At 42.9% G+C, this 572,168-nt stretch overlaps 7 protein-coding genes across 11 annotated transcripts; 5 read left to right on the forward strand and 2 right to left on the reverse strand.

The window, feature by feature from the left end:
• Positions 1–57,332: 57,332 nt before the first annotated feature.
• Positions 57,333–88,215, reverse strand: XPNPEP1 (X-prolyl aminopeptidase 1). 2 transcript variants are annotated; one of them, XM_066554783.1, is made up of 21 exons: positions 88,149–88,215; positions 86,459–86,554; positions 83,662–83,792; positions 78,269–78,336; positions 76,472–76,572; positions 76,108–76,200; positions 75,045–75,188; positions 74,586–74,681; positions 72,290–72,371; positions 71,143–71,353; positions 68,375–68,464; positions 67,027–67,077; positions 65,887–65,945; positions 65,101–65,178; positions 64,521–64,592; positions 62,857–62,917; positions 61,933–62,002; positions 60,620–60,793; positions 59,714–59,790; positions 58,945–59,043; positions 57,333–57,879 (listed from the first exon to the last, which is right to left on the reverse strand). In XM_066554783.1, exons 3-21 carry the CDS (start codon positions 83,776–83,778, stop codon positions 57,751–57,753), a joined length of 1,872 nt encoding a protein of 623 aa, XP_066410880.1. In that variant the 5' UTR covers positions 83,779–83,792; positions 86,459–86,554; positions 88,149–88,215; the 3' UTR covers positions 57,333–57,750. The 2 variants fall into 2 exon arrangements, with proteins under 2 accessions (XP_066410880.1, XP_066410881.1); XM_066554784.1 differs by lacking the exon at positions 88,149–88,215 and adding an exon at positions 87,790–87,840.
• Positions 88,216–108,785: 20,570 nt separating this feature from the next.
• On the forward strand, positions 108,786–200,568 carry ADD3 (adducin 3). Of its 3 annotated transcripts, XM_066555189.1 has the most exons (16): positions 108,786–108,866; positions 141,786–141,831; positions 176,083–176,303; positions 187,277–187,415; positions 188,771–188,922; positions 189,037–189,117; positions 190,171–190,320; positions 191,134–191,277; positions 191,366–191,464; positions 192,497–192,679; positions 192,926–193,183; positions 194,240–194,359; positions 195,649–195,738; positions 196,374–196,494; positions 197,385–197,480; positions 198,191–200,568. In XM_066555189.1, the coding sequence occupies exons 3-16, from the start codon at positions 176,112–176,114 to the stop codon at positions 198,481–198,483; spliced, it is 2,118 nt and encodes a 705-aa protein (XP_066411286.1). In that variant the 5' UTR covers positions 108,786–108,866; positions 141,786–141,831; positions 176,083–176,111; the 3' UTR covers positions 198,484–200,568. The 3 variants fall into 3 exon arrangements, with proteins under 3 accessions (XP_066411286.1, XP_066411288.1, XP_066411287.1); XM_066555191.1 differs by lacking the exon at positions 197,385–197,480; XM_066555190.1 differs by lacking the exons at positions 108,786–108,866; positions 141,786–141,831 and adding an exon at positions 171,429–171,658.
• Positions 200,569–217,429: 16,861 nt separating this feature from the next.
• MXI1 (MAX interactor 1, dimerization protein) lies at positions 217,430–272,260 on the forward strand. Of its 2 annotated transcripts, none has more exons than XM_066555061.1 (6): positions 217,430–217,634; positions 228,223–228,355; positions 244,403–244,432; positions 267,756–267,870; positions 269,064–269,235; positions 270,372–272,260. In XM_066555061.1, the coding sequence occupies exons 1-6, from the start codon at positions 217,439–217,441 to the stop codon at positions 270,533–270,535; spliced, it is 810 nt and encodes a 269-aa protein (XP_066411158.1). In that variant the 5' UTR covers positions 217,430–217,438; the 3' UTR covers positions 270,536–272,260. The 2 variants fall into 2 exon arrangements, with proteins under 2 accessions (XP_066411158.1, XP_066411159.1); XM_066555062.1 differs by lacking the exon at positions 217,430–217,634 and adding an exon at positions 227,165–227,512.
• Positions 272,261–278,022: 5,762 nt separating this feature from the next.
• Positions 278,023–287,844, reverse strand: SMNDC1 (survival motor neuron domain containing 1). Its single transcript, XM_066555063.1, has 6 exons — positions 287,736–287,844; positions 287,004–287,123; positions 283,476–283,618; positions 281,485–281,646; positions 280,494–280,647; positions 278,023–279,727 (listed from the first exon to the last, which is right to left on the reverse strand). The coding sequence occupies exons 2-6, from the start codon at positions 287,121–287,123 to the stop codon at positions 279,590–279,592; spliced, it is 717 nt and encodes a 238-aa protein (XP_066411160.1). The 5' UTR covers positions 287,736–287,844; the 3' UTR covers positions 278,023–279,589.
• Positions 287,845–392,053: 104,209 nt separating this feature from the next.
• On the forward strand, positions 392,054–401,888 carry DUSP5 (dual specificity phosphatase 5). Its single transcript, XM_066554566.1, has 4 exons — positions 392,054–392,565; positions 396,685–396,827; positions 398,240–398,459; positions 400,235–401,888. Exons 1-4 carry the CDS (start codon positions 392,172–392,174, stop codon positions 400,633–400,635), a joined length of 1,158 nt encoding a protein of 385 aa, XP_066410663.1. The 5' UTR covers positions 392,054–392,171; the 3' UTR covers positions 400,636–401,888.
• A 12,099-nt stretch (positions 401,889–413,987) lies between these two features.
• SMC3 (structural maintenance of chromosomes 3) lies at positions 413,988–438,022 on the forward strand. Its single transcript, XM_066554680.1, has 29 exons — positions 413,988–414,117; positions 417,982–418,057; positions 419,569–419,607; positions 420,429–420,496; positions 420,852–420,923; positions 421,111–421,190; positions 421,749–421,827; positions 423,081–423,198; positions 423,746–423,921; positions 424,533–424,613; positions 424,877–425,041; positions 425,189–425,310; positions 425,664–425,877; positions 427,492–427,595; positions 427,812–427,911; positions 428,362–428,522; positions 429,802–429,943; positions 430,243–430,393; positions 431,437–431,589; positions 432,502–432,653; positions 432,883–433,041; positions 433,741–433,848; positions 434,170–434,278; positions 434,763–435,010; positions 435,132–435,344; positions 436,065–436,256; positions 436,418–436,595; positions 437,130–437,236; positions 437,551–438,022. The coding sequence occupies exons 1-29, from the start codon at positions 414,103–414,105 to the stop codon at positions 437,620–437,622; spliced, it is 3,654 nt and encodes a 1,217-aa protein (XP_066410777.1). The 5' UTR covers positions 413,988–414,102; the 3' UTR covers positions 437,623–438,022.
• A 25,927-nt stretch (positions 438,023–463,949) lies between these two features.
• RBM20 (RNA binding motif protein 20) lies at positions 463,950–561,811 on the forward strand. Its single transcript, XM_066554877.1, has 14 exons — positions 463,950–464,083; positions 538,467–539,646; positions 541,268–541,329; positions 541,487–541,578; positions 541,925–542,016; positions 545,837–545,980; positions 546,898–547,029; positions 548,816–548,895; positions 549,703–550,387; positions 552,226–552,324; positions 553,729–554,398; positions 556,762–556,881; positions 557,582–557,703; positions 561,588–561,811. The coding sequence occupies exons 1-14, from the start codon at positions 463,950–463,952 to the stop codon at positions 561,696–561,698; spliced, it is 3,723 nt and encodes a 1,240-aa protein (XP_066410974.1). The 3' UTR covers positions 561,699–561,811.
• The last annotated feature ends 10,357 nt before the right edge of the window (positions 561,812–572,168 follow it).

Consider the following 572,168-nt stretch of genomic DNA (forward strand, 5'->3'; position numbering starts at 1 on the left):
ATTGTACTTTAGAGGAATTAAACATTGGAAAATGTCAAGAGCTCAAAATGAAGTGTTTGAAATTATCTTTTTATGTATTTATTTACAGCTTATTGATTCAATGGGAAAAAAAACCCACATCAAGAGTTTGATTTTTTCATTCTGTCTTATAGGAAGGGAAAATTTCTCATCTCACAAATTCTCCAAGGGTGAAATAACATTTTTTTCTAAGATTTGGCTGAGCAAGGGTCATTGCTGATTTCCCATGTTAGTTTCCATGGATTCTTCACATTAATATATCTCACATCTATCCACTGCTATGCATAGCAAGTCCTTGAGAGTACAGGGTGCCTTAGAGCTCTCTGTGTATGCACAGTGATAATGCATCAGTCAGCACAGAGTAAGGCTTTGCAAATTGAGACAAGATGTTGACACCTTAGTATAAGGAATTAATTACTTTATTCTAGACCAGACTTACAAGCTTTGATCTCACTTTCAGTGGATGATCAAAGCTGGACACCAACTCTACCTTTGGTAGCCAGACCAAGTCCATGTAACACAGAGTGTGTCAAGTGTCCACCAAAGTCCAGAGGCCCCAAAGAAGAACTAAATTCTGTCACAGGACAACTGGGTGGAACCAGGTCACCCTCACTCCCTCTTCTGAGCCTGGGAGTCTTCAAAAACTTAAGGAGTCTCATCCAAAAACTGGAAGCTGTAAATTTTGCCATACAAGCAGAGCACAGTAAATCAAGGATGTCTAATGGGTGTTTGTAGTAATGGAGTAGGGATGTTTTCAGTCAATCAGTTCCTCAAAGTCCACAGAACAGGTAATTTTTTTCAGCACTGTTATTATCCCCTTTATAAGCAGAGAATTTCCACAAGTTTGTGGAAGCTCAAAAGCTGCTTGCCATCACATATTCAGATATCTTCTCCGTTGCAGCAACCTCTCTTCCAGGGGTGCCCCATCACAGCATTGAAAAGATTCTGTATAATTGGAAAATTAGTCAAGCGCAAACAGGTGTCAGTGGGTGATGGTACAGGGAGATACAGTACTCTTATCTCACTGTTTGCAAACCTGTCCTGGCCCTCAACAAAGGATTTACCAGTCTCAATGGTAAAGGAAAAAATAGCTTTGAAACGTGCCTGAACAGCATGCAGGGGGCTCTGGTAGTGAGCTGGGCTGAATCTACCAGCTGTTCATGCTATTTAACTCTCCAAGCTAATTCAATGCAAAGCCCTGCTACATCTTAAAAAGCAAGTACCTGTTAAGAGAGCTGATGGGGAAAAATTAATTTACCACTTAACATTACACTGATCAATAATCTATTAACTCTAACCTTGGTAGCAGTGGACTTTACTATGATTTATGGTCAATCATTTGAACTCTCATTCCTCCAGAGTTAGAACTATGATAAAAAAAAAAAAAGATAGATTTCCAGTGGGCAGTAATTTAAACATTTAACCATTGCACCCAGGCTTAATATTAATGAGATTTGTCTTGGATTTGGCATGGGAGCGTTATGAACTCTTGAAAACATAGTCCATGCTTTCCTTTCTTTCACTACAGGAAAAAAGCTCCTTGCCTCCAGTCTACCAAAGGCAGTCATCTCCTAACCTGTTCCTTGTAGTGGCTTCCTATCACACCTTTCTTAGAAATCAGGTTCACAACTTTCCAGACAGTGCATATGCAGCTTTCTGACCTGTCTGCTGGCAGGTGCAAAAGGAATTACTCTGGCATGCCAGAGGCTGAGCTGCAGCAAGTGTCATCAAGACTGATGACTTCATCATGGCAAGCTGGACAAATCAATCACAGTCCTCGAAGGCAGTGAGAAAGACCAGACCCCATTACCCATCCAACCCATCTGTCACCATGAGCTCCAGACACTGCTCAGCACTGGCTGAGGATGGAGTCCACACCTCACTGCTGCCCTCAGTTCCTGAGACACCCTGCAAATGCCCCTGATCCTGCATGATCACCTGTGCCAGGTGCTTTGCATGGCTCACTGGGAATATCCCAGCCAGCAATACGAGTGTGACCAGCTGAATTGCCCCTACTGCAATTAGACTTTCCAAGAAACCTCTGCTTTAATTCAGATAACCCTCAGTGTGTGCCATCTACTTTCCTTTCACTGGAAATCAGCCAGACAAGCATATTTCTGCTAGCACTTAAAGGGTGAAAGACCTTATGTTAGCTGAGCAAGTGTTGTGGGACATTAAAACAGGGGGAAATAAAAGAAAGAAAGCAGACACTGGTAAAACTTTTTAATGCAAGATTAGACAGGGCTTATCTGACCTGCCAGAGAGACTAAGAAGGAGGCAGGCTATAAAGCAAAGTCAATGTATTGTCTCTTCTCCATTCCTCTAATACTCTGCCTGTGATGACGTGAGATTCTCCAGGCAAGAAAAGAACCCCCCACCTCCACAGGGCACTGTGTCCTTGAAAGAAATGCGAGTGTGCAGGTGTATGATTCATTCCTTTGGTTAGGCATAGACTCAAGAACTCTTTTGCTCTTCAAAGCAGCCCACTCCACAGAGAGACATCTGGTAAATCCTACATGAGTTAATCTCCTGCCACAGTCTCAAAAATGCACACAAATGAAAGCAGGTTCCTCCTGCTGGCAGCTTCTCTGCATGGGAGGAAATGCCGAGCCTTGTCCTTGAGAGGTGATTGCTCCGCGGGGTGTGGAATGGAGCTCCCTGTAGGACAGGGTCTTGCCCCCATGTTGAGAGCTGGTGCAATGACTGTGAATGAGCCTTTTAATGATGGACAAAATAAATCTGCTCTGGTGTATTTGTACCTGATGGAAATTGAAGAAATCTGGGCCAAAGCAAGGACAATTGCTGGAGGTGGAAGGTGATCCAAAAAGTTGCTGTCCTTTTGCTCTGCCCCCTGCCAGAGACCTTTGGAGGGGTTGGAGCTCCACATGACCCCCTCTGGCTGCTCTCAGCTGCTCTCTGGTGTTTTCTCCCAGGGAAAACACACCCCCCCATGCCCAGAGTGACACTGTTAATACACCTGTGGCTCTGTGTTTCACCTCCTTAAAGAAAAATTAAAATAATAATATCAGAGCTCATCCTGAATAAAATATCTTGCAGTTAAGGATCAACAGACCTGGGCTTGTCACTGCAGAGGTGACAGTAGGCACTTAAAGGCACTTCAGTTACTACCCACAAGGTGCCAGCCTCTGTCATGACCTATCAAAATATCTTTGGAGAGCTAAGCTTTCTGTGGGAGCTTCTTGCTTGTGATTTAACAGGGGACACATCTAATCCTATGGGGTGTCCCAGGGCAAATTCACAGTGATTCAACATTTTAACAGGTTGAACAGATTAAGACATTTTCCTGACATTCACATCTCAAACTTGGTACACTGGGATGTATAACTTTGCTTAAGGATGGTGAAAGTCAGATGTGTAGAAAAGTTTGGGCACTATGCTCTGGCATAGACATCATTTATACACACGAGGCTTTTTCCAGCAGAGGAAGAGGAGCCTGAATTCAGCCACTTCTTGCAGCCCATCAAGAAAGAAGACTGGATCTTGTGGGTTGCTCCACACAGTCAGGGTTAAACTGATGCCACTGATGAAATGTAAATGGAAGCTATTACGTAAAAAGAATTGCATAATGTTCCCAGATGTTTTCAATTTTCTGAGTACTTCTAAAAATAAAATGAACTTTTAATACTTAATCAACATAGTTATTCATTCTCTTTTACCCAAGATGAAACTTCCCATGAATTTTTTATGGATACACGTTAGTTATTATTGCCTTTGGCTTCCTGGTTCAGACACAGTTCTGCCCTCTGTTCCACCGTTTGTACAAATTATCCCCCACTGCATAGACTGGGTACACTCTTCAGTCCTTGAAAGCTCTTCAATTGATTTGGTTTAGCTAGACTTACTTCAGGAGAGGAAGGTTTTTAAGGAATGCATTAGCTACCTAATGGTAACATAGCTCACTCCTTAGTAGAATCTGGTCACAGACTCATGTAATCCCCTACCCTGGACTGGCATCCATCTCCTACAAAGCCTGAAGCAGCCTGGAAGGATGGGAAGGGTGGGATGTGGCTTTTTGTGGATGCCTGTCTACTATTTATTTGTTTTCATATCATCCTGCACTTGTAGGTGCTGGTGGTAAGGATGCTTCGAGCATGGCAAGACGAAGACTTAATCTGATGGTGCCAGGCTGGATTTCTCTTTTCAATTTCTCTATGCATCCAGTACTAATAAAAACATCCACTGCAGGGAGAGGAAGCCTTTAGGCACAGTAAATCAGTGGGATTTTTTTTTTTTTCACTCTGGACTTAAATGACTCTGTGATTTTTATTTCTATGTTTATTGCATAGCATTCTACAACACATGTCCTTAAAGACAAGAATGTGTTTTCTTGATATATCAGAGATGAAATCCCAACTGATTTGTGCCTAAGGTCCTTGTGCAAATGCACAGGATGCATCTTGGTGAACAGATGATTCAAAAGGAAAAGGAGCACAGAGAAAACTTGAGCAGCCACTGAGAGGCTGATGGGATTGTCTGAACAAATCTGAATTCTTGCATGACCACCTCCTGAAAGCAGAGTGCTGCAAACAACAACCACAGAAAATGACCAGGGCGATATGGAGCTGTCAGCCAGAGACAACAGAGAGGACACTCAAGTGGCATGTCAGATCCATGTAAAAATAAAAGCCTGCAGCTTCCAAATGTTTCTGTGAGTGCTTTAGCTTGTCATGCCACCTCCCATCTCTAAGGAAATCATGAACCATCAGCAGGGAGGACTTTGTGTCAGGGGCAGGTGAAAAGCAGGAAAGAACAGGACTGGTATCAATCCAAGCACAGCTACTGCTTGGCCCAGTATCAGCACCAGCCTCTGCTCAGCACGTGCCACACATGCAGCAGGAGATTGCCCAGCAGCACCACGCAGCCACAATTGCAAAGTGAAAGGCAATAGCCCAAAATGCTGTTTTCAGCAGCGCCGCTCTGCACTCAAACAGTGTTTAGCAAAGTGCCTTGTACATCTTTTTTCTGCCAACGTTGGGAATCCATTTAGAACAAGCCATTGAGCTTTATTTTATTTTAGTTAGATTTTTTTTCCAAATGCATTAAGATAAATATGTATATTAGCAGTCGCTAGGGCAAACAGAAAATATTCATTTGCATTTATCACAAGCAGTTAGAGCCCTACTACACTTTACCTCTCATAGAAGGAATTTCTTCTGTGATGAATTAATCTTTATGAGCTAGTTCTTATTTCCTTCATTTCTTTGCAGCTTTTTAAAAAAAAGAAAAAGAGTGTTATTTTTTTTGTTCTGTGAATTGTATTTTCTGCTAACCACTATTTATAAAAAGAATGACTGAAATTCAGCTAAAGTACTGCCACTTAAAAACCTGAAAAGACCAGAATATTTTCTTCTGTCTTCAGTCCTAAATATTTCCACTGAATTTCCAGGAGCCCTTGAAGGGGAAACATTTTTGTAATGACCCAGTGCAGTCACCAGGAGCTGTTGCATTCTGAAATTAGCAACATGCTCCCCACAGGTTATTCAATTTGGTCTCAGTTCATGGAAACCACAAAACAGATTGATCTGGTCTGCCATCAGGCTCATTATAAAGAGTTGTGGGAAGAAGGGCAGGGTCCAGGAGGCTTCAGTGGGGTGTGCAGCTGTATTACACATATGTCAATGTGCTGCAAGAACTGCAGTCACCAAACACCCAACCCAAAAGTGCACTCTGAACCCCACAACCTCCCTCCTTTCTCTTATCCTCTGCCCATTATCATGTAGAGAGTTTTTAATTTCCAAACCTTACACTTTTTAATTTTTGGCTTTTAGAGGAGTTCCTCTGTCTCCCTGTCACCATTCATGCTTGGAGCATGGTGAGACGGAGACTTTATCTGATGGTGCCAGGCTGGATTTCTCTTTTCAGTTTCTCCAGGTGGCCAAGGCCACCTGGATAAGCTGCAGAGACCCCTGGGGACAGCACAAGGCCATTCCATGATTTTGTGGCTCTGAGGACCACCCCTGGGACAATGCAGCCTGACCCTTTGGAGGGCACTGAGTCAGTAGTGGAAGAGCTCTGACTTCCACGCCTCTGCTGCCTATCAGTTGAAAAGTCCATGGTATGAAAAGCCAATTAATTGATATTATTTAAAGACTGCTTTTCAGAGGAGTCCTTTGTTGGAGGGACTGAATCTCAACTCTGTGCTAAATTATGCACAGGAGTTAAGGGAGGTGAGAGTAAGAAATCCACTTGGTAATCATAATCACTGTGCAATTAGGTTTGATATCATAATAGAAGGTTACTCTCCTAGGGGTAATGCAGAGAGGGTGAACTTTAAAAGGCCAGATTTTAAAACTGAAAAAAAATTATTAACAGAAGGCTCAAGGGCATAGTGAAACTCTTTAACAACCTAGAACAAATTTGTTCCTAGAGTAACTCCCCTAGCAGCCCCAGGAGTTGTACCAAGGGTGAGTTTGGCTAATGTGATCAGTCTGGAGGCTATTTAAGAATCTGTGCTAGAGAGGCAGATGGTGGTTGGACCTTTGATCTGAAAATAAGAACAGGAAGAATGAAATTTGCACAGCTGAGCAGGGTTTATTGAAAATAAACATTCTTTTAAAAATTAAAAAGAGATCTGACTAAAAAGAGGAAGAGAGAATAGAGTAAATGCAGACAAGCTACAAAGGAAAGGGATGTAGAGATATAGGTCTATAAAAAAAATCATCAAGGTATTTCTGATGCAGTAGAGAAGAAAAAATTAAACCCCCAACCAGGCATATAATGAGTGAAACTTAGAAAGCGCTGTTGTTATGTGACAGCTTTATTGTACCTAATTAACTCAAATATATGTATCTGCTGGAAGACACCACTCTCCATGGTTACTTGCTGTCAGATGTGCTAAAGCAGGCATTTCTTCTGCACAGCCCTCTATCTTTGTGGGGAGAGAGGGAGGCTGAAAATCAGAGGATGCTGAAGCAGGAATAAAACCTTGGCCTGAGTTATTTGTGTGGATGTAACTAAAGAGATTCCTTGTCTCTGCCACTTTCTGTGGGAAATTAGAGAGTGACTTCAGCAGTGATTTACTTTAGCACTGTGGAAGGTGAACAGGACCTGAGGAAGGAGTTATGTGGTGGGGAGCTCATTGGGGCAGTAAATCACCCAGAGCAGCTGGTTCCCAGCCCAGGCTGTAGAGAGAACACCCCACACAATAGTGAACCTGACAAATAAGCTGCCCTGCTCACCTTGCTGGGTGAAATCCCCCTTGAAAACAAATGGAAGATTCAGTGATGGCTCCTATTGTAAAACAGCAGGGAGGGAAACCTCCCTGGGAGCTGCTGCAGGAGCAGAGCCCTGCAGTGCCTGTGGGAATTCTGCCATCCAGGCTGCTCCCAGCACAGCCAGTGCCAGTCCCTGGGCTGGCCCTCACCCCCAGAGTGGCAGACACACCTGAGATGATGCCCCTCACCTTGCAGCCACCATCCAGCTGCTGCCACACAGGGCACAGGCAACTCAGCACAGACACAACCAGAAAGTTTATTTACATTTTTTATTAATTTTTTTTTCAAGGTTCCTAAAGTGCCACCATTCTTTCCTTTCGTGTTGGTGCAACCATAAGCACAACAGGCCCTTGACCTCAGCTGTACCCCATAATGTCACCATAATGAAGGCAAATAAATGACAGTAGGGAGAAAACCCACTTCAGTCACCGTAAGGAAATATTGTTCCTTCAAAGCAATTCCTCACCTGAAAAGTTAATAAAATACTACATAAAGGTGACCTGATAGATATAATTTACTTGGCTTTTCAAAATGCTTTTGATAAGGTCCCTCATAAAAGAATATTAATGATAATGAAAATGATCTTACATTTATGGTCATGCCTTTCATTCAGATGAATCCCAAAGTGCTTTACAAAGTTTATACTAACTGGTTGTACAAATCATGCATCATATATCCCCAAAGCATTGTTAGACCTGGGAAAAGTCATGACAGGTATTTAATTACCCAGCATGCTGCTATTCAATATTTTAGGGCAGAGTATAAAAGCAAAAGCTACAACCATGTGCAGTTAGATTTCATTTAGCCAGGTAAAAGCTACTTTGCAAAGCTGAGATTTGGCTGGAAACCAAGCTCATCTTCTCCCTTTGCCCTCACCCAAATGTTGAGGGATGCCTTAGGCTGAACAGATGAATGGCTCAGCTGGGAAAAAGGCATCTTTTTGGGATTGCTCCCAAATGGACAGTGACTGTCTCAGGTTGCTCCTGAACATCCAGTCAGGTGTTTATGGGCATTTATACTCTGCCATCCAACTCCAGTGAAGCACTGTCATTTACATTTTCTTCTCCAAAATTTCCATAGCTTTTTCACCCATGTCCTTCAGCTTCCTCAGCAGCTGCCAATGCTGACAGCCAGAAGCAGAGCATCTTCAGCTCTCATTAGCCTTTGGGAAGCAAAATCTCAGCTTTGCTTTGAGGTGCACATCTGAAACACTTCTAATCCAGCCCATTATAATCTTGAAGACAGTTCCAGCCATATTCTGCTTAGAGAGTATTGGAACACTTAATTTAAAGGCACAAAATGTCCCATTTAATTGCCAGAAATCAAAGGTTTCATATTTTAATTAAGCTTTTAAGAGAACTTATTTCATTGCTCTGATTTTTTGTAAAATTTTTCCTCTCAGATGTGAAGGTCATTAAAAAATATCTTTCCTGATTAAGCAATAGTAAGAATAACTTCACCAAAGTAGTGTGTACAGTGCAGATACTACCCCAGACCTGACCTTCACACACTGTCAGTGGTCAGTAAATGAACACCAGGTTTACTATGCCTGCCTAAGTGCAAAGGGCTGCCCGAACTTCCAAGTCCTCTGTTTCTTGCTACTTGCAAAGAAAGAAGATGCCAAGAAAGCTGAATCACAGCTTCTCCCTAGATACATATCCCTCCATGGTGAGGATGCTCTGGCAGCTTTTCTGCTCTCTCCTAAGTGAGCAGCCTAAAACCAGATACCTGAGCAGTGCAGAAACAAAGCCAGGAAATTTACAGGTGGGGGCTGAAGAGGACCTTGGGGGTACCAAGGTGTCCCAGTTGTGCAGGCAGAAAGATTTCAGCTCATCTGTCACAGCCTTGGGCACACCTTTGAAATGCTCTGTCTAGCTTCTTCCCAAGGCAGCACACATCTTGTGTTTGTCACCATCCTGCTGCATTTTTCTCTGAGCTAAACAAAGGACAGGGTCCCTTCCTGCATTGTGACAGCTTGTCAGAGTTTGCAGTACAATACATATTTCATATCAAAAGAGTCCCCCTCAAATTCAAGATATATAAATTATATATTGCTAGGTAAACATGACCTTCCTCTGCCAATTCTTTCAGGCCAGAGAGAGATGCCAAAAGAACAAAAGTCTTGTGAGAACCAGCATCCAGGGCCAAACTGTCAAAAACCTTTAGCAGGGAGCTGATTTGTCAACAGAAGTCAGCATTTCACAGGCACCGTGATTCCTGCTTCAGTGTTTCCCTGACCGAATTGCTGACAGACTTTTGCTGAATGATCCTGTGCCTTCACATTATCTTTTATTTCCCACATAACTGTTCTCAGAGGATATGAAGGTCTCATTTTTAGAACAATCTTTTGGAAGAAAGAGGGAAGAGCAGTGCTTATGTGGAAACAGTCCTGCCCCAGCAGGAGCCTCCCCTGCCCCCCAGAAACACATTCACATTGCTGTGGAGAAGCTCTGTCACACCCTGCACTTCCCACATGCTCTGGAAAGCAAAATCCTTGCTGTTAGGCAGTTTAATTTCAACTGTGAATAAGCAGTCGTGTACTTGTGGCCTATTCAAGGAGGCTCTTTAGGCAAAATAATGGTTTAAAACTTCTTTCTGCTGCCAGGGTGACATAAAGAGGCCTCAGCAAGGCACAGGACTGCTGTATCTGCAACCCAGTAATTTAAACTTTTATCTCCACTAGGGCCCTTTATCTCCAGTAGGGCCCATTTGCACACCTGGCCACTGTAACCTGATCAGCATTTATGGCTTTGTGTCTTTATGATGGGTTTGAGTGAAGACATTGGTAGTGCAGTGAGCCTGCAAGAGGCTCTCAAAATCCATGGGAAAGAGGGACAGGGAGTTTTCCAAGCATACCCAAAGTTCAGCACTGTCCCACACCTTCTTAACACGCAGGGAGACAGGTGCAGGCTGCTGGAAATGGGGAAATGAGAAGGGAATAGCTGGGATATTGGTCCCCAGTTCCCTACATTGTGCAAGGCACACTGGCACCTCAGGTTTCAGGGTGCAGATTTTTCCCAGACACTCTCTCACTTTTGGCACCACAGGCAAGAGGGGAACTTTTCCTTGGGCAAACTGCTTGAAGCATTTCTAGCCAGATGCTGATTGCTGCTGGCATTTGTCCTTCAGCAGCTGTCACAGCAGGTTCCTGGGGAGGTGTGGGAAATGCCTTGCAACTCTGTGCTTTGTGATGCACCCCAGGGAAATATTTGGCCATATGCATTTGCACAAGGGTGCACATATTCCTGCCCAGGAGGGTCCATGCTGGGTCCATGCTATCTGCAAAACAAAATTGCTCTCCCTTTTGCCTGTCCCTGGGGTATCTGATGGCTCCCTTACACTGGTGGAAATGCCAGCCCTCAGCAAGATCTCTGATATTGCCTTGCTGTTTCCTGTCCTGTGTTATTCCTACAGCCAGCTGAGTCCCCCTTTGCTGGGGGCTATATCTTACCTGTTCTCAGAATTTCTGAGAAGATAGAGCAGATAGGAACTGGGCTTCCTGCCCACATCCTGTGCCTCCAGCTGATGCTAGACATTAAGGGCAAGTGTGTCAGATGCAGTGTTAAATCACTTGCTGTCCTGGAAACTCACTCTGCTCTGGAGTCCATGGGACAGTCCACAGGGGAGACTTCATTTCTTTTGTCACTGTGTCCCCCTTTTCTGAGCATCAGCAGAAAGGCTGTGGGGATAGCAGCTTCCAGTATTCCTTTTGAAAAGTGTATGTTTGGTTTGAGTTGGTCCTTTTGCCTTTTTTTTTTTGTTTTGTTTTTGTTTTGGTTTTTTTTTTTTGGTTGATTGGTTTGGGTTTTTGAGTTTTTTGTGTTGGTTTTTTTTTAATTTGAGGAGGACTTGCATCTACCAGGGATTCAAAATATTTTTCAGATTTTGCTCTTGATAGATTCTGGTCACAAAGAAACCTGGTTTAGCTGTGACCAAGCAGGGCTGACAGAAAGACCAACAGGACAGGAGCTAACACCATACGCTGTCCACACATGCTGGCACTGTGTCTGCTTAATCATTTGGCTTTTTCTTTCACAAGCCTGTTGGAAGGAGTAAATCCTACTTTGTAATACTAAGAGTTACCTGATCATGTGCACTATCAGATGGTAAAATTGGGCTGAGCAAACCAAGCAGAATTGCTTTCTCTGGATCCCCTAAATGTGTCAATTTACAATAAAACATGATTCTTTTTTTTCTTTTTTTTTTTTTTTTTAACATCCCCAGGGAAAGTACCACAAGAACTGTTACATTCCTGGACTCCTCACTCAAGCCTGACTCTTTCTGGACCAGTGGTACAGCCTGCAATGATCCTGCAGTAAACCTTGACGGATGGAAAAGGAATGTCAATAGAGTTCAGTCCTCTCATGAAAGCCAAACAAATTACTTCCCACTTCCAGTGTGCTGTGGTATTCTCTCTACATCAATCTGAGTTAATTTCTTATTTTCATGTGGGTTTTTTATCCTTCTCCTCCCTTTGAAGGTCCTAGAAGGACCTCCTGTGGCTTTCAGGACGTGGCTCAGAGAGGCACCATGGGACCTTGGTGGATTCTACTGGAATCCCCCAATTAAAATGCAAACAGCTCTGGAGGATTGTTGCAAAGTTACACCAAGCTGGCTGCCGTGCACAAAGCCTCTAGTTATGGGAACCAAAAGAAAACAGTTTTAAGCTTTAAAACCTTCCCAATTTTCCACCCACCCTCCCAACCAGCAGGAGTTAAGTGGTGTATGCCTTGTTTTACAAAAAAATCCAGGGAAATTGTTTCACTTCTAAAGTCTCCTTTCAGACTTGCTTAGGTAACCTCTGTTACTCATTTCTGGAGTTTTATAGCAGCTCAGGTCCTGGAGAATAACAATGTTTAACTGATCTTACCAATACATTATTTGTACCACTGACTCCACAGCAGTTGCTTTTTCTTCAGGACAAGGGAGGTAATTTTCCTAAAATTACATTGTTTTCTAAAACAGCTCTATTCAGTGCTATACATCTACCTTCTGGCAGCATAGTTTAATTTGCATTTAAATAATTTCCTGATATAGTTGGGAAAGTAATTATACATAACACTAAACAATTTTCAAGCTTCAGCTTTTAATTGGTCCATGAGCAAATCTCTCTCCTAGGTTATGAAACAACCTTCCCATAATGTAAAATTCTCAAATACCAGAACCTTGCTCTTTTTTTTTTTAAGGTCCTTCCATTTGTTCATTCATCTCTTCTGCTGAATTCAGATGAGTAGAAAACTATGTCACTTTTTCTATCCTTAGTTTCTCTTTATGGGCTGTGTCATTTTGGTCTGCTGACTTTCTCCTGGTAGAAAAGTTTGAGTCTGCTATCTGAGCAGGTCTTATAGAGATCTCATGCTCATGACATTAAAAGCACCACAATGCACAATTTTGTAGTAGTTAGAGATGTTAAATCATGTCCTAATTCTGATATTTTCATCTTAGATGAGACAGGGAATTGATGTAGCTTGAGCCAAAGCAGTAGCAGAACGTCCATTTTTGATCTGAATGTACTGAACCTCAGATTTTAGCTTGATTCTAGGGGCCATTTGCCACATGTGGGTCCATACACACTTGCTCCTCAGTTTCAAAGGCTTTTTATTCAGGTGAATTATTCAACCACAAAACCAGTGTTGTGGTTGCGTAGATGACTCTTAGAAAGACTTCATATCACATTGAAAGAAACTATCCCTAAAAGCTGTTTAACATGCCAAGCCTTTTTCCCTCAGAAAGGTCATGGCTACAGAACATGAGCTCTATTATTCAGTGCTCTGTCTGTTCATGAGCCATGTGAAAAGAAATGCAGTCACTTCTGCTAAAGTGTCAACTCAAAAGCCTTAAGCCATTAACTGTAGAACAAGTCCAACGTGAAAGAGAGAATAATGCATCCTAGGAGCCATCATATGGCCCATAAAGTCAATATTGAAGCCATGAAATTCAGACACGAGTGCTGCTTACCTCAAAGTTTAGGATCAGCCTTGACCTAACCTGTTAGCCAAGTCCCCTTGCATCATTAAAAATGGTTCAACCATTCAGATAATTCAGGACTCAAATCGCTAATGACATGTTGTGGGTCTGCCTTACAGTCAATTCTTATCTGGTGGTTGAAGAATGCTTTGTATAGATAAGGAGCATTGAGAGTTCTAGTGCTCAAAATGCCTGTCTAAAGAGGTAGTGAACTGTGCAGTTAGTGCTAGGCAATCAGAGGCTTTGCAAGGCTGTACACTGAGCCTAAAATTGCATTAAAAAGGATCACTTGTCACCAGCAGTTCAGTATCATACACCAGATTTCATTAGAAAGGTGATACTGAGCCAACAGGAGGATTTTCAGACAAAACTTCCCCAGCTAGTCAGACTTGAAGGTGAGTGACACTGATCAGCCTCGCTATTTTCACCTGCCATCATGTTTTTCATTTTGTTCTCAAGCTTGCAGCAATTCCACAAATACCTGCAGCAAATCACTCTGGGATGACTCCTCATCTTGATGATGGTGGCAAGTGAAAGGTCACCAGTGCCAGCCCATGAAAATGATAAATAACCGATTTTCACTGGGATCTTAACTACAGCAACCTCAGTTAGTGGAAGGTGTCCCTGCCTGTGGCAGTGTGGAGTGGGAAAAAGATGATCTTTAGGGTGCCATCCAACTAAAACTATTCTGGGATTCTAGGAAAGTAGATACAAATGAGCAGATCAGTGTGCTCAAGTGCACAAAGGATTTGTCAGCCTAGGAATATTGTCAGTAAAAATCTCCAGAGGGCTCTTTAAAAGCAGTGGATCTGGACCGGGGAGTTAGGAAGCATTAGAACTACAGCCAAAGATTAAACAGTTTGCTTAAACCACACTCTGAGCTCATGAAAGGCATTGCTACAAAAGTGTCTTGGTAAAATATTCCCCTAAAGCTTTTTTGTGCTCATTATTTTAATTTGGATCATGAAGAAAAATTTTCTGGGAAGAAAACTGTTCCAACATCTCTTTCACACTTGGGTCTACAGCTTTGCCCCTCTCACCACCAGATCCAGCACACTCATGATCAAGTAACTCTCTGCAAAATGGCTGCAAAGTTCTTTGATTCCTTTTTTTTTTTTTTTGCCTTTTTCTACTTTAAAAAGTAAAACCAGTGGAGAACAACAACATGAACATAAGAAAAAAAGGCACTGCCTGGTACTAAAGATAGGCCTGTTTATAAGAATAGATGCATCACAACAGGTGTCAGCTCTGTAACGGTGCTGCACAGAGCACCCAAGCAGCATAGGAGCATCCTGGGAGCCTTTCCTCTCTTTTTATCATGATGATGATGATAAAAAGAGAGGAAAGGAGTTGTTTTGAGATAGAAATTGCTATAAAATGGAGAATACTTTGCAATTCTGACTTATTTTCACATATTTGTGAGCAGATATATATATTTCTTTTTTTTTTTTCTCTTTTTGGGCAATATAAAGATTTAACAGTAAGAGAAAGCCTTAATGAGATTATCACTGTATAAAATCAATCAAATTTCTTAATTCCCATTATTGCAACAATTTATCTTCATTGCATTCCTGCATGTCCTCTCCACTTGCTGAGTTATTTCTGTTGGAGTCAGTTTTTTTCTCCAGAGAAAGAGGGGCCTATCTTTTAAAAGAGCAGACAATTCCCAACACTTGGAGATAATTCATGGTATCCTACAGACTCTCTGTCTAACTTCTAATAAGTCACTTCATCCTAATCATGTTTCCTAGTTTGAAAAAATATGAGAAAAATCCCTCTTCTTCTGCTCAAAGACTATGAAGTCTTTAGGACAGGACTCATGCTTCATCCTATTTTTGCACAGCATTTAGATTTCAGATACTCCCATTCCTTGCTCCTGGTTCCTCTACTTCCATACTACAAAATATTGCTATTAATAGTCCTGTGCTATCGTTTTATTTCTGGTTATGGTTTTGCTCGATAAGCTAATTTAATTAATAAAGGTAATTATTTTAATTTCTTCTTTTTTCTCCTGTTCTAACAGAAGTCCAAAATTCAGCACATATTTACTGCTTTTTATAGGTAGGGCTGGACTCCAGCACCCCTTTGGTCTTTTCACAAGCTGCAGAAGAATTATACTGGCGTGAGTCCGACCCGATGTTTTATAGAGTTTTAATTTTTTTACTATACCCTTTGTGAAAGCAGTGAACACACACATACTTCCAAACACTCCTGGCCCTTGCTGGATTGATGGAAAGAAGGTTAATAACATATCTGGGAAAAACAAATAGTTCAATGGATAGCACACATTGATTAATATCTGCTGCAGTGCCAGCAATGCTGGAGGAGCTACACATCGTAATTCTGCTATAACTGGAGATGTGCTGCCTACAGGAAGAGAAAGGAGATTATCACCCTTCTGGGTCAGGCAGCTCAGGGTAGTGCACAGATACAGGGTTAATGTCTCCTCTCTGCTCCTGTTCTCAGGGATGGGGAAAGATCTGGACCACAACGCTGCAGAGCTCTGCGGCTCCAGACGTGCGCTCCATTTGAATGTGCATTGCCAGAAAATCCCTGCTAGGACGTGCCTGGAGAGGGCTGGGGGCAGATTGCAGGCAGGACAATGAGTCTGAAGGGTATTAAGCCAATGTCTCCATAGGAGCAGGAGGATCCCTGCACTGTGGGGCACGGGCAGCCTGCCCAGAGCCCTCCACAGTGCTCAGCCAGCACCAGCAAGCCCAGCAGGAGGGGCAGCAATGCACAGGAGAGGCTGAGTTCTCCACTCTCACCATCAGGGTGTCGTGGCTAAACGCCCCCACTTTTTGCTCAGCAGTAAATAATTCATGTTCCTGAGCTGGAGGTGGGATACATTTCAGGCAGAGAGGGAGGATGCCGATAAGCAGCTCTTTAAAAATACATCGCCTTCTGTTTGCAGGCACAATGTGTGGGAGCAACTGTAAACTGAAATGGTCTTGTGTTTGCTGGCACCTCTGAATGCAAAATTACCACCCTGGCTATTTATGGGGTGGAGGGGGAGGGAGGCTCCAGAAAGAAAAATCAGGCTTTTTAAACCTGGTACCTTTTTTTAAACTGAAACGCTTGGCATTTCTGTGGCAGCATTGTATCCCCACTGGGGGAAAGAGTTACAGGTATTTTAATTATATATTAGTACAGTATTAAACTAGTTTTATTTGCTGAACATTCTGTCAATTACTGTTGTTACTTGAGAAGCATGACTGCTCCCAGGTTGATCGTGTATTTAACTAGCCAGTCAATGCTATTAATCACCAAGCATTTTCAGCCAAGGATATTAACATTGAAACCTATCCAGGAGGGCTTATAATTGGATACTGGTGTTCTGCAGAGGGAAACACTGTTTTCCAATGCAAGAGAGGTTCTCTCAAGTATCTTTTTTTTTCTGTTTATTTTTCTTTTTTTTTTTATTGCAATCTAAATTCAAAAGGGGAATGAATAATTGCCCTTAATGAAATAACTGCCATCCCAAAAAATTAGCAAATATATGATAATCTCATTACCATATGAACGGAGGGCAGGATGTCTGCTTCTGTGGTGCAGCTGTTGTAAAAGCAGTGAAGTATAAGAAAGCAGACATGAAAACCAAGCAGGGACATCCTCCTTTCTGGGGACTGGAGCAGGGAGAGAAATGACCCAGGTAAGGCTGAAAAATGGCTAGCAGTTAAGGACTGGAAATGAGAGTCTTCAGTCTTGTTCTTGATCATGGCACCCTGGTATTCTGAGCTGAAGGGAAGATGGCCTTTCCCTGCCTCCTGTCCACTGAAACATGGGACATGAACATGACCTGAAGCCAGAGACTTTGACACAGCACACACCATTTGGTGCAATCAAATGCTCCAGATACATGCTTTGCATTCTGCATTGCATTTAGTTGACACACAGAATATACTTATTTCTGCATTGTGAATAATCAGCTGAAAACTCACTTTCATTAGCTTCATCTCCCCATTGTTGGCTCACATCCTGAAGTTTTCATACAACATCTGCAAAAGTATTAAACTAATTATAGAAGCCATCTGGAACAAGAACAGAGTGGAATAATTATTTTCTTTTTTTTTTAAAAAAAAAAAAGCTCGCTAAATAAATGGTGCCATAATAGATGGGATGTCAGAAGAACAATGATCATAACAAACTTGGTATCATTAAGGAGGGATGCAAGGAGATTTACATCAAAAAACTCATGATTGCTCATTAGCAGAGAGGCATTGTGATCCATCGATGACAGAGTGCGCACGGAGAGGGGAATCCTGCCAGAGACGGAGGGCTCACACATGGAGGAGCTGTTGTTGCTGTGTTCTTGTGTTCTCCATTCAAAACCAGGTGACAGACCCTGAGGAAGGAAGGGTAAATGAGTCAAGGACAGTCACCTTCCACTGATGCTGGTGTTTAACATTGCCATGAGGTGCTGACAGGCTACTGAGTGAGTGAGCAGTGAGATTCAGCAGGAAACACAGGAATTCTTGGCTCCCATACTGCTGTGAGGTATCCTTCTCTTTAGCTTTGTACTAAGTGATGAGATGTAGGTCAGCTTGTGGTAAAATGGGGGTTTGTATTTACAACAACTATTTTTTACTGATCATAGGCAATTACTTTGACATATAAGATCTTGACAGTTATTTGCTTAATGCATGGCTTCTGTTAGCAGCACTTTCAAGGTAACCCATGTTTCAGTGTTTTAGGAGGATGATGACATTGTGGTAAAATACCTAAATATTTTGTGCATGATGCATGGGTACACACCTGGAAAAGCGACACATGTATCAAAATTTTCTGAGGGTTCTAGTGGCAAATAATGCATTCACATGTCCATTCTAACACTAAGTAATAAATAGATAATAGATAAGAGATTAAAAGATAGATGATAAATAGAAAGATAGATAGATAGATAGATAGATAGATAGATAGATAGATAGATAGATAGATAGATAGGTAGATAGATAGATAGACAGACAGACAGACAGATTTTTCTCCCAAAGGAAAGTGTAACTTCTTATAATTTCCTTGTCAGTATTCTAACTAATTACCTTTGGCCAGAATGTACTTAGAGAAAAATCTGAGATTCTCTTGGAGACACAGCTGCTGAATCAATGGCAGCCTGCTACAACATATTTCAACACACGTCATTAATTCTGATTAAAAAGCATCACCCAGTTGTGATTCTTATTAGAACTCTATTAGTGTCTCTGCTAATAGATGCAATCTCCGTTATTATCATAATTATTGTTATTTACCACTTATGTTACTGCAGCAGTGCCTCAAGGGCTCATTCATAAGCCATGCCCTTATTGGATCATTTGCAAATGCAGATTGAAAATATGTTCCTTGCCCTCAGTGCTTTCCTTGGTAAGACAACAGATAAAGGAAGAAGGAATATAAAGATGCAAAGTGACCATCTGGGTCAGCACTGAGACATTGCTTTCAGCATCTGGAGCCTGAGTATTGCCATGCTTCCACCAAATGCAACTGAGAACAGTACCCAAATTTCAGTAATTCCACCTTGATTTTGTCATTGGCTGTGTCTTCAGATGCTGAAGGTGCTGGTCACTCCTTTCTAGTGAAGGCATGGGAATTCAGAACACATAAATCATATAGCACTGCTGCCAACCACTAGTTGGGTGTGTGTGTCCAAGTGGCTCCTGCATATCTGGCACTCACAGAATACATTCAAACCATGCCTAAGACAATGAAACTAATTTACAGCAGTGTTAATATAAGCAAAGTGCTTCCACTTTTGGTCTTATAAATAAGCAATCTGGTTTTCAAAGTGCCACATCCTGAAATCCCCACATCCTGAAGTCCCCATATCCTGAGCAGCAAACTTTATATTTGATGTCCCAGCTGTGGGCAAGGCATCCCAGTTGTGTCCCACACAGGGACCGTGTCCCTGAATACCGTCTGCAAAGTCAGCTGAATAGGTTCCCAGAAAGTCCCACAAGTGGAAGGGATGAAGAGCAGGTTGGGGTGAAATTAGTGAGCAGGCATATTTTCAAGTGATAAATAGAGCAGGGAATGCAAGAAAAGGGAGTTTGATGGACAAGGAGTGCAGATTTGACTTTCTATAACTCCTCTGATCCTGCCAGCCATCTGCAATCAATCATTTGTCTCTATGTGGCCTTGTAACATTAAGGAGAACATGAGCACTGATTCGAGGCTTGTGAGATGCTTTGTAACCCCAAGAAAAAATGTATCAAATAACTGCAGCATGCTTATTGTTAAAAATATTTCCTCTCTGAATTACAGCACCATTGCAAAGAGATTTTGCATTCCTGCATCCCTGTAACTCTGGACAGTCTTCTTTCCACAAATTCTTTTGCAATTTATCTTGTAAGATTAATATTTTAAGAGCAGCTAATGTTGCTAATTGAACAGGGAAACAGATATGTCAACTTTTGTTTTCCACAGGATTCACTTCAGAAGCATGAATGATAAATGCACCCCTAGAGATATTATCATAATCATCATTCCAAATAAATTTTTAAGACAATGGAGTGCATGGCAAATAACTTACAGTGAGATGCATAAAACACTCAATGCCAAGCTTTTTTCCAAGCATATGAATATTTAAATTTGTCCTGTTGTAATGAAGTGATATTGTTCAGATGAGAAGGACCATGACCAGGTAAAGGCAACGTGAAGGAAGCTCAAAACCAGCAGAGATACTGAATTAGCAGTCACATTTATCCTGTGCATTCACTGTGGAGCTCCACATTTAGCAACTTGATAAGACCATACAGTCAACAGTTCCTGCAGCAGTTTTTGGCAGTGAAACAGAAGAGTGACCCTGTTATCAAAGAACAGCAGATATTTGTTGGTGTGAGATGGAGAGTTTTAATTTCCAGTAAAAAATGATCCACTGGAGCTGAGAAGTGCTTTAAACCAACAGCTGGGTTTTTTGTCATTAGACACCCATGATGTAAGGTGGCTCCTCAAATATATTCTTCCTCAGTTCTATAATTAATTGAGTATTGTGGGAGGTGTTTCTCAGGGCTGTGTTTTACCAGACAGAAGCAGTGTTCCAAGGCAAGTGTCACATGCCCATCAGAGATGTGTGAGGATCTCTTACGAGTGGCTGGCAGGTTGCTAACTGTACAAGAGGGATCCAAATCCTGTCCCAAACCCCAGGACATTACAGCTTGTCTGGAGTTTCACTACAGAACTGGGTCCCCTCTGCCTTGGTGCAACAGCTCCTTGTCCCAGCCTTTGAAAATTAATTGTTTGGTTTTGCTTCCCACTCCTCTGTTCATAATGTTTTTTCAAAAAAATAAATAAAATGACAATTCATTGAAGCCTTTTGCTTGAATGAAAGAAAAACAGAAAACATGTTTCATTCCTTGATTTTTGATAGGGATACTTTCTTCTGAAATTGCTTTCTGACAACTTTTCCATCAATCCTACTCAAAGGCTCTCTGTGTTGGGAGGCACAAAGCTGCTTTCCCAATTATGCTGCATTTCTTTGTAGATTCAGCTGAAGGAAAACGTGTTAAATAAATGATTTGTTTCCAATTACTCAGTCAACTCTAAATACAAATATGCACACATGTCTTTACATAGGGACTTAGCAGGCAGACCAAAATATTTGCAATTTTATGAGCTTACTGGGAAATAAAAGAGACAAATGTCTCTTCTGATCATGAGTAGGTAAGTCCTCCTGGTGCATAACGTGGAGGGTACAGGTTTTTTCTGTACTGCAGGTAACTGAAATAAGATAAAATTGCAAGCCTATAAATATTACTCCATAAATGTTTTATTTATTTTAAAGATAAAAATGAAGGCACTGCTGCCATAGTATATCTTTGCCTTCAGAACAGCAATATATCACAGTGAAGATATTTGATGGTGACTTCCAACAGGTGTGTGATTCCCTTTCCTGATAAGATCATGTGCCATCATCTAAGCAGCAGAGGTGAGGCTGCAGGAGACATGAGCACACAAGGGAACATCCTGGAATATATGCACAAACATATTTGCTGTTTCATTTTGTTTTGAGACTGTTTTGCTCTGTTTTGGTAAACAACTTCTGTTGTCTCTGTTCCTCACTTTAGTAACAATTCTTTTTGCATACTTTCTGTTTGTTTGGCTGTGTTGGTTTGGTTTCAGCAGCCCCAGAACTCAGGTGCAATCCAGTGTTGTCAGGATTCTCGTGTTAAGGGTCCAGCTGAACCTGTTGACTTTCCCAATGGTCTGTCCATAGTGATCCTTTCCAGCTTTATCACCATCCAATGAATGCCTCATCTGCTACATCTGCTGGCCTGAAAACAAGCTGCTTTTTTACAGCCCCCTCTGGGACTGGCCCAGCCAGGCAGGGCTGTTAGATTCATCCCCCAGAGCCACAGCAGCAGGCAGAACAATTCACCTGTGAAGTATCCTGGACAGCAAAGCACTGATCCAGTCACTCACAGTCAGATGAGGATATACCTTCCCAGGAAAAGGGGGGAAAGCATGGGATTCCTGCACTGCCTACAGCCTCCTGATAACAGCTGCACAGACACTGAATTACTGAATTCCCAACCCTGCTGCTCTGTGCCTGCTCATAACTGCAGATCTCAACCACCCCTGTCTGCTCTTCCTGTTTGTTGAGGAAAGGGATAGAAGAGGATTACAGGGATCTTGGATTTGTATTAGGTGAAATAATAATGCAATAATGTTGGGACTTCAGTCGTCTCTGAACTAATAATATTTCCTCCATCTGAAAAATTATAGTGGAAATTGAAAACCTTTGAGCCTGTCATTAGCTCTATGATGTCCTCAAAAGACTTTTCGAAAATCCTGACTGTGGATTTTTGTATTTTTGTTCATACACTTTGCTTCAAAAGGCAAAGTTTTACTTCCATGTTGAGCCTCTAAGGTGTGAGAAATATAAACCAAAAAGTCCTGAAACATCTTGCACTTTTTCATGTCAAGAAATAGTATGATTGATACAACTAAGCAACAAATGAACTTTAATAACATTGTCTGCTTGGTATCTTCACAGACATCTTTGTTCCAAGGAAAGATAGAGTGCTTGTGCAGCCCTAGGTTTTATGTAGTTTAACAAGTCCCTTAAGCTTATCATGCCTAAACTCATGCTTAAGCATTTTTGTTCCATGTTAACGAGCGCACATTCAGCAGTTTATCTAAGTACTCTCTTACCATTGGTTTTAGCTTTGCACATTTCCCAGCAGGCTTCCAGCCTCCTCCAACTAATTGACCTGGCTTCTGCTTCATGAAAAAGGGAGAGCAATAAACAGGGAAACATTCTTTTCCTGCACCAGAAAAGGCCACTGTCATCTAGCAACTCTTTCTGACTCGACTGAGCAGGAGCTGGTAACTGCCTTGGAAGAAAGTCCCTGGAAGTCCTCACCTTTACAGAGCTCAAACCTGTCTCTGCTAAATCCTCTCAGCCTCCCACACACGAGTGCCTGTTTTTTTCTTGGCCTTTCTGCTCAAAGAGAGGAGCTGAAAGCCCTAGGCAGCACTTTTTATGCATGTGATTTCTGACCCTGCAGGATGTGGAAGTTTATTTCACCAAGAGAAATCAAATCCTAAGCCCTTCCCATCAGGTGTCCTGTCCTAAAGCCAATCAACTCGGAAGTGGTACAAAATTATTCAATAATAAAACCTGGCATCATCGCTGTCAAGTGATGAGTAAAATAGACCTTACATCATCAACACTTTCAATTAATTCCCACTTGGGTCGAGCTTGGAGAAGTTTAAAGGAAGATTAGCCACATCTCACAACCCTGCTTGAAAAGCTACAGCTGCTCTGAGTTCCAAAAATGTTCTGCCTGAGGCTTCCCCATCCTCTTGCTCATCTCCTGTGGTTGTTTCAAGGGATGGGGCAGGAGGAACAAAGGTGACAGAGGAGCCTTTTTCTGCATCCAGTAGTGGTCATTTCAGAAGGTGAAGTGGGCAATTACAGGATAACCTAGGGAGTCTCTTCCGGCCCAGGTTTCATTGATGGCATTTCAGTATAAGCACAGTACCTTGGTCTAAAGCAGGAGTAAGTGCTGTCTTTCTGAGAAGTACAGGTACTTTGGCACAGGCAAGGTGTAGTTCCAGCAGGTGAAACCTCATCAATTTTTAAGGACTCAACACTGCTGGGTTTTTAATCCTTATAACAGAGAGGCAAGCCCCACAGGGTTGGGAGAACTTTCCATTACCTGTATGGAAAATTCAGGGAGAATGATACAAAAAAATCCTAGGCTGAGATCCCTCTTCCCATCCAAACCACCACTTGCCCACACAAGGGAAGCCCTTGAATGCAAATACTTTCCTTTATGGAGTGACAAGGACAAAATTGCCCTGAGCTGTCTAAATGCACTGTCAAATTTCTTACTTCTGAGGAGCAACTAGACCAGGAAAGATGGTCTTGTGATTAAAATTCCAGCCTGAGACTCTGGATATCTCAGTTTATTCCTCGCTCATTATTCACTTTTTACCTAATACTGGAAAGGCCACTTAAATTTGCTGTGAGTAAGTTCACAATCTTAAAATATGCACAACCATATTCCCTTTTCCTCTGTTTTACTTATTAGAATGTACATTGTTTGGGTCATCTCCCAGTACTGGAGGATATTTAGTCATTGCTGCAATAAAAATACATAAGAGTAATAAAACCACACTCTGAAAGACAAAAAAATACATGCTAGAAATGCATAATGTCTCCCATTATCAGTATGGCTCTAAGTCCACTGAAAATGAACCATTTGATGGTGGCTCCTGGCCTTCCTGGCAGCTGCAAGGGCTGCTCTGACCTGAGGACTCAAGTGGGTCACCTGAAACAAGAGGACAGCACTGCTGGTTTATTAGGCTCCAGCAATGATCTCACAGGTTGCTGACAGGTCTGGTGTATTCTTTGCACACATGGAGCAAAATGCAGTATTTGTGATGGCTGTAAAGAATGTAAATTTTAAAAGGACATTGTATAAGGCTATGTATCAATCAGATATCAGTGGAATAAATCAGATATTTGAGGAATTGGGGTTTCCACTTTAACCTGGCTTTTTCTCCAGTCTGTTTGAAACACTTTAAGTGTAGAAAACTTGTGTGTGCACATATATACATGTGTGTGTATTTGTACACACCAACATTCCCCCTTCTGCAATTAAACCACACATAAAGGAAAGTCTTGGGAAAAGGTGTATGAACTTCTAACATCAAGGAACAACAGGAATTTCTTGAAGTCAGTTGAGTTGGACACAAAGTTAGGAACAGATCCAAAAGCTCTGTGAACTCAGCAGAACTGTATTGATGGTGCCTTCACTCATTCACTGCACAACTGTCCCAGAATGACCCTGCACAAGGCATTTCATTACATATATTACATAAGAATCATCAAAATAAATTTAGTGAAATGAGAAAAACTTCTTCAGTATTAAACATTGACAAGAGTGTTTTTACAAGTAGGGGATCAAAATAAATTGGAGTAAAAATTTTAGTCTATATATGACATAGAATTTCTCTGGACAGAGAGACTTTATGAAACCAAGGATGAAATATTTGACAGCTGGGGGCAGAACCTCATCTGTTAATAAGATATGGCTTGAAAAGCATCTTGCAGGGAAGGTTAACTTAAACAACAGCACTACCACCTTTAGGAAATATTGCCAGGTTACAGTTTGAGCTCTGTAATAGAGTATCAGTACAGTAATAGAACAGTAATTGACAAAAAACAAAAGTAATTCCAGAAAAATCTCCAGCTTTTCATTACAGTTTTGAAAATTCATGCATAGAAATGTATTATTATGTAAATCTATGTTAGCCTAGCCCCATGTATTGCTTAGGGCGAGGCACACACAAATAGTCTTCATCTTCCAGCTGATACATCGTAATTTGCTGAAGTGAAGTAAATTAATCACACGCATGAACCCTTTTTGACAAATGACCTCTCATAATTACTCCTTTTCCTAAGGAGACTTCAAGACTAGAAATTTAATCATAAGGAAAGAAATTCCAGCAAATGATTTCTTCTAGTCCCAGATGTAAAACATTGTATCTGTGGCTACACTGAATGTAGAAAATGACTTACTGCATTAATTAGCAGAAGCTTTTTGGCCAATCCACTCTCTTGGCAACCCACGACATGGATGGTGCCACAGGTGTAAGACACGAGGTGTGTATCAAAGCATCCTCTGTGAATTACTTCTGCTGCTGCTCAGCAGTGCCATTGACCCAGAGGATGGGAATGTGCCTGGATCTGAGCCCCTGCCAGCACAGGTCAGCCCTTTCAAAGGTAACCTCGGACAGCGAGGCACTCGCTCCCTCCCTTTTAAACCCAGCCTGGAGCAATTTCCGCGCACCACCAGCAGAGCCATCATTTCAGCAGGAGCAGTTTAACCCCATTTAGTTCTCGCAGACCCAGACCTGTGTGGTTTTGTCCCTGCCCACAGTGGGTCAGCAGCCCAGAGTCCTCCTTGCTGCTGCCATTCTCATCCCCCTGCACGGTGGGGCTGCCCCAGTGCCAGCAGGGAGCTGCTGGCCAAGCCTTTCTGCCCAGGAGTGCTGCAAGCAAGAGATAAAATAGTTCTCCAGCCGAAGCTGAGAGCAAGAGGAAGCTTATTCTCATCCAAGGCATGAGAAAGCTGTAAAACAGCACGATATGTGTGGGAAGGAAATGGAGCCTGACGGGTTCATATCATGAAAGCAGCGAGCGTAACCCATTAAAAGGTTTTGCTATTACTTAGTGCAGTTGCAGCGTGAAGATACTGCAGGGTGGGAATCCTGGCTCTGACCACACCACCCCAGCACAGGAGAGAGCCAGACCAGCTCCTCTGCATGCCTGTGTGCCAGGCTGTGTGTGATGTAGGTCAGGGCTCCGTCAGAATACACCCCCTGTTTGCTCAGCATTCCTCTCCTACCCTCCTCTCAGAAAGAGGGGAAAAAAATAGAATGAGAAATTTATTTGTCCATGAGGCCTTTTTAAACAGACAAGGTAATTACCTGAGTACATCTATTATATGCAGAGCTGCTCCAATCATCACAAAGCAGGATTGCTAAACTATAATTAACTGCCAAACACCCAACCCTGTTTAACTCACCTTAATGCAGGGACACAGAACAAAAATTTCTATTGTCAATCCCATTGTGCCGTGTCAATGAAAGAGCAGGAGGCCAAGAGCAGGGCTTCACCCTGAAATACATATCTTCAGCTCACTGTGTCAGAAATTCTTAGCACTGTATTTTATTTTTTTTTTTAGAACAAGTCTACTAAAGAGAGTTACTAAACATCCATCAGCAGCCCAACATGGCACTAACAGGAGCGTGCGGCAATCAACCAAACGGACCGAGAGAGAGCCGGGAGGAAGAAGTGTGGGAGCATGGCAAGTGAATTGGTGTGTTCATAAAAAATGACAAATGGCCCAAAAGGCTCAAGGTTCCAGTTCAAGGAAAGATGGAGAAGCAGTGTAAGCCCCAGGAGCAGGGGTTAAAGTGTGCTGGGGCTGCAGAGCTTGTGGAGCTACCAGGGCACAAACCCCACTCTTCATCCCCACTTCTGTGTAGCAGCGAAGCCAGGTCACTACAGACCTGGTTCCTTAACACTACAGCTGGTTCCTTAACTCAAATCTAAGAATCCAGTGGCTGGGGAGAATTACAGAGTACCAGAGCAGGAAAAAAAGAATCATGTTTCCCTACCCCCGTTCCCATGTAATTCCACAGTAATTAGGGCATCATGTTTCCACAGTAATTAGAGAATCACAGTGCTCAAAATCTATTTGTCCTGACTACCACAAGCATGGAAGAAGAATCAGGAGTTGCATATTTTTTGTCAGAGTGCTAAAAGGAAAAAAATAAAGCAGAGGGTAAAGCAATATTGTTGTTTTTTGGTTTTTTTTTTCTTTTTCCAGTCCTAAACTTACTGGAAGTAAGGGGCATGCATTCAGGGTGGCCCCCAGAGATACCCCTGTCCTGCAGTTGACTTTGCCCATTGAGCAAATTGCTTAGTTGCATTTACACTACCTGACCCACTTTTCATCTCCCTGTTTGTAGAAAAAAAAAAATCATACAGAAAATGAAGCACAGTCCAGATGCTCTAGAGAGGGACTTTGAACTGTGAATCACTTAGAAAGGAAACTTGAGGAAAAGAAAGGCCTCATTTTACCCAGGGAACAAAAGGCACCAGTGTCATAACCTAAACTAGATTTACTCCCCAGCCCTGCCCCACATCACACCTCATGACTGGTCTGATAGCAGACTGAGATACTGTTCTCAAAGTTCTGCCTAATGAATGTCATAATTTGGCCTCACAAATTATTTTTCATCCAAATGAGAATGAATAGGTTTGGGCTTCAAATGAGAGGCAACTTACAGTTCTCTCAGGAGGAAAATCATGTACACATGATTCTCTGTGCACATGTATTCACATCTACTCACACATGCAATGAACAAATTTTGTCTATTTGTAACCAGACCAGATAAATTTCAGGCAGTCCACTCCAGCAAAGTTTCTCCTCCTATCTTGCATTTGTTAACATAACACATCATGGTGTCTTATTTTCTCTTGCATTTTTAAAAGTGAGAGCTCTAGAGTAATTTAATGTCCTCATTTACCACGGGTTTTATTGAATATAGAAATCAATAACAAACTGCTGGTCAATAAAGAGCTGCTTATGGAAGGGAAAAGCTTCTTGCAGGTGCTAAAAAGAAAAGAAATAGAGAAATAATTAGTATGTGTTTGACAGTGGCCACCGGGCTGTAACTAATAGGGGGAATGTATCATCTGTTAGGAGAAAGTTTTCATTTCACAGCTGCCTTGAAGACCTGGGGACATTTCTCTGGCTGTCTGCAGGAGCCAGGCATAGGTAGTTACCATCTCAGATGGATGTTTTAGCCAAGCAAGGAAAACTTTTTCAGCTCTTTCAAAGCACTTACTCTTGGCACAGAATAGTTTCCTCCAGTCCCCAGCAAGTCAAAAACCACTCTTACATTCCCGTGAAGCAGGACACAGATCCTAATATCCTCATCATCACCACCATCACCATCTGGCTGTATCTGTTGTCTCATCATGGTGCAGACCCTGCTCCCTCACTGACACAGATCTTCTAGATTTTTCTGCATGGCTGAAGCTGCTAAGTGCAGCCTGTCACCCTATCAGCCTGCCATGGTTCAGTGATCTTGGTATCATCCAGCAGAGAGGCTGACACAGGCCCAGCCCAATTCACTGCAGAAGTGGTGATATTCCATTCCTATTGAACTGGAGAGGAGCCTGGTCACCAGAATGGGCTGGCTACTGCTCATGGGATTAAAGCAACAGGGACAGGAAGAAAAATGTTACAACTGGTACTCTGCAAAATAAAAGTGCCCATAAGAAGCAAGCCCTCAAACTGATGGAGGACGAAACACAACAACAGAAATTCACAAGTGAATTCACAAGACATTTTTAGGAACTTTCTCTATTCCCTCTGGTTTACAAATCCTGCATTGAGCTGCTCCACATAGTCAGGGTGCCATGATCAGCTCTGCTCAACCTCACTCCGGTGACCCAGGGATCCACACAGCGCTGACCTCGTACAGACCAGGTGCTGTGCACAACCTCTGTTTGTCAGATTATAGCCTCATTTCCTCCTTTCCAGGTGAAGACAGAAAGATAAAAGAAGAGGATTGCAGCAGAAAATAGTGAGACTACAAGGCAGATTTCAAATCCTTTTCCTTGACAGCCAGGCTCTGTCACCAAGGTTTTGTGGGCATATTCCTACTGTTATAGCATCATACAAACAACTCAAATGCACTTTTTACCTTTTGCTCCATAAGGTTTTTTTTTTTCTCCTTCAGTGCTATCACATTTTAGTTAGAAGTGATCACTCTAAATTATCCCACAGCTCTGACCCCTCAGGTGCCTCAGCTATTAGATTAGACTGCCCCATCTGTGGAGGCAAGGATATCGATATCATCTGTGCATCCATCCTGATGAACTGCTAACCACTACAAGATCACCTTGAGGGAAGAGGCATTTAAAAAACCCAAGAAATTAAATTTAGAGGGGAAAAAGACAAAGAAAAAGGAAAAAAAAAAAAGAAAATTACACTTGCCTGCGTGGGATACAAGTCCATGGAATAACTGCTTCCAGCAAAAGATTTCTCCTTCTGATGAGGAGATGTCACTGTGTTACTGCTGCTGTTGTTTTTATAGGAGTATGAACAAAGGACTAACCTGCTCAGGTAGGAGAAATAATTGAGCCTGTAATCAGTTATAAGTCTCCAGATGGAGCCTCATTAGCTTTCCAGGCAACATACATTAAAATCGTGACATGTTCATACCAAAGTCCCAGCAAGTCAAAGCTCTCCCAAGCATGTCTGTGACCTGTAAGGATCCCTTGTAACCCTCAGTGCTGCAGAATTTTAGTTAGAAAGGCAATGAGGAGAATGCTCCAGCTCTAAATGCAATCCATTCACAGCAGCAACACAAAGGCATCAGGATGTAAACAGACTGACATTTGGTATATTTAGGGTTTAATCTATATGCAAATCTCTTGAACATACTTCAATAAAAAAATAATTCACAGAAATTTATGTTTACAACTTTGGGCGTGATTCTTTATGTCTTTAACTAATGGTCTCAGATCTGTACTGTTGTATCTTATAACACAGAGCTGATAGATTGTTTGAACAGGAGCAGAACTGAACATTTCTTTCTGTAAATACAGGAGACCTGAGAGTTTTTTCAGATGAGTAGCACACAGTGGTTACTTGTGGTAAGACACACAAGACCTCTAGCAAGTTTAAAATTCCACTTCCCTCTCCCTGTCCCCAGCCCACTTGTCTTTTGAGTAGGCACACAGAGCAGCATGGATGCTCCAGCTGGATCCACAGGTTGGAGAATCAGTGATGAGGACTCTGGACACCTCTGTGTAGGTCATGTGCCCCACAGTCTAAACACAGAATGCAGCCACCTGAAGATCTGCTGGAAGTGAGAAACCAAAATATCATGGAGGAGACCCATAGCATTGTCCTAAATGAGCTCTAACCACACCAGTGTCAGGTCAAGTGCATTCCTAAGGACACACACAGCACTGTCAGCAGGAGCTGAGACCGGGATCTTGCTAGACTGAGTATAAAAAAAGAAATTTGCATCAGAAACATCATTTTAGGGCCAGAAAAGGGCCTTAAAGAAAGGCATAGGTCAGTACCTCCTCTAGTTCCTCCTACACTGAGAACAATAACTCTTCAAGACAGCCAGCTTTGATTGAAAGTCTTCAAGCAATGGAGATTCATCATTCCATTAATTCTCACAATTTCTCATTTCCATGGCAGCGAAACAGTAGTTTTCATGCAAAATGAGAAGCAGGCATTTTGAAAGGAAATGCTCATACATACAGAAGAAATGAATCACAAATGCTCATACTTAATATCCACCTAAATCTCTCACAGCAACATGGAGGTTATAAACAAGAGACTCCACAATTTTCAGATCTTTATCTAGATGCAATGTTCTTTTTAATCTTAAATCCTGTATAATGCAGGAAATGCTAAAACATATACTTCTGCATGTCGCCAAGCAATTCATATGGAGATGTTTTAATTGCCTATTTCAGTAGGAGCCACATTAGTTATCTGTATGTAATTTCCAGAATATTTTATTCATATCATGTTTGTAAAAAGACTGGAAAAAAAGGACTATGTACACTTTGATGTCTTTCTTTTAAAAAAGTAGGAATATTTACATGCCATATCTGATTTAAAATGTACCAGTTAGTAATATTGAATTGGGAAAATTTAAATATAGTTTCAAGGCAAAATACATGAGGAACACATAGAGGTAAGTTGAGAGCAAACCTGTTGCAAGCAAAATCAATAAAAATATTCATTAAAAGCCTTGGCTGCTCAGAGTTAATGGTTCTCTTAGAAGGCTCTCAAAAACCTTAAGGGGAAGACAATGCACAATGAAGACATTTAATTAACCTTAACTCTGACCCCCATAGCAATAGTATTCACATATCTTGCAATCATTATTTCTTCCCTACCTGCTATGTACCCCTGAGAGCACACTTTCTCATCACCTCCTCATCACATGGATCTTTCCGTGCTCTTCTAAACTTCTCCAAGATAAGCATAAGGGACACTTAATGAAATCACAAAAGGAATCATAGGCAATGGAATGAGATTAAAGATAAGCATAGCTGGAGATCATCTGTTCTGCTGGGAAGGGAAAACCTTCAAGATGAGAGAAGATGATCTGTGTTGATGCAAATGCAGCTGTTCCTCTCCCCTGGCCACACCACAACGGGGGATCAATGAAGAGCGGGGAGGACTTACAGAGAGAGACAATCTTCTTTTTGACAAAAAAGAGAAACTACATGATTCTGGGAATGAGGAATGCTGCCAAACCACCCTGTTATCTCGATTCCCTGTTTGTAAGAAATAATAATCATGGCTTTCTCATAGGCACCAAAGTAGCAAGCCCTTTGGAGGTAAGAGGAAGGATGGGAGGAAGAGACTGGTCCAGGTTCCTTCTCAGGAAACTTCCCAGGTTTCTGCTAACACTCTGGAATTCCCCCTCCCTCAACACTGTAAGCAAGATTAGAACTCAGACTACAAATTGTTAAAGATTTACTCTCTATAAGCTTTTTAACTCAGCTTCCAAATGCACAGCTAATTCACACAAGATTGTAAAAAAACCCTGAAAAATACCATTTGGAAAAAGGAAAAGACTGAGAATTTTAAAGATGTGAATAAGAAACACCTGATTTACACACAGACACCCCCCCCCCCCCTCAGTGTTCACAGGGGTTTGGGGGCACACAGGTTTAACGGAAAGGGAAAGAAACCCCACACTTCACAGAAATCCCAACTATGGGAGGTGAAATAAGAAAAGTGCATTTCTTTGCCCCACAAAGAATAGTCACAAAGGAAGTCAAGCAGGTCTTAAAAAGGCAGATCTGCTAAAGGTCGAGATGCATTAAGCCTTCAGCTGTGCTGGATGAAGAGCAAAAAACACAGCTGAAAGATGTATTTGAAAGTTATTTGGAGAAGAAAAGAACTATCTGTTCTGCACAATTACAAAATAGACATCCTCATATAGCAGTTATGTGAAACAGTGCCAAAAAGACAAGAATGCAGACTATTTAGGAAAGTAAAATTTAGTCTAATATGGGTTATTTTTCCTTGACTTGTAAAGGCAGTATACTTTTACTTTATCAAGTCTTAACTGTGAACCCAAAAATCCTCTTAAGTCAACAAAGAGACTGCCATTTACTTTATCAGACTATAAATCCAGTCCCAAGGAAGATAAGTGCAATGTGTCATTGATAAATGATGGAACTGAGGAGAGCTATTTTCCAGCCATAACCGGTTCCTCCAATCCTGAGAGCATTGTCCTCTGAAGCACAGCCTCTGCCAGGCCAGCACTGAGCCTTTTAAACAGAGCAGCACTGCAGCATAACCTGCTGTGGAGAGGAAAGCAGCTCAAGCACTCACACATGGGCCATGCTCCAGGAACCCTGGTGGATCCCCCAGCTAGCCCGTGGGTCCCTGTCATATTTTCTGAAAAATCCCTTCACAGAATTTCTTCTCCTGGGACGATGAAAAGCCTCAGAGAAAAAAACAGTATTATCTCATTTGCTTCTCCTGTGTTTGCTGCTTTGGAATGTGGTCAGGAGATTTTTTTACCAACTGGTCATTGTTTGATTGGTTTCATATTAATTGTTTTTACTTAATGACCAATCACCATCAGCTGTGTCGGACTCTGAGAAGTCAGTCACGAGTTTTTCATTATCATTCTTTTCAAGCCTTCTGTCTGTATCCTTACTCTTTCTTTAGTATAGCATTCTTTAATATAATATAAGTACATAAAATAATAAATCAGCCTTCTAAGAACATGGAGTCAGATTTGCTCATCTCTCACCTCATCCTGGGGACCCCTGCAAACTCAACACCCATGCTTACCCAGAAATGTTTGAGTATGTTCAAACAGATGGAAATACCAGAACAAATGTGCTTGTGCAGCCCCTCTCAGGCTGTTCAGGACCAGGAATTCAGTCTCAGGAGAGATTCTATGGTTCCTGCAATCACCAGATCCACTCCCGTGGAAGATGCTAAGATGAATTTAGTCTAGAGGGATCTGGACAGGCTGGATTGATGGGACAAGGCCAGCTGTATGAGATTCAGCAAAGGGAAGTAAGTGACAGGTCCTGTGCCTGGGTCACACAGCCCCACACAGCACTACAGGCTGGGGCAGAGTGGCTGGAAATCTGCCCAGGGGAAAAGGACCTGCAGGTGCCAGTCAAAGCAGCTGAAAATGAGCCAGGTGTGCCCAGATGGCCAAGGAGACCAATGGCACCTGGTCTGTATCAGAAATGGTGTGTCCAGCCCTATGCTCACTTGGAATACTGGGCTCAGTTTTGGGGCCCTCACAACCAGAAGGACATTGAGGGGCTGGAGTGTGTCCAGAGAAGGACAACAGAGCTGTGAAGGGTCTGCAGCACAAGTCCTATGAGGAGCTGCTGAGGGAGCTGGGGGTGTTTAACCTGCAGAAAAGAAGACTCAGAGGAGACCTCAGACTCTCAGAGAAAGGAGGGTGTAGTGAGGTCTAGCTTAGTCCCTTCTCCCCGATCACAAGCAATAGGACAAGGTCTTAAGATTATCAGGGTAGGTTTAGATTGGATATTAGGGAAAAAAATCTTCACTAAAAAGGTTTTCAGGTGCTGGAACAGGCTGCCAAGGGAAATGGTGGAGTCAGCACCCCTGGAGGTATTTAAAAGATGTGTAGATGTGGCACTTAGGGACAAGTTAGTTGTGGACCGGCAATGTTGGGTTAATGGTTGGACATGATGATCTTAGAGGTCTTCTTCAGTCTAAACAATTGCTGATTCTGTGTTTCAATCCTGTTTGATTTATGAGATTTGATGTGATGATAAGCCAACCTATCCAACCTGAGGGCAATGGCTTTTTGCACCCATATGCAAAGCAAAATACCTGAAGTCATTACTTGCTGGAGCAGATAGCCTCTGCTACATCATGTCATTGTGCAGACTGTCAAAATAAATGGCTTTGAAAGATCTGGTAGAAGATACCAGGGGAGAGGCAGACAGATGGCTCAGATGGGAAAAGACAAACTTCATCAGAGCACTGATTTGAGCTCACAGTGTCTTGATTGTTTCCTTGCACCTGGCTTTTCAAGGGCTTGCAGACCCTGCACAGACAGACTGACCTGCCTGTGGGTGAGCTGAGATAGCACAGAGAGAGAGTCCAGACCCTGTCTGAGAAAGCTGCTGCCTCACTGCTGCTGTTTCACTCAGCCCTACGTGTAGCTCCAGCCCCCAGGCTCTGACTGCACTTGCTAGGAGTGGCTCTGGTGGCACCTTGCAGCAGCAAGCTTGGTCCCTTTCTTTGAACCAGGCATGGAAGGGCCAGACAGCACCATGGGCCTGGATTACCCCCACCTGAGCACCATCCCTGTGTCCTGGGTGTTAGATCCAAACACAGGAACTCTGACTGAACTGCAGAAGAATCTCTCTGGCAGTAGATATGAATGACTTGGTGATAAATAATTCCTTCCCTGCCCTTTGAAATCCATATGCTGCTGATAACTCAGCTATTGAGTCATATTGGAAAGGAGTGGAGACCTTTTGCTCTGCCAGCTCTTGTTTTAAGCCTACAGCTAGTTCAATGCAGCCATGAATTTTTGCCTCCTTGCATACAATATTTTGCCATCTAAAGCAGGAAAAGCATGAGGAAAAAAAAAAACAAACCCTCATCCTAGAAGGAAATTAGCATCCTGCAGCCTAATAACCCATCCTCTGCATCACATGCAGGGTGGTGTAATTAAAGCCATAAAATATTCAGAATTGATCTCCCCATTTGGAAGATAGACTTGCAACAAAACTAATGATGGCTGCTGCTGTGTGCCTAGGAGAGGAAATCTCCCCCAAAAGGCTTCTCTCCCAAGGAATCCTGCTGCTTCTATCCTGCCTTTTCCAGGGGAGATGAAGGGCAGATAATCCAGGCAGCAAATATATGTTCCTGCCCAGCCCCAGCAAGAGGGGGTCACAGCTCAACACTTTAAAATTTGGGGTGGGCTGTTCTCCTGATAAAAGCTTCTGGAGCACAAAGCTCCCAGAGCACATCCAGGCCCAGCAGCACATCCTGCACAGCACAAAGCTCCCAGAGCCCATCCAGGCCCAGCAGCATGTCCTGCACAGCACAAAGCTCCCAGAGCTCATCCAGGCCCAGCAGCATGTCCTGCACAGCACAAAGCTCCCCAGAGCACATCCAGGCCCAGCAGCATGTCCTGCACAGCACAAAGCTCCCCAGAGCCCATCCCAGCCCAGCAGCATGTCCTGCACAGCACAAAGCTCCCCAGAACTCATCCCAGCCCAGCAGCACATCCTGCACAGCACAAAGCTCCCAGAGCTCATTCCAGCCCAGCAGCATGTCCTGCACAGCACAAAGCTCCCAGAGCTCATCCGAGCACAGCAGCATGTCCTGCACAGCACAAAGCTCCCCAGAGCCCATCCCAGCCCAACAGCATGTCCTGCACAGCACAAAGCTCCCCAGAACTCATCCCAGCCCAGCAGCACATCCTGCACAGCACAAAGCTCCCCAGAGCCCATCCAGGCCCAGCAGCATGTCCTGCACAGCACAAAGCTCCCAGAGCTCATCCCAGCACAGCAGCATGTCCTGCACAGCACAAAGCTCCCAGAGCCCATCCAGGTCCAGCAGCACATCCTGCACAGCACAAAGCTCCCCAGAGCCCATCCCAGCCCAGCAGCACATCCTGCACAGCACAAAGCTCCCCAGAGCCCATCCAGGCCCAGCAGCATGTCCTGCACAGCACAAAGCTCCCAGAGCTCATCCCAGCACAGCAGCATGTCCTGCACAGCACAAAGCTCCCAGAGCTCATCCAGGTCCAGCAGCACATCCTGCACAGCACAAAGCTCCCAGAGCTCATCCAGGCCCAGCAGCACATCCTGCACAGCACAAAGCTCCCCAGAGCCCATCCAGCTCCAGCAGCATGTCCTGCACAGCACAAAGCTCCCAGAGCTCATCCCAGCACAGCAGCATGTCCTGCACAGCAGTCCCAGCCCCTGCTCACCCCTCAGCAGTGACAGAGCTCGTCACCAAACCAAGGGGCCCCCAGGGCTGGCAGATCAGTGACTCCTGCCCTCAGACTCTCAGTGCTTGTGGAACTGGCCCCAGTTCCCCTGTGGCTGATGATTTACCAATGCCCCCCATGGCACAGTGACACTTGCAGGTCTCCTCTCACCCTGCCAGTAGCAGGACTGTAAAAAATTTCCTGTGACTTCTGCTAGACAAAAACACTGCCCCAATCAAGGATTTTGTTTTGATGGTCTTGGTTTCATTCTAGAAGTCTCTTCAAGTCTGTTATGTTCCCTTTAGAAGCAGGACAATTTCCCTATTTTAGAAAGTTTTAAAAGAAGGATGAGAAGTCAAAACAAAAAACCTTTTAAGCAGAGTTGATTGACAATAGTGTTTTAAACTGTGCAGTAAACAGAAAGTATCTGATCTGCTTTAAGAAGATATCTTTAAACTCTGTATTACATTTTTTTTGTTCTCTACTTTCTACCCCTAGTTCAGCCACTGCAGTGACAGCTTTGCCATGTCTCTTCCTGCTTCAGGGCTGGGTTATGAAGCTCCTTGTACAACCAAGTGTCTCAGAACCATTTGTTGGGACTTCTCCAGACTGATGCCTCCTTCCAAGTCTCCATCCAATTCATCCCAAGAGAGAAGATGAGGAGCTCTGTAGCCAGGCCTGTATCTGCTGCACTAGACCTGCTGCAAAATATCGCTTATCCCAACCTATTACATGGAACACAACTCATTACTAAAGCCCTGGACATCAGAGCCAGTAACTACAAGAATTTACATTATAACCCAGTAGCTTCTCCCACTATATTCCATTCTGAGAACCAGATACTCTGCTGGCATGTGTAGCTAAGAGAGCAAATGCAGCCTGAGATCCAAACGCAGCCAGCTCTGAGCTAGAAGAAAACTATTCCCACAATTCAGCTTAATTTTGCTTCCTGTCTGTTTCAAAAAAATAAAAAGCTCTCTTGTAGAAAACATTGGGTGACTCCCCTTGATTTACAGCTGGAGCCTTTAGGAGATGTAAGTAAGAAGTAATTATGACCTCCTTCTTAAATGTCTTGCTTCTGAAAGCCAAAAACAATCTGAATAAAAAATTAATTGATCAATATTCTCCCTCCATTTTTTGCCAATTAAGCCTGTAAGTTAGTGCACCTTAAATAATGTGCCAGAGCAAAGGTTCCATGGGCTCAGCCTTGGCTGTTCACCTGTGAAGATTAAATATGCTTAATTTTTATGTGATAACAATTATGTAACTTATTTTTGGAAGTAAATAATTCAGCACTGATGAGAGTCACAACACAGAAAAGCAGACTGTACCTGTGTTTTGCCTACTGATAAGGGGCAGTTTTGCTGTCCCTTTGAATGCCTTCAGGACCAGCATTAACCTCTGCAAGCATCTTGAGAGAGAAATATAAAATAGCCCTTCCAGCAAAGCTAAATTCCAGTGCCAGCTGACATTTGTTTCTTTTTATCTGTACATTTGTCTAATTAAGAAGATACAGTGCCGTTTTAATTTTCATATAAACTCTTAACTTCAATGGGGATGCATTCTGCAAACCAAACAAGGATTTATTAAGATAATAAAGCAAGCACTTCATAAAAATTTAAATGCCTGCTCTGAGCATCTTTTTTTGTGGAACCAAGAGGCCAAACTGGGGGAAGGATCTGCAGCAAACCACGTCAGCAAGCTCCTGCCCAGGCGCATGTGTGAGGTCTGTGTGTGCAGGGGGAGCTTCCCATATCTGAGGCCACTTGTCCCCACAGCACCTAGATTTCAGCAGGATTTTAGCTGTGTGCCAGCTTTGCACCTTTTTGAGCACAGGGGTGCCCTGGTTCAAATTAATGGATTCATTTACAAGGACCTTGGCTGGGGGGAAGGCATATTAGTTTCCCTTGCTTGTGCTGCATCGTCTGTTTATAACAACACAGTTAATCAAAGGAAGGGGAGATGAAGATCTTTTTTTGCCAGTGTGGCAGGAAAGAACGTGAAGCTTTAATTGACCCCTCGAGAGACAAAGTGAAAAGCTTGTGGAATGAGTTGAATTTTTAACACAAGGGCATGTTTTCCTTCCAGATCTGCTCTAGACACTAAAAGGAAGGGTCATGCTCCCAGCTCCCTGCTGCCCTGGGTGCAGCTGCTGCACCACCACCTCCTTACCTGAATCGTTTCGGAAGCAATGCAGCTATTAATGCCTCAGGGTGATGACTCACAGTAATCTCTTAAACCCCGTAATTGAAAGAAAAAATGGCCACTGCTGACTAATGATTTTGAGGCTGGGGCATAATTAATTGACTTTTGGATAAGGTGCCTGAGGATGCCTGGTTGGTAGCTCTGCCTCACTTGTCTGGGCTCTGTGAGCTGCTCCCAAAGGCAACATGCCCTGGATCAGCCAGGCAAAATGGTATCCAGGTCCTTTGAGACCAGGGCTGGGCGGGACAGGGATGTCCCATGTGCTGTGTCCTCCATCCCTCCCAATGCATGGAGGCACCAAGGTGGATTTAGAAGTCACAGCCCTGGCAGGCTCCCAGCAGGACAGTGAGGAGAGACCATGGTCCTTGTGACTGAATCAAAATTGTGCAAATTTAAAGAGGCTGAGAGAAGGCACTATATAGCACATCTGATTGCTTGGGGGGTTTTTAAGGAGGGCTGAAAAATTCCAAACTCAGCATTTAGAAAGATGGGGAAAGAGGAAAGGATTCTCAGAAATATTCAAAATGTGATGAGAAGTTCCTGCAGAGAACTGATGAAGTGTGCCTGCAATTCCATAGCAAACTCTTCTAGTTACCTCTATCAAATCAGATTTTCCCCTTCCACTTTCTTTCTGGGGTGAGAGAGAGAGACCAAGAGGCTGAAAATACATGTTACAGCACAGGGCAGGAAAGGACAAGCTTCCCACTCTCTCCTCCTTCCCTGGCCATGACTTAGAGCAAGATTGCACACAACTGAGGACAGGCAGGGATTAGCTGGCTGGCCAGATGGGGAAAGATGTGCTCAGGGGTAGTTTGTTACAGCAAGACCTGACCATGTTGGCCTTCCACAAAATGAACAGCAGGTTCCAGTGGTGAAGGTTACTGAGGGTTGCTACAATTTGTTCCCAGTACTGCATGTGAACTCTGCATCTCCTTTCTTTCCACTCTCCTGGTAAATCTGAAGTGCAGAAGCAGCATTTTCTTCAGTGAGCACAGTAGTCAATCAGCTACCACAAGTCCCAGCTGATAATTGATGTTTTAACACATGGAAATTCCTGAAGGAGATAAGCCTATAGCTTTCAAATGCAATATTGAGGAATCATTCTAGCCAAAAAAAGCAGATGATCTGCTTGCAATTTGCACAATCATTCTGCAGATGTGGACACGTATGTGAAAACAATGAAAAAAAGTGGGTTTAGATAGAGGCAATGGCTTCTTTACAACGAAGATCTTTTACTTCTTCTAAAAATCTTTCTGCTCTTCTCTTCATACCACTGCAGCTCCAACAGTACCATCATAAATAATAAACATCATAAGCCATGTGGCAAGAAAATCTAAACAGCACCATAGCTGCTCATCACTTGACTTAAAATATTCTAGCTGGATTTTCTCTCTGCTGTAACAAACATTATGTTTTTCCTCTTCTTCTCAAATAACTGTGACACAACCACAATGCAAGAAAGTTCCCTGCAAGCCCCCAGCATTATGCAGCCTCATTAGGAGCTTTGATTATTTATTTGGCACATCTCCAGCTTGCCTGAGTGGCTGAGTCTGTCAGTCCTGGGCGCTGATTCATATCACCAGTGGTTCATACAGCTCAAGTGCCAAAGGCAAGCCAAAGGGCAAAGTCAAAATAGGTAATGGCATCAGCTGGGAAAAGTAACCAATGCACGTCATGGCAGTGACCTCATGATGACCCCACTGAGCTGGTTTTTTAATGGGAACCACTGAAAATGAAGATTTCATGCCCAGGGATGTATTGATAACTTCATGGAAATGACCACAGCCCCACACTCTTCTTCTGTCAGTTGTCCTTTTAATGATTGTTAATCTTTTTTTTAAGACAAGAAAAACTGCAGTTTACTTGCATACTCTGGGTCTACAGGGAGGTTTCATTTCATTCTTCCCTTCCTTCCTCTGAAGTACCAGATGCTACACAGGATTAGAGAGCAGTTTGAACTAGAATGCAAAAATATAGCCTTAAGAAACATTTGCATTGCCTTAAAAGTCCTCTTGGAATCAGACATCCAGATTTTGGTCCTCATTTGAACCAGCTATTTTTTCCTCCACCGCAGCAGTGTTAAGGAGATTGACTGAAAGTCAGCAAAGTTGTCTTACATATAATGCCCCTGGGACAAAAGACCAAGGACCCATTGACTATCTTCAGGTTTTAGTGAGCAGAACAGAAGCACACCTTCAGCCTTGTCTGGAAGTGCCCAGTTTTGATCTCTGTATCTTATACTAGAGGAAAAAACAGCCCACTCTTCATATTGTGGGAATCAGTTTTTGTAGAAACATTTCCTCTGACTTTTCAGATCAAATCTTCACCTAGAAATTCTTCCCCACCATGCCAAAATATAAGCAATGAATATTATTGCCAAAGGAAGCAACAGATGAATAAAAATAGCCTTATTTTTAACTTATCCCTTAAAAGGCATAAGGACCCTGAAGTTGTCCCACTGGAGTTATGCTTTACCACCACTGTGTAAATAGAGATTTTTTTGGTTTATGAAGCCCAAACCATCCATATTCATGTCAAACACATAGAGTTCCTGTCAAAAAGGCTTTAAACAGACACAAAGCAGAATGTAGGTTACTCTTACACCAATAGCTCTTGATATGGTGATATAAAAAATGTCATAGCAACCAGTCCTGCAATGAGGTGGATTTTTCTTGAGTCCTATCAACAACTCAAATCACGTCTTGGTATTCAGGCCAGAGCAAGGAACCGGCCCCAGGGACTGCCAGCATCCTCCTCTTCAAGCTGGTAAGTTCCTAAGTTGTCTTGTAAGAGGAGAAAAAAAATTAAGTTAAAAAAAAAACAGGAGGAATTTTGACTGCAAATGTTCTTTTCACAGGTGTTAAGCAGTACATCAAAGTTGGAGCATTATGTTCAGGATCCACCCTTTGAGAGGGCAAGTTCTCCACTCCAAGGGGTTGCTGGGATGGGATTTGGCTCCAGGTACAACATGCTTCCTGGCTGTCAGACTTCCTAGCACCCTTAAAGACTCACGGGCTGTGCTGTGACCTTCCCAACATAGCAGCCTGTAGCAGGAGAGACACCCCTAGAGCCAGCTACACTCCTGCAGCCCACCAGAGCTCTTGAGGGACCAGCACCAGAGAACTCTCCACCTGGAGGGTCATGACCTTTAGGGACATTTCAGGAGAACTAGAAATGTTTGGGCTGCATACAACTCATGCAGCACAGCATGGCCATGATGAGGCCTCAGACAGAGAAGCCCAGGTGTTCTCCAGCCACAGAGCATCCCATAGCAAGGCACGGTGTTATGGCTCCCACCATGTCTTCAAAAAGCACTCTGGGACTCCATTGCTCCAGCAGCCAGGCAAAGCAGTTTTTCCCACATTGTGCTTCCCTGTGTTTCCTCCCCAGTCTGTCCTTCACACTGCAATCAGCCTTCAGACACCCCTCATCTCCTTGAAACTCAGATTCCCATCTCTTCACATGCACACCATGTACTCCTCGTACTCTGCTGGGGACAAGGAGAAAAGAGGAAGAGGTCCTATCCCCCTTCAGGAAATGCTAATTAGATTATTCCAACCTGCTCCCTTCAAAATGTACTGTTATGGACCAATAAATTGCAAACCCAGAGGTGACATTCCCCAAATAAACGATTACTTAAGGATTAGTCACGCAGCTGTACGAAGGCACATGGCTGGCTTTGCAGGAAGGATTATTGGAGCACACATGAATACAGATGACTCAAGCAGCCAGGACAGGGACCCATCTTCCACTTCAGCTGGGTATAAATCTTCAGGTCTGTCCAACCTGTATTTGGCATCTCCTAGGCACACCTACAACACTGCAGCTGGTAATTATGAAAGAAAGGGAATCCTTCACAAAAAGAAAGAGTGACAAACTGAAAAAAGTGTTTGGCTTCCTGAAAAGACCTTGATCAATGCACTTAAAATTCTTCCCCCTCCAACTGGCAGTTTCTGAAGGACAGTGGAAAGACAAGAAGGTTCTGAGGCATTTTCAGTAGCAGAATTCATAGGGGTACCCAGGGAGCTCTTGGAGCAGCCTGAGCACACGGGCCTCGGGCTGCACAGCAAACTCCTCTCCAAAGGGCCATTCTCAGAGAGAGCTGAAGCTGGGGACTTTCTGTTCTCCTTCAAAACCAGGAGCTGCACTTCCTCTAAGAAAAACTATTCTTTACAAGTGCATAATTCATATTTTAGCCTTGATGGGGTGAAAAGAAATGCTACAGCTGACTTCACTAAAGCTTTCACATCAACCCCATTATCTGTTACATTAATAATTGCAGCTTTTAGCATAGTGAAGCCCAGCAGTTTCTTAGGATGCAGCAGATGCCCTTTGATTGCTCTGCTTTTTTTCCTATTGCTAATTTAGGATAATGGTTGGACTTGATGATCTTAGAGATCTTTTCCAGCCTTAATGATTCTATGACTCCATTCATTACTTCCAGGACATCGATGGGACATTTCTTCCTTTTTTTTTGGAGGGAGAGGACAGGGACAGGTATGACACTGGCTAAGGCAGCAGCATAGCAGAGGCAAATGTTGTTCTCCAAGCAAAGACACCTGCACCCTGCATCCATCTAAACCCATAATCACTCCCTACTTGTCTTAGGGCCCACAAAATCATGAATAAGACTCTACAGAACAAGCTTAGTAGCAAAAGGCCTTACTTTTATCAAGACTACTTTACCTTCATAATTTCAAACACTTTGTCAACAAAAACTGCTGAAAAAAACAGCAGTTAACCTGGAAAACTTGATTATTCGCTGTTTCCTTTCCACCTCATCTGTTTTTCCTTCGTCCGCAGGTCTTTCCCACGTCAGCTCGCTCCCGCAGGGCACGGGTGATGTGTCCCCGGCCGGCAGCTCCCCATGGCCGGTCCGAGGGGTCCCTCTGCCGATGGAAGCGGCGGCGGCGGCTGGAGCAGAGCGGGGGATGTCCCTGCGCCTCCCTGCCCGGAGCTGCCCGGGATGCACTGGCTCCCGGAGAGCCCCGGGTACCACTCACCCTGCCCGGGATGTGCTGGCTCCGGAGAGCCCCGGGTACCACTCACCCTGCCCGGGATGCACTGGCTCCGGAGAGCCCCGGGTACCACTCACCCTGCCCGGGATGCACTGGCTCCGGAGAGCCCCGGGTACCACTCACCCTGCCCGGGATATGCTGGCTCTGAACAGCCTGGGTACCACTCACCCTGCCCGGGATGCACTGGCTCCCGGAGAGCCCCGGGTACCACTCACCCTGCCCGGGATGTGCTGGCTCCGGAGAGCCCCGGGTACCACTCACCCTGCCCGGGATGCACTGGCTCCCCCGGTCCAGCCCAGCAACACTGGACTCAATTTTCTACTTTTGGTTTTGTGCTTGTTTTCTGTACTAGAAGAGCAGCGAGGTGTGCAGAGAAGGGTCTAGAGTGCTCATCATACAAGGAACAGCTGAGGCAGCTGGGATGCTAAGCCTGGAGAAAAGGAGGCTCAGGGGAGACCTTGCTGGTTTCTACAATTCCCTGAAGGAGGGTGTAGCCAGAAGAAGGTCAGCCTCTTCTCCCAGGTAACAAGAGTGGCAGGGTGAGAGGAAACAGCCTCAGGTTGCACCAGGAGAGATTTAAACTGGATATTAGGAAAAATTTCCTGCCCAAAGGGTGGTCAGGCATCGGAATAGGAGCCCAGGGAAGTGGTGGAGTCAGCATCCCTGGAGGTGTTGGAAAGAAGTGCAGATGTGGTGATTAGGGATGTGCTTTAGTGGTGGTCTTGGCAGTGACAGGTAAATGGTTGGACTCAATGATCTTAGAGGTTTTCTCCAACCTAAAAAGTTTTATGATTCTATGATTTTCAGGTGTGATTTTCATCCCTGGATCTGATCCCATGGTTGTGCTCAGCCCACTGGGGCAGGCAGCAAAGTACCAGGACAGTGCAGATACTCCCAGGGCCATAGGATTACTTGCTCCTACAGTAGTGCAGGTGGCAGTGTGGCCCCACAGCATCCTCTCCTCCACCTCAGAGCAGGAGGGGATCAGCAGGTCACAACCCAAACACAAAACATGGCACTGCCTGCACTCAGGTTTTCAGGCTGCCAAATAATCTGAACTTTCATGAATGGAAAACACTATTCCTCCCCAGCCTTAGGGAAATGAATCTATAAGTCCTCCCCTCAACAGGGACACAGACACAAATTCCAAATTCCCACATAGGAAGAGAAGGCAGAATGGGGAAAGGATGAATGATCTTAGTGCAGCAGGCAGAGGATGGACCAACAGCCATTTTCATGAGTTCAGCAGCTCATACCCAACAAATTGTCTTCAAATACTTTTCTCACAAATCATCTACAGCACATTCCCACTGATGTAGTCCAAATAATGAAATCTTATTTAGAACACTATTTACATCCTAAGTGCCCCAAATCACTGTATTGAAGATATGGATGATTCACCACCTCTAATGACCTGTCAAACCTGGGGCAAGGAGGTCAGAACCAAGGAGGTTTTTCTAAACTCCCCTGGGCTAGAGAAAACCGTAGCAATTCTACTAAGTGGAAAATAATTTGATGCTGGTCCCAATCCTTCTTTCACAGTCATTTAGCCAGGTGCAAATCTGTCAGTAGCAGTGGCAATGCACTACTTTAACACAGGTATAATTTAGCAGAGGGTCATGTCTGCTTTTTTCCCTGAAGAGCCTTTAGTAAAAGCAATCTGTCAGACCTTCCTATTCAGGTCATTTCCAAGTCATGTTCTGCAATACAGTTCATAGAGAATAACGTAGAGTGTTTTCACTTTAAAGTGCGATGATAAAAGAATACCTGGTAGCCAGCAGGAAATTTTGAGGGATGAGAGGAGTCCTTCCAACTCCTCTGGGGGTCTGACATTACATACTCTTCAGACAAGTAAGGTATTAGGTTGCTTCATTCACACCCTTTGGTGGGAAGCAGTACTAAGTGCCAATCCAAGTCCCAAGTATTTCAGATTTCATTCCTGCTTTGCCATATTACCCATAACAGGTGTTTATCACCTGAGTAGCTCAGCTTTAATGGAAGAAAAAATGCCCTCATGTTTGCTGAATACAGATGTTTTGCAGCTGCACCTTTCCTAGGAGCAGTGTGCCAGATTTCTGCCAGTGCTATAAGGCAGCAGTAAGGTTTTCTATAAACCAGGGAGGATAGCAGCTCATAAAGCTCTGAAGCACCTCCTCTACAGACCACAGAAACTGCTGCTCCAGCAGTGACACACTCCAGAAAGGTCCCATCTTCAATGTCCCTGGTGGTGGCAGTGACCCCTCATTCTCGCCAACACCTGGGCTGGCTAAGAGCTGTCCTAGCCCCTCACGTGGGACTGGATGCTTTGCTCCATGATAACTCCTTTCAGGAGGTTCACAGCTAATGGGCAGGACTGGCCCTGTGACCGAGTCTGCTGCAGGGCACAGACATCTCTGCACACCAGCAGCTTCCTTTGCAAAGGCACTTACACATCCCTAAGCCATTTTTAGCCTAACAGAGAGGAGTTACAGGTGCCATCCTGAGAATGCTTTGCTCTGCTTATTACTTATCAGCAGAAGGTATTACTGCAGCCTTACAGTGCACTCATGCTTAGTGCTTCCTCTGCCTGGAAAAAGAGCACTAACAGGAAACTTTGTACTGCAATTTATTCCTATTTTACTTTCTTCTCATCAAAACTGCTCCTAGCCCAGCTTATAATGACAGTCATATTCCCCAGCAAGGCAATCCTCACTCCCTCAGAGATGCACTTCCTTCCACAGTGCTCACAGTTACTAATGAAACTCCACTTTCTTGGCACTTTGGAGGAGTGCCTGTGCCCCAGTGAAGGGAACTGACAAACACACTGCCTCTGATTCTGATGGGCTCAAATTAATCCACAGGTTGAGCCCCAGTTAGCTCCATCTGCAATGGACTCAAGCTCTTTGCCTGATTTGCAGAGGGCAAAAGCATTCAATAAGCTCCTTGAAAGAAGATTTGAAGATCCAAATGGGAAATCTGTATTATGGATTGATAACCAGGTTTCACACAACAATGTTTTAATTGCCTGTTGTCCCTTTTCACAACCCAGGCTGTGTAAGAAAAATAGGTTTGTTTCACAGGTAGTACCATGCCAAAGAAGCAGCAGTGAGTACTTGGCAGTTCAGAAGCTGTCTGGCAGCTCTGGTGCTACCAAGAAACTTTGAGGGAGTTCAACACGTTCTGCAAGTTCAGCACATTGCAGTGTATTGCACAAAGAAGCCATAAAGCTCTTTTCTGCATCCAACCCTGGGACAAGGATCCATTTGATCCATATTTCTTTGAGGCCCACCAAAACTTTCCCATTAGCTTGGATGAGGTTTGAGTTGCACCCAGAGACTATTTCCTAAAGAGTCACCTAGCTTCTGATAAGGTCCAGCATATGAGGATGTGAGGTATTTGTTCCTGCTTTGTGGATTTAAGATGTGTCTGTTGTATAAATAACAGGGACACCCACGCCTGTAATTTCAAACTGTCAGGAGTGGGAGGCCAGGGCTGGGAGGCAGGAGAGAGGTGGCTGGATGCATGTCTCCACCCAAAGGGCAGACAGAGCTCACCATCCCCTGTCCCTGCCCACCAGCCAATGAAGCTCTATTTTGGCACCTAGGTAAAGGTCAAACTTTCCAAAATCACACCCTACTGTGGCTCTTGAAGGATGATTTCCCCACACATATGAAGGAAGAGAATATGCCCAAAACAAAATTAGGATATAGACATGTGAAGTGTGAAGCTGAAGGCTTATGGATCCTTTATGATGTCTCAAACTCCATTAACAAGTTGATTTCTTTTCCAGAAGGGTTCAATCCTGTTCCATACTTAGGGAAAGGGTGGGAGTTCACAGTATTTAACTTCAGGCTTCCTTGAAAAGCCCCTCTCTTTTCCCCTGACAGGAAGAAAGGGCAGGCAAGATCTCCCACTTCTCTAGCACAGGTGGATAAATTAGTGCCCAGGTGTCTAAAAGTGTAATTATCACAGATTTAGTGAGCTTTAGGACTTCAAAGTGTTAAATTTAATTCTGCCTAATTTTGGTAGACCGTGTGTGTGCAGGGATATACCCATCCTGTCCAGAAAAAACAAAGCCAAGAGCACATCAGGACAACCCAGCCTTAGCACACCCATGGCAGGCAAAATTAGTGGGTGGTGCACAATATTAATTCAGCTCCTTACCCATATGCACCAGGATGCTGCCTTTAATTAAATTAGCATAAGCTATCTCTTTGACATTCTGATTTAATATTATAGACTCAAGGTTTTATCCCAGTAATTGCATAAAATGTGAATGCATCCCAGGGTCATTTTTTCATGTTTCTCTATACGTTTGCTGTTTTTATTTTCTTAATGACCCAGTTTGTCTCTGCCAGCTGGAACGTGTGTGTTACAGACCAAGCCAAGGTTTGGCCTTCAGAAGAGGAAGGCAAATCACTACAGTGGTTCCTTTACTGCAGCCAGGGTGGAGGGGGTCCCCAATGGGATGGAGGAGACTTATGGCTGCCACCTTCCCAAAAGTCATCCTGAGCCTGAGGAAGAAGCAGTAACTGAGACCAGTTTGTGCTGGGCTTGAATCCACTGCTGCCCCATTCACCAGGGCAGAGCTCCCATAGGTCCCTTGACCATTCTCCTGCAAATTATGAGGGCTGTGGAAAGACTCCTCTTCTTGGGCTGGTTCCTCTCTTTTCAGAGCACTTTGGCACTGTTGAGTCCTGTGAAAATGTCACAGATAGCTGAGAGTCATGCTCAATATGCAATATACACAGCAGGGCTGGGTCACTCTGCCTTCCTGCCCCAAGGAGATCCCCTACACTCTGTTTGGGTAGGATTCCTTTCAGGCCCCTTGTGCATGAAGCCTCTGGACCACAGTGTCCCACCTAGCCAGGCTTATGTCCAGATCACTGCCCAGCACCCTCCTGGATGGGTTTTTGCCAACCCAAACCCCATCCCGGACCACCCCCCTCGGTGTCAGCACTTTTCCTTCAGACTGTGTTCTCTCTCCCTGTGTGCAGGAGGTTTGCTCTGCGGTGGTGAACCCAGGGGAGCCAAGGAACTGAACTCTGGTTTGCAGCATGTGATCTGTTGCTTCCACAGAGCCTTCACATTTGCATGTTACTGAATTAATCACTTTAAATTAATGCTTGCTGGTTTTCTCATCTCAAGAAATGCACTGAATGCAAAACAGTGTCATCCTTACAGGGACTATTTCTAGCTCTACAGCAGATTAAAACTAAATTAGCTGATGTTTCAAAACTGGCAAAACCATGTATCTGCTGTACAATTTGTAATGCTGAAAGACTGTTATTAATGGTGGGATGGCATGTATTAAAAATTCTCTGTTTATGAAATGCACTTTTAAGTGCTTGGCTGTAGCAGCAGAACACTCCCTTGCTTTGTTCTTTAAAGGTAAAGGGAACCTGCTCTACTCAGAGTCATTACCAGGTAGGTTGTGAGTCTGCTGCTTACCTGATGCCATTGCATGTCTCCTTTTCATTCAGCAACTGGAATTTTTCTGAGTTTTTACAGTTTTTCCACCCCACATTGGGAACTCTTTTCCCCTGCTGCAGGTCCAACTGTGTCCCTGATGTTTCACCATACAAAGAATATCTGATCTGTGATTGAGTGATGTCCCTCTGCACACAGAGAACTGGATAAGTGGACCTGGAACACCTTCTAGACAGCCTTCTCTGTCCCAGTGTTTGTACTTTTCTCTTGCAGAAAACCTCCTACTTTTTCAGGAGCTTTCGCATTTATCCAGATCTTGCACAGCAGCCTGTGATCACACACGGTGCATGATTAATTTCCTATCTTCAGGCTCAAGGGAAAGATGGGTGTCCCAACTGTTGTTAAGATGGTTTGCACCACTCAGGAGGAAGAGCACAGGCAGGAGAGGATGGGTGAGCCCTGCCCTGGAGCTCAGCTTCCAGTCCAGAGCAGGAGTGGCAGGACATAGCAGGCCACATTGGTACAACTGGGAATGCTCTTGGACAAGGCTGTTCCCTGGGGACAGACCACATTTGGACAGTGCCAACACCCTTTCCTAGAGTGTTCAATTCACATTATCTCCACTCTTTGTTAAATGGGACAGACAGGCACTGTGCCACCCTCCCCAAGACAGCAGCAGAGAGCTCAGGGTGCTCAGCTGGTGATTAAAGTGAGATCCATGCAATTTTACAGCTATGCCTGGTAGGATTCAAGGTTTATTTCTACTGAGAGCTGATACTTAAAAGCAGCAATAATTTATGGTTGTCAGCCTTTACTGCCAGCTACCATTCCTGCTCTCCACCCTGGTGTCAGGGCCCACACTGCTCCCTCTTTAATACTGGCACCTCCCTGGTGCTCAGCTGGGGCTGCTTGCAGAATCCAGAGCTGGTAAGGAATTATAGCCATTGCTGCAGGAGCAGGAGAGAGCATGCAAAAAAGCTGTCTCTACTGATATTTCACAAAGAAAAATTGAGTCACACTAAGCCTCCTTGTAGCTATGCAGAACCTTTAATATAAAATGGGTTTGCAGCTTTTGGTGGAAAGACCCTGTGAGCAAAGGTGAGGGAGCTGGGTATCTCTCCATCAGGCTGCTCACTTTACCACAATGCTTTCAGAGGAGTTTTTGCAGGAGAGGCTGTATTCAGCCTGGCAACATAAGGGGCTAATTGCCCCAAAACAGCCACAGTCTCACCTGTTGCCTGCTGCCCAGGAAGAGGTTTGTGTTGTTGACTCTCTGCTTATTGTGGGGCAAACACAAGCTCACCCTTCATGGTGGTATGGAAAAACACAACTTTGCTCCTGTGGTAATAATAAAACCAGTGCTCTTTTCTTTAAAGAGTTCACTTGTGAAGAGGGGCTATTTTGTAAGCAATGGCCCAGACACCTGCCTCCCATCACCTCCACTCTGCAGCAGAAGCAAGGCAAACTGCAGGAGACATCTCCATCCCATCCCATCCCATCCCATCCCATCCCATCCCATCCCATCCCATCCCCTGCACTGCCAGCTGCACAGGTACCCACAGCCTTCAGCAGGGGAAATGCAGAGGCACCAATGCCCAGGGTTATTTGTGCTCCCAAGCAGAAACATTTGTCCTTAACCCAGGACAGTAACAGCACCTGCTGCCCCTGCCCCAGGTGGGAGCCCTTTCAGACTCCCTTGCCATAACCTGAGCAAGGGGTTGGACAGGACACAGCTCAGCAGTGGGCAGCAGAGGGGGGATGCACACAGGTCTGTGCTGGCTGCCCACAGACCCCACAGCACTCAGCATCAGCAGGGATGCCCAAACAAGCAAGGTGCAGCCAGCTGCTCACCTGGTAAGCTGCTCCCTGTGCAAACACAAGGTCATAGCCCCGATAGGATGAACCCACACTTGGCTGTCTCAGCTCATACTCCTCTTTCTCAGAAGCACTGCAATCATTCTAGCAGATTTTCAGCAAAATGTTTTACTTCAGGGGATTTTTTTATGCTTTTGTGTTTCTTGTCTGAAAAGTTCAAGTTCTTCAAAATTCAGCTCGCATAGGAGTTTAGGGCCAGTTTCATCAGGTTTATGTCAAAAAATATTTTCGCACTGTTTCAAAAAATGTCAGACTACCTTGTTCCAACAAAAAACATCTAACTATTATTTCTTCTACTGCTCTGAAAACTAATCCAATCTTTTCAGTTTAGTTAGAATAGCCAGTATTTACAAAACACCTCTATAATAATAAAAATTAAAATATTTGATGGATGTGACTCTTTCAGCTCAACAATTTTTCCATGGTTTATTGTAAACAAAATTTTTCATGATCTTATCATCTCATTCAAGAACAGGATAGACTTACAAAATATTTTCAAAAGGCAGAAAAAAGAAAGATTTTGTTTGTCCCTTGTTTTGACCAAGTCTAAAATTGCTGCACTGTTGAGTTCCCATAGGCATTTAGCCTCCTGAAGGGAGAAAGTGAATGCTAATTTCATGGTTGGCTTTACTTAATGAAATAAAAATATTCCTGCCCAAATATTGTGCAAATAAGGAGGAATTCTTCCCAGTCCCTTCCCTGATCAAGCTGCACTCAGAAACATGTGATCTGATTATCCTCATTTGAGCAAACTGAGTGTCAGGCTTTGTGCCCCAGCAGGAAGATGGGCTGTTAACAAGTCAGGTGTTTACAGCACAGATGTCAACAATTTGGAGTATTTAATCACAGCACATTTCAATTTGTCCTCAGCTCAGACAAATGAGCCGCCTGTGCCAAGGGTCATGGGTGTGTATGGAACTGGTCTAGGTCTAATATCATTATATACATCCTTGGTTTTGTACCCAAAAAAAAGGAAATAATCTCTAACCAACAAGTGCTGGATTAGCACATCCCCAGCCAAGGCCATCTCCTGTGTATCTGCTGAGGCTGAGCTCTGTGTGGGTTTAGAAAAGCTTTGGGTGGGGATGAGGAAGATTTGCTTTTTCTGACTAATGACATGGCATACATTTTGCTTGCAAAAGGCCTCTCAGATATGAAATTTCACAAATACTATGAAAAGGTCTTTTCTGAATGCCCAGAGACAGTGCACAAGCTAAAGCTATAGCACTGAGATGATAAAAGCACACCCTGAAGGAATGAATAATTGAAGCCCAGCCCTAAATATTAATAGAATACAAGGAGAAGAGGACACATTCCTCAACTTTGCACTTACCGAGCTGCCTGTTTGGATTGAAGCACAGATATTCTCACAACCACTCTAAGCCCCTTAAATCCCCTCCTGGAAGACCATGGTGCTCCAAGCTATTGCTACATTTGTCTGAAACTCCCCAGCTCATTTTGTATTCAGGCCTCAAGAGGAATGTGGTAGTGTTTGTTGGAAGATGTGTTTATGGGAAGATGTGTTCCAGAGGCAGATGGCAGCAAAGGACACTGTCTGCTCCCACAGAGGGGAGAGCAGCATTTGTGCAGGAGAGGGGATGCACAGAGGGCCAGCTGGCTGTGAGTGGGGACTTCCTCCAGCTCCAGAGATGCCCAGCCAGGAAAGCCTGACAGGATGCTGGGGTGGCAGGGGGATGCCAAAGGGACACAGCAGGCACCCTTCAGCTGGGTCATGTTTGGAAGATGTTTACAACATGCTGGCCCCAGCCTTGTTCCTAAACAGGATCAGCCCAATGCAGATTGGTGAGTGGCAGTCACAGGCTCTGAGAGCTGCAAGGAAGGGCTCACAGTCAAGCACACACGTGGGAGGCCATCCACCTTCAGGCCCTGTGAGCAAAATCCTGCCCTGACACCAGGAACCAGAGCGAGCCACAGGGACACACAAAATGGACAGAAATGGATTTTTTTAAATTCAAATGCCATGTGAGAATGGAGGTTGTGCACATGGTGTCTCGTGAGAGCAGAGCAACACTTCTTCAGCAGCCCATGGCAGTGGGCAGCCCTGATGAACCAATTCCCCTGCAACCTTCACAAGCCAGTAAAATACAAGCAATTTAAATTAATTTTTTAAAAAATGCATTTCTCTCTGTCTGCTGCTATGTCTTAGTTTGATGTCTGCTGGCACTAAAATAGCCTTAAGTATCTTCTGGCTGTAAATCAGAGCCATTTTAGGCATCAGAGCAGCCACACTCTGACCACCTCACACAAGACTGGAGGGGGAACTCCCATCCCTGTGGCTTAAATCAGGGGGAAACTCCTGAAAGGTTTGATACAGTGATGGGACAGGGAGCTGGCAGGATAGCTTGGGACAGCCAGGGAACAGGCAGGATAGCTTGGGACAGCCAGGGAACTGGAAGGATAACTTGGCACACCCAGATGTCCAGGTTGCATGTGCCAAACCAGCACACCCCACTGTCAGCATGGAGCTACCCAGGGCTGCCAGCCCCCTCCTCCTCCTGCAGCAACTCAGAGGAACCCTAAGAAACAGGAGGGGGTTTATGGGGTCAGACAGCATTTTTCTGCTTCTTTACCATGTGGATTCCCATCAGACAGACATCACTGCTGCCTCGTGGAAGCAAACACATCCACGGGCATCCGCCACTTCCCAAATTTAGAACAATTTTTAACAAGCTGGAAGCAACAAAATAAACAACACTTGATCTGCAAGCTCCCTGCTCTTGACAGCGTCCCCAGAGGTGGTGGAAAGCCGAGGAGATATAGCTCCTTGCTTTAATTGGTACATTAAAATTCTTCCAGGCCACTACACAACTGTTAATAGGCAACTTAATTAAGCACTAACACAGTTCATATTTCTACCCTCCAGAGGTTCTTGTTTAATTTTTTTTTCTTATTACATCCAAAGCCATGGGGAGTTTTGTCCTAATCATGTAAAACAAGCTGAGGGCAGTGACACCATGCAAGTTATTTAACTCCTGATCTCCAGACACCACTGCCAGATGTCCAGGCCTGCAGTTTCTTCTCCAAAAACAAGCCAGAGGACTCCAGGAACAAGGTGTGAATTGCTACAAGTCAACAAAAATTAATGTCAACAATCCTTAGCACCAGAAGCCAAGTGACCCCACTGAGTGCCAAAAGGAAATGGTGTTGGGCAAAGACAGGGCCTCTGCAGTCATCAAGTGACAACAAGCAGGTGGGGGTTTTGTCCATTGCCTGAATGACCACACAGCCTTATTCAGCATGCCATGAATATCTTCCAAAATGCTCCATGCTGTCCTCTGCCTCAGGCCACCCAAAGGAGACTCCTGAGGAGCAGAAGTGGCAAAGGATCTCCAGATCCCCAGGAGAGCTTTGATATTTGGCTGCTCCCACCACCTGGCTCTCACTGTCCCCTGCTGAAGGAAGCACAGGAACAAGCACCAACCCCACAACACCCCCAGCCCTTCAGTGCTTCTGGGCAATCATTTTCCTGTGTGCAGCCAGCACATCAGGCTGGTTTGATGGATTTGCTGAGGAGGCCCTCAGTGACTGTGTTCTCAAAAGTTTTCTTCTTTCTTCCACTGTAAATCAAAACTTGCTCCAACAGCTGTTGTGGGAAGTGACCATTTAATACTCACACAAACAATAGTGGGGGTTTGATTACAGGTCAGTTACAAGCCATTTAAGTTAAAAACAACTGATTTTTACTGCTACCAAGCACACCTAAGGTAATACACACAGATGGAGGAAGAAGGGGTGACTGGAGAAGCCAAGCAGTCACCTGCCTATGGAGGCAAGGAGCACAAGTACCTGGTGATGAATGAATGATCCCTCTGCTCAAAGAGAAATGGTTTATTTGCCTCAAAAGCCTTGCACACCAACAATGTGTGCATCATGATTCATGATGGAACTGTGGAGCTGAGGTGGGTTTTCCTTCATTGGCAAATAAGGTCTGTCTCCTGCTGTAACATTTTTAGTCCAAGGGAACAAAGAATTCCAGAGCCCCTGAACACAGCAATAGTGTAGTTGGAAATTTCTAGCACAAGCACTAACAAACAGCTGGGAAGGGGACAGAGAGGCCAGTGCTCTGGTGGCATAAAGCAGGGTGGCCACACATGGACCTTGAGTATAGTTTGCATTTGCTGAGGTCCTGTCCCAAGGGTACAAACAGGATCATGTGGTGGTGGTGATGATGAGGTACAGCCACCAAGCTCCTGGGTTGGTGCAGGGATAGGACTGGATGGGCTGAACACACAAACACCCATGCAGGAGATGTTTTCTCGCAGCTCAGAAATGTGCTTTGCAGCATGATCTAAAGCTACAAGATGCCCACTAGGTTAAAAGTGCTGCAAAACAAAATGGTTTGAAAATAGAACATTGAGTATGTTGTTATTGAAAATGCCCCTTCCTTCCTTCCTTCCTGCTTTCCCACAACAACAACAAAAGCCGCTATAGACTTTTTTTTTAACCAGAATTAAATATTTTTTTTCATTTGAAGAATATAATTTTGTGGCTATTTCTGTGGATGGTTCATAAAAATATAAAACCTAAACCTGGCATTGGTTTCTATTCAATTTTATCCTTGCTCCTCTCTTCCTTAACTTCTTTCTTTGACCAGGAGAGGGGAAGGGAGAAACCACTCAGGGAAAGCAGGCACTAATGGAATAAATGAAAACCTGATAAAAGGAAGAGAATCCAAGTTTAATTTCCATTGGAAACCTAAAGCTCAGACAGGACAGGATACAAAAGGCAGTTGTGTTTTCAAGGAGTGAATAGGGAGAGAGATAAATGCCTCAGCTAGGAATGTGTGTCAGCAGCCCTGCCCTGTCACCGTGTGCCCCTGCTGAGGTGCCAAACCCGAGAAAGGGGCACAGATCTCCAAGCTGTGACCAAGAGTTGGTGTCAGATTCCTTGCAAGCCCACAGGGCTGTGTGGTGAGGGAGGATGGGCTGGGGAGTGAATGGGAGAGGGATCTGCTGAGACTCCAGGACTGGTGCCCCGAGGAGGACACAAGTATGGCTTGTCCTACCTCTGACCCTGTGCAGGAGGCTTTGGGATGGGAACGAGCCATGAATTTCTGTGATCTGTGTGGGAATGGCCCCAGGGTGGCATCTGGCTGCAAGGAGCATACTGAGTGGGGAAAAGGTCTAATAAGGCTATTCAAACCTAGAATATTCCTATTGGTATTGTGCTCCCCCTTCACACCAGTGTCCAAGCCAGCCACACTGGCTTTGGGCTACAGGGACAAAAGCATGCCTGGCCTCTGCGTTTCTCTCTTCGGTAGAAATCCTCCTCTTCCACCTTCCTGTGGAAACAGCTGCCCTTACATTTGAGCAGAGACCTTTCCCGGCTGGGTCATTGCCGGGAGATCCGGGATGCCGAATCACCTCGGGAACGCCCGGGTGAGCAGCGCATTCCCCACAGGCCTGCAGCGAGCAGCAGAGTCTGCCGGAGCCCCCAGCCCTGCCCTGCAGAGCAGCTCCAGGGACCGGGGGAGGCTGCAGCGCCGGGCTGCCGGGGCCCGAGCTCAGCCCCAGCGAACACGGGGATTTTCGGGGAAAGACCCGCCGTGCCACAGCACAGCCTGTGCGGAGATCCCTCCCTTGTCCTTTGACCCTGTAGCCACGGGTAACAGGCTCCTTCGGCAGAGAGGGTATTAAGGTGAGGCTTAATAGGCGTCTCATGAGGATGTGCTGCCACTTCCCGTTCTAACTGGCAGCAGATCCTGATGAGACACCTGGGAGAGGTTGAGGTGTGAGCAGGTCTTCCGCAGACACAGCTGAGCTGAAAGCTGCTGCTTCCAGCGGGTGGTGAGAAATCGCTTGATTATTTAAATACATGTACCTGTCTGCAGTGGCTGGGAGGTGATATTGACCTTTTAAAGCACTTGTTGCACCTCTGCTTTATCACCTCCTTGGAGAAAAACGGCTGGGGGCAGGGGGGAAGAGGGAAAGAAAACTATGTACACAAACATTTCCATTTGCTCAGAAAATTCCTTTGAAAGATCAGGAATTCGTTTTGCTGTTCCCGATTGCTCCTTTATTATCTGATACTGATCAAAACTGCAGTTTTGATCGAACACTTGCAGCGAGCGCGGCAGTGCCTGAAGAACCGCTCAGCCCGCACTGCCTCGCTCGGCCACCAGGTGTCGCTGCCCCCGCCGCGGAGTTCGTCCTCTGTCCATTGTGGGCACGTTTATTTATTTTAACTTACTAATTGCTTTGTGTCCAGGAAGAGCTGCAATTCCATGATACTGCCCACGCATCCTGCACTGCCACGGGCTATACAAGCACTCAGTAAGACATAACAATAGACAGAAGTACTGGCCCAGGCACTCTGCACACACAAACCTCTGCCGAGCGTCTCCATATCCTTCCAGGACCTGTAAGAAATCAGAAATAACTGCTCCTGCCAGCTCTCTCCATAACCTCTGCCCAGCGCCTGGAACCAGGCAGTCCTAAACATATTTGTTCCCTGTCTGAGTTAGATGCACACATAAGGGTGGAAAGATGAGGTTCCTGTCCTTCTTCAAGCTGCCAAACCCAACACATACATCACTGACTGCAAGAGAAGACAGATGGAGCAAACAGTGGATTGGAATCTTTTATTCAGTAATCAGTCCTGCTGTGTGGGTAACATCTTAGCAACTGGAACCCAAGTATGCAAAAATACTGAGTTTTCACAGTGAAAAACCAGACAGTATAAAATATTCCAGTATTGCCTCTTAGAACCATTATTGAAATAAGACCTCTGTTTCAAAGGCAACGTGCTTATTTATTGTTTGTTTTCTATGCTTAACCCCTCCCCCCAAAACACTTATTCAGACAGTTACCCTCCTCAGCCCCGCGTTACCCGCACGTGCAGTGGGGCAAGAAACACTTCACAAAATCCCTTCCTGATTTCCAAATGCTCATTGAAGAACGTCCTCCCAGCGGTGCCAGGCTCCAGGAAGACGCAGGTGATGGGAACACGGAGCTGTCCTGGTGCTCCGCACGCCAGTGCTGGTGCTACTGCACCGGGGCCAGAGGCTCCGTCTCCCGGAGGAGCCAGCGCAGAGCCTCGTGCCGGCCTTGCCTCTCCAGCTCTGCTCCCACCACTTCCCTGCACTTCTGGTGGTACTCGTTCACCCAGTTCCGCTGCAGAAACGGAGGGGCAGGACATTCAGCATGAGCACAGAGGAGAGTTCGTGACCTTACAAGTTATGTACAGCCAAAAACATTTGTAGGCCCTTGTGCTCTTTGGGTCTGAGCTGTTAGGCTGGGCTGGGATCCTGTCCTGAAGAGACACATCTCTATTATGTGGAAGTGACTTGTACATTTGAGGGTAGGAACTGAAGGAATTCGTCCTGGGCTTTCAGAGGAGCCAAGGGTCAATTCAGCTGACAAGTAAAGTCTCTGCAAATCACTGCCTCCAGCAAGTCTGAATAGCTACCTTGGCACAGCTTAATAAATGGCTTTGCAAAATTGTGACTGGACAATGCACTCCTGAGGCACAAGCTGCTCTATTGATCTGAACAGGTCTAGGGCAGATCTTGGTACCCTTCACAGCCCTATTCAGCAAATGGAAATGCAAAAAGGACGATGTGCTGAGGTAAAATAAGGAGTATAGTAGAAAAACAGGATGAAATATGCCATAGAGAAGGTAGTGGGAGACTTAAACATGGAGAAGGTAATGGGAGACTTAAGTGGGAGACTTAGAGTATGAAGCTGTTCAGGAAACAAATGATGCTAAGCAGGCATCAGAGAAGGCTGCTCAGAGTTCATGTGTACTGAGCAAAGGGGTGTGCCTGAATGGGACTGGTGACAAGCAGATGCAGACAATGAGACAGGACAGTCATCACTGTTGTCCTTGGGGAGACAGCATGGTAAGACAGACAATTGCCAGAAGCAAATCAAGGCAGGAGTAGGAAAAGAGATGATAGCAGCAAGTATCATATTAAGGGAACTACCAAAACAACATTAATTGGTGGGATCCTCACTGTCTTCATCATATAAAATAGATTGGAAGGATGTCTGAAAAGCTGGTTTAGTTCACCCCCTCACTTCAAAGTGGGTCAAGCTTAAAAATAAGTCAGAGTGCTCAGAATTGCTCTCTGGATCTATGAAATGGAACAATGGCTGTTGTGGCCAGTGGTTCTAGCAAACAAAACAAAATAAGCTGGTTCTAGTGCAAAGAAGGCAATGCAAACCTGTTTTACTTACCTCCTTTTCTGTCAGCAAATTAACATCAATCATTTTTGTCTGGATTGGAACCAGGGTTAAGGGTTCAAAGGTCAGGCTGCCTCTGTTTTTGAAATTGTACTGCAGCAGAAAGACAGAGATTGTACAATTTTAGAAACAGCTCCACCCTGATCACACTTACTCCTTGGTTATGTCATCACTACAGAATAACCAAGGTAACATTCAGATGAGAGGGTAGCAACTTACAGCATTTTTCTTAAAGCTCAAGCAAAGAATCTTTATATAAACCTTAGTTACTTCTTTTAATGGTTCCTTTCTAAAGGTGAAAACTGTACAGAACTTCAGCTTGATGACTACATGATCATTTTCAGTCTGGTATTTCTAAAGCATAACCCAGCCAGACTGGCAACTACAATGTCAAAATCTGCCTGTAGTTTTGTTTCTACTGCACTGACAGCTCCCTACCACAGAGGAAAATCCCAACATGAGATCAACCAGTTCTACAGCAGTAACTCCAATGAATAAAGTTGCTTCAACACACAGACAGAAAACAATTTAAAACAACTCTCACACACACATTTCAACCCATAGAAACTCTGCAGAAGCAAAACTGCCTTTTGTGCTCCCACTATCAGGGGAGACTTAGAACCAGTGTTCATCAATAAGGGGTTTTGGAGACCAGGAATCTTGAGTAGGACTTAACTGTCTGCAGCATAGCCCCACATCAAGTTCCAGTACTTTTATAAGCAGCAAGTCATGGAGAAAGGTGCACTGTGAGCAGGTCATTCACCTTGGTTTCAGCAGGGATGACAAGGACAACGTTTTCTATTCGGATCCCAAAGGACCCATCTTCATAATAGCCAGGCTCTGCAGAAACAGACAGTAATTAACTAAGCCACATTGCTGCACTCTGCAAGTACTTATTCCCTATGGCCAAGCTTCCCCTCTATGTCTCTAGTCCACTGAAGTCACTAAGCAATCCTGACATCAGGCAACCACAGAGGCAAATTTCTGACGCTACTAAATCTGCACAGAAGCCCCGAGCAAGGTGACAGCAGAAGTTCTCAAAGAGAGAAGAAACAAGACAGACAGCCCTCAAGCTTCAGAATCTCCTTGGAATTCAAGAGAGCACAGAATACTTGTGTTCAACTACCAGAAACTCTGAAAATATTAATGTCTTCATGAGCAGGGAACCCCTTCCTCAAAACACTCTTTTAGAGACTGTTTCCCTGACTTCCTGAGAGGACTTTGCAGCCCTGAAGGAATGTAAGTCTCTCAGCAAACCCCAGCAGGCTGTTAATTTACTACTGGAAGAATAAGGCATGCAAAGATTTAACAGCTGCCTCAAATAGCCCATAGCAAAGACAGGATTAGCTCCTGAAAGCTTGGTGTCCACCTTGTACTGCAGCCAGTTCTTCCAGAGTATGCCAGAGCCAGCTGGTCAGCACAGCTCTTCTGAGGCTGTGCTGCAGGGAGCAGTCCTGCAGCACCCCACTGCAAAGGTGCTTCATGGAAGGTGAAAAGCTGATGTGAGGGTCTTTACCTAGAGAGCTTAAATGACAACTAAACCAGCAAGCTGAGGAGGCAGGCCCAGAGCTTTTGATCCAGCCTTTCCATCAGTCACATTTATTCCCTCTGCATCTTGAAGAGCTTGGTCCCTCCCCAGTGACCAGAGAGAATCACCAGTGCTAAATACCATCAGAGACAATCATGCCAGCCTCTAAGGGCTCATCTGCAAAGGTTTTGTAGCTAATGCCACAAGGACCCTCGTGCACGTTTAGGAAAGAGCCAACTCCATGTCCTGTCCCGTGCAGGTAATCCAGGCCACAGTCCCACAAGGCAGAGCGGGCAAAGGAGTCTAGAAGGTGACCTGCAGACAGACAGGGAGAAAATTCAATCAAGTCAGGCTCCCTCAGAGACACTGAGAACCATGCTGAAGGTTCAACCTGGAAAACATGCAAAAAAAAAGCCACAAAAAAAAAGAAATCTACCACCACCCCCTCAAAAAGCCTCATCACCCACAAAGAAAGCAAGTCATTGGATGGCTAGAAGTTACAGGGCAGATTTGTCAATTCTGACATTCAATCCCTTTCTCAGGTGAAGAGCTCTTCTCTCTTCCATTACACAGGTCTTCAAGAGATGGTTGCAACAGTAACATTGCACTGCTGCTTGTTCTACTGACATTTTCAGGAAATAATCTAATGGTTAAAAGTCCCACAGAGAATTCAGTACCCGTCTTAAAAGGAGCTGCACTTATTGAACTGAAAATAGGAGACCTGCCAATTGTGTTTGGCAGACTAATCCAGGCTTTTTTGCCTGGAAGGCCACTCATTTCACACAGTTTCAACCAGGGGGCACAGAATTTCTGTTGCCTGCATGTGGCACCAAGCCCATGCATCCAAATTCAGACACCCTTCAGTTTCAGTTTGGGTTTTTCATAGCACTGTGCTGTTGCTTTTACCTTACCTACCCAAGAATGCAAATTTGAAGAAATCTCTAAAAAGAGCTGGTTTTGTATAAGGTGTGACCAGGGAGAAAATATCATCCAGAGTGGATGACATGTCACTACTTCTCCTGCACAAAATAACAACTCCTTTGTGTGTCATATTCCCATATATTTTCCCACTGATACAAGAGATTCCACAGTAATTGGAAGAGAATTAGCCAGTCCTTGTGAAGCTGGAGAGTGACCTCTTACTTTGATAGGGCCATTAGTAAAGAATAAAGACAACCTCCAAGCACATGTGTTAGAGCACCACTGAGTGATGAAAGTCACTATCACCCTAGAAACAGAGCGCTTACAAAATCCTTCAGACTGCCTGCCTCAGAATTTTCAGCGCTGGTTGATGCTGAGACAGAAGGCATCAGTAATCCAGAATCCAAAGTCTTGTGATTGAAAAAGACAGTACAACAACATCTGCCTGGTCTGCCTATCTGTCAACCATAACATTGTTATCAGACCACTTAATGGTTCTTCAGAGGTCAAAACACTCCAACTCACCAACCCACCTTTGGTTCCATTTGGGAAGATGGCAGCACTGACAGCTATATGTCCCTTCAGGACATATGTGAAGCATTCCTGTCAAAGAAATGTGTGCCATAAGTAAAGAGGGAAAGGAAAAGCTCTGTATTCCCCAAGAAGGAAAAGAGAGGATGCATCTTGTAGCCAACTGCAATGGATATGGAAAAACTTGCTCATGCTGTTGTGTGGCTGGTAATGCCAAAGCAAACCATGAGCAGAAGGAGTTTAGATCACTCTGAAGATCCCTCTCCAGTAACTACAGAGAGACTATCACAAACTCAGAGTGCAGGTTTAGCAGCAGCATTCCCCTGATCTACATGACTGATTCTCTTTGTGGCTGTATTTTTACTTCCTGGGCACACCTTACAGCTTATTTTTGTCACTAAGTGAACTTTAATAATGAAATTAGTTTTAGTTAAGACTAATAAAAAGTTTTAAAAGCAATTTAAAATAAATAAAACTACATTGCTAAATTTCCAACACAGACCTTTTCAGGTAAGTCTGAGACTGATTTTTTATATCATACACTAGGCACAATCTGACTAGAGCCTTGCATCACACACTGAGCTTTGCACTAAATTAGACCCCCCTGGCTCCCTTACTGGACAAACCAGTAATGTTTATCCTCAGTCTGCTGATTTTCTTATTTCTTAGAGGAAACATGTTATTTTGAGGATGAGAGCTGTGCATTTTAAGATAGAAAGGTGTCAGTTCTCTAGAACAGTTTATGTTTTGGAAGTCTGAAGTATGACAGTCTCCTTCTCAGTCCTTATCCAAATGCTGCCACATACTGGTAAATAAATGGTAACTCCATAGAGAACTTTGACTGCATAGCAATAGAGCACATTACTAATTTAAGCATCTCTAATAAGAAGGGTCTGATCACAAACCACACTGTGATCCCAACTTACCTTTTCATAGGCTGATGGTGTGCCAAAATGCATTGTCCTGGTCACATCTGTTGTACCATCTCTTCAGAAGCAAAGATGCAGGAACCAAAGGGATGGGGGGAAAAGAAAGATCAAAATGAGAATGCACAGGAAACCCAGTCACACTGCAGCAAACCAACCAAGCTCATAAATGGATAAACTCATCTGCTCTGTGCTACACAAGGCTGATGATGTAACCGCTCCTAATCTCAAAAATTCCTGAACACAATGCCCCAGATGTAGCAATAATGATTTACAATTCACACTGCTATCTTTCAATCACAAGCACCCCAAAGCTCTTCCCAAATTAGAATCTAAACTGCTCATAAAAACGATGCTAATTTGAGGTTTAGCAACAGGTACCTGTCCATTGAGAACAGGCCAAATTCAGCCTATTTGTATGGAAGGTGATTCACTAAAAGCTTTAAAACACACATTTGTGCAAAAATGACAGCTACCAGCTCAGAAAAGGGAAGTGTAAGGGGGGATAGTATCCCTTTCATCTTCAGAATGTCTTGTGCTAAGATTTCTGCAAATCACCCTGCATTTGGACAGAGGTTAATCTAATACATCAGAAACTGGCTCTAAGTTCCTTCTGCAAATAGCATTTTCAGCCTGCTGTCAAAAACACAGTGGCTCTTGAAATAACGAGTTCCCTTTGAAACTTGCTCCTGTCCCTGTGCTCTTCCCCAGCACACACAGGCTCTGGGCACAAAGAGCTCACGGTTTAACTTCTCAGCAGGGACAAGCAAAGCATCCCTGTCACAATGCTGTGGTAAGTGCCATTGATGTCCAGCTTACATTGTATCCAAAGGGCTGCTTTTCATAGTGGCACTAAGGAAATCGTTAATTAGGCCATCAGAGGGGAGGAAAAAAGATCTCCTTGTAAAAATCTTATCAAAGGATGTCTGTATGGTTCTTTTTCAAAGCTCTTCCTGACTGACATAACAAAAAGGCATAGCTCTAAAGACAAAGCCCATCTCAGAGGAGCAGCCAGGCTTGTCCTGCATCTTCCTGAACAAGCCACTTCTCATCTATTTACACTGGTTAAAAACATCACTTCTTTCATTTTCCATGGAGTCAAGAGTTCCACAGTAAAGGAACTGAGGCCACTGAATGGCACTGTCAAAACAGCATTGAGTGAGTTTTCAGACATGATTCCCTCCCAAAAACATACCCAAGAGGCTACTGGGAAGAGGAATCCTGACTCTGAGTCTCTCTGAAAAGGCAGAGAGCACCACAGGACAGTGCTGTCCTGCTTCTTCACCCCACCTTGTCCTGAGCTCAACATCAGTCAAATCTGCCCACAGGGCAGATCCTGGCAGGGTAGGTGCCTCACCCAGCTGTGCAGGCTATTGAGTAGGCAGCCCAAGGCTAAGCCAGGGCAGTCAGGTCTGCTCCCTGCTCCTGCAACTTAATACCAAAACCACCAGCTAAAGCACAGCTCCCATCACTGGGGATGGATGGGACTCAGATGGGAACTGTACTTTGACATCTTGTCCCTGACCCCAGCAAGGCCTGTCAGCAGCCCTGATCTGTCTACTCAAACCTCCACATTGCCTTGCTTGCCAAGGCAAATGTGAGCTGACCCTACAGAGGTCATGGGGAAAGAACACCTGGCAGCTCAGCACCATTCATCCACTCACTTGTACTGTGCTCCTGAGTCCAGGAGGTAGATCTCGTTCACCGACAGCGTTCTGTTGGTCTCAGGAACTGGCCTGTGCAGTTAAACACAAAGGGTTTTGTTCCACAGTTTTAAGGTCTCCAGCCCACATCTGCAGTCCAGAAACCATATTAACTACAAGCTTGGATGTGCTGGCTCTGATTTCTTGTGGCAGTGATGGAAATCCCACACATGCTGAGCCAGGGATCATACTGAGGAGAGGATTTGTATACAGCAAATGGCACTACAGTACAGAGCTTTGTTGCTTCCAGCATAGCCCTCAACATCTGCTTCTGGATGTATTTCAGAACAGTTGTGGCACTTCATACTCATCCTTCCCAGACTTCCAGCCCCAAAATAGCCTTTTCCTATGGCCCTGAGCAAATCAGCATCATAATACATGCATGCTGCCAGCAGAGAAAGATCTTTACTTAGTAAGGAGTAAAGAAAGATAGCAAGCAACATCTCCCTGGAGTACTCTGTTGTGACTCCATGGGGAACTGAGACAGCTCGTTCCAACTATGTTTGCTGAAGGTTGAAAGGAGAAGCTGTGTTTCTCTTACTTGTAGTGAATGATGGCTCCATTTGGACCTGTGCTTGATATGGTAGCAAAACTCAATTCAACAAAGTCTTTCTGCTGACTGAAAGAAAAGATTGTGATCACTACAACACAAGTGAGAGGAGCACACCAAGCACCCAGGGCACCTGGAGGGCCCCATCCTCAATTTCACATCACCTCAGCCTTCCCCTTGGCCTTGAAAGCCACCTAGACAAGCAAATTTGGGTAGAAGAAATGTACAATTTGAAGCCCTCTTCTCCCAGCCAGCTGTTTTTCCAGATCTACTCTTTCCTTAAAAGAAGAAAATTCACAACCCAAATCACCCAAGAATATATGTGCTGAACAATTTCTACTTTGTTACTTATTTACTCAAAGGCATTTTAGAGGTCCTGCTGATGTACTCATGGGAGTAACTCTCAAAATAAATGGTGCTCCTTCTCTATCAGAAGAGGAAGAAATCTGGCTTTGAAATATACATTTCTCTGTGGTAAGGAAACAACTGCCTTGTATTTAAGTGTCCTAACCTGCAGTACTCCTCATTGCTATCTCAAAAGGAAAGTGGACAGGATCCAGTGGGCTGGGACTTGTATTTCCCAAGAGACCCAATTCTTCCCAACTCTTTCAAGTTTTCAAATAAATCCATTTGAAAAATATTAATTTATATATTTATATATAAATATATATATTTAAAATATATCTGCAAGTGAGATGCATTTCTAAAGAATAAAATAAAAACAATGGATAAAAAATGCCACCCAGAAAACCTCCTCAGAATAGATTTACTTTTTACCTGCGGAATTCCTCTGCTTTGTCTGCAGCAACTATTTCTGTTACTGTTCCCTTAGGGACCTGGTGGACAAGAACATGGGCTGGATTAGTGCAAACAAGCAAAGAAAACCCTAAATGCTTAAACACTGGGTCTTGTCTGTGCCTTATGAAACCCTGGAAGTGGCTTCTTTCCAGGTTTTCTGTCCTCATTCCTCAGTAATGACAAACACAAACCCAGCAACATTGTGCAGGGCATTTGAGAAGAAGGAAGTGGAGATGGTCACAGCAGGACTGCAGTACTAACTTCACTGAGATGTGCACAGGCAACATCTCACAGGGCAGAATCTCTTCACAGTCAAGTGACACTAAGCTTAAATAGTTCTCTTTAACAGCCCATGCTGTTAGAAATTTTATGCTTTTAAATCAGGAATGGAAACAGTTGCAGAAAAAACAAAGTGTGTTAAATTTTACTTTAGGCATTTGATAAATTCAAACCGGTGACCCAGCTTCCCCTGGACTGGAAAACAAGTGAAGCAAGGCAAGAGCTAGGTTTCATAACCCCTGAGGCTGACTTCTTGAGGTACTCAGACATGTAAAAAGGCACCTTCTGGAAGTCATCAAGCCTTCTCCATAAATAAAGTCAATAGAGTCAGACATGCAGTGGCACGGCGTAGTAAGTTGCTGTGTAACACCTGGCACTCTGCACATCCACTGAGTACTTCAAACCCAGCAAATACACAAATAATTTGTTTTTATCCCATTTTCACTGCATCTCCCATTCATAAATGCCAAATTTGTTCATACTGGCAGACAACACTGATTATCATGAGAATAACTCCAAAGTATTGTATGAAGCTGAGTATTATTTCATGATTTACACTACCAAATCAGCACAAGACAGCATTAACACTACACTAAAGCTGTTCAGGTAATTTCTCACTTGTCTGTATAAAATGAATGGGAGAATGTTTTCAAAAAAAAAATTCAGCCTTGGACAAAAGCATGTTTGAAATCTTCACAAAAAAACCCAAACCACCAGATAAACGCCCAACTGTTTCCCCAGTTTTAGTAAAGGCATTATAAAGACTAACAACAAAGTTTATGCCAATGAATAATTTTACACAGCAATAGAACCTTCAAGTTAAAAAAAGTTATACAATACCTCTTTTTCCAGCCAGTTAAAGAGCTCACACAGGGCAACAGCATCTTTAATCTGTGTTAGAATAGGCACAAGAAAAGGCAATTGAGAAGGAGAAGATTTATCAAGCCTCAGTATAAACAGGTTTTGATGCAAAAGTATTCAACCTGTAAGTTTCAGAAACACAAACTAAGAGATAATCCAAGAGGTATTTTCAGGTTTTTCACCATGTAATTAATATAAACACTGGAAATTTACCTGGAGAGCTAAAAGAATGTTAATAATTACTGCTGGGACATATCTTACTGTGTGAAGTCTGGCTTTACCCCATACATCACTTTCAAGACTATTTTCCTTTAGCAGCCAAGATCTAGCATCTCAGATGGCAGAAGGCAACCACACGACACATCTGGTGATGTGACAGGGGAACGTGTCCTTTGGGCACACAGCCACCACACAGTCTGTCACACAGCTTCTGGCTCTCTTGCCTTATGATCCCCATTTTTGTTCCTTTTTTTTTTCTGCATGCTTGCAGCATGTTGGGGCAAGAAGCAGGAGATGTGTACATGAACAAGGCACAATTTTGTCCTCAGGTGGCAGGTGACAAAGTGTCTCTTCTCAGTACAACTATTTTTACTTCCCTTTAACTAATAGAGAGAGAAAAGCATTAAAATAGAAAGTACTGGTTCCCAAAAAGCTGCAGAAAATATGGGACAAGCCCAAAACTGTCAGCCCTGCTTCAACTGGCACATTTCTCTTATTGTGAAAACTGCTGCTTGAAAACTAACAGGAGATAAACAAGAGAAAAGTTCAGCCCCACCATGAACTGTCTCACAGGCAGATTCCTTGCTTGAAAATATGAAGCTTCCTGGAAAATCAGCCTCATTTCCAGTGTCATGATGGCAAGACTAAGAGAGTGCTTTGAGGACACTGGCTGCTTCTGAACATCTTGGCCTGAGCTTTGCACCATGTGTCGAAGAATTTCTGTGTGTTATTTAGGCTGTGTTTATTCAAGTGATAACAATTTAAAGACTCCACTGACAAAGACAACAGAACTAGCAAAGGGGAAACAACATCCCTTTAAGGGCCCACACTGCAAAAAACATTTCTCAAGTCTGCACAGTCTTCCCACAGAGCAAAGCTGTTTCCTCACACTATTGCAAATGTTGTTCTTCAAGGGAATGCAAAACAAGCAAAAAACCTGCTTCAACAGCAGTAGATGTCTGACAGAAGACCTTTTTTATCCTGCCATCCAAATTCTTATTTGCTTTTTATCCAAAACATTAAAACTGAAAGGAAAATGTTACTTCTTTCCCTAAAAGTAAAGCAAACCTGTTGCCATGTGCAAGGAGACACTCAAGGCTTCACTTACATGTGCTCTTCTCATGCCTTCTGTTTCTGCTGCATTCTTCACAGCTTTTGCAATGCAGATGGGGGTATATGGGGTGAGGTATCGGTAAGCCTGCAGCAGAAGGACAGGGATTACTTGTGGATTAGTCAGACTACATAATCCTACAGATTTAATAACTCAGCCTGGCCACAATTTGTACTTTGGCAGCCTCTCTCAACCTTCAGCACTGTGAGATGCTGGTTGCCAACAGTCAGCTAAGTGCACTGGGGAACAGAGAGGAGAAACCCTGACTGAAAGAAGAACAGCCATAGGGAAATCCAAAGAACTAAACAACAGCTTGTCAAGCAGGGTGAAGACCTGCATATCCTAAATACCATATATCTATATCAATGTGCCATAGATTCCTGTTGCTGATGGACACTGAAGGCCCAGAGGCCAATGAGAAACACTAATCCCTGATGCTATGGTAGGCTGTGGAAATGACCTAAAAGACACCTTGATTTGTTACCTGACAGACACCCTCAAGTAGCAGGGAGCAAAGGTACCCAGCCCAGGTACCAAACACTGAGCACCACCACTGCTAATGATCAGCAGCTCTGACAAACACATCAAGAACTGAGGAAACATGAAAGGCCCTTGCAAAGCTCAGCTTTACACGCTGCCAGTTCTGAAAGGAGCTTACATCAGTGGTTTGAGACAAAGCTCTCCTGTGCTTGGATGGGGTGACCCTGCATTAACAACTAGTAACTGATCCCTTACTACTGCACACTTCCCCAAACACCAGCTGTCCTTAGATTAGCAGGAATGCTTGGCTGGTTTCAGCACATCTTCAGAAATTCACCAGCTGAGGTGACTTGCCCAAATCTCATCACACTTGGCATCAGAAAAAGAACCAAGTCTTTTGCCCAGTTCTCTGCCCTACCCATTATATATCAGGAGATGGGATGACACCTACAGAAGCACAGCCCAAGCAACATGCTGTTTCCTACTTTAAATGCATCAGCATACAAATATATCACTCAAATTCAAGGAAAGGCCCAGTAGATCCTCTGCAAAGACTGAATTCACATAAATCCTACAGGCTTACAATTTCCAAATTCTTAAAAACAGCAAAACAACTACACTACATAATGCAGAAACTAAATTACAGAAGAAGTCACAAGAAAGTCAGAAAAGTCCTTTTATCAGTCAGAATAAATAGTCAGATTCTTAGTTTGGCTTGCCCTTTATAGATACTGGTAAGTACTATTAATCTTCTGTGAAAAGTATATTTACAGGCAGCTATAAACAAATCTGTAAAGGGTTTGCAGATCTGTGTTTAATAATGGAATGGATTTTTGCCAGTGTCAATATTTGGCTCTGATGGAGACAGACAGTAGATGGACTTCCAGTACTGGTGTTCTCCACACCAGCTGAGCAACTGGCCTAGAGTGCTTTGAAGTGGTGGAGAGCCAGGGAGGAACTAGAAAAACTCTGGCTCTTTCAGTGACTCTCTAAGTGGCTTTTAATCAAGACATTTCAGTCCTCCTTGCCTGCTTTCTATTGCACAGAGCTCCTTGAGGCAGGGACTCTCCCCATTGCACACAGGGCATGCAGCACTGTAATGACTCAGAACCAGCCAAAACTTCCAGTGCTCACAGAATAATGTCACTCCAACTCACTATATTCCTTTCTCTAGGTCAGACCTTCTGTACTTCTCCATATGGATACTCTACAAAAATCAACTATAGCAGCTTACCCAAACTGGGGATAGACCACTGACTGCAACTACAGCAAGGAGCTTTCTACTCTGAAGTCAAAAGAACAACAATTTATTCTGAATGCTCCATAGACACTATGCTGTCAGTATTCTGTATTAGGAGGCCTAGAAATAGACTGATGGTGTCTGAATATTTAACCTTGGACAGGGACAAAAACCTGTGTATTTACTCACAGTATCTGTTAGTTACTAGACATCACTGTAAACTGGATGGTATTCCAGAGAATGTGATCTCTAGCAAACAAAGAGATGTACACAAGAATGCATGGAAACCAGCTCATTTGTCCACAGTTGCTGTGTCTTTCCTTCCCCAGGTATCTTTCATGGTTATTAGAATATTAGTTGGACAGAGGAAGTCCCAGACAGCAAGTTCAAAAGGATAGCAAGATATAGCATCTGTGGCTGTGCAGAAATTATTCTGATGCTACAACTGTCCCTCAGCAGATGCACTAAGTGCATGGACAACCAGTGCCTGCAGGTTATCTGTGTCCTCACAAGATTCCCTGCTACAACAACTGTCACCTTCTCCCTCCTGCCTTCAGTAAAGGACATCACATATTGCCTGATATCCTCAAGCCACTGAACTAAATAAGGGCAACCACCCTCAGACACTTAAATCAAGCCAAATGCACTTTCCCACAAGTCCTGCTTAACTTTCCTGCTTCAGTTTCTGCAAGTTCCCAGGTCTTGCTGCTCATCCACATGAGGCTGATGCTCCACCCATGGGCAGAATGACCTGAGTTCACCCTGCTGCCTCTTCCCTTCCCTCTCTCACTGAACTTGTTTTATCTTAAGCTGACAATTCTTTGGATAAATCGGCTTAGCGAGTTGGAAGGGCAGCTCCAGCAGGAGCAACCCCAGGATTAACAACCCCTCAATACCTCAGCATGGTTGAGTCCCTTCTGCACAAGCTCCAGCCTGCATTGGGCTTTGCAGAGGGGAAACTGAGGCCAGCTGCCCTCATTAACACCCTTGCTAACCACAATGAGCAGAGAAGAGAAAAGCATTTTCCCCTGCTAGGGCCACTGACCTTGGGAATGGCCTCAGTCAGAGCATAGCTGGCTTTGTCACTGAGCCACACTTTCTCCTTGGGTGAGAGGCCTGCACCAACAGCCTGCAGCTCCGACAGGATAGATCCATAGGGCAGCACCTGGATTTTGAACTCGGGTTCCAGGGTGGAGTCAAGCTGTAAGTGCTCTCTCACAGCTGGGTCCATCATCCTATCACCATCAATGAAGAGCCTGAGAAACAAATTGGAGAGATCAAATAGGTGAGACAACATCTAACAGTGGCTGGAGTAAAGGAGGGAAGGAAAAACCATTCTGGCAACATTTCAGGGAGAAAGGAAATAATGAATTATGCACTCTACTTTGTCCTATGTCATTTTAACCACCAGCTTTAACACAGTTTAAATCCCAGCTTGAAATTAAGATGTGCCACCCCAATGAGAGGAAGGAGCTGATAGCATTTCTATTTGTATGACATAGTCAAAATGGCTACATCCCATCACTGTGCTTGAAACAGGAAAGTAACAGAGGCAAGTAACAGCCTCTCTCTAACTTTTAAAGGCACAATCTGGAAAGAGAAAAGCTACTGTAGTTCTAAGTATCACATCGCTCTCACTTTCACCAAGTTGAAAAGTTCAGCTCAATCTTCATACAGCCTGTACTCACCCACCCAGCTAGGTTTTACCTTAGATGGATCTAGGTAGCAGCTTACAGATGCCTCCAAAGGAACTGTGCTTGCTGAGGCTCAATATATGGGGCAGTCACAGGAAAGAAGCCTTCTGTTATAAGCCCTGAAACTTTCCTGCACTGTCCCTGCAGTTTTGAAGTGACTCAGCAATTAGACTTTTCCCTAAAGTTTGTAATGTCCAGGCCAGCCACATTTCACCCAGAGCTCCAAAGGCCCTGCACATTATCTCAGGGTGACAGACAGAGGACTCTGCCATCATGCCCAAGGTCACCCAGCAAGCCAGCCAGGGTTCTGAGGAGTGCAGCAGAGCTCTTGGCTGCCTCTCTAGCTCTGATCAGGGGAGGAGGGTAATGAGTGTTGGAGACAAAAGAGTTCAGAAAGGACACTAAAGCACCAAGCATAGGTGGTTTTGAAAAGACAAATACTTTGCTAGAACAGCTCTCCCCCAAAAAAATGCATCTTGGGGAAGGGAATACAAGCACCTGATTGTGTTCATTCCTATGACGGCGTATGCAAAAAACACAGGATTGTACTCGACATCAGAGCCTCGGAGGTTGAAAAGCCCTGAAAAATAAGAACACCAAGAATCACAGTCCTGGTTCATCTTCTGCAACATCAGAGAAAGCAAAAAATAATCTCACAAAAACACAGGCAAGCAATGAGACATCGTGGGTGCAGGCTGTGAGTCCAGCTCCCACCCAGCTGTCCCACAGCCTGCTTCATTCCTGGCAATCCCAAATTTGTGCCAGGAGATGGCACCAGAACCACAGCATGAACACTCCCGGGTGTTTAAACTGGTGTTTAACTTCTAAAGGAGGCCTGGCTTGGAAAAAAGCAGGTACAGGCAAGGAAAGACAAGGACACGAGTACCAAAGGTAGGGTCTGCCCTTTCTGGTCCGTGCAATGCAATAAAAGCTCACTTTGTAACAGCCAGAAAACTTCAAGGTTACAAACTATCATTTCATTCCAATCCTTTTGACATTTGAGGTAAGAGGAAAACACAATAGGCAAGACTACAATACCCCAAAAAGGCCTCTCATTTGGGCCCCTCCAATATCTCAGATTCAGACTGTACAATCTTAGCTATTTTTCACAAAGATTTTGTCCCACACAACTCCGGGCAAAGTCAAGAGAAGTGGATATCCAGCATCTCTAAAATCCTGATTTTAGGGTCAAATAAAAACTCCAGGGTATCCAATTAGCTGAAATAAGTTACTCAAGCCAATAAGGCCAGCCAGCAGGACAGCTGGGAAAAGAACCAACATGTCCTAAATTACAACCCAGCACTGTATTCATCGAACTGTGCAAATTCTGCCATGAAAGTAAAAATAGAGCTTAATTCTCTCCAGGGAAGCAGCAGGTCACTTGAATGCAGGAAAGAGACACAAAGAACTTTTTACTGCATGGGTACAAACTTCCTCGCTCAGCCAACTCCCAATGCAGTAAGAAGGCAACAATCTCCTTTGTGGCTCTTTTTCTGTCCCCAGAAACTTGTCTGGAGTTTAACACAGTGAACTGAATTAGATAAAATTAAAACAACTTCTCCCCTTCCCCCTGTAGGATAAGAAATCAACCAGGCACCCGAAAATGAGCTGCTCTCGTGGCCTTCTCTGGTTCATCTTAACACACTTGATTCATAACCAAGCTTCACTTTGCTGGAGACATTTAATCTGAAACCACCTCAGGGCACCAATTTATCATTAATTTAATTGGAGATGCGCCTGAAAAGGTAAGACATACAATCTCTGCTCATGCAGGCCTCCCCAGGGAGGAGTCATATTCACTACTCTCAGAAGTAGTTCTTTCACAAAAAAAGCTCTTTGCTCAGTGTCCCAGATCCAGAACAGCCCAGGGACCTCATCAGGTTGGCTTCACCCAGTGCCAGGGACATTGTGCTGGCAGTGCTGGAGTGAGGAAAACAGCACCCCCATTTCTACCTTTCCAGATCAGACACGGGGCCCAGGCTGAGCAGCACTCACATCCTGCCAGTGTTACATTCCCCCTACAGCAGTGTGTGCACTGATGATTTCTGCAAAAAGGACACACAGTCCTAGGAACAGCAGTTCTGGGGAAATCACTGCTGTTTCTGGCCATTCTTCCTTCCTACACACTGGGCTGGGAGCCAGGGTGTAGAGACCCAGCCATCCTGGGGCCCCAACACAGAGGGGACTCTAGTGAGACCCTGGGTTGAAATGATCTGGAAAAACAAGTTGAGCCCTGACATACTTCTTTTAACCAAAGCAGTGGCTGAACACTGGAGAAGTAGAGACTGACTTAAGAAGTTGTGACAATTAGGAAGATTACTGTGAACGTGGTGTACCCCACCCTTGCTTTATGTATACAAAGCCACATGTTGCACTGCTTTGTTTATAGCCCAGACTCCACAGCAGAAAACAGTCTCCATTTTTCCAATGGGTGAGGCAGCATCAGGATATTTAACAGCCAGAAAATCTCACAGGTCTTTTTCTTTCCATCACACTGCCTCAGGCTTTGTGACCTTCTCCCTTTGCCTGGGCTGTTTTTCAAAGGTGGTGATTTGCTGCATTTCCTGGGCCAAAACTGTACTCAGGAGCTGCACTGGTGTAATGAGGCATTGTGCAGAAATACAGGCTTGCTGTTTTTGACTTGTTACCACCGCTGCACTTGCTAGGAAGTTAATTCATGTCTAACGAACATGCTTTCACAAGGGCCTCTCACCCTGGCATGATTCTTCCTTTCCAAGGCAGGAAGAACATTTATTTTGTAGAAAGAACTGAGAAAAGAGATGCAAAGACTTACATGCTACTTCATCCAAGGCTGTTACCACAAACCACATCACTTTCCTCTCAGCCATTTTTGAACGGAGGGCTACAATTTTGTCTCTCCAGCTGACCCCTGCAAAACACAACAGGAAAAGCTACAGTCTCTAACTTTGTTGGGGATGATGATGTAAACACAGACCAACATATCATACTTGTGCTCCTCACTCCTTTCTAATAAGTGATATGAACTATCTCCAATGAGCTGCCTTCTAGATGCCCATGGATTTGTTCTGAAGTCATCCAACTTCTAGAAAATGGTTATTTGAAGTTTTGAGGACAGAGGGGTCATTAGCTAAGGTTTGATCACCTTCTTCACCTATTCACAGTGACCACATTGTGCTGTGGTACTGTTTAACTCTCCTCTGTAAGAGAAGAGCAAAAGGGGGATATAGGGCAATAGGAACAACCTATGTCTATTGGGAGTTCAGCTCCTCACCTGTATAACTCAGGTCAAGTGTGATGAGAGGCTTGCAGGGGCGTTGAGGGCAATCTGTCCAGATTGTATCAATCAGGTTTTCTTTGACAGGCACAAGGTCATGGCCAGCACTTCTCAAGACTTTGGACATTCTCTTCCACTGGTCTGCCAAAGGGAAGAAAGTCAAGAGTGGGGGCTTTAAGGAACACACATATGTTCAACAACAGCTCTCTTCACAAAGGTCAAACTCAAAATTCAGTCTTCTCCTTTCCTTCCAGCCTCTTTTTCTTCCCATTTCCTTAAAAAAGGCAGCAAAATCTACTGCAGTTACAGTTCCACAAACATGCCACAGAAACCAGTGGCAGGTACTGAAGCCTCATTCTTGAGCTGAAGAAGAACTGCTCCAGCTGGGAGACAGAAGTCTCTGGAAGAAGCACAGAGAGCTTCTTCCAGCAGAAGCCCTAAGGTTGTCCTCTCCCTCAGTGCAGAACCATGCTAGATCTAAGCTAGACAAGATAAGAGTCACTTCCACACAGCCACAAGACAGGTCCTTAATCCATCTGAACAAGTAAGTATCTCTCCTTGCCTCCAGTGACCTTTGCATTGTGCCTCATGTTCTGAAGCATGAATAGATGGCTACTCTGATATAAATGATATCTCTCCCTGTGTTTCCTACAGGGAAGGCTGCAGAGATCCCAAGGCCACCAAGCAGGAATTACAGCTTGAATTGTGCCTGGGTGTTCTTGCTCACATGCTGACCTAGGCACTCATCACTTTTGTACTGACAAAATGACAAACCAAAGCACAGACAAAAAGAGGTGATCAGAATTCTGCTTTTCAGGTAAAGTCACTGCAAGCCTAGAAAGCAGTTCTCATCCCTTGTGCTTTGGAGTCAATGCACTGCAATGTAATTCTTGTGATATGTGGTTAAACCAAAATCCAACTTGTTTTGCATAACAGTTTAACCACCACTACATCTGAAACATGGTTAGCTGCACACCATCACACAACAGCTCAGCCAGAGAAGAAAGGAAGAAAAATCCAGCTGCACTACCCAGAGTTATGAGTATAAAGTAAAACCAACCTGCTGGGATAATGAAAGGGTCCACTCCCACCTTCGAGCCTTCTGGGAGGACACTCACTAGCCAATCCTCCTGAGTTGGTGTATCTTTCAGACCTTCAAGGATTAAAAAAAAAAGTTCAAAGAAGCAGGCACATTGAAACATTCCCACACTATGCAAAAAGTCCAAGGTAATGCATTAGATATGTCTACTAATGAATGTCTAGACCCACAGGCAAGAGTTCTCACAGGACACTAAAGCAGAAGCTGTGTATCCAACATGTCCCAAAGTCCCTGCAAGATGGGATATCCCTACAGCTCAAGCTGTACTAGTGGGAAGTGTCTGTTCTTCGTTGATCATGGAGCAGTACCCCAAGCTCCTGCATACCCATTTTCATGAGTGTCCAGTTGCTATCCATTTGATGTGCAGCCTGCAGGAAGTAGCGTCCGTCAGTCCACATGGCTGCGTGCTGCTCGGTGACTATGGCAGTACCTAGGCAGGGAGGCAGAAAGGGGATTCAGGTCAGGCAGCCACCATGCAGAGACACAGACAGCAGGGACAGGGTTTGAAATTCACCATAATTCCCTAAAAGGCACCTCTGATCACTGTTCAAGTTACTCCTTTTTCAGTGGAGATATTCACTGTTTCCCCTGCCCTCTGACCTTCCAAATCCTATTGGAGACAGTATGCACAAGGATGCACCTTAATGAATTGCCTCAGATGAACTCAACTTAAGCAAATCTCAGCCAGCCAGTGGAACTGGGTAAGTGGGGCTTTCCAAACCTTCTGCAACAGAGACTGTGGTCTAACTTGGCTGCTGTCACAGTAACATATACTGTACATCTCTGAATTCCATCCCAGCCTCTTTTGGAGAGGAAGCCTGGGCTCTGGCCACCCACAAAACACAGCTGATAGCAGGCCTGCAGACACGGGTATCACCCCCAGATGTCAGCTGCACCCCTTTCCCAAATGTTACAGCTCTAGCAGAGATGGCTGAACAGGAAACATGAACATAAACTTCTGCTGGTTTCATTGTCTGTCCCATTCCACTGACTCCAGATGGAGGGATGCAAACAGACAGCTGAGGGGCAGCGACATCCCAGCAAGGCACTCAAGCTGCTTTGCCCTTGACAATACAAAACAAAACAAACCATGGCACAAACTGAAACTGAATCCAAGTCTTTGGAGTCTGTATCTTGACAATACTCTGTCACAAAAAACTGATACTCAGATTAGCAGAGTAGAGTTTCCAATTATTAATTCATTGTCTTCTACCAAATTCCCCCAACACAAACCCCATTTAAGTTGCTTCAGCCTGAAAAGAAAAAAAAGCAAGAAACACAAGGTGAGCCCCTGTGTGAAACCTCACTGTGCATTAGGCTGGGAACAGACCTTCCAAGTACATAACAAGGGCACAATTAGAGAGAAAGGTTATGAAGAGGTTGTGCAGAAGGGGCAGAATTAATACAGGATTCATGTTAGCCAGTAACAGCAGCCCACAGCCCTGGATTTATCACCTTCCAAATGAGGTCCCAGAGCTCATAGGAACTGATGAATAGACCCTCCAAACATAGGTACCAGTATTTATTAAAATGATATACAATTAGAGGGGAAAATAACTTCAGCAGACTAAAGTGACTTTCCAACAACCACAGAACAGAGTAATTTGCACAGCTTAGGGTAGAGCTAGGGTAAAAACTAGGTCTCTTGAAACACAGACCTATCCTACAGCCAAGAAAACATCCTGTCTCGGCAAGATAAGCAAACTTTTCCACAGTGCTCAGTTTCCAAATGCAGAGCTTCTGGCCCTGGCTCTGTTCAAACAGAAAGGCCAGCTAAAGCCCATCCACTATTCACCCAGCCCAAACGGGCAACGTAAAAATCTGTTCATACTGGCTGCACATCAAAAGAAATGACCACAGGTTACAGGCACCACATGAAACAGTTAACAGGATTTTACTTTATGAGAGGTTCATTTAGGGGTCACACATTTTGTGAAAACTTGTTATTCCGCTGATATTACATAATTCCAGCGGGTAGCCAAGACATAATTCTGCAGATGCTGAAATGGGAATAAAATAGTCCAAAAAAGCTGGATAGATTTTCTTTTCCATCCTGCCTCTATGCCATGAAAGGAACTATTTCTTTAGAGGAAAATTATGCAAGAACCCAAGTTCTGGAAAGGTACCTGCAGAGCCATCAAATCCAGAGATGAACGCCCTTCTGCAATCACAGGGTGCAATGTACTCGCTCTAGAAAACAAAAGAGGCAGCAATTATTTATAGCAGCAGGGGAAAAAAACAATCAGCTGATGACAAATACTTTGATAAGCTTTTTCTCCTAAAGGACACCACAGAGAGAACAAAATGAGTTAAAAATTCCTGGGCTCTATTCCATTGTGATTATACTGTATTTATGTTCAACTGGTGGGTTTTTTTAAGCTGCAGCACTTTTCTCCCACAAACATCTGTAAACACTGAAGTGCTTCAGAGTTTGCAGATGTTTATTTCACACTCAGCCTCCCCTTTGGGCAACAAACAAATCATGCCTTTGAAGCTGCAATGTGAAGGGAAGGGAAACCAGAAGCACCCCTTGTTCTTGGGGTAATCAGCACATAAAATCTGTAAAATTCACTATCTCCACGGAAGCCCCCTCACTTTATAGGCATTTATAAGAATTCCTTTAAGACTTTTTTTCCTGCAATAGTGACACTGAAAGAAAATCATCAAGGTGGTAAGACTGTAAAAAATTTAACACTTGGGACAAATAGATGCTGATGCTTTCACTTCTTCCTTGCCTACTCAAAATCAGACTACAGCCAAAACCACAAAAGCATGGTTTGATGGATGAGAGGGAATAAGAGTTCATCTTCATCCTAAACCTGTTACAACCTGTGTTTCTGGATACATCGTTTCAAAATGTTGAAGAGCCTGAGAATGCACAGACACCTGATATTAACAGGAACTGCCAAAATTAAAACAACTGAACCTTCACATGACCCACATGACTTTTTTATGGGATTCCATTCTGGCAAGTTTGTAGGTCAGAACTGCTGAGTAGGCCTGTTAATGAACTAGTGCAAATCAGCAAATCAGCTTAATCCAGGCTGACAGCACTGACGTTTGAGCTGCAAAACCCCTGGATTTGTACCTTACAAATGGCCTGAAATTCAAGTCTGTTTCTCTGCCCCCAGCTGTGCTGGGGCAAAAGAAACATCTTAGGAACTGAGCTAAGAAATCACAGCCCAATTCTCAGGTGCTTTTAGTCCCTACTGTGATAGAATCACCTGATTGTTAAAATATACTCCCTTCAAATCTGTTACTCTTCACTGTTCTAAGGAAGACAGGGTTCAAAGCACAGGAATGAGTGAGCAGCACAAATTACAGCACCTGGGACCTTTATTTCTGCTCCAAATCACTCCATCATCAAACCCCTTCCACAACAGCCATGTCTGTCCCCTCCTGGCAGAAGCCAACCAACCATCCACCACTAACATTTTGAAACTGAAACTTGGGACAGCAAATCTTAGAGGATCTTGTTGAGTGGCTTTTGCTCCCAATTGCCAGGGAAGATTCCTGGTATATACTCCAAAGAAATCCTCCATTTTATCCAAACACTAGTGAAAGTTTGCAGAAAGGAGGGGGGTATGGAGACCATGAGGGCCCAGTTAGTTTCCTGTGCCTTTTCTTGTTCAGCCCCACAGGGCTGTGATATGTTCAGCATGTCACATGTCTCCTGTGGGGAGAAGGAAGGTCAGGATAGCCACCTTGGGAAAGGATGAGTGCCCTTAGCCAGCTCCAGCTGATGGGGTGGATCCCTCAGCCCCACACAGCACATGATCACCTCTGAGCCCCTTTAAAATAATGGCAAAGGCATCAGGAGACAGAGTGGACAAAGCTGTTGAGGGAACAGAATCAAGTGTCTGTTTCCCCACTGCCCGCCTCAGAGCAGCAGGACAGAACATGAAGGCAGAGAGAAGCCAGACCTGAGGATTCCTCATTTCAACACTCACACTATTCAGCCTGCTGACTGCTATGCCTCCCCTCTCCTACACTTCCTAGCTCAAAGGTGGGACATCATCTCCCAGGGTCCAATGCCAACAGGAGATCCTGGAAACTTCCCATCATGGATCACATCACTTAAATACATCCCAAATGATGTACAAATGAGAGCAGTGATTTATTTTCCATTTCTCTTGACCAACACAGAAGAGACTACAGGCTAGTTTGCTTGTGAAAACCTCACGCTTGTGAAATCCATCCCATTCACAGACCAGGGAGTGCTTTGAGTGTTTACAATGAGGCAGAAGGGCTTTAAAAGGGAGTATCAGGGATCTGGAGGGAAAGACAGTTCATTCATGTCAGTCTGAGTTCCTGCACACCCACCTGTTCTGTTCCATGCAGTAACCCCCACTGTGTAAAGATGAGCCCATGTTTTGCACAAGCTAAAATTACATGGGGAACACCTGTGTATGCCACACAAAGCATAGACCACAGCACAGTGAGAACAAGGTATTTCCCTGGGGCTTGTCTTGCAGCTTTGATGGCCTTCAGCCTGGCCCTCCTCAGTCCTTTTACATCTGCTTCTCACCACAACTGTCAGTCACACAGACAAAACTGGGGGTTACATCACAAAAGCCCCTCATCTAAGCCAGGAAGAACCCCCAAAAAATCAGTGCTGCTTATCCCCAGAGCCTGCATGGTTGTGCTGTAAACACATTGAAGCTCATTCTAGTCTAATGTCAACCAAGGTCAGCAATGCAAAGTGCATCTGGCTACCCTTAGAGGCACGACACTGGTGTCATTAAAGAACAAACACTGCAGTGTACCTGGAGGGAGGGAGGCATTCACTGCCAAAAACCCAACTGCATTGCTAAGATCTGGAACACACCAGAGCAACCTGTGCACAAGCCATCTCCTGCTTTATAACCTGGCTGATTCCTCAGCTTAGCACAAGTGTGTGTCAGAGGAGCCAGCCCTGAGCAGAAGACAGCACCTCTGCCAACCCAAACACGGGGCCCTAAGCTGGGCAGGTGCTTCCTTCATGGGGACAACCAGCCAAATCTGACCAAATTTGTTTTGAGTCAAGGCCTGGAGGGTGAAGCCAGCTGCAGTTAAGCTGTGACTGGCTCCAAACCCAAGCTGTAATCCAAACCTCATTCCCTCCCATTAAGAAGCAGCTCTTCCAGTCTCTGAATAGTCCCATATGGGCAGACTCCAGATTCAATGTAAACACACATTGACTCAACATAAAAATGGATCCTGCTTTTACCACTGCAACATCCCAAAAGCTCTGACATTTTTAACCAAACCACAGAGGGTTTAGGCACCTCATTCCTAAAAGCATGGTTTTTCATTCCTTCATGATCCTTGGGTACCTGTAGCCACCCAGCATTCATGAAAGGAATTGGGACTCTTCGAGTTTCATTCCACTTTTGGCTGGGACCGTCCTCCTTTCTCATCAGCCTCTGGACCACTCAGGCCCCCAAGGAAAGAGACTATTTCTCTGACTTCTTATCACTAGCATCAAAGTTTTCAAAAATTAAAACAGCCAACCAATATCCAGGGCTGAGTGTAAGAGCCACAAATCCAAGGCAGCCTTGGTTAAGTCTGAGTCAGAGGCAGGTGTGTTTGAGAAGCTCTTCAAGTCTTTCAGTTCCTTACACAACTAAACATGGAAAGCAAAGGATACAACTGGTAGCAAGACTCCTGGCAGTATAATAATCTAAGCCACCGAGCCTTGCAGGAAAACCAATATTAAAAGCATCACAGAACTCAGAGCTCATCAACATTCCCAGTGTTACAAAGTGAAATTAGTCAGCAAGTTGCAGCATCAGGGTGTATCAGCATCAGTCCAATCCAAGGGTTCCTTTGCAACCCAGAAGGGAATAAAGTTTCCCGCAATCTAAACCCTGTGGCAACACCACAGGAGGGAAAGCCCTATTTGTTGACAAGTTCTGTGATGCAGATGCCAGGACAGCCTCAGGAATAGCTGAGAGAGGCAAGGACAGTAATACATATCTTGTTTGGACTGTAGGGAGGAAATGGCTTAGGCCACCAAACACTTGGGTATCTTTAAACTACAGTATTCTGACTCATGGAGGGAGCTGCCTAAGAGCAAAATCTGACTGCAAGGCTGTAAAGTTCTTGTTTGCACACAGGAAACAAACCCTTGCTTGGAACATGGGGAAGCTTCAAATCACAGGTCATCACAATTTACTTGGAATCAATAAGGCTGTTCTGGGATCAATGGGTTTCTGTCATTGGCAAAAACTGCATCAATTCCCAACCCTTACAGAAAAAATCCTGCACCAGCTATTCAGGAGGCACCAGAATCAGCAGTTTTTAGTAATCATTCCTATTCAGATAGATTCCCTCTGCAGAGAAACCTGACCAACTCGCCTGGCAGGAAATAGCAACATGGGGTTCTCTGCTTAACTGCACTTTGTCAAGGAAAAGAAAGCAACAGAAAAACCCAGAAGTCCTGAGGGTCACATTCTTCAACTCACATGACAGCATTTAATGTCTAGTGAAATGAAACCAGAGTTATATATGGACAGAGGCAGCTTGAGGCAGGAATGCAGCAGACAATAGCAGCTGCAGAAAACGCCTTCCCCCTACCTGCCCAAGTTTGGATCTCCCCGTGAGGAAACACGATGCTGCACATATGGTCCCAGGGCACAGGCAAGTCTGGACCCGGCTCACCCCAGTGCCAAGTCAAGGGCAAAGGTTCTGATTCAGTTGCATTTTGCTCTTGTGCACCCTGGGGTAAAAGGGAGCTTTGGGTGTGTGCCAGTAAAGCTTCAGGTCTTTTGTTTCCTGAAAATGGCTGAGGAGGGGAAAACCCTCAGCAGTTCTTGGGTCTCCTAACAGAGTGAACCTTACACATGAGCAAGCAGGGGAGGTAAAAGGCAGTTCAGCAATTTAAAATTTATGTCATGGACTACAAAATTCCTAACAGTGGAAGCAGCACACAACAGTTACTGCCATGGGTTACCACCCTGGGCCCAGACTTGCCTCCTGTCTTTAGTGCACAGAGCAGCATGGAAAGGCAACTGTCACTGTGGCCTGTTCTTTCCCTGCCTCTCCTAAGGCCCCTTCATCTGGGATCTGAAGGGCTCCAGCATAAGGCAACAAATTCCACCAAGAACTGGATCTAGCAAAGAGAAAATTCTGCAACTAAACCTTTGCTACCTTGCTTGAGAGAGATGCTACTGGGGAAAGTAAAGCCCAGATAAGGCCTGTTCCTCCCCCAGTAAACCCATTCTTCCCAACAGCCAGGATGGGCACAGCAAGTGCCCTGGCAACCTCCCTTTTCTGCCATGTGAGCTCCCTGAAGACACTGTGATGAAAAGCTGTTGGTGGAACACCCACCCTGATTTGTTACAAGAACATAAAAACCTCCATCTCCTGAACAGACCCCAGAAATGTTTTCCAACATGATATTTCTCAGGTTTCCCAGACTTTTATGCTAGAACCATTAAAGTGAGTGAACGAAGGACGATTTTAGTAATACCTGGCTTTTAATTTTTGCAGGGAAGGAAAGTATGACCATTCCCATAATGCATCCATCCATACCTGGTGGGCATCTCCAGAGGGCACTACGTAGGCTTGGACAGGCTCCTGTACATATCTGGGGTTCTTCATCACCTGCCGCAGGTGCTTCAGCAGCTCTGTTGTAATTTTCGGACTCATCTTCCTACCTGCAACTAAAACAGAGCACAAAACTTCAGTGTTTCCCAGCCATCCCAGGTCACCCACATGCACAGGCTGGAGGAAGCTGTTTCCACTGGGAACTCCCCTCGAGGACAACTGTGCCAACATCACCCCTCTCAGACCAGAATTTCACCTGTCTTGTCTCTTCATTTCTTGATAACAAGAAATCAGGTTAAGGCCAGAGAGTCGAAGCTGGCCTGTCCTGGAAAGGATCCTTCCCACCTGGTGAAGGATGGCATGCCCTGTGGTGATACACATAAGCTTAATGCACTGGTCAATCCCTTCTTGCACATGGAGAGCATCAGGAACAAAGCACCTCAGACATGCCCTGTGACAGCCAGGAAAGGTCCTGGCATGGGAGCCAGGTACACACAGATCAGAATCGCCCCACCTACAAGTGCACTGAGAGAAACTCTCAGTCTTTTCACTTTAGGGCTAGGGATGCTGTGGCTTATACACCACAGCAGCACAGGCTGCTGGGAGAGGAAGACATGCCCATTAGGAACTCAGAAATGGACCAATTATACATGTAACTTTTACATGTTTTACGTAGCCCAGAGTTTCATCGTGAACTGCTGACTGAATTAACTCAGACAAAAGAAATCTGCTCCCAAGGACATTCAGAGGGATGTATTCACTGGCTACATTGACCTCAGGGCTGCATACTAGTTCACCTAGCAAGAACCCAGCTGTAACAGGAGGAACAGCCCATTGAGCTCTCAAAGTGACTGCCAGAGGACAACCAAGGATGCTTATGGGAATGTGGGAATATTCTCTAAAGACCTCTGGCAAATGCTCTGCAGATCTCAGCTGGTGTCAGGCAGGAGTGGGGCACAGCCTGGGTGGCACACAGCAAATCAGAGGGAAAACCAAGGGCACAGGCCAGCCTCCCTGGGTGTGTTTTTGCAATGGATGAGTCTTTGGAACTGCAGTGAACACCAAACTCTCCATGTGCTCCCCCAAACCCTCACGAGCCAGTGCCCGCTGTGAGCGCCAGCACAGTGACGCACCAGGCCCTGCTGCTGTGCTGGCACGAGAGATGGCTGCAGTGGGAGGCACATACTGGCTGCAGAGGATGACTGGCCAGAAAAACCAGGAAAATCAAGCAGCCTGAACCTCAGAGGTTCTCCACCTTTTTCTTCGCTCATATCTCCAAAGTGGGATAATTCCCCTCCCAGTTTTTTCCCCAGGCCTCTCACATTTTTAAGAACTCTTATAACTTTAATGCTGTCGCTTTCCAGGGCAAGGTGGGTTATGTGCTGCTTGAAGGCCATGCTATGAAGTATTTTATTCTGACCAGTTAATTTCACAGCTCATTTCACAGCCATGTCTACAAATGGGTCATAGAGGGGAGAAGCAAACAGCATGCAAGTCTCAAACATTTTTTGCTTATCCAGGCACTTATTCTATTTACACCTGAGTAGCTACCAGGAGTCCCAGATGACATTACACTCTTATGGCAAAACACAATAAGGCACAGTCCCTGCCCTGAGATGTTTGCCATCTAACAAGAAGGCAGAAAAGCTGCCTCCCTTTCACAAGGTTTGATTTGACCGAGGTCACACAGTAGCCCTGTGACCAAATCACAACCTGAACCAAGATCTGGTGCATTCAGGTGTAAAGAAAACCCAAGACCACCATTCACATGTCTCATCACAGGAACTTTAGAGCATACCAGACTTGTGTGAGACTGACTCTGCCCACAGAGTCAGGTACACAGGTACAGTCTTTTAAAACCCAGAACACAATAAGCAAATCAATCTCAAAAGGCACCATACTAGTGTATCCTCAAACTGGTATCTCATCCCTTTGCAGGGGATTACACCTCAGATTTATTTCCAGTACAAATATCATTGTTTTATACAGCGTTTGCAAGCCACACTGAACTTTATAATACTGTGATTGTTTCTGTTTGTCCTCCACAATGAGCTGCTGTAATACTCTATAACATTGCTGCTGATTTATGTTCAGATAGAGTGAAACACACAGGAGAGAGAACAACAACATAGTGACTAGCCAGCAGAAAAGAATCTCCTTCTACAAACTCATAAGGACACAGCTTCCTTTCTTGGCCTGTGCTTTGTCTCCAGGAGTCTAGAAGTCTCACATAAATAGGCAAGGCATGACAAGGCTTTGCCTTTTAATAAAGCTCCTTGCTGACAAGCCATGGTTTTCTTAGCAAGATGAGATTCTCTCAAGGACAAAAAAAAAATAATTTTAAAAGTATTCTAACCGTTGAAAGATTTGCTTTCAATATTAAAAACACAACTAAGGTAGATTAGCATCAAAATCCAACTTAAGGAGTACTTCTACTTTGGATAACCCCCACATTATAAGAAATGGCTTTCAAAAGATTCTTCACAAACTTTACAATAAAAGCTGTCTTCAGTTTCCGGAGAAATAGAAGCCATTTTCTCAGAGATAGTTGGTAGCCATATATTCTGGTCACCCCTATAAGCCTTAACAGGTTACTCTTCCTCCCTTGGCCATAATTACAAGCCTCTACAAAGTTAAAACAGCTTTTCTATCATTACTTCTATCATTATTTAATCAGATTAAAACAAAACACAGGTGAAATTAAGGTAGTGGCTGTAGCAGTACAAGAACCACCCCTATTTCTTGCCCTAACTTTTTCCAAGGTATCAGGCTCCTTTGTTACCTGTGTCTGCAGTTCCCCACGTCTGGATGCCACTTGTCTCTGCTCACACAAAATACCATCCAGCTCTTTGCTCAGCCTTCATAAGCTCCACCAGGCCTGAGAAAGCAAAGGGCAAAACTGAAGTGGCTAACAAACTTTGCCCGCCCATAAAACATTCTCATCCCCCAGCCTGAGCTGAACATGCATGAACACTGTGTTCTTGGTGGTAAGATTAGAGATGCACTGAGGGTGAACCATGAGGGAACAGGGAATGTCAAGGGTCAGGCATTTGCTTGTCAAGATTTATGATTAAATCTTGCAAGCATGTGCTGGTTTATGCCAATTTGTTTCCTTAGTCACTCTATCAGGGCCCACTCCCCATACTACAGATGGGGAAATTAAGGCAGAGCAGGAGTAACATGCAAAGTACCACTGTAGCATGACAAGAGTCAGAGCTGGATCCCAAAATCTGCCACTGTCTAGACATATATTATCTACACCTCACTCAGACTGCAGGAGGCAGCTCTCCAAGAGCCCAGACCAGATCCTGCCTGGACAGCATCTCCATCAGACACATGGGGCAAAGAGCAACCGCGAAAATGCTGCCAGAGGAAGCAGACACGTCCTCCTGCCTCCCACATGCATGCACAGTGATGGGCTGCTGTGAGCCCCAGTGCCAGCAATGGCCAGGGCCACCAGGCTCCCTGTGTCAGGGTGTGTGCCAGTGCCACACTGGGGAAGAGAGGCAAGGCCAGCAGCTCTGGCTGCAGCTGGGTCTGCCTGTGGCTGCTGTGACCACCCTGAGCGTTTATGTCATGTTTTCTTCAGATATGCTCATCCTTGTGATAATTTCCTCTCCACTTTCTCTTTTATGAACAGTGTTGTTCAAAATAAGCACATTGGCTTGGATAGTCGGGAGCCAGCAGCACCACCTCAAAGCCAGGCTGCTCTTGCTTCTCTGCACACAGGGCAGCCCAAGCAGCCATACACTTTGGCACAAGGCCATTGCTTGTCCCCTCTCCACAGCACCTGCAGCACCTCAAACTCACCGGACAGAACAGCAGAATTGTTAGGGGAGAAAAGGACCTCTGGTCGAGTCCAAACCCCTGCCAAGGCAGGGTCACCTGAAGCAGGTGACACAGGAACACACCCAGGTGGGTTTTGCATGTCTCCAGGGAAGGAGACACCAAAGCATCCTTGGGCAGCCTGTTCAGTGCTCTGCTACCCTCAATGTAAAGAAGTTCTTCCTCGTGTTGAGGTGGAGCTTCTTGTGTTTTAGCTTATGGCCATTGTTCCTCGTCCTGTCGCTGGGCACCACCTCTAAGGGCCTGGCACCATCCTCTTGCACCCACCTTCAAACCATTTACATGCACTGATGAAATCCCCTCTCAGTCTTTTCTTCTGCAGACTGAACAGGCCCAGCTCCCACCGGATCTCCTCGTAAGGGAGATGTTCGTGTCCACCTGGGCTAAAAGCCTCCCCCAGCCCCCCAGAGGACTGACAGAGCCGCCTGGGCCTGGCCACCCCGGCCGGGCCCGGCTGTCAGTGCCGGCTCCCCTGCGGGGCCTGGGCACCCGGGCTGGGCCTGGAGACCCTCCGGAGACCGGCTGGAGGGGAAAGCCGTGCCCAGGCCGGGCCCCGGGCACAGATCCCGCTCTCTGCCATCAGCCTGGGGCACCCACCCGGGGCTGCCCCGCTCGCCGCGCCTCACCTGCCGCCGGCCCGCCCGCCGCCGCCACGTCAGCGCCCACGTGGGCCGCCAGGGCCGCCCCCAGCGCGTCACCGCTGATGTCACGGGGCGCGGGCGGGACCGGCACCGGCACCGGGGTCAGCCCCGGCACCGTCACGGCCGCCGCCGCGCTGCCCGGCGTGACCGCCCGGCTGAACGCTCGGCTGAACGCTGCGGGGGCCGCCCGTCCCGTCCCGTCCCGTCCCGTCCCGTCCCGTCCCGTCCCGTCCCGTCCCGTCCCGTCCCGCCCCGTCCCGCGCTGTCCCCCGCCGGCGCTGTCCGGACAGGGTGCGGGGCTCCGTGTCCCGGTGAGGGGAAGGCGCTGTGGAGCCCGGGGCACCGGAGTGCGCTGCAGCCGGTGGGGAGGGACCGGAGCGGAGCACGGCGCCTGTCCCACACCTCGATCTGTGCTCGCCTCCGGGATCCGCTTCGCCTTTGAACTTCCAAAACCCAGCGTGGAGCAGCGATGGAGCCTCGCAGCGAGCGCGCCCGGCCACGGGCCCAAGGCGGGCGGAGAAGGAGCCGGGGCAGGGCAGGAGGGGCTGGGGGCTCACACCGGCTCCCCCAGCACCACTCTGATGGACAGGGGGAAACTCCATTCTGTGAAGGAATTCTGTGCTGTGCGGGTGGTGAGGCACTGGAACAGGTTGCTGTGGATGCTCCAGCCCTGGAAATGTTCAAGGCCAGGCTGAACGGGACTTTGAGCAACCTGGTCCAGTACCCGTGGTTGGCACTAGATGGTCTTTAAGGTCCCTTCCAACCCAAACTATTAAATGATTCTGTGAAAATCTGGTCATTTCCTATGCATGCTTCCTAATGAAAATACCTTCCATGGCCCTGCTCTGCCCTGGCGGTGTATCATAGGCTATAAGTGAACCCTACTGAGAGAAACAGGATGCTGTTACAGAAATGCAAATGTGAGAAGATCACCACCAAGAAAGTCTACAGCAAAAGAAAAAACTCTGCTTTGTAACTGTGTCCAGACAAGAGGGGTTTGCCTGCAGCAGTGGGCTTTTGGAGGTCTCCAGTCCAACCCTCTGCTAAAGCAAGGCCAGCTTCAAAGCTAGAGCAAGTTGTGTAGGGACTGTCCTTTGGGGTTTTGAGTATCTCCAAGAAAGGAGCACAGCCACCCTGGGCAGCTGGTGCTAGTGCTGACTACCTTGGGGCAAAAAGGTTTATTTCAGATACCCAAGCAGATTTCTCGCATTGCAGCTTGCTCCTTGACCTTTTGCTGTGCACATCTGGAAAGGGTCTGGCTTCTTTTTCTCTCAGACTGTTCTCCAGACTCAGCATTTCCAGCTCCCCTGCAGTCAGGCCTGGCCAGCAACTGTGGTGTGCTCCACACTGCAGGTCCCTGGAATACAATGTAGGGTACAACACAGCACAGCAAAACTTGTAATCCAACAGAAGAGAATAAAAGGTCTGTTTGCAACCTGCATCCCAGCATTGGGAAGGGTCATTGGCTGGGGCTGGCATTGCAGACTGTCACTGAGGAGGGACAAGAGAGAGGGAAGGGTGAGGCTGGTGACCAGGACTGTTATAACAGGAAAATTTCTTTCCTCATTAACCTCCTTGGGTGAAGCTAATTGCTGTTTCTCGATTATTCTCACCTTATCTTTCAGCCTTGCCCACAAGGGACTCCTACAATCCTGGCAGTCTGGGCCAAAAAGGCCCATTTAGTTCATCACACATCAGTGTCCCCCTCAGGGTAAACTACAGCCGTGTTTTGCATTTGTGTTACAGACCACATTATGCTCACCCTGCAGAATATTTGCTGAGAAGATTAATTTCTTGGAAACCAGCCAGAATCCAGCAATGTTCATACTAAAGCACGTGTCAGGACATTTTTAAAAGCACTGCAACATTGGCACGATGATCACCATCATTTGCTGATGGTGAACTCTGCAGCTGAATCCAATCAGGGTTGTGAAATAGTCCTTTCAGCCTCCTCTGACTCACAATAACAGTAATAATAATAATTTGGGGTTAGATTTTGAATTTGGCTGTGGCTCTTAATAGAGGGTTGTGGAAAACTGCACCTGCCAGAGCTGTGCACCAGCCCAGGGAAGGGAAAAGGATCTGTCCAAAACATTTCAAATGTTTGTCATGTGCCTTTTCAGCTCTCCAAGTGGGGACGCCTTCTCCTCTCCTGTTCTGCAGCATTTTCAGTTTGTTTGAATTTAGGACAGATGCTAAACACAAGGTAATCAGCCTGTGCCTCTGAAATTGTTTGTTTGATTATTTTTTGCCAGCAAATCATTATTATATCACTTTGGGCTAGCTCATGGACCGTGGGAGCAGTGGCAATCAAATACAGGGAGGAAAGAAAATACTTCTTGTATGTGGGAGTGTGACTTGGGGAGCGTGCACAGTATGAAATAATCAAGCTGCTGGCAGATCCCAGTGTACCAGGGGGAGGACAGGGAAGGGGAAAGCTCAGCATCTGCACAGAACTTGGCCCAGTTGCTCCAGGTCTAGAGATGCCATTCTGTCTGTCCACAGCCAGTCCAAGGAAAACAGCTACAGTGTGAAAGCAGGTCCCTCCTCCTACAGCCTCAGCAAGAGAGGAGAACAAACCAGGAGGATTGAATTTTATTAACTTTCTCTACTTTGGACCCAGCTCAGGGCAGAAATAACAAGCATCACTGTGGACAGACTATCAATGTGATATTGATGTCTCTATGTAATTTAAAATGAATTAAGCCACCACTCAAAAGCACCTTACTGCATTGTCTGGTGGCCAAAATGTGTCCCCATTCTGTCTTCCTCATCAAGTTCTTTATTTAATAAAGGTAAAAAAAGCTTCATTCCCATCTCCTAAAAAATGTGCTAAAGGAAGCAGAAAACAGAAGGGAAAATATTGATGTCTGGAAGAGCTTCTAGGTTGTTACAGAGTGCCTGGTATTGCAGAGCCACATTGTTAAGGTTTCTGTACCCAGAGGTGACTCCTAACTGGTTCTGACTCATTGAGCACTGAAATTTAGACTAATTTGCTTTCCTTCCTGATAGAATTAATAATGACAAACTGATGGGTATTCTGCATGGGAACCTCATTCCAGAAGACTAATGATCTTGTAAGAAAAGATATTTTCATGTCACAAAGCATTGTGCAGATATCTCCTGCCTATGCTGGTGACAAGTCCTCTGCAGTGAACAGCCATGTCACAGGTGGAGGTGTGAGTGTGCCATGTGAGCTGCTGTCCTGCCTGTCTGCAGGGACCTGGCTCTGAGCACTGTGAGCATCTCAGTACCACCTGAGGCAACAGGAGCAGTGTTTAGCCCATGGGTGAGCCCTGAGGGGCTCTGGATTGCATGGGGGTTGGTGCATGCCCAGGCTGAATGAGCCAGTGGATTGCTGCTACAGGCTTTGCCTGGATGAGCAGAGGAAGCAGCACTATTTATTTCATTTGAATAATATATGGCTAATAAGTTAAATAAGAGAAGGCAGAGTGAGCTTTCCGGTTAAGCCAAAAGGTTTGATGCTTGTTTCCTGGGCATTTTGAGTCTCTGGGAAGCTTTGAAGTGGTCCTAATGAACTTGCCAGTGTAGATAATGTAAAATCTTTAATAATTAATTTATCAGGCAGAGCTGTCTATGATATATGTTATTAAATGTTCAAAGAGATGAAAATGTCCTTTCTAAATGGTTGTTTGACCTCAAATAAAATGGTGAAAATTCTGATGCAAAGAATTTTATGGGAGCACTTCAATCTACCTTGCTTTGGATTAAATTTTCCTAATTGGGCTATCTTTTATGTCCTTTAGATGCTGCTTTGCATCAGATAACAAAAGAGAGGAGTGAAGGAGAAAGACTTGAAGAGAAGCAACCAAAATTCCCAGAGACCAACGTCACCAAATAACAGCCATTAACTGTTGTAATCTTGATCTGTATCAAGTGATCAAGGCCAGGAAATAAGCCATAAAAGAACTTGCTTTATCTTATCAACCCTCCTATACCCATTATACCTTTATTGTGGTTGTAACTTTCATTTCCTCCACCTTCTTCTTTTGGGGCACCTGTGATATTTAGACTCCTGCTTTGCAATCTAATCACCAAAAATGCCGCCTGCCCATCTCGAGCATCCCACAGCCTTTTGATGGCAGATGCTCTTTGGCACCTTTGTGAGATTGTGGTGTCAGAAGTGACCCAGCAACCAGTCTGTGACCAGGACTTATTTTTTCCCCCTCAAAGTAATGCAGATGGTTGTGGGAGAGAGCAATGGCAACTGGGGATTTGTAGCAGGGGGCTGAGCATCTACAGTTCTCACCAAGGACAGGGGATGCCAGTGGTGTCTGCCAGTGGCTTGGGACATCTCCTGGCCACAGGACAGATGAAAGGGTGCTCTCAGCCCAGCTTCCCTGACACAGAGGCCAGTGCCACCAGCACCATTGGGCTCTTTGCCATGGCCCCACAGTGCCACAGCCTCAGCACTGTTTCCAAGCTGGGAAACGCAGCAGGAGACACGCAGGGGGTTGGAGGTGAAGTGTGGGATCATTTCCTCCCTGCCAACACAGGTCCAAAACACATTTTTACAAGGTTGCACACATGACTGAGCAGTCCCTCCCATTGATATGCGTGCTGGGATTGCCTGGACAATATCCCACCCTCTTGTGTTTGTGTTTCCAGGGACTGTCCTGCAAACTGTCACGTGAAAGTTTTACTCAAAACAACCCAAGTGAGCATCTCAGTGCTGGCTGGGCAGGGTCACATTCTCCCAGCCCAGGGGCACACTTATGTCCATGTGGGGAACAGCAAGTCCAGTTTTCTTCCTATTTTCACCCTAGAAAATTACCTAACAACAACTAATGCCAGTGTTTTGGTAGCATATAACAGCAGTTCTGTAATGTGCCAAGACAAGGAAGGGCCTGAGAACAGCAAAAAATTGTTTGTATTTTTAGTTCTCAGCTCTGAATTAAATGAAGGTTTCAAACATGTGGCATGAGTCCTCTTGGATCATATTTAAAATAAATTTTGTATGTTTGGAAACAGTGAAACTAGAAACTGCAACAACAAATGTTGTGTTTGGGGGAAAAGATAGCAGGGAGAGAAGAAACAAGCCTATCTGGAGATCTTATCTTCGTTTTTCTTGGGAGGACAGTTTATCTGGCCAGCACTGGAAGTTGATCATGGTTGGGTGGTTCCCAGCAGCCACATTTGGAAAGGAAAGGGAGGCAGCAGTAGGCCAGGTAGATATCTGAGTACTTCCACGTCTGCTCCTTTAAGTGAAATACCAGATGTTCAGGCTCTGCCTGCAAACCTTTAACGACTCGGAGGAAAACGAAATGTTTGCTGCATTCTCTGCCTGGCTCCATTTCAACACCACATAGTGCACACACATCCCCTGTCACCTGCACTTGCCTCTTTGCAAATGGCCCAGATTTGAGCCTTGTGGCTATTTCCAGGACTCCTTAGTTTTCCCTTGTCCATTCTAGCAGGAAAAGAGATGGGGAAAGCTAGATCTAATGTATACAAAAGAGACTACAGTGGTCACTGGTACAGCACTGGTGTTAAATGCTTTAGGAGACCATTTGTTCAGCCTGCATGAAACTCCATTCTGCCAAGGAAGTATATCCTGATGAATTGCATATATTTATGAAAATATTCCATGTCTAAATTTTAAAATCATGCTCATTGCACAACAGAGACTTTATCCAGTTTCTGTGATGCCATTCTTCCTCAAAGTCTTCACTAGCACAAACATTAACAGGCTGCAGTGACCTGCTCGTGTTTTAGCCTGACACCTGGGAAATATTTTTATTACACAGGGTTTCCTTATCTGCTCCAGCAATAAAACTAATGGAGCCAGGTGTCTGCTAGGTCCTGTCTGCTTGGGAGGCAAATGAGAGCCCTCCTGTGAGCTCCTGCCATGGCTTGGGATAGCAGCACTCCTCCCAGTGTTAACACCAGTTTAGCATCTGAGATTGCCAGTGGATTTTGTTTCTAATTAATATCTGCAGGGTAGTAGACATTTATTTGTATAAATATATAAAAATGCCACATTTTACAAGCCCAGTTCCCACCTAAAGTCACTGCCTTTGTGAGCAAAGCCCACTCACCTGCTGAAAAATCCCTTGAGCCTGAATGTGTTGAAATAATTTGGTGTCCCAAGCTGTATAATATATTAAATGAATCACAGTACAAGAAACAGATGTTTATTCCAGTGAGTGCAGGAGTCCAGACACAAAGTATTGGGTTACTGTCTGTCTCAGATAACAGTACAAAGCAGAGAAAAGTTGGGATTAAACATTCTACATGTGTTCAGTGTAGAAACTTTAAACCTTAAAAATGTAGCCCAGGTTGTGTGCCTGGCCTTATGGGAACAAACCTGCAGTTGCCATGAGGCATTCCCAGGCTGTGATCAGCACCTGGGCACAAACTGGATGCTGGCACATGCCCTGCACATGACACCAAACTGAGGCTTGGGTGCTTTACTTTGGTGTCTGGCCGTGTTCCTTAACTCATGCCCAAGGGACAGTGATCCATAGCTGATATATGTGAGAGATTTGGGACATCTGAGACCCCACCTATGACATTTCAATTCTTTAGACACTGATGTCCTGAGATCTAACTGCAGAACTGGTCTTTTCAAATTAGCTCTTTTCCTTAAAATAAAGGCTCGTTATATTTGATTAGTTGGTTTTGTCTGTTAAACCAAAACTCTAGATTAGGAGTGAGAAAACCTGGGCTGATTTTTTTTTTTCCCAAATGAAACATGAAATATGAGGCACTCCAGAGAAATCTGGGGGCCAGGGTGTCTCTGTCAGACTGGCCCCTTGACTCTTAGCAACTTCATACAGGGAATGTTTACTCAAAACTCTGTACAGGAGAAAGCAGGAGCCTGAGAAAGCAAATGAGATAACTTTTCTCTCTGTAGAAAGATCATGCATATCCAGGGATGCTCCTTGCCTGCAGCTTTTGTGGCCTGCAGTGATTCTTTTATCATCAGCATTACCCACATGAGTCCTGTTTGGGGTCAATTCTAGAAGACCTGAGGGTCCAGGCTGTGCTCTGTGCTCGGGGACCCTGAGGGATCTCAGCCTTTGGCTCCACAGGAAGGCAGCCAGTGCAAAGCAGTGTGACCAGATCTCCAGCAGCCCCTGTCATCTGCAACCACTGTCCTTCAGCTGGCAGCAACTGCAGAAAATGGAAAGCACCATTTTTACGTTATAAAATCTGCTTAAACAAACAGACCTTTGCTCAGAGAGAGCTTTGCCTCCTTCCACATCCCACTGCTGTATCAGGCAGTGCTTCCTGGCTGCAGAACCTGAGCTTCACTCATAAAGGAGGAAAATCTGCTGCTTCTTTTCTGTTCCTGTTTGCATCCCTCACCACGCTTGAAATGAGCTGTATCCTGAGTTATTCTTGTACGAGCCTTCCCATTGTTCACGTCACGGGTTATGGATTTTGTCCCTTTGAAGAAATATGAGCCATGTTATGGAAAAGTGAGAATGGTGTTGAGTCTGCACGAGATACTCATGGATGTGACATACAGGAAAAGGACGAGTGCTTTGCTCTGTCCTCATGAATGAAGCCACAGGAAGGAGATGTGACAGGGCACTGGGTGAGCTGCTGAGAAATTTCCATGGTTTGTTATTCTGCACTGGCTCAATTTGCATCCTCATCCTGCATTTTCATTGACTGAAAATGTTCCTCATAAAGGGCTCCTCTGGCACTAACAGTCTTGTCTGTGCTAAAAGGTTTTTTAAATACCTAGCACCAGTGATTCAGACTTAATTTGCAGAAGACGTGGAGAAGAGGAGATTGAAGGGTGTCTTCATAGCAGTCTACAGCTTCCTCACAGCAGGCAGGAGATGGGCAGGTGCTGATCTCTCTTGGGTGACCAGCAATAGGACAGGAATGAAGCTGTGTCAGGGGAAGTTCAGACTGGACACTAGGAAAAGGTTCTTTACTGAGAGGGTGTTGATCTCTGGAACAGACTCCCTGGGAGTTGGTTATTGCACCAACTCTGCCAGAGTTCAAGGAGCATCTAGAGGATGCTCTCAGTCATAGGCTTTATTTGTAGGTAATACTGTGAGGAGCAGGGAATTTGACTCAATGATCCTCATGGGTCTCTTCCAGCTGGAGATATTATATGATCTTATGACTGTCATTGGTCCCTTGCCCAACTTTCCACACTACACTGCTCCTATATTATCATCAGTACTGCCAGCAGAACATTTGCAAAGATGGGAGAAAGCACTCTGTGCTGCTAGAGACCAAAAGTGCCTCTCTTCTGGCTGCAGTCTCCTCCCCAGGATGCTGTTACTACACAAGGTGTATTTTGCTGTAACGGGAAAAAAACGAAAATGCCACAGCCAAGGGCCTGGTACAGGTGCTGGGCATCACCAGTCTGGAGCATTTATAGTTTGTTGCTGGGGCTCTGTGCCCTGCACTGTCCCTGGGATCCCTTGGCATTTTGCTCCCCACTCCCAGCCCTGGCAGTGCCCGTGGTCACCAACACAGCTGTGCTGCCCATGCCGAGCTCCTTCCCATGCCTCATGCCTCCCTCCTGCAGGCTGCTGTCATGTGCACAAAGGAAGGAGAAGGCAAAACAAGCACAGCCAGGAATCACATAATATTGCTGCAGCCCTGCCAGGAAACAGACTGTAGAAGTTCCTGTATTTAAAAGCCAGGAGATGAGTTTTATTGTTAGTAGTTGTTATAGCAACCGGAGGTGCTGGAGAGTAATACATGCTCGGCGCGTTGCAACAGACTCTGACAAGTTCAAGACTGTTGCCTTGCTGCTAAATCTTGTTGCCAAGGCAATGCAACACAAGGCAAGAGCCTAGAGAAATGAATACTGCTGACAGCTCATGCCAGCAGGCCTGGGCTGATTAAAAGGGAACTTTTAAAATTGATGTTAACTTAAAAAGCACAGCAGCAGAAAGGAAATGGGAGCACAAATATGGAGGAGAGGATCCAGAGGAGGAGCAATGGGTTAATGTCAAGCAATAGGTAAAGGAAAGCATTTGATTAAAAAATAATGTGGCTGAACAGGATGTATTAGCTTGTGATGCATTTTTGGAGAGAGTGAAAACAAAATCACAAAATCCTCACTTTTTAAATTTGTTTAGCCTGGGCAGTGCTGCTGTAATTTGAATGGGAACTTTGGCTTTTTCCCAACAGTGTTGACAGCAAAAATAATTTTCTCAGTAAATTTGTTTAGTGGCACAAATATTGTTGCTGCTGTAGTAAAAACCATGAAGTAGCTCAGTCAACTTTCAATTTTATGTTCATTTCCAGCCTTTTAAAAATGCTTCATAGTGAAAGGTTAGCTGGAAAAGAGATGAAGCTGCAAGCTGATTATTCTCTCCTGTCTATGATTCACTGTTAATGCTGACAGTATACTCTGAATTGAAGGAAGAATATTACCCCAAGGACCACAGAGTCAAAATAAATGATCAGTGCTGAAGAAGTCAGGTAATTACATTAATTTCAACTACACATACAATATTTTTACATTGCTATGGGATACTAGGGTTCTAAAATTCAAGTACTGCAGAAGTAACTCAGATACACAATAATCTCAGATGAACTTGCTGACTTGTCAATTGATTTGTGAATAAAAGCATAAAAGTTCTTGGACAATTACCATAGCAGTATTCTGTTCCACTCCCACTTATTCCCCATATATTTTACATTTCCATGAATTATCAATAGCTAAAAATGACCTCATGTTTTCCTATTCAATGACTACTCCATCATGTGCAACTTTCAGTACAGTAGTACTTCACCTGAGCAAATGCCCTGTGTGGGAATTTGTTCTTCTGGCACCTGCTGTGGATCATGGAAAAGTCAGGTCTGCAAGTACTTTCTATTATATTAAAATGGGAAACTAAGACATGGGAAGTGGTTTGCCAATTGTGCTGGAATTTTTTTGCGTGTGCATTCCTCAGCAGAGCCGTCTCTATTGACCTTCATAAAAGTCAGGTTTTTTAATTAAGTGGCAAATATTTTTGTGCTATTTTTAAGTTCTTAAGCCATGGGCCAGGAAGCAGGCAGGTGACTGGTCATATGCTTGTAGCCATCATTTGGTTTTTAGCAGCTAAATTATATTCAAAAAAGCTGGCAATGTGTTACTTGCACCCTTACTACTGTTACTGGCATTTTTCCACAATTGCCATAGCTAGCTGTGAGATATTATACAATCAGAAAGAAGGGAAAAACTGGTTCAGGCAATTGTGAAGGGAACATGGCATTGCCCCAGAGGATGTTTTTGTTTGGAGACTGTCCATTAGATAACAAAACATGAGAGTCCAAGATCTGGGCATTTGCATTTTTTTATTATTTTAATAAGAAAGCAAGAGGAAACTCTATTTTTAGTCTTAGTTTAATTTCTCTGCTGGTGATTCCACACATGGTGTTATTTCTTAATATATTCAGGAGAAGGTTTTGAAGCCCTCCAGAATATCCTTCCTTTTTCTGAAGGGAAGCATACACAGAAGTCAGGCTAGCAAAAAGGCAAAACCATATGGGCAGGTCACACAGCAATACCAACATTTAGCTGAACTGCAGGACCCCGGAGCACTTCCAAGACCTGGCTCTCCTATCTGCAAGTCCCATCTGCCCCTAAAGCCTGTGACAATGGGATCCTTCTTGGAAGCTTTCTAGACCATGTTAACCAGCCTGAACCTGTTGTGTGATGCCTCCTCCAGGACAGATGGGACACACAGGGGAAGCTCAGAACCCCCAGAAAGAGCCAGGGCTGAAAAGCACTGCAGCTAAATGCACCTTGGCACAGCCTCTAAAATATGGATGCACAGCCCAAGGGCACCCCCCTCTGCTTCCTTCTGCCTCCTGTCCCCCTTCCCTGCTGTGCCCTTGCTGGAGAGACACCCCCAGAGAGCAGGGAAGCAATGTGGAGCTGGGACAGTGTGTCATCGAGATAGCTACTGATAGCAGAGCAGACAGAGCTATTTCCAGAATGATTAATACTATTAGCACATGCTGAAGCTTTAGGCTAAACATAAGCTTCAGAGGAATGGATTTTGATGTAAAAAGTGAATAAACGAGACAACTGTCAGAACAATGAGTGGTGAACCAAGTAAAGATTCTTAGTGTAGGAGATGCAAAGCACTGCCTGCTGGCCTGTTTTCACTGAACCTGCTGCTAAAATTCCTTCTGCCCTTCAGGCTGGAGAAATAGCTCAGCAATAGCATGTGGCACAGAGGTAACCAGCAGGCACCAAGGCTGCTCCCACAACTAATTAGCTGCATGGCATTTGAGCAGAGGCACAGCCATGGTGACACCCTGGGATCCAAGGCACTGATCCTCCCCCAGCCCAAACCGTGCTCCACTGCTCCTGGAGCCTGTTTGAAGATCTTGGTGCTGCCCTTTACTGTACATACCTTGAGTGCTTGCAGGAGTACCAGTGTGAGGGCTCGTCTGTCACTGAATAAAAAGCACGTCTCAAAAGGGCCATCTGACTTATGCTGTCTTCTCATAATCCTCATTCCGGAGGTCTCAAATGCCATAATTTTTTTGAAATCCTGCTGTTCATCCCTGAAAGTCAGGTTTAACTTATTGTACGCAGCTCCCAGAAGAACAGTATTTTGCATAATCAGTTACAGGGGATACATGTAGCATCTTTCTGTTTTTCTTCTCCTGACACTTTCCTCACAGGAGAACAAGCAAATAAAATGTAGGCATAGCTGGGCAATGTCTTCTTCCCCACTTCCTTTTATTTACCCCAATCATCAAGTCTCTTTCTTTTCTTATGGTTATAACATTGTATATACAGTTCTTAGTTTCACTTTGGAAAATTTATTCTTATTTTTCTTACATAAGACATCTTGAGAATAGATGTCTTGAATGGATTCACCAAAATCAGGTGGGTTTGTTGCTTTAGATCCGTGTCTGCAAAGAAGTCATGTGCTCAGGGCGTTTCTCTGGAGTAGCAAATTCAGCTTGGGCCCAGCCACATGATCCCCCTTTCCAGCCTTGCCTTATGGCCTCTGAGGAATGTTGCATTGGCTGCGAGGGAATTACTAGGTCTTGGCAAGACACTTTAATATCTTCGCAAAGACTTGTTAGGGACCAAGACTTCAGCCTCCAACTATTTCCTCTGATAAAGCAGAGTATTCACAGCAGTTCATTAGTCTTGAATCGCCAGTTTGACTTTGAGAGAAATGAAAGTTCCTCAGAAACCAGAGGGGCTCTGTAAGTAAAGTTGGCTGGTGTTGCCTGCCTGCTAGCAGGCTTTGAAACAGAAGCATAGTGTTGGATCCAGTCAGACAAATCAGTGGCTCAGGACACTTTAGTCAAGGGTTGGGAAAATGAGCACCCAGGTAGAAGAAAGGTTATGAATTATGACCATACCTGCTGTAATGGGATTTGAAAGACCAGCTATCAGGACATGGAAAATTTTGAGATGGGTATGCAAACTTGATGTTTTCTCCTGAAGATCTGCCCATGTTCATACACCAAGTTTGTAGCAGCAACAGAACTACAGTCTTCTTTTATTTCTGCAGTTGTTTTGGGTTTTTTTTAACACTCAGTGTATCTTTCCATTAGCAGCCAACATTACACTGATAATCCTTGAAAGCACCAGAGCATGAGTATCATATCTGCAGCTGGATCTCTCTGCTAGGAAGCTCGTTACACAGCATGGAAAGAATTTGTGCTATCTCATTTTGAATCATTGATAACAATATCACAAGTGAAGGGAATGTATTGTTCATCCATGAGATGGGAAGGGATCACTCCCACAGTCCCAGCGCATTGCTGTCCCAAGCACCCGCTTGCAAGGCAGAGAGGCAACATCTGAGTTACACATTTTGCAAACAAGACCAGTTTTCCCAAAGCATGGGGGGCACAACACTGGTGCAAGGGACAGAAGGTGTATCACAAAACAGGTCCCTCCACACCAGCTTCCCAAAGCACTTGTATCATTGAGCTGAGCTGCAGAGCACAGCACAGAGAACATTAAAGCAACCTGAGAGCTGGCCCCTAGCAGCAGCAGCCATCTCCAGCAGCTGGAGTGCTCTGTCTGAGGAAGGGTAGCTATCAGTCAGATGCTCAGAAAATCCCAGCTGACTCAGGGCCCCATTTCTTGGCTGCTTGCTGGCCTCTTTACACCTCTGGTGTTGGAAAAGGAAGTGGAACAGCCGGTTCTCATGTATAGGTTCAACAACTTTGAAAAGCCCCCCGTTGTAGAAAAGCGCAGCAGAGCTGTGAGGTCTGGAGCTGGTTTCCTATCTGAAAGCCAGGCAGGATGCCTGATCTGTAGCTGCAGTTCAGCTTGACAGAGGGCCAACTCCAACACCACTGTTCTCATCTGCTTCAGTGTCAGATGAACACTTGTGTGCCATTTTCCCATCCAGCATCATACAAGCCTAAACCAAAGAAAAACGTTCCTCCAGCTTTCTATAGGGTTGTGACATGAATTGCTGTCTTGTTCAGTGACATTTTCTGGCACCCATTTGGCACTGGGATCCAAATCAGGGCCCCAGTTCAGCAGCTATTCAGTGACTTGTCCCATTCCAGCCTCCCTTGCCCTAGTTAGACATGTTTAAAGAACCCACTACAGCCATGCTTAAGCCCTGAGAAAAAAGCATCCCAGCAGCAGGGCAGAGAACCAGCTCAATCAACCACGCACAGTGAGATGTGTTCAAGCCAACTAATGGGTAATCCTGTGTCTACCTACCACAAATACACAAGATAACTCACTATCCTGCTTGGCAGAAGAGTGTTATTGCCTCTTGGGGAACAAGCCTTCTTCCTGGTCAAAGATTATCCTTGTAGAATTTTATTCTACCAAATCAAACCAAACTAATGCATGTGTATGTGTATATATATATATATATATATATATATATATGTATATATATATATGCAATTTGTCATATGAATCCAAATTATATATATATATATATATATATATATATATATATATATATATGCATATATATATTTCACATGGATTCATATGACATGTTGGATATACTTATCTTATGTCAGTCTGTCTGATGAGGTAGAAACCAATGGGGAAGTTGTAACTACATGGAAAGAATGGGAATTTTCTGGTGAGCCTCAGTATGGCAGAGACTGTTCTCAGAGGTCGTAAAAGACTTCTGCAGCCTGCTCATTATACACTAGCCAAATCTTATTACAAACAAGTAATAAGTATAGGCACGTTTGTTGGTTTTGCTAATGACATTAATGTCCTTTTTGATGATTTGCAGAGCTCCAGGAGGCCAGAGACAATTTGTACTGATGTACCTCTCACTCTGGTGAGGTCTAGGAAACTCTGGATGTTTGATAGTTTTTCACCATCTATCTTTAGACAATCCAAGGTCTGTTTTCTGCACAGTAGCTTGAGCTGCTTCATCTGCTGTATAACACACACATTCAGAACTCTAATTAGATAGTGGATCTGTGTATTATTTTCTGGTATGTAAGTGATGCTACGTAGAATTACACATTCTTCTTAAAGGGAATTTGTGCTTTTACTTCTCCACAGTTTCTTTATCTCCCTCAGCTGTGACACTGAAGTCTGCTCTGTAGATTCATTTATCTTTCCCCTGTGGAGTCCCAGAGAGTTCAGATATCCCAGTTAAAACCACAGACTTTGCAATTTAGGGTAAATCATCACAGGGTAAGAGACAGACTTGGAACTGGTTAGTACACATTCTGAAGAATTACCAGGATTTGCTGGGCAAAGAGAAGCAAAGGTTTTTCTATTTTCTCTCTATCCACATACTTCTGTGACTGATTTGTTTTGAGTTTCCAGTGTCTGTTTGCACAGACCTGATCATCGGTCCCGCTGCCCTTCTCCACTTCCTGTCTGAGAACAAATGGAGACAGTTAGCAGCAGCAATCTCACATCCTTTCATATGAAAACCACTGAACACAACTTGTCTCACCAGGGAAATCAGTGCTTTAAGAATGTGAGTAATCCACTGACTTCATAGGAATATCTCGGGATGTTTTTTTTCAGCCTGCTCCATGGCTGCAGTGACAGAAGGACACTGCCCTGAGCACACTCTGGCAGCTGCAGGCTGGTGCCAGGGGCTCTCTGTAGGCACTGCTGGCCTGTGCTGCAATTTGGGGAGCCCTGCTGTGCTGGGGCAGCGAGCTCCTGCCCCCAGCTTTCGATCCAGCCATTCCTAGCATTACACATCCCTGGGAATACACTCAGAAACTACAGATGAGGTCATTCCCAAGAGTCTGCTTAGGTATTTGGGGCCCTTGACACTGAGAGGAGCCAAAATCTTATACTCTATGAATGGTTTTAAAGGGAAAGTGGAACTCTTTTTATAGTACATGAGCTGTTTGCTAATCTTGAATGGGTAAACTATTAACTCCTCTACAATTTGTTTATCCTCATTGTTAGATACTGCACTAATACACATTCTTCTATCTTTCTTGCCTCCTAAGAAGCTGCGGGAGTGATGATTACTTATCAAAATCCAAAATAAAACATTATTCATGAATTAATATTGTTTAGGCATATTAACAAATCTGAGGCTGATTTCATTGCCTTGCTGTCCTTTCAAGTGATCCATCAAATATGAAAAGCACCAGTTGCCCCAAACAGCTCTGAATTTGACTTGATGCTCTAAATTTCGAAACATTTGTCCAGGAATTTACACCACATACTCCTCTGTGAGCCCTGATATGGCACAAAAAGCTCAGCATGCCAAGATACCTCAAAACTGAGGACAGGGGACTCTGTCTTTGTCCCATATTCAATTTGTCTTGGGGTAATGAAGAAGAAAATGGAACTCCAGGGTAGTTACAGAGAACCTTTTTCAGACTTACTGAGTCAGCATGCACATCTATCAGTGTGCCATGACCTTCGGCTCCCCCACTTCCACTCTCCTCTCTCCCAGCTGGTGTGTGTATGGTGACAGCACACCCATGTCAGAGATGGCACTTGAGGTTCAAGTCACCATTCATGTGCTGACAAAGAATCCCCACCTTGCTGTTCAACCAACCCAAACGTTTTGCCTGGGTGTAGATGGTGCTGAGCCAACAAATGTGGGCTTCTTATTGCAAAGGGGTGTGCTGTGCTCCAAATGCATCATCAGAATCACAGATTAGCAATGCCTTTTTAAAAATGTGCTCTGAACATGAGTTTTTCCTTCCAAAAATAACTTTTATTTTGTTCATATTAGAAGAGCAGGATGTTCTTTCCTGTCCTGAAGGGATAAGGAGGAAATGAGAACTATGGGGTTCTTATATGGTATGAGCTACTATTCTTCTGGACTAGTGCTGTGAATCTTGATTTTTTTCTCCCCAGCCTTAGCATTTCATTCCCCATGGACCTAATTTTGCATTCATTCATGCTGATGTTACTCCAATGAAACTCTCTGATATCAAAGGCATTCCTCCATGTTTACAACCTCTCTCATCCTAAGGCAAAAGACATTAGAGGGGAGGCAACCTACTGAAGACAGTGCATGCTAAATGTCTCAATTCCCTTTTCGAATGAGATAAAGTCAGTTGAGAGACACGAGTGGGGGCAGAAAGCATCCTTTCCTGTACTCTGTGTTCAAGGAAAGAGACAGCAGTTTGGAGGAAATGTGAACGTAATGGACTGTGTATTTGTATCCCATTGTACCGAGGTCTGACAGGAAACACTTGGGGCTTGATTCAGGAAAAAGTAAATCCTATCCCTTTATAACACTCTCATAACCCTGGTTATCCTGCAGTATCTGGCTACGTCCCTGTCTTTAATGTATATATTCTCACAGCTCTCTCCAGAAGACCAGAAGGAAATCTGGTCACTGGGGAGCAGGGGAGGCATGGGAAGAGATTTTACAACATTTTCCATCCGATGGCCTTCCTGAGTGACAGCAAAAGGCCAGCAGCTCTTCACTTTTAAACCAAAGGGACTGCTGAGCAGCTGCCATTATTGACTGCCACCATAAGCAGTTCCTTACATGAGGAAAGCTGCAAATACCAAACTTTGGATAATTTCTGAGTAGCCTCTGCCAAGCCTGTGAGAGATTTTTGTTGCCATTGGCCTTCACTGTAACGTGTTGATGGTTGCAGTGAGTTCCCACCACACGGGCAGGGCCAGAGACTCCTCAGCAGGCACTGCAGAATCCCTTGGTTAGAGGTTCACCCTGCAGCAACATGGAAAAGGTTCCAGCTCCCAGCATTTAGCAGCTCTGCTCCTCAGGCAGCCACTGGGTTCTGTGGGATCTGTGCTGGTCCCTGGAAATGCTTTAACTGCTCCCAAGGGAGCCTCCCTCCCCGAGTGAGCAGGGTCAGGGAGCTGTACAGCCCTTTGTCTGTGGGGAACATGCAGTACCACCAGTGTTTGGCATTCTGCTGTACAGCTCACGGAGCTGCAAAGATTGAAAAAGAAACCAACCCCCCACACGTGACCCAGAAGAGATGGATTGAGGACATAATGCCCTTGATTGAAAAGGGAGGCACCCAGGAAACCTTGTGGTGTATTTTTTTTTTTTAACTAGAGCTAAAGTAATTTGGCATGTGTGTCCCCTGAGCTGCTTCCTAAACCACAGCTGCATGAGGAATTATCCGGCTCTTAGCTGAAGTAACTTCTCAAAAAAAACCCAAACATGTAGGTCATTAAAGTGCTAATAAAAAAAAAGTTGATGAATCTCTGAGCAGTGCTCTGATTATCTCTCTGTGGGGAATGAAGGACTCATTAACATGAGCTCCATGCCACTCCCTCGTCCTTTCTCTGAGTTTGGCATAAAGCAAGGAAACAAATGTTTGTGGTTTGGCCAAGTTTCTAATGAGTAGCTCAGCTAGGTCCACTGATGAGACACGTGGCTTTATGGAGGGTGAAAAGGCTGCCCTAGCATGTAAAGTGGCAAAGAGTGGCAAAGCATTTCTGCCACACTGGGTTCCTGAGAAGGAAACACTTTACTTCTTCTGTGGATTTTTTTTCAATGTATTTAGCAAGAAATGTACACAGAGAGGGTTTCCTTGACATGGCCAACAGAGAAAAACAGTGTGAGGTCCAGAGATGGTAACAAAGGCAGGTGTATGTCTGAGGGGTCACTCCCCAAAAGTTGGAGACTCTCTAACTCTCTAGCTAGACAGATCTCTCTTGCTGCAGCTTGTTGCGTGTTTGGTTTCACTTGTTAAGGGAGGGATTTGATGCTAAGATACAGTCCAACCCCAAAAGAACAGTCCTGCCTGCTCAGTCATCTGTCCTCCCTGCTCTGGATGCGACCTGTCCCACCCCACAGCAGGATGTCTGCACAGGCAGAGGCGTCCATTTGCTGCACCACCTGCAGGAGCTGCAGCACAGAGATCTGTCTAGCTAGAGAGTTAGAGAGTCCACACCACTGACTCTCTAGAAGCACCTGGCAGCTCTTTTGAAGGAGGGAGCAAAAGCTCCAGAACTAATGGGAGAAGTCTATTCCATGCAGGAAAGTCTCTCCTTGATCATGCTTGTAATCCATTTATAGCCTGAATCATCAGTACATGTCAGCTTCATAATCCTTCCTAGACTAAAGTAGAACTCATCTACATGCCCAGGAGAAGAAAACTCACCCTACAATAAACCTGCTGGGATAAGCAACTGCTGCCTCTGAAATTCAAATATCAGGGTGTGTGATCAATGTCACACAGCACCTTAGCACACCTGAGACATCAAGTCTGTCCCCTGCTGCTGCAGACAATGCATTGTATAATGACTTTAATAAACTACAGCTTAAAAGCAGTGAGATTTCCATTCCAAATACCCCCCTTAGAAAAGGCAGTATTTGATTGCTCTAATGGTTAACAACTCTCTTCTGGTTTCCAGCTGAAATTCGTGTGTGGCCAGTTCCTATTCAATCACTCATGTGCCTGCACCCTCTCTAGCTCAGCAGTTGTCTGGGCCAGAGCTCAGAATTCAAGGCAAATCCCAATCCACTGATTTCAAAACCACACCTAAAGTTTGTAATTTATTGGCCTCTTCAGATTCAAGATTTATTAAAACATGATACAGCTGTAAATTTTTTTCCAAAAGGAAATAAAAATGAGGAGATGAACAGCCCTACTAATTCCATGAGTGTTAAGCTGAATTAAGAGGCAAATTGGAGAAAGCCAATTGCTCCAACCTTCAGAGCACACTCCACATGTAGTTACTTATTCTTCCTGTGCCCAAGGTAAGTTTTAATTTCCAACAGCCATCAGATAGTTAAAAGTCCTGTATTAAATAACATATGCTGTGCCACCTCATCCCCTTATTAGTGGCTGGTACCTGCAGGTTCCCGTGGTGCTGGTGCAGTCAGGTGGAGCCATCTCAGTGCTGGGTACACATTTGCAAAGTTAAAACGTGTTCTGCACCCTCTCCATATTCAAATCAGACACCCCATGGCTGGACAGTTTGGTCCCTCAGGCACTTTTTTCTCCAAGGACCTCTCTAGCTCCCAAGGGCCCTTGCTCACTTTTCTGTGATGGTCCTGGAGCTCCGACACTGATGTGGTGGCAGCAGCCGGCCGGGCTGGAGCCTCTGCGACTCCATCAGAAGAGGCTCCTGGCCCACAGGGTCTTCATCCAGCCCTGCTCCAGCCCTGCTGCTTTCCCCATGACCACAGTCCTCCAGGGGCTCTTTAAAGGCAAGCAGTACCCAGAATTAAAAGGTTTTGTCCCCCGAACCTCCATGGAGTTAGTTAATGTGTAATTTTACACCTGTAAACAGCAGTGCTGATTTTAAAGGGACCTTCTAAGACTTTTCAAGCATATTTTACAAAGTTTCTACTTTATCCTGCTTGTAATTCACTCCTAGCCTGGATCATGGGGACTTGTTGAATTTGAGGACTTCTGCGTCTTAGAAATAATTAAAAACACAATTAAAATACAGAGGGTTTTTTTGTTTGTTCTGTTTCGGTTTTCGTTTTGTTTGTTTTTGCATAAAAAGGAGAACTATCACCCAGTGCTTTCGTGGCTTCAAACGTCTGATCAGAGCCGCTCAGATGCAATAAAACCAGCCCTGAAACCGAGAAACCAAGTAACTTTGGGTGGGGAACCAAGAACAAGGATGATTTCAGCCGCAAAGCGGAACAACTACAGAAAGCCAAGAAAACAAAAAACACGAGTAAAAAAAAAGAGAGCGAAAGAAAGGACAGTGTTTGCCAATACGACTTTAGCATTTTGTGCAGCTTTTTTTAGCCAGGGTTGCTCTCGGCAAGAGAGCTTTCTCCTGAGCAGCACGAGCCATCTGGAGAAGCCGTCTGCCGCCTTCCAGCCCCAACAACTGTTTAAATTTCTCACAATTTCACTTCCAACCCAGGGTTTTGTTGTTGTTGTTTGTTCAGGGGGCGTGGGTTCTTTATTCATTTTTCCCGCACGCCCCTCGCTGCAGGTCCCAGCCGTGCTGGCTCCCGGAGCCGCTCTCGGGAGGCGCGGCCCCTCGGGACCGATGCTCAGCCCCGCACTGCAGGTACCGCCGGGGCGCGGGGCGGGCCGCAACAATGGAGGGCAGCCGGGGCGAGGACGCTGGCGGTGCCGCCGCCCCTCGGCCAAGTTGGAAGCCGTGGAAGGGCGAGGGAAGGCGGCCGAGATTCCAACTTGGCCGAGGGGCGGCCGGGGAAGGGCGGCGGGCGAGACCCCGCGCGCTGCCAGATAGTGATCCTTGGCGGGCGGGCGGGCGCGGGAGGAGGAGCCCAGGTGTCCCTTCCTGCCACATAGTGCGCCGCCCCTTTCCCCGCCCGCTCCCGGTGGTGCTGGCGCTCCCGCCGCCGGGCGCGGGGATGGACTGCAGCACAAAGGCGCGGGCCCGCTGAGGTAACGCTGCCCGGGCTGCGGGCACCGGCACGGGGGCGGCGGGGCAGCGGGGATCTCCCTTCCCGCCCAGCGCGGGGCCGGGGCCGGCCCGGAGCCGCGCTCGGGGAAGGGGGGCGGCGGCGGCCGGAGGCCCCGAGCGCTCCCCGCGTTGCCGCGGCCGCCCCGGGGCTGCGGGGGGAGCGCGGGGCCGCGGCCGGCGGCGGGATGGGGCCGAGCGGGGGCACCGCGGGGCCGAGGGGGGCTTGCCCGCGGCTCTGCGCCAGCTCTCCGCCGGGGGAGATGCTGCAGTGCTGCCGTTCTGCCTCGGCGCTGGGCTGAGGAGGAGGACGGGGCTTTAAATAATTGCGCCTCCGCTTCGAAACTCCGCTAATCAAATAAAACCTTGGGAGTGAGTGTTGTAACTGCGGGCTGTCCCTGCTCCACCGCAAGGCTCCGGGCTCCCTACGCCTCTCGGAAAACTTCTTAAAATCCACATGATTTGGGGTTTTTATAGTGGCGCGCAGCTCCACCTTGGCCGTGGATCGCGGTGCGGAGAGCCCGGGATTGCGCTGCCCGGTGCAGGCTCAGGCATTCCGGTCACGGCAGCGCGGAGCCACCGGCGTGACCGGCATCAGCCCCAGCCGCTCGCTGCTGCGGGCTCGCCGTGGCCACCCGGCCCCCTGCCCTGCTCGCAGCTTGGAATTATCTCCATTCTGTGCCTGTCTTAGGGAGGAGGAAATTCAGGATTGCTGCCTTGAACTTTAGGCTCCAGAAAGGAGGATTTACGATGGGCCTTTTGGGAGTTTGTTCCTCGGTGTTGGTCAGTTTTCATCTCGCATTAAAAAGCTTATTTAAGAATTCAGAGCGGAGTTCTCAGTCAGTGTTCACTGCAGACTTCAGGGCAGGCAGCGTGTGCATGACTGAACGATGGGATTTTGGCAGGGAAGCCTTGGAGTGGCTCTGTAAAGAGGGTAGAGCACGCCTCAAAAAGCAACAGCACAGTCGTGGAGGTGGCTTGCCTCTGTTTCTGTCTCAGCATCATTATGTTACAGGCAGGTTGAGCCTGAATCTGCTGGTTTTCATTCACATGTCCTGGACTCGTGTCTGGAGGGTAGTGATGTGATACCAAGTGGAGGGAAAATGTGTAGGCATGTGCCTCATCTGTGTAGTTCCACTATGTGGAGGAGTTTAGTTTAAAAAAAAAAAAAAACAACAGATAAAATCAATGGCAATGAATATCTGGGCCAAAAAATGAATGGCCAAAGGTTATAAAAGCATGAATGTATGGAATTGCTGAATTGTGTGGGAGAAGTTGCTGCTTAAATGAGCTTTGGTACCAGAGGAATGAAGCTGACATATGTAACCTCAGCCTTTCAAAGAGCGCTTTGGTGTGCCTGGGGCAGCTGTCTCGCTTACCTTCTGGTCCAGTTGCTGATGACTGGAGTGAAGCACAGGTGTGGCAGAAGCATGGCTGTGTGTGATCTGCTGGGAGGGGATGGTGGTGGCTTTTGGGGGGAGTGGTGCAAGACAGGGCAGGTTCTGCATGTGTCTGCTTTGACAGCAGTTCTGCTGTGAAAAACTCCCTTTTGCCTCCCTGCCAGGGTTTGCTGTGTACCAGGGATTTCTCAGGGCTACACACCCCGTCACTTCAGTGGCCTTGCTGGCTGGAAACTGCGTGTGAACGAACTGTACAAACCTCCTTGGTGGCATCCAGTCCTTGCAGGAAAGAAAGTGTCAGCTCAGGGGACAGCATGAGCTCTTGGGCTGTTATCAGACAAGCTCCTCAATGCTGATTTGAGTAAGAAGTGTGTGTATTTCTCAATGAAACAAAATGATAATTGTGTAACTAATAGAGTATACCGGTTTTAAGTTTAGATGTTGTCATGTTAATGCTTTTAGTGTTAGTTGCATTATTTCTCAGAAGATATTATTTCTTGAGTTTCATTTTTGCTGAAAGAATGTGAAGTCCCAGGCAGGAAGGGGTGGGCTGCTTAGGGGTTGAGTGTTTAATGATAGAGGTTAGTGCATGATGATGATGATGATTAAGCACGTCCTTAATTCCTGACCAATAGATGGAGTGCTGCTATGTTTTAGGATATCTGGGGATTTAATGGTCTCTTGGTTAAATCAGTCATTATCCTTGACTCTTGCCTGAGGATTGAGGCAGCTGACATTATTTAAGGGAAAGGTGATTTTAGGGTGGTGCATTCAAGCTGCCATGTACCCCACAATCATGTAACCCAAAGAGAGGGTCCAGGAGCTGCCTCTGACTCCGCAGGCTTTGCAGTGCTTTCAGGGAGGTTGGACTGGAGCGACCTGGGGGAACAGAGCAGTTTCACTGCCTTGGCCAGCAAGGTGTACTGCAGCCCTTGCAGTGCCCCTTTGCTGGTTATGAAATGAGCTGGTGGACAGGGCTGGCTGAGCCCAGCTGGGCTCGGTGTAGCTGTGCTGGAACGGTCCCTGTTGCATGTGATGTTAGAGGTGACATTGCGCACAGGGGCCGCCTGCTTTTGTTCAGCTCCACTTGTTAGAGGCCAAATGACCTGGCATTAGACTCTATTTGCTGTGAAAATCGTGAGAAATTAACATGTAAGAGTGAAAATCGTGAGAAATTAACGTGTAAGAGGCGAGAAATGAAAACTGTTTTAAGAACTGCCGACATTAGTTTGTTTCCTTTTGTAAGGGAATGTTTTACGGATCAAGAACTGAACTGAAAGAAGGCAAAAGGCTGCTGGTTTTTCCCTTGTTAAAATCATCATTGCCAGTTAAAACTGCAGTGTTGTCCTTGCTGTGCTGTGGATGGTGCTGGAATGATAATGCTTAAAAAAACCAATTTTAATTTAGGGGAATAACTTGCTTCACTTTGAGATGGTACATAAAATTGCCTTTTTGCTAGCGCTTTTTAAACTGGATATGAATTCTAGTTTCTTTTAAAAATGTCCTGTAACTTTAGCAGCCATAGTAACCTCTGGCTATTATTTCCCTTGTAAATCAATTTTGCATTTTCATAGTGCTGCTGTTTCAAAAACCGAGTTGGTCATTGTTTTGGTATTGACTTAGAAGAATGCAATCTATATTTTTTAATGGCATTGCTTCCCCTTACATCACAGGCTTTTCTTCAAGCTATGTTTTGAAATGTCTGTTGCCATATGAGAGATGGTGGTGTGGCTTCTGGTAGGATTCTTGGGGGTTAGTTGTCTTTTGTGTAGTGTTTTTTGGCAGATGAAGATGAATCAAAACTACTTGACCCTTAGGGAACAAGCAGTAACTTACTCATTGTGTGCTAATATTAGTTCTGTTTGCCCACAGAGTCTACTCTGCTTCTACACTAACTCTGAGTCACTTGACATGTGGGAAAACACTTTTGTTTCTTTTCTGTATTCAAGATAACACATGTCATTGTACATCATCACAAATGGGATTTTGAGGTATTTCATTTAAAGATATCCTAGCAAGTACATGGCTTTTTTGCAGATAATTTGTGATCCAGATTATTAATTAAGAGAAACAAATTTTAATTGGTTAGATAAGAAAGTATGTTCAGTTATGGCATGCTCTGAATCTGGGCTGGTGGCGGAGGGATGGCAGTTCAAAACTGTAGAGTAAACTGGAAAATGTTGGCTACTAAAAACTTGACATGATCTACAGATTCATCGAGAAGTTGGATAGTGGGAGAAGGCTTGAGAGCATCACACCTCAGTGGGAGGGTGATGGCTCCAGGTGTTGTGTTGCCCCCTGGATCTTTACAGTCTGGTGAATGTGATGTAGGTATCTGTTTATTTAGGACTCTGGGAGCATATTAAACATCGTTTGTGTCTTATGGTGGTAATGTCAATTCCACTCGACAAGGATGCAATCAGCTGTTACAAAGTGCTAATTAGGGAAATATTCTAATAGCCTCATTCATTGTTCTCTCTGTTAGACTGTCGGGGTCTTGGCTAGGAAGAAACTCTTTTCTTGCCTTGTGTTGTCTGGCGTGTTAAAATCCAAGTGACATCAAAGCAGGAGGCAGTTTCATGTGAGTCAGCAGGCTGAGGTGAAATCCGTAAATCGCAGGCTGGTGTGAGAGCTGGGGCTTGCTTTGTGGCATTTCACCTTGTGTTTTCTTGACCCACAGCGGCTGACAGCTGGTAAATCCCTTCTCCCCTGTGCAGTTGGAATCTCCTGAAGTTACTTCTGCAGCTGAAGTACGTGGCAGCCCTGAGCAGCACAGAGTTGACAGCAGCTTGCTGCTGTTCCCATTGCTGCCCTGAACGAGTACCTGGTGTTACTGCAGCACTTCAGCCAGGAGCTGAACTCTGCTGTGTTGGCCAAAGAGGATTCATTGAATTGCTTTGAAAATCTCTGCCTGTTGTCTTCATCTATACCTGTAATAACTGATCTCAAACTTTTTTTTTAAGTATTAATGCTTATATTCAAGTGTAAAATTATACAGGAGTTTCATTGTTTTGCTTCTGTTTGGCTTTTTTTTCTTTTAGAAAACAAGTATCCCTGTGCATATTATCCACTGCTATTACACTGAACACAACCTAGGTTAGAGGCCAGGTGGACCCGCATATTCTGTTTGCAAATGCACAGTAAATGTCAGCCCTGGAAGGACACCTGCATGTGTCCTGTGGTAAATGGAGTGCAAAATAGGAAAGCTTACTTGATGGGTAAAGCTCGCTTAACTATTCAATACAGTCAAAACAAGGAAGGAAAAATATAATTTGAAATATATATTATATCTCCCCCCTACAAATGTAGACCAGCTTTTCTTTTTTTTTTTTTGGACAGCTCTAGAAGTCTTGGCAGAATGCTCTGGGAGCAGTTTGGTACTGAAGTTGTCTGTCTGATTCAAATAAATAGTTTCTAGAGCAATGTAAATTATAAATTGGCTGGGTTCAAAGAGATTGCTGGTATTAATGTAAGTCATTTCATATAATCCAGTATCCCAGTACTGTCTTAACAACCCATATGATGTTTTAGTCTTTATGGATGTATATACAAAAAACCTCTGTATTTATAAAGAGCATCACTAAGGCCACGAAGTCAAGTATTTGAAAGCTGGGTAGTGCTTTCCAAAGAAAATATCCTCAATTTAAAAATTAAATTACAGCATTGGAAAGTACACTTAGGAGCCCTGATGTCAGAAAGAGAGAAGTGTTTTGGCTCAGATGCTTCAGATCTAGCAGACACTTAGCAGAGGCAACCTTCAGCCTAACATGAAAAATTAGGTGAAATTGAAAATAGAATTTTGGGACGGAAACAGTGGACAATACTAGGCAGTGCATCCATCTCTGTCTAGAACTGAATACAATAACTTGAAAGTACTGACCTTACAAGTACCTCTGTTTTTTCCTGACTCAGATACACAACCATTTTTAGGAGTGTTAATGAATTGCATAACAATTTCTCTAGGCTCCTGGTCAGTGCTAAAACAGGAATAAAACACAATTTAAGCAAGCTGCCTTTTAATATTATTTAAATTATTGCTACACACCAGGCAACATACCATATTTGCTGTGTATCCTAAACCACCAAAACCTAACCTAATTTTTTTTTCTTGGAACATACAGATGTTATACAGTATTTGAAGGCGTGCCCTGTGGAAGGTCAGATCAGATTTTCTCAAATGATTATTTTCAACTGTATTGACTACAGTTCTTTGAAGGTGCTGAGATTTAGGGTGTAAGAACTTGTATATGAAAATAATACCTGTCATGCCTATGCTACATTAGCCTATGCAGCTCTCCTGTTACAGCATTACTGCAATAATAAATTAATACCTAGTTCAATATATATTTCTGTTACTCTGATTAAATTGTGATAATACCCACAACAAGCCCATCATCCTGTTTCAGATCTTGATTGCAGATGAAGCTTTGCACTAAATACCTGGTTAAGGGATAATTGTCCTCGTAGTGTTCATAGTTAATCTGTACAATTTCTGGCTTTCAATTGCAACTGTCTTTAAATGCCTAAATATGTCTAAACATATAGGCAAAGGCAAAACGCTTCTGGTAACCCAAATGTTTTTGGACCCAGCCATCAAGGCAGAAGGCAAAGATGTTCATGGTCTTTAATTCACCCACTAAATAGAAGCTGTTCCTCCCTAGAGCAAACTCTGTTTTTTCAGGCCAAAGTCTGTGTAACTTTCTTATTCCTAAAGGTACTGAGGTTGTAAAAGCATTTGTGGGTATGTGTTAATTTTTTTTTCCCCCATTCCCACCAGTGGGCATAATCCTGAATACAAAATGAGATTTCTTACTGATGTGCTGATTGGAATGGGTTGGCTGTGCAGAGCTGTTTGTCTTTGACACGTAGCTGACTTGGCATTCAAAGGACACGTGCGTGTTCTGTGTTAAATGGCTTAAGGACTGGAGTGACACAGTTGGAGAGCTTGGCAGATACCTCTGTGTGTGCATGATTTGGAACAAAAAACTCCATCTTCCAAGACAAACTGTCCAAAGTAGATCTCGCAGTCAAAATTTCATAAATATTTTTATTGCAGAGATTTAATTCTGAGCATCTCAAGAAGAAAAGAGGACTTGTGATGCATGTTTTAATAATGGCTAGTACAATGTTTTGTAAAGCTCAGTATGTCTGTAACCAGCAAAGCCCTCTTTAGCTGTTTGTTTTGTTCTTTATCAACCTGATCAAAATTACGGGTCTGGTATGGAGCAGGAAAAAAAATGCAGAAGAAATTGCAAATACATTGAAATTTATGGTGTTTCAAAATAAATAAATGAACCCAACACAAAAGCAGGACCCAAACCAAGTGGTCTGGCAGTCAGGTTTCCCCCTCCATTTTTTTACTCTGTTTCAAACTTTGTTTAAATACTTCTGCAGCATGCAGAGAGATTGAATACATCTGTGTAGTGCTAGCATGAGAGAGTCTGTGCTCAAAAACAGGTTAGTTCAAAAAAAAGGGAAAAAAAAAAAAGAAAATCTTGAAATGGATCCAGGTAGCTTCCTAGTTAAAACATATCAAATAACATAAAGTATGTGAACTCAAGACAACTCAGTTTAACTATATAAAACATTCAAGCTGTAAAGCATCAGGAGGCTTTTTTTATAGGTGCCTGGATAATTTGCCCTGAGGTGGCAGGGGAGCAGATTGGGTTGGTTCCCTTTTTACATCAGATGTTTTCCTGTGAGCCAAGAACTTGGGGAGAAACTGAAATACTGCTTCCTCTTTAAAGGGTTGTTGCATATACATTATGCTCTTTGTGTGTGTTTGCTAAAACTTAGATGCTTTTTAAGATCTGTGCCCCTAGTTTTAACGTGTCCTAAGACAGCTCCTGGTTAAGGGCTGGGTTTCAAAGACTGCTTAGTTCTTCTCAAGCACCACGCCATTCAAAATGGAAACTTCTGCTGTCTGGTCAGCGGAAAGTGTTCTTTTTCCTTGCCATTCCTAACATGACTATTTTATTGCATGCCAATGCTTCTAACCAAATCAAGTGGCACATAATGTATTGCCTGGTGGGGTCCTGTGGCCTTCAGAGTATCTTAAGTCTGAAAGTCTCCAATTGCCTGGATCAAGGCACTGTCACTCAAGCAATGGACCCAAAGTGGCTGATGGAGGCTGTTAAGTGTGGTTATTATTTCTTCTGTACCAGAGAGGTGTCATCCAGCAAGGGTGGTCAACACTTCAGTCCAGTGCTTTGGGAAATCTTTGCTTAGATGTGGAGATTTCCATCTGAGGAGAGATTTGGCAAACCCACAGAAGGGACCTCGGGGTGAAAGGGATGGAGAGCTCTGAATGGGGACAGGAGATTGGAGCGCTCTGCTCCGCAGGCAGGGCCAGCAGGAGCCCAGGCTCACCCAGTGCTTCCAGTGCTAGCAGCTTCCTCTGCCTGCTCCTTTCCTAGAGCTGCAGGAACAGACAGCCTAGGCCATGTGTATCAGCAGAGCAGTGTGTGCACGGTCCCTTTCCAAGGACCTCGAGTGCTGTATGGCACTTGTCACCGAGCTTGGGTCAGCGAACTGTTTCACAGGAACCCGTGAGACAGACCAAAGTATATTGGTCTTATTGTCCCAATACTTGTCTTAGGAGATTCTCTCCACTGGAAAAATGATCAGTTTCCTTGTTGAAAAGGGTTGGAATTCTCCCCTGTATGGGAAAAATATTTAAAAATTAAAACCAAAAACTCCCAGATGTATCGCTTCCTTTCCTATTAATATTAGCTAGTATACTGCATAAAACTAATGTATGTGCAATGTTGATTAAAAAGAATTGGCTAATGGTGAGAGTAAGAATAAAAATTTATTTATAGCCTGGGCTAGCCTTTAACAAGAGAAAATAGCTTGAGGTATAGCATGTAACACTAGTGTCTGGCTACTATCAAACATGCTGCAAATATATACTAACAGATATTGTGGGCAGTAAATTTATCTTTGTAGTAGAAACCTGATGTTGTTGCTATTCCCAGGGGCTAAGTTGAATTACATTATTACCGAGGCTGAGCTAACAGAGCTTTGCTTATAGTATACGTACAGACAAGGCGGTTCTTCACAGAGAGGTGACCTCTGCTGTATTTTGGTTTCAGATTTCACAGGGACCCATTTCAAAGTTTTTAGCTTCAGTCCACACCCTGCTGGTAGCTAGCTATAAAACTCTCTTTGAAGTAAGTAAAAAAAAAAAAAGTCTGTCCTTTATTACTTTAATAAAGTCAGATAAAGGTCATTTGTTTACTCATTTTGTGATATACACTGCTGCCACTGTTCCTTGTCAATATAAGTGATACTTGAAAGATGGAACTAAAGCTACAAAATTACTAGTTGCAGTGTGCAAATACATAGTGTAAGTAATTATCTTTTTTATGGGTCCTTTGTTTATTAGTTAACTTGGAGAATGTGCACGAGCATATATTTGTGCTAGGGAAGCTATTATGGTTGACATGGCATAATATAGTGTACTCCCTCCAAGGTTATTCCACTCTCTCTCTGAACTTTTTTTGTGTTTCTCTCTCTCTCTCCAAAACCAATTTAAAGAGCCAAATTAAAGCCCTGTAATCCTATTTAAGAGCCCTGTCGAATAAGTCTGCATGTCACTGTTCCAATAAATATAATCACCTATTTAGTGCAGTCACTCCTCTCTAGGACAGATTTCCATGAGATTGAAGTATTTGGGTTGTACATTACAACCAAGCTAAAGGGGATACCCTGCTCTTCCCTCCTGGCCCTGTGGTCCTGCCTCATCCTCTCTTGTGTAAGCCCTGCTGCTTGCTGAACTTGTGCAATTCGCTGTGAGTTGCAGCAGAAAAGCTCCTCTCCCCCCTCTGACTGCATTAACTCTCTTTAAGAAGTTGAATTAACTCAAGAGAGGGTAGAGTGAGCACTGGCTGTTCAAGGTGTCATTGGAGGCAATGGGGAGAAGCAGGGAAAAGGGGGGTTGAGAAGATGGGGCACTGTCCGTGCTGGGCTCCAGGTAGATTCCTGGTGTGGTGATGCTCTGCAGCCAGGCACTGCCTGCAGCACTGGCAGGTGTCAGTGAGCCGAGTCTTCTGCAAGGGAACTTGCAAGGTAGGACAGCAAAAGTGAGCAAATCATTTCTCTGGGCTTTGAGATACAGTGCAGCAGCCCCCAGATTGCGAGGTTCCCCCTTACCCTCCCAGTGCTCTCAGAATCTGAGGGGAAGCAGTCATGTTTAAAGGGAGATTCTGGGATAAATGCAAGGTTTTGGCAAAATGACACAATTTCAAAAATATTTTAATTAAAATAATCTCAGCACCCTAGGCATATCCCAGCTCTGTGTGGCTTTCCAGGGGGTGACAATCCTGTGTGGTATGCTGGTCTTGGGCACTTAGTGTTGCTTTCCACAGCAGCCTTCCCATGCCTCCAGAGCCTGCAGTATCCATGCATAGCACAAGATGCACAACTAAATTTTCTATAGTAAAATGCAAAGATTTGCACTACTGAGTAGTGCCTATCATTGCTTCTCTTACTTTTTCTTTATTTCATAAGTTATATATAATAAGTGGAGGCTAAATACTGCCATAGGAGAACCTTATTACATCAAGTAGGCCACACTGTCTATATGTATAGAACAAATTCTTTCTTTGGTGAGAGGGAAGGGTGAGGCTGCTCTTGGTTCTAGTAATGAACTTCTGCGTATGTTTACAAAATAACTTTATATTTAAAGAATTCAGAATTCCATTGAAGAAAATGTATACAAATAAGTTGCTTAGCATATCTCAGCGAGCCGCCCAATATGCTAATTCTAGCTTGCAGCCTCTTAGGTGCCTTTCACAATGGCATTGCCTCTCTTCTCCTTCCATCCAGGTTCTCATCAGTTAAAGAATGTGTAAGAAAACCTGGCAGAAGAATTGTTTTAGGAGTGTAATGCTGAGCTCCTAAGAGCAGAAAGCTCTTTGCTGCTGGAGTTGTCTGAAATCATTCCAGGGCATCTCTGTGCAGGTGGTGGGTGATAGAAGCTCTCAGTGTGAGCAGCTGTCCTGCAGATAGCACTTTATTGTCCCCAGTGCCAGGTCCTCCCAGCTTTCTCCTGCACCTCTCTTCTCCTTTTTTCTCCTCTTCTAGCTGCAGAGAAGGATTGTCTTCCAAAGTTTGCATTTGCTCTGTTTCATATGATATGCAGGCTTCAGTGTAGAGACTTAAGGAGTCTTATCAAAGTAATACTGGCTCAGTCAGAGTAAAGATGCTTTAGTTAAATAGACTATGGCTGTGTTTAAAAATAACTGCTCTAGCTGTGTCAGCGTGTTGGACGACCTGATACTAGCTTCAACAGAAAGAGCTTCTGAAAATTACTTTGCCTGTTGCAGCATTGCCCCAGTGTGAACTTAGTTTCTGTTGGTAGCATTTCAGTGTTAGATAAACCAAAATAGAGCCCCTGAATTTTACAAGTGAGCGGCCAAATGGCTTCAGAGAGAGCTTGTTGTAGTGGGCACCTCTTGAACAAGCAGGAGAAGCAGCAGTTTTGCTCTTGTTCACATTGTGAAAATAGCAGTGCCTGGGTTTGGGTGCAACCACCACCCTCATTTAAGCTCAGTTAGTTTTGTGTTCTCAGCTGTTTGTAGTAGAAAGGTGGTGTGGGTATTTTCCAGCCCGAGGTCTGTGTGTGAATGCCATGCTTGCACACGTGTAGCCTGTTGCTTTCTTGTCATGGTATAGTGTGTGGAGGGACCCTTCTTGTAGTTCCTGTGCAATTGTCTCATTTTGCCCCAGCCCTGGTGTGTCTCTGACTTCTGCTGCCTTTCTGAAGACTCATTTAAAGCACTGATGTTCTTAAAAAGTCTGGGAGAACTTTTAATGAGAACTTTTTGAAAATGCTTTGTGTATGTGATGTTTATTCTGTGTTTTACAGTTCTTGTCATGTGTGGGTTTTCTGTCCTTTTTTTTTTCTTGGCAAGGAAGACAGTATTACATTCTTGTATCAAGAGGAAGAGTATTAAGCCTACTCATAAAAAGAAGATTTATTATCAAATGTAGTTTTTCATTTTGTCCATTGGAAATGTATTTTTTTTTCAACTCTAACCATACCCAGATTACTGGCTTCATTCATACAGTTGTATCAAGTTTGGATGCTGTCTTTGTTAAATTATGGCTCCTGAGGGTTTTCTGTTACAGAGGTTTCTTCAGTCAGGGGAAATGAGGGTATAATAAAGAGGATTCAAGGACCGGACACAATGATTCCATATAACTGAAACAAACAATGCCAGATTTGGCTGATGTTGGATTTTCCATCCAACTTTTTTATTGGTGTTCATTCATTTTACTTTAAGCAGAGTTTAAAATTGAGGCAGTTTGAGTGCCTGAAGGAACTGAGAGACCAATAGCAGATGATTTGGGCAATACTTTTAATCATTATATCCTATCTTTGTGCATTTATTTTGAATTCTGGCTTACTCAGGAAGCTGCCTTGATTCAAATGCCATTAGAGCAGTAAATCCAACAGGAGACATCCAGATTCACTCAAAGGACTATCACTAAAGCCAGTGTGACAGACCTGACTGTGCCTGGGGTTTCTGAAACACTGATTCCAAGCATTGAGCCCGTGCTTAGTGAGAAGCAGTGCTGTTTTCTGGCAGAGTGAGTACCTGACCTGCACTTCTGTAGCCTCTCACTTGCTGCTACTCCCTTAGCTGTTATTGGTATATTTTGTGTTTTACTACATTTATAAAATGTTATTAACTGTAATGTGCTAAAATAGGGATAAAATAATCAGAATGCACTTCAGGTTGCAAGCAAAATTGCTGTGAGATTCTATAAATAAATGACTGCCAGCCAGAAATACAGTGTGAAGCAAGAACACAGGGTATGCTGGTGGCTCTCTCTCTTTCTCATGTTCAGCACTGCCAGAAGGGGAATGATGTTGAATCTGTTTTTCACTGCCTCTGCTGTGCCAGAACAGTGGTCCTTCGGGGTAGAGAGTGTGCACTGCTGCAGTTTTCTGCAGATACTTCTCAAGGAGAGAGAGGAGGAGAAAAAAGTAGTATTAGTTTTGACATTTACAAACTAAGAGATATTACATAAAGCTGAAGTCAAAGCTGTAACTGTTTTTTAAATGTCCTTTAAATTATTTTAGAATGCTTTGGGGTATTTTTCCCCACCCTTATTCTCAAAAACTTCTGTGTCTCTGCACATTGGATGCAGTGGTTGAATCATATCCAGTACACAAAACTCTTTCCTCTTCCCATCTCTTTCTGCATGTGCTCTTCAATGTACCATATCCAATTCTTTATTCACAGAAATTTAGGAGAAGATTTCCTAATGCTCCTTCCCTTATTAGGGTTCAATGGCTTAGCTTTAAGTTCTGCTCCTGCATCTTTTCTACCTTTAGTGGCTTAAAAGTAAAAATGGTAAAAATGCAAGCCCTTACAGTGGCCTAATATATGTAGCATTTTGGAAGATGAAAACTAGATTCATCATGGAGCAAAAAGCTGTATCTGATTTGAGATTAGCACTTGCAGTGCATCAGCCCTGTGCATTGTGGTCAAATTTACTGGACACAGTGTTTTTAGTCTTTTTATGCAATATGTGGTAAAGGAGGATTCTGCTTGATGAAAGAAAGAAGGCAAGCTGACAGAAGGAGTAAAACTACATATTGCCCCTAGGATAAAATTTTAGAAATATTTCTCTGGATTCCAGCAATGGGCATTACATAAGAAAGAAAAAAATATGCCCTGAAGTGCCTAAGTTATTGAAGCATTTGTAAAAATAGGATTTGTCTGTCCAGAAATTTATTGCAATGTCTACTTCTGACCAGAGGTGACACAAGTGTGGATGCTTTGTAGAGTCCTATTCATCTACAGGAACCTGTGGGTTTTGAGGCTGCAAGGTTGTGTAACATGGTGTGAAAAACATAAAAGGTTGCAGCTGATATCTTCAATTTATTTATTTACCTTGCAGTTGTGTGAAATTAAGTTTCCTGAGAGGTCTGAGTGATGTTATTCACTGTAAGATAATCTGATCTTGTAGTTGTTGTTCTTTGTGGTAAACACTGAGCTAGCACAAATGACCAAAAGTGTGCAATTGTGCAGCTCTCTACTGAGAGTGCTCTCTTTTGTGTATTTGATAGATCAGCACTGAGGAGTGGTGGCTGTAAAAGCAGAAAGGAGAACTGTTATCACCCTGAGATGCAGAGACTTCCTTGTAGCATCTTGTGGGGAGGAATTTGCACTGGACTTGGACCCACACTCAGACCAAGGATGTTCTCTTGAGCCACAGCTCTTTCTTTGGCTCAGCCCTTCAGGGAGCAGAAAGGCAGGAGGTTTTCACAGCACTGTTTGTGGCCAGCCAGGGCTTTCCCCTTAATCACATTCCTGCTTTGAATTGCTGTTTGGAGAACACTCTAAGGATGCTGGAGGCCTTAAAACAAGGCAAACTCCAGTCAGGCTTGGCTGGCTAATTAAGGTGCCCCAGCAGAGCAGTGAGTAGCACACTGGGGTTGTTATTCCTGCATACAGAGTCTTGGTACCAGGGACCTGGACCTGTGGGTCCTCTCAGCTCTGTGCAGATAACACCCAGATAACAACTCTGTTAATTCTCAGCTCGTTATTCAGATTGCTGTTATATTTAAATATTCTGTCTGGATTTTGGCTTAATCTCTGAGAAGACTTGGGCTGTGGAGGTGTTTTTTTTTCAAACTTCTTAACACAAGCTGTGTAAGTGCTGCAGTATGTTATTTTCCTCCTTTTAAGATCTTTTATCCCATACTGATGTGACAGCTGTTCATGTTCACCCATCTTGGCAACAGTTAAACCCTTCCTGTGAAGTAGTTGGCAACTAGTAGGTGAATGAAGGTTTTGCCATTGATTCATTAATGTGTACAGAAACCACCTGTAAGGTTTTGGATTCTCAGGCAATTCCATTTATTTGTCTTGTCTCTGAAGAAAATAAAAAATACACACACATCCTCGTTTGTTTTTCCTACCCCCATCCATAGGTAAGCTTCTCAAACTGGGGTTTCTTTTAGGTTTAAAGAAAAGGCTTTGCTATCAAGGCTTCTGCTATAAATAGTAGGTGAGTGCACCTACACATCAGGGCTCTCTTTTTAAGTGAGGCTGTAGCAGTTGAAGTTGGGAGGTAATTTTTAAATCCTCTGCAGATAGACTGCACGTGGGCAGAGCCACCAAAGTAGCTGCAAACCCTTGGGTGAGAGCACAGCTGAGCTTCAGAGCTTGGGCACTTGAGCAGCCTCTCACTGAAAGAACGTTTCCTCGTGGAGCAGGAACGAGGGCTTTGCTCACCTCTGGGCTCAGTGTTTGTTTATCCATCCTTCCCAGAGCCTCCTCTCTGAGCAAGGTGTAACCGCACTTTAAATCAACCTGATTCCCCTGCTAAAGACAGGGTTTCTACAACCATGCATATATATTTAATTCCTGTTGAAAATGATTCTCAAAACAGATGTTTAAAGCTCTTGTTAAAGGTCACTTGGGACATTTTAAAGAGTTGTGTAAAATTCCAGTTGTCCCATCTTCCAGCCTCCAGAAGCAAGTAGCACTGTACCTGTTGGTTAGAAATTGGCTGATCGTGAGAGGATTTTAAAATTTCACTTCAATTCACATCACCTGACACAAAAATTTCTTAGGTGAAAGTAGGACTTTCCTCTGTTTTGATTTTTATTTTTTGACTTTTTCATCATTTCATATGACCTTTTAAATACCTTACTTGGAAAAGATAATCTAGATTAATCAAATATATGAGCTTTACCAATAAATGTAGGTGCTCCTGCGTGGTGCTGTCCTCTGAAGGAGTTACTTAGTTTAATTTTTTGAAGGTGTAATCAGAAATAATTTGGGGAAAGGGGTTGCTTTCTTTTCAACTGTTGGTTCTCAGTGATGTCACTGGTAGTTAACTAACCCAGCTCTTCAGGTATTTTTGTTCTTTCAATAAATTCATTGCTAAGGGAAAAGTCTCAGTAACATTTGGGGGGTTTTCTACTTTAACTTCACATGCTCATGGTGATTCCAAAGAGAGACAATTTTTCTTAAGCATTGGATTCTCTGTTCATATGAGTAAGAACTTGTCTAATCTAATTCAGGAGTGTGTTTGTTAAGAGGACTGTTCTTAATTAATTCAATACTTGGCTATCAAATATGGTGAAAATCTCTTGGGTTCAGATGTGGAATGATGCAGTCAGTCTTTCTGTACTGTTTCTCTTCTGTTTTGAAAAGAGTTTGAGCTTTATTCTAATTTTCTTGAGGCTCTAGATAGGATTTTATAAACCAACAAGCATGAAACAGTGGAGTTCTTATTCAGACTTTACTGATTTTGAATTTAAAACTTTTCTGTTGTTTCTGTTCTTTTTGTTGGTTGCTCAGACAAAATTCTTGCTTTTATCAGAATTCAACAACCTTCTATATCCTAAGCAATCCTATAGTACACCAATTAAATCTTTATTTTATATTTTAATTGCCTTACTGAGAGCTTGCTAAATTTGTAAGATATTTCAAGGATGATATTATTAATCAAAAACTTTGGTATGTTTCAACTGAGTTTTAATTTTCTTTACTTAAAACACTGCAAATAATTGCTTAGAGTATCTACAGTTTTCACAGTTCTGTAAGCAGAGTTGTAGTAACTATTTTTGCACTTTGAAAATCAAATTACAAGTCAGGTGCAGTGCTTTCTAAGTATTGTTTGTGGCAAGGAAGCTCAGTCTAGGCTTGGTTGTGAGCTGCATCGTTGCCTTCTCACAGCTGCTATGGCAGTGAGCTGCTGCAGAGCAGGGTTTCCTCAGTACATGATCAGGTTTTTTCTAAGGATGTGCTTGAATTCTTTCTTTTGATTTTTTGTGAAAGGGGAGGGCATGCAACTTTTTCAGTTCTAGGAAACATTTTCTTTGTGAGTTAGGAGACCTAGAGAAAACATAGAAAATGGGTGAAATTCACATAGAGAGAATTTTTCCTTAAACACTGGGTTCAGGATGTAGGCCACATCTGTAATCATGTTTTTAGAAATGAGTCCATATTAAATGGATTCTCTGCCAACAACATCTGGTTGCACTTTATGTACATGTTTTCTTTCATAGAGAAAGCAAACCATATGACATAACCCCAGCCAGATAAAGTGATTGTTTATAATACTTTGTTTATTTATATAGCACCACAAGATGAAAAACATCTTCATCTGAAAAACCTTGCAGCAGATTACCAAGGTGAGCAGATGACATCTGCATTTCCAGATGGCTGGTTTGGGGCACTGTGTTGTGTGGTTTAAAAGCCCTGCTTAAAGGCATATAAAGTTAGTAGCTGAATTTGCTAATTGAATGGGGGCTAATAATTCCAGGTGCCTTCATGGGGAGTGTCCCACGTTCTGTAGTGGGTGTGTGATGCTGGAAGTGCTCCTGCTGCATTGCATGGGGTCAGAAGGAGCATTACTGTGCAGTGACAAACCTTCACAGACACAATGCCTTTAGGACTGGTAGTAACCCTCTGGTAGTGGCCACTGCTCTGAGTAAAATTTGAGAGCAGAGATTTGCTTTTATTAAAATGGCCAGCCCTGCAGTGCTGTGCTGAACATGAATTGCTCAGACTTATTTCAGCAGGCTAATCTTAACTGGGCTCTCAGAAGTGGCTTCTTTGCTTACAACACAAGCTGTCTGTGGGGCTGGTAGTGGTCCAGCCTGGACTCAGCTCTTGGGCTCTGCTTGGAAACAAGCCAGAAGGTAAGAACTGGAAATACCTTGCAGACATCAGTGGTGTGATATCCTGTATTAAAGACTGTTGGGCAGTGATGCCCTGGGAGCAGGAGGAGCTCCCAGTGGGGTTTCAGCTGCTGAAATCCCAAACAGCAGATCTCCTCAGCACGTGCCTGCCCAGGTATTGAAGGGTGTCAGCTGTGTCTTTGTCACATGGAGGTTGAGCCACCTGCAGCTGTAGAAGCTGTGGATGAAGCTGTGTTTAACTGAGCATGGATGGTACTGTACTCCTGAATCTGAGATATTTGGAAGGAGCAATTTCCACATAGGCCAGCAATTATTTCAGAAATAGCTTCAAGTATCAAAAGCTCGATGGGAGCTTTTCTACCCTGCCAGACTTTGTGTGTCAGTGAGGGACATACTGGGGAGGGAGGCAAATGTCATCTGCTGCAGGGTTTATGTCTTCCCTCAACAGATTTCTATCAAATGTGCAAAAGGAAAGAGCATTTTGACAATTTGTACTCAGATAAAGTATCCTTGTGTGCTTGATGATCTCGACTGAGATCCAGGGTGTCTTTCATTTTGCATTTCTTAACTGATTATTCATACACTAAAGCTGCTTAGAATATGCAGTACTCAACAAGTAATAATTTATTTGACTCTTCATTGCAACTGATTAACTTTTCTGTTAACAACATAACTTCTTCTTTTGAGTCAGTCAAAAAAAATGACAGTGGTTTAGAATAGATTTTTCTTGCATTACCCAAACAAACCAGAAATTTAAATATTGTGGCTATTAGACCTTTTAAAATTAGGCACCCTAATTAACAGAGCTAAACATGACTTAATTACTTGATGTAATTAACAGAATATCTATTACCTTTTTAGTTGCTAAGCTAAAAGGTTTTTACTCAAGTACAAGCTTTTGCTGTGCATGATGACCCTTTAAAGGCTTTTGGGACTCTGTCCAGCTGGCAGCTTGGCATTGCTGAGCAGATGTGGCTGCTCTCTGGAGAGCTGATCTCTCCTGCTTAGCTTTATTAATTCCTGACACTCATATTGATCTCTGGGTCCAAACAAAAGTAAAGAGTCTCAGGTGGAAGTGGCATAGTGTGTAGCTTCCTGTTGGCCTTTTCCTGCTATTTTCAGGATATATTTTGGTATTTTTAGTCTTAGCAGCTCTTATTTTGTTGTATGTGCATGTGCATGTTTTACTGTTTCTTGGCTTCATATTCTGTTCTTGGTGATTCATAGAGCATCAAAATGCACAGAAATCATGTTCTCAGCACTTTGGAAGACCTCTCCAAATAATTCTGCACGTTGGTTGTTCACAGGAAGCAAGTGGGCGTGCTGGAAGAGCATTCAAGTTTCCTGAAAGTGCTCATAATCACTGAGGAACTGCTGTGCAGCTCCCTTCTGAGAAGCATTCTTCACTTCTTCCAATTATTTAATAATTAAAATATTGAGGTTGGGAGGAAGTCCATTTTCCTGTAATAAGGACAGGTGGTGTTGAAAAAGCAATTGAAAATGTGTGCTGGTGGACTGAAGTTTGGTTTTTCCTGAGATGTACTTTATATCCATAAAAAACAAACAGTAGTAAGTTTGACAAAAGTGACAGATTTTTCTTAGTGTGGGGAGAGTTGTAGTCAGATGTTCTGTGCATGGGAAGTCTTTGTGGGCCACCCATCAGTGTATTATTATCACAGTAGTAAGATGAAGATTTTTTTTTTTTAAAGTTTATTAAATTCAAGAGGAAAGATGAGGAGTTTATGAATAAGAAGAGTGTGACCAGAGCTGGCACGTTGGAGGCACTGGTCCCAGGTGGTTGTGGACGGGTTCTGAAGGTGGCAGTGGAGCATGCCAGTGGGCTGTGGGTTTCCCCCCTCAACCACACTCTGTCACAAATAAACATGGTGATTGCTGCAGCAAAGGCTCTGCACTAACACACACTGCTGACCTCATCCCAAGAAACACACAGCACCAGCCAATTTCTGATATAGCTCAGGAAAAACATTTATTTAAATACTTACTGAAAACAGATGTTTGGGAGTTTTGTTGGGGTATAGTAAAGTCTTCTAAAAAATTTTAAATCCTGTACTGTAATTATAGTAGCTGATAGTTTATACCTTTCCAATCCTTGGTCTCTGAGGCCATGCTTTGATAATTTCTCTAAGGGAAGCACTTGCTGGTCAGAAAGTGGATTCAGATTGAGACCACCCAATAGTCACGGCAATATGTGTGTTTTCATTTAGTATAAACATTTTTAACTTAATGACTTCCTGTTTCTAAGGATGAGAATAATCTTGCTTAAAAAAGGAGGAGGAGGAATACTAAAACAGGAAACTTGCATGCACGACTGTCGTTTGCTAGCAAGCCTATAGGCTGATGCAAGCTTAGGAGAAAGATCATAAGATGTTTTGATAATTGCAACTTGCAATTCCTAAGGTATTTGTCAAATAGTTATGGTTGTTTTCCTACAAACACACAAACTTGTGCATTTTGCCAACAGAAATGGACCAAGTAACAAAAGTTTGTTGAATGGAACAGCAAATGAGGGATGAGTTCATGTCAGAAGACAGAGAGGGGAGAATACAGACAGTGTTTTAAGTAATGTCATAATAAATGTTACACTGGATAGGAGTTCTGTTTAAGCAGGTAACAAGTCCTTGTTTACATTTTGAAACCTGGTCTGGATAAGCAGAGATTACTGTAAAAAAGTAAAAAGAAAAGCCTAGCTAAAACCTCACAATTAGACTTGAATCATTTAAACATTCAACAAATTCAAGCTGAAGGTGTCTGTCCTAGTTTTGTTCACTTTCCTAACTGAATTTGATGTACAAGTTCTCAGTGTGACTGCCTTGAAAGTGGCTGGTTTTTTTCTTGAGTTTGGCGGTTTCAGCAGTGGAAAAAAGTGAATTGCAGAGATAGGTAGGGGCTTGTGTAAGTTGGCTGAGGTGCACATACTCAGGAAATCTTACAATTCTGTAGTACTGTTTTATTTTAGACCTGGGTGTGGATCACGTCTGCTGGCCTTCAATGTGTATCTCATGCAGTCTTGCATCACCCATTTAATGGAGTGCTCTGTTTGATCAGCGCAGGTTCCCTTCCCTCCTTTAAAGTAATTTTTGTTGAAGGGATCCAGGTGTGTGCAATAAATGCCTTTAGCCTAAGCTGAGGATCTTGTTAGAAATGCAGCTACTGAGAGGTGACTTTAAAGTTGTGCATTTATTTTCCTGTATTGTTACTTTCATAGATTTTCTTCATACATTAAAACAAAACCACAACATGAAATTTAGTATCTTGTGTTTTATCTGTAAGTGGCAAAAGGTGTTGGAAGGCAAAGCTGGATGGCAAGTGAGGGAGGACTGCTGCACCCTACAGACTTTCCTGTTGCGCTTAGACCTTTCAGTCACTGTTAGCCATAGTCACCACTGAAATTCCTAATTTTTAATTTCCAACCTCAATTTCTTAAGCTGTGGAACTGTCGTATTAAAAGCCTAATCTCCCCTTACTAACAACGTCATGAAATGAGTTTTTACACTTGCTGAAATTTGCCTTAATAGCATGGGCAGTAGTACAAGGAATTTTTTAGTACCAGGCAAAGAGGACAGCAGTGGTTTTCACTGCCTCCCTGGCATGTCCAACGTGAGCATTCACATTTATTCAGTTTTAGCCCTTCCTTTGGTAGGTTACTTGATTTCTGCATGGTTGGCTTGCTGTGTTAGGAAGAAGTGGGCTGAAATGAAGAAAATCCTACCTCCTAAACATGCCTGGAGTGTGTGCTAGGACTCATTTCCACAGCAGGCATTAGGAGGTCAGCTGCTTGCTCTGGGTATGGCTTTCTTCCTCTCTCCTAAGCTGGTATGTGCTCCTCAGCACAGGAGCTTTTGGGTACAGCCACACTTTGTGGATGTTTTGAGCACAAAACCAAACACGCTTTGCTTGAATGAAAGTAAAGGATCAAACAAGGTTTTTTTTTTTTTGCTTTTAACGTTTCTAGCTGGGCAGTCAGAGGCAGTGTCCTTCTGTTTGGAGAAATACAATTTATCTCTCTTGGAATCACTCATAGAGTATGTTTTGTAAGGAAAGGCTTTGAGATTCAACAGGGAAAAAAGACTTCATTATATTTCATATATATATATATATATATATATATAAAATTAATCCCACTGAATACAGAGGGTAATCTTAAGAAAGTGTGTTCTTGCCAAAGACAAGATCAAAGTTACTTGATGTTTCCACATTGTGTTTACAGCTAAAACCGTTGTTCTGATTTGCATTCAGAATGATGCATGTGACAGGCCATTATCTGGATTATTCAGTGTGTATAATTAGGCATTTAGTATCTTTCAGAGAATCTGTGCAGATTTTAAAAATTTGAAGTAAAAATTATCTGTCCGCTTTGATACCGCATTTGCATAATTAATTTGAGAGGTTGGTCAGAAGGATTTATTTTGAAGCTTTTGTGCCTAAAATAGGTTCCATTGATTTATGGACAGAGATGAGTATTGATGTGTGTTCTGCAGTGGAATAGCACAGTGGAAATAATACCCCAGCCTGTGGCAATGTATTTGGGATTTCAGGGCTGGGTGTCACCTCTGGCCATCAGGCAAACAGTTTTAGCAGTAGACTCTTAACACTGAGGTTTTGAGGTGCATTCATGTTTTCCTTCTGCAGAGGAAAGCTGTGCAAGAAGAACTGTCACTGCCCAAACTGACACAGCAAACCAAGGAGAGTTCCCTCTTGAGTTGAAATTAGCCTTACTCAAACACCTATATTGAAACTGCTTTAGAAACGTTCTATTTTCAATTCACAATCTAGTTTTCACTGGATATAGAGAGGACCTGGATTTATATTGAAATGTGAGTTTAAGATATTTTAAAAAAACAAACAACAAACCCTGTGTATACTCAGAGAGAAATTGTGTTGTGAGAATGATGGATAACAAGAGTTGTTTTCCCTCTTGCAGACAGGTACACGTGTGCAACCTCTGTTGCTAAGCAGTGAGTTACGTGGCTGGTTGATAGGAGGAATGTTTCATTTCAGAGTGCCCCACAAACCTCAGAAGTTTGAAATTCTCCAAGGAATTCTGATTATTTTGGCCTGGAGGATCTCATCATCTGGAGCTCCCTGGTGTAGCTGCCCTTCTTGCCTGTCTGCATCCTGAGTGCAATCCCTGCATGAAGGGTGCAGCAGCAGCTGGGGAGAGCATCCAGAGCAGCCCCTTGCCATCAGGTTGGAGGGATGCTCTCCAAAGCCCAGTACTCATCACAGCAGGGAAACCTGCTTGGCATTCATGGTGTGGAAACCTCTCTTGAAAATCAGCACCTTTTATCTGACCCACTTGAGTTCTTGGACAGAAAAGTTTTCTGCCTCACTAGTTAAAGATTTGTTTTTCCTCTGAAAGAGGAACCACGAGATGTGGGCAGATTTTCTAAAAGTCACAGCAGAGCCTGTGCATGCCTGGAGGAGCAGACTATATTCAGTGCCAGCTGTATTATTTTTAGTGTCTCTTTCTGCACTGCAGTTGAGAGGAGTAGGCTGGCAGTGTCTGTGAGCTGCTGTGCATCCTGCTTACACCTCTGTGCTCTCCTCCAACAGATGAGTGCCTCACCAGTGAGGCTGCCAGTTAAATTGCTGGTTCAGGATGCCAAAGGTCCAATCCCTTAATCAGTCTGGAGTTTTGCTTCACGTGCCTTCTGCAGCAGATGCTGTGTTTGCTACAGAAGCAGCACAAACACAGAAATTTTGTCCCTTGGATTCTGCCCTGTTTCCTTAGAAACTAATTTCATACCATAGCTGCAGACTGAGCATCAAGTCACTTTTTGTTCTCTCTGTTAGAAACATGTAAAACCAAATTGAGGCAGACTAAGTGCAAATATATTAGTCCTCGCTTCTTGGCAGATTCTTCTCTTCTTTGCAGCAAATATTCTCCTACTACTAATTTTTCAACTTGGATGCTCTAGAGAACAGGGCCCATTAGGCTGTGATTGCTATTCCTTTGATTAAAGCTGTGAGGAGTTGTCACTGCTGGAAGTAAAACTTATTTTTAGTAGTTTGCATAAAATGTTCAGCTTGTGTCTCAAGAAAAGGAAGTTTAGGGTTGCCTGACTGTTTATTGTCCATGTCTTCAAAAAGAAAAAATATTGCAAATTTGGGGGAAAATTTGAACAGCTTGAAATGGAGGGGGAGAAGTCCTTTTTAGTAGAGGTATTGCTCAAATGATAACAGATCTCCTGGGGTTTTGTTTCTGATAAGTAATTTGGCTGTGCTTCCCTAAAGCAGAGATATGTTGCATCCTCACAGCACTTCAGCTACTTTTAATGACAAACCATGTTTATTTGCTCTGCTGGTCTTCTGAGTTTTGGAGATGAGGAGGAAAAAACTGGAAGGGCCAATGTTGAATCATTCTAGAAACTGGCATCTTTAAAAGAAAGCAAGCAGAATGTGGTAGTGTTTGGGTGAGTTATTTCAGTAGTTATTTTTTCATGTGGGCATATTCATTGCATTTTTAATTCATTGTTACTTCTCTGCTGTGTATTTCTTGCTCTAATGAACTTACTGTGGCTGTGGTGTGCAGCCTACCATACATCTGTAGTTGAACTTCTACTCCTTGGTATTCCAGAAGAGCTGCTGAAGAGACAAGAAGTTACTTGACATGATCATTGAAAGTCATTATGCCACTGAAGGGTCACTTTGTTGAATTGAATTCAGAGGTTTAGCTTGAAAATAAACAACAGTAGGTAGTTCTCTTTAAGCAAACACCCCTCTAGAAATGTATTTTTCTTCCTAGTAAGTATTTTCTAATTTATGTTACATTGGCATTTTTCCCTTATACAGGTTTTAAATTCATTAAACTGAATTAATATTTGCAATTAGTCAGATGTTTGGGTCAGGCATCAAAAAGCATTGGGGCTCTTCAATTCCTGGTTTAAAAGCTGAATGTCAAGCATCACTCATTGCTTTCATCAATTTTCTGGGTAACTAAGACACCAATCTGGCTTTCATTTAAACTTGATGCAGATTTCTGGTGAATGTCAACTGGAGCAGAGTAAATCTGCAAAATAGCTTTTAATGATAAGCTGTAGTTATAGACTACCTTTGATCAAAAGAGATAATGTGCCCTGAAAAATAGGGTTATAAAATACTAAAGGCAGACTAATACTGCAGCTCAGATAAAGTAAAAAATTGGTGGGGTTTAAGGACATATGGTTGAAAGTAAAACCAGTTTGAAGTAGTTTCTTGTCTTCTGCAGTTTGTGTTTTTTCTTCAAATTTCCTCAGCACACTGGATCAGCAGTGTTGGGAGAGGGGTCACAGCACAGATAGTTTGATGAAAATGCAGTTTTAAAAAATTGCATGCTCCTCTTTCCTGGAGGAGCCAAGATGCAGCAGTCACTGCCAGAGGGAGGAATACCATTAAAATGGATACAAGTTCAAAAGTAAATGTTTGTCCATGTACCTCTTAAAATTTGTCTCTGATCTTAGTTTGGCAATAGTTCATTTTATTTGCAAAGCTGTCACTTTTACTGTCTAAATAAACACTTTGGTACAATTGCTTCTATCCTAATCCATCATTCATGAACTTTCATGCTGTTTGTAAGGGCTTTTGTGAAGAGAGGGTGAAAACTGAGGGGAAAAATAGTAATTTCTATTTTTAATTTTTTTTTAAAGGCAGCACTAGGAAATTATAAGTGAAGAAGTTGTATGACATCAGTAGAGCTCATGAGGGAGATTGAGTGAGGTCCCTAGAGAGAACAGTAATTTTTTTGAAAAAATAAGAACTTAGAAGATAACGGTGGGGACAAGACAGAAAGTAAGGAGATTTTCTTCGTTCATGAGCAAGTTTGACTTTCTTCTTAGTAATGTAAATACAGTCCAGATGGCTGGAAAGTACAAGATGCTCCCAGGGGTTAGGGTGGAGGTTGGCTGAATTAAGCTTTGCAGAAGTCAAAAGTGAACGAGTGAGATACAGAGTTTAAAAAAATAAAACTGTAGTTGGTTTTGATCCTTTCTCAGGTTTAGGGGCTGAATTGACTGTTTCATGAGCATAATTAAATAAAAGAATATAAAGAGGCAATGTTTCTGTTCATAATGTCATTATAAAGTAGGATGAATACTGATGAGAACCTATTTTTCTTTCACCAGTGGAGTTGGTCAGTTTGTAAACAAATCATAACCTCAACTTCCAAATACAGCTTGTTCTAATAAATAAGGGGCTTGGTATTTCAGAGAGGAGGAAAAGTGTTTCAAGATCTTTATGTACATTATTAGCTTTGCAGCAATAATTTGATGTCATGAATCCAGCTATGGATTTATCCATAAGTTAATGCTGGAAGAAAATAATATCATACATCTGAAGTTTATGTTGTGAAATATCTTCTGATCATCTGTTGTCAGGCAAAGATTCCTTGTGGTGGTTTTGTCCTGCCTTGATGCAACTGGGCTAATTGCCCCACTAATCACCATTGGGAGCATGGGGAAAATCCTCTCCTGCCCCCTCAAACCTCAGCTGCAGGTCTTCACTTTTACTTCCACCATTCTCTTCCTGTTTGCAGGCACAGTAAGAGAGGAGTTTTGTCAGTCTCAGAAAGAGCTGCATAGTGCCAGTAACCTTGCTGGGAATGCTCAGAAGTAATATTGCTGCAGTAGAGTGAGAGTAACACTTCAGCTGCAGAGCTGAAAGACAAAGCTCTATGGGAGTGCAGGTTAAGAGCTGCTGTGGATTTGATGGCTTGCAAAATAAAACAAAAATAGCATTAAAGGAAAAGGTGAGAATAGAAGGGAATCAGTGTCTGCTCTGGTGGTTGAAGCATCAATTTAGGAAGAACCCCTTCTTAGTAAAAACATCCTTAATGGACATTTTCAGGACTGACGCGACAAAGGCAGCTTGCAAAAAGAATTGCTGAGAAATTAAACGTAGAGTAAGAATGTGCTAGGTCTTGCTTTTACTTTATGGGAGAAAACATACGGAAAGAGTCCATATGAATCTTGCCTTGCTTTGTACCCTTAGGCAGACCACTACTGCTATACCAGTGTTATAAGTGTGAATATTTCAGTGTATTTTTTACACTCACACTAGTGAGAAGGGAGTCTCAAAATACCTGCACATACCTGAGCAAGTTGGGAAATTGGTCTTGTTTCCTTGTGTGGGAAATGGAACCCAACGGAGCAGAAGTCTTGCTCCATGAAGTGCCCATCCCTTTCTTGAAGCTTTGAGGCTGTGTTGGGTCTCTTGGACAGAGTAGGAGGTGGGTGGTCTGTGTACAGCACCAAGAAGTTGCTTCCAGTTGTGCATTTGAGGTGGTTGGCCAGCACAATGTGTCTGGGCAGTTCCCATTCCAGGAGTTCACAGGGCAGTGGAAGAGGAGGAATGGGCTGGTGGTGCTGAAAACAGAATGCAGAAGTAGCATGAGAGAAGGGACTTGCAGTGGGTGCAGGGTAGGATTTCTTACAACCATTAGTAGTCTTGGTGTTCTGGAAGGGGCATGCATTGCCAGGAGTGGGATCCTGCAAACCACAAGGACGGAGTGATTGGAGCAGATGGTTTCTGGTGAGAAACCGAGAGCAGCTTTGGCAATGACCATTGTACATTAGTAGGTGGGCTCAGAGGACAGAAGTGAGACTGCAGTAGAAGCTAATGGGTTGAAGTTGACACTGAGATTGGTAGAAAATGAGAGATTTTGTCTCGGGGAGAAGAAAGCAGGAAACCTGTGTTAACAAAAGGTGAGAAAGGAGTCATGCTGGGCCTTCACATTTCCTTTTCTTTTTATAAAGGAATGTAAGATATTTTTTCTTTCAGGAGAGACTTAAAATCTGAGAAATTTGAATACAAAAATATATGTGGAGTGAGACAAAAAAGAAGCAGAGAGGGAGGAAAAAACAGGTTCAGGGGCATTAAATAGCAGCTGAAAAATGCTAGGTGTCTTTTCCTTCACAATGGCCCAAACCTTGGACATGGCTTGAAAATTATTTTACTTAAATGGATTTGGTGTAGCTTTAACCAGTGCTTTTTCGTAAGGAAGGCTAAGGGAGCACTGTCTGCCTCCTCTTGACAGGCTTTTTGGAGCTGCAGTTAGCACTTGTGTTTTGTCTGGTTTGACATAGCCATTACTGGAAGAGATGCAGTGTATTATAGTATATTAACACACACCTTCTCTCATGACAGTCTCAGCAGGGACCTCACCTCATTTGAAAGGGAGCAAGGGGAGCAGAAGTTACATAATGCAGGAATTACTTCCCTGAGGCCAGTTAGAAGGTCTATTGCAAAACTGTACCCAGCAGTCAGATAAGGCCATTCAGATGATTTCTGACATAAGTGTCATTTCCCATTGCTTAGGCTGTATTTATGTGAAAACTTGGTAGTGCAGTACTTAAAATACCCTACCTGAAACTAATTTTATTCTTGCTGAGAAACAGTCATTAAGATAGATACCAGACAGCAGCTCTATTCTTTACAACACCAAACTGTTGAGCACTGGGCCTTTGTTAGTGGGGTTTATCAGATGACAAAGGTAAAATTAAATAGCCAGTTACTGTAAACAATAACCCATAAGGTAAGTGTGAATTAACACCTTCGTTTTCATATGTATTTATTTCAGCCAGAAGTCATAATTAAAGGTTTTCAGTTACTCTTCAATAGCTTTAATTTGTAATATTTTTCTAAAATCAGTCTCTGCTTCCTTATCAGCACCAAAGCTTCTAGTGATTGTAGTGCTAATTCAACTTGAGTATGAATGTTACATAAATTTTGCCTAGTAGTTTCTTGCCATTCTAAACATGCATCTTGGTGCAGTGACTGTAGGAAAAATTAAAAATGAACTGTGCATTTTAATGAAAACCAGCAAATAATTTCTTGCATCACTTGGTATTACTATGTTCTAATTATGGTGATCGTGGTGTGCTGTAAGTGCTGCCTTGCTTTATAGTCTGCAGAGGCTGGGTAGTTCTCTAGCAACACCAGAGAGATTAAATTGAAAAGTTTTTGGTGCATATTTTTTTCTTAGGATGTTGACAGCAATAAAAATAAAAGATAGTTTTTGAGTTCTCTTCTAAATCTCAGCACACTTTGATGTATCAGCTGAAGTGGGGTTTTGTTATCTAGTTAAGATAAAAACTGGAAAAATAAGTTTTGCTCTACTATTATAATTAAACCAAGCTGTTTCTTTGTATAATTTATGTTTAGAGCTTCAGAATCATCTAAACAGGAGGGGAGGTTTCACATGTTTGTAACTTCAGAAAAGTTGAATTCTGCAAGACCAGCAGTGTGCTGTGATGAACGGTCAGCTTTTGAGAGTTCAGTGGGCATCCCTTTGAAAGAAAACATCAAGAGATGCAGTAATTTAAATAAAGCCTAGCTTGAAAATTTTAGCTACTGGTTTAGCAACTCCTGGTAAATAGTTTTGTATGTGAAAATATTATGGGATGTAGTGGCTATTTTATCATTGATGATCTATGAAAGTGCATGTTTCATTTATGATGGTGACCTCTTCCTCTGTGGAGCCATTGGAACCAGTTTGTTGTCAAAGCCTTGTGGCCCTGTTTGGGACACTAAAGCCATATTCATTCTCCTTTCAGAAGAGCATGGAGGATTTTCCTGTGTTCCCTCTTGAAAGGGGAATTCCAAAATTTGAAATCCTGGAAGAGTGGTTTCCTTGACTACAAGAATAATACTCTCTGCCATGGATTGTAAACATTTCCACACTAGCAAAGTCTTTTTATGTCTCTATCTGAAGTTAAGACATTTGTCTGTCTTTTCTACCATCCAAAATTCTTGACTTGTTTGGCAAACTAACTCCATAAAGCTTTGTCTTTCATTGGCTTTGTTTGTTTTGGTTTTTCCTTTTGAAAACAATTTGGTCTCTTTGTAGCACATTCCAGTTTTGTTCTCCTTTCATGACTTGTTCCTCTTGCTTTCCTTCAGCTTGAATTGAGAGAATTAACTGCAGTTGTAGCTCTGATTAAAATCTTGCCTTAATTGAGTTGCAAATTTGCAATGACATATTGGTCAGGGTGCTGATGTAGCACCTTTCCCATTCCTACTGCCTTCCTGAATTCTGACAATACTGTGTTTTCAGTTGCCTATGTTCATTTATCCTATATTTCTCTCTTCACAGCATGGAATTCAGCACAGAGTGTAAATTGCATTCTCTATGATAGTGACTTGTTAATTATCTGTCAGAAAATTGGGTCTCTTTGTAGGTCCTGTCTTGCCTTTCCCTTGAGGTACTTGCTCCCTCTGATACTTGCTCTCCTTGTGCAGTTTCTGGTAGAATGTCAGTTCTGAGCACCATTTCTGTACAGGTACACAAACATTTCCAGCTTCCTTTGGAGGGATTCATGGTGTCAGTTGACATTGCTCAAATAATCCTAAATGAAGAAGGTGGTGAGGAAATTTATCCATTAGATTTACACGGATGTCTTCTAAGGTACAAAGTGTAGCATTGCTTTTCCTTTCGCTAACACAGTTGAGTATCAGCCCATGTTTTTGTGCCTCACCTGCCTTTCTTTTTGTTAAGTTTTTCAGGTGCTGATTTATAGTAAAGATGTCTTGTGGCCCTGGTATGACAGTTCTGTATTCTATTATATAATCTGTTTTGTATGCTGAGTGCTGAGAATGGAAAAGATGGAAACATGGTTAGATTGTCAGTTGTTTCCAATGAAGAATCTCTGTTTGGTGGAACTGTTTGCATTCCTGTGGTCAGCAGTATAAGGAAATACCATGTTATGAAAAATTCCCAATTGTTTCCTTAAGGGCTCTTAGAGTTGCACAATCTTTTGATGGTTTTGTTTGTTAAAAAAAAAAAAAGAGAAAGAACTTAGTTGCCAGCTCTTCAGTTTGGAACTCAAAATTCTCTTAAATATTTACTAGAGCTTTGCTTTTATACTCAAGGTTTGGATTCAAACCAGAAGTGTATTTTCCTAATGCACACTGATCAGCCATTATAATATGAGTAGCTGAGGAAGATTATAATTTCATTCCAGGGCATGTTTCTTTGGGATATCCCAACAGTTCCTGGACTATCCATCATTGTGATTACTCATAGTTTCTGGATACAGTTCTAAAACATTACTTCTCTAAGAGAGGCAGAGGTAGCTCTCAAGTAACCAAGTGGCTTTTGCACTTTAATTCTCAAGATAAATGGTATTTCTGACACAAAAATTCTTTTGTCCTACAGGCTGAAGCCCACATTTAGCATTTAATTTGTACTTGCATTTTCAATATCCTGTTAGGATTTGTGTAGTATGTCTGATTTCTGACATATGCAGCTATTCAAATGTATTGAAAATTTTTCCAAAGCTGTTCATGTTCAATATCTGTCTCACTGCTGTCATCTCTTAGTTAAAATCCATTTCTCCTCCCAATTTATTCATCCAAGAATGTATATTGCTGTTTTCCCTGATCTGAGAAGTGACTCTGAGTTTATTGTTTAATGTGTGACTGTTACTCCTTCCCAGATTTTCTTTTTTCCATTCTTGATATGATCTGCATCCTTTGTTACTGATTATATAATTTTATTTTGGGCATGGAGTCATATAACTGATGAACAAGAGCTGAGAATGTCACCTAAACAATGCAGTGAAGACATTTCCTGACCAGTGCCTGTGTCAAAGTTTCTTGCTCATACTCCAGGAGTGGGTAGAACAGGATGAATGGGAAATTCCCTCTACTGGATTAAGCAGAGGGAATTAAGTCATAGCACTAAATGGCAGAGTAGTTTGATAATTGTCACATATTTTTGTTATTGTTTTAATAATGAGAATTTTGAAGTGGGAAGGGATGAAAAGCTTGTCAAAGTGCATTGAGTGGTAATAGGGAGAAGGGATGTGAAGTAGAAGAAAAAGATTGTAACAAAGAGCTTGTGACAAAGGACAGGAAAAAACTTTGCTCAAGAGCATTTTATGTTTGCAGTGTCACAGTTTCTGGCTTTCTCCTACAGCACCTCCTTCTAGTGAGAGCTGTGCAGTGCCCAGAGGTGGGGACAGAGCTGAGCAAGCTGCCCATTGCTGTCCTGGGGCTGTGCTAGGCAGGAGCAGGGCTGTGCCACGCTAGGGAGACTGAGGGGTGTCCAACACCTCAGATAGGGGCACCTCTGTGTTCTGCAAACCAGTGCTACTAGACCTGAAGCTGGAAAATTGGAGAGACTGAAATTTTCCTGTCTGAGAGTGGTCTGTCAATGCCCTCTGGAAACAGTAGCTGCTAGCCTGGAAGAGAGTCTCTCCTTGCCTGTGACAGCTACGCTTAAAATAACATATCAGGAGCTTGCGTAAAAATAGTGTTCCCTTATCTCTAACAGTGTGAAGTAGATGAAAAATAAACTGTACTCATGCCAAGAATAAACAGTCACGTTAGAGTGTTTAAATTCCTGATGCTGTGGAGTACTCACGCTCTAGCATGGCATTTTGGTGCCAGTGAATCTCTTCTTCTTTCCCAGTCACTGCCATTGCTTTGTGTACTCTGCCAGGGAGCAGTTGGCAGGACAGCAAAATGAGCAAATATGCCCAAGCCCCACAGAGAGCACCTAGGTAAAGAATTCTGTCCTCTAAATCTCCCCTAAATCTGTACTCCTGTCAGCTCTAAAAGTAGATTAAATAGTCTTGTGGCAGTTTACCTGTATTACACATATAAGTACATTGTTCATTTCTAAATGCAAACTTGCTGAGCAAGGCATTGACTTTATATAAGTAAATAATTCAGGGGAAATAGACAATTTGAGCAATAGCAAGATGCAATAACATCTTATTTTTACTTCTCTTGGAATTTGGTTTTTTGCTTTAGAGTATCTTGTAATTATAGTGTCTTCCAGTAATTTTGTGTAATTCTACGTGCATTATTTTTTTGCACATTGGTTTTTTTTGAAAGTCAGTTCTTTACTTCTGAAATTCATAGAGCACATTGAATAATCCAGATTTTAGTGCTGTTGGGAAATGGGATAACGAGGCTGCTGAAGTGTTGAAACTGGTGAAGTATTTGTAGTGTGATATGCTGAGAAAACCTAAGCAGTAATGCTTGAGGAGAGAATGGGTAAAAGAGTCTGTTGCAACCTGATGAATTCAAATGGGGTAACAAGTTGGTGAGAGGTACCAGCCTTGCCTCATGGTAGGCTGAGCCCAGTGTTTTCACAATGCATAAAATGTCTAATTTGCAATGTACAGATCTTAGAAAATGTAGCATATGTTTTGTATGGATGCATGAAAGGAAGGAGCCTGGCCCCTGTCCCCCAGGAAATAACTGTTTTTTCTTGGTGGAGTGGCTGAGGGAAAAAGGAAGGTGCTAGAAATAATTTGTCGGGTTTGACTGAAGATAACTTGTGGTCAAAGCCTGTGAAGACAAAAGATGATAGAAGTAAACAATTGCTATTTTATTTACTCATTTTACATTAATGTCAGAAGATGAATGCAAGAGGAAAACCCATTCCTGTTTGGTGGAGGGAAAGGGTCAGAGCAGGGCGGTTGTTTCCGTAGGAGCTCTGGGCACTGGTCAGTGCTCAAAGGGAGGTGTTGTGTTCCTGTGCTCTGCTCCTGCCCCACCTCAGCCACTGCCCTGGGGTTTAGCTTCCTCAGGGCTACCAGAGGAGTTATGGATTGTGGCTGTTATGCTCTGCTTTAAAAATGCAGCAGGTAGTCTGGATTTTGTGAGTTGTAACCTGAGATTTCCAGCTAGGCAGTCTTAAATGGGACTACTCTTTGAGATTTTGTTATATGCAAAATGCATTATGTGATAACAAACTAAAATTTCATTCAATGAAAAATTCTGAAAGGGGGTTCAAGAAGATAAATATACAGTATACAGTATATTCCAGTTATGTTGGGAAACCTACTACAAGTCAGTCATGTCTTTTTTCTGTTTTACAGGTCAACTGTATTACTGGAGAGGAGGAGAGCTGTGGAAAAACTCAAGGTACCTAAAACATTTTACTGCCTGAATTCTTGCTGTATTCTAGTGTAACAATATTAAGGGGGAAGAGGGAACTGAATCAGTGAACTGCCACTTTTAAAATGGTTTTATTAAAAACCACAGACGAAAAACCTCATCACAATAATCTCATTAATGTTGTGCAAAGTACTTTTGTGGGATGAAGTTTTACCTTAGCTTTGGTGTGTGTACAAGAGTCTGAACAAAGCTGCATAATACTTGCTGTTAATATATAATAGAACTGCACAGACATAGGGGTAGTGAGGTGTTCTGCAAGTTCCAGCCCCAGTGAGGTGGATATTCCCTCTTTGTACAGTGGGGTACAGGCACCAGCTGATGATAAATATCATCAAAGATGAGCGAGTGTGGTGACTGCAGCTTTGACTTTCTTCAGGGCAGTTAGCAGGCTTAGCTAACAGCAGTTAACTGCTCCATGTACAGCTCTAAAGATGCAAAAGGAGTGGTGGGAAGATGGCAGAACCTGACAGCAGCCTGGATTTTACAAGCTGAACTGGGGATTCTTTTATACATTTTTCAGACACTTCTGTTAATGTCTTACAAGTGTCTCTGTGGTATAGATAACATGTGTTGTGGTCTTTATAATAACAGGCAGCAAACACTCTTACAGTGGAATATTTTAGGGATTTGAGTGCCTAATCTCTTATCTCAAGTATTTTTTGTCTAGCACTCTTTTATCTAGCTCCCCAGGTCTTTATTAAAATAAGACAGTGTTATAACTTGCATTTTCATGTCTGTTATGTAACTAAAAAGACTATATTAAAATAATCCTGTTGCTAGCACTTGGATAGGGTTCTTCAGAAAGATTTTTCTTTGTTGGAGAAAGTTTTTCTCCTTTCTTTGCTGTGAAGTATTATCTGTGAGATGCTACACGTACCTTGCAAATAGAACACTATGAGGCAGAAGCAAGGAAGAAGTCAAAATATTATCACTTCATCAAAATGGAAAGACAATGGCTTTTAGTAATAAAAGCTGATTTTATACTTCTGTACACTTCAAATTGAGAGGAGCTGAGCTGCCTTCTTCCACTGAGAGTGCATCAACTTGTTACTTGTGAGTAGTGATGTAGTGAACTCTGGTCCTTTCTGTCCTGTGGATGCTAAGTTTGTGTTGTTTGTAGCTGTGTAAGTTGCTTGTGCCACACATGCAAAAGCAGTTTGCTACAGATGAGAGTAGAGTTTATATGGAATTAATTTCTCAAATTTCTGCTATAAATACAGCTTTCAGAGATGAGTTACATGAAGTCTTTGTGATTGATGGAAAAAATAATGGACATTTTATTTGAAGAATGCGAGAATGTAAAAGAAAGGGCAGCACAGCTCATGGTCCTGGTAAAAACAAAATGTGTTCAGTTCTTGACATGCTGGTGGTAGTTATGCTTACATTGCATGTGATACAAAACTACTCATGTCTGTTATTTAGACAGAATTGGAAATACAGGAGAGCAAAACCTGTCTGCTGTCCAAGAGCAAAACCAACAGTGTTGTTGTCACTGATGCCTTTTCGTTTGTCAATAATGCCTTTCATTTCAAGAAACTGGGTAATTTCTTGGTCCCTTCACTTTTGCTTTAAGATGATTCAGATCATTGGTTCCACCTTGAAACTGAGGTCTTCTGTGATGCTTGGGGTATTTAAAATACAAGATGTTTTCCCGGGATCCTGGGAGAGTGCTAGACATGGAGCCCCAGTGTGGCTGCATTCCCTGCAGTATTGGACTGGCTTCTCCTGCAGGCTCCTGGTAAGATGAGAAGCTGGCAAAAAGCATAAAAAGGAATTCATGTGTAGCTGGAAAAAAGATACAAGGGACTCTTAGACATTTTATCTGGCGTCTCCAGTGCTGAAGGAGAGGTTTCTATCTCTTTGCTCATTTTAGACAAGGGATTTTACTCTTGACGTTTTTTTGCCCCTCACTGTGCAGAACCTGTCAAATCCTTTTCCTGACACTTTCTCCCCTGTCAGTCCCTCAAAAAGACTTCAAAAGAGATTTTTCCCAATTGCAAAAGGAACCAGGCATGGCCTTTCTAACTCACCCTGCATTTGAAACATTGATAAGTAACATGTGGCTGGCTCCAAACTGCTGACTTTCCCAGCCATTTAAAAAAACACAGAGTATGGTTTTAAAAGAAACTACAGGATTGTTCTCCCTTCTTTGCAATTGCCTTTGTGTAATGTGTCCCAAGAGGTTTGATTCTTTTCTGTCTGAAGCAGTGAGAATTCACTACTGTCTTTCTGATTAACACATATTGAAAAGAAATGTCAAATTTTTAAAACTTTTCCATATGGGAAGGGTTTCTTTATTCATAATCTGTGTCACGCTCTTTAAGTTGTAACTTTTTTTTTCTTTAATGCCGTTGGATCATCACTATTTGGAGGTACCCTAGCAGAAAGAAAAATATTATTTTTAGAACTTGATATTGAGTAAGAGGAGCCTGGAATAAAAATCTACTGTCTTGCATAATTGTTTAAACCTGCTATGGAGTTTGGCAAAGGTAGAGACTGACAGTTCTTTTCCATAAAATGTGGTTGGGCTTCATGTTTAAAGACAGGGTATGCCTGAGGACAGCCCTGATCCTTTTAATAAGAGTTAAGCTGGCTTGAAAGGCGAGGCTGAAGATGAAGAAGAATGTAACCTGGGGAGTTTGGAGCTTATTCAATAACTCCAATCTGATGCATCTCATTATAATGATGGGAGAACATGGTAAAACAATGGCCTTTTTATTTCCTGCTCTAAGGAACAATCTAAAAGGAAACTGTACAAAAATACAGTAAGATGCATGACTAACAGGAATCTGTCTTCCAATCTATCACCTGAATTGATTTTTCTTTTAAAAATAACTATAAAACCCCAAGCCTCCCTGAAATACATATAGTGTAGCTGTATTACCCATAACCATTTCACTTGGTCAAATAAAATTCAACATTGTCTCTTAGCTGTTGGGAAAGCTGCACTCTCTCCATGGTTTGCGTGAGGAGAGCACGGATCTTGAGCTATTGAATTGTTCAAAGGGTTTGTTGGGGCTGTTTTTGAAAACATCTCACAGAACTCTAAGATTCAGCAAGTTGGTAAAGTTGATATTTCTTTTTTAATGTCTCTCTCTGATATGAAGCATATTTCTAAGCTGCAGGTGGCATTACTCATTTAGACTGCTAACATCCCCTTACACATAGTACTGAGGAAGAGGTCAAGGTAAGGCAGAGCAGGACAGTTGCCAAAGTATTTTTGCATGTTACCAGTGTGGAGTTGACTACACCTTTTGTCTGTGCCCTACTGAAGTGTCAGCCTTTAGTGTCCCATTCCTGCCACCTGCACACACCCTGTTTTCCAGTCTGCTGAAGGTCATGTTCCTAACTAGGCTGCTGCGGTGTTGATGGTTTTGAGCCCCTGGGCTTTCTAATCTTTGAAAGAGGCTAGATGTGTTTGTGGGACTATTTTAAGCATGCTCTTGAGTGCTTTCCTCCCACCCTGCCCAGCATCTTTCAACATTCCCTCTCCATTCTCCAAACAGCCCTCACCCTTCCAGCCCATCAGGGAGGAACTGGGATGAGCATTGGCTCAAAAATCCCTTTAGGCATGATGCTTCCTAGGGTCAAGCAAGGGAAAGTGTTTACTCCTGAATATATTCATGCAAATATGGAAAGATTGTGTTCTCCATCTTCTGTCTCAGCTACCAGCCCTGATGGAATCATCCCAAAAGCCCGGGGTCCTCTGGTTAAATGTAAATTTATTGTCCCCTCTGAGCCCCATTGTGAGTGAACTTCCTGATTTTGGTCCATTTTTTAATTGGTGCTGTTAAAGAGCCCAGATGTGGCTCTTCAAATGTCAGTGACTGTAGATAATCCTGTCTGCATGAATGATGAAACAGAATATGTGACACAAGTATATTTCTGCCTTAAATGCCTGTTTCCAGTAAAAAGAAGTTGTCTTGCAGTCTGATAACAAAGACAAAATTAAACACGGATTTGGGCTTATGCACATTTCATACAATTATGTAATCTGATGCTTTTTTCTCTAGAGAATAAATTTAAAGCTTTTTTTATTCCTAGTATGAGAAGTTTCAATGCATAGAAGTCTGAGTCTTTGCTTTTATTTCATCAAATGTTTGTAGTTGCAGACAGTAATATTTGTTCATGCTGTGTCTGCAATCTGTTTTTCTTGTTCAGATTGAAAGGTAACCACATTAATTGTGAAGAGGATTTGCATTTAAAGTCCTGCATTGGTTGGACTTCTCTTTCCTGTTGAGATGAAGAAATTCTCTGGAACTCAGTTCCTGTTTACTTGGCTGTCTCAGCCTTGTCCTGTATGGATGTGACAATGGTGTTTTATCTCCTCCACTTCTCCAGCTTTCCCTGCTGGTGGTAGTGCTCATGCTGAACTGAGCTCTTCACTGTGACCAGTTCACCAAAGCACTGGAGCTCTGCCCAGATACTCATAACAAATGAAATAAAATGTGGGATATATATTGTGCAAGTTAAAGTAATCAAAGAGAATTAAAAAAAACAAAGATAAAAGGAGATCCTGTTCAACATTTCTATAGTTGTTACCTTTCTTCTGAAAAAACACTTGCTTTGTGTGTAGCTCCTGTTGCTTTTAGTACATATGTGAAAGAGCTGTGGGGTTGTTGGTTGTGTCTTTAATCATTATTTTAAAAACACAATAATTTTCAGCATAGATTGTTGTTACAAAATAGAACCTGGTTCTCTGTAATGTCAGCACCAAGTGATGATTGTCTTGTCTCAAAAAAGCCAAACATAAAGTTTCTCTGGCATAAACAGACTAAATTTGAGCACTTGTCCTGCTTCTCTCGCTGTGATGAAAAGCTGGAGTAGCTTAGAAGTTGAGGATGAGGAAGATTAATAAGTAAAAAAGGAAAACATCACCCTAGGATATTTTCAGAATTGCTGCTACTAGGATGATGCATAGCTGTAAGGAAGTCTTATCCAAATTCCTACAACCTTTTAAATGTGAAGAGGGTGCTTGAAGCAAATATCCCACTTCCTCCTCAGGCATGCTGCTAATCCCTGAGTTTGTACAGAATTTCTGTAGCTGTTACAGAACTTCTGCTGAGGATTTAGGAAAAAGACATCCAGGCTTTCCAAGACAGCACAGCTTTCGAAGGCTTTATTTCACTTTTGTTAAAATACTGAATTGTTGGTTTTGCTTCCCCCCCCCCCCCTTTTGTCTTTTGCTTTTTGTTCCTCTTGAGTGCCTGGAACATGTTGAAGAGTGTTGGATTGCTCTTTGCCATTTTCCCTTTCCAAGGTCCCTTTCATGGAAACAGTTTGCTTGGCAGCAGATAAGTGTCTGTATCTCATTCCCAGTCAAATTCCTCAGTCCATGTGATAAAGAGTTTCATGGGAGGAGGAAGAGGAGAGCATTCATATGAAGTCTCTGCAGCAGGGGGCAGAGGAGCTTGGTGGGCACCTCCAGATGGAATTTTGGGGAGGTGCTAGGCATGGGAGAGAAGCATTGGAGCTCTGGGGTTCACCACACAAAAACATTTCCAGCTGACACAAGAAGGCTGTTAAAAGTTAGTAATACAGATTGTTTTATCACATCCTGTTAATTATAAATTAATGAAGAACAGCTCTGCAAAGAGGAGCTGATGTAACTCTTCAGTTGCTTGTGACATGGTGATCAGATTTTCAGCTCTTTCTCTATGATGATGGAATTAAAGCTGGAAATGCTATTCAAAGTTGCTGACTGGTATATTTTAAGCGATCAGGCTTATAGCTGCAAGAGAATAGATCTACCTTAAAATTAAATATTTTTTTCCAAAAGATGAACTCATTCTATTTTGCTACCATTATAGCTATTAATGAAATGGCTTTAATTGTGTCTCTCCACATCTACCACATGGTACTTAATTTTTTTTAATTGCTCCTTGGCGTAAGAATAAATCTGTTCCTGATGACTTAAAACTGCTGAATCTTTGTAAAACATGAAAAACCCAAATGTGCCTTGATGGATATGAGCTCACCATTGTGTGTTTACTGTGAAGATTGTTGGATTTTTCAGGTCTGGCTTTATTAATCAGCTGTGTAGAGTGAATGAGGAATATGTGTTTTAAAACTGGATTTTTTTTCTAATGTAGTTATAAACCTTGAAACTCTCCCACTCAGTACCAATTCAACTTCAGCAGCAGCCTGTGGGTTTGTGATTTTTTTCCCCCCTTCACTTATTGAGCTGTATTCAGAGATTATAACATCCTTAGCAAATGTTGATATTTAGAAAGTCAGTTTTTTCTTCCCCTCTGCTGAAGCTGGATTTGTATAACTTCTTGACAGTTCAGTTATAGTAACATGAAGGTTTTCTCTGTCTGCTAATGACCAATGACTCTTCATGGAGAAGAGTTTGTTAAATGTGGAAGTAAGTTTAAGGCTTGTTTTTCCTGTGTGTCATGTTAAAACAAACTCAGTCAAGTTCTTTGTAGCTGATGCTCCCTTAATTCTGCTCCTCCTGCAGAGCTTCGGCTGCTAACTGAGACTTGCCAACACTCAAGTCTCTGCTGGTTATCAGTGTGGAGTGCTAGGAACTGTGATTTGTGATGTGTCATCCTAGGCTGAGGGGAGTCTTGGTTGAAGGAGAATGGGGTAAAAAAAATCACTAACAAAACATGAAAGTCTGATTCCTTTATGCTCCACATTCAGGAACAGTTACTGCTATTGCCATGTCTACACCTTAACATAGAAATAAGGAGGGTTTCATGTCAAGAAGTTCAGTTTGAAGGTTATCTATACCATTAACTGGAGAAACCTATAATTATCTTAATTCTAAATTCAATTTAATCACATTTTTTGGACTAACAGTAGTGCAGCTACACAAATTGGTGAGTGAATTGCTAAATGAAATGTGTTTATTCTCCATGGAAATGGAGTACTTACACTTCACATAGGCTGTTACTTTAGATTGGGTTAATTCTTTTAATAAACTAAAGCAGTCAATCTCTCAAATATTGCAATTAAACCACGATAAAACAAACCCATCTGCATTCTGTTTGCAGTGTTTGAGTATGTGTTTCTTAAAAAAAAGTTTTGAAACCTTGTAACCTACAGTACCGATAATGGTTATACTACTTTGAACATCACCTTGATGTTTGGGGCAGCAACCTGCTACCATGAAAGTATGGAAGGAAGCAATTTTGTGTTTCCAAATCTTGTGGATACAAGTCTCAAGGTTGTTGAAGGCAGTGACTTCAGAAGGCATCAGTGTTGCTCTCAGAACATTTGTGTCTGGAATAGCAAAGCTGTTCTTCCCTGGCTCCCAGGATTGTGGTTGTCTGATTCAAGTTCAGTGGTCTGAGCAGTGCAATTTCCTTGCCAGCCTCCTACCTTGGCTAGTCATAAAAATGAAAATGCTTGTTATAAGAAGTTAAAGCCTGCAGGTAGTAAAGTGGCTTTTAAAAGAATGAATTAGAAGTTGGAAAAAAATATACCCATCTACTGAAGACTTCAAGCTTTTTGTTGTTGCTACTTTTTTATTTTTAAGAGGCAAGGAGGGGTTTATAGCAGGGTTTAGGAATCTCTTAGCAACAAGGAACCGTCTTTCAAAAGTTGAAGTTTTTGCTGAAGAAAATAGAAGGGGGAAAAAAACTCTCTCACAAATTAAATTTTAAAGTATAATAAGTCTGCCCAAAAGATATTCTGAGAAACAATTTGCTAAAGATACCAGAACCAGCAATAAATCCTTTAAATTGAATCATTTCAAGTACATCAGGAATGAACATCCTGCCAGACAGACTGGAGAGCTGATAGATGACTGAATATAGAAGAAATACATGGTGAACATAGGGCACAGTAAAAAAGCTAAATGGTTTTTATCCAAGATTTTTTCCTGAGAGACTTTAGGGCAGAAACTTCACTTTGTAGGTCATATTTTGAGAATTGGTCTCAAATTGAAATGTTGGTTAAAAAGATTTTTAGAATATAGAAAAAAAAAGTGGCAAATTGCCAGGAGCAGATAGCATTTACCCAAGAGAGCTTACGGTAACCACCAGTGACAACATTGATCTGGCAACTGTGATCTGTTGCTTAAAATGGCTGTGAGATCAGAGCAGGAAGATAGACAAACACAATTTCAATGTATTAAAAGCATTCCAGGAATAGCCAGGGCACCACAGAGCTGCAGGTCTGTACAGGCAAGGTGGTGTGTTTCATTAGGAACAAAGACCACAAAATTGGTAAACACGTGGCAGATGCGTGGGCAAAAACTTATCTCAGGATTTGAGGGAAGTGCTCATGTGCATTTCAGATAGGTGGCCTTTAACCTTAGGGTGGGACATTCAGTTATTTAGGTCTTGTTTTCCTCCTCTTCAGCCTGTAGAGTTGAACTTGCTGGTGTGAAATGCAAAAAAAAACCCAAATCATCTGTAATCGTGTAACTTTTTGAAAAATGTACTTACTTAACAGCCAGGAACAGAATACTATACCACAATGTAACTTTGTGATAAATTAGATGGACCCCAATAAGTAACTGGATTATAGGAAACATTGGGCTGAAATTAACTGGGTTGCCTCAAGAACACTTAATGACACATATGTAATAAAAATCTTTGCCCGTGTACGTTAATTTAGATGTGAATGTTTGTTTAATTTTGGTCAGGTTCTGACCACAAGATGTAGGTGAAGCTTACTTTGTGGTATGTGTGGCATTGTCAGTCAACAGACTCCTATGAAATCTGCCAAGTCTGAATTTTCTCCTGTCTTTGTATGTCATTGGCACACATCATACTGAATGTTCGTGACTCTTTCTTGCATTACTGATAACACAAATTTCTTGGTAAGAAGATACAAAATAAATAAGGTAAAGTGTCAAATTGACATCATATCAGGCTTTAGGAAGAAAATATAGTTTGGACTAAAAGCAGCTTCAAGCTTTTTCACAGTTAGAGCCATTTTAAGGTACTTAATGATGGTGAAATAGCTTTAAAGTGAAACAGATTTACTAGAGCAGCTGAAAGGCCCTCTCCAACATCTGTCAGCTTTATACCAGTTTTGTACCAAAGAATTACAAAATGGCCAAAGGTTACCAGAAAGATAAGGTTACTTCCATGGAACTATTTTCTTTCACCAAATCTCTCCCTTAGGCTTTGGGAGTATACACTGTAGATAAAATTATGCTATTCTCTTTCAAGCATAAAGCATGAAGTTTGCACCATTGCTATTTTGCACATTGTGTCATATGGAAGAAAGCATATGTTTGTAGATGGGTACTGATAAGCTTGTATGATTTAGAAAAGTATTCAAAAATCCTCTCATCTTCACCATAACTTGGTGTTGCATGTTTGTCATGCATCATGCCAATTCAACCCTGGCTCATCTAACTGTCATGTAAGGAGGAGAGCATAAATCAGCTTTTAGAAAATACATTTCAGTGCAGTGCATTCAATACATTTCACTGCAATAAACTCTTTATTGCCATGAATACTGCAAGGTGCTTGTAGTGGGCTGATGGATATGAGGGGTTTGTTGTTGCCTTACTCCACTTTCAGCATGAACCATTAAAGGATTTCTACTATAAAGGAGTGCTTTGTTTCTTTACATGTCATGCTAATGCTGAGATATAGCAGCTCTAGTTCCACATTGATGTCAAGTGTTAGTTGTGCAGTGCATTTGCTAACTTTTTGGCTCATTTTTCTTTCTTGACAGCAACAGCAAAATACAGAAGACAGTCTTTGAGATGTACATTAGCTTCAAGCACTTACTGAGAATGGGAGAGAAAGCTTTGTCATTACTTTAAAAATCATTTATGGAACTTGTTAAACACTATTTCCTATTAAGCTTGTTTGCCTTATAGTAGTCTCCATGGATGAACATTTTTGTAATCAAATAAATTTGTATTTTGATTGCAAACCAAATAAAACATATCTGCTACCTTTCCTTTGTTCCTCCTTCCTTCACTTTTCCTCCTGTTCTATTCCCTACATGTTGAGATTTTGGTTTTTTTATATTTTTTGAGGAATTGGTCATATATTTTTACTTAATTATTGTTATGTTGGCAGCTCTTGCACTTGGTATTCTGAAACCTTGTTTGTGCCTGGTGACAGTTTCTCACAGCATATTTTAGTCTACACTCACACTGTTGCCAGATCTTAGGATGTGCTTGGCACTGAGGTTCTCATTTTATACTGTGTTGTATCTCACTGCTAAGAATTAGTCTGTAATATGTGGTGTTGACTTGGGCAATGTAAAAAAAGACCTCTGGCTGTGAGATGAATAGAAAAGTGTATTACCCGTTGTGCACGTGAATTGCAAGAATTTAATGAATTGGTTTTATATCTGCCACTTGGATTTTTTTCCCCTGGGCTAATAAAATAGGTAAATGACCTCTTTTCACATGTTCATTCTGTCTTGCCTGTAGCTTGTCAGTGTTTCAGAGCAGCACGTGCCTTGCATAACTCGAGATCTCTGCAATATCAGTGCCTGCTTGTGGATTGTGTGCCTCTGTTGGAACAACTCTAAGTCTGTGGCACAGCCAATGAAGTCTAGATAATTACTCACTTCATGCCAGAGAGAGCTTAGTTAGACAGTGAATTCAAGTGCTGTGTAATTATCTGAAGTTAGGCAGAAAGAATTGCACTCTAGGACCTAATGGTTTCACAAACACAAATGCTGAACATGAAGATGTTAAATTTCAGTACTCAGTAGATAATATAGATGATAAATGAAAACTGTTACTTTAGGACTTAGGAATTTTTCTTTCAAACTGGAACTTTTAGACATTGAGCAACTTTGTTCCTGATTCACATCTCGGAGAGAGAAGAACTTAAGTCATCCCAAGTGACTCACAAATTATTTAACTGTGAAGTATGAACTTCTCCTGCAAGTTCAGATGGTGCTATTTATCCTTAACTATTATGTGATGTAAGCATTTCTAGGCACAATCAAACAACTTCCACATTTCAATAATTATTCCAGCAAATGTGATATGTGTTCATATTCAGTATAAGTAAAACAATTTATGTATTTCAGCTGGATGTGAAAATTAGGGACTTTCAAACCCCTTTTCCATTCTTTTGGTGTGAAGTTTTTTGCTGTGTATCAAATCTGAGAGGTGTGCACAGCTAAACTTCACTATTACTCATCTGTAAGTCTGGTTTGGGACATAAGTGGTATGTGGGCTTGGAACCCTCTCTGCATCTGAATTTTAGCCTTAGTGACTAAAATTTATCTCCAGCTTGAAGCATCTTGCCTAAATTTAAATGGTAAATCCTTACAAGCTGAAGAATTGTGGTTTATTTCTGGGATAGATCTTCCATGCTTTTAAAGAGTACATAGATCTTGGATAGGTTTGCTTCACAAGAGACAATTTTGCTCTGGAGAGTAGCAAACAGAAGAGACTAGTCAGTGAAGAGCTGTGTTTAGTTAGCCAGTTGGCATATGTGCACTTGCAAGATTCACTTGAATGATTTCTATTTGTAGTGCTCAGCTGAGTTCCACTGATGCAGTGAAACTTACTGTTATCACTTTTAGCATCTATATCAGTATTTTCACAGCCTTCTATCAAAATATTGCTGAAAACTGAGCCTGAGAAACAAATTTGAAATCAATAACTAACACCCATTCTAGTTAGTGTGGCTGGGGGAGGAGGAATTTTTAAGCTACATAACTTTTTAAGGCATCTGCAGCTCTATCACCATTCCCTTCTTTACTGAGATACCTTCCATTTTGAGGTAAGTCTAAAAAAGCCTTTAGTCCTTCTGGGATTTTTAAAGACTTCTCCATGTTCTGCTGTTTAAAAATACTTTTGGCTTGTATTGTCCAATATTTAGAATAAGTAGGATATTAAGAAAAAAAATTATTAGCATTTCTGAACTTCATGTGAAAAGAACTAATGGTCTTGGGAAGGGGACCTACGTACCTTGGAGGTCTTGGCATTGCTCATTGTGATGTGATTGACTGATCACATCCAGAAACTTTCTGTGCATGTTTCTAATATGTGAGAAAGCCAGGTTTTGCTGTGGCAGACAATAAGCAACGTAGGAAATCATCCCCCAATGGATTTGCCCAATGTTGAGTAGCTAAAAATGAAATTGTGGGAAGAATGATGAGTGCTGTTCTTGCTTTCCAGCAGCAGTGGAACTGTTCATGCAGCAATATAGTGAGATTACATGCAGTCTAAATTGTGCTATGCTTCTGATTTAAAAATATGCTGCTTCTGTTTAGCCTTTATTGAGTCATTGGTTCCAAGAGAGAAAAAAGGGATGGTATTTTAAGCTGTTTGTACAAATTTATATCTTCCAGTCAACCATAGGGTTTGGATTTACTTTCCTTGAGAAGCTGTAAATTACTGAAAGTCCTCTGCTTTTCTGGTTTCCAAATTTTAACACTGCATGCTTGTATCATGGTTTTGGAGATTATACCAAGCTTCCAGAAGCATAGCTCTAAACTTTAGAGATCCTTCCTTGAAAAGGTAATGTTTAAATATTTCATCGATCTTGTTTGCTAGAAGGATATTTTTCTACAATTTGTTTTATTGCTGTATGGACATTTCACAGTTTTATTTCTGCAGAATGTTTTTCTTTCCACACATTGGGGCACAAGCGTGTAGTTTTAGCAGATTCAGTTTATTCAGCAAAACACACAAGCTGGTACTTCATTGCTTTTTGTGTAGGGAATAGCCCTGTGATAGTTACTCTTCTTACCATAGGCACTGGTCTTGAAAATGGTCAAGTGAAAATACTTTCTTATTAGTGTCATTCTTTTGAATACCTGTGCAGTTTTGAGAGGATTGATTGCTCCATCCAATGACTTGCTGCTACCAAAAATCAAAGGAGCTATTTTTACTGGTGGTGTTGGAGCTGAAGAAAAAAATGCCAATAATATATATTAGAAGTGTTTTGCTGTTTGTGGCTTTACCCAGCAAAAAGGAATCAATTTGGAATTTTTATATGGGGACCGGTTTAGATTAACAGAGGAAAAAAATACATGTTGTTTTGCAGTTTTAAATTATTAAAAGTATTAGAGGAAAAAATGAGCTGTTCATGTAAACTGGTGAATTTGAGTGGGCAGAAATTTCCAGGGCTCTAACAGCGTGCAGTTTGTCAATGGTACCAAGAGCATCCCCCTTTTATATACTCTGCGCCTTTCCTGAAATCCCAAGGGTGGCATGAGGGGATTTCATTCATAGGAAAGATTCTAATGGACTGAATTCTGCCTTAAGTTCTGGGGCCCCAGGGCTGCAAGCATTGGTGAGATTACTTACTAATAAGTCTTACTCTAGAATGGATGGAGCCAAGTCTCTGTTGCAACTTTGCTGGCAAAGCATGATCCCAAGTGAAAGTACCAGCTTTTGTGCAGTGCCCCCAGATCTGCCTGTCTGACATCAGCCAACATTAAAACACCTTGGCAGAGCTGACACAGACATGCAGGTTTCTGAGCTCATCCCACCTTGTCTCTGCCAGTGATGGTTGTGCCCTGCAGGCTGAGCCTGGCTTCACTGGCAGCTCCCCGTCCCCCTCGGCCTCTCTCTGCCCCAGATAACTTTATCCTCATAGCACAGATACTCAGTCTGGATTTCATTTCTTCCCCTGCAGCTCCGTGTGATCGCGCGCGCATTCCTGATGCGTTACCAGCAGCCCACATCTCCGAAAGGGCCGTATCAGCTTTCAGTGGCCCAAGCTCAGAGGGGAAACAGCCCAGTTCCTCCATGCACTAACAGCTGGGCAGTTGTGGATGGAATTAATTGCTGATATGCACTGGGCCATGTTTTTCTTCTCTTGTCATTTCCTTTGCAGCTGTGAAAGGCAAGGTTGTAAGGCTTTAAAAACAGCGCAGACCTTTTCAGTGGGAGTAATGTAAGAGTACTGAAATATATCTGTAGTTTAGGATTTGCATACGAAATAAAATCTCTCCTAAGATGTAGCAACCAGCACTGTTGATGTCGATATTCAAATTCCAGGTGCACTCTGTGAAATTAATTTCTGACTTTGGATTTCCAGCTTGAGGAAAAATTCTGGCTGAGGAGATTTGGAATTCTGAAAGCAGTAATCATTGTTTTCTGAACATAGGAGTCTGAAGTTGAGGGTTGAAAGCAATCTGTTATGAAAATGGTTGTCTTCCATGCATTCTCTTGGAGCTAATTTATAAAATGGACTGATGCTGCTTTAGCCAAATGTGAAAGAGTCAAGTTGCTGAAAGTCATGTTCCAGCCCAGCAGTTATGGGAAATTTATCACGGGGTTGGAAAATACATATGTTATCAACAGGGCTGCATGTCTGCCTCGAGGCTTCACCCAGCCCATAACAATCCAAAAACAAACCACCCATCACAAATGAAAAAATGCTGTCAAAAGTAGGTTCTAAGCCCTAATGCTGTCAGAAGCTGCAGCATGCTGGACTTAGTTGTAAAATCAGTGGAAAAATGTGTGGTACCTGTTGTTGAAGATAATACTTTGTGAGCTTCCAGTATAAATGTATAACAGATATTTTTCCCTTTGTGTATTAAACTGTTTTAAATGCACTTTTGTTTTATGGAATTGTTACACCTCCCCTGCTAGTAGGCTTATGCTGACATGCAGTTTACTCATGTAGAGTAAAGATCTCTTAGCTCTTTTGCCAAAATAATTACAACTCTCGTAAGTATTTTACTAGGACACAGTATTTGCATACCATATATTTATAAATAGTCTCATACCTGGAATGAATTGTTTAAACAAATGCTTGGAAAAGGTTTTGTTGTTTTAAGACCTGGTCTTAATAACTAAATAAATGAAGTTGTACAAATATGTTGAAAATGTCCCCATCAGCTTGGGTTGTGTAACTCCTCGTAACTTAAGATGAGTATTTCAAAGGTCCCACTGAAACCAGGGCCATTATTTGTGGTAAATGCTGTGCAGAGTGAGGAAGGATTGACAGACCAAGATCTTTAATAAATAAATAAATAGAAATTGCACAACTCTTGGAAGGAGCCAAACTTTGTCTCAGCACCCAAATCAGCCAAACTCTTGCAGAGACTGCTGCAGAGAGCTGTGGGATTGTACTTCCAGCAAATACAGAGTGCATACTTACATCCTAGTTTTTCAGCCTTCCATGCAAGGGATTTCCACTGCGACCTTGTCTGTCGTGGCTAAGAGCATGCAAGGGGACCCAACCCAAGTCTGGCTCACATGGTATGCAGGAAGTTCAGCTGTAGTAATTTGATTGTAAATCTGAGCCTGAGAGTCAGTAACTCAAATCATGGCTGTTACTTCAAAGAACGAAGGTTGCCTCCTTGAAGGGCTTTTAGTTTTTATAGCTATACAAAAGTTAACTATTACATAAGTTGTATGTTGTACATATCCATATATATGGTCATATCTTATTATAAATATACATGTATCATAGGCACCCTGTTCCATATCTGTCATACTAAGTACTTTTTCGGCAGGTAGTAGAAGTTATGGAAACAATTAAAATTCCTGTGCAACACTGGATTACTTATTTGTTTGGAAGAGTGGGTGGTGTTGTAGGGAGGGGAAAAAGGCAGATCTCTGCTTCAAAACCAAAGAGTAAAAGCATTCTGGAGTGGCTTTGCCAGAAGGTCTTTTTGTCAATTTGTGTTTGCACAGAAAGGTCTGAGTATCAAGAATAGAGTTCTGGGGTTTGCACTCTGGTGTATGTTGTTAGTAAATATTTAAGGAATTATAGAGCTGCAGTTGTTTTTATGGCCAGTAACCAACTGGTGATCCTTTCAAGGCAATAAACAGTGTATGAGAACAGTGTTCTTAATTACCCCGGCATGTAAGAAGTTGTTAAAGGTTAGACACTGGTTGTTCTCTGCTCTGCCTTCACTTTAATCTAGTGCCTGTCTGACTGCGAGATTAAGAGTGGCAAAAAAAATCCAGCCAGTTTTAAGGAACTCATATAGGAGTTGGGCAATTTAATTCATCTGACAGTGAGTATCTTGATCCAGACTGTCTGCACTGTGTTTTCCTGTGGGTTACGTGACAGGTTGGTGGCATGATTTGCTTTGCAAACCTGAGTTCATGTTTGTGAATCTTTCAGCTGTGGTTTCTTTCTCCACCCTTTTCTCATGCATAAACTTGAAAAATATTTAGGACAAGATTTCTCTGGACTTGCCAGCTCTGATGGTATCTTTTTCAACTGTGGTCTTTGTATATGTGTACTTCTAAAACAATTGGGAGGTGTGGTGCAGTGTGCTTCCTTGGAGGGAGGCACTGTTAGTAAAGATTACTGATCTGTGAGAAGAGTCAGCTACAGAAAATGCTGAAACTAACACTGCCTGGGAGGAGTCTGTGGCTTTGGTTTTTAACTCCCTTTGAGTTTTGCCAGTAACTTGGAGCAGGGAAATGTTTGGTCAGCTGTGGGGTAACACTGAAAAGATTCTTGTCCCGACAACTACATTTATCACTGTAGTAATAAGTTCAGTGTCTTAAACAACCACCTGACCTACTACATGAAGAAATTGTATGCAGTCAATAAATACTTCAGATTGTTCTGTGTGTGACTGACAAGCCATAGTTGACTAATGAAATACAGGATTTGGCAGTGCTAAAGCTCGAGACATCGTTGAGTGAACTTTGTGTAAGAGTGGGTTCATTCAATAAAAAATAAAAGGAGCATTTAAAGAGCCTTTTATTCCTGTCATAAAGATGCTTTGTGCTATTGCAGTTGTGTGTTTGACAGAATGGTTGGGGATGGATGCTGCAGATAGTTGTCTTGTAATTTGAGTGTCTTCTATTTGACACCAGCATGATTTTTATCTTCAGTGTTGTGACATGACTGGTGAGTTACAGTTTCTCTGTTTGAATGGAGTTTCCTACTGTAGTTAGTATCATATATCCATAAATCAGTCTGTTAGCAGTGGTCATTCTGTATATTATGGGATAGGTTTGTTGGTTTTTTGTTTTGTTTTTTTTTTAAGGAAATGAGATCTGATTTTGCTTCTGCTTAAGCCAAGGAGAACATCAGACTCAGTAGGACTGGGTTCAGAGTTTTGAGTGTTTGTTGGCAGCTAAAATGAGCACAGCCTCATGGGGCACAGGGCTGATTGCACTGTGCTGCAGTACCATGGCTCCCTATACCTTTGAGCTTTTAAGTCTGTGAAATAAATCAAATCACTTATATTTTGGTTTGTGGTTGAGTTTGGTTTGGAGTTGTTTTTTTAATTGTTGTTGGTTTGGGGGTTTTTTATAGGTAGGTAATCTTGATATGTTTAAACACATGGTTCTCTAAAACAGCTCATTACTGGTCACACAGTTATAGCAATTGTAAAGAGAGATGTAGTTCCCCATCTCTCTTTACTGTATCAAAGTAGTTCAGATTCTGTATGTGTGCTAATGAGTTTTTATCATGTGTGTGAGTAGTAGCAGACTAGATATTCTCCCATATTAGTCACTGCAGTGTGATAGATAATAGAGAAGCCTATTCTCATTTAAAGCTATAGCAGAGTGCATAAGGCAGCCTTCATTAATGTATGCTGCAATTGTATTTAATTTCTTAAATTACATCAGATTCTTTCATTACACCAGAATCAGAGAGATTCTTATGGTAAAGGCATGACCAAGTAGTTTTAAGTAGTCTATTAAATTCAATTTTCTAGTATCCAAAAGCATACATGCACCCTGGTCAAAGAAAAAAAAAAACCAAGAGCTAAGTACCCAAGTATTTTAAAATATATAAACTGGGGAGAAGAGATGAACAAAAAGCTTCTAACTTTCAGTAGATTCATCATGCTTTCAGCATCTGGAATGAAGGTTTTTCTTGAGCACAGTTTTGAGATACACAATATTAATTCCAAAGCTTTGTGAGGGTAAGCAGAGCTTAGCCTAGGAGGCAGATACTAAGTTCTGGCATTAGTTTTTTTGCATTGTTTCTACATTCTGGCACTCCACTCCATTTCCTCGCCTCACTGAGCACTGAAAGGGACATAAATTGACATAACTAGATTTTTGTGACTGGGGCAAGGGAAGCAGCCTGAAAGATAAACTTTAACCTGTCATCCTGTCAACAAATTTGCATTGTTAGAAAAGTAAGAATTTATATACCATGGAGTCAGGAATAGTGTGTAGGGACAATGCATTAAGAAAGTCCATATCTGAAGTTAATTTATTTCAGCCTAAAAATAGAATTTAAACATCCCACTGTCTGATTTGCTTTTCCATTAAAAATTTACGTTTCCCTTTTTCTGTCATAAAAAAAGCTTTGAGTACTCTCACTGCCTAAAGCAAGGAAGTCTGAACTATGACAAAAGTTAATGGGAAAGTAATGGAAGAATTTGGCCTGTCCCTGTAGTTTTGGGACTGCTAACTTCTTTTAGCAGTCTATACTGTGTCTTGAGCATGCCGCAGTTAAGTTATGCAACCTTGGGAAGTTTCTCTCCCACTGAATGCACTGTTCCTTTATTAAGGCTAATGGGAGTCATGTGTTCATGTCAGTGGGAAAGCAGACCCTTAAAAATCTTTCTGGTAGATTTGGTGGAAACAGAGCTCACGTTCGTTATTGCCGTTCTGGGCAGTTGGATGTCTCATTAGCGGAATGTTAATGATGTTCAGTGAACTTCATTACTGGACGAGAGGATGTGGTGAAAATATAAAACGAGTGGCTTTTTAATCTTATAATTTCCTGTATTGTTGGAATAGTTTCTGCCTGTTTTGTCCTTTCTCCCGTCCCAGTACTTACACATGGTGTACCTGGAGTCTGGTGGATGTGATGCTGGGGGTGCTTCAGCCCTGCTGCCGGGGCTCTCTGCCCTGAGCCCATGCTGTGGCTCCCCTGTCCTGGAAAAGTTACAGTAGAAACCATTAGATTGTCAATCCTTCTGCAGCCTCGGGTAGGAAGCAGATTATAAACATCCAGCAGGTAGGAGCCAGATTTTAGCCATGGGACTGTCAATGCAGTATCTTTATGAGTGCAGAGGGAGTGAACACAGCTTTGCACAGCCCTGTGGGGAAGGCGATGGCGAGACCCACACCATCCCTTCACTGAGCAGATGTTCCTGCAAACCCCCACTAACAAAAACAAACCCACCAGGTCCCTGCCGAGCTGCAGGATGGGCTGGCCCCATGTGAGGCCGAGCCCTTGGCTGGCAGCGGGAATTCGCTTACCCTCGGAAAACGCGGCCTTTCGTTTTATCTCGCTGAGGCGGCCGCGGGGGAACAATGGGTTATTAGAGCATTGGAACAACACGGGCTTTGAGTGACCCCCGCGCTCCTGTGTTCTGCAGGCGAGGCTAAAAGCAGAGATTGGCTGCCCTCAGAGTTAATTTGGCAGCTGCTGCCTGGGGGCCTGGGCTGGCGGTGGGTGTGAGGTGAGGGTGGCCATGAGGGAGCAGGGAGGGCTTCCCCTCAGGGCTCTCTCTGGGAAAGGGAAAGAAGTAAACACAAAAACAGAGAGCTGGCAAAGTTGAAAGTGTTCAGTTTGTTTTCTCTTTCTAGTACAAAATCTGTTTTCCTTCATTCTTCAGCTTTTAAGACAAAACCGTTACATTGCTGGTTTTTGCCACCGACAGTAAAAGTGGCTGCAAATGGCTGAATGGCAGGTGAAGTGTCTGTTCAGAAGCAGAAGGGTGCTGACCTCCCCAGTTCTACATGGAATGGCACAGTCAGGCTTTCCCATCCCATGCAGGGTCCAAAGACTTTGATCTTAAATGTGGCCTTTGGAGGTGTCATCCTCCCTGCGGGTCATCCCCCTGAAGCTGGGCACATCGATGAGCAATTAGGTAGATTACGCCATTGATATCTCAGAAGTTAGAGTCCCAGGATCATAGAACAGACTGAGTTGGAAGGGACACTACAAAAATCAGGTCCAATTCTTAGCCCTGCAAAGAAACATCCCCAGAATCACACAATGTGTCCAAGAGTGTTGTCCAAGCATTTCTTGAACTCTGTCAGACTTGGTGCTGTGACCACTGCCCTGGGGAACTGTTCCAGTGCCCAACCACCCTCTGGTTGAAGAAGCTTTTTCTAATGTCTATTTTGCTGTACCAAAAATTTGTTTTTTCAGAGGAATAAGGATGAAAGGCAATGTTTTAGCCTACAGACAAGGTATGTTGCAGGTATGTATGCTGCTGGTCTTGAAGGTGCACTTTTATTAGAAGCACTCATAGTTCAATGCTGGTAAAACATGTACAGCTAGAGAGTGGACATGAATTTTTAGAAAATCCAGAAGGCACACAACAGCCAGATGTTTGCCTGTAGCAATACTCCTCTTTTGTAAAGCAGAAACCAGTTTTTTAGTTCCTCAGCTTTCACTTACACACATACCCCTAACAACGAAAAAAAAAAGAAACCACCCCTCCTGATGACACTTCCCTTTCTTGGCTAGAATTTTCCTGCCTCCAGGGCTGAAAGAGGATCCCATCCAGTGAGTTATTTGTAGGTCAGCTGGTCTTCCCATGATGAGAAATAACAAGGTGATGAAACTAGTTTTGTATTTTGGACGGGTGTACCTATTGCATGCTCAGGTTTTATGTGTATTTTTTAATGTGTTTTTCTCAAAGCACATAATAATGAAGAATTGTGGCATCCCCTTCCTGGGTAGCTATCTACTCAATATGCAAATGTATTCCCAATGCCCTGCTGGAAGCCTCCCAGTCAGTCCTCACTGAACAGTTCCTGCATTGCATCTGAGAGTCCAGAACCAAAGACTTTGCTGTCAGGTTGTTGAAGGCAAAACAGGCTCTCCATGAAGGAGGAAATCTTTGATAGTTATGATGTGCACATATTTCTTTGGGTTTGTTTTTTGTTTTTTTTTTATCAGTTGGGGAAAAACAAGCAGTGGCAGCAGCTGTGCCGTGTGAGCGAGTGTGTCATGAGCCTGCTGGGCAAGGCATAGTGAAGGGCATTATTCCTCTGGGAGGTTGGCACTGGCCATGGCCCTCCAGAGTTGCCACAAAGGATTTTCTGTTCGACATCTAACGCAACAAGCACATTCGTATGTTTGCAGAGGGTTTCCATGGAAACCGTGTAAACTGTGATGCTGGCAGACAGAGGCAAAGGTTATACTATTGTAGAGGCCCTTTTATATTCTCTTTAAATGTTTCAGAGCAGCTATATTTCTTAACTGATATTCTGAGCCTCTGCAGCAATTTGTTCAGATTTTTGGTTTGGTCTTTTGTTTTTCCTCCTTCCCCCCTCCCCCTTGTCTTTTTCATGGTTGTACTGAGGAGGTCAGATGAGATGCAAGAAATGAAAATGTGGTTCTTTTTTCTTTTTTTTTTTTTTCAGATGGGATCACTTGAGTGTCATTATTTGAATTGACTTACCTTTCTGTTAGTGGTAATGATGCAATTGGAAATGGAAGAAGAGGGCACCAAAAAAAAAATCAACCCCTACTAGTACATTTCTCATTTTTGTCAAGTGCTTTTATTGCTCAGGTAGAATTAACTTGGGTCATTGCTCACTGGCACCTGGAAAATTTTTAATGCTGGTCTCCTCTCAGAACAATGAACTTATGCTATTTTATAGATAGCAGTTTTAACACTGGCTAGCCTTTAGTATACTATGAGGGTACATGCTGTTTTTAAATTTAACCTGCAGATTTAAATTTCCAAACATACCTGTTGCTTTGTTCATGTTTCAGAAGTACTCCCACCTTGGGCACAAACACTACTTATTAAGAAGAAGGAAAATTATTGACTCTTCTATATCCAGGTTCCCCTTTGATAGTCTATGTTTTCTAAATGATGCTTATTCACAACTTCAGCTTAATTATCATGAGAGATTATTTTAAATGACTGCATCTGTGTCTGGGCTCATGCTGCAGGTCAGGAGAGGTCCAGGTACTGCTTGTTCACCTGCTCTATGAAAGTGAGATCATACCTCATCATGCTGTGCATGTATTCATTCCTGCCACTTAACTTTTGAGCCTATTGCTTGCTTTAAGCCAAACTTGGTACAAAGGTAAAAACATAATTTGCTTGTGCTTTACAGAGGCTGATATCTGGTTAAAGATGGAGGATTTTGATGCTGAGCAGCATCCTCAGTACCTGAAGCACAAGTTGCTCAGTCCATCTGATTATAGGGCACTGACTAAAAGAAAATCCAGGTTAATGTGGATAATTAACTGAACTCAATCACAAGTTTGCAGAATCAAGAGATAATTAAAATTCTCAGTTTTAAAGACTAAAACATACTTTCCTGAAAAAGGGCAAAAACCTTTTAGGTGTATAAAATATTGCAATCTTAAATAGATAAGTAACATTAAGGCATTGTGTGTCTGAACTTGTGAAGGTGCTGTCATAATTACACAAGGCAGCACTTACTTTTTGTGGATAAAAGAATGAAACAGCCAACCTGGAGAACTTATTGTTGTGGGAGACAGTTTCTAACAGAGAATGAAAAGGTGGAATGTGCTGTTAGCTCAGGATGGCTGCTGATTTACTTTTGGACAGCCAGGCATGCCCACAACCTGCTGCACCATGCCAAGAGTGGCCAGGAAGGGATGGCTTTGTTTGTTTACTTATTTCTCATGTTTTGCTATTTATATATCAGACGTATAATTATTAAAGGCTTCATATCCAGTGCCTCATGAATGTGACAGTTAAAAATAACTTCAAGAAAATAAACCATCCATTTTAGTCTTCTAGAAACCACTGCTCTCCCAGTCCAGTATCACACAAACAACATGTTAAATATGACATGAAAACGAACACAGGATAGATGTAATGAAAACCTTTCTTCAGGTTTCATCCAGCATAATTGTATAATTGCACTCTCTGAGGGACTGGGGTTGTGTGCCAGGTAGGAGTGTTTCTCATTATGAATTCCACTTTCCTGAGTTTGAAGCCAGAAGTCTCAAGAAAAAGTCTGTTCTTATAACACAAAACTTTGCAGGCTTTCATCACATCATACTGAAAGCTTTTCAGTACAAACTTTGATTAGTTTTGATAATTATCACAGAGAGAGAACATGTACTGATGAGGCAGGCCAAAATCAAAATTCCTTAGCAATTTGCCAGAGAATTAAAAAGAACAAAATTATAAACCCACAGCAACCCCCAAATGGTATCTTACATGCTTGTTTCAATGCACACTGGAAGCATCACTCAGTAATTAAAATAAAAATAGCAATCCAGCTATCTCCCTGCCCAAAATGCTGCAATAAATTAGCAAGTTAGAGGAACACATCTTACAGGAAAAAAAGTACTGCCCACCTCTAAAAGTAGCACCTACTCCTGTTCTTCCAGAAACCTTTGACATCAAACTCCTGAGACCAGATCAGTCTTGCAGATTCCTTTTTCCCTCTTTGGATTAAGAAATGAGTTCCAAAAAAAAAGATGTGGTTCCTCCTTATCCCCACTGTGGTTAAGGCAGAGCTCTGGCTGCCCTGGGTCAGTGCTGTCCTCCACAGCATTCCAGCACGTCTGTGAGAGCTGTCATGAAGGAGCCCTTGGCAAGCATCTAATCACCTACTATTCAGCACTGTGTTAATCAAGTTTTGTGGTATTTTTTGGGCATGTTCTTGCATGGAGATCTTTAATTCTTTGAACAGTGTTACGTTTTTACAGATGTTTATTAAAAAACTCAGGAAGCACCCAACACAAAAGTGAAAAAAAAACCTGAAAAACCTAGAAAAGATGTTATTTACCTTTATTCATCAAGTAGATGGACTCTCCATAGCCTCAGACATTTTTTTGTATCATAAATAATTTTCTTATGGTGTAAGGTGAAATGCTGTTTACCTAGGATCATTTCCATCAGTTATTCAAATATTGAGGGGAAAAAAGCCTCACCAAAGCTCAGAACATAATGTCATTTTTCTAAAAATCACTAATTGACTTTTAAATTTGTTGCCTTTAATTCTTAATGTTAGAGTTGTGAGAAGAATTTACCTCTACATTTCAGGCTCTGAACTTCAGCCCATGGGTAAGGTGTCAGATACTTCTACCCAGTATAAACATACACAGGTTTATTTGCAAACAAGCCAATAGCATTTTCAGGCCAGGTTTACTCATGAGCTTTGGAAATTCAAATAAAATTACTCTTGAGTATTTAGTTAACAAGAAGACAGATCCATCTAATATATTTGTTGGCTTCAGAATATTCTTGAAATTACAAATAAAAAAAAACCCAGTAGAAGGCAAAATTGGAAGAATTGTTTGGGGAAGGATTTGAGGGAGAGTCTCTAGTGCTGCATGATCAAAGGCTGCAAGTGCCTTCAAAATTATCACAGAGTCTTTGCAACTGGAATTCTGAGTTACTGGTGCTGCAGCTTCTTCAAGTTAGAGGAGAAACCAGGAAGATTTTCTTCATTCTTCACTTGCATGATAATGCTGTAGTATAAAGCGAGTGTCTTCTGAAGCAGTCTGGGGTGGATGGTTGCTTGAGCCACCTTGGCTGCTGGGAAGTTCTGTTCTCAGTACATTGGACCATCTCCTCTTTAGACATGAAATATTCATGCTTCATGCAACTGAGATCAGAGGAGAGGATGGTTTGAGTCTCTAGGACAAGTGTTCAGTGTCAGCTGGTGTTCCATTCTAAGAACAATGACGGATGTGTGCAAGTCCCCATGGTTTTGTGTAGCATGCCAGGATGCATCCATGCTCTGTAGTACCAGAGTAGTTTGCTGTGGAGTGTCTTTTATTTTATCCAAGTTTTCAGGGCTTACAGGTGATGATGGAGGAGGAGAATTATGGGATAACAGTACATAATTGCTTGCTTGTGCTGGAAAATAATAGTAACCTAATTATGAAATATTTATGTATTCTGCTTTTGACTTTTAAAATACTGCTCTTACTACTGGGCTTGATGCTGACTCACCCTACCCCTCACTGTTTGTCTTACCAAAGCTTTTGTTAGTAAATCTTCAGCACTTGTTCAAAGATGTGCTGGCTGCTGCTCTGGGCACATCTGCTTCTCTGTTCAGTGCTGTGGTTAAGTCCAAAGTGACCCTCTGCCATCAGCTGGGCATGCTTGAAATTCAGGGGAACAGTTTTCCATTCCTGAAGGTGTAGAAGATCTTTGGCTCCCTAAATTCAATTTGCTTTTCTAATACCGTGAGCAAAAGGTGGCAGACACAAGAAGGAGGTCAAATTCAGGCCAAGTCAATTGAGATTGATGTGCATATTTGTATAGGTTAAACTTTGAATGCATGTGAAACTTTCTGCATATGCTAGTTGTGTAGTTTGTTGGGGTGGGTTAATTATTTTCAAGCAAGCTGAAGACAGTATTAACCATGTGACTATACACAGAAAAAGTGTTTCTCACTACTGTAAATCCTAGGGATTTCCCTGGGAAGGATAATAAAAGCAACATGCTGTGAACATAGCTAATAAAGAAGTTGCCTTTTGAACTTTTGAGTAGGTCAGGCAGGTCCTTGTGACCCTGCTCTGCTCCACACTTTCCCCTGCTCTCCTCCCCCAGATATTTTTAACCCTCCTGCCTTTGTGTAACCACTGTAGACTCAAGCTTCATGGAGAGATGTGCTTAGCACAATTAGGGAATGGTATTTTCAGAGATGGGGGACTGAAACATGTGCTCTGGGAGGGGCAGGATTGTCTCAAGGCAGCCAGGAAAACATGAAAAATTGTAGCATAAGGTATGTGTAACTTAAGTCCTCTAAAAATGACAATTTTTTAAGTATTAGGGATGCAACTATAACCTCCATCAAATTCTGTGTGTTTGTTCACTTTTCCCTTGTTATGTTTTGACAGTCACAAACATTTGTTTGTAAATGGACCAAGGAGGGGAAAAAATGTCCCATATGCTAAAGCAAGACTAATTTTGGTAATGGAGAAAAAAGAAAGTCTTGGAGCCTTGAATGGGGTGAGAAGAGACACTCTCAGCATAATCTGTGAATAGAGATTTACAGTTTTTTGTGCCTTGTGCCATCTCATGGCTGATATAAGCTGTTAGTCCTATTAACAGAGCCTTCCCTCTACACCTCAATTTGAGCTTGCCTTTTTTAAGGATTTGCTAGAGTAAGAGGGATAGATCTTTTCTCACAATGCCTAAGGTTTTTTCCTTTGCTCATGGCCAGTCAGTGGCAATGTGCCTGCTGTACAGTTAGGCCTGGGCTTGGCTGGCATAATTTGTCTCACACTTTTATCAATCCCTAAAATTACTATTTGTAAATGCTAGTTAAATACCTTAAGGCAAACGTAACATTTACACTAAGCCTCTTCTTCTGATGTGAAATCAATATACGTAGTTGTGTCATTGTATCTAATATATTTTGAGTTTTTAACTACAGCTATCATAAATCAGCTTGTTGAAATGCTCTTGTTTTCTGTTTAATGTGAGAATGATGTGTAAGTCAGTAAAATGTTAAAATTCCTTTTTGCAAGGCTAGCCAGTTTATTTCGACATAGTCAAATTGATATTGGTGTATTAATGTGACTTATGTTATTGCTCTTCATATAAAATTTATGGCAGAGTGATTCAGAGATCCCAAGATGAACTGGGGAGAGTTGTGCAGGGTGTGGTGCATAATATTAATAAAGATACAATTTGTCCTGAAGACTGTATGATCGAAGACCTGGCACAATCTCATCTTTTCTTCAAGTTTCCAGTTACAATTGTCCTACTGAGATTAGCTGTTGGTCAGGTTTCCCAGTGCTCACTTGTGAGTTATGGAGGGCGCTGTGCTGCAATTCTGTATGGTCAGTGCACGGTGGTGGTGTTAAATGGGGTCTACACTGAGCTGTCAGTGTTGCTAAAGGTCAGGATTTGATGTGAAGAGAGAGGAACTCCAGGGGTTTGGGCTATAAAAAGGTTTAGCTGTGTGCTACCATACACAAAATTGGTTGTTGGTGTAAGTATTTGTAAAATCCAGCAGTTGCCTCGTGTCGATCATCTGGATTGCCCACTGTCGCAGCCTCTGACCCTCCAGCTAAACCCAGGGGGCAGCTGCTTTGGCCATGATATTTCTCAGGATAATCAAACTGCCATAAATCACAAAGACTTTTCATGAGCCCTGGAACTGATAAGAGGTTTCCCTGTTCTCCAGTGTCACACATTGTACCAGTGACCCAGGAGAGCTCCTGCGGGTTGCTGGGAGTAGTCCTTGTTCCTCCAAATGGCTCTATCCAGGTTAATGTGAATCAATAGATTTCAAAAAAAGTATTTACATAACAGACTTCTTTCTTCTACTCCATAACCTTATGTAGATCTGTATATAAAGTAGAATTTTTCCCCCTGCATCTGTGCAGGTCAGGGACAGCCCAATAAAAAAGTCACCAGAGGAAGCAGGAGACTTTGCAAGAGAGGGAGAGAGGAAGAGCGTTGCAAAATATGGAAGGCTGGGACTGCCATCAGCTTTTCCAGTAAAGTTTTCTTTTCACAGAGAAGTTCTTATTTTATACTGTGGAGGAACCCAGGTTTCATGTATTCCAGGTGACACAGGGACATTGTTCAGCCATTGTCTCTGTGTGTGGGCTGTGTGTGTGTGCCTACTTTCACAGCTTAATACGGATAAGTGCTACCAGAATGTAATCTTTTAATTTAGCTCTCTGTTGTCTGCTAACTCGTGAAATATTTTTAGGTGACTTAAGTACAAGTGATTATGTAGATAAGCAGGGGTGAGTCTTTAAAAATAAAGTGCTTTTCATTGTCACCTATGTGAATTGTTTCACCAACAAACAGTATTCCTCTTCTGCTGCTTTTCTGTAACTAGTTTGCATGTGTGACTGGATTTGTTCTGACTTGCGTGTTTTGTCTACAGAACATGATAATCTCAAAATGTTCATAATGTCTGCACAATCTTAACAGTTTTTGTGTAAAAGAAGAAAACATGGAGCAGAGCAAGAAAACCATTGCACTGCTGATTGCTCAGGTGTCATGCAATGCAGTGATGGAAACATCCTGGTTATGTACTGCCTTTCCTTGGCACAAGAGGTTCCACATAGGCAGAGGGAGCTGAGCTCCCAGGGTTATGCTTTTGAGACTGGTTTGTCTTTTATCATACTGACTCTCAGAAAAGGGTGACTGGATAATTTGCTTATCAAGGGTTCCCTCCCTTTTTTTACATGAAAAACTGATGCAGCAGTGAAGGAAATAGTTTGGGTCTACAGGGTTAAGCATGCAAGTTCATTTATGAGACTCCACGCATGCAAATAGCATTTATGGCCATGTGGTAGAGCATATTGGATACATCAAACCAGCATTCTGGGCTCCGGAAGTTTTTTCCTCACTTGTGCTGAAAAATGTTGGCAAGCCAGGCTGCAAATGTGGAGGTGCAGGCTGCACCTGCTGCAGGCTGAATGCATTATAAGGAACCTTCCTTAACAGAGAAAAAACATCACCCCTGCAGTTAAAGGTAAAGTTACAGGCCTCAAATTCTCATGTTCTGTGTGGCTGTCAGCGACCCACTTAGTTCTCACTTCTTGACAATAAAGTGTGTCTGGCTCAGTTCCAGTTTACACTGAGTAAAGAGTGAGTTGCACAGCTTGACTATTTGTGTTGACTTTACCATTGCATGATGTAACTGGGAAAAAATAATGCTTTAGATTTAGCACAGCAACACAAAAACAAGGTTCAAATGCACTCAAGTGTTTATTTCTTAGGAAAAAAAATATCATGATGCCATACAGTCTCTTTAATGTGGTGTCTGAAGAGATGATCATTTTATTACCTTGCTCTGTTAAAAAGCAGGGAGACTTAAATATGCAGTGCTGGATTAGACTATTTGATTAGTAACCAGTTTGGGCTGTAGTATGACAAATTGTTTATGGCTGCATTGCTACTGGAAGAAATGGTGTTTGACACTCCTGTATCATCATTATCTTTATTTCAGAACAAACATTTGTGTAGATATGCAGCTAACTGGCAGGGTAACTGATACAGCTGAAAATTAATCCATTAAAAAAAAAAAAACTTAAAAAAAAAAACCTTTACAATCATTCGCTGGTATGAATCTGAAGATGTGATAAAGGGGAAAAGATTGAATGGCTAGGCAGGCTGGGAGGAGATATGGCTATTTTTAAATGCAAATTAATTTGTGTCAATTTAAGGGTGTAGTTTGGCTTGAGTGCTAGTGTAAGGCATTCCTGTGTATTAGTAAAATCAGTTAATAAAATTTTGAACAAATGCTACCTATCTAGTTATTTCCAGTTCCACAAATTGAGTTTAGGAAATACATCTGAACACACATCTTACTCACCTGAACAATGTGTAAAGTAAGAAAATCACAAATCTATTGCAAGATTTTAAAAAAATAAATAAAATCTTTCAACTCAGGTATTTATGGTATTTGAAGTCCCCATCAGTTGAATTTCAGAATTAATTTAATTTTGAGGTGCTTACCCCATTTTTTTTTTTGCCTTGAAAGAGTTGCAGTTATTAATTTGTGTGTCATTACTAAAATATGTAGGAGGGAGGATGAACAGTTAACTTTCTAGTGCCAAAAAATAACATTGGTGACCCTCTTGTCAGTCCACATTCTCCTACATATTTCCCCATCCCTCTCAACCGTTCCCCCATATTCCTGAAGTGTGTGTGCTGCTGCCAGCTGACGTAGGTAGCTGACGGTGTTTGCTAAAGCCAAGTCTTTGATTCAGACTGGAACCTGTTTCATGGGGAGGCTGGAACTGAGATCAAGAGACGCCCAGTTTGCTTCCAACAAGTCTCCTGGCAGACAAGATATTGGAGGGGGGGTGGGGGGGAGAGAGAGCAGACTGTTCCTTAAAAACAAGCAGGCGAGAAATCGCAGGAGCAGAACAGCTCAACGTGCTCCTGAGAGGAGCTGCTCCGATGAGGGCTGGCCCAGCCCGAGTGCTCAGACCCCAAATCAGCCACAGCAGTTAATGATGCTGTGCACACACTGCTGGCTTGCAGTGCTGGGAGCTCTCAGTAAGATGGATTGCACTGCATAGATAAAATGGAGATGTCTGAACCCAGCCAGAAAAGATCAGCATAAAAGGTAGGTTAATGTTCCGTTGCTAGGTGATCTAATAATTTGGTCCTTTCACTGTTATTCTGTCTGGTGGTATTTATTTTTATATACATTCAGTGCATTATGAAAGATATAAATATGTCAAGTCAGTGCTTCTTGGGGGGTTCTTTCTCAATATAAATTTTCCTCGCATTTGGTCTCCTGCACTTTTTTTTTTACTTTAGTACTTCTTTTTTCTCTGACCTCATTATTATTTTTGTGATTTGACTTTGAAAATAATTATTGCAACAAAAGCACATTAGGTTACTTAGGTTTTACAAAGTGTCAGATAGGGATGCTCAGGATGTAATGTTGCAACCTAAAATCAACAGTTCCAAGTTCCTGGAAAAAAATTGAAGCTCTCATTAAATGAGACTAACTCCTAAGTAGAGAGATAAACAGCTTCCTGGCAGAGGGGGTATGTTCTACTTTCTCTGTGTAGCCCAGTTACGGGTATAAAATACAGAACAGGATATGGAAGCCAAACCCATGAGCTATATAAGGCATCAAAGCACTGGAGGACGCGACCTGTTTTCTTTTGTATCAGAATTCAGTTCAGCATGAGCCAGGAGGGCAGAGCTCGGAGGGGGAAGTGGTGTTAGATTAACAAGTTACGTTGTAGCAAGACCTTGTGAGCCTTTTTGTTTTACAGGTCCTTACAAATGTTTTCAGCTGAGATGAGGATTCTGTGCAACAAAAATTTATCCATTCTGAATTTCAGTTCTTAGTTAGGCCCGACATTGGAGCAGTTGAACCAAGTGTGGGAAAACCGTGAGCCCAAGTGTGGGCTCTTGTTTAACTTTGAATCTCTTTTTAGCGTGTCAGCATGTGCATGTTAGGTCAAAATGTGGGCTAAAATGTGTGCCTCAGCAGGCCAGGAGTGGTGGCTCTCACCAGGATAGAGTCAGATCTGAGTTTATATTTGATTTCTGTGTATGTTTCTTTGTTCTGACCAGTCTAGATACAGTGTCTTGTTGCTATAGGGTCTCTCATTTCTACCTGTGCCTCAGTCTCTGCAGCCACTCTGGGGGATGCATGAGAAATGTTAGCTAGTACTGTTCAGGAAGGTGGTATCTCACTTTCTTTAATTCATAAACAGCATTGGAGGGGGTAGCCAAAGGTAGTCTTGCAGCAAAGCTGATTTCTTCTCTAGGCACAAGTATCACACACACACAATCTAAAAAAAAAAAAAAATCTAAAAAAAAAAGAAAAAAAAAAAGGTGGGGGAGAGGATCCTCTATCATAATTCATAGATATTGAGATCTGGATTTCCTGTAAATACTTTTATCTTAATGCTGGTTCTATGCTAAGAAGGAGATACTAATTTTTTGGTCCCCTAAAGCTGATGGCATTTTTAACAAATATCCTCTTTCTTTAAAAAAAAAACAGTAGAAGATGCAAATAAATAATAAAAGAATGGTTGATTTGTTTGAAAATTTTCCAGGAAACAGTAGGGGTTATATGAGAGTCAGCCTGGGCCCAACAGAGCGGGCATTGAACCAGACCTAATAAGAACAACTGGACCCAACACCCATATTATGTTCAATAATGGAGGGGTTTTGTACTACAAGGACTTCAGTGTTGTAATCTTAATGGCTAGAGGTAACAAACCAGGCTGAAAGGAAAGAGGAAAAACTAAAGTCCAAGGCAATTAGAAAAATCTCTTTCGTGGATTTTGGGTATTGCCAGTCAGATTTGTGCCATTTTTACAGATGAATGGGGTTTTCTGTCACTGTAAGAATGAATTGTAAAGTAATGGACTTGAACTAATTATGTCCTATAAACCTATAATAATAACAATAAATGTGTTTTGAAGTTCAGACATGCGTGTAGTTGATCCAGCCAACTGAGTTGATCAGCAGCTGAGCAAGTCTCCTACTTGGGGTTAACAGGTCAGGTTTTAGGGAAATAAATGGTCAGATAAGACAACTCCAGGGAAGGAGGAAAAGAGCAGGAGTCACAGCTGGTCACCAGTTCAAGCAAGGCTCTTCCTATCTGGCTTTCTAGACTGCTTTTAGTTACCTGCAGGTGATGGGAGGTGTCTGTTCTGGCTCAGATGGAAGTTCTTATCCCGACACAGATGGAGAGCAGTGGAGGCTGACAGGTCTGGTCTCAAGTTTTTCTTACCTTGTGGCATTTAGCCAGTGATCTCATGGTCTTATGTTTTCTCCTGATGCTTTTTTCTTTTTCTTCTTAAACCTCGCCATTTTGGGCAAGGGTGAGAGGGAAGGTACACACAGGGCAGTGGAGCAGAGACATAATACACAATTATATTTATAAGGGTATTTTTCCTAAGCTGAGTGGTGGTCAGATCCCCAGACACCATCCCAAGAGTTAATTCTTTAGAAAAACTTAAGCTCCTTTCATACTTCTACCAGATTTTTCCCAAACTCTCACTTCCTTGAAGCAAACCCCATTTTCTCCCCAGCATCCCCAAACTGATCCCACATCCCAGGCTTTCCAGAGGTCAGTCAGCAAATGCTGAATGAACTCCTACTGCACCCGAGCAGCACATGCAGAACTCACCAATGTGTTTCCTCAGCCTCTGGAATGAAGCCATCAGAGTTCATGGAGCTTGTCTCCAGGATGTGAATTATACATCCCAGAACATGGTATGTTCATCCAGCATGCCAGGTACCTCCTGGGAGCTCTGTGTGTGCAGCTGGATAATGTTGCATCCCAGATGATGTTTTCTTTTTCTCTCTCTCTGTGGAAAAAAAAAAGGCAGGAAGAGCAAACCCAATTAAACCTATAGGAACTGTTGTGTTTTATCTCAATCCCAAATTTTATCATAATCTGTAGTATACAAGAAAGTCATATGCATAGTTTTCTTGGCTCTTACCTGCTAATGCTTTCCCAGCTCTGTCGGTGGTTCCTGTCTGGGGTTTCATACTTGGTTACAGGGCTGCAGTGCCTCAGGATTTTGTCCTTGTGCTCTCCCTTGCACTGTCAGCAAAGCCATTTGGGAATGAGTGTGGGAAACTGGCTGAAAACCAGTTTGCATCCTCCTGCCAGCCTGGGTCATGGTGTGGCTGAGCAGCAGAGGGTGTTACAAGGACTGAAAGGACTTGCTGCAGGCAGGAGGAGGGAGGGCTTGGGCTGCTGAAGCTGGTTTTGACAGGGGTTCCCAGTGTTCCACCTGGGAAATATTTGAGATTACAGTGGAGGCAGTCTGGATGCTCCACGTTGGCTCACTGTTCACAGAACACCCCAAATGGTAATTGCAGTGACACAAACAAGGGTGGGTGAACTGTGCCACAGAGCAAGGACACTTTGATCCACTGATACCAGAATGTCAAACCACGCTGTTGAACACTGCTTGACTTGGGCTTTTTTCCTCTGAAGATTTGAATTTACATACCAAATATTTTTTTCATGCAAATATTTTTATACTAAATGTATTATTGACTGTAGATATTTGCATGTTAAAATGTATTTTCATAATAAACTTATCTCGTCCTTCAAATCCTGTTTCTCTTTGTTCCTCAAACCTGAGAAAGTGTCTCTCTTCAGTAGCTTTTGAGGAATGGTGTTCCTGAGTGTGCTTTTGAGCCTGATTCTTTGTATGAAAATTCAGGTGTCTGCTTCTTTCCTTTTGATCCAGCTTTGTTTGTGTTTACAAATGCTTATCAGGTTTCTTAATGAGATTTTTAAGCTTTCTACCAAGACATGAAAGTATTTTTATTGGGTTTTATTTCTTTTCCTAATGTAATGAGCTTCAGTGGGAGTCTTTGCATACAATTGCACACAAAAGGAGAAAAACTAAAGCTCAGCTGTTTGTTATGGATGTGGCCTCAGTGCTGTGTAAGCCAACATACAACCTCTGCAGTTCCCTCAATGTCTCCAAGTGCTTTGTGAAAGAGCAGGCACCAGCTGGAGCTCAGTGGAAATTCCCTGGTGGTCCTTGAGTCCTGAAGCATTATCTTTAAGCTGTGGTTATGAGATGCTTTGAAAGTGCTGTAATTGAGGAATTTCTTCATTCAAGCTGGGAGATGAGCTCTGGGCAGATATTAAACAGGCCTTCTCTTCTGGGTGTTTGCTTGAACAGCTCAGGAAGGAGAGCTGTACAAAAACTTTGGGAGGTGGTAGTGTAGTGTAAAATTACAGACAAAAGTTTGTCATAAAATGTTCAATGGTCATTTCAAATGTCACTCCTAATTGTATGCTTTTTGGTTTTTATTTTACCTCAAATAAAGATGATTGTGCACTATCAGAGAACTTACTAATGGTTTTTAACCATTTTTCTAGAATCTTTCCTACATTTTCTGATTGTCATAGTTACTCACTTGTTCTCCTTTCATTTTAGATGATCTGCAGAGATGCAAAGGGACATTAGTTGTGTCCAGACCTGGAAGTTCCATGCACTGGCCTCCTTTGAACTAACATTTTTCCCTGCTTTCCTTTTGTTTCAGGGGAAGCCTTCCCTGCACAGTGTTGAAGCATGAGTGCTGATGCCAGCCAGGTGATCACCACTCCTCCCCCTGCCACGATGCCTCACAAGGAGCGGTACTTCGATCGCATCAATGAGAATGACCCAGAGTACATCCGGGAGAGGAACATGTCCCCCGACCTCAGACAGGACTTCAATATGATGGAGCAGAGGAAGAGGGTCACCCAGATACTGCAGAGCCCTGTGAGTGCCACAAGTGGGGAGTAAAATGGAAAGGGTGTTGTAAAAAAAGAAATCTGTGTCACAGCTAGCTGGAATATCTCTGGACCATCTTCCAAGAAAAGTCGCTAAACAGATTATCGAGCATTTTGTTGGTGTGGTGTTTTGTCTGTGGACAAGCAGCCTTTATAGTGTTGTTTTTTTCCTCTGATACTTTTATATTCTTATGGTTCATTGCACTGTTACAGAAAGATGTGGCTGGCTGCAGGGTTCCTAATTAAAACTTAGGGACGGGGAAGAGAGCGGAGTCACTGGTCAAATAGGAACAAATTAGGGCATTACGTGGTGTTCTGCTTTCTGGGTTTGAATATTAACCTATCATTTGCATCAGGAATGCTTTAATTAACATTTATAATTGGGTTAAGTTTATTTAAAAGCTAGACTATGTTCTTTTTATGTCCTTGAGGGTGATCATACCCCTACTTAGCCACATTAATGCTCATCTACTGGTTGTATAAGTTCAGTACTTGTGTAGACTACATATAAAACTATTCAATCTATTGAACCACTTTTGTAGTAGTTTTAATTTATATTTTAATACCTGTATTCTTTGAGTTTAACCTGATGAATACATTGGAAAGTAATGCTGTTGCTTTGAGTATTTTGAAGCCTTAGGCAGTGAGTAAGGCCTGTGGAATGATCCTTTAGGGGTATCCATGTGTAATGCCAGTGTTGAGGATAATGGGACTGGGAAGGGGCTAAGCAGTTTTACAGATCCTTCTGTCTTCAGTTCCTCTGTAAATTGGGGTGCTTCTGTAATTTTTTTGAAGCTTTTCCATATGTAAAGAGATTGCAAACAGCTGTTAGTAATCACCCTATTACAGTCATCCATGAATAACAGGATTGTTTGCTAAAGTGTTGTCCTGGAGTGTCTCTTGGATCCGTGTGTTGCTTTGAGTATAACGTGAACCTGTTGACTAAGGAATTTATTATTTTTCAAGTCAATTTGTGCAAACTTGGGTTTGCAGCCAGGCTCTTTTATAAGGAAAATACTCTAAGGAGGTACTGCATAATGTTTTAATTATGATCATTTTATGTTAAATACTCAATTGTAAAATGTGATCAGAATCTACTCATTCCTGTTAAAATATTCACATTATGAGTAGCCAGGACTCACAGAAAGACTACATCTTTAGCCTAATAGATAAAAATAAGTTGGAGAGATCATTTGGTTTTTACGTGATGGTGGTTTTTTGGTCCTTTTGATGACAGTATTGAATCTGATGAGTGTAACTATTTCATTAACATTTTGTGGCATCTTTTGCCAAGTCTGCCAGATGTAATTGAAGTTCCTTTGCTGCAGCCTCTGTGGTGTTTTTTTTAGTAGATGGAGTGTCAGCATGCAGATTTTAGGAAGGGGTGTGAAGAGGGGTATGAACCCCTGAGTTTAGGCTGCTGTTTTAACAGAAGGCTGCAGGACAGAGAGCTGCTGGGCTGCTGTCAGTGTCCTCCTGCAAGAGAAGCTGAGCCCAGCACTTTTTGGAAAGTGACTGTTCAGAGCTGCCAATAAGTTGCAAGTTTTTGTTGTGTAAGGGAACAGTTGTCCAAATAAGCCAGGGGCCTGCTGCCTGCTTGGCTTAGAGAAATGGGAACGTGGGAGCTGAGTGTGGGATCAGGCACGAAGAGGAGTTGTCTGAGCTCCCACTTCCCCTCAAGTATCTCCTTTTATCCTCCCTTTTCCTGATACAGAAAATTTAGAGGAACTCTGCAGTGATTTCTCACGCAAGGAAATGAAAGCATTTTTCGGTATCTGTGAGCAAATGTCCATCAAGAGAATTTCAGCATTTATTTGGGGTGGAAGGTGCAGTGTGCCAGGCTCCAGGCTCCAGCTGCTGAGTGCTATACTGTCCCTGGGACTCAGAACTGAAAACCTTTGCCTTGTTCTCTTGAATTTAAAATTTATCACACAATGGCTAGAAAGTATTGTTCCTGTTACCAGTCTGTGTAACACAGGTTCAGGAGTGAATTGATGAGCATAGTCCATAGTGTTTTTGTTCTATAGCTGCAGAATTACATTGTGTTAGATATTTTCATGGAACTTTGTTGCTGTTCTGGATTATTCCACTTGACAGAATATAGTTGTAGGGTGTTTAGAAGAGGAGAAATTATGAGACATAGTTGTAAGGTGTTTAGAAGAGGAGAAATTATGAGATATAGTTGTAAGGTGTTTAGAAGAAGAGAAATTATGAGATATAGTTGTAAGGTGTTTAGAAGAAGAGAAATTATGAGATGCAGTTTAAGGAAGAGCTTGTTTTGCTGGTGAATCTTCACGCAGTCTTACATATATAAATGCACATCTTCACCAAGCCTTGATAAATGCATTCAGATCAAAGAAATAGTCAATTGCCTCTTCTGGCAAGTATTAGTAAATGTGAAGTGTATCTAGCAAGGATAGCAGCTGTCTTAAAAGTACACAAGCTTGTTGTGGTGGTGATATATTGAGGTGAGCTCTGAAGATGCATTTTCTGTGAGCAGAGGTGCAAAACTAAAGGGTTAATCACTGTCACATAGTAGGAAGCTTAGGTACTAATTTAATCTGGTTATATTAACAAGCTTTATTTATTTCTTTCAAGTAGGAAAATCTAAATCCTTTAGCAAGAAAATAAATTAGAGAATATATTTCAGGAACCACAGTATATTTTACTCAGTGCATGTTATTGTAAGGGCTACAGGCCTGACCAGACACCTTCAGACATCAAGCTGCTGCATCTCTCTGAAGTACTGTTTGGTGCCCATACTAGTGTGCAATCTGAATACTCCTCTCTGATGTGCAATTTCCCTTTCCTAAATTAAATAATTTAAAAGCTACTGAAAAGCTATTTCCATTACCTCTGATGTTTGCTAATGTCTTGGAGTCTGTTCTTATTAAACCTTAAACAAATCATAGTTGTTTTCTGACCATTGCCCATGGAGAATGTCCTGACATTATCAGTGAGCTCTCAGATGTGTTTGCCTAATGCTGCATGTAGCCCCTGAGCATCTGATAGCCTGGAGAATCTGATAAACTGAACATGTTTGCTCTTCTGTGTCTGTTAGAAAAGTGGAAAGAAATTAAAATCAGCTAGGCCTGAGCAGTGTGATAGCATCCAGAAGTACTGCTGGCCAATTTTAGCATGAAGCCATTTAGGTTTATTTTAGTAACATCTTCAGTTTCAGAGGATTTGGGTAGCATGTTGTTATTTTTAAAGAAAGGTACTACATTTATACAGTGGACTAGTTTTATTGCTTATTGGGTTCAAGATAATTGCTCTATAATATATCCAAAATCTGAAAAAATGGGTTGGTTGTTGTAGGGCTTTTTATATTTTCCAACTTAACTCTGCAATTAAAAACAGTTTTGTCTGTATGCTAAACAGTCATATGTTGCTTGTTACACAGAGTTACTATGTTTTTCACAGAGCAAAAATATATTTGCTGTACCATCAAACTCCTTACTTCACTTATGTTATACAAGTCCTTCTGGCCTTTATTTCCTTCTAGCATTTCTCTGATGCTGTCACCATAGCAACCAGAAACTCTTAAAACACTTTAAAAAAAAAGGGCAGTGGTTGTGCAGTTATGGTGTTTATGGAAACTGAGCAGCCAGTTCAGCACTGAGGAGCTGAGTGAACATCCAGGTACAGACTGGGAGAAGATCCCCACAGCCATGGTGAAGCAGGGAAGGTGTTGGGTGTTTCTGCAGGCAGGCAGCAGTGTCACACTGCTTCCAGTGGAGTGAGACCATGTGAAACTATCCACCCAGCAGAAAAGCTTCTACAGGCTTGAGCTAGCAGGAAAATGTGTGTAACCCAACAGGAAATTAGGGTCAGGGCTTAGGCTGCACTGAGGAGTACCTTCCATCCCTTTATATTGGTGTATTGAAAGGAAAGCTAGAGGTGAGGATGGAAATGGGAGAGGATGGATTCCTGTACAAAAGATGTGTTTGTGTATGATATATATATATATATGTGTGTGTTATATATAGATATATATAGATATATATGTTCATTATTTTTACTAATATAAAAAGAAGTTGTGTCTGGAGCAATGAGTGGAGCAGCTGTTTTATGTAAACATAAAAATGCCCAGTTACTAAAATTTAAATGTGCAGTTTATGTTTTTAATTTACCAGTGAAGTTTTGTGTGGCTTCTTGAGACCCATTGGATGTGCACTGGCTATTTTTACATATAAAACACAGCTATTTGGAGCTCAGGGTTTTTTTTCCTAAAGTTGAGCTCTGTGTTGGCAGGATCCCATCAGACTTGACTTTCATTTAATTCTGGATCTAGAGAGTGTCTACCCACCCACCGTGACTCTGCAAGGAATTCAGGGCCACTCTGGCTTGGTACTGCCATTGCAGGAAGGCTCAGGTGAAACTATCCAGACTGAAAAATTTTGGGGGGTTGTACTGAGGTTAAAAATGTACTTCTTTTGTGTGCCTCCCTTCCTGACTTGCACATGCAAACCACCCCTGCCTCCCACACTAGCCGGTCTTGCCCAAAAAAACACGGGGATATAACTATACAGCTTAGCAACTCTTCTATTCAGAGGTCTGCCTTAGCATGCAGCATGCAGGCAGATTTTTCTCCTCAAAAACAAGCAATCCCACCCACACTTGAATTTTTTTCTTGGATATGTTATTTTCAAACCATCAGGACAGAGATGAAGGATGATTTAATTTATTTTTTTCCCCCAACTTTTACAGTTGTTTAGCTTACTTTAGTTTGTATCAAGGGAACATCCAGTATTTTTTCAATACCACTCCCTTTTGGGGCAGTTTATTTTCTTAAAAATATCAAAGTCCTTTCAGTTTCTCATATGTTTTGGCTTTTACTGCTCTTTTCTCAGAAGTTCAAAAGCCTTTCACATCCTTCAGAAGCCTCACCCTTTGGCCACAAAGGACACACAACCTTTTGCATCACCTGAGGACCTCCTGACTGGGCAGTCCTCTCACCCGGCAGCTCCCTGCTCTGGCTTTTGTCTTCTCTGACATCTTCCCAATATCCTGCTGGGAAGTCATGACTCTCCTCCCCCTGCAATGGCTTATTTAGCTGCATGCTTTCATCATATAACCTGTGCAGCATTTTGTTCACCCAGAGGCAAGAGCTCAACTTGATATGTCATTGAAGACATACTACAAAATGTCCCTTAAAGATCCCCTGTCCACTGTGACAACATTTTAAGTGAGAGGGAGTTTGTGGTCAGGGCAACATTGTCTCAAATCAAGGCCATGCACTAGATCTCTGTGGGGACCCAAGAAATCCCCCTGCCCAGCTATCATTCATTTCTGCAGCTGTGATGAGCACTGTAAATTCACACCAATGTCCTGCACCACAAGTGCACATAGTGAGAATTTCCCTTCTTTCTCACTATAAAACTGGGTTCTCTTCACTCCACTCTATTTCCATATTGCTCCTTTCCACTTAGTTTGAACTGTGTTTTTTTCTCATTAGATATAAATGCCACCAGATACATGTTGAACAATACCTGGAAAACCTTGGAAAGCCATGACTGGTGACTTTTCTCCTTGGCTGCAGGAGCATGTGCATCCAGAACACCCTGCAAGAGCTCTGCCATCCCTCCTAGTGCATCCTCACCATGTGTGCTCCCACCCTTCCAAGTCCTGCACTTACTGAAAATCCCAGTTAATTATGCTCAGAAATGTGTGAGACCCCTGACGAGCTGAAATTTGATTTTGTCTAGCATTTTACATTTCATTGTACATTCCATTTACATTCATTACATTTCATTTACATTCCATTTAGCAGGATGTATGGTATGGCTTTACTCCACGAGAGAACACGAGGGAGGGACCCACACCCCATGCAGAGCAGCAGTTGTGTGTGTGGCTGGCTCTGGGTTGGTGGGGATGGGCTTGGCAGAGGAGTTGAGTGCTTCAGGTTTGGCTGTAATCATGGGGTATCTCTAGGCTGCTTATCATAGGAGTGAACACTCTGCTGCAGCTCATGGAGGAAAGCCAGTGTACACCAGGTTAGAGGAGCTGGAAAAACTGGCACAGGCTGAGCTCTGTGTGAGGAGTGCCTTGCTGTCAGCCCAAGGCTAAATCCAGCCCAGGTACCCTCACCCTTCAGTGCAAGTGAAGAGATTATTATAACTTCAGTTAATTCCCCATACTTATTACCAAGGCTACTTTTTGTCTTAACACAGAAACCCCATCCCCCTTGTTCTCTTTCACAGCATTGACAAACACTTTTTGTGACTCTTATCTTCTCCCCGCCAGCCTTCGCTCCCTGGCGGTTTTTTTGTGGCCAGCTCCACCCTTTTCCACTGAGGGCTCTGGCTGTTGGTATCTAAACTTCAGTCTTGAAAGAGCCTCTTAGGAGCTGTGTTGGCTGTTTCAGTGAAGGTCTTCCTCTCACAGGCAGCCGTGTTTACAGCACAGGAACCAAAATTAACGTCTCTTCACTCTCGAGGACAAAGTACCAGTTAAGTTTTGAAACTTTTCTTCAGTGGTGGAGATTTAGCTTAGAGACTCTGTGTGGGTATGTTTAGATAACTTGAATTATGCCCTTTTTAAAAATGGATTGAAGATAGTAGAAACTCTGATCAAAATGGGCTAAAGTGAAAATGGTTGAATGGGTTTTTGGATCATTTGGCAGTTTTTAGTCTAACAGCAGTGCTGCTGTGAAAGGTAGGGACCTCACATGTATTTTTACACTACTTTCCTGTAGAATGATGTGAAACTGTTTAGTCATTACTGTTATTAGTCCTAATGTGAGCACGTGCTTTCCCCTCTTAAAGGTTTGCAGTGGTGTGGAGTATTTGTAGATTACTTGTATACCATTATTATTTATTATTTTATTTCTACTTCTTTTGATTGGATACATGTAGAAATCAGTGGTCAACAAAAAAGAAACAGCATAGGTAGTCAAAATACTTATAAGCCTTTGTACTTCTTAACATCCTTAGAGAGCTGCCTAGCAAGATGAAGAGACTAATACAAAGTTTTTTAGTAACATCATTATTCTGCACTATGTATGTGTGTATCCATGTAAAATAGGTTATTCTAGCAAGTTAATTATTCTAGTTCTTCCTGAAAAATACTAGTTGTCAACTGGTACATGCAAATGTTGCTTTGATTCTTAAAAGCCCAAATTTACACTGTCAGCTCACAGTTAGACTGTACTTCTGAAAGAAAATGGAAGCAAATGAGTCAGAACCGAGCTTGTTAACTTTGCTCTTGACTTTCAGCCGATCTAAGTTGAAAGATTTTTCCATCTAAACTGCCTGAACCTATGATGTGTATTTGGAAGATAATTGCAAATAGGAGAAGAACTATTTTATGATATTAGAAAGACCTTGACCTAATCATCCTACTAATGACTCCATCAAGAAAAGCTGTGTCTGTTCTGCAGGCTGTGCAGCACCATGTAAGGCTGTCTAAGCTGGTGTAAAAACGCTGACTACAGTTTTGGAAAGAGTGGAATTCTGGAAACAGTTTTAGGAATAGGCTGAGCTGCCCTTTTCATTTTTACTGGTGAGTGGTGGGGAAATTCATGTCTCAGAGCAAGCTGGTGGAGTGGCACTCAGAAAGTGGGTGAGATGGAAGCAGAGCAGCAGCCTGCATTCTACCAAGGTCAGGCTACTCTCTTGGGTGTCTAAAGTAAAAGCCCCACTCAGCATCCTCCTGGTTGTGTACCTTGTCTGAAATGTCACTGTACCTCCTTCCCAGGAGGTGTCAGGGGCCCAGTTCTCACACCATGGGATATTTCCTATCAGACCTTCAGTCTGATGCTTGATGTGCTGCTTCAGCACAAATGGGGAGGGACACAGGTGCTTGGCTGGGCAGGTGAGGTCCCTGAAGACAGAAGGATGCTTGTGCAAACAGGAAATGATTCCCAGCTGTGAGGGGTGGGTTAGCCTGGCTACATCCTTGCTGTGTGCAGACACAGGCAGGTGTTGAGTCCAGCTGTGTTGGCAGGATCATGGGCAGCCAAGAGGTGCTCTGCTGCTCACTTTGGGATTTGTACCCCACTGCAGAAAGTCACTGCTTTTAGTGTCTCATGTCTAAAGTTGTCATGGTTTCAAACAAACAGACAAACCACTACACATGTACCCGAAAAGCCTACTAAATCCCTGAAACTTCCTCTTGATTGAGCAATGCTGAGCACACAGCTGAATAACATCATTTTTCATTCATCTGACAGTACAGTTTTTCCTTTGTCAGCATTTTCTTGTCAAATACTACATCTGAAATTACCTTTCTGCTTGAAAAATATCTGCTTTGTGCCAGAGCAGCATGTTTGTCATCTCTTTGAAAGCATCTCTCTCTCCAGTATGACTTACTTGTATGGCTTTTGCTTGATCACTTGTGGGCAGTATAATGCCACACATATATAAATATATTACAATCTCATGAATTAAAGCAAAACCAAACAATTTGGTCTCCAGGCTCTAGTTAGGTTTTTAGAAGCAGGCTCCTGCTGCTCTGGTCAGATCCCAGAATCAGAACCCTGCAAGCTAGTGGTTTTACAGAAATCAGTCTTGTACAGTGAAATAAATATCATTCATTTAATGGCTCTTATTAAAGGTAAATTGTGGACCACAAGAAGGTGGTGCCCTTCATAGGAGCCCACTGAGATTACTAGAAATGGAAGAAGGTTGTGTTAGCACATGTGGGGTGGTTACTTAACAGTTCCAAGTCTCAGAGGTCTGTAGCAGTGGATGAAATGTAGTGAAATATTCATAGATACCCATGTGGCAGGCTGAAGGCTGCTAGCAAACATCATTATGCACTGGCATGTGGATAAATTGCATACCTGATTTTATGCACTTCATCCATATTCTCACCTGCTTTACAACTCACCCCAAACCTCCATATTTGCTACTTTCCTGGCTCTTACCTATCTTCTCTTATTTCTAAAACTGTTTTTAAGGGAAATTGCTTGTTTGGTTTAACAAAGCTGTTGATACAACACTAAATCCTCATTTCTAGTAGTCTCAGCAAATGTGTAACATATTACTGCTAGCATTAAGGTGCAAAATTAAGCTCAAAAGAAGGAAAACAACATGATGAAAAAGCAGAAGAATTAAAAATACAATATACAATAAACTAAAAAATCTTTCTTTTAAAAATTTCCCAGAATATATTACATTACCTTTTTTCTACTGTGGAAATAACATTACTTGTACAGGCTAAAAAAAACTCCAGAAGTCTGAATATGACTAATGAGGGTTTACTATTAATGTTTTTGCAGATCTTTTTTATAGTCCTTGTTGAATTGAAGGGGGAATAATTTAATATAATGCAGAGAACTGGGCAGCCTGTTCAGTTCTCTGCTACCCTTGATCTAAAGTTCTTCCTCATGTCGAGCTGGAGCTTTGCACCTTTCAGTTTATGGCCATTGCTCACAGTCCTCCACTTCTTCTCCCCCAGTTAGGTTTTTTTCCTCTCTCAGTTCTATGTTTTTTCTTTCCTTTTCCTCATCTGCTCCTTTCTCCTGCTGCGTAGACCTTACCAACAGCAGCCACAAAAGAGAAAAATCTGACTTTGTCTGTGCATCTTCAGGCTGGTGAGAGGTTCTTCAGCAGTTGGGGAGATGCTACATGAATATTCTGGTTTGCACTGAGAGATCTGTGCAGCAGATCCATTCAGAGTCAGTCAGGGGAATTTTTAGAGGCTTTACTTAGGAAAATCTAGCAAGTCTCAGGTACAAACATGATCCTGACAAAATTATTCTAAGGAGAGCATGGATATTTGAAGAGTTGGTAATTAGGAGTCCTGGAGACTCAACTGTCCAGCTGAGGAGGCTGTGTCAAGTAGAGTCATGAGGATGACTCTCAGTAGCACTCTCTCTTACTAATCAAAACCTGTTGGTGAATAGACCCAAGGGATTGGTGGATTTTGCCCAACAGAGTGGGTGTTTTGAAGGACTGAATTAAAATTCAGTGAAGAAATTACATTTGTCATACAGAACTGTTTTCTTTCTTTAATTGAGAGCAAGTGCTCTGCCAAGGAAGGCAAACTGAAAGGAGCAATTACTTACAGGGAATAGTCTGGAGTTATAATAGGAGCCAGCTGCGTGGTAAAGACACCAAATGTGTTTTTGGAAGGAACCAGGAGTGTTCACAATCCACCTCAGCTCATGTTGTTTGCAGCTTTGGGTACTGCAAGTTTGGGAAAGAGCTGCAAGATGCTGCCAAGAAGTAATGAGAGGGCTAGAAAATGTAACCTATAAGTTTGAAGGAACAGAATTTATTTAATCTAGGAATGTCAGGACTGCAGTGGTCCTATGACAGGGGGTTGTTGTAGATAGGGAATAATCTGTTTATCATCTCAAAGGAACAGGCTTTGTCCACAGTGCATAGTATATTAAATTTGATACTATGAAAACCTTTTCATTATATATTCTGCAAGAGTTTATCTCTTGGGCTTGCAATCACTTTATTGAGAAAAAGAAGGAAGGGTTTTTCCCTTTGGGAAGGAAAAGTAGAGAGGAGATAGCATTCCTTCTAGTTTTGCATGTCTGTGATATTACTTGAGCATGGATAAGCTCCAGTTTTCCAGTTGTTTATAACTTTATCAAATTTGAATGGGTTTTCAGAGAGATTACATTATAAAAAAAATATCCAGCACAGAAAGCACCACATCCTGATCAAATTTCAAGTATCTCTTCCAAAATATGGACAACAATTTAATTACTGATAAAAATGGGTTCAATAATTTAAAAAAAAATACATTTTATCTTGTTGTGTACTGGGAAATAGTAAATCCTCTGTGACCAAACTCCTCCTTTCTGCCCCACAAATTGCCAGTACCTAGCATGCAAAGTTTAGGTCAGATTATTAAGTCTGGCAAAGTTAAAACAGCTAAAAACAAATTCTATGGGGAAGTTTCATGTAACATTAATAAGAGGCAAAACTAGCAGCCCCACCTATAATAGAAATAAGGTTATCAAGGCTGGGTTTCCTTGATGTTTTTCAAATGTTTCTACAGGCTTTTAGAGAAGATCTGGAATGCCTTATTCAAGAACAGATGAAGAAGGGCAATAACCCCACTGGACTGCTTGCATTACAGCAGATTGCTGAGTACATTACAGGAAGCACTTTTACAGGTTTTTCTTCATCTTCACTCAGTAAGTGAATTATACATAAACTGCTCTTCTTTTTTTTTTTTTTTTTTTTTTTAATTTGTTAGCAGGGCTTAGGAATGCTGGGATCTCCTCTTTCCTTGAATAAAAATTCTGTCAGAGCTTGCTTCAGCTGTGAAGTAGTACAGATGGTGGCCTTAACTTGCCTTTTTAGGCTTCATTCTCTCAAATTCTTTGACTTGTATAATGATATCCAAAATGGTTGGAATCCTCAAACTCAGTTATTCTATAATTTGTTAATAAAAGTTGAACTGACATGGGAACAAAATGTTGTGTTCTGTTACTATTAGGAGATTAACATGAATATAAACTGAGATGTGAAATACATTACCATTTAGTTTCTTTATTTTTCTACTCTTGCATATAAATTGTTGCTAAAAAAAACCCAAGAGCTCTGAGATGGGGAGAATCCCCTGGCAAACTGAATTATCAGATAAACAGCTCCCACAGTTAAGAACAGCTCCTAGTCTGCACTCTACTTGTAAAGATGTCACTGGGATCTTGCAGTTAACACCCAAGTTCTTTCCAAGTCATGAAGCACTGAGACATTCAAGTCAATTTAAGTTCTGTGGGTGGACATCATATGGGAGCTTACAAGCCTGAAGTACAGTGGCAGCTGTCAGCATTCATCATCTTTGGAGATTTGGTCCCAAAATGGTACTTCAGGGTTTATTTAACAAAACAAGTGGAAGAGAACAGAGAGCCCAAATAACCTTGTGTTCACGTCTCTGGTTGGTTGCTGAGACTCTGTGTCCCACTGTTGTTTCTGCTGTGTTTGCCAGGGACAATGGGGACAGATCTCAAAGTTCACACTTCTTTTCCTAAAAACCAAAATGACTTTTACCTCTTTTGATCTTAACTTTCCCTCCGAACAAAGGTTGTGAGCTTTCAGAAGGCTGTCATGCATTCATGAAGGGGAGAGGGGTATGTTTGTGTAGTCACAAGTTAGAGGTGATACCTTCTGTCTAAGGGTTTGAGAACTCTTGCACTAATCCTAATTTCTTCATTAGGGCTGAATCTAAGTGCTGAGACTGAGATATCTCTTCAAATTAGTTTTGCTGGTGTCAGAAGTCTACAAGGAATGTCTTCTCCTGTAACAAAAACAAACCTCAAAGTAACATATAAAAATATTTCATTAGTGACAAATGTCTTAGAGCCCAGTTCCAGTCCTATGTAGGATATTGATTCAGGAGACAGCTCAGAAAAACCTTTATTCAGTCTCATAAACGCTGGTATGCTTTGCTAGCCATTTAAATACACTGCATCTGGAAGATCATGGCATAGTTGGAAACATATTTAATTGTCCAACTGGCCATCATCTGTTTTTGTCTGTATTTCAGGCCATGGAATGATTACACCCATCAATGACCTGCCTGGGGTAGATACCTCCTCGTTTGTTAAGGGAGAAAAACTCACTCGTTGCAAGTTAGCCAGTTTGTACAGATTGGCTGACTTGTTTGGGTGGGCACATTTGCCAAATACCTATATCACAGTAAGTATTTCAGAGAAAAAAAACTTACTTAGAATCTCATCTATTCATTCAAATTGTTTTTCCCCCTGATTAATGTAAATTAGATCAGTAATCCATTTCCTGTCTCCTTTGCAGGTAAGAGTAAGCAAAGAACATGACCACATTCTAATTATTCCAAGAGGGCTGTCTTTTTCTGAAGCTTCAGCTTCTAATCTGGTATGTGATTCACCTGCTGTAATAACCAGCAAGGCTCATCCTGTTTTCTCAAATGCTTTTGTGGCTGCTTAAATGGACTTCTGTAATTATGCTGTTGTTTGGGGTTTTTTAATATTTACCCACCAGATGAAAAGCTGATCAACTGCCTAGATAGTAGCAGCCTTTGTTGCCAGTATTTCTTCTTGGGTTTAGTTTTACTTTCTGTTTCTTTGTCTCCAGCTTCCATGTGGAGCAGCAAAGTTTTGTGTTCCTGTCTGATGAAACTCAGCAGTAACCTCAGTGTAGCCTTTTATAACCTGAGAGTGTGGCAATACATGTGAAATGAGTCTGTAGGAGTAGTGATATCAGAATCACCTCTTACCTTTGGAAGTGAGCTGATAAAGTCAAATAATCTTCCCCAGGCCCAGTAAATGAGCTGGGTGAAGTTACAGGCTGGTATTTAGGCAGTGGTTGCTGCTAAATCACACATCTTTTGTTGTAGAACCTGCCATATGCTCTTCATGTCAGTGCATATCTGTAAAGAAACTGCCTCAAGGTGAAAGGGGGACCAAAATGAGATTGATACTATTACACAGCAAGCACAGAACCAAAATACCATGACACATGACCCTGCTGTAGTTTTTTGTTGATCCAGGAATTACTATTTTAATGTTCCAATGAATCTGAAATTTCCTTGTGCATTGAATATTCTTACTGGAAATTTCTCAGGCTCTGAGTTATCTTCATATTTAAAATGTAGGAAATGTTAATGGAATGCATTTTTGAAAGTCAGAAACAAGGAAAGGTCAGCTAGACTGGAGTAGAATATATGTTGTATCAGGGTCTGATCCTTACTTCTTCCACGTCTGAGCTTCCAACAGCTGGCAAGGGCAAGTACAGCAGAGTGGTTCATTGACACACACATTCATGGCTGCTCTCCTACGTTTTTGTGCTCTGAGCCTTGAGTGCGTGTGGGGGGAAATTTGGTGCTAAATAAGAAGGGAAGGCTATTTTCTAGATAACTGAAGTTGTCACAGCTTTTCTGAGTGTCATTTGTCTGTTTGCCTTTTTCAGGTTAAGGTGAACATCCTAGGAGATGTAGTGGACCAGGGAAGCACAGCTCTCAGTATTGACAGTGTGGGCTTCAGTCCACACGTGGCCATCTACTCCACCCGCCCCGATGTCAGATGTGTCATACACATCCACACCCCTGCCACAGCTGCTGTAAGTCTTCCTTTGGCACAGAATGAAAGAAAACAGCTGAGGGCATATTTCTTCTCACAGCAGTTTCATTTTGGTTTTAATATCAACTCTGCACTGGTAAATAAAAGTGTGAGAGAGGGCTGGGCCACCACAGTGGAATAGCATCGGAATAAATTGATGCTCAGAGATTATTATACTGAGGTTGAGGAGGTTGTAAAGCAAATAGTTTACACAGGCTTCATTTATAGCATCCTAAATAATATCATGTGCTGTATAAATCACCTTCATTTGCATTATGCAGCTCCATTTTTAAGTGGTTTGATTAGTTGTTTGGATTTACCTCAGTATTTAAATGTTATAATTAACATAAACTTTAAATGGTCTGGATAATAATGATAAAAATGTAAGAAGGCCTGAAAGAATTGGTTTAAAATAACTAAATTCCTATTATTTTATCTAGAAATGCACACGTACACACACACATATACATATACATATACATTCCTTGGTTACAGACAAAATATAAAGGAATTAATAATTTCTTTTTTACCAGCTTTTTCAATAATAAATGTGAGAAAGAAGGATAAACCATTAAGTAAGCTGAGAATTAAACATTAATAAAATTCACAAAAATTTCCTTCAATAAATATGTCCCTAGACTGGGTAGCAGCACCCTATTGCAAATTAGACTTCTGGGAGGTTGTTCCTAAGCTCTCCCTATGGATTTGTCTCTCTTCTAACAAAGTACACCCTGCTAAGGCTTGGGTGGTTGAGATGTGAATTTTAAGAGTTCTATTTTTCCCTAGTTACCAGCATTTCATTTTCATCAAACAGGTTTCTTCTATGAAGTGTGGCATCCTTCCCATATCACAAGAGGCTCTGATTCTGGGAGATGTTGCTTATTACAACTACCAGGGATCCCTTGATGAACAGGAAGAGAGAATTCAGCTTCAAAAAGTTCTTGGACCCAGTTGCAAGGTATTCAACCTCATTTATGCTCTTCCTAAACAATGTTCATGTCCTGCTCCAGTTTCTACCATTTAACATTAGTGTCTTCATTTACTAGGTATTAGTTTTGAGAAACCATGGTGTGGTAACACTAGGAGAGACACTGGAAGAAGCATTCCACTATATTTTCAATGTGCAACTGGCCTGTGAAACACAGGTGAGTGAGAATTTATCTGTGTTTCATTTCAAACACTTATGCTGCAGAGTTACAGATTGTAGCCCAGATGGGAATTCCTCTTACATCACACAGTTTTGGAGTTGTGGAATCCAGGAATCCTGTATACCTGGTCAAAGAGAGACTGGAGTGGTCAGGGAATCACCGAGGGAATGGCACAAATACTCACTCTAGGAACACTGACACAGTCTCAGTGGTGTTACACTCTAAAGCATACAGAAGGTTTTGTTCCATGCTGTGCAGAGTGAGCCTCATGCAGGGAATCTGTCAGATGATAGAGTTGCTGGTACTCACTGCATGGGGAAGTGTGACTGAAGATCCAGCTCCTTTACTGAAGCTGAATGTTGTGACAAGAAAAGAAGCTTCTCTCTGTGATCTCAGATTTGTGAAATCAAATTAAAAGAAGGTCTTTAGAGCAATGGTAGTGGGTGGCATATTTAAAAATAACTTGAATCACAAAATCAGTGTTTCCATTCAGACTAACTTTAGCTACCTGGTTAGGTATCCAGATACTATCTATTACATGTGAAGAGAGACCACTGAAAGGGTTCTCACCTTTCATAAGTTTTAAGCCCATCCCCAGAAACTTCATCACTTTATTCTTGTTCCCCAGTGATCCTGTCCTCCCAAAGATACATTTGGATGTGCAAACGGCAGGCTTCCATTCCTTTCCTTCCTTGCCCTATCATTCATCTTGAGTTCAGACACTCTCTCATTTTGAAACAGCGAGAAAAAGGGACAATTTTTAATCTTGTGATGCAGAAAGATGTTTTTAAGGGTACTCTGAAAGCAGGTGTTTCAGTCTACCCCTTTTAAGGTGCAGTTGATAGCAGATGATATAATGCTTTCTGTAGCAGTCACTTGCTATGTATTTTAATGCATTTTTTGGACAGTAGAAAACTAGCTTGAGAAGTAACCACAGCATGTATTTAAACAACCTCCTGCTGCAAATTCAGAAAAGCAGAGCATACAAAAGTTTTTCCACAAATGAAATACACTCCTTGATGTCTCCAGGTTCATGCATTGGCTGGAGCAGGTGGGATAGACAATCTCCTACTACTGGATCTGCAGAAGTTCAAGCCTTCCACACACGCCGTGGCAGCAGTGGGAGGAGGTGGAGTTAATATGGCTTCACAACAAAAATGGAAAGTTGGGGAGCAAGAATTTGAAGCCCTCATGAGGATGCTGGACAACCTGGTGAGAGCACATTGCTGGTGCTATCAATGTAGACCTGTAAGGTTTTGAGTGTAGGATTGGATTCTGTAAAGCAAATAATTTTTTATTCATACTCTTTCTGACAGCAGTATTCTGTCTTAATAAGAATTTATAAGGCTTTGAGCTTCAATTTTGTCCCACCATTCTTACAAATGTGTAGTAACTTAATAGTAAAAATCTTTGCTTTAATTTTTTTAAACATTCTTTTCTTCTTTTTCTCCTCCACAGGGATACAGAACTGGCTATGCCTATAGGCAACCATTAGTCAGGGAAAAACCCAGACATAAGAGTGATGTTGAGATTCCAGCCACTGTGACTGCCTTTTCCTTTGAAGATGACACAGTCCCACTTTCCCCCCTGAAATTCCTTGCACAGAGGCAACAGAGAGAGAAGACAAGATGGCTGAACTCTCCAAACACATACTTGAAAGTGAATGTGCCTGAGGAGTCCTGGAACGGGGAAACCAGTCCCAGGACTAAGATCACGGTAGGTTGATGTGTTGGACAGTCACTTTGGTTTTGCCCTACTTGAAAGTAAGTTATACACAGTTTATATGAGGAAATCTTGGATAGGATTGGCAAATAAGTTTATTGAGCAAATTAAAATAGGCTTTTCAGAGCCTTAATGACATTGGTACTAAGGGTCTCCTCTCTTAGAGGAGAGAGGAGTTGACTGTAAGAGTAACACTTCATGATAAAATTGAACAATGATTTCACAGTTCTAACCATCTCTTCTTATTCCTGAAGTAGAAAACAGTTTTTCTACCACTTCTTCTTATGCTATTAGTTATCCATCAAATATAGTAAGGCTTTAAGTCAACCGTGGGTTGTTCTTTTACATGAGGGAGACACAAGCTCTAATTCATCTCTTGCTGTCCCCTTTCTATTTGTGAGCCTTCTGAAAACAGCTTTTGAAAGGTCTGTTCGTGCTACAGGCTTTCAATGATGATTAAGATTTTCCCCCTCCTGCAGCTCAGCAAGATGCTTACACTTTGTTTGCTGCCTGCAGAGAGGTGGCCCTCGTGGGACTGCAGAGCGTCTTAATGCTCTTCAGCTACTTCCAGTACAACTGTAAAAGCATCAGCTCCTCCTGCTGGCAGGCTGGCAGGTTTCTAAACTTGAGCTGGGGAAAAAAATCCTCAGAACCCTGCTTGAGAAGGGAAAAAAACTGTAGTCAGTGTGTGGTCAGTGGAGGTGGAAGTTGGTTGCACGAACAAGGGCTCTGATCTACATGCCAGTTACTAGAAAGTGTGATCCTTTCTAAATACAGCATCCTTAATACACAGCTAACACTGCATTTTTCAGGAATGTATGTCAGTATTTACAAAAAGTAGTCATGTTCAAGGCAACTTAAAATCCTCTTGGGCAAACACACAAACCTGTAAAGGAATTGGGATTATTTTTTTAGGCGTCATGTGGAAGTGAAAATAAAGACAGAAAGTCCTTTCTTGATATCTCTTCTTTAACAGTAAGAGCACAGAGAATTGTTCCTTTCCATCATACTGGCTATTTTAGCTTCTGTCTTATTTTTTCCCTCTTTAAGTGGATGAAAGCTGATGACTCCTCCAAGACCAGTGGAGGAACGCCAATCAAAATTGAAGATCCAAACCAATTTGTTCCTCTAAACACAAACCCAAGTGAAGTGTTGGAAAAGAGAAATAAGGTAAAATGAACTGAAAATTGTAACATTTCCAAATAAAATTATGTGTTCAAGTAATGATTCAGCAGAGCAGTAAAATAACATTTTCAAATCTTTTGATTTTATTAAGAAGGTTCTTACACTATATGTGGTTTTTGGCACCAAAAACATGTATTTAAATGTGTGATATACATAAAATCTGTAGATACGTATGTAATATTTATATATTTAAATTTTGAGTGCAGTAGTCTGATGAAAGATGAGTGTTAACTCTGGAAATGATAGATTGGGAATGGTCGTCCCTGTTATTTATCATTTTATTTACTAGATAATTAGGTGTCAACACCAACAGAATTGCTGTACATCATCTGCAGCATGATTCAATCTCAGACTCTAATCTTGTTCTGTTCTGTTTTAATTTGCCTAGTGCTTGTTAAGCTGGAATTTCTAATGGCAGTAAAAAAAAAAGAAAATGAGAGATTATTGTTGGATCTCTCTGTAAACAGAAATATCTCTCTGCCTTTCCCTTCCAGCATGAAAGACACTGATTATCAGACTGATCAAATACTCCACCCTCAGCATAACTATATTAGCAGATATTCAGGACACTTTTCATTGGATTGCTTATCTTTTTCTTTCTTGGAAAGCACTGTATCAGCATCCTTGGGGACTGAAGTGGAGTTAGAAGGAGCAACTCCCTTCCTCAGAACTGGAAAGGCACCCTCTCATCATCCAGAGATTAATAATACATTAATTGTCCCAGGCAATGATTTTTAAATTCTTGCATGTCACTGGCTCACAGAGAGTTTATTCCTAATTCTCTGCTGTAGGATTTTTTTAATATGATCTGTATTGGTATTTATATCTGATCTGCCAATCTCTTAAGCTCTGACAATTAGAAGTTAGGGCTGTTAGTTTAGGGAAAACAATAAACTATTCACAAAAGGAAAAACTTTACCAAACTTTGTAATCACAGAGTTTCCTCCAACAGCTGAACATGCATCCTTTATGAGGTTTGGAGGAGGAGAGGACAATTATGGGGCTATTCCTGGGAGCTTATTTCTAAATGTTGGCTTACATGAAGTGCAAGAACTGGGATTGGGGTAAATATTTGTAAGCACTGAAAGAGCCAAACAACATATGCTGTGTATTTAGAGGTGGAAGAAGAGTTCTTAATTTTTGGTGCAGCAGCACACAGTTTGACTCTTCAGCCATTCACTGCTGCCTGTGTTAGTGGCTTTGCAAAGCTGATGGGCATAGGGTTTGTTAAAGAGAAATAATTTTTTCTAACCTGGTTTGTTTTCTCTCTATAGATAAGGGAGCAAAACCGATATGACCTAAAGACAGCAGGACCTCAGTCTCAGCTGCTGGCAGGGATTGTTGTGGATAAAAAGCCAAGTTCAGTGAGTACAACATAATTAACTGATTTATAGCTGTTCAGGTAATTTGGCTGCCTGTGTTTCAAATGTCAGCTTGGGCCATTTTTGTTCTGAATGTTTTGTTAGAACTGATTATTTTAATGCCAGTTTTAGAGGTGTGATGCATGTTAAGTTTGCCACCATTAATATTAATGAAGTAGGATTCTTGTCTAAGCTCATTTAAGTGAGAGAGGAAGAACTTTGGAATGCATGGGGCCAAAAATAGCCTTCATTAGTCTGTGGAAGTGATGCTTAAGATAACAATTGAGTCCAAGAGGTAGCTGAGTTAAAAAGGTGGGATGTGACAATGTAAAAGGCAGCTTTCATTAGAAACAGGGTTTCCAGCTTCTTACCTGCCCATATTAATCTTTTCTTGAATAGAATATACTTCCAAACACTATAGATATGAGATATCCCTAATAAGGTTATCAACATACTGTGGTGAATTGGAATTCTAAGAGTTTCCAGCTATCCAACAGTTAGTACATCTGTGTTTTAACTCTGTATTCCCTGCCAAAACTTTGTCATCAAACTTTGGCCAAAAAAAAAAAAAAAAAAAAAGTTCTGCTTTTTGCTTCATATTTTTTAACTGTTAAATTCTGTGGCTTTCTCTTTCCCAGCCAGTGCAGTTTGATGATGAGCACGCGCCGCCAGCACCGCCCAACCCGTTCAGCCACCTCACTGAAAAGGAACTGGAAGAGTACAAGAAAACCATTGAGCGCAAGCAGCAGGGGTTGGAAGGTCAGCAGTGTGGTTTGAACTGCTGGGGTTTACATTTTAATAATAAGCCCGAAAATATCTACTGTAAAAAATGTGTACATGTTAATTATTAGCATATACTGCTGGCATCTAGCTTAGAACAAATCATTCCTTGAGGTGGTAGAATTCTTTTGTTAAATGTGGTTTATTCTTTTATTTTAGTTAGTGCTGAAATTAAAGCAATTAAAGGTTTGCAGAGAAGTGCGGTTGACTAAAACACAATTAACCATAATGAATTTTTGTGTCAGAATCATAGAATATCTTAAGGTGGAAGAGTCCACAAAGGTCATGTTAATCCAGCTCCTCCTCAGAGCTGATACTAAAGTTAGATAAAGTATGTGCCCAACTGAGCAAAAGTTTACTGAGATGTTTGGCCCTGGCTTCTCTAATTTTAGTTCTGTTCTCTCAGTGTGCAAGTCTCATCTACTTTCACTTTTCATATCTTCTTCCAATACTACTATTCCATAGAGAATTACTAATTCAGGGTTGATTTTAAGTTTTAACAATAACACTTACTATGAATTCTTCTTCACTAATAACTGTGTAATAAAACAACTTTGCTATATGTCACACTCAGGATATAGTGTAACTGCTTACTGTACCAGCAGACTGTGACAAGATAAAACCATGGGGCTTGGAATGCAGTCCTGCCACCTTTCTTAATGCTTTCTAATAAAGAGCTAATACATACCAATTTTTATGAGATAAATCCATAATTCTTCAGAATTTTAACTGTGTATTGTAACTTTGTGCTGTTGTCAGCATGAGCAACACAAAGCTGTAGCAGACCTGTAAATCTCGTAGCATCAACACTGACACTCTTGCTTGATTTTCACTTTTGCTTGGCTACTAACTCACATCTTGTCCTGCAGATGCTGAACAGGAATTATTCTCAGATGACGGTTCATCTGTGTCACAAATTCAGTCACAAACTCAATCCCCGCAAAATGTCCCAGAAAGATTAGAAGGTATTCTAATGCAATTTCTGTTTGATGCCAAGGGCTCCAATAACCCAAGTCCTCGACTCTTCTGCTGCACTTTTACACTTGCATGAAGTCGACTGAGTCACAGGGAGCCCTCTTTTAAAAAGTTTGGGTGTTACTCTGTCCAGAAAACTATTTTTTCCCCATTTTTTCTAATACAACATTCTCACAAACAGAAAACAACTCAGGGCATGCTGAAACTTAGATATTACCTAGGTGGAGCAAATAGATACTATATTTGATTTTACTGAAAATATTAAGAATAGTTCTTTTGCCTAAGACTTTTCCAGAAGTCTAAGTAGGCATTTTAAAAGGCAAGTTCTCCAATGGCTTCTGTATGGATTGGCTGTGTTTTCATAAATCAGTCTCTTGCAGTAAAATGTAATTCTGACTGTGCTTGAGGCTGTGTATGCTGTGTAGACTATATTTGTACATACTCTATACAGCTTGAGCTGTGTGTGCACCTGGCAGAGATAAGGTTAAATTTTTCAGCCCATTTTCCCTTAATGACATTTTGACTGTGTTGTCTGCCTACAGCAACTAAGGCTGTGGATAAAGGGGAAAAAACCACATCTAAGCACTTCGGGTTTCATTCTTTGGATCACAGTCCAGACTCGCAGGCTTTGTCTCAACACTGGGGGTTTTTTTTGCATGAAAGTGTGCATAAATAATTGCAAAATCATTTGCTCTTTTAGAAAATCATGAGGATTTCTACAGCCAGAATGCCAACCTAATATCCATGGAGATGCCAGTTGTGGTGGTGAACGGGAAGGAAGATGCACACGACGTGGAAGAGGATCTCACCAGGAGGGTCAGTCAGTTGAGTACTGTGGAGAGTGTGGAGATTACCATTAAAGGCTCTGAAAAGATAGAAGAGGCTCTGTCCCCTGAAGGGTCACCTTCCAAATCCCCTTCAAAGAAAAAGAAGAAATTCCGCACCCCATCCTTCCTGAAAAAGAGTAAAAAGAAGGAGAAGGTAGAAGCGTAAGTGCAGTTCTGTTGTGAGGAGACATTGCACATTTTAAACCTTTAAGTTGACCATTAACAGCGTAGTGTTAGGGGTGTGCAGTAACTGGACTTTTAACCTAAACAAGTAGAAACTGGAAGAGGTTTTGCTTTAAAGAAACCAAACAAAGAGACAAACAAGAAAACCTTTCATGTTAATTGCAAATTAATTCATCTCTCACTTAGCTGTGTCCAAAATTGCTATGAGGGTTGGAAACATTGATTAATTTCATGTAGAACTACACTGGCAGGTGCTCAATTACCATCATAGCAAGGTCAAATACCATCACAGTATGCAGCAGCAAATTCTGCTCAGAGTATTTTGCAGACCTTAAAATTTTCAGTACAGTTAAAGTCTTTATTAAAGTTACTGTTGAGTGATCATATGACTTTTTAAAACTGCTGTCTCATTTGGAAACCAGATCATACATTTTTGTATTGTGGTTTTTGACCATATATTTTATGTTTCTGTACCGCTATTTGAGTGGGTACATATTAACAGCACACCTTTACATCTTTTTTAAGATTAGCTCATATAGAAATAATATACACTGGCACATAATACTAGGGGAAAAACTGTGTAAGAGAAAGTTTATTTGGAATTATACAAAATGTCTAAAGAATTCCATTATTCAATAACTTTTTTGCCAAATATTTCATTTTAGTGAAATATAATTTTTGAAGACTTCTTTTTTATTCTATCAGTTGGGGTGGGGGAAACCCTTATTTTTCAAGAAGGGGGATTTTATACACTTAACATTGATAATTTAGTTTAACTGACAAAACAAAAAGAAGATTTTATATGTTCAAATGTTTGTATACCATTCAGTATAAAGGTATTATAAGCATGTGAACCAAGCATTTAATAGTTAGAGTGTATTTAAGAATGCTTGGTTTAGAGTATACTTAAATATAATTCAGGAATCCAGGGACTTCAAAATCAAAGGGTAAAAGCATATAAAATTGAACTGGATTCATGTTTAAAAATTATTTGTGGATTGTTCTTTTTCTCTCTCATGGTATTGCTAATGAATGAAGAAAAATAATCTCTTAACATAACCAAATGAAGGAAACAAAAATGTTAAAAGGGAAAGTGAAATAGTAGGGAAATAGGAGGAGACAAAGAAAGTAAAAGTTCGGTGATTATTTTTTTTAAATATATGATACGGATTGCGGGATATTTTTATTAAATCAGCAGAGTGACATTTCCATATTAGATGTTTTAAATAATTTGTATGGATTCATGCAGAGTGCAACACTTTGGGTTTTTTCTTCAGTTTCATTCAAGTTGTAAAAGGGTCTCGTGAATCTGTGTTGTCCTTTGGATGAACCCAGAGCAAATCAGAGCCTAGTGCCATGGGTAAGGGTGGTACTGCCACTTACTCATTTTTACTTGTGTTGTCATTTTAGTACTTTTACTGTATTGTAAATATAAACTAAACATAGAGATTAACATAGGGGTTTCTTCGCTGTGTCAAATGTCTGTAAATCAGTCATCCAATAGGAAGTACATCTTTTAAGATCCATGTGATTCCCAAATTACCAGTTGAAATATTATACAATATATAATTGTTAAATATGGCTGGAGAGTGGTTTGGCATGCAAAAATGTTGATTATAGCATGTTTGGGGGCTGGTTAGCTTTGACCGTGTAAGTGTGATAATGCAATGTTGGAATGGATCCTGGAAACAATTTTCTAGCTGTCACTAAATACTGGAATCAGTGTTTTTAATCATAGTGGAAACTTTCAGTTGCTTACTTTGTTTTTTATGTTCTACATTATTTGTGTTGTATTACAACATATGTAGAAACAGTAACCTGTGAACTACGCTTTTCATAACTTTTTTAAAAATATATCTAAATGAATGCAATGTGCATAAATATTTTTTAAAATGCAACCGTGAACTATTTGCACCTTTTGCTAATGCCTCTATTTACTTGCTTTGGCATAAAGAATGAGCCAGCCAACTCTTGTGTCCTGTGGAAAATATATAAATGTTATCTGAAATTGCTCATAGATGTAATGCTAATTAATGTTAAATCACAAATAAACAGTATTTTAAATAGATGGATTTCATATAGCAGCCTTTTTTTTATGCACTTACACCTCTTGCTTGTAGAGAAGATGCTTTGATTTTGCACGTTGCTTCTCCAGAATTTATTCTGGATAGGACTTCTTGCTTGTGCTTATCCTGAGAGCTCTGCAAGAAAATAACCTGATCTTGTGTTGAACAGCTTTTGTCTCTGTCACAGGTGCTGGGGAGGAAAGAGGACAGGCCCTTGGTAAAAAGCAGGGCACTGCCAGGCAGTTGTTCTGAGCCCAGGGAGGTCTGTGCTTGCCCATGCTGGGCTGCCTCCTGCTCTGCAGCACCATGGCATCACAGGTGACATGAGGGACTGGGGTGGTTTTAGTGCTGAGTAAGTACAGAGCAAGAAAACAGCTCAAAGAAATTACCTTTTTAAATTATTAATAAAACAAAGGTTTTCTTATAGAAAAAGCTCAATGCAAAGTTATTTGAAGATATCTGTGTCACGCCCTGCCAACATATGGTATATGTCAGAGCCTGTGAAGCTGCAGAAGTTGCAGTGTTTTGTTTTTGTAGCTGTATCAACTCTGTGAAATGTCTTTAAGGACAGCACAAATGTTTATTTTCTTCGTCCTTACAGAAATCAGCCTTTTGTTTCTATTTACAAGAAAGTCAAAATTCAGTCCTCTGAGTCTGGTGACAGTTTGATGAACTCAGTCCCCATGTCATAGAATAATTTTGGTTTAGCATTTTAAATAAATCTTGACCAAGATTTTAGTATTTTTCTGACTATAATTTGTCTCCAGAAGCATCTACAATCTTTTTAGTGCTGCACTAATGTGAAAGTAAACACTGTATCAATCCAGAGGAGCGTCCACTGTAAGGCCAACAGCATACATTATTTACTTCTTCAGGTTCTTTTTATTCCCAAGAATCTACAAACCACATCAGACCCTTCATTTTCATTTAAATCTTACTCTTTCACAGTGTTACTCGAAGAATCTGAGATTCTGCAAGCCAAAGCATGGAAATAAAGTAGATGTTTGTAACAGGCATAATAAACTTAAAACAAATTTTGGGAAATAGGAGCCCTTGGAAGGATGAGCTTCAAAATGGATCATTAATAGGATAGGAAATAACTATTGTCATTGGGCTGCTTAACCCAAGAGAGAGCAATACAGAGAAGCCATGTTTACTGTGAGGAAGCTACCAAGGTAGCATGCAAGCTACCAAGCAAGAACATTAAAAAGGATTTATAAAGCTGTACATCCAGGTGATTGTCTGTTGTTGTCTTTTACAGACTTCCAGCTGTTCTGGAGATAAGTGTTACATAGCAAAGCAGCTTTTGCAGAATCTGCAGAATGAGGTGTATCAGGCTTTAGATGCCACAAGGAGACAGAATAATGTCATGGTTAGGGCTGTAATAGGCCATTTTGACTCATATTTTCCTGCCTGGCCAGTTGAGTCCATTACACACTGTTGAGCATGTGGCATAAACTGCTGTCATCTCTGGGGCAAGTAGTGGAGGATTTTCTATTTTCTATATATCCAGTTTGCAAAACTGTTGAGTTTTCACTATTTGAGCCCATGGAAACTTCTCAAACAGGATGTACTGTGGTGTATCCAAGGACAGTGAGAAAGGACCCAGTGTCCCATGCTGTGCACATGGGTCTGATGGAAACTTCTGACGTGGGCACCGATGTTCTCTCTCTTCCTTTCTGCAGACTGGCAAGGAAACACATCCCTCACCCATGGGGCTGCTGTGTGGGTTGGTGTTTGTCCTTCCAAAGACCCAGGGTGTTCCCAGAGGTGCGGGGCTCTGGGAGGCAGTGGCCAGGAGCTGCCTGGCCGTGTGTGTGTGTGGGCAGCTGGAGCGGGGCCAGCCTGGCTGTGGGCATCGTTCACAGCATGCTGGGAACACCAGGACAGCATTCAGTGAGGGTGGGCACTGCTGGCATGCTGCCTGTCACACAGCCTGCAGGAGCTGCTCTGCCAGAGCCTTGCAGCTGGGCCAAACTTGCACAGACTCTTGGGGGAGCAGTAGAAAGCCCATCCTCAATATAAACATTGCTCAGCCCTTCACCACAGTTTCTAATCTCAGTTTCAAAGCCAGCAATAATTTAAGTTTCCAAAAGAAAAGATTGACAGAATACAATATGAAAAAACTTGCCTTTCTGTACAGCTTTGTCCTTTGGAGGTGTTGGGGTACAGTAGCTGTACTTTTTACATGTGCCAGCAGTACATGCAAACACACCCAGGCAGTTTTCACGTGGAGCAGCACACAGCATGGACAGCTTCAGTCAAGTTTGATCAACTTAAATGCAAACAAAACAAAGCCTGATGATGGGAACTGGAGGTTGAACAAGAGTTCACACTCCGAAATTGTGGTTGAGAGTTCCAAAGTCAAGCAGAGCCTCCGGGAGATGAGAATTCAAGCGGCCTTTAGGTGGCATCAGACCCTCGCGTTTGCTGCCTTTGTTCCCCGCAGTCGCAAAGCCACCAACAAAGCGCTTTCAAAGAAGGTATTTTTGGTGGAGATTTTGTGGGCTTTATTCCAGTTCCAGTGCAGAGAGATGAAAGCAGACATCTGGCTGCCGGACTCATTTTCTATATTGATTCATTTCAAAATCCAGCAATGGAGCAGGCTTTGTCAGGGAGGCAAGACTCCTCCTCTCCCCTCCATCCTTTTGCAACAATCTAAAAATGTTGGTGAAGTGTTTTTGAACTTTTTAACTCACTCCACTAAGCAGAATAATATCTATTTTTTCAGTATTTTCTCTCTATCGACCTTACCCACAGGCCAGAGACTTCTCAGTGGTTCTGGAGGCTGGGGCAGAAGACCCAGGAGACCCCAGTGGAAGTGCCCTGGTGCCAAAGGTCCCCACACCCTTCTGTCTCACCTGCTCCCACATCCTGAATTCCAGGTGCATTTCCTTTCACATTTGCAGCAGTAGCTCGATACAACTGCATGTCTCTGGACTCTGCTGGAGCTTTTGCAAATTTTTAATTTGCAAATGTTATTTGTAAAAACAAAACTTGTACCCTGGGTTATCAGGATGGTGAGTAGTTGAACTCTGTAAGGAGCAATTCTCTGGGGTGGTGACGTGGTCCTGGGCATGGTCCTGACCGCTCCCAGCCCTGGCTGACATTGGCAGCTGGTGCTGGCTTTGACCTTTGGCATGTCAGCTGCTGGCTGCTCTCTGACCTCCCAGGCACAGCACTCATCCCTCTCCTCCCAAAGGTACAGAAAGTTCAAACATCCACTCAAGTGAGGTGTTTAACTTAATGCCCTGGCTTTTCTAGAAAGGCTGAGCACTTAGCCATGCTAGGGAGAGCTCCAGAAGAGCAAGTGGTTTAGCCCTCAGCTTGAGGCAGTGAGAGCCAAATAATCCCTGAATTGCAGGGGAAATGTAGCCCCCAACATGAGCATTTTGATGAGCTGTGCTTGAGGACCTTGCAGGGACTGAATTTCTCAGTGAAATCCTGTCAGCCCAGGCCCTTCCCTCTCCTCCATGCCCCCACTGCGGTGGAAAAGGAAAGGTTGCTGCAGGAGGCTGAACTTCTGTGTCCAGGGTGTTGAGAGCAGCTAACTGCTCCCTAATAAACATGCCACACTGGGGGTCTCTGAGTGTTAATGGCAGCATGGGGACCTGCCTGAGCTTGTCACTTGAGCTGGTGTTTGGCACAGTGGCACTAAAGCTTGGGGACACCTCAGGTCCCTGCACAATGGCCATGTGGGGCAGACATGTACCCAGACAGGTGCTGAAATGGAGCCTCAGAGGTGCTCCAGAGGACCAAAGGCACCTCATCTCCTGAATGGGACCTTTGCTGGGTGCCAAAAAGGACCTACAGAAAACTCTGAACACACTGCAGCAGCTGCAGTTTATACACAGTGCTTTCCTCATGGATGTTGGACACTTTCAGCCCCAATCCTTCTTTAAGTGGATGGACAAGACAGAAGCTGGAGAAGACAGAAGCTGGCTATTAAATCCACTCAGCAGAATGGGAATGTGGGACAATAACTCCCTTTCCCAAACAGGAACTACCAATTTCTTATTCCAGTGAGTATAAGCATCCTCCCCTTTCTAGCAGGCAGAGGTACAGTGTTTTCAATACTTACTCTTTCCATCTGGCTAGACAGCTCTCTCAAACACCAATACCTATAATTACATATATTATGTATATTTGTATATACATATTACACATGCTAATTATATCTACAGAGACATTAAAACATTTACCCTGCTTGACTTCAGTTTTATTTTAAAGTTGGCAGCATCCAACCAACATTAGGAATATGCTGTATAAATAAGTAGAGTTTATTTAGATTTATTCAACAGTGTTTACGACTAATAAGTAACCACATCCATTTAAGTCCTGATCTCCTGGCTGGCATGTCACCTACATGTGATCATTCACCTTCAGCTGGAGCAGCTGGTTCTTCCTGGATTTATTTAATGGAGCTAACTTCACAAATGACCTGGAAGAGGCACATTGGGCAGAATTTGCTCTGCCACTGTCAGTCTAATGGGAGAATATTTGGGTATTGGAGTAGTTTTCTTATAAAGAGATATTTTGGGCTGCCTTGCTCCGCTTGGCTTGGTTTCTGCCTTTCCAGTTCCAGTATGGGCATATTCCCATTAGAAGAGAAGGTCTGGCAAGCAGGAAGCATTCCCCAGTGTCAGTCCATGCCCAGCATATGAATTAAATAGCTTTTGCTGCATGAAGCCAGACAGGCTCTTGGAGCAACACAAGAGCACATGTGCAAGTGCCACTTTTGGCAGCTGCCTTTAATTTGATAGATGCAGTTATTAATTGATTTTGAGATTTAGACAATGCAATTCCTCCAGTCATAAAGGAATGACAGCACCTCTTAGCTCCTGTGTTAACCAAAATGCTGTGGCCAGGGGCTGGGATGGCTATTTCCATGGTCCAGCTCCAGTGGTGGGAAGGATGCTCCTCCCTGCCAGCCAGGGGCTGTTGGATGCCCTGTGCTGCACTTTGGGCAGCAGGGACAGTGCCAAGTTACTGGTGGCTCCCTTCATCCCTTTACTCCCCTGTTGCTTTAGTGTCCATTTCCTGTCTCTTGAGTTACCTTGCCAGTCTCATTGATGCCTGTGCCACCCCAGTTCATCCAGCTGTGGCTGTCAGAGAGCATTTACCATGGCAAGGGAGAATGGGAGTGTAACTGAGCTTCTCTAAACATCACTTAGGCAGAGAGGTGAAAGGCCCCTTGGGTGGCAGTGAACAGGAGCTGTTCCAACAGCACTGCCAAACCTCTGCCCATTCTGCCCAATCCCAGCCCAACACCTGGGAAACAACACCGGGGTGTGATTTGCCACCAGCCATGGCTCACCTCTGCTGTGCTGACAGACAAGACAAAAGTCACCAGAAGTGAGGATGTGTGGAGGGATAGAATGTAAGAAAATAGTGCAGAAGGCAGTCTCACACCTGAGGAGCTGCAGCTGTACTGATCACCAAAGATTAGGAACAGGCCTGCCCTTAACAGGCCACAGCTGTGTCCAATAAGAAGATGAGTGCTACAAAAGAGTGGCTTAGCTGGGTGAGGAGAGAGATGGAGTTTGTTGGCTGTGCTGTGAAGAGCTGCACATGAGAAATCACTGAGAAGGTATGGAAGCTTTGCAATAAGATGGTAACAAGGATGTGCAGTAAGTCACCAGCAGCTCCCAGAGAGCCAATGAGCAGGAGTGAGGTTTGCTGTTGCATCACCTGCTCCCCAACATGCTCAGGAGCACTGCTGCATGGGAACAGGACCTACCACAAACCCACCCCCTGATGGGTGCTCCCAACCACCCCACAGAGAAACATGCACTGTGGGTGCTGTGCAGCCCTTTGCCATTGCCCACATAGAGACTTTGGTGTGGTGGAGCTTTAGAGGAAGCCAGGAAACATCCCATGCCTGCCTGCCAAGGATGCAGCTCTGCAAAGGCAGTGGAGCCACGTTCTGGAGACCCCCTGACCCCCAGACTGAGCACTTGGCCAGGGCTCTCCAGCCAGCCCATCCTGCTGGGCTGGGGCCTGACAGACACAGACTCCTCTTCCATCTCTTGGTGGGATAAAAACCACCCACCCTATTGTTCACAGCCATCCTCTCTAAGTTTATAAATAAACCCCGTTTCCCTGCTGTCTTTGTGCTTTCCCATTTTGACGCAGCCTTGATTTCCTCCTGTTCCAGAGGCCTTCAAACAAACAGCTCCTTATTTTGTTGTTGGTTTGCTTCCTCCCAGCCCGTGTGGGAGCAGGCGCCGGTGGCAGTGCCTGTGCCTGGTGCCAGGATGCCGAGTGCTGGGGACAGGGTTATCTGCCAGCTTCCCATAAATTACCCCATGTTGTAGGTGTGGGTGTTAATGTGCAACTTGGTGGCAAAGCAGCTGGGTTTATTGCATGTGCAGCGTGTTAGCAGTGGGAGGAGGATGCTGAGAAGTCTGGGGATGGGATATGGGAGCCTGGTGCTGTCCCAAACAAGTCTTCCCTCTACAGGGTGAGGCAGAGCAGCCCAGCTCCTTCAAATCCAAGCATGAAGTGGGTGAGCCAAAGGATTCACTGCTGCCCAGACAGCATCACACCTCCACTATCCTAAAAATACTGGAGTGCTTAAAATTAGGTAATTCCCCAATTAATTTTAATGGTGCTACTTAATTTCTAGGCATTTTAGAACTCCTTCCTGGCAATTTGCAACTGTTTAACAGCAATTCTGGTCACCAGCATCTATTGGGTAAATATTTAAGGAACACTAAAATCCACCCATGGTCTATATAAGTGCCCTTCTCTCTGTATCAATATTGGGGATTGCTAATGTAGTACATGGCTGTATTAGATGTGGTCATAAATGCAGGTCTGTGCCCTGGGCCAACACAAGGAAGGGCGTGTTTTGCTTTTTCAGCACTTGCACTGCAAGGGCAGGCTAATTTTTAACTCTCTCCTAATATTCACAGCATCGGAGTGAATTCTGCTGGAATTGACTGGAGCCTGGGGTACAAGCAGAGCTGGGGAGAGCAGGGATGCCCTGAGCATCGTGGTGCTGCAGGGTGAGCTATGGGTATGAATGAAGCTTTTCCTTTTTGACTACTTCTGCTGAAACCAACCTGCTGAGAAACACTGAGGGCTAGCAGAGGTGTTATGACAGGCCTTCTAAGTTCAAAAAACCTGTTGGGTTTTAATATCCAGCAGGGTCATTCCCAAGGAAGATTGAAGTTGCCATCTCCCCTATCTTAATCACTAAGGTTAAGAAATAGCAGAGAGAGAAGTCTTAAAATATCTTGACACCTGAAATTCAGGAAGAAGAAAAAGCCAAGCCAGGAAAAGGGATGTGCTGAGCTGCAAGAGCACGTGGGCAGCCCCTGTGCTGGCACAGGGCAGCCCAGCCCTGGTGACGCGCTGGGTACTCATGACTTCACCCCGGCTGCCCGCAGTGCAAGCGGGTGGCTCCAGTTGTTTGACATTCCCCTTCCTCCTCCCCAAGGCCGAGACGTCTGTCTGTCCATATCCCGCCCATGTCTGGAGCCAGCAGCTCCAAAGGGGAGCAGCATCAGCCGGCGGAGCTTCCCCGCTCCGCTGCCTTTGTGTGCAAACCGGGTTTATCTGTATTGTTTGGCCAGCGCCAGCAAATTACACCCTGCCTAATGCGTCGTTAGGGAGAGGCAATTAAATACCAACCCAACGAGTATTGCGGCCAGCGTGACTGGGGAGAAACAGCTGCAATCTGCCTGGCAGCTGGGACAGACGGGTGGAAAACGTCAACCTCTCTATTTGTGTCTTTGCTCTACCCTCTGCTGGGTCTGCCTGCCCGGCCGGGTGAAACCTGCGTGGGGCAGGGTTTGGCAGGAAGCAGGCAGGGATTGTGCCTGGATCCAGTGAGTTTTCACTGGTCTGACTCCAGCCCAAGTGGCTGCTGGTGCCCATCCTGTGTGGTGCTGGGTCAGGTCACCAGAGGTCACAGGACTTTGCTTTTGCCCTGCAGAGCATTCCTCCAGCTGCTTTGCAGCCCTGTGGGCTGTTCTTGCAGGCACATCCTGTGCATCCCTCTAGGATTTAGCGCTCCAGCTCAGTGTCCCCTCAAATCCTCAATCCTGGTTTTCTATGGCATCTTCTTCAGTGCCCTTGTGCCCAAGCTCCTGACACTGACCTTGTGTCGGTGCCACCCCATCAGCAGCCTCCTGCGCTGTCCCCAGGTGAGATTTTCTGTCCCCTTCCTGCTTCACCTGCCATGATCAACAGCGCATTCTCATCTCTATCCCTCAGCCTCCAGTGCTGAATCACCCCAAGTGTTTTGTAGACCACGAATCCTGTTGCTAATCCTGGACACCCTAATGAATCATTTTTTCTCCCCAGATGCTGTGAGCACTGTAGGGGAGGGAGCCATTTTGCTGTGGCCTGGAGTGTTTTCTTAGTGTTATACAAATAAACAGGGGTGGGTTTGAACCGGGATCTCTGGAATCAGCTTCCTGCAGGTGCTGAGAGAGTTTCTGGGTGGATTTAGAGGGCCACCATTGCAAACAGCAACAGTGATCTTTAAGAATCACTGAAGTGATGTTCATGGTGAAGTGCTCTGGCACCTGGAGCAGGCAATGAGAAAATCACCACTGGAGTCTCGTGGGAGCCAAGGATTTAAGCTGGCTGTGTGGACCAAGTCATCTGCCACCAAGCTCAGCCATCTGAAATGTAGAGCAGATAATTTGTGCTGCTCGCTGTTACCAGCTGTCTGAGAGCCAATAGTCCCAGGTTTATAGAGGGTTTTGTGAGCCCTAAACAAAGGGTGCACAGGGGGTTCCCAGGAAGGGGAATACCCACGGCAGGGCAGCACTTCAATAACAGGGAACAGCCATGTTCCTGCCAAAGCCATTGCCCACAATTTGCCAGGTTGGCCCTATCAGGAACCCACAGTCACTCTTTCCTGCCCTGCACATTGGTTCGGGGCATTTTATGTGGTTTTACTCTGCAAGTTGTTTGCTCTTTGGGGGATCCTATAGAATCCAAGTCCTGGGGGAAACAACAGTCACAGGGAAGGGCACAGGGTTAAAAGTGCAATGAACGGGTCACGCTGATTATTGTCTTTACAACCAGAGATTTTTCTAGGCCAGGCAGTGCAACAGATCAAATGTCTTCTTCAGACAGATATCTGCCAGCACAGTGAGAGTCATCATCAGTGGAATCAGAGCAGGTGAGGATTAGGGAATGGATTGCAAAGTGAGTAATGCACTGGCCAGGGAGGGGAGGGGAGCAGAAGGGCTGGGGGCATCACCCCCACTCAGCAGAGCTGGAAACTGCACAAAAGAAGAGTCAGGACCAGCAGCAGAGGGTTTTGCTGTGACATGACTGCCATAAGATTGTGGGGATCTCAGTCCATTGGAAGCCATCCCTGTGGGATTGCTGTGGGCAGCAAACCAGGGGCTGGGATGCTGAGACTTGTCCCTGGTGCTGCTGCAATGATCAAGCACGGCCGGGGTGGGGACAGAGGATGCCAGGCAGGATCAGCCTGGAGGATGCACAATCCTTCTCCTTGGTTACAGTGACAGGGGGCAGAGGAAGATGAGGAGGAAGCTGTAGGGAAATACTGGGGAGAGGAAATATCTTTTAAACCTCAGCTAATGTTGGCACACAAACAAATGGGTATTAAGTGGTGGGGGCTGCTGGGAGACTGGGAAATTTGTGAAGGGGATTATATGACGTGGCTGCCCAGAATAGTTGGACTAAATGACCCTGCCTATCCCCTCTGGTTTTGCCCTCCCCTTATGGCACCAGGTGCTTGGAGTAGCAGCAGGGCTGGTCTATTTGTATTTGAATAATAGGGTGCCAAGCAAAAAATGAGAAAAACTGCATCCAAACACTGATGTGCTTTTTCTGTTCTTGAGATGCACCAGAAAACCCTCCTGCATCAGCTTCTGGGGTCAAAACTTGCCTGCCAGTGGCCTGCAGAGGTGCAGTGAGCTGTATTGGAGGGAGATGCTTGTAAGAAATGAAGGAAATCATTAGGCAACAGCAATTACACTGCAAGAGTCACGAGCTGTCTCTCAATGCATTGCACTGAACCAGCAGAGCTGCTGGCTGATGGCACTGGAGGCTCCCAGGGTTCCTCCCAAATGAGCTCCTCCTGGAAGCATTGTCCCCTCCAAGCCATATGCTCCCTTGCCCAGCTGGTGCCATCACTGTGGCTCCACAGCCAGGGGCTGCCTTCCCCTGCCCACTGTGGAGTGACATTAGGGCCAAGAGCAGTGTCCTTGTGCCCCCCAGCCTCCAGATCAACCCCAGCATCCTTTGCCCATCAGGTTCCTGCAGTCTTTCCCTGTGCACTGAGCCTTTTTCTGCCTGCAGGTGAGTAGTAACTCCAAGTCTGAGCATGACCTCTTCAACCCATGATATTTTTTCTGAAGTTTAACAAATTTTTTAAGTTAAACCTTCATCCAGCCTTTTATTTGGAATGACCAGCATTCTTCCCTTCCTTTGAAGGGAAGAATGTAATTTTCACTATTATTTAGTTGCTGCTGTTGCTGGAGTCAAGTGTCAGCTGTGCCCTGATGGATTTCCCCACATTAACATCAGACCCAAGCACCACAAAGCCCAGGTTAGCCATGAAATCCAAGGAAACCAATTTTACTGTGCAAATGAGGATCTCCTCTTTGCAGAAACTGTCTGGTGAGTCCAAGCTGCGAAAGCTTTGGCAAAGCAGAAATAAGGAATTGCTGAAGGACAGTCTGGAGAGGCCAAAACTGAGCCCCTCCAAAACTCTGGGCATCATTTCTGCATGCTCCATCTCGGGGTGGGGATGGCTGGAAACCTCCCAGGACACTTCCCCTTGTAAAGCCTCTGCCTTTCTTTTCCTCTAGGCTTTATCTCCTGCAGCCAGTTTGCCAAGACACGAGGCCTGAGGGGGTGAAAGGGAAAAATGAGGCACTGAGCAGGTGCAGTTTGTGCACAACCCCAGAGATGTCTGGTTTCATAGCAGCCACCACCTCAGGAAGGCCATCCTGAGCTAAGGCATTAAAACACAGGGGGACCGGGAGGTTGTGTGCTATGACATCAGTTAAAAGGCCAGCTGAGTGGAGGGACACAAAGCATTCCAAAGTGACAAGAGCATCAAACCTCCAGTGGGAGGTGTGGGATGCTCTTTCTCTGCTCTTCCCACAGTGAATCCTGCTGGGCTTGTTCTAATGGCTCCTCAGCCCGAGCCCAGAAAGCACAAATCCCAGAAATGTGTTGGATGTCACATTACTGAGTCTAACATAAAAACTCAAAGCTGAAGCATGCAAAATTGCACACTGAGAATATTACAACATCCTCCTGCCTGGAGCAATGTCAAATGACCTTCTCTTGATCTGCCAGCCCAGACTCAAGGATCAATTGGTGCACTCCTAGGAGTGATGTAAAGCTTTCAGTTGGACAGATGGAGAACTAGATCCTCCACTTGGCTCCTTTCACCAGGGGAGACACTCTTGGACCTTGTGCCACATCCATCCTCCCACTGCCTTAGCAGGTCCCATCCACGCCCACCTGCCCAGACCCACCAGGAATATTCAGCATTTAATCCACCCACCAAGAGATGTGCCTTTTTTCTGCTGGCACAAGGCAATTTCAGACCATATGTGTGCTTTCCCTTAAGGGTGGGCAAGAAAAAAATCTTTATATTTTTTATATCAGAACTGCATGGCAACTACTGTGAAAGGCCAAGTGTGAATGGCAGAGAACTAGTAGGAGCTGCCATCTCCCAGCCTCTGAGGCAGAAAACCTACTATTTATTACAAAGATGGAGAGTGAGGAGGGCAATTAGGAGGCTGGAAGTGAAAAAAAAAAAGCTTATTGTAAAAGCAGAGATCAGAGCTCAGGTTTGCTTGATGAATGCTGAGATCAGGAGATCAGAGGGAACCACACAGGATTTCAAGGAGGACCATTCCTTACAGGATTGTAAGGAGGGATTTCAAAGGAAATTAAGTAGAAGCTTTAGAGGTACTAGTAGGATGAAGCTAATAAAATAACAGCATCATAAATGGACCTGAGAGAAGCAGTATGGCTAGGCAAGGCAGGACCGTCACCACTATTTGTAGCTTAGTTATTTCCAGCACACACCAAAAGAGAGCATCAAGGACAGATTGCAGAGGCGATGTGGCAGCGCGGGCAGGCAGAGACACCCAGTGAAACCATGAAGCTTCCTGAGCTCCAGCAGAGGATCAGGAGTGCTCAAAAGCCTGAGGACCCAGCCTGCATGACAGCTGCTGGAGCAGGCACCTGAAACCCTGACGAGGGCCTTTCTCCTGGAGCACCCCTGAGTTATCCTTGTTCCATTTAGGGAGCAGTGGGGAAGTGAAAGGCCATTGTAATGATGGCTTCATAAGAGGGCTGGGTGCACACCCCACTCTGGGTCTGGCCAAGTGAGAGTCAGGCTCTGACAGCATCCCTAAGGACAGGGAGCCCTTAGGGATGCAAACATCTAGCAGCCCCACAGAAGGATGTGTGGCCCTGCTGTAAATCACAGTCCCATGTCACGCCCTGGGACAAGGGACAACAAGCAGCAATAGCAGGTGGCAGCCAGGGCCTGCAGGACAGCCTGGAGCCAGTGCTGCAGGAGAGAGCTCCATGTATTAATTATTGACTAGTGAAAGAAGAGATATGAGATTTCACTGACCTCTGTGCGCAGGCAGATTTCTGCACCCCAATTAAATCATGCTTGGGCAAGGAGAGGGGTGACACCTGCACTCACCACTGGGCTGGGGCCATAAGGAGTGATGCCAGTAACACTAAAAACTTCCTGGGTCCAACAGCAAAATCAAGGTTTTAGGAGTCACCCAGGTTTCATGAGAGATCTCCTCTCCCTCCAGGGTACAGCTGCTCCAGACCAGCTCTAGCCCGTCCCCACCACAAAAACTGTGTCCATTAAAAAAGAAAAAGAAGACACGCAATAGCCTCAGAACAATTTTTCAATATCTTTGTATCACTCTTGTGCAGCAAGAAATGCCTGCCCATGGCAGACAGGCAGCACAACTATCACCTGGAAAATGAGTTAGTCCTTCCAAAAGGACTGCAGCAGACTTTTAAATGCAGGTGAAATTTTAAAGGGATTACATTGGGATTAACCTGAAAGGAAAGAGAACAGGTGCTTCCAGGAGCTCTTGCAAACCAAAATCCAGGGTTGTCTTGGCTCCCACCCTTTAAAACCCTCTCTGAACCCTGCCAGGTCTGTCCAGGGGGTGATTTACACTGGTGCTGCCACTGGAACAAACTGGATGGATAACACCTGTGATGTGGGGAAACAGCTGCTGTGTGTGATACCAGCAGAACAAGGTCAGAATACACCCACCAAAGGGGACTGAGCATTTGTGCTCAGAGCAGTGGCTCTGTTTTCCTCTGTTCAGCCCAACATGGGCACCACATACACACACACATGAGGTGATTCCCATGGCAGAGGGAAAGGGATGCTCACTCTCTACCCTGGGGGTTTCTCATGGCACCTCACACAACCTGGCAGCTTTGCACCTAAACTCACACCTTGCTATGTTGTGCAGCACTGCAAAATAAAGCACTCCAGCAACCTTACCCCTTATCTAATCCAATCCCCAAACGATGGGGTGGATATTTTCCCCACTTTTAGAGGTGTGAATTTGGCAACATCCCTGTGGCCTCTGCACCCCTGGGCCACGCTGCCCTTGCTGTGCCACACTGAACTGAGGGCAGCCTGCAGCCACAGGCTGCTGATAAAAGGTGCAGGGATGTCCCATGATGTGAGAGCTGCCTTGGCCACATGCCTGGAAGCAGAGGCTGTGCCAATGGTGTGGGTGGTGGGGCTGAGCCAGTGGCTCACCCCAGCTCACCCCAACTCCCATTGCCATGGGCCCATGGGGCTGCACTCAGATCTTCCACTTTTGCCTGAGAAGCAGCTTCCCCATTGCCTTGCAGAGAAAAAATTGACAGTGAGACTTCAGGATGAGCTCAAAGGTTAAACAAAGTACAAGAGAAGGGAAATAAAGAGAGTTTGCCCTTAAATGGCTGTATTTAGAAGGCTGCAGTGGATGAGGGTGCTGGACCATGGCTGCTGGATGTGCAGAGCTGGCAATACTGATAAACTTCTTCCCTTATCACTCCTGTGTTGCCTCTCTGATTCTGGGTGCTTTCCATTGCCCACCCTTTTCTTTTTGTACCCCACAGCCCACATGCCCTAAAGCCTCCATTCCTCTTGAGCCAATTCCCTTTGAATACCTGCCCTTGGACCATTCCCTCGGGAATACTTTTCTCTGTGGAAGTGCCTTTAAAGAGAAATTTTCCTGGGACTAGGCTAGAAAGGAAAGGGATCAAAATTATGATTATTCTGGCTTCAAACTTGGGAAGTCACTGTGAAAAGTGGTACCTGCTGAATCAGCACCAATTCACACAAAGTATTCCAAAAATCACTAGAGAAGTGTTGTGCAGGTGCACAAAGAGGACCAAGAAATGCAGTAGGTAACAGAGGATGCTGCCATTAGGCACAAGAATGCTGAGATCAGGAGATCAGAGGGCACCACACAGGATTTTGAGGAGGACCAATCCTTACAGGATTGTAAGGAGGGATTTCAAAGGAAATTAAGTAGACGCTTTAGAGGTTCAGTATGGACTCTGGACGGCCAAACACATCCTCATTCTCTGCGAGAGTGCCTGAGATTTTTAAATCATCTGATTTTTAAGCAATCTGATGCTGGCTGCCTCTGGTGCCTTTGGTGTGCTTCAGCAATGACCTCTTGTACTTTACGGTGAGGTCATGGAAGACCTTCTGCCCCATGGTGAGCCAGCAGAGAGGTGCCCTCAGTGTCCAGCCAGGCTGGACCTTGTGTCCAGGTCCCCAGTGGCTGCAACTGGGGTTGATTAGAGCCATCCCTCCACCGGCTCAATCCCTGCACAATTAGAAAGCCAGAGACTTTCTGGCTGAAGTTTTAACGGGAGTGTTTGCCCATGCAGGCTTGTAAAGCAGGAATCGTGTCTTATCTCAGCTAGTCAGTGGAGTTAATAAAATCCAAGTACAATCTGAGTCCTTCACTTGCCTGGATGTGCCCTATGGCTCAGCCTGGCTCCCACCTCTGCTCAGCCCTTGCTTTCCCAGCTGAAATCCTGCTCTTAGGGATGGCCAGTCCCTGGGGTGCTGAGCACACCCGAGCCTGGCAGCGGCGTTCTGTCCCGCCCCACTCCCGGCTCACCAGGCTCTGCCTTCTTCACTCTTCTAAATCCAGATGATGCTGCGTGCCCTCCCCCCTACACCATCCCTCTCTGGGCTGCCAAACGCAGTGATGGGACAAGTCGTGGTATTGTTGATGTGGCAGCAGCCATGTGGTGCTGCCGGCACGGAGGAGGTGCCATCTGGCCGCGGGAGAGGCTGCGTTGAGCCGCCCTGCACGGGGAGCTGGCCCGGCCCCGGCATGTGCCGTGGGAAGGGCATGTGACCGACGAAATCCTGCAGCCATGCTTCCCAAAAATAGCCCTCTGGCCCCCAGCAATTGGGTGCCGCAGGGATTTCATTGCATGGCTGCAGTCCGGGGCACCGTCCCCTCTCAGGTGATTCAGGTCCCCGTGATGCTGCGGGCTCCAGGTACCATTAGCATTACTAATACTGTCCTCCTAAACGCCACCACGACCTCTCTGCTCTGCTCTCCGGCCCGTTCCGGTCCCTGGGAGGCCGGTGAGGCCGGCGAGACCCACGGAGCCCCACGGCAGCCAGGTGTGAGCAGGTCCCCACGCCCCAGCACATCTCCGGGGCGATGCTTCTCCCCAGCCGCTCCCACAGGGCTCCTCAGAGGAACCAGACCAACCCGACCGGCCGGGCAGGAGCGGGGCTTTGTGCTGCAAACGCAGCACCGTGCTTCGGTGCTGCTGTCACGGACAGAAGGGGAGCGAGGAGGGTGCTGGAGGTCACTTGCTGCCAGCCTGGTGCTGGTGGACTCCACTCCGCCTACCCCCTCAAAATTCATGGACCCGAGATTGCAAATGACTTCTGGAAGTGCAAATCCTTGCCCTTCTCCTCAGTCTGGGTCAGGTCCGGCGCTCTCTCCTCCGGGCGCAGCTGCTCTTTCTCACCTCCCTGACTGCAAAACAAGGGCAAAACAAGCTGCAGTGTGCCCGGCCCTTACCCCAGGTCTGCAGGGATGGATACGGAGGGGGTGAGGGAGGCTGGTGCATCCCTTGCCTGCTCTCCGCCTTTGATTTACTTTGGAAAAAAAAAAAATTATTAATTGCTTTTAGAGTCTGCACCCAGAGAGAGCTTTCTGGGGGCACTGCATAACAGAGGAGGAGCGACGTGACATTAAACCGCTAGTGCTTCATGCCGAGGGGCCCCTTTGGAGTTCGGGGTTTGCCTGCAGTGCTGACCCCATCGCCCCCAGCGCTGGGCGCAGCATGGGCTCCCCAGTCCGCCTGTCACGCTGGGTCCCTGACCAGGGACAGACCCTGGGGCAGGGCGGGAGGTGACACGGGGTGACAAGAGGCAGGGCAGGCTTGGCTGTGCCTCTGTGTCCTGGGGGCGGGTGCAGCTGGGCCCCCACCAGTGCCACCATCCCCGCGGCGCGGTGCCACCACCGCCGGCGCCCCTTTCCGAGGGGTCGTTCCCCCCGCGGAGCTGTAACTCATCCCGGGGCTGCTGAGCGGCGACGCGCCGGTCCCCGCCGCCCCGGGACAAGCCCGGCCCTGCCCCGCCGGCCGCCCCCCCGCGCCGGGCGCCGCGCAGCCGCCGGCGCTCGCACTCCGCAGGCGCGGCCGGGCCGGGCCGCCCCGCCGGGGCGCGGGGGGGGCGGGACGGCGGCGGCCCGTGGGGCGACACAGCGGCGGGGCGGGCGGCGGCAGCGCTGGGACCGCGGCGGCCGCCGGGCTCGCCGGCAGACGGACAGACGGACGGACGGACGGACGGACGGACCGAGGCAGCGCAGCACGGAGAGGCGGCGGGGCATGGGGAAGCGCGGCCGGCCGCGGAGGGAGCCGCGGAGCGAGCCGCGGAGCGCAGGGGCGGGCGGCGGGGCCCGGTGCCCCCTCGGGGACATCTGCAACACGAGCCCCGCGGCGGGCATGGACACCTTCCTGTACAACGTGCAGGTGCTCCTGGAGGCCGCCAGCTACCTGGAGCGGATCGAGAAGGAGAATAAAAGTAAGTGCCGGCTGGCGGCCGTGGCCGCGCGTGTGCGTGACCGCGGGGCGGTCAAGGGGAGTAAGGAAAATAAACCAAACTTTCGGCTGGCTGCAGGGGCCGGGGATGCAGTGACAAAGGGCGCCGGGGCTGGCCTGCACCCTCCGCGGCAGAGGCGTGCGTGCGACCCCCGCCGCCGCTGGGGAGACCGGGCCCGGGGGAAAGTTTGGGATGGAGAGTGGAGCGGGACGGCGCGGGGAGGGGGGGCGCATCTCCGGTTCTCGGGGAGAGCGGGCTCGGAGTGGCACCGAGAGGGGCCGGGGGGGCGGCGGGCCCCGCGCGGAGCCGGAGCGGCGGGGGAGGAGGCGATGACACGTCCCCGCTCCCCCCGCCGGGGCATGGGCAGAGTCACGTAGGCAAGTGGCAGCGCTCGCCAGGTAGCCGGCGGGGAGGGGAGGAGAGGGCAGGGCAGAGCAGTGCAGTGCAGGGCAAGGCAGGGCAAGCGTCCGGTGCGGGGCGGTGGCCAGCAGCGCCGCTAGCCTCCTACTCCGCGGGCGCGGAGGGTGCGCGTAGCCCGCGGCTTTGCCCCGCGGAGCGGTCTCCCGAGCGGGCAGGCGAGCCGCGAGCGACGGCGGCACCGCGAGGAAGAAGCGCTTAGGGAACAAAGGGGCGGCCGTGGCCCGCGGCGGAGCGCGGCCGCGGACCCCGCGCGGTGGCGGAGCGCGCTCCAGCGGCGCTGCGCCCGGCAGGCCCCGCCCCGCGGGCGGACACATGGTTCGCACATGGAGCTAGCGCGCCGCGCTCATTGGCCACCGCCTCCTGGGGGCGGGGCCGCGCGTCCCGCTCCGCCAATGCGCGGCGCCGGGGTCCCCCGTGTGACGTCACGCGTTGCCGAGCGGGCCGGGGGGGCGCGGGGCCGGGGGGGCTCGGCCCGGGGGGTTCGGCCCGGGGGGTTCGGGACCTGCGGGCCCGGGGGTGTCACACGGACACCTCGCAGGGAGCCCCGGGCTCCGCTCCGCCACCGGCGCTTTGCCCTCGTTTTCCTCGGGTTTCTCTGTTACTCTTTGTTTTAGCCTTTTTAAATTTTTTTTTTACATTTTCTACTTTTTTTTTTTTTTTAATTCTCTACTTTTTCTTTTTTTAATTTCGCTGTCCTCCTCGCTTTCATGTTTGGGGTTTCCCCCCCCCTCCCCCCTTTTTCTCCTCCGTGGAGCATGTGCTGCGTTTTGTTTTCCGTTTAACTTTACAAAGGCATCGGCGAGTCCCTCGCCACGCGTCTCCATCGCACCATCAGCCTCTCCTCGCCGTTCACCCCTATGGCAGCTGCAGGTCCCGAGCAGGTGCCGGTATAGGCTGCCCTTGTTCTGCGGGAAAAGCTGCGTGCACGCAGGCTCCCAGGGAAAGGGATCCCACTGCGGAGGAGCTGCTCTGCCGCTAAAGCTGCAGCCAACAGCCCTTGTTCTTTGCTCGCCCAGAACAAATCCAGGCTGCTCTTCTGTTTTGGAAAGTTGAGTTAATTTTGGGGTGGGATTTTTTTTTCTCACGTGCTAATTGTTGTTTCGTAATGAATCTGCAAAGCCAAGCGCCTGAGGAACTGAGCTGCGCCTTGAGCAGCAGCTGCGAGCAGGAAAATGACAGGAGACACCAGCAAGAACTGGGTTTGAGTGTGAAAACAGCAGCATCCCTGGTTTGGAAACTGAGTGTCAGACCGCTGGTTTAGGTCTGGTTTTTTTCTCAACGAGCGCTCTTATTATGAAGGGGAACTGTCAAAATCATGGCTTTTTTTTGGGGTGGGGAGAGATAGAATTTTCCCTGCCGTTGAGATGGATAGTATCTGATCTTTTACATGCTCCATTTAAAAATGCATCATTTTACACGGTTTCTTGTTAGGAACTGGAAAATGAGTAGGACTGCAGGATACAGGATTTTTTATTGCTGGATTTTTAAAAGAGGTGTTTGCATCTAAACAACTCCATTCCTGAGCACTTGTTTTCATGGAAGCTTTCACTAGTAATTGTTGAGGTCATAATGTTGAAAATCATCACTTTTATTAGGAAATTCTGCAAAACCTTTCAGTATTTTAATGTGCAATCAGGACATTTTAGGGTGAAAAGTCCCATTTAACCAAAGGTTCAGCTGGTGAACGTGCTGTTCAGAACGTGACTGTCATAAACCAGGCAGCTTTTACGTGTTGCTCCCAAACAAAGAAAAATGCTGCTGTGATTGGAAAACAATCTCTGAGCCTTACTGGCCCTATCTAAACTAAGGAACAGCTGCAGAAGCAGGAGTGTTGTATCCTAATGTATATACATCTTTCTGGGAAGGGATTTGCATGCAGAGCTCAGGTTATTGCACCAAGAAAATGCTGTGCCCTTTCATCTGCCAGGGCAGGGGTGATTCCTCAGTGCACCCAGTGCTGGCAGCCTGGCAGAGATGTTTCTAATGATCACTCCTCGTTACACTCTCTGAACTCACAATTCACAATAATAGAGGGGGGCAGCTCAAAAAAGTTTGGTGATGGAGACTGCCAGACTCAGTTTCAGTCAGACTTGGTGCTTGCCTGCTTCCTGCAGGATGCCCAGGTCACTTGACCATGGTGTTATGAAGGGTGTAATGAGCTATTTTGGTGTTACTCCCATCAGGAAGGTGGCTGAGTCACAGCCCTGTTGTGCCAGGTGCTGTACATGCAGGGGAGTGACAGTGCCCTGCCCCAAGGAAACAGTCTTAAAAAAAATAGAGGTGACAGATAGATGTTTGTCTCTTCCTGGCCAGGATGGGTGACAGGGACAGAGCTGGGTAAAGCTGGTTGGGATCAGCATCACAGTGGTATGGAAGCTGAAGGGCTTCAGTAGCCATAGGAAGGAATCTAAGGAAGGGCTATTAAGGCTCTGAGGACTCAAGTGGTTTTCCTCATAGTTTTATGGTTTCTGATAAACTACACTCAGTGTCCTCATTCATTCTTCCAAGCCTTTGGTGGCTGTGCCATGTTATTCACCTTCTCCAAACACTGTCCTCAGCAGGAGCAGATGCTGTTTGGTAGAGGAGCCCCCTGAGGGGTGGACACAACCTCTTCTCTTGTGGATCCAAGTGCTTGGATATCCCAGATGTGCATGTCACACCTTCTGGTGATAGAGGAGCAACTACAAGGATGTTTTCAGCCTCCAAAACACACCTACCCTTGTCTGCAGGTCAGTGGTACAAGGCAGACAGCAGAGCCTTCCATGTCTAGGGCAGGACTTTGAGATAAGGTAGGAGTTTGCTCCCTGCCTGAAGCTCAGGCAGAAATATGGAGATGATGATGATTTACATTTATAGGTCCCACATCCTATCATTGTGGCCACGCATAATAGCTGAGGGGCCATGGGTTGGCTGGGTAGTGTGGAAACAGAACCACAGGGCAGAGAGCCATGGAGCAGGGTAGGATATACTGTCAGGGCTATGGCAGGGGGAGGCAGTGTTCAGGACTGGCCTCTCAGCACCACTCTTATAGTATTCACTTATATTTTAAAATATTAGAATAAAAATGACCTGTGTTACAATATGGTGACAGGGAAGGTTAGAATCCTCTTATCAGACTCCTTGGGTAAGCTGGAGTATTTTAGCTACTGAAATATAACTGAATTATTTTTTCAGCTGAGCCTCTGGGAGTGAATAACAGTGCTGCCTGCCTGCTTGCTGCAGTTCTCATGGTGAGACCACAACACCCAATCCCAACACACCTTGCTAACTGACATGTACAGGTTTCCAAATTACCTGTTTCTAGAAATTTAAGCTTGGTATCCAAGGAATAGAAACGTCACACGAAGAAAGTTACAGTGGCTGTTTTCAGAAATGCAAGTTGTGCTGAGGGCAGCTCTGTTGATACATCTGTAACCTCTGCAAATGCCACTTCATGAATAAGCAGGGCTGAAAATCTATAGCAGCTGAAATGCTGGGATTTGGAAGATGTTTTTAAAGGGACCTGGAGTAAACTCAGCTGAGGTTTAATGTTGTGCCAGGCATCCCCTTTGTGTGTATGGGCTCATGTTTTTGTCAGTAGGAGTTGCACAAACACGTGATGAATCCTTCGGATACGATGACTTATCTGTAATAGGCATGGTGTGTAATACATTCTGATCTCACTACAGATACAGACCTGTGTTGCCATATCCTCTTCCAAAAGCATGAAGGCAATCAAGTCTCTGTAACAGGGGTGACAAGTTCACAAGTCTAATAGAGGTGTGCATGCATGGGACAGTGGACTTTGGCCCCTTGCAGGAGACAGCTAGATCTTCTTCAAGTGCTGGCTATGTTTATTGATCTTCTGACCAGGAATAACAAATGGACGATCTTAGATTTGTCCTTTGCTCTTGAATAATTCTCTCTGAGGGAGAAGACAACTGAGCCTTGGGGATGAATTAACAGTATCTTCATCATGTGGCTCCTTCCATTGTTTGTGTACTGTTTAGTGTCTTTTTCTGACAAACCAAAGAAATGTCAGAAACCTATAATTAGCTGAGGGCAGAAGAAGCTGAGATTGCCTTTGGTCTCCATGCAGAGCTCCCATTATATCAATAAGAGCTGACCAAGTGGCTCAAGGTCAGTGTAGATGGTCTTGAATCTTACGGTGATATGGTGTATAGAGCATAAAGGGACCCCTTTATTTATATATTTTTCATCCAACTCACAGTAAACCCCTTTCTTTCCTCCTGGTTCATGACCTGGCCACAGTGATTCATGTGTTAGCCACTTCCAGGTTGGGCTGTTTTGACTCATCCTGTTTGGACCTCAGCATAGAATTCAGAAGGAAGCCACAGCAGGAGAAATGATAGGGCAGAGGTAGAACCATGGAACTGTGCTGGAAGCACTGCTGAGAACCAATTGCATCCCTTGTCAGCAGAGCATCCTGAGAGCCAGAAAAGAAGCACATTCTGCCACTGGCTGAAGAACCCTACTTTCTTGTTATTTAGCTGAAGGACTCTGTATACTTTTTCTCGTGGACATTCCTCTTAATTTTGCAGCTGGATCAGTTAAGTGACTTAATCAAAGTTACAGAGTAAGTCACTGACTCAGTATAAATTTGGGCACAGCACAGGGCTGAAAACAGAGCACATCTCCTAGAGAGAAGGAACAAGTGACCCAAAGAGCCAACAGATCTGTGGCTTTTATCTTATTGTTTGGCAGAGCTTCGTCTTTGAATCAGAGCGTGCACTTTATTCCTGCTCAAACTCTTGGATATCCCAGAGGTTTGGTTCTGAGAAATGTCTGTCCTCAGTGGTGGATGGGTTCCAGGTACCAGTGGGAGTGCTGAAATGGATTATCTGATGCCTTGCAGAAGAGTGAAGCTCTCGGATGAGAAATGAGGCCATGTCCTGTAGGCACTTGTAGGTCCCTTAGTGAAGGTATTGCAAGCCTTGGAAGGGAGTTGAGTAGGTGGGACTTGGGTTGTGCTCCAGTCTGCTGCTGCAAGTCCTGCAATTCTGAGCTACTACAGTCGTGACTACAAGAACAGAGACCTGTTTGTTACAGTGTGTGCTGATTATGTTGTTCAGATGTTGTTCCCCTCACTAGAGAAACAGGAGTGGTATGGATCTGCTGTTCCCAGAAATTTGGGGAATCACTGAGTCTTTGCACTGTTGTGACAGTGCCAGAAAATGGTTCCTACTAGGGATCTCTGTTCATGCTTTGATTGCATAAGTGTTAGATTTCAAGGATTTGAAAACAATATTAAGAGTTTGGAGGGTTTGTGTGAAGGTGGGCAAAGGAAGCACTTATGGCTGTTGCCATCTTAATGTTCCTCCCAGAAAATGCACAGGAGGCTGGGAACAGGAGGATTTTAGCAAAAGCCAAATACAGAATGAAAAACAAGGCAGCTTAGCCAAAGGGATTGCCCTTATTGAAAATAACTTCCACGTTGCAAAGCATTGCGTTATTTCTAAGGTTTGTGTTCAAAGCAGAGGGCTGGGCATCTTGATTTGTGAGACGTGTTCCTGTTCCACCTCTGACTTAGGGTGTGTCTTCATGTGAGTAATTATGCTGCTTACACCTCAGTTTCCCTTCCTGTTGAGTGGAAAGAAAATAGCTAAAGTAATTTTGGGTTTGAGAAGCTTAAAGCATTACTTTTGGAAAGCTCTTAGAAAATTTCCCTGATGGAAGTTGCTAGTTTAACGTAAGTGATGGTGATGTTGATAAAAAACAGATCACATCTGTTATACTTGATGAAAATAGTACAGCAGCATTTCAGATGTAAATATTAATTGATTTCTGCACTGCAGATTTCTTCTTGGATATTTAAATTATTGCTAAGGAGGAGGGAAAGGCTATCAGGGAGATTAACAAATCCATTATTAAGGCTGGAAATGGAGGGTTGCCGAAGTGCCATTTAATAAAATGTAAAAAGCCCCTTTCTAAAGGGCGAAGCAGCAGAACACACAATGAAAGTGAATCACAGCTGCCAGAAGGGATGCCAGCAGCAAGCACTTATAATCAGAAAACTGTACTTACAGATCATTCGGAGCCACTAAATTAAATGATCTCATTCTCCCCTAAAATATCTTCCCTTAGCCCCTCCCCAGTGTTGCCTGTGGATTGCTCAACCACATTTAAAATCTGACTTTGGGGGCTTTTTGGTCAGCAGTTGAATGGCATTGGGCCTCTTCGTGCTATTTACTTTCCACCCACTTTTGTTTCTGTCACACTCTGGCATTTTGCAGGCTGACCTGCCCACACGAGCACTTGGGATGGCAATTGCAAGATTTTACAAATCTGATGTGGCTCCATAGTTACTTGCCTCTTCTCTAGGGCTCCTTCTTTGGGGAAATGTGCCACATTTTACTCCCAAATTTGTCTTTGTTTCACACAGATTTTTTTTTCTAATTTCCATTGTTTACTTCAGAAACAAAGACTTGGAAGCTGAGCTGAAGTGTAAATGCAAGAGCTTATCCTACATCATTTCACACAGAACTGATCCTGCTGTTACTTCTTTCCAGGCTGATTTAATTCACCATGTGTATCAGGATCCCCCTCCTTCATCCTCTCTTGTTTTGTATCTTGAACTTTACCTTCATGAGCTGACACTCTGATATGCTCCTAACCTACCCCTTCATTTTCCAGCCATGGGTTTCCCTTTTAACCCCTAGAGTGGCATATCTCCCAATGTGCCATCAGAAAAGCTAATGGCAGTGGATGCTCCCAAAGACCTGTTTTACAGTGAGTTTGAGGGGTTGGAGTTGCAGGATTTGGTTTTTTTAATGTTTAGTGTTGCTAATCCTGAGAAGCAAATGGCCCATTGGTTTTGGAAGTATGTTAAAGGAAGCTCAGTTAGAGCCCAGAAATGCTCTTGTGTTAACTTCACTGGTGGGGAGCTGTCTGTGCACCTGTGTCCTTTTCATTAATCCAACATCTTATGAGTAGTCCTTGAGACTGCCCAAATTTGGAATTTTCCATGTGCTTTTAACAGTCTCCTCTATGGGCAGTTTCCAGTGTAGAAATATAAGGTGGGGAGAGAGAATGCTTCATTCCCTGAGTTCTCCCCCAGCCAAAAGCCAGTCTTTGCCTGTGCTGTGGTCTGGCTGGGTGTAGGTGCATGAGTGGAGACTCTCCTGTCCGAGCAAGGGCTGGGACTGTCTTTCCCAGAATGAGGGAGGGATGTCCCTGGAGGTGTCCCAGCTTCCTTTATTTTTGAGCTATCCCACCTTAAGAGAAACAAAACAAATCAAGCCCTAGAGATTTGGAGATGAAAAGGTCTGTGTAAGAACTGAATAGTGGTATTATTTTTACCTCCATCAGCTGCAAGCCTGCAGTTTTCTGAAGAAGCCTCAGAAACGGTGAATCAGCAAATTGTGTGTAGAGAAAAGTTAACTACCCTGAATCCACTTTTTTCAGCTCTTCTCTAGTTGAGTGCTGCCGACTCTTGCAACTCCATCATGAGTCTCCTGATACTTTGTGCTCTGCCTAAAGCCCTTGCTACCAGACATAAGCCATTGGTTGAGAATTTCTGCTTTTTCGGGATTTTTTTCAAGGTACTTTTCTGTCTCCTGTTGGGATGGAGGAATGTTTGCAGATGTAACCAGTCATGGCCTAAAGGTTCAGAAAATATCCCAGTCAGAACTACAAAACAGTCTTTGGGGGATTCTAAGTCAGAATCAGTTGGAGATTCAGATATTTACTATGAATGTTCTGATTCTGATCTTGAATGTTTTCTGAGTGCATCCTTTTCATGTAAGTCAAATATTTTAGAGATTGGTATAATACAATTCTATGTTACCAGGTTTTTAAGCTCCATTCCAGCTAATGCTGAGTTTGGTAAAATTCAGGGTGATAGAAGTGATCCAAGGGTTTTTACCTACATGAAAATAAGGATGTAAATACATTATTAAAATTCTGAAAAGAGAGATCATACTGAAAGCATTTGTTAAAATGTTGAGATGATCACTGTTGTGCCTTGTTAATGTGGCACTTCAAGTATAGGGAATTTGCTGTCTATGGTATCTCTTGTCTATGCTCTTAATTAATCTGTGCACATTGAAAAATGGGCCTTGCTCCTTAACCTCCTATGAAAAAAAACAATCTATCAGTCACTCCAGGTGGGAATTCCAGGCACCTGGAACCTGTGGAGTTCCATCTCCACAGGTGAGATGTGGAAGGTTTCCACATTGTGGCTGTGGCTTTGTCTTTTGTAGCCTCTCTGCTTTATCCTTGCCACAGCCCTGCCAGTTCCATGTGGGTGGGCATGGAGCCCTCACCTGGCGTGGCTGCTGTGTCCAGTCCTGGGCTTCTTAGTTCAAGAGGACACAGAGCTCCTCGAGCAGGTGCACTGGAGGGCTACAGAGTTGATCCAGAGGCTGGAGCGTCTCTCTTCAAAGGATGAGGGAGCTGGGCCTGCTCAGCCTCAAGAAGAGATGTCTGAGAGGGGATTTTATTAATGTCTGTCTGTTGGAAGGGAGGTGTCAGAGAGGTTGGACCAGGTTCTTTGTGGTGGTGCCCAGCAATGGGACAAGTGGCAAGGGGCAGGAGCTGATACACAGCAGTCCCACCTGAATATGAGGAACTGTGCAAGTAACTGAGCACTGGCACAGGTTGCCCAGAGAGGTTGTGGAGTCTCTCTCACTGGAGATATCCCAGAGCCATCTGGATGCAATCCTGCACGCTGTGCTCTGGAGTGACCCTGCTTAGCTGGGAGCTGACCCACCGTGGTCCCTCCCAGCGTGACCCACTCTGTGATTCTGTGACCTGACCACCACCACCCCCTCGGGGTCTGGGTGGGCACGGAGCCATCCCTTCAGGCGCGGGGACACACAGCCATTGCCCCGGGAGCTGCCCCCGCCTCGCTCCGGCGGTGCCTCGGTGCTCCCGGGAACTGCATTTCCCAGCCCGCCCCGCTCCGCTCCGCTCCGCCCGCCCGTGAGCGCCGGGCAGAGGTAAACAAAGTGCTGCGAAGCGGCGGGCGGGGCGGCGGCCGGAGGGGCCGGTCCCGCCGCGGGGCTGCCGGGCCGAGGGGGCCGGGGCTGGATCCTGGCAGGGCCCGGCGCGGGGGCGCATCGGGGCTGGCCGCGGGGGCAGCGCTCGGCCGGGCGCTGGGGACGGGGCTGGGGCAGGAATAAGCGCTCGCCGCTCCCCGGCGGGAGCATCCCGGAGCGGCTCCTTCCTCCGGCATTTCCTCCGGCGTGTTCCCTTGCCGCCCCTCGCCCTCCCAGGAGAGCCGCCCCCGGCACGGTGTGACGAGGCCCGGGCACTGGGCAGAGACGGCGATCCCCGGCGCCTCCCCGCCGCAGCTGCCCCCGTGTCCAGCGGGGGAGCCGGGAGCGTGGGGGCGGAGGGCGGCCCGGGGCTGCGGAGCCCCCCGGCCATGGAGCAGGTCCAGATGATCAACATCCAGCGGCTGCTGGAGGCGGCCGAGTATCTGGAGCGAAGGGAGAGAGGTAATGGGGGGAGGATGGGTGCCCTCCGTGAGGGGAACGGGGCTGGGGTCAGATCCCCGCCGAGGGGCGAGAGTGACCCCGGAGAAGGGATCAGAGCCGGTGTTTGCTGGCGGGATGGTGGTAAATCCCCAGCTGGATGATGATAGGGATGATGAGCCCTCCTGAAGGTGGTGGATGAGGTGGAATGTTTTTGCAGAGTGGGGGAGGTTGACGTGGATGTGGTTTCTGGGAGGAAAAGGGGGTATTTGGTGTGAAAGTTTTCCACTGGGCAGGAGGGATGGTGGTGGGTGGCTCTGGCTCAGCAGAGACGTCAGTGGTACGGTGAAATACATCTGGTTTGCCTGGTTCAGATAGGTTGGGCAGGAGGAGGAAGATGAGGCACTCTCTAGACTGTCATGTTGTTTTTTTTATATTTTCAATGTTTGAGTGGTGGTGACCTTCCTCCAGGGTTGGCAGAGACGTTATACTTCCTTTCCTCCCTTTTCTCCAACCCCAGTCCACTTCCCTGTGAAGTGAATATATCCTCAGTCATTTCCCTGAGCTGTTGTGATTAAGGGCCTCCCCAGCTAGGCCAGTGGGTTAGTGGTGAGGCCTGCCTGCTGACTTCTTTATTTTTTCCTTTTTTATTTTTTTTCTCTCTCTCCTTTTTTTTTTTTTTTTTTGGTTGTTGGTTTTTGTTTTTAACGCCTTGCCTGTTGATTCTCTTGCAGAGTGTGAGCACGGCTATGCCTCGACCTTCCCCTCAGTCCCAAGCCCTGGACTACAAGACCCAAAGCCCACGCGGAGGCTGAGCCGGGCACGGAAGTACAGCGGCAGTGGCAGCATTGCCAGTATTGCCACCAGGTACACTGTGGGCAGGGCTGCCTGGGGGTCAAAGCTGCAGAAGAAAGCTGGAGGCAGTGGAGAGAAACTTGCTCTCTTGGAAAAATGGGAAGAGAATCTGAACAGCTAGAAGGATTCTGAGCTGGAGCACACAAGTGCAGTGTCCATTCTGGATCTATGGAAGTAGAGGGGGACACAGGGGAGCTGGATCTGAAATGGCACTGCCAGCTGACACCATGCCAAGTCTCAGATGCTGCAGAGGGAAGGGGAATAGGGAGATCTGTTCACAAGGTTTAGGGAGGAGGTAGGCAATAGCTATTCCCATTATATACAGCTGATGTCTTTCCAACCCAGAAATCACTGCTTTTAAGGGATAGTGCATGTGCAGCCTGGGTGCTTTGGGATTGTAATGACAGGCATGATTTGAAGCAAGGAAATGTTTTGAAATGGATCCCCTACAACAAATGGGAGAGAGGGAGATGACTGACTGTAATGTACAACATGTTAAAAATTCAGTTCAGGAAAACAAAGCTGTGTTTCAGTCTGCCTTTTAGGGCAGTGGGATTTCCCAGCTTTTGCTAGCTTGGTAATTGTAGAACTCCATGTTTTTGACACTTTTCTTATTATACAATGGCATGTTTTTTGGTTTCTTAAATCTAGAAGAGACAATAGGATTGAGCCTATTGCCTGGTGCTGTGGTTGCATCTACCTCTTCCCCCTCATTCCTGTTCTTTTTATTTTTGTTTGCTACCTTCTGTAGGTTTGTTCAGACCTTGTTGAGACCTTCTGGGATAGAGAAACTTTAGAAACATAGAGTATGCCTTTGAAAAGGCATTTGCAAGCTTGCTTTTACTGCAGCAAGGCCTGTGCAATCCATAAAATGGTGGCAGGTGGCTCAGGTGATTAAGGCTTTCTTAAGGCCATTGGGAAGGACCTGTAAAGGCCTAAGGGGAAGGTGCCTTTGCTTGCAGTGATTCTGCTTCGGCAGCATTTGATAATAAAGGTTGTTTGAAGCAATGTTAGGACACCTTGTTGTAGGGAAGTTTTCTTCATCAGGATCAGCATATCTTGAGCTCTTTGTGTGCTCAATGTTTGTATTTGCTTCTCTACTTCATCCAGCTTCTCCTAATTTGAGGGCCTTTGTAGCTCTTTGCTGTTTACTGTGAACCAAAGCCCCCAGTCCTGTGACTTTGTGTTGGAAAATGGTGGCAAATGCTGAATTGAGGTCGGTATTTTTCTCTCTAGGTTTCCCACATACTATTTTTCCATCCCACACCCCTTTGTCTCAAAGGCCTTTGTCATGGCAACCTGCCCTTCTCCAGAGGAGGGCTGGAAGCACATCCCCCTCAGGAACTCCTTAGCACTGAATCCAGCAGCCTGTAGGCTGGAGAGGGATGCAGAGCACTCCCAGTCCCTGGGGCCAGGGTGCTCAGCAGGCCCTGCCAGCACAGAGCTCCAGGCACAGCTCTCCTGGGGCAGCTCTGGTGCTGACACCAGCCCGCTGGGCCCTTGAGCCTGACAGGCTGAATATGTTCCTGTGGGTGGAAAGGCAGCAGAGAAGCAGAAGAGGTACTTTCTAGTCTTACTTAAACCTTCTTAATGCAAGGAATACTGAGGCCAAATTGAATCTTTAGAGTGATAACGTTGTTACCCAGAGCGTTTCCTCCTGTGGTTGTTTCAGCCTCAGGGAGTGACCAGTGTCAGGTCTGCTCCAGGCAGGGACCAGAGTTGGGTCTTTTGGGGAGCTCAGACCTTACATGCACAGTTGGAAATGGAAGTTTCTTTTAGCACAAGTCGTAGCAGCTTGCACTTGCTGTAGGAGATGGCAGGCCTTCCAGATGGCTGAAGTGCCGGGAAGTGACAACTGTGAAGTTTAGGGTGCCTCCAAATTCACTGCAGTGTCTTTTGTGTGATGCTGAGTATAGCATCAGCCTTGTTTAAGGAAGGCTCTGTATCATCTCTTCCTGTTAAAATCAAAGGGGCAATTCAGTAAGTTCTGTCTGGTGGAGTTGGAATGGACTTTGAATTAAATATCAAGTCCTTGATGAGGAACAAAACTTACATTTCATGTGTGGACAAGAGATTTTCTTAGATTGCTTTTGTCTCAAAATGTTTCATTAGTGTAGAGGAATAATGCATTTAGATCTCATGCAGATCTTGTAATAAAACAGCCTCCTGTGAAAATGTCTCTCAGGCAACCTTGGGAAAGCGACAATGTTTTCCTTTTTTTTTATTTATACACTTCTACAAATTCTTTTACAAATTGGCACATGTACCTTGTTGATGGTCTTTATTGAACCAAATAATCCATGATTTTGTGGTACAGGGTATTTATGAAGCCTGGCTGCTTGTTTGATTAATATTTTAATTCCAGGTATTTCCCCTCAGCATTTGCAGCCCAGACATGACAGCTATTTCCTCCCAACAGGCTCTGTGCTGTCATTGCACAAACACCCAGAAAGTTCTGAGGAGCAGACAGCCCAGTTCTGGATGGCAGTGGCAGAGCAATTCTTATTCTTACAGAACTATGGTGATCTCACAGTCTCAGCAAAATAATTCTTTTCTACCCCAAATAGGGGTGTGCAGATAAGAGGAAAAAAAATGCTTCATAGTTTCTAATTCTTGTGATACAATTTTAAGGAAGGATGTGGCTCAGGGTCTCTTTTCCTTTGCTTGTCTCTGTTGTGCAACCAACAGCATGGAGATTACTGCAGAGGGCTTCCCTCTGCAATCATTATCTACATGAATGTGCAGTGTTTTGTGCAGATATTTGTAAGATATAGTGAGTTTGAGTTAAAACATGAACGTATTTAAAAATACTGTTTTGCTTTAGTTGGGGATATTTTGGTATGGGAAATTATCCACCTGCAGAAAATAATTGGAGAATCACAGTCGTTACCTGGTGTTTATAATAGATGAGGGAAACTTTTTCTTTAACAAATCCAACTTAACACATAGATAAAAGCAAAAACCCAAGCAAATTAAAAACTCAAGTTAGCCAACATGTGTTACATTTGAATTGAGTATTGCCTCCTTAAATATGCTCTTGACAAAATTATCTTCTGATTTGTGGAATGGGTTGGAAAATGAACAGCGGTTTGTTACAGCATGTAGTATCACTTATTTAACATTACTTTTTTCAGAAGATGTTTCTGGGGCAGAACCTGAGTTTCTAAAACGTTGCTAGAGAAGTGAAGTAGTCTGTGCTGGGAGTGAAATTCTGTGGGTACATTAACTTGCACTCAATGTCACTGGAAACTGCTGCCATGGACCCTACATGTGCAGTTCTAATAGACTCAATTATTTGAAAGGTTCATTATATTTAGTTAGGATTAGCCTGGCTTGATATTTATACATTTTGGAAAATAATTGAGAAGACTTTTTAATCAATTAAATCATTGTGTCAGCAGGAAATAAAATAAACAGTAGGGTTGCTAAATTATTTTTCCCCCAATAATGCCGTCAATTTAATGAAGTTAAGATTTATAACGAAATCTGAAATTGCGTTACAATATTAGATTGTCATTTGTGTTTTGTTGTTATTTAGGCTCTCAGGCATGTAGAAAGCCTGTTGTTTTTTGGTCTAATCCTGGGGAAATACCAAGCATCCTCCCAGCAGCACTGGGAGCCCTCAGCTCTCCCAGGAGGCCCATGTTGTTAAGGGCTCTCAAATAATCTATTGCTCAGTTCCATGGGGGAGGGTTTGATCTCTGTCCAGTTTCTTTTTCGTTTCATTTTCCTCTCTTCCCATTATCCTCCCTTGTGTCTGGCACTGCCTCCCAAGGGCCTTTCATACACCTACAGTCTGATAGCAGGTTGCTTGCAGAGCTTGGAGTCAGCAGCTGTGATGATTATGGTAAGGCATTTTGGGCATGTTATCTTGGAAATCTGGGTGTCTGGGTTTCTTTGCCCTTCTGCCTGTTCTACTGGTGCAGCTCCTCATTTTCTCTGTCGTTGCACTCTCATCTACCCATATGAAACTTTTTTTCCACTTCTAAATCCCATCACTTGGTTTTGTGCTGAACTTCTCTGTAGGCCTTCGCTCTCATAACCTTTGAAATTCTCTCCTGAGGGTCCATATGGGGACTGTACTGCTGAAACCCTCAGGTATGCTTGGCTTTAAGCTTGGTGTGCTCACAGTGTCCCAGAGCAAGTACTGTGGGGTGGGTGTGTAGCTGTGCATTAGGTACTCCGTGTGCCTTAGGTGATGGCTTAATGTGGCACAGGTTCACAAACATGGGTGCAGAAGCTCAGAGGGTGTGGCTGCAGGTGAATCTGCAAGTCAGCCTTGGGTGTCTGGTGCACAAGAAAGCTGATTTACCACAGCAGCAGTGCTGTGCAGCTGTACCTCACTGTGCAGGGGAGGAGTAGGGGGGTTGGTGAACATTGCACAGTTTCAATATGTTTTATCTTTTCTGTCAAAGGAGGTTTCCACTCTCCTCCCCCCACATCGTGCTGCTGACTGAGTACCTGGCAATTTTCAGTCCTTCCTGGAGCCTCTGGAGTTAGGACAGTGCTGTAATTATGATTTTATTGGGAGAGAGGGTGTGCAGGTGGCTGAGTGGTTTGCCTGTCTTGTGTAAGGAATTCCTGAAAGAGCAAATTGCTGTGTCAGCTCTTGTTGATCTATTTTTCTGCACAAAGCCCCCAGCCCTATCTTCATGTCCCAGAGACCTGGTGTCTGAGACTTTCTGTCCACAGCTTTCCTGCTTCCTAGGCTCTATAGTTGTTACTTGTTTCTGCATGTTACTTTGTTTATTTGCTTGTGAGTTTTTTGGGGTTTTTTTAATCCTCTTGCACTGGATCACGCCTCACTCTACAGCTAGTGGGAGTTGAGTTTTGACTCGCTATGTGTAGGTGGGTTAGAATCTGGCCCTTGTGTAATATGGGGGGGATGCTTTCTGCCTCAAACCTTGTAGTGCCTTGTAGTGAAGCTCTATTCATGGCTCAGGACCTGGCTTTGCTTTATAGAGTACAAATCCACACATGTAAAACAAGAGTTTACAGTGAGATCTGCGGTGCCATGTTTTGAGTTATGCTTCATTTTGATCATGTACAAGCAGTGTGATTAGTATCTGGAAGCTTCATCTTGCTCTTGAAACTTTGTCTGGACATACTTGGAGTCAGAATCTTGCCTCCCAGTAGAGGGTATACCTGAATATGCTCGTTAATTTTCCAAGAAAGGGAAGCTGAATGAAGCTGAGCTGTTAAGGATTGCTTTTCTCTTAGAGATATTGAGGGAGACTGGCCAGCAGTATTGAGTATAGTGAGATATGTGCATGACTTCTTTTTGAGAAAGCATAATAACAGTATAAATGCTGGGCTGGGAAGCTGGATTGGTGGTCCATGCACAAGAGGCAAATATTCACCCCATATTCAAATCCCACTGTTTTTGTAGGTTTGTACCTGCATACAGATGCTCAGAGAAGGCTGACAGGTAGGACTGTACTGAACTCTGTTCAGCCTCAGCACATCCCCTCTGCCCATTTGCCCCACTGCAATCTGCAGGTGTAGATGAGCAACTCCCAGTGATGCTGGAGTTTCTGAACCTGCCATGGTGTGAGATCCTGACATGAGTTGGAAAACAGAGAAGTACCCCATGTAGGTGAGGTTTTGTATGCAGTGTCTTCTCAGTGGTGCTTGGCTTTGCAGTACAGCTGGCAGGTTACCAGGGAAAACACAGAAAGTGGGGTGAACCCAGCAAATGGCATGAGAAGCATAAACCCCACTCCCTGGTGAGGAATGAGGCCTCCAGAAGTGCAAGAGCTGATGTAGCAATTTCCATGGGGGAACCCACTGTGTTCCTCTTTGTCACCCTGTTTACTTTATAAGCCTCCAAGGAAGAAGATCCTGCAGAGCTGCAGTTCCTGTTTTCCTTTGTGTGTTAGCAGTATAGCTGTGTATAGGGATATCTGGGTGGCAGGGAGTCTATGCAGAAACCCACAATTCTAGGCTCAATTTATACTTGGTACTTTCAGTAGTTGTAAAATGTAATTTGTGTTCTCTTTAGACTATCCAAGTTGTGCAAAGAGGCCTTTGTGTAAACTAGAAGTAGGCCCAGTTGTTGATGTTATCTGCAACCAAGCTGTAATTCTCTGCTGCAGCATCTGTCTGCTGTGAAGTGTCACTGTGTGTGGCTGAAGGCTCCTGATCCCTTTGTCCTCCCAGGTTTGGGGGACTCCTCTACAGGAGTGTTGTTTCACAGTGGGAGTCAGTCAGGGCTCATGCTGTTGGTGTTGCAGCACTGCCCAGTTAGAGCTGTGCTGCAGCTGCCATGGGCTGATTTGCATCACTGATCACAGTGCTGGTGTGATGGCAGGAAATTTCACATTTTCTTATGTTCTCAGGGTCTTTTGAAATGTGAAGCTTGTTAGACCCAGCCCCTAGAGAAATTTTGTGTCCTGGGATGGTGGGGAGGATATTTGGGCCAAACCTGGTCAACTGTTGCCACAATTCTCTTGTTTTCTCTTTCCATTGTATTCACTGTACAGGCAGTTCTCTGGTTTAAGTCATATTCCTTCTTTGTCAGTTGTTTTGGTTTTCTTCCCATCTCAGCACATTTGTACCCTTTTTATATCTTCTCTGTGTAATGTTTCATCCACAACACATGCAGGGATTTATCCTTCATGCTTTTGTTTAACCTGACCTGGTGCTGTGCTCGGCAGTGAATTGGTTGTCACCTGTAGTGTTGTTTCCATCTGTTCTCCTGTTTGTAGGTAAGACTGACTTTTTCCTTTCCTGCTCCTGATGGAGCTTTTAAATCCATTTCTATTTCTGACCCAAACAGACTGGTCAATGTCCTGCTGCTGAGTTAATTGTCTTGCTTGTTGGAGTTCCTGCTGTTCATCATCTCCTGAACCCTCCTGACAAACTTCTGCCCAAATTCAAAGACTGGCTGCTATTTGTTCTCCTCCTGAGAGTGTTGGCTCTTACTCCCTACCTTCTTTGAACCAACAAAGATAGGATTTGTTTTTGTTGACTTATTTTGGGCTTTCTTGATCAGAGGCTGTGGGTCTCTGGGGCTGTGCACTTGGCTGGCCTTTGCCTGGATCTCTTCTCTATGAGACACTGCCTTGTTGATCAGCTCAGAGAGAACAGGCCTGCTTTTTCCATCTTGCTGGATATATTCCCATCTCTCTTTTCTGTGTTCCCTACTGTACTTTCAGTCCTTTCATTCTCTGATATGAAAGTGATTTCACTTCAGTTCTGTTGCTTTATGAATCCAGTTTGAAGTAGCCTTAGATGATTTCCAATATTATCTTAATTACTTGTTTATGCTTTGCTGTTTGCTCTGTGACAAGCAGGCATGTGGACTGAGAGCAATCCTTTTGCCTCAGTTTTGATTAAAGCTCCTCTCCATAAAATAGTCGATTATTTTCTGAAAGCTTCTCATTTATCTCCTACCATCTGTTACACCATCAAGAAGGGAGAAGTTGTGAGAAAGGACAGATGACATTGGGATTGCTGTTGGGGCTGCTGCTCCAGGGGCCATTGCCCAGGTGCCTGGGCAGCCCTAAAGCAGCATATAGGCATGGTAAGGTAACATGGCACAGCTTCTGATTTGCCTTTAACAGTGAGGCTACAAAGTGCAGCAGTTCATGAACTGTTTTACAAGCAGCCTGGCCATCTGGGAGCTGTGGGAGGTAGCCACCTTGCAGCTTTCATGGTTGGTGCTGCTTGTGAGCCAGAACTGTAAGAACAGAAGAAATGGAAGCTCTTCCATTTTTCTCAGCCTTTCTTTTCCATGGATCTCCCAAATGCTGGATGAGTGTGTCCCTGTTGACAGAATACAGTCCCAGACATAAGGACATCTGAGTTCTCTTCCTGTTTTTGTGGAGTCTTTGTGCCTCAGTTTCCCTAGTACAGCATGCAGCTAACAGTATTGTCAATGTATTTTCCTGATTTAAAGTATATTTCCCTCTGCCTTCATCTCCAGGCACAGTATTGCAGCAGTATGGTTGTAACATGAGAGATAACTAACAAGCCTAAATAGAAGTGAAGGAAGTCTGGCCTGGCCCACAGCCATATAAATGCCATCAGTTTCTTTTCAAACAAAGTGCAGTTCAGTCAGGTGGTGTTTACTCAAAAAGCCTCACTTTCCCCAGTGCATCTGAAGGCAGTTTCTTGAGGGCAGAAGATGTGTGTTTGCAGAGAAGTACATGTTCCCCAAACAGACTGCTGCACTGCAGAGGGCACTGCCTAGGCTATTTCTGGAAGTGACCATCTTCCTCAAAAGGGCAATGTTATGTGTGGGAAGAAGCACATTACAGGGCAAGGGCCGGGCATGCTGGGCCTTGGATCATTTCCTGAGTCTGCTGCCGAATGATCTGGGCACGTCAGATGACCTACATGGCTCCTACCATCTGCACATTATATGGTTCCCACCATCTGTACATTGGGGTAATGCACACACTTTTCTAATCCTGTTTTCTAGAAGCTATAGATGTTTTGGAGCTTGTAACTGTTTTAAAGAAGATGAGACTTAAGCTCCTGAGTTTTCTAGGTAGATTTGAAAATTGCCTCCTATGTCTTTATTCTTTTTCTGTGAACCACTGCAATGCAGGTACCAGCAACTGGGATACTGGTTCTGCTGTGGCCTTGGAAGGGGCCGAGTCCCTGACCATGTAGTGAGACTCATATAGCCTGCTAGAAGTCAGCAGGACAAGGACCACATAGAAAAGTGTATTTTTCTGTCCTCATTCTTTGTCATGCTCTTCCTTGTGCATGGGAGAGCTTGGAAGTGCATGGTGACATTTTTCTTCATCAGGTCATGAAATACACAGTTTTGTCAATATATTAAAAAAAGGCAAGAATCTGTTTACAAGAAGCTCAAACTCCCTTGCATCATGGATCACAGACAAGAGTCTTGCCTTGGTGAAGGCAAAAATATTCTTCTTCCTGACATGTGAGAATCTATCTGAATTGTCTGAGTTCTAAATTGTTAGAGAAGATGTTGTCTGCTGCATGTCCAAGGGGGATGGACTAGGGTTTCTCTACTGAAATGGCTGAGGTACTTCACCAACTGAACATACATCAGCCTCTGTGTCTGATCTGTGTGTACCAGCCCCCTTTGACATGGTTAACTGTGGGCTGGGAAGAGAAGAAAGTGGTTTCTGTAGGACTTCTGCTCACTTGTGAGAGGAGTTAGAAGGCAGACAAATGGAGCAATGAATACACTTTGGAGAACTTGCTTCACTCTTGGCTGCTGTCAGCTGCCTGGTGTCCAGTCAGCAAGCCCCTTTCAGGCCAGCTTGTTATGGGAGACCCTAAACTGTCTGTTCCTCACACTGATCTTTTCCAAGATATGAACCTGGGACCTGGGACTGTGGAAGTGCTGGTGGTGCACAGCCAGGGGAGGCACCAGCAGGGCTTGTGCTTAGAACATGCAAAGTGGCCCAGAAAACAAAGTCCTTGGGGGTCTTCATGGAAGTGCTCAGAGGGACATGAAGATGCAATTCTGATTTCCCTGTTTCTTAGCTTTCAGTTTGGAAAGTGAGGAAACATGACGATAAATGTGCTTGTGAACTGCCCAGCCACTGCTCTCAGTGAGCCTGTCAAAAAGCCTGTAAGGAAAGCACCAGTTCTGTATTTAGAGCAGGGCTTGGCTTGAGGCCACACGTTGAACAATGAAGAGAAAACAAAATATTGAATAGCTGCTTGTTCAGCAAACCCAGTTCCTCTTGGCTGTGCAGGGCCCTGCATGAGGACAGTTTTCCTCTAGTATTTGGGGCTAGGAGGAGCATGTAGGGTCTCAGGTGGTGCAGGAAAAAGCCCACACCAGCATACTTGCTCCCAGCCTGCACAGTGGGGAGGGAAGCCAGCCGGGGACTTCTTTGCTGGCCCCAGACTGCAGCACTGAATGCAAACAACATTCCTGCTGTTATGTTGCCTGGCCTGGAAAACCTTTCCCTGCAGAGTGCCACCTTGTGCTGCTTATTAGGATGTTGGTCTGGTTTGGGGGAGCTCAGCTCTGGAACTGGGATAAACTCATGGTGCTCAGCAAGGAGGAGCTGTCTTCCTGCTCTGTTCTCCTGTGTGCTGAAAAAGCAGAACTGCACCGTCAGAACAATGTTGCTTCCCCAGATGAGGGTTATGTCTGATACGTCTGTTGGTTTTGAGTTTTATCAGTAAATTAATACTGCTTTGTTATTGGCTTCCATTTTAGATTGTTCTCTGGCACTTTGTACAGTGGTGTTTGAGGGTCAGGTTAGCTCATTTGGCAGACAGTGGGCAAGACATCAAGGCTGGTTTAAGGTTTGGGTTTGTTGGTTGTGGGCTTTTTTCTCACTTTCCCACTTAAACTTCACAATGGTTATGTGATTTTTTGGGGGTATTTGACCCAAGAGTCAGATGGCATGAGTATTCATGTTAGCTGTCTCTGGGATGCCTGAGAACAGCTATCTTATCCCGGGGTTCAGGGAACCCAGATTTAGTACCCTGCTCTGCCACAGGTTTCTTGTGTGACCTTGGGAAAATTATTTCTAATTTCTGTGTGTTGGTGTTGTCCCCCTGCATAAAAAGTATTACGGAAGACTTAATTTAGAAATGTTGCAAACAGAAATAATGGTTATGAGGAGCAGGTGCCAAATTGAGAGAGGCTGTATAAATACTGTAGGTGACTTAGAACATATTTACTTCTTGAAGGGAAGTATGCAGTGTACTTTTAAAAGTTGTTTTGACTGGGTCTTGCAGGACACTTTCCCAATACTATGTAGAAACCCAGGGATAGGTGGCTTTCTACAGTTGTGAACCACGTGGAAGAGCTCTCTTCTGCTCTTTGAGCTGAAAACAGACTGTGGGGCCATTTCTCCTTTTCCAAAGATGAACAAACATGAACAGATGCCAGTACGGCTGTGTTCCCTTCTCTGTTGGAGACGGAGAATGTGAACTTTGGAAAGGTCTGGCTTGATCCTGGGAAAACAGCTTTGATCAGAGCCTTAGGAGGAATCTGATACTGTGTCCGTCTAAGAGCCACAGAAAAACTAGCCAGAGTTTGGGGCCAGGTTAATCTGGTGCATCTCCACTGACGTCAGTGAGAAGGTGAAACAGTCTGTTCCATCCCCTCACCTCAACTCCTCATGGAGAAGAATTTACTCTGGACCTCAAGGCCAGACACTGTAGGGGATCATGAGGTAGTAATGGCTTAAGATAATTTTTGTCTCTGGTACTGCTTGGAAGGAAACCTTTTGTTAGATTTGCTGATATGCAAGACTGAGGTGATGTTCTTGTTAGACTTGAGGCTGCTACTTGCAGAGGGCATAAGGATGGCAGCAGAAGGACTCCTGCTCTGGCTGTGCCATCTTCTGTTCAGCTGCATTTTGCTCCTCCTCACTGTAGGAGCTCATGCCAATGTTGAGTACAGTAAGTTGCTGTGTTCCCAAGGCTCCCCTGCAGTTCTCTGAGGACCAAACTTCTGGGCCTCTCAGAGGTGAGGAAGGCTCACAGCTCCCTTAGAAAGAGCCCTTGAGCATCTCTGTCTGGGCAGGAAGAGTTAACTCCTGTGCAGCCTTCATTTGTCTTGCCATTGGGCTGGAAGCCTCACGTGCTGCTGGTGCTGAAGGTTCTTTGTGGGTTTCCCAGGCTGGCTTCTGCCCTGGCTTCATAGGCTACTGTGGTGTTGATCCACTTGGAACCCTGGCAAAACACTGGCAAAGCACTTCAGCCAGTAAGTTCTGTTTTGTGGACACAGGTGGATTTAAAATGTAAAAAAGCTGTTGACCACCCTTCTTTTCCTTTATTTTATTTTGTCATTTTTGAGGAAGAACTTGCATAAAAGAGAGCAGTAATGTAGTTCACTGGTTTCAGAAAGGTTGGTTATTCTTGGTTTGGGGAATGGAAGAAGGCATTTCCTGCAGGGGAATTTAGTGGCCCAGTGAATGGGTGTCAGCTGAGCTAGAAGCTGGGAAGGGTCTGTAAAATGAGGAAGAATGAGATTGTATATGGTGTGACGATGCATAAGCAAGAGACATAGCTGAACCTGAGTGAAATAAGACAGAAAGCAGTTGACCTGGTGTGCAGATGAATGTTCTTGTTTTGCTAAACATGATTCAGGTACTCTAATTTTCACAAGCTGTGGGATATTTCTTTCGTTATTAAACTCTTGATAAAGCTGAGTGGGGTGAGTGAATTTGGAGGAGAAGCACTGGGTCTGTGTAGGCATTAAGGATGTACTGGAGGAGCCCCTTACTTGTAGCCAGCAGCACCCTCTGAGACAACAATCTATCTATTGTGGTGCAGATGGAGCTCTTGGAGTCCTGGACTCCTCTGGAGCCAGGAGCTGATGCCAAATTCAGGCAGGAAGATGACCAGGTTCAGGAGAGATGACAGATCGTGGGGTCTAAATGCCATCTGTGTATTGCATAGGACAAGGGCTCTCAAGGACTGTGTTCTCCTCAGTAGAAAATAGTTAGCTCACTGAGAACCCAAACCAAAATGCAGATGTTCTGCAAGTGCATGTATTTGCCCATTTATCAATAATAAATGTGTAAACCAGAAAGGTCAGCTGTGTTTAATGTCATGTGGCAGCTTTGTGATTTTAATTACAGTAAAAAGCCCAATGACAAATGAATTCAATGCTCTTTAGAGCTTGTTCCTTTCTGCTGCAGTTAGTTGTGTTGCCTTACCTGTGCCTGGGCAAAGTTGGGCTGCCTCTGCCATGGTAGAAGAAATTTTATTTAAATAAATAAAAATGGGGTAAAGTGCAAATTACTTGCAGATTCTCATGTACTGGGGGACTTCAGTGGAGCTTAATGTTTCAACAACACCTTGTTACTGTGTTGGATAGCAAGGTTGCAGGGGATATCACTGTAACTGGCACAAAAAGGTTGTTGCATTTGACCTTAAATTAGAATGACTGACAATTTCTGCTTCCCTCTTTCTTCCTATTCTGTATGCAGTTTCAGGTATCTGGGGTAAATTGGGATAACTTGACTTTGTCCTCTTTCAACTTTTTGTTGCATAGACAAGGACTGCTCTGCTATTTTTGTTGTTGTTTGCTTGGCCCCTTTATCTTAAGCTTCTGAAACTCATTCTTGATCTTTTTCCAAGCTGTTTTCAAAATGTAGTGAGCAGGATCCTCCTCCTTAATAACATTTCTTCAGTTTTTAGGAGTAGTTATCAGTTTGGGTGTTTTAAATTGACTGCTAAAGAATGACTGCTATAGAAACCTGACTTTTAAATGAGGACCCTGCAGACGATTTGTGCTGGAGATACTTTTAAATTGCAGCTGCTGTTTTGAGCAGTGCCAGTACATGTGCTTGGTCTTTTGTTTTCCCCTCTGAATGTGTCCATACCCGCCCAGCTCTGGTTTCAGCTTTGCAGGTTCTGCCTGCCCTGCCCACCTGACAGCAGGGATGTGAATTCCCCTGGTTTGTGTCCTTGTTCCCTGGGTGGCACAGGCAGTGGCTGACTGTCAGCAGCAGCACAGCAGTGGCACACTGAGCACACTGGTCACTTGCTGCTCTACAGCCAGAGTGTTCCCCGAGTTTTGGCGATAGTTTTCAGCTGTGGTGTTCGTCCTGTACCCATCAAAAAGCTGGTGATAGTGCACCAGCATGAGGCCTTGATTTCAGTCTGCTGATAGTCTCTAAGTTCTCAGTTAAGAGATAAAACCAGCTCAGTTAAAGAGATCCAGTTACATTTGTTTCTGGACCTATTTAAGACACTTTTTTTTCTGACTTGTATCAGTAGAGGCTCCTCCACTTTTTTCCACTTCACTGACAGAGCACTGTCCTTGTTTAACTCCAAATAAATCTTAGTAACATGTGCTGCCCAAAGATGAGGGGTAAAAACTAATCTTTAGGTTAGGAGCTATAGAAAGTGAAATGAGTAATGAACAGAAGAGAGAGGATTGTTTCCCTTTTTGTGTTGTCCAAGCAAAAGGAAACTGTTACAGAAAATTTAAATTAGTGAATGGTGATAGTGGGGAGCAGTGCTGGACTTTTTTCCTGAATTCGGGTGAAATAAAAAATTAAAACTTTTCCAGATGGTCCCAGTGAGACCAAGCAAAACATAGGCAGGTAAGAGAAGAAGCCTCCCTGTAGGATTGATTCAATACTGCTGAGATTCTTTCATTTCCATTCAGCTTCAGTGGGAAGGTGTTAGGGGGGTTGGTTTTTTTTCCTTGCCACAGACGTGGTTAAAAGTCACAGCAAATATTTCCTGACTTGGTGAAAAGCCTGTGACCTCTCTCAGTTGTCTTGTTCATCAGAAGGCAGATAGGTAATAAAGAGTCTCCTGTGTGAGAGGAGTAAGGAGAACCTGCTGTTTTAATTTTGTTCACAGCAGCGGGCCAAACTTTGTTCTTTCAGTGCTGGCCTTGGTAATTGGCTCAATATAATACAGGAATTCAAGCCATTGCATATCTTTGGCCTTATAACTGCTAATGTCATAGCCAAGAAGAGTGCACAGTCTCCTGCAGGAGCATACAGTAAAAAAGAACAATAAGCATGTTTCAAACTATGTATGGGCAGTGGTTCTAAAGGGCCTCAGCTCAGTCCTGATGGGTTCATTTGGGTCCAGGTTGCCTGGACAAAGGATTTTGCTGGTTTAGACTCAGGGCGGGTGGGGGGGGGGGGGTTGATTTGGGAGACTTTCTGGACTAAATATTATGTTCATGTTTCTGATTCCTGGGAACTAGAATGAAGGCATCCACCTCTTTAGGAAGGGAATTCAGGAGTTTTCTCAAGATGAAGAGTTTGACTATAGTATGCCTTGCCTTTCGGGTATCCCATGTCCTGCTGAGCAGGGTGGCTTGCACAGCTGTATGCTAACATTTTGTTTTTCCTCTGCTCTCAGCCATGGTCAGCTAAGGCTCATTTACCTTGTTTTTTGCAGACATCCACAGTTTAGTAATCATTTTCAATGCAGTTCTAACACCTGTTAGGCACTCCTCCTTCCTTTTTTTTTTTGGAGAAGCGTTTAATTATGACAGGGTTTCCCTTGGAGCACATCCTCCATTCAGTTCCCTAATTGTAGAATTCTCTGTGGGATTCTCCAGATGGGGGATAGAGGATAATCTTCTCAGAGCTCCGGAAGAAATGTGATGCCAAATTAAAGAAAATAGATCCTTTTTATTAAGCTCTTGGGTTCTTTTTACTCTTATTTTAAGGTGACCTTCTGTTAAAGAGAAATGTTGGACAAATGGCTATCCTTTTAAATAATCCTCAACAACCTTACCTGGGTTAGATTAGAAATCCTGAATGGATTTAAACTTTTTTTGCCACTCATTCTATCATCACAGAGGCAAGGAGAATGAACTTGCCTGTTTCCCTTTTGTTTCTAGTTGGTTTCATTTTCAAGCTGCAAAGCTCCAAATTAAGGAATATTGGCAGTGTGCTTGGTGTGGTGGGCAGGTATAAAGACAAAGCCCCCTCCTTTGTGGAGTGTCACAGTGTCACTTTATGGGTCACTTCACTGCATGCTGGTGTTGTGGCAGTGCTGTTCCCATCCCCAAGGGGTTTCCAGGCATCCTAAATGTGCTATGCAGTGCCAGAGATGTTTGCAAACAGGGCACTACTGGCTATCCCATTTTGTGCCCAAATGCTGGCCGTGTCTGCTTCTGCTAAATTGGCTAAATCCGGCATGTGATGGCTGATGGGCTCCAGGGGCTGTCCCTACAGGGCCAGTTCTGCTGGAAGGAAGGTTCCCATGTATTTGATGCACAAATTAATTCTCTATGAGCTCCTGCATTAGAAGATGGTACTGATATTTTTATAGCGGGAATGAAGAAATTAAAGCACAAAGAAACAACTTCAGTCCTGTACTGAGTTGGTGGCAGTGCCAGGAGTCTGGAAGTGACAGGCTCTGGTCCCTTGTTCTAATCATTGCCTCTCTTTAAGATTTTGTGTGCATTAAAGTCTCTAGGGAACATTTTCTTTAGCAGTAAGGGTACCAGCATTTGCACTGGAGGGAAGGAACATCTTGTCAGCAAGGTTATAGATTTTAATGTATGTAGTTGGTTGGTTTTGCAGTATGATGTGCCAGTGGGGATGTGCACGGTTTGCAGCAGTTGAACTTCAGTGCTCAGAGGTCAAAAGTGGCTAATCCAATTTTTTTTTTATTTTCCAGGTCTACGCACAACGAACTAGAAAAGAACCGGTAAGTAGCTAATGAGCTGAATTCTAAAAAATGTAAGCTGGTGAGTGTAATGTGTTTTGACCTTACTCATGCAGGTGCTGTTTGATCAGCTTAGACAGCTGTGAGTGACCACACTGCATCATGTAGTTTTAAAAGTTGGGGGGAAGACACAAAAAGATCTGAAAAAGAAGCTTTGTTTTTGGTTGGGTTTTTTTTTCTCTCTCTCTCTGAAAAGGCGAGAAGTGACCCAGTTTTGTGACTAATCTGTATGCAGAGTAAATACTGTTCTTCTCCTGACACAGTGAAATCTGATTGGGGCACTTTCCATACATGAGGTTGCTACGGGATCAGGTTTCTTGGGCGCTGGGTACTATGTGTTACCATGAACCAAAGGGCAGAGCCCTGTGCTCTGCACCCTCTCCCCCCACCCTGCCCTGGGCTGTCATAGTCTCTGTAGCACAGAAGAAAATACCATTGTCCAGAGGCTTGGAGCTCTGGCTACCTGTGCTCCTGCAGAGACTCTCCTAACCTGTTCTAGGGTTGCGCCTGTTTATCCTTGAATCTGATGTTTTAGCAAGCCCTGCAGTTTTGTTACTTGGCTGGCTCTTCTAAATGACTCAACCCTTTTGTAACAGGAGTTAAAGTAAGATAAATACCATTGAGACAAGGGGAGCCAGTTCACACACAGATCAGATTATCGCCTTCCATTCAGGATGCTATAGTTAAGGTTGTGGCAGGGTTTCCATTATAAACTTATCTTGGCTCTTCTGTGGGATTTTAGGGGGGCTGAGGGTGGGTGTCTGTGTTTTTTGTGGCTGCTGTAACAAAGGCGGTGCTTTGGCCAGCTGCTCCTATGAAGAAACCCCCAGGGTGGGAAGGAAAGCTGAGTCTAAATAGGTTGATTGCCTCCTCTTCTCTCTTAGCAGCCATCATTTAACAAGAGATGGGAGGACTGTGAGGATGGCCAAAGACACACAGAGCCTTTGAGCCAAGTGTGTATTTTCATTCAGACAAGATCTTCCCCTTCAAGGGAATTGGCTTCAAGGGAATTGCAGCTGAGTACCTCATGAATTGTGTTGCCTCAGTTTCCCCCACATCTGCCTCCCCCTAGCAGCAGCAATGCTGGGAAGCAGCTTGGCCTTTGCATGGTGTGGGTGTTTTCTTCCAGCCTGTGCTTCTCCCTCCTGGTATTTTTGAGTATCTACAGAATTGCCATGGTCTTATCTCTCTGGGTTGATGCAGGGAAGGTTTTTTATTTGGGTTGTGTTGCTCCCTGAGCTTCAGCCTTTCCAATCCCTGGTTGAGCTGTGTTGAGGAGTGTTGGCTCCTGGGTTTTCCAGTGCTCTCACTGGTTCTATTTACCAGTGAGGGAAAGAAAATGCAGTCCTTGGGTCTGACCCAGAACTGAAGGTGCTTATTTCTCCATGACAACAGTAAACCGTCACTAATCTTCAATGTGCTTATTTGCATATCTAATTGTTACTGCAAATGCTGCTTTTACTCAGTACAGCTTTAGAGCAGAACTGTCTCCATCTTTCCCTGGACCAGCCTGGTCCTATCACATTGGCCAAGTTTGCATGGATATGTGATCATCTTCTTCTAGCCTGAGGGCAGGCAGCAAAACTTCAAATTCTTAGCAGCCAGTGTTGCATACTTACTGTCCAGCTAAGGACTCTATCAACTGATGGGATTGGGATGTGCTGGGTACCACTTGTCTGTGTGAGTTGAGGAAGTTCCTGCCTTGATTCCCTGTCTTTTACTGAGGACAGTTACAGTTACTGAGGTGGGGATACCATAAGGATTAACTACTGACTAGCAGGTCAGGAAGTGTTACTTGCGAGAGGAGTGTTATTACTTGAGCTTCCCCTTATGCCTCCTTTTCCTGAATATTGACAAGGTGTTTGCTTGTTGCAGAATTTGTCCTTCCATTTTCATTTGGTGTAATATCTCTCTCTTCCTCTCCTTTTGTCTGTTATTCTCCTTAGTCCCCACCTGCTCCAGGCTGAAGATTCCTAACCATCAGCCTTCTCAGCAAGGTCTTTCCTCCAGGGCTTCCCATTCCGGGGCACTGTATTCCAGGTCTGTCTCAGACATGGTTTTACAAGCCTTTGGTTTTCATCCTTCTGGGAAGGGCACAAGTTTGATCATGTTGGGTGCTCTGTACAGGCAGCTCCTGTATCTCGGAACTTTGCTCAGGAGTCTGATGTTCCTGGTTTGGGATTCTGTCCCTTGATGCAGATGCTGTAGCTTGATCAGCTACTCACATCTGCAAACCCAGCTAGATGCTGTGGTGCCTTTGCTGTGTTTGCAGTGTTCGTTACCAGTGATTTGGGCAGCGAGTTTCATACTGGAAGCATTTATTTTCAAACTCCACAGCAGTGTTTTCTGAATGAGGGGGATTGCTTCCTGTGTTCCCCAGCTCCTTTTTTTATTTGCTGTGTTGTTAAGTTTGTCAGTGTCTCCAGACTTAACTGTTGCAAATATAAAAGCCCTGATACTAATGGCTTTGTGGCTGACAGGTGCTCATTTTCCCTATTATTTGAGATTATTCCTTCTGAATCTCACTGTTATCTCCATTATTGACATACACTGTAATTTTCAAAATTGTCCACTATTAGGTCTCTGACTCTGTTTTTTTCTCTTCTTGTCTGTGAACAGCAGTCTTCTTATGTTCAGTTAAATTTTGGTTTAACCCATTCAACAATTACACAGAGTTTGTTTTAAGCAGTAGCAAGAGAATATTAGTGAAACAAAATGCTCTTCTCCTTTCTGAATATGTGATTTAACTTGGACTCAGTATTACAGAGCTGATGATGTTTTAATGTGTACCCCTTTAATGTAGAAAACACCCTAAAAATGTACTTTAAAAAAATTAAAGCAATTTTTTAAGGTTTACTGCTTGAAAATATTTTGCTCCAGAACACTCCACTGGTTCTGCTAAGGAGCTGTTTGATTTGGTACCAAACATTTGCTGTAATATTTAAATGATTCCTCTTCTGGCTTTGATTTGGGTTTTTTAATTTGAAAAGATTGCAGTGACATTTATATAAGGGACTTCGTTTGTTGTAAAAGATTAAAGTTAATTTATACTTATTATCTGTCATTAATTCTCACACTGAAAAATTTTATTTAATGGGTATGTATTTCAGTTTATCTCTGCTTAGGATGAGTCATAGCTTGCATTTAAACAAGAAACCAGCATTCTTCTCATCTGCTGCAATATGTAACTAAAATGATATTTTTTAGTCCTTTAACACGCCTACCAAAAAACCTGATGTGTAAGCAACACTCTTCATTGTTTTCTGAAAGAAAAGAAGATAAAGTGTGTGACTGAAAGATGAAGTTTGCAAGTGTAATATTTTCTAAAAAAGGATAACAACTGAAATCCAGGTTAAAGGTAAATGTTGTGTGTTATACAGATAGTGGTGTTAGCTGTTGTCTGTGAACATTTTAAGACACATGCCAGTGTTGGGAGGATGTGGTCAGTGTGGTATTAGGGGGAGACACACAGCTCTGAGGTGACATCCTGCTGCTCTGTGAAGTGGCAGTTCTGGTAGACCAATACAGTGGTGATGTCTGTCAGAAAAGTTACATCTCCTGACAGAGCAAGAAAGAGTTTTGTAATGCTGTTGATCAGATTAAAAAAATAAAAAATAAAACAAAAAAAACCACCCAGCATTTTTCTGTAGATCATACATTGTTCTATTAGGTTTTGATGATGATTGCTTTGTAATGCAGCAGAAGGAAGGAAAACAAAGCTGAGTAATTGGGTAAAGAATGAGTTATGAGAGCATATTTTTCTTACGGTAACAATAATTCAGTTCAAACAAAAGATAGATCAAGGAGGTAAAGAGGCCTCAGGATCACTGAAAATAGAATTTTCTGAAGATCTTGCAGAATTTGTGGCTTTGCAAAAGTACTTCATTTAGAAAGAAAAAGGAAAAAGTCTAAAGGAGACAAACTTCTAAACCAAGTTGCTAAAAGTTTGTTGCATGTAAAAGCACAGAGTGAAGCAGTATAACATCCTTTCTCTCTGATATCTTTTGACATGATCAGAAGCAAAGAAGACAAACACATAGCAAGGATCAAGTACTGTGGTTTTTAGCCTGACTCTTACCAGAATTCCCCATCTTGTGGCTCCTCACCCATTCTTTCTTTGACGTGAGAGACTGTTTATTGCAGAGTGGTTTTCCAAGGTGGTTTCTCACCCAAAGCTGACTGTTGTGCTCAGTTGCCTATCTGAGGTAGTGGATAAGATAAAAAAAAACCCTACTGAAAGTTGAGGAGAGAACAGTGACCTGGGTCAGCTTGCACTGAAACATGGGGGCCTTCTGAGGCTCTGCAGCATTTGCACCGTTTGGTTCTGTTTCTTTAGAATAAGGGCTTTGAGTGTGTCTTAGGAAAAGCTTTTAAGGTAGAGGTTTTAAATAGTGCAGACAAGCTGTCTAGGCTGGGAAAGATAGAAGGAAGGGAAATGAAAGTATGGTGAATCCTTGCTACTCTGAATAGACAAGGATGATTGTGCTTTTGTAGTGCTATATATACTTGCCAAGGCAATCTGATCAGTGTTTGTCTTGAACCAGCTAATCAATGTGGTGTTGAGTTCAGTGCTATTTATCAGGAGAGCTGGAACAAGAAACTAATCCAGTAAATTTCATTTGTTCTCTGGAGTGGGTTTTGTTTTCATGCTAACTTCATGTAGCAGACGTTGACAGTACATATTGTTTTCCTCATTAATAAAACTTGGAACCTGTGATGTTCCTTGCAGCAGTCAAACCGTATCCAACACAGCTGAGCATGCATCTTTCTTTGACACATCCAAAGGTCAGAGCATGCACTGATCCAACTTGCTCCTTGTGGGAACTGTAGCTAAACTCTCCTGTCTCCAAGGCCAGTGTGGAACAAGAGCTGGAGGTAGTTAGCTGTCTTCAACTCTGTTGTTTGGATGACAGATGCCTCTGTTTTCAGCTGGGACTAACAATTTTCAGCAGAGCTGCAGCATGTTTCTCTGTTTTAGATCTGGATAACTTATTACAGTGCTGTTGCTGTTTTTGCTTAACCTGAGAGGGTGAAGCTGGTGGTTTTTGGAGTAAGGCTGTCAGAGAGCTGTTCTTTCTGGGTACGTTCAGGCTCAGCCAGCATTATTTAGTGTCAATCTGCCTTTTGCTATTTCTTTGCACTGCTCTGAGAACTCGCCAGTCACTGGTGTAACACTGGGGAAGGCTGACCAGCACACTTGCTCATGCAAAGTGCCTTCTTGGGCAGAAGCTGCATTTTGATTCAGTTACAACTGAAAGTCTGCAAAGGCTTTGTTTCACACTGGCTGGGTTGCTGAACGTTCTGAACTCTGAGTACAGCTGCTGCAAAGGGACAGTTAGTCTCTATGCCAAGATTTGAAGGAAACAAAATGATCTACATTTCAAATCCTTTAGTACTGCTCATATAGGAATTTCTAGTTTCAATATGATTTATTTTTTTTATTCAAAGTGATGCAGTGAAGAATGTATGCATGCCTGTCATCCTTTCTGCTCCCAGATCTCTGCACCTCCCTTAGGAATCCAATAGCTGTTGAAGAAAGAAGAGGAAAAAACCCAATACTACTATTTTGGATAAACTGTCACAAAGAAAAATGTTTTTGTTTCAACAATGTTACACAATAAAATCACTGTTATAAGCCATTTTTCAGAAACAGATATTATCACAAAGCCCTTCTTAACTAAGACATGTTTGGGGCACTTTTTGATGTGTTTTTCTTCCATGGTGTAGAAAGAACTGTCAGCACAATCTGCTTGGCCTTGTCATAATGGTCTGATGCTGAGAATGCTTTCATCATCCTGCCTCCCAGAAGGGAGACCTGAGAGGAAACCCCCATCTTGGAAAGAAACATTCTCTGCAGTCAGGTCTCTGCACCAAATCAGAGGTCACCAGTCTGATTTGGAGTGCATCATTGCCAGCTGTGGTACCTGAATCTCTTCCCAAACTTGCATCCTCAGATTTCTACTTGGGTGCATTGCCATAGTTTTGTTTCAGGTTGAACCCTCTCCAGTTCTGTATATTTATGGCTGTCCTCAAAAAATTATAAAGACTGGGCAAATGCCCCCTCTAATCAGTGAGCTTGGACCTCTGGTCTCAAGTAGGAAGTCAAGCATTCAGCTTTCCTGGCTCCATTTTCAGTCATATCATAGCTCTGTACTTACCATTTCTCTCCTAAATGGATCTCTGGAGACTTTGGAGGCTCGCTATTTTTTTTTTTTCCAGGGTGCTTTTTGAGGTGCTGAGAGCCAGCAATCCTGATGCAACAACTTTTCTTGTTCAAGTGACTAACATTGCTCGTGGGCCTGAAAGCATTACTAGCTAAAAGCCAGTTGGGAATTTCTGCTGTAGGAAAGATGAGGTAATAGGAACATAATTTTGAGACAGATCACCTGTTAACGACAAATTTCAGGACCTTGTACTCTTGGGACAGAAGTTGAAGTTGTATGCGTTGATCTACATCTGGTACATGTAATAATGTAGCCCATGCAGGCTTGTAATAACCAAAGGAAGTGGGGTAGGAAATGAAGGAAACATGCTTTTGTTCTCTTTTCTGTATGTACTGAAGTATGACAGCTTGGATAACCTCTAACCTTATATTGCAAGGGAACATGGGAAGAATGGGACGCCCCAGGTGTCTCCTGGTGTGGCCTGTGCCAGGTGAGAAGCAGAAACATGCACAGAGCTGGTGCCTGGATGGAGAAAAGGAGCAGGGACAAGGTTGCATTGACCCAGTCCTTTGCCTCATTGATCCACATCTCTGGCTGGTTGCTTGCCTTTTCTCTCCTTCACACAAGTTTCCTCTCTCCCACCTTCCTTCAAAACTTCATGCTCACTGCTTGTGTCCCTCTCAGTGTCCTTCTGTCCCCTCAGTGTTGGCCAGGGCCAGGAGGTGCTGCTTGATACCTTCTCCCATAAGGCAAGAGAAGAGGGACACAAAGTGTAGGCTGCTTTGGAGGCAGAAGTATGGTCTAACCCCTAGTTTTGGATGCTGTGATGGTGAATGTAAGTGTGTGACAGGTGTTCACAACCTTGTCTGGGAAAGGAGAGAAGGGCTCCATCTTGCAATTGCTGTGGTTCTTCTCTGGCTGCAAATGGTGCTGATCACCCTGAGTAGTTTGCATAACTGTGGGCAAACAGCCCTCAAAGTTTTCTTCCCAAACAGTGCATGAGAGAACCATAAAACAATTAAATAAGCAATATGGAACCAAGGGTCAGGAATTTTCCTCACATGAAACAAGTGGATAACATGGACAGGGCTATGTCAGGGGCATGGCAGACCATAGCAGTAGATGGTGTAATCTACCAGTGTTCCTTCTGTCCTTGGGAGTTTGAATTTGTGTGGAAATACTGATCATCTCTGCCTAGTGCTCTTTGTGGTTGTTCCTTACAGTGCCTGTGCAAAATTGGAGTATCCTGTTTTTCAGAAGTGAAACTGACTTCAGTCTGTTAGATGCAGGCTAAACCTCAGATAAAGATTTTGTATTTGTCTGAGTCTGAAGGAATGCAGAGGAATCCCTGCATGAGTCAGGTTTTCAGCCCAGTGTTCCATTAAGAAGGCCTAGGGGCTGCCTTTTGAAGCTATACTTTATGGGTACACTGCTGCCTGAGCATCACTTCCCATTAGCCATGTAATAAGATTTTCTGTCCCTCTTGCCTCTTAATTATTTACCTTTGAGAGTACATTCATAAAGCAACATGACTTATTTAGGGGGAAAATGAAAAGCTCTTGCAAAGCATGGATGCCTTTTCTCTTTTTTTTTTTTTTTTTTGCCTGGGAGTTCAGTGCTTATAAGGCTCAGGATGAAGAACAGATTGCTGTGAATGGTAGATTTTGCAAATGAGCATGTTCAGCTCACAAAAGGTGAGGCAGGAAAGGGGATGTAGCAGTTAGAGAATGATCTTGTAACTGTCTGTACAAGGGTTTCTGCACAGGAGGGGCTGAGGGAAAGGAGCATTGGTACAGAAAAGCTTATTCATGAAGCCACCAGTGGAAACAGGACATGAGTTTGAAAGGCAGCATTACTTTTATAGAAGCAGACTCTGTGCATGGTATCAGTGGGTTCACACATGGTCCAGACTGGTAGCAGCTCCTATGGGAAGGGTGTGGTTTTTATCATGGTAGGTCGTAAACAGCTGCACAAATTTAGTCATGCTTGCGAAGTCAAGTGCAGGCTGCTATCTCTGAGTTGTCTGGTTGCTGAGCCAGGGTGGAATATCTAAAAGCATCTGAATCATTTAGAAGCACAGCTCTTAATGGCTCTCTGGTGAATACTTGCTCCTTCACTTGGGCAGTTGTTGCTCCTCTCTGGTTGTCTCTACAGTGCTGTAGTTGTGCCGAGTCATTTGGGGAGCAGTGCCAAGGGTTCCTTGCTGTCCAGGACAGTGAATAAGGCAAAAACAAAAGGAGGGTATTTGATAGACACTGCTCTTCTCCTGATTAAGTGGGTGTGTTTGAGTAAAAGGGCAAGGACCCTTCCACATGGGTGAAGGCTGCCAAAGCCATACAACCATCAGGAGGGATATGTGGAAAGGTAGTTGATGCCAGACTTGATTTTGCTGCTTATTTGTGTATGGGAAGATCTCCCTGTGAGCATCCCAGGAAAGAAAAGGAACAGAACAGGAAGGTTCAGAGGTGAGATCAGCCCTGAGGAGCCCACTGTGACTGTCACTAGCCTTGAAGAAGAGCCTGGTCAGCCAAGAGTGTTCCAGGACATGACAACAGGAAGCCACCAGCATTTCCATGTGCTGCTATAGTGTAGGTAATCTCCTCTTTCTCTCAGAGCTGGACTGTGCAGGAGAGATTGCTTTGGCTGTCCCAGGAAGTTCTGGGCAATGTGTCTTCCACATTTTCCTCTCAGGAGAGACTTGACAGTACTACGTAAAGACACAACCTGCTGAAGAGTTGGGTAGTTAATTCCAATTCCACATGGTCAAAGCCCAGCCCTTAGATGGGAATTGTTCTCCTTCTGGAAACTCAATGAAATCGTTCAAGTGATTGATTCTAAATGGAGGAGCAGTGCATCAGGTTTATTGTAGGAATGAGAGGCTAAAACAGAGGTTGCTTTGTATCTCCAATGTCTTTTATTTCCACCTATTTGGCCTTGTTCCCTGGGGTGGGTTGAGTTGTGGGTTGCCCACTCAGGTTTTGCCCAGCTGTGTGGGAATCTTCCATGGAGCTTGGAAAATGCCATTCATGAGCTACACCCCGGTAATGCCAGGAGGCCGAGCGTGGGGCGAGTGCGCGCCTTTGCCCAGATGCACGGTTACGTGCAAGCACTCACAAAGGGCTTGCAGTTAAAAGCTACGTGCCCTTCTCTTTTTAACAGGGGAAGCAGCCCCAGCTGTGTATACAGCTTGGTGTTTCCCTTTGATGTGTGTTTGTTTCCAGCGTTTCTCATAGAGTGGGTCCTGGCGCTCCTCAGAGCTGTCTGCCCTTTTCCAAGTTTGCAGCTGTGTAACTGCAGAGCTTGCTGGGGTGAGCTGGTCTCAGCAGTTTGGGTGGGGGGTTCCTCTTCCCTGCAATCCCTCCTGTTGTTTGCTTTGCTCCTGGTCTTTCCTTGCCAACCTGCACTGCAGGGAGCTGTCTCATTCTGCTAATGGAAATAGTGCTTTGCAGAGGCCTTGAGATCCTCCCTTTTGCTTTGCCCGCTTGCTCCTACACACATGTCATTAATGCCCTTTGCCAGCTGCAGCTGCCACTCTGGAGCAGATCTTCTGCTCTCAAAGAGGTTTCTGGAGACTCAGCATGCTGCCCCTGCAGCTGGCTCAGGCCCTGTATCTAAAGGAGAGCAAGAAACTGTGTTCTTCAGATTTCTGTGGTTTCTGAAGTTTTCTGAAGCTGTCAGGGATGGAGCTGAGAGGGGCCTACAGCACTCATTTAGTGCCCTTATCCCAAGGCAGGATAAGCTCCATCTAAAGCTTTTCTGGCAGGTGCCAATCTAGCATGACCTTAAAAGCATTTGTCAGCAGGATTGCATAGGGAAACAGTGCAGCCTATTGCCCTGATTAACTGTGGTTACTGCTAGAAAGTTTTGTCTAACATCTGACTAAGAAGAACATTATTTCAGCATTGTTCAAGGGAAGAAAAAAAGCCATCCAAAGCTGAGTGGCTCTGTGAATATGAAGAGTCCCAAATGCTGAATATAGCAGTCAACTTTCCTAGCAAAAATCACTCTGTTAGACCCTCAAAGTATGCTGAGGAGTTCTGGCTGAGATAGGCAAATGTGGGGAACAAATAAAATGGATCTTTTCTTTTTCCAATGTAAGCATTTCCCACTTCACCTAACCCAAAGAGCAACTTTGATGCCAAAAAAAGTGGGAAACTGGATGGGAACACTTCATCTCCCATGGATATTCTATGTAATATGATCCTCTTAGGAAATGTGCAGAGCCTGTTCTCTGTGGTGTGACCTCTTTTAAACTTTTCTTGGCTTGGAAGAGCAGCTTACAGGCTTGGTATTCACTGGAAAAAGCACATATAGGGATACATTTCAGTGAAGGGATTGCAAAAGGAGAGGAGAAGCAAAATCTTACATCTAGTGTCATATACTTCAGGAAAACATGTGAAGGCACTCTGGTGTCATGAGTGTCTCTTGGAGCTTCTTTGAGTTGTGTGTTTCGGTGATATCTGCACAGAGTACACATGGTGGGGAAAGAGCAGAATGGGAAGGGGTTTGTACTGTGTGCTGGGCACACTGGAAGTGTTCAGCAGCTGTCAGAGTGGAAGGCTGTGGTACACAAGCAGGGGACTCCTGTAAGCCCTCCAGGCTGGCTCCCAGGTCTGTGCAGACAGCACTGGCTTGTGCTTTTGCTCAACCATCCAGGAAAAGCAAATTGCACAAGGTGCTTAAGCAATTTTTTATTTTTTCATTTCAAAGGATCGTTTTTTTTAATTGTTCTGTTATTTAAAGTGAAAAATATTATTAATCTTGCCAACTCTTGTAATCTTCCCTAAAATTCTGGTGCTGCTTGGGGCAACCCAGCACCCAGAGTTAAGTGTTTCCTATCCTCCACACAAAACCAATGAGCCAATGTAACCTTTGTACTTAAAAAACAGAAAGAAGAGGAAACATCCTATGTAGGTGTTTGTTTTTTAGAATAGTGTGATCTTTGAGCTACTATGGTGTATATTTTTTTAATGGGGCCTAAACCATAATGGGATTAACAGTAGGACATCAGAACTAAAGGGTTTTAAGAAGTAAAAAGCTTTATGACTGCATGATTGCAGTGTCAACAATACAGCCTTCATCTTGTCTTCCTGATTATGACTAAACTCCTTTGAAATTCCATCTTGAGAATTTCTTGGGACAGAGATAACAGAAGACCTCAGACAGATTTTTGTTGCATATATGGAGTAGTGAGGAATTACTGATCCATTTTGGGAAATGTGGCCATGTTGTACTCTGAGCCTCATTAACTACCAGAGGAAGCTGGATGACTTGGCTTTCAGAGAATCCCAGACTCTTGGCTCTTCCCACACCTTTGTCATTGCTGAGCTGCATGAGCTCCTGAAAGCCAGGAGTAGCTGTAGCTGTGCAGTACTGTATGAAGGAATTAGGATTAGCTCCATTTTGTGGATGAGTGGTGTGTGCTTCAGTTCCTGCAGGATTTCCCTGGGGTCATGCAAGCTGTCTGTGGACAGGTCTGATTCTCACTCCAAGGTCCTGCCTGCTGCATCGCCCTTTCCTGCTTGTGGAAATGTCATCTCCGGTTTGCTGCTCTGCCCTTCCTGAAAGTGCCTGCAAGCTCTGCCAGCTCCTGGCTAGCACAGCACTAGGAAAGTCAAAAAGTTCCTCCTTCTGGTTTGTAGTTTGGCTCTCGTGCTGAGGAAACCCACCACAGGCTCTCTCTAGGTGAATTATGTTTGGGAAAAATTACCTTTTTTGTTGGTTTTTTAGCTATGATTTTTAACAGTAGTGTTTTTTGAAACCAACAAGGAGTCATCCCAGGATGGTATGCAACATAGAAAATAAAATATCTGATTGGTGAAACAGTAGTGAATATTGCCTAAGTTCATGAGGCCCTGAGAGTGACATAAGCACTACAAAAAAGCGGGGAAGGAGGGTGGGATTGTGATTATAAAGTGGTGCTGCTGCAGGTATTTCTGTAAGGTCATGCTGTTATTTTCTTAATACTGCTCTGATAGCAGAGCAAATGGAAACCAGTTTCCACCAAACCAGAGGAGTAGGTGTTCCAGCTCCTCCCTCTTTTTTTTTTGTCTTTTTAAATAATTTTTCTTTCCAAAACAAGCCATGAACCTTTCAGTGTCTGGTTTGTTCCAAGTGGGGTCCTAACCCTTTTCCTGCTGGGAAAATACAGGGTCAGCAAGCATAAGGCAGCTAATCCTCCTACAAATGTTAGTTTACTCAACTACAGCTGTTCTTGGTTTGGAGAATCAAATTTGTATCCATTTGTGGCATTGAAGACCCAGACAGGGGTCATAATAGTCTTCTTTAGCTGATCAAAAGTTCACTAGGTAGAGCACCCTGTGTTAATATAATGATTTTTGAGCCCAATTGAAAGCACTGGAAGTTTTGTAGTTGAGCTAAAGCAAATGGAGCAATTTGCATGTCTTACAGATACATTCTTTTCTTGCTTCCAGCCCAGAGAAAGTTGTTTCCAAGCAGCCAGCTCCATGCTTTTTCCTTGTTTGAGGTTTGAGCCATCTTGCATCTCTTGGCCTTCACACACTCCTTCAGGAGAGAAAGAAGATATAAGGAAGGTGCCCAGTTAAAGGGAGAGAGAAAGGCAGGGGCTTTGTATTGTTCTTTCCCCCTGAGGTTTATCTTGTTTTAATTTTCTAGACAATAAACTTGGCTCCTCTTTGGAAGAACTCTGTTGAGAAGGAGATTGTATTAGCACATCACACCAGCTAAACAGAGGCAAGGTGTGTTTTCACACTCTCTGGTGCCTCCTTTCAAAAACTCTTTTTTTTTCCTGATACCTCTGTATGTGTGAGTTCAGGACAGGCTCACCTGCTGTCAATGTGCTGGGAGCTGTGCTCTGTTTAGTCTCCCCTCCTGAGTAACAAGTATAGGTAATTTGAATTAAAACCATTTGTCACTTAATGTTAGCCAACTCCTAGCCTCTTGAAATACAGTATTGCTGGTTTTTCTGTGCAAAAATCCTTATGTCCAGTAGGAAAAGGTCTGCTAGGATGTCTCAAGTTCTCCTTCCTACTGCTTTTTTTTCCAAACATACATCAAAGAATGACCTTGGCTGGTAATTCATTTTCCCTGGGAAGTTTGAGGTTAAATTTAAAATAATTTTACAAGGTGAAATTACATGCACTGCTTCCCTTGTTCCAGATGTATGCCCTCTGTACCTGAAAGGTACAGTAGATATTTGATGACTCCTTAAATATTTCTGACAGTGTGAAGAGATATTAGATGAAGAGCACATGCTTTCCTTCTGGCATAAAAGATTTTGTGTAAACAAGTATGTCAAATGGTTACATTCTTAGAATATACTTTCATTAGGAATTTTCTTCCATGAGATAAGCTTCAGAAAATAGATGCATGTGATGGAAAAATTCTTAGTGGCTATAACTTACCTGTGTAATTTTAAAAATTATGTTAATGACAAAAAGAACTTCCAGTACCAGATAAGAATTTATTCTTGATATTGACAAATTTCCCACTCATGATTTTAAAACCAGGAAACATGTTTTCCGAAACAACAAGTTAATAGCATCCTTTCCTTTTTCAGTGATGTACAAATGTCAGTCTTATGAAGCAGATCAGTCCCTGGCTACTCTCCAGCTGCCTGCTGGGAAGCTCTCTGCTGCCTCGGGTTCTGCCAGGCTCAGGTGCATGGGTCTTCAGGGGTCCCTGCAGATCCTTGCTAATTCCTCTGTTTTCTGGTGTGCACCATCTTTGATTTCTTCTGGAGAGGCTGGAAGGACCTGGTGGCAGTAGATCTGAGCTGGAGAACTTTCCCATTGCCTGGCAGTTTTAGAGGCCATTAAGGATATGGAATGAGAGCATCTCTGCTTCTCAGAGTTTGACTGCAGAAGCCTTGCAGGAGCCCAAAACACCTCTTCATTTCAAAGGCATTGTGCTTAGCCAGGAAACCTCTGAACAGAATAATCAAGAATAGCTGGAGAGTTTGGGAAATCTTGGCTATCTTTGCTGGTGACCTAATTCTAGCAGTAAAGCTGAAAATCCATAGATTGCAGCAAACCAGGTTAGTGCCTCCTCTGCAAGGAGGCAGGTTCCTGATGAATGGCACAGCTGCTTTGCAGGCATGTTGGCAATGTGCAGGAGGACTCTGCACTGACTTGGCTTTGAGCACACTGTGTATCCCTAGAAGGATAATTACAATGGTATTAGTGAGAACCAGGGCACAGGACACCGCTGGCTATTTAAAGAGCAGGTCTATTTTTAACCACCTTTTAACAAAGATGGAGTTTTTATTAGACTGGGCTTTATAATTAACCAGCCTGAGTTGTCTGTTGATGTTTACAGCTTTCTTTGCATGTTCCCTGATAGTCAAATGCAGGATTGTCACCATATCTTATGGCCAGGGTAGGAAATTGCAATACCTGCGTGCTTGGCAGCACATTGAAAAGTTGGTGGCAAATGATTTTTACCTACATGTGGCCATACGGGCAGCACCTGGGCTGTGTTCTCAAGTCAGAAGGAGAACATGATGTAAAGCATCTGTGGCCCATGGTGGCTGTTGGGTTTAGAATGTTGTGAGCACAGCTCAGCCTAAAAGGGGTTTAGCTGGTAACATTGTCTTCTGTGCTACACTAAAATACAATATAATTATATTCACCAGGGATTAAAATACTCTCTGACAATGTCCAATATTGATAATAGGAGATCCTCAATATATAAATTCAGAGGAAAATCTGCTCCAGAGCATCTGTTGCTATTTGACATCTCTTAATAAGTGTCCATATTTCTTGCAAGGAATGACAAAGAGGAGCTGGGAGTTGGGAAGAGAAAGTGGCGGACAGGCGCTGAGGTCAGTGTGAGATCTGTATGAAAATGAAAGGGTGAGAGAAAATGCCAGGCATTGATTGATTCCATTCCTTTGCTGGGCAGATGGCCACCTATGCTGCTCTCATCACCTTCTCATTGTGAAGCCCAGGTTATTGCATTTGATCTTTTTCTACTGAGTTGAAGCAGCCCTGTCTCATCAGTGCCTCTGAAGATCAAAGGGGTTATGAAAGGATGAGCAGTTGTGTTACCGAGCAACTGTGAGTTCATTCTGGAGGAGGAACCTTCCAAAATGGCATCATTTTTATTACTGTGAGCATCAGTATTCAAAAGTTTTTGACATTGCCTTTTCTAGTTTTGGAAGTCATGAGATTATAGGTAGTCTCTCTTTTTTGGAAATTGTTTTATTCATTTAAATAAAGCTTCTGTCTTCTAGCCCTATAGTTCAAAGCAGGAAACCTCAAGATGTGCAACAAATAGGACCCAAAGGCCCAGAAGTTATGCTGTGAATAAAATTAGTCCCAGATATATCACTTCAGCTTCAGAATCATAGTGTTGCTTTAGTATAATTATTTGGGATCTGCTTGATTTAGGAATTTGCCTTCAAAATCATAACATAATTAGGAGAGGCCTCTCAACAATATTCAGTTTTATACCCAGAAGGATCCCAGGAAATGCAGAGATTTTGACAGCTCTGGGATGCAGAGGGAGGCGGAGGAGCATGTCTTTCTCCAGACTGCAGTAGTAGGCTAGAAAGGTCCATGTTGGAATGGACCAGTGGTGGCAAGACATCACTTGGCACAAGGTTTGTTGGTCTTGCAGCTTCTGTTTGCCAAGAACCTGAAACTCTTCCAAAGTTGACATCAGTGATGAGTCTTCTCATCTAGAAGTAATTTCTGTGTCAGGTGGCCATACACTCACACTGCAGTGCAAGGCCACACAGGGCTCAGGGACAGTCAGGGTTTGTAGCATGGACGCTTTCAAAGTGTACAGTGGAGAGTGTGGGCAGTACATTTTCAGGTAAAACCTTGCTTTATGCTTACCTTAAGGCTTGCAGCTTCTGTTGCAGATGGGGAGGAGGGTTTCTGTGCCCCAAAATCAGCCATTTTTTCCTGAGTATTTCAGTTGCTTGGTAAGATGCTCCCTTTCCCAGGGTACCTGGTTTTGGTTTTGTCTCTGAGGTGACCTTTGGACAAAGCTCTGCAGTTGTGGAGTACATCAGTACATTGCTGTTTGTATTTTGTTTCCACTTATGGCCTTGAATCGGAACTCAGCTTTCTTATGCACTGTGCCACCCCTTATCTGGGTGGCTTGTGCATGGCTTGTGACCAGGCAGAGGTACATTGATTTGTGTGACTGTGAAAAACTGCATTGCCTTGGGGTTGGATTTTTAAAATTATTTCTATTATTGTTTTACCATTGTTAGGTCACAGATCTCATCATTTGCAGTTTGTTTTTCCTTTGGCCTTGACTTGAGAACACAGTTGGGTGCATGTTCATCTCTGACTTTTGCAGACAGACCTGACATGGTTAAGATAAGGTTGAAAATGTTGCTTGTAGAACTTTTTTGTTCCTTTAAATTCCTATTTATAGTATGTTGTCAACTCTTTTTATTGTCGGGCTTAAATTTTCATTTCTTTGTTTATTTTAAATGGTAGATCTTTACATCTAAAAATTTAAAAATATGAAGGATTTTTTTCAGTTAATTTTTATGGCAGATGTTATTAGCTTTTGGAATACAAATACTTATACATGCCAGGGAGCCATCGGTAGAAACTGACTGGAAACAGGGTCAGATGAGCAAATATCCCCTTCCAACTAGGAGCAAAGGCACGAAAACAATCATCAGGAGAGACCTGATTTAAAATCTGAAAGCAAGGCTTGTTGCGAGCGATTTCACAGCTCAGGTGGAGAACACTGACTTTCAGCTGTGCATTTGTGAGTCAGATTTCCTCCTGAAGGCCGTGTCCGTGGTGCCCTGCGCGCTCGGGCTGAGCGGGGCTGGCTGCTCATCCATCGCAGCCTGGCCGGGCGCCACCGCAGCGCTGCTGCCTGGCCGGAGGGCTCGCAGCAGTTGCATAACGCGCTGCAGCACCGACACACAGCGGGGCTCTGCCCGCTCCTGCCTCCTCCAGCCCGCAGCCAGTGCTTGGAAAAACCTCTGGAGACAAGCGTGGCTAAAGCAGGGAGCGGATACCTCGCTGAGAGGGCTGGGCTGGGGGTCAGGGACAAGAGTAAGGAAAAAACATCAAGTCGTATGATGGCTGTTGGAGATAAGCAGCCTCTGACCTGTGAACTGCTTTTAGAAGGAAAGCCTATTTTCCCTGCCCTGCGGTTTTTGCATGTGTTTCTCATTACTTTTATCTCAGAATCATTCCCGTACATTGAATTATTGATGTGGGGTCACATGTGTTTCTCCAGGAATTGCTTTCTTTAACCAGTGATCCCTCCTGAATTTTTTAGACAATCTGTTAGGCTCTGAAATCAAACAAAGTTGGTGGTTTCTGATTTCAGGGTTGAATTAGATTCGACTTTGAAAAGGCTTTGAGGGAAGAGGAGACATATGATAATGTCCTTCTCCATATTAGGATCCTCCTTCTTCTGGTTCTTTTGGTGCTTCTTTTGGTTTGCTTCTATTTTTTTAACATCTCACAAAGATCAAGTGTCTGATTTAGCATCAGTGGAACTTGAGCATATTCCTAATGTTGAGCACATGCTTAAATCCACTGTTGAATTCAAGCCCTATAGACCTGGAGGCATAAGTACAAAAATATCTGGGAAATGCTTTTCTTTTCCCTCAGATGCACCCTTCTTTCAACATACAAAATTAAGAATTCAGCATTTTGAAGTGCTGCTGGAGGCGAGTTGGTCATTTCCTGCTGGGAGGGAGGCTTGATCTTTCAAAGATGGGAAGAGAGTTTGTGTGTGTGTGTCTGTGTGTGTGTGTGTTTTGCAGATGTTCAGGCCTTGATTCAGCAAAGTCTCTCAGCAGTGTCTGACGGGGGGATAGTGCTGAGTCTGGTAAAGCTGCTGCTCCAGAGCTGAGTGTGTGCGCGTTTGCCTGACTGCTCAGCAGAGAAAGTTTCTTTTCTCAGTTTCCATCGCTTCTGCTCATGGTGGAAGTTGGCAACGACCCTGCACAAATCCCAAACCACTTCTGGCAAAGAAGCTGCTGTCTCTCTGGCAATGTTAACATTCAGGGATTGCTCGTGTCTGCAGCGTTTCTGCAGCATGGACCAGAGGAGGATGGAGCAGGCGGTGGGGGTCACCCCTTGTCAGGGGCTGCACGGGGGCTTGGCTGAGCCCACCAGGGCTCAGCAAGGGAAACTCTCTGTGGCCTTACAGCCCTGGGCTGGCCCTTGTAGGGACCCTGTTGGGCATTGTTGGGGGCTAGGTTTCCAGCCCCTGTGTAGCCACTTTGTGAATAGCAGACAGAGGGCTTGCAGCTGCCAGCACAGGTCCCTCAGCTCTCTGGGGACTTCCCAGCAGGGAGGAAGCTGGTGGCTTTGTGCCCAGCTTGCTATGGTGCAGAGTGTTGTGCTAGGTTGATTCCTACCCAAACTCCTCAAAAATGTATTCAGAGGTGTGGGGGAAGGAAACAGAGACTTTTTTTGCACCCACACCTTTTTCTGCAGTGCAGTTTTGATTCAGGCAAAAGAGAGCCCAGTTCCTGCAGTGGGATTTGCATGTGTGTTGTACACTGAGACAGCTGAAGCTGTGAGCAAAAAGCACGCATAAATAAAGGCTTCCTCCCTGTGCTTTATATAATCAGAGTGGGTGATGTCATTGGGAGCTGGAGAGGAGAGCAGGCTGTGAAATTACAGCCCTCTGCAGCCAGACAGAGCCAAGTGCAAGGGGGGCTGCACAGAGCAAGAGCCAGGCTCCCCTCTGATACAGGCTCAGGACAGAGGACCTTGGAGGGGAGCTGGGGGTAGAAGTAGATAATCCTGATACAGTCAGATAATCCAAATACAGTCAGAAGCTCTTGCACAGGCACAAAGGGAAAGCAGGGAGAACAGCAGGTGCCTAGTGAGCAGCACTGGGGCTGCCATTTCAAGGGCCAGCACTCCCTTCCTCCATATGCAGTCTTCTACAGCTTATGGATCTGCTGGAAGGGCTATGGGGCTGCTGGGCTTTTTCATCCTTCTTCTGCTTCAGTCTCCTGGCCTATTGCAGCTCCTGGCAGAGAAGAGAGGGCATCCTTGCTCTGCTTGCCCTCCACATCCCAGAGGAACTTGCTTCTAGTCTCTTCCTGGCCCCACACAGGCAAAGAAGCACAAACAGAGGGGTTCTGTCCTAGCCAGAGTGGCCAGGTGAAACAAGATAAAGGGTGATCCTCAGCTCTTCGGGACAGGACTTGTGTTTGGCTCTGGGTTTCTGAAACCTCTCAGGTGTTTTCCTCCTTTTTGGCCATTCTGATGCCCCCCCAACATGGGAATCTCAAACAGGAGTTTTCCCTCTCATCAGGCTGAGCAGGAAGAGGGGACCAGGCTCAGCCCTTGGGAAAGTGGAGAGCCCCTTTCTTTCAAATCTTTTACAGATTTCTCTTTCAACACATGAAGCATCTACAATGTGCTCAGTATGCCGCTGTGAGAGCCTGATTTATTCCCACTTTGGCAGGAGGAAGGGCTGCAGCTTTTCCCATCTCCCCTGCAGCTAGCATGCAAAAGCTTCGGCCTCTGCTGAAACTGGAATTCTCCTTCTGTCATCCTCTGTCTTCCTGAGGATCAAGAGAGCAAGAGGCAGCAGCCCTTTGCACCAAGCCTGCCTTGTTTCTCTGTTATATAACAATATGGGCTTTTAGACTTGTTTTTCTAGATATTGGCAGATGCGTCAAATATTGGCATAATCCAGTGGTTTACATGGAAAGCCGTCTGGCTCTGTCTGGAGGCTGCACAATGCTGCTATTTTCATTGAAAACAAGAGCCTGCAGCATTGTCAAAGCCACGTTGCAGCAGAGTCCAGGTAAACAAGGGGAAAAGGCACTCACATCATGGCCTGACCTGGGGAATTACAGCTGCCCAGGGGCAGCTCCAGGACTTGATAAAAAAGATTAATGGCTTTGCAATTGCTTTCTCTCTGAAATGGTCTTTTAACTAAGTCTTCTGTGATGGTTTTCAAAGAATCACAAAGTCATTTCAGTGGAAAAGACTTTCAAGACCATTGAGTTCAACCTTTGACCGATCACCATTTTGTCAGCTAGACCATAGCCCTCTGTGCAACATCTAGTTCAGTGAGCAGTGACTCCATCTGCTCCCAGGGCTCTGGAGTTTTATTTCTGATGCACCCACCAGTCTGTCAGACCTGCAGTGTGTGCTCTGCAGTTTAAGAACCCATCTTGGTCCACTGGGGCTGTTGGAAGTTGAGGTCAGGGACTATGATTGGGTTAGATTTTAAAAATAAAAAAGTAAGGAAGGTATTGAATGCTGCAGAGGGGTGACAGCTGGGGAAGTTGTTTAGTTGGATCTCTGAAGGAAAGCAACGTGCTCACATGCCAGGACAGCTTGCAGGCTTGTTTGCTCCTTCCCATCCCAGTGTGGCTCAGCGTGGAGTGCAAAATAAAGGGAAAATCCAGTGGCAGCACAGAAGTACCAGCTTTGGTCAGACCTCTTCAAAACCTGCCTTAGCTCAGCCAACACCACCTGCCCCTGCAGTGTGCTTCCAGCCCGAGTCGTGCTGTGTGCCGTTGGGAGCTTATCAGCTCACACCACACTTGTACCCCAGGCAGGTGGCCCCTCCTGATGCCTGGTGTGCTGGCACAAGCCATCACCCCTGCTGCAGGCCACAGCCTTTGGCTAGCAGCCAGCAGAGCCAGGTGCAGGAGTGGCTTCTCTGAAAATGGTCTGCATGAGCCTGGGACAAGCAGTAACCTTCTTCACTCCACTGTGATCCTGGGGCACAATGGGAAGGTTTTCAGGTGTCTGGGGTTTTATTACATGGCTGGACCTTTGCCTGTAGCTTTCAGGTGCTTAACAGGGTTGATCTTGTTCAGTCTGCACACAACCCAGCTTTTGACGTGGCAGATCAGTGCCACCCTTGATCGCTGTCTCAGCAATCCAGCCAGTGCTTGCTCCTGCCTGAAGCTGATCTCTGGTTCCAGGAATTGCAGTTCCTGGTGCAGCACCTTCCCAGTTCCTGGTAAAACACAGTGCTGAGAATCAGCTCAAAGCTCAGGCTGTAGATGTGTTGTCCATTTCTTTCTGCATTCAAGAGTGGACTGTGATGTCTTTGTTACTGGTTGGATGTTGATTCCCCAAACTTTTGTTACTGTTACACAAATAATTTGATTTTCACCATGGGCTGGGAGCTGCCTCCAGGTCTGTGGTACCTGCCTGTAGCAGATGCTGTGTAGCAGTCTGCTGTTAGGTGGAGCCCCAGATCTGGGCTCTGCTTGATCAGTGTGTTTAACTTGGGCAGATCTGTAGGTGAAGTGTGTGGCTGGAGCTGATACTTGTGCTGTGAGGAGACACATCCTGCTCCATGCTGCAGCTTAGTGGCTGTGCTCTGACAGCTCTGAATCAGTGACTTGCCTGTGTGGCCATTCAGAAAGTCTGTGCCATATCCAAAAATTGGTTTCAAACCCCTCTTTGACCGCAAGATTCATTTCTGTGCAAGAAGTCAGTGTCCAGGGTCCCAAGAGATGACACGAACTGTAGTGCCACTGTGAACCAGCAATACTTTTTCATTGCTTCCCCTTTTGGTCATCATGGGACACAGGCCAAACACCTGTAGTGGGTGCACACTCCTGACCAAGCTCTGTGTTGAAAACTGGCTTTCAGGTAAAAAAAAATCCCCCCCATGTCAACCATATGAGTTTAATGACAGTGGGGTTTGCCCTAGAGCAACTTAAGAAGTAGATGAGATTGATGTGATTACTGTTCTTTCAGTTTGATTTTTGGATTATGATTTCTCTTTCCCCACCCCTGTATTTGTTAATGTTTAATGGAAAACATGCTTTCTTCAAGGCTCTTGCTGGTAATATGCAGCCCTGTGACTGTTATTGAAACAGAATGATGAACCCTTCGTAAAGAGATTTATGGTAGAAACTGTGAGGAGCTCACTTCTACAGCACGGCCAGTGAACACTCCCCTGTGCTGACAGTTCATCAGCAAAACCCCTGACCCTTCCACCCTTAATCATCCTTGCTTGTCACTGACATAATTGCCTGATTACAGACTCCTCTCCCCCACCCCTTTCAAACTGGGTGCAATAGTGCATTTGAAAAACAAATGGAAATGAACTGTCCATGCTCTTTTTTTCTTTCTTTTTTTTTTTCCTTCCCCTGCATTGAGATGGATCAGGCTAAGATTCAGTTTCTTTGTGCATGAGCAGGGGCTGGGATAGGCTTTCAGGAGTCTTTTGCACTGGTGTTTCTTGCATGTGAATGGTAAAGCTGATGTCATTGTGTTATTGATTGGGATGACAACTTTGGACATAAATCATTAATGTCTGGGAAAGAGAGAGGGAGGGGAAAAAGGCAACGCACACTAGATAGTTTTCCATAAATCTGCTGTTCATCCCTGCATATGTGCTCCAGAGGAAGAGACAGTGGGAACAGTTTTCCTCTGCAGCCTGAGGACGTTGTGGGTTGTCACTGCTGCCTGAACCATTTACCCCAGAACATGTTGCCATGTACTGCAGAAAATGGATCATATCACCAGCAGTGCTGTTGTGCTGGAGCCTGTCTTTGTAGCCAAGGTCAGAAGTCTGCCTGGGGGAAGGTCTTGGGTTCTCTCATTCCCACAGACCTTGCACCCCCAGCAGCATTTCAGACCTGGGCCCAGGAAGGAGAAAGAGTGCAGTTCTTGGGAACTACTATCCCTGTCACTCCTTGAATTGCCAGGGATTGTTTCAATGTTTTGAATTGACCATTTTTCCATTGATGGTCTTAATTTCATGCAAAAAGAAGGTGTTCAGGTCAGTTCATAGCAAATGTCCCTGAGCTAGCAATGGACAAGCATGCAGGGGGTAGCAGTCATTCAAAACTGCTTTCACAAAAGTTCTTCTCAGCAAAAGAGACAGCAAATAGCTCAGACAGAGTGGAAATCCATGAGATACTTGTACCATTTTCTTCTGTGCCTTTGCCCCTGCACAAAGTTCATCCAGATGGGTCAGATTATCTGTTCAGACAGCAAGAAAATAAACAGTGTCTGTCAGAGGTTAGCAATAATGAAAGTATTGGTGAGCAGCTGATGTTTGAAGCGTAAATAGTTCAGCGACAGTCTGTGCTGGTACCTGAGGGGAATCTTGTCATGCCTGGAAACAGGGAAGCCTGAAAACTGCCTCATAGGGGGGCAGCAATAAAAGAAGTGACATTCCCTTGCAGAAAGCATGGCTCTGATCCTCCTGTTCTCCCCTTGCAGCCGAGCTCACCTCCGCCTGTGTCTAGAACGCTTAAAAGTTCTGATACCGCTTGGACCAGACTGCACCCGGCACACCACGCTGGGGCTGCTCAACAAAGCCAAAGCACATATCAAGGTAAGAGCTGCCTTTCCCTGCTGCTTTCAGCGTGGGCTCTTGGGAAGTGCAGTGCAATTGTCATCCTTGCTGCCTAGAGCTAACTCTGTTGAAGGAAACGTGACACTGTTAAAAAGTAAATAAATAAATAAAAAGAGCAAGCAAGCCTTGCCCCCTTGGTTAGCCATTTATTATTGCCACAAGCCACATTGTTGGAAGAGTCCATAATGAACTCCTTAAGTACAAAAATGATGGATTTGAAGAGCAAAGATCTTGTTCTGTATTGTGATCATTTGTTGACAGCTGTATCTCTTTAAAGAAAAATATACCTACTGCTGAGTGACTGCATTTTGATGGGAAATGCAGCTTTTTTTCTGGTGTGCTACTGAGTTTCCACGGCCGAAGCATAAGCACAAACCACAAGAGTGTGAGACAGGTTTGGCTTGCTGGAGTTCCATGTGTGAACCTTCCAGCTAGCCTAGCTCTTCCAGCTCCACTTTTGGCAAAGAGAGATGTGAAAAGAAAATGCAGCATTGTCAGTATCTGGGAGAGGCTGAAATACTTCGTTGCAGGTCAGGATGTAGAGAGGGAAGATGGGTGATGAGGGAGGAAAAGTGCTGCCAAAGGGACAGAGTTAGCCTGAAATGACTCCTCCTTATGCAATGTGCTTGTCGTAGGAAACAAAGAACAGTGCCCTGGTAGATTTCCCAGCTGTGATCAAAGAAATCTGTAGTAGGTTATGTAAATCACTCACTGAATAGAAAACTGTTTCTGAGAAATCCTTCTAAACCATGCAGTAAAGAACACAGAAGTCCCGGGCCACGTTTTTATGTTGGAGCAGCTCGTAACAAACCCTGGAGTGGATTGGTTTGGGGGTGTGAGGCCCCTCCGTGGGCACAGGCGGTAATGCAGGTGTCTGATCCCGGGTGGGATGACCCACAGACTGCTGCCATTCACAGCGTGTCCCCTGGAGAGGCTCAGTCCTCAGAGTCTCTTCGTACTAAGGGGTATGATTTATCAGGAGCTGAGAGGTGGAAAGATGTGGGGAGAAGGCATTGTGCTTGGAGACTGCGAGGCAGCTTGGTTCAGGGCACTTGAACTTGAATCCGTCTGGGACTGGGAAGGTCTAAGCAAGACAGGTGGCAGGGCAGTGGAGGTGGGAGGGAAGGAGAAAAGGATAAAAGCAATTACTGAGTTATATTTGATCATCTCAGAAACTTGAAGAGGCTGAGAGGAGAAGCCAACACCAGCTTGAGAACCTGGAACGAGAACAAAGATTCCTAAAGAGAAGACTGGAACAGCTACAGGGTCCTCAGGAGATAGAGCGAATACGAATGGACAGCATTGGATCTACCATTTCCTCGGATCACTCGGACTCGGAGCGAGGTGGGTGTTGCTGAACCAGCACGGAATTGCCAGGACTCTGAAGTGAGAGAATGAGATTCATCCATTTCTTATCTCTCAGCTTCCCCTTCTCATGGCCTTTGGTGTTTAGGTTGCTGATTCTGCTCACACACAGGCACATACACACACATACATATGGAGAGTTTAGTATTTTGCATTAATTCTAAGTCTGGAAGAATTGTTGTTGCTGTCAATTTGAACTGATTTCCATGGCATTGAAAGAGATGGTAAAGTTGAGATGCTCATTGTGATTTTTGGTCTGCTGAATCTCTTGGCAACAAAAAGAGGAAAATGTAAGATATCAATAAAACTGGAACCAATGTTTCACACACCTACCCCCCAGCCCCCCCACCAAACTTCCCATTGAGCTCACCTCTTCAGTCAAAACTGGCTAGATCTATCTGAATGGCTAACTGAATTAAGATAACTTCCTTTTTAAATATATCCCTGCAGTGGACAGACCATTAGGCACAATAGATGGTTTGATATTTACTGACAGACCAGAAGATGATGGATAGTTTGGGTATGAATCTGTAGTTTAAAACAAAAATCCTTTGGAAAATTCCTGAACAATATGGGAACCAAGATACCTGGTTAATTAGATCTTTGCTTTTTAAGTCTTTCTTAAAACCAAGATGTCTGTTCCAAAATCCACTGAGCATGTGTGAGAGTAACCCAGATTCCCATGCATTGTAATTGTGTGTGGTCCTGGCTTTGGCAATATAAAGTCAAGCAGCTAGCATGTTTAGGGTTGACTTCATGCTCGATTTTCTCTCTTGCACTCAATTTTATTTGTTTTTTCTTTTTTTTTAACACTGGGGTATTAGAGGTCCAAAGAAAGAGGTGGTGGGACAAGCTCAGTGTGTGGGGTGGCTCAACTACGCTGACAGTGTGGCTGGTGTGTGGAGGAGTGAAATCCGTTTGCCAAATCCCTACAAAAACCTCCAAGCTGGTATTAGTCTTTTTATGAACAATGACCACAGCCCATTCCAGGGGGAACCTGCCAGATGACTGCTTCAGTTCCCTGTGTTAGGGGAGTCCCAGGAGCTTGCTGGCATGAAGGGGCAGTTGGGTGTGTAGTGCTAACCTGTGTGCATTTCTCTCATTTCCCTTTCTAGAAGAGATTGAAGTGGACGTTGAAAGCACAGAGTTCTCCCATGGAGAAGTGGACAATATCAGCACAACCAGCATCAGTGACATTGATGATCACAGCAGCTTGCAGAGTATTGGGAGTGATGAGGGTTACTCCAGCGCCAGTGTCAAGCTCTCGTTTGCTTCCTAGAACCAAGTGAGACAACAGTGCAGGGTGAATGATTTCACTGGGATGATCAAACTGGGTCCTAGATGCCAGTATCCTCTTTCAGAATTGACATATTGACAGCTAGGCCTGGAGAGACCTGTATATAGAGCTTTTTGGGTGAAGGAAGCCTCCCCAGAAACCCATATTTGTTCATTTGGTCATGTTACCAATCCCAATTTCTGCTGGCAAAAAGTTAGGCCAAATACTAGTCCCTTTGCAGTCAATGAAATCCGTTTGTTTCTGTGGGACCTGGATCTAGACCTTAGTGATGAAACACTTTGTTTTGAATTTATTTGAAATTGTTTGAAAGAGGATACTAGAAACTCATCCCTCTCTTTCTGTCATGAGATCTGAGAAATGTCAAAATTTCTTACACCGCATTCAGATTGAACAACCTAATTTAGGCCCTTCTGAAGAGCTTTTGTGGTCCTGAGAGGACTGTATCCTACAGTTTACCACAATCTAATGCTGTCATAATGTACTAGGAAATCTAAGAAGGCTTACGTAGCCTAGGAATAACAGTGCCGATAATGATGAAGGTCTCATCTGTGCCCAGAGGGAGAGGGGCAGCGATGTTCAGGGGAGAACACCATTCAACTCAGCTTTCTGTTGGACATCATTTGAACAGTGAGTACCTCAGAAGCGTGTCTAAAGCGAGAGGTACACACCTGTAACCTACCAGCACAGGGTGGGCTGTCAGGCCTGGGGCTGTGCCAGCGCCAGCAGGTCCCTGGTAGATGTGTGCCCCTCGCAGGCACACGGCCAGCTGAGGGCAGAACGAAACCAGCACTCGAGAGGTGACACACCAGACAGTCATGCCCAGATACTGAGCCACTATGACCTTTTTATTTGAAGTGATTTTTTGATAAACATTTGTAAATGTGTTGGGAGGGAAAACACCCCAAGTCTGATGCATCTTTTTAGAGCTTGTCCATATGAAACCTTAGATGTCTTTTATATGAATTTATGCCATGAAAAGATCTCTGTTTTGATGAAGCACTTGACCCAATGAAATGCAAAGAACCTTTTTTTGCCATGCACACAATGGATGAAGGCTGTGCTAAGCTGGAAGAGGCCAGGTTTGGTGGGGGTTTCTTCAGTTTTCTTTTTAGAATCATTCCCTTTGCTGACTTTTGAAGTTCCAGTCCAGTAGTTAACCTAGTTAAGCTCAGCACGTCTCTCATGTTAATGTAACGTTTTGACTGCACGTCCTGTTCCCAAGGGCCTTGCCACCTTATCTGTGCAGGTGCTGTTAAGAGCTGTTATAGCGAATGTTTTCTAATTTTCTCCAAGACAAGCATTCTAACCTGCACTTTGAGGGCTTTGCTTTTTTATTTTTGTCTTTTTAATGGCCAGGATTATTTTGTTTTCCAAGTTTTAAAAACCTTAATAGAGTCTTCACCTATGGCATTGTTTGAAACTTTGTATATCCTTAAGTAATTTAATTACCCCTCATTACTAAGAAAAAAAGAGGAAAAAATGCTTTATAAAATTCATAACTTATTGCTGATTTGAATGGGTTGTTAATTTCAGTCCTTTAGATTTTATTTTATTGTTTTAGATAGGGTTGGGTAAAAAGAGGTAAAATAAAGTAAAAAAAATAAAGACAACCATATTTAGCAGTGCAGTGGAATTGTGTTTAAATGTTAGCATATGGTCCCCATTAAAGTAGCACTTTAACGCCATTAAACATTTCTGTATCTGAAATGAGTTGTGTTCTTCCATCTTGGTCGTTCCTGTCACTTCAGCCAGCTGCTGTTCTTCTTGTGCCCTTTGGTCCTGCAGTGACATCCTGAGCAAGTCTCATGTAGACTTTTGCACTGTGATAAGTTGCCTGTGTTTAAATACTCTGATGTTTCCCCCACTCTCCAAAACGTGTCATTCCCTGTAAGAGGCACAACACACATGCTTGAGTAGAGAAATAATCTTTCCATGGCTGTAATGAATGATTTCTCTCCAGTCTGTTTTTTTTTTTTAATTTGCTTACTAAGTTTGCATCTGGTTGCAGTTGTTAAACGTGTTTTCACTTGTGTGCATGTAATCCAGTGTCTCAATCCATCTGTTCTTCTTTCTGGGAGGTTACCTGGCAGGAGCAGGAGTCTGCCACAGAGTGAATTAAGCTCTAGGTTACAAATGGAGCCCAAGGGCTTTGAAAGAAGAAATGCTACTTGAATTTACTTTTGGGATCTATATGATATCTGGATGACACAAGGCTTGAAACAGTCTGTAGAGTGGTGAAAGGTAGGAAACCTCAGCTCTAGCAAGGTCTTATTTATTCATTATTATTCTCCTTGGAAGTGTTGACAACTGGCAGTGCTGGTGCTGAGCAGTTGGATACCAGTTGGATTTATTTATTTATGAGCCCTTTTCCGTAGCTGTCACAGCACCTCTTTTCCTGTTATTCCTGTTTGTGTTAAATGCCCACTTGGGAAAGCAATACAACAGCTGAGAAGCACTGAAGTTCAAGGGATGGAGAATGGCCCTGCTCTCCTAGTTGGTATAAAACAGTGACATGTCTATGGTTGGAATAAATGCTTTTAAAATGTTTGTTTGTAAAGCTCTGGGGCAGTTTGGTATCTCCTACCTTTTCTAGTACTGTGGTCTCAAAGGGGTCCTGATCTCAAGTGCAAGTAAATGGGGAAAATGTCACAGGAGATGAACTTCCATCACCAGCCACCTGCCTGAATGCTCAGCAGCAATGGTCCAGCCAGGGGGAGGTCAAGGAAGAAAACAAATCTAAGAACCTTTCTAATAACTCCAAAGACCTGGGATTGGTTGCTCTGGTGCTGGTGGGTTCTTTGTAGCAGATCCTAGCAGATTTCAGCCAGAGTTTTGATAATTTCTTATGTGATGAAACATTTCTCTGGCCTTTCAAAGTTGTTCTGCCTTGCTTTATTTCTGCTTTGTGGATCCTGCATTTTCTCACCTCACACAGCTGCCATCCTCCTCAAATCTCCCTTCACTCTTCTGGTCTCTTGCGTTGCAGTGTTCAAGATAACCCATTTTTAGAGATGTTGCTATAATTTTACAAGAATATGGTGACTTTTCCTGTAAAAGCAGAATTGGGTGCGCTTTCCTGAGGCAGCCTTCCCATGCAGTAGGCAGACATGCACACGCACGCACAGCTCCCTCATAAGCTCATTCTGTCAAGTCCTCCCTCTGTAAATTAGATCCCCAGTGGGTCTCTTTGCTACAGACAAACCCATTAAAAAGACCATCCAGCATTTTCCTTCTTTTGACACGAGTGTATTATGGAATGTCACCTCGTGTCTGCAGACAAGGTGGAGATGACTATCTGGCTGCATTTGTCACGGTTATCCTGTGGCAAGTTGTCACTTGAAGGTCATTTTAACGTCCGTTCCATTAGCAGCATGTCAGTGACGAAGGTGGTCTCACATCTGTCTGTCTCAAGAAATCTGTAGGTCAATAGAAAGGGGGTTAACTAGACAGACTTATCATTTTCTGGGGTGGGTGATTGTGTTTTCCTTTTGTCTGGTTGTTTGCTTGTTTGCTGCCATCTTTTTGTGAGCTCTGGCCTCCTGCTTTCCTGCTTTGTTCTCATGTATTCACTGTTCCCTGTTTGTTGTGTTGCCCTGTTGGAATGGGTGAAACATTTGGTTTCAGTGGAAGTGGGATCCAATGGGTGCCCTAACTGGAGATAGTTGTTCTATTTCCTCCCCACCCAGGATCATAAGCTTTTCTTGTGGCATTTTTTCTGACACCAAACATGCATCATTGGAGAGAGAAATCAAGGTCGCTTCCTGGAAGAGAATGGTAAAAAACAGGACTTCATTCTGAGGTTAGGGAGGTGATAACAATGAAAAGCTATAAAAAAGTAGAATAAAGTCCTATTTTTTTTCCTGGAGCTTTCTCCCATGGACACATTGTCCAGTGAGTGAGAAATTCCGTGACTGGATAGTGACTGAAACTCCTCTGCATCAGCAATGTGATCTCTGAATTGTCCTGTGGGACCCTCGGGGAAGAGGAGTGTGTCCTTCTGCCTCTCTGTTCCCCAGTTTGCACAGAATACCTAGAGAACACTGATGTGCTGTCACATCTTCTTGAAATGTGCCAACACATCTGAGTGACATTTGGGAGGATGAATACAGGAGAGTGGTATTTGCACAGGCAAAGTTTTCCTTTTACTGAAAGGCAGGTTGTTTAACTGGGAATAATACACCAGCACCGGCCTCTGCTTCTCTGCTTATTTCCTCCTGCAAAGAGGGCTGATGGTGTAGTTGTTAGGCAGAGGCAGGAACAGGGAGTCTGTGGGTACTGGTGTTTTGGCTGTGGTACTAAATACCTTTTATGGAGGGGTCCTGTTTGTGGAGTTGTCTCACAACATGCATGTGTTGAGATCCCTTCAAAAGTGTCAAGGATCAGGGACGGCTGAGAAGGGTGGATGTGTCCTTCAAGGTGTGGGCTCATACAGAGCTGAACAGCTGAGTCACATGGTGCTGCTGGCCTGGCTGATGCAGGTCAAAGGTGTGAAATGTAATTTATTTGGGGAAAGATCTTCAACATTAGCCATGCTGTAAAAGCTGTGGGCAGCAATTTATTTTTATCACACTGGAAAAAATCAGCACCTTGGTTTGTAGTACCCCAGTGAGGCCTGCAGCAAATAGTGGGGTGAGCTGGGTAGTTTGGCCTTCAGCAAGTCATCCAACATCTTGGCTTGCAGACCTCTGTGCTGCAGACATGTGATGAAGCTTTATTTTAATACAGCAAGGATACAGCTTCAGCAAGGATTAATTTTGATCTTGAGGGATGTTGCAGCAAAGCAGAATAAGCCATGAAGGAATTTAAAGTATTTTATGGTGGTTTTAATATTGTGGTTTCTTGTTAAAATGTGCACAGGCCTAGGCCATAACTAGGGCTACCAGTGCTCTTGCTAATGCTCCATTCAGCTAACGTTAGGAAATTCTTTCCATTTAATCCCCTTTCAAAAATATGTCTCAATTAATTGTTTTGGATCTCCTCCTGGAAGGCTTGATGGGGAAATACAAAAGCTCTTTCCTATCCCAGAGTGCTGGATAACTGTACGAAATAGTATCCATCACCCCAGGAAGTCCCAGTTTTAGCAGGTCAGTCAGACAGGTAAGGTGTAAAATGCAGCTCACTCATATTCCTCATGGATAAAGTCTCTTTGGGAAGTAACAGCACCTTTCAGTCTAGGTGAGAGCAAACCTTTTTCAATCAGCACCCACTGTGAGAAGTTTTTGCACTTCTGTACAGACCAAGGAGTCATTGTGAGGTGAGTTCAGTGTAGAAAGGGAATTGCTTTGCAGAAGGAAGCAATGCAAGTGCTTTTATGTAGCAGAGCCTTTTGCTCAAGACCAGAGCTGGCTTGGGTGGGTGGCACCATCATCCTCACGCAAATGTCCCTCCTTATTTTACTGTCTAAGTGAAAGTTTTTAGAGCCCAGATGAAGATTGGACAAATTACAATGCAAAGAGCAGCACCAGCTCCCAGGCAGCAGCAATCCTTCTCTTGGGCCTGACCCAGGAATGTTTTCAGCAACCTCACTCTTCACAGAACTGTTGCAAAGAGAGTGGTTGTTCCCAAGACCCTGCCACAGCTGCTGCAGGTGAGCAGAACCTCAAGGGGAAGCACAGAAGTTTGCTGTAGGTTTTGCCTTCTAAAGATCTCCACTCTTGAATTGCAGTCCTCTCAGATAAAGTCCCTTTTTGTATTTACAAACCTGTGAGACCGAGCAGCTACATAAATAAGTGACACAGCACTCACTGGCTTTAGGGAAGGCAAAGGAGAAATGGATTGCCATGACCATGAGAATTTCAATTTGCTACTGTTGAGACTTCTAAATACTTAAACTGACTGGGCCAATCCTAGATCTGAGTGAGGTTTATACTGGTTTAATTTCCACTATGGGTTTCAGTTTGCACAGGACTGAGGCTGTGCTAGATAAAAGTAAGGCCTTATAGGAAATGGTTGAAGAGGAAACATGCAGCCCATACTGGTCATTTTGCACAGTACCCTTATCTGACAGGCACAAATCTCTGACAAATATCTCTTCCATCTCTATAGCTTGGGGGGGGCTTGAACTCTTTACTTTTACAGTAACTTTCCCTGTCATTTCAGTGTTTTTAAGTAGTCTCTGACTATAGCAGGATTTGCTGGCACTGGGGTAGGTAATTTGTGTGCAAAGGCCCAGAGCATGAGTTCCCAGGCTTCTTGCTGTCTAGACCAGTTATTAAAACTGGAAAATAAATTGTAAAAGAAACCCAACCAACCAAAACACCATCAGCCACATTTCAGGTCAACTCAGAATTTGTAATGTAAGAAACTCTTGTGTTTTGGCAATTACCAGCATTGCTTCACGCAAGATTTATTTTTATTACATGAATTTCTCAAGCCACTTTACTAAGGCTGTGTTCCAAAGCCAGATTACAATTAACTGGCCCATCCTGCAGATGAGGCAAGAGCATAAAAAATCTTGATGTGCTCTAAGGAATGGCTGTGTGGCCAACACAGCAGTTTTGGTTGGGCAGCTTTTTTGTTTATAAAAGTTGTTCTCAAGATGTATTCTCTTCCTAGATTGGACCACCCCAGGCACAGTGGTTTCATTGTTTCACTTACTCCAGCTAAGGTGTTTCAGGAAAAAGCCAGTCAAAACTTTCTTTCAGCACTTCTTTGCAGTGCCCAACAGAAGAGTTGCACCAAAGTCCATGAGGCAACCCCATTACAAGAGGTGACAGTAAATTACTCAGTGGAAAGGTACAAGTTTAGCTAAAATTTTTGAAAGGTTCAGCTAAAACAACTTGGGCTGGACTGTCCCTTGCAGGGGAGGCTCACATGCTGTTCTGATGACTCTATTGTGTTCTGATGACTCTATTGCTCTCCAGAGCTAGTGAACAAATAAATAGCCCTGGGATGGTCTCTTGATTGTATTTATTACATTAAAGACAAGTAGATGTAGCTCATGTCAGCTATGGATTAAGCCTTCTTTTCCAAAGACTGTTTTCTGTTAAAAGAACAGGTGGAGTTCAGAATAGGCTTCCTGAAAACTCCAGTTCTGCCTGCTTTAGCATGTGTCAGTTCTGACTTCAAGATGCTCATTTTGGATAACTGAAAGGGACACTATCACAGGCACCCGTGAAAGACAACAGGTGACCTTCCTCAGCACTGAGCTGTCAGTGTGGCACAACTGTCACCTAGTTAATGTCACTGCTGGGACATGTGGTTGTAGCTGCAGGCTGTACTACAAACTCCCTTTCTAAAAAGCAGATTATTTTACTCTTGAGATGTTTTCTATGCAAAAGAAAATTTAACCCCCCTGCTACCAGTGAAGATAAGGAATTAAGCAGCACCTAGTTATCGTGCAGTGAGTGTGTTGTACTGCAGAGCCACTTTTGAGTATGACATTCTGTCCAGCAGATTCTGCTGTACTCACCCCTGTCCTGATTTACCATTATCTTCCCCCCATTAATAATTCCACTTCAACAAATATATCCAGCAGATTTTAAACACTTTATTTAATAAAAGTTAAACATACAAAACTGAAATTAACACACTTTGTATTCATAAAAATCACCATCTCCCATTACAGGGAGAACCTTTTTCGATGTATGGATTCTAAACTACTGCTTGTAGAGTTTAGCTTGAGTTGTGACTCAGGTAACTGATGGACATTTCCACCAATCAGTGCATCAACAATTGCTGACGTGACCTGATCTAGTTAACAAATTACAAAATGAGCTACATTAACATAATATACAGGGAAATAATGGTCAGGGTTAATGGACAAGACACACGTTTTATTTAATGGGGGAAATAGCTGATGTACTCTTGTCCATTAACTCAGCCCTAGATTTTACAAAAATAATATCTACATTGTATACAGGGCTACCCATTAACTTCTTGAAACACATTACGGGTCCAGAGGTGGCATTGCTACCGTAAGTGCGAGACAAGGAACAGAGGAAAGCAAATCACAGAGAGTACAAAAAAGCAAGAGCTTTTACACATGGGTTCCTGAAGAAAACTGAAGGGGCTCAGCAGCACTGGAATACAGCTGAAGGTACAATGGACACTAGGGCCAGTCAGTTATGGAAGGACAGAAATTCCCAGCTAACCTTTACTCACTCACAGCTAACTAAGTGGGATCCAGGCATTCACATCTGCTGTGCTGTGGTTCTCCGTGTCTGGATGGGGGCCCAGGCTGTCACTGCTGTGACTGCACCAAAACACCTACAAGATCTGCAAGGAAGGACAGGACAGCTCCTTTCCACAGCACCAGCTCTGACCCCTGGGGATGGGTGGGGACTCTTAAGTACAGTTCCTTGTCCTATGGTTTTCTGGTTATTACATTTCATTAACTTCCTATTATAATTTGATGAGTATTTATAAAACAAACAAAGAAAGAAAAACAACCAACAAGAAACAGCATCTCCTCTGCTGAAATTCAAGTGTAAGAAATTTGGACTGGAATTAAGTCAAATTTATTGTTTCTAGAATGTAAGTGATCATTAGTAATAAAGATCCGATCAGCCCTGTTCTGCCCTCATTTACAGCTGCATAAACTGATCCACAGTGGATTTATTTAAGGGAGTTATTTAAACTTCCTTAGCAATTCCATGTGACATGTCAGCTCTCTCCCAGAGCTGCAGCAGCTCTGTAATGTTGAGCATGTCACAGACAGCACCGTGACTACAGAAACCAGGGAGGCTCTTAAGGTGCCATTTTTATACCACCACTTTTTTTGAAGGAAAAAAAGAAAAAACCTTCACTAATGGTATGAATGAAAGATTCAAAGCTGAAGACAAATACTGCTTTGAAAGTAACAGGCAACAGCAGTTCATGAACTCATTAATGTTTACCTGCTACAAAAAGTTTAATGGTTGGGGGTGTTCAAATCAAGAGCTGGAGATTTAAGGCTCAAATCAGCTGAAGCCAAAGTGATGGTGACAAAATGGACTACTCACTATGTGCCAACAAATAATTTACTTTTAGAAAAATATAATGATAAAAAGGTAAGTGTAAAGCCCTGCAGAGATGAAGTTCCACCTTTTCCACCTGTTACTGAGGCATCAGATGCCTGACATTATATTTAGAGGTATCTTGATACTGTGTCATAGGTTTGTCTGCAATTCCACATGTTCCAACGCCAACCTTGCCAGTTACGCTCTCAGGGGAAGCAAAAATACTCCTTTTCACCTGCAAATAAAACAGAAAACACCATTGCTGAATAATTACCAGCTGGATTTTACAAAAAAAAACCAAACAAAACAAACAAGCAATCATTACTATCTGAAGTGCTTCAGCATTCTCAACTTTTGCCCTACAGATGGGGACACTTTGTAACAGCCAGCCCAGCTGTGATGTGTTGTCACTGAGTGAAGCAATGGGGCTGGGAACTTCTGGCACCTCGATACTGGATGTGATTGTGGTACTGAGGATCTCAGGTCAGGCCAATAAGGAATAAAATCACCTCTCATAAGGGCATCTCTAATAATTGCTCAAAAGGAAGTTTTACCACTATGTCAGGCAGCTCTTGGTCAAACCATGACAGAAATGGAATAACTTAATGTTCTTGCTACCTTTTTTACCCCACACTTGCTGTTCCAGGGCACGTCCTCAGCACTGTGCCTCCTGGGTCATAAACACAGCAAGAAGCCAGACCTGGAGGTTTAGAGGGGACCTCAGGTTCTTGGCTCCAACAAACATCAGCTGGCACCTGATGCAAGCCTAGTTCTCCCAGCCAAGTGAAAGCTCGCCCACTTAGGAGCAGCACTCCTCCAAAACAATCCAGAAAAAAACCAGGCATTTGAAGTGCACAAAATACAAAAATGCACACTTCAGAATCCCAAAGACACCCAAATCCCTGTGATGCATCCCTTTAAAAACCACCTCCTTTCTCCCAAGTTACTGCACAGAAGTCTATGCCCTGTTGCTACTCACATACTGACAAAAGTAAACAAACCTGGCCTTTTTTGTTTTTAGAATAGGCTCTGTTGTTAAACTGTTGCCACTTGACTTTCTGGTCCTCTCGTTCCTGTTCAAGTTCTTTAATTCTCTGAGCTTTTTTCAAAGCTTTCTTCTTTTTATACTCTCGTTGCTGGGCTATCATCTCTTTTCTGGAGAAAAGGAAAAACAACAAAAAACAAACCCCACATTTCATGTTTATGCCTCTTCCTGTAACAAACTACAATCTGACTATAAAACAGACATGCACATTAACTTCCCAGAAGTTTACAGAATTTACAGAAATAAAGCTTGTAAATATTCATCATTTCTAGGAGGTAAAAAAAAAAAAATCCCAAAAACCTAAAATTCCAAACCTAATCTTTCCATTAATAAGCATTACCTTACTTACTGATGCATTTGGCACAACAACAACCACCAAGCACACCTGAGGAGCCCATGCCAAACACAGCAACCCATGGGATTGGGTGCAGTTCATTTCTGGGTGAAATGGGACCTATCAGCACTTCTACATTTCAGGAACATCTTGGGTTTGGAAAGTGTGAATAACCCATTGGAGTGAAAAGCCCAAACTTTTCTGGAGGTCTGCAGGACTCTGCTACCAATCATTGGACGGGGATGGAAGGAAAAGGACAGAGATTACTTCAGTGAAGACAAGGAAGTTGAAGGAGTCAATCTATGCCACCACAAACGCAGCATCCTCAGAACAACCTTTTAGGGAAGGGATCAGTGGCTATAACAAACTCTGAAGAACTGTACCTTTTGTTTTTTCCAAAGTAAAAAAACAAAAAGTTTTTAGCCCTTACAAATACCTTCCTGTGTTAGACATAGCAGGATACTAAGTAAATGTAAATTTAAAACACAAACAAACCAGAAAAACACCTATTTCATTAACCAGTTTTTATAGCTGAGGGAGGAAAAAGAAAAAACAACTAACCCAAAACCAACCCACAAATCAGCATTCAGACTTCCATCTGTGTATTACTCACTTGGACATGGGTTTGTTGCCACTGTCCTCTTTTGCTTTCCTTCCCTCTTCCACAGGCTTGAGGTTGAACAGAGGTGTGACTTCAGCATTGCCATATCCAGCAAATGTAACTGCAGCTGTTCCATTCTCCTCATCTATTTCTTCAATCTCAGCTTCGTAACACCTGTAAAGATATCATGGCTGTAAGCATGTGAGTAAAGCTTTAATACTCAGCCCTTCAACACCTACATCAGCCAGCTAATGCCACTAAGTGAAAAATATGCAGATACCAGCCTTCATTTTCAGGGGTAATACACAAATCAAACCAAGAGATTATTGTCTTAAGGTCAAAGGGACACAGGTACAAAGACTGGAATCTGCTGTATTTGACCTTTAACTTCAACAAGCAATGCCCTCACAGCTATCACAACTAATGATTCATGCTGGGGCCAATCTAATCAGCTATCCTGATTTGGTTTTAGTTCTGGCAAGTAATGGGATAGAAAAAAAAAAGCTGCATTCACAGAATTCATTGAGGAGTTTTAGAAAATGTCAGCTCAGAAGTGCAAAGCTTTCATTCCATTTTTCTCCATAAGACAAAGAACGAAGAAAAACTGAAGCTTTCAAAACATTCCCTCTTCAACACTTTAAAGCTTAAAAGCTTTCATGTTGATTTAAAACAGAAATTTTGAAATTTTCACAGCAATCTGTTCATTTCATATTTACGTGTATGAGACACTTTGGTGTTTCATACACATAAATATGGGGAAAATTTTTTAAAAATTAAAAAAAAAAGTGACATTTCCAAAAATATTTAAAATAACTGTGCCTAACTTAAGGGCAAAAGGATATATCTAGAGCAAACAGAGGAAAAAAAGGAAATGTTTCATAGACAGTATTCCAATTAACATTTACTAAATTAATTTCTTGTGTGTTTTCAGTGGGCCAACATCTCGAGCTGAGTTAGGTGCAAACACAGGAAAACCCAAAATTCCAGCTAGCTCTTTATGAAACACTGCTCTTAAGAAATGCTGCAACAGAAGAAGGATTTTCTAAAAAAAGCAGAACAATAAAGTCCAATAAGATGCACTTCCATGAACACTCTGACACACTCTTCCCCAAGCTTTGATCCTGTAACCAAGGGATCAGACCAAAAACAATGATCCAGTGGTGACCTAAGACTAAGATTCAGTTTTTAAGTTCTAACACAAAAACATTTTACTCATTAATAAACAGAAGAACTGTTCACTTTTAGACTAGTTTTCTACTTAAGACATCAAGAGTTATACCAAAATCTTTATAAGGCTATTACATTGTTAAGAGAAGCAGGTTCATCCAATAACAGAGCTTCTCTCTAAGTGGTAACAATTGCAGTATTGGTCCTGTGAAAGCAGTTTTTTTAATGCTGCAATAGTTACACATTTGCAGTATGAAAAGTAATTTCTAAATGTTTATTTCAAAGTTTATGGAGTCAGAATGATTTGCTTGGGTTCCCAGAACTACACAGGATAATATATGAGACCAAACCCAAAAGGTTGATTAATTCTAAAGTTACATTACATAGTTATTTTATAGCCAAACCCAGCATTTTTAATTAAAAATTGAAAATTAATTTCCAATTAGAGGCCGAAACTGAGATACAGCAAGAATTTTTCTTCATAGTAATCAGTGACACACATATATGAATGCAATGACAAATCATGAATTACACATCCCAAAAGCTTTAAAAAAGACTGTCCTAACTGACCAATTCTTTCCATCTACCATTTGTTACACCAGCAAATGGTAATTTACAAAAGCCGCCCTACTTTTATAAGGTTAGTGAAAAAAAGGGCCCCCATCTCTTTGTTACCTAAAATACTGACCTTTAATAAACAGTCCAAGAACACTTAATACCACATTTATTTCGTATTTTCTTTTTGCTTTTAGTCACCCTGGTCAAGTCAAACTGAATGAAAGTCTCTTACCATTGAACTATTTCATGTAACTGTTAGAGAAGTTTTCTACACTTACTGTCCATCCTCACTCCATATGGCCATACACCTGTCCCCAACCTTCCAGGAGTGACTGGGGAGGGCGCACGCGGAGCTGTCGGAACTCGCGAGGGTTTCCGAAGGTTGAGTTGAAAGGAGATCTTTGGTTAACTCTATGACTTCCTACAAAAGACAAAAAACCCACAAAGAATAATTTCTCAAATTCTTCTTACCAAGCATATATTTACCCCAAGCTTACTGGTTTTGGTTTGATTTTTTTTTAAGTTACTATATTATATTCATTGCTGATGTGTGAATTACACTCGCTGTGGTTTTTTAATAATTTAATTAAACTCATTAATTGCAATTGTAGATAAAAATATGTATGGTCCTCACTGTACTGCTGTACAGCTGCCCATGCCCTCCTCCAACTTTCAAAAAGTAGCCTATTATTTTTTATAGCATTTCTCTCATTGGCTGAACTGTAGCATGCAGAGGCAGGGTGGCAGAGCACCCTCCAAGCTGTGAAGCCCTCTCACTTTGCTAGAAAGCATCCAGGAGCACACTAAAGAACTGGCTTCCTTAGGTCATTCTGATAAAAGTGTTTTTTCCCTAAACTCCCCGACTTTGAGATTTCAGGTCAGGCCTTCCCTTGCTAATTCAAGATGACAAAGTAACGAAATTTCCCAGTTCCTTTACACATTATTCATTTGCAAGCAGGAGCTTGCAAAAAGCTCTCCCAACTTCCTGTAAAAGTTACATCAAAAACTAAGCAATCAAGACCTCCCTTGGATTTCACTAGGGTTAAAAAGTCAAAGGAGACAGCATCTAAAGGGCCATATGAACTTTATATATAATGCAGAGAAACTTTGCTGGCCCTAAAGAAGAAAAATTCTTCAATTCTTTCAGTACCTCAGCATAAACCAGTCACTCTGCTAACAAACAGTAAACATCTAAGTCAGGGGAGGGTTACAGAAAGTGTTCAAAGCCTGAACTTCCCTCCCCATTTCACATCTTACTTCAGCTATGAGCATACAAAGACTCAGGAAAATGCAGTAAAGGAGCTGTTCATCATCCCTTAAGAACCTAAAGGATTGTAAGCACTTCCCAAGTAAGTTTATGATGTATTAACTTGCAAGCACTTTTATCTGATAAACTATACAACTAACATCAAAGGCCTAACAGTTTGTTTCTGTTGCAGCATGTTAATGTCTGAATTTTCAACAGCTAAGAAGTTTTGCTCTTTGCTTTGGAGGAGCTGCTGGTTAATAAGTACTCCAGTGAGCACAATCAGTAGCAACTGTGAGCACAGGAACATACAATTACTTCTACTACTTAGCTGACCATTTTCCTAAAGCATAATAGATTAACATTATCAAGTTACCTAATTTGAGAACATACAGCATTAACCTAATTTTCCCTCCCAGGTGCAAAATTCCTTAACATACAGGTAGCTGTATTCTGCAAATCCAGGAGGCATCATGGCTTAAGTATCTCTCTCAGCAGGTCAAGTACATCACATCAGGCACAAGGCACTCCTGAAAACAAGTGTTTCAGGTATTGCAACTACCAGTAGCACCAAACTGTTGACTAATTCTTGCCTCAGAGATGGCTTATTCTAGAACTTGGATGTGAATAGTTTCAGACAAGTCTACCAAGAATCCTCTGAATTTAATAAAGCCCCTTACACACGAGGCCATTAAAATTACCAAACTTTTGGTAAAAATCTTCATCTGATATCCCCCTACCGTAATGCTTGGCTCACAAGATAGAGACATTAATTTTATTGCAAGCCATGAGACAGTTCCCAAGTCTTTAAGAGAGGAGATCATTCCAAGAAAATTTCTGAGCAGGACTTGGACTACCACAGCAGCTCAGTACAGCCAAACAGGTTGAACAACATGGCTTGGTGCCACATCCCTGTGATAAGGAGGTGTGACCCACAGGGAACACTACTTAGTTTGCCAAGATTTTTCCTGACCAACTGGTCTTCACAAAGCCAGACAGAGCCCTACACTCCAGAGCACAACACCCACAGATCTCATCTCCAATTACACAAGATGACAGCTGCCATCAAGCCTAGATAAGGTAACTTTGGTTTTGGGTGCACAGACACTGGCCTAGAAATGTTTTGGTGAACCAAAAAGCAAAAAGCTAAGTACTTCTAACAATTTCTTCTAATAATTTAATCTTGAATAATCTAAGCATACAAAATGCATCAGTATTTATAATAGGAAAAAGATGTTTCAGTAACATAGTAACCATCTTTTTGAACAGACAAAAAGCTGTTTAGTTGGGACACTGATGCATCAAACCCACTCTTACAGCTGTTTGCTTAGTTGGCATATATCAAGTCTGCAAAACATTATGTCATTTTCAAGGTGGAACATACGGATAGCAAACCTTTTGGGGACGAAAGTGTAAAGATCTTCCCCATTCTGTGCAGAAAGCTTTTATTAAAAAGTTTGCAAGTTGTCCTTTCACATCAATGATCTCTGCATATCAAAGCCGAGGTCGTGTTGGTATCGGAAATATCATCCCATATGGGTTTTGCTGTGCATTTTAAAAATATAAAAATATACACATGCTTTTAACAGTGTACAACAGAGCACATTCAGATGATCTATAAAGTGCCTTGTGGGCACAAAGCCTTTGCAGTTTAAAAGGAATTCTAAAGATCACTGTTTGGAAGCACTACTTGTGTTTTGGTTTTGAAGCCCCAATTTATTTCTGTTATTTCCATACAGAGCAGTGGTCACTGAACCTTGCACTGGATAGTTTTATATATTTTTACACCTGATGGCTAAAGCAATCCACAACAGAAATGAAGCAGCATCTTGCACTCTCATGACAGATTTTAACAGCACTGCTGGGATTTGCTATATGCCAATGTGTCTTTTTATGAACAAGAATCTAAAAGACCACTCATATATTTTAAAATTAGGCTGGTGGCCTTCCTGTCACTAAACCACATCCCAAGGACCAGAAATGGGTTTTAGCTGTTAGGAACACACTATGCTATTGTGACAAATAAAAAACACAACTCTTTTCCTTTCTTGTATAGACACACAATCAAGACTCAGATGCACAAGGAATACAGAACTACACTCCAAAGCTTTAAACACTGCAAATGCATTTAATGAGTAAGCAGGTTCTGGATCAAGTTATTTGAGAACTCAGTATGAACATCATGGTAAGCTAAACCATGAGACTTCAGCATTAGTAAAAGCAACAAAAAATAATGACTTTGAGAAATGCTTCAGGAAAAAAAAATTTAAACCCAGCATATAGTAACGACACCACTGGCATATTTTTCACCTCTCTGGCCACAGTTTATAGAAAATGAGTTTGCTGTATAAATTAGTACATCTCTTTTAATAATTAAAAAAAAATATTTTAAATAGGTCATACTTTGGGTTTTTCCAAACTAAGCCTACCGTGATATCAAGCTACATGGAATGAAAGTAACCAGCCCACCAAGTGTCTGTTTTTGTTGCAGGACAAATATTTAGGAAAGTTAAAACACTTGTAAAAGACCTTGATGTTTCACCTACCCTCAACTTCTCACCTGTAAGTCTTTCTTCAGTTTCAGTAAATCCTCATTGTCTGCATTGCCAGATAAGGCAGCCTCGACTTGCTGGAGCTGAGCTTTGTAGCTGGCCAACTGCTTAGCAAGGTCCTCTGACATCTACAAGGAACACATAAACATACAAACCCCACATCAAAACAACGGCTTGGCTGCTTTTGTGGTCCAAGTGAGGCGAAATGACAACAACAAAAAAAGCTGTTACTAACGTGTTAGAAACACAGCTCATTAAGTTTCAATGATGAGTGTTTGTTCAGTAATTTCACTATAGATACCCGCTCATTTAATTTTTGTGCAGTTCCGGCTGCTCTTAAGAGACTTGTGAGGAACAGAGGGCAGAAACACGTGCCCGTGCACGGGGTACAGGCACAGCTCACACACAGCGTGTGAGCAGCGGGGCCTTGGGCAAGCCTCGCACCGCCCCGGCTCCTTAGAAAATGAATGCACGTCCCAACAAACCCCGCGCACGGCGGTGTGTGCCCTCCGGGCGCCGCACACAGCGAGCCTCACACCGAAATCCCCTGCGGGCCCCGAGAACAGGGCCCTGCCGGGGCTCCCGTGGGCTCGGAGCGGCGCGGGAGAACAGACGGGCCTGGGCCTGCCCTGGCGCGGGCCCTGCCCAGGCCCAGGCCGGGCCCAGCCCAGGCCCCGGGCCGCTCAGAGCGGGCAGGAGCTCATCGCGCGGGGCCGGCAGGGCCCATCCGGCGGTCTCACCTCGGCGGTGCGGGGTGCGGGCCGTGCCCGGGCCGGGGGCTCCGCTCGGGGTCCCGTCAGGCCGCGGCCGCTGCGCTCCGGCTCCTTCCGCCGCCGCAGCCGGGCTGGGGGGGGCAGGGGCGGGGCCTCGACCGGCGCGCGCCGGAGCTCGCGAGAGCGGTCACGTGTGCCACCGGCCCGCGAGCGCGTCACGCGGCCCGCGGGTCACGTGGCTGGACGCCCCGCCCACAGCCCCGTGAGGGGGCGGGGCCGAGGCTGAGGGGCCGGCTGGGAGCCGGGATGGGCGGTGCCGGGAATTTACAATTCCTTCTTTAGCGCTCTGGGCGGATCGGCTCTAGGAACCGTGGCAGATTTGTGCTGTAGAAGCACAGGGCTCTAGGAACCATGGCGGATTTGTGCTTCGGAGCACGTGCTGCTCCATGGGACCAGGAGTCCCTGACCCTGCCTGGACCCATATTTCACATCTATGTTCCTGACAATACCAAGTACAGCAACACCCTCTGGCTGCCTGCTTACATGATTATCAGAACCACGCAAAAGTTACTACTGAGCAGCTTAGGAGAGAGTAAGTTGCTATCTTTATCCTGCAACAGGACAGGAAAATGAGGAGAAAAGCTCAGTGGCTTCTTCAGGCCTGTCACAGGAAAAAAAAATACATATTTCTGGTGGAAAACCACTGATTAATTTAGCTGTGAGCCAGGCAAATTAAGTAGATGCCCAAAATTTTTCTTCATATTAACAGGAGGATCAGTAAGTATCTCCTGCAAACATCCTGGCCCTCATGGTCACAGGCACACGGTGCTGCACAGGAAGCTGACTCCACTCATTGGATTTGTTTATGTATTATGAGGAAAATATATCTACTGTGTTCTATGGCACTTGGTGTATGTCCTCTGAAGATATCCTGACCCAGAATGAAGCAAATTTCTGTATCTTGGTGTATGATTTGATAATTAAAATGCAGAAATTACTGGACACTGTTCAGGGATTATTGATGAGACCAAGTGTAACAATGAAAATAGCAAAAACAACTTTTTGGTGATTTCATTTTTATGCAATAATAAGCTAGAAATAGTTAAGGAAACACTTTCTGATAAGACTTTGCAGACATAGCAACTGTTGAAATACATACAAATTTTTTTTATATAGAGCAATCCTAATGACTTTGCGAGCATACCTATCAGTTAGAACAGGCATTAGTACAATCAATTTCAACTTCACATTTCAGGACAAGAATTAAGAAATTAAGAAATCTATGCTCTATCTGTAGGATCAAGAGGGACTGAGAAGGCATCCACTGTCCAGCTATCTCCAAAGGCAGCAACAGCAAACACGAGAACACTTCTGTGGTTGCAGCAGCAGGAGCAAGCATAAAGAGATGTTTTATTTCTATAAAAGGTTTGGTGAGAGTTAATACTGAAGTAGATTTATGGTTATATAGTAGAGTATGTAGTTTAAAGTAGAGTATGGAATTTTATGTGGTCTGCAGACATCTAAAAAGAGGCACCAACATTAAAAGATATATATATATATGCTATATATAGGAAGACAAACCAGATCCTGAAATGACTGATCTTTAATTCCTAGAAATTGAAAATTCTCATTAATTGCATCCTTAACGCTGGATTTATCTTCACCTAAAAATAGAGACCTTTTTTTCTGTCTCTGACTAAAGAAGCTCTTTTATACTATATTGAGGAAAAACAATGTAGGGAGGACATCTTCCTGTTGTCTTACAGATTACACTTGTTTTAAAATATGTTTTATAGTTCATTAAATGTTTGCTGCTTGAACGGATACGTTCATAGTAGCACATTGCTATTACTTTTAACAATACATATAACTTAGCAACAGAAAAAAAAGGCAACTTAATTGCCTTTTACCAAAGGCAAACTCTGTTGCCGTTGGCCCTGGGGCTTTCAGCTGTGGTTCCCAGGGGAAGCTGTCCGACTGACCTGGCTTTACTTGCGGAACAACGAGGTAAAATCGGTGTAACCGGAGCCTCTGTGGCCGTGCTGGGAATGGTAGCCGGGAATGGCCCGGCCGGGCGGGAAGGTGAGGTTTGCAGCACCGGGGATGGCTGGGCGTGCTTTGGGAGGAAGGGGTGCCTGCCCCGCATCAAGGCCAACTGATGCGCGGCTGGGAGAGGCGCTGGCGCCTCCCGCAGCCCCACTTGGGTTGTCCAGGAGGTGGTGGTGCTGCTGCGCAAGACGCCTGCATCGCCAGCCGTGCTTAACCGGCTGCTCGGGAAACGGCTCTGCTACGGCTCCACAATTCCGCCTCTTTTTTACAGACTGCTGCGTGATTTTTATGCCTAGATAATGGGAACATATATAGGAAGTTGTTTTTGAAGGCAACTGGGACTATGCAGTCTTTTGAAACATGGATGTGCTTTGGTAAATAAGTACGCTTCAATCCACAATGTTCTGAATTCCTAAACATTAAATCTTGAAGCACTTAAGGATCAGAAACCTGAGTGCTGAGCAGCAACCAATGCTTTGAAGATGTTATTATGTCAAAATGATTTAATGTCCTGTTTTTCGGTTTTGTATGGATGTGTTGTTGTGCTCAGCACAGAGACGTAGCCACTAGCCAAAAATTGGCTTCTGCAAACAAACTGGTCTGTCCTCATGACAGAAATTGCATCCCAAGTCTAGCCAGAAAGGAGACACTGGATCTTTTTAGGCTTTTCTGGTAGGCTGTCTGCATGGCAGGCATTGTTCTGTCAGTGGGGCAGTATGTCATCTAGAAAGTTATTGGTATATTAATTTGGATTAAGAAAATATTGTATTAATATTTCAATTTTTAGGATTGTTTTCCTGAAGGTTTTTTTGTTCAGTTGTCCAGTGCCTCTAAGGAAAAATTGCTTTATTTTAGGAGGAAGGGATTACCATTTTTCATTATAAGCAGGAAGGGATTACCATTTGTCATTATTAATTGCATCTATGGACTGTCAACTTCGTCCATAGATGCAATTATGCAATATTTCCCATTATGAGGCATTTTGTTGTTGTTGCTTCTGCAAAATTTACTTCTACCACTTGATTTTGGGTTTTTTTCTGCACCAGCTGTGTGAGTCTGGCTGAACTTAGCAGTTCAAAGCTTGGCTCTTATAAAAGCAAGTTTCAGAAAGAAATTCTGCTTTCCCAGGCACTTGATTAAAATACACACTTACACTGGTGAGAGGTTCAAGTGCCTCTTTGCTTTAAAGTGTGGGCTGAACATTTCTCAGGGAAGTTCTGTGTGTTTTGAGTCTCCATTTTTTGCCAGTATACTCTCCTGAAATTTGGCCTAATGGTCAGATTTTTCAATGCCCGCTTACACAGAAGTTTGTGTGGAAGGGAAGTCGGGTAGTATGTGCAATCCTGAAGATAATTTTACTCTTTGCAGTCCAGGTAATCAGTACAAACTGTGGTGCTAAGCAAAGAAACTGAGTTCAAACATGTTCTGTCCTCTGAATTATTGCAGAAATTATTCCCATTGGTGAAAAAGGCACAGTGACTAAAACTGAGGAGGAGAAGTGAATCAGAACTCAATGAAGAATAAGATCCATGGGTGGGGCAACATGGGGATAAGAAGAAAATATCAGAATTAGAAAGAATGGACTGAAAACTTGCATCCTTCATGATGTCATCCACTTCAGAGGGATTTGAGGCTCTTGGATTTCCATTCCCTTGCAACTGACAGCTTGTGGGAATGCCAGCTTAGGTGGGAAATGACAGCCTCCAGTGTGATTGTTTACTGGCACAAGCAGCAGGTCCCTTCGCTGGGTCTTGATCCGGCCCACACAACACAGACTGTCAGATGGGATTTGCAGCTTTGTGTGAGCCTTTGGTTGGGAGCAATATTCCAAGTCTTTCTCTGAGACACTCTGCCATCTGTGTCAGGGAGAGTTAGCCCTGAAGGCCTGGGCACTGCAGGAGAAGGCAGCTGGACGTGCTGGTTCTTCTTCTTGGGGTGCCAGGAATTGTACTCCTGAGACTCCTTACATCCAGAAGGTGTTTGAGTGGCAGGAATGCTGAGAAGATAAGGGAAGTTTGGAAAGTAGGGAGCAAGGGCCATTGCAGAGGGTAGAGGAGCCTGGGAGCATTAGGAGAAGAGCTGAAGCAGCAAGCCAGCAGTGTGGGAGGTTTGGGAAGCAGGAACTTGAGGTTAACATGGGAACAGCGTGGGGGTATTTTGGTTAGTGTGTGGGGCGGGACCTGGGAAGTAAGGAACAAAATGGACTGCTGGGATGGATTGTGGGGCTGCTGCGGGGGAGAGGAGACCCAGGTCCTGCCCAGTGAGGGCAGACTAACAGGAGGGTTCTCTATGCACAGGGAGAGCACATGAAAGGAGAGGAAGGGGATACGAGGTGCAGCTGACAGCAGTGACGACTGTGTGTGTTTTCCCCGGGGCAGGGCTGCTGCCAGCTGTGTGCCACGCTCTGGCTGGGGATTGTGGCAGCTGGTCAGCAGCCACCCACCGCGAGTTGTGAGGCCTCGGGTGCTGGTGAGCTGCTCTGCTGTGGCCCACAGCTGCAGCTCCATGCCAGCAGTCAGTCCTTGGTGGTCCACCCCCATGGGAGCTGCACAGGCCTGGTCTGAGCACTGTTCAGAACACAGGATTTACAGTAACCAAAAATGCACAGTTAAAAATAGGCAGTTGTTTGTGGGTCCTGTGTTACTGTTTGCTGGATTTTAAAGGAAAGTGAGCTGAAAGAAGAGGAAGAGAGCCTTGCAAGAGGGCTACTGAATAGCCCTGTAAAGAACCGGGTTTATTCTCCTGTGTAGGAGTATCTACATATTGTGAGTGATGTAGATCTGTGTGTGGAATAAAAGCTTAGAGTGTAACTTAGAGCTGATTGTCCCATGGGACTTGTAGTTGAGAACTGACCACAAAAGCTCTGATTCATCTGGAGGTAACTTTTCTGCCACAGGGGCATGGTTAGATTGCTTTTAGGAACTGTCATACTTTCCTAGGTTTTGAAAGTTCATAGCATCTTGGCTTGGAAGAGCTGCCACTCCTGATCAGTGTTACTTAGGCAATATGAGTAGTTTTGGGGGTAGTCAAAAATAGGAAGAGATTTGAAACAGAGTTATTTATACAGAGGGTTTTAATTATTTTCTGCCTCTTCTGAAGTTAACATCAAAATATTAATTAGTCACATGGACACCTTTGGACCTCTGTACCTCTTGTTTCTTTGCCCTCCTTTAGAACAAAGGGTAATACAGATACCTTATGTTGTAGAAATGAACAATTAAAAATGTTGCCACATAGTACTGATGAAAACCAAATGAAATCCAGTGAGAAAATGAAGAATTCTCTTTCTAAATAGAATTCAAGGAGTCCATGGCAAATAGTGAAATGTACTGATGCAGAAAGAGATTGTGATTAGCTGGCATCAGAGCAGTGTTAAGGACTATTGTAGTCTGGCTTTGTCATGCCACATTGTAATTCCATCCTGTGAACCTAGAAGTTGCCAGCAGTTAACATTTTTGTTTCTGAACTATGATAAGTTTATTTTTGCTAACTGTAGTGTACATGAACCTTTAAAAAGGTTAACTATGTTCTAGTAGCTGTAGAATTCACATGCATTGATGTAATATAAACAACATGTACAATTTACATAAAATGCAAAATATGTGCCTCACTGTTACAAATTTTCCATCCTTCATTCTAGTGACAGACTTTCAGACACATTTTCCTGAAGTGAGAGAATTTCTGGAGCGTGCACATAGTGGTGAGAGATGGCATTCACCCATCCTATTGCATGAATGAACTTGTTAAACATTCCTTCTACATCATGTTAGTCAATACTTGAGCAGCAGGGCTGCTTTCATGTGGTTTAGCATCCTGTTCCTGGTAATCAGAGTTTTTGGTAATCAGAGAGTGTTGTCTTACATCCTACAGCTGATCCAACACTTAGAGAAACTGGAAATACCTCTAAAGATGTTTCCTTTGAAAATGAAACTGAAATGTCTCTTACAGAAATTGTCTTGCATGTCATTACAGCCATTTACAGATGAACTCAGATTGGATCCTTGGCCAGCAAATGGCACCTTGCAGAGGCTGCTGATAAAAGAAGAGTATATCTGATGGGCATTTAGAACTATTTTTATCAATGTTCCTATTTATATGTCATTTGAAAGCAAAAATAGTGGAGCTACTGGTGGATATTTCTTTAAATGCTAAACTTAATAAAAACGTATTGTGGTATCCATCTTAATGGGAAACCAAGATAACAGGTTGCCAAGGGTATAGTAAGATATTTGCAATTTAGAGATATAGTAAGGATTCTTTTCCACACAGAAATGTCAACACTAAGTTTGGGCTCTGGGATAATTCTTACTCATTATATATTGGCTAAAAATCTATGGGAGGGGTTTGACTGGATTTTTAAAAAAATTTTTCTTTCAAGTTTCATCTTGCACTGCCTGAGTGCAGTGCTGTCCACATCTTTTAGTTACAAAGAGGAAAAGGTGTAGTTAATATGTTGTGCTGTTTCATACACTGGGATGAGGATTTCCATGAGGATTTTGATTGCTTGTGCTATGCTTCCTATGTGAGAAAGTTTCAGTTCTTTGGTGTAGTTATCAATCTGAAGTCTTTTCAAAGTTTTAGACCTGCAGGAACACTTAGCACTTAGCTTAGTGCTTTGTTGACTTAGGGACAGACAATGGATTAGGTCCCCTGCAATTATGGGGATGTTTGTCTCATCTTGGTCAATCCTATTCACATAATTTGGTGAGAGGGTGTAATATGCTGTTCAATGGAATTTGAGCCAGTACTGTTACCAGCAGAGAGAGCTTAAACAAAAAAGCAACCAATGTCCAGGGGAACAAGGTGACATTTTTTGTCAGTGACCATTATAATGGGTATGACTTGATATTGCTGACTATCTTTTGAATGAGGCAATGTGCCTGTAACATGAATTATTGAGAAAATTCAGCATATGCTTTGCTCTGAATTTTTAGTTTCATGCACAGTCAGGGATGTACTGAACTATTTCAGGAGAGTTGCAGGCAAGACTATGTGTAGACAAATACCTGTTCTTCCTGTGTTTGGAAGGAGAATTTGATCTGTAGTTTTTACATGAGTATGAGAAGTCACAGTGGTTTACAGCATACATGAGGATGGACAGCTAACGAGCTAAAGTGAAACAGAAATCTTCTCAGTTTGAAGGCTCGGTGGGTTTTCAAGTTTGGGGGTTTTTTTAGGCATTGGTTTCAAAATTGCCAAGGGATTTGCCAGTCAGGCATATAAACATGAAAACCTAAATATAGATCCAAACTGCTGAAAGTAGTGCTGATCCATAGATTTTATCTAGAGACAGATGACTTATGTATCTAACTTCTTTTCCCTTTTCTATCCTTCCTCCCACACCTGATGAAACTATTTAGATTTGCAATGTTGGAAGGCCACATACCTGAAGCAGCAGTGGGCTTGTTTAAACACAATTTTCCGGTATTAGTTTTATAGATCCAGAGATGACTAATAAGGAAGTTTCTTCATTCAGTATTCATGGATGACCAATTTTTGCTAGCATGAGGAACAAAGCTGGTATGAGAAGGTCATGTTGCCCAGGGAGCAATTCAAATCTCCAGAGTGAGTCATGACACTGGTATCTTAAGACACAGAGAGAAAACATAGTGCAAAACTCAAACAGGGGTATTTTTTTCTTCTGCCTTTTTAATTTTTTTGAGCTATTTCCTGGCAGATTTATTTCACTAGCACTCCTGGTGTCAGTATTCCTAGACTTAGGGCATTTATTTGGAGTCTCCACCTCCCTTGTATTGTAATAGAATGAATATGGTAGCTGCCTGGTTAAAACAGAATGGTGACCATAAGAAATACTATTGGCATGAATTCAGATGAGTTTTCATAGTACATTTCTCCTTTTTTAGTTTCTTTGGTGATTTGAATATGCATTGCAGCAGTGGAGAAGGTAGAGGTGTTTCCTTTGGCAGGCACCACACAGCACAATTACCATATCAAATTATTGCATATCCTAAAATTATACTGATAATGCTAGTGGTCTGAAGGCAGTAAATGCACCCCTAGATGTGATGTACCTCAGCAGGTCTGCTTGTATCAGAGGCTCCTCTACACCAGAGTTGTTGTGTACATGGACCACAGTTTGGTCCACACTCCCTCCCAGGATCACTGCTGAAGTCAGAAGGGCAGGATATTTGCAACTGGCAAAGCTTTTAGTGGCATCTTCAATTAAGTCAGTGGATCTCTCCTAATTCCATTTCCCACTGCACTAAAAACTCCCTACCAGTAGATGATGATGCTTTTCAAACCATGAAACCATATTAAAAGTTTAATCTGGATAATATGTAAAATAACAGAATCAAAGTTCAATAAAATCTAGGCTTGGTTTCAGATTAATGTAAAACAAGGCAAAATTAGGCTGTCATATAATTTTAAGGCTAGCCTTGGGGGAGATCTTGTCAGGAACTGTGGTGCAAATCATTTGAAGTATTACATCAGCTATGTTAATACTTTTTTTTTCAGTGAAACCACTTGGGAAATAATCTTCCTTCTCTTTGGGGCATCTGTATAGATTTGAACAAGGAAACATTATTGGCTTTGAAACTTTAAATCACTGTGAACTAGTCCTGTCATCAGTTGTATTAATAATACAAGTAATTTTAGTACAGAGTGTTTGGTAGATATTGATTTTCTTCTTTTTCAGAACTTGTCAAGCTTTCAGGCAATATATTTACATTTGCAGGGTATTAAAGAACTCTCTGTCAAGGCCCAAATAAGCTTCTATAAAAATGTGTTGATTTGAGAAATTTTTGAAAAGTTCCAATTTGTCTATTGGAGAAATTGTAGGAAGCAAGGAGGAAAATTTTATCGTAAGTAGATGTCAGTCTCCTTAGCACAGAAACAGGAAGAGAGGAAGGAGAATACAGAATAATAGAAGGAAGGAAACTAGGCATGGTTTAACCTACAGGTGAAAGTTAACAATTTGTGTTCTGCTGCAGGAAGAAATGCAAAATTGAGCCAATGTTTAGCACGTACCCAATGGACATACTAAACTAGATAAAATGTATATTCACCTCAAAAGAAACAGAACTGTTTCATGGAGCTGTTTATTTTCATTAGACAAATTGACCTCTATATTTGTATTCGAAGCTATAAACAATACAAGCCAGCATGGAGCAGCTTCACTGTGGTTTGCTTTTGTGTAAAAATATATTCAACAGTGATTGTAAGTTTATTTAGGTGCTAATTCTGTAATAACATGGCCTTTAAGTGCAGTTTTAATAATTTTTACTTTACAATTCTCTTTTTTTTCAATGTTTTTTCATTAAGATAGACTTTCACTTGAAGAAACTTCAAATGTGTCAGTAGTTCACTTGGCTGGGGACAAGGCTCTGAGATGCAGAAAGATGTAGACATCCCCTGGGCAGAATGTGAACAGCCTGTTTGGAAAGCAGCATCATTCACACAGGCAGCAGGAGGATGTGGGCACCAGTGCAAGGGCTTTCCATGTCTAAATTCAACATTTGTGTGAAAACTGGAGGTAAGGTGCAGAAACACAACTGTCTTAGGGTTCAAAGCCTGGTTACACTCTTTAGCCATTTAGGAATCCTGCATTTCTGGTTTTATGCAGGTGCTCAAGTGGGCAGGTTTGATCTTCTTTTTGCTTCATCTGAGCCTCTCAAAAGAGAAGACGTGCAGCCAACTTGTGCATGCACCCATGTTCAGACTGCTCAAGCTTGTGAGGAAAGGTAGCAGAGATGCCCTGTATTTGTTTGGTGATCCAATGAAGGCAGTTATTTACAGCTCTCAGCTCTCATGGAAGAGCCAGGCTTTGCTAGGTCAGATCCTTCAGGCAGAGGATTTTTAGGGGTTACATGGAGAGGGTGACTTGGAACCTGGATGCCTGAGATATTGGTAGGGGTTTTATTCTGTCAGCCATTTGCAGTTAAACCCTGGGCTAAGTTATTTTCCTCTTGTCCCTGCTCCCCAGGTGCAGAGTGGGAACACAGTGGGTAGAAGCTCACAGGCACAGAAGCACTACCAGTTGCTCAGGCTTCTCTGCTGGAGCACGTAATGAAAGGAGTGTGCTGGGTCACTCAGCTAAGTCATTTTATTTACCCATTGTCGCCTGAAATAGCGTCAAGCGAGCGTGACGCATGCTGCGCTCTGCCGAGGCCCACAGAACATATGTTGATGTACAGGCTGGGAGCCCTCCATTGCTCTGTTCCTCTTCCCTGCCTGGCCTTACCCTGTGCCTGCTGGCACTCTGGCCCTCGTCTTCCAGAGTGTGGTGACGTGGAGGCGATGACAGAGGCAAGGCTCCTGAAGCACACATCTTCAGAGAGCTGCTGCTCACAGGAGAAATTAATATACATCAGGTAAATCTGCGGCTGTAAATGAAACCTTGGGACTCTTCCTCAGCCGTGACTAATCCTGTGCGCACTGTGACTCAGCTGGTGAAGCATTTATCAGGAGAGCTCCCAGAGCACTCAGCTATATGCCTTGTAAATAAAAATATCTTGTTTTCTTGTAGCAAACAGAATCATTGAACCTAATTTCATCGCCTCTTCCTTACTCCACCAAAAATAAGCCACTATAAATGTTTATAGCCATGCAAGAGAGGAAACATCATTGATAGTAAACACACTGCCTTAAATTCACATGTGTTTAGTTCCTGATTTCCAAGTTCAAAATCTTAAAGCTCTGGAACCTGACTGACTCCAAATTATTTTGTGAAAACATGCTTTTGGTCTGCTTTGTGGTTTATGAGCTGCATGGTGATGAAACCAGACTTAATTCATCAAGTTTATATTATGGGTAACCTGTGTATGTTGGCTGAGGTTACTTAGAAGAGACTGTGAAACTCACAGGTTTTTTTGAGGGACATGGAAACAGAACTTAAAATAAGTATATTATTCATCGTTTGGTTACCCCACCAAAAAAAAAAAAACCCCTGCTAAATTCTAGGCTGAATCCAAACTTGACATCTGATTTATCACAAATTCCTGCAAAGCTTCTTGTACTTTCCCATGTTTCATTGGGGTTTTGTTGACTTTTTGGCTAAGTCAACCCCTCAAATCCTAAGTGCAAATTTTCTTTCTCATTTTAGCTAGGTTGTAGCATTTACTGCAAATTGTTATTTAAGCCTACGTCTTGAACTATGGAGTTGTTTTGTTGTTTATAAACTGCACCTGCTCCAAGATCTTTGTGCATAAAATGTAGCAACCTCTGCCCCCAGTATATTTACTGGGAGTATTGCTGTCAGTGCAGCAGCCCTGATTGTAATAAGGATAATTTTTTACAACTCTTAAAACCCTAAAGTCACCTTTCATGTCAACTAATACTGCCAAACATGTTTATTGTATTACTTTGTATTCTGCTGGAGTCCAGCATCTTTTTTACTCATTCTCATTCTTACTCATTCTTTCATGAAAAACTTTTCTTCTTTGAATACAATCAATGTCTTCAGAAACTGAGCGTTTTCAATGTTTTAGATAAACGTTTTGTTCGCTATCATATGGCTGGCTTTGAAGAGTCTGTTTGAGAGAACCTTTAAATCAAATATGTCCCAAATAACCTATTTTCTTGCTGTTTGAAATCAGGAATAGGCAAACAGCAGCTGAGTACAAAAGTTGTGTTTGAGCTTTGAAGGCTGCTATAAAAACAGTATTTCACATGTTCTGCATTTTTCCTGGTTTTTTAGTTATGGGTAGCATGAGTGGATAGAAATAACTTCAATTTATATGGTGATAAAATTGCTTGCTGTGAAAATGTAATTACTTGAAAATATCTCAGTCGTGCTTCTCAGTTGTGCTTCTCACTTTTGTTGGAGACACTGAATCAAGCTATTGGGCAGGGTGTGATTAGTTGATCCTGGAAAACAAAATGTCTCAGGGTGTCTCTTCATTATTTAGACTATTTGTCCTTAGGTCATCTGGATTATTCCAGCTGGAATATGCAGTAGGTAAAATTTTACAGTGGGAGCCTTTTGCTAAATGTGAAACAGATGGGAGAATCCTAGCCTGCATCTCAGTGGGTAGGAATTTGTGTGTAAAAACAGCATCAGTTTTGTCAGACCACCTTACGGGCAACAAATAGTTCCAGGGCTAAAGCTGGTAGATTGAGTTATACCAATGCTTCATGTAATCCTTAGGTATAATACACCTCTCTGTGTTTCCTTATAACATCTTGCCTGAAATCAGCCTAGTTCTGTCTAGCAAAACTACTTCATTTCTTAGACTTGTTCTTGCTGTAGATTTGTGTCATCAGGTAAGTACCCACATGGTACTTGGCATGGGAATGTCCTTGCAAATTAGAAATGTACCTGCAAATACATTTTAGAGATGCTGAAATATCTCACTGCATGAAGCTGACACATATTAAATCAATTTAGCATATTTCAAAGCCAAGAAAATGCAATTGCAGGTTCCTTCTTCTTTTTGTGGTGTTCCTGCCAAGGAACCCAGCTGGGTGAGTTTTGGAAGATGGCACAGTGACACCTTGGGGTCTCTCTGTAGTGTGCCAGTCACACAGACACCTTGCTTATCAGTTCTTCCCCCCACCCCTCAATAGCAGTCGCAGTGTTCACGGCTCCCCACTTTTCAGCTATGGTTCATTACAGGACAGGTAAGCTGGCAGATTTAGCTCACAGTAAAATTCCTTTGGATGGTGAAAAGGTCAGCGGATACTTGAAAATTAAGAGTTTTGTTACCATGAGAGGAATGAAATGCCCTGGTTTTTCACTTTAGAACATCATGTAATTCTTGCTGTTTGCTTTTTTGAATAGTGTGTCATACACCAATAGCACCTGCCAAATACCAAGCAGGCATTTGAGTTATTTGTGTCATCATTCTCAGTGGAATAAATGGGAGAGGTTTGGGTGAGAGCATACAAGGCAGTCTTCATACATCAGCCTGTCTCTTTGCAAAGCAGCTGTGAATTTAATGGGAATATAAATGAGAAGTGGCTGATAATTAGGCTGCTGGATGTTTTAGCATTGTTATTGTTAATTTCTAAAAATCAGCTAGATAATCTGGAGAATTCTCTTGAGAAGCATATATTTTTTCTTTTTAATATCCTAAGCAGGGTTTCAACTGGGTGACATGGTAAGTTACAGCTCCTGGTAGGAAGTGGGTGTCAGAAGGGACTTAAGAAGGGTCCCTCAGAGATGAAAGGAAGAGGGCTGTGACGGGAAAGATCAATTTTCCCTTTGCTCCCTCCACCTCTGAATCCAATCATGCAATCCTTACATGAGTTGTTACTGATGTGATTTATATGCTTTTTATAGTGGCTGTGAGAGTAGGTATGAAAATTGATTTCTGTGGCAATCCAGTCTTACTTGCACTTGGAGACAGGCTGTTGCATGGTGCTAGTTCCAGCCTTCCCCATATACCCAAGCAGCCTCTGCTGTCTTTACCCAGCTGCTCTCTAGACTGCAGAACAGCATTCCAGATCATGCTTTGCTTCCCATAACCTCCATCCAAATCCCTTGGCCTTTTCTACAGCATTCTCAATTAAACACTAACAGTGAGTTGCTTGGGAAAGCAGTTGTGTGTTGGAGCTGAATGCTGTGCCAGGTCAGCAAGTTTGTGCGTGGCTGCCTGCGCCTCCTTCCTGTGCCAACACAACAGGCATTCTCTTTTCCTACACTGTGAAACACAGAAGGGCCAAGTGCATTTACCACTCTGGGGGGTTGATTAGGGGAAGAGAGATGGCAGTTTCCTGCAGCAAAATTGAGATTGTTTAAGGGTAACAGGGAAAGATTCTTTCTGCCCTTTGCAGCGTGCTTGAGAGGAGCAGTTCCTCACTACTCTTGGTTTATAAGAGTAAATTACAGCTTGTGTTGCTGTTTGGGACATTTTTGTACGCAGCCCCGTACAAAAAGGGCTACGCTACGGAATAGCCCTATTTATTACATCAGAAGCCTTCTTCTTCCTGGGCTTCTTCTGAGCTTTCTTCCACTCAAGCCTGGCTCCCACACCCGAACTAGAAGGACAATGACCACTCGTTGGAATCAAACCCCTCAACCCCATAGAAGTCCCACTCCTAAACACTGCCATCCTCCTAGCCTCAGGGGTTACCGTCACATGAGCTCACCATAGCATCACAGAAGATAACCGAAAACAAGCAATCCAGGCCCTATCCCTGACAGTCCTCCTAGGATTCTACTTCACCGCCCTACAAGCCATAGAGTACAACAAAGCACCCTTTTCCATTGCCAACGGAATCTATGGCTCAACATTCTTTGTCGCCACCGGATTCTACGGCCTACATGTAATTATCGGCTCTACATTCCTACTAGTATGCCTCCTACCCTTAATTAAATACCACTTCACATCAAACCACCACTTCGGATTTGAAGCAGCCGCCTGATACTGACACTTCGTAGACGTCATATGATTATTCCTCTACATTTCTATCTACTGATGAGGATCTTACTCTTCTAGTATACTAATTACAATCGACTTCCAATCCTTAGAATCTGGTTTAAATCCAGAGAAGAGTAATAAACATAATCTTGTTCATACTGACCCTATCACTAACCCTGAGCATCCTCCTAACCGCACTAAACTTGCCCAAATAACCCCCAACTCAGAAAAACTATCCCCATACAAATGCAGATTCAATCCCCTAGGATCTGCTCAACTCCCTTTCTCAATCTGCTTTTTCCTAGCAGCCATCCTATTCCTTCTATTCGACTTAGAAATCGCCCTACTCCTTCCACTACCATGAGCTACTCAAGCACAATCCCCTACCGCCACCTTAACCTGAACTTCCATACTTACCCTCCTCCTTACCCTAGGACTGGTACACGAATGAATTCAAGGCGGACTAGAATGAGCAGAGTAACAGAAAGTTAGTCTAACTAAGACGGTTGATTTCGACTCCACAAATTATAGCTCTCACCCTATAACTTTCTTTATGTCCTACCTCCACCTAAGCTTCTACTCAGCCTTTACCCCAAGCAGCCTAGGCCTAGCCTTTCACCGAACCCACCTAATCTCTGCCCTACTATGTTTGGAGAGCATAATACTATCCATATACATTGCCCTGGCCATATGACCCATCCAAGTCCAATCATCAATCTCCACTATGATGCAGCAATAGCATCTTGAAATGCTAGATGCTATTTTCAAGATGCAGCAATAGCATCTTGAAATGCTAGATCAGGGACACTGCTTCTACAACGTTGCCTGAGATGAGAAGGTGTGAAAACTGAGATTAATTCTTTGAGATTTGTACTGCTTCAGCTGAGAATACGGTTCCTGTGCACAGGCATCTCTGTAATGATAGATCTGACTTGGCATGTGCATTTAGCACTGAGTGACAGCTCTCTACCAAGGACTGCCCAGATGGTGAGCTCTTGTAAAGCTTTGCTCCTTTTCCTCTCAGACCTAGTTGTTAGGATCTTTTGTATCCTCACATGATCAGGCATGAGAGCAATGGCTGACTGACAGCAAGGTGAGGGGCAGAAGAACTGGTATGGCTCCATAAATGGAGGAAAAAGAGGCTGATTCTTACTGTCTTTTCATAGATGTGCCAGTACTTGCTGTCAAAAGGAGGATCCTGTAGTTGATAGTGGTTTGTTGTGGCTGAAGCAGAGACACTGGCACAAAGAGAGGCATCATCATGAGTGGGAGAGAGTGGTGCAGTGGCTGAGTAGATCATGGTGAAAAGTGGGAGGAAAGAGAAGCTGGGAGAGTCATCTATGTAAGAGTAATGGAAAGGTTAAGAGAAGAATGAAGGGACACCAAGGCAAAGGATGTGACAAATCTATCTGAAGCTCACTCTGTCAACAGTCTGCTGTGGTAAGGTAGTAGCAGAACATCCATTTGGAGCTGAATATTGCCTCAGTAATTGTTTTCATAATCCTCTTTCTACTCTAATACTGCAAATTATGCAAATATGCCAGGTGCATGATGGGTGCAGGATGCTGCTCAGAATCCCTCATGAGCATGCAAGACTAATAGGCAGCTTTTGTCCAAAGCACAGCTCTTCTGTGTGACTCACAGTACTGGCTGCTGTTGAAATATCCAGCAGTCTGTTTTGTTTGTCCAATATGCCACCTGATAGCTAAGGTCATGTAATAGGTTTTTGGCATTCTGGAGCTGGTATGGAAATGTTCACAAGTGAATACTAATCACCTTCCAGATCTCGTGCTGCCTGCTTTGATGTGGTGGGGAAGAGTGCAGTGCCAGTGCAAGGATGCTGATCCAGGAAGAGAACGTCTTAGTTCTGTCATGGGTTTTCTTCAGCAAGTCATGGCAACTTGTTCAACTTGTTGTACAGTGGGATCATGCTTTACTGTGGTGGTTTCCTTTCCATCATTATTATCCCTAAGAGCACAACAAAACCATAACACCTCAGATGTTACTTGCTGGTGGCATGACAGATGCTGTTACTGTTGTGGTAATCTGCACGATTACCTACCACGTAAGGGTGGTGCTAGCTCACTAAAATTAGAAAGAACTGATGGCTCAGCCCAAAGTACAAACATTGCTATTGTGTGACTTGCTTGTTTTTGACTTTTAGCTAACAGTTGTCCCATCAGAGTGAGGATAATGCATAGCAGATGAAGAGCAGTGATTTTAGGGAACTCTCCACGCAGGTGATCCATGTGTTGTTCTATTTACTTTTTTCTCAGTTTAATTTATTGTAAAAGACCAGCTGCTGACCCAAAACATAGCCAGGGAAAGAAACATAAAAGTGCAATGGTACAGAAGTTCTCCTTTTGGATTGTTTCAAAATGTTTGCTTACAGACAGGAATTCCTGCTGCTTGGGTTTAAAGAGTTGTCTTTTCCACTGCCTCCAAACTGATTCACTCTCACTTATGAAGAGAGGCATTTAGCATGCAGCTCCTCAATTTTTCTGTTTCTCTATTCTCAGTGAGTAACTCCAGTGTTTCTTTGGTTAATTAAAGTTTACTGCAGGAGGAGCAGAAGTGGGTTGAGAGCACTGATGAAGAGATGACTAACAAAGTAATCGGCATGTGATTAAAGTGTGGGCTGACAGGCACAGATTAGCCCTCCCTGGACTCTGCTTTTATCTTAGCTCCATGTTTGAAATAATTCTGGGTAATAATATAGAGAATTTCTATCCCATCTAGCTTATCACTTTACAGCAAACTAGACAAAATGACTCAATTTCAAACGATTCTGAGTCAGCTCAGGCTGCAGCCACACATTGTGAGGTTAGGTGACTGACTCCTCTTTTGTTTCTTTAAAATTCTTTCCCTGTGTGAAGTATAGGGGAGAGAGGGTTGGTCAGAGTGGAAAGCTGAGGTGGCATTATAAAACCTCATGAAGCATTGGTGACAGTCATGTCACAGAACACTGTGTGACCTGGCAGCAGCTGAAGGCTGGGGTGGATGTAAAGGTTTGAGTGGTGGATAAATCACGAAGGGAAAAATAAAACTTTTCCCAGAGGGAGAGTCACCACCTACACTTGCACAGAAAGTTGTTTGCTCTGTGTGGTGGCTCTATCAGATTGTTTACCATAAAAAAAGCATGAATTCATTTATTCTTTTTTTTTTCTTTTTAAATTATAAATTTAATTTGTTGGGTTAATGACAGCTGCCTGATGCAAGATGACAGAAAGACCTGCTTTAAATATGTCATATTAACACTTCCTCCAGCTACTCATATCCTTTTCCACCTCAGTAATTCTGATATCCTGTGAGTCTAATACTGAGGCATTACCTGAGCTGCTGTGCAGGTAATAAAATAGTGTTTTGTTTTTTCACCAACACACAGAGAGAGCAGTGAGATGTCTGTTTCCCCTCCCCAGACTCCTCCATCTGCCACTATGGCCCCAGTGAGGACTGTTTGGAAGCTAAAAGGGCCAGCATCCAAGCTGAAGGTACCAGAGGAGGTGGCAAGGGAAGGAAGAAGAAATCCTATGGGGGGTGGTGTCTGTGGCACACCAGAGGCACTGAGGCTTCCTCAGTGGTGACTGCAGTGCAGTGCTGAGGTGCTCATCCTATCAGAGAGCACAAACAGCATCACCTGAACTGCCTGAGCAGCTGCTGCTGCCAGCACTTTCCATGAAGCACAGAAGTCATTACTAAGAAAGGGAACTTAAACCACTAAGTTATTAATGGATTATTTGTGGAACCTTAGAATAAGGAAACAAAAAGAAGAAGGAAAAAAAAAAGAAAAAACCAGGAACCCCTAGGTTCCTGGAGAGTTCAGTAAAGTTTTAGTATGTCATTTTTCTCTGAGCATAGCCCACAGTAGCCCTGTACTACCCATGCTTAGGAGCTTTCTTTTGGAAGGTGCAAAATTGCCACTTCCAGCTGCTGCAGATGTTGGGGAACCATGAGGAGACTGTCAGTGCAGTTCCATCATACTCAGTGGTAGTAAAATAATTTGAATCATTCTTATCAAGGAAGGGATAGTACATCTGAATAACTCATTCCTAATGTCTGCTTAACATAGTTGTGACAATTTGCATTCTTTTGTTGATGGAATATGTGTCAAACTAGTCTAACAAATTGATAATTTTTTCTTCTTGCAGGATAGAATTGGTTTACCTATTTGATTTTAAAATGTTCTTTTAAAAAAGCTAATTTGTCATCTGCTTAAAGCTGTCAAATGAATGCTTGTTTTAGAAGAACTTACAAGTTAGAATAGTGTCTTAATCAGGTTTCTTGGCACAGCACTTAATGATGCTCTCTTTAAAGCCAAAACAAAAAACCCAGGGATGCATTCTTTACAATATAGAGTGAAAAAATTAGATGCTTCATGCCATAAGGAAGTATGGGTGTTTGCACATTAGCTGAACAATATCTTCAACTTCTAAATTAGTTGTTGTCTGTACACAGAAAAACAAAGTCCCAAAACCACAAAGTCTGCAAAAGTCATTCTTGAGATAGGTATGATCCTTCAAGTTCACAAGAATGATTTTAGGTGTTGTGTTCAGTTCAGCATAAAGACCTTGAAAGTGGCACAACTATAACCCCAACCTCCTCCTTCTTCTGCTTCATTCTTGTTTATTTAAATATGGGACTTCATGGAAATGGCTAGGAAAAAAGGCTGCCAAGCACTAGGTTGCTCTTCTCTTAGAATTGAACAGTTCAGGTTGAAAGGGACCTTTGGAAGTCACCCAGTCCAACCCCTATATCATCTTTACTGTGATAGGAATTGGAGCCTGAATGTGAATAACAGATTAGGGTGGGAGGGTGTTTGGAGTGGCTCCCTCCACCCTTGTTCTGGACCAGACGTGGGCAGGGAGTAGGTTTTAGTGTTGTGGGCTGCTGTTTTTAAGTCTGAAAGAATCTCACTGAATGAGTATGGATCGGTTAGACTGACAATTGGTTTGTTGGTGGGGTTTTTTCCCCTACTCTGATTTCAAGACTATTATTGGTACTCTTTTTTAGATCTGAAAGCCAGATGAGTGTTAAAAAGAAAAAATTGTGAGGGAGGAGATACTGTGTAATGCAGTTTTAATTGCAGCTTTCAATATTTTGAAAATAACCTTAAACAAAATAAAATCATCAAACAACTTCCTAGACACAACAGATTATTTTTCTGTGGTTTTGCTTTTTACAGCAAAGTTGCTGAAGTCATGTTGACCAGCTTTCATGCCAAGTTCCCAATGGTACTAGCACAGCAAAAAATGCCTTTTTTTTTTTTTTTTTTACATCTGGAAGCAAAAACCATCCAGTACATCCAGTCTGGTTGCCAGTGTGGGTGTCCAAATAGCCATGCCAGCTCTAGTGGGAATTACGTGGGAACTGGACTGCTACAAAGGAAATTTTGGGGGAACCACAAGAACAGTAACTTTTGAACCAGGAACTCTCTACTGTAACAGTCCTTGGTCTGGCCATCCTAATGAGTGACTAATTGGCTTCCTTGGAACAAGGAAGCGAAGCAGTTCCTGGCATGTGGTTATCAACCAGCAGCTCAAGATAGGCAGGTGATGTGAGTTCCTTCTTTGAGTTCTGTCTGGGTTTTTGTATGACATCTGAGCATCAAACCACCAAGTAAAGCCTTTGTGTCTGACCTGCCAGGAGATTCCTGGGGTCTCTGGAAACTGCAAGATGACTGGGGGCTTAGCTGGTAGCTAGATTCTATTTTATCATTTAGTCTCCCAACTTGTAATACTTTGTGCTCCCTCAATCCTGGCTCTGTAATGAATGTTGTTTTGCTTAATGGCAGTAAACACAAAACAATCTATTTGTCTGTGCAGCTGCCATCAAAGGTGTCAGTTTTGGTTGACATTTTGAATGCTGCTGTATGTGCAGCTTGGAAACCTCTTGGTCTTTGCATGTCACATTGCTCTGTAATAAGGTCCATTGAGAGAGAAGTGGAGCTATCATCTGTTACACCACCAAGGGAGACTATGAAACTGCTCACAAGGACAAATAAAGAGAGCTGAAAGTTGTTTTCGAGCTTGCCCTTTGCTTGTCCTGAGTGAGGGGATGGGGGAGGAAGGACCTGCTTTTTGCAGATGGTAGAATGATTCACCCGTTAATGGGATCTTGGAGGCTGGCAAGAAAAGATGTCATTAGCTGTGCTGCACGTCTGTGCTCCGCACATTGGGTCCAGCGCAGCGCGCTGGGCGTGCTGGCTCTGCCGGCTGCTCGCTCCACCAGCGCCTCTCTTACCCTCTGCTTACGCACATCCAATGCTGCTCCTGATAAACTCTGATTTATGGGCAAGTGACTCTCTAATGGAAAAGTGCTCTCATCTGCTAGGATGACAAAGAGCTACTCTTTGCTTATTAATAGTGGTTTAAGAGACAACTTGCAGGTTGATCGGCAGTGAGATACACAATTGGGTTGCAATTTTCATTTTAATCCCCTTAATTTTAAATACATAATAATATGAGATCATTGTAGTGACCACTGTGGCCAGAACTTCTTGAACAGAGTGACAAAATACTGGGTTTGTTAGTGCATTCAATATTCATTAGCCTTTCACAACTAACTAACTAACTCTCAGCCTTCAAGAGTTCCAGGAATACTTGTGCAATGGGGATTATTTCTATATCTTTCACAGTAAAACCAGTGTTCAGTTGTCAAACATCATAGTACTTTAGCAGTGGCTTTTCCCATGACGATGATTCATGGGGTAGGCTTCAACTTTACTCATGGGAAGTTACATAAGGTGGTAAAATATGTTTTAAACTTTAGATTAACCAGGCTGTCACAGAAGGTAACTTTTGTTTTCAGTTGCAGGTTGGCTCTTGTCCAAAACGATAATTTATTTTCTGTGTTATAACACTTATACTGTGCCATTTTAAAGCTCTCAATATTTCTAAGAAGAGCAAAATGTTTAAAAAAAAAAAGGAAGACTGTGTCTGTTTGAATAGGCAAAGATGTAAGTTCTTCAGTTGGAGAGTTCTGTCTCTGTGTCAGTCAGCTGAGTGACTGTTGTGATGCTAATGCAGGTCTGAGTCTGGATTTGAAGCCTAAATTTATATAACTGAAAAACTCAGCATAGCTATGTTGAGAGAAGTGATTTTTGTTTTCTTATGCATCACCCAATTTAAAAGCTTTTTTCCTTTTCCATTATATTTCCCTCCTCTTCTGCTCTTGCATATTTGTTTTGACATGCTACCTCAGAAATAACTGATCCTCTCTTTCTTCATTGTAAAGAGTTGTGGTTTTTCAAAAACTCTGAGAATTTATCTGCACAATATTCAATTTAGTGGTTTAATATTTAATAATAATATATTATTCTGAGACATGGTACTTCCTTCAGCTTAAGTTCTTTTATTTGCACGGCAAATCTTTGAAGAAGATATGTCACAGCAGGCCTGCCTTATTCTAGTTAATAACAGCAAATTGTTCAAAGATTACTATTGTCTTTAAATCTTATCTATCTTAATCTAAATAAACTTTCAATGGCAGGTACATCCCTTCTTCTGAGTTGTTTTAAATGATAAGAACAAGTATATGACTAATTGTGGAATCATTGTGGAATCATACAGAGCTATTCGCTTTTTTTGGCCAGCTACCTTACCTGCTTGGGGTGTGCATTATATCAGGGAAACCAGCGTGATTCATAATGGAGGAGAAAATAAAGTGGTAGAAATTATAGAAAAGTGTTGAACAATATCCATTTGTAAGTTACCACTATCATATCTCAAAGGAGTTTAGAGCTGCTGTTTGGCTTTCAGCTGTCTACTACTAGTGATAATGTATTTGAAGATTGTATTATGTATCCCATGGTGAAAAATTTGCTCACAAGGTTTCCCTGTAGTGAATGCTGAGATTTGGATGTACCACTCTAATTTATTTGCTCCTAATGCAGTTGGTGTACATCAGGCAGCATTTTGCAGGCAAGGGAAGTGCTTTTTTGCAAGAAAAGTACTCTGTACTAAAAACACCAGCCTTGTTATATTGCAGGCTCTCCTGCTGCAGTGTGCTGCCAGTAGAGCTCCTGAAAATGTCTCTCTTTGATTACACAGACAGCCACAGTTGGCAGCTGTCTAGCACAGATAAAGCTAGAAAGAGATTTAGCCAATTCTGTCATCAGCAATCTGGGGTAAATAGCTCTCTAGTTCTGCTCTGGAGAATGTGTGCTCAAAAGTGGAAGGAAGACAAACCTTTGGGTTAAACAAAAGTAGATCTAGTAAATTGTCTTCTAGGAAAGCACCTCTGTGCTGAGAAGCTGGCAGTAATAACATGGCATAACAGATAACATGGCATAATTGGTCTAGTGTGCTTGGTAGGAAAGTGCCTTATTAGGGAATGACATTAACATTTCCCTTGTGTTTCTTTTCCTGAAATGTACTGACAAGATTACAAAGAGATTGTATCAATAAATAAGAGGCTTTGTAAAAAGCTATAAAGAACTGAAGAGTAGTGTACAAACACCATCAAATTCTTGCAGGGCTGTAGAGATACAACCTCATTTTACACACAGTTTAATGGGCTCAAGATAGGAGTAATGAGTTTCAGGTAACTGGAAGTGGAAAATGGAGTCCTAGGTCTTGGCTGTCATTTGGAATTAGCTGCCTGTACCAGCAGTATGCCTGAAATGTGCCTGGAACTGTCCTGGCTTGCCTGTGAAGGCTTTTTCTTGACTCACATTGTCCTCTGACAACAAGGGAAAGGGACCAGAAATACAAATGCTGGCTTGGCAAAATGGGGAGCATTTTGTATATGCCCAGACATTTGTACATCAGCCCAGGATATTGGCTCAAAGCCCTGGCCAGAAAGGTGAGAAATGTCATCCTGAAATCAGACATCAGGTCTTTTGCCATCCTGGTTTTGGCTGAGATAACTGGTCCCCCAGTCTGGTACCTTCTGAGAGCAGCTGTGCCCAACTAGGCACAAGCTGTGGCCAGCTCCTTCTGCAGCATGGCATCCTGTGATTTCTTTGTTCCTGACAGTCTCAGTTTTCTAAATCATGTGCTTTGAGGCCAGGTGGGGTGAAAAATATGAGTTTGCTGCAGTGCAGTGTAATATACATTTTATAGGTTGCTATATACTGTACAAAGGGAAGGGAAGGGAAGAGAAGAGAAGAGAAGAGAAGAGAAGAGAAGAGAAGAGAAGAGAAGAGAAGAGAAGAGAAGAGAAGAGAAGAGAAGAGAAGAGAAGAGAAGAGAAGAGAAGAGAAGAGAAGAGAAATTGGCTCTCCCAACATTGGAATGCGAACAATTCTCTCCTATTACCCAGCAGCAGTCACCTCAGGAGCTGGTTATGTGTAATGCACCAGTCATAAAGCAGTGGGAGTATGTTAAAAATCAAGAAATGGAGTGGAAGGGGGGCTGGGAGGTAGTCTTGGAAATGAGTAGTTCTCTCCCACTCAGCAAGCCAGTTCCATTATCTGAATTAATATAAAAATACCCACCCACCCGTAGGAATGTACTAAGTCACTCCCTCCATGCCAGATATCTTTGATTGAGAGTAACTGCTTGCTTTTGAGAGCCTGGAGTGGATCTCTGTGGAGTGCTTGAGTAGGAGGTGAAAAATCAGCAACTAATGTGATGGCTTCTGGTTTTATTTATTCTGAAACATTTTTTCAAGCCCAAACAGCAGCCTGCCAGGGAAGGTGTCTCTGCTTGGGATTCATTATAGTTATTAACAGTAGCAATATGTCTCTGGCTAATAACACTTGGTTTGTGAGTGACAGCCTTTGATTGGACAGTTTGCTCTGCCCTCCTGGGCAGGGGGTTTCTTCTCAGGTCACTGATTAAGTCGTTGCTAGATGATAATTTCATGGTAGGTTATGGCAGTACACGCTTGAACCAAAGATTACCACTGCTTGACTCTCTCAAGCTAGCTTTTTCACACATCTGCTGGAAATTGGAGACAGGGATCAGATCCTGCTTCTCAATTGCTGCCAGTTTGTAGCAGAATGAAGATCTTCTAGCAGAAATTTGCCACTTCAAATCATCTCTAATAGGAGCTGGATATAGAGTTCAACGACTTGATGCAATGCTGTCCAAGCTATCCATGTGCATGCAGGGACAGTGGAGGCAGGTTTATGGTTGGGAGCTTCAAGATGAAGCATTTAAGAGTGACTTTTCTGGACAATCTATAGGCATCTGGGTACAATTTCAAGACATTTAGGAGCTCTTAAAAATGGGTTGCTGTCAATAATAATTAAAACATTCCCCTTTGTCATTCAGTCTGCTGGACAAAGTTTCTGACAAGCATTGCTGTGGACTCTGTGCCACCTTTGACGCTGAGTGTGGTGCATCATTCAAAGACCCATCTGCTCATGCATTGGCAGCTTTTGGTCCCCTGGTCTTTGCTGAGGCCGGTGCTTTGGAAATGACTTGAGGAATGTGCAATTCCTGTAGTGTTTTGTGTTTGCTAATTGAACTGAGGTACTTAAAGAATGTTTGCAGCAATTGCTGACATTTTAAATACCATCTGCGACCCTTAATGAACACAATGTCCCTCTGCTTGCCCTGACTGTAGCTCTCAGTTTGCGCTACTGCTGATGTGCAACAATGATGCAGATAGCCTGCTATCAGTATTACTCTCTCATTAACTATGAAACTCTTTCTTGGCAGATTGTTTGGGACTCTCCCACTCGTTGCAACACTTGAAAGCTTTTTTTATTAATCTGGTTTGAAATGCAGCAGCTCTTTTTCTGATCTGAAATTATTGATTCTCTTTATCTAGGGGAAATCTAGTGCTGCTTAACTCACTAACAAATGACACATTTCTAAAGAAGTCAGAAGACACTGATTGTTTAGAAATATCTCTACAATTTCTACCCAAAATCATAGCTCCCTGGGGGTAAGGCTCACAGCAGTTTTCAGTAATTGTCAAAACAGCAGTGGCTGTGTTGTTCTTGCATTTCTTAAATGAAAGAGAGAATGGGATTTGAGCAACGACAAGTATTAGCAATATACATCTCACAAAGATTTTCCTGAATTACTGTGAGGAAATGTCTCAACTTTGGTATTTAGGAAGGGTTGGGTTTCTCCACTAAAGGGGAGGTGATGCCCTGAGGTCAGCTATGTCTTTCAGCAGCTCAATCACTCCAAAACTTCCTCTTCTGGGTACCTCATTTGTTTGAGACAGACCAACTGTTCTGAAAAGTAAAAGAAGAGTCAAATCTTTCTTCCTGGAGGGTATATGAGTTATGGAGAGGCAAGAGAGGAAGGAAGGCAGGGGAAACAACTGGTCCCTTCATTGCTTTTCTTTATTTCTCTTTTCAAAAGGGTTATAAATGTCACTTCTCTTTTAATGTATCTGGAAGCTGAAGCACTCCTATAATGGAAATGGTCATATGGTTCTAGCACCACTGTAAGGTTTTTTTTTAGTGCTGTTTTTCATCTCTCCTTGAAAGAATCATCTAAGGACAGGGTAGGTAGGAGTTTATCCTTTCCCTGTTAGAAAGTTTGGATTTGAAAAAATGCTTCCTGGTTTTGGGGTGGGGTTTTTTTGTTTGTTTTTTGGGTTTTTTTGTTTGTTTGTGGTTGTTCTTATAAGGATCATCTAAAATAATTCAGTGGCCTTTATCACTCCAGTTACAAGCAGGGGGCTGCCTCATATAGAGTTTTTATTTTTCTTCTCCCTTCCCAGCTATATTACCTTAGCTGGTAGTTTTAGGACAGAATTGAATGAATGGGTGCATTCTTTCCTGTCTTTCCTGGGAAGTTCCTCAGGTTGATATGTATTGTGTAGGAGTAAAATTGGCCTTGCTCTTGGACTGTTTTGCAAGTAAATCAAAGAATTGAGCTCATAGAGATGTCAGTCAGTTTTGGCTCCTTTGCTCTCACAGAATTCACATGATTTTCTTTACAGAGATATTATGAAGCTATAATTAATATTTTTTTGTGTACCTTGAAGTATTCTGGTGAGCTGAACCCCGAGTGCAAAGGTTTAAATAGCTGAAGTAAACTATACCACATGTGCTTAGAAAAGCATTTGCAAAACGCTTCGTGAAATGATGAAGTTTGCTTCCCACACATACCTCCATGTGATGCATCATGCACTGTCTGCCTAATGAACTCTGGGATGGACTGGAGCAGAGCTGTATCTTCAGAGACATGCTGCAGAAATAGAGACAGTGAAAGGAGAGTTTTCTGTCTCTGTCAGCTGCTGGCTCGGCTTAAGGCTTAGTCCATCTCAATTTATTTGTTATAGGAGAACCTCTGATTTATTTTCAACTTCAGCTTGGTAGATAGCAGAGCCTGCCACCAGCTCATATATTCTTTTGGGGCTTTGTTTTTGGGACATAATATAAATAGGTAAATAGGTGAGAGATGGGAAGCTGAAATGCCTGTAGGCAACACAGGTAAAAATAGAGCTGAAACAATCTATGCTTCACAGCCTCAGGCCTCCTGTGTTTGTAATAGACCTTGCAGGCTGTTGGCAGTGAAGATTTGTCTGCCAGGGTGGTTCCTCCATTTGCTGCTCTTTTCACATAAGTAACTTTTTTTTTTAAGTAAAATTCTTTAAAAAAACTTTGTGGCAAATAATTCAATTGTATCCTATTGCACACATTGCCTGCCTTTGCAATAACATACCTGATTAATGCAGTGGTAATTACACCTGCAAAACATGCAGACAGTTTGCACATGAAGACTTTGTCATATGCTAATGCTCTCATTTCCAGAATATTTGCATGCACTGATGAATGGAATTCCTCTCCAGCCTCTCTTTTATCAGAGGCATGATTTATAGCTTTTAGCCACCCACGGCCACAGGGAAAGCTGGGAACAGAATCTGACTCTGAGTTGACTTAACCATGGAACCATCCTTCCATGTGTTGAGTGGGTTTGGAAAAGTGCAGGAGGGGTGGCCTGGCTGTTTCTCCAGAAGATTAGTATTTCATTTCTCACCAGAAGGTCAGAGATGGGGAAAAGAATTCAAAGATATAACCAAAATCCACCAACCTAAAAATTATGAAGTCAATTTTGCAAGGCTGCTTTACTCTCTTAATACTCATCTGCCTTATAAATAGGACAACTCCAGGCTGTTGGTAGAATATTTCTATTTGTCTGCTTTACATATTTTCCCTTGTTCCTTGAAAAAGAAATACATGAAATTTTACCTTTCTGATTGGGGTCAGACTTCTCTGTCCTGTCAGATTTCTGTCTATTTTATACTGAAACTCTTTGTGGTTCATCACAACCATTTCCCAAAAATGCTACTTTACATGTACATTTAGTGTCTGAAGTTAATTGACAATTATGCACATGTGCTCAGTGTCAACAATGTTGTCCAGCTGTCTTTGTTTGAGTAAGATCTTTGTAAAAAACAACTGAGCCACTGCAATGGGGTCAGAGTAGTTAAGTAATGTTTGCTGTATCCTGTTAATCTACATCATTTCATCAGTGCTTTATAATCTCCCTCATGCATGACATGAAAGAATTTTGCTAACAGCAGGAATCTGTTAATAGGACTTGAACTATAGGCCGTTTTTAAGAACTTTAACAAATCATTTTGTGAAATTCAATGAGAAAATTGGTTACAGAATGACTTTTAATGTGCTCAGCTGTGATTTCAGATAGATAAAAATTGTTCTTCGAATAATTGTTTCTTTTAATGTCTTTTAAAACTGGAAGTTAACTGATGGTTATTCTGACATTATAGGAGAAAAGAGAAACACAGAATTCAGCTGAACCAGTTGGAAGGTGGCATAGTTCTGTGCTTTGCCTAAGTTGTTTTGAGTCTTTGGGAAAATTAGCTGATCCCTCAAAGGTTCAGTCTGCCCCGTGGTGGGGATGATATGACTGCTTCCTACGTCAGCAGTGCTTGTGGTAATAAATACCTTAAAGATTATGAGGTGACAGAGCTGGGTTACTGTTGCACCAATGATCTTACAAGGAGTAATGAGGGGACAGTCATAGTGCTGAGTTTTTTTCCTCTTTTCCCAATGTTCCAACCTCACCTCAGCACAAGCAGAGGTGGAAAAATGTCTTGAAAGCTCTAGAGGAGTGTCAGGAACTGAGTAGCAAGTAGGTAGGCTAGTGGGATATTAGACACACCAACTTATTTAGGTAAATAATTTCAGTGATATTATCAAGGACAGGTTTTTCTCTTGCTCCCCCCACCAAGGTGTAGCTTCAGTTTTTAAGTGTGACCTTCAGTACAGATTCAAAATAATTCTATGCCTTTTCCCTTTGTTTTTTTCCACTTGTGCAGGAAAATATCTAATCCAGTGCAGCTTTTTCAGCCACTGAATATTTACAGGGAGATCAGAGACCTGGTTCTACATTGGCCAGTGTTTTCTTGAGTTTCTCTGCCAATGCTTGGTGTAATGAACAAGCTGTTTCTACAGAAAACCTTTGGTTCTAATCCTAATGGGAAAACTCTCTTTGCTATCTGTGTTTCTTTCTAAATCTTTTTGAACACAATGTTTTCTGCAAGTTGTGGTGACAGGAGACCAGTGAAGAAGATTCTTGTGACTCTGGTTCTGCTGCAGAGCACTGAGCAACCCACATCACCAGATTTTAATAAATACAAACCAGAGGTCATGACCAGTAGTAGAAACTCCCATGAGTTGAATCAAGCAGCAATTTGAAGTTGTGTTGCCTGGCTCCTGCAGCTACCTGGAAGATGGATATACTCCGTAGCCTGAAAAAACAGCTACAAGCCAGACAGACATGCCAAGGGAAGGGAGTAGAGAAGTCTCTGTCAGAGAGATGCTCAAGAGAGGTTTTGGAGCAGGATCATGTCTGGCAGGGTTCTTGCCCAGTACAACCCACACTGGCTACAGATTGGTATCACACAGTGCTGCCGTCACATAGCTGGAACTCATCTGGAGTTCCAGGAAGGGAAAAGAGAGATTCTCTACAGTATAGTTTTTCTTATATTTATGTATCTTTTGCCTAGCAAAGAATACTGCAGCATTTCTTTTTTACCCAATGTGGGTTTTCTGGCCATCTCACCATCATCTTTCTTCTGTTTTAACTTCATATCAAAAATAGCCCTGTTAGCAGTGAAATTGTCATTAAAGCCTCACTGAAATTACTGTGATGTGTTACTGTCAACAGATGAGTTATATGTCTTCATTTACATTTCAGGCAAGCAGTCTCTGAAAATGCAAATACATGGTTTGGAGCAGTATGGGCTGTAAGGAGGAGGAACAGATGTGTGGGAAAGCTTTTTACTACTGCTTCCTTTCATGGTGGTGATGGTAATTAGCAAAGGAAGACACAGTTTTATTAACATGTGTGTATTGCAACAAAACATATCAGCCAGGGCCTGTGACTCACAGGAGAGACTTGGAAAATGCAAAATCTTGCACTGCACAGTCCTTGGGTTCAAATCTAGCCCAGGGTATTTGCTAGATACTGTTGGATTTCTTATTACAGTAGCAATAAGCAGCTCTATCCAGCACACAGACACAAGGTGTTAAGCACAATAGCAATGTTGTAGTCAGCAGTGCTCACGTTCTAAAAAGTTTACAATTTTAATCTTCTTTAAAAACAAAACAACAAAAAAACCCAATAAACCAAAATCAAAACAAAGTCACAAGCAGGTTTTAGGCACCCACATGCTGGGTTTGGCCTCAGGAAGACAGCCTCCCTTAGAATTCCCTTGTATTCTTGCAGCACCTCTGTGCAGCTCAGAGGACTCTTCTTGTGGCTCTCCTATTCCACATGCCCAAGGCCCATGTAATTAATTAATATCTTTACAGGATGCCAGGCGCGCAGAGTAAGCCATCCTCCCCTCTTCACAGTGATTCTCATGGGTGGACACTCATAGCCCACCCTCTGACTTTTCCTGCTCTTTCTCAGCAGCTCCATTCAGGCATTAGCTGGGCTGCCCTTAAAGGCCGTGGTGGCTCTCCTCACCTTAGGGGGTCCCCAGGCTTCAATGCCAAGTGTTGTGACCAGGGCAGCTGCATGGCATTTAATTAACTGACCATCTTGTCTTTGGCAGCTGTGATCAGTACTCAGGAGTGACAAAAGCCCTGGATTTTTCAAAGTACAGAAAGCACAATTTCAGTGCAGTGTAATATCTTCACAGGAAGGGAAACTAGGAAGAGGATGCAGCTCCCATATTTCTGGAATCTCTGGTTCTTCAGTACCCTATATGTCAGCCTCTATGCCTTCATCCATTGCAACTTTTTCTTCCCGATTCTTTTCTGCTAGGGATCTTCTTGGAGCCTGGAAGGTGAGAGTTTGCCTTCATTTGCCCATTTCATATTACTCTAGTAAATGTAAGGAATATCTTTGGAGTGTTCCCTTCCTTTACACCACTAGTTCAGCAAATCCCTAAAATAGGGAAGCGCTCCAATATAACGGGACAGACAGATGGAGAAACAGCATCCATGGTATCTACAGTAGTATAGTGTTTCTTGCCTCTTCCTCTTGTCTAGAATCCACCAGGTCTGGTAGATGCTGTTAGAGACAGGATACTGGAGTTAATGAATTTCGAGTCTCATTCAAAATACAGGTATTTCCCTGTGCATTTCTTTTGTTGTTTTTAGTTTTTGCTTCTTTGTTGTTTTTTTTTATGTGTTTGTCTCATCTGTAGTACATCAAAAGAAAAGAACATACAGTTCAAGGCAGGTTCAGTAATGAAAATACGTCAATATCAAATCCAAACAATATTGTAAAGCTCATGCTGAGGCTTCTCCATATGCTATGTTGATATTGCCAGCCAAAAACACAACAGGCAACTTCCAGAGCTGGGTTCGCTGAACTTTTAAATCCATACAAAAATAACTGGCGACAGCTTTCCTCATTGCAAAATCCTTTCTACTCTCTCCCAGAAAGAGCTGTTCCCCTGCCGGTTTTCAGCACCTCCTCCTCCCCGTCTGCTTGTTCCTTCCTCCCTCTGTTCTGCTTTTTCTCACGTTTGTGTGAATATTCTCCATCCCCAGTTCTTGTGACGGAGAGACGATGCTTCCGAGCTCCCTGCCCATCTTGCTTTCCAGAGACATTACATCACCTGCTGCTGAGCAAAGCTGATTCCCTGCAGCTCTCCCCTTCCCAAACATGGTCTGTCTTGGATCAGCCCAGTTGTCTGGGTATGTGAATCAGTATTGCTGACCAGTCTGCAGAGTCTGCTGGTTTCCTTGTCCTCAAATTTCCAAAACAGCAAGCAGTTGCCAAATCTTGGAGCAAAACACAAACGTGTGGCTGAAACCTCAGCTCAGGCTGAGGAGAGACCAGCTGGGGGGTGATGCTCACTGACCACAAGCTGTGTGAGACAGATCAGAAGCTTCCCCCATCACAGACCTGATCTCACAGGGCTCTGCAGCCTGCATGAGAGTGGACTAGATGGTGCTGACTTTTCTGTCCATTGTTGTTCCTCAATTTGGGAGCCTGCTACTGCTGTAGTTCACAGGAAGAGCCACGTATGATGTTAGTGTGCAATAATTTACCTTTCAGTGTTGTAAGAAGTGAGAGTAATGACCTCTAGCCTTCTTTGTAGGTCACCATGATTCACTTGGTTTTTATCAGGAATTATTCTAATGTTACACCCGTGGGTATAATACTCAGGATATCTTTCACAGATGTGATTTCCAGGAGAACTGTGGAGACCTCTCCATCAGAAGTGTTGGAGGGAACAACACAGGAGTTGTGATCAGAGCATGAAGTACTTGTTGCACTGAAGTGGGTAATCAGGGAGCAGAGTGCTGAGCTGGGAGCAGTGCTAATAGCTGCATGGGCCACTGCTGATGGCAGTGAGATGAGACCATAAGGTGATTGCAGGACAACAGGAGGTGACAACATAAAATGCTGTTTTCCTGTTGCTATTTCCTGGGGAGGCTATCTGTCCTCAGATTGCTGTTGCCAATGATTTGATTTGTCTCTTTTCTGTCTCCCTAAATAATGCCTTTTTATCACATCCTACTCTCTCACTACTCATTTGGGCTGTTAAGTACCACCTGTTATCTACTCATCTTTTTCATGTGAAGAAGCCTTCTGTGTTAATGCATTCCTGTTCCTTAAAGCAGAGCTGATTGGGTTAGGCTGGCTTGTGGTAACCCACACAAGTATGGGCATTAATGTGATTTCTGCCAAAACCCGTGAAACTACCAAGGACAGTGATGGGCATAATAGGTCCTGTGAAACATGTCAGTGTAGCTATTTGTTGTGCTTTGATTAGGTCAATTACCCTTAAATCCTCTATCCCTGAGGGGGTTAAGCCGCCCTTGGTGACTGTCACAGGGGGCTCCAGGGCCAGAAATGGTGTGTGCACACCTTTGTGCCTGGTCTGTGCTGATGGGACTGTGAATGAGGGCATGTCTGCATGGCATGAGCATGTCTGCTAACTGGAGCAGCTAAATGAGAACAGAGGTCCCTATATCAGTAGGACTTATTCCTGACATATTTTAAAGCTCATGTTTGATAGACATTTCCTAGAGAAATGGCTCATCTTTAACCTCTAGTTACACAAGTGCAAAAGTGTGCATAGAACAGCACTGAGTGGAAATGCAGTGAATTAACAAATGGTGATTAATGACATCCAGCTCAAGAAAGGCTTTTCTTTGGGAGAATAGAGGTTTCCTCCTGTGCTGGTGGGGATTCTAATGAAAAATGTGTCATTGTGGAGTAACCAGCTGACGTGAGATCAGTAGGAAAGTCCTCTTTTTTCCCCATAACTTCTCTCTTTTGAGCCATATCTGTCCATCAGAGTAGAAGGGAAAATGCGTCATAATACCATAAGGCATGAATTAGAAATGACAGGACAGATAATAGTGGACATCACAGAGATGAGTCAATGCTGAAAGAGGTGGATGAACAATATGAGCACCAGAAGATGTTCTGAATGACCAAAAAAAAGATATATTTTTTACTCTGTGGAAAGAGCTGGAAATATCAGGGATGTAAAAGTAGGTTGAAATGAAACTTTAATAAAAGGCATGTCCAGTCAAGAATTAAAAATTTTAATCCACTAAAAAGTAAGAAGTAGAAAGATGTTAAGTTAGCTTAAGTTAGAAAATCACTTCATAAAGAGACAAAAATGAGAAGGTGTGCTTCTTTCAAAATCTGTGTTTTCCATGTGTCAACAGACATTGCAGGCCCCTTTCTGGTGAAAGCAAAGGAGTGGTAATATCACATTGTGTTAATTATTTATAATTTTATAAATAAAATTATAATTTATGGACATCCCGTAAGAATATTTCTGTGGAAAAAATAATTTTAAATAGATGCCTAAGGTTTCTTTAATAAGACACCCTTGTAATGGAGCTGCAGTACTGTGTAATCAGTGGAAACTTGATGGTAATTTTACCTGTTATTGTCATTAATAATGCTACACAAGCTTGTTTTGGCTAATCATAGCTAGATTTTGGTGCAAGGGTTTAAGAACAGTTGTGTAGTTTTGAAGCACATCTTGGTAGTACTTCTAAGCAAGTTGGTTTTTATTCTATTTCTTCTTTCTGTCCTTTCTGTCTTTCATTGGTTTCTTTCTTTCAGGAAGACTGTGTCATTATGATACTAAAGTTGAAGGAATTGGGAGTTTCTCAGCAAAAGGTCTAGTAAGAAAATTGAAGTAACTTAAACCAGAAATATATCATAAACAGAGAGTGGGTTCAGATTTGGGATAAAGGGCAGAAAATTAAGGTTGTAATGAATACATGTTATTTATCTCCTTGAGTCATCTGGGGATTTCTCCACTGAACCATGGCAGAGCCACACTCAGCACAGGGAATGTCCTGGTTAGCATCAAGGTCCTCTCTGTTCTCCTTCCTGCTTACTGGCATGGCTGGGAATTTTCTTGGGTAAAGGCAAGCTTTCAAGTTACTGCACCAAAAAAAAAAAAAGGATTCCCATGAATTGCTGTTAAGGCCTTTTCTGGTTTTAAGTTTTCTCCCCACCTGTGCTCAAGAACAGGAAAAGAAAGCAGTTAGAATGGTGCAAATTTCATTGCAATCTTTTTGGTTTAATATCTTTCAAGCTCTTCAATCATGTTACCTTGCTTCATGATGTATTAGTCTCCACCAGAGTGCAAAAAAGAAACTGTGAAAGGATGCTCAGAGATGCTGATGAGCTGGAAAAGTGAATCTGTTGCTGCATACCCACTGCTCACTCGTGTTACAGCACAGTCTGAAAGTACATCCATCCTCTAAGTGGCCATCTTTAAGAGCTGAGCCTCAAATTTTCTTCCTGGGTCACAAAAGGAGCAGGACAAGACTGGGCACAGGTGTGGTTACACTCCAAGACTGGCATCCTCAGAGTGTGTACAAGCCTCCAACCTTAGCTCCATGGAGCCTATTCTTGCCCAGATTTTGCTAGCAGGTATAGGCCAAGGACAGCTAATAGTAGATCACAGGCTGAATTATTGAATTCACTTCTCACCTTCATGATTTTAAGAAATATGTGCTTTCAAATTCATGTCGTCATTAAGAAAGCTTCCTCTGACTGACTGCTGTCCAACAAGGATTTATCTAAGGTGCCATGTTTACAGCAATTTTGTGTGTATTGGCTATTTAGAGAACAGGGCTATCTCTGCAAGCATAAGACAAAGTATGCAAGGAATTTTTTCACCTACAGCCTACACTGTTGGGGTTTTGCCCCATTGTGTCTGGAGCAACAAGCATTTTTTCATGTATTTAATTTCTTTTATAAGATACTCTGGGTCTTGTTCCCATGGACATCTACAGAAATACCCTCTTTGTTGGCACTTGCTGTTGTTCAGTAGTAAAAGAATAAGTGTTAAGTAGTGGTGACATGAGACTTAGAAACTGAAACTCTGCCCTTAGCCTGAAAGCAGTGTTTGTGTTCAGAGGTACAAGCACAGCAGCAGCAGAAGCTATTGCTTGAAGCTTTTTCTGATAAGTGCATCTGTGAAGTCTTTCCCAGCAGTGTAGTTTGTTAAGGATTTAGACATGTAATTATTGTTTTGTTGGGTGTCTGTTGTGCATGCAAATCTCGTATGAATCACTAAGAAAACAGTTTTGTCTGTCACATGCAACTTCCACTCTGTCATCTAGGAATGCCTATAGGGAACATATTTCCTGTGCAATGCCTTGACCCCTGAGCAGTGTGCCAGGGTCTTCCAGTGCCAAGCTGAAACTTTAAAATATTCCTCCTCTACCAGGAGCAAAAAAGGTTAACAAAATGCTTAAAAGCTGGTCATGGCAAGATATGAGAGATTTTATGACAACCACCATTGACAAATACACTACAAATTGATTTTAGAGGATTAAAAATGTAGGCAGAATTAATATTGAGTTTAGGCTTTATCAGGCTTTTGACTCTGAGAAGAAAATAATTCAAAATTCATATTGTGCAAAAGAGAAATCTAGAAAATTATAAGGGTTAAAAAAAGCCAGAAGGGACAGGGAGATTAAGCAAAAGCAGTAAGAATGTCTAATTGGAAAGTGTTTGAAAGAGTGGTAGTCAGGAGATTGATCAGGAGAAACTGTTGAGGCTAGACCTGACTAACACATGGTCACTACCTTCATTAGCCAGCACCTGAGGCAGCCCAGAAGGGTTTGTGTGGGCCAAATTAATGACAGGTCAATACAAAACATTACATTGCTTTATTTATCAGCAATAAACAGAGTCTTAGCAGAATAAACCAGCCTGTAGAGAGTTTTCTGGTGTGCAGGGAGATTATGTGTGCCCAGAAAAGCTCCTTTATTGTTAACCAAAAAAAAAAAAAACCCAAAAAAACCATGAAGAGTTTATTCTTATTTCTTTGAAACTTATTTAAGCAAGCATGATGGCAACATATCTTAATGTCATCTATAGTTATTTTGAATACACTGGTAGTCATTTTTGGTTTGTCAAAGGCTAGGTAGTTACTTCTCTTGGCTTTCCTTCAGGTTCTTGGGGTTTTTTGAGGGGAGGAACATAAGTCTTCATTTCTCCCACCCCTTTACAATCCTTCAGTGACGTTATGGGCCAGTGCGTGGGAAGCAGTTTCCAATTTTGTTCCTGCAATCAGCTGTGGTTGCAGTGAAAGTCCTCAGGAGATCTGGCTACCTGATGCTTTCTGCACATTAGACAGATAATTTACAATTATCATTTGTGACTATAGTTATTTATATATGCAAAAGAATATAGCTGCACTGAAGATTTCTGGGGCCCTTGGAAAAATGAGATTCCAAAATTGATAGCATGTCTATTTCTCGTTATTAGAATGTATTTAAAGTGAATGTGAAGTCAGGATTGAAGATACAAAATTAGTTCATTGGGCCCATTAAAGTTGTTTGTCCCTTGCAGGATGATTAAATGTACTCTCCAGGAGGAGAAAGGAAATTGCACCTTGCTGAGGACAAGAAAGAAATGGCCCTGAAGTTTTTTTGAGAGGTTCACTCAAGAACACAGCTTCAGTGAATGTTAATGAATGAAAAGCACTTTGCACAATTACTGCTCCCCCTGCCTCATGGTGGGGACATTGTGATCGCTGCAGTGGCATCCTTTTGTTCAGGAGAGGCTCCTTCCACCACCGTGCATAGCCCCAGGCACCTTGTGATGCCTTGATTTCAGATGGAAGGGATTCCTGCACTGAGAGACACCCATGAGCAGCATATGGAGTCTCTCTACCTCAAGCTGTTTGCTGGAAAAAGCCTCCTCCTGCATGTGTGCACGTCCCTTGTGTGTCCAGGGCTGCCTTGTAGGTTTATCCTGGAGACTCACCCCAGCTCCAGGTGCTAGAAAGCTCTGGCCAGGAGTCCTTGTGCCAGTGCACACACACTGTTGGCCTGGGTGTTCTTGTCCATCTGGTGAGGCAGATCAGAGCCCAGGCTGTGTTTGAAGGTGAGCTCTGAGCTGCCCACACTGCAGGAGGCTGTAGATTAAGCCAGGAGAAAGGAGATCAGTTGCTGTAATGTTCCTGCATGCTCCTACCAAATACTGGGCATGGGTATTCCTCAGGCACCTCTCTTCTTTCTAAGTGAGCATTTTGGCCAGGAGGATTTTGAGGATTTTGCATACTGGTTTGGGATTTTAGGATATCTCACAGTCCATCTGCAAGTGCAGAGCATAAGAAGGTCCAAGGCTCTGGGTGAGCTGTAACTGCAGTGTGTGTAAAATGGAGTTCACACCAACATGGACATACCAGACTACCCACTCCTCATGTGATCCCTCAGTCAGATATCTGCTTCCCTCTGAGGTGCCCTGTGAAAAAGGGCCTATAAAGAGCTCTTTCTGTGTGCCTGTGAGAGACAAACCCTAGTGGTTCCTGACTTAGCTTCTTTGGGAAAGAGTGCGGTGCCTCAATTCTGTGTTCGTAAGGTTGTGAAGCTGGAGATGAGGCCAAGCAAAAGGTTCCATGGCAAAGCCTCTTGTACTTCTGTAGCTCCTTCCACACCCTTCAGGACACCAGGAGAAGCTTTCAGAGGAACCTGTCCTCACATAACTTATGGCACATCCAGAACTACGTGTCATGTCCAGATCTCCTGCCTTGCTGTACTGCTACTGTCCAAGCTCCTCTGCCATCCTCCAGAAGTTTTGTGACAGCTCTGTACCCAGTCTCATAGGACAGATGTTCTGGGAACAACAAAGAATGAGGCTCTTGGAATCTTCTCCAGAGAATGTGAAGAAAATTTTTATCTTCAACAATTCACACGCCTGCTTTTTCCTCATTCTTTGTTTGACAAATTGTTTTCTATTTACAGCCAGCACATTTTAATGCCTTCTCCCTCCCCCCAGCCTACTGGGTTCTTTTTTTCTCCTTCTGACAATGTTACCATATGGTTCTATTATTCAGAGATTCCTCAACATGTATTGCAACAGTCCTGAAAAATAATTAGGTGCTGCTGTGGTGTAAAAGCACATCTGTGATCAATGGCTTCCTCTGGAAATTATGGGATGAAATGTCCCAAGACATTTTTCTGTCTTTCTACTTTCTCTCTGCCCTTTTCTACCCCTCCTGGCCCCCCAAAAGTATTATAATAAAGGGAAGAAATTCTGTGTGAACTGCTATTTTCATTTTCTTTCTTAAAAGCACTGCACAGTGTGATTGGTAGATTTTTTGAGCTGTGACTAGGGAAAGAAATCTCTGGGGAGAAAAAGGTATATATTTAGCCCCTGTACATTTAGAATAGAACTTAATTCTATGGTGACAACCAATGATTTACACCCTTTAATCCAAAAGTCCTCCCGTGCCCTGTGGGAAATACAGCATATGTCCAGCAAATTGGTAACCATATGCTTCAGTGAACACATGCTCTCTCAGCCCTTCCCCTGCCTCATTCCATTGATGCTTCCCTGCTAAAGTGCTCTGGTCTCACAATTTATTCTGCCTTCATTGAAGTCTTTGTGAAGAGAAGAGTTATTTTCAGATTCCTTCTAGTATTGCACATTCTGTGTTTTTGCAAAGTTTCAGACAGTTGTTTTTTGCTGGGGAATTTCACAAGTGAATCAATGAGTAAAGGTTTTCTCAGCTCCTGATAAGAGTCAGGCATATCTCCTACACAACTTTTTCTCCCAAGTGTGTATTGAGAAAATAAATTAAAGTCAGGGTTATCATAAACAAGTTTCACAGAGGCTTTTCAAAATGGATTTGTTCCTAAATCCTTTCTTTCACCTCCTCATGTTATCAGCCCTCTAGCGCTGCCACTGAAACTGTAAAGATAGTAATGAATAATCCTTCTTTGTCTATTTGGCACATGGTGAAATAGAAAGAAAAATGACACCTATGTGTATTCTTTTCCTCTTTATGGTCACTTTTAGACAGAAATGCTATAACAGAGCAGGAACACTGGCTGAAGGATAAAACTAGTTCATGCAAAGGGGGACCAAATACATTAGCCTGCAGCTACTCTCCTGCAGCAGGAAAGATTATCCCAGATAAGCAACAGCAGGGTAATGTTGAACAAATTAGCTTGACTGATGAACCCTGAACTCTTGTCAGTATTAATGCCTGCTAACTTAAGCAGGCCCAGGCTTTATTATGAGGACTTATCCTCAGAGGCCAATGCAATATAACCTATTTTTTCTTACAGATGTCATGTAGGAGGGACTCAGGGCCTTTTCCAGCGATCCCAACAGGCTTTTACAGTTTTGTTTTTTCCCCTCACCTGAAGGACTCATTGTACTGACAGTGGCTGGAGGTGAGTGGCTTTGGTGGCTCTCTGCTGCTGGTGTATCCTGTGCCAAATTCTTTGCATAAGGATGGACTTTGCTCTGTGTTTGCACCGTGTGGAGGAGCCTGGGCTGGCTCAGCCCAGGACCAGTCCCCTAGGCATTGCTGCAACAGTGGTAATCCAGGCAAGCCAGTCCTGATTACATTCCTGACAGCATGATGTCTTAGAGTTCATTTGCCTTTTCCACATTTAGACATTTGTTGCCTTCCACTGCATACCCTTAGCCCCTTCCAAATTCACACTTAGAAAACCAGAGCCCATGAGTTCTCTGTCAAAGGGTGCCTCTGAGTGAGCATGGCATAATGAAGGTTTACCACCTGCTCTTCCTCTCAGCAGCCAGGTGCTACATGGTCATTTTATGGAGGTTTTCTCAGAGGGAGGTAGAAAAATGTATATACTGCAAACTGCCATGGCAGTGGAGTCAGCCTGCTGCCTCACAAGAGCACTGGTGCATAGTGGGATTCATGGACTGGTGGATGGCTGGGTGGGGACAGACGTGCAGAGGTGAGTGTGCTGTGGGGACAGTGTGCCCCCCAGGGTGGCAAATCTGAGGAGCTCCTCTTCTCCTCTTCTGTTTGTCTGGCCTTTCTCGTGAAGGCTGCTGCTCTTTAGCAGCAGCCAGGGGACAGCAGTGAAAGGAAGGTGGCACAGGGGGCAGTGCAATGCCACCACCAGAGACTGTGGGAGAACCCGGGGTGATGGGTGCCAGCTGCCAGCATTGGTGGGCTGAGAGATCCAAAGGGAGCACCTCTGGGCACCTAAAGTATGGAACTGAGCTTTGATTTAATGTATTTCAATGTGCTGAAGAATGGTTTCATAATTCAAGACTTTAAATTATTTGGGAAGTGAGGTACAGGAGAACAATCACACACTTCTCTGACTTTTCCTCCCTTATTCTTTCATTCATGGGCATTTCTTTAAGCCATACAGAAAAGCATTTACTAAAAAGGAAAACACACCTTAAAAATTTACTGATATGCATTTGAAAACCACCTGGAGTGAGTAGCATGATTGGTGTTGGATGTGAACTCTCCTGGGATGTCAGGAAAGGGATGGGAAAAGTTGGTGCTCTGGTTTTATTGCTTGTCTATGGGTTCCCAGTGCTTCTGAGGTAGAAGACCAAAGATCAGCCTCTTCCTTGTGCTCCAGCATCCGCTGGAAGGGGCCTTAGAGATACAAGTTCCCATGAGGAAGAGAATATTTGTCCTGTCACAATGTCAAATTCTTTCCCCCTCCTCTTTCCAATTTGGCATGATGCTTGCATATCTCCTTCCCAAGGGTACTTGTTTGGTTTTAGTTGCCTAAGGGGCAGATTGGGAGAGAAGATACCAAGATTCTTATTCTTGCCTCTGCCAGAATATTCTTGTGATCTTGGGCAAGTAGATTTCTGAGCAAGACTGAAATAATCTTATATAATGCAGGCAGTCATTCCCTATTTCAGAGCAGTATGAGGAAGTTGGTTCACATTTATAGGATTCAGACCTGAGCTGAATTTGCTTAGACTGGTTAGGGGAATCTCAGGTTGAAACTTGAATTCAATCTGTTCAGTGCATTTTTGAGATTCTCTTGGGGAGGCTGCTCAAACTGAAAAATCTTCCCAGCAGATTGGCTAAAATATCTATGTTTATTCTGGAGGAGTAACACCAATAGTGTATATGTATCTATATATATAGATAGACATAAAAATTCTCCAGAAATGTGTAGACTTCAGTGGAGGAGCTATTTTTATTACAGGAAAGGCTCAGAAAGAAAATATCCCTGGAAAGCTGTGCTGTGTTCATTGAATATTTCTGTGTCTTTGCTTCTCATCTACTCACTGGAAAGGAATGGCAAACAAAAGCCCTTTTGTCATGAAAATCACCCACCAACCTCTGCCAACTGTCAGTCAGAGAAACAATAAGTTTGAGAGCCAGATGCGCCACCAATCAAAAAAGGGTATGTGAGATTGGGTTAAAGGACAGAGAAAGAAATTTGCTCTCATAATAGGCCACCACAACAGTGCACAAGCAGCTCTGCCAGCACTGCTCCTCTCCCCCATTAAGGGAGTTGATGTGACCATCTGGCTTTCTCTGGGTTCAAGTTTTCATGGGCACAGTTCCCATCAACACCACAAAACGGAAATAATTTGTTCCCAGACCTGATTGCAACACAAGTTGTAATTGAGTCCTTGACTGTTACAGTCTAGATTGGGCCATGGGCTAATTTAGGATGAATCAAGAATATAGATGGGAACAAATATGACAAAGGAATGTCATAGGTTGAAACTAAATCTGGCCACAGCTCATAATTAAACATTGAAATCAAAAATCCCCAGGCAGGCACAGAGGGGTTTATGAGGCTATTCTTAGTCACATGATGCAATCTCATGGTTTAATGCCACCAGGAGTAATGACTTTTCACCACTTCCTTTCACCTTCCTGATGTCAGCTGGTACTTCTGGGGCCTCAGGAGTCTCTGATGATGCTGCACCCTGCACACATGTGTCCCACTGAGGCTTCAGAATGAGAGCTGGAACAATCACAAGTACACTAGAGGGAGTTGAAGGTGCAGCTGAAGGGGACTATCCAAGAAAGTATCTGGTTGCTTTAGGTGTATCCTGGAATAATTGGAATAATATAATTTGATATTGATGCTGTAGTTCGGAGACTGACTTCAGGCTATTCAAACCAGTCATCTGCTCAGCAAGCCCAAAATTACAGTGCCATGTGCTTAGTTTGCCTGAATGGACATGCAAGAGGAGTAATCACAGTGACAGTCAATTACTGCACCAGAGCAGCTTTAATAGAGTAGGGCATCAACAGGGACATCTCCAGAGGCTTTTCAGCATTTACTGGAACAGTGGTCATTTCAAAGCAGGAAATATATTTCACAATAGAATTCATTCCCTTTTACCCTCAGGTAAATATGTACACCATAATAATGTTACAGGCATTATGCAATGCAGGGATACTTTTGTCCCTGGTGGCCAGCTCAGGATTCCTGCTCTCCAGTAATTTCCAAATGCTTTATTTGTCATGCCAGATCACTGGTGCTCATCTTACTCAGCCTGCTGTCCTGTTGTAGGTGTCAGGGGAACATGGTACTGGTGTAACTGTGCTGATCAGGTGTGTGGTTACTTCTCTTTTTTTTTCCACATGAGAGTTACAAAGGTGCTTGTGGCTATGCTGCTGTTCTAAGAAGAATTTCTTTATATAACACAACTTATTTCCTTCCTGCTCTGCAAACTGCACCTCTCTGCTAGATACAGATGGGACTCCTCCAGCAACACTGGAGGACTGGCTAATGCATAATATAATCTCCCTGTATAGGAGTGTCCTGGGTACTTTTGGGATTCTTAGTCTTCACAGCACTCAGTTGTACTTTTGCCTCACATAACCAGGTAAGAGTTGCTGATAAAATCCCTTTCTCAAGGATTGTTTAGAAGCCATTTATGTGGCCTGCAGCTTTGACTGCATAATCTTTGGGTTTTGTTCCATTACTCACAGATCAGATATATTCCATTCATTTCCTGCTTTCCAAAAACATTGATCAAAACAGTTCTGTGGGGCTGAGCTGGCCAATGCCCAAAAATATTATATAAGGGCTGTACAGCTACTGACGAAAACAGCAGAGTATGTCCATCAAGCCCATAACAAGCTACAGATATATTTCTTCCCTCTCTCCCTCCAGAACTCCTCTCTGCCTCAAAAGAAATTTCTTGATATTTCCCATTGATGAAGTAATAATGTGCTACTCTTTACAAAGCCAAAAAGCCTTCCTGACTATAGCACAAAAAGCTGCAAACCAGGCTTTCAAAAGATAATAATGCTTTAGTGCAGCTACATACAGGACAAAAATTGTTTGAGGGAAGCAAGATGCCAGAATTAGAAATTCAACGCCGGAAAACAGCATGCATTTCCTGTCACTGTGATGTTGTTATATAAAAAAGGCTGCTGCCAGGCCAGCTCTTGTGTGCATCTCTTTGATAAACAAAGAGAATCTACCCAAATATCAGCCCCTTTCTGCATCAACTCAGTGATCTTAGCAACTTGTGAATAACTGGCCCTAACAGAGTTGCTCTGATATAGCCAACATGTAAATAAGTGCTTCCTATATAAATTCCTACTTGGCTCATGGTGTGACACCAATTCACTCCTTCATTTTCCATTTTGCTACCTGAAGTGTTGATTTGGGCAGCCTGGTAACTAAATGGGTGACCAGGAGAGATTTCCAGGTTCTCATGGTGCTGCAGACCAGATTGACTCAATATTCACAGCAGAATCAGGGATACAGCACATCTCCTTCTCCTCCAGTGGCATGAACTTTGATTGCTCTCAGAATCAACCCCATTTGTGCTCCCTTTCCCCTGGTTTACAACACAGAAATTAGCTGCTGCTCTTCAGACTTGAAACATGTTTTTCTAGAGAAGTTCATCCTGGTGCTGAGCTCAGTAACTTCTGGGTTTGTTTCTTTTGGTGGGTTTGTTTGGGGTTTTTTAAAGCACATTCCTCAGCTATGTATTCTTGTTTTCTGTTTGAAAATCCACAGAAGAGTCCAACTCTGCCATGGTTAATGCAGGCACAGGTGATGCAAGAGTGAAACAAAGATGTCAGCAAATTTGCTGTCACCTTTGTACCCACTGAGCAGTTGTATCAAAGTTCATGTAACATTGTGGAAGGTTCTTATCAGCATTAAGATCTGAAAAAAGATGGAAACACTGGGTCTTGTCAGGGGTTTCTTCACCAAGTTCTGACCTGGAGGTGGGCCTGGACTGAAGATTTTAGCCTTTTGCTTTTCCAGTGTTTGTGAAAGCACAGATTCCAATTTTGACTAAAATCCTTACAAATTAAAATAAGGTACATTTACAAATCAAAAGGCCAAATTCTTAAATGAGTGATGGGTTATAACTCATGTAAATTATATCCTTTTGCTTTTTGCCAGTCCAATGAATCTTTTAGATGGGGTGGGTCAGACAAACGGGTGCAAGTTGAACGGTTACCTTGTCTCTCTGGAGAGAGGTTTGGAAAAATCAGTCTTGTCCACATGCTGCAGTGAGGAAATTGTGGCCCCAGGGACAAGCAAATCTGGACATTTCAAGTCACTCTCCCATGACTTGGCAGTTGAGAGCTATTTCCACACTGCCAGGAACCGCCTGTGCCCTTTGCACTGCCTGGCATCTGTGTCAGGGAACTGGGGGGAAATGTCTGAATGGCTCCTAAGTGTCTGCTGGGAGAGACCATCCCCTCAGGCTTGAGATACTTGCTAAAAGAACATCCTACGTTCGACTGGTGCTTATGCTGCTGCACAGGGAGCCCCACAGGTAGAGGGCATCAAGCTCAAGTCTCTAAATTGATGTTTGCAGTATTTCTTTATGGTTTGTGTTGTTTCTCTTGCAGCTTTCCCTGCTAAAGAAGGAAAGTTCTCATTTGAGAGGGATGTCTCATTTCAATGTGCAGATTTAGGCTACAGTCTTCCATGGCCAGTGAACCAAGGTGGACCACCTTGAAGCTGCTATTCTTTTCAGAAGTGCAGAACACTCTTGAGATTATTTGATGTTGCTCAGGTGAGTGGAATAGGGCTGCCAATCCCATATTCTCTGAAATTAAACATTCACAAACCAGAAACTCATTATTAGGATGTTCAATGCTTCACATCAGCCCAGCTTTACAGAACTGCATGCATGGATATCCAGCATAATGTTTGCTAAAAAGGAAAAATCTGCTGTCACAGAGCTTCCCCCACTAAAATTTAATGTCCTGTACCCACATGAGGCCAGAAGGAATTGTGCAGTGTACTGATTCTCATATTTTAATGTATAATTATGTATGTAATTAATCCTGAAATATTATTGGCTCAGCTAATATACGTAAACCACTCTACCTTGGAATTTATTTTTATTTGTATTGTATCAATGTTAAGGACCCCCAGTACATGCAAAACAGGTTGGTTTGCAGCTGATGAAGCAAATATCTATTTCTATTATTATGTCTGACAGATGCAGAATGAACTTTCAGTAAAAAGGGTCAGCATTTAAACCTGTCACCTTGCAGGTGGTGCTATTATGTTGCTACTGCAGTTCAGTTTCTAGTTTCCTCTACCTCATCTTCAGTTTCACACGAAAGTTCAGCTTGGAGGTGAGCATGCTCAGTGGGGATGCTGAGCATGTACTCTAGCAAGCTGTTTCAAATTAAAATGGATTCTCTAGAGTGCTTGGAGTGTGGATTTATGCTTTAGGTTTGCACTGTAGCCAAAAGCAGCAGTCCTGCCCTCTCCTGAACATCTGGCTACATCTTCCTACCACCTCCATTCTTGGTGCTTGCACTTGGAATGTGGAGAAAGATTAGTTTCTGACTGTCCCAAGACTTTTCCTTTTCAGGATTTTGATTTTCAGCTGAATCAGCAGGCCAGTTTGGCACAGCAATTAACCCTGTGATGATCAGTACCCACACAAGAGACCTGATGTCAGTCTATGGCAGGGAGGTAGCAGACTCAGAATGGCTTAAACTGGTGATGTAAACAAATCTGTAATGAAAGCTGCTAACTTGTGTTAGTGCTGGTTCTCCTTCCACCTCTGTTACAACCATCCTACCTTTGAGTTCTTTCTGGATTTCCTGCTTGGAGTTCATTGCAAATTCTTCCCTCTCACTAAGGTCCAGTTTTGAGGCAGGTCAGGCCATGTTATGGAGCCAAACAAAGACTCCAGTTTTTATCTGATTTGATCTGTCTGGGGATTTACACTGCACTCTCACCCAAAAGTTTCACTTCTTGCTTTCATTCAAAGGAAATACAAAACCTGAAACAAAAAATCGTTGAAGCCACAACAGTTCCCTTGCTATCTTTTTGTCTTTGGTAGCAAAGGCATGGAAACAGTCTCTGAATGGTGCTGAACATTGTGTTCAACTTAATTCAAGAGGCCTTTAGCAAATTTAGCAAGCAAAGGTGTAGGTTGGGCCCAGAGCAGCTGTGGGTGTTGGGTTCGGTAGTGAGGGGTTTGTGTTTTTAGGGATAATTTCTGCACTGGGGTTTGCTCTCCAGGTGCTGCTGTGTGTTTCTAAAGCACTTTGGCTAGATGGCGCTGGGACACACTTGTGTTCGGCAGGAATGGGGCTGGCTTAGGATCAAGTCAAAGCATTGTTTGAGGGTGGAAAAACCACAGTCGACACTGTTTTTCAGTGCAGACATGACTTCATGAGTATCCCATCCAGGATTGAAAGGCAACCTCTGCTATTTGTTGTATCCTCCAAGCCCAACATTTGGGACAAGGCGCTGATGAAGTGCAGGATCATTCAAGGTGTCTGAGGAGGTGGGGTGGGGGTCTGTCAGCAAGTCTGCACAGAATGTCCCTTAGGGGGTCACCTGGTGGGGAATGGCTCTGCTTTTCTTCTGCATGAGAAAGGTGGTGTGAGTAAAATATCTTTAGTGACACTGCTGCTTTCTTTGAAGAGCTGGGAGGCATGATTTAGGGGAATTAGTAAACTTACCTCATTTCTGATATCCAGGCTGTCTCATAAGCAAAGCCTGAGTTCTGTAGTTTTGCAAACTGAGAACTGAAATGGGAAATATCTCTTCTGTGGTTGCTTTTATGAGAAGAGCACTTCTAAGGTTTTCTCGTCAACTGAAGTTATACAAAGCTGCACTAACTGTGAAGACAAAAGACTACACCTCTGTTTTGAGGGTTCTAGAAGATTGTATATGTTTTTTGTGACCTTCCAGTGTCTGATGAAAGTACCAGTACATCTGGGTTGAGCTCCTACACGGGTTATCTATGATGGTTTCAGCCACTCAGTCAGTCCCTATGCAGGTTCTGAGTGCTTGAGCTGGTCACCTTCATCAGACAGCATTATGTAAAGCAATATGATCCATTCATGGCCCTATAAAACCATGCAAAATGGGAGAGGACCTCTAAAGAAGGTTCTTGAAAGGCGCCTCGGGGTTTTTTTGCTTGTCACCAGTCATCCCTTCTGGACATCTTTTCCTGCCATGATGCTTGTCCCCAGATGGAGATGTGTTGGTTGCATGGCACTGCACAATGAAGGGCATTTGTTTCCTGTCTGGCAGTTGAGGGATGTCTGTAGCCTGCTTTGAGGCTCTCCTTCTGTGAGTTATTTCTCTCCTGAAGAGTTCCCACAGGTAATTCACAACATTTTGTTTAAAGGGCCTATGACCAGCATTATTTTGTAGGTTTCTTTCACTTGCTGCATCGTGTCCTGCTCTCTTCTAGCATTTGTGAGCAGATAGCAATGTTGATCCAAACTACCTCCACCAGAAGCTCTTCTTTATATCTATCCTCCCCAGGTTCCTGTGGGAAGACACCTCTAAGCACAGATTAAATCAACATCTGAAGAACATCTGAGTCTTGGGCAGCTGCTTCTCTCTGTTAGAAACTTGGCTGGGGGAGGAACTGAAGGCAGTCAATGAGCAGAACTGACTCTGGTCTGGATCCAGGTTATGAAAGCTCTGCCTGTTTTCAAAAGCTCTCTCTTACAAACAAGTAATGGAGAGTCTCTAGGGCAAAAGATAGCATTTCTTTCATTGCTATTAATAGTTGCTTGGAATTTGAAGTCCTGCAGCAATTAAGTGTCTCAATGCCGGACTCATAAGCGTGCTTTCTGGCACCTGCCTCTCTTAGGAGCTGTGTGTCTTCAAAGGCTGAGTAAGTCAGACAGGAGAATAGCTAATTGGGCATGACTAGAAAACTACTAGCATGAAAAGCTTAGTAAAGGAAATGGCATTCCTCATGGGGATATCCATGAGGCAGCATCGTGAAGGAAGTGGTTGAAAGCCATGAAAGTTGTGTCATGGCAGGCTGAGTTGAGCAAAGCACTGAGGCAGGGAATGGTCATGGACTGCTCACACATGACCCCAGGGTCCAGTGGCTGGATGGAAAATCCTGGAGCCCCATGAAACCCTCACTTTTCAGTGGCCTGGCAAGACTGGCAAGCAGGAGGGACATTCTTCAAAGTTTGGGTACAGCTAAAGTCTATCACTAGACTAGATCCTTCTAGAGTTGTCAACAGGGATTTCTGCTGCCTCTGCCTCAGTTCAGCCCACTCCCAGGCAGAAGAGTTAGGGTCAGTTGTTAACCTCTGCTGGCCTGCACTCCTCCAGAAGGCTGAGAGGCACAGGCTGCTGTGTATATGAAATTCTCAGTCTCTGAGGAAAAGGCATTGCCCAGACCAACCATTGCAGCTCTCCCACCCCCAGTTATCCCACAGCTTTGTTCCCACGTTGTAGCAGCAGAGAGGAAACAGTGACCTAGACCAAAGGCATGGCTGCTACTTAGTCACTTCAGCCACCAAACTCCTCCTCCCAGGCTTTTGTGGAAAGGTGGATTTTTCTGCAAGTCTCAGCTTTTTGGTTCTCATCTGAGGGAAGCTCACCGGATGTGGGACCTGGCTTTTTGGGTGGATGTGCTCTTTATCTTCAGGTTGGAGATTCCGTCTAAGATCAGTGCATATAATGAACCAGACAAGCTGTGAGGTTTTTATTAATGAGAGAAGGGAATTTTACCAGAATAATTATACTTCATGTTACACATGTATTTCCACCCTATATGAATTTTCTTATTTTGAAATAAGTATGTCCAAACAGAGCTATACTGGTATTTTTAGCATTATAATTATGTTAATAAGTTCTGAGTGAAGACCAACTTTTGGACACCAGGGTTATTTTGTAGGGTGAAAAGCATTATTACAGATAATGGTTATCTTCTGATTGCTAGCAATCTTGTGTAGTTTTATTCTATTATTTTTTTCACAGTATCACTTTTCCAGACTCTTCCAGAGTTATCTTTATTTGAGAACCCAAGAACCCTTTTCTTTGTCTCACATCTGAAATACACAGCTTTCTTTTACAGGCTGAATTTTTTGACAATCACAAGTGCAATCTGAAAACATGGCAGTTCTGAAAAGCAAGTGAAGAACTTCATTATACACCAAGCCCTTCAGAGAGGATATAAAACATGTAGCTTTCCCCACAAGCCCAGCAGCAGCACACTTAATAATTTAGGCTCAGCATTATTGTCAATATATTTTGCAGATGGCAACAGCTTATGCCATGTGAGAGGGAAGGGAAGGGACATTTCCTAGCAGTGGGCCCTTATGTACAAGCTTAATAGAGACACCTTTAGAAGGACTCTGTCATTAATTAGAATCACAATTCCCCCCAGGATATAGATGCAGGCTGTGCTTGCAATGTGTGCAAAACCACAACTCTTGGAAAAAGGTTTGGTGAAGCAAACAAGAGACACGCGGCATCCTGAAATTCTCCACCTGAGGAAAAATCAATGTTGCTTTCCTTAAAGTGCTTACAAACATCAGCACCCAGCAGCCAGGAAATCTTATGAAAGGAAAGAGCAATAATTTACCAGATCATTATCTGTATTCCAGTATGGAAAGAAAGTCAGTTTAGCTGGACAGTGTACACACAGATTAATGCCCAGCAGTGCCAGGCCAGGGTACATCTGCACAGTCACATTCCTGCCCAGGCTTAAGTGAACCTGAGATGGTCCCTGCTGATGCATCTAAATGGCTTCAGGAGCCCAGCAGCCCCAGCCCTCTGGCAAGGCAGAGGTACCATATGACTGTCTGCATCTGACCATGCAGACGCTTCCTGTGGTATGGGACGGGCTGTGCTGGCATCTGTGTACAGCACAGCCTGTGATGAATGCAGCCAGAAAAGTCAAGCAAAGGATCCTTCTTTTTTAGAGGCAAAGGCTCGTGCATAGTCTCAGAGTTGTCTCACTTCCCATCCATTCCCCTTGGTCACTGTGGAGCCCTAAAAGGGAGCCTGGGCTGCACAACCAACTAGTTCCCAGTATGCAACCATCTCATCCTTGGCATATTTTTAGTGAGAGGAGAGGCAGTTCATACCAAAGCCACTGGGTCAGTAGTCTGATTCTAAAATTCTTGTGAAACAGAGATCTAAAAAAAGTTTCAGTTACCCAAAATTCCCTGATTTTTTTCCAGTTGCATTCAATGGCCTCAAGGAAAAATTGTTACTTCTGTCCAAAATCTGCCTTCCCAAAGGGCAAAGGAAAATCTCCACTCCTCTAAAGAGCATCTACCAAAAGCCCACATTGAATAAAGGAGCTTTTTTAAGGGAGTCAGTAGGAAACTGAGAAGAATAATTTAAATTTACCCCATCCTTTGGCACATGTGGGGCCTGCTGGGCTTTGCAATACTTAAAGGTCAGTGTTGGTGCCATTTCTTTCAAGAGTCTAGCAAAAAACATTTCTTTCCAGCAGAATCCAGGAGACAGGACCTCAGTAAGAAACTGCTGTACACTGGACTCTTCTCAACAGCAAAGATGCCTTTCTAGAACCCTGACTCATGCCCAAGGGCTGTCCTGACCATCAGACTAGAGTCTGCTTTGTGGAAGAAGGGAATGTGCAAATGTGCTCTTGATCCATCTTGTTGGAGTTGGCCACACTGCATAAATTAATTCACCACTGAGCTGGAGTTGTCTTTCTGCAGTCCAGTGGCTCAGAGATTTTATGAGGGACAGAGGTGCCAGTTTCAGTGACTGCTTCAGGCCCTTTGACAGAGCTGGGAGAAATGATGGTACTGGGAAAAGAAATTAGGTTTTAGCCCAGGTTCATACTGTGAATGCTGGGGTTCTTGTATTTGGCCCAGTTGCATGTCTTGTGTAGATATGTCTCTCTGCTGAAGTAGAGATGGGCTCAAAACAAAAGGCAAGAAGAGTTGTGAGGGGAGCCCACCACCTCAGCAATAGAATTGACAATAAACAATGGTTATTTCTTCCCTGTTACAGGTTTTGCAGGATGTCCTAATTACCTTGACATTATTAGTGCGGAAGTTGTGCTCTATCCACCCACTAAGTACAGGAAACATGCCCAGTGTGTAATTCTATCCTTCACCTCGCATGCCTCCGATGGGCTGGAGTCTGAGAGGAAACTGAATAGCCTGGAAAGGTTAGCCAGAGACAGAGAGAAATTAACCCTTTCATTTTCACTGACTGCCCTTTATTTTCTGAAAGTAGAGTTGGTGGGTGGAGCACAGGTGTTGCCTTGGAGGGGATTAGAGAAATCTTGTCGTGTTAGATCCACCAGTTTCTCATAATCACAAGGGGTGCTTGTTGTGCAGCCTGTTTGTCTCAGATATGTTCAGTAATTGAGGGAAATTTATTATGGTTTATTTCTTACTGGTTATTTACTATCATGTCACTAAGGCTGAAATTAAGGTTGGAACTTCACCATGTCAAACTGGAAACAGAGACACTGCACAGAGCAAGTGTTTGCAGTCTAATGTATGACATGTAACAGATGAAAGAGAAAGAGCTACAGAAGAGAGGCTGTGGTCATTGTCTTTATTTTTCCTAAATATGCAAATTTAAAAGAAATATTAATAGTCAAAAGAGGCCTTGCAATTATGGACTAATTATTTCCTCTCCATGCCCTGGCTGGAATGGGTGTCCAGCAGAGCAGCAGTTCATGGAGCCTCTGCTTATTCTGAGTGGATATGTACAAACCCACCTGTGGTTCTGTGTCTGAGCTGCTCAGAGGTATTTGCACATAAAAGAGAGGTGCAGTCTGGGTAGCTGGTGAAAGAGCAGACACAGGTCAAGAGGGTAGGATGGGGAGGCACAGGATAGTAACAGGTGAATTCTATTGGTGCAGATGAGTGTTTGAGTTTTGGCATTGGAAACAGTAGGAATATTTTCATTAAGGCAAGAGAGGCCACAGAACAACAAGCAAGAAAACTGTAAGTTAAACACCAAGGTTGAGTTGGCTTGTATTTGTATTTGAAATGTATGTGTATTTGAAATGCTGCTCTAATTTGTATCTATAGGACAACAAGGATTAAATGGAGATAATCCCTTTACAATGGTGTAATTGGTGCAGGTGAGTCAGTTAACATCAGGATTGTGTAAGTGTAGAAATAATTGTTTAAGTAAGTCATGGCAAAGGGATTGAAGGAAATACTGGAGAGTAGAGCAAGATGTGCTCATAGAAATGTTTATTCCCTATTATAGCCATTTGGAAAGAGGTAAAGAGCAAGTCAGAATAACATTGCACTGTCTTATTTGCACACTGAGTTCAGGAACACAGAGTCTCTGCACAAGAAAAAAAGAATTGGCTACATTTATATTAATAGAGTGAAAAAGAGCTTTGCCTTCCACTATTCATCCAGCCTTGATTGTCCATGAAGGAAAGGACAAGTCTATAAATTTCATGCATGTAGCTATGAAATGTCATTGCAGGGCTCTGAAGTCTCCCATCTGTGAGGGGTCTGCAAGGGCAGGGATGCTTTTCATGGTCCATTTTGAGAACTGCCATAGGAAGGACTTGCTATGCAGGAGACTTGGCTTTTGCTCTCGTTTGTTCTGTGTGTTTCTCAATCAGACATAAAATCATTCTGCTTGAAATTACCCATCTGCTCTCTGTGATTCAGGACAAAGCTACTAAAAAATCAATAAAGATTTTTCTCCCCTCCCTACTCATTATTGTGCACTTGAAAGCTACAGTCAGGTCTGAAGGCAGATTTCTATTTGCATTTAAACACTTCCCTGAAATACTTGCTGTAGTAAAGTAGGAAATGAGGGAGGGGGAAAATGCAAAAGTCTGAAAACAGTATGAATCCTGAGAACTTCAGGTCTGAAAGTGTTATAATTGAGTTGTTTGTGGCTTAGAGCTTTTCTCAGCAGCAATATCACAAAACTAGACATTAGGTTTACATGAAATGCTCACTTTAAAACCATGATTTGGATGACTTGTCATGTTATGATTTGTGGGTGACTTCTTTGTTTATTTTTTCTTAAGGAAAATAAGTAAGATTTTTTTTCTTTATCCCACTTGAAAAGATTCATGTTGGAAAATTAAGAAGTTGATAGAAAAAGTGTAACATTTCTGAGCTTACTAAATGCCTCTGCTATGTTTTTCATACTCCTGCTGATAGTAAAAGTAAGGATGCTTAGAAAAGGGGTAGAAGGAAACAGCTTGGTTGTATTCCTCTTCTCCAACTTTTAAAAATATCCCAGTATTGTTTTGAGAAATCTGCAGACTAAGCACCTTCAAATGATTCAGCTGACAAATTTATTTCCGTTTTCAAACTTATTAATGTGAAAGGAAAAAATGCAATTTTCTGGTTGCAAACTTCTTTCAAGGACAACTGACTTCTGCTTATTTTGTAACATTTGTATTTGCATTTGGGATCAATTGCTCCTGTCATCAGGTGGCTGGCACAACTGGAATAACAGGCTCCTTTCTGCCAGTTCCTTTTACTGATTTGGCAGAAAGAGCTGCTGCAAGTAGTTGCAGCAGGTCCTGGAGAAGCACAGGTCACATTTGTTTTCCTGCTCTTCCCTTCCAGCAAAATGGGCATCAGAGGAATGAGTGCTGAGGAAGTGGTGTGAGGAGGTGACACAGCAGCTTCTTGATGGCACCGAATGAGTGCCCTGGGATTATCCCCTAATTGAGGCCTCTGGGCTGGCAGAAGATGATGTGGTGCAGGAGCATGAAGGAGGAATGCAGGAGGTTTTGAAGGCTGATAATGCCTTCTCTGAAGCCTGGAGAACAAGCATAATAGGTTTTGACCAGACACCAGGGAAAAAATAATATTTTAAAGCCAAGCAAACAGCTGGCTGACCCAGGAAGGACAATTAGCAAAGCTGAGAAAGAGCAAGGTGCACTAAGGCCCAGCTTGCATTATGCTTTGACAGAGACTGGCTTAAATTTCTCCACTCCACTGTGTTTCTGTTCTCTCGTCTTGGCCCCATGTATTGTGGGGCCTGTTTGAGCTGCCAGATCTGAACACAGTCTAGTTAGGACATTTCAGCACAGATCAAATAAAATTCCCTACTTCCCCCTCCCATGACCCTTGCTGAGACATTTACAGCATTGAAGTAAATTGTTATTTTAAGCTGTTTGTGTACTTCCCTGGAACCCAGCAAGGGGAAGGAGCCTCTTTATGCTGGCAACAGGGGAGTTAACTTTCCAGTAAAGCCACAGAGATTCAAATAAGTCCAAATTGTTATTAGTCACCTCAGGATCAGATCAGCCAGTTGCCATTTTGGGACTACACAAGGGATTTTTTTCCAACCCTCTCTCCACTCCAATGGTTAAGTCACTCCCTGCTTGAGGCTGTGCTGGCTGTGCACAGTCTGGGCTCAACCCTGGCTCCTCAGAGCCTGACAGGTAAACAAGAACTACAAGATTTCACTAATTCCTCACAAAAATTAGATTAGCCCATCCCTCTTCATAGCTACCAAGTGCTTGAAAAGATTGGGAAAAAACAAATAAAGTCTTTATTTACTAGCAATTTACTTCCCAGGAAGAGCACTTAATGGGCATGCAGAGAAACTGTGACACTTCTGGCTGGGGGTGAGATTCCCTGTTGCTGGATTTTTCTCTCTTCTTCTTGCCATGGCCTCACCCTGGGGAACCTCTAAAGGCCCAGATTCTGCAAAAGGTAGAGAATCCTGTTAAATCAGCACTTGTGTAAAAGCCTGGCCCTGGGCATCATGCAGGGTTGGGAGTACACAGCAGTGAGAAAGCTGTTTTCCCTCTCCTCCCTGGGGACAAGACCGGGGCATCCAGTTGGTCTGCACTGCAGTCCAGCAGTGGACTGAGGGGTGTGTGGGGCTGTGCTGTTTTGAGCTGCTTTGAGTTAAACTGAGCCCTGTAGAAACAAAAGCCATTTACTCCCATCAAGCCATGGTCCCACACCTGACACTTGACCTCTGTGGCAGTGAACTCCCCAAATCTCCTGGGGCCAGGCTGTCATCTTGGCTGGTCTGCCCACTTATGTCCTTCACTTTCAAGTGAACAGCTGATAGTGGAGTTAACTATGTGCTCCTAATTTTCTCATATTAATAAATTCCTGCTTCCTCCCACGTCAGCTTTTCCTTTGTCGTCATCACATTCCCCACTCACTGTCCAGCCTAGTCCCAGCCCTCTGTTTATCAATATTCTGCTATTATTAGCTGGCCCAGAAACACATGTTATAGCACTGGTGCCACTAGAGCTGCAGGGTGCATTTTTCTGCATTATTGATGTCCTTCTCTCTGCTGTGAAAATATCACCTTCCTATTCTCTGGCACTTTCAGTCTGTAGTGTTGGTAAGGCAGAAACATCTTTCATCCTGCTTTTGACCAGTCCCCTTTCCCTGCCATTAGGAGAGATGGTGATGGCTTAACAAAGAGTGTGATGGAAGTAGAACTGGGTTCTCATACCTGGTTTGTGGTGTCTGGGGTAGATGGACTCAAAACAGGCTGAGCTGGCCACAGAGTGCACTGGCCCCAACGCTGACAACTAGAAATAATTGTGTTTGCTTGTGCGGGCATCTAATGCTGGCTGCCCTAAAGATGGGCTCAGGAATGTGGAGAACAACTGAGAAACCTTTATTATTTTGTTGCTGAAGTAGGTCTTTTCAGTAGTAAGTATATTTCTTATTAAAGGCATGTATAATAACACAACCAGCTTCCTTACTAGTGGTGTTGAGGACAGCTGAGATCAGAATAATTATTTTGAGTAGAACATATGGTCGCTTTTATGTCTGAGCATGGCTCCATTGCCACTTCTGTTTCATCCACTCTACTGAATTTTGCTCTTGACTTCTCAAATACTTTGCTCTAGCAGTTCTGGAGCTGTTGTTTAGGCAGGTTAATTGTTAAAATCTGCCCTTCTAGACTTTTCTAGCTGAAAAAGTGTCTCTCATGCATGAGCTTGGCCACTGGAAGCAGGGACTAGAGGCTGAGACTTCATTGCCTTCACAGGCATTACCAACCTGGTTGTTTTGATTTTCTTTTTTTATGCTTTTCAAACCCTTTTCTGTTCTAAACTACACCTATGGGAAAATATTTACACTTGGGGTTTTCCTCAGTTTGGGGTGTTTTTCAGAGCTGGTCATATCTCTGGTAATACCTCTTCTTCAACTGAAAAGGAGAAAATTGCTTTTCAAATGAAAAGTCCACAGGATGTAGTTCCAGAAAGAGGCTTGACAACCTTCACACACTTTATAAAATGTTTCTCAGCAAGATATAAATCTTTCTTCCTTGTTGCTGTTAGACTCCTGCCACAGCCATATGGCACACAGACACTTGGATCCGGTGCTAATCTGTTTTCCCCCGTGCCAGCATTACTCCTGGTGCAGCCCTGGGGCTGTGGGGACACAGGGTACCACTGCAGGGAAGGCTGAAGGAGGGAGCCAGGGAGGGGACAGGCGCTGCCTGTCTTACTCAGATATCTGCAATTTCAAGTGACTGTTCCCTCAACACAGCCTAGAGGTGTGTGGCTCTTGTCACAGTGCAAGGCGTTTTAGCAGCTACCCATCACCAGACAGAAAATCTTTTTTCCCCCCAGTCCTGGTCTTTGTTACCTTCTCCAACCATTTACAACTGCTCCTTGAATGCTTTGAATGACCTGGTTAAATTGTTATTCTAGAAAATATCTGCTCCTCCCTTTTTATAAATTTTATTTCATTTCACATTTTTCTGATCTTGCAGAGCTAGCAAGCTGGATCAGCTAGAACATATGGCTGGACACTGAGAGAGGAGCAGGATCTGTTCTGTTTGGGCTCACCCCATGCTGGGGGGCCCCACATGACACTTGTCCCTATGCCTTGGATGTCAGGTGATGCTACTGCAAGGCTGTGGATCTTTGCATGAACTGAGCAACAACTGAGGTAAGTGTCCCACCAGGGTTTGGTTCTGCTTTGCAGATCCTCTCTGACAGCAAGGAGCAAGTGTAGTGTGTGCTGCTGTCTGCTTCTCCAAGTCTGGGCCCCAGAGAGCTCATGGACTTACGCTGGCCAGTGCTCTGCTCCTTGGAGACCTCAAGGATGGATGCTGGCCAGTGCTCTGCTCTCCAAGAACCTCTTGACACTGCCTTTGGTCATGGTGAATAAGCACTGGCTGTGGCATTGGCATCTTTCCTGTAGACCTGTAAGACTCACAATGATTCCAAATTAATGCTGCTGTTCTCAGATGCTCGTGTTGCACTCATCTCACCTTCCCTCTGACATCCGTTCCTGCAGCACCCTGGGCACATGTGGCTTCTGCAGTCCTCTGGCCTTTTTCTTCTTTCCTAGTGTAACCTCAGGATGGGGAGGTGAGCACATTGTGTAGCTCTGTGAGACTCTGCTTGGTGCAGGAGCCTCCAAATCATGCATTACAGAAATGGAAAGCTGTCACTTGATAGCTGCCTGGAGGAACAGGTCTTACTGATTCAGCTGACTGTGCAGCTGGAAGAGGTTAAAAATTATCTCTGCAATAATATATAGGAGTATTTGACTTTCTGCTGGTTTCGTAAGAAGAACCAGGGTCATTCCAAGTGACTTGAAGTGGGAAAAGGCAGGGGAAGAGGGAGGAATGGGGTGGAAATGGGCAGGAACTAGAAATATTTGTGGCTTATTATATCAAACAAAGAAAGCCTTTGATTTTTGTAAAGGGAGAGATGCTTTGGTCATGCTCTTCTGCATGTCTCTCTTGAGAGGGTTTTATGGATGTTTTCCTCCTTTACACCAAAGATATACTTATCCACTTAATTTACAGTGCCAAGAATGTTGATTCTTCTCTTTACCATTCCTGAATGTCCTCAAAGGACACAGACATGAAGAGGGGACTCTTGAACATCCCTGCCATGCAGGGCCCAGGTGACTTCTCCTTATTTCAAAAATGCTTAACATAGTGAGGCATCTTAAGCAAAACCATGAGAGATGGGGCACAAAAATCCATTCCCCCACCATGCTTCATTTTCACTCCACAGGTAACCTGGCCCCATCTCAAGCAGAGACCTGCCTGTATTTCTGTGACCTTGATGATGTTGTGCTAATCTGTGTGTGTATGGTCACAGAGCCTCTGGTGCTCAGAGACTGTGTGCTTATTTTGCAGCCGCTTGGCTACCATGCAGGAGCTACAGGAGATGCATTGGAGAATCACCATTATTTTCATTTCATATTTGGAGAATCACAAATTATTTTCATTTCATTTTCCTGTCTGCAGTCACAGGGTAAAAGAGGTAAGGTCCAGTCCCAGGTTCTGCTCTCTACAGCCAACCAGGTCATCTGGTCGGGACTAGGAGCACACTCTGTCAGAAGCTTCTCTTCTGTATATGGCAAGAGCCACTGATTTTAATTTGAGTCAGAACATGAGTTAACTGTGCAGTGGAGAAATATCCCCTGAGCAGCTTCTCAGGATGTCATCATAAGTCTACAGTTGTGGGAAACTGGGCAGTAAGACTTGAATTTCTGGTGTTAAAATTGGAGAGGAATGATATTGCAGGTTTGGTTTTGTTTGTGGTTTTTTTTTTTAATTCATCAAAAAGAAGTCACCTTGAAGGTCACCTTTTAAGAATTCTTTGGCTGTTCCTGATGATGTGTGAGAAGCAATACTGTTTTCTGTGAAAACAGCTCAGAAGAGAAGAGAAGAGGAGAGATACAAGTTCCTGTACTGAAAGACCTGATTATGCTGAACCAAGCACAGAATCTATTATGGATGAATTAATTGCTTGCACCATTTATGTAGTCACACATTACACCTGCTCTTTCCTGTGGGATCAAACACCAGCAGTGTTTTCCATCCCAAACTGGATGTGATACCAAAATACCAGGAATTTGCAAGGAGCAGGACTGAGCCATGTTAAACCAATGACTTAACATGACTTAAAAAGAAAAAAAGCCACACAGGAAAACCAAATTATGAGATTTGCCACCATTCAATTAAAAAGTCATCCTTTCCTGTTGTTCCTTGAGCACTGGGCTTTCCAAGTTCACCATTCTTTCCTGGGACAAGTGACTCATGAACCTGATAGGAAAATGCACCTGTTTTTAGCCAGAGGTTAAAGCAGCTCTCCAGTTACCAGAGTAAACAAAGGACTTATTTCTGTCCTTAGCAGTTACCCTGCAAAGCCCAGGAACACAGGAAGGCTGGCAGAAGCTATTAGGTTTGAGCCAAGTTTGTTGAAGTCAGTAGAAGGTTTGTGATGTCCATAGTAAGATGCTCCTAGATGCCAGTGGGATTTGGCCCATGTCTTTTGCTAGAGGGGAAATGGGAAAAAAAAGTTGGTGCAGTGATTGTGCTGGCAGCCAAGGACTCCAGAGAGCTGGAGGGTGCCTGCCACGGTGTGGGATACGCATTCCCTTCTCTGGCCCAGAGTTGTCTGTCTGTAGTCCTGGCAAAAGAGCAGCTGTCAGTCACAGAGGTGGGATGGGATGGGATGGGATGGGATGGGATGGGATGGGATGGGATGGGATGGGTATCAACACATTCGAGACTGAGACTAATCAGACACTGCAGTAATGTCAACCATGCAACTGGCTAAAATGTTTGGTAATCAGAGTGTTGGATGTATTGGCATCATGGAAGCTGAAAGGTTTTATGAGCCAGGAGTCACTTATTAATCCCAGCATGAGAAATGGGATGTGTTTGTTCTCCACTATGGAGATCATTGAAAAATGCAAACACAACATTAGTTTGTTTCAGGTCAGCACTCAACACAGTATAAAAACAAGATGGATTTTAGCCTTTATTTAACTGGATTTAATTATATGCATGAGCTTCAAAGTGCCTAAGGCCTAACGGATGGTGACCTAAGGTCTGATTAAAAAAGCAACAACACCCTAAGCCTTAAGCTTGTTTGTTAGGCCATATGGCATGACTGCACCATGCAATGTTTCAGGCAGACATGCTAGGAATAAAGCACCCAATGCATCCAAAACATTCGCCAAATTTCTACCTTTATTCAGAAGAATCTGAACAGTGATCTTGCCTGCCCTCTGTACCAGCATGGCTCAGGAGCTTGGCTAGGATGGAAAAGTGACAGTGTTTCCAACCACACCTCCCTGAAAAGTCTGCAGTGCCCTGAGAGAGAGCATGCTGACACTTGGAAAAGAAATTGATCACTTGACTTCTCAGTTTGGGAGATCCATTGGCTAGGAAATTCCAAATAACCAAATTTCAGGAAAAGAGGCAATCATCAAAGGCTCATTATCTTAATTTATTTTTTTATTTAGTATTAGCATGACAGATACTGTGACAGTCATCTATTTGTATTTCTGTGATTGATTTCAGAGAATTGTGTTCTTGGGTCTGGATAAAGTACAAAATCTCTCTTTTTCCTTTGGATAGCACAACACAGCTTTGTGTCATCTCTGTAAAGGACACCAGCCCTTAGCAGCCTCCAGAAATCACCTCAGTGGGCTGACTGATGTCCACCTGCTTGGTCTCTGAACCACACAGCTCAGAAATGTCACATCCACATCCTCCCTGCCTGCTGAGTGCCACACAGACACAGCGTGGTGAGGACACCTGATGGGTTGTGCTGGCTCTGTGCTCAGCAGGGTGAGATTTGCTGCCTGTTGTGTGCAGCACTGCACCCATCTATGGCTGGGGCATGGTCCTGGGGTGCCTCCAATGCCTGACCATTGTCTGGCAAGGAGACTCAGTCCAAGGTCCATTGATGTTGTGTGCTGGGCTGAGATTCCAGCTGGTGGTTTTCCTTCTACACCCCTTGATCTTGGAAGACCCTCATCAGACTTCTCCCTGGGGAAGCTGGTAGTTCATAGCCCTGAGGTGGGGAGTCTCTGGAATGCCAGGCCGTGTGCAGTATGGCCCTTACCTTCAGTGACTTGCTTGGGTCTGCCTTCAGTGCCTCAGCCATGGGATCAGAGAAGGACCAGCACTAACACAAGGAAAGGGGCAGGACATCCTGACCAAGTCACAGTGGCCTCAGCCTGGTCCTACTGAAGGTGTCATGAAACTGTCCTATGAGTCTGATCCTCCTTAAAGAGTAGTTCAGCATTCCAGAGTGAGCAGCTAAACAACAAATTTAATTTGATTTTCTACTATGTCCTCTCTCTCATGTGCTCCTATTCATCCCTGGACCCCATTAACTCTCTGTCAGCCTCCTGCTTCTGCTGTGGTTGAAAGTGTCCCATCATTCCATTTTATGCTTTTAGTGAGTTGCTTTTCATTTTCTTGTACTTTATTGTTCTTTCACCTCCACTTTGTCAGATTGTGTTTGTTTGCATCTTCCTTAACTCCCTATCTTAAAAAGAAATTATTTTTATATCTCAGAAGTGTTACATGGTTTAATCATGTTGGTTTATTTTTTCTTTCTGCTTTGAATATTTTTTATTTGATGAGGAGTCTGCTGTATAGTGTCTCTAAACAATCTGATGTAATCTAAAAGTGCTTTACTAGTTTTAGCTACTGATTTCAATGAATTTCATCACTACTATGTGATTTCCCTTTTTAAAGCCAAACATTTAGCTTGATATTCAATCTTTGTAGCTCTTCTGTCTTCTCGCTTCTGAGAACCTGAGTCTCTTTCACCTTTCTCTCTCTGGCATGAACTGTTCTGACATTTATACTGTTTAAACCTGGTATAATTAGTATTTTACTAATTGGCTGTTTCTAGAAAGTTTCCCAGATACATAGATTGCCCATATACTTCTTTGAATTCCAGCATTCTAGTTCATCACCTCTTATTTTCAGATCACTGCCATTTGTACCAAAATGGTTTTAAGAGTGGTTGTGGACTAGCAGTAAATTTTTGTGTGCTTTGTGTGTGTGTGCATGTGCATATTACTTAATTAGGACTTCATTTACAGAGACCTGTTTTTTCTTTTTCTACTTATCTCCATTACCTTCTGTCCTATCCTTTTTCTTAAGAGAGGTTTGAGAGCTTCAACCAAACTGTGAATTCTTCCACCTCTCACTTACCTATCTTTAATTTAAAACTCTTTTTTAACTCTGACTCCATTAAGTCCCAGATCCTTTCTGTCTAATTTGTATAGATATCTTTTATTCTACATACACTTCACTTTTCTCTTTAACTTTTCCCTTTTCTGATAAACCCAGCAATGTCTATAACAATAGTCTTGCAAACTTCAAACATTTATTTTGCATACATAGAACTATTTAATATTACTTATCATTCATCTCCAGGTTTTGAAGTGCTCTCCCATGCTGCTCACTTGTGCTCTTCCCCTTGCCACAGTTAATAGCACAATCAGTCACGCTGGAAAGTTACACCCAACCAATATTAGGAAATGCTCCCTCCTGCCTTGTAAATCCCTGGTGCCACCAGCAAGAGTGGAGGAGGAGGCAGAGGAGGAGGAGGAGGTGGAGGGGGCGGCATTCCAAGCATATGGATTCCCAGGCAAGGGAAATGAAGCCGGGCACGTCACACATGCTGCTTATCATGGTCACATTTACTCATGGTGAAATCTTTCCCACTGAACAACGGCTGGGATTCTCACCATTTGCTGTTCCAGTGGGAATTTCATGCTCCTTGGAGATTTCACCCTCATGCTGCATTTCCACAGTACCTCTCAGGCGATGGAGCAGCCCCTTCCCTCTGCCCCAGCTGTGCCGTTCTTCCTGTCCCTCCTTGGGGCAGGCACAGGTACTCACCGGGCCCAGGAACAGCAAGGAACAAAGTATCACACCAGTGTCTCTGTGTTGTTAAACTGAAACTCCTCCACACCGCGTGAGGTGGGCTCTGCAGCACAGACAGGCTTTGTGTTTACAGCATTCTCCTGTCCTTTAGATGCTTTTCTGCTGTAATGAATGGCACTGATCAAATCTGGGATGCACTGTCTCAGGAACAGGACAAGCACAGGATGAAGGACAGAGATGTGACACACACACTCAGGGAGAGCAGGTGTGCCACCTCTCCTGTTATCCTCTCTAGGTGCTTCCCAAGGCTCCCACCACGCTGACTTCCCTCTGATCCCTGACCACAGCGCTGTGCGTCACATGTCACCCCAGAGCAGCACAGCTCTTTCCCAGGAGATAAGTGAGGGTTTTTTGACTACACAAGAGCTCTCCTGAGCTTTCCCATGCTGGGAGGGAAGGTGGGAGGGAGGAGATCCGGCTTCCTCCCTGACCAAGCGCCAGCCCTGTGGGCCTGCCACAGCACTGCTGGGAATATCCAGGGGCATTATGCAATTTGCAGAGGCGGTTTTTCATGCAGCCTGGCAAGGCAGCGTCTGATAATGGCTCTCCCTTTGTTTGTAGCACACAATCGAGCTCATGATCTTCTCTCCAGTGCAGGCAGCCCATGGTGTTATGTCCTGTACTGCTGTGATGACGAGAACAGAGTTGTGCACAGGACAGGGAGCCCTGCAGCGCTTTCATCAGTGAATCACTGCTCCAAGTGCTCATTAGGCACAAATCATTAATGGTCTAAAAGGACTGGAATAATCTAGCTAGGCTGCCAGTGCAAGTGCAGTTTGTCTCTTTTTCAAGAGGCATGGGAAACCCTTCTTAAATCTGTTTTTAAACTTTTAATTTGGCTTCTGCGTAATGCCACTGATTTCATTTTTCAAAGGTCACAGGAGAATTCTCTTCTGCTATCTCCAAAGGGCATGACAAATGTTCCTGTAACAAGTAATGAATTGTTCAACACAGTGCTCTTAGCAATTACCTTGCTGTAAAGGTATTTGCAGCAGGTACAGGAAGATAAACCAGTTTGCTTCCTATTGTTTTTCAAAGAGGAAAAAATTGGGGTAGGGCTGTAGCCATTTGGTGGTGAGTTTGAGGAATAAATATAATTTTATGTATTTGCTGAATGTTTTACTGGGTCTTAAAATACCCTTTAATAGATTTTAAAGTCTATTTATAGACTATCCCTTTTAGAGGTTGGAAAATGTATTCACTTCTGTATTCTAGGTACCTATTTAAACTGCATCCAAATTTAAAGTTTTCCATAACATTAATTTAGCACCTTTTCTGAATGCTTCCTCTCATGTAGTCTTTATTTACAGGATCCTAAATTATTTTCCCCAGTATCATTCTGCCTCCTGGATGAGAGCTCTTTCACATTTTGGACTCAAATTCCCTTGTAACATGGTGGGCAAAGGAGTCAGCCATGCAAGAAATTAGAAGCAAAAAGTACAGTATGTTACTGAATGCAAATCTGGGTTTGTTTGGCAGGAGGGAAACCAACCCTGCATCACCAGCAGCAGCGTGCTGGCCTGTGGGTGAGAAGTGTCACTGCAAATCTGGTTCTACAAGTGTGTGCCTGCCTCCCTGACCTCTTCCACTTGGCAGTCTTCTCTCTGCATTTTTGTCTGAGAGGCTAATGTGGGAGTGAACAGTGGGAACAAATCTGCCCCTCCAGCCCCAGGCTGAGCCCAGTACATCCCAGTGCACATGCACCGGCTGGGTGGGGGCAAAGAGAGATTTCATACCTCTGGCATGTGGGTAAGCAGAGTCCAGTGCGATCAGCCAAGTGTTTTTTCACCAGCCTGAAATAAAAATGAGACTGGGGAGATGCAGCCATATTTGATGTAAAGGCTCTCTGTGGCTATGCAATAGGCAGATGTTCATATCTACTTTTGCTGCAGAAGAGGAAGCAGTGTAACAGCTCTCTGGAGGGAGTATCCCAGGAGAACACCTGTTTTCTTGGGGCTGGGGGCTGAGATGTAGCCCCTGGCTGGAGAGAGGACATCCATGCTGGATTTCCAGTTTCTGATTGAAAATCTGTGTGACCTCTACTGCTCCAGCAGTGCCTGTGCAAACAGAGCTCCCCACCCTGAACTTTGGTTTACACTCAACTAGTAAAAAGAAAGATACTGTAGTTAAAGCATCAAGAAATAGGTACAAAGAAGAAAAGTGTCTGTAGCTCTGCAACAAAGTTCAGCTGCATATTCTCAGGTTACAGAGTCTATCCCCATAGGGCACTTTTTCTCCTACCTGTTTCATGGTGTTGTGTCTGGGCTTTGCAATAACTGTTGTGTGGGGCAAACCATTATATCTTTGTATTACGTGCATTTGTGTCCAGCCTCGAAACGTTATTTCGTTCCCTGAGGTGAATGCTGTTATCAGGAGAATGAAGCGTCCCAGTCCCCTGGTAATTATTCATTAGGTAAGATGTAATGTGTGTGTGCAGGGTTCACAGTGGATCCCACAGGAGAGGTCTGTGAGCCAAGCTTATGTCAGCTTTAGGGTAGAGATGCATGAGTAACCAGAGAAAAACTACAAAACTGGAAGATCAGGAGCAGTTTGCCCAAAACTTAATCCAAAACCTTTTCTTTTCATCTCAAGGCCAAACTTGCCATTCAGATCAGAAGGCTGGGAAGACTCAAGGTCAATTTGCGCCCACATCTAGAACAAACCACAGCTGCACTGAGGCAAAGCAATGTTTGGGATCACAAACCTGTGACTGTTTGTTCTACCCATACTTCTTGAGGTATGAAAAATGCTTTAACTTCTTGCCTTTTTTTATACACTTGTTCCCCATCTGACACCAAGATTCCTATTTTCCTGTTCAGAAGACTGCCTCCACAATATTTACTGCCTGAAAAAGAATTGTTTGCAGCCTTAGTTGCATGAGTTTTGCATGGAGAATGTCTGTTAGTGGATATAGGTACAAGCTAAGGAACAGCACACAGAACCACAGTGGACATTATACCAAAGAAATCAAGTAAGTGGGAAGATATTAATTGGCTGGAAGTTAAGAGTGGGGAACTGATGAGACACAAATCTCAGACAAAATCCTGTTCCTCTGGGTGGACTCCCAGAGGAGAGGCCTATGACTGGACTGGTTGATTCAGGAACTTGACACTGGTGGGATAGACTGGTCTTCAAGGCTTATTTTAAGTTAGTCCAGAATAGTACAGGTGCTTGGCAGTTGTGAGGAGCAAACCTTTTCTTGCAGGCTCCAGCAGTGAGGATATAACAAAGGGAAGAGCACTGGTGATATTAGAACTCTTGGAGCTCTGGACATTCTGCCTGTTTGGCTTTTCTGCCATCTTCTGTTCTATCTGTCTGTTATTCACCCACAAAATTACATAATATATCACCAGCTAGAACTGCATCTGCCTGCTTAATGGATGGCTCATTATCTAGGGAGGGAAACAGAGAGGGCAAAAGCTTTTATGTGCCAATAGCACTGCTCAGATGTTCACGTGCTTTACAGAAGGAGAGGGTGTAACACGTCTGTCCTAATTTATAGCCAGATGGCCTGAAAGAGTCAAGGTGTAATGAAGGTCAGCATATCTGGAAGTCAGGTGGAGGCAATGGAAGTTACTCTCTTGACATAAAAGCAATTAATTCTCTAACAAAGTCCCTCTCTCATGCAGCAGAACAGAGTGAGGCAGTCCTCTCTATATTTAAAAGTACTCCCAGAGCTTTGATCTTTTCCATTTTCTGGAAATGTAAGCTTGCAAAGAGGATCTGGCCTCATCTGGGATGATGCATTGGGCCATGTGGTGCTGGCTTTGCAGAGCAGCATGGGCATGCCTGCTGTTCCCTGTCCTGCGTCATTCTGGAAAGATCTCCAAATACTCTGGTTGCTGCAGTAAAGGCAGCATGCTGCTGCACTGCCCAGGTACCTGTCTGCCTGGAAATGCCACCACTTCTTCTCAGAACTGGGGGGTTTGTCCACTGTCAGTCACAGCAATGATATTTAGCTATGAATGAAAATGAAAAAGCAAATGAGAGGGAACACAGTCTCCTAGCAAAACTCCATCTCCATGTACCTTAAAATGTGGAAGTATATAACTGTATGGGATTGAAAGCAACCCTTCAGCCCTGCATACTCTTCAGTGTCAGATATATCCCATTCCAATCAATAGATTATGGCAATCAAATGTAGGTTTTTCTTTTACTGATTGTTAAAATAAACACTTGTTTTGAGCTCAGGATAGAGCTGTGTTGGCACCAGGAATCAGACCCAGTTTCAGCAGAGCTTGTGGCAGATATGTACTGATTGAACCATGTGGTGGGGGGTTTTGTGCTACCTGTTCTGGCATGAGACCAGAATCTTGCTTTGGGTTCCCCCAGGTATAAAAATCCATGAAGTTTTGCAGCTGTAGTTTCATTTAATTTCACTGTCTGACTAACCTTCTTCTTACTTGATTTTCTTTTATTTCCTCTATATGTTTCCCACAGAGAAAGTCAAAGATCCCAAGTTGCATTTTGAACAAGTTTTAATATTAACTTCTCCATTTATGTGAAGTGACTCTGGGTTTTGGTAATAAAATGTGCTGGGATTGTGAGTAGAGGGAAAAAGAAGACTCCTCAGTGGGGGTGAGTGTTGATGACTTTACAAAGTCGTGGTGTAATATGCTAATCTGCTGACTTTTGCCTTGTTTAATTACCTTCTGAATCCCAAGAAGCTGAACCGTGCCTCACCAGTTCATTATGTCCCCTGGGTTTGCTCTCCCCAGCAAATAGGTGCTTTCCCTGCAGTCTCTAGAGGCTCTTTGTTGCTGCTCTGATACATCAAATGTGTTTGTTTTGCACATTGATGTTTGTGTTTTCCGCACCGCTTGTGTTTTCCAATTCCTTGGAGTACGGAGGATGCTGCTGAATTGCCAGAACTGGCAATAGGATGCTGACTTGAGATTACTGTCAATGGCCTCATTACGTTAACAAAGGATATTTTAAGAAATACAAAAGATTTGGCATTTACTTTCTTGGGAGAGGGAGGGGGGAGAGAGGGAGAGAGAATGTGTGTGTATGAATGGACTTACACTACAAGTCCCCCCACTCTCCAGCTGGAAATGACTGCCAGCCTCTCTCCACATTGTAGTCAGAGTACCGATGGCTTCTGATTTGTATTTTGGGGCTGCTCTCTGTGTTCTTGGCTCACCCGTGCGCGCAAGACAATTACTCTTCCTCCTGAAGAGCTCTTCACCTATGTCGTGGCACATCTGAAACAGGCACAGCCTTCACAGGCACAGCAGTGGGACTTGCAGCATCACAGCATCTTTGTGCAGTTACAAGTCAGAGCTGCTGTGGTCTCATTCCCTCCTTCAAGCCAGCACTAGCATTGTTGTGGCTGGAAAATTAATCACATTGGGAAACTGAGCTGGGAGGGAAGTAATGCTGTGAGGAAAAAAGTCATTAATTCCCTGTCCACTGCCCTTCTGGAAGAACACAGCCAGGTGTGGCCAGGGCCAGGGAGGAGTTGGCACCTTAGTCCGCTCTGCTCCCTCCAGAAATTCTTGAGGAAGAATATCAAAGAGGAGGATATTGACTGCAAATCTTCTGTCTTTAATGAAATGAAGACTTGTGCACCGCCCGTATCTCTGAATCAAAGGGAGTAAGCTCTCTCCCTTCCTCCCTCTTGTCAGGCCATCAGAGGGTAGTTGGCATATCCTAATTAAAGGAAGTGTGGTCCTTCCCTTAAGCTGGTCTGCTGGGTGGCAGTTCTGTAAACACAGATCAGAAAGGTGTCGCAAATCCTATCCTATTACCAGTATTCAACAGCAAATGAAACACCCTCAAGCTTAGCATATTATCATTTCATGAATTTACAATTAAGGACCTAGATAAGATTAATTACTGCCAGGGTGACTCTTTACAATTGTCTCTTTATAATGGAGTTTGTAACCAGCCCACTGTGGCTTTGTCACCAGGAGAAATCACAGACAATTTAACAGTTGGATGGAAAAGTTTATTTAACAGGCCTTTTTCTCTTTCCTTTATAGTTCCCTTAAGAGAAAAAAAATCCCTAGCAAAAAGCACATCCAACTGATAGCGAACTTGGAAAAAAAAGTTGTCTACAACTGCGGTATTTATTTCTGTTGCACCAAGTAAAAATATTTTAGGCATCCTGTTCTTCCAAAGCCTCTGAGTCAATGAAATGTAGCAATATTGCAACAGAAAAGATCTGTACATGCTGGATAGAGTGACCAGATCTCTGTCAGCTTTTTTTTCCATACAAAATGCTGAGACAAGAGGAAGAAAGGAGACTGTGAATTCTACCAGAAAATATCTACCACCAAGCATATTTAATTATTTGTTAATCTGCCTTATGCCCAGCTGAAAGGGACCAACCTAGGTCTAACGAATTTCTGGCTCCCAGCTGATGGGAAGACTGTGAAGCAAAACCCAGCATGCCACAAAGAACAGGATACATATGGGTGGGATTTCCCCAGAGGAGATGCCACTGCCCGAGAAAAAGCCCTGTAACTCTTGCTCAGTCAAAATGCTGCTGTCAGTGTGAGAAGGAGACAAACTCTCTGGTCTGCTATGGGCTGTAAACCTCAAGCACAGCTTGACCAGAAAGGCTACATTAATTCTGTGGCTGTTCTTGGCCTTCCAATATACAGACCAGGAAGCATTATCTTTAGATGTACATGCTAAATTTATCCCACATGAGACAATCATTTATTTTTTCTTTCCCAAGGTAGCATTGAAGTTGATTAGTAATCACTGTGCTTGGGGGTCAAAGTTCAAGCAATAAAAAGCCCTTAGCTACACCCTTCAAAACCAACAAAAGCTGAGATTTCAGGGTGGCTGTTTTTGATAGGTGGCCTGTTCTGAATTTTGAGGCTTCTTATTGCCCACAGTTTTCAGTCTGTGAAGTAGAAACCTGAGCTTCTACTTTTGGTGTTAACTCTTGAGGGTCTCAGCACTTGCTCAAACTCCGGAGAAGATGGGCTTCCTGGAAGACACCTTATATCACAAGATCTGGGGTAGAAGCCTCATTTAAGCTTCTGGATTGTAATGCAAAAGCCCAGAGGAGTTAGGTGGGAATTGTGCAACTCCCTTGCAATCCTTTCCCATTTTCTAATGAGTTCTTGTCTGCTCCCTGGTTACAAGATCACAAAGCAGTTCACTCCACATTTCTGAAATATCAGCAAACCCTCCTCCACAAAACTGAAAATGTTTTGAATATTAAAGTGAGGGTGAGATTTTTCAAGTTCATCTGGGGGAGCAGAATGACTTGGCCCCACTATGATGAGAAGAGACTGTACTGCTACAGTGCCTGGGCAGCTCTGCTTGGGACATAACTAGGACTTGTCAGTCTGTCTCAGGCTGAGAAGGGGCAGCAGCAAAAGACTTGTGCTGTGAATCTGGCCATGAACATAGAGAAATCAGAGAGCTCCTGAGCTGGTCTTCTGTGGGTGCCTGGCTACAGCTTCTTCAATTGTTAAGTCAATCACTGTAGTTAGCAGCTCTGCCTGAGAAGCATCTGTAGGATGGATCCATAACTGGGCTTCATAATGCATTGGCAGCATTTTTTTACTGCATTTTGCCAGACCACTTGCATCACATCATTCCCCTGGCATGAGTTGTTTATCTCTGGAGGAGGATTAGCACAGCACTGTACCATGGTCTAGCATAGCTGAGTAAGTGGGTTAGTGTAATCCTCCTGAGGATTGCTGTCCTGAAGGGATTCCTAGGAAGGCTTCATGCATGTACCAAGCTTTTAGATAATTTTAAATGAGATTTTTAGAGGGCTTTGTGGCATTTTATGTGATGCAGTCTGTCTCCAAGACATCTGGGCAGTAACTGGGTCAGCGAAGGCCATTGCAGAGCTTAAAAACAATTAGAATTGGTGCATGAAGAAAACACTACTGAGAAAACAGATGATCAAAGTATGACTGACAAATGGGCACCCCAGTACAGAATTCAAGCAGGGTCCTGCCTGGACAGTTGTGCTTGCTGTTGATGTCTGGCTCTTATTAGATATTGCTCCTCAACATATTCTTGTTTTGCATCAAAGCACTTGCAGAACAGCAAATCTTGTGCAGCACTGCTCTTCAGTAGGGGGGTAAATATGCTGCCATGGCCCTGTCCAGACACTTTGAAGTCAGTATTCTAGTGTTTAGGAGTTCCTCAAAGCCATAGTAATTTGTATCCTATATCTTCTTTTTTGTTATTAACTACTGGGTGAAATTCTCTGTTCTGAGTTATGTAGGAAATTTGGTCCCAGTTCACACATCTCAAGTGCAGAAGAGACCTTTGAATTAAAGTTACTAAACAATGTTTTACAGCAGGGAAAGAAAACAAGCAGTACCACTGTCTTAGAGGGACATTTCTAGACTAAGAAGGTTATCCTACACAATAATCACACAGAAATTACAGTAGCTGCCCCAAAATGAACACAAAGAAGGCAATGGGAACTTCTCCCAGAAGTGAGAATGGGAACAGGGACAAGCAGGGATGGGAGGAGGAAGAGCATTTCACACTTTTGGCCGCAGCAACTCCATCATGACATGTCATTTCACCCTCTGTTGTGCCATTGGGGTTGAAAATAGCCCTGCTAAAATAAAACAGGCTGTGGTTTGGGCCTGGGTGGTTTTCAGTGTGCACGAACCTGGATCAGCTCCAGAGCATGGTTCCATGCTCTGGTCACAGCAGAGGAAGTGATTTTGGGATGCGGGAAGCAAAGAGGGGGGAGTGAGACGGCAAGGGGGGATGCTGGGCTGAAGGGAAAGGCAGTGGGATTTCTCAGCCTCGCTCAGTCAGTGGTGGCTTCAGCCGCTTTGTACAGACCCGTTCCTGCCGCAGCCGTGGCACTCAGCCGTACGCGGCTGCCGCCACTCTGCACCAGCCCTCCCCTGCCCTGCCCGGCCAAGGCCACCGAGGTGCTGATGTTAGACTGGCTGCGACCCCAGCACACGAATTCCTCTGGAAATAGAGGTGGTCGCCTCCTCCTCCACCTCCAGTGACAATTGCCATGACCCGAGCCAGACTTCCTCACTCATACAGAAGGCTAGGGTTAGGGTTAGGGTTACCAATGGACCTTTGGGACCATTGGTAGCATCTCCTGCAGCCAATGTAGAGTGCAATCTCTGGAGGTTGCACTTCAGTATATTTTACGCTGCAAGGCTTGAGAGGAAAGAATGACTGACGTGTTAAACTTTATACCTTACAGAAGGTCGGATTTAGTCCACTGACCTTCGATTGTGATGTAGGAGCAAGTTCAGTTTCCATTTCACTGCTAGTTGCCAAAATAAAGTATCCCCATAATGTTTCTATCACAACCCTTATTGAAATTCAGGCTTTGATGCAATTGAACTCTGAAGAAATTTCACCCTGCTTGTACTGTGACTTACTTCACTATTAAAAGTAACTTTAATTTCTTATTGATGATTCCTGTTACTGCTCCCAGCCCATGGTCCTTTATACATCACTGCAATATCTAAACATGGTTAGTTTTGCCTCATGCCTGTAAGAGAGGGGAGCCCCTTTCACCCCATAGCTTCAGAAATGGAGGCACAAACCAGCTATTTTCAAAGTCAATTGGGCGTGCCCCATCCCTAGCATGGATGCCCCATCCCTGGAATTGCTCAAGGCCAGGTTGGATGGGGGTCTTTGATTAGCCTAGTCTGGTGAAAGGTGTCCCTGATCATGGCAGGAGACTTGGAACTAGAGAATCTTTAAGGTCCCTTTCAATCCAAACCATTCTAAGATTCTATGATTAACTAGAGCCTTCGGTTTAGATCCTTTCTTGGCCATGGACAATCTTCACCTCACATGTGTGCCTTTGGTTTTTAATCTGGTCTGAAGTGACTGCCTATGGTTTAAGGTACCAGACTCTCCAAGTTAATCTAAGTACCTAGGATCCCAGGCAGTTTTGAGTAGCTTATGGGCATTTTGGACAAAGCATTAGATACCTTTTTGTGTTCTAGGAGGAAAAATTTATGTCAGAAAACAGACTTTCTCAGGGAGGAGGGGAGAGGACCTGAGCTCCAACCTGTCTGAGAGCATATGCTTGAAAGAATGGCTGCTTAGGTACAGTGCAAATTTTATTCTTCTCTTCCTGCAAGTGTAAACTTCTTGGAGCCCATATATGTTAGGCAGGGAAGACATCTCATTTAATTTATCAACTCTGTGTATGTAGGAAAAATGTCAAGACCAGAATTGAATGTGTGAATATGGTGAGAAAAATTCCATTTGTGCAGCACAGCAGGAGCTTGATTTTAGTTATGATTCCTCCCCACTAGCTGGTCCAGATAACTACATGACATATCAAATCAAGTAATCCTGCTTTGTGTAATATGTGAATTTATTTACAACCATCTCTTATGGCAAAAAAATATATACATTGTGTGTCCTCTGTTAACTGTATTTTTTAAAAGTTCAATCACCAAGCTTTTAATTAGCTGGTTATCTTAACAGCCTTAGAGAAGGCTGTGCCTGCTTTTCTTCTCCCAGACCATGTACTCTGGAAAGTGCTGAGCTCTTGTGTCTTGAGCATGAAACAAGAAGGTATAAGGTCAATCAAGCTCCACTTCCCCACAAACAAGCCTCTTAAGTTATGAAGACAAAACCCCAGGGAAGAGAGGATGCCAAGAGAGAGGAGCAACAGGTGGAGCAAATGTGGAACACATCTTGGCAAATCCGTTTTGGACAAGTATTAGCACTTCATCTGTAGCACATGGCAATGTATCACTGTTCCAGCTGCTGAGGCTTTGAACTCCCTTGTGAAACTTGTTCAAAACCTGGAGGAGGATTTAGCTCCTCAAGCTTCCCTACCTGTTTCAGCAGGAGTTCGTGGGCAGTCAGCAATTATTGGCAGGACAGGGTGATGACCTAATGCCTGTGCTGACATGAAGAAGAGAGACTGAGGTTTGATGAAGCCTCTTTTTAGGAACTATTAGCAGTGTTTGCCTTTTCCTCTATAAAATACAAAGTAAAGATGCAAACCAACTCTCTCTCACACACACAGACACACACACACACATGCATATGTGGGTGATTGACTTGTTTGGCTCTTAGTGCCTTGTCCTGGGCACCTGCTTGCATGGCTGTGACACCTGAGGTGCTTTTGGGATTTCATGAACTGCAAAGACATGTCTTGTACTGTGTGGCATCCTTAAAAATCCCTGTGCTAAGCAGAGGAAATGTAATACTAGAGAGTAGGTGGTGTTGGAAATGAACAAGCCGAGAAGGAGAAGGGGAAGGTACAGGGGAAGACGAAGAGGAAAGGGAAAGGGAAGGGGAAGAGGAAAGGGAAGGGGAAGAGGTTTTGGGTGCCATTCAAGATAAGATGGCTGAATAGAGGCCCCATGGGAGTATGCCAGGAGAGGGAGAGCAGAGCTGCTGACAGACAAGTAATGCTGTGACAGGAAGCCAGTGCTGTCTGTGAGCTTGGAGAAGGAAGTGTAAGGGTTAGGGTTAGGATTAGGGTTGTAAGGTCTTGAGCCCAATGATTTTTCCTTGTGAAAGAGAATTTCCCTTCCTTAATGGTACAAAATTTCCCTCTTATTCACCTAGTCCTCAGACTTCAGGCAGTGCCTGTTCAACTGAGTGACCTTTGTAGGGAGAATTATTGATGGCTTCATCTTTTATGTGCAAAGCAAGAGTGAGAGCTCCTAAAGGTCAGGAGCTGGCTGGCCATGTTGGGGTTTCACATCTCCTGTGAAGTCAAATGCTTCATGGTAAAATTAAATGGGAGCTCACAGGTGGGTTGCTGCCAGAGAGGGTAGAGAGGAAGCACCAGTGTCCTGCTCTGGGAGCCTGTGCCATGAGATGGACATCAGCACTTGCTGGAGAGTCACAGTGTGGGATTACCTGGGGATGGAGACCAGCACAGGCAGTGGATCCAGGATTGCTCTCTGCATTCTGTCTTCTGTGCCTGTTGTACCTTCTCTCATCCTTTTCCTCCCTACCCATAAAACTCAACAATGTCCTTGTGTGCCCCAAATTTATTTACTGCCCCAACAATACAAGCATGGGCAGCGGGTGAGATCCTTTGTGCCAGTGCCAGCACTAGCCCCACTTCTCTGGGTCTCAGTGAATCAGCTGGTGACAGGTCCCCCAGCCATGCAGAGCAGGAGAGAGCAAATAAATCAGTCTCTGTTGAGCTGAGATTGACTTTGTATACTCCACCTCCTCACAGAAATATAGCAAAGAAAACATTTAATTTTTAAAAATGTCCACAATCTAAATAACAGCTGCTCTGGGTTAGTTTAATGTGTGTTGTAGCTGTGTGTTTATTGTAACATGTGACTTTAGGCTACAGCATTCACTACCCATGGGTATTGCCAGAGCAACAGCAGTAGCACATGCCACATTTTCTGCCTTCTGAAATGTGAAGCCCTTTCTCACAGAAGCCCTGGCTGTTGGGAACTTCATCCTTCTGCACGATGATTTAAAAATAACACTTACACAAGGAGCAGGCTCAGCAGCAAGACAAAACTTTTCCCCATGTCTCCAGTTTCCTGAGAGCACAGCTGGGTGTTTTTAGACCATGTTAGGGATGTCCCAGGAGTTGTAGAAGGGGTGGCAGCATTGGGACTGAACGCAGGAGATGGAGAGAGACATGACTAAGCAACTATCAATTGTAGGAGGTGGTTCCAGTATCAATTTATTATTGCACATTTGACCCTCTGATGCAGATTTCTGTGTCATCATTCTGGTGCTGAGCGATTGTACCTTCATGCACTAAAAAAAGATGGTAAGAGGTTATGCTGACTCAATGTTTTTAAGGACCGAGCAAAGTCAGAAGAAACTGAAGATGGTTACCAGCATCTGAATCATGTAGTGCTGTGGTTGCAGCAGACAGGACTCTTCTCTTGTGGGGGATGCTTCATCATTTCAGACAGATAATTTGTGACTTGATCCAACTTTCAGTCATAATGGTAGAAAATTGGTAGGTCTTTTTTGGAGCCTGACCTTTATGAGCATCGCTAACAGAGACCTCATTTGCAGTCATCACAGAAAAACAATCTGAGGTGCTAACGCAGAATTTACTGTGCATGGCCATAGTAAAAATAGGTTTGAGAAGCATTGATGTATCCTCTCCTATGCTGTATCTTCTCCTGCTTTGTGACCTGCTCCAAGACATTATCAACCATGGTCCTCTCTTGACTTCCTTTGGGGCGTCTCTCCCACAGGCTACCAGATTTGAGACACAAAAGGGCAAAGAACCAAAGCAGCTTCTGTACAAATCACCAAGCAGACAAACAGCTGGCAGGGGTATCCAGGCCCTGTGACATCTGGGGTGGCACAGGAGTGGTGATGAGGGAGCAGTCGCTATACTAGGGAGAATCAGATTAAAATATCAAAGCAGTTTGTAGAACAATAGAGTATGCTTTTTCACACAATTTGCCTTGCACACTGCGGTGAATGAAAAATGCACTTTAAATATGGAGATAGTATCTTTGGTTCAGGAAGCCTCTGGTATTTCTGGGGAAGTGTCACTACAGGCTTTCCTGTCATTTACATCTTCCCTAGGCATCTGTCACCGGCTGCTGTCAGAGACAGGACGCCTGCCTTCAATGACCAGACAGGTTGGCTGCCCTAGGAACAGCCTGTCCCTGGCACAGGTACAACACCCCACTTTAAAAATCACCACCTTCCTATAGCTCATTGGCAGCTCCCTGCTTGGGGTGCAGAATTTTGCTCAGTGGTGTCAAAGTTCATCCTTCACTGAAATATTCATGCCATTGTAGTGGGATATTTGGGAGTTGGGAAAATCTTGCCAGATGACAGTGTGGGCTATTTCTGCATGACCTGGTCCTGAGACGGTGGTAGCAAACTAGCCTGACCTCTCATGTGTGAATGGTGTGATGTTTTGCTAATGTGTCAATTTTCATATGTTCTCATAGCTCTGGAGAGCTATGCAGACAGTGCAAGAGAAAGGCCCCGCCTGTTTTGTCAAGGGCTGCATAAGAGTCTCCAGGACACTGTTTGGAGATTTGCTAGATTTTCTTCCTTTTACAAGAAGACAAAGTGCAACCAGGAAAAACTCGATGACTTTGGAAACTCTGTGCCCTATGGTATAAACCCAAACTTTCCTACACCATCATGGGTTTGGATTCAGAGGGGACAGTTTGGTGCACATAAACACAGATTTGGCATCAGTACCACAACCCTTCTGAAGTGATCATTTCTCCTGGACTTCTCTGACATCTCTACTCTTCACAGGCTCTCAAGATTGAATTGAAACCCCCACCCTTCCTTACCAATCCCCTACATTTTGAGACACCTAAATATGGGCTTCTGAAGAGAAAACAAGCTGCTCCATTGACAACTGAATCTTCTGGTATTGCACAAGGAGTAGCATTAGGGGAAGAGCCAGCACTGATGAACTACTGCTACTTTTAGACTAGCAAGTGCACAAGATCCTGCCACTCACAAAACCACAGTGGTGTTAGTAGAGAAGTGGATGTTTCAGACATGGTAACCCATGAACCAAGAAAAAATTCTGCTGCAAATGACATCTGTTGACAGCCTTAACTGGCAGCCAAGCTGCATCTGAAGTAATTTTTAATGTGAAAAGAGCTCTTTATTGATGTTGTTATTATTATTATTATTATTTAATTTGACAACACAAACTCTACCAGTGGAAATCCTGCTCTAAATATCAAAGCATCTACAAGCATGAATACCTAAAAGATAAAATGTTAAAATGCGATCCTCTTTTTCCAGTACACCTGGTCATCAAACTGACCAGCATCAATTTATTGGCAGTCGGCATTCCCAGATACCTGAGCTGTTTTTGAATGCCTGTGGATGTCTAATTTACTACTGAACAGCAGCTGAGCTGGAGAAACTGTTGAGTATGAGGTGTTCACTTCTGTGCCACTCATTTTTGGCTGGGCAGGCTGCTCCTGGCCAAAGGTGGAGCACCACAATGTAATAAGGACATGGACCTCTTAAAGCAGGTCCAGAGGAGGCCATAAAAATGCTCAGAAGGCTGGAGCACCTCTCTTCTGAAGACAGAGAGTTGGAGTGGCTCCACCTGGAGAAGAGAAGGCTTCAGGAGAGGACTTCTATCACCTTCCAGGACCTAAAGGGGCTGCAAGGAGGCTGGGGAGGGACTTTTCATAAGAGGCCTGTAGTAAAGCATAGGACAAGAGGGAATTGGAACTACATGAATTTTAGGATCCCTTCCAACCCAAACCATTCTGTGATTCTGTTGTTTACATGCTCTTTGAGTTGCACTGTGCCAGCCCTTCTTCACGTCAAGCATATCAGCATGTCCCGCTCACATGAGTCTGTCACAACTGCAAACTCAGGGTGTCCATGGATCCTGATGGGGAAATCAGGCTGCTGGCTGCAAAGGTGACATTGCTAGAAGGGTGCCAGCCTGGTTTCAGTGTCCTGGTTTTATTTGCTCGCCCAGAGGTTCCACCCTGCACTCCACCCATGGTTAGCACGGTGTTAATTACTGGCCATTCCAGTGGGGATTGCGTTAGGCTGAACGATTTACAGATTAGAGCACTGTGGGTCACTCTGCCAGGGCAGGTGAGCCGTGGTTAGTAGGACGCTGTGACACACTGCCCCAAGCAGTATCCGGCAGGATTTGGCACAGCTGTGGACAGTGAGCTGTGCCAGGGCACGGGGGGGCACGGCCGGAGAGCCTGGCTGAGCGCCGGGCTCGTGTGCCCCTTGCACGGGCTGCAGCGAACAACTCCCTGGCATGGGCTTGCCAAAACAAGCCTCAAGGGCATGGCTTTTGTAGCAGCTTTTAAAGGAAACTGATCTCCCCTTGCCAAGACAGCCCAAGTACGTCACAGTGATGTTTTTGTGGCTAAAGCCTGGGACAGGGGTTCACATCATGTAGGCACAGCACCAGCCCTGCCACTGCTTTCTGTGAGACCTTGGGCAAACCCCATGTCCCCCCCATCCATCAGTCTCCACATGGCTCCAGGTAGAAGGGGGTCTGGGCAGGCTATGGCATTGCCCAAGGACATGGTGCCCATGAATACTCAGGGGGTAGCTAGTGAGTGGTCCTTATCTGTTTCTTGTTTATTCTTCAAAATACTGGATCTGGCTGCAGTCTTTGCAGCTGGGTGCAGCACTGCCCATCAGTCTGAGCTGGGCATCCCTTTGTCAGGACTTGCTAGCCCACAGTACTTCCTTACCCTGCCAGGGGGATGGCTGAGAGAGTGACACTGGCTGCACAGCCCAGCCCAGGGCAGCTGCAAAGCTCTTTCTGTTCCTTTGAAAGCTAACGGAAAAAATGATGATAAGCTAAATCTAGGTCTATGCAGCAATTATATGGGGTTCCAGACCTTGCACCTGTAGCATAATACACAGCAGAGCCAGATAACTACCTCACTTAATGATTGCTCTGGACAGAATACAAATCACATTATGCAGGGTGAGCTGAAAGCCATTTTTCAGTCAAAGCTGATGAGCTTGCAAAGGCTTTCCTTGCCCAGCTCTCTCTGACTGCAAGTTTGTCCTCTTCTTCTTGGAATCCTTCCTGTTATTTTTCTATCTTCCTGTTGCAGGATGCAACATTCATTACAATAATAGATCAAACTTTGAGTGGAAAAACTCTGCTTTATAGCTGTCTTCAAGATTTCCCAGTTTTGTTCCTGTTTACAAATCTGCAGCCCTGACCTCCCAGCTCACCCTGTCAGGTACAACATGGTAATAACATGGCAAAACCAAATGCAGTGGTCCTGTGTACATACCCATAATTAGCAGGTAGGTATTCTCACAGGATGCTTTGATGGGCAAAAGATGGACCAAGAAGACTGCATCCCATCCTTTACTGCAGTCGTAGTTAATACATATTTAGAGGACTGTTTCCAAAAATCTCAAAATCAAAATCCTGTTATTTAAAAGCAGACCTGAAGTCTTCAGTACTTAAATCACAACTAAAACACAACTGTGGAACCTAGTAATGAGTTCTTAGCTACTGTTAATCACCCAAACACTGGGTTTAAATTAGTTGTATAATCCTCCTGTAGTTAAAGCAGAGAAGCACCTGTAAAAAGTCTATTTCATTATCCTCTTAGCTGCCATCTTAAAAAGGAGTAAGTAATTCTCTGGAGATACCTTAGTTTAGGAGTCTACACAACAGGGAAAGATGAAACTCCTAAGTGCCAGCCATGGGCAGAAGAGGAATCTCACCCTAATGGCACAGCTCCTCTGGGAACTCAACCCAACTTAAAACTACTGTATCAATTTCTTAATCTTAAAAGGTTCAGTGCTTTAGAAGTCCTGAGTAGATATCCTGATCTGGCTCTCTGCACCTAAATATTTTCAAAATCTGGTCAGAGGTGGTCCCAGCAAGTGCTCCAGATGCTCTAGTGAGATATACTAGGAGGAAGCTGGGAGGCAGAACAGCAGCATTGGTACAAGCATGTTTGGAGAGGTTTTTATTGACTGGATTTCTGTGGGGGTTTTGCTTGCTTGTTTGTTTCCTGTTACTCTTATGTTATCAGCATGGAAATACTGAATTATGTGACCAATGTAGCCAGTAAGACTAGCCACAACTATTATATAACGTCTGGTTGTAGCAAACATCTCAATAATTATTTCTTTGATTGCAGTGCAAACATATCCTGTGTACAATATGTGGGTTACTGGGTAGAGCTATGTCATGACTCAGGATGAGCCAATATTATAAGCAACTCTTAATGAAGGGTGGAATTTTCAGTAGTTTCTCTGTATTGACCTGTTTCTGTTCCTAGTGAAGGTAGTGGCTGAGGAGGGAGGCCCTCAGGAAGGGAAATCTCAGATGATTTATGGGGATTTGGTTCATGTCAGAAGGTGGTGGGCAGGTATGAGAGGGGTTTTGTCACAGCAGAGGCTTTGCAGCGTCTCAAGGACAGGAAGCTGGTACAAAGGGATGCCTCTCGTGCTCCTGCCCTTCTGCATCTCCCATCTCACCAGCCCAGGGTCTGCAGGGCTGTGGGTCAGACAAAACAAGTCCCTCATGGGTGGTTAGAGATCAGCACAGCGTCTCTGGCTCAGGAAACCCTTGGGCACGGAAGGGGAGAGCGTGCTGGGGAAGCTTTGCTGCCTGTTCCACCTCACACTTTTCCCTTGGGCAACTGCTGGAGACAGGATACTGGGTTAGAAGGGTCTGTGGTCTCTCTCAGGGTGGTTGTTTTCATGCTGTATTCTGTTAGATAGTTTGAGACTCTTTCTGTATTAAAAATAAAAGCCTCCAATTCTCATGTTTCCTTGTGGAAAAAAAAAAAGTTATTTTGGTATCCTGCTTATATAACTGTAATAACTTTTGTTCTCCCTACCACCAAAAGAAAAGCAAAAGGCTTTTGTGTTGTATAAGATATTAATGAAAGGGGTTTCCTCTGAACAAAGGATATTTGGATCATTGCTAAAATCTCTGCTTAGGAGAAGTTTGGTCCCTTCATTTGGAGACAAGTGATCTTATACAGTCTTTCTGAGCCATTACAAACTCACATCCCTCTGATTTTAGTAATGACTTTTAAAGACTTATCCTCTCACTGCACCTATTTTATGACATGAAAATAGCACCCAGCTCTCAAAGGAGGAGATTTAAGAGGCTTTATGACATTTTAAAGGGAGGGACATTAAATTGTGTTCCACCTTTCATTTGGAAAGGGAAAGCAGTACAGCAGCTTCCAGGAACCATAGCTCAGCCCCATTATGGAGAAGATGGCATGAGACTATTTAACCCATCTAGGGAAAGGTGTCAGAAATGGAGAGGTAAAAAGTGGGTTACTGACAGGTAGATAAAAGTTATACAAAGTCACAAACACATTCAGGAACAAGGCACTGGTCATCTGACAGCCTGTCCACCCTCTCTGCAAATATTATGCATCAGGTGAAAGAATTATTCTCATGAATCACTGCTTTGTGAGAAATTTTAGAAAGCTCAGAGCAGTGATGGAGTGATTGACTGGATTTTGAGCTTGCCTACTCAGACCTGGGAAAGCCACGTTCAGGAGAGGAAATTGGTACCGGAGCACCTGAAAGGCCGTGCAAACAGAGTATGAAAAGTGGACAATACACTGGTTTTGAGTTGGGTTTTTTTTCAAGTCTAAGATTTTTTTCACGAGTTCCTCTGTAACTAAGAAGCAGAAGTGGTTTGGATTTTCCTATTTTGAAGCCTTCCTCTCTGCAGTCTAATTTAGGATGTTATTAAAGGATTTTTTTTTTAAGAGAGTACATCAAAAAGAACCCAACAACAAGTGATCTCTGTCTAGTGTTGGAACAACCCCAGACAGTGCCACAGATAAAACAGGATCTTTCCATCTGTACAGTTTCACTGCTGTACATATTTATTTCTGGTAGTTAGCTGCCTGGTTTGCCAGTGTGGCTGCTGGTGTGAACAGGAGCTGTCGAGGGCATGTGGGACACATCTTTTTCCATCTGCTTCAGTCTGTGAGCTGAGAGGAGCTTGGTTCACTCTGCTCTGCTGCACAGAGGTTTTCTCTGAGCTCATGCTGTGCTGGGGCTGGGGGAAAGCCACTGGCTGCTCAATCAGTGCAGCTGCAAAATGTCCCCCTGAGGTGCCCATGTCCTCTATCAGCAGCCTTTTAGGTGGGGAGGATGGCTCTGTGCTCAGCTCAAGGCTGGAGGAGGTGGTGAGAGGGCAGATTGCCTGGCTGAGCATGTTCTGCCAGAGGTAGATGTTAGCCAGGATTTACAGAAGGGCTAACTAGTGCTTTGTACTCTGAACCCCTGGGAATGCTGGAGTGCATAGCCCCAGCCTGGCAAGGAGGTTGGATCCATTTTACATAGGCATTACAAATTACCATTAGCTTTATCACCCCAAAATTCTTCACCACGGTATGCAAATTTGACTTGGCAGCAGCCCAGAGTCTTTTCCACGTTCAATATGTAATTACTACACCTTCCCTTTGGATTCTCCACTGCTGCATTATATTATTCTTGTTGAGCATCTTAGGTTATGAATGCCTTGAGACAAAAATGGTCTTTTGGGTCTGTGTTTATCCAGGATCTGGCTTCCTGCCAGTCTGGTCAGAGGCTGGACTCCCTTAGTACCTCCACATCACAGAGAAAGATTAATCATAACAATCCTCAGCCTCTTGCATGACTGGGTGATGAGTCCTCCCACACTTCTTCAGTACCAGTGCATACAGGAGATCCATTGGCAGGGTGTGACTTTACAGTGCCCCAGTTCAGAAAGTCCAGACATTTTTCATGCATATTAAACATCAGGTATCATGTGCTGCTTTTGAGGTGCAGCACATCTCCTGTGCTGTGCTCAAGCTTTCCTCAAGAAGCACTTTGCCAACTCAGAGTGGCTTTTGCTCTGAGCACCACTGACCCCTTGGTACAGCTGAGGAAACTGAGATGCAGGGTGGGGGGAAATTTGTAACCAGAAAGCAAGAGAGGAAAAAAAATCCATTGTTCAGACCTTTATGTTTATTCAGATCATACTGACTGCCCTGCAGCTCCCCATCACGGTGTTCTAAGTCCTGGGAGGCTCCCAGGCAAGGTTTAGCAAGCTGCCTTGAGCTGTGTATAACATGGCTCTAACCTGTGCTGTGAGCAGGCTGGAGAGCAGGATGTGTCCTCCTGGACATCCTGCATCAGCATCCCTGACCCTGCAGCTGCACTGCCCTAGCTGATGGTACCCCACTGGCCACACTGGCAGCAGAGGTGTCAATGGGGAATGTGAGGAATGGGGGAGAAGGCTTCTTGTTGGAAAGGTGCCTAACACAGGGACTAACTTTCTTGTTGGATGTGGGTGTTGCAGAGGAGCCAGAGGTCTGCTTTGTGTTGCTTGAGTCACAAGGGATCAGTGCTTGCAGGAATAAATGTGCCAGTAGCAGCATGAGTGTGTGGGAGAGAAAAAGTGTTTGGGGTGGTGCCATCCACCCCCTGCTCTGGCCTGGCCCCATCATCTCCCCCCAGTTCCTCCCAGCTGCAGCAGAGGCTACTTGGCTGATGCTGAGGGGCAGCAGCTGGACACTTCACCTCAGTACGTTGCATATGTGCCAATTAAGCAGCAGCATAAACAGGGAGTTGGCAGTAAATATGATTTATATGCCACAACAGAGTCCCACTGAAAAGGGAGCCAATTGATAGGGCTCAGTCCTTGAGTTGGCTTCTGGCAACTCTTGCCAAGGGACTCAGATTGGATTCACAGTGTCAGTAATACCAGGATTAGTGCCTGGTTATGATCCTCCCCTTTACCACTTCCTACACTTCCTGTTGGGATGTGCCTGGAGGAAGACAAACAACACTGACAACTCTAAGGACTCAGCTGGCTAAAGAGGGATGTTGACCCATGTAGTCTTTGGTCATCCTGCAGGTCCTTAGAGTGGCTTAATACATTCCTAGGCCTTTTGTTTGTTTGTTTGTTTGCTTTCCCATTTTGCACCATTTTCCTTTGATTCATCTACATTCATTTTTTTTTGTTCCAGGATCCAGGGATTTCTGTAGCTCAAGGAGCAGGGCCCACTGGAGGGAAGTCACCAGTGATTGTGTTACAGGCTGTGGGTAGGAACAGCAGTAACCCCCTGACCACCCCAGTGAGGAGCAGCTCCTACCTTTGAATAAGGATATGGGTGTTGCTGGGAAATGAAAGGTCATCTCCTGTTTTAGGAGGTGGAGGCTTAAATGGAGGAAGGAGAAGCTTACAGCCAACACCTGACTCTGCCTGCATTTAATTATCTAATGTGTCAATGCACAAATACCACCTCTCCTGACCTCAAACATGTAAAAATCCCAAGTCAACCCACTTCCCTTTGTCCCCCAGTGTTGTTTTTCCATGCAAAGAGAGTACACTGGGGTTCTTGCTTCCTTTTTATGTTGAAGCATTCCGGGGACATGGTTTGCATTTGTCTTTAATCAAAGCAGCTGCCTCAAGGTAACCTGTAGGGCCACAGGAGCTGGGCTTGCAGAGCATCTCACAAGCCAGTCAAAACCTTGTCAGGTCCTGCCACGTGGGCACTGGGATGTTGTGGTCGAATACACAGAACCCTGCAGCAATAAGAAAGTGGAGGTAAAAGCCCTGTGTACCAGTGGAGGTGTGATGAGAGGGTTGGGTAGGGGGTCCAGCACAGCTGAGTGACTCACTGGTAAAGCAGCAGCCCTTTCCACTTCATGATCTAGGCACTGCTTCCCTGAGGACCATGGATGAGATCATATCCATGGCAGGAAAGCATCTGGATTTGGGGGTGTTGGGGTTTTTTCTTAGCCAGGATTCCTAGCACTTCAGAATGGCTGGTTCTTGTCAGAAACTTATCTCAATTGATCCAAGGAGTCCTTTGTAAATGACCAGCAGAAGTTTACTGTCATATGAAGCAATTCCCTGTAGTGTAATCACCTTCTCAGGAAGCACCTTAAATATTTAAACTGACTGTCTCCTGCTTTACAGGCACTCCAAACAGTCTTAGGTGGCAGGTTATAATATGTGCAAGGATCCACAGCCCAGAAGGCAGAGAGAGTTGGGTTTGCTCAGGGGTGTTGTCATGGACACTGAGGCTTTCCAGCTATACTCCACTATGGGGATTTCTCTTATGGATTTTTGTAAGCATTCTTTCTATTTTTACATTTCCTTTTGTAGGAACAGTGAAATTCCCCTTTTGCTCACACTTTTTGCTCACTCACTCATCTGATGTGGCTCTGTTGTAGCTAACATTTGCTCTTTGGGATTTTAAATAGATGTTGCATTACTTTATACCTAAACCCTCAAAGTATCCATTTACATTAGCACTTCCAGGCTAATTTAACCAAGTTTTATCTGCAAATTCCAGTCTAGTTTAAATCCTGAAGCTGATTCTAAGGCATATTGCTGGTGATTTCAGAGTGAGCCTTGAGCAGTTTGAATGGGCAGGAACACATCAAGACACAACCTTTGTGCTCAGTGCTTTTACAGCTCTGCTCTATGTTAACCTGCCTGCACTTGGGCCATGAGACTATTTCCTGAGCCCTTTTCTTGCTCATAATGCTGATGGATCAATAGGGCCATTGTAGCCTTCCACCTTATGCAGGTGCTTTTATTTAATGCCAGTTAAAATGTTTAAGACAAAGCACAGAGACTGTGTACAAGCCCACTTGTACTGGTTGGGTGGGTGTTATGAATTAGTTGGCAGGTTTTAATCCAGTAAAGCCTAGTTAACACTGTCCTTGTGCCCTAAGCTGATTATGATAAATAGGCATGCTGTGTCTTAGCAGACGCCTGAAATCAGATCAACCAAATGCAGTTAGACTGGCCAGGCAAGTTGGTTTTTTTCTTCTCTTTCCCTTTTCTTTTTTTCCCCCTTTTAACTCCCCCAGTGGTTCCTCCTTTGCAGCCAAGGTCTGCTAAGGATGCAGTGATGGCAATTGGCTGCCATCCACCCTCTGAGGTCACTGAGATTAGAGAAGCTTCTGCAGGAATGCCGCAAGCTCACGTGAACCCTTGGCAGCTGCTGGCTCCCTCACCCTTCACCCTTGGCAGCAGGGACTGTGCATCCCTGGCCAGGAGGAGGCCAAGAACAGGCTCATGAGGTGTGTGAAACTCGAGGAGGTGGCTGCAGTGAATGCAGATTCATTCCTGCCCCTCCATCAGCAATAAGCCCTCCGTGTGAGACAGGGGACAGTGGGGTGCTTTGCCCTCCCTCTCCCCTGTTTGCAGGTGTAGAGAAACCTCTGGCTTCCTAGAATGCACCAAGGGTCACACTCTTGGGTGTCACCGCCAGCTCTGGACATGTCCATGTGCCATTGCCCCCCATGCAGGGACAGGTCAGAACACAAAAGTTGTCCCCATCAACAGGAAGAATCAGCAAGGTTTGAAAATCCAGAGCTCAAGGGGGGCTGCTGAAGCCAAGAAGGATCTTTCTGGTTTGGGACATGCCACTCCCCCTGGCCTTTACAGCTCATCAGTGGGAGAGTTTTCTGCAGCTCCCAGGTATGATCCAGGACACCCCACACCTACAGGGAAGGTTTCCTGTCCTGAGGGGGCTCCTGAGTGAGTGTTCCAGCCTTTCATGTCTGAATATAGACTCTGTTGAACAGTGCAGGAGAATAAAGCTCCCATTTAGGATATTGCTGTTGCCTAAGAGGCTTTAGGGATTGTTGAAACTCTTGTCTCTCAGGAAACAGTCTGGATTCATCTGTTGCCAGTTAGAGACATGGGGCTGTGTGGAGGCCTGGGGTGAGTGTTTGAAGCTCCTAACCTTGCTACCCACTTTCAGGGCTGTGTGGGGGTGACACAGGGGCACAGGGACAAGGGGCCCCCTGCCACAAGGAGAAGCTGCCAAAGTCCACCAGCAGCCATGGAGTGATCTGCACAGGCATCAGTAAGCAATGGCATGAATGAGGGGTTCTCTTGCATGCATGGGTGAGGGCTGAAACATCATTCCAGTTTTTATACATTTGTCTTAGAGGTATTAAAACAACATTTAACTAGGAAACAGGAATTCAGCTGGGCAGAGGGAGTAAGTAGATTATGTCCCTTCTGTGGTGCCCTGTCTAGGGTGGTCTGTCCCCATGGGCTCTCTCCATCAGCACTCCAAAGGACAGGACCCTTGAGATGGTTTGGGCTTAAATGTGACCAGCTCCTGTCTGGGCTGTGGGCTGCTGGCAGTGCTGCTGTGAGAGGGCAGCCATAACCTCTCTGTGTGAAGGAGCAACAAGGACTCACCAAACAGGAGGTGTGGAACAAATCCAGCCTGCTGTGAGGCTCCAGGGAAAGCCTCCTCTCCTCTGAAGGGGTTGTGGCCCTGCTCTGGATCATTGCTCAGTGTGCTGCTGGCTGTCCCCTTGCTGAGAGTGAGGGGGGAGCCAGGTGGCTGCTTGCTGCACACCTGGACAGGGACTGCAGAACACCTCTCAGAGCCAGAGCTCTGTGGAAAGCTGCTTATGTTCAGGTGGTGGGCAGGGTTTGAACCACTGCTCCCTGTCCCCCACACACTCTGCCCAGGCACTCCATCACATGTGCATGGAAGGGGCAGCATGGGGTGCTCCTACAAAGCCCCACACGTGGCAGACCAGGGCAGCAGCTGTGGGTTCACATTGTTCCAGTGTAAAGCAAATGGTGGGGGTTGGTTTCTGGAGCTTTTCATTACCTGAGCCCTGCAGTGTTTGCACAGTACTGACCTCAGTCTGGGTTCAGCTCTCCCACAGAGCCTGAGTGCATTATGAGTTTGTAGACACAACTGCCTGGAAACCAGGTACTCTCAGGAGCTTGTTGACTTTGCTGTGTTGTTCATTTTGAATACCAGGTTTAAAAGGCAACCCATGGCTTTGTGCTTATTTCCAGCTTCTGTTTACCTACCACATTCTTTCAGCTCTGAGAGCCTGTGTTTCATTCACCTTGATCTGCAAGTCTCCAGGTGACACACTTGTCCCCTTCCAGAGTGTTCTTCTCTCTGCTAAGGTAGCCCTTTCTCTGCAGCCACTCATTTGCCCTGTCTCATCTGCTTTCAGAGTCCAGTCTCCAATTCACCTTCCCCACATCCTTTTTGGTTAGTAAGTGTTGTCTCATCTGTGGTTTCACTCCCCTGATTTAACTCTTTACTCAACTGGAGCATGCAGAAAGCTAGACCACCCAGGAGATTAACATGCTGCCCTTCTTGGTCCAAGTGCTGCCCTGGAGAGCTGTCAGTGCAATGCAAAAGGGGCCCAAAACATCTCATTTCTTTGAGCAGTTTTGTGAAGGAGAGCTCCTTGGAGGGGAGGGACATGGCTTTTATGGTCTGTTACTCAGCTCTCTCCACTGTGCTTCACTGAGGAGGGGGAACCAGGGAGAAATCCTACAGATCTGGGAAGGTACTGAGATACCAAAGAGACATCAGATGCGCACTGAACTTTGCCGTGCCTCGGTGTTGGTCAAGTGGCAGCGTAGTTTTGGTGAATTAGGAAAAAGCATTTGTCTGAGCTCAAACACTCTGGGCAGTCTGGTCATGGGCCAGCAGAAGGTGGGTCCTGTGATAGATTTGTCATGCCAGACACCAGGGCTCTGCCTCAGCCAAGGCCCCAGTGCCTGAGGAACACCACCTCTTGCCACGTGGGGCTTCACAGGTTCTTCACTGGAAGAGCACTCAGAGAGCCCTGATGTACAACCTGGCCTAAGGCAGTGTCACTGCTTGCCCTTGTGTTTAGGTACATCCATCAAGGATCAGTGGGAAGGGATGCAACCAGCAGGAGAGAGTTGTACACACAACAGAAAAACACAAATCTCAGCAAAGCCTGAGACAGGAAATACTGAAAGAGAATATAAAGCTTATTTGGATTCTGGGTTCTCTAGTGGTGTGTTTCTCCATCTAATTAATTGCCCTCATGAGGGTGAGGCTCTTATCAGACCCATGAGTGAGTCCACCTGGAAAGAGTGGGGGAGAAAAATGAGAGTTGATTAACATATAAAGAGTGCTAGTTCGACGTAAAGATTGCTGTTTATCACTAGCAAACTCAATCAGGCTGTGTCCTTTCCTCTTCGCTTTCATGTTGAGAGCTGTTTGCTCACTGTGGAGCCATGGGGACCATTGCTGAAAGTGTAGAGGGAAGCAACATGCATGGATCCTGCCCTGCTGGTGGCGTTGGGAATGCTGCATCTGCACCAGTGATGTGACTGCATCTCTCCTCACTGGAACAAGGACTGAAATTCTGGGAGCTGAGGGGTTTTCAGTCCCTATTAATAAGCAGGTATGAGGAATGTCTCTAGGGCCAGAGCTGCAACAACAATAGCAGAAGTGGTGATGCATGAGTTTGTTTCTGTGTGAGTGGTTCACATATGCCCACAACCAGAGCCCAGCCTCCAAAGTTGATTCTCAGCAAGAACTGTGGTCCCCTAGGCAAGGAGGACCAAGAACCATTTTGCCTTTGCCTTGAGAGATGGAAAGCCCAGGTATGAATGGTGAAAGGTGATGAAAGCTCTTTCCTCTTTATTATATACTTCAGGTTTTTTTTAAAGAAGGCAATCAGGCTGTCTGACTATGATCTGTGTAGTGCCAAGAGATGCAGCTGTGGGCTGAATGCTCCCAAACCTGCTGATGTTTGTCTGTGCTGCAGGTGTGCTGGACCTCAGTGGGTCAGGGGCAGAAAATGTAGGTGGTACGTGGGTGTATAATGAAACCCCTGCACCCTTGTGCTGCTGTCAGGTTGCATCATATTTGCAATCAGACAAACAAATCAAGGGGCTGGGGAGCCCAGCCACTTGGCCTGCTGACTAATCTCCCCTCCCCACGCCTCTGGCTGCTGAGCCCTGCCGTGGGATTTTGGCACACGGGAGCCCTATGGCTTGGTTACTAGGAGCTCAAAGGGGCTTGACTGGCAGGAGGAGCCCCCAAGTTGGGGACTCTCCACTAAACCTTTTTGCCCATGGTGTTTTGAGCAGGGTGTAGCAGCAGCAAGAGAATCTCTAGAGAGTGTGATCTTATAGAATAAAAGTGTGGGTGGCAGGGGCTGTTAGCGTGCTGGCAGTAATTCCCAGCTCCGTGACAGTGAGCTACTGATATCATCACACATGCTGGGCCAGATCCCACATTTCTCCTTTTGCCTGAGTACCTGATGAAAGCAGTGGGAATTGCTATCCAAGATAATGATTGCAGGATCAGGTGGATGATGACACCCTGTTTTTCTTATCGCTTTATCTCTGGCACTGCCTCTTTCTCTCCATGTCTCTTTCCACTAGAAATGTTTTCATTCTGTGCCCACAAATTGTAAGGAGAGCCCACTGGAGAGCTCCAGTATGCATATGATCCCTAGAAGCTCAAAAAACTTTTAGGAAAAACACTCTTCTGCTTTGTTTCCAACAATTCAGTTGCATCAGAAGATTCACAAAGCCATGAAATGTTTTGTTGCTGTTGCCCTGGGCAAGCAATTGCTGGGTACTCTGTAGTGAGGAGCAGCTGAGGAGGTGGCTGGGCAGCAGCACGTGGGGAGAGGTGCAGTAAGATGTCCTGAAGATTACTTTTGTTTGCAGACCCCCTTCATCTACACCTTTGAGATCCCACTCTTGACAGTTTACATGGCTGGAGAGATCAGGCACGATAAACAGATTCAAATGTTTGTATGATTGCTGCTGTGTCTGCTCCCCTGCCCTGGTAGGACTTTTCATGGTGCCCTGGATCTCTGCAGGCTGAGCTTCTCTGGCTCTTTTCCAGAGTAGGAAGGCAAAGTGAATTAGTGTCATTTGAGAATCTGAAGCAACCATAGGAACTATGAATTACACACTGTTCAAACTCCAGCATTCCTGCAAGTTGAAGACCTGGGAAAAATAAAACATTTCCCCCTGCCCAGGAGAGCATGTCAGCCCTGCTGACAGGCACCCTGAATTAAAGTGAGAAGGGTTGGTGTTTGCAAAAAACCCTACCAAAATCTGGGAGGTGACACAGGTCTGTAAGTAACGCTGAGCTCTAGATGAACAATGAAGACCTCCTAAATTTGCTCGAGTGAAATCAAAGGTAACTGAGGTATCAGTCATGGCCTACCTAAACTGGAATATGTGCCTTCACAGCTGCTGGCACTGGAGAACCCACAGGCTGCTCTACCTGGGGATCTCTTCTCCTGTGTGGAGGCTGGCCATGAATGAGGGACAGAGAAGGGCAGAGCTGCAGAGGTGTCTTGGTGCAAGTGCAGGAGCACAAACGTGGTAGCCAAACCTTTGGGTGGGTGTTAGTCAAAGCAAAGTTCCCCTTTATGCTGTCTGCTGGCCAAGGCTTGGTTGGAAGTGTAACCATAACCCAGCTGGGTTTTGTGCTTGTTTCTAATATGGCAATAGGAGATTTCTCCTACTTGATGGAGGAGAACCTGCTGAAGGATTTTACATTGCACCCATTCAGTTTTTTAGACATGGGAAATTAATACAGATTCAGTTAATAGCTTGTGCATGGGTGATCTTTCAACCCATGGACAGGCAAGAGATTTGTGTGCTCTCACATTTGAGTGCTCTTCACACCAGGACCGAGAGAAATGAAGTTGAAGTTGAAATTACCTCCCTGTAAGGACAAGATAGTCCTTGGTTTGGGTGCAAGCAGAGCTGTACTTCAGAGACTGTTTTCACAGCTGTTGGTCTCAAGTGGGCTTTAATCACAAGAGAGATAAATTTGCAACTTTCTCCCCATTTTTCTGGGTTGTCTGAGGATCTGAACTGCACTCCCCATGTTTGGGCCCTGGGGCTAGAGAAGAGCAGGAAGGGGACCATGGGGAATGGTGCTGATGAGGACCTGCCAAGAACCAATCCTCTGTCATTCAGACATGCTGGAACTGGAAGAATTTTTCAAGTACATTGTGTCAGCTGTATGTGAACCTCATCCTTTTAGGTGACAGTGGCCATAGTGAGGTGGAATCCTGACTTTGTGGTGTCTTTAGGGGCCCCATTCCCACTGTGAGGGCTGGGGAGGTCAGCTCCTTCTTAGAAGATTGCTACTGGCACTGCTTGGTGCAGCATCAGGAGCTGTAGGATCCCTGACTCCAGCCCCACACCTGATCACACTTGGTGGCTCTGATCCCTCCCCTCTCTGCAGGATGGTGTCCTTTTCCTTATCTATTTCCTTTCTGTAAGTGCTTTGATCTCTGGGTGGATTCAGTGCCAAAGCCAGGTGTTCCCAGATACTTTTTTTTTCGTTTGCAAGTTATCAGTTACTTTGATGACATGTTGCAAAGTTTGCCTTAAAAATATTGATTTAGTTGAGGACTGGTGTTGCAAGCAGGCAGGAAGACGCCCTGGTCAGCTTTTGAACACTTAGAGCTGTAAACCAGCAGCTTTCCTGGGAGAGCAACACCCATCCCAGGATGTGCTCTCCTGCCTGCTCACTGCACAGTGACACAGGGGCCAGGCTGAGCTGGTACAAACACCTCATGTGTAATACACTACAGCCAGCTGCTAATGGGTTCCAACCAGTGTGTCTGATCATGGGACAGCCATGTGATCCCTGGTTCTGCACAGCACAAGCACTTCATGGGTTTTGAGGTGTGATGAACTGATCCAGCAATTCCTGGTCCAAACCCTGTAACTCCTACTTGACAACAGCATCCTTCGTTTTGAAGACATCAGGGTAGGGAAACTCCTCCACTTGAGTAGTTTTTTCCAGTGGTTAATAATTCTTGCTGCTAAAAATGTGAGTCTCATTTCTCACATGAACTTGGTTGACTTCTGCTTCCCATTTTGTCTTTTATGCTGGTCTCATCCAGTGTGAGCAGTGGAAGTTGGCCAGATGACTAAGAGCATCTCAAGTTCAAATTCTAGTAATCCAGCTAAATTTTCTGGAGGACTGCAATTTATTTTCTTCAGGGAAGTGATGGTCAAAATCATTTATTCTGCAGCAGCTGGTGAGAAATAACCCTTCTGACTTTAAAGAATTGACCCCCACACTCTCCTCTCTCTCTGCCTCCAACTCTGTTCTCCAATCTTTTTCTGCAGCTGATTAAGAGGGAATCCCCTGCTGGAAGAAGAAACTGAAATAGAAAAATCCCTTTTCAGGAATGAGCACTCTATGGGTAATCAAGCTGGGATTGCATTGTTAGGAGGAACTTTTCAAAAATCAGGCCCACAGCAATGCACAGCAAGAGAATCTTTTTAAGATCTGCAGAATAAGCTGGCTGGCAGCTTTATATAGAGATGCAATCCAGTTCTTGTGTTTGGAAGCAAAAGAAAAATGCTTCAATATAAGTTTAGTTACAGTTGTTTTTTATAAATCCTTTGCGGTGCACATTTCAGCTAAAACAACCTTGCAATTAATCTTGTAGACAAAAGCCTGATGTAACCAAAATCTGATGTAAAATCAATCTCTACTTCCATGTCCCTTCTTGAATTCCAATCTAAAAAGAGAAGAAAAAAACTTTAAGGAGCTGAAAGAGAGAATTTCTGTATCTGGATGTTTTTGCAGGGCAGTCCTACCAGCCTGAGCTATTAACATTCCACAACAAGGAAATATCATCACAATTGTTGCTGTTGATGGTCTGTATGTCCCACTGACCTATGCTCACTGGAGATACTTGATGTGACAGCACCACTCTCATAGTGTCTCCTAATCCCAAATGTCAGAGTCAAAACTCTTGTCAATAACTCCTCTGGTTTTTCTCTAACATATCCAGCTGACATGGGTGCCTGGAAGGACTGGGAATCATTTGCAGCCAAGTATTTAATGAGTGTCCATCACCAGACAGGGTTTATTTGTGGCTGTGTGGCCACCTCCTTCTGCACTGAGCTCAGCATGTCACAACAGCTCCTGCCTCCCCAGACAACATCTGCATGGCAGCCAATGTGACAGGCTTCACTGTGCCTTCTCCTGGGCTGTCCAAAATGATCCAATTTAGGCTGACAGCAACAACACACTAGAATAAATATGTATTGTAATGATTCTGTCAGCTGAGACTAGACTGGAGAAATGTCTTCTGCCTAAGTGCTGAATTTGCAGACAAAGAATTGAAGCTGAACAAATGGATAGAATTGCCTGCTGTAAAAATGGTAGGTACTAAATAGTCCTAAATCCTGGGCCCAATTAAATGCTTTGGGGTTGGTTTGGGGTGGTATTTCTTTTTTCTTTTTAGTAGTGCAAGGCTTTTCTGTGTGCCTGTGTCCAGGTACAGCCCCCTGGAGGATGTCAGGATCAACCTTCCCAAGCCATCATCTGGTGTGGTACAAGGCTGCTTCATTTCTGGCTGGAGGAAGGCTTTTCTCACAATAGTTTCAAGACTCTGTCCATGCCAGATACCTGTGTAGCTCCCTGAGCTCCTCCCTCTCTAGGATCAATTAAGTCATCTGTGGTTGCACGTTCTTGCCTAACTTTAGACAATGCTACAATTCTCCCCTTATCTTCCTAATTTCAACCTTTTTGTCTTTTTTAACCAGAGGTGGTGGAAAAGAGTCCTTTCCACCCTCCAGAGAGGCAGTCAAAGAGTCTTTCTTCTATCACTGACTGACATGTGTGACTTGTCCTAGAAGCAATGGTTCTGTGTTTGGCTTTGGACATGGGTTTCCTCCTCCTCTCTGCAGGTCTGCATTCAGAGGGATGTTTGAATCTTCCCCATAATTCCTGTCTTGGTTGTCTTGGTGCATGACAGAAGGCAGGAGTTTCTGTGTTTTTGGAGTGCAGAAACCATTTGTAAAGAACAACACACTGTAGTTGTCCTCTGAAGTAGGCAGAGCATTGCCAGCAGCAAAAAGCTGCAGAATCATACATGACTTTTCCAAACATCAGGCCCCACTTTTCCTCTTGTGCACCAGGGTTGGATATGCAATGCAGGAGACTTTTACTTTAATGCCAAGTGAAACACAAAATGAGTATATTCATGTCTGAAGCATCTGAAGTGCTCCTCTTGTTGAATAAAGCCCCAACACCTCCCACTTCCACACTGTCCCAGAGAACTTCCTGCTGAAGGCAGGCAGCTCTAAGCCCTGAGCACTTGTGCCTGCAGCTGACCAACCCATGGCACCAAAATCCAAAGTGTCTCAGATAGGGAGAATGGGCTTTGGCTGCCTCTGGCCCCTTCCTGCTTTCCAGCTCTTTCACAGGGTAAATTGAGCCTTTGTCCAGCTCAGCATCATGAGGCCAGGCTCCTGCCAGCAGGGACAATGCCCTCTTGTGAAGGAATAAGCCTGTAGGGAGGGGGCTGAGCTGTGCAGCACCTTCCAGCACCAGCCTCTGCTGTGACTAGTGCCAAGGTGAATGTTAATGGAGGGAGGGATGCCCACCTGCTGCTCCTTCTGGGGAGCGATTGCCCCCAGCACCCACCTGCACCATCTCCCTCTTGCAGGTGTCTGTCCCCACAGCAAGAGCAGCAGAAGCAGACACATCTACCTCTCTCCTGTGTGGGTTTTTTTTTTTTTTAAATCTGGGAATTATCTTAAAATAGAGCCACCTACACCACACTGAGGTGAATGGCCAGCACACACAAATTCATCACTCTGGGCTTAAAGCTGCAGCACGGAAAGGGCAAAGAAGGGCCAAAGTGTGAGCTGGTCAAGCTGAGGCCTCTGGAAATGTCAGCAGAATCTGTGTCAATCAGAGAGAAATTCTACAGGCTTGTCCTAAATCTACTGTAGGTCTGCATGTGGCAGGGAGGACTCATCACACCTCTGTTCATGGTCCCTGCAGGAGCCCTGTACTGCTCCGGGACACCCTGAGGAGAGGGCTTGGATCCACAGTGGGAGAGGGGAGCCGATACTTAAACCTGCCTTTAGGAATGACGCTGAGGTATTGCCAAAATATGCAAATTGATCATCTTCTGTGCTCTCCCTGCTGCAGTAAGGATGATTTGTCCCCTCTTTAAAGACATCAGGAGAAGAATGCACGGACAGTCTTGTCACGCTAACCTTGTGACAAAGTAGAGTCACCATACAGGAAAGCCACGCTGAGCTGAGGTTCTCCAGGCCTGTCTCAGCCTGTTACTGCCCTTGTGGACCCTTTGCTGCCACACCACCAGAAGGGACCAGGCAGAGGTAAGCCCTAAGAAGCTCCATTGTTTGCACATCTCTCTCTGCTTTCCCTCTCTGCCTCTGGAGGTTTGTGCTCAAGTGTCACACCATGTGTGTGCCTCTTGGTGGGACACCTGCAGGGGCTGGTGGTGTTTCTGGCTAACTAGAATACAGAAAGTGCTGTTCTGGTCTGTGTGGAAAAGAGTGCCTGTCACCATACATTCATAGCTCAACATGGTGCCAGGCACAGCCACAGGAGCAGACTTGCAATATCACAAATGTGTTTTATTCCTGGAAAAGCTCTAGTTGTTCCTTACGGGTAGGCACTTCTGGGGTTGTTAGGATAAAAAAAGGAGTGGCAGCTTGAGCAGCCTGTTTTCTGTAGGCTCAGGAGTAGGACAGGAATGCCATGTCTGCACAGTGAACAGTTTCTCTAGGACTGACTTCCCTCATTGGAATAATTTCTAAAGGAAAACCTGGGTTTGTGTATCTTTAAGCCCCTTGGGCTCAGGTGCCCAAGGTCTTTCCAAATCAGTCCAAATATACATCTTTCCCTTTCCTGGTAGATGAAGGATGTGTTGTAAACAACTGGAACTATCAGTGATTCAGCGGTGGAAGATGTGTCAGATGTCCCTATTCCCAAAGCACTATTGCTGAAGTCTTGGTATATGTCCCAGTACCAGCCTTCCCAAATGGGACACTGCCCCTTAATCCACACTCCTGATACAGCACTGCTTCCCAGAGCACTGTCTGTTAAGGGGCTCCTGAGGGATCCCAGGGGTGCAGGAAAGGAAACGTTCACGTCTGTGCCATGTTCCTGGAGGAGGAGGTTGGTGGGAAGAGTGATGAGCAACTGCCATGGAGGCTCACTTTGCCACCCACTCCTAAACTGGACTTCCAGTATCACTGTAAGCAATGCTGGACAAATGTTCTGGCAAGTGACAAATTGTTTCCCAGCTCAGCTCCATTCTCTTCCCACCTTTTTTTTCCATGTGAGTCAACTTCTGCCTACACAGATGCTTCCAGAGCAGCCCAAATGCCCTCTTTGTTTTGTGCTGATGGGATGGTGAGTTTGCACTGAGGCACAGTTTCTACCCCTGGATTTCCAGATTTTCCTGCATGTGGGCAGAGAGCAGAATGATGCTGAGTGACTGAAGTCCCTGTTCACAGTTCAGGAATAATAAAGACTGCCAAAGCTTGCAGCCCCAAAGCCACATTCCATGGGACCCCCAGCACACAGTCAGGCAGCAAACATCTGTAGTGATATGAAATGTGATGTCTTTGTGCTGATCTTCAGCCAGAGGTTACACTCCTCACCCCAGAGCTGGAGTGGTGATGGTGATGGATGGTCCAGCCCCTCCAGCATGGCAACCACAGGCTCTGCTGGGACCTTTCTGCTGATATCTTGGCAAAGGAAAGCAAAGCTGAATCTGCAGGGTGCAAAAGGGGTGGAGCAAGCAGCAGTTTATAGGGGGAGCATTTTCCTCATGCTCTGAAGGACTGACTTTCTTCATCAGAATTGTAGGATAGAACCCTCTGCTAGCTGTAGGCTATAAGGTAGCCCTAAAGATCCTTCACTGTGAGCAGTCTCTGTCAGAACAGTCATTTCCCAGGACAAACTTTGTCAGGGCAATGGGAAGGGCTTGACTTTGAAGGTTTTTTTCTCTTTAATAAACAAGAGACTCTTAATAAACCTGGAAATTCCCCTTTTAAATTTGATACACTGGCCTCTTCCAGACTCCCAAGCTTCAGGTTGGAAGTAATAGGAAGTGAGATTAAATGGGTTGGAAGCTGAAGGATCACAGGACTGAGGACCCAAGCCCTGCTTGCTGGGGTGCAGCTTGCACACCGATGGGCAAGGCAGTTTCTGGTGCAAGAGTTCCTGTGCAAGAGGCTGTTTGCCATAGCTGCAGAGGAAATCAGCTGTGTCACCCCACAGACTTTTCTGTCAGTAGGAAACTGTGGTGAAGGCTCATATGAGAAGCAGCAGCATTGTATTGGCAAGGGTTTCCAACACAAAGTTGACTTAGAAGAAATGAAGGTGCTGCAGTGGTACAACTGTGTGTTTGATAATACCAATACAGATCATTGCTCATCTTCTGCTGGTCTCAGATCTTATTCTCCCTACGGGACAGAGGTGAGCAAAAGCATGGCAGGTATCAGCCATTATTTTTAACTTTTCTGTTTTTAAAGGAATGGTGTTGTTGCTGGTATTTACTTCCATTTTACCTTAGCTTAAATATGATCTCCTTTTACTCTGCCTGTGAAATACAGGGGTGGAATGCAGTCCTACTTGCACAAAACACTTTGGTGCAAAGAAAACTATCATGGGCCCAAAGTGATGGGGAAGTTTTATTTTATAAAGATGCTCAAGTGAGCTGTGCCATCAAAAGGATACAAAGTCGAAGCCACATCCTGCCGGCTTGGCTAATCCATAAAAGAGCTTTCAGTGTTTTCCCTTGGAGTAACAGCTTTAAATTTTAATAAGCTGCAGTGTACTTTCACCGGATGTAATAAGCTGATACAAAGTTTAAATGGGGTTAAGTAGATACCTAGGAGAAAGGAACATAAAAGATGTAAAGTGTTTCCTCTCTTTTAAAAGTTTATTTCACTGGGTTTATTTTGGGGAAAAAAAATATTTTGTTCAAATTATTTTTTGTTCTCTGGATGATTCAGTGTCAGGGTATTTGAAGTAACCAAGAGCAACTTAAGCAGAGAGCACACTCAGTAGAAAGAAATAAATTTATCAAGTTATTAATTCAGGTAACTTTGCCATTTAATTTTAGGACAGTTACCAAGTCACAGGCATGTGCGCCTGAACGTGACCCACATAATCTTGTAAAACAGGGATTTGTAGGAAGACTCCTTGCAAGGTCATCCAGCCCACCTGTTCCCCGAGGCAGGATCGATTCTGTTAAGTCTTTCTGGGCAGAGTTTTGTTGAGCCTGTTCCTGGAGCCCTCAGTCATGGAGAACCACAGCCACAGGGAGCGACCCCAGGGCGGGCACTCAGCTTCCCTGCTCCTGCAGCGCCTGTCCCGCCTTCCCGGTAAGCCTTTTCCCGTGGTACTGCTGGGAAGGGCAAGCTCTGCTTTATCTGCTTCCCCTCCACTGCTCCGGGTGGCCCCAGCCTCCCCCAGCCCACTGGCTCCAGCTGCTCCCCTTTTCCCCACAGCTGCCCTCTAGACACCCTGAGAAGACCCAAACTGCACTCAGAAACACCATCTAGGGTGATGTCCAAAGCCAAGATCTACTTTTTTTGTGTTTTCTGTTTGCAAAGGTGGGAGATAAAGAGCTTTTTGGGCATGGGATGTGCAATGCCATGCTTGTGCTGGAGTAAGTGAGGTGGTTTGTAGTCTGCACCATGACCCACTGGTTGCCCTGTCCTGACTGGGGATCCCTAAAAACAAGCAGGGGCTGTGGGGTGGGAATTTTTCTTGTTACTGGCAGTGCTATAGATAACAGAGCCGTATGGGGTTTTACTGACTGTGTTTGTTTGCTTATATCTGTGTAGCCTACTGAAATGGCTCCAAAACATTCTCAGCTAAAAGCGTGAGCTGTTCCATTTTGAGCTTAAAAAGTCATTTCTGTACCCAGGAGCTGTACTCATTCTCAGTGGAGTGGGCATAGTAGCACACACTGTGCAGTGGATTATACTTATGTGATTATAGCCTCTAGGCAACAACCTGGTGCTTAAGAAATGAGTCAGTCAGAAAGACCAAGGCAGAGAGAATCAGATTCAGCAACGATGAGATTTGCTTCCAAGAGATCTGGGCTGAAGTATACAGCATTCCTTCAAGATATGCTTGTCCTAATAGCCAATTAAACAGCATATGTAGGAATATTTTACGTTACTTGGTGTCTCACAACAGTCTAAAGAAGCAATAAGCACACCCAAGGTCTTGCAGTATGGCAGGTTAGTTGGGTACAGAAAGGCAGGAATAGCTGGGAGACGTGAGGGAAACACCAGCCAGGCTGGTGATAGCTGTGTTAGTGCAAGGAGATCTGCCTATGCAGAATAGGAGCAGGTTCCTGGGAAATACATCCAGGAAAAGAGAAGAGACAGGATGAGAAGGCAAGAAATGCATATGTGGGGAAGCAGTGGCAGGAAGAGAAAAGAACAAATGAGAACTGGCAAGTTGATAAAAGAACAAAAGGGCTTTGTCTCTCATTAAAGGCAGCTAACTACAGAAATCATTTTCCCATGTAAGCAATTACTGCAGCTACCCCAGGGATAGTATGTGGTTGGAAATGGGAAGACAGCTTCTTTACATTCATAACTGGGTCTGGCAAGTGCTCCACCAATATGGCTCATGGTGCTGGGGGCCATATCAGGCAAGCAGAGAAATTGAAACTTGATTGTGCAGATAGATGGATTCCCTGTTTTAAAAATTATCTTCCATCTGTATGCAGGGTTAAGCCACCAGCTAGTGGAACAGAAAGAACAGAGGCTTCTGAAAGGTGTCAGGAGGTTTGGTTCATTCCTCTTTCACTGCTGACTGTAGCTGTTGACAGCAGCTTCCAGCAGTCAGTGCAGTCGCAGTCACATAGGCATGAGTCAGGTAAAAATCAGACTAAGACTGAGATTCCCTTTCAGCCTGATTTTCAGAAATGCTGAGTGCAGGCAACTCATGTCTGTGTCTGATAATGCTTTTCACCCTGTAGAATCAGCTTTTGGCAACAGGTGTTCTGTTGGGGCTGAGAGAAATTCATAATGAGATGAATGATCATGATCTGATCTTACATCTTTATTTCATGAGTGGCCAAGTCATGACACCAATGAGGTCTGAGTCTGACAATCTCCTGTTGCCACTGCTCAGCTGACCTTAGCCCTGGGTATAAATTTCAGTGTCTTGAGACTCTCCATTTACTGGCACAAACCTATCTCACTGCTTGTCCTGTAAGTGTTTTGACATCAGCCACTCCAAAATTAGAAACTGATGATATGGAAAGCTTAATAACATTAAAGAAATGCCAACCCGTCTTCTCTGCTGCCTTGTGCTATGCTTTGTTCATCTGAGGAATTTCTTGCATTTCACAACCAACAGGAGGATGTGGGGTCAGGATTGTTCCCCAGCAGGGGTATGAATGCAGCTCAAGCCCCAGACTAGGACCCGATGGCATTCAGGTTATTCTCTGTAACACCTCCCTGACCTATCTCCTGTAAGATCTTTGGTCTTCTCCTCATTGTCCTTTCCAGGAGCTCACTGGCTTTCTCTCACCTCTGGTCTTGCTGAGGTTTGGTCTTACCTCTTTGGAGTTACAAGCACATTTGTAACATCCAGAACAGGGCATCCCACGTCTCAGCTGAGACAAGTCAAGCCCTAGAAACTTGGCTGAGCCTGTCTCTTTTGCTTCCCAAGAAATTGTGTTCATTTATTCATGTAAGCCTCCTTTTAAAACTCGTTTTGAGTTTTATTCTGTCCGAAAGACATTTTTTACTCTTGGGCAATACCTTCTGGATGCTGTTCCCTTGGGTGGAGGTCCAGTTGCACCCCTCGGGAGATGGGGTGGCCACTCCCCAGCTGCAGCGAGAAAGTTTCCCTTTGCAGCGCTGAGAATGGGCAGAAACAAAGAGCCGAGAGGAGGTGGGGAAGGGAAGAATGAGCTAGGTTAAGGGAAACACAGCCTGGAAGAAAAGGAAAGGACCAAGCTGATCTGAAAGTTCCGATAAAAGTCCAAGACAAAGGCAGAAAGAGCCTGGGAGATTATCAGGGGAAGCGGGAGGAGGAGCAGAGAGATGCAACGGAACCGAAGTGGGAATGATGTAAAATGCTGCAGGGAGGAGGGGAGTTTCCTACCTAAAGCTGAGAGTGGTTTAATTTACTCAACCACTTCCATTTACAGGAATCCAGGCCCTTTCTTTCTTCTGGCTGGGAGCACTCGGCAACTGAAGGAGCTGCTCCAGCAGGAAAGAGTATCCATGTCCATCCCATAGTCCTGACAGCTCAGCCCTGATTGCTCATCTGTTTCCAAGTACAGCTGAGACATTTTGCTGGTGGGCAGAGAAGTCAGGGACACTGCATCCAGCACCCTGCAGCAGAGGAAGCATTAGTACTGCTGTTGTTAGCCTTGTTATTTTCTCCTAATAAAAAGGTGGTCGTGACTCACTCCATTAAGAAACAAAAGCAGAGTTGTAATCTACTGAAAGGCAGTTGTTTGGATGCTTAGCATTAGGTGTGTAAAAGGAGGAAGGTCAGCTGCAGGTCAGGTCTGGTGATATACACCCTGCCACCAGCACGGGCCAAACTTCAGGTACTCCCTGGAGAACCGATTTTCTGGGCTGGGGTAATTTGCCCCGGCTTCAGAGGTATCACTTCAGGCAGGAGTGTGGAAGGAGAAAAAGCTCTTTTTCTCACCCCTCCACATTTCAGTTGGGTTTCCTGAGAGGAAATGATACTGTGACTGTGCTGGCCCCCTCCTTCCTCTCAGGAGGGAGGAGCACACCAGCATCTGCTCACAGCACCTCTTCTCTCCCTATGCCCCACTGGGATCAGTTTGCCAGCTGAACTGTTCCTGGGGTCTGAGTCCCAAGGGAAGGAGGCTGCTTGTCAGCAGGAAACTGGCCCCTGAAGCTCTGGGCTGAGAGGCAGGAAAGGCAGGTTGTGTTCAGGTGGTGTGGAGATTCCCTGTGTGAGCACAGCACCCCTGCCTATGCCAAATTTCCCATCTAGTCCATGTGAAGGCTTTTGGCACAGCTATGGTGGTCCAGTTCTGAGAGGAACCGTGCTGGCACGTGGGTCTCACCCAGCCATGTGGCTCTGCCAGTGCCCAGCTGCCTCCCAGGGTGGGTGCAGAGCAAGGGAAGGAGCCAGGATGGCAGTGGCCAGGTGAAGACAACGCCCACGCTGAGATGTGCTGTGAACATCTGCCCCTACCCACAAGCTACTTCTATTTTTGTTCCATCTCATACCCTGGCTGACTCAGAGGAGGGGAGTGAGGGGGGGTTAGGTTAGAAGAAGCCAGATGGGAGGACTGTAGGGGAATTGAAAGAGGAAGAGGAGTTGCTTCAAAACCAGTAGTTGCCATTCTTTCAATCAGCTTTTCTTCACACAGTCTCTTTAGTGCTTCTCTGTTTCAGGTGCAGGCAATTTGAGGCAGGGATGGCACTTCCTGCCTGCTGTTGAGGTGAGCATTCTTTCAGGGCACCATCAGAATAAATGACACCCTGCTCTTAGCTCCACTGTCATCTGCCTGGGCTTTAATGAGCTTGACTGGAGTTCACCCTTTTGCTTAACTTCTAGGAATTTCCACTCATCGTTTTGGTGCCTTTACAAAACTATCTACAATGGAAGAGTAAGTGCCAAATTTCCTAATTCCTGTGCATCTTAGTGTCATCACTTCTGGACACAGGCACAGTCAGTGGTCTGTGGTGTAAGTCTTGCAAGTCCTTGAGACACATTCTTGCAGCCACAGGAAAAGGGACCCTCCCCTCAAACAGCCATACCAGCAATTTTCAGATTTATTGAAGATGGCCATTTCATCCTTGTCCCCATTGCTTCAGAGCTTTCACTAATTTTGCAGAAATGGCACATCATGCTTTGCCCAGTCCGCTACTCTTCGTTTGCTCCTTAGGCTGTAAACCTTGGGCTAAGTACCAGCATTCTCTGGGTTGTTCCCCAGGCAACAACCTGAGGATCAGTGTTCTCGCTGATCACTCAGTTGCCAAAGCTGCCTTAATGCAAACCATGGCCTAAGCAGGGGACCCAACTCTTTCCGAGGGGATCTAGGAGCGGGCAGCTCCCATCCCGCGAGCAGCAGAGCTCTCGCAGACAGGTCTGCCTGGGCTCAGGCTTTTCTGGGGGTGAGGATACACAGTGAGGGGGGAAAAAGGGAATTGAAACTCCATTCGCAACCTGGTGCGAGAATCCTGCCCCAGCGCTGCCCTTCCTTCCTTCCTCCCTTCTTTCCTTCCTTCTCCTCCATCCCCCCGCACGCTTCCCGACTCTCCTGACGCGCTGGGGAGGGGGCGGGGGTGATGTCGGGATGAGCCCCATCCGATGAGTGGAGAATTTTTGCAGCGTTTTTCAGCTTCCTCTGCTCCGATGCTGACCCACCGCCGCTGGGGAGGGGATCCCCGCCAGGGGGCGGCGCGCGGGGCGGGGGATGTCCATCTTTGGGAGGCGGGCGCGTCACTCCCCTTATATGGGCAGTGTCGTCACGGCCCGGCCTCCCATTCATATAAATGCCCGGCGGCGCCGGCCGGGATTCCCTGCCCGGGCTCGGTGAGGCCCCGCGGTGCCTCTGTCCCTCCCGTCCCGTCCCGTCCCATCGCCGCCGGCTCCGCGCTAGCACCGGGCACCCTCCCGCCGCTTTCTCTGCTCCCGCCCCGGCTGCGGCGGGGCGCGACCCTCGGCCGGCATGAAAGTCACGTCCCTCGACTGCCGCCAGCTGCGGAAGCTGCTGCGGAAGGAGCCCTCCCGCTGCCTGGTGCTGGACTGCCGGCCCTACCTGTCCTACTCGGCCTCCTGCCTCCGCGGCTCGCTCAACGTCAACCTCAACTCGGTGGTGATGCGGCGGGCCCGCGGCGGGGCCGTGCCGCTGCACTTCGTGGTGCCCGACGCGGCGGCCCGAGCGCGGCTGCTGCCGGGAGCCGAGGGGGCGGCGGGGGCCGCCCGCCTGGCGGCCGTGGTGGTGCTGGACCAGGACACGGGCCACTGGCAGAAGCTGAAGAAGGACAGCACAGCCCAGATCGTCCTCAACGCCCTGCTGTCCAGCCTGCCCGAGGCCGGGGCCAGGGTCTGCTTCCTGAAAGGTGAGAGGGGTCGCGGGGAACCGAGGGCCAGGGGCTGGGGGAGAGCGGCGCGATCCACCCTCAAAACTCCCCTGGCTGGCGGCGGCCGCCCCGAGGTGCTCCCGTTCCCCCTCCTTCGCCCTGCAGTAAACCTGATTATTGGTGGAGGGCAGGGAGGTAACACCGGGATTTTGTTTCTTTTCCACCTACTGGAAATAAATCCCGGATAGACTCTGCGAGCTGAGCCGAAATGCCTTTCCGCTCACCCCCGCCAAGCGTTTAAGAAGCCGAGGGGGAAAGCAGAGAATAATTAGTAAAGAACAGCAAAAGTTGCAGATTATCAAAGGGGGAGAGACATCGGCGCTGCATGGGAAACAAAATCAGCCCTGCGGATATGAGAGACGAGGCCACCGCTACTCGCTGTCCGCCGGGTGACACGCGGCCGCTCGTGTTGGGTGCCCGAAACTCTGGGGCCGATGCCCGCCCCTCCACCGAGGGCGGAGAGGTTTCTCTCTGTCGGGCACATCGGGACTCTGACAGAGGCGAAACTCCGGTGCTCGCCGGGGGACAGAAATACCTCCTCCCCTCACGTGTATTACAGCCCTTCGATTGCGGTTCTTTGTTTTCCTTCCGTGTAACCCGGGCTAATAAAACGATAAATAGCATAGCGAGCATAGCAGCCCGCCCTTTCCCTGTCCTTCCGCCCCTGCCTCCCCCCACTTCTGGCAGCGCCTTTGTCCTTCTGCCCTCCCGGTTGTCTCAGCGCAGCCCCCACCTGCCCTGGGAGCGGGGCCGTGCCGGGCGGGGCCGCTCCCGCCCGAGGCTCCGCACCCCCGGCGGCCGCGGGGCTCCCGCAGCGGCACCACGCCGAGGAAGGAGCTTCCAAAGACCCCCTTGCCATGCCATGAGGCCATAAAAGGGAGGGGAAAACCAGGCGATGTTTCTTGAATGAAGCCTGCCCCCGTGTTCTAATGGGCCAGGGTTAATTCACTTTTAATAAGCCTTTTATCGCTAGTTTTTGACCTGAGGTACCCAGTTTTAAGCTTCTATAACGACCTCCCCCTGGGGCAGAGGCATCTTCAGCCTGGGTATGCTCCTCGGCTGTTTGCCACCACCCTGGTTCTGTCCTGCCACTATCAGCCTTTGCTGGATCTGACAGTCACCCCAAAAGCACAAATTCTGCTGCTGGTGGGTAGAGATACTGGCACTGTGTCATTCAAATCCTTAGGGACTACACTAAATTAGAGATGAAGAAATATCTTCAGGGTCACTGTGGGAAGTCTGCGGTAAACTAGGGGCCATATTAAGCTCTGCTGACTCTCAAACTGCTTGTTTGGCCACACGATCATCCTTTCCTCTTCATGTACCAGCCCCACATTTTGGAGTGGTGACTGTGGCTGTGGGCAGTTTACCCGGAGTGAGGGGTTAGTGTAGCCTCTGCTTTGTACATCTTGTGAGTTGTGAAGTGTCTTATTTTGAAAGCCTGTTGATTTGAGGCTAAAGACATTTCCTCTCAGTGTATGAGAAAGTTTCCTGCTGCAGTTTCCTTTTGCTTTTCTGTAAGTGCTTGGGGCTGCAGGTTCAGGCCCATGATTCAGTGGGCAGCACTGGTGATTCACTGGGGCCACCGACCCCCAGGAAGCTGGCCTGGGGGAAGATTTTTGGCACATGGGGGATATAAATCACCCAGGAACACTGTGTTCTGATCAGGAGAAAGGGTCCTTTGGAGGTCTCTGCTACTAGTTTTGCAAATAATAGGCTGTAAAACCACCAGGAAAAATCCTCCTTGAGGTTTCCCCTTATATTCCTTCTCTCCCTAGGCATGGAGAGCTGGGAGGAGGTGTTGGCTACTTAAGTGCTACGGAGGTCTCGTGGCAATAAGATATGAGGAGGTCATCAAGATGCTGAGGATCTGGTCCCAGAGAGAGCAGCTGGAACTCAGTCATTGCATGCCAGGCCCTGTTCCCTCCATTGCTTTCTGGCTTGCAGGGTCACATCTTTCATCTGTGTAGGTGCAGTTTCACTGTGGGTGAGCTCAGCCCCAGCACAGTGAGAGTGGTTGTGTGTCAGGGAAAAAAAAAAAAAGATAAAACAACGCATAGTCCCTTGGTGCCGATAATGATTCTATTACTTATCGATTAAAAGGGAAGTGCAGCTCAGCTCTCCATGATGAGCAACCGAGTATTTGCAGAAATGACCTCAGGGAAGGTAGGTTGAGTGGGGAGGGGGAAGAGAGGAGATTGCTGGAGGATGGGATGAGCAGATGACTCACTGTAAGAATGGCTTGCAAATATCCTGATCCCCAAGGCTTGTAATTAACCATTCACCAGCTGCATGTGTTAGCTGCCCCAAGAGACACGAGACATGCATGTCTGCTGGAACACACATGCAAGTTTGGCTTGGGCAGGTTTTTGTGTTCCTTCAAGTGTAAAAACAGCAACATAGGGTGTAAATGGGGATCATGGTTATTTTTATAAACTGGATATACTTTTCCTATGTGATGGCAGTAACTGGGGGGTTGGGGGAAGATAAGGTCAACTATGTAAAACAAGAGGATTTAAAAGTTCACCCCACGAAGGGCAGCTGGAGATCAGGAAATTCTGCAGAGCTTCTCGTGTTTGTTGTTTTTTCACACTGTGAGTTGCTAGGGATATCATTTTTTCAACCCCGTTGTTGCGGATATCATTTTATCAAACACCTCCCACCACCACCCTGGTCTCCACGGTCACTTGACTGCTTGGACCACTGCCTCATGCTGTGAGCTCTGGGATGAGCTGGCAGAATGTGGCTGGGGGTAGGAGGAAAGGTGCAGGTGCTGAGTGGCCCTTTGCTGTAAAGTCACTCTCCTGCCCTCTGTCATGGAAAAGAGACTTTCATCACGTTCAGTGGGCTTTGGATCGTGCTGGCCACTTGCAACACGAGGACCCCACGGCAGGAATGAGTAGGCGACAGCAGCACGTCATGAATTTGAGCACACCAGTGCTCAAACATTGCAAAGAGATGAGACACCGGCACTGTGGGGCTGAACCGTCAGAGGTGGCTGTGCCGGGCAGCCCCGGCTGTGAGCTGCTCTGATCCTCTGCACTTCCCTTGTTTCAAAACCCTCCCTTGCACCCGGGCACCCACACCGACACAGCTTATCAGGGTGAAACAGTCGCAGGTGAATGAATCACAACGGGAGGCTTTGCCTTCCAAGCCTTGTTTACTTGAGGGCCACGCTGAAGGATTATTGAATGTGGCTGTTCAGGAGCCATTCATTTCTGCTCTGAGAAAGCACAGGTGGCAGACATGTGGCACACCATTGACGTTTCCTGGCTGCTTCTGCTGCCTGACTTATTCAGGTACTTTTTGGAGATGATGTTCTTCCATGCAGAATATTCCCAGCCTGGAAACAGGCAACAATTTAGCGGCTGAAAACTTTGAGTAACAATGTAATAATAGGATTAATTCCTTTTCATTAGCAGCACACTGAATGAAATGAACGCAGTACTTAACCGTGCAGAACAGCTCATGTGGGGCTATTCAGTTGTCAAATGCTGTCACAGGATTTCATTAAGTTTTATAGCTGTTATTTAACAGATTGGTTTCAGTGGGACCATCTTCATTACTTCACTGTCTTCATGCATTGTGGTGATTAATGAGACACATGCAAGCATCCCCCTCTTGTGTTTATGTCCATTTAAAAATGCAAATAAAATATTTTGCGTGTTGTTGTAGTGAATATATTAACGACAGGTTTAGAAAAGATGATTCTGAGTACAGAAATCTCTGCCTCAAATGCTGGAATTGGTGCTCATGTATAAAACCTGGGGGGAGGGAGTTTAGTCCCCACTGTATTTGGGCTAATGGTTGCTAGACTCAACAGAATTACATTTGCTAACAGCTTTAGTCTGGATTCACTGGGTTTTGGCAAGTTAATAATTGTCAGTGGTATCAGAGGTTTTTCCTTGGATGCCCAAACTCTTTTAAGCAAACCCATTTTCCCAGAGGAGCACTATCCTTCATTGACACTTCCCTGGACTCATTGCTGGGCACTGCTGTCCCACTGCATTGCTGGAGCTTTGTTTGTCCTTCACTTGAATTAAACCAGTCCTTGGGAGGGCAAATATTAATGTTTTCTTCTTTTTGTTGTTTCCCTAGGGGGATATGAAACCTTTAACTCTCAATATCCTGAGTGCTGCGTGAATGGAAAACTCATTTCCCCAGAGAGGACGGAAGCAGAGAGGAACCTTGCCAGCCACTGTGAGAAGCAGAGTGCCAACCACAAACCTGCTTATGACCAGGTGTGTGTCATGGCTGTGGGGGGTGACCTTCCCCTTGGGACTTCTCCCTGCTGCCACCAGGCTCTCTTGGAGGCTGGCAGGGTGTCAGTGGGGCTGGTGCTGCCGTGGGTTGTGAATAAGTTGTCACAGTCCAGGCTGATAGCCTGTGAGCTGAATAAGTTGCCCTTGTGTGCTGCTGGTCAGCATCACCTCCACCTGGCTTTAAAATTAGGCAGAAGGAGGCAAAACACTCATCTAGCCCCCAAAACTATTTATGAACTCTCTTATCACACACCCAGACAGAGAGAGCTGTCAGCAGCTCACACCTCTAGAGGAGACTGAGAATGGGCAGGGGAGAGGCTGCCAGGAGTGCCACTTTTGAGCACGTTCTGCCCATGACTCCTCTGAGATCTCAGGAGGAATTTGAGGCTGGCAAGGGGCCAGAGCCTCTGAGAAGTGAGAGCCACCACTGGGTTGGGGAAGTGGGGTTTCCAGAGGGGAAGTCGTGGTGTGCCCCCCAGCCCGGGGATGATGTGTGCTCCGAGATGTCACCCTGCGGTCAGGGCGCTTCCGCCCGGGCGTGCAGTTCCTGCTGCTCAGGGGAGTCCCCCTGTGACGCCTCTCTGCTCCCCGGGGTACCTCCCACACCAGGTGCCCTCCTGCCACCGTGGCTGGCTGCCAGCTGTCCCTGATGCGTGGGAACCCACCATGTGGGCAGGTCAGGGGCAGTGGAAAGGCAGTTTCGTGCAGCTGGGGGGTGGCAGCAACTCCTGTGCATCATGGAAAGTTACCTGCCAGCTCAGAAAGCTGTGTCACGTGGTGGCTTTGCTTTGCCATCTCGTCATGCAGCCTTTGCTTGTGCTGAGGAAGGAGGAACTGAGATGACATCTCAGGGTGGGTGATGCAGCGGGTGCTGTGCTCAAGAGAGGTGTGGGGTGAAGGGGGATGGGGAGCCTATATCCAGTTTTTTTGCTTTTTTTTTGTTTCACCTTTGGAGATGTGACCAGAGGGGCAAAGCCCTGGCTGAGCCAAAGCAGCCTCTTCCTCTGTCCTAGTCTTCCTCTCTGCTGGATGTGGCTCCCTGCCGTGCCCCATTTTGGTAAAGCCTCAGTGGGAATGGGCACCACCTATGAAAGCACTTTGGGTGCACTGCAAGGGGCAGCACTTTAAAGAAAGCCACAAACATGCTGCACATGGGTAGGTTGGGTCTGACTTTGTATTTTGCAGATGTGGACAAGAAAATGAAAACATTTTTCCTGCATGGGCTTGGCCATGGGACTGATTCATTGGCCCTTGCTGTGGGAGCTACATCCAGCAGGGAAAAAGATTAGGACAGAGGGAGGGAGCAGGCACTAACATGGGCTCCCTTGGTCACTCTTGGGTCTCAGGACTTTTGAAAAAAGAATTACATGTTTCTGCTCCTTCTCTTCCAGGGTGGTCCAGTTGAAATCCTGCCTTTTCTGTACCTTGGTAGTGCCTATCATGCTTCCAAGTGCGAGTTTCTCGCCAACCTGCACATCACAGCCCTGCTAAATGTCTCCAGGAAAAGCTCAGAGTCCTTCAAAGATCAATATTGCTACAAGTGGATCCCAGTGGAGGACAGTCACACAGCAGACATCAGCTCTCACTTCCAGGAAGCCATAGACTTCATTGGTAGGTACAAATGAACAAATTTTCAGATCTTCATGTATTTTAAACTCATTTAAAATGTAAAATCAATTAAAAATACATTTAATTAATGTTAAAATAAAATACACATTGAAGTCCACTGAATTTTGTGAAGGAAAAAGCCCCAGTTCCTTGGACTTGCATGCCAGAGTCAGTAACAACCAGGTGAAGCAGAGTCAGCTCATTGCCTTACTGTGCTGAGATATCTCAAAGGTGTGGGGTCTTAGAAATCCATTGTCCCCCCTTATCACAGAGCTCTTTATAGTCCTCCTTTTGATCATGCTGGTATCTCACCCTTTAATCAAATACCCCAACGCAAGAAAGAATGAGGAGGCCTTTAGAAAAGTTTGTGCTATTCCATTTCAAATCTTCCTGTGTTTGGCTGAGTGGGTGAGTGAAGGTGAGCTGTGCCACGGAGCACAGGAGAGAGCATTCTCCCTGAGAAGCACAACACAGTTTTGTGGGGTGGAGAAGCCTTAGCCTGGGTGGAGATAATGTTGAAATTGGTACTGTTGCTCTCCAGGAATATTCAAGAGAGAAAGAGAATAAAACACTGTTACAGACTCATTGCTCAGCTGAGTTTGAGGCCTTCAACAGTGCAGGCAGAATTACAAAAACCTGACCTGAGGGTGCTCTCTAAGTTCTTCCTCTTCCCGGACATCTCACACCTTTCAGGGAAATAATAATTCATGGCACCTTTCTGTGCTATCCTCAACCCCTTCTGATAGATGTCACTTTGAAATTTCCCAGATTTTGAGGACAACTTTAATTTTCACTTTCTTTTAAAATTGGGCATGTGGTGTAGATGCTGGGGATGACTCAAATCCATGTCTTCCTTATTTTGTGCAGTAGATGAATATAACTGGTCGTGGTGGTAGTCCCCTGGCAGACAATTGGCAGGCAAATGATAACTTCCTCAGCTCTGTGTGTTTCCCTGAGCACTACACTCACTGCTATCCATAAATTGGAGATTGAACATGTTGCTCAAGGCAATAGAGCAAAGACAAGTCTATTTTTTGAACAGTGTTTTTGTGTGGAAAGGGCTAATTTTAAGCACATTCTCTTTAATAACAATCATTGTGTAGTGTGAGTAACCGCAGTGGCTCCTGTTGTGTCAAATGGGTGCTTTGCATAAGCCTTTTATATCCTGACTTAAGTCCAAGCATCCTTTAACCAGGCTATAATTAGCAGCTGCCTACCAGCGCCTGTGTGCTTTGTGGTGAGGCCCCAGGGACTGAGCTCAGCCTCTCCACCCAAGGGTACCTCCTGGTACTGCTGTTTGCTGCCAACTGGCCAAGCAGGGAATTAGGATTTTGAAGAAAAATCCTGTTTTTCTGGCAAAGATGATGACAGCCCCTGCAGTTTTTGAGTGACCAGGTAGCAGGACGGCTGGCCAGGCTTGGATTTACACATTTTGAGCTGCAGGCAGAGAAATGCAGCTACAGCATTGCCTGCATCACAATGTTCTTGAATGTCAGTTGCTACAAAAGAGAAATAGGCACAAGGAAGGAGACAGGGATGGACTTTCCTAAAAAATGCAAAAAGAACCAAATCAAGATCCACAGATTCTGAAACCATGCTCAGCTATGTCACAAGCTGGGTTTTGTCTTCCTTGTCTTTTAATCTCCGTGTCACCCTAGTACCCAAGAGAGGAGCAGGCCTCTCTTTGCTGTAGGCTGGCTGTGTCCCCCCAGCCCTGGCTGGGTGACAGTGTCTTCCCCATGCCCCCAGCAGCTGATGTGTGCCGTGGCTTTCCGCAGATCAGGTCCGGCGGGCGGGCGGCAGGATCCTGGTGCACTGCGAGGCGGGGATCTCGCGCTCCCCCACCATCTGCATGGCCTATCTCATGAAGACAAGGAAGCTGCGCCTGGACGAAGCCTTTGACTACATCAAGCAGCGCCGGAGCCTGATCTCACCAAACTTCGGTTTCATGGGCCAGCTGCTGCAATATGAGTCAGAGATCTTGTCTTCCACCCCCAGCCCCCCTGTCACCTCGTGCAAGAGAGAAGCCGCATCTTTCTTTGCAGAGGAACTGACTTTAGGCAAAAACTTTGAGGGCTCGTGCTTTGCCTTTCCTACCTCAGTGTTGAGTTCTGTGCCCATCCACTCTCCTGTCCACCAGCTGAAGCTCAGCCCGATGACGGCATCTTCGTCCTGCTGAACCGTGGGGGCCTGGAGCTGGTGTGGTCCTGATCCAAACTGTGATCCCCAACAAGAACATTTCATGAATGTGCAATAGAGAAACTTCATCCGCTTACTCTGAGATGGAGTGGTTGTCATGGGTCATACTTCCCATATGCTGTGACTGTAAGATGCAAGAGGTCTAAGCATGGCAGGTTTTCTGAACTTTTATTGTCCTTTTTTTAAAAAAATACAAAGTGCTTTTTTAGGGTTTTAACCACACAAAGTGCACCCACTACTGTATTTCCAGATTCCCGGGGAACAATGAGAAATCCATTTAGTATGTTCTTGGCTCCCATCTCCTTCCAATCTTGTTTTTGAAAAGACCCTTACTTAAAGTTTCAAGCAATAAACAGCAGCAGCAGGGAAGCAAGCAAAATGAAAAGCACTACCTTTGCAACCACAGAGGTGGAGGGAGTGAATATTTGTTCAAATCTTTCTCTGGCTTTCCTCCTCCCCTCTCCTGTGTCATGTTTCAGGTAGCAAAGGGCTGGAGTGGGGAGGGGGAGCACCTTTTCCAGGACACTGCTGCACAACCAGGTGAACATCCCCTCTTGTGCTCCAGCCTCCGAAGTGTCAGGTATCGTCCACAGTGTAACTGGATACCAACCCCGACCAGTGGGTCCATTCAGGTGTGGCATTTCCTGTACTTCTGTATTTGCCTTTGTACTGGATGTGCTTTTAAGTAAAGCAGGGACTTAAGGACTATCAGCTACCCTGCTGAGCTATTATCCTCCCATCTGTTTTTTAAGAACAGCCCTAGAATACTTGAATGTCTCAACAATCCTCATCACATTCACATCCCAATTGTGAAACACTGTAACTGCTGGACTTCACACCAAAAAATCCTGACAAGCTTTCAGCTCCAAAACAACTTTTTCTCCATCCCTTCCCAAGTGTTCCCACTGTGTATCGTGTATGGTCAAGTGGTCTTTTTCAGTGTTATGTGACTTGCTTAGAGTGTGTGGTCACCTCTAGTCAGCCTTTGTCCAGAAAAAAATTATTTCTGTCTCGCTCACATTGGCTTCTGTGTCCACAGGGAGTTCAGAATGAGTGTCTCTGTCTGTTGACCTTTTTAGTATTTTTTCATATGTAATATGTATGGGAAATGGCAATAATTTCCAGGAGATCTCGTGAATGTGAAAAAAAAAACCTGCAATGGTTTTTATGGTATGTAAAAAATAATAAAGGAAAAAAAATGCCAGGAAAATAAAGCTGTTTGTTGTACTTGGATTGATCTGTGAGAGTACTTTGGGAGAGCTGGGTGGCAGGAGAGGTCACCTGAGAAAAACACCATGGTGTAAGAAGGTAGGAGAGATGGGCAAGTCTCACTGTGCTGTGTGCTGCAGAGCCACCAAGGTGCATCACTAGAGAGGGGAGAAGGTGAGGGGGAGGATTGTTTCAAACAGAATGACATGAGTCACGGTGGCGGTGGCGTCACTTCCCAGCAGCCGGGCAGGCACTTCTCTTTTGATTCATGCGTGTTTTATTTAAGATTTACCATCTTGCTGAAGATGAAAATCTGAACTAGGCACGGCCCCCACTTCCTTCCAACCCATGACAAAGGATCCTACTTGCCCTGATCTTTAGAGCAAAGCTTGTGTGTGATGTGCAGCACCTCTGGGTGCCAGGAGCCAGGGCATGTGGGTCTTTTCACTTTTTTAAATTAAAAAAAAAAAAAAAGTTAGAAGAACCAGCATGTCTGATGCATTTCATACCCCTTTTCTTCTTGAATTTACTAGGCTTTTTCTGGCTCATCGCTGCAGCACATTTATGATCTGCAATTCTAAATTATTGAGTTGAAAAATCTATGGCCAATATCTGGGTTACAGAGCATGTGTGCACATACACATCCGTTTGTAACTTCTTACCTCCAGGGAAGTAAATCTGACAGATGAGAAGGTCTTACTGGAGATGTGCCTTGGAGTTCTTACCCAGTGTCAGAGGGATGTGTCAGCAGCCCTGCCTGGGCTCTGGGAAACCTGAACATGGGAACCAGCAGCCAGGGAGGTAAGGCAGTTGATCTAGTAAGAGCAGATCAATTAATTTTCTGAAAGATCTAATTGGTCCCCTTGGGCAACTCTGGAAAGAGCCTTCTGCCTCTCAGCCCACACAAGCACCCAAGCAGAAAGGCTGTTGAGCTTAGTGAGAGTCCAGAGTACTGAGACCTACAACCAGCCAACATTTCTCATTAAAACTGCACTGAACCCTTCTGGGTAGACAACCAGCTTTGTTTCTTAAGGATTGGAAAGCTGAAACCCTCAGCAGAGTCAGTGATGGAATATTTGCAGGGCACAAGGCAGTGGCTGAAGGGGTTAACAGAGGAACTGCTGACCTTGACCTTTGACCAAGGCAGCTGGAAAAGATCAGGCCAGGGGGAGGAGCCAGGTGTTAGCAGAGAGGGAAGGGAGCTCTTGTCCTGGGCTTTAAGCACGTTGTGTTTGTGGATAGTGTTAGCAGGGGGAGATGCTGGGCTGGGATTCAGCAAGGATAGAAGGCCACAGCCCTGTGGGAGCCTGAAGAGGAGTTGTTGTCATGCCTGGACACAGGAGACTGACATTTATGCTCCTGCTCAGGACAGGAGTCCTCTCTTCTTGGCTGGAGAGGTTTAATTCACCTCTCCTTCTTGCAAAAGGAAGTCCCAGCATCCAAGTCAGAACGGGATGCAAGTGCTGCCTCCCAGAGGGTTGTGTTCCCATGCTCATGCTCTGCTACTTCAGTGCTAGTGTGAGAGCTCTGATCTGAGCTCTGATATATGAAGCTGAGTGTGTCAAATTGGGCAGCACCTACCTGGGAAAAGGCAATGTATTTGAAGTCACATATGCAGGGCAGGGCCCCTTGTTCTCTGCTTCCAGACAGCAGCACCCAATAGGTACCTTCATCCTTGGGGAAAGGAACAGTTCCACCCATGTTTTTTGTTTGTGTACTAAGGAAATTCACCAGATTTGGTAGGATGGAAGATTTAGGAGGCTTTTATAGCCCAGATGAGCTTGGGTTTGAGTGGCTCATTGCTAAGGATGGAAGCTCAGATCAGACAGGTGTGTGGGGAATGTCAGAGCCGAAGGGTGGACGGCTGAATTGGCTGGTTCAATGTGTCTGTGTCCATCTGCCAGCAAGGCTTCACAGAGGAATAGGGGCCTCAAAACCAAAATTCTGATGGAAAGTAGAGACCCTTTTAGCTATAGCAGCAAAGGGAAGGCTGCTATCAGGATGCTTTCAGACTTCAGAAGAGGCAAATGAGGGAAAGATGGCAGGACTATACTCTGAGACTAAGCTTTAGTTAGAGTTTATCTGTTATGATACCAGAATCCACAGAAGATGAGAGGAAATGTCAGAGAAAAGGAGATTTTGCAAGTTCTATGGAAGTTGCCTATGGAAGTGCTAGTTCAGCACTGTGCTGGGATGTGGCATCTCTCCATTCACACTCCTGATGGTGCACCCTTGTGTCCTAGACAGCTGGGTGCCTCTCAGGACCTGTTTTAGATCCTGGGGGACTGAACAGGGCTTGTGCCATGGAGCTTTTGGTCCCTTGCTTTTAGGCTTGCAAGGAGCAGTTATGTTGCAAGCATGAGAGCAGTTGCTCAGCCTCTGTCTCTGCTCTGCACATGCTGCCTTCTCTTTCTGTCTCCAAGAGAAGCAAGCATTCAAGAAACTGCCACAAAAAATACATATCTTTACATCATTGCAAATCAGATTGTGAAGAAATCTAGGGTGGAGTTGGATGAGTGGGTGCTGGCTTTAAGTGTCCCTAAATGTCTTTTTAGTCCATACATTTGCTGGTGTGATTTGCAGTCTATTCTGGTCACAAAGCACAGGCTTTCTCCAGCTTCTTCCTACCTAAAGATCTTTCCAATAGGTAGAAATTTCATCCTAACCAGTAAAACCCAGGTAAAATTGACCTGCTCCATGTGGAGTTGGTCCTGAGGTGCCCATCCCCAGTCCCTGAGCACCACGAGTTAGGGCAGCTCTTCTCAGCTTCTTGCCTTATGGTGGGAGCTTCTTTTTTTAGGAGACAAAGCATGAATGAAGAAGGTATTCTGCAGGCGTTGTCATTTGCATGCTAAAAACAACACTTGCCTTGCAGGGAAGTCAAAGGTCCAAATGTGCCTGTAACATGGAAAAAAAGATGTGTGAGGCCCCAGGTATGGTGAATTTGACCCTCCATCTCCACTTTTCACAGTTTCATGTTAATTGGAGAGTAGACACACTGCCAGCTCACTCTCTGGGGAGAAAAAGGCAGGAACCAATTTGCAGAGCCACATAAATATGGAAGTAGGATTTTTTTTTTTTACGTGGGAGGTGTTACCAGTACCACACATTACGGTTTCTTGGCTTTATCACATCATAGGCTTTTACTGAGACATGAGTAAGTTTGCTAAATAGGAAATATGAAAATAGCTTGTGAAATAGGTTGAGTCATCAGAGAGAATCAAATGGAGTTCTGACACCAGAACCTCAGTTGTAAAGTCCTACTTTATTTTACCATTGCATTAGAAACTTTGGGGTCATTTCAATCTTTTTATTTCAGCTTCAAAATTGAAGGTACTCTGACATCTAAGTAAAGCTTTCTAAATCCATTCATGTTTTCCATCAGCAGTGGTGATACATCCCTGTGTCCTGCCTATGAACGCTTGCAGGGAATGTAAAAGTTATCAAGACAAATGGCTTCTGCAGCAATAGGTGAAATGCTCAGCACTTCTTCCAGCCTTGTCCAGCTTTGAGAAGTCTGGCCCCTAGACATCCCTTTCATGTACTAGCCTATGGAAGTCACTGGCTGTTATTGGTAGCTTCTGGGAATCCCTGCAGGACACCAAACAATCCCATAAAGGCAGCAACTCAAGATCAGGAGTGACCATGGTAGATAGAAAGGGGGAAAGAACCTTAAAGGGCCTCAGGGACAGCATTGCCTGAGGACTCCCATATTTCTGTAAGGGATTGTTCTCATGTCCAGAATATGACCTGTGCTGGGCAGATCATGGGTGGAAAGCATCTCTAGGACACAAGCTTTCCTGGGAGCCATGGGACCCATAAGGCACTCTCTGCATGAGGAGAAGTGGGAAACACCTTTAATATAAATCCTGCCCCAGCCTCAGCCCAGGCTAGCTGCAGTCACAACTAGGACTTCAGGCACCACGCAAAGGTTTGTGGTCTGCTGGGACTGTTAGAGGCTCAGAAATGAAAGGCAAACTGATAAAGGCCTCAAATTGAGTTTCAAACCCTGTTGGCATAACCCTTTTTCTACATTTGGTTTTCTAAACAATCGTGTTAGTAAAGTTAAACATTTAAGTAAGTGTTAGTTGGACCAGGTTTATGTCTCCCAAGTGACATGACAATGTAGATTTTATGGGCTCTCTTTTTTTTGGGGGGAGGGGGGTTGGGGGGTTGTCTGTGTGTGAATAGTAGTTTATTTCTGTCACAGTGATGCTCCATTTCTGAGATCCCTTTGTTAAGCAGACAGTGGGTGAGTCATCTCTGGTTATTAAATTGCCCATACATTGTGAGCTGCCTCCAGGCCCTGAACCAAAGCCTATTGCCTTGGTGGGGACAAGAGCCCCCCAACACAATGGGATTCGAATCAGGCCCTGGATGAATCTTTCCATGAAATCTTTATTTTAAGGAGCCCTTTGTTCTAATTGGAGCTAAGACTTGCTTCTGCATTGAAATGGCATTTGAGGTCTCCAGGACTCAACTGGAACAATGGGTATATCCTCTCTGCTCTAATGCCTCCAATCACATTAAGTCAAGTTAACTGGAAAACCAATTGACACGAATTCCAGCATGACCATTAACTCCCATCCGGCTGGGCGCCGAGCCTGGCCAGGGTGAGAGATTCCTGACAGGGATGGAGCAGAGCTGTGCTCATCTCCTAGATATGCTTGCAGCCCGAGGTCTCCCCAGCAATGCCCACATTGCCCTGAGTAATTACTGTGGCTAAGAGAGAGCCCAGGGGTCAGGCAACCTGGGATCAGTTGTGGGCTCTCCCTGTGGATTTCCAGGGCAAGTGATGCAGCTGGTCCTGCTGGCACAGCCACATTTGTCAAAAGCACAAAGGAAGTGAGTGAGACCCGGACTGACCAAACTGACCAGATGGGTCCCTTGAGTATATAGGAAAGGACTATAGCAGCAAAACTGTGTTTTCCACAGGACAGCTCACTTCTGCAGAGGTTATTGCTGCTCTGTTGGTAAAACAGAGCTGTGCTGATGTGGCTTTGCTCATGCAAGAAGCATTTTGTTGCTAGAGCGATCCTGAAATTCTCTCTAAATGTTTCTCACAGGCTTATCTGTATGTCTCTGGATCCTGCCTTGCATCAGGGATAATGATATCAGTCTCATTCTGAGAAAGGCATAAAGCTTTTTTCAGGTTTACAATGCATATTAGACCCATGACAAAGACTCTCCTAAGCACAAAATCTTGTTACCATGATGTATTTATTGTACTGTGCTTGTAAGTCCATATGTTCCTTATTAGAAGAGTTTGCTGTGGGGTTTTTCTTTTTTTTATTTTTTTTTTTGTGTGTGTGTGTGTTTTTTGTTCTTTTCCCCCAGGATATAATGTATTACTTAGTTAAAAACAAAACCAACTGTGGAGCACTTTCAGACAGCCACTACAGCCACTCTGCCAGGCGATGGGAGCCCTGGGTGGGTGTCAAGAAATCTGTGTGCTACTGAGTGCTAAAGCATTGACATGGCTCAGTTTACTAAATCCAGCTGTGAAGAGCAGCTGGTTTTCTTGCAGTCAGCATGACAGAGGCAGGCAGATATGCTCGAGAGAATTGATCAGGGACCACCAGTGGAGAGAAGGGGAGGGTAAGTTGTTCCCTGTGCTACTCAGTGTTGAAGTGGCTCCTGGCAGTTCTGATTACTAAACCCAGCTGAGAGGAGTTTTTCTGGACTTGTCTGCGAGATCTGGTGGGGATGCACTTCAGCCATGAAGGAGGGGGAAGCAGAAGACTTCTGCATAGGCAGCTACTGCCACACTCAGTGCTGTGGCTTGTGGGATCCTGGGGAAAGGTTGCCGGGACACGTGGGGAATGTCTGCAGACAGCACAGGAGGCTGCCAAGAGGCTTCAGACAGTGTTCCCATCCTGGTTTCTCTTCTCATTTCCTTCTTCACCCTCCCTCTGTGAGGGAGCTGGGGGTGCAAGAAGAGGCAGCTGGCACAGCAGGCCAGGGCTAGGAGAGATGGTGTAAACAGTAAGACACTTCCTTGGAGGGCTGGAAAAGATAATAAAGATCCTGTTATCCCGACGGAATGGTGAAAATTGCACCGGTGAAGGCTGCCAGCTTGGGTGTGATAGGACAATGTCCTGCTGTGTCCCTGGGCTCAGCCTGAGAAGAGCCTGAGAAATGCTGAGCGCTAATGGGGAGTGAAGCCCGAGATAGTCCCTGGGGCAGTGGTTTCAGTTTTCATGACAAAATTGGAAGTTATCTTTGTTTTCCTTTGATCTTCAAAGCACGGGGGAAATTTCACACTTAGGGGAGGCCACCCGGTGCCAGGTGAAGTTGCTGCAGCTTGTTAAAGTCAGTCAGATGCCATAAGGTCAGCAACTCACCTGCCTCAGTGTGAAAATGCCTTGCAGAAAGGAGGCTGCCTTTTCGTGGGGCTCGTTTTGGCTCTCTGGTTAAAAAAATCACATTTGTTTGTGGATCCCGAGGATGTACATGGATGGCTTAAAGAGGGGTAAAGCCTAGGCAGTGTGATTCTGATCACTTTAGATATGTATTACTTCGTTGAATGGATGTGGTCAGCCTAAATAACTATTTTTGTTCTAACCTAATTACAAATTTACTGCAGCCACCTCCTTCCAGGGTGCTAATTAGGAGCGGAGGCAAGGGGAAAGGGTATTTTCAGAATTTCAGGATGCTCTGTGGAAATCAGATATCCAGTCTGGCATCTCTGTCAGACACAATTTTGTTTGTACTGGCCACAAAGACTGTAAAAGCTGACCCAAAATGAGGCAGTCTGGGTCACAGACCCACACAGGCTCTTTCTGCCTCTGCCTCACTGTCTGGCTCAGCACATGTGCTGGGTGCAGACACTCAGAGATTTCTCTGCATTCATCCCCCAGGTTCTCCAAGGAGTTTCCATGGCCCTCAGTCAGACTCTGTTCTACCACTGCTGGAACAGGTTGCAAAATATCCCTTTGGTCAATTATATCATCAAACCAGCAACACCTCCAGGGCCAAGACAGGCACTGCTGCTTCCCCTTGGCTCCTCACCCCTCTTGTGTGAGGGTAAGAGCCAGTCCTCCTGCTCCACACCTCAGAGCAAGCAGCCAGTCCTGCAGATGGGGGACATGTATTTATGTCTGTGTGGCTCTCCTGCTGTTGGGATTGCATTTACTGCTCGCTTGAACATTAGGAGACTTTTTGAAAGTAAAATTGACTGCTTTTAATTCATCTCCCTATTTGCTAGGCTCTCTTCAGGGAAGCCCCTGCTGAAGCCAAGGGGTGCTGTGGGCTCCACCCTCACTGCCAGGGCAGCTACTGGGTGCAACAGATCTGTGGGATCCAGCATCCCTGACTGGCTTCTCCTTTGTGTTTATCCATCCAAAACCAGGTCTGGGATTGCATCTATGGGTGCCCTCCAGCACAGCTGACCCCATAAACAGCTCGATGCAGATCCCTTCCCTTCTCCAGGGTTAAAAATGGAAAAAACAGAGAGCGATGCTTTCTTTCACAACATTTCCAAATGCAACAAAGCTTTTTTTGCATGGCAGCACAGGAAAGCACGGCTGGTTCCCCCTGGGGCAGGATGTGACCGGGGTCGCTCCGCGGCCGGCCCCGCTCCCGGAGCGCTCCGCGTGTGCGCAATGCCCGCGCTTATTGAGCCGGTGCGGCCGGGGAAATTCATCAACCACAGCCACATTTATTCACAGAGAGCCTCGGCTGAAAGATCATGAGCAAAACAAATGTTTTCCTTAGAAAACCTGCGGCGGATTCGTTTGTAATAGCCTATGCTCTTTTCAAAAAGAAGCCTTTTTCTGTTCATTCTATGCCGATGTTTTACCCCGCCACTTTCTTCTTGACAAACATGTTAGCTTTCCTAAAATGTTGTTGGATTAAAGGGTTTATGGATGAACACTTAACAGTCAACAAAAATTATTTAACTTTACACATTCAAAGGATCATAGTGATCAAGAGAAACTTTTTTTTTTTTATTTTTAAAAAGAGGCTGCCTGATTGTTCTGAGTTGTTTAAAATGACTAGAAACTGAGTCAGAAAAGGAGAAGCAAAAAAACCAAACCCTCTGGTGCTTTTCATGCATATTTTTTCACATACATGCTTCCCAGCCAATTCTCCTCATCACCCTGGCACCCCTCAGGGCACACTGTTGTAGGGCAGGGAGCAGGAGACAAAAAAGAGCAAGAAAAGGGTCTGTGGGTGGTAGAAACAGGTACCCACCATGGAACAGAGATGTCACTGGCTAATGCTGTGCAGCCAACATCTGAACCTGTAATTACATCCACCCTTTAGGAAACTGAGATTCTTTTAAGGCTCTTGCAGGCTTAGGGCTCCCATTTCTAAGTTTTGTGGCAGGCAGCTGCTCAGTGTCAAAATTGCAGATATTTCTGCAGGTACTGCTGAGGGGTCAGACTGTGCATTGCAAGGCGTGGGTCACTACAGGGTTTGAGAGCAAGAGAGCTCAGTAATTTGTTCAAGACAAAAAGAAATTGTTGGAAAGGAAGCCCATGTGTGGTTTGCTTGCATTTTTTTCACCCTAAGTGCTCCTTGTCCTTCAAAAGCTTGGTGGGTTGTCTGCATTGAGATGGATGCGTGTGCCAGGGTCTGTCAGGAATGCACTGGTTTCTCTCACTTTGCCTGCTGGAATCTCCAGTGAGTTCAGAGGTGAGAGAAAGATGCATTGTGGCCCTGCTGCCTAAGGATTCAGGCTTGGGTGTTCCAGGAGGACAGATATTCTTGGCTGTCCCACTGCTACCCTGCTTGACTTTGGGCAAGATACTTTCTATCTGCCTTTGTTCCCCAGCCTGGAAGTAGAACATCAGAATAACTGTTTGTGAGTTCAAAGTGCCATTGGACACTGGTTTCTGCAGGGTCTAATCAAAGTGTCAACTGAAATCCAAGTTCTCTCCTGAGATTCTGCTGCAACACCAGTACTAAGAAGAACTGTCTCCAGAAGTTCTGCCTCCCATAATGATTTCATGTGATGGAGCACAAGAGAGCGATGTTGCAATGAACCTGCTGATTTCTACAGGCATTTGAAAAAGGCAGTAAATACCTCAGTGATTGCAGCCATTCATGAATGAAAGCAGCCCATACACGTGTTGCTTCACAACTGAAAGTGGTAATAGAAGAGGTTAATAACACTTAAAGTGCTTTGTCCCTCCTCACAATAGGTTTAACATTTTTTTTTTCTGAGAGAAATGGCTAATGCTGTGCAGCCAACTATTTGAGAAGAGAGAAAAAAATTCTACAGAACTGAAATCCCATCTATATGTTCCCATTAAGTTTCATGAAAGAAACGCTTAACATATTTTTATGCTGATGAAGACTAGATGAATTAAAGCAGTGCTCCCACTTCCTCCTTTCTGATGCTAATGTCTAATTCAAGCATATTTATACAAAAACTCTGCTTATAAAGCAGGGCCATGGAAAAAAATCTCTGCAGCACCTACTGAAGCAAGGTGAACTCCTCGCGTAGCAAGCACTGATTATGTGTTTGCAGGTTCTGAATATAGAGCGCTGTTTTACGAGCTGCCAGCTCTCTGCACTCCTACAGCCACAGCAGCTTGACAGAATAAAAATGACATGCATCACACTTGGGTTGGAAGCATATTTTCAGCAAGTACTACAAAACCGAAAGAGTAACAGAAAATATAATACCTACCCCACCACTCCACTCCCTCAAGTGCAATCTCTAAAAGCTATGTGGCAAAACCTGTGTGCAGGGGCCTTATTTGAGTGTTTGAAACACTCATTGAACCAGACAATCATTTGCCACTTAATCCTTAATGAATGCAGTTGCTATTTTTGCAAGCACGTCACACTGGTGAGAATGTTTGCTGATGGAATATCAGTGGGATGTGATTTTATTCTTATGAATAAATATAATGTGGTGTCTGTGCACATTTGTATGCACACGAGCCCTCTCCAAACTGCTGGAGTGTGCTGTATATCCAAAGTCCTCGAGAGAGAATGAACACCTGGGGATGAAAGAGATCCCAGGTCCTTGTTTGTGCTTGTTCATAATAGAGTCATGCACTTCTTGGTGCACCTCAACAACAGGAAACTGTCTGGAGCACCAGATGTGGGTTGTTGGGCTTGACACAGGGTTTTCAAGAAGACTTGATGCATTCAGGCACAACAATGTCATTGCAGCAGTCAAGAGAAAAGGCAAATTTTCCTCAGCTGGTTTCTCTGAACCCCTTCTTTAGGGCAGGAAGATTAATTCCTTGCTCTGGGAGTCTATGATTAAGTGAAAATAAGCTTCTGAACTACAAAAGAAATCTCTAAAATGTGACTGAAAGCATCCTATACCTCTAAAAGCAGAAGACAAAGAGGAATGAACTTTAGAACCTGCCAATTTAAGAACATTTCGATGCCTATTACTGCCTTGAGAAACAGGGATGGTCTGTCCACACCCACCTGTGATTTTAGCTGGAGAAGATTGGAAGTGAGGAGATATCCTGGCACAGGGTTTTCAAGACGACTTGGTTAACATAAAAATGTTAACATAAAACTAGATGTAAATAATTCTTTTAACCAGGTACAAGATTAATAGTGTTAGTAAGGAAAAGTGGGGAATCTTTTTGTTTTTTTCTTAAACTCTCTTCTTCCCCCTGCCAGGAGTCTCCTTGGATGGGTCAGGTATCTGGGACCTGAACTACCAATATCTTTAACTCACTTCACCCCAGAAAAAGTGAAGAGTAAATTTAGTATCACAAACTAATCCCAGAAAGATGCTGTGAGACTTATTTGAGGATTTAAAATTCCCTGAAATCCTAAGATGAAAGGGATTTTGAAAATGCAAATAGCAAAAAATATTTTTTCCCTCAGTTACATTGAACTAAGCTATTTAAAAGCCAAATAAGACAGGAAATTTTCGTTTTGAATTTGTTTGTGGGGCAACCATTAAACGCTTTAGTTTTTTAAGTTCTTTGTTTTTTGAAGAAACAATGGACCATTCTTTCATAGGTGCTGGTAAAATCTGTCACAATAGCCTCTTGAAGGGCTGTTAGTAAAACCATTTAATTACATGGCACTTAAGAATGTCTGAGACTGGTGAGATTTTCCCATTAGAGAAGAGAGGTAATTCATCCATCTATTATTCTAGGAGAGGTAGAAACTAGACCTTTCTGTTTAAATCTAGTTTTTATCAGTGTTAAGAGGCTCAGAGGAGGAATTCTATTGCATGTCTAGAAGTGCTGGCTACAGCTGCAGTTTTGAAGGAGCGCTGTCAAATCGAAAATTGCATTTTCTCTGAGATGTCGCACCCCGACTGCTGTCACAACAACACCTGAAATCACCATAAGTGAAAGAGATTAGGTGAAAATTAAAACTTCTCTCCCACCATTTTGCTTATTTTTGTGTGTTTGACAGCTCCTCCGGGGAGCTGGATAGTGGCTCGGCGAGGTACAGGAGCGGGCAGGGACTCAGCCAAGCTGTTTTCCTGGGAATGTTTCGCACCTGGGAATTTTTCGCTGTTTGCCCAGCTCACCCCGGGCACCTGTCCGGCTTCGCCCAGACTTTTTCCCGGTGGATGCGGAGCTCGGCTCCGTGCCCTGCAGAGCCGGGAGGAGCTGGCTGAGGGAACGGGTGCCCTGGGGCAAGGAGCGCACCTGCGCCGCCCTAAGACTGTTGGTGCCTAATTTTTATTATCATTTTTATTTTTAAAAATCATTTTTAGATCTTCGAACGGAAGCCGGGTCCTCGGTCCGAGCCTTTATTTGATCTCCCGCGTAAGCGGCCCCTCAGGGCGGCCCTGACAGCGCCCCCTAGAGGCGCGCGCCGCCGCTCGCTCCGCTCGCCTCAACTTGCCTTTGGCGCCCAATCCGCCCCTCAGCGGGAGAAACCACTTCTCCTAACTCCCTGGGGGGATCCCGGCGCCCGGGAGACAGAGTGACCTGCCTTCCCCGCTACGCAGCGCCCTCCAAAACACCGCCGAGGCACTTTAGAAGATCAGGAAAAGGAAATTCCCGCTGCTCCACGTGGTGTCGCTTTTTCGGCGGTACAGGAGCGCGTTCTCTGCTCCGCAGTTCTCCCTCCAAGTGGCGCTGAATGGTTCGCGCCAGGACGGGACGGGGAGGGTCCGCCGCCATTTTGTTTGCGTGAGGGGTGAGCGGGCCCTGTGCGGGAAGCGGGGGGCGGCTGAGGGGGCGGGAAGCGGCGGCGGAGACCCGCGGTCAAGCCGAGCGCTCGGACCGGAAAGAGACGGCGAGGGCGGGCTGAACGACAGCCTGGCGGGCCTACCCCATCCTCGGCAAACATGTACATCAAGCAGGTGAGCCGGCGGGATTCGCGCCGCCCGCAGTGTGCGGTGCGGCCTGTGCCCGGCCTAGGGGGTTGGCCCAGTCCGCTCCGCCCCGGGGCTGGGGGCTCTGCACTTTCACATCTGCCCGGCCCGCAGCAGGGGACCCGCGGGCATGCGGCGGGCTCGGAGGCCTTTGCTTCGATCTTTTCGGTCCCGGGGGGCGGATCGAGGTCCAGGCTGAGGGAGGTGCCCCCGGCCCGGTCACGGGTCAGGTCCTACCGCCGGCTGGGCTGGCGGCGCTTTCTCTCCTTCTCTGCTCCCCTTTCATTCATTGCAGGTGTGAAGTGCCGCTGGGGTCTCTTTCATGGACCCGAGACTTGTTCGCGGGGCCGCTTTGTACGCCAGCCCTGGTGTCCCGGCCGTGGAAGGCTCGTACCCAAACAAAGGGTTCTGCTCCGCTGTCAGAAGCATCTTTCAGCTGTTCAGATTGTGGGGTCTCTGCCTTGGGGTGCTCTCTCAGGCCTCCGGGCATGAATCATTTCACCTGATATGCTTCGCCCTTGCCAAACGATCTGTGGCTGGTGCTCAGTTTAAAAGATCCTGGTGCGCACCTTTTTCAAAGCGTTTTTGAGGCCATCGTTATATTACTTCTGCAGTTTCCCTGCAGCTGCTTTAGCAGCAGATTTTTATTACTGCTTTCGTGTTGCTGGATATTTGTATTAATTCAAAGCCTACCAGGATTCTCATTTCCTGGTGGACTCAAAATTGACCTGTTTCTCACACCCTGCGGGTTTTTTTCTTAAGAAGAATACTTTGTTAGCGTTGAAAGTGCGTGTTCTACATAGATACCAGGTTTTCATCTACTGTTTGACTGACTGGGCGGTGTTTCAAACGCCTTTTGATTGTACTTTGTAAATCACTCTTGATTAATCATCATAGATGGGCACATTGCTTTAAAGACTTTGAATAAGAGTTTTTGTTCTCCAGATTTGAATTACTTGAAAGCAGGCAGTAGTGGAGATCTATAGAGTAAGTCCAAATTATCTCAGAACAAGGGGAAACGTTTCATTTTGGGGAAAACAAAAGGAAAGGAATTTGGGTGGCCAATAACCAATGCTGTTATAGGAGCTATAGAAGAATGTGTAACAGTGTGTGGATGTGAGAATAAAAAGGATGAGAATTCATTTGATTCCATCAGTATCCCCTATTTTGTTGCTTTACAGAAGTTGTTCCTGGAGTTTGAACATTAAAAATGTTTTAAGTCTTAATCAGAGTCGATACAGGGCAATGAAGAAGTCAGGAGGTTTCAGAATATGCAGGATGGATGAAGTGAGAACCCATCTAGGGAAAAGCTCTGGGGAGAAGATGATGGTGTTCAGAGTCTGCCTGTATCCCACTCCCATGGTGCCCAAGTGTGTGGGTGGTAAAAGTTTGTGCTTCTGTAGCAATAGTCAAGAAATAATAATTGGTTGGGTTTATAATTTTGTAGAGGTTTTCAGGTTCTTATGAGAATGAAGTAAATTAATTATTCCAATTCAGATGGTCTTTATATATTATGTGGAAAAATGAAAAGTAGTAGAGACCAACTTTTTTGCCCATTTTTTAATTTCTCCCCTTCCCCTTGAAATCTAGTGAGTTTGGAAGCAGCACTGTGTCGAAATGTTTGGGTTTTTTAAAATACTTTCTTGTTAAATATGTTAAATGAAAATGAATGAACACAGTTGCTGTGGGCTAGGGTCAGTGGCCAGACCTGATTAAGATATTCTGTTCCTGCTTTTCCTTTGAAAGCTGCTGGCACTGAGCTTGCTGCAAAAGCCTGCATGTGGCAGATGAGGGAGGCTGGTTTTTTAGGGGAGGTCGGGTGTTCGTGTTCCCAGCCACAGGTGGTGTTCAGTCCCTACACTGTCTTAAACTTGCTTTCTGTAGCTTGGTCCATTCAGTTCTGGAATCCTTGACTGCTTCCAATGCCAAAAGGGATCCGAATACACTGCAGGTGGTTAAAGCAAACTCTGTCTGGCCTAAGGAGAGGGAGCACAGATAATTGCAGTTTAGAAGAGATTTAGGTAGGCAGAGTATTGAAGGAAGCTGTATTGGAATGTCTTTTCCAAAATAGCTTCTGCTTTCACTGATGTTTGATGGTCGAGGATTAGTAATTTGCTGCCTACCTGTGTTCTTAGCTTCAGATTCCAGAAATGAAATAATTTTGCAAAGAGAATTTGACAGAAAGCCATAGTGCCTGGGAAGAGAAGGGCTCTTGAGTTCTGACTAAAAGTTAATTAATGCCTAAAGTTTTATTTCATTTTGATTGTTATAAATTCCATTGTTTGATTTGCTGTCTGACATGGCATTTTCATTCAATATTAGTGAGATGGGTTTAATCCATTAATACCAACAGGTGATAAGAGGAGTTTTCCACAACAATACTTAGAGTGGCCTGTCACATAATAGGAGAAAAACAAAGATCAAACTTGACATGAATAAATATGGGCATTTTCTTCTGCCAGTCTTTTGTACAGTACTTTTTGTGGGCAGGATTTTTTCCCCCACTGTTTAATGCTACCAGAATATGACAGAATATGGATGCAGTTCTGAAGGTAGATGTTTCATGAGGTGCTGGGATGTATACTTAATAGAGGCCTTTGTAGTAGTGAGGAAAGGCTAGCTTGAATGTTTGCAGTACTACTTCTAGGCTTTTTGCTGAAGTTTTGTATGTGCTTCTTGAATAAAAAGTATTATGCTCATTTTCTGGAATATGGGCTCCTTTAATACTTGAAGGTGTGAGAGAAGGAACACATGTTCAGACAAATAGAAAATAGTGATTGCACCCTAAACCTTACAAACAAAAAATTGAAGTCATTTCATATCTTAATCTTCAGCACTAATAACATTGAGAAGTATAGTGCAAGCTGGTTTTGTGTCTTCTTAAGAAGTAATTTTTAGTGTATTGTAGCTGTCCTAGTGAAACACTGTCACTGCTTTAACTGTATCCTGCTTCTGTTGGGGAAGAGCTGGGCAAAGAACACAGTTATTAAATGGGAACTGTAGTCTTGTTTCAAGTGTTCTTGCTGGAAGATCTGCAGATGTCAAACCTTCAAGTGCCTGCTGCCTTTCTGTCATACTGAGCAGAGCAAAGCTGCTGTGCTTTCAGCACAGCTTTGATGTGTGGAACAGGTTGCTTGGTGCTGGAAGGTGGATTCGTTTTGTTGCTATGCAGAGCTGAAGTTTTAGGATATTGTAACTCTGTACCTGGTGTATTGCTAGGCCTGGCAAACCTCGAAATACTGCTGAAGTTAGAAGAGTTGAAGTTCGATGTGCTGCTTTCAGATGACTGTTTGCTACATAGCTCTTGAAGTTGTGTACGTTTTTGTCTCTTTAGGCTGTGAATTGGAGCCAAGACAAGCTTGCTTTTTTCTGTTTCCCTTTAGATTGCATAGTAAAATGGGACTATTGCATGTGAAATAGGCAGTTTAGTACAGTTTTTGCAGCCTGCAATGGCACTGCTTGGAGAATTCGCCAATAAAATTCTCATGCTCTAAGTAGATTGCATTATAAAAATTAATTAATAATTAATAGCTTGTTATACTCAGTTTCTTTCCTGTATATGATACTTTAAGCAAATACTTTTTTTTCCAAAAAACCTCTTGGAACTCCCTTGCTTGCCGTGCTTTGGCCTGCGCAAATACCAGCATCTTTTGCTAGGGGAGAAATCTGTCCCTAAATCGATGCTTGGGGGGGCAAGTTTGATGTAAGTTTCTGATCTTGAGCTGGAAGTTGAGTGTGTGCAGGAAGGATAGGCATGTCATAAGTTATATAAATATTCTGCCAAACCTTATAGTAGAAAAACTGTTCAAAAACAGAGAGAACTTTGTTAAAATAACTCCTTCTTCTCACCAGGTAATCATTCAGGGCTTTCGAAGCTACAGGGACCAAACCATTGTGGACCCATTCAGCTCCAAACACAATGTCATTGGTAAGTAATGATAACTGTCTTTTTCACTAGTTAAAATTGCACTTTTGTTTCAGATGATATTCATGTTAGTCTCCTTTATAGTTTTTAATATTCTGGTTCCATTTGATGATTATATTTTCTGGTTTGGGAACTTCTGTACAGCTGTCTGTAATGTTCCACAGTGTGTGTTCCACTTACAGCAAACAACTATTAACGTTCAATTTTGCTGGGACAAAGCTGAACCTCCAGAAACTGAGTGAGGTTCATAAACTCCTTCTTGGTGCACATCTCTGTATCAGCCAGACCTCCTTTAAAGGTTGTCCTTGCAGGAACAGCAACAGAGAATTTGTACAGGATTCTTATTTTTTTTGGTCTGTGCAAGTGTCATCATTTCTAAGCACACCAGCAATTATAAACTCTTGCAGAGAAAGAAGATCATCTTTCTTCCAGTTTTAAAGGATGAATTTCTGGACTGTAGACTGTCAAAAAGTACAAGTTTTGAAGTGCAGGTTCTTGAGTAATTCCTATTTTAATAGCATGTTTTTTCCCACCATTCTCACACCTCTTCTATTTCTGCCTTTTTTGTTTGCATTGATTTTAGTGATTGTGCAGCAACTTTTGAGAATGCTGACCCAACCGCAAGCAGTCAATTTTGGATGTAAAATCTTAGTAGCCAGGATTTAACTCTGCCACTAGGAAATAAAACCCATGCATATGACATGAATAGATGTCTTGTTTAATAATATTATTTCTACAGGAGCTAAAATTTATCCAGGTATTTATGTTTTTAAAATACACTAAAAAAATCTCTTTCCACTGAGAGTTTTTAGCTTCTTTTTAAAGACTTCATAACAGTTTTTGGAATGAGGTTTGTCTGGATGCTGTGTAGGCAGGCAGAGGTGAAAAGCCTGGGACGTTCATTGCTGCTGGAAGACAAGTGGATTTGAAACTGATGCAGCAGGTGCTGATCTTAAAGAGAAGGCCCTGGGCCTTGCTGAAACACTGCAGTATAAACATTGAGATTATATTGGTGTAGTGCTGTGTTCTTACACCTTTAATTTTCTATGTAGTAGTCCTTATTCCAGTATTTTATGATTAACAAGTGGAGTATTAAGAAGTTAATGTGCTACATGAAGTTCATACAGTCAACCTGAATGTATAGGCAAGTGGTTTCCTCTGGATAAATGTTCTGGAGCCAGGAGAATTTGACTTAGGTTTACTGATCTTATCCATCAGATTGTCAGTATAAGAACCAAAAAGATGGCAGTAAATAGGATTGGTTTAGCTATTATTGTCATTGTGGAGTGGTTCTGGAGTTTGTAAGTCCAGGTAATATGTTTGAGTGGGCAAAGGGCTAATGTCTTGTACTCAAGTGGTCCATCTACCAAGTTCATCTCATTCCCTGGAGATTTCATTTGGCTGTGTTATATTTGGGTTCTGCTCTTGAATATTTTCGTGTCACGTATAAAGTACATTGCAGTGTTAACCTATGTCAGCTTAACTTATGTCATACTTTGTGTTTTAATTTTCAGTGGGAAGAAATGGATCTGGGAAAAGCAACTTTTTTTATGGTAAGCATGGATTTCTTGTTAGCCAAGGGATGCTGAAGATACCAGGTTTCTTTGCTTGTTTTTGCTAGAACTTGGTTTAACAGATGATCTTCCTCAATAAGGAGTGGCAGAATGGAGATTACTTGACAGTGATGAAAGGCAGATCTCAATGCACTTTTAATGTTTAATACTTAGTCCAGGTTTTTCCCTAGAATTCAGCTTCTCTTTTTAAGGGCCTTCTAAGACTTTCAGCTGGCAAATGTATTTACAGGAGGAAATGGATTCTAAAAGTTGCCCTCCATGAAAGATGATTATGATATTTGCAGTTGTTTTAGACATCCTTAGTGGCTAAATTCTACTCAATAGCAGTTTGGCACAGCTTAGACATTCTTTTAGTATAAGGTTATGAGGGGGATTTTTTGAGGTGGGAGCATTAATGGAGGAGCAAAGATGCTAATTAAAGGTGTTAGTACGCTTTGTGATGGTTGTGTTTATAAATTGTCTAATGCTAAGTATTTTAGCAATATTTTTAGCCTAGCCTGTGTGCTGTGTATATGTAGAAGGATGCTCATGAATCCCTAATTGTTCAGCATTGTTAATGTTTATGCAGTGAACCAGTACTGTAGCAACAATGACCTCTTCAGATAAATCCTGCTGTACAGCAGGTTGAGTGATAAAGATCCAGCAGATTAAGGTTTTTAATGAAGAAATATTGTAAGATTTTGGCAACAGCTTGATTGTATTATACAACAGTAAACCAGTGTGTTTTGAGTTAATGAAACTGTTGCGTGTCTCCCTGAAGGAAAGAATAAATTTTCTGTTTGTTTCCTATTTTATTACAGCAATTCAGTTTGTCCTCAGTGATGAGTTTAGTCATCTTCGCCCAGAGCAGAGACTGGCTTTGTTGCATGTAAGTGAATGTGTATAGCAGCAAAACTAAAGAATAAGCTAATGCATTTGAATGGGACAACAAAAATGTAAATTGCTGGGCTGTGGATATTTCAAGGCAATTATTTTAAAAGTAATTTTCTTTGTTTCAGTTGGCAAAAGGGAATTTATTACACAGTACTACATTGTGTTGATAATGCAGACCAGTGAATGTGTAGCCAAGATTATCGGAAATAAAAATGTGTGCTGGAAATTTTGTAGATGTTCTTGCATCTCAAGTCCTTGAAAGGAAAGGGGAAGTGGGGTTGTCAAGGAAAAGAGGAGAAGAAAGAGTTCAAAATCTGGCAACTGTCTAACCAGAACATCTCTTCTCTTAGGAAGGTACAGGTCCTCGAGTTATTTCGGCATTTGTGGAGATTATATTTGACAATTCCGACAACAGGTTACCGGTAAGTTCAGAGACCTGCTTTGGACATAGATTATCATTGCAGATTCAAGTGATCTCAGCCTTATGGAAGGCTTCAGCACAGTACCTGCTTTTGGGTCATTTCTGCTAAAAGGTGTCATAAACATTCTGGTGTTAGTTACAGCTGCTTGCAGTAGGTATGTGTATTTACTGGGTTTTGTTTTCTTAAGATTGATAAAGAGGAAGTCTCACTTCGCAGAGTCATTGGAGCCAAGAAGGACCAATATTTCTTAGACAAGAAAATGGTGACGTAGGTACTTCTTTTCCTTATCTGAATGAGAGCAGTAGTATTTCTGTAAAATTCTATAGGCAAACCCAACACTTGCATCCCTAGCATGAAATAATTTATTTCTGTTGTGTAATACTGAGTGCCAGTAGTTTGATAGCTGGAATATCAGCCCTTGTGCAATAGACAGCACACTTTGAATTGGCAGTTTAATCCATCCATTGTTGTGGTGTTTAACTGCTTGTATAGTATTTCTTTCAGGGTTTCTTTGAAATAGAAGAGTTGCCACACTCTCAGTGGTTTTATATCCTTCCTTGTGATATGTTTGCCTGTATTTCCCTCCTCTGTGCTTCGAGTGCTTATTTCTTAATCTTTTTCCAATTCTATAGTATTTTAGATATTTATCATTTTTATTCTCTCATTTCATTTTAGAATTAGCCATTTTCAAATAAAGAAGGTTGTTCAAACAGAGCATGCATTGCACACGGTGATATTATGTGATGTATAGTTGTGATAATTTACTGCATTTTATAGCTCTCACTTTTACTGTAAGTTTTTAATTGATTCATATTAACATTTCAGGAAAAATGATGTCATGAATCTTCTTGAAAGTGCTGGATTTTCTCGCAGTAATCCCTACTATATTGTCAAACAAGGAAAGGTAAGATTCTTTTTCACAAATTAGAAGAATCACTGTCAAGGGTATCATGTTTCCTGGATGCCAAACTTAGTTCAGTTATTTCAGAAGTAAACCAAAACCTAAATCTACCTCAGCTTGAAATAGTTCTTGTATGTCAATGCTTCTTTGGCAGATATTATTGTTTTAGTAGTTTATGTTGATTAGAAAAAGAAATCATGTCTGTAAATGTTGATATTTAGCAGAGGGTGTTTTATCATGGTGATCTTTACAATCAGGATTTTTTTCTGTATACTTAAATACAAAGCAAACTCGATTCCTGTGAAATAGTTCAGTATAAATTCAAAGATTTCTGGGCCTATATATGAGGCAGCAAAGTAATGGTAGAGAATTTTAAGAGGTTGAAAATAGCAGCTTTCTAGAACTTTCAAAGGACAGCCACATCTGGAGACAAAGCACAGACTACCTGTAATGGCTCACAGGGTGGATCATCAAGGAGACTGGGAACTGTCACCTCCAGAAGTTCCTGGAAGGCATACTTGGAGAGGAATGCAAGAGGAGAAGACTTGAGGAGTGCTTGATGTCAGGAATGCTAACCCATAGTACAGTCTGACAGATGTTTACCAGGATAAATTTTCCTATACAGTTGAATGTGTGCATTTGAAAGAAACTGCTTGAGCTGGAAAGTCAGTGGTAGTGGGGATTGGTGCACAGTAATTAACAGCCAAAATACACAAACTGGTTTTAATATAAGACAAATTGGAAACAGTTACCTTCTTAGAAAAGCATGCAGCCACTGAAATTCTATTGAAAGGAAGTGAGTTTTATGTTGAGTGTAATTGTATGACTGATTTGATGTCATATTAATGAGTGTTTCATGATGTGAATTATTCTAAGATTTATAACCCCTGCATTTTATTGTGGTTTCATGGAGGCATTTAAACTATTTGATTTAGCACCAGGACTTAAAAGCACAAGCTTGAGTTTCTCTAAATATAATTTTGAGTGGTTTATGATTTTTTCAGTGTGGATAGTACTTGTATCCTGAGTTTTAGCAACAAATGGAAACATTTGAAAGCAACAAATTTCATTACAAGCAGAGTACTTGCGGTCCTGAAGTAATTGTCTCGAAAGCAGTGTGGTGTATGCTATGTATCTGAATCTTCTTACCAAAACCTCAGGCAAGCAGGCAGAGCAAAAGAGTGCAATCTTTGCTGTGTTGTGGTTAGCCATACATTCAGAGCAGGTTATTGAAATCATAGATCTTGAATTTTCAGATCAACCAGATGGCCACAGCTCCTGACTCTCAAAGATTGAAGTTGCTAAGAGAAGTAGCTGGTACCAGAGTGTACGATGAACGTAAGGAGGAGAGTATTTCACTAATGAAAGAAACAGGTAAAACTTCAAGAAATTACTGCTTTATGCTATAGTAATTAATTTAATTCTAAAACTTCAGGCTTTTTCAGTAAAGCTAGATAGATGTTATTTGTGGTATGTTAAACAATGCAGAGCTTGTCATATTTCTTCCTTGAATTTCCAATATCTCAAAAGGTTTAATAAGTTACTTTCTGTGTGCTTTTAGTAATAAAACCTTTTAGCTAAGCTAATACAGATAAATTTACTGTTCAAAACATATGAGTGATGTCAGCTGGCAGTGATCCAGAAATCAGGATATACTGCTGTGCAAACACTAAAGTTCATGTTGTGCAGTCTTCATTAAGTGTGTGAGCCGAGAGAGTACATGCTTGTGTTGTCTTACATAACAAGTATCAACAGTTCTGCTGTTGGGATGGTTTTGTGGAGAACTTTAGGACATGGGGTGTTTGTACATTTCATGTATGTTGATAAATTGGGAATCACTGGAGTAGATTCAGTGGCTGTAAAGATGGGGGATTGTATTACAGTGTTTAACTGAATTTCTGTCTTGTCATGTTTTCTAAAGAGGGCAAGCGAGAGAAAATCAATGAGTTGTTGAAATACATTGAGGAGCGACTGCATACTCTAGAAGAGGAGAAAGAGGAGCTGGCACAGTACCAGAAATGGGATAAAATGAGGAGAGCATTGGAATACACCATTTATAATCAGGAACTTAATGAAACTCGAGCTAAGCTTGATGAGGTAAAATATCTTGGCTAGTACAAAATGTAATGAGCTGTTGGTTTGTTTTTGCTACCATCTCCTTGTGATCCTTGATAGAATCCTGGCAGTGTTAAGGAACCTTTCCTGTGCAGCCATCCAGGAGCCACTCTGGCAGTCAGAACTGCACCACCTGAGCTAGGACTGAAACTCCTTCCCAGTGCAGGTGCCTCACTTGACTCCCTTCACCACACTCACAGTCAGACCAGGCTTCCCACAGCAGAGTCTCAGATGTCTTGATCCTTAAAGTAGTTTAATCTTGGTGCAATATCTAAATAACAAAGGAAGGTGGGACCCCAGCAGAGGAAACTGGGTTTTTATCCCATCACAGTGGAAGTGTGGGGCTTCTGTTGCTGCTGTCTCTGAGTGCCACAGGTTCCTGTGCCCTTTGTTTTGCAAAGGGACATTAGTTCTCTTGCCTGTGGCTTCCACCACCCAGAATTTAATCTGCAGCATTCTGCAGCTGCACACTGAACTACCTGCACTGTATGTACTTGTCAGCATCACTGTTCTTCACTAAATAAATTATTTTCATTCTGAAATCACTACTGAAGCAGAATCTGGCTTAAGCTATTGGTGATATTTCCATACAGCTTTCTGCTAAACGAGAGACAAGTGGAGAAAAATCGAGGCAACTGAGAGATGCACAGCAAGATGCTAGAGATAAAATGGAGGTAAAAATGCTTTTAAAAGGGCTCTCCAGAGGTTTGTTTTGCTTTGTGGTTTTGGGGATTTTTTGGAGGAGGTGGGGAGGGAGAGGATGAGGGCTGGTGGCATCTGTATTAAATTCAGTTACATGCTTTCATGCTATTTGGAAACTTGGAGGTTTTCACACATTTATTGTATTGTGATCTACAGAATAACGATCTTGTGAGTTTTGATAAATAGCGAAATGTTCATTCAGTGTTTAAGATACTTTATACTTAAATTTGCATAGGAAATAGAACGGCAAGTTCGAGAACTGAAGACAAAGATTTCTGCAATGAAAGAAGAGAAGGAGCAACTTAGTGCAGAAAGACAGGAGCAGATTAAACAGAGGACTAAATTAGAGTTGAAGGCAAAAGATCTACAGGATGAATTAGCTGGCAACAGTGAGCAAAGGGTACGTAACACCAGTGAAGTCTTAAAATGTCAATGGCACAAGGAAGTGTTCATGTATGCTGAAGTTTTGGTTTTAGACTGAAGCCTGTCACTATTTTGTAAGGTTTGTTAAATGCTAACTTTAAATACTGCTTTGTTTGACTTTCAGAAAAGACTGCTAAAAGAGAGGCAAAAACTTCTTGAGAAAATCGAGGAGAAGCAGAAAGAATTGGCAGAAACAGAGCCAAAATTTAACAGCGTAAAAGAAAAAGAAGAGAGGGGAATTGCTAGGTGTGTGGCATTCTATGTAAATTTTAACAATGCTATCCATCTTCAGTTAACAAAAATTTGTACTTGTTGCTTGACAGCAGGGTAGCTACATTCACTTGGAGATGGTCTGCAAAAAGCCTGCTTTATTGTTGGGGTAGGAACAGTATTTGGCAAAATGATTTTCTAAGCTTAACCACTTCTTGTGGATGATTTAGTTGTTTATACATGATCCTTTTCTTTTTGTTACTGATTTGGTGCTCGAATTTGAGGGCCTGGTATGACATTTGAAAATTCCAATAGTGATTTTTAATGCTTGCTCTTAATAAATTCAAGATTTCTTTATAATACAGCATGTCTCTCCCTTCTCAAAACAGACTTGCACAGGCTACACAAGAAAGAACAGATCTCTATGCAAAGCAAGGTCGAGGGAGCCAGTTTACTTCCAAAGAGGAAAGGGATAAGTGGATAAAGAAAGAACTGAAGTCCTTAGATCAAGCCATCAATGACAAGAAGCGGCAGATTGCAGCTATACACAAGGACTTAGAGGATACAGAGGCAAACAAGGAGAAAAACTTGGAGCAGTACAGTGTAAGTTTGCAGCTTATTCTCAGTCCTTTTTAGAGAAAGGTTAAATACTCAGTCTTGGATAGTCAGACTTCAATGCCTATATATAAGGAAGATGTGACTTTCTGGTTGAGTGTTGGCTTTGAAAAATGCTTATTGAAAACATCTACAGATAAACTTTCAACTCCTTTAGCATTGCACTGTCTTCGCTCTTTATGTTGGCTTTGTCTTCTCATACTTTCCCCAATGTGTTTGGCCTGACTTATCAGGAATAGGCTTCTATCTGCCTTGCTCTTGTCTATGTTGAACATAGCCATTTAATAGAAAACAATTTGTTACATTCTTATGGAAATCTGTGTTGGTTGTTTTCACTTCTCTCATTTTCCCAACAGGGAAAGCAACAGGGTCTTTTTGACTTTGAAGCAGGCACTGCACCCTTGTACCATGGTTGCAGCTGGTTAGAAGTTACATCCCTAGGCGTATTAGAAGATTAATCTGTTACCTGCATAACTTAGATTTTAATTTCCATTCAGAAATGGCATTTACAGTGCAAGTATAGCAAAATAATCCAAAGGTAGCATTCTTGCTAGGAGCTCTAGCTGTGAAAACCCTGCTTTTATATTGAGAGAACATATGGTGCCAATGCTGATGGTCTTGGTCTTTGTGTAATATACCTACTGAAATTGAGGGTCAGTCTGACACTGTGCAGGAGTGTAGTTGTACAAAGATGATGGTGTTCTGCTAAAATACTGCTTGATTTGGATCCACTTTAGCAAAGTTGTGATTGTCTGAGTTGGTGAATGAAGAAAATGGCATTTACCACTGGCTGATTGCAATTGTACTATACTGCTCAATGGTAATTCTGTAGAATTGAAGGGGTTAAATTTGTTGTGGATTTTGATTCCTTTCTATAAACATGTCTTGGTTTCCTTTTCCTCCTCAAGGAAGGTTGATTTATGCTTAGGTGGAAAGTTGTATAGCTTTTTGTTGTTCAAAGAGAAGGCATCTTGGGTGAATGTGATTGAGAGCGTGCAAGGTTAGTTTAGAACGAGCTGGCTGTGTTTTTACAACACAGTTAGTCTTCCTTGTACACATATAAATATGTAAACACTATCGAGTGCTAGCCCTGAACTGCTCTGAAAATGGCAGGTGTTAAGTGAGCAAAGGGGGGATGTCTGTGCATTGGCTTAAACAGCACACTGTTGACAGCAGCTGTCTTGGAAGTCTAGTACTGCTGGAGAGCAGGCTAAGGCTTTTGACTAATAGCAGATTGACATGGTAGACAAGATTAGTTGTACTTATCACAAATGTCATTTCAGAGCATGAGAAGTTATATGTATGTTAGTTACTGTTTTGATTCCTGTTCTTGCTGTGACTTACAGGGATCCATTTCACTTTAATGCCCAGAGGCACAGTTGAACTCAGTGCCTGCCTTGCCATCTGTGTGGCACCTACACCTTGGTACTGCTTCTTTACAAAGCTGTCTTTATTCTTACTGCTTTTGCAGTTTGTTGTAAGCTGGTTAAAATGTTTGTAGCAATTTTTTGAATTTTTAGTAGTTGAGTATTGAATAAAACAGATTTATTTTTTTTTAATATAGAGAGCTGTAGTTTCATACTGTTCTTTTCTTTGTATTAGAAACTGGACCAGGATCTTAATGAAGTGAAGGCTCGTGTTGAAGAATTGGACAGAAAATACTATGAAGTGAAAAATAAAAAGGATGAACTACAGAGTGAAAGAAAGTTAGTAATTAATTGAAATATGTCTCAATCTCACTTAATGTGATGGACCCCAACTGTGTAGTTGTTAACATGGCATGTAGGTATGTTTTTTAAATATGGCCATGTATGAACTTCTGCACTTTTCCTTCCCATTAGATTAGGTGTCTTTAAGAAAATAATAATAAAACATTCAGATTACATTCACACTTAAAAATTTTTATTGGTTTTGTTCTGTAGTTACCTATGGAGAGAAGAGAATGCAGAACAACAAGCTCTTGCTGCAAAAAGGGAGGATCTAGAAAAGAAACAGCAGCTTCTCAGAGCAGCAACAGGAAAGGTAAGATAACCTCACTCTTGATAATTCCTTGTTAGAATATCATTCTTGACAAGTCAGTTTTATCTAAAAGATATGATAGTTACTTTTATAATTATGGTCTTTCTGTCACAATTAAAAAGGACAAATTGTATTCTGGGCTGAAGTTTTCAAATATTCATAGCTCTAGCACTACTTGAAAATGAGTTTTGTGGGGTCAAGGTAGTTGATATGAGGAGACTAGGCAGAAATGGAATATTTTAAAAATTTCCTCTGATATCTTTTTGATTAAAAAAACCCCAAACAAAACTGAAAAATGGTGGTCTCTTATTTAGGTATCTTCTGTTAGAGCTGTAGGTTAGTTAACAGGAATTTGGCATAAAGGAGATTACACCTGTCACAAAGTTAAAGCTAGAATGAATATTATGCCCATGCATTTCAACTGCAATACAGTAATTAGCTGTATTTTAACAGGCCATTTTGAATGGTATAGACAGCATAAACAAAGTTTTGGAGCACTTCCGTCGGAAAGGCATAAACCAGCACGTTCTGAATGGCTATCATGGAATTGTGATGAATAACTTTGAATGTGAGCCAGCATTCTACACCTGTGTTGAAGTCACTGCAGGGAACCGGTAATTAATTATGTGCTATTTAGTGCAGTGTCACAATTTAGTTGTTGTTGCAAGCTTCTACTGAAATTTTATTCTTTTGAACTTGATGTCTTGCATTTTTTTGTCAAAGTGCTTTCTATATGTCGTGATCAAACTGCTGTTTCTTTGTGAAGGAACTAAGAAGAATTCTGACTATTTAAATGATAATTCTAGCTGCTCCTGACTTTGTCTAAAAAAACCTTAAACAAAACCAGAGAGAAAAAAAGGAAAAAAAAAACCAAAAAAGGTCCCAGACCCACACTCCTGACACTTGCCAGGGTCATTGGTGGTGATACTGAATTGTATTGAATTAAATGGACTGCATCTTCCAGTGTGGAGAATTCTACAGTCAGCAAGGCTGATATTTCAGTAAATAGTAAGAATTATTTCACTTGTACTAGAAAATCTCATGGTTGAGAATGGTCTCTAAACTGTCAAAAACTGCTGTCTAAAAGTTATCAGAAAAGACGCTGAGTGTTAATGAATCTGTGTAAAATGTTTTCCAGAAGTAAATGTCTGTTGGGTGATCCACCACTTGCTGCAACATCTAACACTTCAAGTTAATTAAGATCGTCTTTTTGTGTGATCGGTCCCTGTTCCAACTTAGGAGTAGTCATGAAACTCTTGTTCTAATGAAGTGTAGCTAATGGCATAAGAGCAGGAAAGAGGGCAGAGGTGACATGATCTTGCAATGTGTCACATTGAAATGTTGATGCTGCTGGGAATGGAAATGCAGTCTCTTCTGAAACTTGTATCAGTGTGAACAAGGGTGTCTCTTCCAAGCACTTCACAGTTCTCTCTGAATCCTGTGCCCCATAGTTTGGAAAATGTAACAAGCAGCTGTAGTTCAACTTGCAAAGGAAAAATCACTTATTTCAGTCCCTTATAGTGCACAGGGAGATGGGGTCGCTGTGTGTGGTGTATGGAGGCAGCAGAGGCAAACTTTGGAGATCCATGCAGAGAGGGGGGGCTGAATGTTGTGTGATGGAAATGCAGGACAGAGGTGTGGACACAGTGGCACTGTACACATACTGAGCTGCTCCTGGCCGGACAGTGGAATGTAAAGCTGTTGGCTAATCCTGTTTTAACTGAAGTGAAAAGAGTACCCACTGGCTTTTTCTAAGGCATGGAGTTGGAAATGCAATGCAACTTTATAGTGATGTGGTATGTAATGGAATCTGCAAGAATACTGTCTGTATACAAATACATTTGTCCTTTTAGCATTGTGAAGTTTTGCCTACTTGTTTGGCTTGTTAAACAGGTTGTTTTATCACATTGTGGATTCTGATGAGGTCAGTACAAAGATCCTAATGGAATTTAACAAAATGAACCTTCCTGGAGAAGTTACTTTCCTCCCTCTGAACAAGCTGGATGTTAGAGATACTGCTTATCCTGAGACTAATGTGAGTTAGAATTACTTTTGAACCTATCTTTGCTTCATAACCACAAAGCCTCATGCTTTGAACTATGTACATTGCTTATTGCCCACCACTTGCTTTTCTGTTTGTCTGCAGTTAAATACTACTTCAAATGTATACTTCTGAACATAAACTATGTTATAGAAAAACATTTTTCTACAAGGTATCTGCTCTTTATTAACTGCACTTTACAAGTGAAAAAGCAATACTTATAAGTGGAGTTTTATTGTAACCTGATACTCAAGAATTACTTTAATTGCTGAATTGTAATTCTCTCACTTTAGGATGCTATTCCTATGATCAGTAAACTGAGATACAATCCAAGATTTGATAAAGCTTTCAAACATGTTTTTGGGAAGACTTTAATTTGTCGTAGCATGGAAGTGTCTACTCAGCTGGCCAGAGCTTTCACAATGGATTGTATTACTCTGGAAGGTAAATACTGCAATTTTTTATAGGTTATTTATTGCAAAAATAGGATTCCTGGGAACGTGGGGCTCATTAAACATAGTCTGTTCAGTGCTGTTGAAATAAGATTTATTAAAAATAATAGTATACTTGGCTGAGATCTATGTACAAGGTTGCACTTGGTTAAGTACAGTGCTTAAAAATACAGGATTTCTTGACAAGGTATGGAATTTTCTTATGTTCTAAATTTTAGTAACAATGTGTCTCCATCCTGAGAATTACAAAGCAGATTAGGTTTGCATTCATCCAGGTTTTTTAAATCCAATTTAACAGGCATTTGTTTTCCTGGGGTGTTTATGGTGTTTTCCCCAAGCTCAGACCAGTGTTTAGGGTGTGAATGAAGGGCCTTAATTCCTTAAGGCCATTCCTTAATTCCTTATAAAGGCAATGTGAATTCTTCTGTGCAACAGATATATTTACGTCTTATGTTCTCTGAAATAATCTATAATTTTTTTAATTGCCTGTATTAAAGAGGGCAGATTCCTTGCAGGCTTATTGTTGTCTCTTTGTGTCTTAAAGTCAATCTGAAAAAATTCCTAAGGGTGTCTGAGGAAGAAGTTACTAATTTTTCAGTATCAGCATACTCTATAAGCCACAGATGCTGCTAATTACTTCATTACTTCATCTCTTTATTTCCTCATAGAAGACTTGAGATTTTTTTTCAAACTGGTAGTGCTAGGCATTTGCATTTTTCCCTTAATATAAGTATTTATCTTCTTTCAAGCTACATGGTTTCAGAAGCTAATTAAAATTAAAAAAAAAAGCCAATGCTTAAAGGAGATCCTAGCAGTCTGTGAAGATCTTGAGAAAGGAAATAGCACTTAAATTGAATAGAGAAATAAACATTTCCCTATTTACTGTAAACATACATGATTGCTGAAACATTCGGTGCTTTTGTAGCTTAGTTTAAATGTTCTGGTTAACCTGCTAAGTTGTGCTGTGGAAACTGTGCTGGACTTTATGGCAAGTGTGTAGTGTGCATTTTACATCTCATTCTGTTCTGCTCTTAGGTGATCAGGTCAGCCATCGAGGTGCTTTGACTGGAGGTTATTATGACACCAGGAAGTCTCGGCTTGAATTGCAGAAAGATGTTAGAAAAGCAGAAGAGGAACTTAGTGAACTCGAAGCAAAGCTCAATGAAAACTTACGTAGAAACATTGAAAATATCCTTTTGTTGTTAATGGGGAAGGTTGTGTGACAACAAAGCTTTTCTTTTGTGGTTACAGTAATAGATGGAAAATAGGAGACTGACTTGTTACATCTTATCTGTGGCATTTGTTTTGGCTATTTTGTGTGCAGCCTGGTTCTCTGTGTTACTGTATTTGATATTGATCTTTAAAGCTTAGAGGTGAGGTTAAACCCTAGATTATGAGGCTTTCTATTCCTTTTAGAGTCTGTTGTAGTAACTGCCATAACCAGATATTCTTGTTATCTGTGTTAATCTTCACTGCTTCTTCTGACTCAGGCTATATTTTTAGTACTTGTGTCCTGAATTGATGTGTTACACAGTCCACTTCTGCTGTGGAGGGGAGGTGGGAGAGCATTGTGCTGTAGTAAGCTCTGAGTTGCTTGACAGTTTGATCTTTCCAGTCTCTTTGGACTGTGTCCTTTTGAGATGGAATATCTAGAATTCAGGGGTAAGGGAGGTTTATACATTTTTCTTATACATCACTCAGGTCATTCTGTCCTTCAAACTGAACTCCTTTGTTTTTTGACTTGCATCAGTGCATTAGAGACATCTGTTTTGTATTTTATAAGACCTGAGCTTTCCTTGCATGTTCAAATGTATCCCTGTGTTCTTCCAAATGTTGTGTAATAAAATAAGCAAGGAAATCTTCATTTAGCTTAGTTCCTGGTGTTGATAAGTTACTTGATAAGTTGATAAGCTGCTTAAGTTATTTTTGTTGATGATTCTTGATTTTTCCTCTACAAGTGATCATTATGGTTTGGTGGAGTTTTGATTTGTTTGCTATTTTGATGAAAGATGAATATATCAGATAGAAAAAAATTGAAGGTACTAGTAGGAATAAAATTATTTTTAAAACAAGGACAGAATTTTCCTTAGCCCACAGTATGGATTAATAATGAGATTGACCAGCTAATGAACCAAATGCAGCAAATTGAAACACAGCAGAGAAAATTCAAAGCCTCTCGAGACAGTATTTTGTCAGAGATGAAAATGCTGAAGGAGAAAAGGCAGCAGTCTGAAAAGACATTTATGCCTAAGGTTGGTATGGGGATATTGAAAACTGTTGCTTGGTTTAATTGTTTCATTAATGTTACTGATAAACATGCATTCCCTTCTGGTTAACATCATAATATGAAATATGAAGAGATAATTAGAGATATGTCACTAGATAACTAGAGATAACTAGAGATATGTTAATATGAACAGGTGAAATTCATCTCAATCTAGAGATTGTTTTGAGGAGTGATTCTGTCTATCTGTCCCACAGCAACGTAGCCTGCAGAGCCTGGAGGCAAGTTTACATGCCATGGAGTCAACTAGAGAATCATTAAAAGCAGAACTGGGGACGGATTTGTTGTCTCAGCTCAGTCTTGAAGATCAGAAACGAGTGGATGCTCTTAATGATGAAATTCGACAGTTACAGCAAGTAAGGAAATGAAAATATCTTGCTATTAAATGTGTTACCTTTCTTAGCAATAAACTTTTGTCCTTTTGTATGAAAAGTCACTTATGAATACAGTGTCAGTAAATTAGTGCTTCATCAGTAGTAGGTAGGTACGTGTGTTTAAAGTTCTGTCATTTGCAAAGGGTATTTGCAAGTTTTTCTCACACACTAGGTGAAATTTGCCAGTTGATTGTGTGAGAATTAAGGCTATTTGTATTGAAATCATCACAATTTTCTTGCTTTTACTATTGATTTTCCAACAATAAATACAAATAGATATCACGTGAAGGGAGGATGCACAGTATGAGAAAGGAAAATTTCTATATGTGAGTGGTAGGTGAGACAAAACTAAGCTTTTGATTGATACATATGTTGCTGGAAAAATACTGCTTCTTAATATACTCTCTAAAGCATTTCTGGGTTTAAGAATTGAATTCAGATACAAAGAAAGATTAATAAACTCACTGATCTGTACAGTTGACTTTTACACTAGACACCTTTGAATTTTTTTTTTTCTGTCAGTTAAAATTAGAGGAACAGTCCAGAGAACTGTGAGATTTTAATACACAGAATTGTGTGAAGAGGGTTTTTTGTTGTTGTTGTATTAATTTTTTTTCTATAACAAGGTAAAAAAAGTCCTAGAAAGGTAAGGCAACTAATATACTTCTCTATTTTCTTCAGGAAAACAGACAGCTTTTGAATGAGAGGATTAAATTAGAAGGCATTATCACAAGAGTTGAAACATACCTCAATGAGAATCTGAGAAAACGCTTGGACCAAGTGGAGCAAGTAAGGGTTTTCTTTTAAATGTGCCTGTGCAGTCTGGGTTTGGTTTATTTCTGGGCCTAACACAAGTAAATCATAAATACTTATTTGTATCTGTGGTGGGGTTTGCTCCCCTATGTATAAACTGACTTAAGTATTGATTTGAATTTCAGCAAATTTTTGACAAAAACTACTGTGAATACATGGCCTGTATATTAATAGGACTATCATAATGCCAGATTTGTTTGAAAATCTAAATTATTAGACCTTAGAACATCATGAAAATATTGAGTAGTATATGTTCCCATTCATGCTGAAGCCTGGTGGCATTTATTTATCCCATAGGAACTGAATGAGCTTCGAGAGACAGAAGGTGGCACAGTTCTTACTGCCACAACATCAGAACTCGAGGCTATCAACAAACGAGTGAAGGATACACTGGCACGGTCAGATGGTTGGTAACATCATGTTTTGGAAAGAAAACTCTCCAGGGTTTTGAAAGTTCACACATACCATATTTGATTCAGAAATAGATCCCAATGTAATTAACTTGTGTTGGGCTTCCAACTTGAGGGTGTGGTAGTTGAAAGGCAACTGTCCTACAAGCAAGATCTTGTATAATTGTTCCTGAATTTTGTCTAACCCATTTAAAACTCAGCTGCTTGAGTTTGGCTTGAAACTTCCTTTGCTTCCCTTTCTAGACTTGAACAATATGACTCTAGTACATTTCTTTGGGTTTTTTTTAAGCCATATACTCATGGGGAAGAAAAGAGGGATTTTCAGCTTTCTGCCTGAACTTTAACCCTCTGTTTCTTAATAGATCTTCTTTAGTCTATCTATCTTTTTGTTTCATAAATACTTTATTGGATAATTATTGATCTTATAGAGGTGTGTAAAACTTAAAGCTTTGGGTTTTGTATTCTTACTCAATATTGCAGATCTGGATAACTCTATTGACAAAACAGAAGCAGGGATTAAAGAACTTCAGAAGAGCATGGAACGCTGGAAGAACATGGAAAAGGAGCATATGGATGCTATTAACCATGATACAAAAGAACTTGAAAAAATGACAAACAGGCAAGGCATGCTTCTCAAGAAGAAAGAGGAATGCATGAAGAAAATACGAGAGTTGGGTTCACTTCCACAGGAGGCTTTTGAAAAGTATCAGACTTTAAGTTTAAAGCAGGTAAATAGTGTGCTTGGTTTCATGTTTTATGACCTGAAACATTGGTGTCACCTGCATCTTGAGTGTCAAGTGTGGCTAGAATTGCAAGTCACTTTGATGTGTTCATGCTTTCTGTTTACAGTTATTCCGCAAGCTGGAGCAGTGCAATACTGAACTGAAGAAATACAGTCATGTTAATAAAAAAGCTTTAGATCAGTTTGTGAATTTCTCAGAGCAGAAGGAAAAATTGATAAAAAGACAAGAGGAACTGGACAGGGGCTACAAATCGATCATGGAGCTGATGAATGTCCTTGAACTCAGGAAATATGAGGCTATTCAGCTGACTTTCAAACAGGTAACAAAATGGGAACAATTATAAAGACACTGGTGCTGAAATCAATCAAGTTGTCCCATGGTGTAGCAGCAATATGAGAAGAAGAGGATACTAAATAAATCTGTACTAAGAGAAGGCTGTGTCATGTAACTTGAGGCTTGTGGGTTTTTTAAATACTGAAAAGTAAATAAGGCTACCATTTTCAGTAAGTGCCCATCTCCAATACAACTCTAGCTTTGCTTTAAACTTCTTAAATATTTCCTCTCAAGTGAGTTCCTATATACTTACGTACAAACCTTTCTGGGAACTGTGGCAAAAAACTGCACCAAATCTCTTCTCCAGATTTAGTGAAAGGAATTCTAATGTTAACAAAGAATCTTAACTACAAAATGTGTGAATTGTTCTCTTTAAAGGTTTTTTACTTAACTGAAGGTTACTAAGAAAATCTTATTTTTGCTACAGGTCTATGTTTTAATTGGACCATTTTATTAAAAAAATTTTTGAAAATTCTCATACTACAAAAACAGTTGTTTTGACTCTTGTTTTAAGCCAAGCTTTGTACAGCATACATTTCTCACTTCTGCTTAGGAACATGAATCTCTTCTTTAAAGCTGATACTTTTTGTGTTCATTCAAAAGCACTTGTCTGCATTTGATTTCACTCTGTAAAAATGAGTAGGTTTTGATGAGAAGGTTTCACTTTATAAAAATGAGTAGGTAAAAATGACTATTTCTTTTTCAGGTGTCAAAAAATTTCAGTGAAGTATTCCAAAAGTTAGTACCTGGTGGCAAGGCCACATTGGTGATGAAGAAAGGAGATGTGGAAGGCAGTCAGTCCCAGGATGAAGGTGAAGGCAGTACTGAGAGCGAAAGGGGATCTGGATCTCAGAGCAGTGTTCCATCTGTAGATCAGTTCACTGGAGTTGGCATAAGGGTAAGGAAAATATTTGGTTTTTAGTTCCTTGAATGTTCGTTTGGGTTGTCTTTTAACTGTATTTTTAAAAGGCAGCATTTAGTTGATCCTGTTTGTTTAATAGCAAGTGATGCTGTGGTTTAATGTTTTGAAATCATCTTGCTGTTGCATTGTTTTCTTAGGTATCGTTCACAGGAAAGCAGGGTGAAATGAGAGAAATGCAGCAACTTTCAGGTGGACAGAAATCTTTAGTGGCCCTGGCCCTAATATTTGCCATCCAGAAATGCGATCCAGCTCCATTTTACTTGTTTGATGAAATCGACCAAGCCTTGGATGCCCAGCACAGAAAAGCTGTGTCAGGTACTTGTCTGCCTTTTATAATCTTCATTGTGGTTGAAGGTAATAGTTTGTTTTCTCATCCCTGATGTTTAAGAATAAAGCTTTTGATCATAAAAACACATTTTTGAGAAGCCCAGTGTGTGTATGGAGAAGTTTTCATGAACTTGGTTTTATGTAGAAGCTCTGTTCTGTTACTGTATCTGAAGGGTCTCCTTACTGCACTTCAGTGTGTTGAAAAACAGTCCTGTTTGGAAGTCTGTTTTGATTTTAAAAATGAATAGAAAAGTGCATTCGTTGTTTTTCATCATAGAAGTTTAATATCATATTAGGTTTGCTGAGTGGCTGGACTTGTCAGAGTTCATACTGGAATTAAATGAGAGTACTTGTATGTATTATCTGGGAAATAAAACTGGTATGGATACTTTCTTGATTTATGGGGTTTTTGCTTCATTAACCAAAACCTCATTTTGAATAAGGCAAAGAGTTTGCTATTTTTGTCTGTCTCACTTTATTGAAAATGCTACATTAATAAAGAATTTTTGTGTTCTTTTTTAGATATGATTATGGAACTAGCTGAACATGCTCAGTTTATTACAACAACTTTTAGGCCAGAACTGCTTGAGTCAGCTGACAAGTTCTATGGTGTAAAATTCAGAAATAAGGTAAGTAGTATGATAGGCTTCTCAGTAAACACCCATAATTAAAAAAAGTTGTGCATTTGAGACTTAGCAAGAATTCAGAGTGAATCAGACTTACTTCAGCTGATACATTTCTGTTTATGACACAGTCTTCTACAAAGAGTTCTCTTGTTCTTAAAAGAGAATTTAAATGCCTGCAAATGTCCAGTGTCACATTCTTTAAAGGGATTATAAATCAATCATAGACCTGTTGCTGAGTCCTGGAGCCTTCAGAAATGTCTGTCTTATTCTGCAGGAGGTACTGTAATAACTGAATGAATGATTCTTTGTTCCACCAGGTCAGTCATATTGATGTGATCACAGCAGAAATGGCCAAAGACTTTGTAGAAGATGACACCACGCATGGATAAAGGAACTTACTACTGCTTATTTGGAAGATGTGTATAGTGCTATGTTTATGCCAGGGACCTGTACATTTAAAAGATGAAGTATTTAGTCCTTGTTTAAAATAGTTTTTGAACACACATTTTAACCAAGACCCCAGAAGGCTTAGTTTCAAATGAGCTTGAGTATCCATTTTGTCTCTGTTGCTGTATTTTATAAGATAATTGTTAATGTTACCTTTATACAATACCTGTAGTTTGGAAATTTTATTCTCTTCCTTCAAATCTTTTGTAAAGTGTTTGTTGCTGTTTTAAAGCTTTTCAGAAAGTGCTAGCTATTTCTTCTTAAGTATAGTTTTATCATTTATATTGCCTCACACTTTTTTTTTAATGGCTTCAATTAAAATGGTTGGTTTTATGGCTGTAACTTGTATATATAAAGTTTTTGGGTTATATTGTCTTTCTGAAGAGGAATCCACTGAGATGGAGCAAACACTTCAGTCATATTGAAGTGGCATATTTCAGAATATGAGACAAAGCAATTCTCCCAAGCCACTCTTTTCCCCTCTTCTGCACATTGCCAGTGCCAGAAGAAAACTGCCCCGAATCTATGCTTGTCCAAATCCATCGTGTTCTGGTTATTGAACTGAAAAAAGGTAAGTATCAGAGAATCCTGAAAAGACCCTAGAACTGTGTCAAAACAAATCACAGCCCCTTTTCCTGCACATTGTCCTGTGTAACAACCGCTCCATTACATCCCATTACAAGACCAGCATAACTTGAGCCAAGTGACAGTCCCCAGTCAAAAAGTTAAATCTTTTCCTGCTGTCTACAGTTTTGGCAAAGGGATGTTGAATAGCTTGATGCGTTTTCCTGAAACACTTAAGGATTTACCACAAACCATGAATTTTGTAGGTAGCAAAGCAGCTGTAAAAAGAGAATCTATTGATGTTAAAATACTACATTTATAAAAACATAATAACCTTAAAGAATAGCTTATGTAACTTTCAGTAGTACAGTGAGAAACAGTGACTTTGTATGTTGCATTTATTCTGTGTAGGGCACGTTCAACAAAGCAGAAGAATAAAGCTCTCTGATAGGTTTTGATCTGCACACACTGACGACTTCAGGAAGTGCAGGAAAGGAGAGCATGAACTGATGGCTGGGCTCAGGAGTGCTTATCCTTGCATCACAGGCTAGGGTGAGTGAAGAGTACTGAAGCTGATATGGAGCAACTTCCCCAGGTAGTGATAGACATGTGGGAAATTACTATCTGCAGTAAGTCTTAAGCCTAGAAGAAGAGGATGTTGTGACATAAAGTTTTCTATAGTTCCAGGGACTCAGTAGCTGCAGAGAAGACTCCTCTAAGAGAAGAGAGAAGTAAAAAATGTGAAACAAAGTGTCCCAAATGCATAGAAAGAGACTCTATTTGAGAACCCTGAAGAATCTGAAATTTGTCCTCTTCATACAGAGCTCTCAATGTGCACATTAGGGTGGCTGCTGCCGACCAGAATGTTCCTGAATTACTCACAGGTGAAGCCAATTCAGAGTTCAGAGAAGGACCCAAAGAATGTGGCCACAGGTTGACACCTCAGGTTACTGATTTGGTGCTGTTTGGTCCAGTGTTTGTAAGGACACACTTGAGGTGTCTAATCCATGACCACCAGATACATAACTTGCTGTAGTAGTAGCATGCTCTGCTCTCAGCTGATTAGGCTTGCTACTGCTAGGATATCAGCACAACAGTTTGAATTTTTGGAAGAGAGTAGTAGTTCACATGCCATTAAGCTAATTACTGTGTTTATTAAAAGTGTCATACTAAATCCATCTAAGACTGATCATGAATTTTATCACATAATCTCATTAAAGTGGAAGTAGATTAGAGCAAGGGCTTTTGTTTTGGTGATGCTGGGGTTTTTTTCTACAATGCTCAGCCTAGAGAAGCCTAAGTGCAGCTGAGTAACTCGAACAACTTCAGCTGTGTTAGGAGATCTCTGGGTTGGGTGTAGCATTAATTTGGGTTAACAAGCACAGTAGGGAAATGGGTAACCAGCAATCTGGTGGAAACAACCAAACACAATGTTGTTAGTAGTGCAGAGGAAGAGTAGACCTTTAGCTATCATTCAGTTTCTCATCTGCTAAAGAATAAGGTTTGAACTACTTGCACAAAATTTGGAAGATTTATCAAGATTTTCAGGATCCCTCTTCAAGGTAAGTTTGGAGGGGGGTGGTGGTTTTTTGCTTAATTGCTGCTAAACTTCATTCTGTCCTTGAAAAGGCATTTTTAGAGAGGCTACTTTCTAAGTTGACACTTTGTTGCCCTGTGAGTATACTCCTTCCCACATGCTCCTTCTTAACGCTGTGCTGCTTCTCTGTTGTGTAGCCAGTGTGAAAAAACATGATGTCACCAGTTGTTTCATCGGGTGTACTGAGTGTGTTGCAGTAATTTTGGTACACAGGGGACTGGAATGGGAAAGGCTGAAATAGCAGCACCTCCTTGAGATGTCAAGTACAGCCTCTAAAGTGCTGTGAATGCCTTGCAGTGAGCTTGGCTTGCTAAGTTAGAAGCTACAGTTAGAATTAAAGAGCCTCAAACAGGGATGAAGTCAGGCAGATGATGTAGCAAAATCCATGTCAGCCCACTGTATTGAAGAGTTCATTACATGGGAGAGAACTGCATGAAAATAGGAAAAGTAGAACCTCATTTGTTACTGAATTTTTTTTAAGGAAAGTTCTTACATGAAGTTGAAAGTATTGTTGTTAAAAAACTACCAGTACTTATAACCTAAATGAGGTTTTTTTTCCCCAGACTGTTGTTAAAATCAGGAGTAGCAGGGAACTTTTCCCTGCTGTTTGCTTCAGATTGCTATGGAATGCAGTGATTGGAGTAATGTTTCCAAGGTGGATGATCCAAGGTGGTGTTCTCTTTGTGATGATTCATATCTGCTCCATACAGTATCAGAATTTACAAGTTGCCATTTCAGTCTGTCAGTGCTTTAAATTTTCTAGAATCTTAAAAATAAGCTTTGTTGAGAGTTGCTGCATCCCTGAGTTTCTTCAGTGTCCTGTTTGTTCCACCTGGAATTTTTAAAGGCAGAATTCAGTGAAGCGACAAGCTTTTAAATGTAGGACATCTCAGGAATTGTAGATATCCAGAGTGCCACTGGTTTCACCAATATAGGTGTTCAGTTGTTCTTTTTCAAAATTATCAGTATGTGAAACTTAACACCTGAGTCACTGATCACTTCTAATATCTTAGGATAGTTTTCATCTCTAGCAAACATTCTTCAAGTACTTTGTAAGATTAACACCTTTGAGGTTCATATTTTTAAGCTTATCTAAATGTTACAATATGTAGTTTGCAACTTTGAGCAGGAGATGGAGCCAAACTGGACTAAATGCAAAATGGAAGTTTGCTTTATTGTTAAAGTTGAGGGTTAAATCATAGCTTTCCTGTGAGGATTTTTGGAGTTCCAGAGACTCTTACAGCTGTTGCGAGGATTCTGAACAAATTGAGAAATACTAGTTCGTTTTACATGGACATGAATGTAAGTAAAAGGAAATAATTCAGAGTTTTTGCTTTAAAAATTTATAAAAGCCTTTAACAGTTTAATAATTTGCTAAAATGTCCTTATTGGGTAGAACTTCACCAATCTAGAAAAAAAGTATATATAAATTTATGTTAAAATAAACATTGTTCAAATAAAGTAAAAATTGGAAAAATTATCACAAAGGTACATGATTCTGGTTCCTCTGTGAGAAATTACTAATAATTTTTTCTAGTGAATGAGATCCTTGTTCTCTTCATGCAGATGAGCTTGTTGGGTGTGGGAGGTGCTGATTCCCAAGGCACCAATGATCAGAGGGGGTGGGCTGCTCCTGTTAAAGTTCTTCTGTCAAATTCGAGGTATGAAATGAGTTACCCTGACTGTTGAAGTCAGTAACTGCTGGGATCCTCTCAGCTGCTCCTATTTGAGTGTATTTTTCCATAGGCACATGAGAGCATAGCCAAAGAACAGCTGCTCTGTGCTTGGAGCACCAGGTTCTGATGGGTAACAGTTCTTCATCTGGGGGGAAATAGCTGTTGATTTTGCAAGCTGAGAGTCTTCAGACATTGATCTTTATTTCCAGCATCTGCTTGCTTTCTTCTTGGGCACAATGGATGCTTTTACAGTCTCACTAATAGCCAATAAAAGTATTCCCAGTACCAAGATGAAAATATTTTTTCACATGTGTGCTAAAGTTCACTTCAGTGATAGCATTTTAACTTCCAGGAGGGCTATGAAAGAGGGAATTTGGTTTTACAGAAAAGCAAATGTATAGCCACTTCCTTCGTGTGCAATTATAAATATATTTGGGGACTATTTTAGTTGGAGGTATTTCTCACCTCAGTCCTGGCATTGCATCCCTCTTCTCCCTCTTTACAGTCAACTGAAGTATAGAGGGAAGCCAAATTAGGCTGAGATCCTTATTTCTAGTTACTCTGCTTTTTTTCCTCCTTTAGTGTCATTTTTACTCTTTCCTTCTCAATCTCTTTCGTTTCCCATATTTTGGCTGCAACCGCGAGAGGACAATTCTTGGATTTGGTCACCTTGACTGCCTTGAGTTCAGCTTTTTGATTTTAGTTTTCTGCCTATGTATTTTGTCTCAAGCAACTGTTTTTTACATAATGCAGCAATAGTGAAGAACAAAAGTCGTTGTTCAGTTGTCCTTGACATTATTTTTATTCTTTTATTTATTAAGTACCTCAAACTTCTGTTTGCTAATGCAGATAAGAGCTTATAATTTCTTACTGTAGTCATGGCTTGCATTTGGGATGGCTTAATTCCTCTGTGGGGAAATGTAATGATGAGAAATGACATGCAGGTTCTCAGGTTCTGATGCCTGACAGTTCCCACCATTCTAGAAATGAGATTTACATCGGGTGGGATGAGCATTTAGACTTCACTTCTGCAGCTATGGCTATTAGATGTTTGTTGGGTTACGGGATGGCAATGATATAGAATCTGCGTGTACTGGGCTTTAAATAGGAGGCATTCCAGACAGAGCATGTGTTTGAGTCAGAAGTACATCTAATTGCTGTTGATATCATTAAAGGTTGTAGGCAGATGCTGCTGGAGCTTTGAGCACAATGAAAATCTGCCTCTGTTCCTTCACAGGTTTTTCTGCTTACATTTTGAAGGATAAAAATGCATCTGTGACCTTCAGTGTTTAGATCTGGCCAGCTGGATGCAGGCCCTCACAGTGCAGAGGAAAACACCCCCTTGCTTAAACTGGGGGAAGTCAGCTTGTGAATGAATTTCTGGCCAGTTTTAGAATTCACACTTGTAAATATTGACTAGCTGGGATCTCTCAAGTGCAGCTGTAGTTTGCAGCACTGGTTACTTGGGAATAAATTGCATTCTCACTCCTTTGTAATTACATTCAGTCTGACAGTACAGATACCAAAAACTGCTGAGGTTACTCTATGTTGCTGCCATAACAGCTATAAATTTTATAATATATATAAATTATAAAATAATTTTAAAAGGTATAAATAACATATATATATATATATAAACATCTAGAATATATAAAGACATAGTAAGGAAATAGTCTCCTTAAGTTTAGCCTACAGCTGTATTCAAAATTTTGTCTGAATTTGGACAGAACAGCATAGGGTTTGCATACTTAGATGGTAAAAGCACTCTAATGCAGAGGAGGCATTCACTCAGTTCTTGCAATGCACAGTGGTGATATCTATGACCTACTTTAAAAAACACTTTTTATTTAAGAAGGCTCAAAAAGACATGTGCCATGTCAGTTCTGGGTTTGAACACTTATTTCCCAGTTGTGCTTTCCTACAATAGTATCATGTGTATTTGCCCTTAGATAACAACTTTGGGGATATTTGATGAGTTATAGTGTGGATTATTTCTCTTGAAAGGATACCAAGAAGCTCAATCATTATTATGGCTACAGCCCCTTTCAAACAATCTTTTATCAAGCCTCTTTCTTTTATGCATGACAATTCTTTGAACACCTTCTGCTCAGTGCTCCAGGATTTTTGATCCCTAGTAGTTTTGCATGAGTCATACCAGACAAAGGCTGAGGATGAGGGTCAAGCTGATCTTACTTGATTGGTGCTGTTCTCTGGTTCATTCAGAGAACAAATTTCAAACAGAAAAATACTCTGGAGGACCAGGCAGTGCTTGTGAGACCAAGTTTTAAATTACTCAGTCTTGTTGCCTTCATGAATCCTCTCTTACCCCACAAAGATATTTATGCTGAAGCTTGTAAGATGGCTTTGATGCTAAAAAAAGATTCAGATGGGTACCTGGGTAGATGCGTGCACAACATGGAAGTATGGCAACATTTAAATCCCTTGTTTAATAAAGGACACTCTAAAAGGTGTGTTCACAACTGTACTTTCAGAATATATCTCAAAGCTTTCAAGAACAATGGTCTGTGTATCTAGATGAAAGGTGTCTTGCAAATCTAGTAAAAGGCCTCTTGCAAATTTGGAGTGAAAAAGAGAGGGGAACGCCTACAATTGTGCTTCTTCAAAAGAGGGAGGGGAAATAAAACAGCTGGGGTTGTATTAGTGTGAGGCACTTGAATCCAAAATGACCCATTTGGTGTCGTGTCCTGGGAAGACATCTCAATCTGCTACATAAGACATCAAGAGTCCAAGCCATAAGAGAACCATTCCTAGATTAAATGTCAAGGTTGATCACATAAATATTCCCTCAGTGTCCAATGTAAGGGTAAAGCAGAGATCACAAGCTGAATGGAGGAGGAGGATTTGTTTTCATGAAGAAATAATCTGGTGGATACCTAGAGTAAGAGGGAAAAGTGGAGAATATTTACCTGCTTTTGTCTTGTAGTTCCTTCTCCCTCTTCCTCAGGAGGCTGGGGTACTTCCTGGATGTAGAGCAGTTCTTCAGTGAAGAAAATGTTCCCTTGTCAGAATGGGATTGCTGGTGATATTCAGCACACTGCACCTGGGCTTCATTGCCTAATTCCTCTGTTTGAGTTACTGAGTGATGCAGCTTGGGCTTGTTTCATGGAATGTGCAGTGAGACAAGGGAAAAATATGGATGCATACAGCTGGTGTGATAAAAGGAGACAGCCAGGTTTTCAGGGTGGTTTTTATCTTGACTGTGTAACAGTTCAGGAGAAGTGTCTGTGGTGGCTCTGAGGTAGCAGGGGGTGTGTTGTGCTGGTTCTCTGACTCAGCACCAGCTTCTAGGGGACCAACCCAGAACCAAAAACTTGGAGACTGGCAGTCAGATAGGGATACTTGAACTGTTAAATGTATTTTTCTTGTTGAACCTACTTGTACAGAAAGGAATTCCTTCTCCTGCCTGATCCCTCCAAGGTCACTTGGCAGCAAAAGGAAAGGCTGCTCCATGGGTTGCAGCTTCAGATTAGTGACAAGAATTTGCAGAGTTATCCATACCATGTGCTCCTAAGGAACCCCTGAATGGAACCCTTGGATCTATGTGTGGGTTTTTACATTGGCTGAGTGTGGAGGTTGTATTAATAACTCTCTATTGTGTAGAGCACAGATGTTGGACTGTGTAGAAAGAGAGCTAAAGGGCTGGATGAAGGCCATGGTCAAGCTCTCTGGCACTTGCTTTGTGACATTCAGTAGCTCAATGGCTGCTGTTGTCTTTGTAGGGAAGCTGTGCTCACAAGACCACTTGGAGCAGTCAGCCTGTGCAACAAACACCATTACTGATGCCACTCTATTTCCTTCTCTCTGTGGATTTATAGATGCCAAAATTTGAAAGACAGCATCCAGGATGCTCTGTTGCTCTTTCTGCAGAGAAACCAAAATACATGATCTGGGCAAAGCTCTTTTGGTTTTCATTCCATCCTCCCAAAGTGGCATCACCAGCCTTGCCAGTTCCTATGAGGTACTCTGCTTGGTGACAAGAGAACTTTATTTAGCATGACATGCCATCAAATAGCTCCAATTTGGAAACTATTAAGAGCAAAATAAATAAAATAATTATTATTGAAAGAAGCCTTTTAGGTATAAAATACTTAGTATCACATCCACAGACAATTTATGCATTGCATAAGTGCATTGTTTATAAATAACCTGTTATATCACATCAGTCCCAAACTTCTGCATGCTGTTTTTCCACTAGGGCTTGGATGATCATTTTATGAACCAATTTCCTGAGATCTCAGCACCCTTCATGCTTTGCAGTTTCTCCTGAGCTCACCTTTCAGGAGCTATACCCAGTGACTGCGGTATGGGTATGTGTATAATGGCTTGGCAGGTCTCCACAGTTGTGGAATTTACAACCATTGCTGTGCATGTAAAGCTTGGAACAGCTTTTTTTTATTATTTATTTCTGGTGTATGATGAATTAGGCCATCTGTCTCCAATGTCTGCTGACCCTTCTCCCCCACTCTCCTCTTGCCTGGTATGTTGGCACTGTCACACAGTCAGCCAAGGTCAAGGTCTGGAGGCTGGGTCTGTGACCTTCGCTGCTGAGCCCTCGAGGGCTCAGTCCTCAGTTTCCCAGGGTAATTCTCCAGTATGTCATGCACCCACTGGCCTGAGATGCCATGCAAGGAGGAGGGATCTGTTTACAGTAAATTTAAGAATGCGATAATAGGAACTTCCTTCACACACAGAGCCAGCGCTTGCAGAGTGCTTTATTTAAGCCCAAAGTTAACAAGAGGACTAGTTTTTCAAATCATAAATGAGACACTTCCTGCTTTGCATCTAAAATGGCAGAGGACACTTGACCAAATGAACTGAACATAGGTCTTAAAATGTTAAATGCAGATGCACTTAGACATATTGAGACAGAGGCAAGCTTTGATGAAACAAATATAGAAAGCCAAGTAAAATTATCTTGGCTTATTCCATTGTGCTCCTTGACTGAAATAAAAATATATGATAGTGATATAAGTATCAGTAGCCAAACAGGTATGAAGGTCAACCCTTATAAACTGGGCTAGCAGTAGTAACTCTACTGCTAGATTAATGAGATTAATGGGAATTTTTCTAAGGAGTTTAATTGTGCTTTAGATTAAGTGTGTAGGTGCAAAAGACTTTATGTAACAGTAAAATATCTGCAAGCACTTGGGGAATCTTTTGGAAGGTTTCCTGTAAATAGCTAGATCTTTAGTATGAGTGTAAGACTGGAAAGTTTATTTACTGCTATTGGCAGCCATCACAGGAATATACAAGTGCCTGGGCAGCTCCTCAGGGAAGTGACTTTTGTAGTATTGCCAGTGCTGTTACAAGATGATGAGTCAAGTATTAAAAAAAAGTGAGAGAGTATGGAAATGATGGGGCTTTGTTTTTAAATAGAAGGCTGCAAATTCTTTTTCTTTGATGCTTCCCTTTTGGCCTTTAAAGGTGCCTGCAAAGCACATTTCAAAGCAGTTCCATGTACCCAAAAGGGCAAGGAACAACTTCCCAATCAGAACCTGAAATTACCATGCAGTGATATGAGTAAAAGACGGTACAGAGCATTGTGGATTTACATTAACACCTCTGAAAGAGGTGATACTGAGCTAGCAGAGGGATTGGTGGAATGAGATTTAATGAAGTTGACCAGCAATGAGGAAGAGGAGGAAATTCCTACATGTACCAAGTAGATGACAGAGCAGACGTAGCATGTCTGGAAAATAAATAACTCTTGTGGTTATTTAGATCAGGATTACCTCTGATAAGGAAAAGTTAAATGTAGTGCTATGTGAATTCTATGCACAATATAATTTAACCCAACAGCTCCAAAGGGTTGTTAATTTTCAGCTCTCCTTTCTTTTTTTTCAGCTTGACTACACGTTTTTGCACCTGTTTTGGCTGCAGTGTTCAGAGATTTGTCTTGTGAGGTCCAAGCAGTCCTGTTTGGATATGAAGTAGCTAATTGATGCTGAAGGCTGATAATCAAATACAAATAGCTGTTCTCACCCCTGTTCTCACCCAGCCTCTTCTAAAGATCAGAGCCTGTCCAGACTCAGCTGTGTTTGTCTATTAACAGATGAGATTACTGCTCTGAGATGAGGTCCTGCTCATGCTGCACTAAAAGGTTGGTCTTAGAGCAGTCACAGGTATGTGAGGCCACAAGATGCCTGCCTTGGCACATGAGGCTGGATGCTGTGCCACCCCCTCACACGTGGCCCAGAGTGTACATTCACAGGCACTTGTAGGGCCACACTGTAGGGAATTAGAAGATCTGCCATGAAGGAGCCTTGGCCCGTCTGTAACAGGCAGCACAGACATAGCTTTGGTTCTTCCTGCTGGAATTCAGCTTAAAAAAAACCCTTAAGTCTCCCTCTGTGACTTCACTGGGAGTTGGCCTGACTTCACTGTGGAATGGCATAGAGGAAGAGAAAATTTTTCCACTGCATGTATCCATACTATGAGGAAATGAGGGTTTGGTGGTGGAGTGACTGATAAAAAGTTTAATGTGTTTTCCTGTGCTTTTTTTTTTAGTGTTGAAGTGTTAATGAGCCTTTGAGACAATTTTGATCAGTTCTCAGTGTATGCCACAGCATAAGGGATCATAGTTTCAAGAACAGAGATGGACTTATGAATTGAAATGAAAATCAAACATTCACTTCATTGTTGTTATAATAGTTCCTCTGTACTAATAATCCCTCAAAGACCAAAGCAAAAAATTGTTTGCTCCTTGTAAGGGAGAAAAGTTCAGAACCAAAAAATTCAGATTACTTTGAGACTTCTGTCTCTTGGACTTCACCAACTGGCAGAAAATTAGATGACATCAAAGAATTACTGGAAAAGAGCTTATTTAATTTTGAAATTAATTGGAAATTGTCATGTGTTTGTAATGCTAACAGCTGTTTTCATGTTACTTTACTGCAAAAAAGAGCAGCATTATGCCTGGATAAGGATATAGAAGATGAAGCTGTGAACTGTGATAGAAATACAAGTTGAACTTAATGGGATGCACAAACAGGTATTTCTGCTGTCTGTACTGCACCTGTTAAGTATTTTGTTTTCCTGTAGTTTTTTTGGAAATTTTGGAAGAGTTAAATGTTAAAATGAATTAAATTAATTCTTAAATGTAAATAAATAATTTTACTTAAAAACCATTCAGATTAAATACATAAATAACAATCCTGTCCTAAAAAGGAGTTGGAAAAATGTCTAGTTTTTCATGGTTGTTTTTGTAAGATGATGAAAATACCTCTATGTGGAGTTCAACTCTTCTGTAATTTCTTACACATTGATCTAGGTCATATGTTTTTAGGGAAGGAACCAAAGAGGAAAAGTAGTTGCCGTAAAAATCAGCTGCAGGCAAATATGGATGAGTGTTGGCAATGAAGTCTGCTCCAGAGTGGTTTATTGTCCTTTGCTACCTCTGATTAGTGTGGCTTACCACACAGCTATTGGCTGCCTTGAAAGATTTTTGGTAAGCAGACTGAAGAAGTATGATTCTAATGAAGCAACATTTGATGCACAGTGTCCATCTGAAGGATTATCAGAGGCCTTGGGTGTACAGTGAGATACAAACCTGTGGGTTAAGTGCTTTCAACCCCTATCAGTGTAATAATTAATACAAAATGTGCCATTTAACCCATCTAATTGTAGAATTTGCAGGGAAGGTAATAAAATCCAAAATAAAACTCTGTAGGGTGTATTAATAGCTGGTATGAAAAGCAAAATTATTTCCAGATTTGCATATCTGCTCTGACCTAAAAACCCAATTCCTTAAAAAACACATTTAAAGCCAAACAAAACTTATGGAAGCTGACAGTTCTTCCTGCAGCAAGACTTTAACAGTATCCAGGGTCCATTAATCATGGTCATTGGTGTGATCCCAATTGCAGTTTCTGAGATGGCTTTTCTGGGTTTGTGAATTGGGTGATCTGTTTGTTTTAACCTTCTTTCCACCAAAATTGACATCTTATAACAGCACCACAAATTATGCCCTTATGAAAAATCTTATCAGGATCATTCAAAAAAGTTTTAAGGCTAGTTATTGTTCCAGGAGTCCCATTTATAGCAGCAGAAGTCCTGTCTTGTAGCCCTTGAGCTGAACTAGTGAGAGGAAAAGACCTCTCACCCACTGCTTAGACTGTCAGGAAAATATCTGGGCTGTGGGAGGACAAATAGGGATTGAGAGCAGCCTAGGGGAAGGGCTGCAGCCACACAGTGCATTTGTCATCAGTTTGTAGGGCTGCCCATCCCTTGCTGTTGAGCACAGGCTGTTGTTAGTGGATTATTCGGTGAAGATGCTGAGGAAAGCAGCTTCCCTGAGTGTATTATGCAATCTGTTATACAGAATAAGAGCTGAAACAGCCCATTCAGTGGGAATAGGTTTGTTTTATGTCATTCTTCCAGCACAGGTTTATCTGTGTGGACTGGAAATTACAATATTAAATGCCCAGCACAGAAATTTTGTGTGAGGATTATCAGACTTAAGTTTTCTCAGTGTACTGCAGTCTGGGCTTCCTGCTGGCACAGGAGCTTCCACTGCCAAGTTTTTTGAACACTAATGCCTGGAATTACAAAAGGAGGAATAACAGAAGAGAATGTTTTCTCTGTTTCACTCCTTCCGCATGACAATGACTATTAAAAACTTTTGCTCTTCTCTCACTTCCTCAAGCAATTTCTTTTAAGCTTCCCAGCTGAAACAAAGCCATGGCATTTTTCCACCTGAGTAAAATTGCTCAGTTTTCTTAAACATAAAGACATAAGCCTTGGATACCACAAAATTATATTTTTGATGCTGCTTTTATTTTTCCTTTTCCAGATTTACACATAAAATAGATGTACACAGAAGATTTGAGGTGTTTCAGATACTGAGTGTATTAGCTTCCTCTCCTGAGCTGAGTCAAGGATGGTTATCTGCAAATGAAGCTGAGGCAGCTGCACGGCTGCTGCATCCTCAAAGTTGGAGTTGCTTGCTGTTGCCACCTCTCTTTTGCTGGGTGCAACTCGGCACATTCAAGGTCAGCCTTTCTCATTCTTGCAGCGCACGCGTGGTTGTATGTGACTCCTCTAGTGCTGAGACCTGTCCAGGGGTGCTACATGTCTAATCTTAAAATAGATCCACCAGATGTTTAGTATCTGAGTGCAATGTGATTATTTAGCAAGGATTATATTTCTCTAGGTTTTAAACAGTAATGCAATTGTGCTGTCGTTTTAATTATGTGTTCATTTCAATGGGTGCAGCTGATGCTGCAGTGGTGGAAGGCAGTGTTTTTGAATCCATGTGATGCATCACCACCACGTGCTTGGTGCCTTGCTGCTGGCCTGATCTTGTGAGGTGTTCATCACAGTCCAAAAATAAAACTTGCTCACAATGTGATGTATGGAATAGTCTTACAGGGGAAGGTAAGGGAGAGTTTTATTGCCTGTATCACTTGACATTGGGACTGAATGGCAACTGGAAAATATTATGCCACAGCAATAGCCTTTCAAATTGCCTCTGAGTTTGCAAGAAACAATTACAAACATTTATAATCCATTATATAACTTTCTTTTCTTCATTCCATTAGCTTAGTTCCATAGAATTCTTTCTTTCTTTCTTCTTTTCTTTAATGCCAAGTAATCCCAAAGGGTAAAGGATTTTGTTGGAAAAACTGTTGCTCACATTTCTATCCAATTCTGATGTTCTGTTAAAAGATTATATTAATAAACAAATGATAGTTATAGGCAAATGAAATTCCTGCACCTAACTACACAGACCCACCATTTCACTGCAATCAGTCTGAGCTACAGCTAGACCTCTTCAGCCTCCCTTGCCTGAGGCTGCAATGCTCCCACTATAAAGCCATTGGTCACACCTCATTATTGAGGTTATTTGCAATAGTGTACAAAGGACCAAGTAACAGATGTTTTGAAATGGCTAATCAATTTTTATAGATTTAATTAGGTTGATGCCTGCACATATTTCCAATGTGTTTTTTCACCAAAGCTAGGGAAAGGATCTTAATTACAAATTCAGTCAAGCCTTTGTGAGGCTCAGGCTTCAATGTTAGAGCATAAGTATTACTTGCATGCTATTGCAATATTCTGTTTTGGCCACTTACATTGGAGATTCTTGTCTCTGAACTTCACTCTTAGAAAGTTACATTTGGACTTACATGTATGACACTTGTTGTTTGGAGTGACACACACAAATCCCCATATACCAGAATGAAAATTCAGCCCTAATCATCAAAGGGAAGTGAGGACTAAATGAATGTGTCATACATATCCAGTTTCTCCACTGATCATCCAGAGAAAATAAATCACAGTAGATGTCCTTCCATTTCTTTTTTGTTTCAAAAGCTAGAAGGAGTTCTCTGTTAAAGTTACCCTGGGTTTCCCCAGGGAATACTAAAATAAATTAATATTGTCTGATTAAATGTTTTGACCCACATTTAAACTGCTGGAAAATGATAGGCTTATTTTATCATGGCAGCAGGCCAGCTTTTTTGTGTGTGCGTGCTTCTGGAATCAGAGGACAAAACTGGAGGATCACATCTTAACTGAACTAATAACCAATTTCATTCATTTTAATTTTTTTTTTTTGTAAATGTACTTTTCCAGATAGATTTCTCATCTATCAATCTCTCAGCATTGTCTAGTGTCCATCTCTGCTAAGATCTCCTGTCTTCTTCCCATTATACATCAGAAAAGACTGCAAAAGTGATCCACAGAAAAGAAAAGAGATAAAAATGGGGAAAAGCATTGCAGAAAGGTCTGGCCTGATTAAGTGGAAAATTTTAAATGGCACACATTGCAGATAGGTATCCAAGCCACATTGATTTCAATAAGAATAAGATAGCTTACAGTCCCTCATCTCTCTGAAATGTTCCCTTGCACCGTAAGGCAATTTAATTTGGAAAGAATTGTTGGAAGAAATATGATAGGTGTATAAAATGAGCAGTATAAAAAGCATGCTGCCACAGCAAGGGCAGTGCCCTGAAATTCAGAACCTGCTCAGAATTAATTGAAATCAATTGGAAAGACTTCTGTTGACTTAAATAAGCTCTGGATCAGCCCCTATGAGAGCTACTTTCAACACCCAGGTCTACCACAAATTTTTTGAATGGCTCAAAGCAAGTCATTCAGAGCCATATCCAGAAAGGGGGCCAGATATTGTAATGGGATTGCTCCAAGTGATGAGAGTGTGAAAGGTTCTCTGTGCAGCCTTACACTAGGGCTCTTTTCAGAAATGTGTTATGAGCTGGTAATGCAAAAAAAAAAAAAATTATTTAACCTGTGGTGCTTATAGTTGTAGGATGCTGTCAAGACAATTAAAAAGCATTTAAAATATTAGGATTAAGCATTTAGGATTTAAAAAACAGCATCTGTAGTCAGATTAGTTTTGATAAAATGTCACAGGCCACCAATCCTCATGTTTCCCAGCATAAACTCACCAATGGCTGGAATAATGAAGCAGATACCTCAAAGGAAGACTAGGTTACTGTTAAACAATTTATTGTATCACTTACATATTTTGTTATCCAGCCTTTATGTGGATCAGAAGGGGACCTGTTCTCACTGCCTGGAAAATGGTAGAGATGTTTGTAACTTGTGTAACTGGGGCCATTCCCTTGAGGTGATGGAGGTTCCTGGTGAGTTCTGCACCCTTCAGACCCAGTGAGCTGGGTCTTTCTGGACGCTCTACCCCTTCACAAGCTCTAGCAGTGGTTTTGGTGCAGTCAAGAAAACTCTGCAAGCACAGGAGCTGGGCAGTAGTCTGTGGGATGGAGCCTCAGCCATCTGAAATGAGATCAGCTCAGATGGTCAGAGCATGGTGTTAATAACAGCAAGGTTGTGGATTCAATCCCTGTATGGACCATTTACTTAAGAGTTGGACTTCTAATACTTTGCCCTCTAACCATATCCTAGGAAAGGACAGACAGTTTAGCTGGAGAGATTATAAAAGCTCATCTGGAAGCAAACATTTCATGCAAATAACTGCTTCTGATCATTGTTCAAATTCCATTTTGTTTATGCTTAACCCAAACCAACTTTTTTGTGAATATTTTAAGAATTGAAGGAATTAGTTTTATGTTTACATGTTTACTCCAAAAAAAAAAAAAAAGAGAAAGAAAAATAATCATTGATCTTGTGAAACCTTCACCAGAGTCAGACTTCGGGAGAGGTAACTTGCATTTGAACTGAATTCCTGCTGCTTTGCCTTTTATATATTTATATTAGCTACAGTAGCTTCCAAACAAAAGGAAGAGACCAGTCCCAGAAACTCGGAAGACTGGAAATTAAGGTAACTTTGGAGACATGGGAACATGCAGTTCAACCTCATCCTCTGAAAAGGCAGAGGAATTTGAACTTTCTTGATATTTCTCTTTACTAAGAATTTATTTTCAATGACTTAGAATTTTACTGAACTGGAACTACTCAGGTTTAATTTTTCCCTTTGGATTCTGTCTTACCTTCCTCCTGCCTGTCCTTATCAATGGGCTTTTTTTTTTTTTTTAATCATGGGGTCTTGAGAAATTTTCTTGCTTCTTTCAAGCATGTGACCTCACTTGTAATGTCTGTGCCTCTGCTTACAGTTTTAGTGTCTCTTGAAACTGAGAGGGTAAGGACACAACTGTGCTTGTGAGAAAAAGCAAGACAAATTATGTAATTCTTTCAGGAGTATTACCTTTCTCCTGGGCTGAGTTCAGCATGAGCTGATTGATAAAGTTTCCCTAAGGCTACATTTTTTTTGGCAATTGATCAGCTTACTGGAAAAGACTGTGTGACATGTCAAGTTATCTATGAAAAAACAAGTGGAAAGAGGAAAAAAGAAAGAGAAAAGACATGATTTTAAAAGCTTCTTTTTCTTTTTATAGCTTTTTCTCCTGTTAAAGAAAAAAATAAATTGAATAATCAATATATTGTAACTACAGCCTACTAGATATCTCTGTGAACTGTGAAAGGTAAGGGAGCTTTCAGTGCCTAAGATGGATTATGTGTTCTTTGGGTCAAGGGGACCACTGTGAAATTTCCAGAAATGAGCATTTCCAGAAAGCATAATTAACTTCACATGTGATTTTAGGTGGACTTTATGCTTTAGTCTTTTCCTGGCTGAAGGCTGTTTTTGTTTTTCCTTGTATCCTGAGCATGAAGTAATCAAATGGCTTTGCTTTGGTCAGTTTGCAGACTGCATGGTAGGCCTTGCATTCCAGATCGTATGTGTGCAATGTTTGGAAGATCAGTAATGATGTGCTATCATTGCCAAGGGCAGTCCAAGTAAAAGCTTTGTGGACTGTGACTGATGGGGTGGGGCTTATGCCACTTCTTTAACCCTGGGATTGCTGGCCATAGTCTCATCACACATCTTTTTTTAACAGTGGAGGGAAAAGGGCCTGCGCTTACGAGTGGATTAAAGCATCTGACTTTTCAGACATGATTCTTTAAGTGCAAACTATCCTGATATGATCATATTTATTTTATATTTTGTATGTAGAGACATGGCTTCTTCGAGACTCTTACTTGAACTGCCTATTAGCCAAAATATTTAATAACTTGGGTTTAAACAAGCATCAGTTAAACTAAGATTTCCTTAGGCTCTGGTTCAGGATTTCCTGGATGGGGCTGAATTTAAGGGTCATCCCATGTGTGAAACCTTATTTTCTGTTTAGGGCCTGTGTTTGCAATGGCTTCTGTGTCTGGGAGAGTAATGCATTCATTCCTTAGAGACCCCGTATGACCTCCCTTTCACTAGGAACAAATACAAACCTTCAAAATGTTTGTATGATCTCTGCTTCTCTCTCTCTCCCTAAGAAAACAGCTTTTTCTCCTTCCCTACTTTGACTGTATCACTTTCAAGACCTTCTTTAGATGCATGATCATGCCTTTTATTAATATACATTGTTGGCCATCTTCAAGCCACCTAAACCATGGACCTGTATGGACTATGAAGAGTTGCTGGACTTGCAAACTACGTAAGTTTTGCACTTCCTGCTTTCCAATGGATTTTTCATTGCCATTCCAGAGTTTGCTTGCTTCAATAATCATGGATAATGGGACACCTAGGTGTACCTAATCCTTCCTCTTGCCCCAAAGTTGGATCGTGTTTGACTCGTTCCTGACAGATGGTTTGTGCAATCTATTTTAAAGCTGCTACGTGAGGTTTCAAAATTTGAGATATTCTCTTATTTGCAATTAGCAGATTTAATCTGAACCTCTTGTTCTGTGATTCAAGCCCACTTTCTTCTATCTTCTTCACCCTGGGGATTAAAACCAATTTATTCCATTCTCTTTAAATGTTATTTTCTGCTTTCAGTCTTTTCATTTCTAGACTGAACAATGCCTGTTCCATCATCATTTTTTTTGTGACTCATCTTTTGTAGGCTTTTGGTTAGTCCTATCCTTTCTTCTGAATTTTTCAATCCATTTCCTAGTGAAATTACCACTGCCAGAGTGGATGTAGTGTTCTTACTGAGACCCTATCATCACCAAGAAAAATAAGTGAATTACATCAGACAAAACTCCTATTTATATAGCTTAGGTTGATGGATGCCTTCCTTGCATGATATTGTTGACTCATGTTCAGCTGTGATCCTCTGTAATACCCCCAAGTCTTGTTCAGAACAACTGTTTTCTGTCTAGTCATTCCCCATCCTGTACTTTCCCAGACAATATTTTCCTTTCCTAAGTACAGGACTTAACACCTGTCCTTCCTCAGCTGAATCCTGTGTTCTTCACAGTTTCTCTGATCTCTCCAAATTGTTCTGAAGACTCTTTCTGTGCTCCAATTTGCCTGTAGCACTTTACCCCACATGCACATTTCAGACCTGTGATCTGTTCCGTTACCCAGACTGTTGAATAACAATATAGGAAAAGGAATTAACCCTTCCAGATTTCCAAATTATACGCCTTTCTAGTTTGACAGCAGACCACTCATACCAGCTGTGAGTGAAGGTTTCCAAGAAGCTATGCATTCATCTTCTTGTAGCCTCATCTACAGTATGCTACTAGTTCTCTTTTAATATTATTTTCTGTGTTGGTGGAGCTTTTGCTGTGTCACCTGTGAGCATGAGTTACTGCTCTTTAATTCATGTTTCTTTTTATTCCAATATTTATCTTTGCTGTTTGTTTTCTGTGACCTTCCTCACAAGTTGCTGATAAAGAAAGAGGTAAACTCACTACTAAAGTGAGAAGTAACAAAGGAGAAGCCCTCCAGAGCTCAAGTCAAAACATTTTTTTTATTCTTAATATTTCCCTATCCTATATGGCACATTTCAATAAACTAATTTGACATCACAGTAATAACAGTTATGTATTTTCCTCCATGGTTACAATAACATTTTGGGGTTTTATCCCTCCATAATTTTCTTTCAATACTGCTGTTTCGTTTTTCAGTCCCTATGATAATTATTTACAAAATTTATTTTACAATCCTATATATTATATATTCTTCATCTTCCAAATAGGGAAATTACTTTTAAAGTCCTTGTAGATTTTCTAAGGGGAAGGAGGATGTGAAAGGTTAGCAGCTGTGGTAGTTCAGTGAAAAAGAAAAGAACTGTAGGTTCTAAACTGAAAGGCTAATTTTAGAAGATGACCTCAACAGGTGAGCAGATCATTTCAGGTAACTTCAGAGTCCTTTGCATTAAATGTCAATGTGCATTTCTCTGTTGACTCTTACCCTGAATATATAGATTGCAGGAGCTGAGTTAGATTCCAGATCAGCAAGATCATGTTTTCCACTGGAAGTATTCCAGATGATGATAAACATCATCAAATAACTTCGGGCTCACCATGAATGTTGATGAAAGCATATCTCAGACTTCAGGGACACATAGTATCACCTACCTTATCTAAATGCCATGAGAGTTGTTTGAAATCACTGTAGTATCTACGCAGCAAATGCTACATGGATTTGGCACACTTTTGCAAGACTTCTTTTCTTTCAACTGTAGAGCTGGCCTTGCTGCACTGGACTGCCTGTGGTTACATGGCTGCAGGTCAGAATGTCAGTGGATTCCCCACTCTTGTTCACTCAGGGCCCACAGTTCCCTCAAGAAGGTTGTCTCAATGTAATGGCTCAGCGCCACTGTCTGGCATGCAGAACATTCCTGGTTTGTCTCCGGAGATCCGCACTGCAAGTGCTGACATGTAACACCACAGCTGTGCAATTTGTCAGCGGACAAGGGGGAAGGAGCCCTGCCTCGCTCCGTCAGGAGGCACTGCAGCTCTGGCCTTGGCTCTGCCGAGCTCCGCAGCCTCCCAGAGGCAGGGCACCCCGGCAGCTCATGCCAGCAGGCGGGGCTCGCACATGTGGTCGGTCAAAAACTCGGTCCTGCAGAACATCTCTCACTAGTGAGAGGGCCCATGAAGGGATTTGTTTGCCATAGAACAGACCACCATATCCTCACTATAACCAAACATCATTTGTAGGGGCATAAATTGTGCAGTCCTTGGTGCTGTTCTACTTAAGCAGACTTCCAGAAATCACTTGTCTTCATATAAAATATTAAAAGACCCTACTTTGTAATCTAATTTATACTCAGTTTGTCTTTGTGTGTCAGTAGTATTTATCATCATCAAATGATACTCAGCAGTTATGCAAAAATCAGTGTTTTACCATGGGTAAATAAACCATTAAGTTTAGACTTTACCTCCAGCTATGCATATACCCTCAGAACTTGCATATACATGGAGTTAGTATTTAAAGGCTTGACAAATTAAGCTTTTTAAGGTCTGGATATTACTTCTAATATAGTATCTTTAAAATTAAAAATTACTGAAGTAAAATCTGTACTAAATATATTAATTATGGGTATTGTTATTAATAGTGAAAATGTGAGAGATATTACCTATCACTTTGGCAATGAGAGGAAAAACTCCCCACACATACATTAGAAAGGAATGGGGTAAACAAATAAATAAGCTTTTATTGTTAATTCTCTTGTGCTTATGGGGCCATGAAGGATGAGAATCAGAAGTGAGGATGACTGGAAGCAGACCAGTTACACCATGATATTAATGGAAGTATGCAATAGTGAAGGCACAGAAAGATAAGTCAGGTTATTAACATGGATATTTCAGCTATCTGAAGAGATGAGAGTAACATCAAGGATTGTTTTAAAAGGCCTTTTTTTTTCTCAGAGTAGTGTAACATTCATTTTTTACTGTTGCCATTATGTTTTCTTTAATTACATTTTGCTGTTCTATAAGCAGTTGGCTAAAATAGTTAAAATGGTAAACATTTTCAATTTCTGCAGCTAGAAAAGAGCATGACACAAGCCATTAATGACATAAGCCAGTATTCTGGGATCAAAGAGTCTGTATACCTCCTAGGTATGATCAGTTGCACATTCCAATATTTTCTAAATTTATAATATGTGAATTGAGGATTATATTGTCCCTGGCTCAAGGTGCTGAGGGAATACACAGCTTCTCACAGTACCTGCAAAAAGACATCATTTATTTATTCCGCATTGCTCTGCATAAGGCTTAAAATTCTGCAATGTTTGCCTTTCCCAGTCCCAGAATATTTGGAAGTCTCAGCTATCCATGATAGAGTGTCTGATAGCTTATCTCCAAAGATTATCCTTTAGCATCTTGATCTGCTTGACTCTTGAAAGCACATGATCTGCACACTGCAGCAGTCAGTCCAGCTCCTGAGTTTTGCTTTTCACCTTTCAGAAGTCTGGAACCAGGCTGTATCTCTTGGTGAATCATTCATAAGTTTCATTTTCTGGTTACTCGTGGGTTGATTGTTTTGCTCCTAACCTAATGTGCTTAATCATATTCTTCAGGTAATTCTGTTCTCCTACAAAAACATCTGCTCTATAACCACCTAATTCTAAAGGATTAGATCTCCCCTGTATTTTTCTTTCAAACTAATAGGAAACTTTCTTCTTTCAAAAATTTTGAAAGAAAATTTTGTTTGTTTCTTATAAAGAAACTTGCAGGCTTGAGCTAAATTTTACCAGGTCCTTTATAAATGTAGCCTGGTTTCTGAATACCACCATTTCAATGACATGCAGTCATGAGCAGTAGAGCCACACAGGTGCAGGAAAATGCAAAGACAGAGTAACTGCAAAAGAACCTACCAGTTGTGGCCACCTGTTGCCATTCACATCCAGTGAAAAGAAAATCACTGAAAAGAAAAAAGTCAAAAGTGGTGCTGACTGAAATATTTTTCAGGAGAAGTTGATAGAAGTAAATAGAAACTTACCCAGAAGGTGAATTTCACATACCCAGGCATTGGAAATTTCTGCTTCAGTCTTCAGCTTCTCTATCCAAACAATGATCGGAGAGAATAAGAAAACAGGTACAGCTAGCTCCAGAAACAGAGTTCAGGATAACCTGGGAAAACCTGATACATTGATAGCCCTAAACTGACTGGACTGAAGTGTTTTTCATTTTTTTAACCTGAATTTTACTTCATTACTTTTGGAAGTTGAATAAGAGAGTGCTTTTCTACTCTCTCTACCAGTCTGTTAAGGAGTACGATGTTGCCATTCTTCCTAGATGAAGTCTTTTATTCCTGCAACTGGATACTTATGTTACTTCAGTCCTATTTCAGAGACAACATCTCATTCCACATGAAATCATGTTTGTATTTTAATGACTATTGCTGCTGCAGAACCGTCACAACACTATCTAGATCACACTTTATAAATACGAATTGAAGTACCTGTGTACAGTAGTAACAGTAAAAAACCAGAGTTTATTCTCCATTGAGTGTGGGTCCCTTAACCACTTTGGGAATAAACCATGTTAGACATGCAGTGGTACCTAAATTGCTACTGCTCATTGCAGCTTAAGTGAGCAGGACATTTACACCAGGGCACAACATGCACAGCTGGGCCAGCCCTGGCCCTGAGGTACTCACGCTATCTAGGTTTTCCATCTTTTTTTTTTTTCCCAATTGCTTCTTTTCCCTGATAATGAAGAGTTGATTATATATTAATTTTCAGAAGATTAAAATTAAGGCAATTAATTCTCCAAGGATTAAATTTCAGGTCACAGAATAACAGATTTAGGCATCAACCAATGAAAGGCCTTAGTCAGACTAATAGGCAGATTGACATCTTTTATTCTTAGATGTGTTTCCTTGCTACTGTGTAACTCTACAGTTAAATAAGCTCTTAAAGCAATGAAATCATTGCTGTTTTTGTTGTTTGATGCTGAACTATTTAGAGACGCAGTATCTGTGTGTGCCTAGCTCCATCACTGTCCTACTTTATGATCCCTTTCTTTTTCTCCAGGTTCTGCCTGTGCCTTCTTGATCTGCTCCTAAAAATGGAATATTCTGGGTGTGAGTTCATTTACACCAGAGAGCTGCATCTGATTTATCCTCATGCAAGTTAGAACAGCAGTTAGATCAGGATTTCAGTTTTAGCATGCATACTGCTACAACTGGAAACTCCAAAAAGGTATTGTAAGAGGTGGGGATTGTATAATTGTATTGGAAGATGCAGTAAACATATTAATCTCAGCTGAAATTATTAGCCAGGAGTGTTTTTTGCATGAGCTCTCATTAATATGCTGGCACAGATACTTAAAAAAAAAAATCAGCAGTTTTAATCTAAAATCATAGATATTTAATACATACGAAGTCAGCAAGGGGAAAGTCAGTGTTTTGCCAATATTTTTAACAAAATCTCTATTAGCTGACAGTTACACAAACACAGAATATGTCTCTAGCCAAGTGGAAAAAAACCTACAGTTCTGATTTCTCCATGTGCATAACTACGTTCCATATTAGGAGAACAGGAACTTGTATAGCTGTTAGCACTTGTTCAGTTCTACTGCCAAACCCAGACCCTAAAAGTGTGTTTTTTGGACCAGCCACTGTTGTTTCTCTCTTATGGCAGTGCTCCAGAAATACTGTAAGGTTTGGCCAGAAAACTCCTTATACTGATTTCTTGAATAAGAGAGTCCATGAACATTGGTCACCCTGTGCCTGCTCACACCCACCCACTTATTTCCCTGTAGGACAACCTCAGTGAGCCTTACTACTGCATTATGGTTAATGCAGGGACCAGCTGGTGGTGAGGGGTCAGTGCTTTTGTCATGCCAAGCCAAACACTGGGATATGAGAGAAAAAGAGAAAGAAAACAAAAAAAACCCAAAAAAACCCCAAAAAAACCAAACCAAAACAAAAACAAAAACAAACAAACAAAAAAAAAACAAACCAAAAAACCCCAAAACCAACAACAACAACAAAACACTAAAAACCAAAACCTAAAAACCTTGACATAAGAAGCAGACATAAGGATGAGAACTGTTAAAATAAATGGAGAAAATCTTTGCAGAGTTTTAGGACCCCATGCTGAGACTGAATGCTGAGTTGTACAGTGGATGTATTAAGTGCAGAAATAGTAGTGCCTAGTAAAACACACTTGATCCATTATTACAAGTGATGTAATGTGTCTGTGCGAAGTAACACGTTCTTGTGACTATCCACCTCCTAATCCAGGGCCGTGCATTAGTGTCATAGCTGTGCTCCTGTTGCCCTCTGAGCCATGAGTCACCATCTTTCACTTCCTCAAATAATTACAGGCAGCAGTTGGCTGTTGCTTGGTCTCAAGGGCTTTCACTGCTGCTCAGGAAATTCACACAAAGCCACTTTTCTGTGGATGATCAGTGGACACCTGGATTTGCTTTAAACCTTGGGCAGAGATGGTCCCACATGTTAAACATTTTTTCCCATGAGTTGCCTCACCTGTCTGTGAGACCTTACCTTTCCTTTGTTGGAAGATCAGGCATCTTGTAGCTACACAGTGCTGACCACCCCTTGGCCCTCACTGAACCAGAAAACACATAATTTGCAAATTTTTTTCCTTGTGGGAAAGGATGTGAAGCTCCATTTTTTGTATTTCTCAGAATATAGTGTAAGTCAATGTGTCTAAACAAATACTGATGGCTATTCATTTTTAGAAGGTGCATTTGGTGTTACATTACCATTAAGTAACTGTGCAACTGAAATCTGGCCCAATTCTCCACCGCCCTGCACCTGGTTGGTGCTCTCCATCTGCAAAGTGTAAAGTACGTGATTAATGCAACTAACTTAAAATTTTCCAGTCACTGGAGGTGGCATTTTGTTCCCATTTAGAAGGCTACATATTTGTAAATGACTGTGCCAGGTGCAGGGGAGGGGAACCTGACCCCTTCAAAATTTGTCTTCCTGAATTAGGATTAATTTTTCAAAGAAGCCAGGATGTTTCTGCTTTCCTCGGGGTATGTGTGTGTGTGTGCGTGCTGGGGGGAGGGTGTGTGGCTAGCAGAGGTAGTGCAGGAGCAAGTACTGAAATGGTCTGTGACTTGTCCCTCTCTAATAAACAGGACTTTATAAAGGGAGCATGAGCTGGAAGAAACATTCTCAGTGTTACTTGTTTAATGCAAGAGTGCAATTTCTGCTCCATCAGTCACCCGAAATTCCCTCCCAAAACGTGCGCAGGTAAAACTTTTTTTGTCACATTGTATTGTCAGGCAGCAATTCCACTCCTTAGTCCTGTCTTATTATAGCAGCAGGTAAAGCCTTCCTGAGTAGGTCTTGATCACACTAAGGTATGTGTTTGGAAGCAGAGAGCCCGCAATCGACGTCCTTTATTAAAAACCCATCGTGGTTGGGCCCAGACGGAGAGAAGGGTCTGCTGCAGAGATTACTTGCTACTCGAGAAGGTTTATTAATTGACTCTCCCGTTTTATATCAGCCGACAGAGCCTATATCTGAAAAATGACTGATTACATTTCTTCGGAGGTGCTACCAACAAGAAATTAGAACAGTACACACGCTCTTCCCCTTGTCCTTGGCGTTTGATGATTGTAAATTGTTGCCGGAGTGTGAAGGGGCTGGTACTGCTCACTCTTTACTGTACAGCCTGTCCTTTACCAAGCGCGGGTCCCGGGACCATTCCGGGCAGGGCCAGGTGCGCCCGAGCCACCCTGCCCCGAACAGGTGCGCCCGATGCACCCTCTCCCGGCTGGGACACAGGGCAGAGCCGCCGGGCCGCCGCGGGGCGTGGGTCCCTCCCGTCGGGCAGGTGCGGGCGGAGGAGGGAGGGAACGGGCCCGGCGCCCAGGTGGGGCCGGGCCGCCGCGGGGCGTGGGTCCCTCCCGTCGGGCAGGTGCGGGCGGAGGAGGGAGGGAACGGGCCCGGCGCCCAGGTGGGGCCGGGCCGGGGGCTCCGCCCGCCCCTCCCTCCGGCCCCGCCAGCGCCTCTGGGGCTCCGCGCAGCACCGGCCGCCCCCGCCGGTGACCGCAGCCCTCCGGCAGGGCGGGCTCAGTCGCAGGGGGTTGCCTGTCCCGCCGTCGCCAGCCCGGCGGGGGGGCGCGGGGGGAGCGCGGTTGTCTCCAGGGCCGGTCCTCTGCCCCCTCCCTCCCTTCTCTCTGCCACCCTCCCTCCCGCCGCCGCGGCCGAGGGCTGCGCGGCCACCCGCGCCTCCCGCCGCAGGGGCCGCCCCGTATGGTCCCCGCCGCTGCCATGAGCCAGGCCCCGGCTCCCCGCGGCGCTGACCCGCCGGAGAGCGATGCCCGCAGCGGGGCCCCCAGCCGAGGGATGCCGCCGCCGCCGCCCAGCCTGCCCCAGCTCCTCCACAAGTAAGAGCCGCCCCGCGTTCCGCCGCGCCGGGAGGGCGGGCGGGCGGGCAGGCGCGGGTCGTTCTCCCTCCCCGGTGGCGGTGCCCCCCTTCCCTCCCCCCGCGGCCAGACTGACAGCCGGGCGGGCGGAGGGTCGGCCCGGCACCGGCCCTGGCCGTGGCCGAGCGGTGCCCCGCGGGGCTGAGCCTCCCTTCGCCGTGCGTGTGGCGGCGGGCCTGTCCCCGCTGTTTAGGGGCACGGACTCCCCTAAAGACCGGCAGTGGCCTCGCTGCCCTCAGAAGTTTTCTGCCCGAAAAGCTGCTCGTGTCGGTTTGCCGAGGGTTCGCCCCGGCACCGCGTCTTCCGTGCCCGGGAGCTGGGCCGGGGAAGTTTCCGTCGCTTGCCCCGCGGCGGTGTGTGCCGCCTGCCCGGCCGCCGTTCCGCTGCTGCCGTCGCCCCGGCAGGCCTGGGGTGCCAGAAAGCGATCGCATCTCTCTGCAAAACTGTCACGGGAAAAGTAACCTGTGCGGGTTTGGAAGTCTTATTAATGAGTGCAGTGATGCTAGTGTTTTTTGCTGTTTTGTTTTCCACCCAGAAAGAGGGAAGAAAGCACTTCTGCTACGCAGATGCAGTAGTGCCAGTGATACTTAGCTGGCTAAATGAGAATGCTCTGTAGCTAATGGGTGAAGCATGAGTAAGGCCTAAGCTGATGATCTGTGCTGATTCAAGGTGGTCAAGTGCACTGTATCTGATTTTTTGGCAAGTTATAACGTATTAGAGGAGGTAAGGCTTTTAATCTGCTAACAAATAGCCGGCTATGGAGCTATTAGAACTGCCTTCTATTACTTTAAGATTTGAGTTGACGAGCCGGACACTGGGTGCTGCGCAGTATTGAAGGTTGAGAACCACTTTCGATATCATGTCCCAGACCGCCAAGTGGACTGAGCCCGTGTGCGGCCCTCAAGCAAAGCGCGAGTATGACAAAGCACTGAGGAGCTGCCACGGCCTTGACGCCGGGCGTGAGCCGCTTTCCTGCAGCAACTCCTTCAGCAAAGGCTCTGGCTTAGGCATCTCCATTATCACCTTCTTAACAAAACCCGACAATGTAATTAACGGAGGAAATGCTTTCAATTCTTTCACATTTGCAAAATGCACGTACACAAATACAGAAGTGCAATGTGTTGATGTTACCGCAAATTTAACGTATGAACGTTATTTTGAGTTGGGAATCACATCAGCTTTTATAAATATGTAAACAACTGGACTTTCAAACTTTCTGCAGAATGTGGTCCATAAATTTGATGCTTTATTTTCTTTTAGTCTGTTTGTTTTTAAATTATGGTTTGTAGCTTAATTGTGAAAACATTCATGGTTCTTGTTACCTACATTTTTATTTCTGTTGGAAATACAGATTTGGAGATTTGCACTGAAATTGAAATACTAATTGTCTCTTCCTAAGTCCACTGGGCTGTTGCTGTGATACATGTGAATTATTGTGCAACCACAGAGTAATCTGCACTTACTCAAAATCAGTCTTAAATTTTAAACTACATTCTCTAAATTTGACCCTCATTTTCTCACAATTACCAAGACTATGTGGCTGCATATTGCAAGTCAGATAGGTAGATCTGTGGAGAATGCTTCACAGTTTTATTTCTCATGTGGTGTGTGTTACGTATGAGGGCATCACATTCTTGCTAGTCATACTTCCTAGCAGATTATAGGTAGGTAAACTTGAAATGCTTTCCTTTTGACCCTACCTTTAATGGAAAGATTTGAGAGAGATGCCATGTTCTGAGTGTTCTTTGTCATGTTAATGTGACATAGGGTGGCAAACACCGAACATCTCCATCTAAGGTCCTGCAACTCGATCTTACAGTTTTGTAACGTGTGGCGTAATTTGGTGTGTGCCTGTTTACCTGATTAATAAATGCACTGAATTGGAAATGCAGGCAAATTGTACTTTGTTTTTATGATAATAACTTGGTATTTTATAATCTAAGCTGAATATACAGTGAATAATTGAAAGGGAGATGTTAGGGAATATCCAGAATTGCTCTTCCAAGTTTATTTCTGATACGCTAGAATAGGTATTATGACTGGTAAAATACAATGGAATGAAAGCAGTGATTCTTCTACAAAATTAATTAATGGTTTCATTACAGGAAAGAAAACACTGATCTTGTTTTCTGAGCATTTTGTTTTTCTTGACTTTTTTCAACAATTGCTATTTTTTTGCTTTCCGAGCTGCAGTAAACAAATGTGCAGTTGCAGAATGCTAATTCAGAGCCAAGTAGATCAGAATATTCTGTGGTGTTTAAGAAAACACCTCCCTGTTTGAAGTCTTTCATTATAATATCATATAAAATATGCATTTTTCATTATCCCAATTAAACTTTAAAAGCTCTCTGGATTCCTTCTTTCTTGCCTTTCAGTTTTGTTAGGAACGTTTACAGATGTTAGGTGAAGAGCAACGTAACTTTAAAAAATTACTTCTACATGGGCAGCTGATAAAGATTCATTGTGAGTGCTGAGCTTTGAACAAGGATTAAAATTTAGTGAAACTGGAGATCTGAAATGTCTTAGCAGCTACATTGGCTGAACTCATGCAACACAGGTAGCATACACTGTATTCTTTAAATGCCCCTCTGCTTTAAAATTTATAATGTAGTTTTAATATAAAAGTATTACTGAACCTCTAGTTTGAAATTCCCTGCTGGTAGTATCCAACTACAATAAAATATAAATTGAAATATGCTCTCTACATGTTGTACTTTTTCCCCAAGTGACTACGTCAGTTGCGTTGATAGTAAAGGTCCAATGATAAGATTTACAGAGTTAAAGCATTCTATCTATGCAGGTTGTTGTGATGTTTGATGGGAAAATACTTCTTCTTTTCCAAAACTAAAAGCCTTATTGCAGTCAAAGCCCTCAAGCTGTAGAGCTGAGAATGAGAAATTGCTGGGAAAAGGAAACCTGAATTTACGTGCTTCAGAGGATGACTTATAAAAACGTACCCTTCTGTATGAGATAAAGCAGAAGACTGAGAAGAAGAACGTTGTAATGGTGTTGGCCAGTGTTCATAACTGGTTTCTGCTGCTGTTGTGTGGAAGGAGTGGAAATGCAGGGTAGGGTCTGTAGTGCCAACAAGTGAAACACGTGTTGGATATCTCTGCAAAGACCAATGTGTGTTTGGAACTGTTTGTTGTCTTGGGGCTTTTTCCCCCCTCTCCCGGTAAGTCTGCTCTTATGAGAAAACTTATATGGTTTGTAAGTTTCGTTTATAATTTGCAGTTGCACTGCAAAATGTAAGTTTTAGATGACAGGTCAGTGTGTGACAAATTTTAGTACCTGCTGTTAGATTGGCTGTAGTGACTAAGCAGCATGAGAGAGTGCAGACTCCTATTCATAATTCCAGGTGTGTGACTTATTACAGTCTGACAGAGCAGCTAGCTGGAAATAACTGAGAGAAAGGACTGAGTGGTGACTGTGGGTTAACTATAGAGATGTTGCATGAAGAGTGCTTTCTATGAGAGTTTTGCTGAAAACATTTGTCACGAGTAAATTCTATGATTATAGGAGACCTCATTGTATTGAAATCCAACTCTTTGTATGGTTTTGGTTTTAATGATTTGTCATGGGTCATATCTGTCCGGTGGAAATAGAGCAGTTTTTAACTCCCTGTGTTGATATAGGAATATATGTTTGGTTTACAAATTGAATAAAAGTCACCTTAAAACAATGGGGGGAAAGGCAAAATTAATTTTTTTTTTTTCCTGAGGGGTTGTGCCCTGGAGATTTTGAGCTCCTCTGGAAGGAAGATGGAATTTCCAACATCTGCGCCCAAGTTGTCATCAGTTTGTGCCAGTTCTGGGGGCAGAGAGGAGGAAGCAGGCTGGTGCTGAGTGCTTTGAGTCCTTTATTTCCCTATAGCAGCAAGGAGAAAACTTGTTGAGAAAAATTATCTCCAGTTTATCTTTTTTTTAACTCTAGCCCACTATGTTAAACATGGGGGGGTTTTATTTGCATCATTGTCTGTTTGTTTTGTATAGTGTGGGATTTTCTTTTTCCTTTTCCTTTCTTTTTTTTTTTTTTTCCCTCCCTGACTCAAAGTCTCCCAGGAGAGATAAAATATGAAATGTACTCCCATTATATACATTAGTCATGGCAAATAGTTTGGCATATATGGCAAAGGCCAACTGATACTTAACAAGGAGAAACACTGGTTTTACTGTTTCTCTTCTTACTGTTACTGATACAGGCTTTCCATACTTATTTGCCTTTTAAAGTACATCTCCAAAATCTCAGTTTCTTCTCTACCTGATAGGGCTCTGAAAACTCACGGAGTTTGTGTTGAAACAAATCTAACAGCCCTGGCTGAAGATGAAAACAAAACAGATGGGGGCTGTAGTTGTCTTAGCTGAGCAGCTTTACCAAAACAAGGACAGGAGCTGTAAAAGCAGCATGGTGTGGGACTGGCCAGGGAATGTGGGAAGCAAACCCACATTGTTAAGCTCCTCCTTGGGTTTGCCATTTATTGTCTCTGTATATTATGAAACAGGCAGTGGGGGAAAATGCAGTTTTTCTGGAATTGTTTGGCTTATTGAGTCATAATTGAGACTCTTCTTACACCTCACCTGAGATTAGAATCAGGACTTAAAATGCCAAATGTGTGTACTAAATGTGTGTGTGTGAATGGAGGGGGCAGGGACAGGTACAAACAGAGGGTGCTTCACTTTTAAGTTTAGTTGTTTTCCAAAATCAGCATCAGTGAATTATAATTATCTTCAAGTCATGTAATTAAAATTTCTTTTTTATTTATTTCTTTTAATTTCTTTTTTTGTTGGAAAACAATGGCCCCTCCTTTATATTAGCTGTGACCCAAAGGTTTAAGATTACTTAATCATATGGAGGTTCTCTCTCTTAAACAAAAATGATTGAAAGTGTGGAGTTTGGGACTTAGGTTTGTTCTGTTTGGTTGATTTTTTTTTCTTTAATCTCTGATTTAAAACCCAACAGCTTACTGGCAGAAAGGCAAAATAAAAAGACTGAAGAGAGAGCACAGAGGTACTAAAGCAGAAAGGAGTCAGAACAAAAGAATTTAGAAGGAATGTGTTGCATGCAAACATTTCCAAGTAATCTGACTTTTATTATCAGTTATCAATCAATTCTTAGTTGCCCAGAAATGTCAGATTTTAGTGGAGAGAGACATAACAGCAGTGATGCTAACTTTAGCGAAAACTTCAATAATGCACAATTTATAAGAAGAAATATACTAAATGAAGTTTTGGAATACAACACATGACAATGGAGTCCTCTTTAGTAAAACTCAGTTGCCTGGATCTTGCTTTTCATTGGAAATTTAATATACTGTTCCCATCAATGGGAAGGCTGGAAAATATGTTCCTTTAGTTTTCCTCTTAATTCACTACTTGTCCTTTCAGAGCTGTGTGCACCTAACAGTAAGAGTTGTGTGTGACCTGCTGCGCTACTGCTACTGATGTGGTGCTAAAATCTTCCTGATCTCATTTGGAGGAAGGTAAAATGGAGATGGGAAAAGCCTCAGTAACCAGTTCTGATCCTTTCTGGTGGCTACCAAAATGTGAGAAACTAGATCTTCAATGATACTTTTTTAATTCATAGAGACTGTAGAAATTTATTTAGGAGGGGAAAATGGGTTATTTGCATGAAATAATAATGTCAATCACTTTAAAATGCTCCTTCAAATAGAATCTGCTTTCTCAGAAGTGTAAGTTGTCTTGCTTTTTCTTTTATTTAAATGAATTCATTTCATATGATTTGTAGCTAGACACTTAATCAAACTGACTTTATTCCCTTGAATATACTCCTCCCTTTTTTCCTCCTCTTCATCCTTTGTAACATTTTATAGTTGATTTAAGGATGTAATCGCTCTGTTAGCCTCTGCCCCTCTCTATGTCCAGCTGCTTTCTCTTTGTCACGCTAATGACCCATCACAGTGGAGCTGTCACTTGACACAGAGGGGGAAACCAGAAAACGTCTCCCTTTGGGCTTTAGAAACGTTTAATATCTGTCCTGTTCTGACAGCTCAAGCCTAGCCCGTTTTACAAATGCCTCTTGCCTATTTAGAAGAAACGTGGAATGAAAGCATCGGGTATTCTGTTGCAGGAAGGGGGCAAAGGCTTGTTTTCTTAAAGGATCAGTAGGTACGACGGCACAAAAGTCACTTTGTATCAGGATAACTGCATTGCTGGGTGTGTGTATGCAAACTTGTGAAATGGGAGTTTAACTGATATTGAATGTGCAGCTTGTGGTACAATTATCTTGTGCATCTAAGGAAATACAAGGAGGGTGCATTTGTTGTTAGTTTTCTCCATGTCTGTGTTGGGAGATGAGCTGAACAGGCAATGAGCAGGACCTGGGTGGAGTTGCATGAATGATGTTGCATGAATGATGCAGTTCAGATTTGTTCTTTACCATCTTGGTTGTTTAAAGATGTGCAGCTGTCTCACCAGCCTCTGCAGAGTGCTCCAAAGATGCCATGAGCACTGCCTGACTCTGGGAGTGACAGCAATCTGTAGCTATGCTGGTTGTGAGGAGCAGTCTATCTCCTGCACAATTTTAACTCTAAAGCCTGTGCTATGTGAAATCTTAATGACAATCACTCCTTGGGGAGAGATTCCACTTCTGGATTACTTCTTCTGAAGACAGGAACAGGATAAGGAAGTCTTTAACTTGTGTTCCCTTGAGTAATATCTTCTGCTGGCCAGGATGAACAGAGAAAATGTCATTTTGGGCAGGTTATGAGCAAGCTCCCTGACAGCTTTCTGATCACCTGGTCCCTTCTCTGCCGTACCAGCTTTTGACATAATAAAAGCATCTGGTGTTATCTAGTCTTAACTTTCCTCAACTTGCCATGAAACCTGTGATTTTCTGTAGATTAGGATGCAGAGTTTTAGAATTCAAGCAATGTCAAATGTCTTGGATTTGGTAGTGTCAAGAGCTACAGTTTTATGTGTCATGAATTGGCTTTTTTCCTGGATGCACAGACACGTGTGAGTTGATGGTGTCTGTGAGTTAGGGCCACTTAGGAAATGTGCAGGAGTTGCAGTGCATTTTTACTTATATTTTAATATTTGTATTAGGAAACAGGCTTTGAGTTCCTCTTCAACAAGTGGCTTGATGGCTGGCATTGGCTTTACTGAGATAACAAATACTGTCTGTTTCTGCAGGAACAAATCCTATTTCTGTCTCTGCTGATTAACATGTTTTCCCTCTAAGGGAAGATGCACTAAGTAGTTTTATTAGGTTGATGACACATGCAGTTTCTTACACTGACCAACTTTTATTGTTCTATTTTTGGCCTCATTTTAAAGAAAATATTTTAATGTCTTTCTCACCCTTCTTTCTGTTCTTCTTGGAAATAGAGTGAGAGCAGATTAACTTCTGGTACAGAGTAGGTTGCTCCAGTCCCTGCAGAACTGGGCACAGCTATGGGTATTTGCATGGTTTGCAGTTTGGATGCTATTCTGGTGATTTTTAGAGGTTTTCTCTGCTCCTCCACATAAAATTCTGTCTGAGATTATGCACAATTCAGACTAAGGATGGCATTTGGAGAAAAGATGACTGTCATCTCCTGAAACCTTAGAGAGAAATAATAGCAAACTAGGATGAGATTTTTTGCAGCCCTAGGTTTCTCTTATCTTTCAAAGTCTTCCATTAACACGTCTTAACATTCACACTCTTGCTATCCATGTACTCTGCACCATCCATTTGTGTTCCTCTCATGGCACATTCTTTTAAGGTCACCTACAATTTTCCTCCATCCTGCCAACTCACAACCAAACACTGGCCTCTTTTCTTTATTTACTGCTTCATTCAAGGTCACTGTTGTGTTGTGTAGCAACACCTTCTCATGGTGCAGACAGGGCTGACCCTTTTGTTGGCATCTTCTGTTGACTCTCAGATGAACCAGGAGGTCTGCCTCAGGTTACTCTGCCATGCATTACACTCAGCAAAATGTCACTGTTGTATCTAGAGATGGACATATTTGTAAGAATTACAGAAGAATAGTAACTGAGATGGTTATATAGGTACCTCTGTGGGTGGCATGGGCAAACAGGTTCATAGGTAAAGTGTTGTAATAAAATAAAGTTCTGTGGTACTTGAATTCAAGTCAACTCACTTTCTGCATTTGAATGTACCTCCTCTTTCCCAGCTTCTGGCGGATAAAAAATTGCTAATTAAATACTCCAAATTTGACAATGAAATTTAAATTAATCCCATGTCATGTATCTTTGTTAGATTAGACTTCTACAAGGCTTGGGATCATTTCTGTTCAATCTAGTAATCTGCATTGCAGATTACTAAAAGATTGAATTTCCTTCAAAAAAAAAAGAGGAGTTAAGTTGAAATTTGCAAGGGCTAGAAGTGACTTTGTGATTTTGTATAGATGGTTAAAGTATACATGTGCAGAGTAAAGCAATATGTCTTTATATTACATAATTTATAGCATAACAATGTTATAAATTGCATAAATAATGTTAGGTGGCCAAGAGTTTGATTGTCAGTGGTAAATAGGACTTGAATTCCTCTTTGGATATAATGTATATGCTATGATCTTCTAAAGCCTTATTCATACACATGAGGATTATTCATGTGTATAAGGCTTCAAAGGATCAGATCCTATCATCTAAATCTGCAAGGCTTCATGACTCTTTAGTGTTTGTTTCTTGGGGTAATTGCTGACAGAAGAGACCTAATGTAGTAGAAGCCAAAGTAAATATCAGAAAGTTTGAAGCATTAAAACTTCCATTTTTAAAGAGTATGGATCTGTGCACGGAGGAGTAGGGCTCCATGCTCCTTTGTGGTGCTTAGTAGCATATTAGAGGTCTGACATGTTTTCAAACCAGTACTCTGGAGTGTTGAAGCCTCACCAGCTGCAGGGATTTGCAGAGCTGGAGGTGGAGAGGGCTCTACAAAGAGCCCATCAGCTCCTCTGCACAGAGCTGCCCTTACAGGGGGCCATCACTGCTGTCTTCTCATTTGTGCCGAGCATTTGGGAGAAATAAGGCATGGTCTTATATCTCTCATCTAAGCTGGCTACTTGCTTTGCTTTCTGTGTAAGTTCTCAGGATTTTTGTTTGTTATTTTTGCTGCCCTTTTAAAATGGAATAACATGCAAATAGCAGATACAATTTCAGAGAAGCTTTACTAAATTTTATATCCCCGTCCATATGGGAAGAACATAAAATACCAGCAAATAATATTATTTTCTGGATCACTGGCAAAATTTATGGAGGGAATCTGCTCTTAAACTGCAAGACAGCAGTTTGCAGTCTTTTCTGTACAACATACTGTCTCTTACTGTGTATTTTGGCATCACTTCTAATTTCCTCCTGCTCTGTAAAAATATAAGACCATTTTATACAAAGATGCAAACGTTCAGAAGGGAGCCTCTGCATGCTTGTTTTATTGGTCTGCTTAGTATGATAGATTTTTCTTGTACCCTTCTCTGAAACATTAAAACCTACTGTTTTGCTTTTGACAAACTGTATTATGTAGAAGTTGGTAGCAGTGTTCAAAGCCAAAGACTTGATTGGCAAGTTTTAGCTGTGAGTAAATTTTCACAGCTGATCCATAAATCCCCAACAGACCATTAGGAGCTTCAGAGCGGCTCTGGCAAACTCCCCTACAATAATTGTAGTTTTAAGTTTGTTATATTTAGTTTTCTCACCTCTTAGCTGGATGCCAGGGGGACCTCACTAGAAGTAAACCAGCTCTGTATTTACTTTTTTTCTCCAAGCTAGCAGTTTGCACAAATAGCACAGCGTGGGAGGAGGGCTTGCTGGTTGGCTCTTGGTGGACAAAACAGAGACTGACCAAGAGTGTGACTTGTGATAAATGGACCCCAGATCTGGGGTTAGACATTTTAGTAATTTGAGGAGTACATAATTTTTAGCCCTCCACCTCCAGCCCCTGTTCTTAAGAAGCAACAAAATCATCAAGGGAGCAGGAAAAAAAGCATCTTCAAGCTTGAACATGACAGAGTTGTATATAACTGTGTGAGACAGAGAGGCAGCTCTTAATTTAAGTTCCCTGAGGTAATTGTACTTATTTATCTGTAGTGAAGCTGGCAGAGTGACCAGCTTTTAGGAGTCAGCACTACTCCAAGAACAGAACTGCATGGGTGGCAGTGGTGGGGGCAGCAGGTGTTGATGGTGGGAGTGTTGCTGGATCACCTGGAAGCCCGGCTTGGAGAACACAGCCCCCTCACATGCAGGAAAGCCAGTGCTGTAGGGACTGCATTGCATCTTCAGTAAGTCCTGGAGAATGCTTCTTATACAGTACTGCCAGACAGCCTAATAAAGCCAGAGAGGTTCCTGTCATTCCCCAGCATTTAGATCCTGCTGGGCTGGCTCTGAAGCAAACTCAGACTTGACTGCTTGTTTGAGCAAGCAATGAATATTTTGTATGTATCCTTCTGAAATTGAAACTGTAAACTGTAAACTTTTTTGCCAAAAATGTACTTTGCCCCTTGATAGAGTCTGGTGTGTTACCTTGCTGAAGAGGAAGGTGTGTCTGCATGGTGAACTCTTTGAAAGAGTGTTTTTCCTTTTTCAGAAGATGATAGAAAAATAAATTGAATGTCTCTCTTCTGCCACAGAAAACCAACCTCTCATACCTAGAATCCATGAAGGATTTGTTTACACTGGAGGGTGAAAGAGAAGCATTATCTGAATGATTTAGGAAGGGAAATTAAGAAGAATTGGTCTTTGAATTTTCAATATTTTTTTTAAATTTAGAGTAAGAAAAGCAGAAATCTCATTTATATTAAAAGCTCTTTCAACCAAAAATGCCTTCATGTTACAATTTTAATTAAAGAGGATCAGAAGCTTTGTTGATTAAGGTCTTGTTAGGATAACAATAGATTAAGTAACTATAAATAGTGATGTAGTGAGTGATGATCTCTTCCTACAAACTTTGTGTTGAACTTAAGCAGGAGAAAGGAAAAATATCATCCAACAACCTTCTTGCAAGGGAGCGTCTCTAAAATAGAGGGGTCTGCAGAAAAACAAAAGGACTTGGTCATCTCTTCAGTCTTTAGTTTCAAGTGCTTTAACTTCATTTGATGCAAGAAGTCAAGTGGAAGTTGTCATTCCAGTGGTGGGGATAGAGTGCTCTTGATGCCTGGGCCTGTTTTGGTATCTGACACTTAAACTAGAAATGCTAGGAGTGATAAGAGTAAATGAGCTCATTTCATGTGTACAAATGAAATGCAGAGCAGGCTTCTGCTGGGAGAAAAGACAGTGACCTTCATCTGAACAGCATAATGGAAAAAAGTTTTCAGAACTGTCTGGAATTTCTAACATAAATTTGGATTGGGTTTGGTGGGATTGTGGGGAAAAAAAACACATTGTGGTAATTAAAAATTCAAAACTGTGTCAAGATTAAAACCAAAAGGTATTGGTTATATGGATGTAAACAAACTACACATCTTCCTAGGCTTAGCTGCCTAAGTGTTGCGCTCTGCTTTATTTCCTCAAGAGCTAAATGGATGGGGAAGCAGGTCACTAAAAGGGATGGCACGGTCCTTCTGTGCTTTTGGGGACACAGTTCACTAAGACAGTGCACTAAAGATCATAATGGCAGGGCATCCTCATCTAGGAAGTGCTGATCAGCAGGTTGTTAATGCAAATTTCAACTGACTTGCATTTCACTTCCCTGGCAAATAAAGTTTGCAAATGCTTGCTCACAGAAGGAGCTGGAGTGAATCAATGACCAGTCTTAATGCATGTGAAATTTCACAGGTGGAGCCTCAGATGAATCTATAAATAAATGCCAAATGTAAGAGGGAGAATCTTTCTGATTGTTGCTCTAAAATACAAGCAAGGGAATGTAACTGTGGAAGAGGATGGGAGACTTAGCAGGCTTGTTTTCACTGCAGGATTAAGTCAGACTCCTGCCTAGGTTTTAAGCATTGTCATCTATCAAGAAAATTAGTCTTAGGTAAAAATGTGCTTTTGTGACACTTGAGGATTTGAGGGAGAATCTGACCTTCACTTGCATAGCTGACACTTTGGAAAGAGTATGTCAGAAAAATAACCTACAAGCTGGTTAGTCTTCACTTCCACCATTCCCTGAAGGACAGAAAAGTTTTCAATGTGATGCTATTAACAAGAAGAATTTCAGTTCTGCCCCACTGTCAAAATTTGCCAGCCTGAAACAGTGTTGGATGGGCAGGGCTTCCTCAAAATGGGGAGCTTTTGCTTGGATTAGGTTAATCAGAGAAGTGTCAGCAAGGTGAAATGTATGAGATATGAGGGAGCCATACCCAGAGCAGAATCTTCCTTTATGTGGGAAAAGTCTGTGTACTTCTTCCAGCTTCTTTGGGAGAGCCTGGGCATAATGCCAACATTAAGTCAAACAACATTTCTTGCCTCCTGCACCCACCCACCTTTCTGGTTGGTGTTGACATTTTTTTCCCAGCTCTTAATTAAAATGAGAATGGAGTTAAGGTGCAAACTCAAATAATTTGCTTTTCCTTCCTCATGGTAGAAAATTACAGCTTTAGTAATTGCAGTAGGCGACTGATGGGAAAACAAAGTGTCTACTCCTGTGTGGATGTTATTTACCTGTGAAGTGGCCAGAGCAGTAGGGAGGTTCTCTAATCTCTGTGTTTGTCTTTGAAAGTGAAGTGATTTGAAGAAGCAAACCAGAACTTTTTCCTGGTTGAAAGGGTGCCTAGGCTTATGTACAGCCACAACAGGATATTAATAGAACATACTGCATTTCCTTCACATAAAAATACGAAGGGCACTTTGCTGAGAAAAAATCCTGCTGTCCCTTTCTGTCTTTGGGACCAGCTCATCACCCAGCTAAAATTAAAACATGAAGTCAGGCAGTTCTTGCTCTCTATTTTTAAACTGCTTCAGCATATGAATGTGAGTGTGAAATCTTTCTTTAGGCCTCTCTTAACTTAATTACCTACTTATTCAAAATATTCTCTTCTCAAATTGCTGAGCTATAATTATATTAATCTTTTCTGTAGACCCACTTTTGCTACTTGATGTTTGTTTAATTAGTTTTATGCTTAATTTGTAGTTTTGTTATTATTTACAGTGATGGAAACCTCATGGTAAGTGTTTAAAATCTATTTTCATATGTTAAAAAATTAGCAAGTAGGTAAGGTTTTTGTGTATCTGCTCCATGTGTTCTTCTGGAAAATATAATGAGAAAGTGCACTTCAAAAAAAGGTATTCATATTAAATTAAAGGGAATGTCTTTTTATTCTTTCATTTCTTCACATCTTTTGCTTTGTGCGAGGTTATTCTTATTTTATTTTGGTTTTATGTCTTTTCATTTGTTTGTGTGAAAGGGACAATGTGATCCCAGAACAGGAGGTGCAGTGGAACTGCTTATATACCATATATTTGTAGCATTTTTCTGCTGATTTAGATATACTGAATTCTTCTTCCTGCATTTCAGTGAGTTTGAAAAAAATCCATGCAACTTCTTTCAAACTGAGCTGCCCTTGCTTGCCTAGAGCTATGCTGTTTTCCAGTGGCACAGTCTCAGCCTGCAGAGGGTGTGCTTCCTCCTGCAAACCCTCCGCTCCCAGCTCAGCCAAAACACCCCGTCCATGAACACGGTGTTCAGAACCCAGTGCTGCACCCAGAGGTATCAAGGGAAAGGCTGTCTCTGTTCCCTGTGGCATTTGTCCCTTGACTTCTTTGACTTTCAGCTGTTTGAAGCACAGGCTGTGTGACTTATTCCCAACTGACCCCTGTCACTGGAAAGGACACTCGTGAGAGAACACAGCACTTCTTTGCGTACTTGTGTAGCTGCTCTTGATCCTAACCAAAGTGTAAAATGGAAAAAACCTTCTCAGTGTTTTCCTGGTTCATTTGCTTTTGTCAGTGGGGGTAGCTGTGGTGTCAGAGATTTTGGGAAGAGTTTTCCCTGCAGTTTCCTATGTCTGGCTAAGCAGTGAACAGGCTCCACTGTGCGGGGTCCTTTGTGTTCTGTCAGCTAGATGAAGTTGGGTGAGGTGATCGGTTTTAAAAGGCATCACCTTCAACATCCACGTATTCCTGCAGCGTGCATATGGCAGTCTATTTGCACTCCTACCCTTGACAGCTAAATGAGTAAATGGCCCGCTACAAACTGTCTGCAGGGTGGCTGGTACCTGGGCATGGCAGTAAGTGTGAATGCATCTGCCCAGGCAAATCCCACTTTGGGATTCAGCCTGTTCTGACTGCTGGACCTTCGCACATCTGCTTACCAGAAACACCGGAGATTTCATAGATTTGGGTATTGGATGACAGCGCATTTCTATCACTGGTGAGAAACATGTTGCTATTCACAGTGGTTTGTGTCAGTATAGTTAGATAGCCAGACAGTGATGTTAAGTAACACAAACCTGGAGTCACAGTCTTTTGGACACGTCTTCCTGTGCCAATCTTGGTGCTTGGAACAGTTTGCCTATTAATTTGTTCCAAGCTTCCACCCCCTCCCCGCCCTCTCCAGAAAACCCTTGGCAAACCATCTCTTCAGTAAATCCTCCTGCCTTGGCTGGCTGCTGTCTCTGTTCATGTTCTCCTGTACTACTGCCCATTTTTTACTTCAGATTGATAATTTGTCAGCACAAAGATTTATGTGAGCATATTACATCCTGTAAAGAAATACACAGACTGCTTATTCTTTGAGAAATGCAAAATTTAATTTTCAGACTTCAATACAGATGTGATGTTCACCTAGACAATTAAAAAAAAAAAGCTAATTACCTTAATAGATTGTCTTTTCTCCAACTGAGACTGTAGTCCAATGTTAACAATGCCAAACTAACAGTACCTGCAGAACTTCTGCTTCCATCATCTTTGTCTACATCTTCTGTTGTTGTTTAGCTTTCTAAACGGATTAGTTTTGTATGTTTATTTTTGTAAATTAGCGAAACACATGCTTGACAAAAGCATCTTGGCAAAATCAGTGGGTTTTAATGGTGTTCACATACTTCTGTGCTTGAAATGAAGCCTGAAAAATTTGTCCTCTGGAATGTTACATTATGTTTTGGCCACTGGAAATGAAGCACCTGACAGCATTAAGCTATCAGAAGGATTTCCAGTCATGGGCAAGCAGCCATTATGTATATGTTGATCCACAGTAGGAGATCTGGACAGCTTTTGATTTACTAGTGCTCATCTGTTCAATATGAGCTGGTGATCAGGACAGCAATTACCTTCAACATTGATTGAAGAGTACTGAAAAGGAAAGGAGAATTCTATGCATGCAAGTCTAGAAGAATTGTTCGTTCTTCTTCTAGATGATCTTAAAAGTGCACTTCTCAAGGTGGCAAAAGGAACTATTTTTGTAATATCTATGCCTGTTTAAAAATATCTTACCAGGTTTATCATATTTTAAAGCAGACACTTAATTCTCTAACGTCCTTTTCAATAGATGGAGTTAAATAACTGGAGAATTAGAAACTTTATCTGTTTTTTAGCAGCTTGAGCATTTATCCATTTGTTTGAATGCTGCAGAGTTCAGACATAGAGATTTATTAGCTGAGCTAAACATTTGGTTTTAAAAAGACTATAAAAATTCTAACATTTTCTTCATATTTGGGCTTTAAATAGTTGTAATAGTAGACTTAATTTGAAGAATTTGAAACATCCTCCTTTTTATTCCGAAAATGACGCATGAATTATATTTGCTTAAGTGCGTAATAAAACTAAGGAGCCAGGTCATAAAGCACTTTTCACTGAAATGAATAAAAATAATGGCAAAATTCCTGTCATGTTATATGATAATGAAAACAGACTTTTTTGTGTAGCATATCATGCAGGTAGAATAGAAAACATCTATCTTAGCGTTAGTAATAGAGACGTGTGTAATACATTAACATTTTTATGTGTGCATGCGTTTTTTAGGCTGGGTATGTTTGTGCACTTATATATAGTCTTATTTTTGTAAGGAGCCCTTGTTTTAGAGATTATGCACAATTTTAGCTATTAATATTACTAACCTTTCCCAATGTATAAATACTCCTAGTCTCCCACACAGCTGCTGTGTCATCCAAAAAGGCCTGTGCTCCTTTCACCAGTCAATTGCATAAAATCAGTGTTGGAACAAGGATGTATGTGATAAACTACTTTGTTCAAAAGATCTCTTGGTTTCTTACCAAATTTCTGGGGCTGCCTGGGTCAAAGCATTGATATGGTGGAAACTGACTATATTTCTAGGGCACAATTTTAGAAACAAATGGTTTGCTTTTCTCCAGTTGAGATTTCAGATTATTGCATGATCTGTCACATGACCCAACTTTTACAGTAACTTCTAGAAGGTACTTCTTCTGTAGGTTTTACCACATTTGTAATAAATTTGTGGCAAGGTTAGCTTGACCTGATTGTTTGAAGAGCTGGAGATCATGGAAGAGTTGAGATTGTTGTATCATTGTGACTTTGTGTGGAGAGTGTGTGTGTGTTTATATATATATATATATGTATATACACACTATACATATATATACACACACAAAGACATAGATATATTTTCTTCAACTGTGGATAATCACTCGGTTGCATATCTCCTTAGGGATACTGAAGTCTTGGAAGTAAAATGGGGATGGCTGCCTGGGAAAGCCAATCCAGAGGTTTCATTTACTGAGCTCTCTGCAGGTTGCCCTGTTAAGGGCTTGGCTTTGTCTTACTGGAAAAAATATCTTAAGGAGCATGGTGGAATTTGTCAGCCCAGGGCTATTTGTAAAGGGGATTCACTGTGAAACTAAACTGCTGCATGCTGTTGACCCCTGTTGGCTTTCAGCCGTGGAACAAGTTTCACAGAAATGGATCTAAGGGCTGTTGTGCAGACTTTGCTTCTCATGTCAGAAGCTGTGCTTGTCCCTTGCTGGCAAGGCTGGCTTCTCTTGTAGTGAGAGCAAGCCCTGCAGCATGTGCATCCTGGGCCAGGAACAAGCTAGAATGCTGGACATTTATCCTGGGAAAAGTGGGTAACACTAAAGGCAACTGTGACTATACAAAACACAGTGTCTGCTGAGTTGCTCTGTGGTGCGTTCTCAGGGCAGCATTTCTCCTCAGCAGCTGACCGTGAACAGTTTTTTCTGCCCATCAGCACAGGAGTAGTGGACAGACCAGGAATACCCTACAGCCCCTGGGACTGCAGTGCTCTGCCCACTGCCAGCCTGTCCCACCCACACCCTGAGCTGTGACCCAGTTTTCTGTGTTGTTATCTTATGCCATCACTCTTTAGAGTCTTTCTGTACACCTAATAGAGGGTGCTGAGCAGGCACTGGGGAATGTTCCAATCACCTTGCTGGCCCTGGAAAGCTCTATCCCAGTATGGTTGCTCTGAGCTAACTAATCCACTGCAAGAATGGATTTAGCAAGAAAACTTACCAGTGGAGATATGCATTGGTACATAATTGGTTAAGGATATAAGCTGAAAATCGAGTTTGTACTTAGGTATGGTTTTTATTAAGAACAATATCCTACTTAGGATTTCAGTAACATATTTTACAAATCACTCTTCAGATGCTCTTTCTGGAACTCAAACAGTCGCGTTATAAATGAAGAATGGATTCAGGAGGCTTCACAGTATTAGTGATTATATTGTAATGCTTTCCAGATGGTAGAACATGATGTAATCCATACTGCCCAGTTTGTTTCACTGTACTGGGATACTGTTATAGTCAGTAAGTAACCAAGAGACTCTAAGAAGCTCATCAGGCTGTTATGAACAATAGCTGGTTAATCCATATGTTCTTTATTATGTTATGAAAACTGCAGATTAACAAATCACTTGGTGAATGCAGGAAGATTGATTGCTGCTCAGAGCTCTTCGAGAACTGGATATGCAACTCGGATTAGCTTAGCTCAAGCTACACATTGGTGAATGAATTCCATTTTCCTCAGGGCTATGAAGTAGTTTGCATCTGTTCAATTGCAAATTCCCCTAGCTGCACTGGGTAGTTTTGATTCCTCTTTGGAGAAATGGCAGGAATGTTGATTTGTTGCTGTTTACATTGATCTGAAATAAAATCACAGCATTAGCATCACTGGTTGTGTGGGCATGGTAGCTAAGGTCAAATTAATTGCAGCTTGCAGTTGCTCATAATTCTGCCAATGTTCGTGCAGTAATGTTGTTTACTAACTGGTGCTTTTATTAGGCTGACAGACCATCATTTGAATGGCAAACCCATCAAATTTAAGTAGGCACTTAACTCAGGATTTTCTCAGCATTAATTGAAGGCGCCAGGGGTACTGTGCTGGGACAGGTGCAGTGTTGCTGTGAAGAGGGAGGATTTGAAGAGTACATGGGGAAGGAAAACTCCCTGTGCATCCTGACATTCAGCTGTGTAGGGTTTCTCACTTGAACCCACATACAAGAAGTGTTCAAGGGAGATTAGGGCTGGGGTAGGAGGTTTCAGTCTGTTGGCAGTTATCCTGTAGAGTGGGTTTTGTAGGCACTTCTTTGGGCTATCCTACCCTTTGGTAAAATCCAGAAAAATGGGATGGAGAGAAGAATAGCAAAAGAGACATAAATAAATGGTTTTAACTAGCTTCTGGAAAAAGAAAATTTCTTGAGGTGGGTTTAGTATCTTGTGGTTGTCTCAATATCCATGGACCATCTGCCCATAGGTTGCCATTGGCAGGCTCAGATCACTGGGTTAGTTGATCTGATCTGGCATAGCACTTTCTACCCTGTCTGTAGGCTTTCAGGCAAGAAGGGCTGGAACAGGAGCTGAGAAATACTGGAAAGAGGAGCAGTTTCCAGCACTGCTGGAAAAAAAACTGTTTCCAGTTTTTTTAATGGTTGCGTGATGCTGTTTTACCCAGTGACTCCCTCATCTAGTTTTTATCATGCATGGCAGTGATTAACTGGTATCTGTTTTTATTTTTCCTTTATCAAGTCTCTGGGGAATTCCACACTTCAGTGTCAGATCAATGCCTTGTAGGGAAGGGTGGAAAGAGGAGAGGTTTGCATGATGCACATGTCTCATTTTACAGTTTCCTGATGATCTTCAGTTTGGCTGCTCGTAAGGAGCATTTGTTGTTTGTAGTCACTCAGCCAGGCTTGTTTATTGACTTAGGTTGTCTTTGCTCACTGCAGTGTTGCTGGTGATTGAAGTGCTTTGCCATTCTGATTGCTTCAGCCTGTCCTCTAAAACAAAATTAATGACAGTGGCTTTTGGAAATTGAAGGGTAGCAGATACCTAATTACAGTTTTCATTAAATATTACTCCAAGCCCAGGGGAAGAGCTGTGGTGCTCAGTTTCATGTAACCTCTTTGCTCCTTTTTGCAAAGAGTTTGTGGTGAATGGACTCACCAGTGATTTAAGGGCTGAGAGAGGGGACAGAGGTAGGAAAAGGTCTTGAAAGGATGCTGTTTTCATGCCCTTCTCCCTTTCCTCCTCCTCAGCAACTTTTTCATCAGGTTTTCTCCCACTCAAAATCTTTTTAGTCTTCCTGATGTCCTGCCATGTCTGGATTTGCAATATTCCTAGTTTCTTCTCCTTTACCAAGCCTTCTTTAATTTTAGATTTTTTTTTTGGTGTAATAATTGGCTGCTTCTTCCTCAACAGCTGAACCTGGTATATAAAGCACAAAGTAGAAATATTCATTGCTTCTTCCTGTTTGTAAGAAATGCCATAGAGAATCACAGCAGATTGGACACCTGGAAGAGTTTTTGCACAGAAGTCCAGCCCACTGAATTGGTTTAAGATGGTAGGAATAGAAATTCAACATTTGTTTGACTGAGAGAGACCAGAGATTTTCAGACTTGATAGAAGTTTGAAATGTAATATTTATCTAAAGCCTGAAAATGCTCTATTAACAGCAGCTTTCTAGCATTACAGGGTCTCTTCTCAAAAAAAAATAAATTACTTTCTTGATCAAGGAGGGAGCAACTGCAAAAGACATTACCTTCCTGAGGAGGAGTAGGGAGCCTTCTGTGATTCTAGGAACCCTTTGCTGTATTTTAAAGAGGCTATAAACTGAGTGGGGATCCTGCCTGGGAGGGTTGTTGGTGTGCAGAGCGTTGCTGTAAGCATAGATTTTGTGTTGGCTCAGCGCACAGACTGCAGGGCTCGCAGCCGTAAGCGCAAAAGGTCAGGATCACATTTAGCCCATAACTATCAACTCTGTGATACACTATTAGTCATAGAAACTTGAGAAATTTGTTAGATACCCTGAGTTTGATTTGGATATCTCGAGACAGTTTTTAAAATTTCATCGCAGTTTAAAGTGGTACTGCCAATAGGAAAATCAGTTGATCAAAAGACATTGTTTTTAAAAGATTTTACTTCTCTTCTGCTTTTTGTGTATTTGCCATCATCTTCTAATTTTAAAAGTTCTATGTCAGTGTAAAAGCTGTCTGTCTAGAAATAAATTCTTTAGGCATAATATGGTTAAAATACTTTCATGTATCTATTCAGTTGCAGCCGTAGTACAGGATCATTTTAGCACAAATAGGTTAAACAATTATTCAGATACAAGTGAGATTTTTTTTTTTATGATTTAGATGTTCCTTTAATGTTTCTTAACTACATTTTTCTTCCCACCTCAGCTCTCAATTTCTGATTAATCCAAATTAGGCAATTTTTGTTAATCAGTAGTGCGGTACCATATTTTGTCATTGTTTCTTAGGAGCTATGTTTACCTAAATCTGCCATGTCAAACTGTCACTTTTATAGGAAGGCTACAGAGCAAACTATAAACCATGTATCCTGCATAAATCACTTCAGTCATTAAACATCAGGTTGTGCATATTAACCTTGCCATTTTTCTGTTTAGTGGGGGAGGCTTTTATGAAGCAGTCAGAACAGGACATGGTCTTTTGTTCTACTTACAGAAAAAGCTTTTTTTTTCAGAAATCATAGAACAGGATATCAAACTGTATTGTTTATTTATTTCCCATTGATAATAGATAAGATCAAACCAATAACCATCCAGAAGTCTTGTCCTATGCAGAGACTCTTTGAGTAGGTTAGTGGGAAGTGATGTGCAACTGCCGTGTGAATGGGACAAGCAAAATGGAAAATCTTTTAAGTTTATCCATCGGTCAACAGTAACATACTGTGGCACATCAGACAATTTTATTGTAATTAAATATTTTCTATTTAGATTTAACAAAATAATATCTCACATTTGTTCATATTGTAGTTCATTCTTGCTTACTCTATCAGTGTATTTCTTCCCTGCAAGACAATTGCAGAAATGTCCCATTTTTGTGCTTGTTCTCTACATATCTGGAGCACAGAAGGTGAATTCATTAGCTCAAGAAGCCGATACTTTATGAGTAAATTTAGAATTGTTTCCCATTCTTGCATGTATATGTAGTGAAGAAAGAGAACACATTTTTATTTGTATCCCATCAAGAAGATTGTGTGTCACTGAAAAACCCTCTTTCAAAAGCCAGAGTTAATTTTTCTAGCGAAAGAAATTCCCGTGGGGTTAGAATCTCAGATTGGAGACAGGCAGATAAAATTCTTTATCACTTCTAAACTAACCATATTCAATATTTAGCTTAGAATTTAGTTTCATTTATATAATGAAAGCTATTTAGGCATGTCTGAATCTCCTTAGTGGTATTTTGAATTATTTTTTAGAATATATACAGGAAAAGCCTTTTTTTTTTTTTTTACATTAAACAACTATTAGGCTTAGAAATAATTCATTAATTTAATTTAGTTCAAATTTGTGAATACAAATTTTTTGCATAAAAGGAAGTCACCTTCAAGAACAAACGTAATTGAATAATGTTAATTTCATCGGTTTAGTGGGTGTTTTTGTTCTGTTCTATACGCTGATACTTTGTCAAATGTGATTAGTTAAATGCTACTTAATAATACCTGTGCTTTCAGTTACTATTTACGCATTATTTCCCCCCTTGATTTACTGAAATTTTTGTTCTCTCTGCAACTATTCAATGTCTTAGAATTCCATTATATCTGAATATTTTGAAAGGCAAATATTAATTATTTTCTGAAACTTTCTGATCTTGAATTTAAAACACATTATGAAATTTATGTTTGTGTCTAGTATTGGAAAACAACCTTTCAGTACTCAGTCTATAGAACAGACAATTTTAGAATATATGATTTTAAAATAAAAAGCAAAGATTTTCCTTAAAAAAGAAGAAAAAAGTTTCTTATGCAAGAGAGCCTTCCACTGGAAAATGTTTTTTCTTCTGTTGGTTTGCAAGGAAATCTGCATATCTCAGCTAAAAAGCACCCCACCACCTTTTTATTAATCAAACTACAAATCTCAAAATCTGTTTTATTTAATTTTATTATTAAATTATGCAGTTCTGTAGTGGAGAAAATGTGTATTCCACCTATTCAAATAAAATAAAATGAATTGATTTGTAATTGGGAACACCTAGTGGAACCTGGCAGATAATCTTGTTCAATGCATTTGCTATGTCCTTCATCTACAAACTCTAGTTTACATTAACTTACAGATTGTCCTGACCTTAAGTTCTGTTTCAAGCACTCTGTTCCCTTTCAAAAGATAAATTTTCCGTAGGCCAGTGCTTATCTGCCTGGCTTCCTGGCTGACTGGGATTTAAGCTATACTGGCTTGGACAACACAAGCAGTTGAACCGTGTAAACTCACATGAGTACTCAGCAAGAACATGGGGAATTACTGAGTTTTTATCAGAGGAAAGCAGACAAAATTTTATAAGAGGAGAAACGCAAATCCAAAGATAATGAATCAGAAAAGGTAGTGTATTCATTTGACTTGATACTGGTTTGTTAAAATTGCTTGGAATAACATTCGGGAGTTAATGCTATTTTTTCCTTGATAGATAAGAGGGAGAACACAGTGTATCTCACTGCTGTGTGGCTATCCAATATTTTGTTAAGCATTTGTGCCTTCAGTGTGGGATATTGTGTTGAGTAAAAAAGGCAGAGGGAGGTGTATATGTTTTGGTTTTAATTTTCAGTGGAACGGGTTAGTGGTGGTTTTGTGAAGACACCTATTGAAAGCATAATGTACAGGAGAACGGACTTCAGGGTAGGATTTATTTTTCTTCATTGCTTCTATTGCTCTTGAAAAACATGCTTTTTATTAAATAGCATTCAGAATTGTTCCCAAATGATTCCACAGCAGATATGGGTGCTGTTTTTCTAAAGTGCCTTAATGTGGTTTGCAAAACAACTAAGAATGAGATAACTGTGGAAATGTTCTCTGCTGCTTTCAGATGCAGACAGTCTATTTTTGACCTGGAGACCAATATCAAGCCCTGGGTTTTTGTTAGGTCAAGGGGGTGGGCACAGAAGGCCTTATCTCTTTTTTCCTTTGTTGACAACATCCCCTTATCCTTCCTGGGTCCTGGGGTGTCTGCTTGATAGTGGTGGCATTTAAAAGACCTAGATAGGAGAAGTCACAAACTTTTCTCTATTTTTAAGGATGTTCAATAATGTCTCTAGCAAGGCTTAGTGAGCTACAGGGCTGTGGGAGAGCACTGCTAGTGAGACCAGGAAGCCATAGGAAACCATGCTTCCTTAAACAGAGATCGGTTAAAAGCATGAATTAGTGTAAACAATTTGGAAGTATAAAAAATTTTATAAACATCTTTATTTGTTTATTTATTGGTTTTGTACAATAGGTGTACTTTCAAAGTGTATTTTTCTGGTGCATTTGGGATTTTTTGAAATTTAGCAGTTAATTCCTTTTTAAGAAGGGCCACTCCAATTACACAATGTTTTATTTAAGGAGAAGTTACTTACGTGCATTATTTTAAAGATTTTTTGTTAGATAAGTGGTGAAAACTTAATATAGACCCTCATAAAGGTAAGGCATTGAAGGAAGCTTTAGAAAGAACATAAAATTCTGTGCAAACTGTTAGAATGCATAAAAAAGTGCTTTGTCTGTGTTGGAGTGTGGTAGTGGGCCAATTCACTCACATTATATTAAATGATGGGTTTTCTTTAATCGTTTAGTGCTTTGGCTTGACACTGCCCCCTGCCCCAAATTCTTGGACCCTGCAGTGTTGAAAGAGCAAAGCAGTTTAACTGCACAGTTGCTTCTGTGTCTCTGTTTGTGGGTTAATAATAAAGTATTAGATCTCTGAGAAATTTTATGTTTTGATTGGCTTTATTTATGTTGGTATTTAAAAAATAGAATTAAATAATGTAAATAAACTGTAACTGTGAAAGTTTATTTTTTTATTTTTAGCTATAAATAATAGATTTTCTTCACAAGAAGAAAATCCCATAAGAGACTGTGCATTGTTATCACTATGGATAAATATAGGTAGCTTTGGCAAAGTGGTAGTTTTTCCTCTGTTTTCAGTCTCTTTCATATTATAGCAACTTCCTTTACTGGAAGGGAAGGGGCAAAGAGAAGAAACAATTTATTCAAAATAGGCATTTAACTGGTGAATGGTTCCCTATCTAAAGACACATTTGCAAAATTTAAGTAGAACTTTGAAGGCGGAAGTGAAAATTCATGAACTTCTGTGTTACCAGAAAAATGAAATGTTCTTTGTGTGTGTTCAGACTGTATAAAAATGTAATTATTAATAATCACTGAGTTGTCTTTGTCTCTTCAACTTAATCATACCGTGGAAAATACATTACAGGAATACTTTCCGCATGGTAAACTAAAAAATACACTTTTCAGGGGTTATGGAATTTATTTTATGCCAATTGTTGACATGTCTACCAACATGAGCAATTATTGTGTGCTTTGCAAGAGTGGTAAATTTTACCTGAAAAAGAAAATTAAGGTGACAGATAATACATATTTGACCTTGTGTTAGTGAAGCCTTGCAGAAACTACTATTTAACATCTGCATCTATGTAATTTTATTAGTCAATGGGTGAAAATCTCTGTATGAGGGGGAAAATACTGCTGTGAACAAAGGAAAACTGAAATTCTTTCAAAATAAGTTCTTAATCGGAGAAAACATAGTTATATGGAGGCAGTTCACACATCCAGTAGTGCATGTGTAAGGTCTTCTCTGAACATCTTCAATGTATTAACTGCTTTCTGTCTAAATGTTATTTATCTGCAATATTGATTTCATGGACCTGGGCACACTGTTTTAAAATGGTTAGAACGAGTATTATGAAATCTAACTCAGACTATTTTTGTACCAAATGAAAAAAAAAGTGCTGCAAGTTGGTAGAGTAAGGTTAAAAAGTAATTAGAAGAGCTGAAGAGGTATTTCCTTGATATCATACTTCTTGCTCATGTCACTATAGATAATTTCTGAGTGTCAGGTGAAAAACAGAAGTTGAAACCACAGATTAAATCATAGCCTAATTAAGCCCCTGTTTTTCCCGAAGCAACAAAGATCTTCATATCCTCCAGGAGAAATTTGTTGGTGCATCTCATTAATTACTATTACCATAAATGGTTTCTGTTGCTGTCATCCCCACAAGTGATACTTCTATATTAACTAAAAGCAGTCCTAGTTATTAACTAAAAAATCTGAATTGGACAATGTGGTCACTCCTTGTCCTGGGAGCTTGTAATTCTGACTACACAGATTTGTGAAATGCTCTTATGAAAAATTGCAAATGTAGCAGCATAGGCTGTTCTGAAGCACTCCCAAATCCTATGGAGTGTAAATGTAGAGTAACCCTGAGTGACTCCTAGGACTAGATGAGTAGATACAAAAGAGTTTACCTGTTAAATATTGTACTGTCAGTTTTTTTCGGTGGATTGTACGTGGCTCCTGGTTAGAGATCTGTGGAGTTGCCGAATGAAAGTGTCAACGATTTTTCGTGTCATTCACCCATTTTGCAACTGTCAAAAAAAGGAAAAGAAGCTTAGAAGGAAAAAAAAAGAAAGGAGAAAAATTAACTGTGGTAAAGAATGAGCTGCTTTGGTCCCAGCCAGGCCCTCTCCACCTCTGCAGTTGGAGAATTGGGGTTATTTCTTTAAACCACCTATCTTGAAGGATTTAAACAGCCAAAATATTCTGCTTGACTAGTAGAAATGGCTTAACATCTGCAACACATTGATGTTTTTTATGTTAAAATTTGTCATGGTGACTTGTAAAATTTTCCAAACCCCAGCTTTCAGGCTCTTCATGTATCAAACAGGTAATACAAGTCAGCAGAGTATCAGAACCATTCCTTCAGCAGTATTTTGCTGTCCTTCGCTTGGAGTTTGCTTTCTAAAGCAATGACCTGTGTGTTTTTATTTTAGCTGGAGTGAAAGCTAGAAAGGTTACTTTTTAATCAGATCTTACTGCTGGTCTTCAATATGGTTTCAGTAAAATGCTTCCCAGTAAATGGAGTGACAAAGAAAACTCATAATCTTGTCGCTGTTGCAGCGTTGTGTGACTGAAAACTGGAGCTGCTAAACTGCAGCAAAACTTTTCAGTACTGGCAGTGACCTGCTGTGTACAGCACTGAGAGCAAACCTGTGAAGGAGTTTAAGCTGCAAATTACTCATTTGCATGATATATGAAATACCACATTGATGTGACATGAAATTTGTTTATCTCAAATACTCCAAAGCCGTTGTTAAAGTGCATTTAATAAAATCAGAATGGAATTGTATTCTGTAGGAATAATTAGTTCTGGAACAGTTCTTTGCGTGTGCACTTAAAAAGTGCCTTTTTACTCAGTGCATATATATTATAGGCATATAACTAAGCAAATCATGCTGTTTTAGAACTCCAATAAATTACCAAATTATCCAATAAATTATACTAACAAATATATCCTGTCTCTTATTACCCTTGAAGAGCAGGAAGCAGTATGAACCTTTCTGTTTCAGGAGCATGAAAATACATTTTTTATTCCTTTTATTATCTTCATCATATCTCTCAGTGAGATTGTACCAAAAATTAATATTTTAGAGACTCCTGTTCAACTCTCTCAGAAATTTAGTTTTATGCCAAGTTTCCAAAATCAGTTGGCTTGAGGTTTTCTGTATATTATTCATTAGTACTCCTGGAGCTTGAAAATTTCTATTTTAGAATTAGCAAATTCTTTCTCTGAATCTTTGCTTCAGGAAACCTCCCAGGGAATCCTCTGCATGGTCTCTGGTATCTAAGCAAAATAGGTGTTAATATCCAGTATTAAGATTGGCTAGAGAATCAGCAGAGGGAATAAATGCTGTATTTCTCAATAAAATGGCTAAAGAAAGAAAGAAAGGGAGTGTTGGCTTTCTTACACAGGAATATTATCTCATTGCATTCAGTTAGTGATGTCAAATACTCCTTTATGAGTAGATGGCATGAGACAATTTAAAGCCCAAGCCCAATTAATTCTCATCAGTAGATCTTCAATCCTAGAGAAGTTATTCATAAAAATTCATTCACTGGTATTTTTGGGCTTGAGAGAAAAACAAAACAAAAAGCACCTTAAAATGAGCCAACTATGAAACCTGTGGAGATGTTGCTAACCTTGACCACTCTCACTGAGCAGTGCCCCCTGAAGAGCCAATGGAATTAGCAATTTTCCTTCCTTCATAACACAACTGGGACAGAGAAACCCCGTTTTCTTTAGTGGGAATGCTTGGAAGCCCTCCAGTCAACTGGGAACAAAGAGTTGTCTGTCAGGGTCCAGGGAGCCCCCACATCTGCTCTGTAAACAGCATGTGGGGAAGGGTAAAATCCTCCCTATTTGTGATGCTAACATGGCTTTGAGAACACCTGGAATTACTGGACCCAGCATTTGAATCTTATCTCTGGAGCTGGTTTCTGATAGACTAAATCCCTTTAGAGGCCAGGTTTCTGTCTTGTGTGGGAGATTGGAGTTCAGGCAGATTTTCCACTCAAGGTCCTGAACCCTAAAATCTGAACCCTGCCCTCCCTTGGAGAACTGTAAAATAATTTAAACAAACAACTTCTGGGAGACTGTTTAGCCTAATTCTAGATTTCATTTAAAAAAACCCCAAAACAAATGATAAAACAAAATAATAAACAAACAAGCAAAATCTTTGAGTAGTTTTTACTGCATTTCATTGTCTACTCAGAATTTTGTAAGCATAAACAAATTTATGCCTTTTTTTTGTTGATTGCTTTCTGGTTTAGTTGATTTAATTTGTATGAATGTTCAATGAAGCAGAAAACATTAAGCACAATCAGGTTGTTTAAGGAAGTTCTTTCTGGGCTTGAAAGAGTGCTAAAAAATACCTGTGCATTTTCAGTAGAGCATGAAAGTGTTTCCTCTGATCAATGTGCAGTGAAAATGGCCCAAGTACGTCATATTAGCAGTCAGCTTTTAGCGGAATGTATTTCAGCAGTTTCTAAGATAAATGGCTAGATAATAAAAGGAAGAAATATTTTGGTAGACTATTTGTATTTCGATACTTCTTCATATTAACTAATCTGTCTCTTTCCAACTAAATGTGCTATCAGACAATGCTGCCAAAATTTTACATAATAGTGCTGTTTACTTCTATTATATTCAGGTTTGGTTTTTGTGTATCATGTCAAAAAGATTTGTTGGGTATGTATTATTTTGTTTGTTTCATTTGCAGTGGGGGAAATCATAAATGGGCTACTCTGGCCTGACTCTGAACACTGCTAGATTTAAGGAATGCTTGTTACGAACTTGTCTGGAAACTTCTATTTCAAAATTCTATTCAAAAATTCTATTTCAAAGATATTCAAAGATTTTTTTTTTAATCAGTGGCCTAATTGCTTGCATATTAAGTAGTAGTATAAAATAAATTTTGGTATAAAAATAAATAATCTGCTTCAGAATACATGTTGTGGTAAATTTTACAAAACAGTTGTAGTAAAAAAATGTGGTTACAGTCATCTTTATTTCTGGAATTTTAAAGTTTAAAGGAAAGTTCTGAAAGTAAAGGGTTGACAACCGTAATTGGAATTGTTAATGACTGCTTTTTGTATTCATTCCTCATCATATAGGATAGCATATAATCTTAAAAGTATATAAACTTGGTTTTGATGTTTTTAGCATTGGAAAAACCCTGCAATTAAGGGGGTGATGCAGAACTTGTTGAGGGGTAATTGAGTGTGTTTATTCTTGCTGTTTCATTTTTATGGGAAATCCCAAAAGTTAAGAATGTTCATGGATATTTCAATCATCTGTGTTTCTGCTGGTTTTCTTGAGTATAAGTCTCAGTGATGTGCTCAGAGTATTAAAATTTGTTTGTATTCAGCTTTGGTTACTCAGAATTAATGTTAAATTTCATCTGTTGTATAATTGTCATCTTAAAAAAATCTTTAAGAAGCCACAAATTACAAAAGAGTTAATGCCTTAGATGGGTTTGTTACATCCTTATTAGCAGAGAAGTCAGCAAAATACTGAAACTGTAGCACTGGACATATCATAAGTTCAAATAAAGACAATGATAAGACTGTTTGAAGGATTACGTTTTAAATCTAAAAAAAGAAAGAATATTTTAAATGTAAAAAGTTAGGCGCTGGAAGGAAAATCCTGGTGACAGCATTGGTGTTAATCTGGCTGGTTCAGTTTGCCTTCACTCTTTCTTCTGACAGTCTTAATGCCATGTAATCCTTCATAATCTAAAACTGGCTATGCACTTCCTTTTACTGTGAAATGAAATATCACCTAGAGGTAAGAAGAAAAGAAAGAGTAACTGTTATAAACAAAAAACCCAATGTAAATAACAGATGTTTTTCTAATCACTTGGGAGAAAGTATCATGGTTGCTATAACTTTTAGAATAGTTTTCCATTACTATGCTGTTGGCAATCTATTCAACATTAAGAAATTTGTTTTTCTGAATTGCTGTTCTGGGATGATTGACTTACACGTACAGCTAGAAGCTGCTATGCTGTTGGCTTGTTGGAATAAAGCACAATGAAAATAATCCTAGGTGTTGGCTGGCATAGTAGGAAAATCTTATTTAAAACATCTCATTCTTTGTGAATTCTCTAAAAGTAATTTTTCTTATTTTAATAGCTTGTTTTTAAAAAATAGTAATACCTAGCCTGAATTGATGTTTTGTTATCTTTTTCAGTTAAGTATTTTCAAACTTTTTTGGGGGTAAATTTTAAGTATATTTCTAAGAAGGACAGTATAAGGAAAGTATAGCAAATATGAAGGACCATTGATTGGTAGTATAAAGGAAAAATAATCTGTGAGAGTAGTTAAAATGTTAAATAATTTTTGTTTCTCGGAAGTTAATATATGCGTGTCAATACTGGCAATGAAGAAATTTTCTTGAAATCCTCACTGAGCTCAGAAAGTTCTGTGCTGTCCAGAGTGTACAGGGAAAAAGTGTGAAAACATTTTGATGTTATAGTTAAATGTCAGTGTACCACAAAGATTGAATAATAGAAGCTTTTTGTGTCAGAAAATTCTTTGATGTGTTTGACATTAGATTTTTGTGGGCAATATAGAATAGATCATTATATAAATATTTTTTTATTACTACTAGTCCACATTATAATAGAGAAGTCAGCTAATGGTTATGCTTAACTATTACAGTAGGTTTAAGGGTGCATTAAAAATTTTTTAAGGAAATAAATTTGTTTTTCTTTATATGTGTTTAAATATCTTGAAGGTAGATGAATTTTCATTCAGTTGTATAACTGTACTTTTTCTTTATCGAGCAATTTCTATTCTTCTACCTTAGGGGAAAGTGCCAAATAAAAAATATCATAGTGTGTTACCCACACGCTTGAAAACGAACTGGAAATAAAGAGCAGTCATTTATATTATGAATTCCCTGTCTAGAAACACACATATTGTGCAGTCTCTTCTTTCTTTTTTCTTTGAGTTTAGGAGGCTTCAAACTAACTGGCTTTTTTAAAAAATAAAGTTTGTATTAGATTACTTTCAATTTTTATATCCAATCCAACTACCAGTGCTTTTCTTTCAAGTACTTCTAAGGAACATGCGAAATAAAAATACCTGACAATTATTTTGTAACTCCTGTAAGATCTGTAAAAAGTAATGGCTGGAATACAGGGCAGATGAAATTACAGACATAGCAGTAATCTACCATGATACTGCAAAAATTAATTAAAAATGTGATAACTAAGTAAAAGCATGAGGATGTTATGTTTCCCACGATACTTAGGGCGGGAGCAGCCTGTCGGTGCTCGGACAGGAGTGGGCAGTTGCGGTAAAGTGCAGAATCACCCACCTGGCTCGGCCCGCGCTGCCCGGTGGCGCTGCCAGCGCGGCCGCCGGGGACAGGCGGGGGTCCCGCGGCCGCCTCGGAGCCAGAGCTGCCACCCTCGGCACCGCCACGGCTCCCCGTGCCGTCGCCCTGCGCGCATCTGACAGCGCTGGGAGCCTCCACCTCAAAGACTTTGTTAAGGATTAGAGGGCTTTAGCTGGGGTTCTGTGGTTTCATTGCCCCGAGCGCTGGAAAATGCAGTTGCAGCTTACACGGGTAGAGGTTACAATTCGTTTTGAAAAATGAGCTACTGGAGGTCCCCATTACACTGTGGATTAAATAATATGAGTTGAAGCAGCAAAAAAAAACAAATTAAAGGCGGAGAGAACAAAGGAGAAAAATAACGCTGACAAGTAAACTGGGCGCGCGGACTACTTCTGGAAGTACTTGGGTTGTCTTGACACAAGAGTAAATATCTTAATGGTTATTTGCCAGTATATATTTGGCTAGTAGTAAGGCTCTGCAGTATCTTGCGTCCTTTTAAATTTACATATTAATTAAAAATGGAACGTATCATTCCCATGTGAATGTACTGGGATACTCCCTGAGTGCAGTTTAAAAGATCAGTATTATAATTTAAGCCATAGAAAACACAGGTGCAGAGAATATAAATAAGATTGCACATGTTTTAGTCATTCCATATCATGAACTGTTTAATTATCCTTCTTTGCTTGTAATTGAATATAGCCAAACCAGGCTTGTGTTTATGAACAGCAATGGGTGATATTTCTTACAAGGTTCCTTTATGAGATTGCTGTCTTAACTGACACTCTTGACCAAAAGTCATTTTATTACCTTTAAGCCTGTCAATATCAGTAGGTGATTCTTTTTTCACAGCTTGATATCAGATGAGACTAGTGTGGCACATGGAAATATTTGTGCTAAGATGTAAATGATTAAATTTTATAGCAGAGACTTAAGAAAGCTTGCAGCTTTTTCTTTTTAAATGGGCATGAAAAGCATTGATGTGCGTCATCAATGGTAATAGTCATCTCTAAGGAAAGAGCACCTGCCAGGAAACGTCATGGGGCAGGGAAAGACTGTCTGTGTTCACACCATGGTTTTTAGTGTAAAGCACAGTTGGAAGTATGAGCTTGGATGTTTTTGTTGACATCTGCACAGCAAACTGATAAACTGATATGTCCAATTTGTATTCCCAGTGAATAAGCATCTGTATCACCAAGCCTGCCTATTGTTCTCAGCAAAAGGAGACTGCAGTACTTTAACCTCTGGAAGAAGTCAGCATTACCATGGTGTGGGAGCTACATGCGTTTACTTTATCCAGTTCTGGCTGTATTGCTGTTGCTTGGTGCATCAGTAGGATGAGGGTTGGGATGGCTGTATTTTCGGTAGTTTGAAGACCTCTGATTTCATCTTTCTTGACAAATGGGATTATATGTGTCTTTTGGTGGCCTTTTCAAGCTGCTAAAATGGCCACATTTTGCTGTGAGTTTGCCCATTTTGGTCATGTAGAAAGTGTTGGACAGAAAAAAAATATGAAAGAGGGGTGAAATTCAGTGTCAGAATTGCAGTCAGCTTGTTTACTAGTAATTAAGAATGACACTTCAGAAATAACCATCCCCCAAAACAGATTTGCCATCACAAACAAGAAAAGAAAATATCACTTTTCTTGAAGTTCACTACATGGAACCAAAATATGCACATTTTATGTGTGTTTTTCAGTTTGGGGAGGAGCTAGATTTTTTCCGGCCAGTGTTAGGCTGGAGAGAGGTTTTTAAAGAGGTCACCAAGCTTTTGGAAGAATTACTCTGACATTGCTGCAGTTAGTGGGTTTGTCATGTTGGGTCACTGGAGTGACATTGAGGCTGGTTGATCCCTTCCAGAAACATCTGAACTCTGAGAATAAGTTTAGAGGTGATTATAGTACGCTGTATCATTTACATAACTTATCTATCAGTAACACTTCCCATATTGTCAAGTGTGTGTGTTTATATATATGCCTGCTGAAAGGATTGGGTTCAAAGGATAAACTCTGACTGGACTGTGGATGTGGTGATGTGGACTCTATTTGACCTTGTCCAAAGGTAAGTACCTCCTCTTTGGTTGTACTGCTTTTCATAAAAGAAAAACTAAATGTCTGCATGAGCCATTTCTTCTCCCTCTACACAGGCTATGCAGAACTTGTAAGAAAAAGGAGCAAGTCTGATTATAACCCTTAAGCTTTTGATGACAATCTATTTTAGTTTTTGTTTATAAGCATTTTATATTGTTAAAGACTTGACTCAAGTTTAGGATAAAGGACTGAAATAGCAGGGATTTGGGACACTGTTGATAGTCAGCAATGTCTGTGAGTGTGGCTTTTCACCAGTTTTCATGCTATATTAATCACAAAGTTTGAGAGCAGTGGTGGGACCTGTCTCCTTGCCATCAGCCCTCAGCCTGTGTGCCGGATGTGTCAGCACAATGCCGCTGGCAGATGGAAGAGTTGCAGTAAATATGCACAGTTATGGTTTAAGTGAAAAAGCTGTGGGAAAGGAAATACATTAATCCACTGTGGCTGTTTTTGCTTTTATGTAAGCCTCTGTAATAAATTGTGAGTTTTTCCTGGACTTACCCTTTAAATTTCTAGATTCCTTTCTTGATTGGAGGAGGGAGTAGAGTAAAATTGAACTGTAGCATTAAAAACCTCCCAAAAACCAGAAGCAACTGAAAGTTAATTAGGTTGTGCAGGTGAAAAGAAGTCCTCTTCCACGTGGCCATTTTCTTGAACACACTTCAGGAAATCTTGGTGTAGCAAATCATAAAATGCACTCTTGTATACAAGTGTTTTGTTTGTTTAGGTAGTACTGTGGAAGTGATGCTTAGGAAGTGCTTTAAAGCCAGAAAAGATCACATCCCTGAATCAGGGAAGAGATAAACTTGCTGAACGATTGAGTATGAACTTGATATTTGAAAGTATACTAAATGTTTGGTTCTTTAACTCTTTGGGGTTTTGATACTTTCTTCCTACATTTCACTGAAAGAGTGTATCTGATTCTCTTTCTTTGATATTTGCAGTTTTAATAACACTTAGCATATAATTGCTCAGGCCAAAAAGGAGAGGACATTGAAAATTTTACAAAACTTTTTTTTTTTAATTCAAAAGTATTAATATAGTTTTGTGCCTCAGACACCTAATTTTTGTTTTGATTCTTATGTTATTATCTTGTTATTTTTTCAGTCACTACAATTTTTATATCCTGAAAGGACATGGTATGCTAAGAAGGAAATTTCATGTGCCATACAAATGTGGAGGAAAATAGCTTTTCCTGTCCCATTTCCCCTTCTCTTGTAAATCATCTTTGAGGTACATGAAATCTTTATTCCTTACTTTCACATTGACCCCTGCCCAGTGTGGCAGCAGTGCAGGTTACCATGGTGGTTGTTCCAGTGCAGGGTCTCCAGTGTCTCTGTAGGGTTCTGAGGGAGGGATTTAGGCTGTCTGCAGATGCCACAGCTGCTGTTGCGGCATGTGGCATGGCTGGTTTGCCTGTTTGATGTTGGTGTGGGTGTTGCTGCAAGGGCTGGTGACAAGTGGCTGTGCACGGAGGACATGGGTAGCAGGAGCCTAAGCTTTCTCTGCAGAAGTGCTGTTAACATGGAATAAAATGCCTGCTCAAAAAGGGGTAGGAGTGGCAGAGGTCGGCACTCATCCAAGCCTAATGTATCTGCAAGCTGTGCCAGTTGCTTTTGGTACTTGTTGGGATGGATGAAGCTGTGGGCAGAGCTCTGTGTTGTTACATCTCAACCCATTTCTTGTGCTCAAGCCAGTTTATTTTAAGCTATCTTGAAATATCTCTACGCTGCACCATAGTGGGTAATGTATGCAAAGTCATGCATCTCAGTGCTATCAGTCGCAAATTACTCTTCTGTCACATGGAAACCTTACAAGGAAAAAAAGATAAATAGATGTAAATAGTGTAAAAATCAAGTTAAACTGTTGCTAACTTTTAAATATTGCTCTGTTGCTTTCCAGAAACTTTTGTGGAAGCTGGAAATACTCTAGGAAAAGGTGGCACCTAAGGACGCTGCTGAATTAAGCCAGGGCTTATGTGTGTTCTGTTGTGTCAGTAATTTCATATCCTCCTAAGAGCTTGTTGATCTTCTTACAAGGGTTTGATGTGAACAACGTCAGGGCAGAAGCTGATGTAAAATATGTATTACACAGCCAAGTCATGCACAGTGAAATGGGTAAACCCACATGCATATGGCCTGTGGGTGCCTCCTCACTGGTTAAATGTTATTTTTGTCAGGTCTCTCGTGGTACTTATATACATGATCAGTTTTGTTCACCTACTTGTGGCTTTTCACTGAAAGCGCATTGAAAAAATGCAAGTATTACCATAATAAGCTAAAGATCAGGAAAATTGCATCAGAGATAATTTTAAAAAATGTTATTGAACTACATTGTGAGCAGAGTAACTTCAAGTTCAACTCTCAAAGCCGCTTTTGTCCTTAGGAAAAAAACCTTTCCAGAGGAAAATTTTGTATTGGCCAACACCAGCTCTGATGCAGATGGGGCACCTAATTCCCTTGTGAAGGAGGCATTGTTGCCATGTAAAAGAGAGAAGATGCAGATGTTTTCCTTGTTCAGATCCTCTCCTCAGTTAATGCCATGCTATGCACCATGTGTGCACCGTGCCATGTGGATCCTGCAATTCTAAGAAAGGCTTTCTTTAAACATACACTGCAGCATTCCGGAGCTCTGGTGACATGGATCCCCATCTCAACCTTTCTCCTTCATGCCTATTCTCTAGTGCTTGGCCCATGCCAGATCCATAAGTATCTTAGGAATTAACTTTTACATTCCTCTTATCCCATCCTGATAATCTGAAAATCTTCTGTGCTGGAGCATCTGCTCCAGGGCAGTAACATAGGAACATCAAATAAATTCTGTTTCATTCCTTGTTGGATACATTTGCCAGCAAGTTATACAATAAGATTGTGTGAGAAAAGGGTGTTACACCAAATCCTAATGGGATCTCTTCCCTAGGAATAAGAAAATTAGATATGTATTAATGACAGTGCATAAAGGTATTGATGACTAGAAGAAACAGGGCTGACTCTCGACATAATTATGTTATCAGAAAGAAATCTTACACTAATCTTCAGAAAGAGTATTGGAAGGCCACTGCTTAATCCCTGTACATTATATCAGAACCCTAGGTCTGCTGCACTTGAGCTGGAGAGCTCCATTCTCCTGGGTTTCTAGCAGCTTTTCTTGGGCTGTCCTGAAATCTGGGGCCTGATTTTAGATGGGATAAATCTAAATTTGGGGATCATCTGCTGTTTTGTTTCCCAAAACATATTATTCCTCTAACATAGTTTTAATTCACATTTTACTATTTTTTTTATATGAACATGTAGGAGTAGCACTATTTTTCTGCTCCTACCCCAAAAGCAGCAGGAGCTGTGCATGTTCACCTATATAGCATTGAACCCCCTTTATCTTTAGCCGACCAAAACAGAAAGCTTGAAAATGAGTTTAAAGGGGACAAGAGAGGCAGGGATCTGATGTGCTGGAGATACAGATTACCCTACACATGCAAAGGTCACACTGCCAAAAGGGCTTTTAATCTCTCATCAAGACATCATGAGAGTCTGAGGAGATGTACGTCAGCCAGTTGAACATAATCTTTAAACAGCCAATTTCAGTTTCTTACTGTTGGTTATCTTGGTGTATTTTAGCATGTTCATCAGAGGGCTGTGAGACTTTCAGCCTTCCCTGAAGAAGTGATTATTGCTGACAAATGCAATTGAAGGTTTGTTCATCAGTAAGTGAATACTCATCGTAATGAATGACATTAAGTATGCTGATTAAATAGTAGTGGCAATCAGTAAGTTCTAACAAAATTAGCACAAAGTGCCCTGTTTTTTCTCTTGATGACTCAGATCTCTGAAAACCTGTTAGAACTCAATCTCTTTCTAAAGAGTTTCCCTGATTTATGAAGGCATACCTCAAGGCATCAGCGACATCTTGTCCTTGTTTACCTCCCCTCTGCTCTGTTAGTCTTCAGAAGCTCTCCAGAGCCCCAGGCATAGCTCTTCAGGGGGTTGTTCAAGCGTGCTGGAATGCAAAGTGACCTTTGCTATTAACAAATGCTATGGAGATCAGTGGGAATGCAGCAGAATATCCCAGTGGTAAATCTGGAATCCTTAATTTCAGTTGTGTGTATTTTTCTAAATCACTTGTGCAACCAGGCTGACGTTTGGGCTCCATGTGGCTCAGCAGTGTAAGCTAATTCAAGAATTGTGATCAAGTGTTACTTTTCAAAGTCTTCTGCAGTTCAAGCTGCATTGTCAGGAATATGAATTGGGAAGATATTTAATGGCATCAATAAGCAATTGAATGAAACTGCATAAAATTTAATTCACTTCAAAGATTTTTGTAACAAATTTGACATCTCACACAAAAGCTTCATAGCACAAAAGTATGTGACAGTGATGCATAATGAAACGTAATGTTGTTGCACAGTCCAAAGTGTTTGCCAAGGAGCAGAGAACTATAATCTTCACAGAAGAGAGAAATAATAAATTGTTAATCTATTTATTGTTCTAGCTACTACTATGAGCAAACATCAGATTATTTTGAGAAGTACATATGTATCTGAATATTTATAATAAATAATTTCTCTTACATTCCATTCCAGGGCAAGGTTATTATAATGTGCTGACTTTGGCACAGAACCTGAAATAATTTAGAAGATAAAGCCAGTGCAGAATGTGTCAGCTTGCTTGTTAAAGCAGTGCCCCTCTATGAAAAAACACAGCAAGTATTGTGTGATCATAACTACTGGGCTGCTTTTTGCAAGCATTTAAGATATAAAATTTCTGACTTGCTGTTTTTTAATTCTCAAATGAACCAAGTAGGGGCTAACTTTTTGAGAGGGGCACTGGCTCTGAATCTGTTGCTGCATTGCATCTGAGGTCTTTGCTCAGGAGGCTGAGCTGTAGGAGCTCTTTACAGAGAAGCAGGAGTTCCTGGCAGTTTCAGCAGCATGTGCCTGAGTTCCTAGGATGGAGCCAGCAGTGGAGCCAGTGCTTCATGTTCCTGCCTCCACAAATGCAAAATGCAGTTATGCACTGCCCAAGACCTTACTAAGACCCAGCAGACCAGCCCCAAAAGCCCTGTCCACAGCCAGCTCTCCCAGGGCTTGCCAGGTTGGTGGGTGATGGTGGAGAAGCAGAAGCCCAACCTTGCACACTTTAGTGGTCTGGCAGGAAACCCCAGGAGACCTGCCAGGGTTGTCTTGCCCTGTACTTATGCAAAGAATATTTTGATTGCAAGTGAATTAAAGACTCAGAGTCAGAGGCAACATTTTTAAAGCCATGAGTATATAGTTAAAATAATTTATTATTTTTGGAAATAAATAAAAATCTTTCTATTGGCTTCATCAAAGTTTGGAAAAACAGCAGGATAGTTGTTTCTAATTGCTCTGAGTGTACTAAGGGCTGACATTGAGGAGGTCATGGTAGTTATTTACATGATAGATAATCACTGTGTAAAATTATTAGTGTTAGTATTCATCTAGGCATGACAAGTGACACAGACTAACTTGGGTTTTCATGGACATTAATTGCAAAAGACTTGTGTTCACCCAAATAACAAATGAGAATTCATCCAGAATAATTTCTATGGTGAGCTGGAGTTGGTGAGGAATGGAGTGATCATTCTGGTTTGAAAGTCAGATTTCAGATTTGTTTTCTGTGCTTAGAGAATGGGTTCCAGGTGACGCTGTGCACCTGGTTTAGACACAAGGTGATTTATGCATTATTTTTCATTAATCGATTATAACAAGAAAAAATGGGAATCCGTTTTGACTTCAAAAGCTCTATTCTATTCATTAGGCTTATAAAACAGTACTAAACTTGTTTTTGTTTCTTGTGGTAAGAAGTCATAGAGAAATGTTACATTGTTCCCAATCTAGGCAATCCAAAATCCAAATTATAAGCATCATGTGACTTTATTTGTTGATCACCAGTTTTATCTGTTGACTGTAGAGGAAACCAGGGGTGATTACAAATCTAAGATTATCATATTTGTATTGCAGTAGGTACATATAATAATGGCAGTATTCCCAGGGAGATTTGAAAAACCATGAATTCATTGTTCCATCCTTTGTATTATTACAGGGCTGAACTGTAGAGCAGGTTTCCTGGGCTGAGATGCAGTCACTGTTAAATAGAGCAGAGAAGAGCTGCAACAGAGCCACTGAGTCCTGATCCTGTAGATCACTGTCTCTGATCATATTCTTGTATTTGCCCAAACCTGATCAATTAAGATCTTGTTGCCCTTTGCAATTCCTTCAGCCTCCTACCCTGAGCAGTCAGCAAGGGAGAGGTGGGCCAGGAGACTCTTAGGAACATCTTCATGAATTTGCCATAGGAACATGGAGTGACAATGGCAGACCACAGGAAAGTAATACAAATATAATAGGTAATAAAGGCAGTAGAGATAATTGACAATACTGTCAAAGTGGCTTTGCATTTCATATCTAAATATTTCATAGCTACCTGCAAGGTTAATTTGAGATTAAATAATACTGAAATTGATAAAATGTGAAGTGGTGGATATACAGTAACCTCTGCAGTTCTCAGGTCTGAGTTCTCAAGTTCTTTCCCCTATCTTCTGCAGAAGGGCTTGTTTTGCTTTCCAGATAGTTTGCCTGTTGTTTCTCAGGGGTTTCCTGAGGGATTTTGGCCTTGCACGTCCAACTGGGGCTTCCCTTTTGATGTGAGCAGTAAGAAAAGCCTGTAAGTCTAAGGGCAGCAAGTCCCATGTGTGTTTCCAGAGGCACAAGGGTGGAAAGACACTCTTGAGAGACACACAAAGGTCACAACTGCAGTGTCCATTCAAGAGCTTTGTGGCTCATAGAGAAGGGTTAAATGTATTTGCCTGTTGGAGAGTAATACCCAGTTGTCACTGATCATAAATAATCTAAACTGCAGGCGGTCTTTGGTACCAACAAATGCAGACTTTATGACCTATGTTCAAGCTAGTAAACACTTCAGTGAATCTCTGTGCTAGCTGGGCTAAAAATAGCCCCTAACTCCAGTGAAATCTACGGATTTCTGTGTTTAAATAACATTTCTGTTTTACTATCTGCACTGCAAGAGGGAGTGAGTAAGAGGCCGTGATCAAAATAAGTAAAATCCTTATGGAAAATAAGAAAAATTTAGGAGAGGAGTGATTAAAGCAGCCAAATGTGAAGGCTGAAGGCCAACACTATAAAGATGTGTTTACATTTGTGTCTTAAAATTATGGCAGTGCTAGTAGCAAGGAAGCAATATCCTTGCAACATCTGTAAAATCTCAGTCAGCAAGACTGCCATTTGCTTCAAATTGTTTCTCTGTGTTTAGATTAATTTTATGCTGCAGGATAGTTACTTTTATATGATCATGATTCCAATTAATGATTAGAAATCAGGACTTTTGCATATAGTTATGAATTGTAGCTGCAAGACAGAGAAATGCAACAAATCTTAGAATAGACAAGCAGTCCACCCTTGCTGTCACGTTTCTAGAATTTGCAGTTATTTAATCTGTGCATTGTTTCAAACAGTAGCTACCTAAGCTTCAGTGAGCAATGAACCTCTCTGCTGTAGAGCACTATTGGTTTAACTTGTGGAAGCCTTACTGAAGTCATGTGTGCACACCTCCTGCCAGTTAAGTATGTGTGTTAATCTGTTAAGATTTATTTAAGAAAATGCCAGTGTCGTGGTCCTGCTTTGGGTGGGTTTGCTCAATTCCTGTCTTCCTTCTCCTTGCTCTCGTGTAAAAAGTACATTGTACTCAATAGCCAACAATCCAAAACAGCAAAACATCATTAAGCAGATGTACTAAAGCACATAGGAATTCTTGAATAAAGAAAAGATTTTGCAGATTGAAATACCAAAATCTAATTATGGGGAGGCAAGGCCAGCAATAAAAGTCTTTAATGTGGTAAATCCAGACTGAGGTGATTTCTCCAGCTCTGACAGTGTTGCAGGATGGGGGGGAGCTGAACAGCAAGAATTGATTCTCTATACTTTTGTATAGTACATACCAAAACCTCTACATATTGGGGTGGTTGCCAGGCAGTAAGATATGATGAAATATTTTGCCTGGAATTTGTAGCCCTGGAAAGTGCTATCTCCATGCAAGCAGGGATGTTAGTGGAAGGGATGGGATTCACCTGCATGGTTTTTCAGCATCTCAAGGCTATTGCTTATTCCCTGGTGGGAGTGGGAAGGACGAAGGAAAGTTACGAAAGACCAGCATGGAGGAGTGCTAAGAATATTTCCAAAGAGGTGTTTAGTTTTGGTTTGGGGTTTTTTTGCATTATTATGAATTCAGATTTATCAAATTGTTTGGCCTGACAGGTAGGATTGTCTACTCACACTTATTCTGAAAACTGTGTAGCTGCTAAATTGACATTTTATTAATTCCAGTGCCCAGAAGTGAATCCATGCTGTCCATTTTAATTAATGGCATAGGACGCCAGTCATTTTGGACAAGTGTGTTCCAGTGTCCTGTGGATCTCAGTAATCTCTGCCTACCTTCATCCAGGGAGCTAAGTCATTATTTTATAAAAGCGGAAGAAGCAATAAAAGTTTGTATAGAGTTAATTTAAGTCAGGAGCACGTGTGCACATCTGCTCCAAGAAGGCACTGTAAGACAGGTTGTGGTAATAAAATTCTTCCTCTGTTTTTATCTTTGCAGGGTCTGGTTCTAGGTATTGAACCACTTGCAAATGTGTTTAAAATAACCTGAAGGGAAGAAGGGAGGTAGAGTGTTTCTATTGTAAGGTTGGCTGCAGAGAATTTTTTATAAGGATTACTCGTACTAAATTGTAGCACACAGAGTATTTTCTCTTTCTATAACTATTCTAAACAGGGAAATGGAGAGAGAGGAAAAAGGTTCCTTACATACGTTCTTGGATTCACGATTTTTTGTGTACTAAGTTAGGTTCTGTGCTATGCTCTGCATCTTGTAGCAATCACCCATTGCCCTTCACATAGCAATGTACAGCCCAGTTCTGCCAGAGCTGTTTTGGCTCCTGGGAAGCAAAAAACAATTTGCACATCTACGCGTAAATGTTGCAAACTGCAAATTTCACAGGAGCAAATGAATCCCTTTTTGCATCTGTTTCTGTGAAAGGTTTGATGTTCACATTTATTTATATCCCACAGTCCTTGCCAAGTGTATGATGTAATTTCCTAACTTGTGGCCTCATGACTACTTGCTGATGTTATTCCATTTCAGAAATAGCATGAATGAAATACAAACTTTGTACACCTAAAAGAAATCTTGTCTTGTCTGCTTCTCCCACCTGTCGTGTCTCTGTATCTAGAGAAGATGCTGCTGCCATTGCTGGCTTCAGAGATCAGGTGATGAACTGCTGCTCCTAGGACAGTTCCTGTATAAATCATTCTGTGAGAAATACAGAATACCTTTTCTCTTTTGTGCATAAATATATATATTGTAGCTTCAATGTTCAAATACATCCTGAGACACTGGTGTATATGGTTTCATCCATTCGCATGTGCATTTAAGTTGGTGCTATAGCCTCCCATTTCTTCAGTTGAAGGGCTTACGCAATTTTAAATCCACTGCCCTTGTAAAAACAATAATTTTATGGTTTGGAGCTGTGTGGTGTGTGCACAGTAGGCTAAGCTGATCAGTAACACCAAGGTTTCCCGTGAAGCTGGTGGGATTGATGGCCACAGCTTGATGATGAAGACAGATGGAAATCTGCTGTGTCTGCAGGCTGTCATGCCCAGCAGATCTTGAGGCTGCAGCTATGTGAACACCAGTCACACAGCAAAGCCAAGGCCCCAGACCTCTGGTCCTTGGAACTGGTGGGATATGGAGGAATGGAGACAGTTTTCCCTAAATGCCTGTTGTTGTTAAGCCTCTTGGCTTGCTCCTTTGGAGAGCTAATGCTGATATTTAGACAAGCCACAATTAGTGCAGCAATCCCATGGAGGTGAGGAGTTAATCCAAGTATATTTCTCATGCTTTCTCCAGGGAAGGTCTAAATAGCATCTGCTTCACTGGTGTTGTTGATGCATCTGCTGAGTATGTGTCAGGTAAAACTGCTGTCACTTGACATTGCTTGTGTGGAATGACTGTTCCCTCCCTCCATCAGCTGGGCCGGGGCAGGCCATGGCCAGGGTTAATCAGTGGCTGCATTTGGTCTTGTCTCTCCTGAGACACTGGGATCTAAGTGCCAGTTTTAATCACTACGAAGAAGTTTTCCCTTACTTGTCTCTATCTTTTATGACAGATAAATAGAAGTGGCACATTTTTTTCAACCAAATATAGAAAAAATGTTGTTTCATGCTCATCACTTATTTGCAAGAATGTTGAGAAAAATATGTCATTCTCATTTTTCTTTATGTTTCACATATTTTTGTTTTTATTTTTTCCTTTTCACCAGTTTTAAATCCAAGTATGGACCATGTAAATAGGAAATATGTGTTTAATTCCTTTATATTATGTCTTTTTTTAAAATCATGCAGGTGTAGTTACTAAGTATGAGAGAGTGTAATACAATTGTTACCTTTACATAATAATATCCATGTTTTGGTAGCTGGATTTAGCCTCTCCTTCATAATTTGATTTTAGGTTTGTAGTTTGGACTTTCTTAGGTTTTTACTCTTACCTGTACAAGATGTCTTTAGATGTAGTTAAGAAAAACAGTCCTTGTTTTTGTTTTAGTTCAGAGCTATAACCAAGAGATAATTGTCAGGAGAAAGGAAGAAAAGTATACAGCACTTTGAGCTGTTTTCTTATAAACCAATAGAACTTACCTCAACAGCAGAGCCTAGGCACAGCTCTGGGCTGTGTTCCAGGGAGCTGCAGAGCTCTCTGGAGAGCAGCAGCCTTGTACCTTGCAAACTGGAAGGCAAAGCATGTCTGACATTACAAGAAGCAGATATAAAGGCATTGAATTAACATTTAATTTACTGCATTGGATGTTATTGCTAAGTCAAATGTACAAACTGAGCTCGGCTTGCAGTGAACAGATTGATCCCCTAATACAAAATATGTGTGCTCACATAGCTCTGATGGGCTGTGGGAGACCAGCAGGAGAGAACTGATATTCTCAGTGATTTTAAGAAATGTGTATTACTAAACCCTCAGGGAACTATTTGTGTGATGAGGGTCATAAAACTCATGGGATACTTCAGTGGCTGAACCAGCGCCAGGTCAGGCTACTGTGACTGAGCAGCAGCTTTGAGTTCTCAATGCAACTCTTGCAAGGGATCTCAGCAGCCCCAGTGGAAGCAGGTTTACAGAGCTCTGTCATTGTGCTTTCTGGTTCCTGCCTTGCTGTATGGTGCTTTCAAAGGCCCTGGTAGTGCATGTGTGTAGTGCAATGCAGTGTGCTGGGGGTGTACTCTGTGACTTCCCTCTCTGCTCGTGTGCTCATCCAGACTCTTAGAAAGGATGAGCACAAAAATAAAGAAATCAAGCTGGATGTTATAGTATTAAGGAACTGATGAGTAATTCATATCCACTGAGTTTTGACTGCATGAGGATTAATTTGATAATCAAGGTCTGGAAAAGAATCCATTAAATAAAGCCAGAGACCAATGGGAACTAGTCTGTTAGATGGCAGTATGTGGGAGGAGAAGGAAAGAAGATATGGAATATTTAAAAATGGGCCATTCAATGTGCCAGAGATCTGATGCAGCCAATAATAACTCACTTAGCATTGCTAAAAACAGATAATAATCTTTTAATGCAAAAACCACAGCACACAATGCCAGCTGAACCTATTTCAGACGTCATGAAGAGGGATGCAGATGCATTGATCAAAGGAGTGAGATTTGGTGGTTGCCTAGGGACCAGTGAGCCTGACCTACTTCCCAAAGAGGAGGCATATGCTGATTTGGAGGGCTAACACGCTGATGTGGCATTTCAGAAATGCTGAATTTCATCTCTCTGGAGAAAAATCTTCTGAGCAATCTTGATTGAGAAGAAAAAATTAGAAGTGAATAAATTAAATTGAGATTTTTGTAAAGAAACCTTGCAGAATACTTACTGCACTCTTCCCACTCAATAACAGAAAAATCAACCAGGATGTTCTCTCTGGGAAGTATAAAATAAAATCTATGGCTGATGGAAGAATTTAGATTTTTCAGGAGAATGACACTAGAAAGGACTGAGACCTAGTACCAGATAAAGACTGTAAAGGAGCTAGAATTGATGCAAGAAAAGCAGAACTGTTCGAGAAATATCTTGCTTTCCAATAAAAATTTCATTTCTTTTTGGAAAAGAGCAGGATAACTTTGTTGTATCGAAACAGAAGGATACACAGTACACGAAAGTAAATATTTAATGAGAATATGGTAATGTTTTTCCTAGTAGAACTGCACTAAAATCAACCCATCTGGTTACCTGCACCAAAGAATCTGAAGTTGGATCCAGAAATTCCCAGACATTTTTGCCATGAGAATTTAATTAAAAAATCATGGAATGTGGCAATAAATTCAAACTGAGGAAGAAGGGATAAGCATTGGAAAATGATGACTGGAATTGTCTGTGTAGCTCTAATGTGGTTAGTCTGATACAAGCAAAGAACAATATTACAGGGATTTTTAAGGTGAATACAAATGATAAAGACTGAAGAGGGTAGAAGTGTAGTTGTTTCTGTCAGTGTAATCTTCTGTTAAAAGGAGTTAGCTGATATTTTCCCTCTAAGTTTTTTAGTTTTGTTTGATAAAGGTTTGTATATAGATAATGAGGTTTCATGTTTGCCATGTATTTTGCTTCATATCTCCCAGGCCTTTTATTTTTAGGGAAGAACCACATTATCTGTACATCAAATTCTTACCGTATTAAATGCCCCAAACTTTGAAATGTCTGAGAAGTGTTGGCAGTAGTGAATTTCCTTCAAATAGAAATCTTTTCATAGAGACTTGGAAACAGTCTTATTCAGCAATTCCACCAACAGTTTGGAGTAAACCTAGATGCTGCTCACTAGAAGCATAAAAATTGCTGCAGTTTTGAATAACAATATTGTAACCTCAGTTTGTGCAGCAAGCTGGGCCCTTGTTAACACAATATGTTCTAAAGCCAAATCCAAAGTAGTAAGTACAGAAAAGGATGTTTGAGTTAAAATTGCGCTGCAATAGTAAGGGAAATGAGACCAAAACAGTGGTCTCATTTTTGCAGTTTTGCAGAAAATCTTGCTTCCATTCAAATACATGTTACTGGATTAGCAAGGTGAAGCCTCCCAGGCTGTGGCATGCAGGGTAATGTGGGGTGAGCCAGTGGCATGTCCAGACTTGAACTTTGCAAACCTGTGATTTTACGCAGTGTAATGAGAGGAGGAGTGGAAAAGGCAGATGAGGCAGTGTCAGGATTGAACCAAAATTTGCAAAAGGAGAAGATTGAAGAAGCAGTTTTCAGGTAAAGATAGGAACTCAAATTGCATTTATCCAGCAGGGAGGCAATTAGAGGATTAAAAAGGTAGAAGTGGTGAAAAGTAAAATCTCTCATAATTCCCAATTGCTTTGCTCCCTCCTCCACTTTGATTTGTGGCTCATGAGCAAACATTTTTGCTAAAATCCTTTTTCTGTTCCTATTTGTGTCATGGAAATAATCTGATCACCAGTAGTCAGCTGTGAGTACTGGCTCCTCACTCATACCACAGCATCATTTCCTTTTGTGTTGCCCATAACTGTGTCAGAACTAAAACCAAGGCAGGCTGAGGATAACCCTGATTTGTCTGTCTTGCTAGAGCAAACTGAGCACCATGTGAGGAATGCTGAGATATTTGATGGTTCAGGCATGCTGGGCTCCAAGCTCTCAGACAGGGGATAACTTGCAGGGGTTTGATGATGCCATAAATAGGGTTGTCCACATGCTGGTGAGCAGCCTGTGATGGGCTGTGATAAAGGTCACAAGTCTGTGAGTGTCTGGATCCTGTGTGTTCACTGTGGCAGTATCACAGGATTGTCTGTAGTTCTCTCTCAGGCTGAAGATATTTAGGCTCTGTAGGGACATTGTCCACTGCAGAAGTGGACATCCTGTAAACACTGCACATGACTCAGCTATTTTGTGCTGTCTTTGATGTGGAGGAGGCTCATAACTTACTGGAGTGTGAAGAGATGTTTATCTAGCTCATTTGGTTCATACTGAAAGATTATCTTCTCCAAAGTGAGTGTGTACATGTAACCACAAGGATTTTTGCTTTATTTTCCTGAACACTTTATCCTGTGGTGAGGGTGAAGCAAATGCTTCTTTGCAGTAAATGTGTAAATGTAATTCCATACTACAGAGCTTCATTGATGTGTAGTGTCTGGGGCTCAAACTGACCAAAGAATTGCAATATTGCTTTTACTGGAAGCAACAGAAATGATAATTGATTTATTCCACTGCCTTAAATCCACCAGTAACCCACTGAAAGTTAGACATATGCTTCAGTGGCTGGGAAGAATTAATGGATAAGAAAAGAGTAGCATGATTTTTTTTTTTAATTATAGTGTATAGCCTTTTCTTCAGCAAGTTTTCAGCTCTAATCATGGATGATAATGCCACTTTGAAGATACTAGATTATCTTGTGAGGGGGTTTTATAAAAATTTGACAAGGAAATCTTAAGTTTGTGGCCCTATTAGGTGTCCAGTTTAGCATTTGAGAGGGGAGATGTTCGTAGGCTGTGTAACATCAGATTATAATTTATAAGGTTCCTCTGTGCTTCACCTAAATCAAATTGCATTGAGCTGAATAGGAGACTTGGGCTGAAATTGCTCTGGTGGTGTAGAGGATTTTGTGCATTCCTGAGAATGTAGATGTTGTGAAATAGTGTGAAGCCAGTGAGCTTTGCCCTGGGGCTGGGAGGTGAAGCATTTGTTGTTGATAGACCAAAAAGGTAAATTTTAATTCAGGGCTTTGAAAACTTTCATAGGTACAAACTCCATGTTCTTGTTAGGCTTCTTGAAAACAGTGAGATTTTTTGCGTACACCATTAAATTGGTAGATTTAAAGCAGATTCTTCCTCTTTCTTCTTCTAAAAATGCCGTGAGCATCTAAAGGAAAATTTCCTCTTAACTTTTTTCCCTGGGTTCAAGCAGTTTCAGCTTGAGCAGGTATTGCATTGCATCCAGCTCATCTGTGTGGTGACTGGTATTTGTAGGCAGCTTTCTCTTTGCCTTCTCTTTCTGCAGTAAATGGCTGCTAGGCCTCCCTGATGGGATCTTTTAAAAAGTAGAAAAGATCAAATGTGTGTACAGAGTACTTCAAAATTACAAGAGAAATGAATCTACAACATTATTCTGTTGAAGAAAAGTTGTATTGTTGGTAAGCACTCCCCACTCCCTGCAAGAAAGTCCCACGCTGGAGCAAGAGGGTACAAGGGCAGTATTGTTTGTGAGTCCTGGCATAAATCTCTGTCCTTGCTGCCCCAGTACACTGGAGCAATGCAGAGGCAATTGCTTTAGTGCAGCAGGCAAATTGCTTTGTGCAAGCAATTCAGCTGCTGCTCATGAGAAACAGAACTGCAGGAGCTGTTTGACTGACTTTCATATAAATGAAGCGTGATCAGAAGACGTTTCTGGTGGAGTTTTGAGTCCCAAAGATTTCACACTTCTGCGCTGCCCTGTGCAGATGCCAACGTACTGATCTTGAATGCTAGCCCAGAATTCCCAGAGAGTCAGTGTTCAATTGCTGGATGCAAGCTAAGAAGCCTCTACAGATGGTTGCAAGGTGGTTTTTTAAAACACTTTTGGGAATGTGAGAGCTGGCACCAAAATTATTTTGGAATGCAGTCCGTCAGAAAGATGTGATGTAAACCAGATTTCTGTGTGCTGTTACAAGTCAAGTACAATATTAATCTGGTTGAATTAGTATCATCATTACTTTACAAAGAGAGACTGTTTTATGGCTTCTCACTTTTTTTATGGAAGTCTCTGAAACACGACCAGGCATAACAATATTTTTTGGAGATGAGCTGAATTTGTACACTGGAAGCGAAGGCACTTAAAGGGCCGCCTTCCTCACTGGTGTGAATTTTACAATTTCACTGGAAAAATGACCACTTAACTGACTGTGAACTTGATCAAAATATTTGTCTAGAAAATTTTTATTCATTTTGATGATGATCCAAGAACCAAGGTAGGGAACTGGGAATACCTCTACCAATTCATGTCCTGGTATTCATGTCCTATGAATACCATTTCTTGGCTCAATTTTTATGGCTTCATGTGTCCTATAAATTACTCAGACATACCTGTAGCTGTAAAATTATTTAGCAAATGTACCTTTTGTAAACTGGGACATGAGGTGTTTTAAAACTTGAAATGGCATCTTTGGTAGAAGAGGTTAAATGCTGAACATTAGAGAACTTAAGGGAGATTCAGAGCTTTGCAGGGGCTTGGCAGGAAGAGGATGCTCTTTTATGGCACAAAATCTAAATCAAGATGTATTTCTGTGTCTCAAAGTGTCATCCAAATCACATGCTGCAGCTTGTCTCTTTCCGGTAATGCTGTTTGACATACTGTCAGTAACACCGAGTGTGGTTTTTCCCTTCCTCACTCTCTGTGTGTCAACACATTTACAGCTGTGATTAAGAATCCTCTGTTGAACGTTTCACAAGTTTTTGGGTTACCTTACACTGAAATAAGCCAGTCTTCATCTGAGAGCACTAAACTGCATGTGCATCCCATGGCTTTTTTCGAAATTTAAGAACTCTTGAGAATGAACCATGTGTGAAATAATAGAATCATGTGTGTACACCTAGGGAAAATGTTGGTGAGAAAGCTGAAGTTGTGTAGCTGAGTGGGAGTTTACTTTTACAGTATGTTGAAAAATGTCATAAATGTATTCACAAATTGTTTAAATTCTTAAGGGAGGCTGGAGGGTTTCTACCATGGCATGCGAAGATTTACTGCCATCTACTGTGCAGTTGAACACTGAATATGCGTAACAGATAAAACAAAAGGAATGAATTGGGTTAGTGTACATTTTTTGGAAGGGAGGCATGGGTTAGGATTTAAGGTATTATCCCAGACAGACTGTGGGGTTTGAAGTTCTGGCTGAGCAAGGGCAGGGTGATGATGCAGAGCAGAATCCAGTGCATCAGCTTCCAGACTGTGTGTGTAACCAAGTGGCCAGGCACAACCCTGGGCTCTCCCACCGGGACTGCAGCTACAGATCCAAGGGGTTTCTTTAAAGATGCCCTGCAAGTGTTAGAAGAACCTGCAGCTGTTTCCAATGGATCTGACTTTTATTATCTTCATAAGGTAGGTACTTATTCCTAAAAACCCTACTGAAGGTGATATCTCTTAGCACATTTGTATGAAATAGACTCTTAACCAGAGATAGATATTTTTAAACCCCAGGTAGAGTGGTTAAATTCCTTAAAACTTCTGCATGTTTTATTAAGGTAAAAGGCAAAATGCAGAGTGAGAAATAGTTGAAGTGTCTCAATGCTCTGGCAGGGAGGGGGAACCTAGTAAGTGGATTCTTATTAGTTACTGCCCTCTCACCTGTAATAAGGAGCTTTTGGGCTTCTCTCACAAACGTTTTGCCATGATATGTGACTTTTTACTCCAGTGTGAATCTCTCCTTAGTACATAACTGAATGGGCTTCTGAGCTCTTGCATCCTGCAGCTGGGGCTGTAGGTCCCTTCATGTGGGCCAGGAATGCAGCCCTTCAGATTACTGAATTCCTGTGCCACTCTTAGGCCAGCTGTCTGCCTCCTTAAACCTGCTTCTGGATCTGCCCTGCCTCCTGTTCATTCAGGCTTGTTCCAAAATTTGGAAGATGCTAGTTAAGTGTCTGTGCTGGCTACTGAATCCATAGCAGCTTGGCAGTGGAGGGAAGCAGGTGGGTGTTCAGATGTGGGTGCCATTGAGACCTTCCTTTCAGGATCATTTCTGTGCTTCAAACTTTTGCTAGACAAGTCTTTGTAAGCTAAGAGAGAGATTAAATGGTCCTTCAGCATTAGTGCATCTTTTCCTTACATCAAATCCATGCATTTCTTTTAAGAATTAACTAAGCCTACAATTAGAATTGCAATTTAAGGCAGTTCTAGGCAATGGTCAAGAAACTCGGGCTGTTGTTAAATTCTTTTCTCTCCCAGGCAGAAAAGTCCCAAGCCTTCTTCAAGTTTATAGGTCTTCACCTACTTAGATTCAATGCAATTTGGGATAAAAACTTAAAGCTGAGCTTAATATCTAGAAAAAAAGCCCGCCTAGGTTTATATTGATACAGTAGAAGGAATAATTTAGGGAAGTATTCAGAAGGCTTTTTCTTCCTTTTGCTTCTTGAAAGATTGTAATTTTTTCTGAAAAATTCTTACATGTGGGCTTGCAAGTGTGCCATATCTCAGAGCTGTACCTTGTAGTGTTTTGGCAGTGTGAGGAGTTCTCATTTTCTGCTGCATAATTTTCTTCTACTCTATAGGATCAGTGTTATTTGTCTTATTACAGCTGTGTACAATCTCAGCTCTATTGCATCTAGTTTTATATCCTTCACTATAACAGTGCACTAAATTCTGATAGTAATAATGCTAATTATATCAGGAAGGAAAACAAACAGGGTGGCATTAGTAAGGCCTTTTTCACACTTCCAAGACATCATTACACCTATCTGAAATTTCTCATTAAATTGCCTCAAAAAAAAAATTGCTTCTCTCTCCTCTCCCCCTTTCTACCATGTTGTATTATCCATTCATCATTTTTCTAGTGGTTTGCTACAATTAGGAAAGATTTCCAGAAGGATAAAATTGTCTGATCTAACTGAGGCTGTTCCCTTCTTCCTATAGAGAGTTGAATGATGTGGATATGATCTTTGTAGTCCTGTTGCTGAATCTCTGACAGATAGAGGTGCATGTCAGTTGTTAATTTAATTTCTCTGAACTCACTATCAAATTTCCTGATAGATCACCCCTAAGGCCTGTAGGTAAAGCATGTTTAAAAAAATCCCACTGATTATAGAAAACAGATCCTGGGAGACTGATGACACATTCAGATCATTGTGAATCATGATGTGGAAAAATAGATTTTTCTGGATTGCTTTTAAGAGTTCTGCTCAGCTTTATCATAATTAAGGCTTTTCACTGTGGTATTGGAGTTCAGTGTGAAGCACACAATAACTAGTATATGATTAATGCTGTTTGCTCTTACTCTGTCAAAAGAACACCTCAGGGTGCCTACTATAAATGAGATCCTAAGATCATGGTAGGACTTGTGCCTTTTTGTTTATAACCATAAAAGAACCAGTATAATAGAAGTGCCAGTGTGTATTTTTTTCTGGGTGACTTAATATTGTGCTATTTCAAATAGTGCTAATTAAAATTGATGGGTATTTTTAGTGGCATTTTGAGTTTTCACATTTAAAACACAGCAGTGTGGAATTTGGTCATTTGTGGGGAGGATCTACAGCATCTGCTTATCTTTTCACTCTTGCTGTGCACCCTGCTGCTCTAAAACCTGTGATTCCCTGGAGCAAATTGGGGTTGTAGGATGCAGATGTAGAAAGGGGACAAGGATTCTAATCCCTAAGGAATTTGGCTTTTTGGCAGTCGCTATAGGCAGACAGGTGTGGGTGACTTTAGAGCTGGCTTTAGGTCTGTCACTCGATAGGGCTGCTAATGAGCTGTTTTATGCTTCCTTGCTGTAGTGGATGATGTTGTAATTCCGAGGATAGAATCAGGTTTCCTTTCGGGAGTATTGTCTGCAGCTCCTCAAGAGATCTCTGCCCAGGATCTTTCATGGAGCTGTAGTTAAAAGTCTTTTCTTATGCACACATATAGTTATTCCTTTAGTAAATAGCAGTGCCCACCCAGATACTGGTATGCTCAAGCATTATGCAATGAATTACTTTCTTCATGCCTGATGGGAGGGAATTCCACAGCCTAATTGGCTGCACAGAGCACTGAGTAGGACCAGAGCATGGGGAATGCTGTCTTGCAAATGACAAAATGCTCCTTTACAGTCAGATGCAGAGTGTGTCAAAGTCTGTAATGACCCTGACTGAATGTTTAGCAGTGCAAAGGCATGGAAGTTTTAGAATTACATTGAAAAATTTAATTCTGTCACAGTGGTGTGACAGAATTGCATTGTATATGCATGAGGCTCCCATGTGACCATTAACAGCATCTCCTCAGATCTCTAATATGTTACAGCAAATGCCCAGAGGAGGCTGAGTCTGTACTGCTGAGATAATAAATATTTTATCTTTGGGTGAAAAGAATGGTGACGAGGAATACAGCCTGCAATGCTTTTGTATTTACCTTTGCTTTCCAGTAGTTGAAAGTTATGACAAAGCATACTGAGCATTGACTATTTTTTTGTTTGCTTACTCAGGAGTATGAAAGCCTGACTAAATATGTGTCATCTCTGAAACACAGCTTTAGAAATAAATCCAAGATTTTGCCCCTTAAGTGGAAGGAAACTTTTTTAATAACTTTTTTTTTTTAGTTTTGTGCCATTTTTCACTCTTATATAACAGTGTTTTAAAAGGAGATGGCCAGCTACTTTCAAAGCATTGAACAGTGGTGTTTTATTTGTAACCTTTTACCTTGGGACAAGAAAAAGCAACCAATGAAAAGTTTAAAAGGCTTCATGTGTTTTTTTAATGTGAACAGAAATCAGTTAGAAAGCTTTTATGGGAGTAAATAGTTTTCAGCTTTGAAAAAAGGAAGATCCAGTTTTTTTACAATCTGTCTGTATTCCTAACAGGGCTCCCCAGGTGTCTTCTGTAAAAGAATCTGACTTCAGAGTGCAGCCTTCTCTTGACGTATACTGGAATTTTCAAGTGATGTATGAAATATTTAAGTGTATCTGAGTATTCCCCCACTGCTCTGCTGCTCTGTGATTATTTAGCCACTGCTGGAGAGGAGGGTAATACTGGAAGAGAGGATTTGAAGGTGGAGGGAAAAGGGACCTTGGATTTTAGTGCAGAAGTCATTGCATTCACAGGGAGAAATAGGGACAAGTGAAAAAGTGGGCCCCAAAGCTGATAAAGTGGTAAAGAAAAAGCATTGCCTGTGCTGTGAAGAGTTTCAGGGCTTCTAACAGAGGCTTCAAGCCCTGGGATCTACAGAACCACTTGAAGAGCTCTGTCATGGTGGAAGGGATGAGGACCATGCACATCTTATGAAGGTGTGGGTCCCATTCATTTAGACAGGTGATGCATATTGAAGTTCTAGCTGTAACCTGATGGAAAGACATGGATAGGGGAGTGGCAGGATTTGGCTACCAGGTGCTGGAGGGAAGAGGAGAGGATCCATGTGGATAGCAGGGTGGAAAAAAAGACAAGCAGGTGGAACTGCAAAAGATCCCTTGCCAGAGAAGAAAGATAGTCAGAAGTGGGAGAACCTGCTAGAAGGCTGGGGAGATACACCAGCAGTTTGCTGTTGCCTGGATATTTGTTGAAACTATTTTCAGGTCAGTTTGGAAATACACACATTGACCTGATACTGTTTTCTACCTGTTTTCTCTTGTACTGTTTATCCCTTGCACAGTATGAATCCATGCATGGTCTTTCACTCAATCCAGAGAAAGACATGGAGAAGCCAAGTGCATGTGTTCTCTGTTCCTCTCATTCCTTTTTTTTCCTTTCCTGTCAATACTCTGAAAAAGCTTTATTGCAGAGTGTGTTAACACTGTTTTTAACTCTTGACTCTTTAACATTCTGAAGCCAGACATCCCCATCTAGTGGTTATTCCACCTTCACTCACCGAGTACCACTTTGGGAAGGATGCCCTGCACACAGAGCAGGACGACCAGCTGCAGCCCCTCTGTAACTTCCGTGCATTCCTTGTGGGTGTCTTAAACTGCTGTGAGTCCAGAACAAAGTACTTAACATTTTTTTTTCCCAAAGGAAATTTTTTTAGTACTTAGTGGGAAAAAAATTGCCGATATATGGAAGGGAATTATTTTACTACTGCTTATGACACAGAAAATACACGTGAAGATGCTTGTCATCATAACTGTATGCAGAAAATAAAGCAGGATCAGTCTTGTTTGTTAATAAGAAAATGACAAAAAGAACTAGTTACTAGACATTGCTTTGTGAATCAAATTATTGCATTAAAGTAAGATTGTTGGGACCTTGTAGCACATATAATAATGCAGAATAATATTTCTGCTGCATGTAATCCTTTGTAGGTTTTTTTTCAGAGAAAAACAAAATCTTTTGTTTTTCTTGTTCCAGAAGCCTCACCATAACTCCCTGTTGAGTGGCTGATGGGTGTTGGTGGTGGCTGTGAGTCAGGAGCAGTTCAAGGCTGGTCTTTGTCAGAGAGGTGCCCAGGCTGGGTCTGCAGTGCAGCTGTCTGACCCTCCTTGGCTGTGAGGGAAATGGTGCCAACAAACGCAGTCAGGCTCTCACAACCTGGGATGGGGAGACATATTCACTTGGGATGGGAGAAAGAAGGGAACCCCCCTGTTATTCAAAGACAAAGTCAAGGTGTGCACCAGGTGTAAACTCCCATCTTCTTCCTCATAGGAAGCGTCATTGTGCTTTCCCCATCATGGGATATCCTCCACCTGTGGGCAAAGAAATCTCTCATGGACTTCACTGCAGGAATGGAAACAGAGTTTTCTATTTCTCCTCAACTTTAATTAACTTTGGTTCTCTTCTTGAAGTTCCTTTTACTTTCTCTACATACATATTCAGAGATCACAAGATAATTTGTTGGATCCCTCTCCATGCCCTGAATTAAAAAGTCTTCAGGGCCAGTCAGATTTGCTTTATGTCTGGAAGTGCTAAAGTGTAGCCAGAGCTAGAAAGCCAGAAAGGAGAAGGAGAAAGGGGCTCTTTATCCCTTCTCCTGCAGTGAGGGAACATCTTCAGAAGTGCCTGGCTGAGGACTGGGTGCAGAAGCTGCTGTCTGTGTCAGCTGAATAACTCACCCATGTTTATTACTGGAGGTGGTAGTGAGAATATTCAGCTGAAATTCTGAGAATTGGCTCCATTTCCACCATCCTCAAATGAGTATTTTTTACATGTATTTTATATGGTCATTTTTCAGAAGAGCTCTTTACTGGAAATGTCCTACCTATGAAGGTGCTTTCTATTCCTGTAGCTGAAGCAGAACTGGTTCTGCATTACATCTGCTTTGATTTTATTTTTTTTGTGATCTGTTAATGACTAAAGAACCATTGGGTGGCAGTATCAGCCAGTGAGCACCTCCAATAGTTGCTGAGCTAAATGCAAAAGTCTATGTAGGAAAGATGAGAAATTACAAGTTTCTTAAGATGGAAAACATACATTGGTTTCTGTTTGAAGAGGCTGTGTTTGACTCCACACCATATATGTTTTGACAGTCTTTTGAAATTAAGTATGATCTCTTTGCATTACTTGCTTCAAAAGCAGAAGTCTTCATTTGTAATATCAAGTTGTTTTATTTTTAAGAAACACCTATGAATGTAGAATAAAATTAATCTCATGCTTAGAATAAGGGAAACTGCAGTGCAGGAGTTCTGGTTGATGTGTGCCTTTAGGGTTTGCCTGCATAAGGGCTTAGGTGCTGTTTGAGCTTGGTGTTCCTGAGGTGAGCACACACATCAGGGTAATAGCATCTGGGATTCACATCATACATTTATTTTCATTTTCATTTTATTCAATTTTTTGGTTAATACAAAGCTCACTTGTGTGTTCAGCTTCGTGACTGGAAAATAGCATTTGTGGTGACTTACTATTTAATTCTACATTTGGAGGCAGCAGACTTAAAATACCAATGTATTTGTGATGATGTAAAACTTGCAAAACTGAGTAGAGTGCCTGCTTTTAGGCTCTATTTCTAGCTAAGCCTGTGTTTTCTGTGATAGGAATTGTAGTTATTTTTGTCGTGGAGATGGTGTCAGTTCCATTATAGGCATTTTCACAGAATAACTGTTTTATACATTCATGCTGTTAGCTCTCAGCACTCTCTCCTAAGTTCAAGGCTGGCAAGACCATGAAAGCTGCAAGCAAATTTTAACTTGTTCATAATATCTTTCACTTCACAAACCCCATCCTGATCCTGAACAGGATCATTTTGAGAGGTACCAAAAAAAGCCCCCATATCACGTTGTTCACATCTTGCTTTCAAATGCACCAGATAATGCCACTTGTTTAAGCTTAGTCATGTCTGTGGGAATGTCAGGAGTCTGCATCACATGAGCTGCTCCTCAGATTTCCCAGCCTGCATCAGCACGTTTTCCTGGGTAGTAGCAGAGTGGAGATGTTATTAAAATGGTTCATCCTAGATGTTAGTATTGATATTAACTCTCAGGCTTATTCTGTCATTTTCATGCAATATTTCGCATTTATATTCAGCTGATTTGTGTGAAAATGCTTTAGTATCTTTTTTCCTTAAAGTATGTGCCTAAAGATGGAAGAATATACATTCTAACCAACCACTCTTCTTGTGTTTTTGCTGATAATTTCATCTTCTGCTCAACCCCCAGACTTACCACCTTGGGACATCTTTGAGCCAACATTCAGCTTAATTTCACACCTGTATCCTTCCCATGATCTGTTTATAGACCTAGTGTTGCTTGTCCTCTTTCCCTCCTTGGAGACCAGGAGGCCAGAAGGACCATTGGCATGTCCTTGCTCATGCTCCAGGTCACCAACCTTCTCCTGAGCAAACCCAGCATGTGGCAGACAGGGAAGCACCCACTACAATCTGGGTTTGTTCCCTCCTGCCTTTGTGGCACTGGTGATAAATGCACCCTGCCTGGAGATACTCCAGACTGGTGAGATCTTTGAGCCTTTCCCCCTGAGCATCACTTCAGATGCTCAAGGGCCACTGTACTCACCACACCAGCTGTGCAAAACTTGGAGAGGATGAGAGACGAGGAACCAAAAAGGCTGGCAGCACCAAAACGCTGGGTTGTCTTATGCCTTGCCATCAGGTGACTCATATTCGGGACAAAATCTGCTCAGTGTGTTCGACTGCTCCAGGGCTCTGTTCCCAGGGTCTCTGATCCTGTTTCAAGAGTCAGGAGTAGATTGGCATTGCTTCCTAAGGCTTCAAGCCTGTGTTTTGTCTGTCCTCTCCCTGCAGTCCCTCCCCCGTGGTGCACATGGAGCTGGATGCCCCTCATGTGCCCATATAGGGAAGGGTGTAACTCTCTTGTTGACATTGGCTAATCCAGGCAGGCATGTGAAGGGGCAGCAGAGTGTGATGCTCACATGTAGCATGGCAGATGGCACTTGGGACTGGCTGTCTCCATCACACCCCTCAGGACCGACATATAAGACAGGGAAAGAGCTTTTTTGCGTACCTCTGCATGCTCCTGACAGAGTTGCTGAAGAGCTGAGCTGTCTACTCCATGTACTGAGCCACACTCCTTCCTAGAGGAGAAAATTAGTGAATCTTTCCTGTGCTGCAAATTAATGGCAGTTCTGCCATAGTTTTAATTTCCACAAAATCAGTGCATTGAATTAGGTGAAAATAACTGAGCAGGACCAGATGTCTTGCAGAAAACACCATCCTGTATTGGTGAAAGCCTAGCTGACCATGCCTTTTTCCAAATGTATGGCCAAATGGGACAAAACTCAACTAAATGATTTGTTACTGAGTTTTCATCAATGACATCTAGATAGCCCTCTAAGTTATTTGTATGTTAATGCTGGAGTGGGCAGCTGAGCTTATTGTGTGTATTATTCTCTTTGAAGCTCCAGTGATGAACAAAGGCTTTGCTTTCAGTAGACAAATCAGAGGGTGAAAGTGTCTAAAAGTATTACCAGCACAGAGAACACAGGCTGGATCATAGCTAGAAGACCTGATTGAAGGCTTACTAAATCTGACAAGAGACTTTGAGACTGATCTGTTGTACAGGAGGATTTTAGGAAATTCAGTTAAGTAACTGAAAACCAATGCACCTATGGAAACTGCTCAGGATCTCTTTATAATGGTGCTGAGCACTGAACACTATCTTCACCTGCTGTCCCATCCACCAAGTTATTTCCCTGTGTTATAATGAACCACTGCATTCACTGTGGACTACAATACAAAAACCTAGAAGGAATACCAGAAAAGTAGGAAAAACATCATTAAAGCAGGTGACTGTGCTCTGCCCTTAGATGGAAGCAGCCAGCAGTAGTGCAGGGGGCCCGCATTTCTCTGCAGTGGGAAGGCTTCAGCCTATGTTACACATATGGATGACTGGGGATTTATTGGTCCCACTTAAAGTATAACTATCTTCTCTGCTAAAATGTATTTTATGTGCAGGAAAAATACTTGTTAAGAGTATTTGATTAGCACAGTCTTTGAACCAGGTGAAGAAGAAGTGTGAATGCTGGACACACAAGCAAATCTCAGCTTGGTAGAGGTTTCCTAGCTAGAAAAAACCACTAAATAGTTGAGTCTGACCTCAGATATTTCATACTATGTGGCCCAGAGGGTCCTTTATCATCCCAAACCCACATTTTACAGCTCATCCCCCCTGATACCAGGATTCACCTGGACTCTGGCAGCAGCACTGCACTGTGATTTCAGTAGTATATATTGGCAGATAGATTTGATGCTGCCAATCTTTGAAGCCTCAATCTCTACAGGCACTTGAGCATCTAAAAACAAAATCAGAAATATTGATGTGGGCCTGTTTTATTATCAAACAGTGGTTGCACTTACAAACCTAGAAGACTATGTTAAGGTCTGTCATAGTTTTTTGATGTCATGTTAAAAAGTATTTATGAAGTTTGAATGATCTTGCTAGTGGTTGTACAAAAATGTCAATGTCCAGATGCCCAAACATTTTGGAATCGCAGTTGTGCGGAATATTTCTGGTCTTCAACTTGCTAGTTTAGATATAGACATTCAAGACATATGTTCAGTTTTCCTGTCTATCATAAAGAAGTTGTAGATGAAGTTGTCTGATTCCAGTTAACTTCCTTACCACCAGTAAGGAAGGTGGTTTCCTGTCCTGGTCTTAGGACCAGGCTGTAATGCTTAATTAGGCTGTAATGCTGGCTACAAAAAGAATTGTAGCTTCCCTTTTTAAAATAATTTGTTTGAATATTGCTAAATGGAGCTGGATGGAGCCCAGGAGGAGTGACTGGCTGTGAGTAAAAGCAGAAGAAATACATGTTTTAGAATTTTCTGTGTGCACTGTGAAGACAGCTTATTAAGATTTTTTTCTTGGGTGAAGGAGATAATTTGTTTTACTGTGCATTACATTGTAGAGGTTAAGATGGATGAAACACACTCCATTTAAAAAAAACAACTTATTTGATTGTTTTAGAAATATGGGAATTCTTACAGCAAATCCAACCACAATTCTGTCTGCCAGCATCTCATTTCTTGGGTATTATAGAAGCATGACTCTAAAGCTCATTTTTGTGGAATATGGAGATAAGCTTCTTCCAAACCCCACTCTGTAGAAGGTAGTTTATGCCAAGAGATTTTTAGGCTCATATTCCATCCAAATATCAGGATGTGTTCTTTATTCAGTAGTCTTCTTTGAGTGGGGATGCTCCCACATCTGGAGATCTCGGTCCAATTCTTTTTCTAAATTCTGCTGTTTAAATATTCAAATTGATCCGTCACATTTCTGCTTGGCTTGCGTTGATGCATCTGACTTCTCAGAATGTTTTCAAAATGACGTACTGATGGGTTTTGTAACAGTAATACTGTGATCCAGAAATTCTGGAGACAGGGGCAAAATCTAAAATTTTTTGATGCTTCCTGCAATAAAAAGAGATTTTTTAAACAAGTGAAGAGACTTCAGAACCCAAAAATTATGCTTAGGTGATTTATATAAAAAGATTGACTGCTAAATTACAAAGTCAAGTCTAAACAATCCCAAATTAGAGTGTTAGAGAGCAAATTTCTTGAAAAGCTGCATCACAGGACTTACAGCTCCTCATCAAATATATTCTTGCCTTTGACTTGATATCTCTCCTTGTATGCCAACTGCTCAGCTAAAATCTGTTCTCAGCTGCATTACTTCATCTGTGTTTTTTCATTTTTTAATCCAAGTGGTCTGAATGCTTTTTTTCCTTACTCCCACTAATATTTAAAGACTGCCAGTGAGCCTTTCTCATATCACCAGCCCCAGAGAGCATCATATTACTTTAGCAGAGGGCATCAGGCAGTTAGGAGGCCTTGCATGTGCCAAAAAGGTGGGTATTGGGACCATCTGAAAACAATGAAGATGCTCCCAGCTGAAATTGAACCAGCTGAGAGACTTCACAGTCTCTCTCCAAAGTGCATCCACTTTCAAAATTAATGGAGTTTTTGATCCCTTCGATCACTTTTAAGTTTGCAAAAAACCCTAAAAAAGGCAGATAGACCTGACTGTTAACTGATTTATTCTGAATGGCATGTCTTTCCTTGTAAGCAAGTAGGGAAAGGAGTAGCTGCTGGTTTCTTTCTCTTTCTTCTTTCCTCCTAACTTAGCAGATAGATGAAGTGAGGACATGCTACAGGGATGAGACTTGCCAGACTGCCAGGAACACCATGGTTTTGGGGCACGTTCTTTCCCTGGGTGTGAAGGGAAACTCAAGTATCTGATGACAGATGAAAATGCAGGTTGGGGAAAACCCTATAACTGAGAAAGTGAATTTTTTCCCTCTTTGGAGAGATCAGCAGCCATGCAGCCTGTGTGTTAGGCAGTGTTTTCTGCAATCAAACTGCCTGTGTTACTCTCCTCGCTTTCGTTCACCGTTGGCCTGCCGTGCCTCGGTGGAAAGAATGCCAGTCTGCCTGCTGACAGGGCGCAGTTGGCTGGGCCAGCAGCTGCGGGCAGGGAGAACCTGCAGCGCTCAGTCACATGAGCCTTGTGCGGGCAGCGGCGAGGATTAGCTCTGCTCCTGGCCGGAAAGGTCCTGTGCAGTTCCCAGGCTGAGCTCGCCATATGTGCTTCACATGATTGTCCTGAGGGTGACACGAAGCGGAGAGTTCACATTCGAGTGAAAGTTGGTTTGTGTTTCTTCACCCCGTTTAATGTAATGCAGATGCAGAGCAGAGCATGAGGGCGCCTGTGCTGGGGGGAGAAGTGACAGGCTGTAGAAAAGCCCTGTAGCTTTTACTAATTCCTTCTCCTTCCCCTGAATTTTACGCTGTTTCCTGATGGGAGTTGTATGTGTGAAGGAACCCCTTTGGACCACCTGTTAGGTGCCTTTCCCCTTTCAGTCATGGTCTTTGCCATCTCTTAAGCATTAGGGGTTTTATATTTGGAGAAAAGCCAAAAACTTGAACAATAGTTTTCTCCTTTTGAGGGGCGGGGAGAGCTCTCTGACGTGGTGCAGGAAGGAAGAAATAAGGCAAGAAAAAATTAGAAAATATGGATGGAGAACCCTCCAGTCTCTACTTTGAGTAAGTGTGAAGTATTGCAGGATTACAATATTTTTTTTTAAGGTAAGAGGTGTGCGCTTGCAGGCTGATTTAGTTTGTGGTTTGCCTTACTGCAAGGTAATTTTGGAAATGGCATCGTCCATAGAAGGATCATGTCACATACAGAGTGCCAGTGCTATTGCGAAAGGTTTCCAGACTAATGCTGGAAAAAGGAAGTTAACAAGCTCTTGCTGTAAGAAACATTGTCTGATGGGCTGAAGAGGCTCATGTCCCTGTGGCAAAATAGGAATATTTGCCTTATTTTGATCTTTGGATATGAGAGAACAGCTCATTTATTTATTAATAATAGAATGTATTTCTTAATTGACATATATACCATATCACATTAGAAGCAGAGACAGCAAAATAGGTTTTCTGTCTATGTTAATTTTTTAATAGTGTGAAATATGGGAAAGATCATTGATTTTGCCACCCAGATGTAAGGTGTAATATATTTGGGTTTATGGAAGTGCAAAATTTGTTCTTGGAAAACTTTGGTTTTCAAGGAAAAGGTAGATCAGCAATAAGAAGAACCTGCTGAGATAACTTGCCAAAGGCAGCGTGCGGGTGTGCGGGCTCTGCTCTACCTCTTGCTCTTGCTTTGGGGTCCCAGCAGAACCTGTGGCACAGGTCAGCTTTCGTACACTTTTGGGGCAGTGGATTAGTGCTGGATGATGACTTTGCCTTTCCCTGAATGTTTCTGAGCGGGCGGAGAGCTGATTCGAGCGATAATACTGCTCGAGCTAACAAATATCAGCAGTGTCTTTCCTCAAAACCTCAACTGTCCTTAGGAAGCAGCCAGCCTGAACATGGACAAATTGCTCCGGGGATAAAATGTGATGTATTTGAGTGTGTGTTTTTAGAAACTGTTAAAACTTCAGCTGGGTAATACTTGTTGTCTTTCAGAGCAAGGGCTTGCTTTGTAAAATTCAGTCTCCCTCAGTCTTCATTAGTGAGCCGTGTTTTTTCCGCAGTTTGCCTAATTAGACTGTGACCCTTTTCCCAGTAGGATCCCATGGTATTACACTGTACAGAAGCAGGATTTTGGTGCTGATACTTGAAGAGATCGAGAACATATGGCATAAACATCAACCGATATTGTTTGCCATCCACACTTGCTGCGTGTAATGCAACAGGACCGGCTCCTGGTGGCCACGTGATCTGCCTTCCAGTCCTCCATTTGGGGTGGGTTTTTTGTTCCTAAAGTTGTGACTTTCTGGAAGGAAGCTTATAAATAATCGGGGTGCAGAGAGCAGGTAGAATGTCAGTGGGATGTTACTGGGAGGCATGTGCGCAACGCTGACATCGGCTCCTGGCCGCGCTCCCTCCGCACCAGCTCGCTGCTCCCGGCAGCCCTTCATGTTGCAAGAAGGTAAGATCATGTCGTGTCACCCATGTCCACCCACCGCCGTGCTGAAATGCCTGTGTCCCTGTCCTCTCAGCAAGGAGGGACACTCATATGCCAAGTGGAGTATCTTAGCGGTCTTTAAAATTTAATTTTGAAGTTCAGCTCTTTCCGTAACAAGGGGAAAAGACAGGGAAGTGCAGCTCTGGCAGCAATAGCTAACTGAGATTTCAGATTAAAGATACGGTCTGCTTTGGGCAGTAGCTTCTTATTGTGCTTAGCTTTTTCGTAATAAAGGGCTTTTAGACTTTAAAAGACATTCCACACCCAATTGTATCCTATTGATTTGCCATGGTTAACCACCCGGTAATAAGCCTCATAGTCTGTGTTAGTAGGCACAAAGCAGAATTATATTAGTGCTGTTTACAAGCAGTGGGCAAAGAGTTATTTGCAAATCGTGGAAGAACTCAAAATACCAAAATTTTTTGAAGATGTTTGAATTTGGAAATGCTTTCATTAGGCTATGAATAGAGTTCTTTGGAATAAAAAAAGAAAAAAAGAGGAATCAAAGCATTATTATTTTTTGTTTGTTTTGTCATTTTATCGTTTGGGGTTTTTCTAATAACTGATACTTTATACTTCAAGAGTGTTTTTTATTTTCAGAAGTAAAGGCTGGTAAAGAAATATGGTAGTATTAAATAAAATAGTATTTTTTAAAAAAAGGCAATAGTAGTAATAACTTTCTTGGATGTCGTTCCACACAAAATTGAATCTGGGTCCTAGGGTGTTTTGCAGTTAAAAGATACATCAATAACACAAGGTGTAACATCTGCTGTGCAGGCCAGTGGGATAAGTAAAAACTTATTTTTCTTCAGTCATGTAAGCTCCATAGACATTTAGACAATCACTACTCAGCAGAGCATGTGCTTATAGTAAAAATGGACAGACCATCAAGCAAAAATTGAGAGGAAATAAGGCAGTGCTTAACCTAAAAGTAGTGGCCGGCCGACTCCATTGACAGTTCTGTCAGCAGGAGTGGGCAAATGCCCAGCTCAGTGTTGGGGATAGGTTAATATCTTCACACTTTTTCCTTCCTACAGCTGCCACATGCAGTGCTCTGAAACCTGATATTTTTCATCAAAAACTGATTCTTATTTTCTGTCTTAGTATACTAATCAATTTTACCATGCAGAGCTTGGAGCATATTAACTGTCAGTTACTCCTAATTAATACTGAAGGCAGACAGAAAGAGAGAACAAAATAATCGATGTTATTTAATACAAAATGCCTCTTCCAATTTTGTTTCCTTCGTGGAAAACTCTTTTGGTTCCTGTTCAAGATTTAAGCACAGTCATGTTTTATGTTTTGTTTCACAAGGTTGATTGAATGGCAGTTTATTATTTAAGACAATAAATTAAACTTCTCAAAGCCAAAGAGTTGCAACAGTTCTGGCACAGGCTGTTTTCTGCCAGAAGGAACATGCTCAGGTCTGATTCATACAACTGTTGCCCTCTAACATAAGAAAACTAAAGAAAACCTCTTATATATCTTTTAAGATTCACATTGAATTTCTTTAGCATAGAAATTGGAATTCATTAAAGAAAACAGTAAGCAACATTCATTGCAAAACAGATAATGAAAGCTTCTAGGCTAAAATACTCTGCGTATTACTTCTGTTTAACTGTATGAATAATATGGCCTAGTATTAAAGGCTGATTTCAAAGAGATCATGGAAGGAGAGCAAACTTATTTGATGTTTTATGCTTAAATTAAATATAACCAAAAAGGGACACAGAAGCATTGCTCTTGTTACAGTGAAATCAGGAAGGCTTTACAACATGCTTCAGTAACAGCTGAATTAGATTGGGGCTTCACAAGGTTCATGTATAATTTATGTACACCAGTAGCATGTGATAGTACCTAAACAATAGGAATTTATAACACTTATGTTGTGTTAAAATATGCATAAAGGGAAAACCGAAAAATAGGCCGAAGTATATAGTCATGTAATATAAACATCTTAGGAAATCCACAGAGGTTCAGGTTTTCTAATCAGAAATCTGATTGAAAAATAGTTGAAGCTTCAGGGGCTTTGGTTGGGTTTTTAAAAGAATTTATTACTTTAAATTGCCAACATTTCAACATTAGCAGTAAAGAAAAAGTAAATCATGTCGGCCACTTCAGATAGTAGCTATTCCAGCGTTTCTGCTCCTGCACTCATGTGCTATGTTGTTTAGTAGCATCTAGCATGTAAACAGCTTTTAGGGGAGATGGTGATACTAGATTAATTCTGAAATGATTGTGATGCTCCTGGGTGACTTGTGGTCACAAGCTGTCACTTTTCAGCTGACCTAGCATACAAACAGGAGAGCTCAGGTTTGCATGTGATTTCTGTAGCTTGTGTCAGTAGTGTTCTGCCAGAGACTTAGTTTACTAATATGCTTTTTCATTAAATTTTTCAAACGTATCATTGGCACTAATATTTAAAAATGAGAGTTTAATTTTTTTCCCCCCCCACAAATGGCAATCCTTTCTTTGAACACAAATGAAGCTACTTTAGAAATAAAAATTCTTCTTTGTACTCTATGCTTTCCACAGTTTTATGTCATTTTCCTGTCTACAAACTGAAGATATTACCTTGGTAAAAGGGCTTTTATGTTGTCTTATGTTACTGTGAAATAGAAATGGCTTATTCAAATGAAGAATTATCCGCCTACCACATTATGGCTCCTACTTTCAACACACAAATGAAAACAGCTGTGCCTCCAGGCACTGCAAGATATTGATACATTCAAACTTATTATTATTGTAGTGGTTAACATTGTCATGCAGAGAACACATTAGCAGGAGGTGTGGTGAGATATTACTGTAATATCTCTTGTAGTAAATACTATATGTCAAGGATTATTTTTCGGTTGGGCATTTGTCTATGCATTCATGTAAAAACCTTTAAAGGATTTCTGAATTGTGTTTTTTTCTTTTTTAAAGTCTGCATTTTCTTTTCTTTATTACATTAAAATAAGCTTTCCAGATCCTTTCCCCCAGAATTGTGTTCTTTGCGAGGGGAGGCCGGGAGCAGTGCCGGGCGCACGGAGCCGTGTGGCAGAGCGGCAGCGCTCCGGGGCAGGGGTGCATCTGCTGGAGCCCCTGCCCTGTTCCCACAGAGTTACCTGGCTCTGCCAATGCTCACCAATGCTAATCCTTGTCCCTGCCTTTTTGCCCATCCTGTGGATTTGTATTATGGTCCATACCACCTTTTCTCCTGCTTTTCATCCCCCAAAAGACCTTCTGTGTTCCTTGGTCCCAGGCAAGTTCCCAGTGCTGTTCTGTTGGCAGCTTGGGGCAGGAGCAGGAGGGGCTTGAGCACTCAGCACCCCGACACCACCACCTGCGCAGAGCCTGTGGCTGTTGGGGTCCTGAGTTATTGGGGTCCCTCAACACCCCTCCTTACAGGACCCCTGCTGGGATGCTGGTTTGCAGGGATCATCCAACCAACCAGGACTTTGGCCAGTAAAGGGTATTTGAAGCCTAGCTGATAAGAGTTGTTGCAGGAAGAGTGCTGGGGAGACAGGCATGGGCAGCATGACACTGCCAGACTGTCATAGCAAGCCCTGAAAGCTCCACAAAACTATGACACAATTTCTCTGCTAGTTTAGAACTTTGCAACATGTTACTCAGGGCACTGATCTGGTGCTATAGCTATTTCTGACAGGTCTTAGCATAAATTTAAAATAAATTTTGAAAAATATTTTTCTTTACTTTCAGTAAATAAAGGATTGCATTTCCTTGGGAAGCAGTTCCAGCTAGATGCTTGCAGTACAGCTAAAGAAATTAGTATGGCTGCCTACTGAAATTCAAAATATAAACCAATGTTCCTATGTGCACACTAATGCTCAGAGACATCTTTGACATACTGTGGGACATCATCAAAATCAAACAAAATTTAAATATCATGAAACAATATGAGAACTTTCCCACCTTTTGGAAATAATGACTTAGAGTCTTGAGTTTATGTAATACATTTGCTAGACTACGTTCCTTACTTGAAAAGAGCTGAACTTTACCTAACTATTTATGGAGAGATGCATTGCATGGGGGAAAGCAGAAATAAGCCCAGTATGCAATCTGGAGTTTCACACAATATAAGAAGCATATTTTCAGGATAAAACAAGTACTGAGTAACATATACAGGAAATGTGATGGCCAGCATAAACCTTGGTGGTACCTGGTATTATTCTTGTGTTGTAAGTGCCAACTGTTTTCTATGGTCCTGGATTCAGCAACTGAAAGCAGCTAGAATGAAACAGAAGCAAATGTTGTTGCAAAGAAGCCAGAACAAGTAGTTGATTTTAAACAACAATCCGAGATAACTTCCTCAGAAATATAGAGCAAGAGTTGTTAATGAGAAATCAGTCTCACCAGAGGTGATCCACCCTTTTATTCTTGCAAATGCAAATATGGAGTTTTTTAGCAGAAATTACTGTCAGGGAGGAAAAAACATGGTCTCCTAAGCATGCAAAGCAGAGCTTCAAGGTGGATAACATGTCCTTGAATTACTGGTGTTTGGAGAGCAAATGGAAAGCGCGCCACAATTTCCTTATTTGGAACATCCTTAGTTTACTTCATGCCTTCATTGATAACTTGGGTGAGCAAAGTATCCATTAAATTGGTGCTGAGAGGAGAGAGTTTACAAGTGCTTTGGAGGCACCATGGGAATTCAGAGTAATCCTGACAAACGAGATCTGACTTAATGTGGATGCAATATTGATGAGGATAAAATGAAATTGTGATACAATTAATCTTTTGGACAGTCAAAAAAAAGCAAGGACTGAGCTAGTCCTTATTGTGTGGGAAGTCACACCAGCTGAGCTCCCAAGATTCCTTCCAACCAGCATATTTGGGCAATATTCCTTCAGGAAAGGGGTTGGGTGTAACAGGGAACCACAGGGCTGTGCTGTTATATATATATACATATATATATATATGTATATATATATATATATATATAAAGAAAAGCAATCAGCCTGGGGTTTGCAAACAAGTGCAAAGCACACAAAATGTGTAGAGAAGGGAACTGGGATGATTGCAGAGAAGATAAGATATCAGCAGCTACAGGTAAGAGAAGCCCTTGTCTGTGAGCATGGGATGATGGGCTTAGGGTGTCAGCAGACAGCCACCATAGGCTTCTAATGAGTTTTATAAAATTAAGGGGATTTGAGCAATTAATTATCCCTGGAGGTCATGGAATATCCACCAAAGAAGCTTCCTAAGAGCAGATTAAACAAATATGTCCCAAGTGGTTGAGTTCAGCTTGATCCTGCTTCAGGAACTGGTCTAACCATCCTTCTAAGATCACTTCCAATTTTATTTCTGTGATCAAAACAAAGAACTGTTCTCCAAGACAAAGCTACTGTGTTTTGCCCCTTTATCTTGTTTCTTTCTTAGTGAAAATTGCCTGGCAAGAGAACCTTTTGGCTTGAAAGTTTCAAGCCAAAACACAAGCAGAAGGACTCTTGGTAGGAGGCAAGCACTTAACTCCCATTAGCTTTGTAAACATCAGGGTTAGCAGCTCTGTGATAACATTTTACATTTCATCCTCTAGATAATTGTTAGGTTAGATAATTGTCCGGTTAGTAGAGTTTAGCATTGCCAAACATGCAAAACTCACTTGGCAAAGCACATGTATACATTGGCTGATGTTTTATTTTCCTCTCTCAGTAGTGTAATGGAAGGCTTTAAAAATCATTATTTGGGATAAGAAAGGTTTTACTTGCAGCTTATACACGTATTAAAGTAGCTTAAGGTTTTTAGTGCTCCCCATCATTAGCTGAACTTACTGGGAAACATGATCTCTTTTTTTTATCATTTCTAACCAGAACTCAGGAAAAAAAAAGTTTGGTGGTGGATGATTTCAGAGCTTAAATTATGAAGGTGAAGGGTTTTCTCCTTTCAGCAGTCTTTCTAAGCTTTTATGACCAAAAAATTCATTTTACTTAAACAAAAAACCCCAACAAAGCAACTTCTTGTGGAGCTAAAGGGAAAATGAGCAGTTATTTAATATCAGCCAGAAACAATCTAAGGATATAGGAGAAATTTCCAGAGTTCATTTTTTAACCAGTGCTCCAGTCTCTGTTGGTATAAGTGCTGGATTTATTCAACAAGCAAAAGTGAATATAGACCCTGTATTATTAGTAAGATCAGCAAAACAGCATTATACTGAATGTAATTATAATAATTTTATTATAATTAATATATGTTGTGGAATTTGCTGAACTTTGTCTTTACTCCTAACAGTGTTTGAAATATGATGTTGTAGTTCTCTTGTGTTCAAGAGGCTGGATTCTGTCCTGTTTTAATTTGAAAACTACATCTAGACCTAATATCTTCCCAACTTCATTGTCAAGCAGTGGATTTGTATATTTTTGAGGCATATTTGCTTTTTTAGTACAGTGGCAATTGTTTTGGATGAGTTTAGAGAAGGCAGCCCGATATTTTTCTCATAAGTGATACATTACAGGGTAGAGATATGTTCACCTTTCTGCATAACAGAATGATTTTGTGCTTGCATAATTAAGAGATGATTCTGTGTGATGTATTCAGGAATCCTGAATCATTAATTTAAAGTTTGCTAACTGATTCAGAAGAAGCTTTAGAAAAATCAGCATGCTACTGCACACATTTAAATCTAATACTGTACTAGTGCAGAGTGATGATACATTTAGGATACTTGGGTATGTTAATGTCCTTGTCATTTTAATTCTGAAATTTTAACATAGTAATACCGACTGCTTGGAAAAAAAAAGGGCACACTCTGGAACAAAAATTGTTAAAAATTTCTCATGCGAATATTTTGACAGGTAGGTGTAATTACATGTAAAGATGTGTCTTGGGGAGGGAATGCAAAAATCTTAGAATATATGCAAGATTCATGGAAGACACAAGAAAAATTCTGCAGTGCTATGACTTAGGGTTTTTTTTAAAGTATTCAAATACACACCTTATGCAGCATTTCAAATATTTGTGAATATATAAGTAGTTGCAACTCAGATGATTAATTTATTAGTCCAGATTTTTTATTTCTTTCCTAATTTTGAAAGGTGCTAGGCAGCATTTTGAAACCCTTAGTTTTGTCAGTTGAAAATCAAGCTCCAGGTTGTTGGTCCGTTCTAATAGACATGTTTTGTGGTCAACCTTTTCATCACTCTTGTAGACAGGATTGCTCAAATAATCCAGCCATATAGATACCTTACCTCTGACACTGTTCCTGGATACTGAAAGCATAATAAAGATTACAGGGATAGCAGGTGGGCTGAATTGATTTATGGTGATATGACCTTGCCAGTGTTTGCTAATCCCATTGTGAGTGCTGCGATATCAATGTACAATTTCAACTCCCGTCTCTCAGAACTGCGTGAAAACTTGTCTGGGCTATGGATTTCTTTGTCAAAACTGTGTGGCAGCACTCCTGCCTGCCATTATTTCAGCAAAGAAAGACCATTTCTGGCCTTCCTAGTGGTGCTGGTGTAGGCCAGCTGTACAGCGGGTGTTAAATAAATAATTGCAGAGAACAAGTTCTGTTTACTTTTTACATTGCTGACCTTATAATCGAGAATGTTTTGCGCGGGATAGAGCTAACTGTGTCTGACGCAGGCCAATTCCCCGAGTGCTTGATGCAGAATGAGAGCTTCATTCAGCTGCTTTCAATCATCTTGTGGCAGAGACCCCCCACGAGCAGGTGGGGGCTGCCTTTCAGTAACCTGAGGATGAGCTGGGGGTGGGAGGTATGTCCAAATGGGGAATGACGCCCACAAACTACCTTAGCTGAGTGCTATCCTCACCTTGTGTTTGCACTTTCCAGCAGGTTAGTAAGTCTGTAGCAAGATTATTTACAAAATTATGTTATCCAATACATAAACATTGTGATAGTAGAATAGAAAGAAAGAAACTTTCAAAGCTGTGCACGCTGGCCCGGTGTATCTCTTGTGTTGTGTATTTCACAACAGAACAGAAATCCTCAAATCTGAGTATCTCTTTAAAAGATGCTTTATGTACGGGTCTTCTCCAACCCTCTCTCTGCATATCTGCTTTCCCACTGACCCAAGAACAAGCACTTCCTTCTTTGCCTTGGTTAGATGATAAAATATTCTTTTTCTGCTGTGAGAGGATAAATTTTGCGACCCGAAACACCCTGAAATCTGGAAATTCATAATAGACATGGATTTTGAAGGTTTGGCCATTCCCGAACCTATTGGTGCGTGGGAGCAACTGTTCCCTCTTATTCTGTGTCTCTCTTAAGTGGATTGGAGGCTGTGGCTTCTTCATACAACTGAATGGTTGAATGCCATATGGTATGAAGACCATATGGTATTCAACATACCATACAATGGGTTCATTTTTGGTGAGGTTTTCTGCAGCCCCAGTCTTTCCTTGGTTTGGACTGTTGGCTTGCAATCCAGGGATGAGGCCAGCAGGCACAGGGGGCGGGTGCTGCCCTGCTCCACAGCAGGGCCCAAAGGCTTTTGGTCTGAAGTGGCCAGAGCGTTTCCAGTGCAGCTGTGCAGGGCGCTCCTGGCCTTGCCTTCCCCACACCCAGCAGCAGATCCCAGGAGCAAGCACGGAGCTGGGGAGAGGCAGCACCCAAAGCATTGCCCAGCTGGGGGTGCAGGTTCTTGGAAACAATGTTCCAAACTTGGGCAAGACATGAGGAGGGTGAGGCAGCTTCAGGGCTTGTGGCAGTGTCAAGTGAGGTGGTTTCTCTGGCGAGGGAGCCTGTGCCTGTGCCTGTGTCCAGCAGGTAACCACCAGAGCTGGGAAGTGGCTGCAGCTGTTGGGATAGGCATACTGCTGCGTAGGCTTGCAGCACTGTGGAATTAGATTGCTGGGAACAGGAGTCATCTGTAGCTCCTGCACTGAAAACATTATATGCTGCTGACTTTTCTCTTTGAGACAACTGGGCAGATCTTATTTGCATGCTTTGTAAAAGTTTTTTAAAGAGTTTTGCAGCTACTTAAAGAACAAAGGGTATAACTAGCTATAAAATAAAACTGTTGTCAGGCCTGTGGTAAATGCCAGAAAACACACCATGAGTTAGGACACTCCAGATGCTGGTAGCACAATACAGCCTAGGCACAGGGCCATCCATGGCCCCCGGTGGCAATGGCAGTGAGTGTGCCATTGTGGCATCCCCTGCTCGTTGAGCCCGTCTCACCACATGCACTCCTCAGCAGCTTTGTGCATCCTCAGGATCTCCTGGGCTGGGGTTTGTGAGGCTCTCCATGTTGTTTCGGCTGTACTTGCACACTGACTCTCATCCATAATCAAATTTACAGCAAACTGGGTTGTAAGTGCAAGTCAGAGAGTAAGTGATGGAAACCACATGGGGAAACAAAAGGCACCTCAGCTCTGAAGCTGAGCACTGGTGTCAGCCTGTGCTGGCAGGGAGTCGTGTCATTACATAGTGATGCATTTATCCAAACAGTGGTTTGTGTTTTGGGAGACAGATGTGCCTTGCAGTTGCTAGTGGAAGTTAAATGTTAAATATGAAACCCATTCATTTTCTCTTAGTCATACTTTGGATTTAAGCAGATGTTTTTCTAATTTGTGGTTTTCAAATGTAGCATGCTGACAAGACATTTATCATTAACTACAGCTTCATCCATGCAGTTTAGCAAATTGGCCAATTATTAACAGTGAGGGTTGCGTGGTGGTTGATGCATGGTTCCTGCTACTTTGAAAGGCCTCAATTGAAACTCAATACATTTTTACAATATAAATTAATTGAGCTTTGGACCACATCCCTGTGTATGAGTGTTCTCTGCTCTCACTGTCAGAATGAACAGCCATTTGTAATGCAATGAGTAGCTGTGCTGTCTGCAAGCAGAGGTGGTGGAAAGTGAAGGATAACATTTTTCCAGTAGGAGCATGAAAATGATAGTTTGGTGGTGGTGCTGTGAACTGGTGAGATGTCTCAAAGGTGTTTCCCAAAGCAAGGAACCACCATATGCCTGAAAAATTCATCTTCTGTTTTCGCAGCTCTGGAGTTCAAGCAGGCAATTCAGTCATTTATTCACCCCATGTATGAGACTTGAAGGACAACGCTCAGTGTACCTCTTATTTCTAGGAAGTATAAAGACCTTGATTTTCACCAGCTGGCACTGCAGAAATTTTGTCTTAGATTCTAGCTGAACAGGGAAAACTCTTGAGGACAGCTTGTTTGTAGTTGCTTCTCATTCAGTTTTTTTCCTCCTCTATATTTGCATTTGCAAAACTATAGGGTTTGTTACAGAACAAGCTGCTGTGCAGATTAATAACAAAAGGACTGTAAACAAAATAAATGCACGTGGAATATTTTCTCTTGCTTTATGCAGCCAGATGTACTAGGTGGGAAATACCTCTGGGGCTGGCTTTAAAATCCTATTTGATGTCCTCTTCTTCACATCTGCCTGCTTTGTAGGGAAAGGGAATAATGACAGTATCACAAAATCAGTCAGGATCAGTCATGTCTCAGCAGGGGGGCTGGAGGTAGCATGAAGTGCAAAAAAGGGGGAAAATTGCTGATTTGGGGATGGTGTGGGAGGACCTGTATGGCCTTTGCTTTCCCTGAGTTTGGATACACGAAACCTCTGGCAGCAGCTGTGTATTCCATGCTGGGATTTCACAGGAGGTGGGTGTAGGCTAACCCAGATGCTGATCCTTTGCAGTGCTGCCAAGCTCCTGGAGAAGAGTCCATTCTCTGTTGGCGCCCCGAGCCCCCTGCTCCCCTCGCCAGCGAGCCTGCAGCTGGCGCAGCTCCAGGCACAGCTCACGCTCCACAGGCTGAAGTTGGCTCAGACTGCTGTCACCAACAACCCGGCCGCTGCCACTGTCCTCAACCAGGTGCTCTCCAAAGTGGCCATGTCACAGCCACTCTTCAACCAGCTGAGGCACCCCACGGTGATGAGTGCCCCGCAGGGCCACAGCGCAGGCCCGCCCCAGGGGCCCGGCATCTCTGGAACGAGGTTCCCCTCTGGTGGCATTGCCTTTCCTGCCCAGAGCCCGGCCTTAACTACCCCAGGGGGAGGTCTGGGAGCCGTCCAGGCCCAGGCGCCCAACGCAATTGTCATGAATCCCTTTGGAACTGTCATGGCTCCAACCTCCGGCCAGCAACCCGTGGTGGTGGGTCTCAACAAAGCAGGTGCTTCCACATCTACTGCTGCAGGGGGCTTTTACGAGTACAACAAGCAAAACACCGTCACTGCCACCTCTCAGGCATTCGCCTCGGAGGGGGAACAGTCCAGCCAGCATGGCTTCCTTGCTGGTGGCACCCACACTGCCACCCCAGCAGCAGGGCCGCGCTACGAGAGTCACTTTGGGGCTCCTGGCCAGCTGCAGCACGAGGCAGGAGCGACGTTTCCCAAGGAGTCCTACGGGGCAGCAGCACAGCACGGTGCAGCACGGGCCTTCCCCAGCAACCCACACGCGGGCTCCCATCCGAAAGGAGATCCCGGCCCTGTCTTGCATGGCAGCAGTACAAGCAACCAGTGGGAAAATATCCCTAATTTCCCCAGCCAAAACAAGGCTGACCTCATGCCCGGCGACAGCCTGTGGCCGTCAGCGAGTCAGCAGCAGTATGAAATAAGAAACGAGCTGTACAACCCCGAAGAGCCGACACCTGACACAAAGTTCAGCACGGCCGCCCCCCCCGCCTTCGGCCGCCTCAACCACAGCGCGCAGAGCTTCGGCAGCCCTCGCATGAGGCAGAAGGAGGAGCGCAGTGGCGGCACGCCCGATCTGCCCACCCGCTCCCTGCCGCCGCACCAGCTTGGCGACCTCCGCGGCGTGACCCCTCTCCACTTTCCCCACATCTGCGCCCTGTGCGACAAGAAGATCTTCGATGTGAAGGTGAGTGGTTTGAGGGCGTCCCTGGGCAAGAGTCAGACCCTTGGACCGGCTATCAGGTGACTGATCTGGCCACCAGCTCCTGCCACCCCTCAGTGCCAGTGTCCATCACCACAGAGGTGCCCTGAGAGATGCAGAAACAAAAGGCCTTAGTTTTGCTGAGGGCATGGTACATCTGTTTAATGGCAGTTACTGGGGCTTCGAGATCCAGTTTTGTTCCACATGCTGCTGTGAAAGATGGTGAGATTACAGCACTGATGTGAGAAACGTGAGGTCTGAGCTGAGGTTCTTGCTCATCTCCTGGGCCCCGAGTGAGGCAGGGAGGAGCTTGAAGCTGATCCCCCGATACTCAAGCCAGTGTTGCAACCCCACGTCTGTAGTTTCATCTGCTTCTCTTTTTCTGATCCCAAAGGCTTCCCCCTAACACAGCCTCATGGAAGCAGGTTGCTTAAACAAACCAGCACAATTTTTGGATAAAGTTATTTTAACTATTCCTCTGTAGGAAATTTTTCTTCCTTGTGTCTCACAAGAAAATTTAGGTCTCAAGGTCCCCAGGGACTTTGACCTGAAAGCAAGAAGCTGCTCAGCACATGTGGAACAGACTGTGCTCTCTCTCACTTTTCTGTTCATACTGCCAAGGGAGCTCCAAATTCAATCTCACCCTCAAGAAACAGCTTCCCAGATTCCCAGGCAGTGTGTTGTAGGTCACATTATTTAGGTCAGGTCTGGAGAAGGCCACTTTAGTGGCCCTCTGAGCCCCACAGCCATCCATGGTTGTTCTGGCCTCCTGGTGAGCCCTGCTCTACAAATCCTTATGCCCTTTTCTGTCACATCACAGGACCAGCACCTAACCACAAAGGCATGTATTTTCATGCTGATGGTGGCCTGACAATAAAATTGCAACAGCATATATGTAAGAAAGAAAATGACCAGCAGATTAAATAGTACCTGATCCCTACACACCCTGGGGATTTGGGATATTTGAATATATTTGCTTTCATGTTTACCTTTCCCTCTTTTAGCAACTGCTTGCAAAAGGTTTTGCTTTGGTTACTGCAGCTTGTGGGGCTGGGCTGAAGCAGACCCTGTCTAGGGCATGCTGGGCATTTCTTTTTTTCATTAAACACTTAAAAAGTGCAGGAAGAATGCCATTGCAGTGAGTTTCAGGAGATCTGTTAGTTGGTGTTTAATGCCCTGCCTCAATTGAATCATACAAATGTAAAAAGCTAAGTGTACTTTGACAAATGTTGCTGATCTAGTGAAATAATAAGCACTGTCCTGGCTGCCTTGAATACTGAACAAGTTCTTTACGGACATTGCAGGAATTGAAGGTGCTTAGCACTTTGCAGGATGAGGTCTTCAGCAAGACTGAAATAACTTCATTACTAGAAATACACTGAATTTAAAATCTAATACAGAGAAGGTTTCCTTTTGTAAAATAATGGATAATTTAACATTCAAATAATGCATTGGTTGAAGGTGTGCTTGGCTCTGACATCACCTGGTTTGATCTTCAGCATCTCAGTATTGCTTTTAGAACAAGGTAAACTGAATGGAAGAATAATCTTTTGTAAATTTGTCTCAGGATTTTTCCTGTGTTCATCGTCTCTTTGTTTCAACATAGGACTGGGATCAGCACATTAAAGGAAGTCTTCACATTCAAAAATGTATGGCTTTTTCAGATAAGTAAGTATTATTTTAAAGTGAATTCTTCAAACTGAATTGCTAACAGAGTATCCCTTACTTGAGTGGTTTTCCACTGGGAATTTACTGCCTAACAATGAAGCTTTAATATTTTTGGTATATCATGCATGTCCCTAAAGTTCTTTTCTTTCTTTTCCAGCACTGGTATCCGGTGTATGTTAAGCTCAGCAGATGGAACATTGCATTTATCACCAAATAATGCAGCAGTTTTCAATCCATCTAGTATCGAAGGTGAATGATTGCATGTGCACTAGTTTAAAACACTTTTTTTAATTGAAAGGGAAATGAGTCTCTGAGGAGAACTGTGTTTTTAAAATGAAATGTGATAAAAGTTTCAAAGGAAAAATTTTGAGAAATTGTGCACAAAAAAAGTGGAAACCAATACTGTGCCCTTTGAAATATGAATTTATTTTTCTTTCAAACAATAACTTGTTTTCATGCTACAACAAAACAGTGTATAATTTGATGTAGAGACTATGAAATTATTTACTGTGTAAATGGGGCATTGTTTACTGAGCACATTAATGCAATTAATATGAGCCAAGATTTAATGAAATTTGTGTAATCCATTATTTAGATTATCCACCAAATGTTGGCGCATCTTTTATCGCTACACCAGCAAGATCCTTTGGCCAGCCAGGTCCTACATTTTCTTCTCCTCCATCAGGGGTAAGAGTGAGTACCTAAGCAAATTGATGTCTGTATTTCTTGTAGAAGATTCTTGTAGAAGCCACTTCTGCTTACTTGGAATTAAAACCCTGAAGGCTTTCTTTTAGGCAGTAGTCTGAATATTCACTCTGTTATTTCAACTTCCCCGCAGTTCTTTTATGCTTTTGATTTTGACCAAATATGAATTTGGTTGTAGCTTTTGTTTTGCTTTGTTTTTTCCAGTGCTAACAGTTGTTTGCTTATCAGATATCTGGGGAGGTTGGTAAATAGGTTTGTGTTTTCCATTGACTTTTTTCCCCCATTACCTGAGACTTTTTGATCCAGGAAGGTCAGTTTCAGCTTGGAATGAAGATTTGGATTAATTTTGAGTTACCTTCAATATTGAGCCCATCAAGCAACCTTCTGTCTCTCTGGTTATTTGTAGCAATTGCTCTCTGCCTCTCTCACACTGAGGTCCTTCTCCCAGGTAGCAACAGTGGCAAAGACAGTGGCTGCAGCTTCACTATTATTCTCCTGGAGGTCCCAGATCAGTTCATTATACTGGATTAGCTTTTCCTTAGTTTATTTTAATGTAGTATTTACATCCTCTGCTGTCACTGGTGGCCTTTCAGCAAGTTTGTTTTGATGTGGAGGTTTCCACGGTTTAGGTTTATTAGTCCCTGCCCTGCATTCAGCACAGGTACCCAGTTTTATATTGCTCTAATGCACACTTGAATTCCTAGTTCTGTAGTCAAAAAATGCCAGAAAAAAGAACCAACATTAAAAGGAGTTCTTACACTGACAAAGCAGAAACATTTTAAAAGAGAAAAAAAAAAGGCAAATAAAAGCAAACCATATTCATAATGAAAATACAAAGTTATTAGGGTTATGAAACTCATAAAATGAAACTCATCACATATCAGAAGGCTACAACTAGAGCTGGACACACCAAAGACTTATGTTAGGGCGTTGATGGAATAGCAGCAATAATCCAGGGGTTCAACTTTTCACCTTGTTAACTTTTATGTATATATCTCTCCTGATGTGGTCTCAGACACTCAGAAAAGCCAGGCTGAGTTGTGTCCCTGTGGCACTCCAGTTCACATCAGGCACTGCTTGCAGAAAGTTCACCCAGATTCCCTTAATCCGGCCAATTTTCTACAGTGCAGTTTTACTGTGCAAGAGGTTATTTGAAGGGGTTTCAGCTTCTGCCTGTCACAGGCACTGTGAGTGCAGGCCAGCAAAGAGCAGAGCTGCTCATGACAGCTGCCTCCAAGGTCAGAGGTGGACTAGTAGTGGGTGCAGAGGAATGTTCCTTTTCATCATGTCTGTCAACTTCGCAACAAATGAAATCACTGCTAATACCAGTGTCATTTCGCTTTAGAATCTGTCACTATTTATCATTTAAGCTGCCTGAAGAAGTCCTCTTCTGAATGACCTGCAGTATTTTGAGACATAAGAGAAACAATAACTTTGATTTTCTTGGATGCTGTAAATCCCTTTTTTCTTCAGAAGCCTATTGGATGAACAGGGAGCTATATTAGAGGTGTTAAGACTGAGTTTGCCAGCTGTCATTCACTCTGCAACCCAGGTGGCTTATAATTTATTACACCTTTGCATGGTAGTATTCACTTTCAGCTAAGCTGCTGCCATTTAACTGAGCAGTAGGAGATTACACTTGACCCTGCATGTAATCATAAACAAAGTGTTCAGATTTCTGGAAGAGCTTGCTCTGTGCTGTCCATCTGCAAATAACTCTATCCCTCTGTAAAAGGCAAGTGCTACCAGTCTTCACTTGGGCGTGGTGAGCCATTAGCACTGGAGGGATGAGATTGGCAGTTTCTTACGATCTTTAGAAAAAATTTCATGTGAAGCTCAAGAAAGGGATAAAGAATTTGAAAAGCAAGGAGCAACAACAACAAATGTAAGAAAACAGCTGTAATAAAAAATCACCAAATTGGATAGGTGAAATAATATTGTAAATAGTATGAGGTGCATTTTGCTGTTGTACATATTTTTTTAGACTTGTTTTTTTTTTTTTAATAGCCATGCAGCTGCATTAGTAACCCCTGGCAGATGCTGGTTGCCAAGAAAGTTAACTTTGAGTCTTACTGAAAATTACATGCAACACCTGGCATGCAACAGCTCCTCTAACTTCCTGATTGTAGATATGGAAGGTGTATATTCCTTTTCTGGCCATGATTTACAGCTCTGTTTAATGAATGGATCCAGTTTAACTGCAATCAGCTGACAAGATTATTGCTTGGTGCAGCCTGTTGACTTCTGGCACGAGTATGTGACCACTTCTTAATCAAGAACTACAGCAGGTTTATGGCATAGCATTTTCATTTAAGCCATTGCCAATTGTGGGGAAGTGGCAATGTCTTACAGTTGTTTGATTTAATGTACTGAGGGCTGTGTGTGGGAACGTGGGCTCTGGAGCCAAGGCTCTGAAGAGCTGAGCCTTTCGAGTCCAATAGACTCTTACATACCATCTTTTAACAGATCTAACAAAACAAACAGAAGGTGATTGGTGACCTGGAGTGTTCTTACAATGGGACTGCATTTGATGTTTCCTTTTCCTCTAGCTGTAGTAGTGTTCTTCTACTCTGTGCTAGATGCTGCCTTGCCAGATGTGTGCAGACATCACTGCCTTTTCTGTTCAATTGGAGTTGAATTGCTTCATCTTTTTTTCAGGATCAGGTCTTTGTTATTTTTCTGCCAGAATAAAAACCTAACTTCTGGACTTTTGCACTTCTCTTTGACTTACCTTATGCAGCTGAGTGAGCTCTGTGAGATGCAATCTCAGTAGCAGATCACTGTGTAATGCAGGGTTCTAATGCAGCAAAAATACAGAAATGGTTAAGTGGTGAAGTCTGGAGGGAAGGCAACAGGATGGAGGTGTAAATAAGATAACATTAGCTCTGTAACTTGTGGACTTGCTGACAAGCCAAACGTTTGTGATGGCTCTGGTGAACTTGATCCCACAAGATTACATGATTTGCATCTTCCCTTGAATGGCACAATTTTAACTGAAGGTAGAGTTACTTCTTCAGTAAAATCCTAATGGAGAGTTCATAAACATGGAGGTAGTCTGGAAAGATTTAATCCTGTGTGAGTGACGTTTTGCTTGTCATTAGCTATGGTAAATTAACATTCTCTCTGGCTGATGCCTTTTGCACAGGGAGTGTAGAGCCTGCTTCCCATGCCAGGGAGATGGGCAGCTCTTTTGCAACTGCCCCAGCACTCCAAAATAGACTTCCACCCTTGGGAAGTGATCACTACTCCAGTGCTCTGTGCCTTTGCCAGCCCAGTTTGGGAGCTCTGCCTCTCTGCATCTCCACTGCTCACTGTGCCCCCAGGGGGAAGTAGCAGGTTTTCTAACCCCAGGTACAGCTGTGTGTCCTCTCACAAGTCAGGTGGGATCACTTTTACGCCAGGCCCAGTGTGTTCCATGAAGAAGGATTTAAATTTAGTCCCTGCTATCCTGAACACCCATGTAGTGATTTCCAATATCCATAAATTCAGCAAGGACTGCAGTGAGTAGTTAGTTTTTGCAGGAGTATTGTTGATCCTGTTTGAAGGAGGTATCTGCCTTCTAGAAATCCTCTCTGGACTTTGCAAAGTCCAGGGATGGAGACTACATTGCACTGCAGCTAAACATTTCCATTTCCATTTGTACTTCTAAACCAGGATTGTAAAATGCAAGTTTTAAAGAATATTTTTTCTTAATAGCAGGTGAGCAGAGCTTTTAATTTTTTTGCAGAAATGTAAGATGTTATCCAGTGGAAAGAATATCTAACATAAAAAAACTGGTCTGAGTTGGGTTTTTTTCCCCCAGTTTCCCCAGAGGAAATCTACATTGGGTCGAGTTGTTCACATTTGCAACCTCCCCGAGGGAAGCTGCACAGAGAATGATGTCATTAACCTGGGCCTCCCATTTGGAAAGGTCACCAACTATATCCTCATGAAATCTACTAATCAGGTACTGTACATTGGGGGGTACCAGTGTTGACATCTGATGGCATAAAGACATAAAGATATGAAGACATAAACATGAGGACAGAGTCTTTGGGGGGAAACCTCTGATTTAGTAATAGAAACTTAAATACATAAAGTCTGCTCTCAAAGCGAAAAAAAAGTTGGTGGTCACTGAATTAGATGAGGATGTAAACATGACCATATCTAAACAAGTTCTTGTTTAAAAATCCTGGCAATCTCAATGAAAAAGTGTTGTGAAACTGTACTTCTAATTTTTTTAAAAAGTGAGTTACTTCCTGCCTTCTCTCAGCCATTTGTTAGGGTTACTTCAGACTTCTCTTATTCTTTATAGTAGCTTAGTATACTCTAAGTATCTTAAGTGTACCAGTGGTGTAATCTGGTAAGAATAGAATATCTTCTCTCACAGCAGACAAAATGGATGGATGTAGAATCCATGCTGGTGGAAAATGTTTGAGGTTGTAATATGTAAAAATCACAGAACGATAGAATGGTTTAGGTTGGAAGGGACCTTAAAGACCATCTAGTTCTAACCCCCTGCCATGGGCAGGGACACTTTCCACTAGAACAGGTTACTCAGAGCCCCATCCAGCCTGGCCTTGAATACTGCCAGTCAAGGAAGAATAGATACCAGTCATTTCATTTTTAACTGAACCATCTTCTAGGGTGACATATTGGCTTTAATAGCTGGTTTGAAACCATTATTTGCAATTTAAGAAAGGATGAGAAATGGACTGAGTATTATCATTTCAGCTTCAGGCCTGGAAAGCTACCCAATTTTGTACTATCAAGACATTTTGCATGAGAAGCATCCAGAGAAAATTTATTGTGCTGCCTTTTCTCTCTTTTACTTTGTATTCTTAATTATGTAATAGATTGTAAAGTTGTCTCCATTTGTGCTAGGCCTTTCTGGAAATGGCTTACAGTGAAGCAGCTCAAGCCATGGTACAGTACTACAAAGAAAAACCTGCTATGATAAATGATGACAAGTTACTTATTAGGATGTCTAAAAGATACAAGGAATTACAGCTGAAGGTAAGATGGTCATTCTTGATCAAATTATATGAGTTTCCATGGCACATCTGGAGAATACATTTTAAAAGATTCTTGCTGATTACTGATTTCTAATTAATGCTTCAATATGATGGGAAAAGAAATAAAGATAAATTAAGCAGTGTATATTATTGATCTTTTTACACTTGCTCTTATTCTAAATTGTAACTCTTGGAAGAGACCCTATTTTCTATGATCCTTTCATACCATTATTTCAAAAATCCCTTCTGAACTTCCTTGTGAGCAGACTCCTTGGTCTAAGAAAGCCATGTGTAAGATACAACATTTCAGCGAAAATAAGATGGTTCTATCATTTTAGTCAGGCATTAAGCCCAGAACAATACTTTTTTCACTGCTTCCATGCCTGAGCCATAGCAGTCTTGACACCAAGCAGTGGTAACAGGATTAAACATAATAATGATTTTTTTTTTTATTTCTTGTGAATGACCTAAGTTATAAAGCAAGAGGTTTGGTTTTTTTTTTCTTTTAACAGAGAGTCAAACCAGAGCAATATTATTTAGACTTTCTGTAGAGTGTGTGACACTTCTGTTCTGGACACTTGAGTGATGTCCAGAGATCACTGCTCTTGTGAAAGTATTTATAGAGGCTTATATACTGTCATGTAATGCTAAGAGAGTAATTTTATTTCATGGTGACTTGGACCAGAACTGGCAATGCAGAGCTTAAGAGCTCCATATTGTATTACCTAACACAGCACAAAGTTATTTTGTAGAACAGCTCTGTAATGTTCCAATTTAATGTTAAGAGTCCTTTATGAGCCTTGGGGAAAAAAATATAAAGGAACTCGGATAGTTTGGCTTGACCTTTAGAAAGCCTCTTTCTCTCCTGTATGTGTAGACTAGCTTAAGGAGACTTAAAATGAGTTGCCAAAAGTTCATAAATCAGGGCAGACTTGCCTAATGTGGCGCAGGGAGGGGTTCAGATGTTTGGTGGTGGAGATTGTGCATCTTGACAGAGAGGCAGGAGTTACCCAGGAGAATGTGATAGTTTGCCTAGTTTCCAGGAAGATTTTTCTGCTTTTCCAATTACAGTTTTTCAGGTCATGGAATTATTTTGCTTTGCAAAAGAAAGAAAGCAAATAAAAATACCAAGAAGGAAATATGCATGAGCTAGCATATACTGCTACAAACTGCTGAGTTCCTGCATGATTATGTTGCTCATCTGTGTGTGCTCCAAGTGTTTGAGGAATTGTGAGCACTCCAGCCTGTGTAGGGCATCCTACCTAGGAGTAATCAACACCCCAGGATACATCTTGCACTTAGCTTGTCTGAAGCTCTCCTTGTCTAAACATAGTCCTTTAGAGCTATAATCCAGAATGAATAACTCTGAGATCAAGAGAAGGCAGTTCATACCTAGAGGATCAGATCTGCTGTACATATTTGATTCTGTATCAGAAAAATTGTCTGGTTTGTTTCCTCTTAGATCCAGTTCCTAGAAAATGCTCTGTAGTGATTGTGTAACAAGGTTTGAAAACAAGCTGGTTTTCAAAGCCTGTTAGAGCAGCCAAATATGAGGAGAGACTGCTACAACGTAATGGAGCAAATTTTCCGTTTGTATCATTTTACTGCTTTGATCGTGCTGTTGAGAGGGCAACTGCAAAAGAGAGTGTAACCACAACCCTGAAACTAAGTATTTCTAGTTCTAGAATAATTGAGTGAAGCATGGATACTGTTTCTTGAAGGACAAATCACCTGTATCAGCTTGGAGAGTAGAACAGCATGGTAAACAATGTCTTTGTTTTTATTAGAAACCAGGTAAGAATGTGGCTGCTATAATCCAGGACATCCACTCACAGAGGGAGAGGGATCTGCTGCGTGAAGTGGACAGGTAAAGTTTCTCCAAAGTTTGGAATTGGAAGTCTGTAAATCTACAGGTAGAAGGAGCATTGTCTGTATGCTTCCCTCTTGTATTTAATTTGCTTTCCTAATTGGGATTTCACTTATAAAATAGTATATATTTTATATAGTTCAATAGTTGGTACAGGGCCTGTAAAATGAGATCCAATTGAAACTGTGCATGTTATGAAAATAATTCTTTCTTACTGATTATGTCTCAGAAAGTATGTCTGGCATGTGAAGAGCATAAAAATGAAACTTTTCCACTCTCCTCCCTGTTGATTGAAAAGCATAAAGGCTGGTGGTGCTTTGAGACCAAGTGGGAAGGAGGCAGTTCAGATTAAAATGTATTTGGGTACATTTCTGATCTCTTTGACTTCTGGAACTTTCAGCAAAATGCGAGAGGAATCACAGTCCTAAAACATCTCTTTTAAACAGGTGGCCTTTGTCACTTTTGTGTCAGAGATGCCCTAGCTGAGTGAGTATTAAGGGTATATGCATTAGGGTCATTGTAAAGGTATTAACATATTATAAGCTTTTAATGCTAAACCCTTATGAGATGCTTTTAAGAATGAATGAATATATGCTTGACAGTTCTGTGGGGATTTAGTTAAGCTCAGTGGCTATGACACTGCCTTTTCTCCTGTTCACTGCTTGCAGCTGTGCAGTGAATGTCTGTGAAAGGCCTGGGGTCTCAGGTCCACAGTCCCCGGGGCAGTCCCCACGAGCTTCCAGTGTACAAGAATTGGTAGACAGCAGTGGGTCAGCCAGTTACAGTAGCTGCCTCTTCCCCCTGCAGCAGGTACGGCACTGAGAGGCCCCGCTCCCGCAGCCCCATAAGCCGCTCGCTGTCACCTCGGTCCCACACGCCCAGCTTCACCTCCTGCAGTTCACCACACAGCCCGCTGGGGACCAGCAGGACCGACTGGGGAAATGGGAGAGACGCGTGGGATCAGTCCCCCTACTCTCGACGGGAAGAGGAGAGAGATAGCAGAGAATGGCGAGAGAATGGGGACGAGAAGAGGGACAGGACTGACACGTGGGTACACGAGAGGAAACATTATTCCCGACAACTGGACAAGTTTGATTTGGATGAACGGCTTGAAGGAGGCAGAGGACACCGAGAAAAATATTTAAAGACTGGTTCCCCTGGTTCCCTTCACCCTTTGTCTGGCTACAAGAACAGGGAAGATGACTATTACCGAAAATCCTCAAAGTCAAAATCTGACAAGTTTCAGAGGCAGCTGCAGGATTTACCTGGGAGATCTAAGAGGAAGGAAGAGGCAAAGTTAAGGGAACGCAGGCATTCTTACAGTGAGGACACTGCAAGGGAGGAGGCAGCTGAACAGAAGCACAGCAAAGCATCTGAGGGCTCCAGGCAAAAACAAAGTGATAAGAATAAGGTGAAGAAAGCTGAAAAAGACCAAGAAGATACTACTGCTGAAGGCAATGATGTAAAGGAAACCAAACCACCTGAGAACGAGGTAAATAGAGATCTAAAAGTATATGTAAGAAGATGTGTAAGTGGTGAAGTAATACATTTTCTGAAATATCTTAGAGAATTTGTTGTGGGTGTGATGCCAGCAATATGAAATGTTTTTCCATTATAAAATTAGGGAATGTAGTCATAGAAGAAGTCTTGGGAGGCCATCTTGTCTGTGTTTTTGCCCAGACCATACAGATCTATTGCACTCTTGTGCGTATATGGACATTATCATTTTGTGTCTAGCATAGAACCCTTGGGTAACAAATGAGGGGATGGGGCAGACAGCTGAAAATGAAACCAAGTGACAGTCTGCTATTTGCATGCAGGCTGCGTGTGAAGAGGCAATTGTCCTCCTCTTAACTCTGTGCAGAATGCCCCATAGCTGCTCTTTCTGCATCCATCACCTGCTTCTGCTGCCAGTGAGGAGGATTGAGTTATCTGGAAATTAAGTGATACTTTACAGAGGTGCACAGTATTTATACAGGGAAGTGGTTGCTATACTATTAAAATGGGGAATGAACTTTTAATGAGTAACATTTCTTTCTGGATAACTCAACAGAGCAATTAATCATGTATGCCTACCCTCAGCTGTGGCTGGCAGAGATAATTCGCACCACTCCCTTCAATGTTCTGGCAGAAATCTCTTCCCATGACAGAAACCACTGAATCAGCTCACCTATAAAATTATGCAATCTCTGGAGAAATACTTCCAGTGGTAAAGTGGCAATGTTTGTGGGTTTGATTCTCCACTGGGAAGAAGTAGGAGGGGGAACACATCCAGATACCTCATTTGCTCAGTCTCAGTACAGCCCATACTCACATCCCCACCCCTTGGGGATCTGGTTACTGGCTCTTGGCCACCTTGCCACCCCTGGAGTCCCCCAGGGATAGCTGCTGCCATCCACCCCCAGGTCTGTTGGCACAGGAGGCTGCAGAGGTGCTTGGCTGACCAGGGCTCCATCTCTCGCTTGTGCCTTTGTGCTGCCAGGGCCATTGTCAGTTGTTTCCAGCTGACCTTCTTCTCCTGTGGGGCTGAGTTGGTGGAATTTCCTCAATTTGTAACTCACTAGTCTGTAACCAGCAGCAGCACTGCCTCATGCCATAGAGAAGCATGTTTGTACCACCTTTTATCATCTTTCTCCTTTGGCTGGTATTTTACAATGATGTGTGGTTCCTTGGGAGGAGACGTCAGAGAGAAATGTCAGACAACATCCTAAATCACACTCCTCTGCATGTTTTCCAAGTTGTTTTACAGTGGCTTTGCTAAAGACAGACTTCTCTGGGGACTGTTGCTAGTAATTTATTTTAGAAGGAAAAAATACCTTAGTATGTCTTGGATTCACTTTTGCTTTGTCCCTCTTTTACTAAATACAAGGTAGTATTGTGGTTTTGCTCTTCCCAAGTATGAACTGTACAACCAATTCCATTTTCAACTGGTCCTGTGTCAATAAACAAAACAGTCGAGGTCTTCTGCAGAGTTTAACACTGCTGCTCTCCTTACCACATCTGAGCCAACATAACAAATGTGGGTAGAGAACAGAAGAGTGGAGGCTGGAAATTTTAATGAATTGACATTCTCCCCCACCTGTCTTTCAGCCAATTCTGTGATATAAATTACACCTCTAATTTCATTTAAAATTCTTTTTCTTAATTCTTATTTGTACAGCTCTGCTAACGGAATTTATTGTTGGGTCTTTTCCCACAGCCTAGTTGACTTGCATAAACTTTAGAAATAAAGAATGTGACCTTGTGAGTGACTTTGCTTCTCTAAACCCAGAATAGAAACATACTAGAGCACCACTGTGTGTTGTATACATGTATATGTATTTATTTTAGCTTGAAAAAGAGGAGCAAGTTCCAGTGAAGAGCTCACCTTCAGATAATAAACAAGGAAAAGAATCTGAAGAGATTCTGGAAAACACAAGGAAAGAGAAGGTTGGTGACACGTTGGTGTAGCTTCTTTTAGAAAATGATTGAAACCTCAGGTTTGGTAGAACATTCTCCCAAATGAAATATTAACCCCTCATGAAAAACCACATAAAGGGGTTGGAGAAGGAGGTTGTCTAAATTAGCTTGCCTTATCTTGACCTCTGCTTTAAGGGACAGCTTTTCCTGAAGTCTCCAGAACTCTTTTTTTAGTTACTCTTTGCTCATGTACATTGCTTCACATACATAGCGCTTGGCAGTGGCAGCTGTGAGGAATGTATGCTCAAGTGAACTGGGTAACTTTGCAAACCGTGCCCAAAAATAGGAGATGTGGTCAGTTAGTGGGGAAAGAGGGGACTAAGATGAATACTTTTTAGAACATTTGCCTTATGAACTATAGATAGCAGTCTTCTGATTGTTTCTGGTTTTAATTAAATAATGCCTTTACAGCACCCCTACTGCTGCATTGCAATCGAGGACAGCAATGTCCCTGGAATTCCTCCAGCTTCATTTCTGTAGGGTCATGGGTTGATGGTCAAATATGGAAGATATTGATATCTGTTGCTGCAGAAAACTGATCTCCTGGCAAGAGCAGTGCCAGCTCACAGAGTTTTCATGCTGTTTTAGGATTCTAGGAGGGGAAGTGTGGGAATGGCCAAACAGGAGGAGAATACAGATTATTAATAGATTGTGTGTACACAGGGAGTCTGGGATTTGAAGTCTAAGATGCAAGTGTGTCTTAAAAGTAAGGTATACCTTTTAATTCTAAGACTTCTCAAGTCCACTATTAGTGCCTAAGTCCTGTACGTCTGAAACTGCACATATCAGGTATTTCAGAATATGTGCTTTGGGGTATAACTGTAAACCTGCTTTTTCCTAAAGTTTAGGCCAGTGGCTCCCAGCACAGTCCCTGCCAGAGGGATCTTGCTGGTGGAAGGAAATGACTGCAGAAGGAAGCCATATTTTCTCAGTCACCATGTGAATTTAAAGGACCTGGTCCAGGAAAGAGTCAAAGCCACAGTGGCTCAAATGGGGTTCAATATATTTTCATTGCACTGAGAAGGAGGCAGAGGAAGGGGATCATATAGTAGCATCAATTGCATAACAAAGTGTAACACATTGTGCCTTGCTCTACTGCTTACAGAAAAGCAAGAAGCAGGGGACTGGAGAGACTGCAATCCCCAAGACAGTTACAGAATCTTCACAAAGAGAAGTTTATGTGATAATTCAAGAGATTTTTTGTCCTTGTGCATAAGATTTAAAATCACAGCACCAAGGCATATCACACTTCGAAACTAAAACACAAGAGGAGTTAGACATGGCCATATCAAGGTTCTTCCTTGTTTCAAGGACCACTTTTTACAGTGATTATCTATAATCACCAATCTCTCAAATGTTTTGCATCTGTGACAGGACCGAGACTGGGAGAGTGGAAGTGAAATAGAAGGTGAGACCTGGTATCCTGCTAACATGGAAGAATTAGTGACAGTAGATGAAGTGGGAGAAGATGATTTAATTATGGAGCCTGATATAACTGAGCTTGAAGAAATAGTCCCAGTTGATCAAAAAAATAAAGCTGCTTCAGAAATGTGTGCCTGTATGTCAACCATGTTAGAACTGAAAAACGATCACAGCCATTTAACAAGAAGTGAAGACAAATTTGCCCATAAAGCTTTAGAAACAAACTTCATAACAGCAAAGGGCAGTGCAGCTTCTAGTGGCTGTCAGGAAGATGATGAGGATGATGATAATGATGATGCTGTAACTGAAGCATCAAGGCTAAATCTGGACCCTGAACAGAAGCCAGAGGAATTGAAAGAAGACCAATCTGCTAAGGAGTCTGATTGCCAGCAGAAGGAAGGAAAAATTGATAAGAGCTCTGACACTCGTTTAGAGCCTGAAGATCACCAAATACCTTCTGTTCATCTGAAAGAAGAGACTCTCCAGCTCCCTGATACATTTATAGATGATTACAAACAGATGGGATCACAAGGAGCTGAGAGCAGAGAAGTTACGGAAATGCTCATTAAAAACGCTAGTGAAGAAACAAGACATGGAAGCCAAGAGTGTCCAGAGCCCAAGGGTAACTACTGCTTTTTTTCCCTTCAGCCTGCAGAGAGCCTTGCATGTTTTCTCTGAGGGTAGACTGAAATTTATTGCTAACGAGAATAAGTGTCATTAATAGTATCAAGGCTTGTCCTTGGAGCAGCTTAGTAAAAGAACCCCAGTGCCTTTGGCCAAGCTAAATCATTAGAGCCTCTTAGATGAATAGTGTAAAGGAAATATGATAAGCAGCTTGCAAGCTTTCTGAAAGGCATAAGCTGCTATAATTGTCATGTCAAGGTTCACATGAGTTTAGCTGAAGTCTTTCAGTGCCTTGCTAAATTTGTTTTGAATTGTCAATGAAATGAGTGACAGTCTCTGAAGGTCAACAGAAAAGTATCTGTAATGTCTGGCTGGCTCCTGGACAAGGTGGGTATTCTTACACACTGTACTGAAGCATTATTAATATGGATATCATGCATAGATTGGTATTTCTCAGGCCCTGTTCATGCAAATATATGCCTTTTGCCAGGACTTGCCTTATCATGTCCTATTATCTACTGCAAGCTGCCTTTAATATAACTGATAGGATGTGCTGTGAGATAATGTCAATAAATGTAATCATAGTTACCTATTTATATTTTAGCTGTCAGGAAAAAAGGGATGTTGAGATCTGAAAGTCAGTTCAGTTCCTTGTCATGATACTTGAGCAAATGGGCTGTGCATAGTGAGATGAAGTGAAAAACTACATTGAGTATGTTGGTCAGAAATGCTCTTTTTTAATTGCTGCCAGAGCCCATGTGATGGACAGGGGCTTTTGAAAAGAAGCTGATGGAAGATTTTTGAGACTGTAATGCTGGAAACATTTCACGAGAATATCTGATTTTGAGCTAACTTCTTCCTCCAGGACAGATTTGAAGCTTATTGGTTTTTAATACTTGCTTGATTGGCCTGAAGACACCTTGCCAGACTTTGCATGTTTGGAGATAATATTGCCATGGCACTGGGCAGGGCAAAGCTGGCTCTCCTGGGCTTCCTGGGCAGCCAGCTGATGAAAGAGTTGGGTGTCTCAAGAGCATATTTACTAGTGTTTCCAGCATCTCAGCTTCCAGCTTGTCAGCAGGGAGCCTGGAAGCTCCAGGACCTCTCATGCTTCCCAGGTTTCTGACATGGACTTGTTATCTGGGATCTGCTGTCCAAGGCTCTAGGCCCTCTACAAATGCAGCTGCCAGCTCAAAAGCACAGAAATCAACTGAAGTGGGACTTCAGTTGCTGCAAAGACCCTGAGTGTCTAAGCTTACCAGCTTACTGGGGGTCTTCCAGGTTCTCTGCTGCATATTGGAATCCTGGAGTAGGTTTAAAGTTAGCTTGAAAGCCAACCAGTTAGGATTTTATATTATTGTCTTTTAAATCATGCGATAGACATATTTAAAAGTGAAGAAAAAATCATTCTCATAGCCAGAAACTGTAGATCTTTGAACTACAGACTTGAAAGACAGGTAGGGTTTGGTTTGGGCAAAATATGTTTGTTTTATGAGAAAATATATCCCTTATTTAGGTGAAATTTGCAATGCAATAGAAATTTTGTCAGGGCAAGTGAGGTAGTTCTTTGATGTAAGGACTGAAAAAGAGGAATCAGACCAGTTTATCTGTATTTCTGTAGCTCTGTGATAGCAAATTCCTCTTATTTTAAAATAAAATAATTCATATGATAGCAATCATGGGAAGGGACATCATCTGTTCTTTTGACTGGCTATATCTACCTCAGCAAACCAATCCAGTGTTCACACATCTTGAATCTCCTGCTGTGTCAATTAGTGTCAGCCAGCAGGGACCAACCATCCCATCCCTACTCTTCAGAAACCAAAATCTTGTAGTGGCTGGGTGCCATAAAGCAGAACCATCCCCTGGAGAGGTGAGGATGAGAGAGGAGTGGCTCCAGGGAGAAGATGCCAATGATGTTGCAGGGATCCTACAAAAGGCAGGTTTAGAGAATTGTAATCATCAGGTCCTGCTGCCCCACCCTCTCAGCAGCCCCTGTGTCAGCCCAGCTGCAGCACTGATCATGCAGTAATATATGTGGTTACAAAGCTGCAGTCAGGCCACACTTCTGCCAGAGGTGTGTAATGTTATAGCTCTGTTTATAGACTAAAATACAAAAACCCCTCTAAACTTAGCATTAAATTAGAAATAGAAAAATGGTCTACTGGGAGAAATCAGAGTGACTGCACACCATAGTACAGCTGCTGGAGCTGCTCTAAACAGGCCTCTGATTGGAATGGAAAAGCATCTTTCTCCCGATTTTACTTCATTTATAGATCCACCCAGAAAGTGTTCCCAAGAAGCTTACAAACGTCTCTTTAATAAACTGTTTTCATTCAATACATTTATTCATTTGTTAAGCAAATTCTAGGTACTTGGAAATGAGATCTCTGGAATACCCGGAGGTAGAGTCTAAACAAAGGCCCTCTGCAGCAGGCTGGGAACAAGAGGACGTCTTCACCGAGCTCAGCATTCCCCTGGGTACGTTGGGCCGCCCACTGCAATACCCAGGGCTTACAACAAGATGTCACTTTAAGGCTACTTGCTCTATTTATTTCTCAGAACAGATGTGAGGAGAGAAGGAACAGAGTATATGACAGACGGGTAGCTGTTGAAAGAAACAGCCTTTTGATTCTACATCATTGCTAATTCATTCCAAATGAATGGCAAAAGGCAGCTGATGAGATGAAATAAGTTCCCTTGGACTATATATGAAATACATATGAAAAATGACTTAGTAATTTAAAAGTCTTTGGCATAAAGTATAAACAGAAGTATTGGCTTTACTGTGTAAATACTGATTATGAGCAAAACACCTGGAAGAAGTACATCCTCAAAAGCAATCTGTGTAACTTGAACATGTATTTACTGCTAAAAAGTATTATTGCTTTTCTAGCCCTTGAGGTTACAGAGTGAAGTTTCCAGTCAATATTATGACAAAATAGATTTTAAAGCATGTATATCTAAGAGAGAAGAGAAAAGGTGTGTTTTCAATGCACAAGATTTTAAAGTGCAGCTCAATACTGCAAAATTAGGGAAATCAGAGAAGTGATTCAGGATTCAGTCTTCCTATTCCTAATATTTAACTAAATAGCATGGTTTTTTTATTTGAAAACAAGTTTATTATGGGAGGGATAGGATTTCAACTGACACTTTAATGTAATTCAGAATTTCTCAACAGGAGTGGAATTTGTGGTGCCTAGAACTGGGTTTTACTGCAAGCTCTGTGGACTCTTCTATACAAATGAAGAGACAGCAAAGACAAGTCACTGCAGGAGTACTGTTCACTACAAAAATCTCCAGGTAAAAACACACCTGAAGCTACCTAACAACAAGCTTGTGGAATGGTTTGTGTGTAAGGTAGATGATGTGATAAAAAATTAGTTTTTAGTCTGTAGACAGAATTCAGATGAAGTGAAATTCAGGTAGACAAACTTTTCAGTAGTTCCAACCATTAGCATGCTAATTTCTCACTTTCAGGTCCTTGAAATCAACTTCTGTATCATAGGTAGAATGAGGCCAGGTGATAATTTGATCTTCTCATCTACATTTGGTCCTTGTGACTAGCACAGCATGCAAGTCAGATCTTTAATTCCCTGTTTCAGAGGGTCCAGATGTTTCTGTCACTGGGAGTCCCCCCAGCAGTAGCAGTGTTCAGTACATCTTAACATCAGGAGCATTAAACATGGCATTTGTCTGATAACATAGCCAGAGCCATTTCTGTGTTGGTGTGGGTTCTCAGCGTGTTTCAGCTCGCAGCTCTCTGTGACATGTGGGCTCTGTCAGGCATTTCCTGTGACCTGCTGAAATCCCCTCCCTGTGTGCAGAGCAGCACTGCTGGGTCATTTCCATCGGGATATGCAGGAGCATGTCAGTGCTTGTTGCTCCATAAGAATGTAGCAAAAACATGTCAGCAGTTGGTAACAGCACAGGGAGACCATGTGTGCCTGCAGTTCAATCAAAGACCTGCCTTTGTCACTTTTGAGATGTACCATCAATAGAATCAGTCACAACAGCCTGAGCGTTACCTGTCCCGTGCTCAGGGCTCCTCAGAGGAGAACGCCTTGGCTCCCACCCCCAGTCCCTGCCTGTGAGCACGGTGTGTACACTACACACACACTTGTGCTGGCATTCTCATACTCTTAGCAAAAGTCATGGCAGAGCAAAGCAGAGCTGCTCCTCCTTTCTCTGTTCCTTCCCTCAGCCCACAGTAACTGCAGTAACTCTGCTTCTGTACAAGTAATAGCTCTCTTTCCTTAGCTGGCTAGTAGGCATTGACACTCACAGTCAAGTAATTTCTCTGGGAGAATTTTCTTCTTGGTTTTCCTGAAGTTCCATAGCTGTAATTATACAAAGGCCTCTGGCTTCCAAAGGCTTCCTACAGAGCTCTGATGCTTGCTCATAATGGACCCTCTAAGTGCAAGCTTGAAAAACAGGTGCCAAGTTTGCATTCCTTTTTTTTTTGCTTCATACAAAAAAACTCAGAGGGATTCACCAGAGGTGGCACCACTCAGTGCAGGCTGTGTATTCCATGCAAGTCTGTCCCTAAGAAACTCATTCTAAAGAAAGATTGCAGCTCCTGCCCCTGCCCCTGGAAACTGGTTCCATGCAAAGAAGAGGGATTTTTATTTTTTAATTTTCTAACTTATTTTGTTAAAGTCGTAAGAAACAGGCCCAACTAAAACTGACTTAGTGTGAAAATAACCTCTTTTTTTCCCCATTAAGACATTTCCCATGAGTACTGTGGTAGATAGCTAACACTGACTTGAGATAAAAGAACAAAGACTATAAAAGCTGTTAAAATTAAATCTGCCAAATGCACTAATAAAAACAGGCTGTTCTGTCGAGCCATATCTCTTATCTTGCTACATACAGGAAGTAAATGTCTCGTCCAACTTTTGCCTGCTCAAATGGAAACTTAGCAAATTTAAAATCACTGTTCTGTGCTGCTAGAACCCTTTTAGTCTCCATAATGATCTTTTATGCATTCTGCAAGGAATATGAGGCTTCTCCTGTGATGATGCAAGTTAACGAGCGTATCCACCAATGTAGGAACTAGGGACTCTGTAGTGCAGCTATGGGAGTGCTACTGCAGTGTTCCTGTTCTCCTTCCTGAATGCCAAATGCCATCATCCAATGACAACAACAGTGTCCCAAATTGTGTCACAGCTTTGAGTCTTTTATAGCTGATTTGCTACTTGTTGTCTCTCATGTGATCTCCTTGAGCCACATCCAAAATATATGTTCAGTGTTTGGATTTGAATGCAACACTGAACAGCTTGTTTGCCAATTTTCTTCCAAAAGCCTTGTTTATATGGTGATAGTTTTGTCTTGAAGTAGTCAACTTTATCTAACTATGATGTCCCTCAAATAATACCAATCACTGATTAAAAAAATCAGCTGTTTCTTTGCCAGGCTTGCAGACTTTTTGTAATTTTTAATTCTCTTCATCATAATAAATTATTTTCCCAGGTGATATTTGTATTTACGGATACACTGCAATTCCCATGTCGAAAAAATCCATATTTTTGCCATCCTTTCCTCCACTTCCTTCAGCTACCATTCATCTGGTGGAAGCTACCTTGGCAACTCAGTGCAATATTTCATCCTGTTTTCTATTGGCTTTATGCAGTATTTGTCAAAACTTGTATTTAAATGAAAAAAACATACATTTTTTGCTTGACTTCCATTTTGCTATATGTTAATCTGAATCTCAAGTTTCAAATCTGGTGTTTGTGGTACTCATGACAGCTGGCAAAATCAGCTAAAGGTAGTGGATAAAATTCAGTCTTATTTTGGTCGGTGCTCATGAAAAGCCCCAAAAGTTTGGGTTATCTGATGCAGGGACAAGTGTTAGTGATTTATTACAGTTCACGCTGTACAGAACACGGCTCCCTGCCTTTATGGTCCCTATATCTCTGTATACTACTGTAACATTTACTCTGGCTTTTTGCCACGTGGAATTTTGCACCCAGAGATCAAGACTGAGAGTTGTGTAATTTCCACAGCCCAATCTCTCTAGTCAGAGTAATAAGGGTGCAGTCCATGGGTATGTCCATTCATTACCATTGCTGAGTAACTTTCAGATGAGCCTCTTATATTCAAAACTTGTATTTATCTCAGAGAATGTGGCAATTCTAACACAGCCCTTAGGATTTTTACAGCCATTTCTCATTTATTCTCTTCTCCATGGATGCCAAAGAGTAAACTGTACTCTAGGGAAATCCTGCAATTAGAGAAAATTTTGCAGTGATGTGAAAGGATCTTTTCAAAATAAATCAGAATGAGTAAATAGCTAGAAAAGGAGTTTTATGATCCTAATAATGTGTAGATCAGTTATTCTTGAGTATGATGGAGGTGATGTGTGTAAATCATTAAGAAGAATACCTCTACCTTATTATGTTGGAATTTCCCAGGTGTCTCTGCACTAGCTGCTGCTGAAAAAGCTTCTTTCCATCCATTTCTATGTCTGCTGACCTTGAATAAATAGTTTGAGCACTATTTTGAGACCCATACCCATTCATCATCCATTTTGTGTGCAGCTCTGCCAACTAAGAGCACTGCCAAAAGGCTGAAAGCCTCACTGGCCATGTCTGTTCTTTTAAATCTCAGTGAGTACCCAAAGCAGTGAAAGGCTTTATCTTAGAGAAACACAATAAAGGTAAATACTCTAGCCAAATTGCTAAATTGTGTTGATTATTACTGAGTGTGATTATTCCCTTAAAACAAAATGTTCTCATACAAAAGGTGTATCTCTGAGCTGGACATGCTGAAAATATAATATAAAAACTTTAAATCAAGACTCTGAAATCACATTTATGTTCTGACACACCAGAATTCAGTTGACTCAGTGGAGTTAGTTCCTGCCCTGTAGCACAGGGGAGTAGAGAAGAGGTGAGGTCTGATCACACAGACTGATGGGGAGTAGAGTCCTCCTGGTTCTGTCACCAGTTCCCCCCATGCCACACAGTAAAAGCTCTGAACTTCTGAGGCTCTGCATGTATTCAGCTAGTTTACCTGACACAGCCATATCTTCTAGCTTGAGTTTTCACCAAAATGGGGCTTCTGTGTGCTTTCTTTTCTTTTGAGATACTGGAAGAGGTAGAGCTCTGAAGAGGCATAAAGAATCCTGTGTTGAATATTTTCAGTTTTGGTAACAATGCTTTGGTTTTTTTATGTGATTGCAGAAGTATCTATCCCAGCTTGCAGAAGAGAGCCTGAAAATGAAGGAAGAAGGCAGTTCTCTGTCTCAGGATGACACTGGCATCGTTCCTCACTTTGCAAAGAAAAAACTATGATGCAGATGAACTGGAAGAGCTGTAATGAGTGAATGCTGATTTTTTTTTTTTAATTTCTATGATATAACTGTCAATTTGCACTGTACAGAGGAGGGGAAATAAAGAGCATGTTCCATGCATCTATGCCCAGAGTGCCATTAAAAACCAAAATGCCTGAAACTGTTTCCCACGGTGAAGCAATGCTGGCATATCTGTTAGAAGTGGAGCAATTCTTTCTCACACTCTGCGTGCTGGGAGTGGTTTCCTAGATTAAATCAGAATTCTCAGGGATTCTTAAAGTTTTAGTTCTGATGTAACATGTCAGATCAGGTGGAGTACTTAGAAGCACTCAGCATCCTCCAGTGGACGCTGGAAGGAAAGGAGATGTGACTATTTATAGGCTTTAATGTTGCTTAAAATATCTTCAGCCATTTGCCCCAGTGAGAAGTAGGATTTGCATAAAAGAAGTAGATTTTGCTAAAACTATGAGTAGATGGCATAATGTAAACCCCATCAGCACCCACCTCCATGTCTTAGAGCTTGGTGAAATGACAAATGTTTGTGTTGTCAAGCACTGACTGTACACTGGCAGTGTTGTGTGAATTCTGGGGGAGCCACAGTCTGTCCCAGGGACCTCAGAGCCTGAAGCCAGCACAGCAAGAGCAGTTCAAATGCACGTGCTGACAGCCAGCCTGCTCTGGTTTCAGCATTTTCCATGGTGTGGTCAGGGTGTTCTCCAGGGACCGTTGTGTTTGAAACTCTTCTTTTTGATAATTCTAAAGGGTGCCAACTTTGAGTCTTACAGACTTGAAACTCTCATGAGAGGCTTTTTAAAGTGCCACATGTTTGGACCATGTCTCTTTTAGACATTTTATTCAAGATCCTTGCTTTTGGGGTCTTTTTGTTTTCTTTAAAGCTTGCTTTTCCTCAGCTTGGCAACGTTGAATCTTCCTGGTTTTTATGGAAAGATGCCAGATTCTAATATTGTTTTTGTATTTTATTTCCCTGAATTTTTTAAGGTGAATACAACAACTGATGGCTCACGGAGCACTGCACTGAGAACACAGGATGCACCAGCAGCTCTGGCATTATTATGACCTATTGTTTCTGCACAGTTGTTGCTTAGTATTTTGCAAAGTCCCTTTGAAATGCACTGTACAAGTTTCTGGTTCATTTCAATAGGGCTTTGTGTACTAAAGTGAATACGCATGCCAACTATTGCCAGGATTGATCCCAGAGTTTATAAAATGCCCTGTGCAATCTAGGCAGATGGGGATTTGCAGGCATTTCCATTCTTTGCCTGACTCTAATATTCATCACAGTATGTTCTGTAAAAATTGCTGGTACTGGATGTCCTCTTTAGATGTTGTGCAGAGGAAACAGTTTCCCAGAAGGTTCTAGCTTTCCCTACGAGTGACAGGGATGTTGCATGATATTGCAAAGTGGCTAAATTGCCAAAACTGCTTCCACCAAAGTATTTGTTCCATCATGTCTTGTGCCAGCAGCTGTGCTCGTTCTCTGAAGTACCCTGTAGCCAGGCAGTGTCTCTCAGAAGTGCCTGGTGTTGTTGCCTGAAGCCCTGTTCCATTCCATGGCCTGTGCTTTCCACTCATTTTTACCAGAGGTAGGTTCAGATTTCATAGTTGGAATTCCTGCTTCTTGCAAGTTGAGGGATTCTTTGCATCCCAGATTCAGACAGAGCCTACCAAACAACAAGGGGAAATGAAAAACATTACAGCCTAAATCCTCCTTTGTCCAGGCTTGAAGTATGTTAAGACTAGTGTCCATCTGTCATTTAAAACAGATAGTTTAGTTTTAGTCTTGGGGTAGTTTTTATTGTTGTTTAGGTGGGGGCTTTTTTTGGGTTTTGGTGGGTTTTTTTGTTTGGGTTTTTTTTTGGTTTGTTGTTGGTTTTTTTTGGGTGTTTTTTTTTTTTTTTTGTATGAGGGTTTGTTTTTTTCTTCCCCCTGTGGAGAAGAAAAAAACCCACCAATATTGCAAACCAGGTATTTTTCCTTCAAGGGTTGGGTTTTCCTTTGACTGTTTGTTTTTCACATTGCAGTGAAACTTGAGCGCAGGGCCATTAGGACAAGAGCTTGTATTGCAGGCTGTAAGATGATGAAAATGGCAGTAAAGATTGTGCAATTGTCTTCTAAAGTGCAGCTCTCTAGCTGGTCATGTATCATCTGAATATGAAGTTCCCTTGGTGCCCTTCAGCACAAACTGAAGACAAGGGAAGGAAATCAAGCATCAAATCTTTGAAGCTAACCCTGCTATCAAACTGGGGCTCTCACCAGCCTAATGGGAGCTTGTTAGACCATGTGGTTAAGCTTAATTGGATGTGAGACATAGCTGACTGTATATCAAAGTCATATGCCTCCAGCAGCTTTATCCCCAGGTAACCTCAAATAAGAAAAGTATCACTGTTATTATTCTTTATTTGTAGTGCAGCAGAAGCTACAGGTCCACTGCCTTTATTATAGGCAAGGCACAAATCCACAATAAAGACTTTCCCAGGCCAAAGAGCTTTAAATCACACTTTCTGAAAACAGACAACAGGTGGATACAGGCAGGCAGGGAAAGCATCAGGTAACCATGAGATTTTGACTGGCAGCAGAAGAATAATTAAAATGAGTGTTTACCCAGGGGCTTATTTTTGGATTTATGGGAGATGATTCAAACTACTTTCCCCCTCCTCTGGTTCTGAACCAGGTTCACTCCCATTTTTCACAGCTTGCAATTAACCTCCTTTTTTTCCCTAGACAATCGCATTAGGAATATAAAATCCCTCCTTCATACAGTGGTTCTTGGTATCCTTTGGTCCCCAGCCATTGAAGTTTCAGTCTCCAGAGGTGGAGTCTTGACCGAGGCTCAGCAGGAAATGTCCTGGCTCCAGACACCGTGTTTGGGTCACAGCTACAGGCCCTTGCTTGCCACTGAGGAAGGAGGTGGCTCTAGATGGCATCTCTGCCCTGTGCAGTTTCCTCTTCTGGAGGGAGATGACTCAGGTGAGCAGTGCAGGTGCAGAGCCCAGCCCCACAGCCGTGATCAGAGCCAGATATTTGTAGGGCTGGTTTGGACACCCCAACCCTTTGGGCTCTGTCCTGACAAAACAGCAATCTGCAAAATCCTGGAAACAGCCAAATGGGCACTTCCCCTTCTGAGAAGGTCCTTTCTCCCCAAAACCTCAACAGTTGAAAGCAATCCCAAGTCTCAATTAGCCCCTAATGATGCCCATGATTAGTTTGAGGCCGATGCACTTTGAGAACTCAGAGCTAATCTCCTTCCCTCTCCAACAGGCCATCATGCAATGCTGACAGGCACTTCTCAACTTGTCTCTACTACCTATTCTGCTGAGAAAGAATTCTGCTGTAGGCAGCCCCTTACCTTCCTCAGCTTGTGTAAAAATGTGTTGTTTCTTTTGGTTTATTATATTAAACTCTTGACTTTTTTTTAGTTGGCATAATTTGTCATCACTATAATCCACGCTCTTTATTTATATATATATATATATATATATATATATATATATATATATATATATATGTATACAGCACAAAGCAGGCTCAGGTCTAGCCAAACAAATGTTGATATTTAAAAAGGAGCTTCCTTAATATATCAAAACCATTTCGATACATCTCAACCAAAGATTGCACTTTTATAATAGGGACTATGTTTTTCATCTCTGTGAAATCTGCATTGATCTCAAATAGTCTTTAATGTCAATCTGCAACCTACTTCCTTTGAAGAAAAAAATAAAATAATTAAACATTTGCCCCGTTAGATCAGACAAAGTTTCACACTGGCTTTAACACTAAATTAGTGTTAGGCTGGTTATATTCAGGGTTTTTTTTCTGTTCTCTAAGGATTAAGGCTGTGATTTGTTGAATTATACTTGAACTGGACCAGATGTACTATTTATTGAGCTTATATAATCTTGTTAATTTAAGTTTTGGTTTGTAAACAGTTGAAATTTGTTAGTACTTGTTTAATTATGTAGGACCTGTCACCAATATTAACTGATCTGTGTAACTGATTGCAAAGTGTTTCAATTTGTGTTTCTTAAGAAGAAAGATTTTAATAAAGAGAATTATAAAGCATATACATTGGTGGGCAATTGTCCCAGAAACAACATGCTTCTAACTTCTCAGGGGATCTATTAAAAATCAAAATTAATAAAAGATAGTTTAAGGAGTAAGAATGAAGCAGGGGTGTAAAAGATTTGCTTTTAAATATAATTTTTACAGGTTGTGGTTCGTGGTTCTTGCCAGGGAGCTCCCACTGTACAGACTGTGAGTGATTGCCATCAGCTAGTGCTGAAGTTGAAGTGAGCACATCTCAGCAGTTCACTCTGTAATTACCATTAACTGTTATTACCCACTCCTGTCCCTCTAGATATGTCCTTACTTCCCTTTTTATTTCCAAATGAACTGGGCAACCTGTCTGTTCCCACTGGCTTTTTGCTGTCTCCATCCAGGTTGTCTTCTCAGCCTTCTGAAATCATAAAATATTGCCCAGCCAGAAACTTTCTCTGTGCCATCTCAACCTACATCCCTTAAGTTTACCCAATTCTTTTGTTTCCCTTGTGCTCTCCCTCTGCCTTTCCTGATTTTTCTTCTTTTCAGCAGTGTCCTCCCCATTGCCACCCCAGCTATACAAGGACCTTTCCCACTCTGGCCTTTTCCTGGCTCACCACCACTGCCACCAACCAGAGCTCCTGGGAGGAAATATTCAGCCTCAGCCAGGGTGACCTAAAGACATTCTGGTACTAAATATTTAAAGAATGCAAAGAGGACAAAAGCTGAGGGGAGACTTTATCACCAGATCTGATGAATTCATTCAGAAAACACAGGGAGGAAAACTGAGACAACAATGTCTGGTCCATGTGCAAGGCATGGTATGGGGCACTATCAAAGCATGAGCTACACCTCTCATCCCCTTCTCTTGGAGGGGAGGGAAATGGGTCCTGTCTGCCCCACTGAATGGGTGGGGAAATGGGCAGAAAGGCTAGCAGTCAGTTTTCTGACTCTGCAGCTCGTTAAATCAGTGTCTTTTAAGTAACTGTTTTGCAGGTGAGGCACACATGTCATGTATTTTAAGCACAAATGGTTTCAGTTCTTCTGTCCTGGATGTACTGAAACCTTTGTTCGTGTGATACTATCTCATTGGAGCTGTGAATCTCTCGCTCTAGAAATCAGGCAAATGAAATTATATATTCATACTAAAGAAAAGGAAATCCAAACTCTGTTGTTCAAACACAATGTTTCAAGTCCAGGTTTTGTCACGCTTAATATTCTTGGTGGAAAAGGGAACTCAGGTCTGGAAAATTCACAGGTGAACAAGACATCACCTTGGCCTTTTGACACAAGGCTGTGACTGACCTCACTTGGACAGCCAGGCTGTGAAACAGCAGGGCTGTTCAGCCTGCCCGCAGTGCAGGTCAAGGCTGTCCCAAAACAGGAGCCCTGTGTGGGAAGCTGACCAGGAGGGAGGGCAGGGACATGTAGGGAGCTGGGGATGGTGCTGCCTGCTTTGGGCCAGGCTGACGTGGGGCTTGCCTGGGGGACGCTGCCCTGGCACATCAGCTGGGCTGGCAGGCCCTGTGTGGAGCAGCCTCCCCCTCCTGCTTTTTCAGTGCCCTGGGACTGTGCTGTGTTTGTGCAGGTGGCAGCAAGGGCAGCCCAGAGAACAGGTTTGCCTTGGTTATGTTCCCATGTCCAACTGCAGCGGCCTCCACGGATCTGTGTCAATAGGTCAAGCTCTCCTCACGTGCTTCGCTCACTGATGCAATGCTGCAGCACGAGGCCATGGGAGCACGTGGTATGTATTTGTGGAGGGGAAGTTCCCCTGGCTGGGAATGAGAGGGGGGCTCAACAAGAGACAGGGATTCTCCCTAAAACATCTTAGTGGAACTAGGTAATGCAGCAGTGGAACACAAAATACCAATGAAGATCAGTATTCAATGCCCTGAAGTTGTGTCTGGGGAAGTTTAGGTTGGATATTAGGAAAAGGTTCTTCACCCAGAGGGTGGTTGGGATCTGAAACTGGGTCAGGGAATTGGTCTCAGCACCAAGGCTGACAAAGTTCAAGAAGCATTTAGACAAATAGCACATGGTGTGAATTTTTGGATTGTCCAGGAGTTGGACACGATGATCCTTGTGGATCCCTTCCAACTCAGAATGCTCTGTGATTCTGTGGTTGTCATTGCATGGCCTGAGCTGGTCTTACTGACCTGGTGGTCAGCAGTCCTTCCCAGCTCTCCTGCCATGCCCCATTTCCCCTTTCCTTGCCTTCAGCAGATTATGGTGCATTACAGCACTGGCAATCTGGCTCCTATCTTTTTGAAACAGTCTTGTTCTAACCTGACCTACTCATGGCACCATGGGAACTTCACTCCCCAGATGCAGAAGTGAAAGAAGCAGAAGTAGTTTCCATTCTTTCCTTCCTACCTGTCCCCTTTTGCTGCCAGTGTCAGGAGGGCCCTGGTTGGTGCCATGGGGGCGTGGGAGAAGGCAGGGGAGCAGAGGGGCCGCCAGGATCCATCTCCCACACTGTGAAGATGGTTTTCTTAGGGCTGATGTGCACACAATTGCATCAGCCTTCTGCAGGGTGAGATTTCTAATCAGATACCCAAAGCCAGCAGCTCACTCCGTTCACATCAGGCCTGTTCTGGTTAAAGGGCTGCCTGTCAGGAGCAGCACTCAGCTAGCTACCTGAACTAGCTTCCTTTAAACTGACATAGGAGCATACATCAATTTTTAATTAACTGGATCATCTGAATGAGTGGGCACGTCCAAAAGCTTTTTGTGAACTAGAAAGCTGCATAGGGCATGCTGAATTCAGCCTATTAAATGTTTAAATAATTGCCACGCAGAGTCTTGGACGCTATTCCTCAAGGTAACACAGTAAAGTATCAGCAGCACAGCCCTGGGTCAGGACAGGAGGCAGCTTTCTCAGCCTAATTTCTTCCCTGTGCCTTAGAAACAAAGGCTCTTGTTTAAAAGCTGTCCTCCCCTTCTTCCTGAGCCTTGTTTGAGGACATGCATATTAGTTCCACCTTCCTTAAACACTGCCTTGGTGTCCTTAGAGAACACAGGAAGCCTGTTTTGTTTGTGGGTTTCTTCTCTGGCTGGGCTGCTTTTGCATTGCAGCTGGTTTATCTTTGGCAGATAGCAATGTGTTCTTGGCAGCACATTTTCACCTTGAGCTCACAGGGTGTAGCCACACTGTTTTGCACACCTGTGGTGGAGAACTAGGAAAATGTTGCCTGTTTGTGTCAGTGCTGAGATGTAAAAACCAGTTTTACAGCAGAACTTTTAGTGCATTGTAGAGGTTCTGGCTCCCAAGGCATGGGCACATTGGAGGGTGGGTGTGCATGTGTGTGCATGAGCAAGGCTTGTGCTGCCTTGCATGGACTTTAGCACTGAGCAGCTGGCAATGGGACGTGCTTCTCCATTACAATCACAAGTAAAGTTGTTTTGGTGTGCCCAAGCTGAGTTTCTGACCTGCTTATCTACCCTGCTCACTGTCACCTCCCACAACACTGTCTGTAGGTGGAAGCTGTGGTGACAAGCTTGCCAAGACATGGCCCCACTAAGACATTCACAGGGACTGGTGTTAGTGTTCCCCACGGTGCCCTTGGACAATCCACAGGGTCTCTGGAAAGAAGGGAGACCTCAAACAGGTGTGCTCAATAGCAGAGTGAGAAGAAAGAACACTGAGACCAGCAGCAAGAGCAGCCCAGGTGTGTCCTGATACTAATGGGGATCAGCACCACTCCAGCTGAGCTATTCCAGTGCCTGATTCCAGTTGAGAAAGATTAACTCAGGCAGGCAGGATGGATATGCTAGATATTAGTCTGCCAAGATATCAGCAGGCTGATGTCCCTGTGAATGCATGTTCACAAGTTGTGAGTTACATGCTCCTCTGCTTTTCTCTTCCTGCAGAGGCAGGTGGTGATTCACAAGCTGCTGCTGTAGTTCAGCCACCAGCACATCTCTTCCCAAATCCCTTCTGTGGGGTCTGATCTTAAAACAAGCAGTGAGAGTCTGGTTGAATTGAAAACTACTTGAGCACTAAGGTAAGTTAAATACTTGTTTAAACAGCAGCAGATATGAGCAGTGTGAGGGAGCACAGGGCTCTGCCAGCCTGGTGAAAGGAGGAAAAAACCTGGAAGAAACCCCTCAGAAATATTGTTTGGATATGTTCCTTCCAGGAGCTGCTCCATCTCTCTGCACTTGGGGCATGTTCACACCATAGCAAGGAATGGCATGAGCTCACTTTCATTAATCACTTCTTGTCAGGCAGGCAGAGTGGGAAGTAAATTCTGTTTGCTGAAAGCACTGTGCAGGTGGTCTGAGAGAGTGGATGTTGGCTCAGCAGGAGCAGGGAGTTGGGGTGGGTCAGCTGGTACCCGAACTAGAGCCACTGTGGTGTCTTGATTGCCTGTGAATGAGCCTGAAGGTGCAGACAGGATAAAGCAGAGTGATGCTTCTGAGGGTTTTAAAGCTCACATTTGCTGTTATTTGGTCCTGGAGGCTTTCAGCCAAGACCACCCACTGAAACAAAGAATCACTTTCCTGAAATGGAAGGGACCCAGTCATATATTCAAGCTCTTTCAATACAATTCTGTGATCTTGTGGAGCCTTTGAATTTTTCTTTACCTACAAAAGGTTTTCTACAGAGCAAAAGGAGTTCCCAGAGCAAAAACTCCAGAACTCCCATATACAGAAGGGGATATGGGTTGTTGAGGCTTCAGGTAATGCTTCAAGGTGAGTTGTCATACGTTTCTAAAATAATCTTTTCCCACCACTTTCCTCATGTCAGCATTTCTAGAGCTCCAGTGCATTGTGGTTGCTCTTGTTATGTAAGGATTTATGAACGGCTGCAAAGTTCAAAGGCATATTGGCAACCCCAAGTCCCAAAAAACCAGGAGTCAGCCCAAGCCCTGCCCCGCTTCCCAAGACAAAGTTGTTTGCTGACTATTTCTTTTCTTAAATTTTTTTTAATTAGCCCACAAACTTTAGGATCTCTTAATTCACTTCCCAGGTTTTTGTTTTTTTTTTTTAGCTTTTAGGGTGCACTAGTTTCATGGTTTCAAATCTTTCATCCACAAAACCTTGAGGGCTAGGGGCATACTTTGTTTATAAATGAAAGCTAAAATTCCCTTGTTTCAAGGAGCTGGGATTTTAGGATATAATCCCCAAAGCATATAAATTGTGATAAAATCACAGGAGTTTCCAGCAGTGCACCATCTTCTCTGTTTGGAAGAGAAGGTATTGGATTGCAGTGAGCTGCAGGCATCACTAGCTACTGCTATTTAGTGAGTCAAATAAAAATAATATTGTGGTTAAACATGAGCTCTGCAGGCCTAACTAAAGAAGATAACCTCATCTATCTGCAGTGCTTCACAAAAGCACTGCCTTTGTAATCCTCTGGATTAAAGTTCACATTTAAGCACTCTGCCCCAGAAGCCTCTGCATCCCTGGCAGAGTGCATTTAAAAGGATAAAGGCTCTCTGGGATGCAGAGGAGGCTGGTGCCAGCCAGGCATCTCCTGGGACACGTGGTTGTGGCTGCTTCCAAACCAGGAGCATTTCAACCCAAGTAATCCTCCTTTCTTCCCTCTCATTGCTCTTGACTGTTGCTTTAATTTCAGTGTCGTGCTGCCTTTCACGTAGCCCCCCTCAGCCTGAATCAGATCCCTATTGTCTGTGTTGTCAACACAGCTGTTTAAATCCCTTCCCCCAAATTCCCCTGCCTTCCAGAAAGCTCCTGCCTGCAAGGCCCAGGCGCTGTTCTGAGTTTGCAGCTTTCTGTCAGGTCCTGGGCTGAGCTCATATTCCTGTTTGGACCAGCATGAGGTAAAAATGGAAACAAACTCAGGAAAATGCTGCATTTGAGCAGAGCCTGATGCTCCCTGGCTGCCTGCTGGAGGCTGCTGCAGCCTGAGACTGGCAGTGCAGAAAGAAGTGAATGATTAGCATTATTAAAAATGCTTTGCAATTATGCAGCACCTTTTCATCTAAAGATTTCAAAGCTTTGTAGCACTCACACAAAGTTACTTATTATCCCTGGCGTTTAGCAGTGTCAGGAAACGCAGGAGAGCAGCTAAGTGACTTGCCTTAGGTCATGCAGTAAGTCTGCGTCAGAGGTGGGAACCCAGCCCCGAAGTGCTGACTCTGTGGCTCATGCCCCAGCGAGAAGACACACCCCTTCTCCTGCAGAGAGGGTGCCAGGCCAGCTCCTTGGGGTGGGCAGAGATGGGGGAAGCACTCAGCCCAGCTGGAGCATCAGCACAGCCTGGGCAGTGCCCTGGAAACACCTGGCTGGGAGTAGCACCCACCGTTCCCAAGCTCTGCTCCACTCCCCAGGAGCCCTGTGGCTGAGGGGCTGTCCTGGGAACCCTCGTGCCTGAGGCTGCAGCCCAGCTTGCCTTGGCATGGTGTGGGGTGGGTGAGTGCAGCCAGCGACCTGGAGGGCAAGGTGTGAT

This window comes from Molothrus aeneus, chromosome 8 (genome assembly GCF_037042795.1).
Source record: "Molothrus aeneus isolate 106 chromosome 8, BPBGC_Maene_1.0, whole genome shotgun sequence".
NCBI lineage: Eukaryota > Metazoa > Chordata > Aves > Passeriformes > Icteridae > Molothrus > Molothrus aeneus.

Excerpts from the sequence above, each read along its gene's own strand:
- XPNPEP1 (XM_066554783.1), bottom strand. The coding sequence starts at position 83,778 with ATGAGTCCGAAAATTACAACAGAGCTGCTGAAGCACCTGCGGCAGGTG. Across the intron at positions 64,593-65,100 it reads GGAGCCATCATTCACTACAA|GCCAGTTCCTGAGACCAACA; the intron begins GTAAGAGAAACA and ends TTAACTGCACAG. Across the intron at positions 57,880-58,944 it reads ATTTGCTGACAGAAAAGGAG|CGGAACTGGGTGAACGAGTA; the intron begins GTAAGTAAAACA and ends CCGTTTCTGCAG.
- SMC3 (XM_066554680.1), top strand. Across the intron at positions 421,191-421,748 it reads TTAGACAAGAAAATGGTGAC|GAAAAATGATGTCATGAATC; the intron begins GTAGGTACTTCT and ends TTAACATTTCAG. Across the intron at positions 425,878-427,491 it reads AAAACTTGGAGCAGTACAGT|AAACTGGACCAGGATCTTAA; the intron begins GTAAGTTTGCAG and ends TCTTTGTATTAG.
- SMNDC1 (XM_066555063.1), bottom strand. The coding sequence starts at position 287,123 with ATGTCAGAGGACCTTGCTAAGCAGTTGGCCAGCTACAAAGCTCAGCTC. Across the intron at positions 281,647-283,475 it reads ATATGGAGTGAGGATGGACA|GTGTTACGAAGCTGAGATTG; the intron begins GTAAGTGTAGAA and ends ATATCTTTACAG. Across the intron at positions 279,728-280,493 it reads CTAAAAACAAAAAAGGCCAG|GTGAAAAGGAGTATTTTTGC; the intron begins GTTTGTTTACTT and ends TTTTATTTGCAG.
- RBM20 (XM_066554877.1), top strand. The coding sequence starts at position 463,950 with ATGGTCCCCGCCGCTGCCATGAGCCAGGCCCCGGCTCCCCGCGGCGCT. Across the intron at positions 554,399-556,761 it reads AGAGTGTCCAGAGCCCAAGG|CAAATTCTAGGTACTTGGAA; the intron begins GTAACTACTGCT and ends TCATTTGTTAAG. Across the intron at positions 557,704-561,587 it reads TTCACTACAAAAATCTCCAG|AAGTATCTATCCCAGCTTGC; the intron begins GTAAAAACACAC and ends ATGTGATTGCAG.
- DUSP5 (XM_066554566.1), top strand. The coding sequence starts at position 392,172 with ATGAAAGTCACGTCCCTCGACTGCCGCCAGCTGCGGAAGCTGCTGCGG. Across the intron at positions 392,566-396,684 it reads CAGGGTCTGCTTCCTGAAAG|GGGGATATGAAACCTTTAAC; the intron begins GTGAGAGGGGTC and ends TTGTTTCCCTAG. Across the intron at positions 398,460-400,234 it reads GGAAGCCATAGACTTCATTG|ATCAGGTCCGGCGGGCGGGC; the intron begins GTAGGTACAAAT and ends GGCTTTCCGCAG.
- MXI1 (XM_066555061.1), top strand. The coding sequence starts at position 217,439 with ATGGGGAAGCGCGGCCGGCCGCGGAGGGAGCCGCGGAGCGAGCCGCGG. Across the intron at positions 217,635-228,222 it reads GATCGAGAAGGAGAATAAAA|AGTGTGAGCACGGCTATGCC; the intron begins GTAAGTGCCGGC and ends ATTCTCTTGCAG. Across the intron at positions 228,356-244,402 it reads ATTGCCAGTATTGCCACCAG|GTCTACGCACAACGAACTAG; the intron begins GTACACTGTGGG and ends TTTATTTTCCAG.
- ADD3 (XM_066555189.1), top strand. The coding sequence starts at position 176,112 with ATGAGTGCTGATGCCAGCCAGGTGATCACCACTCCTCCCCCTGCCACG. Across the intron at positions 187,416-188,770 it reads TTTTTCTTCATCTTCACTCA|GCCATGGAATGATTACACCC; the intron begins GTAAGTGAATTA and ends TCTGTATTTCAG. Across the intron at positions 194,360-195,648 it reads TGTTGGAAAAGAGAAATAAG|ATAAGGGAGCAAAACCGATA; the intron begins GTAAAATGAACT and ends TTCTCTCTATAG.